At 38.2% G+C, this 565,159-nt stretch overlaps 17 protein-coding genes and 1 long non-coding RNA gene across 22 annotated transcripts; 9 read left to right on the forward strand and 9 right to left on the reverse strand.

Annotated features, from left to right (window-relative positions):
* Window positions 1–693: 693 nt before the first annotated feature.
* Window positions 694–11,169, forward strand: LOC125225073 (HEAT repeat-containing protein 3). Its single transcript, XM_048128595.1, has 8 exons — window positions 694–888; window positions 1,283–1,534; window positions 1,697–1,802; window positions 1,979–2,497; window positions 3,028–3,265; window positions 4,069–4,330; window positions 9,712–10,011; window positions 11,001–11,169. Exons 1-8 carry the CDS (start codon window positions 757–759, stop codon window positions 11,109–11,111), a joined length of 1,920 nt encoding a protein of 639 aa, XP_047984552.1. The 5' UTR covers window positions 694–756; the 3' UTR covers window positions 11,112–11,169.
* A 67-nt stretch (window positions 11,170–11,236) lies between these two features.
* LOC125225074 lies at window positions 11,237–35,809 on the reverse strand. The gene is made up of 5 exons (XM_048128596.1): window positions 35,456–35,809; window positions 15,425–15,537; window positions 13,987–14,134; window positions 13,498–13,651; window positions 11,237–12,848 (listed from the first exon to the last, which is right to left on the reverse strand). The coding sequence occupies exons 1-5, from the start codon at window positions 35,626–35,628 to the stop codon at window positions 11,925–11,927; spliced, it is 1,512 nt and encodes a 503-aa protein (XP_047984553.1). The 5' UTR covers window positions 35,629–35,809; the 3' UTR covers window positions 11,237–11,924.
* A 78-nt stretch (window positions 35,810–35,887) lies between these two features.
* On the forward strand, window positions 35,888–61,926 carry LOC125225072 (cilia- and flagella-associated protein 57). The gene is made up of 21 exons (XM_048128594.1): window positions 35,888–35,940; window positions 45,141–45,420; window positions 45,574–45,690; window positions 46,837–46,994; window positions 47,694–47,818; window positions 48,118–48,223; window positions 48,698–48,839; window positions 49,355–49,559; window positions 49,815–50,032; window positions 50,386–50,534; window positions 50,790–51,204; window positions 51,707–51,847; window positions 52,290–52,430; window positions 52,908–53,051; window positions 53,812–54,043; window positions 54,913–55,106; window positions 55,977–56,073; window positions 56,814–56,983; window positions 57,348–57,527; window positions 60,525–60,719; window positions 61,533–61,926. Coding segments are annotated over exons 1-21 (3,522 nt in total). The 5' UTR covers window positions 35,888–35,938; the 3' UTR covers window positions 61,644–61,926.
* A 1,747-nt stretch (window positions 61,927–63,673) lies between these two features.
* Window positions 63,674–72,674, reverse strand: LOC125225075 (probable very-long-chain enoyl-CoA reductase art-1). Its single transcript, XM_048128597.1, has 5 exons — window positions 72,459–72,674; window positions 72,017–72,375; window positions 69,679–69,895; window positions 67,746–67,938; window positions 63,674–63,906 (listed from the first exon to the last, which is right to left on the reverse strand). Exons 1-5 carry the CDS (start codon window positions 72,462–72,464, stop codon window positions 63,779–63,781), a joined length of 903 nt encoding a protein of 300 aa, XP_047984554.1. The 5' UTR covers window positions 72,465–72,674; the 3' UTR covers window positions 63,674–63,778.
* A 3,215-nt stretch (window positions 72,675–75,889) lies between these two features.
* On the forward strand, window positions 75,890–214,859 carry LOC125225721 (zinc finger protein 423 homolog). Of its 4 annotated transcripts, XM_048129558.1 has the most exons (20): window positions 75,890–76,124; window positions 76,496–76,954; window positions 77,020–77,223; window positions 77,621–77,816; window positions 78,202–78,793; window positions 79,109–79,177; window positions 79,609–79,714; window positions 80,540–80,611; window positions 81,454–81,529; window positions 123,262–123,432; window positions 127,671–127,730; window positions 135,118–135,162; window positions 193,529–193,737; window positions 208,050–208,192; window positions 209,774–209,965; window positions 210,088–210,103; window positions 210,388–211,023; window positions 212,771–213,049; window positions 213,299–213,598; window positions 213,765–214,859. In XM_048129558.1, the coding sequence occupies exons 1-20, from the start codon at window positions 76,020–76,022 to the stop codon at window positions 214,575–214,577; spliced, it is 4,743 nt and encodes a 1,580-aa protein (XP_047985515.1). In that variant the 5' UTR covers window positions 75,890–76,019; the 3' UTR covers window positions 214,578–214,859. The 4 variants fall into 4 exon arrangements, with proteins under 4 accessions (XP_047985515.1, XP_047985516.1, XP_047985517.1 ...); XM_048129559.1 differs by lacking the exon at window positions 127,671–127,730; XM_048129560.1 differs by lacking the exon at window positions 79,109–79,177.
* Window positions 87,120–89,876, forward strand: LOC125225724. Its single transcript, XR_007177006.1, has 2 exons — window positions 87,120–88,552; window positions 88,768–89,876. It is a non-coding gene; the product is annotated as an uncharacterized LOC125225724 (long non-coding RNA).
* Window positions 90,566–95,185, reverse strand: LOC125225722 (F-box/LRR-repeat protein 14-like). Its single transcript, XM_048129563.1, has 3 exons — window positions 95,063–95,185; window positions 92,716–94,449; window positions 90,566–92,418 (listed from the first exon to the last, which is right to left on the reverse strand). The coding sequence occupies exons 1-3, from the start codon at window positions 95,078–95,080 to the stop codon at window positions 92,170–92,172; spliced, it is 2,001 nt and encodes a 666-aa protein (XP_047985520.1). The 5' UTR covers window positions 95,081–95,185; the 3' UTR covers window positions 90,566–92,169.
* Window positions 214,860–214,897: 38 nt separating the features above from the next.
* Window positions 214,898–219,325, reverse strand: LOC125225723 (phenoloxidase-activating factor 2-like). The gene is made up of 6 exons (XM_048129564.1): window positions 218,957–219,325; window positions 218,724–218,876; window positions 218,393–218,490; window positions 217,328–217,588; window positions 216,018–216,219; window positions 214,898–215,111 (listed from the first exon to the last, which is right to left on the reverse strand). The coding sequence occupies exons 1-6, from the start codon at window positions 219,266–219,268 to the stop codon at window positions 214,950–214,952; spliced, it is 1,188 nt and encodes a 395-aa protein (XP_047985521.1). The 5' UTR covers window positions 219,269–219,325; the 3' UTR covers window positions 214,898–214,949.
* Window positions 219,326–222,676: 3,351 nt separating this feature from the next.
* On the forward strand, window positions 222,677–327,477 carry LOC125225088 (C-Maf-inducing protein-like). The gene is made up of 14 exons (XM_048128621.1): window positions 222,677–223,756; window positions 289,984–290,205; window positions 313,773–313,901; window positions 314,549–314,599; window positions 315,582–315,653; window positions 319,792–319,881; window positions 321,449–321,687; window positions 323,630–323,848; window positions 324,293–324,569; window positions 324,861–324,959; window positions 325,239–325,394; window positions 325,867–326,022; window positions 326,705–326,849; window positions 327,178–327,477. The coding sequence occupies exons 1-14, from the start codon at window positions 223,115–223,117 to the stop codon at window positions 327,300–327,302; spliced, it is 2,622 nt and encodes an 873-aa protein (XP_047984578.1). The 5' UTR covers window positions 222,677–223,114; the 3' UTR covers window positions 327,303–327,477.
* An 11,087-nt stretch (window positions 327,478–338,564) lies between these two features.
* Window positions 338,565–355,207, reverse strand: LOC125225451 (Golgi phosphoprotein 3 homolog sauron). Its single transcript, XM_048129185.1, has 5 exons — window positions 354,893–355,207; window positions 354,659–354,806; window positions 354,055–354,153; window positions 344,651–344,826; window positions 338,565–341,691 (listed from the first exon to the last, which is right to left on the reverse strand). Exons 1-5 carry the CDS (start codon window positions 355,079–355,081, stop codon window positions 341,434–341,436), a joined length of 870 nt encoding a protein of 289 aa, XP_047985142.1. The 5' UTR covers window positions 355,082–355,207; the 3' UTR covers window positions 338,565–341,433.
* Window positions 355,208–365,601: 10,394 nt separating this feature from the next.
* Window positions 365,602–400,044, forward strand: LOC125225578 (very long-chain-fatty-acid--CoA ligase bubblegum-like). The gene is given in 17 exon segments (XM_048129345.1): window positions 365,602–365,750; window positions 373,820–373,910; window positions 380,230–380,431; window positions 382,619–382,753; window positions 383,271–383,472; window positions 383,679–383,780; window positions 384,318–384,467; window positions 386,226–386,335; window positions 392,269–392,409; window positions 393,127–393,192; window positions 394,405–394,439; window positions 394,442–394,622; window positions 394,827–395,061; window positions 396,086–396,226; window positions 396,725–396,850; window positions 397,995–398,115; window positions 399,288–400,044. Coding segments are annotated over 17 exon segments (2,139 nt in total). The 5' UTR covers window positions 365,602–365,726; the 3' UTR covers window positions 399,365–400,044.
* Window positions 400,045–400,069: 25 nt separating this feature from the next.
* Window positions 400,070–433,795, reverse strand: LOC125225575 (patj homolog). 2 transcript variants are annotated; one of them, XM_048129341.1, is made up of 17 exons: window positions 433,464–433,776; window positions 433,282–433,389; window positions 432,573–432,729; window positions 431,675–431,844; window positions 420,398–420,527; window positions 419,984–420,096; window positions 419,055–419,331; window positions 418,424–418,501; window positions 417,944–418,145; window positions 416,965–417,114; window positions 416,095–416,231; window positions 415,161–415,346; window positions 412,213–412,373; window positions 409,922–410,054; window positions 408,438–408,604; window positions 407,936–408,082; window positions 400,070–401,386 (listed from the first exon to the last, which is right to left on the reverse strand). In XM_048129341.1, the coding sequence occupies exons 2-16, from the start codon at window positions 433,369–433,371 to the stop codon at window positions 407,936–407,938; spliced, it is 2,298 nt and encodes a 765-aa protein (XP_047985298.1). In that variant the 5' UTR covers window positions 433,372–433,389; window positions 433,464–433,776; the 3' UTR covers window positions 400,070–401,386. The 2 variants fall into 2 exon arrangements, with proteins under 2 accessions (XP_047985298.1, XP_047985297.1); XM_048129340.1 differs by lacking the exon at window positions 400,070–401,386 and having other exon boundaries at window positions 407,796–408,082; window positions 433,464–433,572; window positions 433,698–433,795.
* Window positions 433,796–433,905: 110 nt separating this feature from the next.
* Window positions 433,906–436,838, forward strand: LOC125225577 (E3 ubiquitin-protein ligase RNF4-like). Its single transcript, XM_048129344.1, has 2 exons — window positions 433,906–434,398; window positions 435,402–436,838. Exons 1-2 carry the CDS (start codon window positions 434,174–434,176, stop codon window positions 435,660–435,662), a joined length of 486 nt encoding a protein of 161 aa, XP_047985301.1. The 5' UTR covers window positions 433,906–434,173; the 3' UTR covers window positions 435,663–436,838.
* A 33-nt stretch (window positions 436,839–436,871) lies between these two features.
* LOC125225576 (zinc finger protein 532-like) lies at window positions 436,872–440,671 on the reverse strand. Its single transcript, XM_048129343.1, has 3 exons — window positions 440,565–440,671; window positions 439,988–440,129; window positions 436,872–438,969 (listed from the first exon to the last, which is right to left on the reverse strand). Exons 2-3 carry the CDS (start codon window positions 440,116–440,118, stop codon window positions 437,148–437,150), a joined length of 1,953 nt encoding a protein of 650 aa, XP_047985300.1. The 5' UTR covers window positions 440,119–440,129; window positions 440,565–440,671; the 3' UTR covers window positions 436,872–437,147.
* A 1,418-nt stretch (window positions 440,672–442,089) lies between these two features.
* LOC125225458 (cartilage-associated protein-like) lies at window positions 442,090–443,774 on the reverse strand. Its single transcript, XM_048129193.1, has one exon. The coding sequence runs from the start codon at window positions 443,662–443,664 to the stop codon at window positions 442,507–442,509; it is 1,158 nt and encodes a 385-aa protein (XP_047985150.1). The 5' UTR covers window positions 443,665–443,774; the 3' UTR covers window positions 442,090–442,506.
* Window positions 443,775–446,650: 2,876 nt separating this feature from the next.
* Window positions 446,651–447,103, reverse strand: LOC125225211 (PAXIP1-associated glutamate-rich protein 1A-like). The gene has a single exon (XM_048128812.1). The coding sequence runs from the start codon at window positions 447,101–447,103 to the stop codon at window positions 446,651–446,653; it is 453 nt and encodes a 150-aa protein (XP_047984769.1).
* A 1,169-nt stretch (window positions 447,104–448,272) lies between these two features.
* On the forward strand, window positions 448,273–456,212 carry LOC125225586 (cilia- and flagella-associated protein 161-like). The gene is made up of 8 exons (XM_048129354.1): window positions 448,273–448,429; window positions 449,057–449,146; window positions 451,142–451,214; window positions 452,415–452,568; window positions 452,881–452,965; window positions 454,080–454,238; window positions 454,719–454,808; window positions 456,054–456,212. The coding sequence occupies exons 1-8, from the start codon at window positions 448,373–448,375 to the stop codon at window positions 456,156–456,158; spliced, it is 813 nt and encodes a 270-aa protein (XP_047985311.1). The 5' UTR covers window positions 448,273–448,372; the 3' UTR covers window positions 456,159–456,212.
* A 1,100-nt stretch (window positions 456,213–457,312) lies between these two features.
* Window positions 457,313–462,348, forward strand: LOC125225585 (cilia- and flagella-associated protein 161-like). The gene is made up of 6 exons (XM_048129353.1): window positions 457,313–457,461; window positions 457,991–458,153; window positions 458,465–458,706; window positions 461,159–461,317; window positions 461,623–461,712; window positions 461,806–462,348. The coding sequence occupies exons 1-6, from the start codon at window positions 457,366–457,368 to the stop codon at window positions 461,899–461,901; spliced, it is 846 nt and encodes a 281-aa protein (XP_047985310.1). The 5' UTR covers window positions 457,313–457,365; the 3' UTR covers window positions 461,902–462,348.
* Window positions 462,349–565,159: the final 102,811 nt, after the last annotated feature.

The following is a 565,159-nucleotide window of genomic DNA, read 5'->3' on the forward strand; positions in this document are numbered from 1 at the left end:
AGTATTGTCTAAAAAAAATCATACCGATATGTTTAGGTACGTACGTTATTTTATAATTATTGTTTTGCGTTTGGCGTGAATAATTATAAAATAACGTATATTATGATAATATAGGTTACGTTGTATTTTAGATGAAATAATAACACATATAAAACAAACCCTTAACTTACTACTTGTTTTGCGTTTGGCGTTAATAATTATAAAATAACGTACGTACCTAAACATATCGGTATGATTTTTTTTAGACAAAACTTACTCGATATCGATAAAAAAATGTTTCTCACCCTAGTTTGATTGCGACAGTCTTTTGTTTTGCTATGGATTTTCCGGGCTCTGGTAATTTCATTGTCCAGATTCCCGTCCGCTAGCTTGCTTGGCCTATGCCTATACTTGCGCCATCTAGTAGCGAACGCATACAACGCAGCAAAAGTTGTATTTTTCTTACCTTGTCAGATTTCCGCTGTTTCCATTTTAATGTGCTACACAGGAATAAGCGGAATAAGAATATATTTATCAAAGTTCTGTTTCTCTCTGGTTGCGTATGTTTGTAAAATAAGTAAATTATATTTTTACCTCGATTCCATAAAATATTAAAATTTTGTAAAATAAAGGTCAAGAAAAATACAACTTTAGGATGTCACTGTCATTAGTGTCAATTGTCATATAATTGTCATTGTCAAAGTACGCATGGCTTCGGGTGCGTGTCAACACAGTTAACCTCCAGTCCTACTCAGATTTCTGATTTAAAATAATAAAATGGGTAAAATAAGGAAACCTAAGCGTACTAGAGCCAGACAAAATGTTGTCGTCGAGAATTCCGATGAAGAAGAGGAAGTGATGGTGGATTCGAAAGAAAATGTAGTTCAAACTATCCTCGATCAGTTGCAGGTTAGAATCCAAATTATTTAATTTTTCTTATCTCCAACATTCATTCATATGCTCTTTCGATCGCTATTCTTATGATACTTTCACAAGTATTCATATATTTAAATGCATTTGCAAAAAACCAGGTTATAATCATTATTTCAAATTAGTTCAAAACTTTCGAGTTTGTAAATGTTAAACTTTACAAATATTTTCAGTATTGGCCCGTCTGCTACAGTACTTGATTTTACAATAATAGTATTAATGTGAAAGTTGATAATAAAATAAATAAATAATATATTCAAACACTTCTTATTATCTTATATCTACCTTCTACTTCATCTTACTATCTTTGATCTAAATCTTTCCAAAATGTATGGATTACGAATCAAAATTTTGTCGTATTATTAAATTACAGGCTGCCAATGTGGAAGAGAAATATTGTGGCATTCAAACCTTTGCCATGTTAATAGAAAGTCCAGAAAACATTGAACTGGTCCTAAGCAAAGGTCTAATCAAAGTGGTTGCTCCTCTGTTGCTGGATCAAGCTAGTTCAGTCAGGAATGCCGCTGCTGGAGCTATGCGGAACTTCTCTGTTGCAGGACATGAGGCCTGCGAGGGACTGCTTGAACAGGATGCCATGACAACACTCATATGTTACTTCCATGAGGTACACAATTTTGTCTTTGTTGTAACCTATCCAAATCTCTGTCTCTGTCTGGTAGAAATATTTAATTTGCATATACCACATTTAAACCTTCTTTATTTTGAAAATGACACAGATAAAATCTGAATCTGACTAAATTTATGAAACATACCTTAATCCTTTCAGCACACAGAATCCTTTACACCAGAGGCCAGTTCTGCTTCTAAAGATGAGGACATGGACACTATTATTCAGTGTATTAATCTGCTTTGGAACCTATGTGAAAGTTCAGGTATTGTAATCTTGTTGTATTTCTCTCAGTGATTACTAGGGGCATTTCATGGAAGCCATGTTCCTTATAAAATCATTTTATTTCATAATACCTTTTTATCTTCAGAACATTCACATTAAGTTTTGTGCTATTATTTTACCTTGATGTATAATAAGAATAATTTGTCTTTCTTACAGATCTAGCTATCAAATACCTTGGACAGTCAAGAATATTAGACATATTACCCAGATACCTTGATTTGACAACTTTTGGTAATGACATTGTAACTGCAGTGTTGCAGTGTCTTATAGTAGTTGTAGAAGACAATCCCCAAGCTATGGAGAAAATAAAGTGTAACTCAGAAAAGCAGTTACAGGAGTTACTGTCATTGGAGAGCAATGAGCCTCCAATACTTTTAATGAAGACTCTGGCTGCCGGAGTCACAATAAACACGTGCGGGGGAAATATATCCAGTCTGCCTGGTAGTGTTATTCACCAGATAATGGCGATTCTAGCTAATACTCTGTCTGTAGATCATAGAGCCACATGTAACAAGCTTTCTAGTGAAGTGCCGCTGCCTGACGGAGCTGGAAAGATTACAGCACCCAAAGGAAAAGCAGCTCAAGTGTTGGAGAACCACATAAAATCTGTCTCACAAATGTTGGATGCTCAGCAAAGTGCTGTGGAAATTGTGGCCAATATTTGTTCTAGTGAAGGTAAGTTTGAGGCACTGACCAATATAAGAGATATGCTATTAACCGATTCTTTGTAAGTTCTTCTCCATCAAACACATACCTATCAGATACCATATTTCCAAAACATTTGTAGCATTTTGGAAATGAAATGAAATAAATTTTTATTTTGCTTGAACCATAGTACAGAAGTTGTTCAGACAATATTATAAATAACATATTTCTCGATCATCAGGCATGCAAAAAATATCTTAACCTACAGCTAAAACTAAGTCTATACAAATTATGGTCAGGGCCAACTTCAGTCAAAAGATGACGTGTATTCTTCTATGGAATAGATAGAATGCTTTTTGTTCAAGCCAAGCTTTGACCCCGAAACTGTGAGTTATAATAGTTTTCAAATGCAATAGTTTAAAATCCCATCTATTATAGATCTTGATACTCATAGAAAGAGTGTGTTTACTATATAAAGCTGTTATGAAGTAATTGTTGATTATAGATCTATTTCTCATTTGTCATATTCATGATTACTCATTTGTTTTTTCTTGTTTCAGATGCAGATGATTCTGTAGACGGTGGAGATTCATCAGACAATGAAGAAATGCCTGACGATGACCTGAACTGTAATGGCGACGAAACTATGTTGCCTGAAGACAAGTTACCGACTGAAATTTTGGAGGCTCTGGTGTCTATGGAAATATTTGATAAGGTGTGGGCGAAGACGCAGTTACCTGCGGAAAACGTGCTGATGATATTGAAGGAATATGAGGGCTCAGGAGTAGTGTGCAAAAAGTGAGTGACTATGAGTTTAATTTTATTGTTCCCCTAAACGTAAAAAATAGCTTTTATTTGATAAACGCGATCTCATATCTTTAGACTTACTACTGATAATGTTTATGTGGTATGGTCACAGACTTTAATTGTTGATCCACTTCTAGCTAATTTTATACTGAATATCCCATAGTTAGCTGGTAGTCTAGTGGTAAGTACGAGCGACTTTCGTTCCGGAGGTCGCGGGTTCGAACCCCGGCTCGCACCAATGAGTTTTTCGGAATTTATGTGCGAAATGTTATTTCATATTTGCCAGTCGCTTTTCGGTGAAGGAAAACATCCTGAGGAAACCGGACTAATTCCAATAAGGTCTAGTTTACCCTTCGGGTTCAAAGGTCAGATGGCAGTCGCTTTCGTAAAAACTAGTGCCTACGCCAAATCTTGGGGTTAGTTATCAAAGCGGACCCCAGGCTCCCATGAGCCGTGGCAAATGCCGGGATAACGCAAGGAGGATGATGATGATCCCATAGTTAAGCATAGTTAAGCTATGATATGACGTTCAGTATAAAATGAGCTAGAAGTGGATAAACAATCAAAGTCCGTTACTGTACCTATTTAATGTTTATCTGCTAAAATATTTTTTAACCCTTTGTTAACCTCTAACGCCGATTGTATGCAGCGCGTCATAGTAATCCATGTCGGAACTCACAAAGATATTGGCCTATCTGACATAATCTTATTTGTAAAACAAAAAAGTAGGTACTGGAACTGTATGTTTATTAGCTAATACAGTAGTACTTCAATAAAAATCTTTGCTTTTCCAGGCTTCAAAATCTACAAACACGATCTCTGCTGTGCGTGAACAACATGTTATCAAGTCTACCCATAGATAACCTAGGTGGCGTCAACGGCGTCTACAAGCTCTGGGTGGAAGCGGGCAAGATGGTGTTCAAACAGAATTCGGACGCTGTTCTCTTGGAGTCGGCCACTGCCGTCATGAGAGCGTCGCTCGACAAAATAAAGCTGAGGGAGAATGGGAACACTGATAATGTTCTGTTCAGTGATTTAGCTGTGTCTGATTTGGAGGTACTTATTTAAATTGTCTTAGCAAAATATAGTCATACTAGTTATGAAAAAACCGGCCAAGTGCGAGTCGGACTCGCGCACCGAGGGTTCCGTACAAACCTGCAAGGAAAAAAGTAATAAGTTTATATTTATTAAAAAATATATATTTTGTAATGTAACTAAAAATTTAAGGTTTTCGGAATTTTTCCTTTATGTGTGCTATAAAACGTTGCTTCATGCCAAATTTCAAGATTCTAGGTCGACTGGAAGTACCCTTTAGGTTTTGATTCCCTTGCGAGTACTTGCGAGTTTCAAAATATGCAGCTTAAATTGCTGTTTCTTTTGATTGCGTTGACATAGAAGTTTGATTTTGTTACAGCTTAAAGGTATTATAGACCTGAGTATTTGGTATGAATTTCAATTTAATACCTCTACGCGTTTATGAGGAAATGGGTAGTAAGGTTAAAATTATTAAAAAAAAAAATACTATGTGATGTAACTAAAAATTTATGGTTTTCGTAATTTTTCCTTTATCTATGCTATAAGACGTTGCTTCGTACCAAATTTCAAGATTCTGAGTTCACGGGAAGCACCCTGTAGGTTTTGATTCCCTTGCAAGTGTCGAAAATTTGCGGCATAAACGGCTGTATCTTTTGATTGCGTTGGCTTAGAAGTTTGATTTTTTCACAGCTTCAAGGGACAGTAGACCTGAGTAATTGATATAAATTTCAGCTTCATACCTCCACGCGTTCCTGAGAGAAAGGGTCTTGACAGACGGACGGACGGACGGACAGACAGACAACAAAGTGATCCTATAAGGGTTCCGTTTTTTCCTTTTGAGGTACGGAACCCTAAAAAAAGCTGCACTTTTAGATGGAAGCAAGTAGTCAGGGACCAAACGACCTCTTTTACAAAAAGTCGTCGACATCTCTTCTAAATACCTAAAACAGGTATGGATGTGTTCCTCGTTATCTCCAGATTACGAATTGACCTGTTTTAGTTTAAGGAGGGGGGGACGGGTTGAGAAAAAGGGGGGAGAAAGATGGCGGCCGACCATCATAGATATTTATTCACATCTCGAGTCCTATGGCACCAATCTGTTCGTGCAAGGTCTCGTTTGAAAGCTTATTAAACCTACTTTAATTGTTTTTGAATAACTATACTCATAAAAGTAACCGTTTACGAAATATTTGAAAATATGTGTTTTTTTATCGCGCATGAATTGCACAAGTACTAGAAAAAATGCGTCTAACTCAATAAACAATAACTTTACCGCAATTGATGTTATTATAAAATTTTCGCGTCTATTCATGCTCTTTCTAAAAATATAAGTTTCATTGGTATATAATGATATATAACCATGTAATTACGAATTTGGTTTAGCAGGAGTCACTCTGCCCGGTCGCAGAAATGGGCGCTGACCGTAGTAAAGTATTCAATATTTTTGAGGTCCTATTTTACGGATCCATATGCGAGAGGTATCGTTTCAAAGCTAATTAAACCTACTATATTTTTTTATAAATAACTATAATCATAAAGGTAGCTGTTTAGAAAATATTTGAAAATATGTGTTTTATAGACCATGAGTCGCACAAGTACCTACTGGTAAAAAATGCTTCTTAATCAATAAACAACAACTTTCCGGAATTGATGTTAGTATAAGATTTACGCGGAATTTCGTGTGCTTTCTAATAACATAAGTTTTATTGGTGTATGATATTATATAACCAAGTAATTACAAATATGGTTAAGTAGGGGCCACAGCGCCCGGCCACGTATGGATGCTGACCGTCACCAAATTTTCTATATTTTTCAGATCCTATTTTATTTAAAAGGAATCTTTTGAAAGCATATTATGCGTACTATCATTGGTTCTCAATAATTTTAGTTGTAACTGTAGTAGCTAACAAAATATTTGAAAATATGCATTGGAACCGATGTGAGTAAAGCATGCTTCTAGCTCAATGAATTATATTTTTTCCGCAAAATAAACGGCGAAATGTATGACCTTTTCAAATAATAAATTTTGTCAGTATTGCATAAAGAATTAATCCATCATACTCACTGCGCACCGTCATATACATGGATGACCATTTTCGTTGCCGTTTTCATAATTTTTAAGATTGTATCTTGGTGCATGACCAATAAACAATAACATTACCGCAAATAATGTTATGATAAGATTTATAGGACATTTCATATGCTTTCTAAAAATATAAGTTTTATTGATGTATGATATTATACAACCAAGTAATTACGAATTTGGTTTAGCAGGTGTCACTGCACCCCCGTGACGTAAATAGGTGCTAACCGTCGCCTAATTTTATGTATTTCTCAGATCCTATTTTAGCGATCAATTTGTGAGAGGTATCATTTGAAAGCATATTATGCGTACTATCGTTACTTTTTAATAATTTTAGTCGTGATTGTAGAAGTTTACAAAATATTTGACAATATGTGTATTTTTACTGTATATGAATAGCATTCGCACTGATACGAGTGAAACATGCTTCTAGCTCAATAAATTATATTTTTCCGCAATTGATATAATAACGAAATGAACCGCAAAATGTATGGCCTTTACAAAAAATGAGTTTTGTTAGATTTGCTTAAACAATTAATGTTAATTTGTCCACCATACCCACTGCGCACGGTCAATCGTCATATAAACGGATGTCCACCGCCGTTGCCTTAATTTCTTCATCATTTTACAGATTTTATTTTACTGATCAATTAAGTATATAAGTAAATTCGATACGTGATAGATTATATTTATTATGAATATACGATTAGTGAAATAAAATCTGAAAAATCATGAAAAAAGGCAACGACGGTGGACATCCATTTATATGATGGTGCGCAGTAGGTGAGCTGAACAAATTCAAATTAATTGTTTATGCAATACAAACCAAACTTATTTTTTGTGTAAGTCATACATTTTCCGTTTATTTTGTTATTATTTAAATTGCGGAAAACTATAATTTATTGAGCTAGAAGCGTGTCTTATCAATGCCAATGCTATTCATGCACAGTAAAATACACATATTACTAATCAAATATTTTGTAAACTTCTACAGTTTCGACTTGAAATATTAGAAATAAAGATAGTACGCATAATATGCTTTCAAATGATACCTCTCACAAATTTATCAGTAAAATAGGATCTGAGTAACGTAGAAAATTTGGCGACGTCAGTCAGCACCCAATATCGTGACAGGGCGCAGTGACACCTGCTAAACCAAATTCGTAATTACTTGGTCATATATTATCATACACCAATAAAACTTATATTTTTAGAAAGCGCATAAAATTTCGCGTAAATTTTGTAATAACATTAATTGCGGTAAAGTTATGGTTTATTAAGTTAGAAGCATTTTTTATCTGTATATGTGCAACTCGTGCTCGAAAACAAAACTCATGTTTTCAAATATTTTGTAAACAGCTACCTTTATAACTAAAGTTATTCAAAAATAATTATAGTAGGTTTAATTTGCTTTCAAATGATACCTCTTACATATGGATCCGTAAAATAAGAACTTAAAAATATTGAATACTTTACTACGGTCAGCGCTCATTTTTATGCGACCGGCGGAGTGACCACTACGAAACAAAATTCGTAATTTAATTGTTATATTATCACTTACCAATAAAACTTATATTTTTAGAAAGCTCATGAATAGTCGCGTAAATTTTATAATAACATCAATTGCGGTAACGTTATTGTTTATTGACTTAGAAGCATTTTTTACCAGTACTTGTGCGATTCATGCTCGATAAAAAACACATATTTTCAAATATTATGTAATCCGCTACCTTTAATACTATAGTTATGTGTAAACAATTATAGTAGGTTTAATTATCTTTCAAACGATACCTATCACATATGGATCCGTAAAATAAGACCTCAAAAATATTGAATACTTTACTACGGTCAGCGCCCGTTTATGCGACCTGGAGGATAACCCCTGCCAAACAAAATTATTAATTATATGGTTATATATTATCATATACCAATGAAACTTATATTTTTAGAAAGAGCATGAATAGACGCGAAAATTTTATAATAACATCAATTGCGGTAAAGTTATTGTTTATTGAGTTAGACGCATTTTTTACTAGTACTTGTGCAATTCATGCGCGATAAAAAAACACATATTTTCAAATATTTCCTAAACGGTTACTTTTATGAGCATAGTTATTTAAAAACAATTAAAGTAGGTTTAATAAGCTTTCAAATGACACCTCGCACGAACAGATTGGTGCCATAGGACTCGAGATGTAAATAAATATCTATGATGGTCGGTCGCCATCTTTCCCCCCATTTTTCTCGACCCGTCCCCCCCTCCTTAAACTAAAACAGGTCAATTCGTAATCTGGAGAGAACGAGGAACATATCCACACCTGTTTTAGGTATTTAGAAGAGATGTCGACGAAAATCGTGAAGGAGACGACTTGTGGCCAAATTGGCTCTAGACTAAAGCCGCTTTGCATGGTGATAGTAGACATCATAGTAAACGATTTTTTCCGAGGATATCGAAACTTCATCCCTTAGGAAGCCGAGCGCAGCGAGGTGTTTTATGAAAATGAAAAAAATTCTATCTTTTTATCATATGGTCCGATTTTGACAAATCGTATCTCAAATGAAAGATATTGATTAGTGCAACTTAAAAAAAAATTAAAAAAAATATTGTTCAGAAAAAGTAACAAAAAAATTGAAAAATGTAAATTTACGTATCGCATTAAACAACTTCAAAGAATGAATGACAAAATGTACAATATCGATATACGAGTTTTTTTTAAGTTGCACTAATCAATATCTTTCATTTGAGATACGATTTGTCAAAATCGGACCATATGATAAAAAGATAGAATTTTTTTCATTTTCATAAAACACCTCGCTGCGCTCGGCTTCCTAAGGGATGAAATTTCGATATCCTCGGAAAAAATCGTTTACTATGATGTCTACTATCACCATGCAAAGCGGCTTGCTTCCATCTAAAAGTGCATCTTTTGGTCAAAAATTCTCCATAACAAGTATGACTAATATGAAACTGCAATCGAACCTCCTAACGCCCACCATACAAAAAGTTTGCCAGAGAATTTTCATCCTAGTTGTATTTTAAATTGAGTTTCGTTTTGGAGAATTTTCGAGACAAAAGAAATGCTACTTTATTTGTTCACATGAAAGTTAAAATTCCATTGAAACAGAATGTACATCTCATCTTCATTCAAAGCTAGTTAAAAATCGACTTGTTAAGTTATTAGTCGGTAAAAAAACCTTAAAAGTTGCTGCTTTATATTTCTTTCAATTTACTTTTTTTTTAATTTTGGGATATTAGTTACAATAGAAGCATCGCATTTAATTTAATTTGTACTCACTTCACTATTACCTTTACTTTCAGATGATGCTAACAGGCATCCGCGAATGTACCGTCCCCGAAATACGATCCAACCTCATCCGCATGATCGGTCTACTAGCTCTTCTGTTAGTGAACACCTTGAACGACGCCTCAGCAAACGTGATATGCACCATCACAGACTTCATATTAGACCAGGCACATAAGGAGAACGAGGTGTGGGTGCTGGCGGAGGCTGTGGATACTATCATCGATCTGTATTCGGAAGATGAAACTGATGCGCTGGCTGCTAAACTGAATCTTGTTGAGAAATTGAACGCGTTATCGCCAGTACTGAAGAATAAGGTATGAGGAAATAACTAACATAATAATATCATTCTTATAATCAGGCAATATAGAAGATTAGTGTATATTTCAACCTGATTTGGCCCAGCGGATTTTGTATGATTAAGTAATAAACATCGCATAGGACTATTTGTGGGGACTTACTTAGATAAAGGCTGCATTCCGGCCAAAGATGTTTTTAAAGACGCAGCTAGCAGTGATTGTATTGGTTCGTAAAAACACGCGGTCGAAACAGCCTTATTTAGAGGATGCTGTTTAGGGTTGCAAAAAAACGGTTTTTTTTCGGGCTTGAAAAAAAACATGAAAAAAAACCGTGAAAAAAAACAGTTTTTTTTCTGGATCATGTTTTTTTCTAAAGTACGAAATCTCAAAATTTGCAAAGCAATTAATACTTTTATACGGTTTTTTAGACTTAATGTTAACTATTAAACACATTTAATCAAATAATTTTAATTTCTGGTCTTATAAAAGTAACATTTACGAAATCTGTAGTTGGTAGTTATCACTATTTACTGTTGGCAACACCACCACCTCTCCGCGTTGCACGCCGCATCGGGGATTTCCCAATAAACGTTTGTATACTGAATGTTAATCGAATTAAAATGTATGTTATTATTATTGAAGCACGTTACAACTCACGAAAAACCGTTATTGTCGAATTATTTGTTCATCGGAAAAAAAAAACCATATTTAGAAAAAAAACAAGGGTGCTCGGTTTTTTTTCATGTTTTTTTTCAAAATTCTGAAAAAAAACATTTGGTTTTTTTCTATTTGCAACCCTAATGCTGTTGATGAATAGTGATAGGAGACTAGCTGATGTATGACTTGAATTTGAATAAGTTATGAAAGTAATAATAAAAATAAATAATGATTGCACCTCTCGTTGACAAATATGTTACAGAATTTATAGACAGAATAGATGAGAAAAACACAATAAACTTTTTTAGTAAATATGTATATTGTATAGAGTACCTAATTTCTGATTTCAGGCAAGGCAACAAAAGAAGCTACCAAAGGAATATAAAGTTCTCGTCAGCACTGTCACGTCTAATTTACCGAGATTTATTAAGTATAAGAAAGGAAGAGTAAGTAAGTTATGAAATGTTTATATAAATAAGAATATGTGTACACATAGTCCAATATATTTTACAAAATTACTACTTGTAGTATAATTTTTATTAAAGTTATCTATATGATATTATATGTTTTAATGAAAATAACCATGTCACCACTGTTAAAATAATAATTTATTACACAACGAGCAACATTAAAAACAGTTTGCTTTTGATATACATATTATGGTTTAATCTAAAATAAGTGTTTCTACCAGCCTACCATATTAAATCAATATAAATAACATTATTATAGGAAATGAAATTATCACATTGAAAAACTTACACTACACTGATATATTACTATAGTTATTTATGGCAAAACTTCCACCATCAGCCAGTGTTCTCATTCTCACTATTTATGATATAGTTCACAAGTTCCTAACAAATACAAACTACTGAATTTCAAATTTTGACATGTGAGATCCAAACTAATCATTTAAAACGTGTAATTTGAATGTACATTAAGTAAATTTATGTAACAAATTATGACAACTCACAAGCGCAAGTCTATAAAGTACAAAATAACTACTTTCCCCAATGTAGTTGTATTTATAAACTTAAATTTTATTCCCAGTCGTGTCAGTATTTACTACCAGCATCAGTAAGTTTTCTCGTGACTCGTGATGGTACTTACTGTAAACTCTGATTAACGCAAAGTGTTATTTCAACTTCATTTAGCATTCTTTAATTTCCAATCTCCAGGTTTCTATTGACCATTCCTACTGGGAATTAAAATGCCACTGGCAGCAACTTACCTCTGGTAACTACTGCGTTTTTCATTAAATCCTACTCTTAACATTAGATGGCATTGTCAGGCGAGTTACCCCCATAGTGGCTCCTTCTTGGCTTTGGTATCGGGTTAGGGGGCGAGGAATTATTGTTGTCAAATCTGCGCTTTATATCTGTGACAGACAGCCGAGGCGCGCCCAGTATGTCCTCATCTTCTATTAAAGCAGAGTTTAACTTGCTGATTTCTCTTTCCAGCTCCCTTGTAGCTCTATCGATTTCAATAAATTCCTTCTCAGTACTGGAAATAGAGTTATCGACACTTTGTTTTCTCACCCCTCCATCGTAGAGCTTACAAATCACTTTTTGGGGCTCGTCGTTGCCATTCAGATCTCTATCAGACCTGCTTTCGTTAAGATTAATGTCATACGCCACGTAAACTGGGTCCGAGGTGTTGGTAAGGCTCTTACTTCTCTTATTTGCGAGTGTGTGGTAATCTTCTAAGTTACCTCGCCTGAGTCGAATTTCATCTTCGTTGACGCTGGAATTTCTTCTATATTTGGTAATGTCAACTTTGGGGAATGAAACCTTATCAAGAATATCTCCTTCTGAATCCGCGTTACTTAGTTTAGTCTCGTGTAGTCCATTTTCTGCGCTCCTAACCACGACGTCATCGGAATCCTGGTGAGTCAAAACGGCTGTCGTGACCGTGTTCATGTTTGGGACTTGTATTGTTTCTGTTGTAGTTTCTTTTGAAGTGTCTATCGTTTTATCTTCAAGGACAGCTTCGGTCGTGGAATCTTTTGCCGCTTCTACGATTGTATCTTGAACGACATCTGGAGGTTTCTCTGTTTCCTTGTCTTTGGTTTTCACCTCCTCGTCCTCCACTATTTTAAGTTCGACGTTTAAGTTTACATCTTCTTCCAAATCGGGATCTTTCGCGGGAGCTTTTTCTTCGACTTCACTGATGTTCAATGTGGTGTTTATGCTGCTTGCCTGCAATTTAGAATGGCATGGTTAATACTTATTTAAATGTGGAACGCTACACACAATTTACGTTCAAATATTCTGCAAATTAAACTGAGCATACATAACATATATCCGCAACTAAGGCTCATTTAGGCTCATTCATGCATCTAATTTATCGGTTTGTTGCTCTATTTACTTTAAGCAGGGATTGTAAGTAGCGTCTGTAGTGCTTCCGGGCATAGATAGCCGCCTATAGATTTACATTTTCTTACGCCGTGTCTTGCGTGGGCGACGGTCGCGCGACCGACGCCGTCCCGTCTCATACTTCCATATCGATAATGTTTGATTTCGTATGCATCGCATCGCCGTCGCGCGACCATCGCGCGACCGTCGCCCACGCAAGACACGGCGTTAGCGTTATTCATAACATTCTCATTTTTGACATTTGCGTCTGTTAGATGGAGAGTTGGAGACAAATATTCATACGGGGTGTCGTACTGGAAAATATTACATGAAGGATTTACCTAACTTACGGAGGAGTTTGCTCTTTTTGGCGGCATCGGCGCGCGTTTCTTCTTAGCGAGACGCGCATATAGTGGTATCGGGACCTCGTGCTCTCCATGTGGAGCCGAACGGGTATGGCTACTGAACGGGGACTTAGTGCAGGTTAACTTACGGAGGTATCCGCTTCTTGTGGTGGCATGGGCGCGCGTTTCTTCTTGCGTCGTGAGGCGCGCACGGGCGGTATCGGGGCCTCGTCGAACGGGTTGGTGCTCTCCACGCTCAACCGCGATCCTGACACCTCGCTGCGGGCCATGCGGGGGGTCGTGCTGAAATATTTATGGTGATTACTAGTAATACAAATAACTTTTAACTATCTATAACAGGAGTAGCATAACCAACCAACCAAGACATATAAGCGACGTAGGGCCGTAGGTATGTGGTGTCACGAAACTTCCAGTTAACTTAAGTATAATATAAATATGTCTTAAGTTATTTAGGTAACCTATGTATATTATGTAAGAAGGATGAAGACACAGTTAGGTTCCACTGAGTCGCTGAGTGAGTAAAATGAGTGCGCGGTAGGATAGGTGACGACGCGTATAATTTCGGATTGACCTGTAAATTTTGGAAAGTATTCTATGACCGCAGAAAGATGGCATACCTGAGTGAGTTGACCTCATAGTTGCTAGGGCTGCGCAGTCGCTCCTGGAAGCGCGAGCGCGGTAATGGCGTGATGGAGCCCCCGTAGATGTAGCGGTCCGCGTGCTCCGGGGACCCGACGGTGCTGCGCGCTCCTGACGTCGACGTGTCTGCAGAACGTAACGCATTATTTGATTATGTCTCCTATCGTGAAGATGGATGGACGAAAGGTGAATTGGATGTTTGGAGATATTGGGGATACTGTTTTACATCGCCGTGCGATTTGCAGAGAAAAATTGTTAGTAACCTACACCTAACATACCAACTTGAAACTTTAGTATGTTGTGTTTCGTTTAAAATAAGTATCTCTAGTACTCTCTAGGAGCCAGTTGCACCAGCTCTCACTATTCTTAAAGATTTTTTGCATACAATATTATTTTATAAATTAGTGTGGTAACCGTTCTGTCTACTTTACCTTGTCTATTTATCTGCTAATTCAGCGACAGCTTCGTTTTTGCAAATGACTCAATGTCTTCGACGAGAAACTCTGTATCCGTGTAAGTTAGCCACCTGCCCACCTATTGTAGATGTCTACTTATTCAATATTCAGTCAAACATTTTAAATTTATCAATTCCTTGCTTAATTTATTAGCTGGTAAAGATTCAAATGTACTGAAATAATCGAGGACACGGCTCTCTCACCTACATTATTGCACAAGCACACGCTATGTATGCTCAGAATGACGCCACCTCAGATAAGGGTAATACCTACTAGTATAGAAGCATGAGAACAGGTTAATTGGATACCTACTTAACTGGAAAGGTATGTTATTATACCTATTATCCTTGTTTGATTATTCATTACAATCACAGGTGATACCTATAAACAACAGCACTCAATAGACTATTGCAGTTTTTTTCCTGACTGCAAGTACTCTGCAACAAGATTTATGGATTGCCACTTGCCAGTGAACAATGGGATCCATGGTATCGTCATGTGGAAGTATTAGAGGATTTGTAGTCTTGACCACCCTATCTTATTTGCACGGGAGTGCTTATCTTTTCTTCGTTTTTATAGCCGATAGCTCATATCATAGCTTACTAGCTCGCGGTGGGACCAGTGCCTAAATGTAGGATTACAGTTATTTTAGATCAAGTTTGCAGTGTGCCGCTGCTTCGTCTGACATCCTTTCTTACGGTAGGCAAATACTTAACATCAATAAAGTGTTAGTACCTACAAGCTATACCGGCAGTTCATTATTTTCGATTGTTCTGTGGATCGCGTTCGTTTTTAGTTACGTCATGTCTAATAGTTAGGTCTGGCATTTCTTTATTTATGTTCCTTATGTTAACTAAGCATTAGGTATTAGAAGCATGAATGGGGTAAATTAGTAATGAAAATGATCAAATGTTAGTGCAAGCTTTATTGCCAGTTCATAGTTTCCGAACGTGCATCTTACATTGTAGCGCGCGGCGGTAGACCACGGGACTGATGTCCCCGTTGACCTGCTGGTTGAGCTTGCTGTCTTGCGACTGCTTCTTCTTGTCCTTTCTCATAAACGACCGGAGTGACCTGGAAAGAAGATAAGGTTGTCTTGAATACTGATTTACTAAAACGTGTGTCTCGATTTTAGAATAGGTACGTATAGCTATTAAAAGTGTGTGACTCAGACTTAGAATAATTTTCGCGGAGCCAAGTCATCTCAAGTTAGCAAGATGAGGTAAATGCTAGAGTTATAACAAAGGCATAAAAGTTGTTATCTCTGTTTAATTCTTTGTAAACACTGTTATGACTCACTAAATGATCCACTTTCACAGAGTCATTGTGACGTCTTGAATTAGTAGGTACTGTAGATAGGTAGGTAACTAGGTAATTAATTGTATCTACGCTTCTTATAACAAAGTAGTATACATAGGTTCGTCTGATGTGCAGCATCAGACTATACCTAACCTTCTTTATTTTTTCCTATTGGCCTACATATTTTATTCTTTTTGATCTATTCTTTTGTTGTGCTGTCGTATTTAATAACGTTATTTTTTACAAAAAGTTCCACATTTTAAATACATATCACATTCTCGGTTAACACATAAAGGGGGAGCTCAGGACGAATATATTCAAATTTGTTTTGCCTAGATAAGGTAGATAGAGGTACATCAGTCACTGGCAATAACATCGTACAACTAGAAGACTACCGACATAAATAATTAAATACACTCTTATGGCTCTAGAAAAAAAATGTATGAGATATTTTTGCGGCGATGTTATTGCCGATGACTGTACTTAAACTTTTTGTCTAGACCTGCCGTGTAGAAAGAACATGCTTCAGAACATACCATTGTGACGCCCTCGCTGTAGGTAAAATATTCCTACTAAATACCAAGTATCTCAAATAAGGCCTCATTGACACGATCAGCATGCGAAGGACCGAATGACTTTGAGTGACACAGTTACCCGCGTGGCGGATGTCTGTAGGCGCAACAGCAGAGTTTAGTGCACTTGATTCACTTGAGCGGTCGCAATTGTGCCGTGACGGATGCCCACCTCAGTGGCCATTGCCCTGTATCGGTATTGGTGGTCGCTGTCAGATACATCGGAGTTGTGGAGGTGCTCAAAATATCTGAACAAGCACACCTTAACAATAGAGGCGTTGTGTGAGCCGATATCTACAATTTACTTTGCGCCGATGTAAGTTTTCCAATTCAATTTTTTAATTATTTCGAAAAGATTTACAGGAAGGAGTGCTACCTCCACACACCCAGTATATTTACCTACAATTTAATAGTTTCTCTGTTGTTGGCGACGAAAATGGATTACATCAGCCCAGCCGTGCAGCCGATTCGCATTTACTTATTGGATTATTTTGTGTCCTTTATTGCTCGAATGAGGCGAAGATAAGTTTGCATGCCTGTTATGACCGTGACCGTACCAGGCGATAAAATAAATAATAAATAAAATAAATATTATTCTTTAAGAGGGGGTAGAGCAGGGAGAATTTTCAGAATCTGTCAAATTACCCCATTACACACACAAACACCCTTCACTCACACTACCTCAATTTACTGTGAAAGGTCAGTGACCCTTAATTTTTTTCAAGAGTGTTATTTTGAGTTTGTAGTCAACTACTGACCTCCTTTGAGAAATTAAAACTGTAAAAAAGGTAGCATACAAGAAGACAGAGAAAAAATACGCATCATCTAGCTTTCCTTCTCTGTTCATGTCTCATGTGACTTAAATTTACCTAAATATGTAGGTAACGTTCCTTATTCAATTGATTGCTTATCTAGGTGTATTTCAAATTACTTTGCACTTCATTTTGCGTTACTTTTCTATACTTAGATTAGAAATCGTCAGCCTGTCTATCCCCGCAAACATTATTCAAAGACGTGTGTGAAGGGCTAAAGGCCGATACCTCCAGGCAGACAATTATGGTGGCGCGATAAATGATAAAACATCAGCCCTATCACACTATTTGTAAGTGCGATAGGGACGGCCCGATGTTATACCATTTATCGCGCGACCATGATTGCCCTGCCGGTCTTCGGAGGCCTGTGCTGTGCATTACGTATATGCGGGGTGTTAAAGACTAACAGATAGGTACTTTATTCTTTTTGGTCGTTAGGTTTTTTATCAATTTATCATTTATTTTGATACAAAAATAAAGTATGTGTATAAAATAAAAACCTAATGAATAGAGTACAGCTAGCAGCAGTCATGTCAGAGACACAAAGAAAGACAGGGAATATCGACGCATATCTTATCTTATCCAATACTGCCATCGCCATCTGCATCAGACTCTTGATCTTACCCAATTTCCGAGTCCCTTCTCTTAATTTCAGTTCCTTGAGTTGAAAATGTTGAAACTCATACTTAGTATTAAATAAACCACAAATACATATAAAAATCACAATATAATTTTAAATTATGGCTTAGGCCCTGTACCAGTTGCAGTCGCCACGTCTGTAAAGCCCCTTGTAGTTTCTTTTAAATGGCTAAATACCTAGATGTCATGTCATACACATCTGTGATGTAATGAAAATTAAAAAACATCGCTCAGAGATAAGGTTCAAATTAGCACGGCAAAAAATACAGTGCAGTCAAAATACCATCAAAATACGAAAAAGCATATGTCAATGTCAATATCACTGCCGTATGCCGTATTTCAGGCCATAAGGGCTGTTTTCTCAAATATGAAAAAATCTCAAAAGCAGAACTTTAAATAGTATTATATGCAACAGGCGTTTAAAGGAGATCAAAAAAGACGAGTGGCGTGGGTAACAATTTGAGGCGAAGCCGAAAATTGTTATTAAGACGCCACGAGTATTTTTTGACTCAGTTAAACACCGTTGCATACAATACTTTTTCTACGACCATGCACTTAGTTTTTAATAGGTTTCTTGAATAACTTTCGTGAAATTCACACTGTTTCCTGTATTTTGACGCAAAGGTTTGCACTGTCAGCTCAGCTGCCCAAAGCCTTCCCGCGCACGCGCGCCGTATCGTTATAAGGCGTTGCCATGGTTACAGAGCCAAACAATGCGTTTTCAGTTTTTTCGATACTGCGCGCATGCGCGGAAAGCCGGCGGACACTGGCTTTGGGGAATAGACTTTTATGCAGGGTTTTAAATATCTATGCACGACCCTGTAAATGACGAATAATAGTTCGGGAGTAGAAAAAAGACTTTCTAGGAAAATTATTTTGAACTTGATAGATAGAACAATTTTTAAAAGTTGTACAAAAAAAATCTGAACTAAGTTTGTAACACTATATGAAAAGCATTTTTTAACTTAGATTGCATATTTTATATGCATATTATCGTAACGAATTTTCTTTCAAATAAAAAGAGAATTATTAGAATAGGTTGACGGTGTTTACCGTAAACTGGGGTTACATTGACCAATTTGGGAATTTAAAGCTTCTAGAAGTATAAATTCCAAAATTGGTCAACGTAACGTAACTAAGGAAGAAAAAAAATGGGACCATCAACTTTTTTAGTCTTTTCCTGCTAAAAATCTAAAAAGGTAACAAAATAAGTGATATCAGGATTATTGTTTTCTGTCACGATGCCTGCACGTATGAAATGTTTCTTTTTAACCCAGTGGTTGACTGGTAGAGAATGCCTTAAGGCATTATGTCCACCATTTTTTTTTTTATGTGCAATAAGGAATAAATAAATAAAATAATGTACGCAGAAAAAAAACGATATGATCAAACATAAACTGACATTGGGGTTACTTTGATACAATATATATTTTTTTTAATGATAATCGAATGTAAAAAGTATTTTATGTCAAGAAAAGATAAAAAAAAATGGTTCGCAGTCAAATATTACAACTCTTTAACGCTATTTTGGGGTTACTTTGACCAAGAATAAAAATTAACATCTTCGAAAAACCAACTTTATTTGCAATTATTTCAATATTTATCACATGAAGCGATCAAATTATCAGCCTCAACAAGTACCGTGACAAAATCAGACAATAATTAACTATGTGTCATTATGGTCAATGTTACCCCATGCAAGTGATCAAAGACACCCCACAGAGTAAATCATTAGTAGTAAATACCTAGTTTGACTTTATGATACAAAATTCAATACAATGGTATAGCTAAACACATTTCTGGCAACCTAATATTCACTGTGAATCTTTTACTTTAATACCCATTACGTTAGTTTAGAAGTTTATTTAAACATGAAAAATAGCAACAAACTATGCTTATATTTTGACACGTTATCCGCACTGCCGACGACCATACTTACTTATTCACCGCGTCAGAGCACCATCTAACTATAAAGGTTGGTTAAGGGTTATCATAATATGTGTAGATTTCATTACCGACCACTCATAACATATTAAATCCTTATTTTTTGGTAAAATAAATATAATACGCTCGTGACAGGTCATATTTTGTTCGCAATCCGAAAAAGTCAACCCTTTCACCCCTTCCCGACCCTATTCACTCCAACGTTAGGGTGAGCGAAAATTACTAAATAAAACGACATATTTTCAAAGACAAACCGAAGTTCACACTGCCGGAAGATTTTTTGTGTAAAAAATTAGTATGGCACATATAAAAAAACTGCTATCGACGTTCAAAAGTCGGTTTTGGCCCTATTCATTATAAATTACGTTAGTTATATATACCCGTTCCGACCCCATGAACCCAAAATCTTCAGAAAACGTGTACTATGTATGTAGCCCAATTTTATTTGGTATTTTGGAGGTAACTAGTAAAAATAATTTAGTTTTACAATTGTGCAAAAATAGATTCTCATTTGGCCGGTTTTTTTAACCTGGCCTGGTGGCCTAGTGGTAATAACGTTAGCTGCATAAGCTGAAGACCTGGGTTCGATTCCCGGCTCAGCCACCGTGGGCCTTGTCGTTTTTTCTTTCGTGTATGATATCTATTTCAATATATGTATGTATGTGAACACTTTATTGTACATAAAACAAGTTAGGACATAAAAATACAGTATAGTTATAATGTACAAAGGCGAACTTATCCCTATAAGGGATCTCTTCCAACCTTTGAGCGAATTGAAAATTTATTATTTATATAAACTTGAAAAAGAACAAATCAAAAATGATTCAATAAAATATTTTTATTTCTTCCCTAGTTGTATAGTTTCATACTTATGATTTTTATTTTAAAGTAATCCGTCTATATTATAGCAACCATGGGTGATTTTTGCGGACTTAAGTAGAAACGTGGAGGTAGACAGAAGTGTGATTAACATTTCTAAGTGTTAATTTCTTGTATCTAGTCTAACTACGAAGCAATACATTGACGTATAAATTGCGTCCATATACAGAGAGGTCACTCATAAAAATACCACTTTAGGTAAGTTATATATATTTTATACAATGTGACAAGCATTGACCACACATCCCAATTCACCCCTCTTCCGACCCTAATCAGCCCCTTCGTAAACCTATTCACCCCCTTTGCGACCCGATTCCCCCCATTCCTGATCCCATTCACCCCTCAGGCCGCGGATATTTATTCATCCCGTAAAAATTCCCCAACACAGTTGCATCGCTTTCTTCATGAAAACCATTATAAAAATGAAAATATGTCTTATGATTTTCTGTTATACATAAACTTTAGAAGTGTATACACATTCAAAAAAGGATAATGAACGATTAAAATGAGTAAAAATCCAATAAATTTGAACGTCAACTTTGACAGACATGAAACTGTAAATAAAAATGTGTGGCTTGCACATTTTCACTGTAATTTTTAAATATGTAACACATTTTTTTTTAGTAACATATTGTGTATAATACTTTTCACTCAACAGGTAACTGTTATTGGCCTAAGACTATGTAAAAATACCTATGTAAGTTGAATATTTACGGCTGTTGTCCTAAATACCAATAATAATAATTAAAAAAAAACATAATATATTATTTTCCTACTTTGATTGCGGAAAATAGAAGGAATATGTCAAGAAATATAATAACATTATATACCCCGGAACCCTTTTCACCCCAAATTACGGTATTTATTAAATTGTCATTATGTAAAATGTCGGAAACTACGGAACCCTACACTGACGCGCTCTTGGTCGATTTTTCTTCTTAATGCTATGTAAGAGATAATAAAAAATTACACCTCCCAATTTATAATAAGTTTTTTTTGCAAAAAAAATATTTATTGCTCTCCGAGACATTTCTAAAAACCCCTGACTCAATGGGGATACGACGTTTCATAAAAGAGTTCCTATGATCACCTTTCTGCTCCATCATCAGATTAGCTCCATGATACCATAATATTGCATTATCACTTGATTTACATATGTGTGCAAAATTTCAGCTCAATTGGAAACCGGAAAGTGGGTCAAATTTAGCTTCTACGTTTTGACTCAAACTAACATACCTACTAACAAGGCAAGTTGAATAAAAGCTTGTACCTATAAAGGCTTCTGATACTAGATTTGCAATAAGTTTACTTGTCATAATTTAAGAACAGATGAGACAGACATATCCAATGACACAAGTCTATACCGTTTTCGTGAACTGTCAAATCAACTCATACAATTTACGGCTGTAAGGCAACCAGGTAGGGTTTATTATTGCACTTTAATTACATATTAATGATTTCTAGCCCGTAAGATATATATTTGCTTTAACAATGGATAGATATTTATGCGGGTGAGAGTGTAATTTAGGTTTTTATAAAGAATCAAATATTTTTAAGCGACCCGATCAGATATGTAAGTATGCGGATAAGGACCCTCCCACATCTACCGTCTTGCGATCGTAGCGTCGGGCCAACTGTATGGCTAAGCCGCGCTGACGCGGCGTCTTTTTCCATACAGTTGGCCCGACGCTATACGCTTGCGAGACGCTAGAAAGAGAGACGATGTTTTTGCCGGTCACGGAGCATCACAAATTTTTGCCGGGAACATGTCGTCATATACTTATAGCCCCCTATAGAAAAATCAGATATTTTTGCACGGCTGTTCATAGTCATTTATGCTGGTCACCAGCTGGTGTTCCATGAATATTTGGTCTAGTTGAGTGGAGAAGTGCCATTCAAAACAAGCGCTTTGTAAACAACGATGTATTTAGGTGATTTATAATTATTATTGTTTTCAACTTACGGTTACGTGTTCGCGGTATGCACAGAGTAAATCTTTAATGAAATTGAGTCATTTTTTTATATACACAATTAAATTTGAACCAGAAGCACTATACCTATACCCGCTCGCATTCCTCTTTTTTCTATTCTAAGTAAGAATCGATAAATACGTATCTGAATATGTATGAATAAATTAAATTGTAATTGTTTACATACAAGCTGTGAAGTTTGGTTGACAAAATTTGACGTAGGTACTGTCATATATATTTTTAAAATGACGTACTCTTAATACCAGCGAAATGAAAATGTATTCCAATGAGTAAAACAAAACATGAAACTTTTTTCAATTTAACCGAACTAGAATGAAATCATTTATACTCATTCGGTTGTGTTTGTTATTTTCTTTAATAATGTGATATATTTTTATTTATTTTTTATGCACAAGCCATGCACCTTTAAATTTTAAATGAGATTGGATCTCCACCTGACATATTTGATTTACCCTATTTATTTTGAGCACAGTTTTACACTGGTATGGTTTTTCGTGTACGTACACTATTTTCTGTCAAAATATTTGTCAAATTTAATTGTCAACGCGGAGCGACCGGCGACACGTCTGCCTCCGATGAGCCGCTCACGGCATCTAATCGAAAGGAGAATTCTGACAGCAATGGCGAATGTATGGAAATTTTACGATAGTTTAAATTTAAGGTAAAATTTCTTTGTTGCCTTTGAGAGGAAAAATATAAAAAACCTCAAAACTTCTAGTCCATTTATCTGGCTTTTAGAATCACGTAATGTTATAACTAAAGTATTGAATTTTTTTAACAAAGTTTACTAAACGGCGACATACGTTTTTCTCATTTTAGGTCAACTTTGCGTGGGTTTCTTTATTATACCTTTAATAATTAGAGATTCTGAATAGTCAAAAGTTGTAGACACACTCTTTAAGATAATAACTCCATTTATTTTATTTCATTTAATTTAGAAATGTGAGCAGCATTTGTTAAACGCCGAATGCACTTTTCGAGGATTTCGTACGACCCCCTCTTAAATAACTTTTGATTGTCATATCAGAATATAAATCCCGTAACCTACTGATACATTCTGCAAGCATTTAAATCGGGTCTCATAGTGAGAATCACATATTTATGTAGTATTAGAGTTAGAGCGTATGATTGCTGTTAGTAAGTACAGCTACACCTAGATATCGTACGTTACGTGCGTACCTGGAAAACTAATATAAACGGATTAGTCCAATCTCAGCATGCATGGTCTTACGAATCGTTCTGAATCGGAACGACACAATCTGTTCATTATGCCCCATTTTGCATTTATGTTATCGTAATCAGTCATCATCGCCAGTAATAAAACGTTGATAGCATAAACGTCTGAGACATATTATCACGCCGTGCAGTTACTGTAAACAAAATGCTGATTCACATAACAATTTGACTGCATTATAAACTCTGTCTTGAATAACTTGACTTCGACATCGGCGGTATCAACTACTTAAATTGGAGACCAAACTATATTGGTTGGATTCTGTACGATTTGTGAAGAAGATTTGCAAGTGCATGACATTAATAAATCCGCTAGGTCGTGAAGATAGCCAGATTGACCCGATCTTGAACTATAACTATTCCACTTGTTGATGAGCTAATTAATGTGTATGGGGTATGGGCAATTATCATTGTGTTAAAAAGATTGTTTATAAATGAAGTAGTATCTTAGGCATAGTACGTTATCACCTACATACAATACCTTATACAAAGCCACATCTGTTTCCCAGAGGGGTAGAGGCAATTACCACGGATTTCCACGACCTTGATATACGATATACTTCTTTCGCATCTTTCACTTTCGTAATATTCCTCATACGCGCAAGCCGGGTTAAGGTTTTCCTGGCGCTTTTCTCCAGGAGAATATTATCAAAATATTGTAAAACGAATTTACCTGTGACATTTACTGTTATAATATTTCCAGTACGAATTATAACGTATTATATCATACCTATATGATAAATTTCTCATATGAATCGAACCGATTGTGTTTTATCAGTATTCTACTAAACAAATGGCGCGTATCACTATCGTGTTCAAGCAGGAGTCATTCTTAACAGAACAAACATTGTATGCAGGTTAAGTAGTTACGTGTTACTTGTTCAATAGGCTACTTGAATGTTATCGAAGTCGAGGTGTTGGCAAGCTGACTAGATAAACGCCATTTTTTTTATTTCGCAGGCAAACAAAAGCCCTATTATTATTGTTTTTTTTTAATGTCGCGTCAATCTTATGCTAGCCTTGCAGGTTCGATTCCAAAACAGGTTTATGTATGCATAAAGGCTAAGTATGTGTAGTCATTGCTTGTGTTGAAGGAACATAAGTCTTCCTATTGTTTTGCAATACCAGCAAGAATATAAGTTCGTTAATTTATGCAAATGCATAAAACATGTCTGTATATACTTACGTAGGTATAGGTGCAAAATGATGCATGCTCATATTGTTTGTAAATAGGTTTGGCGTGGTCATGACGCTTCTGTGACCTGTGGTCCTATCAGACCTGTCCTATATCCCTCATCTTTATAAACAGTATAAACACACACAAAATATATGCACGCTAGTAGCAAAGCAACCGGTGATAACAACCTGATAGAGACATTCCCAACGACGAATAACGGTATAATAATACGACTAATAACACTGGCGTCATACCTACTAGTAAATTGTGATAATGTGATTCCACCTACTGGCGACATACTAGCGACAGGAGACATATTAGAGACACGTAATAAAACGTAGTACAGATCATCCCGACTGACGATGACGATGTAATGCGCCTTTCTGATATCGGATTTCGGGGGCCGCCTGTGATAAACAGGAGAGTGCCATATGGCACCAAGTCCGTCTTTATTGTGATATCGACGTTTTCAAGTTATAATAAGCTACTTGCCTCCTAGTCAAATCCTTCCTTCCTAATCCTTCTTTTTAAAGTCAAAACGAATTTGAACGACTTGCTAATATGGAATTAATATGAAATCGAATTGAGTGACGTCACGGTCAATTCAGTTACTTTATATATTTCTACTTGAATTATTAGGGGAAGGTTGCTATCATTGGACCACTTAACTTCGCTGCTCTATAATACATAGAATAGAATAAAACTAGTTTGAGAAGTTTTAATTCTTGACATCTACTTTTGGATTACCTTATTCACAATAAAAAAAGTATAGTAAATTTAGAGAAAAATCGTGAAATGGTTTTCATAAGCTGTTGCCTTCCTTGAACCAGATTCGCCTTCATTGGACCTCAAAGTCGCCATCAATGGACTTAGGAAATTCAGACCAATGGTCCAATCAAGGAAACTTATTGAAATCGACAAAAATATTTTTTTAATGAAATATTGTTTATACAAATTTTATAACTAAAAAAATATATTATATTGTTTTCATATGTACTAGTTTTTTCTTACGTATTGTCTATTTGCGCACGGGTGAATAATTCTGAAAAAAAGTTGCCATGATTGGACTGGTCTGATGATAGAAGATAGAACCCAGGTGGTAAATTGCTAGCAACTAGATATCACATCACAAATAAAAATATTAAAAATAGAGAAAACAAATGCCTGGAAACTGTTGTTTTGAATTTGATCATTAATAAATGTTTAAGCATTATACGTCAACACACAAATTCAATTGCAAATGTATTTATACTTTCGTGATTTTATTCCTTCGCGTAATTTAACATCAACAGTGTTCGAAACACACTTACTCTTTTACGGGAAGCGAGGCGCGACTGTGGTTACATGGTGGCCCAAGGTGAGGCCTAAGGTCACCTTGTACCTTACTGGATTCCATCTAGCACGATTAGATTTTGAAATATTTAAGTGGTCCAATCAAAGCGCTGGTCCAATGATCGCAACCTTCCCCTAAATAGAGATTGGATTTAAAAATAACTTCTATCCATGTTTTTCTTATAATTATCTGATGCTTTATTTCGTGCATAGTATAAAATATTTTATTTTAAGAACAACCAAGTTCCCTATTTGCGAAATTAATAAATGAAACACTAACAAGTAAGTCGTTAGAATTGGTATGAAGCTCGTCAGACATGAGTGACACAACAACCAACATTTTCAATCCATTATTCTCCATAACAGTTAACTGCTCAATTGCTCATGTGCATACCTAATATATAAAACTAAAGAAAGTAGTTTAAGCCTCATGCTATCAACCGGAAGTTAATTCTCTTATCAGAATGTGACAACATTTTCGAAACACCTCAATGTTATGCAAGCAGTTAGCCAGCCAGTTATGATCTCATCCTATCTCTTGACTACCGTTTATGTTTTCCTGCGAGTAACTTCATTGATTTTATCCGTTGGTTGGGCAGCTTTAGGCTAATGGTTAAGGTACTTATCTTCTTGAATACAGACCATGTGGAAAACTTCAACTTTAGGCATGCTATCGCACAGAATAATGGTATACCTATCATACACCTCAGGCCGAGGTAAATGTAAGTATAACAAATAAGTATTATTTCTTCAAAATGTATTAATAGTTTAAGTCTTATAATTTATTTAATGTTGTCCTAAAATACTGTACGTATGTTAAGCATCCTAATATATAGTATAATAAAAAAATAAACTGATCACACAGATTTGTAAAAGAAACGGAAATCTCTTCTCTTTCATGTTTTTGCGATTTGGAAGCGCCAACAACAACATCCAACAATTCATTGGCAGCTTGTCCAGGCACATTAGTATTATTGAGTACCTACATATGTTTTATTATACGTAAGCTTGAAACACTCGTAGTTGATAGTGTTGATACCCGTAAAATGGGTCAACTGCTCATGAATGAGGTAGAAACATCCATCTGAAAGTATTTGTTTCAATACTCGGAGGTAAACTCTGGATATAAATGTTATGCGCTTGGCGTAGTGCCAGCGTGCGTTTCGTGTACTAAAACATTATATGTATTTACTTTGTTTGATGTTTTGTACTAAGTGAATTGTATAATCATGATTATTATAATCGATTAAACCACGTCATAGATAATTTCTTATGTGTTATTAGATTAGAGAAATTGAGTAGGTAGGTGATAAAGACAGACAATTCTTATACTTAAGGATTAATTACCTGTAGCTAATACCTAAGGTACTGATTTCAATTCAACATTCGAACCGGAAAACAAATTAAAGAGTATCAAATTTAGTACTTACGTACTAGGTACCTACGTGTTTTTACCAGATCTAAAGAACTAAATGTTGATGAGATTTTAATGCATCCATTAGGTATTGTTTTTCGATATTTTTATAATCAAAGTACTAAAGCAAATTCGTCCGGTGATTAAGTTGGAAGATAGGTATTTGACGTTAGGTACTTTATGGTTGATCCTTTAAAAGATTACAGTAGGTAGTTTACACCATTAAAATCACTTGTACTATCAGCTGCAAAAATGGATGGCGAATTTATCAATGAATTCATTCATGATTTCTCCATGCACTTTTACAGCTGATAGTACACGTGTTCTAAATATTCAGTTGCCATATTAGTACGAGTTCTTAACCAGATGTACCTACAGTCCGGTCTGGCAGAAAGCATGAAACTTGGCATGTATATAGCTTATAGGTTTATAAGAAAATATGGAAGTAGAAACACGCCGAGGTGTCAATGTTTCCCCTCTTTCCCCCCACTTTTGTATCCCTGATTTCAGTTTTTAATATTTCCATGAAAACCGTGAAAGCTACCATCACGATGTCCAGGAGAAGTATATTCTTCATAAAATTCTCTACAATATTGTCTTTGGAAGTATAAAGCTAGAACTTATAATTAAAATTTTCAAACTATGCTGATTTTCCCCTAACGATATTTCTCTTTGGTGACCTGAACGATAAGTAAGACTAGCGACTTTGCTCTTTTACCTGTGGCGATGTTGCTTCACAAAATTGTTCCTTGGGTCAAACTGATCCGATTTACCTCAATAGTCATGAAATCGCACGTCACTACCCCCCACAAAGACAAGGGGAAAGGGCCGGTTTCCTCGGTGAAATCTATGCATTACTTCTTTTTGCTCTTAGTGACTAGGACAAATCGTATATCATTTTCGTGTAATATAAGGACGAGTTAATCATTTCTGAAAAAATCGTTGCACCTTTTCATACAAAAATAACGATTTTATAGCAAAATAATGATTTTTTATGTATTTCATTAAGTATGGAAGTTATGGCATTTACAGTTACATCGCGGCAATTATCAACAAATAAAACATAGGACAGATTAGCCAATAACCCAGTTCTGATGATGGAATCCTGGAGAAGTCGAGGGAACTCCTCAAATATTAAAGGCATAGGATATAGTGATTTTTGTGTTTCTATAAGAACAGCATGCATTTACGTTCAGAACAGTGACAAATCGTTATTTTTGTATGAAAAGGTGCAACGATTTTATCAGAAATAATTAACTCGTCCTTATATTACACGAAAATGATATACGATTTGCCGCGGATAATCTCAGTAACCGTAAGCACTAGAAAGCTGAAATTTGGTACCAATATGTATATCAATCACGCCAACAAAGTGCAAAAATAAAAAATGGAAAAAAATGTTTTATTAGGTTACCCCCCCTACATATAAAGTGGGGGCTGATATTTTTTTTCTTTCCAACCCCAACGTGTGATATATTGTTGGATAGGTATTTAAAAATGAATAAGGGTTTACTAAGATCGTTTTTTGATAATACTAATATTTTCGGAAATAATCGCTCCTAAAGGAAAAAAAGTGCGTCCCCCCCCCCTCTAACTTTTGAACCATATGTTTAAAAAATATGAAAAAAATCACAAAAGTAGAAATTTATAAAGACTTTCTAGAAAAATTGTTTTGAACTTGATAGGTTCAGTAGTTTTTGAGAAAAATACGGAAAACTACGGAACCCTACACTGAGCGTGGCCCGACACGCTCTTGGCCGGTTTTTATTGTAAAAAACATACAATTTAATAATCATGGACCTACTTACTCTGGCCCGACAGTACCTATACATTTGATTTGATCGACATCAACATCAGATTTTACTAAGGATCAGGACAGTTGTTCGCAAAACTTTTTTGTTTATAATTAAAAAAAATTATATATAAAAAACACTGTAAGTAGCATTTAATTTATCACGTATGAGGAAAATAAAAAAATATATGCTTATATTATAACAGATAGTGCATTAATTTAAACCTACTTACAAATCTAGGTAGGAATACGAAAACACAATAAAATTCCCGCAGACATAAATCATGAAAAAATATAAAAAAAACTAACTACATAAATGAACATGCAACTCACCGAAAACAGCATGGGGCTTAAAACTAAGAATAAAATTAATGAATTGACTTAATTACCTGATTTTACAAATACATTTTATATTTATATTACAATTAAACAACTAAGTACTTTTCTAACTTAAATAAATATCCATAGGCTCCGTCGCACAGGAAACAAACAACAACCTAAAATAAAACCCGACCACAAAGGGACCTTGTGATATAAGACCATAGGTCTAGAAAGGGGAACCTAAGTTATTACTTTGTTTTGGAATGAAAAGGGGCTCCCTGCTCGCCTACCCCTGCCTCGCGTGACGTTGAGAATCGGACCTAGCACACCATAAGCGACTTACTTAAAAAGGGTGAAAAGGAGGCATCGACGTGATAGCATAGATTTAACACTTTTAACACTAGTGTGTCGTAAGTTGTCTTAAAAAGGGTGAAAAGGAGGCATCGACGTGATAGCATAGATTTAACACTTTTAACACTAGTGTGCTAGACCCGCTGTTTTGTCGTAAGTTGTCCCGATAAAACTTGACGTTACAGTGGACGACCACGTTAAAATAGGGATACAAGCATCTTAGATCGTATTTGGAAACGAACGTTAAAAAGTGGTCATTTGATTAAAATATCGCACGTAAAGTGAGTAACGATCTAACGACGAAAATAATAAGGTACATGTACGAAATATTTTAAAAAGTGTGATTCTCATTTGTTTTGGTTTATAAGTGGAGCAACGAAACAGAATTTCTCGAAACCGTTATACGTGTAATATGCGTATTTTGGATTGGAGATATATATTTCGAATATTCGATAATAAATAATTATAAATATGTATAATTATGGTTTGTCTTATACGAGCGTTATTCGACGTTGTCAGGTAAGCTCGCTGATGACATTTCGCCATCAGTTTTTGACGAGGCAGGCATGTGTATATGGCATGGCAGAAAAATAGTAGGTACATTACGATTGACATAGAATGGCTTTATTTAATATCAGAATATCACACAATGTTACAATGTTAAAATTAAAATGATTGGATCAAACAGGTTGATATTAAAAAGGGCCGCGACTCAGCATAATGTTGCAGTAAATTTGACTGCAACGCTGGTTTTCAGTCGGACCCTAGTAGTTCACTAAACCTTTACTCGTTTAAATAATATATTGTGTGTGTGTGTGTGTGTGTGTGTGTGTGTGTGTGTGTGTGTGTGTGCGCGCGCGCGCGTGATGAACCTATTGCGTATGAATATAAGCGCTATAATAAGCGATACAAGTGTGGAAGTAAAATAGTTCATTTCTTGTCAAGTCGAAACTTCAGAGGGCCATCTGCAGTCTGAAAAACGTCGTACGACACAAGTGCGAAAAGGAAATTCGTAACTCGTGTTGATTTAAAACACTCCCTTCCCATGTAGAATTTGGTGTTAATTGTTACAATTTTTTATGGAAGTGCTGAAAATTGACACTTGGCATTGATTTAATAGTAATGTGTGCCTATTTACATCGTTATTGAAACTGAACCAATCAATGAATGGCAAATTGATAATCATCAAACCAATCACGTTACACGTGTAACACACGTGTGTTGTAATAGAGATTTCATCAGAAATATGTATTTAAAACGTGAATGATGAAAATGTCATAATTACGGCTAGTTTTAAAGCGATGTGAAGTGACATAGCCCAATGCACAAACGCTTACGATAATATATTTATCGTAGCCAGCTATCTCTATGTGTCTTCCGTATTGGCGCGACAGAGCCAGACTGCATTTCCATCGGCGTTTATTAGCGTCAACGTCAACGATTGTCATTTCGGCTAGGCCAGCTGATCCGCTACCTAATAATCAAAGCAATTATCTGAAATATCTATCACGATTCGAATCCATATCCTCACTAGTCGTACAGTTAAACTGAAATTCGTTTTTTAAGACGCAACGGGAGCGAAAATGCTAAAATGGAAAGGAGTCCCCCTTTCAATTTGGGAATTTCAGTTAAATATACTAGTGTTATTAACTAGATTTATCGAAAAAAAAAAATGTCCATTAAGAACAACTCAGTTAAAAGATATTGCGAAAAAAATCTTTAAAATCGAGGTTCCGCTCTCGACTGTTTCCTTGTTCAAAACTTATTTAAAAGGAACGAAATTTGAGAATCTGAATAATAATGAAATAATCTTGAGTATCAAACCTTTTTTTAGCCATATTGAAAAAGGACGTTTTTAGAAATTTTTGATTAGCTCTAGCGTCTTTTAAAATAAAAATAGAAAAAAAATCAAAACGGTCCGACACAGATAAAAAAATAATAATAATCTGTGTTGAAAAAATCATTGCTATATCTTCAAAAATCAGGGAGGAAATAGTCGAGAGCGTTTCTATGGAGAATTGACCTGTATCGTATCGTCTTAAGATGTTCCAAAAACATACGAATTATTATGAATTCACGAATGGGAACACCGAATTACTGTACGCTCGTAATTTGACATGTCCTCATTTTAATTTTAAGAATACTGTTTTCGTCGGTTGCTTTCCCGAACGACCCGAACTTAGAAGTTGTTTGTCCTTAATTACGAAAAGTAAGAAGAAAAAAAAAGAAAAGAGACCGACAGCAATAGTACCATCGACACAAGTCACAATCACAACACAACAGATGGTTTAAGATGACTAACTTCAAAACTAATTATCACGATTGTATGTATAATAAAACGGATAAGAAAGTTGAATTTTATCCACAAGAGTGCAAAATAATTTCATACAAATGTTAATTTGATATCCTAATTCTAAGCTGGCTGGTAGAACGGCCTTTAAATGACGATTTATAATTACAAATGTTCAAAAGATTGATGGATTCCATGGTACCGGTGGTTTGATGTTTTACAGTTAATATTTTCCTCGTGTTGGTGTTGTGAAAAATGTTGTTTCACTCGGTGGCAAAACTCAAGATTCCACTTATTGAACCACTCGCTACACTCGCGGTTCAATATTGGAATATTTTGCTTGCTCAGGTATCAATATTGGCACATGCGGTTAAACAACGTTTCCCCTTTGTAAAACAAATAGATATTTATTGACGATCAGAGAAATGTAAATATAACGAATCCAATTACTTTTATGTAAGTGTATTAAAAATTGCTAAGCTGTCCGTGTTTGCAGGTGGAGGTACCTAAAGCCAACCAAAGGCCTGATTTAGACGGCGTGTTAACTCGCATGCGATATGCGATTTTAGTTATATTGCGGACTATTGAGGTTATATAATTTTGCACAGCCATCAAATACCGCAATATAATAAAACTCGTATGTGAGTTCTCGTACCGTCTAAATGGGCCCAAAGAGATTGGATTCGCCTCAAGTTACTACGTCGACATAAAAATAAATAAATGTAATTACTAATTAAGTAAGCAATTATCATGTTTGAGTGACTCCTTTGTTTGTATCATAAAACAAAAGTAATGTATTGTAAGTACACAAGTACTTAAAACATCACAATTACTGAGAATGACTTCAGTTCTATAAATATCGGCGATCACACTTGCATTATTCAGACCTCAGTGTTTGTTGATAAACTTATAAGTAGCCAATATATTTATGTAAGTATAAGTATATGATAAGACTTACAAATAAAGTGCAAGAAAAAAGTTTCTCGAAAACACCAAAAAAAGTATTTTCATTTATTTAATTAATGGCGCCACATCTTTGGTAGATAGTGTAGATGCATTTTTAACACATATTATTAAAATAATAGGGGGAAAATTGTCAGCTATGGATCTAAAAGAAAATAATGTGGCGAAAAATGACAGCCAATGCAATAAGGTACAGCGGGGCAAATCTCGACTGGGAGGCAATTGTAACTAATCCATTTTTTCCATTATTACACTACGATGTTGAGTTCTGATACATGTAGAACTCAATACGCCTACCATACATAACCGGTGGACACTCTATTTAATAATGCAAACATTGTAAAACATGGAAAAAATGGATCAGTTACATTTTACTGTACCTTACCTATCAGTGGCGGCGCGTCCATAAAAGCTGATTCCCACCGGCTTGCCTGTTTTTGGACATTTGAGCAGAGTTGTAAAGGAAATATGTAAGCCAAATTAGCCCCGGCTTGCCTATGAATATGTTTGACGCGCCGCCACTGTTACCTATATATACTTGTATAGTTACGAGTACCTAATTAAATACCGACCGAATTATATGACGCTCATTGTACTATGTAATGCTCCTTTGTAGTCGTAAATGTTTATGTAAACGGTATTTTACTCGAATTTTATTATACATACCTACTCTACATAATAAGCTTTGCACAGATTTCAGTTTAATACAAAGAGCAAATTGCGTTGAAGACGTAGGAAAATAAACAAAGGTCCTCTGCTACTAATTTCGTCAGATTTATAACTGATTTCTGTTAAAAAATCACGCCATCAATTGACAGTATTAAAGGTATGATGAATGGTACTATCGGAAGTCATTTTTTCGCTAAAATCCTAAAGCTGTTGTTAAAATTTAACATTTCAAGGTAGTAAATAGTATAAAATTAAATACTCGTAGATAATCTTATCGCCAGTTGTGCATAGGTACATATTTCTGGCACTATGGCCGTGTCGATATTTAATTCCTTAGTGCGTTTTCACATTATCCGATCCGATATAGGATGTCGGACCGATCTCCCATACATTACAGGCGCCATATTGGATTTTTTCTATTAAAATCCTTCCGACATTCGATATCGGATCGGATAATGTGAAAACGGACTTAATCGGCTCGGAAAAAAATGTAAGTACTTAATTATTTATACCATTATTAGCGCTTTTTGTACTGACACACTGACTGATCATTACAGTACAATTTAATGAATTAATCAACTGTATATCTAGCGTAGATAAAAAATGTACCCAAGTGAGTAGTATGTACCTACTAGTAAACCACGAAAGTTTAAGCAAGGCCATTGCAGTCGTGAGCAATTTTAATTTAGAATAGAACAATAAAGTACCTAGAAAGTATCAATAATATACGAGAGATATTAAAACCGCAATGCGTGTACATCGGTTCAAGTAAGTTTCTCCTTGAAATGAGGAAAAGTCGTGTTCTAACTCACCAAGAGTAAGAATTTAGATATCGAGTACCTACGAGTAAGTACCAGTACCTATATCATTATTACTTTGGATATGATTGTGATTTTTTGAAGGTAAACTTTACTATAATAAACGATTCATTTGCCTGTAGGAAGGTGCTAAATAACCATTTCATTTGTCATCCATCCACAAGGCATTTTCGTGAATCGATTCATCATAGCTTAGGTAGTTTGGAGTATAGCCGACGGGTCAAGGACGTCCAAAGAAATATAAATTTCTAATGTCAATAGTTCGATATTTTTCGTAAGTAGCGAACAATAATAAGGACCAAAGACTACATCCCGATCGCCGGCTTTGTAAACGTTAGACAAGTGTGAGGCATTTGCTATAGAGGATAGGTATTAAGTATACCTACATACATATAATGGTAACTATCTAAGTTGGTAACATAGAGCGTCACCTCTACATGACCGTAACACAGGTGTTTTGTATTCCTTATTGACAACACACAACACACCAACTTACCATGAATTTTTTAGGTCCTTAATCCCAGAAAAACTGATGCTATTGGTCCTGCTGAGTTTCCGTCCGATAGTCCAGAATCGGATCTTGTTGTGGTTGTCTTCCTCATGGAAGGGGTTTAGGTGTTCAGGATAGTCGTGGATGGAGTAGCTCTTGCGGCCCGTCGTCGCTGCCATGGTTCACAAAATCCTTGTTTTACATAATACACAGAAAAGGAAGGTAGAGCACACGGGTCGTTATCTGTTATCACAGTGAGTTATCACGGTCCGATAGTGGTATCGTTTAATCGCGGCGAGATAAGTGATTGTTTGTTTGTTTACGGCGCGAGACGAGAGCGCGGCGTCGCGGCGCTCGGCGTCGCGGACGGAGGCACACTAGCATGCCGATGGCGCGCCAGCAGCGGCGGCGGCGGCCTGCTGATATCACATGCGACTTCGTCATTCCAGCGCATGGTTCACAGCGCGCCGCGCCGCACCTTCATAATAAATGTACGTATACACACTAATTTGCCCAAACATTCTTCACGGCATTCTTACAAGACCCGATTCTGAACTATCGGAATGGGAACACCGCAGGAATCAGTTTTCTGGGATCTGGATAGCAACGTTTGTAATAATTGCAAGTATCTTCCATCTTTTAAATCACTCGATTCCCAGTGAAGCAATAGGACCCTCGACTCTGACATGAGTCTTTGATTCTCGATCTATTTCCGTCGCGTCACGGTAAGAATTCAAGTTAAAATAAATAATCTTCGGTAACAATTGGAAATTCACCTGCAACAGGTAAAAATAAGGACTGTTAATATGATACCTACTCGTACAAGTAGATTTATTCTAGTAGAGTCTTAAGTAAATAAAATAATAGTATTTTATGCAACTGGTGGTTAAAAGAGATCAAAAAAGGTGAGTGGCGTGGGTAACAATTTGAGGCGAAGCCGAAAATTGTTAATAAAGACGCCACGAGCATTTTTTGACTCAGTTAAACACCGTTGCATACAATACTTTTTCTACGACCAAGCACTTATTTTAAAAGAAAATTATAAATCAACAAATACCTACTTTCAGTCATCTTAGTTATCTAGTGGACCGCCTACCATTTTGAATATGCAGTTTGAGTGCAAACATGAAAATAAAACTGTCTATGGTATGGTTCTTTGAAGCCTGGCCACTAAGACGAATCGAGCCGAGTTGAATCGAGTTCTCATACATTTGAATGCCATTCGACGCGTCGCCAATGAACGCAGCAGAAAACGAAGGAGTCTCGACTCTGCGAATTGGTTTGTTAAGTTGGTAGCAATGTATTTACTGAACTGTAACAGCTATATCGTGCTACTGCTACTAAATGTTTTCAGGGTATAGACTAGATAGACTTGTCCTGACATCTTTTATGTAGGGTTTTAAAGTTCTATGCACGACCTTGTAACTCACGAATAACAGTACGGGAGTAGAAAAACAATTAAACACTATCACACCTATATATTTTTAGACATAAATATCTTTTCGATAGTCCATAACATGTACGTAGTAAAGTAAGTAGTTTCGGTATTAAATAAAAAACTTGAAACTACTAAACCATATCAAATTACGTTGTTAATAACCAAGTCATTGCGTTGCATGCGAACCAATTGCTTACTGAGGTCGTTATTTGAGAACATAGTTTAACTCAGAGGAAACTTGGTATCGTATAACTAATCTATTTTCAAGCGGCATTCTATTTACGATAAATAAATACTAGACAGTTCCTAGCTGATGAATATAATTGTGATACGTGAGCCAAATGGCCAACCCACTCGCAACAGCAAAACCATTTTAATTGTCACATTTTAAAGAGTGTTAATTTCTCCATTGAAATAGGTGTCTAGAGAGTTAAGTTACACTGGTCCTTCTTCTTTATCTTAGGGCCGGTTGCATCAAACCGTCTGTCACCGTTAAATATTATTGTATGGGAAGTTCCATAGACGTCTGCTGCGTGACGATGATGTGTCTGTCAAATGTGGTTGATGCAACTGGCCCTTAGTCGCTCTTCCGTGGCTAAGTATCGTGACCATCAGGAGTTATGTCCCTCCATTTGGTCTACGGGTATTGGTTCTTCATAGAAATTTGTTAAAATAGTGTATTGAAAGTATCCCTCATTATAGTATTTAATGATAATAGTTTTAATTTGTAAATAGTAGAATAGAAAGTGATATCTGATTATTGTTTTCTGTCACGATGCCTGGACGTATCAAATGTTTCTTTTTAACCCAGTGGTTACATAATGGTGGTGGACATAGTGCCTTAAGGCATTCTCTACCAGTCGGTAGAGAATGCCTTAAGACATTATGTCCACCATTTGTACTTATTTTTTATGTGCAATAAAGAATAAAATAAATAAATAAATAAAGTATAACTTTGACATAACGGCCGCCACGGACGACATACCGCTAATGTACCAATCTACCAGAATATATCTGTCTCTAGCTCATCACATACTTTACTTAGTGGATGCCTGTAAAGTTCGTAGATGGTATGACAGTGTACCGCGAATAACGAAGTTCTCAGATAAGCATCGGGTATCTTTCTCTGATACTCTAATTACTTTAATTAAAATAAGAAAGAAAAGAAAAATACCCGCAATTTTCGTGTTCGCACTAGGCCCTCTGTAGATCGCAGTGCACAGGCGATAGAAATAGCAGCGATATTTAACTAGCTGTCTATATCTGCATGATGATGGAAGGTGACGTCATCTAGCATGACTCGTTCGCGTCACCCACGAGGAACTGCGGTCGTGTAAATATTGGAAAATTTACCTTCAAGGTGACGTTATAGGTGACATGTTCAACCATTTTTGTGGGTGTCTATTCGCGGATATTTAGATATGAAATTACTTACCGAAATGCTAATAGTAGCACGCATGATACAATATCGGAGAGCAAGCAGAACAGCTTTTAGGAAAAACCTTGGGAAATTAAGTACCTACACATTTATGGTTCTTACTCGTAATAATAACAACAGTAAATGCAAATAATTAACGAATTAATTAATTTGCAAAAATAAATAATTTTATATTAAGTTGCAGTCGAATCACAGAAATGATCGGGTAAAATCCAAAGGGGAATCTTGATAAGATAGAAATAATGGTGATTTTTACGTGACTTTCGAAATTACCTCACTTCACCATATACATTTTATTGTAGAGATATAAATCGAGTTGTCCTAGACGGGTGCTCATCTGATCTGTTGGCTATAAACGCCGGGGTCCCTCAGGGCTCAGTTCTCTCCGCGACCCTCTTTTTGCTGCACATCAATGACCTGCTTAAGCCCGGTATCGTTGGGTATGCGGATGACAGCACGGTCACGGAAAGATATCTTTCCGATGCGAGGGCCAGTGTGAATGACACCAGATCCCTCAGGGAGGCGATGGTGGAACGCCTGAACTTGTCCCTGGACGCCGTATCCAGCTGGGGCGAGGCCAATTTGGTTGGATTTAACGCCACCAAAACCCAGGCGTGTTTATTCACCGCGAAGCGGAGCCAATTTACCTTGGCTCCCACTTTCCAGAATGTGTCCCTTCCGCTGACCGACCACTTAGAACTTCTCGGTGTAAGCTTGAAGTCCAACCTGAACTTTGGGTCGACCATAGAGTCCAGGGCTAAAAATGCTGCCAAAAAACTTGGTGTCCTATTTAAGGTGAAGCGGTATTTCACGCCGAATCAGCTTATCTCCCTGTACCAAGCACAGGTCCGATCGTGCGTGGAATACTGCTGTCACCTTTGGGACGGTTCCGCCAAGTATCAGCTGGCGGCCCTGGATGCGATAGAGCGTCGGGCACATAGGCTCTTCGGCGATGACCCTACTATTAAGGCAAAATTGCAGACCCTAGAACATCGCCGTCGAGTCGCTTGTCTGTCGATATTCTACCGGATACATTCTGGGGAGTGCGCTCAAGAACTGCACGACCTAATTCCTCCTTCTCCTTTCCATCTTCGGACGTCCAGGCGAGGGGAACGAATGCACCCGTATGTGGTTAGTGTTCCATTTATCCGCACAAAGCGATTTGCCTCATCCTTTGTAATGCGGACTGCAAAGGAGTGGAATGCGCTCCCAGCATCGGTGTTCCCAGAGAAATACGACCTCGGTCTCTTTAAACGTAGAGTGAATAGGCTATTACTGAATCGGTGAGCTCCATCTTAGACTCTGTCTTCACTTCCCATCAGGTGTGACTAGGGTCAATCGACGATCAGTCCATAATAAAAAAAAAAAAAAAAATGTTGTTAGTTTAAAATAAAAGATAAACGACGACACTACACTACACAAAAAAAGGAGATGTAGAGTCAAAATATCAAAGTTAAATAAATAATTGGAGGCGGAAGTGTTTGACCATACAAATAAAACGAAGCTTGCCTTTTGTGTCACCGTTTCTACGTTGTTTACGGTTTCGTCATTAATTTAAATCACGCCCACCTGAACCGAAACACGCAAACCGTGGCGCTCACCACCAAAAATACCACCTGAAGTGGGGTCCACGCCTTGGGATTATCGATTCCTTGTGAACAACCATTAGGGCAGAGCGAGGTGCATGCATTGTTAACGTTTGACCTTTGAGGGACCTACCTACTTTTAATTTAGCTATGTGTAGTGTAATCGTAAGTCACATTTGAGGGCCATAGAAATCTATTTAGAAGTGATGGACATCATTTTCTTGGCTCTCTTTTTTTACACCGAAGATATAAATATTTAAATATATCCATATATAATATTATACAACGTGTTTCCGGTATCACTCAAAACCTCAGACACCCCAACTAATTTTTATTTTTTTAAACTCATCTAGAGTATTCATCTTTTAATCTGATGGTTACTTTTTTTTTAAATTGAATTTTTAGTTTTCTGTACAACTCTACTTGACTTTTAGCTCTACACTCAATAAAATAATTGCTAACTACCATCATAAACCATAAAACTATTTATTTGTGTACGTTATTGCAACGACATAAGGTTTACCAATAGACAGCTAAGATGTCACTGTAAAACACTTTAAAGCTTTGTCACAGTAAACTTCAAATTGGACAGGTAATCGCAGTAAGCAAATTTAAACCCAATATTCAAAATGACAAGGTTGTAATTAGGTACGAGTTCAATTTGTTATGACTTATGAATCCAAATCAAAGATCTTTACAGGGGATAGCTCAATCACATTTTTTGCCATACGAAATTTAACCTTATTACTGAAACAGAAAGTCGATCGTATCAGACTAGCGAAAACGGTCCACATGAGAGGGCATTGTTTGGGCTGGTGTCCCTCTCGCACGTGTTGCCAGTGTTAATGAGGTTCCCATATTAGTAGTATTTTTATCTGTATATTACCTGACTTTATAACTTCTTATTTTATTTTAATGTTATATTCAATCTAGGGTTTCGATATATTTCAAAAAATTTGGAAATAATTATAATGTAATTATTTTGATGCCAGTAAATCAAAGATATGTATATTTAAAAAATATGTTCAAATGGGTATTAGTAGATTTGGTAATAACTTTGAAAATTGACTGGTATCCCCAATGTATGACAGTGATGACGTCACTGACTAATGTTGACATTGTCAGTAAGTGCGAGAGGGACACCAGCCCAAACAATTACCTCTCATGTGGACACACTTTTTGACCTAACTAAACAATCTAGTTTAATAATTCTAAATCTATGATCCAAATACTGAAAAAGGTAAACAACCTCTAGCAATGCCATATACACAATGTTGTATTACGAATACAATAGAATAGGCACATAAAAAATAACTGATACTACTAATTTAAATAAAAATATTACCCCCTCAAGATATAGCTCAATCGATTCTACTCTCGATTCTGAACAAACGGTTTTCAGGTTTTTAGTGTTAAGTAAAACACGGTGTACATATATGCTCACGTTAATACGTTGCGTACGGTGATATATTTCGAGTCATTTGGAGACCCGTCATCGGGCATGAGTGCTCGCAGCGGCTAGACATATTTAGAGCACGAGCTCTAAATATGTCCCACGAAGTTTTAACGTCTAAGGGCCGGTTGCATCAAACCGTCTGTCACCGTTAAATCGTTCGTTAAATATGATTGTATGGGAAGTTCCATAGACGTCTGCTGCGTGACGATCTGTCTGTCAAATGTGGTTGATGCAACTGGCCCTAAAACCGAAGTATTAGAATCATTAGTTTAGATACACCACTTAAATTTTACAGAGTAGGGTGCAATGGGGTAACTTCGAAAGTCACATAAAAATCACCGTTATTTCCATCATAAGTATCAAGATTCCCCTGTCGAAATTACCTGAGCATTTCTGTGATTCTAAATTACCTCAATGCACCCTACTTCCATACAAATGCATGTAGGTAACGAAGATGCTGATTCGCACTAACCAAAAATGTTAGTCATTACAAGTGGCTTTTTGGACTTTTTGTTGTGGGTATTAGCACTTTCGAAACCGGGCTCTACGCGGCGCTACGACATTTTCGCTACATACGGGGAAACCCATGTAAAAGTGTTAGACGAAAGGCTACAGACTTGGCGAGATGCCGGGGCTGCCGGAAATAAAGACAGATTTAGTCATCTCTCCTTTTGTTCCTTTAATAAAATTAGTCCACGCACTATTATAGGTGCTTCACGCCCACACTGCGCCAACAATACGAGTGTTATGTTTATCCGCGTTCAAAGGAAATTTAAAAGAAGATAAATATCCCATATTATCAAGTATTATCAAGTCTGTAACATGCTGCGAGTGCTATACATCGAAAAATATTGGAAATGACCAGGAACAATTTTAACAGGAACTTAGAAAATATTATCTAGGTTCATGGAAATGACATCTAACAACCTACTAACTAAGTACATTACTTAGTAAGTAGGTACGTATTGTTACATATTTGTTTATGGTACGTTTGTAGATGTAGAAAGGTTTTCCAAGACCTTTTTCACGTAGCTGCGTCTACAGGCTACGGTGACTGCTTACCATCAGACAGGCCGTATGCTTGTTTGCCACAGTGTGGCATAAAAAAACGCTCACGAAACGAAACGCTCTCGTAGATATCTTTATCGCTCTTGCATATTGGCGCGACAGAGCCAGACTACCTTTCGCGGCGTTTCGTTTTCGTTTCGCGTCGTAGTAATGCGGCATATAATGCATTCGGCTACGGCACCAGGTTTACCCTCACTGATTCAACAACAATTTACACCTTGTATATTTTCACCAGTAAAGCACCTAAAAAGAGCCCCCAATTTAAACGCAGTAACAATAACCTTTTACGAGTCATTACGAGATGATCGACCGATCACCAGACAGGAAACTGTGAAAGTTCCTGCGACGAGCGATCTGTTGCGCCACCGTCAATTGGCCCGATATCGCCAATTCATTCATGGGGTCAGCCCCTAATGGACTTTATCTGCCTTGATGGACGCTCAACATCTAATAAACATCTCTTAGAACACTTGTTTATGAATGCGTTTCATTATAAATAAAAACATTATTCACTGATAAGTAGCGGCATGCTTTTACAAGAGAAACTTCTGTGCAAATAAAAAGTAAGCGTGTCGAAAACTAGAACGAACAATTAAAAGAAAGAGTAAAAGTGTGTCAGATGGTAGGCTACCTAGCTGCCTCATTAATAGTGGTAAATACTATGTCCATTAGTGTTTATCGGCTTAATTACACAAGTTAAAACAACTTTACGGCACTTTCACCAGGTAACTACTTAATTAGTTGATTGATAGTATTGATACCGGTACATTGTTTTATTCGAATATTTTATTTCTGCCGTCATCTAAGATCAAGACAGAGCCTTCTTAAATAATTTTCAACTAGACTGCCACGGAACATTAAGATCAAATAAAATAGTTACTTAATTCAATCTTACCCGTAAATTGTTGTAAACCGTCAGAGCCTTAGCCGCTGTGAATGAAATGGGAAACATCTGTGAATCAAATTCTAGGGACTAAATCGCTCATTAAGACAATTGAGAATCAAATATACTTCTAAACTTAGGTAGACAAAATAAAAACATTGGCCAAGATTTTGCCTCTTGAAGATGCATGCTGCATTAATATAAGTAGAGTTGTCCGCGTGGGCAAGAGGAAGCTCAGAATGGAGTCGGAAATTGTGGAGAGGATGCGCTCGGCAGACGGCATTGAGCCCCAATCAGGTGGCTCGGCTAAATGGCAAACGCCATCTTGCGATGCGCAGTTTGGTTTCCATCTTTATCTTTGTACAAATTATGAAACTTGTTCGTAAAATGTTAAATCAAAATTTAGTACCTAAGTACCTAATTAATTATTCACCCACCTATTTCATGTTGTTCTCTTCATCTTCGTGTTAGAAGTGAGAATGATGATGGTGGTTAAACATATAACGCTTAAATAAAACGGAAGGCGCCCGCCCTTTATTAAATCTAAAAATGAAAATAAAAATTAGAGACTTCTAACAAACATATTTCGGGATATAAGAACTTGCACTTGCGTAGCACTTGATAGCACTTAAGGCACTAATTTTGAAAATTGTTAGGTAGGATAAGGGATTGGCGATGTCAAAGGGATTTAGAAATCTCAACAAGCTAGAAGTAGAGGTAGATGTTCAATCGGTAAATTACGTAACTCTCGCAGTTGCGTAATCCAAATGCATGCTCAAATGGATATCCAAAGATCATGCATGGGATGCTTGAAGCTCACGAGCCACGGTTTCCAGACCCTGACCTTTTATGTGATCCTGCAAATATAGATTACCTTACAGTCGATAATATTTCTAACTACCTAACTCCGTGCAGTATCCATGCAGTAACACTAACCTAATTTCCGTATCCATGACAACGTCGATTTGTGGGGTGTGACATTGTCAACTTATTTTATAGTTGTTTATGTATCGTATTTGCTTTTGGGTACACGTAATAACTAATAAAATAGGGCTATTTATATTTAGTTTACATAATCTGAAATGGCTACAGCACTGCCACCGCCAAATCTTTCGGCACGCTTTTTCTACGGCCTACGGACGGACATCCAGTGAGTAGCTTGTTATTGCAAGTAAATGCTGCAATTTTCTTTGTTGTTAGCTGACAGAGATTAGTTATGGTTTCGTTTTGGTGTAATGACGGCAATTTAACAATAAAACGCACCTTGGACCAACTGCGTTACTCAATCTGACTACCTACAGCCGGGCTAAACTGGTGCGATCATTTCAGATACAATGCACATTACGTGAACGAGTCGGACATAATATACCCTGCTGGAGGTGTCATAGTTATATACAACCATCTTCAGAAGAAGCAGAAGTTTATAAGACTTCAAGATAAGCACAAACCTATCAAGTCCTTAGTATTGGCTCCAAACAGGTATGACCTGCATTAGGTATAAATAGGTATTTATATTTATATAAAAGACTTGTACTAATTATTATAAAGTAAAGACCTTTAGAGTGTTAAGTATTATTAAACCGATTTAATCATCATATCATCGGTTTGAAGTTTAAGCCCCCACCCCCTTCCGTTTCATCAGGCCTTACTTATGCGCCACCTACAGAATAAATCGACCCGCGATTCCTCAAATTACGGTACTAATACTATCGAAAAAATTTAGCACTCGCTTGCTACGCTCGAGTTTTCATTTTAGATTCTGTATGACCCATCACCGTTTGGTTCTATCTATGTGCTTGAGTTTAACGATCTATTATTACAGGCGATGGCTTGCGCTTAATGAGATAGCTGAAGAAGGACAAAAACCAATCATAACTATTTATGACTTGACAACATGCAAACGCCGCAAAATACTGACGGTTCCATTCGAAAATTCGACTGCGCGTGAATTTGCCTGCGTACAATTTTCCTTCGACTCAAAGTACCTTGTAGCCATAACCGGGGAACCTGATTGGTATTTGTATTATTATAATTGGGACAAAGGAAAGGTGGAGAGCCACGCAAAAGCACAGAACCCAAGTGGTCAAGGAACTGTCGAAAGCGTAAGTAATTTTATAATATTTTGAAAGCTGTATAATATAAATGACTAAGAACTGACCTACAGTAGAGCCTTTAATAGGTTAGACGATTTTTTTAAACTTTTGACTATTGAAAGTGATTCTGCAGACATTCAAATTGTAATTACCATCCCTTAGGTACAATGCAACCCTGCAGACGCGACGCTGGTGGTAATCACTGGACCATACACGTTTCGTATCATGAATGTCGCGGAAACCGTATGGAGACAATGGGGATGGTGCAAAGCCGAAAACGTGAGTATTTCTATGAGAAATAATTCTGTGGTGCAAGTTGTACCGCAGAATATATAATGTAGTACAACATCATATCAGCCTTTGCGCGAAGTACCTTACATTTAGTATTTACAAATCGCACATATTAGGTATGCAATGTATCGGGACCGGGGTTTTAGTGTTCAATGTGAAAAGATCTGAATCTGAACCGGAACTGACCTCAAGTACTTATTATTATTTTTATCGACACGTTTAATTTTTGAACACTCTTGCAATATACTTTGTTCGTATTGACACGAGATCTTGCGTCAAAGATTGAACTTTGACCTTGCTCCAAAGTACTTACCTAGATGTAGAACGTGACGTGCGGTCTTCGTAACTGGGCAAACGTCACTGCTGAATCAGTCCGCGTGTCTAGGAGTACCGCACGATTGTATCTATGTGTGTATCGTCACAGTCATAATATGGTACAAGTTGAATTTAGCTCTCTTTTTTTATTATTTATCTTAAATGGGCTTACTCTTGGCCACAGACTAGCCAAAGGCTTTTCGGCTATTTTCAAATCTCATGCTGTTAGTAGCAATTAATGGACCATCTGTGTGGTGTGGGGTTATCACATTGAATAGATAGCGACATCGACATTTGAGTTAACGCCGTTCCGAGAGTCAAAAGGAAATTGGTTTGGGCTAGGAAGCTATGACATTGTATTTTTTTGTGTACCCACTGAAACTTCTGTGAAGTGAATGTCCATTCTGGGACAATGAGAAAGGAATTTAAGAGATATCTATTGTGGAGTTTAGAAACCAATTTAACTTTTAAATAAAAATTCATAATTATCTCGAGAACTATCTCCAGGCAGGCAAGAAAACATCCATGACTCAGGAACAAATATCTGTGCTCATTACACAAAATAAATGCCCTTACTGGGATGCGAACCCAGGACCGCGGCTTAGCAGGTACCAACTTCGCCAGACCGGTCGTCTAAAAATTAGAAAGATAAACGATACGAGTATAACGCCAGGCCGTCCTTTTCGCACCATTTGTAAGTGCGATACTGATGCGATAAAGTTTATTGAACACTAGTAAATAAAGTTCTGCGGGCGTAGCACACTAGTGCTACGCCCGCAGAACTTTATTTATTCTTCTAATCGTATCTCACTGGTGTAGATCAACATAACGACCTGCATGTGGCTGACGCCGGACCGCATCATGTTCGGCACCGACAACGGCGTCATCATGATGGTCGAAAACGGGGAGCTGCGCCAGAACTGCGTGTTCAACGCGCTAGACGTCATTGAGATGTCTTTAAAGAAGGTTGAGGTGGAGTAAGTACAGATAGGGATCAATAAGATCTTTCTGGTGGCAGGTAGCTCAACGCAAGATGATGATGTTGGCGGATGAAGGTCATGATCAACTGGTCTGAAATAGAAAGTTTTGTTTCTCAGTCCCCCTTTGAGAGGGTATAACTACAAACTATCCCAACTACCCCTGAAACTATCCCTTAACTTTAAAGACCGCTCGGTGCCACATGCTCATCCTTAAGAAAAAATAAGTACCTACTGCATTCAGGTGCAGAGATGCATCTACTAGCTGTTTTTCAGTTTCTAAATCGGCCCTTTACATGTATATGGATAATAAAATTAATTCAACTAGTTACTTGTGGCGCGTACAATTCCTTGTAGCGCACATCGGCGCGATACCAACCTTCAACGCTATTGATGCTAGGTCAATGTAACATTAGCATCAGTTAATAGGTAAGCATGTTGGGTACAACAACATAGCGCGGCCTACTTTATAAGACTAGCCAATTACTTAGAATATTTAGCAACTTTCGATGAATTTCAGTACGTCACCAGGTGTCTAACGAGGCGTGGGGTTATGTTTGAAACACTATTTCTACGACACTATTAAACCTCATAGAACACGAACACGATATTCTACGAGACTGACTATTTAAGTGGGTTTAAAATAATATTATTTTATTTTTATGTAGAATAAGTTACAAGATAGTTGTTTATTTATAGGGCAGCGGAAGAAGGCGACAAGACCAGTACAACCAGCAAAGACCAGAGTAAATCAGAAAGCGAACATTCCATAGATACTGACAGAGAGATTTATCCAGTCACCAATTTCGTAAATTTTCCTAAAGGTAATAATTTTCTGGAAACAATTTAAGGTAAAATGGTTGTACAACTTCTTACCTTATCAAGTTGTCACAGTGACAATAACAGAGTTCAATAATCGTTTTTTTTTCATAGATTTCAGAAATCAATAAATTCATTTGCTGCTTAATAATAACTATTTTTAATCGTGCACTAAATCTATCAAGCTTAAGCTACTAGACTGGCACGTTTTCTAGTCATTAGGAATATGCTAAATTAGCTACTTTGCGTGAACACTTCATTTTCGTTTGAGACATAAAACTAATAATTAAAGTATTATCGACAGGTTTTGCCTACTGCTGCGGACAAGGATACGTGCATATGTTCGAAAAGGAATCACCTCATCACTGGAGAAAGCGAAATTTGTTCAGGATTTCAAGGAAATGCTACAAGTACGTTACTTTGGTTAAATATAAAATAATACATAGAAGTTTTAATAAATTAATTAATAAAATTCGAGTCTCTAGATGTGACTATCATTCGATCATTGCGTGCGGCACAGTGGCTTCATGGAATCCTGAGAATAATTATTACGACATTATTACTATGCTACCTACTGTTTCATATAATATCTTACAGCGCATTGGCGCCTAGCTGTACTGCTGCATAATTTATTGTTTAATAAATATTAAATAATTAAATAGGTACCTACTCATAAGTCTCATGGGTCCCAGGTTTTTATTGTTTCTATACAATTACTACAATCAGCATCAAGTCGGTGGTTTTTATTACTATTACTAGACCAATGATATATAAAACGTGTATAAGTGGCCAATTTGGCTGTAACTTTATAATACTGATTATTATCGGTTTGTATGTAATGGCTCACAAAAAATTAAATAGCTTCATATCTTATTTTCATGAAGACATACTCGAGATTACCCAGTTTGGTCACACCTCGACGCCATACAGCATATCGCCATCGATCCTAATCAAGAGACTCTGCTTATAACGACACTAAGGAAACAACTGTATTATGTCAAGCTTTTTGGACAGCATATGTTGCAGGTTAGTATAAACAAAAACATTACAAAATATGTTTGACCCACTAACAGCACTAACTAAAAGTAAATACGTTTATAAAACTAAAAGAGTCCCGTTATATATTAATTGGCTAATATATGTTTGTTAGAAATATTTTAGATATCAAACTTCTATTAAATTCTGCCCCCTAGGCTTAGGTACACAGGAGGCGCCGTCATAATTGCTGTCAAATTAGCTTGATCTGGATTTAATTAAGTACACATTTATTCAAATTGATTTGAGAAAGCTGCCGATACGTATGTGGGATTATTACTACTACTCAAAAATTCTTTATTTTCCGAAATGTTGCAGTTATCACATGATAACGTTATCATTAAACTTTCGCGTTCTGAACACATATTAAAAAGTGCAACCGGTCTATCGGGAACTCATTTCGTTACTTTTATTTTACCGATGTTTCGACACAATGACTACATTCAATAAGTTCGCGATAGGCTTGTAAACTTTTTTTTAATTTAAGGTATTATACTATTGCCTAGAACCCAGAAATAGCATTCAACGAGCTCGGGCCCGCTATGCACTTCGGACCTATCAACTCGCTATCCATGTGCGCGTGGAAGCCCATCTTCATCACGGCTGGCGAACAGGACAAGAGCATCCGGATTTGGAACTACTTGACCGACGATATTGAAATGATTAAGTTGTATCAAGAGGAGATTTCGTGCGTGTCTTTACATCCTACGGGTAATGTATCCTAAAATCTTACACAATACCAAGTACCTATCTTGAGCATATCTGCTGTTACCTACACAGGTGGTTAGATTCCAGTCCCAACCTGTGGTCCATAACACGTACCTAGCTTACAAGTGGAGTGGAAGCAGCTTTCGAATACATATAGTAAAGCTATTCCGAAAGTCTTTGAAATGGGGCAACGTAGAAGTCGTAGAACCCACGTTTCTGAATGGGATAACATCCTTCAAAATTCTGTTTATATTGCAGGTCTTTTCGCTGTAATAGGATTCTCAGACAAACTACGATTCATGGTGGTACTGATTGACGATTTCGAAGTGATGAGAGAGTTTCCAATAAGAAACTGCAAACGCGCCAAGTTTAGTACGAACGGCCATCTTTTCGCCGCTGTTAACGGTCAAGTCATACAAGTGTTTTCATCCGTTTCGTTTAACAATGTGTATAATCTGAAGGGGCATAATGGAATTGTAAGATCTTTACTTTTGTTCTTATTATTACGTTAATTGTCGTTGGTTTCATATGACTCTATTCAGCAATAATCAGGACACAAAGTTGTTAGTTTGTTATACATACTTATTTTTGCTTTCTACGAAGCATTATAGCTAAATATATTAGTGTGAAAATTGTGGCATCGAGGGTCGGCGGTGAACTACGAGCGTAGTATGGTAGTCAACGGGCAACATTTTAGTCGTAGATAATCCACCCATACATTAACCATTTACATTCTGTGTCTTGACTTATTACTTTTGAAACTGATGAAAAATTGGTCTATTTGGGTTTCTTTAATATTTTCGTGACCAAAATAAATATTTTCCGATAGATAACGTCTCTTACATGGTCCGCTAACGACCTGTGGCTGGTTTCCTGTGGAAACGAGGGCGCCGTGTACGAATGGAGCATGTCTACAGGCCAGCGAGTCGGCGAAGTCATCCTGAAGACTAACCAGTTCGCCTCGTGCGCCGTTAACAGGTATGACAATCATTTGGAAATATATTTGCAAAGAAGAAAAGATAACCCTGCACAAGTGTTATCACCTTGCTGGGAGCGAATTTAAAAATCAGCCCCTAATTAACGCCTAAACATGCTTATCTGAGTTATTATCTCCACTAACAAAGGACAAAGCAAACTGTACTGATTACTCGAGGAATAAGAGCGTGGCTATCAAATTTTGATGTTGATTACATTCATACCAACAACGCGCAATCAATAAAATCTTGTTTGCAGCCTCGGAAAAATAACGTATGCGGTGGGCAGTGACGGGGAAATCAAAGAGATTGGCTCCAATACCATCCGAAGGAACCTGCCATTACTTGGTTGCCCACTTGACACTATATTACTGTCTCGCTCTGACTTGATGCTGTTCATAACCGGGGGAGAGGGAGGGGTGTCGTCAGTTAACCTGCCACTGTTGGACAAAGCTATTTATAATGAGTTCCATATGCACAACAAGAAAGTGACTTGTATAGCTCTGGCTTATGACGACCAAACGCTGATATCCGTGGCCGAAGACGCCTCGATTTGTATATGGCGGTTGACGAATGCTGAAGGACGAGCAATAGCTTTGGATAAGGATTTCGCTTACTCTAAGGAGATATTGATCAGTAAGAAAGATTTGAAGGAGAAAATCAATAGCATCAATGTAAGTATTCATCCAAAGTTAGTTAGCTTATATTTATTGTAGCTACATAAGTAGTTGAGAAAATAATCATACCTATATGATTCCACTACCTAAAAACTGAAAAATAAAACAAATAGCTAACTAAGGTTAATAAAGCCATGTGTCGTGGTACGGAAAAGCCGCTTGAAATAAACGTACTCTAGGGTCACTAGAAGGACGTCGTAAAGCAATTAGAATAGTAATTATAAGCAGCAGAATGATCTAATGTTATTTACGGTTATAACGTTTTTATCACTGATATACGGTTATTACCAGTAATAGATTACCACTGACTGATGCGTTTGGTTGGGAAAGAACTGCAAGAGCCTATTTTTTTCAGGTAATATTATTATAGGTAATTTAGATGTATATCCGAGTCGTTTTAGGACTACGAGAGCGATTAATGTTCAAAGATTAGGTAGACTTAATTTTGATTTATGATACTAGCGTTTGTGTGTATAACATACTTAATACTATATTACAGCTACTCAGTACAAGAATGAGCGAGTTGGAAACCGAACACTCGTACCAACTCCGCCAAGCTGAAGCCACGCAAGCAGAGAAACTGAAAGAGGTCCACGAGGGGTACTGCGCGGCCATAGAAGAACTCAAGGAAAAGAATGAGGTAATTAGCGGTTCATAATTAACTACTGACACGGATTTATATAAATCCATACTAATATTATAAATGGGAAAGTGTGTGTGTGTTTGTTCGTCTTTCACGGCAAAACGCGTCGCTCCGTTTCACGCAATTGACGTGATTTTTTAAGTGGAGATACTTGAAGGGATATATGGAGAGTCACATCAATATTGATTTTGATACCTACTCGGTTAGATGGCGAAGTTGATCATATTTAACAATTGGAACACAGTCATATCAGTTAAAGATTCATATAAAGACAAAATAGAGGTTCTAAAAGTTTTAATCCTGTGTTGAGTAAACGCACTATACAAATTTTACTTTAACTATAATCTCCTCTATCCATTCTAATTTACTACAATCGTTTACCTATCGATCTATTACAAATAGGATTGATGTTTACATAATTCGTTGTTTTAACTGACAGACAATGGAAAATGAACATAGCCACGAAATCGGCATGATTCAGCAAGACATTGCAAAACTGCGTTCGGGACACGAGAGAACACTGCAAGCGTTGGAGGCGGACTTCAACATCAGGCTTATCGGCGAATACGATAGATACCAGGTAAGTGGAGGAACTCTGGCCATTCGTCTACCTTGTAGGTACTGAATCATGTTATTTCTAGCGGTGATAAAAATTTAATTGAAAGTAACGATATTGCAACTTGCAAGCTTCGAACTTGGCCTTAAAATTCTGATTCCAAGAAAGTCACTAACAAACTGAGACTAGAGCTACGGATCTTTCCTCAAGTTCACGTGTTCACAACCTAAGGTGTCTATAAGGGCCCATTTAGATGGTACGAGAACTCGCATACGAGTTTTATTACATTGCGTATTTGATGGCTGTGCAAAATTGTATGTAACCTCAACAGCCCGCAATGTAACTAAAATCAAATCAAATCATTTATTCGCATGCGAGTTCGCACTGTGTCTAAATCAGGCCTAACGCTTTTCGACACATATGCTTATTTTATCTTAATGTTAGGTAACTATATTATACCTACTAAATATCCTGATTAGTAAAATTGTGCTTTATGTTTAGAGTCTGGAAGACAAAACAGCTCGGATGCGTAAAGACTACGAGCAGCGGCTAGAAGACCTCGCCGAGAGCAAACGGCAAGCTCTGCGGGAGATGAACAACAAGTTCGAAGCCAAACTGGAGGAAAAGGAGATGCTGTTGCTAGAGGTTACATTACATTGCACGTATTGATTTAGCTTATTAAGAATTTGCAGACATTTAAGGTGGAATTATGTCATAACGCTTATATGAAGTCTCATATCTGAAAACATTTGACTGACTAAGGAAAGTAAATACTAGACGAGGTGTTTTTAATCGGCCTTGATTGACACATTTTAGCATTAAACGACTTAGTCGCCAGTCTGTCGGTGTTTTACTGATTGCACTTCGGAGAGTGTGCTCAAGAGCTACACGAGCTTATTCCACCGTCCCAATTCTACCATCGGACTCTTAGACGCACGGTCGGTCTCCATCCTTACTTGGTAGATATTCCGCGAATTCGCACGAAGCAAAGGCTTCTTCTTTTCTTATGCGCACTGCCAAGGAGTGGAATTCCTTGCCGGCGGTTATATTTCCGAGCTCATATAACCCGGCAACCTTCAAATCAAGGGTGAACAGGCATCTTCTGGGCGAGCTCACTCCATCGTAGGCCACGTCTTTGCCTTTGGCTAGTCTGTGGTCAAGAGTAAGCCCATTAAAAAAAAAAAAAAAAACTTGGAAATTTTTTCTTAGTCGTGGGAATAAGACGAGAATATTTACGATAAAATATATAGGTATGTTGTGTAGGATTTATGATGAACGCGAGGTCAAAACACTTAGGTTTTATTATGATTTTGTATGCTAATCCACGTGTAAGGTACATTTAATGGCGTCTTTATTATAGTTAAGGGTACGTAATCAGTAATCACAGCTTTTAATGCCATTTTAGTTACAAGAACAAGCTGACTTGGAGAAACGAGAGCATGAAACTATCAAATCGTCTATCGAAGAAGACGCGGATCGCGAAATAATAGAAATCAGAACATCGTACGAAGTGCAGTTGAAGGAAGAAAAAGACGCAAACGTCAGACTGAAGGGAGAGACCGGTCTTATGAAGAAGAAAATGATTGCTGCCCATAAGGAAATCGAGGAGTTTAAGGTTCAAGTGGCGCAACTAAAATGTAACTATCAAATAATAATAAAAAAAACCGGCCAAGAGCGTGTCGGGCCACGCTCAGTGTAGGGTTCCGTAGTTTTCTGTATTTTTTTCAAAAACTACTGAACCTATCAAGTTCAAAATAATTTTCCTAGAAAGTCTTTATAAAGTTCTACTTTTGTGATTTTTTCATAATTTTTAAACATATGGTTCAAAAGTTAGAGGGGGGACGCACTTTTTTTTTCCTTTAGGAGCGATTATTTCCGAAAATATTAATATTATCAAAAAACGATCTTAGTAAACCCTTATTCATTTTTAAATACCTATCCAACAATATATCACACATTGGGGTTGGAATGAAAAAAAAATCACCCCCACTTTACATGTAGGGGGGGTACCCTAATAAAACATTTTTTTCCATTTTTTATTTTTGCACTTTGTTGGCGTGATTGATATACATATTGGTACCAAATTTCAGCTTTCTAGTGCTAATGGTTACTGAGATTATCGGCGGACGGACGGACGGACGGACGGACGGACGGACGGACGGACGGACGGACGGACAGACAGACATGGCGAAACTATAAGGGTTCCTAGTTGACTACGGAACCCTAAAAAGTTCCTTTCCATTCATAGGTCACTACTACCTAAAAGCTAGCCCTACCCTATACAAGAGAGTGGGAATTTATTTCTTACAATCATTTTAAAATGTATACGACACGGGTCCGCGCAACGTGGTGTGTTAGAAAATGAAATGAATGAAAATGAAATATTTATTTTTCAAGTAGGCATATTACAATGCGCATATGAACGAACGTCAAATAAAGCTACGATTTACGTTCTACGCTATATAAGCATTAGTTCAATGTGACATCATGTTATGTTTTTTTACAGTGGAACACATACAATTTCAAAAGGTAATCTCAAACTTGGAGCGCGATGTGACGGATTTGAAAAAAGAGATACAAGAAAGGGACGGCACCATTCAGGATAAAGAAAAGCGCATTTATGAACTGAAACGTAAGAAGCAGGAATTGGAAAAATACAAATTTGTGTTGAACTTCAAGATTACAGAGTTGAAAAATCAGGTGTGTATTGACAACCAATGTTACATTATATTTTACATACATAATAGAAATTAAACTAACGATCATTTTAAACATAGATTGAACCTAAAGAAAGAGAGGTAGCCGAGTTGAAAATTCAAATAGATGATATGGAAAATGAAGAGCTCAAGCTATTAAATATAAAACATGAACTTGGTATGACTGCGAATTAGTTTTTGATGTTATTTCGTAGTCGTATAGAGAGCTGACCTCATACAGTTATATGCATATAAAATGAACATATGAAAAAAGTTACAGCTGCTGGTGGGGTTATAAACTGACAATTGCACACTGTAGAGGGCGCCTCTTTCACTTAGGGTCGGTTGCACCAAATCGTCAGTTAACGAATTTAGCGTACGCATTTTCTTTGGTATGGGAATTTCCATAGATGCTGCGTGACGTTGATGTGTCTGTTAACTGTGGTCGATGCAACTGGCCCATAATCTCGAATTCGCATTTTTTTCCGCAAGAACTTGTTACATTATTTAGTGGCCATGTTTACGTTTTTCTTCACCCATGTTGCACCTGGCTGATAGGATATTTCTGAGTACCCAGAGGCTGTGTTCCTAAATACATAGAATACCTACAATTTCATCTATGCCAGCCAGGCAATTATGGTCGCGCGATAAATGATAAAACATCTGGCCGTTCCTATCGCACTTACTAATAGTGCGATAGGGACGGCCTGATTTTTTATCGTCTATCGCGCGACCATGCTACCCGTGCAGATATTAGAATTCCGTTCCTAACTTACGCAGTGCATTTGTTTAGAATTTTGTATATGGTGTTAGAGACGTCCTTAGCGATTTGTTTCTAGTTTTTAACCCTTTTAATTCACTTGCTTCCTAACAGATCGAGCCGTTAGATCGCACAATCAAAGAGAAAAAAGTGCGTATTCTAGAATTGGAAGTGTCACTTGAGACCCTGCTTAAGAAAAGATCGTTCCGTGGTAAAGCATTTATAAAAAAAATGTTCAGTTGTAATTTTTTTCACCAGTCACGTACGTCATAGAATGGCATCATGTTAGATCTCACTATTTTATTAATTCTTGCACCGACGTACTAATTAATAGTCACACGTACGATAATTTCTCATCTTCTGCAAATGTCGTTTGTTTCTTCAATTTTATTTAAGTCTCATTTAACATCTTTAGAGCCGTTGTTTATTGTTTCATGAGCACCTATGTTTATGTCATTCTTTGCCCTTGACGGAACACTGCCTTGTCCTCGTTAAACTTAGTCATCAATAGACGAAAGTTCAAGTACGCATGTATACATATAAAAATAAATTGAGTAGCGTTATACAATGGAGTCATTCACATATTTTGTACTAAGGATGTGTTCACATGGTGATAGGTAGGTACTGATAAATAAAGCCGGACTTTGTAGAATGAGACGTCGAAATTTAAAACCAAATGAAGGTATCAAGACGATAACCAACATGGAATAATTTATTCCCAGCTGTTTCAGCATTAAGCACATAATAAATAAAAAAGTAGTGCATTATCACTAAGTCACTAAGTATGGCTGGTCCTTAAAATTTAAAAAGCGGGTAAGTACGGCGAGGATGCTTATTGGGTTTCAAAATTAATATGTGTATGTCGCGTCTTCAAAAAGGCTTTGGCCCGCCCGTACCTAATTGACTGGCATCGTACAAAAAGACGGATATTTATTTAATATTTATTTTTAGAACTCAAGATCTCTCGGCTGAATGAACAGTTAACGTCGGCAAAGAAGGATTTCATGAATGAAGCCGAAATGAATCTGCAACTGAAAAACACCTTGAAGAAGATCAAAATTGATCTTCACAACATGACGGCCAACTTCCAAGATCCGAATAAACTGAAATTAAACGTAAAGGTAAGATTCGCGATCATTTTTTGTGATTATGACAATGATACGAACTATTAACGAATTTAGTATTTGGTACATAAGTACATAGGTAAGTAGTCTACAGAAATATTACTTTTCATAAGAACTTTAATATAGGTAGTTGTGTTTTTTTAATCCGTTCAGAACGATGATTTTCAGAGTAGGCCCATAACCAAATTTAAAGGAAATAATACATTCAGTGCCAAATAAAAAAGATAAAACTGGTATGAACAGAGCGCCCGCCTGGAGGGTTGCGGGCAGTGAAAGTGTTAACTATACGAAACCTTTGTGCTATATGTCCGTATTAGCAATGTCCAAAATTGAATAATACATAATTTAAATATCTATCCAGGCTCTATTCCACAAGTACGTGGAAGACATAGACTTCGTGCGAAGCCGTGTAGCGGAGAACGAGGCTATCCGTGAGTTCAACCGGCAAAGAGAACATCTCGAGAAGCAAGTGGCTGGGTACAGGCAGCAACTTGCCAAGGCGCAGGGCGGTTCCAAGAACGATATCAACAGGATTATGGATGTAAGGACACTGAAGTGTCTAATAGACACTATATAGCTGTCTAGAATGAAGTCATTTGCGAATTCAACAGGCAAAGAGAACATCTTGAGAAGCAAGTAGCTGGCTACCAAAGCAGCAACTTACCTTGAGCAGGGCGGCTCCAAGAAAGGTAAGTACAAGTTCAACCGGCAGCGAGAGCAACTGGAGAAGCAAGTAACTGGCTATAGCCTGCTTGCCAAGGCGCAAGGGCTCTAAGAACGACATCAATAGGATGTAAGGAAACTAAAGGCAGTATCTATACTGGGTACGTAGCCGAATGGCACAACGCTCACGAAACGAAACGCTAGTAGATATCTATCTCTTTCGCTCTTGTATATTGGCTACCTTTCGCGGCGTTTCGTTTTCGTTTGGCATCGCAGAAATGCCATTCGGCTACGGCACCAGTATACACAGACATGTTTACATAGTGCCGGATGATGTCTACGTGTATGACCGACAGCTGGATGTTACTATCGAAAAATTGGTACCGAGGGTAAGTAACTTAAAGCAGGCTGTCAGAAATTGTATTGAGATATATGTATTTTATGGGTCTCATTTAATCCAGGGATCGGAACCGGTTTCAAAATATCGGTTAATATTGTTCGTAAACAGTTCAAATTTCTGTTCTGTCATTAACCGGTAATCTACAATAACGTTTTGACAGAGAACAAATCAATTTCGGTTACCTGTATTCAAGATGAACAGAATTTATTTCGTTCCGTGAAGTTTATTGAACGGGTTAATAAAATGACATGCTGTGTCAAGTTTGACAATAAATTTATTTACATATCTATAACAGCCTCTTCAACCAGCAATACACTGATATTGCACCTTTTTATTGTGAAGTTATAAATCGGTATATCAGACATTGACTATCCCACATTGAGTAATTATTAACATAATTACTAAAAGTTATCCCACCAGGCGGCGCCTGTGCAAGTGTCTAGCCATGTCACTGTCATTCATATGTGAGAGAGAGAAAACAAATATCATCTTCTCTCTCTCACGTATGAAATTCTTCATCTGTGCAATGGAAGGACGGGACGGCGCCATCTGTCATAACTTTTGAGTGTGCCTCCTCATTAAATGCAATAATTGATACCTTTAGCCAGAGACTTCGGTAGAAAGAGGTTATATTCATTTATTACATTTTAACTCGAAATTATGAAAAAAAAATCATATTTTATTGTACAAGAAAAGAAAATAAACACCGTGAGCCTGAATAACCCGAAAGATTTTAACCACATGCATTTTTGATGTAAAAACGAAAAATATTCTATGACTTTTTTATTTTTTTGTGTTTTTTTACTCTTTTTGGATGTATTTTCACATAAAAAAGTAAATGTTAATTTTTTGAAATGTTTTACTTGTCACATAATCTGCTTAAAACTACTAGGAATCACATTACACAGTGTAACAACATTAATTTTTAAAATCTAAATTATAAAATGCAAACATGGAAAAAGCTTGCCCACTACGAGGATCGAACCCGGTACCTCCATATTCCTAGTCCATGTCCCAGTAGCACGCCTAACGAAGACATTTAACTGTCCGTCGGCGGTAATAATTCGTGTATAGGCGAATTTTGGCATAGTTGTAGGGAATGGTGTTCTAATCCACATACTCAAGTAGCCCTTTCCGCGCTGGGCGCTGTGAGGGCTGTATCTGGTCGCGCCCCATCCTTGTGGGGCGGTCTTACGTCGACGTTTTGAGGACGACTGGGATGAGCGAGCGCTGGCCGCGCGGTGGCTTATAAAGGGCTGCGCGCGCGCGCGGGGTAAGTGCGTTTTCACATTATCCGATCCGATATCGGAAGTAGGACCGATATCCCGTACATTTAAGGCGCCGTCTTGGATTTTTGCCTTTGAAATCCTTCCGACATCCGATATCGGATCGGATAATGTGAAAACGCACTAAAGCGGGCTGCTAGTACCGGGCTTATTGAGGAGCGCTTATAGCTCATACTTTTACTACGCGCGTTGGTTTCTTTTTACGTTGCATTATAACACGTTTATGTGATATAGTTTTTGAGTTAGAAGGGGGTCAAATGTGGCTCCAAACGGTTCGTGTAATATTACACACGGTGCTGCTTGCTACTTTTGTTACTTGAACCTGGCTTGACACGCTACCGCGTCTCTATAAGAATAAACGTATTTTTCATAAACAAATGAGTTTATTCCTTTATTGTCCATCTTTTCCCTTCCGTATCTCATGAACGATTGGTCCCAGATAAAAAGTGTATAAAACTTTTTTGTAGAGAATTTTATGAAGATTACTTGTGTTTCAGAACATTTCTTGCTATGTGCCACAGTTTAAGAGTTATTCGCGAAAAACTAAAAAAAGGGACCTTTACACTCCCCTCCACCCGTTAGCTCCTCCCCTACCCATCAGTACTTTGAGTATGTGGATTAGAACACCATTCCCTACAACTATGCCAAAATTTGCCTATACACGAATTATTTCCCGCGAGATAGGCTTCATTGAGTGTGCTACAGACCGCTAGACTACGGAGAGAGATTACTGACCGGACCAAATTATTGAACCGTACGGAGTGCATTTACCTACACCGAAAGATACGCCTTATATTCATAACTATAAGGTCCATTTCAAAGATACTTTTAACATAATAGTTTGTAGCTTGACGTCATAAAATTGTCATTCGCACCAAAGTTTCGCTGCCTGCAAATGAGAAAAGAGTCGTTGTATCTCTGACGTTGACATCTCTGACGTAGAAACCGGTTAATTTCGTTCAACAAAAACAGATCTGCTGAAGAACAGTTCTCTCATATTAACCGGTTAAAAACCGGTAACCGAAAACAAGAACACTATTTTTTCGGTTTGACGTCTAGAGCCAAAACCGGTTTGGTTGAAAATATCGGTATCCGATCCCTGATTTAATCACGGACTATCCACCGTAAAAAACGAACACAATTTTTGGAATACAGATAGAATAATCTTGTCTTGTTCATATACCCACAGGAGAATTGCACCCTTCTCTCCGAGATCAATAATCTACGTACAGAGCTGAAGTCAACGCGATCACGTTGCTTCCAAATGGAGTCTATCTTGGGATTGTCCGCGCGTTACATCCCGCCCGCCATCGCTCGCGCTAAGTTGAAACATGTCACAGAAGACAGGGAAAAATTGGATGAGAAGTTCAAGCAGAAAATTGAGGTGAGCACGATTTGTGTCTGATTGTTGACAACCCTAATGTCTGATGACATCCAAACAACAGTGCTGCCAAACGGAATTAATCTCGGTGCTGTCCGCGCGCTATTTCAGAAATACAAAGTTAAATGAGAAGTTACTAAGTCATTCCTTTAGATAGCAACAGTTCCAGAAAGACCACCCCCTAACACCATTTTTTGTAGGTATTTTTCTCGAACAAAATGCTTACAATTGTATGGAATAATGTAACTAAATATGGCAATCCAATGGCTTGAATACTAAAATTGTTTGAGGGTTGAAGAGTTGTAACTTAGCAACTTTTGTAGAGGAGTGGGTATTGAATAGATGTAGTTTGATTGATCAATTGAAGTCGATTTGTAACTTTGTAACTTAGCAAATTTTGTACAGGAGTAGGTATTGAAAAGATGTGGTTTGACTGATCAATTGAAGTCGATTCTTGGTTTTTTGCGGCGCGGTACATTCTCCATCAGTGATCGTTGTAGGTAGGTTGAAATAAGTTAAGGGGAAAAAGCAGAAACAAGACTAGAATAACCTAACCACAAAATTAAAATTTTGAAAAAAACCTCCGACTTAGTGGACTGATTTTCATGAAACATGGCTAAGAGGACACTCCCGACTAACTCGGCTTTCAAACAAAAAATAAACGAAATCTAAATCGGTTCATCCGTTCGGGAGCTACGATGCCACAGACATGCAGACAGACACGACAAACACATAACACCCCGTCGTTTTTGCGTCGGAGGTTAAAACCCATTTCTGGCTGCACGATAATAATGAAACGTCTGTTTTACTTGACAGGAAAGAGAAGAAACTATAGTCGCCTTGAAGGAGGAAAACGACCGTCTGCTCAGCAAGATGCGCTGCGTAGAAGAAGCGGGCGATGGCTCGCCGCGACCCGGCAAGTCCTAATTACTGCAAATCGAGCCAAAGAGGCTTACTCAAACTATTATAAGGAGGTCAATAAGGGACTGTTGATATTATAAAGATGAAATTTAACCCCTCGCATGTGCATGTCAAATTTGATAATTGTTATTGATAAATTCCCAGACACAGATCTGTGTCTCGGTATAGGTACTATAGACCGTCAACCAAATCTTGTCACTAGAAAAAGGCGGCAAATTTGAAAAATCGCGGGCTAGCAACACTAGTTTTGAAAATCGGTGGAAATTCGCGTGTCATTTGTATCTTATGTGTGGAAATCTCCACCCTACCAAAAAGAGAAATAACTAGCACATATCCGTCCCTTTTTAATACATTATCTAATTCGTAAGGAAGGAGCGAGCCCCTTGAAAAAAATATATCTGTGGCTGTTCGACGTACATTGCTGGTTTTTGTTCGTTTCATAGGGATACCATACTTTAGTTTGATGTACATTGCTACTGCCAGGTTGACAGGCTATAGAAGAGAAGTTAATGGGGAGACAAACTCTTTTTATTAGTTGTCACAGTCAAATTACATACGGAGGTATACATATGTACACGTATTATCTTCTTCTTCTTATCGTGTCGAGGTTCCTTTCTTATACAGTAGATGCCACGTATTATCAAAGTTATTTTTCTGGCTTGGCAACAAATTCTGTACTTCGTACCTACAGCGGTTGTTGTAGCGACATCTGTCCTAACCGTTCAGTGAGCATCCTCATTAGAACACAAGAGAGTGTGGCCTTTTGTATATGCTAGGTATTTTCACCTGACGATTTAACGAACGTCAAAAAGTGAGAATACAAAAACGTAAGTCACTCTCAAAGATTGCATATCATCAATTCATAATTTGGTAAGTCTTGGTATTTTACAAAGATGCTATAGCCCTCAAATGCATGATCTTGACAGAGATTTATTCAAATTTTAATTTTGATATGTTGTCAATAGAGTCATAACTCGATGATGCATATATACATCACTATGCATTCAAGGGTTAAGCTTTTTACGTACCTGAACACATGTCTGCGACCATCCGCGTCAAATTTGGTAAATCGACGTGTATATTTTCATAAATATGCAACATACCATGTTTTTGTTTGACATGACATCACGATTTTCATAAATATTCCAAGATCTTGTCCACGTGTTACTTATATTAATTATGTATTCTTTACGACACCCTTTCATTCGACGTTTGACTCTAGTAGAACTTAGTTTTAAAATAAAAACATTATTTTACCAAAAATGTGTTTATATTTCGACCAGAAATATTGAGTGCTATTACTAGAATAGTTGGGTTTTGGGCTTAAAAATAATTAAACGTTAAAACATAAGTATTGCAAATTATTTCTTATAAAAATTCAGTCATTAGCATAAAATAAATAAAAACCATCACCTCCGATATTCCAACACCGCCGTAATGCAATGCATACGCGAAGAATTTGAATATTTGTAAGAGGTATCGCACACGGTCGCATATGGGAGTTATGGGAATTATGACATTCCGCTTTGTGACAAATCGTAAAGTATTTGAGACTAAATTTAATGACAGTCGATTATAAATTATAACAACCCCACCTTTTCGTCCGCTGTGTAATTTTGTGTATTACCACTGACATTTGGAAGACACGCATTGGCTTGATTGCTTAGACCCTTGGACTATAGCTGTCTTAAAAACAAACTAGCAAAACTGAAATCAGACAGTTACTCAATCATGAATACGCTTAGATCTAACTTTATGCTTTTTGAGATGATTTGAAGGGGTAATGTAGGTATTTAATATAGCTTTTACCTCTGTACCAATAACGACATTTGGTGACATACCTCGCATAATAAGAATGTTTTTTTTCTTTTTATACTACGTCGGTGGCAAACAAGCATACGGTCCGCCTGATGGAAAGAGGTCACCGTAACCTATGGACGCCTGCAACTCAAGAGAAACTTGTACACTCCCTTTTGCTGTGCTAAGTACACAGCAAAAAGATATTATGTATAAAAGAATTTTGACATTGTCAACGGATTCATATTGCTATTTATACTTATAATACGCCATGTGCGATAACTCAAACTTTTACGAATACTACTTGGAAACAGACGTCAGACGTCGATAAATGCAGACTGTACTTATAGCACGAACGGAATGATTGCTTTACGGCCCTTGGGGTAGTCGGGGAACTCCTTCTTGTAGTTGCGGTGCTTGCCCAGCGCCCACACCGCCATCTGGTAGAAGCCGACCGCGGCGAACAGGCCGGCTGGAATGAAAGGAAGGTTTGTGTGAACATGGGCAAATTAGACTCAGATAATAGATAACCAAACAACAATGAGAGTGATCGTCAGAATGGCAGGTGTACATCAAGCAATCCTGGTGCGGTATACTTCACGAGTTAGTGCTAGCAATGTGCCAAATGTGCCCCAAAATTCAAGCAATGTGCTCTTTAAACTCCAGAGATATTTAAGAAATTAATGTTACCCGCCATTCTGACGTCAGGTCGGCGGGTGCACTTCCAGTTCTAGCTAATGGCTGCCTATACAAGGGTGAAAGTACTGCCTAAGGTTAGTGCTCGCAATGTGCTTCCACATGTATGAAGCACAAACTAATTCAGAGCCGTTGAAGAGTAATATGGAATTGAATAAATATATCTATAAACGCCTGCTGAAATAAAATAGCAATACGCGCTTTACACAAAAAAGTGATCTATTTTATTTCAGCAGGCGTTTATAGATATATTTATTCAATTCCATATTACTCTTGGAACGGCTCTCTGTCGACGATCGAAGTTTACAATAGTTATTTGTTTTACAAGGGAGTAAAGTTGTTGTTTAACCGCACGTGCCAACCCGAGCAAGCAAAAAATTCCAATATTGAACCGCAAACGTAGCGAGTGGTTCAAAAGTGAAATCTTGAGCGTTGCGAGGGTTTCAAGGCAAGAAGCTTAAACAAACTTTGCCACCGAGTGAAACACAACATTTCTCACCACACCAACACTAATAAGATAATGACTATAAAACATCAAACTGAATCGAATCTATTTATTCAACATTTATGATTCAAAATCATCATTTATAGATAAAATCTACCAGCCAGCTTAAGACATCAAGTTAAAATTTGTATGAAATTACTTTGCACTCTTGTGGATAAAATGCAGTTTTGCTATCTGTTTTCGAATAGCAAAGAGAGCTTTTACTAGTTGGTGTGGAGAAAAATAAATTGAAGAATAATAATACTTTAAATTTGTAGCAGTGAACAATGTTCATAAGTATTCCAAATTTCAAAGCGATAGCATAAGTAGTTCTCGAGATATGTAATAATGTGACAGACAGGCGGAGTCGCACCATAAGGGTTCCTTTTGTACCTTTTTGGCACGGAACCCTAAAAACTAAGAATATGTAAAGATACTCTCTAAAATATCAATATCCAAAGAGGTAATACAGTCACCAGTAATAATAGGCTAGTTTCCTATACTTAAAATTAGTTATTTGTTATACAAGGGTGCAAAGTTGTATTTTAACGCCGAGTGTGGAATTGAAAAACGAGCAAGTGAAAGGATTCTATAGTTGAACCACGAGCGAAGCGAGTGGTTCGAGAATAGAATCCTGAACTTGCGAGTTTTTTAACACACGAGAAGTAAAATACATTGCACCGAGTGTAACACAAAACTTTTCCCCTCACTATAGCGAGGAAAGTACAACGCAAAAAGCGCGTTTATCACTGCTTCCAGTAGTTTCACAGGTCACAGGTGGTAAATCATCGTCAACCCGAGATTCACTCACTTTTATCAATTTTAAAGCAGAAAAAATTACTATATTCAAGGTCAAATTACTTTATCCACTAGTGGATAAAATGCATTTTTACCCGCTGGTTTTGAAGGACAAAACACGTGTTTCCGAGCTAGTGAGGGGAAAAAATATTATGTAACTTTTCTAAGGTCACTTATGACTCTAGCAATAAGATAGTGTCGGTCGGATATTTTTGCGGCCATCATATTTTTTCTGGTGACTGTGCAATTGTGCATTAGGGAACATGTGAATGTAGTGGCTGTCCATTGCCTTTAGTTAAAGTTAAAAACTTAGCTAGTTTCCGGATCTTAAACCACCTACTAAATAAAATATCCTAGATTTACACAATTAAATTTAAATTAACGTGCTCGTTAACAAACCAGAGTTTGATGCTCCTATTATTAGAACTAGATCACTATTAAACAATAGTGGTAAAATTCATTACTCATTAGGTACATTTAACTTCAATTAAAAAAAAAATTGAGTTAGCCAATTGTAGGTAAGTACATTTTTTTTTATCTAGCCTATAATGGTGTCCCACTGCTGGGCAAAGGCCTCTCCCCTTAACCTCCATGACTCCCGGTTTAGTGCCTCTTCCGGCCAGTTGGTGAGGAAGGTGTCTAGGTCATCCCTCCATCTTCTTCTGGGCCTGCCGCGTCCGCGCTCTATTTGTGGCATCCACTTGGTGGCTACACTAGCCCATCTGTCAGGATGCATGCGGCAGACGTGACCAGCCCAGTCCCATTTGAGCCTGGCAGTCCTCTCGCCGACGTCGGCAATGCGGGTTTTTGAACGCAGCGTGGTGTTCAGTACAACATATTTTTCAAATTTCGCAGAACCTTAATATTATACTAATAACGTCATGATTATTCTAAACCATTTACCATTGAGCCGAATAACGGTATTACGTCAAACCAGATTGACTACTAACAACAAATTGTTTAAATATCTTAAGTCAAGTTCATGTCGACTATCCATGTGTGGCAGGATTTATTTTCAGTGTTAAAACATTGTTGTTTTGAATGATTTTTAGTATAAAGGTATTTTAAACACTTCACCTTCAAGTATTATGTGAATGATACTTGTAAATTAAATAAACGCTTATGTAAATGGTATGCCGAAGCGAGCAAAGGTCATGGTAAACACCGGCGTCCGGCAGTTAACGTTATCAAAGTCATCGTTTTCTTATCTATGGTTTATATACTCATATCTCTTATATTGCACTGGAGAAATTCCATATTTAAGGGTAGCTCACTTTATGCTTAATGAGAGTGAGACAAAATGCATATTTGATCAAACATTGGACAGATGGAATACCACCATAATTCATATACAATCTTGAATTATTCTTTAGGGTTGATAGGGATAAGTTCACAGGGCCAATACATCAGGGTGAAAATTGAATTACCAATGAGTAACAATGAGTTGGTTTTTCAGTGTGATTTTTGAATCTAAATCAAATTACAGAACTAGGTGATAATATCTAAAATTCTAGGACGATTTCTAACTTCATTAGTGATTGATCAGATTGACCTTGGTTGAATAGTAATGAGGCTATTAAACTTCTTTCACATTGCCACGCAACTGTCATTGTATCCGTGCCGCAACCGGCCTAATGTAATTACCGAACACGTATTCTTTGGCACAGCAATCTTGTACGTACTAAAAGGCCGCCAATTTAATAAATATAGTTTTGAAGTGTTGAATTCTTACAGAAAATGATCTTTGCGCCTTCTTTTCTGACAAGTTGTGTGTGTTGCAGTATATTTACTCAAAATGTGTGAAATGGAATTCCTGCCAAAGAGGACAATAGCACGCCTATCTATCTATATGATATACTTTCTAGTAGCTTTGTACTTTATATAATTTCTTGAAATTAATTTCCAGTGTTAATTTTTTTTATGAATATTTTTGCTTATTAAATTGTATCTTGTTTTTTAATGCATGTTAATTATAAGATGTAATGTTTTGAAAAGAAGTGGCCCGCCGAGTTTCTTGCCGGTCCCATAGTGGATACCCCCCTCCAACTGAGGGGGGACTGAAATCTTCTCGAGGCTGAGGCGTAAGGTTAGAGCCGGCGTAGTTTTATTTGACGTTCATAAGCGCATTGTAATATGCCTACTTGGAAAATAAATATTTCATTTCAGAAGCAGGTTCTTTAACCCTCAATTGGGCATAAGGAGTATACTTATTTCCCACGGTTCCCACCATATTTAGAACTCTAACTTTGACAAGTTTCAAAATAGACTAAATTTTGACATTCTCATGCCCAATTAAGGGCACAATTGCAGTAACAAACATTGCTCAAACTTACCAGGTGCACACTGTGTCATAATGGTAAAGAACACCCAGGAGCCGACTTCATAAGTGTAGTTAGGGCAGGACACGTAGTTAAAGAGAGCAGAGAAGGGGTTGCCGTCAGGTACAGGGATGCGCCTCACTTTGGTGCCCGGCGGGCGCAGGTTTTTCAGCAAGATGTGGATGCTCAGGTTCCCTAGTTCACAGAACTGTAAAGTGAAAAAAAAATGATCATGTCTAATAGTGACAGCTGCGTTATGATTTTATAAACCTAGCTTTTGCTTGCGGCTTCACTCGCGTTAAATTCGAAATTTGCGGAATGCTCCATACAAACTTCCTTCCCCCATTTTAGGGAAATGAGGGGTTTGAAAGAGACAAAAAGTAGCCCATGTCACTCTCCATTCAATCGACTATCTCCACTTAAAAAATCAAGTCAATTTGTCGCTCTGTTTTGTCGTGAAAGACGGACAGACAAACAGACAAACTTTCCCCTTTCCCATTTATAATATTAGTATGAAATTTCGTCATAGACCACTTGCAGTATTTAAAAAATCCATGGACGCCTGTAAAACTATTTTAGGAAAACAATTAGGTTTCTTCAAGGCTTTCAAGCTACCTCCTGCAGATCCCCAAATAGCAGTCTGTGGACCACACTTTGAGAAACCCTGGCATATATGAAAGATTCATTAAGATGTGAGTGTGCACAGGAAAATGTCCCACTTTGTTGATTGCTATAAAGATACAAGTAAATCTAACCTTACTGGCAACCAACAAAGTGGGACGTTTTACTAAACATACTCACACAAGGCAACATATCAATTCAAGGCAAAATTAAGGAACTCATGATGCTATTATAGTCGCTTGTCAAATTATACAAAGTACACAAACTGTTTGACCCCTGCATTAATGATCTATTCAACATTTTAAGCATGTGAAGTTTGCTTTATTTAAAACTTATACTTTAGAATCCAGCATTAAAAACAGTAAATGGGCAGGATGTGGTCATATTTGTATAAATGTAATACATTTGAAGAGAATAAATAGGTACCATAGTCATATTTTTACACAATTATGCCTAGACCAAAATATTCTGTTTGAAACTGCTGTCTTTAGTGTACATACATTTAAAATCACAATTTCATCGAAACCACTCACTTCCGGTTAAGAGGTAAAATTTAGTATCAAAAATCTGGATACCTACACAATAATGAATTCAAAATATCTGAAACATATTGGAGCTTAGAGTATTATTTTATGAATTGAGGCACTTATTTCCTTGTGAAACCTGTTATGTCAATGGAATGATAAAATTACATAAAATTGTAGCATACAAGGTTAAAATACTCATGTAATGATATTATGGGTGAATCAACTTTTTCTTGCCTGTTATTGCCAGGGTTTCGGTCCCCTGAGTCATGCTGGTTTTATTTAAAATTATGTTACTTAAACTATGCAAACATGCATTTCTCTGGTGTTAACAAGCCCTGTCCTTAATTTGCCACTTACAAACATTTATTTATTGTAAACATAACTTACAGCATTACAGTCGAAACCAAAGCACTGTCCAATTCAGTTTATAGATATTATTAGGTGATTAACAAAAGAAACAAACATATATAAAATACGATCACCTTTCGTCCATCACCTCACAATACTGCAGACACATTTGATACACAATCATCCATCTGCTTGCAAACACATCACATACTGGTGCCCATGACAGAAACTAGTTCAACTGTTTTAGAGCCCACAAAGCTGGTGCATTTCTATGTGCTACAGTTCGTGTAATTGGGGTTGCTAAAAGGTTGTGATTATAGTGTTATCATGGACTACATGCATGCTTGCATAATTTCAGTAGCCTAATTTTGCATAAAACCAGTGTGACTCAGGGGACTGTAACCATGGCAATAAACAGGCAAGAAAAAGTTGATTCACCCTTATATACTTACAGTAAACCCAGCAAGTCCTATGTAGAAGCAGTTAGTGCAGGGTGGCGTGTACAGGGGGTGGTTGATGTGGTACGCCACATACAGGGTGAACAGCCAGTAGTAGGAGCAGTTCTTGAACAAGTTCCTCAACGGCATAGTGCCGTGGGAGAAACGGTGGACAAATAGGGTTTCCAGCAATCTTTTGGCATAGTGGATGGACCAGCATATAGCAGCAACGCTAAAATACACAACAATAATAAAAGCTATCACAGTACAATCAAATATAGCAGCAAAGGGTTTGCCATCTACCAATAATAATTGATGATTTAACCATTTTATTTTGCATTCATGTACATTATGTACTTAGAGTACTTGGACTTAGTTGTGTTAGCCATGACATATCTATATTGGTTAAAAGTTAATAGATTATTCTTGTATGAATAAAAGATAGACTAATACTATAAATATTTATAAATAAAATATTATTTACTGGTCTATAGGGATTGCAATCCGGTTTGATTCCCAATCCGGCCGGATCCGGCCGGATTTCGACCCCAATCCGGCGGATCCGGCCGGATCCGACCGGATTGGCCTTGAGGACTAAAAGTACCCAAATAGTGCCTTTTTTACATATTTTCACCATAATATGACAAGTATGATGGTATTTTGCATCACGATTAATAAACCAACAGTTTAAAGGCTTAGAAATCAACTTGTTTACCAGTTAACAAGTAAATTTTACTATAATAATCAGTCGCAAATCAAATTATTTCGTTCTTTTGAAACTTTGATAGGATAACAAAATTATTATTAGTGTAACGATTTACAGTAATAGGTACCTATAGAGCTTTTAAGATACGATAAAGAGCGGACATTATAACATACCTACAAACATACATGCGTTATGAGATCAGTATTTAAAAAAAAACCTGTATTGTGTTATTTTACAGTTTAACTTTACTCACATGAAAAGAAGAACAAAAAAAAGTATCACAATCATATTAAGTAAGCATAACTATTAAAAGTCAGCGTTAACCTTTTCTCAGTCTGTATAAAAATATCCAGTATCGGTTAAGAAAAACTACAGTAACTAAATTAAAGCCAGCAAGAGTAATTGACCTTAGTAAGTATTATTTGCTATTGCTGAATCAACAATCTTACTGGTTACCTTTTAAAAATGTTCATTTTTAAGCTTTGAATTTTATTATTCTCGTAGCAATATGACCGTAGCACCTTTTTGATGTTGATTGTTTCCAAAATTCGTTGGCTATTCTAAAAACTATTGTTAAACGTAAGTTGTTTTAATAACATAATTACTTTAGGTTTATGTTTATGTTGTATGCAGTTTAATTTAAAAATTTTCTTGTATTACGTTACGTTATGTTGTTTTCTTATATTCATTTAGTGAACATTATTTGGTTTACAATTATGAACCTCCAGGTCTTTTGTTATTGTTTTTCTCTTTTTGCAGTACATTTTTGTATTGCCAATATGTAATGTGTTTATGTGACTGTTTGGTTTCTGAATAAACTAAAAAAAAAAAAAAAAAAAAAATATGCTCTCATACTTCTCATATTATGCTGAAAACATGTTGATCTTGAAGTCCTACGTCACCACAGAGGTGCAAAGAGCCTTCACGAGCTCGCGCCACGCTTTCCTATCTTCAGCTACCCTCGTGGTCTCGCTCCAGCTCGACCCGGTCGCTCGTAGTCCATCCTCAACGGACCGTTTCCATGAGTATCCAGGGCGCTCGGAGCCACGACTTGCATTTTGCGGTTTTCAGCCGAAAGCAATGGTTGCGTTATTTCGTTCCCCTCTTTGAATAGTGTGCCATCCATGTTCCTTTTTGTGTCGCGGTTAGCTGCTATATACTCCATAGGTCTCGATTTCGGATAGTGTCTGGTCAGAAAACGCAAAGGATCGACCTCAGACCATGGTTATTTGTCACTCTCCACCACTCCACATTATGCATCCCAACAAACAATCCCACAGATTTAACTACGGATTCCAAAACGGAAAGTGTAACGCGTTGCTTGAGCACATTATTTGACTTCCAAACGGCCTTCTAATGCATAAAACATACGTACTAAAATGTTTTTGGATTGGAAATCAGACCGGATTGCAATCACCTGTTGAGCGACGTTCAAATGTTGCCGTAAAATTATTTTTTTTGCACTTTTTAACATATCGTGTTACATTACCGGATCCGGCGAATTTCACCAGATCCGGTGTCATGAAAAAAGTACCGGATCCGGCCGGATTACCGCATCCGCCGGACCGGATTGCAATCCCTACTGGTCTACCATAACAGCAGAAATTAAGTCTGGGAATTGTTAAATATTACATTATTAAAACTCACCTGGCAACAGTAGAGGGACCTTCTGAAGGAGTTCCATAGAGAATCCAGGGTCTCTGGTAAACCCAGAGGTACACGAACAGTGGGCCTGCGTATTCTGCCAAGAATACCCCCTTCCATGAGATTTGAGGACCCAGGTCTCTAACATAAAGCTTGGAACCATTTTGGATATTTAATTCTTTAAGGGATTGTTCTTCTTTTAGCGATTTGCCTTTGGCTTCAAGAGTTATGGCTTGGCGACTGGGATATAATGACTTCTTCACCGACTGATGAATTTTATCTTTCACAACTTTGATGGTCGCATCTGCGGGCACTTGAACTTTTCCCAGCGGCTTGGAACCGACGTTGCTTAAAATCTCAATCTACAAGAAACGTGTTTCTTAAGTATTTAGTGACAAACGAAGCGGCATAGTAAAACAGGTTTTAGAATTGCAGGTACACTTACCTCCATGGTTTATTGAATGAAGATCTGCGCAAATATACTATTTACTTAATATAACGTAACTTGCTTATCGGTTGGCAAAGAATCCAACCGTATGCAAATTGCAAACGTTACGCCGCAACATACAACTTAGGCAATCGCGTAAAACCAACTAATTTACTTCAATTCAATGATCAATCAAACTTCGACCCGACTACGGCGACTACGAATGAAAATTATGACAATGACGTGACGTGACAGCTTGCTTGACACGAACGCGAATGACGATCGGAACGAATGAAAGGAATGACAAAAAGTGAGAGGTAAACCATTGTCTACATCGTTGTCACTGTGCAAGGTTAAGGGCCTTTACAAATTCACTGATGCGGCAAGCGCATACTTGTATGTACTAATATGCATAGCTGGGCATTAACTCGTTAATCCGTTAATCGTTAATTAACGAAGTTAACATTTCTGTTAACGGATTAACTTTTAAGTTAACTTTAAAAAATGTTAACGGATTCGTTAACTTCCGTTAAATTTCTTCGAGTCCGTTAATCGTTAATCCAGTTCTGCACGTGCCGAGTAAAACTTGCTCTGACCGCTGCTGTAAAAGCCCGGAGTAGGTACGGCGAAACCTAGGATTTTCACGTAAATTCACAATCTACAGACAAATTGGTGCCTTTGGACCACTTGTTCGAGGTCTGCTAAAGTTTATTAGTCATACTGCACCCATCACTAACTGCGAAATAGAATGTAAATCATCAGGCATGACACACAAATCGCGCAACCGACGTATCAAGCCAGAGTGCAGAGTTCAGCGGGCCGCGCTATCTACCAAGTTACCGTGGATCACAACTTCGATTAGAGGTGTCTCAATCCGAGGAACCTACGCACCATGACTACGATCACATGATTGACCCAATAAAACATATAAAACCTAGAATTGACCTAACAAATGTCGATATAAGTCCAAAGAGAACAATATTTATTAACATTTCGCTGTTAACAGATTTTGGCGAACTTCGCGCTTTTACAGTAACATATAAACTTACGCAAATATTAAATATTTTATAACTGATGCAACTAGCAACAGTAATTTTTTTTTATATCGATTAACGGATTATCGATTAACTTTAACTTCCGTTAAATTTGTTGAAATGTATCGCTTTAACGATTAACGAAGTTAACTTTTATAGTAACGGATTAGCGATTATCGAAGTTAACTATTTGATTAACGGTGCCCAGCTATGCTAATATGTATATATGTAAGAGTAGTATATGGTCCGTGGCTCATCTTGGGCTCATCCTTGGCCAACCCTTGGCTCACCTTGGGCTCACCCCATCAAAGAATATAATATCCACCCCCTCCTAGTGAGTATGAAGCCAGCCCGTCGTCACTCCATAGTATGATAATATCCATCGACCTACAATAGGGACTGAGCTCACACTTTTTTTGCCATACTAAATTGAACCTTATCACTGGCGCATAAAGGCGTAAAGGCAAAAAAAGTGTGAGCTCAGTCCCTATTGTAGGCATCGACCTACAATAGGGACTGAGCTCACACTTTTTTTGCCATACTAAATTGAACCTTATCACCGGCGCATAAAGGCGTTCTTGACAGACTAGCAAAAGTGTGTCCACATGAGAGGGTCAAAGTTGGGGCTGGTGTCCCTCTCGCACGTGTGACCAGTGTTAAAAAATTACTATAGTAGTAGTATTTTTACCTGTATGATAACTAAGTTTATAAACTTCTTAAATTATTTTCGTATTATATCGAGGCAAGGGTATTAATACCTTGTAACGAATTGGTAAGTCATTATTATGAAGCCATAAAACCAAAAAATTGCGCAATTATTAAAAACCTTTAATTGGGTATTAGTAGATTTAGTAGATTTGGTAGTAACTTTGAATATTGACTGGTATCCCCAAATGATGACAGTGATGACGTCATTCAAATGATTTTGATAGTGGTAATAAGTGCGAGAGGGACACCAGCCCCAACTTTAACCTCTCATGTGGACACACTTTTTGGCCTAACAACTCATTCTGGTTTAATTATAATTCTGTGGTCGTAACTCGTTTGAATTTTGTAAGTAAATAATAAAATTACTGAAATTTCGGGCAAACCAATAAGAAAGTGTGAAATTTGTGGTGTTAGATATTTGAAAATATCAACTTGTGGCTTGTTTTTACCTAGCTTTGCACTGGATATATGCAGGTCGGTAACTATTAGTATTTTATTCTATTTTCGTTTCGAGTTGCTAACAATTACTCATTTAATCAATTTAAAGTAGTACTAATCATGTACAGTCTACGATTTAAGCGAAAGCATTCTGTAATAAGTTTTTCGTAAACAAACAAATAACCTAAAATACGAGTACCAATAGAGTGTGACCAACTTATCGATAATCTCTTTATTTCAGATGACGATTATGGGTAATTTTAACAGGTAACGAAGAATCGGCATATTTATCCATCTCCTGAATGAAGATAATGTTGGGCAAAGGTTTTCAAGGCTTTTTGCAGTAAATATTAACTTTCCCTGGTAAACATGCTAGGAACACGAAGATTAAATGAAGCAACAAATACTGGCTTATAACAAAACTCTTAATTAGGAGGCAGTGCCAAATATGAACGTCAGGCACAGTAAATCATAGGAATTTTCTGCAAACGCCTCAAAATTAGTTCAACTGAGAAGTGCTGTAAAGTAGTTGAAAAATTACTTCATGTAAAAGAAAAGTGATGTTATATTTTGCTTTTGTTTTATTCATTTTATACAGGGGTGTATTAAAGGCGGCAGGCTCTTTTTAGGGTAGCAAAGCAGCATTTTTTCTTAAATTTCATACTTTATCGTCACTTAACGGAGCGGTAATCCTGACTGGCTCAGGATGCCAACGCCAAATCCTTGAAATACGCCTCTGACAGCCATCCCAGACATTTTTTAAATATATGTATAAATTTACTGTTAAGTCGCCATACTGCGAAATATCGCACATTTATCGATATCGATAAATACTAGGGACTGGGTTGGTCGAGCCCTAGAGACTTTTGCTTTGTGTTGGTAGCAGTGACATGACCTCACGACCGTCGAAAAAACGCCTGCAAGGAACATACTACACGGACGTCCGTCGTAAATCGACCGCGGACGGGAATCTGGACAATGGAAATACACAATATACACATAACCGTGCAAACTATCGGTCGACGGACGTGGACGTGGCCTTGAGCGCATGGACGTCCGATCGAAATCTGGTTCGCTGGATGTTTTGTTCCGTGCACACTGATCGGTCGCGGTCGCGGTCGATTTACGACGGACGTCCGCGTAGTATGTTCCTAGCTTTATATTCTTTGCACCCCATCTTTTGGTTTGAAATGATTGTAAAATCGGAACGCATCTTTATATGGTTAGTGTGGTACTATGTCGGTACTATGAACAATATACCTGTGTGTGAGTCAGTCATTATTTGTGTGTAATGTAATGGCGATTTGTGAACAGTAGTTTCTTCAGAATAATATCAAATCAAATATAATAACAAAAGTCATAAAAATATACGTGATATATAAAAACTGAGATTGCCAATATGCGGTCTGTTGTAGAAATAGGGGCAAGTGTCCCTGCCTTTTTAGGAAAATTATGGAAACTGGTTAACGATACAGAAAACAATCACTTAATTTCCTGGAGCCCCGTAAGTTTATTTTATGCTTTCAGTTTACGAGATTTACAAGTTTTGATAAAACAAGTTAAATTCGGCAAATAATGGAAGAGAACCGGTAAAAGTATTCGACAATAACAACCTAAAAGAGGCGCAGTTTGACACTCCAAACATAAATAAATATAAAGATAGACGTCACGTTTTATACCATGCTATCGGCTCCTGACACCAATTTGCACCGGACGGTAGCATTTTTGTTACCTGTTTCATATATTAAGTAGTTAGATCACATAATGCATTTAATGTCTTTTTCATATATTTAAATTATACACTGTTTTTTTTGTTATTCTTCAAATTATATAAATATGAAACCATTTTTGTTTAACATATATATGTAATTTCAGGGAGGGAAAACATTTGTAATAAAGAACCAAGCTGACTTTGCTAGGGAATTACTCCCTTTGTATTACAAACACAACAATATGGCTAGTTTCATCAGACAATTGAATATGTATGGATTTCACAAAATCACATCTGTTGAAAATGGTGGACTTCGATATGAAAAGGATGAAATTGAATTCTCACATCCCTGTTTCATGAGGGGTCATTCCTACTTATTAGAACACATAAAAAGAAAAATAGCCAATCCAAAGACAATAGTCACTAGTGGAGAAAGTGGTGAAAAAATACTTCTAAAACCCGAATTAATGAATAAAGTGTTGACTGATGTAAAACAAATGAAGGGGAAACAAGAGAATTTGGATGCTAAGTTTAGTGCCATGAAACAAGAGAATGAAGCTTTATGGAGAGAAGTGGCTATCCTCAGGCAAAAACACATCAAGCAGCAGCAGATAGTAAACAATGTAAGTCTTTGATTTAACCTTTTTAATCTAATGAACACACACTAATTAATGTTTTGTCTTTTCAGCTGATACAATTCCTGATGTCCCTAGTACAACCAGCGAGACCAAGCAATGCAAATAGTAATAATGTTGGTGTGAAGAGACCCTACCAGCTTATGATAAACAGCGCAGCACACAACTCTGCAGCAGATAGCTCCCACCCAGGACGGATAAAGAACATCAAGCTGGATAAAGACACATTACTAGATGATTTGAATGAAGAGAATTTGGTAAGACATTTTTTTAACAATAGTTGACTTGGTTGGTAATGATAGCGATAAAAGTTGAATGTTAAAAAAAAAATCTAAATAATTTATTCAGCAAATAGGCCACAGGGGCACTTTTACATGTCATATCATATACATATGCACATATTTAGAAAATATTTAAAATAGAATTGAAATTACAAATGATAATACTAATTTTAAGTTCTAACTAAAGTATCTACTACTACTACTACTACTAATGTTTATGGCTATATTTGTATACTGAGTACAATCACTATATAAGAATAAATGTCTGCAAACGGCATAGATCAGTTTAAGTCTATTCTGACTGAACATGTAGGTACTAAAATTTTATATTGAATTTTGTTTGCAATAAATTAAGAAATATTGTGTCTTTCAGGAGGATGGTCCAACAATTCATGAGCTGGCACATGATGACATTTTGCATTCGGAGATCCCTCAAGATTCTCTAGACCCTGCCAACTTTGTGACGATAGATGTGCCCACCGATGCTCAAGTCAACAATGACTACAGCCCGAACACCGCAGGTGTGCAATATGAAGTCACTATGGAAGACGGAGATGATTTGGACACAGGTACTTTTTTTTAAGACTATATGCAAATTGTATTTTGCAGCTTTAAGGGATTACTATTTTAGTGCTCCATAAAAATCTAATCATACACAATCTTGTAAACTTAATGGTAACTTTTACTTGTGACAACTGTCACATCCATTCTAAAATCAATACTCTTGTAGTTGCGCTCTCTCGGAAGGGTTTCCACAGAAGACCAGCGTCGAGATCCTTAAGTGGTATCTTGACATTAAGCTGAGTGGAGACCCTTTCAGTGACGCTTAACAATAAATTAGTACTGTCTATGTAATTCCTAAATTTAAGCGTTTTCTGAATAAATTTCTTCTATTCTATTCTACTCTTAAAACCTTGCAGCTTACCTAATGTTTTCCATCTGTATATGTTATAGATGGTGTCAGAGTCACATATCCAGTAGCCAAAGTCAACAACCTATTACGGCCCCAGGATGTGCAACCAGTAGTGACATCTCCATCTCCCACCATGGTCAACCCCACATCACCATTAGATCAACCAATACTAGATCAGGTTTTCATTGATCCATCAACATTGGCAACTGCAGAAAAAACAAAAAAGGTGCAAAGGAATATTGCTAGGCCTGCAAAGAAAATGACATCAGGCAGCAGTTTTAACAACTTGAATCCTTCTGCCGATTTGAAATTACCAGCTGAAATATTTGCTGATGAAGATTCCGTTGAAAATGGTATAGCAGCTGATGAACTTCTGCAAAGTGCTCTCCAAAATGCTGCATTAGAAGGTGGCATGTCCACTTCCAAAGACAAAATGTTTGGTGGAATCAACATCAAAATTGAAAAAGCAGATAATGCCAAAACAAAGAAGTCAAAGAAATCAAGCAAGGACAATAATACAAACCAGGTGGACTTGGCGGGCATTAAGACTGAACTGCAGGATGACTTGGACTGGAATAACATGACTCTTGCCACTGTGAACAACAACAGTGACGTTAATAGGTTTAACTCTGTGTAAGTATGCATACTGCTTTTATTATTAACTTAACCTCTCGTATGCTTAGGAGCAGATCTGCTCCATATTGTTTCAACTTTAACATGTAGTTATTATGACTAATATATTAATGACAATTTTTTGACAGACGCATACGAAAGGTTAAACATAAATGTAAATAATCTCTTTTTTTGGTTCAAATATAGAAACTCATACTTGTGCCACCCCTGTAGGACGACATGAATTATCAACCAAGTGTGTGGTCGAAAATATCCACAGCCTTCAATGTATTGAATGTGTACTTTTTATTTATAATTTGTGACTTCAACATCCAGGAATAGGAGAGATAACATCAGCAAAAATCTTGAGGAATATACTTCTGTCTTTGGAACAAATTCAAACAAGTATGTGTAATTATGATAATTATTCTGAATAACAATTGTCACTGGAGGTGGCCTACTATAAATATTTATTGAAAGTTCATTAGATATGCTGCAAAATTTGCTGCTTTATCAGTTGTTTTTTTCTGGTTTCTTTTTGCTGAAGTTAAACTTTAATAAGTATCTATAATAGACCATTGAAAAATGGATTATGCTTTTAATTATTTGTATGAAATGGTAAAAGCTCACTACTCATAATATTATTGGGCTTCAATAAGGTTAAGTTTTGATAAGCCATATGTATTTAAAGTAAAAACTACACAAAGTTACTATAGACTAATTTAAAAGGGGGAGATAGCTTACTGTGTAACTGTTCTATTACTTATTTTCTACACAGTGCTTATTTGTGGTTTGTGGTTAATGATAATATAATATATCTTGTTTGACTATTTCAGGAATGACATTGATGATCATTTGGACTCCATGCAAACAGACATTGAGTCACTGAGAGAGTTATTACGGAACGACAGTTACGCTTTGGACACAAACACGCTTATGGGGGTAAGATAATCTTGCTTATATAATTACTACAATTGTGTTAATAACTATTCACTAACTACCACTATCAGTGAGTTGCTAATGGATAATTATTATTCATTTTCATCATTTTCTGCTTGGGAGCCTGAGTTCCGCTTGGAACAAATTCATTTCCATTAACTAAGTATACACAATCAATACTTAGGAGTGCTATTTGATCTCTCTTTTTTCTCGCGATGTTTTTCTGCGCCGAAGAACGACTGGCAAATATCAAATTATATCATACATTTATTGCGAAAAACTCATTCATGCGGTTTGAAAGGCGTATCCTAACAGCTAGGCTACCAATGCTTAATTATTTGACTGTAAATAATTACATTTTAACTAGGTAAATTGCATTTATCATCATGTTACACAAAATGGCGATGGTTTTTTCCTAACGAAAATTCCTAAAAACAGCAGGTGTTAATATTCGCGCGGATAATTTAAAATGGTGGACTTTATAACATAATATTGTCAACAAGAGCTGTATGTATGAATATATAATTGTGTGGATGTGTGCGTGATGTAAACATTGACGTTTGGCGGCGCGAGGTTGGCAGTACGACGGCGAGTCACGTTGCAGGCAACGTGTAGAGACAGCATGGTATGCCGTGTGCCTCGGCCGCACTCACACAGCCGTCTTACCTACGTAACGTGTATAAATATAGTATCACTGCAATACCGTCTACGCAATAGGTCCGGTCTCTGTTACGTCACGCCTGTGATTGGACGGCGGGACTTTTGAATGAAACTCGGATAAAATTTGAAATTATTTATTTGTGTACTATATCTGTTTGTTGTCCATAGATTACTGATGCAAGGCTAGGATCTACGATGTCTTTCGCCATTCCCTCCGGTCAGCTGCCGGCACACGATTACGTAATAATAATAAACATAGCCATAACATTACATTCTTGTACATACTAGTTTCACATTATCGTTGTAGGAATTTAATATGGATAAATCATTTATCTTTCTTGTAGAAGTACATATTTACTTTCAGAGAGAGATATAAACTTCATCCATCATGTTGCCGCGATTTGTTGGTAGTGTAATATTAGTTTTGTTTACCACAGAATAATTTGGTAGTAAATGGCTAGTAGAGAATGGCTGTGACATTATGATGATGACAAGAATTTGTAGTTTTATGATGAACTCGTAGTTTTAACCCTTTGATCGAAAACGTATTATGTAATGCGTAAATGACTGTTCTCACTCATGCGCGGATCCAGGGGGGGGGGGGTCATGGGGGTCATGACCCCCCCTGGAGCCTAAGTTGGCCATACAAATAGACCACGTGACCCCCCCCTGGGGCCCCGGGCCTTTACCACGTGACCCCCCCCTGGGCACGAAGCTGGATCCGCGCTTGTTCTCACTAAAGAAGCGACGTAGTAAACATCGGAAACTCTTACATTTCATAAATTACAATTTATTGCAATTTTTACAAAAATTTGCCCAATGTTTTGAAAATTTCCCTACTTTTTCGAGATGATACGTAATAAATATTCTTACCTAATAATATATTGAGGGTAGAATAAATGGATTGTACTCTATATGTACATGTAAAGGACTTTTTATGGTAAGTACCTCATTCTACCAATTAAATATGTAAGGTTGTATTAGGGGTACTGCTTTTTCTCGACGTGTCTTTGGCATTCAAAGGGTTAATAGTAATCAACTTAATTTGAACTCAAAAACATAAATGTAACATATTGTTTCAGCTGTTTGGGGCCGATGATCCGTTCTACGGTTTGTCTTATAACCCCGTGGACGAGCGAGCGAGAGCGTCCAACAGTGGTAAGCCTATCCAACATAATTATTTGCATGACAGTTTGTCCTCAACTTTGTAGTGTTCGGGTGATGGTATGGATGTTCCAATGCAGAGATACGATGATTGACCCTAAGAACCAGTGGAAACCATGACTTTCTTGTCCCATTCAACGTCAATAAAACACTTAAATTTAGGCAAAATAATATTCTTCGTTATTTTTACATTTATGTTAATTGTAGATACAACAAAACAGTATCCGATGCTTGATTTTGATTGGCTGATCCGTAACAGCGATGCCCCGCCCGCAAAGTAACCTGTACCTACATCTTTCAAGAGTTAGTACAGCAGAACCCGTCAGGGTTGGACGTTTGGTAAAGGGTTATTTTATGCTGGTTGCGGTCTGTGATACTGTCTCAGGACTTTTTGTGGCATGAACCAACTCGTACTACAAGATTCTGTGAACTTAAAACTGCATATCATCACGGATGAGTAAAGAAAATAGTGTCATTTCCACACATGTTGCGTTTCTTATCCTTTTCTTAGGTAGCAAGATGTTTATAAAGTCTTAGTTATATTGTATGCCGATCTACCTTTCTCTCTCCGCTCTCTTGGAAAACATTTAATTTTATAGTTTATTGACAATATGTTGAGGTGTGTTGTGTATATCAACTTCATTATGTTTGTGTTAAGGTAAATACAAAGTCGAATAAGTTAAAAGTCCGTCACAAAATATTTGCAGGTCATATAATGTAAGGGAATATATACTCTTATGACTTTAAATAGAGACGCTACCTATAACAACAATAAGAAACGGAATTTGGCATGGAGATTACAAGTATTTATTTTACTTATCTTTGATCCCACTTGTTTGTTGATCACAATCGTTGCGGCCAAGACACAGTAAGGTGTTGATTGTAAAATGAATGCTGGACAAACTATGATAATAATTCCACATAATTTTAGTTGCATTTGCTGTAATGATGTGTTATTGTTAATTAAAGCAAAGAAGCTGAAAGGTGAGATATCGAATGTGAGCGGGGACCAGGGCCGTGTCCAGGAAGCGTTTCCCGAGGACGATGGTACACTAAACACTAATGTCAAGTAGTTTCCGATTTTGATTTGTTCGTTGAAATTTTAACGCACGTTGTCCCGCATTCTTTTGTTTTTATTTTAGTATCTGGGTGTTCAGAAACAGTCTGAGGAAACGTACAAACGTTTTAGTTAATATTTTTGACGTGTTTTTAAAATAGTTAATACGTTAATATAACAAAAAAAATGCGAAAATTAAGTACACTATTAAAAATAATTACATAATAAGTTTTCATGTTATAGAAAAACTCACAAGTTATTTACTGGTTAAAATAATATTTAAACACTTGATTGCAAGAAATAGTTACATTACAAATAATCACAAGACAAGTAAATAATTTAACACTTTATTAGAATTTAATTTTTATTAGAATTAAAGTATGCTTATAAAAAGTGAAATGGAATTGATGGCATAAATATATTAACGTATTCGACGAAATAAAACCAGTTTTAAAAAAATCTATAAATAACTGAAACTTTTGTATGAATTACCATTGAGCTTTCATCATAAGGTCTTGATCGATATCGAATGGTGACTATTCGTGACTACAAAATAAGAGGCACATATCAAATATTTTGAACGATGTTTTCTTGAATTGCATAGTTATTTCTCATCAAAAGAAACTACTCCTAGTCATGAATATCGATACCGGCATTAAATGTTAGCCTTGTTTTGGTAACACTTTGTATAAACTAGTATCATCAACTAGTAACTATAGAGTAAAACTTTTTGGTTACTAGTAATTAGTGGCATTCAATCTCGTGATCTAAGAAATCGGTAGCTTGTAGATATAGTTTATTTGCCTATTATGTGTATTTACTATTTACAATCAAATAATTAGTTTATTGAAATTACTAAATTATTATTTTTAGGTGCAAGTGTCTCTTGAGTACACGTTTAACAGGAATTGGACCTGCATGTTTAATATATACTACTTATTTTATTGTCTTTGTATAACACATTATTTGTCACCCTCATTTTCTTTATCTTATCTTTTATACCTTTATAATATTTGCTTCATATATTTTGTGGTTGAATTGAGATTTCGATTTGATGCTAGTGCTTTTTAGTCAAAAATGAAGTGAAGTAGTTGTTTTTACGGCATTTTGTCTGTGATGTGTAAAAAAAGACGGTACATAATATACTTGCTTTCTTGCTCTTTTATACCGTACCTACTACGCATTTCTTTAGCAAACCTGGAAGCTTGGATAAAATAATTTTGTAAATATGCAGTACTTTGAATAATAATGAAAATGCATGCATGATATTATTTTTAAGATAGGTAGGCAATTAGTTTAATGATAAGATAGTTCCTCTTTAATAAAATAAAGTAATTTGACACTACCTTAGAGGAATGTACAAATACTTTAAGTATGATGTAACGGATCTCGATGGGAACGCATGAAACGTTGTATTCCTTCATAGATAATCATTAAAAAAGAACTGTTAAGGAAACTCCATTCTCAGACATATGATAATGTGTAATTTTAATTCAGACAAATATTGATTTACTAGGTTTTATCACATTTGTTTCCTATGTATACTATCTATACAGGAAGCATTAAGTCTAGAAATCAATTCAAATAAAATTTGATGGGGTAAAATGTTTCACTCGCTCGCTAATCGAACTAAATATTTTATCGGCTAGATAATCTCAGTCTTGGCATTTTCTGGTGTCGGTTGTTATTTTATACAATGCTGTTGAATCATAAGTTATACATAGATGTCTTGATACATAAATTAGCATTTCACACTTTTTGTTCATTGGTCTCATCCTTACGTTCGCTTCTAATTCAATTTCTATGCTATGTTTTGTACGGAACCACGACGAAAAAAAACTAACGATTCTTTTTTTGGGTAATTTCAGCTGAGGGGAATCAGCTTATGTCGTATACAGGGAATATTCCTTACTTTGAGGATATGAACCTAGAGTTGCCGAGCGATAACTCTCAAGAGGCGCCGGCGCCGCCGAGCCCGTCCAGTTACACGCTGAACACGCCTCAGGTGCAGCTGGGCTCGCCCGCCTTCCCGCAGAAGCCATGAGCCCCCGCCACGAGGCGTCGCGTATACTTTATGAACGGTTGAAGAACGCAAGCGTCGTCCTAAATTCTTAACTTGTGGGCCCCGAGACACACGCTCCGACGAAATTCGCTCCACGTTGATAAGTGCAGGCGTAGGGTGAAGTCGCTCGGAGACTTCCTAGCCGAGGTGTTAGGGCGTGTTTACACGAGGTCTACTTTTACATTCGATAGCCGACAGCGCCATGCTATAAAAACCATGGCGCTTTCGACTACCGAACACGACAGCAAGCGGCCCAGTGTCAACGTGTCCTGCGCCTATGAGGAAAAGGCTCAAGACAATGTATAATAAAAATAGTGATATGTCACAAGTGCGAAATGTATCTAATGCAATCTCGCACTGCTGTGTATGAAGTCTTGCCATGCCCTTTCATTTGTAAATATATTTTATTTGATCGGTTATGTGCAACACCATAATAATGTATTTGGTCTTGTTTCCATGTAAATTTTGTACAGGTATAAAATATTAAAAATATTTTTTTGTTTTCTTTGAAAGTAGTGAAGCGCGATGTTTAAATTTTATATTTGGGAATATTTGTTTCCCAACAAGTCAATATAATTATTATTGTTATTTAACTAATTCAATAATTATTGAATCATTTTATTGCGTACCATCCTATTTTTGTTGAGGCCATGGTTAACCTGATTTAGGATGTCTTGCGTTTCGGTAAAGACTCATTACTCTCACTAGACAAATGATGTCATTCAACAAAATGTACTGCTACTTATAATTTTAGATATCTATGCAATTCATACCTAAGTATATAACTAATTAATCTCAATTATTAAGCTATGCTATCATAGACTAAGTTTGTCTAAACGTCATCTCTGTCATCTTTTATGAATTTTATGTGACTCAATGAAATGAAAAAAATTATATTCTACTAAAAAGGTAATATAATATGTTGTTTAGCGTCGAATGAGCATAACATAAGCAAATTAAAAGAAACTATAGGCTAACATTTGTATCCTCGAATCGTCGGTCATCCCGTTAGTAATGAAACACGAAAATGGTGGCATTTATACAGCAAACATACTTATTATTATTAACATCCACATACCTACTGTTATAAATCATTAACTCGATAAACATCATCAATCTGGCCTAATATATTGATTCTTAAATCTGTCGTCAATAAAAGATAATACACCGTGTCCAATAAGTCCGAATACTCACATTTTACCTCAGTTCTAAAGATATAGGGATCACAGGCCATCAAATTCTTATTTAAACTAAAGAGTATATTCCTCTTAATAAAATACAAGCACAAAGTACATGAAATTTCCGAAGTGTCTAAGAAAAACAAAGAGGTAAAGTGCCAACAAAATACTTGCTCGGCACGCAGGTGACGAGTTATTTTTTATAAGGAGAATCTGTATGTGATAAAACAGACGCCACGTGTCCAAAATAAACTATTACGGGTACCGAGGATAGATATTTAAATTATTAGGAATGTTTGTCTAACAATTAGGAATATAAAAAAATCAATAAAAAAATTTAAATTGTAATAACTACAGTAAAAACAAATAAAATAAATACTTTAGTTACATACAATAAATCTAAATTTCAAAGTATAAATAATACAGTACGAAAAAAATGTGTATGTCTATAGACTTGTACCTAATATTTATGTAATTAATTATTTATATATTGCTATATACAATTGTTGATTGTTAACAAAATCATTAATAAAAAATAACAGTGATATACCTACGTGTTTCATTACTTACACCACCACCACCAAGTATCAAAGTATTAGAAGCGCTGTGTACTTGCAACTATACCGGTGTGGTCTATCGCTTCACATTTCCAAAACAATCTATCTCAAATTTGCTCCTGCACAGATTTGAACCTTACAATTATCAGGATACAGTTGCTTTTTAAATTAACTTGTTGTCTTAGCACGTGCCTAAACAGAAGCTCTTGCTCAACACAAAATAACGTTCCGGGCAACTAGAAAAATGTGCCTAGGTTCCAGAGCTCACCATCGGCCCAGGTGTGGGATGCAGTATGTAAGCGAGGTAAACTACCTTCAGTACTTACAGATAAAAGCGTTAAAATCAACGTTTTTTTCTTTAAAACCAAGGTTTTGGAGAAAAAAATGCCTTAAAGTTAAAAAGGATGCTTGGGAATGAGTATCATGTGTCCCAACAAGACGCACCTCCAGCACATTCGGCAAATGGTATTCTAGCGTAGTTTCAGACTAATTTGGCAGTTTTTTATCCGAAACATGAGTGGCCACCCAGGCCTCCAGGTTTAGGCGTATTAGACTATTTTGTATGGTCATACATGCTTTGAAGACTAAATTTTTATAAAATCATTTCAAAAAGGTTATCGAGAGTATTTGGGATGAAATGTGAAGAAAACGGTGCGTGCCGCGTTTGATCCGTTTGAGAAGCGTTTGAGGCTGGTAAACAAGTTAATGCTGGAGTTATTCCAAAACATTTGTTGTGAATGTAGTAAATAAGAGTGCCATTCATAAAATATAATAATAATGTAGTAACTATTTGTTCATTTTGTTTTATTGGCTATTTGTGCTGTATTCAAACTTATTGGACACGGTGTATATTTCGAATATGAAAAATGTCCGCAATGTACCTACGAACTTCGGTTTTCGTGATACAGTGTAGTGCGAAAAGATTTGCCTTCGTATTGTTACGGAAACTTAAGAACGTGTCATGCAATTTCAGTCAGTCTCAGTACAAGAAGTAGATACTGACAGTGACTGAATTAGCATGACAAATACAAACGTTTCCGGAAAAATCTGAAGCATTAAACATTTTGCAAAATGTACGAAAGAAACCCTTTTCGCATTACGTCTGTGTGCCTTCTGATTTGTCAAATGGCGAGTTTTAACAGTCAGAATTTTTGGAGACGTTAAGTAGCCCTTACCTGGGCTTCTTGTTTCGGGATGTTTCTTAGACTCTTATACCTTACCTAATATTAATAAATATTTGATGATAGTAATATAGAATCTGCCTTCAACATAGTGCCTGTACACCAAACGGTAGAGAGACGTATTGGTATATCGACCACGAATAATCAGTTTTTACGATGTGTTGAGATATAAGAACATGCTGTGACAATTCTGTTTTTTTTTCAGTTAATGATTTGTAATGGTTGGACTGGTCTCATGGTAACCAGTTGCAACTCTCTGGGGGGTGATTTTTGAATCTCGCATACGGGATTTTGTCACTAAAATACCGGTTGAAAACGGCAACTTGCTTATTATTTTCAGTGTCAATTTTCTTAATTCGAACGCGTGAGACTCAAAAATCGGCCCGCTGCAGGTCACTAATTATGTCACGCATTTAAATTCACCTATTCCATGACTGACTACTTTGCTGTGACTACGAGTAAATTCATCATACAGTAGATTAGATGGCAACGATAATCTTAACTTTGGACACCTTAGGAAAGGAACTAATGGTCCAATACGCTAGTGGTGTTAGTTTATCTGTTGATGACACTCATGAAATTTATAACAGCACTGGAGGTTGTTCATATAACTTTTGAGGCAATTACTTTGAAGCTAGGCATATTATATTTTGTCGCCTAGTCAAATGCATCCCGGTTTTTATTTAAGCTTTGTCCCATTATGCAGTATACAAGTGCTTTGTCTCATCCGAGTATTTAGCATGAGAGTAGTCATACATATCTCTTACATAAAAGGTATTTTCAAAACAGAGAAAAGTGACATATATTAAATCACCCTCAAACTTATTTTTTTATACGTGCAATCTCCAGTACTATTATAAATTTCTTGATAACACTAGAACTGAGAATAAAAAACTTTGCTATGTCTAAGTAATAAAATAATATCAGTATCAATTATTTACTTGTAACGATTTGTATTATATTATAATTATTCATTGTACGGGTGATTCTCTGTAAGGATGTTCAACAAACAGTCCCCTGGCAATGATTTTTTAAAATATTTATTTATAAAATCAGAAATAGTTTGTATAATTTAATTAAGGCAAATGGGTTTTATTAAATTATACTAACTATTTAGGATTTCATTAATAAATATTTCAAAAAATCATTGCCAGGGGACTGTTTGTTGAACATCCTTACAGAGAATCACCCGTACAGGGTCTTGTTATGCGAAATGGCAAATGACAGTGACGTCCTATTACATAGTACATTTCGCTACAAGTGCGGAAAAGAGCGCATACTATAAAGACGGCCAATCCATACACCTACTCTAGATGAAGCTACTTGGTCGACTGTTAAGTTTAAAAAACTTTTCAAAAACGCAATTGTGGATAGAAAATAATATTGCCCAATAGATCAATCGGCATACGTTTTCGTGTTTACTGCTCTGAATTTTTAATATAATAATGTAATATGGCCTTATACTGATGTCCGTCCGAGGTTTACAAATTGAAAAAGACACAGAATCAAACAGTTTTAGCATACCTACACGATACGGTAACGTTTTAACTTGATAAAATGAACTTTATAATTTTTTATTAAATATTATGTCGTATGACGTCACTGTCTATGTATGAATTCTGGCAGTCTGAAAGCATGTTAGACGTAGATGCAGTTTGTGTAGTACACTAGCGATTATCGCCTTTAAGATCCTCTTCAATTCCTAATTTTTGGCATAATTATGTTCTTGGTTCAGTCAGTCTCCTGAACATTAGTTCTGAACAATACTTTCGTCAGATGAGATTGCATAGTTATTTTTTGCAGAGGTCTGCACGCGGAGACTTGGTGCTAAGGGTGCGATTACATTCCGTAAACTGCTACTGCATTGAACATTAATATCCATTCTAATAGAGCTAACACACCATGACACGACTCAGCCGAGCTAATTTCCTTCCATACCTACGTGAGAGCGAGAAAAATATATCTTATTCACGCTCTCACGTACAACGTACTACACGTTGGCTCAGCTCGCTCGTGTGTTACCACTATGAGAATGGCGTTACGTAACAGTTGAATGCGGCAGCGAAGCTAGTGTAAACGCACCCTAATCAAAAAAGTCTCAAACTACGGTGATAAACGCTGGTGAACCAGACCTACTGTCAGATTATTATTACTAATTACGTAGAGAGTAATTTACCATTGTATAAAACATTTAATTTCATTACGAACAAAGTTTGGTAGAATAAAGTATGTAAGGATATAATATATATTTCGTTAAATTGATGTAAGTTATTTTTAATGTTAGATTAATAAAAGGTTGAGATGAACGAACGAGTTTCATTTTACCAGTTTTTTTTGTAAACGTATTTCACTTCCGCTCTCTCCAAACACCTTATCCTCCTAAAGGCTCACTTGCACCAACCACTTAACTCAGGGTTAGCTAGTGGGCTGTCAACTGTCAAATTCCATATCAAATGGTGGGTTAACCCTCCATTTTCGTTGGTGCAAGTGGCCAAAGCCGGTTTCGTGGGTAAGCAGTGCCGGCCAGAGCATTCGGTGTTTTTTTTTACATTTTGCCTTTTGGCGCCCCCCTACCATTTGGCGTTTGGAGCGGCCGCTCTACTCTCCTACCCTAGATCCGCCGCTGCCCCTAAGGACCAGTTAGCATATTTAGTTACCATTCAAAGGACAAATTAGCAATTGCAACTGTGCACTTAAGGAGTAGAAAACAGAGTTCATTTTGAATTGATTGAAAATTAGACGAATTGTCAGAAATGGCAACCAAAACTCACAATGCCAGTTGTATTAAAACTGGGGCACTAGGCCTAAAACTAACAATTATTCAATACAATACAATTTTTTTGAATGTTTTACTATACCAATCTTAACTTTGTGTCAGTAATTTGTGAATTGTGGTTGTTTCCTGACGAAATGCAACTTGTGAACAAAGCATTTTGTGGGTTAGGCAACTCATGTAAATAACTGAGGAAATATTTTATTAACAATTTATTGCACTAAAGATTAATTATTATTATGCACAATTTGTACTAGGTACCTACCTATTAAATTAATGTTAAATTATCACAGCTATTCTACAATTTCGTCAATTTCCTTTGAGGAGTTAGTTCGATCCAATATATTTGAAAACATTCCATGGTTATGTAGTATTTTATAACTACTACGTTTACCCATAGGTAATATTATTGGCATTACTGCGTCTATGAAAAAAAAATGGGATTTCTTAAGAAGTTAAGAAAATAATACTAAGTGTAATGTGGGCTAAATAATTTAACATTTAATAACAAGCAGTCATAGTAATCCTTTGGAGAATGTGCATGTAGCCCATAGACGCAATGATCCCAGTTGACCTTTATTAGTATTGGCAAATCACAAGTACAAACATAATATGGTTACTCAAGTAAAACCTAGCGGTCTAACACTTTCGTTGCCAGTGAGTCAATTTTATAAATATAATACATTATTATTTGGGAAATTTTAAAACCGAAGATGTTAATTAGTCTATAACGGAATGCAGTATTGTATTCGTAGGTATAGATGCCATCAGATATATCGGAGCAATCAAGCTCAACAAATCTATATCTACATACTGGCCAATCCTTCAGGCGATGCTATTTTGATAGACCTTGGTTGGTCCGATAAGAATGGCGACGGTAGTTAGGTCTACATACCATATTTACACTTCTTGGATCACATATAGGTACATACATTAAAATAAAATATGTCACTCGTATAATATCATGTTCGAACTCTTTCCTAAGGCGATCAGGAGACGCAACAATACAATGTGGAGTACATGCAACAGGAGGCCTGACTAAGATGCCAAACGTTGCGACATAGCAAACGAAAAGGTAATGTCTTTTAAATACTTATCACTTCTATAGGTATTAGTATCACAAAGAGAGATTAGCGTATCGTTCTCTACGGCGCAAAGATTGTCATTTGGCTAGGCATAGACACCGGACATCAACAATTATTATGTACACTATTATACCAGTTTTGAATAGCTACGTCATTGCCTGAATGACCATTCTTGAATTGAAGAACTTCTTTAGGTACCTACTTATTATTTTAACGATGTTTTTTCTTTTTTACTCTGCGACTATAAGTGGACGGCTTCACACGAGCGAGGATTGTCGCTAGGCCATATTCTCGCGTGGAAAATGCCTTGCGATCGAGGCAATACACGAATGTCAGAAAAACGTACGCGCTGCCTCGGTCGAGGCAGGTCTACATTGCCCGTTTGTCTTACGACGCCGCTCGCTGTGTGTCAAATTAAATAATTTAAAAATAAAGAGGATAGGGATCTCCATACAAACATTGTCCTCATTTAAGTTTCTGGACATTAATATGTAGCATGGGGCAGCTACTAACCGCAACACTCTTAGTCTTTATGCCCTTGTAATAAGGATTACAAATGTACAGCTAACAGTGTTGCCGATGGTACTATAACGAATACAAGAACGAATTAATCCTAAGCTTTGTCCACCAGAATAAGTTGTCTCCAAATGTTTATTTAATAATATTAATATCCAGAGAAGCAATGAGCACTACATTCGTATGAAAAGGCGACCACGATCGCGCGGGTCGCCCACTTTCGTCTTAATGTAACCGGAATTTCCTCATGAGTGCCGGCAGAAACGCAGCCGCCGGAGTCCTTTGCTTGACCCCGTCGACTATATAAGGTCCCGGCTTGGTCATGAGCACCGTGTGCAGAGTTGGCATGCTGCTGCCGATCAGACACGCGAGCTCGGGAGACACGTTGCGACAGCCCTGGACGTCCAGATACTTCAGTTTTCTGCTATACATCTGTACGGATTTTAGGGTTTGGTCTGTCAATTGGTTGCAACCCTGGAATAAATGAAATAAGGTTTTAAGGAGTGTCATGATGATGAGTTACGCAAAATTTAACATTATCACTTTGACATAGTGTTGAAAATCAGGTGAGAAATATAAGGGATTATGAATGTTATATCAACTATTGTAGCATTTGTAGCACAACAATTATTTTAGTCTAAATAGACAGGTTTACACAGAGTGAGGCACTTCGCGGGGCTACATGGCTTGGTCAAAGCATATCATTCGACAGAAGAAAACATGACTAGGTGCTTTTTATCATTAACAAATGAAAAACATGAACACATTTACCTTCAGTTCTAAAGTCTGGAGCCTGTGTAATCCCTTCACAATTTCCGTTACTGCTTCATCTCTTAAATTATAGCAATCAATCAAATTGAAGTGTTCAATACTAGGGCAGTTTTCCACTAAAGGAACTATTCCTTCACGGGTGATCTGTTGACACCTACTAAGGTTCAAAATAAACAGTTCTTTAAAGTTAAAAGCATATGTGAGGCTGACATCTGTGATCCTGTTACATGCACTGATGTCTAATACTTGTAGATTTTTTAATCGAGCCAAAGAGTAGCCTGTGAAAGTATCAGTATTAATTTTTTCACACATTCTCATAACATCCAATTTTCTTTTAGCATCTCGGACTATCTCTTCTTCGGCCCTGGATCCAAGGGAAATCCTTTGATGTGTATTTGTGTTATCGTAACTAGACATTATTGGCCCATCATTCTCTCCCTCTACCTCCAATTTTCCCATGCCAGTCAATCCAACATCAGACACTTTGTCACAGTAACTCATTTTTAAACTCTGTAATAATACTTGATTTTTAAATATCACCTGAACTGATGTATCAGTAACTGCATTGAAACAGTAACTTATATCTAATGAATGCAGATTAGGTAATTTTTCTAAAATCATAATCAGCCCAGTCTGATCTAAATTTAATGAATGTATATCTAATTCTTCTAATAAAGTATTTTCTTCAGGACAGATGCCTTTACTCAACCCATCTTTGGTTATCAGTTCACACTCAGACACATTTAATGACTTGAGTTTTTTTAACCGGTGCAGTTCCATTACTCCTAGGTCTGTGACCGCTCGACATCTCTGCACATTAAGGTATTCCAAGTTGACTAGATTCTTACAGATATGAACCAGAGACTGATCTGTGACTCTGCTACATAAGCTTACATCCAGCTCTCGTAAGGAAGTTTGATGAGTTGTTAGGGATAGGATTCCAGTGTTTGTAAGCTGATCACAAGATCTCACTTCAAGGGATTGTAGCTTAAGATCTGGGGTCTCTGAGAGAGATTTAAGAGCTGCACCATCAATAAGAGTATTAGAAAATAAAAGTTTTCTGATATTTCTTGCTTTAGAGGTAATAAATTGGTGCACAAAGTAAAATGTTAGTACACTTTCAGAGGGATTCTGGGATATATCTGTGCCTGTTGGGTAAAATTTTTTGACCAAGCCCAAGTGGAACTGAAGAGAGCAAGCTGATAGGTTGAGCTCCTCTAGCCCTGGTGCTGCCATTATAAACCTGTTAAACAGAGCATCGGTGAGGTACTGATTACCACACAAGCTAAGAACTTTTAGATTTTCTAGATTCTCTGCCAACAGTCCTTCAGTCTTTCCTTCTAAGAGTCTCCCAGACATAAATAGCTCTCTACAGCTTTGGATGGTTAGTGATTCCAGATTAGTACATCTCTGTAAAATGTGTACAAACACTTTTTCACAAATATCACAGTTTCTTAGAGTAAGGCTTAAAATGTAATCTCCCATTCTGTCCCAGAATCCCAGTAACTTGTTAGTTATCTCCACTTCATTGAATAAATAATTTTGATATAGTATAGAAGAATCTTCATAAATTTGTAATAAAGATGTATCTTCATTGAAAGCACTTTTGTATAAAATGACTAATTTGTTCTTTAGAAAACAGTGGGCGTTTGCAGCTTGGTACCACGCACGACATGTTTCACTGGCAGCCTTTCTATCAGATTTCGGCAGGTATTTAAAAATGTAGACTAATATCTGCAATATTAATAAATATTTCAATTTTATTTAAATACAATTTTTATGTAAGGTATGTGTACCCCTTTACATTAAATTGTATACCTAGCATATTTTTCAGAAGGTTGATATAATATTTACAAAGTGGACTTTTTATAATAATAAATAATACATACATACATACATACATACAATCACGCCTGTATCCCATAAAGGGGTAAGCAGAACACATGAAACTAATAAAGCTTCAGTGCCACTCTTGGCCAATAAGGGGTTGAAAGAAAACGAAACTGTGGCATTGCAGTGACAGGTTGCCTGCCTCTCGCCTACGCCACAATTTAACCCCATTTAAAATTTAATAAATAATAAAATAATATAATTGAAAACAATGTGTAACGGTATAGAATATTAGTGTTCTTTCTTATAAAAACTACAGGAAATTTGTGTATATTGATCTATTGTTATACTGGCCATATCAAACAAAGAAAACAAAGATTATCTCCAAGATAGAGCGAGCAATGTTTAGGTAATCAGATCACGTGAAAAAACCTTAATATGTAAGGTAACAAAGGAGTCGGTGAAATGCTTGGTATTATGAGACTATACTACTTTTTTGATCATAATGATTACTCACTTCAAACGGCAAGTCCATTATTTACTTCTTGTGATCAACACTGGGATTTTTATAGCTAAAATAACGGTATAAAAGTTAACTGTTGTCCTGCACATATGATCATTGATTTACTTCCGTCATTCTCGTTAAACTTGTTTTGACATCTGTGACATTGACTTTCCTTAAGCGTGTTTTTCTTTTTGTGCGTTATGACACTTATGACGTAGCGTTGTGACGTTATTATCGCGAATTAGGGCAATATGGACAGCCGTCAAAAAATAATACATATATATTTTTATGATGAACAGTTATACAAAAATCATTTTCTTATCTTATTATTAAATGTGTAAAAATGTAATTATTATTTAATTTGAAACTTGCATATATACTTATTTCTTATATCTGGCAAACTCAAAGAAAACTATATGCATCCTTTTCTTTAGTGCTAGAGAAAAAAAACCCTTAGTTCTTATTTACTGACAGACTTGTTTGACAGAATTATATTTTTATGAAATTCAAAACTTCTTTTTTAGTAAAAAACCCGCGAAATTCAAAAATTCGCTATTGTATGTTACTCTGTTACCTGGTTTACTATACCTATACTACCGAAACACATCCAACTTGTCAGTCAAAAAGGGCGCGAAATTTAAAACTTTATTTGAGAAGAAATATAGATGTGTCAGTCCACCGTCTACTGACAAGGTCGAATTCCATTCATACAAGCAGAATTTAAATGCCTGTGGAGGTGGAGACATTCTTTATAGTTTCTAAGTGGTCATGTAAAAGTGCACCATCACGGGTTTAGTTAGGGCTTATAAATTTTATGTATTTTGGTCATTATGGTGGATGTCTATCAGTAGGTACCTACTAAAACGTAGTGACTCAATGCTCTTTGTACCTACACTTACGTACTCCTGTAAAGAAACAGTACCTTAACTCATATACAAAATACCTAAGCCTGTTCGTGGCCTGTTCTCACATTATCCGATCCGATATCGGATGTCGCAAAGATTTCAATGGAAAAAATCCAAGATGGCGCCTGTAATGTATGGGATATCGGTCCGACATACGATATCGGATCGGATAATGTGGAAATGCACTGAGAAATATCAAAATATATCCAAAGAGCATCCCAACAAACAAAACATCCTTATAAAATCAATCTATAAGGGCTAAACACTCATAGTAGTTTTAAAATAGCATTCATTATGCCAGAGTTCCGTATAGCGGCTCATTATAAGAGAATTTGGCCTAATAGTACATTTACTCTTATAATTTGGCCATGTACACGTTAATAAGTCAAATTTATATGACTGCAATAAGGGTTTAAAAATATTTACTCTTATAGTAGCTCATTATAAGAGGATTTGGCCAATAGTACATTTACTCTTATAACTTGGCCATGTACACGTTAATAAGTCCAATTTATATGACTGCAATAAGGGTTTAAAAATATTTACTCTTATAGTAGCTCATTATAAGAGGATTTGGCCAATAGTACATTTACTCTTATAACTTGGCCATGTACACGTTAATAAGTCCAATTTATATGACTGCAATAAGGGTTTAAAAATATGTATTCTTATAGAAGCCATTTAAAATGCCTTTTCGCTGTATAATATTCAAAGCACTATAAAAGCTTTTGTTATGGCCAATTATTCTTATAAAAGTAATGCATAAGATAACTATGATGCTTTATGCCTCATAGGAGCATATTATAAAACGTCTATCCAGCAAACAAATTATAGCATTTTATAAAGTGTTTAAAAGAATTAAAGCAATACATTTTCTCTTATACAATAATTATAAAGGCATTATTCTTGAAAGTGTCGTATTAAAAGTTTTTATAAAACTTGATTCGTCATTTTGAAAATCCAGCGAATGTGAACAATCTGATCCCAACTTATCGATTAGTGGTTCCGTAGAGGATGCCATTATGGAATAATTATAAGAATATGCAGGCAAGCAGCAGTGACAGTAATACAGGTATATCGTTAAATGATGAATTGAGTTTGGATTTAGCTTAATAATTATATTTTTTGTTCTTATTTAAGGTGTCTGTAGCTCTGCGGTGAAAAATGTTAAGGTATATACAGCGGGGCCGCGGGGCAGATCTCGACTGGAGGGCAAATGTAACTGGTCCATTGTTTCCATGTTTTACAATGTTTACATTATTAAATAGAGTGTCCACCGGTTATACCAGACTAGCATGCACTCGGAGGTGGCCAATTATACATAACTGAGCGTATAAGAGACTATTACCAAGGCACTCAGTTTTTTTATCCATCAGTACCTACTAATATTAATTTTTAAGATTAACTTTATTAGAATAAGTTGCAAAAGTGTATTCCTTACTTTATGGACTTTGGTCTGAAATAAAAAAAAAATCTTTTATTGCGGATTATCATTGTGAATGTTGGACGATCTGAATAAGTGAATACAATGTTCGGCTATTTTAAGAAGAAACCGATTTTATATGTAGTCCTTTTGGGACTAGACAGATTAAAATTGAGGACCAATAAAGACAAACTCACTGTTTTTAAGATATTTATTTATGTGCAACGAAACCAAACCGATACAAGTAACTTTATAAGATTAATATTTTCAGTTCTATTGCTCACGATGTTGCTGTTTCAATGAGTCTACATACTTCAAAATATTAATATATTCTTCAGAGCGCCTACACGGTGGAAGAAATTGTAATTAACCTATCAGTAAATTTCCAAAATAATAAGTAGTTTCTTTTATCGAGGTCTTCATGAAATTTACAAAAGATATATTGATTTTCGTTTTCTTGTTTTGAATTATCAGCGCCATCTTTGCTTGGTGTGATTTTCTTACAACCTAAACTATTTCCTGCGTCCTCTTCCATTTTGCATGTTTTTTGATCCACCACTCCGGGCTTATTTTTGGGTGTAAGTAATGATTGTGACTGATTTTCTCCATCAGAATATGTGCCGTTTTGTAGTTCATCTGTAATAATAAAAAAATATTTATTTGAAGTCTTAGGCTAGGCTGTTTATAGATATCGACACAAAGTCCATTGTGATGGCGGTACTGAAATCGTCTGTGGTTTTCAATAGCACTTTTACTAAGAGGAGGAGAAGAGTTGTCATCTTCACGTCACTAAAAACGGCTGACTATGTATCTCATCCACAGATTCTGTAACAATAACCATAATAATTATTACCAGTATTTGACTCAGCATTTACAATAAATCAATAGGAAGTAATAAAATAAGGCACCAGAAGATTAAATATTCCGAAGCACAAGTTTGTTTTAAATTGAAAATTCTAGGTATAACTTCCTAATGAAATATTGAAAATATCAGTATTACCTGACATGCTGCGGACTACACGGTTTTATTTTGTTCTATGCCGGTTAATCGAACCAAACCTTTATCAAAGCGTTCCCCAAAATACCAGTTTAAAAAGAACGGTTTTTCGAACAAAAATGCAATTTCAAAGGTTTGCGCCAAGTACATGATAACTAGACAGCGGATTTCAGGTAGCGATTTAAATATTAATATGGATATGACTAGTGATATTTTTTAAATACATGTCATATGGTTTATAATCTATTATTATTACCTACATTGCACACCACAAACTTCACTGAATAATTAGATTAAATTAATGTTATTTTTTCAACAAACTACATTTAAAAAAAAGTATTTTATTCTAAATAATGGACTTTCAATTTAAATATATATAAGAAGCGAATTATTTTCATTTTTATATTCTTTGAGCCGTAATAGAAGTTTTTACTGTGCAATGCGCAGAAGAAATATTAAAGAAATAAGTATAAATAAATATTTATTTTTATTTTTATTTATTATCATAATAATTTTTGCCCAATATTCACAAAAGCATCCAAAAAGGGTTTTACTTTTATGTTCCCATACATTTTTTCGTGTGTAGAAAAAATAATAAATATTGTATGCGAGTCATATTCATATTAATATTTAAATCGCTACCTGAAATCTGCTCTCTAACGATAACGTTATGAATTTTTAACTGGTATCCGTTACAAATATTTAACTAGATGGTAAGGTTCGGGATTTCACTAATTGTGAGAAGGAACCCTAAATATATATAAAATGGCGAATCATATTGAATCACTACGTCTTCCCCAGAGTGCTTGGCTTAGAGCTTATGTTCAGGGCTAAATGGTCAGAAGAGAAGATCAATATCAAAATCTTTGTTGTTTTAAAGCTTGATGATTGACTGATTGACCTGACCATGGCCTGACTCTAAATAACAATTTCAAATAACCTATAACCACAAAATTAAAATTTTGAAAAAACCCCTGACTGCGACATAGTAGACCGGTTTTCATGAAACATGGCTAAGAACACTCCCGACTAACTCAGCTTTCAGACAAAAAAAAGTAAATCTAAATCGGTTCATCCGTTCGGGAGCTACGATGCCACAGACAGACACACACACAGACAGACAGACAGACGGACGGACACGGACGGACGGACGGACGGACGGACGGACGGACGGACGGACGGACGGACGGACGGACGGACGGACGGACGGACGGACGGACGGACGGACGGACGGACGGACGGACGGACAGACAGACAGACAGACGTAATGCAAGAACGTTTGAGAAAGGTGTTTTTGTATTTAAACCTCCTTTATTAAGATTTCATGACACATGACCATAGACATGGCGTGGACAACCCCATGACAAGCCGTTAAAATTAGTGACAGAACTTACCATTCTTTAAAATATGATTAAAACAAATAAGAGCTCGCTCTTTCCCAGTTCTCCGCAAACTCAAGATCGGTCACTTATGAGTTTGCGCAGGTTACAATGTTATTGCCACTTGTTGGGCGCCCGAGCTCAGTGCGCGTGGAGCGGCCGCCCTCGCCCTCGTGCCGACGGTCCCGCGACCCGCCAACTTTGCACGATACGCGATGTGCAAGTGAAGTGAGTCATGTCGAGAAGGAAGCAGGCGAAACCGAGGTCCTTGAAACGTAAGTTTGTACCATTAAGATGTAGGTACATTTGTACCTACAGGCTTATGTTTTGAAACTTTGGCAGATGTTTACAATATTAGCCGGCACAGCTTTGTATACAACCCCTAAAGAATACTTATTTTGTATTGTGTTTTTTTTTGCAAATTTTACTACCTATAGACAAATCCAGTTGTGTGCTTGACACTGTGTACCTATTGAACCCACGGGTGATTGAAGTTAGCAAGTTGCTTTGGTTATATTTTTGTGGCTAAGGTACTATATATAACACATAACATAAGACATAACTTACCTACAATACAAATCTTACAAACCTGTGATTTCAGAACTATGCCAAAGTAGAGTGGAAAAAACGGTATATTAAATAAGCATATTAGCAGGATTTATTGCTTACTGAACTTTTAAGGTACAGTCAACCAATTGGAACCCTAGGCCACTGTAGAACTATGTCACAGTGACGTCATAAATCAGATTGTAAGAAATCTCTTACTGCTTGTCATTTTGACATGGTTGTAGAGTGGCCTAGGGTTCCAATTGGTTGACTGTACCTATTCTTTTAAAACGTTGTTACTTATGTATGAGTTAAAGTATTTCATAGTCTGGGATTATTAAATCGTTTAACATACTTGTCAATCAATCGTCAACCTTAATCTTGTCTCTTTAACCCAGGGACCGGACAACCCCTTCCGCGCTACAAGCCTTTCATTGGGAATCCCTAACGTAAGGACGACCCAATCGAGAGGCTCTCCCTTTCGAACTGCAAGCCCATTCATTTGACTAGCCCTTACAAAAAACTTAGCAAAACAATAAAGCTAGCCCTGTGCATTGGCTTACCGCTATCCGATACGGCTTGCAATCCTTTAATAAGGGTTACCCTTATTTTAAGCGCTATTTATAAGGCTTTCCCTTTTGTTAAAGCGTAGTCGAGCCTTGCGTGAAAGAGACAGGATTATGAATCTAAGCTATTGTAAGAACAGGAAGGAAAATGCGCTGTTGCCACTCCGCACTTTGCGCCCCATTTTTAATTTTGCAACGAAACATGTTTTCGTTGGATAAAAGTAGAACACGGCTAGAAATTATTTTTAATGAACTGGGAGACAAGGGACTGATGGCTGGTAAATGATCATCGTCGCCCATAGATCAGTATGTATGTTCGTACGTATGAATGTATGTAGGTATGTATGAATGTATGTAGGTATGTATGTATGAATATAATTATGTAAATATGTATGTATGCATGTAAATATACAGTGTTGGCCGAAAATCAATACAATTAACCATTAACATTACACATTGAAAACGTTAATTGCCAACATAAAAACCAGCAGTTTTCGTCATCCAACTCGCCTTGATGAGTTAATTGGGTGAGCAGTTCCTAAGATAGAGCTGATGCTGAACCCTGGCTTTTCCCAGGGGAACGCGGGTTTGGTTTAACATAGGCAAGCGCGGTTTTCGTCATCGGACTTGTTTTGATGAGTACTTGAGTAAGCAGTAACCAAGGTAGAGCTGATGCTGAACCCTGGCTATTCCTAAGGGGAACTCGGGTTTCGTGCAACATAGGCAAACGCTGTTTTCGTCATCGGACTTGTATTGATGAGTACTTGAGTGAGCAGTAACCAAGGTAGAGCCGATGCTGAACCCTGGCTTTTCCCAGGGGAACGCGGGTTTGGAGTAACATAGGCAAGCGCTGTTTTCGTCATCGGACTTGTTTTGATGAGTACTTGAGTGAGCAGTAACCAAGGTAGAGCTGATGCTGAACCCTGGCTATTCCTAAGGGAACTCGGGTTTCGTGCAACATAGGCAAACGCTGTTTTCGTCATCGGACTTGTATTGATGAGTACTTGAGTGAGCAGTAACCAAGGTAGAGCTGATGCTGAACCCTGGCTTTTCCCAGGGGAACGCGGGTTTGGTGTAACATAGGCAAGCGCTGTTTTCGTCATCGGACTTGTTTTGATGAGTACTTGAGTGAGCAGTAACCAGGGTAGAGCTGATGCTGAACCCTGGCTATTCCTAAGGGAACTCGGGTTTCGTGCAACATAGGCAAACGCTGTTTTCGTCATCGGACTTGTCTTGATGAGTACTTGAGTGAGCAGTAACCAAGGTAGAGCTGATGCTGAACCCTGGCTTTTCCCAGGGGAACGCGGGTTTGGTGTAACATAGGCAAGCGCTGTTTTCGTCATCGGACTTGTTTTGATGAGTACTTGAGTGAGCAGTAACCAGGGTAGAGCTGATGCTGAACCCTGACTATTCCTAGGGGAACTCGGGTTTCGTGCAACATAGGCAAACGCTGTTTTCGTCATCGGATTTGTCTTGATGAGTACTTGAGTGAGCAGTAACCAAGGTAGAGCTGATATTGAACTCTGGCTGTACCTAGGGGAACTTAGGTTTGGTGCAACATAGACAAACCCGGTTTTCGTTATAGGCCCTGCCATCATGACTTGGGTGCGCAGTACCCAAGCCAGCGCTGTAGCGAAAACAGCGTTTGCCTGTGTTACACTAAACCCGAGTTCCCCTAGGTGCAGCCAGAGTTCAGCAACAGCTGGACTTTGGGTACTGCTTGCTCGAGTACTCATCAAGACAAGTCCGATGACGAAAACAGCGTTTGCCTGGGTTACACTAAATCCAAGTTCCCCTAGGTGCAGCCAGGGTTCAGCATCAGCTAAATTTCGGGTACTGCTCACTCGAATACTCATCAAGACAAGTCCGATGACGAAAACAGCGTTTGCCTGTGTTACACTAAACCCGAGTTCCCCTAGGTGCAGCCAGGGTTCAGCATCAGCTGGACTTTGGGTATTGCTCACTCGAGTACTCATCAAGACAAGTCCGATAACGAAAACAGCGTTTGCCTGTGTTACACTAAACCCGAGTTCCCCTAGGTACAGCCAGGGTTCAGCATCAGCTGGACTTCGGGTACTGCTCACTCGAGTACTCATCAAGACAAGTCCGATGACGAAAACAGCGTTTGCCTGTATTACACTAAACCCGAGTTCCCCTAGGTGCAGCCAGGGTTCAGCATCAGCTAGACTTCGGGTACTCATCAAGACAAGTCCGATAAAAAATTGGCCAAGAGCGTGTCGGGCCACGCTCAGTGTAGGGTTCCGAAGTTTTCCATATTTTTCTCAAAAACTACTGAACCTATCAAGTTCAAAACAATTTTCCTAGAAAGTCTTTACAAAGTTCTACTTTTGTGATTTTTTTCATATTTTTTAAACTTATGGTTCAAAAGTTAGAGGGGGGGGGGACGCACTTTTTTTTCCTTTAGGAGCGATTATTTCCGAAAATATTAATATTATCAAAAAGCAATCTTAGTAAACCCTTTATTCATTCTTAAATACCTATCCAACAATAATTATATCACACGTTGGGGTTGGAATGAAAAAAAATTATCAGCCCCCACTTTACATGTAGGGAGGGGGGGGGGTACCCTAATAAAATATTTTTTTCCATTTTTTATTTTTGCACTCTGTTGGCGTGATTGATATACATATTGGGACCAAATTTCAGTTTTCTAGTGCTAACGGTTACTGAGATTATTCGCGGACGGACGGACGGATTTGGTATTGAAAATTGAACCTTAATTTATCTACAGCCGTTTCCATCAAACAGAAACGCGCAAATATCACACACAGTGCCGCCGTAGGTAACGATCGTATGTTATTTCGTTCGGAGTAATGTGTGCTTTATGAGCGAGGTACAGGATTTAAACTCGCACGATATGCTATAAGGGAGAGCAAATAAAACCCAATATAAGGCTTACCCTTATGGCGTTAGGCTGAGCCGATGATAAGGGTTTTGAAAGGGTATTGGGCTATTTTAGGTAAGCGCTTTCGTTAGGGCTTTAAAAGCAAAATGAAAGGGTATCGCGCCAAAAGGGTAGGGTAAGTTAAGCCTAACGAAATACCCATACAAAACCCCGTATAAGGGATAGCGGGCCGGTCCCTGCTTTAACCCAGTAAAATATCTCGTACCGAGCAACGCAGCCTACGATACTATCATTTTCTTTCTTAAAATTAAGAGTAGGTACATTTTTCGGGTAGGTACCTATCACTATACGTATCAAAAGGCAGTCAGATATCTATGTCATTATTATCTAACATTAACATTATATCTTATCTTATACTTTTAAACGAGCAATTCTTGTATATTTATTTATTTATATATACCGACGATCTCGAAAACCGCTCTAACGATTTCGCTGAAATTTGTTATGTGGGGGTTTTCGGGGGTGAAAAATCGATCTAGCGTAGCCTTAGATCCCGGAAAACGCGAATTTTCGAGTTTTCATGAGTTTTTCTTTCGCGTTAGTAAACGTAAAATATGGTCGTTAATTTTGCCGCGCGCGCATCGATTCCGGTTAGCTCAGTCAGTCGTACGAAGTCGGTCTAATGTACGCAGATAAATCGTAGCTGTCAGGGTTTCGAATCCCGGCCAGAAATTAAGTTTTTGTTTTTTGTATTTATAAGTTTTTTTTATCTAAAGACGTGATATATTAAAATAGAACCGAGCGAAGCTCGGTCGCCCAGATATTTATATTTATAATACGTATGATCACACTCAGTAAACGTTGTGACTAAAAGCTCTACGGCAGCTCTAAAACATTGTACAAATAGGTAGGCTGCAAACTGCACCGCTAGCGTTAAGTCGGGGGTGCGGCGAACGCAGCAAAAATTAATAGGCCGTTGTCAAAGTCAGGGCTGCAGTCGCGGTGATGGACGCAGCGACGCGCTGCCGCCGCGGCGTGGCCAGCGGCCCACGCTGCCATTCCCATGGCGCGGCTACTCCCCCTTGGCGAAACCAGTATAACCAAGATATCCGATCACGCGTGAACTTTATGCAACGGGATACAGTTACACTGGCTTGTCAGAGTAAAATGTTTGGTATGCGAATGGATTACAGGGCCTACTCGTAATATTAACGTTTTATCAGCGTAGGCTGCGGTTTGGCGCTAACTGCCCTACCTATGGCAAGCCTGACTAATGGCCGACCACCTTAAACCTTAATGAGCATTAGGCCGCAATTTTATAGCTTGGTTTAGAAACGTCTAGTTTGAAAACGCGGCTTTTTGAAAGGCTGGTCAAATTAATTTTGAAATCATCGTTTCTAAAATCAATACTTATTGTAAAATTAACCACAGCTAGATATCCCTGAAAACTGAGACATTATATTGTATAATATAGGTATATACCTATACCTACTAAAAATCTACATTAATACCAAGCCGAACGGCTCTAACAAAAATGTGTGATTTTTCGTCGTGTCTAGTTTATTTGTCTTATCCTTATTTCAATACGAAGAAACATGACATCGCATATAGCCCATGTAGGGCTTCGGGTACCTTTATCTTTATCTTCATAAACAATAACTTTGGGGCTACTAATATTCAATTTCAAAAGTACATAATATGTGTTACCTATAGGGCCCTCGAAAGTTTAATATTTATTTACCACCACCGTGTTTTATCTGTAAAACTCCAGAACCAGTACAATGCTCTTACAATCGCAGATGTGAAAACCTATTACACAGCTGGCTCTGTGACCCAGGCAGTGCTTTCTTTCTTCGCCGAGAACAAAGTAGTTTGTAACCGAACGGGGTATAATGTTTTAACTGAATGTATCGATCTGGCGTGTCTAGTACTTTCGTAATGCTTCCCGCGGGGACCGCGAGGATGCTGCGACTCCTCGGGTGTTCTCATCGCTTAGAGGGAGCGAGCACAAGTCTCGGAACCACTATAAAAGTCGGATCGCTGGCAGACAAAAGTTGTTGACGAAGATGTGACTTTACAACATATCCACCCCTCAAAACGCCTTATACTTTTCTGTAGAGTGACAACCCCAATGTTCGACATCAAAACATTTTACACAGCTTCATATTTCAACATTTGGTCGCGATTATTATACTTGCCTTGCCTAATACGAATTTGTTGTAACATTAGGAAGTTAACACGTTAAAAGTTTATAATCGCGCTCCATGCTTTATCCATCAAACATTTGACCATAGGCAGATATTCACACTCACAGTTTTGTCGTTGCATCAAGTCAAGTAATACGAAAGCCAAAGGTCGAAGTGACATCTGAATCGCCACTGCTGAGCTTTCGAGCTCGTTATGTGACTACCGAGGCGAGTGGAATAACTTGTCTTGGGATACCTAGCTAATGCAATAAGCTCCACTTCTAGCTCTAACACATATTTACACACAACTTTATTTATTTGCTACAGGGATTTGGTTCATGAGGCAATGCTTTAATTAAAGAAAATTGTATTGCTTTAGCAAGTCAGGTGATTTATATTTAAGGTCGATTCGGTTGTGTACTTTGGTTATCCCCTAAATACATGGTGGCGATGATGATAATTATGTACAATGACAAAGTTTTAGGTTGCTTACTCAACTTTAACTTTCTATACCACACTCGAAGAGTCTGTCCGCAGTTTTGCCTCAGGCTAGAAGAACCCATCTCACTTCATTAGATAAGTTTTCAAGGGATCAGTTCCTACACATACCGGAGTTTCAGATATGGGGAGTCAGAAGTCGTGTGCGTTTCAAAGGTCAGCTCCTTTAAAAAATAAGACTGAATTAGTCTTATTTTTTAAAGGAGCAAGAGCGTGTAAGTACAGATAAATACATTAGATCAATTCGCACAAAATATGCCTACAGTTGATTCATTAAGTATGTAGATGCGTATGTGTCGGCATGCGTCGTGTTTATGATTTGGTCCAAAGCCGAGTTGTCGCGATCGCTGGGGCCCAATAACACGTCAATTTCACCCCCCGCCCCTCAAGCGAGGGAATTAAAATTTTATATCCAGTGGAAATGTTAATCCTTCCTGTCCCGGGCAGAATATAAAAACAGATTGCCGTTATCTTCAATTGTTTCGCTAAATAATGCTGATGTTTACCAGTGATTTGAATAGTGCTGTGTGAGAAATTTGAGTATTATAAGACCCTTAGGTTAAAGGGTCTTACAACAGTTACAACACTAGATGTTTCTAATGGGTTGGCAACGCGCATGTGACACTCCTTGAGTTGCAGGTGTCCATAGCTTACGGTGACCGCTTTCCATCAGGCGGACCGTATGCTTGTTTGCCACCGACGTAGTATTAAAAAAATTTTTTTTTGTATAGGTAAAACAAATGTAAGATCGTTGTCATTGTACCTACTAAAGGGTCTAAACTACAGTACAAAGTGAAATCGAGGGACTTAATGCATTCGTATCTACGGATCAGAGCAGAGTCAATTTAAACTAAGCTATTTAAGTTCTCATTGAATTGGATGTTGTCGAATGAGCGTCACTTCCAACCCCAACTTTCTGAAAACTGGGCACACTAAAATCCCCGCTGCACTGCCCAGTGTGCAGTTGACGAGGGAGGTGTGAAGATCACAATAAAATGTATGAATGTTTAATGCGAGGTAAAAGCTTTGGGTGGACGTATTTGTAAGCCCTTTGAAGAGGGTTAAGTCAATTTGGCTTTGAGCGTCAACTTTTTTTATCTTGTTACTTGTGCCGTTCAGCTGAGCTTAATGTGCTTGTGTCTGCTAATTTAGGGAATTTTCGTTTATTCGCTGTCTTGTGTCCGTATAAATAAAAACGTTTACCGGGTTGAGCTAAATAGATTTATATGTTCTTCTAAAACGGTTTTAATCTTTACCAACTAAGGCGATGATCATGCATCAGTAAGGCACGTACGAGTTTTGCATGTGCAAGGTATGTAAAACGCATCTGACTCTAGTTTAAAATAATTTTTAAAATCGGTTCAGTTAAAAAAAAAAAACAAAATCGGTCCAGTAACGACGGAGATATCGAGGAACAAACATTAAAAAAAAATATACAGACGAATTGAGAACCCTTTCCCTTGAGATTTGGAAGGCGGTTAAAAAAATTTTAAAGGTAATAAATAGTTCATATCTAATACGGACAAACAGAAGCAAGCGTATGCAAATGTGCTATACCTACCTGTATAACTACATGGGTATGATGGGTCAGTAAGACTGAAATATTTGGATATCAAATCCTTAAACAAAGTCACTGGTACAGTCTATATCTAGTTTATCAAGCGGAGCTTATCTTATTACCAAACGAATACCAATGGCGTGATTAAATCCTGTTGTCTATTAACGTTAAAGACTAGCAATGTTAAACTTGGAACGATAAGAAGTTGATGGCCGAGGGGCCATAAAACTTGTAGAGGCCCGCTGAGAGCCGCCGGGAACGCTGTGAAATTTCCCCAGGGCAGCACCTCCGCCCTGCGCACATCTGGGAAATACGCTAAAGCCATATCATAACTGTTTTATGTTGATGTTGACCTCTCGACCTATGTTTATGCTGAATATGTTAACTGATAATTGTTTTGGTTGAACTCTGTTCAGTAATTTTTAATGTAGGTAGGTATATTTCTGAGATGTCAGATAAATGGTCCCCTGCATCCTTCATGGGAATTTCATATACATACCTAGTTGAGATACAATGTTACAGCATATGACTGAAAGAAAGTTGGTTTATATTATTGAAAATACATCCTTAATATACTTATTACAAATATAGTTTTTAGATTTTCCATTTTCCCTGTACCTACACCTAAAATACGATAGCCTAATAATTATTTGCCGTTTCATAGTTCTATGTCAACGGTAAATACCTACCAGACTAATTTTTATTCCCTCGAATGTGTAGAAAACTCGTGGAAAAATATGTTTAGTGCGGCAAATTGGTCTTATCATTTTCATCAAGTTGAAAACTTAGAAGTTTGAGGTCAATACAGCTTCAAAAGACTGTAGATCGGTTTAAATTTCAAGTCGATAATTATGTCCAAGAATTTTTCGGACAGAACGAACGGACGGACGGACGGACAGAACGAAGCTATAAGAGTTCCGTTTTTGTTATTTTGGCTACGGAACCCTAAAAATGTCGGTATCACAGGCGGAATTATTGGCCAGGAGGATTGAGGAAGGATCATGATTCCAAACAACCTTTAAAATCTCATTGAAACAGGAGTCGGGATAAAGACATTAAAAATATGAGTGTACCCGACCTTGCAGAGTAGACTGGTGAGGTGGTGGTGGGTAGTCCCGGCGGAGAGCGCTCGCCCGCCGCCCACGGGCCCGCGGGAGCGGGCGGCGGAGCTTGGGCCAGGTCCCGAGGGGCCTCCCGTCTCGCCCCGGGCTCCTGCCGCGCCCTGCTCGTGTGCTCGTGTTGCGCGCGCGAGCCCAGGGAGAACCAGTGTAAACAGACTGGGATTCTGTATTTACACAAGGTTCCACTATTTTTTAACCCCCGACGCAAAAACGACGGGTTGTTATAAGTTTGACGTAGACACGTCTGTGTCTGTCTGTTTGTCTGTCTGTCTGTCTGTCTGTCTGTGTGTATGTCTGTCTGTGGCATCGTAGCTCCCGAACGGATGAACCGATTTAGATTTAGTTTTTTTTGTCTGAAAGCTGAGTCAGTCGGGAGTGTTCTTAGCCATGTTTCATGAAAATCGGTCGACTATGTTCGCAGTCGGGGTTTTTTTCAAAATTTTAATTTTTCTCGGACTCTATTGTCATGCTACTATTCAGATACCTATTAACGAAGTCGCATGGCACGCAAACACGCTGCAAGCTTCAACGCGGAGAGAATTTTCAAAAGTAATTATTTATTTAGTGCAATTCGCAAACATACACTGGCACACACGGCTGAAGCTCAAACTCTGGAAGCGATGGGAATAGCACCAGGGCCACCCTCACAGGAAAATAACTCGATGTTCAACTTTTAAGTTTAATTGACGTTGTTTAATGGGAATTAATCACTGTGACTATTGTTTACTTACTATATACATCTTCATGAAGTTTGAAAGTAGAATAAGTGCGTTTTCACATTATCCGATCCGATATCAGATGTCGGACCGATACATTACAGGCGCCATCTTGGATTTTTTCCATTGAAATCCTTCCGACATCCGATATCGGATCGGATAGTGTGAAAACGGACTAAGACAGAATATTTGAACACAGGCAACGGGTTAAATAAATAAAGAAAAAACGTTCAAATTACTAACTCCAAGATTGGTTAGATATCATAGAGCTTAAAATTGAAAAAATCTTGCAAAATTTTCAGAGTTTTGGTACCTACCAATACCTACTCTGAACATTTTGCTATCAAATGGTAATTTTGAAGTCACACCATTTCAGTTGTAACGAATAATTTTTAGATCACCTTAAAAATAATGAATTTTCCCTGAAATTATAAAAATTATCTTACAACTCGTAGTCTGCCCGCGAACTCGGCGAGCCCTCACTCACGCGACCACAGAGAATAGGCCGTGAGGCCACGGCCAGTGGGACCGCGGGTATATTCCCATACGGTATCGTGTAGTCGCCATCTGATATATTGGTGCTGTCGAGGTGCTCATAAATAGCTGAACATGCACCCTAACTCCTTGACAATACAGGCGTGTTCAGATATTAGGAGAGCCTTGGTCGCTTTGATTATAACCGATGGCTGTATCTACTAACGTCTCTGAAGACATTAAAATCGCAGTTTCAAAGTTTGTTTGCGAGCTAGGTGCCTCATGAGAAGCACGGCAGTCATTGTGATATTATTGCTTGACACAAGTTTAGTGTGCTAGAACCCTAATCAAATTTATTACTTATATATTCTAGAATTCTGCCTATTCGTGTAATGATAACTTCTAATGTATTATGTTGGTGACTTTGATTATGTTTCTGCTAGTTTTCTGAGTAGCTGTAGCAAAATTGGTTGCCTACAATTAAATTAAGTAACTACCTAATAAAGTGACGTAATTACAAAATAAGTTACTTATCCTCTGTCTATATGATGCTTAAAGATTTGAACAACGATGAAATGGTGTTTTGACTATATCCAATTCACCAACTAGCGGTCACACATCGGGTAGGTACACTTAGGTGAATGGGCACATGTACGTTTACTCGTGGCTTGTTTCCCGTGACACCTAACGTGAAGTTGATTAAATATAGCGATGTCGGTGTCACACCACTGAGACATTACAGACACCACTGAGACAGACTAAAGATTCTTATTGCGTTATGGCATTCAAGCTGATCACCGTAATCAAATAAATGGGCTGGGAAATAATTCCTCGACAATCAAGGGCCGTACCGATACCGCTAATGTCTCCCGGCTGGCTCTTTCCGCGTGAAGGATGAATTACGATACCGGTAATACCGATATGGTCAGTAAGAAAATTGAATTGCCAACGTTGCAGTATAGTTGCTTTGGTGCCGAATGCGTCCCGCGCGTCACATTCTCTGAGAGAAGTTATGATGGGCTATTGCTATTGTGGATTGTGAACTGTGGGTACACTTAGTAGCGAACTATTGTGTGTGTGTGTTCATGATTTCGCTAGCTGATAGGTTTTTTTACAACAAAATATTGCATGCGGTAAGTAGGTATAGGAAATATTTGAAACTATTTGCAATATTTACGTGCGTCTGTGTTACGAGCTTACAACCCATTACATTTTCCTACATTTAGGGGCCTTTGCACCAAACTGCGAGTTTCATTGTGTTGCCCAAGCTAAAAACCGGCCAAGAGCGTGTCGGGCCACGCTCAGTATAGGGTTCCGTAGTTTTCCGTGTTTTTCTCAAAAACTATTGAACCTATCAAGTTCAAAACAATTTTCCTAAAAAGTCTTTATAAAGTTCTACTTCTGTGATTTTTTTCATATTTTTTAAACCTATGGTTCAAAAGTTAGAGGGGGGGGACGCACTTTTTTTTCCTTTAGGAGCGATTATTTCCGAAAATATAAATAATATCTAAAAACGATCTTAGTAAACCCTTATTTATTTTTAAATACCTATCCAACAATATATCACACGTTGGGGTTGGTATGAAAAAAAATATCAGCCCCCACTTTACATGTAGGGGGGGTACCCTAATAAAATATTTTTTTCCATTTTTTATTTTTGCACTTTGTTGGCGTGATTGATATACATATTGGTACCAAATTTCAGCTTTCTAGTGCTAACGGTTACTGAGATTATCCGCGGACGGACGGACGGACGGACGGACGGACGGACGGACGGACGGACGGACGGACGGACGGACGGACGGACGGACGGACGGACGGACGGACGGACGGACGGACGGACGGACGGACAGACAGACATGGCGAAACTATAAGGGTTCCTAGTTGACTACGGAACCCTAAAAACTCAGTTAGGAAAAAAATATTTACGTATGAAGGTGCATAGCTTTATATTATACCGTCTCATTTAAGAGACACAGGCTCATTCAACACATTTAAAACTAAATTATCGCAAAACGTTTTAAACCACTACCCACCTTAAAAAAAAGTTGCGTGAGCGTGTACCTCTTGACTTGAGCGACTTTGTATGCTACCGTAAATAAGATTATTTTTACTTTGAAATTCTGTTCTCGTGTAAGTGACTTGTATGTTTTTTATGAGAATAAATATCTTTAAACCTATCCTAAACCGTCTGTTACCGATTTAAGCGTTCGTATTTTTTTTTGCATGGGAATTTCCATACACTTTTTTCTTTCTGCGTGACGTTGATGTGTCTGTTAACTGTGATTGATACAATACATATACATATATACACGCTAAGCGTACTCGTAAATTTGAAACGTTCGTCTGAATACACAGTAAAAACTGAAATCTTTCCAAAGGTGCGCCAACATTTATGTGAACCTGATAGTGTATTTACTGCTTTTCTTGAGGCAGACGCTCAATGTTGTTGTATAACTATTATGTCAAGCGTTGGGAACCGCTTTAGAACATCCATTCCCGCAAAACAAAGGACACTACTTGGAAAGTAGGTACAATACAGGGTTTAAATCTTTTCTGCTGAAAGTACATTAGCGACTGTCCAAGTCCCATAGCCGAATGGCATTTCTCCGACGCGAAACGAAAACGAAACGCCGCGAAAGCTACTCTGGCTGTCGCGCCAATACGCAAGAGCGATAGAGATAGATATCTACTAGCGTTTCGTTTCGTGAGCGTTTCGTGAGCGTTTGTGCCATTCGGCTACGCACCCAGTAGACAGTATTCAAAGGAACCAATGTGGTTCTGTCAAGGCACCTATTGTTTTATTTAGGATTTTATGCAATTTGTGTTGTGTAAGTCAAAAACAAGCAAGAGATTATGTTACGAAGCATTCATAGGCAATGCGTAAAGCCTACAAATAATGTGTTGTCACACATTAAAATTATTTGGATACTTAGCTTTTTTGCCAGCGGCTTCGCTCATGTTATATTCGAAAATTGCGGAATGCTCCATAGAAACTTTTATCCCCATTTTAGGGAAGCGGGGGGGGTTTGAAAAAGACAAAAACCGGCCAAGTGCGAGTCGGACTCGCCCACCGAGGGTTCCGTACCTACAAAACTATTAGGTACTTTTACGTTACTCACATAAGTCTAAAGACTGGGCTAGGCTAGAAGTATAGGTTCTCTAATGAGCATAATTGTGTTTAGCGCCACCTCTCGACGAATTCGCGAACTAATTAGCACAGCTTGACACATTTTTTATTTTATTTTAAAGTAGGTGTTTTATGTAAAATTTCGTAGCTATAAATTTTAACACCTTTATTCATAAACGTACACTAAAGTTATCCAGCCGATAAAGTTCGTTTGTCCCTTTCTATCACACCAATACGTCGGAAAGGGGCAACCGAACTTTATCGGCTTGATAACTTAGTGTACGTTTATGAATAACGGGGTGAGTATTACCGTACTGTAAAAATGTAATGTATACGGAATTACGGATTAATGAATTTAATATAGATAGGTAATTATTGATATGTGGCAAAACGAAGGAAATTGTTTACACCTTCGCAATAAGTATCTAATGATATTTTTTTAATTTACCATGTTACTTCACGTACCTACTTAGGTACTTATTTTAAAAACTCTAAAAATGTCTATTGAGTTTCTGTCGCAGACCACCATGTGGCTTCTGCATATTCTGCGCTGTGATAGAGTTGCCATAGTAGGTATGTATATATTGTATAATAGGCAATAAGAGGCAAAAAACATATTGTGCTAAAATATTTAAAATACCTACAGTCATTTCCGAAACGTGTGAATTCATGTCAATACTTTCTTTTATCAGTATTACACGGAGTAGGTAAACGTTTCGTGGCAGCGGCAGCGCACACTGCAGAGAGCGCACGTGGACACCGGCGCGGCGCCAGCGCCACAGAATATATAATAGCACAAGTAAAGAAGGCCCACTGCTTTGATGTTTCCGAAATGTCGCCTTTTTAAATACCTACAACATTCTTACAAAGAAACGAGCCGCACGTGCGCGGCGTCCGGTGATAGGGTTACCAATGGATCCAAACGAATTAATACTCACATTAAATGTTATATTATTATATTCAAGTCTTGAGTACTTTCTAGGTATATACGCTGTATTTATATATTTTTGTTCAAGGTTCCAACATCACAAGCCTTATTGAACTTTTCCGTGGGACTTAATCAGTAGTAGATCTGTATAAGAATATCTTTTGGTATTTATTTTATTCAATATGTCTATTTAATTAAGTATTATTAGCCATTCCACCCGCGGACATCGCTTAAAAAACCTCGCGACGTAAAGTAACAATAGAAAGTGCGAACGTGCATTCCGTGAGAATGTGCGCCACCCTGAGTAGGCCGCGAACTCGCGGCCACAGCTCGCGGCCGCCAGGATATACTTGTAGCGCGGCGATAGGATAGCGGAGTGAGCCGCCCCTGGCGGCGCCAGCGGACGCGTCTGTGTGCGTGAGCTAGGTATGCATACAACTACAACTGCTGTAGGCACCGCCCCCCCCCCCCCCCCCCCCTCAGCGCGTCCTCTGCGGCGCGGCGATAATCACCTAGCCCTAAGGCCCTGGTTTCTCTGGCCCGTCACACGCGCCCGGCGGCGTTTGGATGTGAGCCGCATGTGCCGCTGTGCCACACGCTGTCGGTCGCGGGTGCGTGGGTTTTCTGACCCTTGGTCACCCGTCGTCGGCGACGGAACTCAGAAGCTCTGGTAGTCTGATTTTTGAACTGTTGTGTTGTGCTCTGATCAAAATGAATGCAAAAATACTTACATTGTAATTCTTAGAGGAAGAAGATTATACGCGACTTAATCCGTTTCCATATAAATATTGATATTACCCAAAAAAAGAGACAGTCAAACGATATTTTTGTATGAAACCGGCAAAAAGAAAGTGAAATTTTTAACTTGGTACTCAAACACTTGCATTGTAGTAAAGAAAAATTTACATCATATATTCGATTAAGTATATCGAAAACAGTTCACAGAAGTACAATTCATCCATTGAATTACTATGTACTAACATACTAGAAATTACACCCCAAACAAAGTCTGTGCTCCGGCCGGCAGCGCGCGGCGCATGCGTGGGGAGGTACCGTGTCATAGAGTAAGACTTGACCAATGACCACCTAGACGCGACACTCTTAGTGTAGACCTTTTTTTATACTTTTTTGTAAAATACTAACCCCCTTATTCATAAACGCACACTAAAGTTATCAAGCCGATAAAGTTCGTTTGTCCCTTTTCGGCGTATTGGTGTGATAGAAAGGGACAAAGGAACTTTATCGGCTTGATAACTTTAGTCAACGTTTATGAATAAGGGGGTAAGTAGTTTAATTTTAGCACTATCATACATTGTGCTATGTTTAAGTTCTACTAAGTGAAACAAAAATACATTATTGATTTTTTTCATATACCTACTTTAATTGCCCTTGAAGAAAATCATAGGTTATTATTGTATGAAATCTCGATTACAACTCGTGTTAGAACTGTGTAGTATTCATAAGTATAACGTGAAATAAATTTAACATTTCTCTTTTATATATTACAAACAGAATATAATCACAATTACTATACTTCATTACCTACATGTCCAGTCTGTGCGATTATGATGCGATTAATCTATGATTTCGTTCAACAAAATGGCAGCGATAGCTTCGCGTTTGAGGAGCGCGTGAAGCGCGTCCCTTCATTGAAATAATTACTTAAATAAAGATCGATTAACATAGCGTGTATATTAACCGATTAAATGTGACACGTCAGTTTTATTCGATTTTCTCGTATGGCTTAAACAGCATCTTGTTGCGCAGGAAGGCATTTTTACATTTTATTTGTGTGCAGGCAGAAACATAAGTCCAATGGACTTATGTTTGTAGCGCAAACGTTTTGCTCGCAGTGTCCTCTCTAGTATTACCTCAATGAGTTCATCATTATCTTTAGTGAAGTCAGTCATTTTCCATATCAAGACGCCACCCGCCGTCCGTTGCTATTGTACAAAACGAATACAGACCGTCGCGTGCGGCGTGTGACCTTCGCCCGTCGAACCACCCGCCGCCGGCGACGTTTCAAAGAAACCACCCTCAAACATTTCCAAACAAAACATTCGAACGTCGTCAGTCGCGGACCCGCGTAAAAAACCACAACACGTTCTATGAACATTGGTCAAGTGCGAGTCGGTTTTCGACTTTTCCATACAAAGAACTCATGAGCGCCTGAACGACTGTGATGGCAAAGTTAACTTTTCGCACTTTCAAGACTTTACGTATATATCTCGGAAACGATAAGAGATAGAGCAAAATGGACTTCAGATTTGGGCTGTCGTTGGCACAAGTTCTATGTTTTCGTCAACAGAGACCTTTTTTTGGACCGATTTGAACAAAATTTTGCTCAGTCCACTTACAAACGGTCTTAAGCGCCTCCTTTTTAGTAGGAACTTAAGTCATTTTGGCAAATGAAAAAAAAATTGAACAATTTCTAAAAAGAAAAAAAGACAGAAATTAATTTCTTTCTACCTGTCCATCGCGCTTACAAAATTTTAAGACGTTTAGTAACTGCTTGCAGCGTCAGTGAGTGAAAATCTTAATTTGAGTTTTTTTCTCGTAAGTCCGACTTACGCTTGACTGTAGATTTCTAATAGGTTTTCCTGTAATCTACAGGTAGAGGGCTATCTCGTGTATTTTTTTGAAAATTTTACGCTAAGTAGTTTCGGAGATAAGGGGGGGAATGGTCATTTTTTGTCTATTTTCTTAAATTACTTCTAAAGTACCAAAATTAAAAATAAAAAAAATATATATTTCAAATGCTCATAAAATGCTCTTTCATTTGATATATAACACAATATAGTTTTAATAACTTTGATTTTTAATTTTCAAGTTTACCCCCCAAAAGTGACCCCTATGATTAAATTTCATTTAATTAAATTACATGTCCGTCTTTGGGCCACAGGTTTACATATGTGTACCAAATTTCAAGTAAATCGTCTCCACTTATCCCGCCCCGTATTTCTGGTAAGCGAGATACCTACCTACTGTCGCGCCACTCCTATGCTAGAGAGGTAAATCCACCTGTTAGTACATAACACTTTCCTCTACGCAGCGCCGGCCCGTGCACTCGATCAGGGTAGAGCGAGTTTGAGTTTCGGCGCCCCTTGTTTCACTACGTAGGAAAATAAATCGCGAAATTTTTTTCATAGTAATGCCGTAATTTGAAGATTGACGTAATACAGAATTTATGGATTTCATCATACAGATACAGAGTACGAAAGGGACAAATGGTTGAACTTTCGTAGTCGCACCCTAGCATAGTTACGTGTGGCTGAACGTGGATATCATGTAAATACATAAAATAAATAACAAAATGGAGCACTATAGTGGCTAAGTCAGGAAAGCACATTCGGATTTCTTCCTAAGTAACTAAAAGAGAACATATAAATAGTAAGCGCGAGCGAAGCGAGCGCGATTTTTTTTACTCGATTTATGAAGACTCAACCCGCCAGCGGGGAATCTGCGAACTTTCAAGCTTTTATGTTCTGCAGAGCTGCGGTCTTTGACATATTTTGGGGTATTTTGACTTCACAGGGAGCCTATGTTCCCGACTTTTAGACCTTATATTTCCCCATCACTATTATTTTTATAATACTAAGAGTTAATTAAGAGATTAACTGCGGACTCGATCGTCACCGTCGGGATACCCATTTCGTTATTTTGCCACTAAGTAATCTTAGTGCTTTGAAATTCGCTCACCATCTGCTGGGACTCACAAAATTGCCTTTCTGAAACCTTTGCGCCTTTGGCTTTATGAGGAACTCCGCTTTGGACTGTCGGGTAGACTCATATTTTTGCATTTGGATAGCGACGTAACTTTGTCGTTCGCCGCACAACAATGTGGTTCGTCAAGGGCTAGAATCCTCCTTTTACAGCGCCCTAGCAACAGCGCCCTTATGAATGTTGGTATATGTTGGCAATGTGGTGCAACATTCACTTAATCTGAAATACAAATCTAGATTTTTCGATAGCGGATTCATTCCCGACTCCTCTCGCCATTTTGTCATATGTGCGCGCCCGCGCAACGTATAATTTTTTTGTATGGATTTTTCCACATTCTCGATTTTGGCGCCCCCTTGCCATGTGGCGCCTAGAGCGGCCGCTCCACTCGCTCTACCCTTAATCCGGCCCTGCCTCTACGTAAGAAATAGTTAAAGTGTATCCCAATTAATTACTTAAATGGAGTAGTTTCAAAGGAATCGGAATAAAATGACTCCGCACAGAGACCTCAGGGACTGCATGGACAGCCGGTAGGCCAGCAGGTCTGTAATGAATCGATGGGCGCTCCCAGGAGCCCGCAGTGTAGGTTAGGTCTCCACGGACAGAGCTAAGCCATTTAAAATTGATTTTAACTTATAGGAATAGAATGGTAGCAACCAACCATATCGAGTGAATGAATGTTATGGTTAAACCAAATGAACTAAATTGAGTATAATCGAGATAAAGGGTAAGTCAGTGCTGGCACCAAAATTGAGTAAGCATTGAGTAAAGCTTTGGCATCGAAATTGGCCGGTGGACCTCGTGGTAAATAAGGGTAGAGGTTTAGTAGTTGGTTTGTAGTTAGTAAATGTTATCATACAATCATAACTAGTTTTAATTAAATTCGCTATTTTAAATGAGTATAATTATAATCGAATGTTGGGCAGGGATCGAGCCGTGGGTGCGGCGAGGCGCAATCACGCCACCCGCACCCTGGCGGCTAATTATGCTCGTACCGTGGCGAACGTAATCAGTAGCTTCACTTTCGCTGGCCATAACTGGATATCAGACTTCAGTACAGTCAAGGTACCTATATTTAAAAAATTCCGCCCGCGGATTCGCTACTCGTCGCGCCATTCGTCCAGTTTGCGACATTGGGAGCGATCTTGCCTAATAGTTTCGAACCTCGGAAAGGACATTTCAGGCGTCACGACGTCTACCTAAAAAAGGGAAATTTAATGGAATAGGCAAAAAATTACCAATAGCCCCCCCCCCCCCCCCCCCCCCTTATCTCCGAAATTCTTAAGCGTAACATTTTCAAAATACACGAGTTAAATAAATATTAAATAAATAAATAAATAAATCAATATTATATAAATTCACTTCTGTTTCATTTTTTTAAGACATTTTTCAAAATATCGATTATTCGCAAAAATGACTTACGTGCCTTCCAAAAAAGAGGCGCTTACGCCCTTCTTGTGGTGTACGGAACCCTTGCAAGGCGAGTACAACTCACACTTGGCCGGTTTTTATTACATCACAAACGAAAAGTTCTGATCTTATAAAAATTAGATACATTACACCCTAGTCATAGTAATTCAATGTAACTTATATAATTATTTTACATGTAAGTATATTATAGATTCATTTATCGGTATCGGTTGCAACGAACTGTACCCACTACCTAGTTAGCTACACGTGTAATTGGTAGTGCCTTATGCTCCCCGCGAGTGCCACTGATTTGTCCTCGGACGCACATTTCGCAGCAGAGCTATGCCTGCATTATTCTAATTAGTTTTATGGCCACTTTTATTAATTAACATCATGTTACCTTTGAATACTTTACGGTTGCTAGACATTCACGGTACATCGACATGTGTACTTTTTTGAGTTTTTTTTGCTTAAGTATACAATTACTTAATTGAAATTTTGTGAAACTGGAATCTAGCTTAAGGTGTTCACTGACTTCGATAGAATTTATTATACAAATTCAAAGTGGGTAAACTACGACTCTGTATTTGAAATAAATGTACCAGTAATATAGTATTAGTTTACAAAAAATAAGATTTTCATTTGGATCCGTAGGTTTCTTTGTAGGTACATCTGTCCGCGATTATTTCCATTGGGGGGTCATTGTAACTGATCTATTTGCTGTACGGTCAGCCAAGAACCTTACACTGCTTATTGGCTGACTGTACCTTACACATATTACTATTGTTTTAAAAGAAATTCTTGCAATGATTGTAGAATTGTTACACAGCGACCACAGCGTAGGTAGTAGGTACGAATATGTATGTATTTTCCTATATAAATATTTATACTCGGGAAACTTCATACAACCCACATAGCCAGTATCTCGACGCTATGGTCGGTAGGGTAAAAAGTACTTCCTTGCATTATCGCTTACAATTTTTTCCATTTAGCTTATACTTATTGCAAACGTAAACTTATAAAAGGCAAGCAAACAACGATCTTCTTACAGCACATTGAATATAATAGTTATCACGGATGCAGGATACTTGCCGATGCCTACTTACTAATCCCTTCCCACTGAGCCACCTGCATTTTACACTGCCTAGATATCGATTGCCGACCGATTATTCCGACCCCAATCCCTATTCTTATCCCCGTCCCTATCTCTATCCTTGTCCTCGTCCCCGTCCCCGTCCCGTCCCTGTCCCCGTCCCTCCCCTATCCCTATCCCCGTCCCCGTCCCCTATTCCTATCCCTATCCCTATCCCTGTCCCTGTCCCTGTCCCTGTCCCTGTCCCTGTCCCTGTCCCTGTCCCTGTCCCTGTCCCTGTCCCTGTCCCTGTCCCTGTCCCTGTCCCTGTCCCTGTCCCTGTCCCTGTCCCTGTCCCTGTCCCTGTCCCTGTCCCTGTCCCTGTCCCTGTCCCTGTCCCTGTCCCTGTCCCTGTCCCTGTCCCTGTCCCTGTCCCTGTCCCTGTCCCTGTCCCTGTCCCTGTCCCTGTCCCTGTCCCTGTCCCTGTCCCTGTCCCTGTCCCTGTCCCTGTCCCTGTCCCTGTCCCTGTCCCTGTCCCTGTCCCTGTTCTTGCCCCTGTCAAATTATCATGCTAGGAGGTGAAAATCCTTTCTTAGTGCTCCTCTTATGGCTATTTTGGATATTTTAACCCTATTGCACTACGACAGGGGACAAAATTTCTTTTCCACCTCATTAGATTTTTAAATCGTTGTATTTATCGTAATCAGCGACCCGATAAACCATAAAAACGATACCCATATTGTGTTTTTGACTTTACCCCCTTTGCACCCCTTTAGGGGCAAATTTTCAAAAACCTGAAACATGTATTTAGTCATATGTCTTTAGGAATCCTCCTGTGAAGTTTCGTATAAAATAGTCAAACTAATCTTGTTTCCCCATACAAACTTTGAACCCCCATTTGAGTCCCTTAGGAGGCGAATTTTGAAAAATCCTTTCTTAGTGCTCCTCTACACTATATAAGGAACCTACGTGCCAAATTTTACATCTCTAGGACCAGCGGTTTCGGCTGTGCGTTGATATGTCAGTCAGTCAGTCAATATCTTCTTTTATATATATTTTTGATATTTAAACGCCATTGCACCACAACAGGGGAGAAGGTATTTCACTTTCGCCTCGTTAGATTTTTAAAACGTTGTATTTATCGTGATCAGCGACCCGATAAACCATAAAAACGATACCCATATTGATTTTTTGACTTTATCACCCCCTTTTCACCCTTTTAGGGGTTAAATTTTCAAAAAACCTGAGACACGTATTCAGTCATATGTCTTAAGGAATCTTCCTGTGAAGTTTCGAATAAAATAGTCAAACTAATCTTGTTTCCCCATACAAACTTTAAACCCCCATTTGAGTCCCTTAGGAGGCGAATTTTGAAAAATCCTTTCTTAGTGCTCCTCTACACTATATAAGGAACCTATGTGCCAAATTTGACATCTCTAGGACCAGCGGTTTCGGCTGTGCGTTGATATGTCAGTCAGTCAGTCAATATCTTCTTTTATATATATTTTTGATATTTAAACCCAATTGCACCACAACAGGGGAGAAGGTATTTCACTTCCGCCTCGTTAGATTTTAAAAACGTTGTATTTATCGTGATCAGCGACCCGATAAACCATAAAAACGATACCCATATTGATTTTTTGACTTTATCACCCCCTTTTCACCCTTTTAGGGGTTAAATTTTCAAAAAACCTGAAACACGTATTTAGTCATATGTGTTAAGGAATCTTCCTGTGAAGTTTCGAATAAAATAGTCAAACTAATCTTGTTTCTCCATACAAACTTTGAACCCCCATTTGACCCCCTTAGGAGGTGAATTTTGGAAAATCCTTTCTTAGTGCTCCTCTACACTACATACGAAACCTACGTGCCAAATTTGAAATCTCTAGGACCAGCGGTTTCGGCTGTGCGTTGATATGTCAGTCAGTCAGTCAGTCAGTCAGTCAGTCAGTCAGCTTCTTCTTTTATATATTTAGATTTATGTGAGGTTAAAAAGTAATTTTAATGAAACGTACAATTAGGAATCACTTGTACTACTTAACTATATAGTATCGTAGAGTACCTAGGTAACACTGTGACTATTACTTATTTTCTTTACGTGATAATAGTGCAACCCTCCTCTATTTATTTATTTTATTGCAACAATTTTCACAAAACAGTTTTCTGAAATTGGAGTCTCAACAATATTACCATTATGGAAGATAACAATGTAATGGGGTGTTTCTTGATCATAAAGTTTACTTACGGATGCTATTATGTTGGAGATACAAGCACAAAGTGTTATTCTCACATAACTAAACTTTGTGTGTTACATTTGGTCAAACGTAGTCGTAACTTGACACTCGTAGGTAACGATATGAAGGTGCTTAGTTAGGGTTATACTTACTACATACCTACTTAGTGCGATTTTAAATAATCAGCATACTAATCATGATTGTGATAGTATTACTGGTGCCACTCCCAAATAAAATGTTTCTTGTCATGTAAGATCTTTGAGTAGGTATGACTTACAGAAGTTTCAAAATCTGACGTTTAAGTAAAGCCGTTGGTAAGGAAGTCGTCGTAATTGTAAATAATAACAAGCACCTATGAATCGTTAAATAAATCAGTGTCTTTAAACTCGTTTGTGTGACCTAAATATATAGGTACATGAAATAAGAATATAATTCGTACAATAAGCACAAAGCATTATATTCAAATGTATGTTCTTTTGCAGCGGAAGAAGAGGGCTGGGATGAAGATGGCGGAGAGGGGAGTGCAGAAGAGACTGACGCAGAAGATGCCGTTGACGAGGAGCTGGTCAACGATGACGTCAGCGACGACAATGATGAGGAAGAGGATAAGATGAATGATGCAGACGAATCCAATGTTAGAGACGGCTTTGAAGGTAATGTGGATTTTCATTTATTTATTTAAGAGATAGGCTAAGATGAAGAAGGTGAGGCTAGGAGTGAGGAAGAGACACGCAAAATACACCGTCGTGTTCGTCGATGATGACGTCGGCGACAATGAAGAGGACAATATGGCTGACGCAGACAAACCTAATGTTAGAAACGGCTTCCAAGGTAATGTGGATTTTATTTATTTTATCAAAGAGACAGGTAAGGTGAGGTGGAACGTGAGAAAGAGACTGACGCAAAATACTCAGAAATAATGAAGACGTCAGCGATGCTAATGAAGAGGAAGAAGACAAGATGGATGACGCAGATTAATCTATAATGATAAAGATGACGTTGAAGGTAATGGACTATATGTAATCTTAGATTAGAATTAGAATGAGAGTGTGGAACGACGGACCTAAGCAAAAAAGACGCCGCCAACGACGAGGGCTGGCCAATAATGACGTCAGTGACGACAATCAAGAGTAAGAGGACAAAAGATGGATGGGGCAGACAAATCTACTGTTAGAAACGGCTTCGAAGTTTATGTGGATTTTATTTCTTTTATCAAAGAGACAGGTAAGGTGAGGTGGAACGTGAGAAAGAGACTGACGCAAAATACGCAGAAATAATGAAGATGTCAGCGATGACAAGGAAGAGGAAGAAGACAAGATGGATGACGCAGATGAATCTAATGATAAAAATGGCGTTGAAGGTAATATGGACTAATCTTAGATTAGGATTAGAATGCGAGGTGTGGAACGACGCCGCCAACGACGAGGGCTGGCCAAAAATGACGTCAGTGACGACAATCAAGGGTAAGAGGACAAAAGATGGATGGCGCAGACGAATCCAATGTTAGGGACGGCTTTGAAAGTGATGTGGATTTTATTTATTTCATTTAAGTGGGGTGGGCATAATAAGTATGTACACTGCAGTGAAACCTTACTAACGTTGTCGAGCCATGAGAAAATGGCCAAGGAATTCGTCTTTACCCGGAAATGTAATATTTTATAGGCATCCTCTCCATTAAAGCTAAAGTTAATAACAAGCTGCGTTCAATTTTCAACTTGCCACAGACATAGAACGCGTCTCTCAGCTAAACCGACTGAATTTGAACGCCACATTATCTTGTACCAATGATTTGCATATTCGGTCGTCCTAACCATGTCATGCATCGTCAGCGACCAGGCTGTGCTGTTATTCAAAAAGCTTGCCGCTCACCAACACACAAAAAGCCAGTTTAAGCCGAGGCATTGGTATTGAGGATGTAAAGGTTGAGTTAAACTGGTCACAGCAAGAGATTTGGAAGAAGTCTTTTGAATTGCAAGCGGTGCTGTGGACTGTAGCAGCGGACAGTGACACACGGCACAGATAACAGATGACGTATGGCCGGCCAGCGTCGCAGCTATGGGTGCAATGCGAGTCGTACACGTCGAAGTGTGAATGACAGACAGCGTGTCTATTGCGATTTAGAGATTCTGTAAGTGATGTGTTCAAATTCAGACTGAGTGAACGATAGATTCAAATTATAAGCTGAAAGATCTGGCCTTCTCTCTGGTTTGTTTATTATTTGCCCCCACGTAAATAACCGGTGACCCGATTGTCATGAAATTTTGCATGTACATTTATTAGTTGAATACTGAATGAAATATGCAGTTTAGTTATAGAATACGTCTCGTTTCAAAAATATATGTTGCGAATGCATTGCGAACGATGCTTTTTAAGAACCATTATAAGATCAATGCACACAGAGCGAGGAAAATGAAGTGACTCTATATGATTCTGTAAATACATATTGAGGTTGAGACTCTTTACTTGAATTCTTCATGGTTTTTAACGGCATAGTAATAGGGAAGTATGGCTGTCACACCGCTAGAAGTTATTCGAAGAGCGTTTGCAAGAAATGGATTTTAAATTCTAAAATTAATCTCATTACTTGACTAAACAATAGGTAGCAACTGTAAACGTAATCCATACTCGTGCGAATAGATCATATGGAGATGCGCAAACCGAGATGGCCGTTTTAAAATATGCGGTAGCCAGTATCGGGGCAATAACTCAATGAAAATTGATTTAATCGCAGTTGCGGTGGCGTCCGCACCCAGCACTTTGTCAAGTGTCAAGCGCATTCGCTGGCGCACACAATTCACTGCGCATCGGGCTCATCTCATCTATCGTCAGATTAGTTGCCGCACGCCGAATACCGTCTATTTGTTCTAGTTAAATATTAGCGAGTTTAGCGTGGAGGAATGCACGCGGCCAATGATACTGATCGGGAAAACTGTAACGACTGAAAATAAAACCCTCTTACCTACACCTGACAGGCAAGTATGATGGTCGCGCGATAAATGATAAAACAGCAGGCCGTCCCTATCGCACTATTTGTAAGTGCGATATGGACGGCCAGATGTTTTATCATTTATCGCGCGACCATACTTGCCTGCCTGGTAAAAGAGTAATAATTAAAATTTACTTTTTACAAGGTCAGCTGCTTTGCTTTACATAGTTATACATGGTTAGGTAGGAACATTATGTTCTAATCTTTCCAGCTTCACTATTTTCGACCGGTGTCTGAAGATACAGGCCCGATGGCTCGTTCCTTATTGAAATTATTGACAATCTAATCTAAGTAGGTATCTCTGATTTGAATAATCTAGCCTGGAAATGTTTAGTATGTAAAGTACGATGATTGTTACTAGCATCATAGCATGGTAGTATTGATGAAATAATAGTACATTACACGACAAAATAAAACACGACCGAAGGGAGTGCTTTAAATCGACACGAATTACCAATTACCTCTTCGCACATGTATCGTACCGATCGTACGACGTTTTTCAGTACCTACATATGGCCCCCTCGATCTGAAAAGAAATGTACTACTTAGCGAACTAGTGCGGAAAAAACTACCACGTGTAAGTAAATCTACTGAAATCATATTTTCTCATTGAAAGAAAATATGAAAATTATGTTATGATTATAAACTTTCCTTACAGTACCACAGTAGGTATAACTTTTTGTTTAGATTCAGCATTGATTACACTCTAATTACAATTTGATTTCCAGTTATCTAAAAGCCTTTTGACATAGCTTCCTGTGCGCTTCCAAAAGTGACGTCCTCTTGCGGATTGTCTTAAGAAAGGGGGCGAAGAACGTCTTTATTGTCAACAGTTTCCGTACATAACCCTTAAAAACCATCATAATCTTGACCCCTGATTACGTACAATTTGTATAGATCTCGAATCGGAATGAACAGTGGTTTTTGAAGCGTTTCTCTCGAAATCCGATGGGAATTAGGGCAGTCGGATGCATTTACATTATCATCGACTTGTTCGCCCTGCCTACACGTGTCCCCAGGGATGCGAGTGAAGGACTTACTGGAGTGCTAATAACAGTAATAACCGAACACATTATAAAGTTTACTTATTTTAATTTTATATTCCTAACCACTGGATATTGACTGTAATTTTAAAATTTTAGCATGTTTTGGACCTAACTAAATATTATTTGTTTTTATTTGATACCTTACAATGTTAATATTGTATGAGGTTCGATGTGTCGCCATTCTCCACTGTTCCTCGTTAGTTTTGAGATCTCTATAGGTACCTTGTGCTCCACTTCATATAGGTGGTAAACGGCTATCAGCTATGAACTATGGTCCCACAAGAGACAATACTAAATACTCGGACATATTGTAGAAAAATACCTAGGTTAGGTATTAGAATTTTGCGTCGGGGAATAAAAAAAGTGTTCATAAAGTAACAAACCCTGAATTTTGCAACATACCTACATGTCGGAAATCTGCCATTAAGAAGTAAACTAAGAAGTATACCTGAACGCAGATAAACTAGTACATCCTGGAATTTACCCATGAGGTTCTACGACTACGTGATCGATCTCACTGATACCCTGTTTCAGGATATTTTCCGTCCGCCAGATTCGGTGTTGACATTTTCAGATTGCCGATTATGCTCCCCGAAGTTATCTCAACGACCCGTAACAGTCTAAAACCGAGTCTCGCAGGACTTTAATGTACGTAAAGCTTAATTTCCAGTCGCTCGGTGCGGCGGTGCGAACGCGAGTGTGTGTGCCTAGCTCCAATCTCCGAGCCACCAGCGCGAGCGTGCCGTGACAGATCCGAATTGTTAATAAAGTGATGTATTAGCTCTGGGAACGTCTATATCACACGTTACTTACATCACTTAGTCACTTCCGAATTTTATAGATTATTGTTTTATTACAGACAGCGGAGATGCGGAGGAAAATCAAATGGAATCTGATCGATGGGAAGCGGAAATGGCTGGTATGTATCATCTTTCTTTTTTTAGCAACTATTTATTACCTATACCTAGTTAGTTTACATTTGTTTTACATTTAAGTAACCTAAGTTTTAATTAAAAATAATTCCAAAAGTTTGCTAATGTAATCGCTGCCAAGCCCAGTGAGGGTAGGTACCTTCTTAATATTCGCGCAAAATGATGAAGATTGAGTGGGCTTTATTACTATCTCTTCATTGAAATTCATAAGGTTCACTAAAACGAGGAGTCTGCGGTAGAGGTTCGGTCGCGGCCGCGCCGACAGCGTGGGAGATGCGTTTTTACTGCGGTTTAATGCTCTTTTTACAACTTCGTCAAAGGGTGTGCTGCGGCGGCTAACGCGGCGCCTCCCGGTGCTTTACGACCTGTCCTCGCTTATCGCGCTTCTCACGATAAATCTCCACAGCCTTCTACCGTGGACTTCAAATATTTACATGCTAATTCGTAGCCGATTCTGCACCCGAGATTATAAATAAATTGGCCGCGGTGGCCCATCGACGTTACGTCCACTTTATCTTTCATGGCTTGAGGAGTTTTTAAAACAGTACTTACCATCCCGCGCAGTTGACATTGTAATTTTATGCCACCTAGATAATTTAGCTTTTATGGCGGTCGTAAGAAGCAGAATAACTTACAGCAACAAAATGTACTTATGTTATAGCCGGTATTTATTTACTTTTGCCTGCCGGGACGGTCGATTTCTGGAAGAGTTTATTACTGTGGAGGTGTCTCTGAATGCCCCGTATAAAGACGAAGCGGTCGAGACAATCGCGTAGTTTCTCATACGACTGATACTTTCCGCTTCCCTGAAGGCACCCTTACTACTTATTATTTTAGCGAATTAGCTATTGTTCCTATTTTATTGTAGGTTCTTTCAGTGCTTTCTAATGGCCGTCGAGGTGGGCTCTTTGTTCTAACGAACAAATGGATAATGTTTAGCACATAACGTAGGAGAATGAGCAATTTTTCCCAGTGAGTGGTTTGTCGCAGAGTCGTTGTTAGGCCAGCACTCGTGTTGCGAAAATGTATTCTCTACGGGAGCGAGGGGGGGCGCGCGGAGGGGGCGCGAGCCGAAGTTGGGCGCGCGGGCGCGCTCCCGAGGGACCCGCCCGCAGGGACCGCACTCGCGCACAACAATACATTTCTCTTTATTCTTACATATTGCTCTTGTATTATAATTCATTAAATTCGTATGTACCTACTTGTTTATTTATTCCGAGCTTTCCTCTTAAATTCCGTCACAGTAGGATTAAAAACTCGACGAGAAAGAAAACCGGGTGACGTGATTGATACGAAGTTGTTAAATCAATTTCAGGAAAATACGTGTTAAAATCACAAAACGCTTTGGCTGAAAAAGATAACAAACTGCTTATCAATATGACTGAATACTTACCTAAATATATTTATGATTAATTAAAAACAAAATAAAAATAGTAAAAAAAAAATATCCGGACTGCATTGCAAATCAACACACAAGCCTGTACGTTTCAAGCAGACCCTTCACCACACGACACCAAAGTACACAACTCGACAACTCCCCGCATATCTCAATCGCAGAATGCCAAACGTTTGTAAGTTATTCTGGAGCAAGTTAGCAGGACAATGCCAGCAATGTCGGTCGGGTACTGGACCGGCACGTGGGTAATTAAATGCCGATGTTCGATCGGCGGGTGCATGCGGAATGCGGGCCCGGCGCCGGCGGTGCCGCGTCGCGCGCCGGCTCGACACTGCCGAACATTCCTCATCTCGTCACTAGATGACCTGAATACCCCGATTATGGGAGTACACGGGTTGACAGTCAAGCACTCTTGACGTGCGTGCAAATTGGACACTGCTGTATCAGCAAATTTTAATCGAATGCAGCCTACAGAATGTTAATAAAAAGCAGGGGACGGAACTTTTTGGATTGAATGAGTAAAAAGAAAATTGTGTGATGATGATTGTTTCTAAGGGTTAGATATGAAACTGATGAACCACATTAACAGTCTTCATACAACTACTAACTGTGCTTTTTCATCATACTTACAGACTGATATGACATTACTGCTGCTAGCATATTTTACTTATTGTATTAACAGTAGGTAATAAAAATAATATTGAAAAAGAACGGAAAATGTTCAACCCAGATCCGCCCCTGTTAGATCCCAGGTGGCGCGGCCGCAGCGTTTGGAATTATCACATAGTGGTGAGGGGGGAGCGACGCGCGGGGGGCGGCCGCCCGATACATTCGTCACAGGACCACCAGCCATTAGGCATTTAGATATTATCAGCCGCCAGCCGCCTGCCGCAGGCCGCAAGGGATGACCCGCGACCGGAGGCCGCGTTGTTTCACCGCTTAACACCTAATTGCTAATTACTGAAAGTGTTCAACGTTTACGCATGGGATTCCAGTTTAGGTTTTATTGCTAGGCGGTCCTGGCATCAACAGTGCCTTAATAAGAGCCCCCGCTATGTTATCCCTCCCCCCCAGCGGCGGTCCCAGGTGGCAGTCTTCGGCCGCAGTTCCTTCCGTCCCGAGGGAATTCCTCAGACCCGTGCACGCACACATGCAAGCCTCACCACTACCGATATTGTTGCTCGTTACAATGATATCGGAGTTGGCGGACGGGAAAAACGATTCTATTGCACGGTGTTTAATCTTAATTCCGTTGTTTAGCTCCGGCTTTTCGTATTATTTGATAACGTCTGCTGATGACTGCGGATAACTTTGCCTTATTTATATTCCAAATTTACCTAGGGTTCCAAAACGAAAGTTCCTAGAAAACTGTGTGTATGTTTTGTTTATATGGCAAATAGGTATATTCTTTAGTCTCCTGCACGTGTCTCGTAAAATAATTAGTCGGGTAATTAATACAAAACCATCTTTACTCTATCATAACATGCACAACAGGATAAAAATCACTATTTAAATGCGTTGATGTAAAATTATTATCTATTTACACCATGAATTATTTTGAATATTAGTTGTAGCGCGGGCTCCCGACTAGTTTTCATTTGTTTCACCTGATATTGATATTCCTAAAGCAATTTTTACATTTTTATTACAAAACTACATTGTAGGTAATCGAACAATGTCCGTGAACTAGAAATTGAAGTGTTTATGAACTGGTGACACAGCCCGACACACGTGACAGAAGCCCCACTAACTTGCACGGGAAACTTTTTAATGACGTTCGGCCGCTGGGCATCCAACTTTCCAGGCATTTCAATATTTTCTAAACTCATGCCTGCCATTCGATGACCTTTACATTATATGCAAATAAAATAAAAAAACCGGCCAAGTGCGAGTTGTACTCGCGTTGTAAGGGTTCCGTACACTACAAGAAGGGCTTAAGCACCTCCTTTTTAGTAGGCACTTAAACAGAAATGAGTTTATATGTAATAGTCAAACGCGCTCACACAATTTCAAGAGATTTGGTAACTCCTTGCAGCGGCAGTGAGTGAAATTCGTAATTTGAGTTTTTTTTCTTTTAAGTCCGACTTACGCTTTACTGTTCATTTCTAATAGGTTTTCCTGTAATCTATAGATTAAAAACTACTTATCTCGTGTATTTTTTGAAAATTTTACGCTTAGTAGTGTCGGAGAAAGGGGGGGGGGGGTCATTTTTTGCCTATTTTCTTAAATAACTTGAAAATTACCTTACTAAAAATTATTAAAAAAATATTTTTGAAATACTTATAAAACCCTCTTTCATTTGATATGTAACACAATACAGTTCTAGAAACTTTGATTTTTAATTTTCACTTTTACCCCCCAAAAGTGGCCTCTATAATTATTTTTTTTTTAATTTAAATTACATGTCCGTCTTTGGGTTATTTCAAGTTAATCGGTTCAGTAGTTTCGGAGAAAATTGGCTGTGACAGACGGACAGACAGACGCACGAGTGATCCTATAAGGGTTCCGTTTTTCCTTTTTGAGGTACGGAACTCTAACAAGGAAAAATTATAGCGCATTAACTTTCATTTTCAACGCGAGTTTGACCAAGGGTTTTTGACGTTTTTGAATGGTACGTTATTAAATAGCGTTAACATTTCGGAAAATGACATGCATAACTAAAGGACTTCAACGAGAGCCTCTATTTGTTTTAGACATTTTAGATACTTTACCCGACAGCGAAAACGTCACAGAAAATGACATAATTTGTCATAAGTATTTAATGAGAGTATAAAAAAAAATTAAATAAAAAAAATATTCGGGGACACCTTACACGGATCAGCCTTGCTTGCCCCAAACTAAGCAAAGCTTGTACTATGAGCCCAAAACGGATAGGTACTTATAACAAAAACTTACATAGACTTTCTGTGACCTACGCTATCGTATGACGAATTCTAAAATGAGTGAAACTCGCGGTAAAGGCTCTGGAAAGAGTACAAGTAGCCTGTATCGTGTAACTAACGAGGTTTACGTATAGTCTCCGAGCGTGTGCCGTTATTTTTATTCGTGAAAAGTTTCCTCAGGAGAGGTATAGCGGCACCAGTCCATATCAGGTACGTCAGAATAACACCTTCAGGCTGAATGGCTGCGCGAAAGGTAGCGTGCCCCCAGGGGGCACTATGCTCAAGGCGGCAGAAAATTAACGGGCTCCCGCGGGAAATCTACCGGCAGCCTTAGAGCTTTCCGACCGCCCGCCGCGCCGCGCCCACTCCGCAGGGATATATTTAATATCTCCGTCGTGACGAACTGTACACCTGGACTCTTCTTTTCACACATTAAACATACAGTCAGCCGGTTGGAACCCTAGGCCACTGTAGAACTATGTCACAGTGACGTTATAAATCAGATTGTAAGAAATCTCTTACTGCTTGTCATTTTGACATAGTTGTAGAGTGGCCTAGGGTTCCAATTGGTTGACTATACATATTACATACATGAGAAAGTATTTTAAGTATTTGAAACACCTGCAAACAACAGTAAGTACCTACCTTAAACACAATAAACATCAACTCTGGTAGTCTTTGTAATCTCGACTTTATAATTTCAGTCAAATGTTGGTAGTTGATTGATTGGTAGAACAGCTGGGAAAGGCGATACGTGCATATATTGACTCATAATATAATACTTAGATAATTAATTAGTTTTTTTTAATTTGCAGTCTCAACCTAAAAAATAGTTTGTCCAAACAAGATAAATTGGTGAGAACAATAATGTGTAGGTACTATTTGGGCGGCATTACTTGTCATGTTCCCGATAGACTGAGACCGATGTCACTTATTTAACTTATTTTTGCGCCATATGTATAAGTACCTAGTTACTTACAAACGTTTCAAGCTGGAATGCAGGATAGAACATACAGTTTCACAAGCAGATTATAAAATCCACAATCAATAAAACTTACAAACATACTATACAAGTATACATCCATCTATCTATAGGTACGTAGTCACTCTGTAGATTAATTCCGTACCGGCACGCGGGTCCCGCGCGGGTTACTAATTCACAAGGCCCAATCGCGGCAATGAGAGGCGCCTGCGAGCATTAATGTTGCACGGGCCCCTTGCCTGTCTTCTATTATCTTACTACACTATTCAGGCGCTGATACTGTTGTACGAGTATTTAATCGACCACAATGAAACAAGTAATTTAATTGGATTGATTTTGTAACGGATAATGTGTGTTTGTTAATTCCATACATCGTGTCGTGTCCTATTTCTTATTTTATTTATTCAGTAATAGTTAGATTCTGCTCATATGAAACAATTTTCATTTGTCTCTCGTAGTTAATGTTTTTACGACTTGTCTTCGCTTCCGAAAACGACCATCTTTTTTCCTCGTTTCATTTCTGTTAATACCCTATTTTTTTACTTATCCCTTTTCCGATGTATCTGATAAAAGTGTAGCTGTAGCTGTGTTTATATCACATTTGTGGCAAACAAGCGTACGGTACCGTCATTGAAGCCTATGGACGTCTGCAACTCCTGAACCGTAATTAAGTTTGTTCATAACTCTTTTTATTGCAAATTATTAGATTTTAACATGTCACATAGATAAATAATGAGTATAATGACAGACAACCAGACAAGGCGAATATACTAGTAGGTATGAGTGATTCTTTATTTAATGTTATTTTCAAACAACATTTTAAACATAAGGTGCATTAGGGTAATTCCGAATGACAGAAATGCTTGGGTAATTTCGAAAGGGGAATCTTGATATGATGCAAATAATGGTGATTTTTATGCGACTTTCGAAATTAGACTACTTTCGGAATTACCTAATGCACCTTACACGATATATTTCCTATCCTTATCCTATTGAAAGCATAGTGTTAGTGGAGCGGCTGCATCGTGTTGGGTAACGCTCCCCCGGGCTCCGCCAGCCTTCCAAGAGTTATTATCTAATATCCACCTGCAATCTTATACCCTTGAAGACTTGATGTTAAGTATTGTTTAAGTATATTATTTAACAGAAGATATGTGTGGTTATATGATTTTTATAATTAATGTAAAACAAATGGATGTGTCTTGCTCAATTGGTTAAAAACAATGGACGGTATCTAAAAGGCGCGCGTTCAAGTCAAGGAGCGTAATTTTTTCCTTTAATATTGTGTACAACAAGTAAAATTCCAACTTATAATCACTTTGAACATGTGCACATGTACACTTGCAAAAATAGCAATACAAATAGGTAATATTCTAGGTTTTTGTACCTACCTACTCAGTGTGGCGGCTTGAGGTTTCAATGTAAAACAATTTTTGTAATGTTTTTTGGCTTTCACATGACATAATATATTATTAAATATTTTTACGTTATTTACTAACGCTCGTAATGTACGAATGTGGCAGTTGTTTTGAAGTAAACATACCTCTATAGCTATGCATAAGCAGCCTACACACTCCAAATATTGGTAACAAATTCGAGGGGACGTTGAACTACTTAAATTGGACTAGGAAGTTTAAACTGGATCACCTATCCGAATTAGGAATTTAAAACAGTCGGAAAAGTGTCGGGAGTGGAGTCGCAAGTGGATTAGAGGCCGCAACCGCGACCGCGCCTCGGGGCTCCACGCCGCACTCGACGACGCAACTCCAATGACTGAATAAAATACCTCTTTTGCAGTTTGGTTTTAAATATGCTGGTATCTCGGGTGATGGTATTGAGCAATGTAAAGTTTTAAGAAATGCAAATGCGGTGGTAAAATGTTCTTTTTTTAAAGCTGAATAACGAAAACAGTTATCAGTGTCACTGACAAACAAATGGCGCTGTTGGTTGTAGTTTTCTTCCTAAATCGGAAACTTATTACCTATTAAGTTTAGCCTAAATAATATCTGAATGTATTTTGTGCTTATGGTAGTTGATGATATTTAGAAACAACTAATACATACCAATTTATTTGTTCATGTTCAAGTTACTTAAACACGTTGTCTTTGTTTCAGACGGAGTTGATATTAAATCAGAGGATGCGGATAGTATGGAATCAGGTACGTAAATTAAAATGTTAATCATGAATTTAATTTTAAAACATATAATAACTCCGGCCTTTCAGATTACCCAATTCACATAAAAGAAACAAACGTTACTCCATAAGTAAAAGAACTCGTTATTAATATTTGAATAGTGGAAAGTATAAAAAGTGTTAAAGCGTAATGCGGGTGTTGGGACCTTCCGCACAGTTAACGCAGCCCAGGAGGGCCTTATGCCAAGTCCCCGCTTCGCTATACAGTCGAAAAGATAAAATGAACATAAAGTTGAGGAGCAGATACCCTCGCTCAGAGGAATCGTAGTTTCTCTCCTGGCAACACTAAACCTTCTACGACATGAAACACGCAGTTTTAGCGGCCAAATTGCTACGCGTTTCGGTACTTTGTTTGGTACAGTTGAGTCTAGGGCCGGCTTTAGGTGTTGCTCTGTTTATTTACCTAGTTGTCACGGGGTATTGTTATCGCTTTGTTTATATTTGCAACGATTATTGTTTTTGCAAATATATATTTAATTACGGTTTGGCCAAGATAATACCAGTCAGATCAGAAAAACGATGTTAATGATATATTAAAATTAAAGTCCTTAATTATGTAATACCAAAATTCCTAATATGTTGTTTATGACACTTTTTGGAAGACAGATCGTGTTGTGATACCTAAATACATTTGTAAGATAAGGAGGTCCTGCCATCCTACCGACTGCGCCATTTACAGTGTTGGGATTGTACCATGAAAGCTGACTATAGACTGAATTATTTTTTCTTCCATGCCGATATAATCAGAATTTTAATAATATAGTAATTAGTAATCATTAAATATATCGTTTTAGTCGAAAATATTTTCTGAACAAACAAAAGTTGTCAATTGAACTTCATTTTTGTCACAATACTGATTAGGGGCAATTTCAGAATTTGGAACCCCCCAATTAGCGTAAGCTGTCAACCAAAATTAACTCACTGTCAGTTTTGTGACGATAATGAAGCATGAAATTTCAATAAAAATGTTGTTTTTGTGTTAATTACATAAACTTTAAACGATAATCTACAATCAGAATGTGAAAAAAGTACATTTTTAGACATATGTTGTGCTTAATTGTCGTCACAAATCTGACAGCGTGTTGATTTTTGTTAACGACTTACGCTAATTGGGGGGACCCAAATTCTAAAAATGCCCTTAGACATACGTATCGATAACATGGTACTAAACTCTCATAAATACACTGCAAATACTGCAATCTCTGCAAAATTACTAAAATCATGAGGCACCTAATGTGCTGATGTATTTTAAGAGCTTCCATCCTGATGGAAATCGTGGAGCTAAAATTGCATTGCGGGCGAACCTTTCTGAACTCACAATTAAAACGGACGAGCGGAATTGTGGACATCGTTCGTCACTTAGCGGGCTGGGGGCGACGGTTCCACCTTCGATGTTTGCCACTACTTCCTAATTCATATAACGATTTGTAAACGGAGTAGTTGTTAGGTGCTTTTATCATGCTTTTCGTCAACTTTTTCGTTTCGTTTCAACAACATTTTTTCCGTTAAGTATTACACTATGATGTTGAGTTCTACATGAATCCACTGAACACGCCTACCATATAAATATAACCGGTGGACACTCTATTTAATAATGTAAACATTGTAAAACATGGAAAAAATGGACCAGATACATTTGCCCCCTCCCCCTCGAGATTTGCCCCGCTGTACCTTACTTTGTTTGACTGTGCAGAAGATGGTTTTATTGAGGATTAGGCGCAGTTTGAAACTTAAACGTTTATCGATGCCCGTGAAATGCTACGCCGGCTTGTCCGTTGCAATCAAATAGTGTGTAGGTCAACAATAATATTTATTATTCTTTTATTTTTCCTAGGCATAAATATTATTTTACATATAATAAAATAGGTATGCATAACGAAATTTACGTAAGTAAGATTTATAAGTATAACAATCTCAACAATGTTTGTAAATACTTATTTCAGATTATAATTTTATCCACCTAGCGGGTCTGTTTGCCCTTAAACGGTCAGTAATGTTCCGCAGGCTAATGCTGAAAATAAAAATGTGCCCCAAGGGACCAATGGAGTACAAAAATTAAAGGCACGATTTACACAGATTGTATTTACTTTACCTTGTGTGCAATGTTCTTCTATTAAAAAACCAAACGTAACTTAACATCAAAACCAAAACATTGTTTTTTTTTCATTTAGAGGGGAAAATATCGGTGATAAATCATTCCTAACTTACAGCTTATATTTTGGCTTGCCCACGGTGTCCATTCTTAATGCCTTTGTCGCTTATTAGAAGATTCATAGTTGATATTGATATCGATCTAAAAATTATAACCGGATCTCTAATAAGGCCAATTGTCGGCTGAAATAAAGCGACAGCACGACTTTTGGCTTGAATAGTAACACGACTCTGCAATCAGGTGCAGTTTAAAATGTGCATTTGCGATGGGACGGCGCGGGGCGCGGACTGGAATGCATTTTCAATAATTGAGGGTCAGACAGGGTGGTGGGGGCGTATTCAAATGCCGCCAAACTTTGCGATCATCACCGCTGACCGCGGTGTCACATGACGGGACCGGCGCCCGCGGCACTCAACATCTACTGACGACTAAACGTCTAGTTTTCCTTTTTTAAGTTTACGATTTTTCCTTCGTCTCAGTCTTCCAGGGAACTGTGCTTTGATCCGGATAGCTCCGAGTGTTTAATAAAAGCTTGTAAAATAATACTGCAACTAAATTTTTTATCTTTTGCACTATTTATCATGAATTGATGATGAAATAATTTCTCTTCTTGTTTTAACTATTCATTTAATGATGAACCATAAAAGTATAGTAAGTATAATTTATGTCCGTATCGTTGCGCTAAGGTTTTCATAAGATGAGCGAGGTAAACTGGTACACAAAGTATGACAAAAAAAAATTACGTCACTTTCATTTTTATTAAGTTTTTTCTGCGACACGTCGTATGTTTAAGGTAGTACCTTGTCTTAGTTAGTCACGAGTTTAGCGACGAAGTTATTAGATTTTGGAACCACACCGTGGCTGACATTGGAACTGGGGACGAGACAATTAGTAATTAAACTGTCCGACATTCACACCTCGTTGCATTTGCTTAATTAGCATCTCAAATGCTTAAATGAGAAACAGAACTTCCTTAAGTCATTGGGATTACACAAGCAATGCGTGCGTGTGAGTGTTTCTGAGTCGTGCATTTTATTTTATTTTTATATTATAGTACAAAATGTATAAAACGGAATCTGTATGGGCATTATAATGTTGATTATTGGATATCCAACCTCAAAATTTACTACTTTTCTCTACCCTTTATTACATTTCATGTCCAGATTGTGTCATCTTGTTGGTATACTCTTGGGTCGACACGTTCGTTTTTCGTCACGTTCCTAAATTTGTCCGATTCTGCTTTCGTCAGCCATTCTTCATTCGTCAACTTAGTCTGCAGTCATTATCGTCTTTGACCATAATGAGTTGTTGGCCTTTTTAGGGTTCCGTACCTCAAAGAGGAAAACGGAACCCTTATAGGATCACTCGCGTGTCTGTCTGTCCCTCTGTCACAGCCGATTTCTCCGAAAGTACTGGACCGATTTACTTGAAATTTGGCACACATATGTAAACCTGTGGCCCAAAGACGGACATGTAATTTAATTAAACGAAATTTAATCACAGGGGCCACTTTTGGGGGTAACATTGAAAATTAAAAATCAAAGTTATTAAAACTATATTGTGTTACATATCAAATGAAAGAGCATTAAATAAGCATTTGAAGTATAATTTTTTTTATTTTGTTAATTTAGAAGTAATTTAAGAAAATACGCAAAAAATGACCGTCCCCCCCCCCCTTATCTCCGAAATTACTTAGCGTAAAATTTTCAAAAAAATACATGAGATAGCCCTCTACCTGTAGATTACAGGAAAACCTATTAGAAATCTACAGTCAAGCGTAAGTCGGACTTAAGAGAAAAAAACTCAGATTACGAATTTCACTCACTGTCGCTGCAAGTAGTTACTAAACGTCTTAAAATGTTGTAATCGCGTTGGACAGGTATAAAGAAATTAATTTCTGTTTCGTTTGTTATAGAAATTGTTAAAAAAAAAATCATTTTCCAAAATGACTTAAGTTCCTACTAAAAAGGAGGCGCTTAAGACCGTTTAGAACTTCACTGACCATAATATTGCCCACATAAGTCCAAAAAAAGGTGTATATATACGAAAACAAAAAAATTGTGCCACCGACAACCAAAATCAGAAGTCCATTTTGCTCTATCTCTTATCGTTTCCAAAATATACGCGAAATCTAAGTACGAAATTTAGTATACATTGCCATCACATTTCGTCCGGCGCTCATGACCTGTTTGTATGGAAATGTCGAAATCCGACTCGCACTTGACCAATTTTCATAGAAAGTTGTGTTTTATTATAGTTTTGAAGGAAGTTTCTTCAAAACGACGGAGTGTTTTATAATAATTTAAGGTTTGACGTTTGACATGTCTGTCTATGGCATCATAGCTCCCGAACGAATCAATCGATTTTGACTTAGTTTTTAATGTTTAAGGTGAATTTTTTTTGTACCACGTAGGTGGGAAACAGGCATACGGTCTGCCTGATGGAAAGCGGTCACTGTAACCTATGGACGCCTGCCACTCAAGGAGTGGCACATGTGCGTTGCCGACTCATTATAGAAACTTGTACAAACCTGTAGTTAGAAGGGGCCTGGGTGCCGACGACTCAAAGGACAATCTATTGTCCTAATTAGTTCCGTAGGTCCTACCGTCGTCAGCATACCGCACCCTCGTTGAGCTCTGGCTGCCTTACTCACCGGCAGGAACACAACAATGAGTAAGGTCTAGTCCTATTTGACCGCAGTCTTTTGTAAAGCGGAGGTACTTCCCCAGTTAGACTCTGCTCTACCTTAGATTATATTCAATTTAGTATTAGAGTTATCAGTCAAGATATTCAAATGCAGCGTCATCTATTATTAGTTTCGATAACTTTTCATGTGACTTTCCAATTCCATGCCTAAAGGTTCACACAAGTCTCAAGTCGCGTAAATTACTTAGTAAATTTTGCCGAGAGATGGCGCTAAATACAATAATGCTCATTAGAGTACCTATACTTCTAGCCAGACATATTATATAACTCGCCGTCGCGTCTCATCGCATCGTCTACTTCCATATCGATAAGGTTTGATTTCGTATGCGTCGCATCACCGTCGCGCGACCATCGCGCAACCGTCGCCCACGCAAGCCACGGCGTCAATGGTTCGCATGGAATGGCTTAGCTTTAAATCTCAAAAAGACTCACTTTGTGCATTTTAATCTTTCGGGCAGCATGATCACGCCGTTGATAGTTCATATTAATGGGAAAATACTTGAATAGAATAGGTATCCACGACTACAGATCACGGCTTAAAATGGGACCAGCAAGTAGGTAAACTGTGTGATAGTCTGGGCAGTGCGTGCTTTGCCTTAGGTCGAGTTGCAAAGTCTGTGGCTCCAGAAGTAGCCTGGACATCCTATTTCGCCACTATCCATTCATTAATACAGTACGGTGTGGAGCTCTGGGGACGTTGTGCTGAATGGAAGAGGGTCTTTCGCTTTAAGAAACGAGCTATCAGGATCGTTACTCAGGTACCTGTAGACACCCCGGCCAAAGAACTCTTTAAAAAATAAGAATCCTGAGACTGCCTGCAATAGTTATCATGCGGGTAGCCATTTATGTAAGAGAGAACTTGGATTTGTATGCTACAAAACCAGGGGTGGCTGACTCCGCGATTCTATCGCCGCGCTACAGGTACATGTCAGCGGCCGCGAGTTCGCGGCCCATTCATTGGCGACGACCTTCGCGCGGCGAAATAAAATTCAATGTTGGCTGCTCGCGTACGGTCCGTTTGTTAATGAAGGTAAGAATTTAGAATGGCGGTATTTTGTGAAGATCAAAGGAGTGAGCCTTCTGTACTTGTCCTATTATATATTCTGTGACAACACTAACAACATGTGTTCCAAGTACAACACTCTAAATGCCGGAAAGTTAGTAGATATCGACCGTATATTGGCGAAATCCAACAAATTAACACATGTGATGGACCCTGCCGTCTATAATAAATTGCCGCAATATGTGGTTGAAGTACCTAGAGTGTCGAACTTTAAGTGTTGCTTAAAAAATTGGCTGGTCGAGCACCCGTTCTACACTTATGACAATTTTTTTATTAGCTAATTAGAAAAATATTTTTGTTCATTTTTTATGTGAATATTGCCTAACTTTTTGTAATTTCAATCTTCTGTCTATTTATTTTCTAAGTATTATTGTTGTATGAATATTATTTTTTAAATCAAATCTTGACGTGTAAAATGGCGTTACAAATAAATGAGTATGAGTAGTATTAGATTATTTTGACCATTAAAAGTTTTTTTATGAAGAAATGAGTCTTTTAGAAAAGACGCTCCTCAACTATGAGGTTAGACCGAGTACTTCTCAATCAGTTAGATTATCAAAGAATTTTAGACACGTATTTTTTATTTTTTCTCGTAAACGAAAAATGACGACGGTACAGTGCGTTGCGTTGCGAAGTTTCGCGTGACGTCACGCCTAAGTACAATTTTTACTTAGAAGTGACGTCACAAGCCCCCCACTCCGGAACTTCGATGCTCTATATCTTTGTATTTTTTCATTAATTAGAAAAAGCGAAAAATATGTGTTCAGTATTTTTGGACGATCTAACTGACGGACTAAACAGAATGCCATTTTTAGGGTTCCGTAGTCAACTAGGAACCCTTATAGTTTCGCCATGTCTGTCTGTCTGTCCGTCCGTCCGTCCGTCCGTCCGTCCGTCCGTCCGTCCGTCCGTCCGTCCGCGGATAATCTCAGTAACCGTTAGCACTAGAAAGCTGAAATTTGGTACCAATATGTATATCAATCACGCCAACAAAGTGCAAAAATAAAAAATGGAAAAAAATGGTTTATTAGGGTACCCCCCCCCCCTACATGTAAAGTGGGGGCTGATTTTTTTTTCATTCCAACCCCAACGTGTGATATATTGTTGGATAGGTATTTAAAAGGATAAGGAAGGAAAGAATAAGGGTTTACTAAGATCGTTTTTTGATAATATTAATATTTTCGGAAATAATCGCTCCTAAAGGAAAAAAAAGTGCGTCCCCCCCTCTCTAACTTTTGAACCATATGTTTAAAAAGTATGAAAAAAATCACAAAAGTAGATCTTTATAAAGACTTTCTAGGAAAATTGTTTTGAACTTGATAGGTTCAGTAGTTTTTGAGAAAAATACGGAAAACTACGGAACCCTACACTGAGCGTGGCCCGACACGCTCTTGGCCGGTTTTTTCTTATTTCGAATTAATCGTTTTTCGTCATTTCGTAGTTGGTCATATTCTAAGTTGGTCGGTACCAATTACTACGAAAAAACACGAAAAACATAGATTTAACAGCAAACATGCCGAAAGAAGATTATGACGAGTAAAGAACGAGACGGATTAAGATAAAGATGAACAACGAAATTGACCGTAGTTGAGAAAGACCATCGATGATCGTGACAAATAAAGAATGGCTGATGAAAGCAGAATTGGACAAATTTAGGAACGTGACGAAAAACGAACGTGTCGACCCAAGAGTATACCATCTTGTTTATGCACCGCCATTAGAGTTTAAAAAAATGTAGAGGTTCCAAAGTTAATCCTGCGGATTCATAATACTTAGGCATGTCATAATCTATTTCACTTTACAACAAAAAGAAGACAAACAAAAGAAATTTTCCTCGGTTATTTTCTCGGGGAGCGCACGTAGGCGCGCACCTCATCTGCCGCGCTCCCGTTGCGGTGATAAAATTTAAAATTCAAGGCCGCGTTAACGAACGGGCTTCGCGAAGAAATAGATATTCAAATGTGAAGAGATCCCATATTAACATTTATGGCAAGTTTGCGGAGACGAGACAAAGGCGAGGTGCCCGCGCCCCCGCGGACTCGCGCGGGACCCGAGACCCGCCAACACCATTATGCAGTCTATCTTGTAATTGGATACCAGCACGCCGCTTTGCCAACTTTCTTTTACACTCTCGAGGTCCATATTGAATGGAATTAATTTTAAACTAACTCCGAAATTTTGTGCTACATTTTCTTTTATGGACTTTATAGTTTCTTGATTCCGCACAGTAAAAATTTAAACATTTTACGATCATTTTTACTGGGTTAATTTCTAAGAGGCGTGTTTGAAGCAAATTTATAGTTATCTAAGGACGAATGAAAATCAATGCGTTTCCCATAATTATTCGCCTCATTAATTTTATTCTCTCAAGTTATAACTAAAGTATAAAAGTTAAGTGAGAACAAAAGAATCGGACTATTGTCCTCACAGTAACCCCGTTCACAGCAAAGACAAATAGGCAAAAGTTTCGAAGAAAACAAATCAAAATCCCAATTTTGCTGGCTGCATTATTTATGTGATATTGCTTGGTGAACGTTGGCGTCCCCCTTTTCTTATCATGAATACGCGGTGAAGTAATCCACACTTTTCAAACGGTTTCTGCCAATACATAAAAGCAATTAAAGTAAATAATTGCATCTTATAATAGGGACATTCAGGCAATCAGGATACTTTCAGAAATAAATAGTACATTGTGTATCAAGGGTGGTACAAGTTACAGGAAGCTTCAATGAGTTTGTAATCCTTCCGTTGCCCGTGATTACAGTGCTTTTCATCACGCTCGCAAACTAAAGACTTCATTTTAAACTTAATAGTACCTACTTAAATACGATGACAATTTGTCCACCATGACAGATCAAGGTAACAATTATCATTTAAAGATAATTATTGCGTCTAAATTTTTTTAATAAATGCCGCCATGTTCTAATGCAGGAAATATTCCAAATAATTATAAAAAATATCAGAACGTAATGTTTCTTTCTTACATAGAAAATGTAACATGATAGAAAAAAAAACTGTATGTCCATTATTTTAGTGGACATAATGAAATAAAAAAAAACTATTACGCCCGAGGGAATAATATAGCTTATTACGTTTCAGTATGCCCGACAATATCACCGTTTAAGCGCAAGTGTGATGAAAATTATATTTGAAAGGATTTTTTCGTCTTCAATCCCAATGGTGGAATTACATAGTAAGTAAGTGGAGCGGCATTATCCTTCGGCGAAGGTTGAAGCAAAGTCGCACACACGTTTCTTATTAATATCGGGCGGTTGGAATGGCCGAAGACGTCCCCAGCGCCCGCTCGCTCCCAAATAAAATTGCCGCTATCTAAACAAAGAGCCCTAATTATTCGGCCGTGGCGGGCGGGGTCGCTCTCTTATGGGTGTTCTGGGGCCCATTTCGCTTCTCGTATAGGGCCCCGGGGACCAGCGGGCGCCGCCTAGCCAATCGCCGGATGGAGGAGCGAGCGATCCGCAACCTTTTTATATGCGATATCGGCGCCACCGCCGGACCCTCCCCCCCTCACGCACTCCAGCCCCGGGAATTAAAACTTGGTAAGCGCACATCTGATTACCCGAAACACACATTACTCGGGATCGCCAATCTCGATAAGCCTCCCACAAATTTATTGGCGCCCACTGGCCGCGCCGAGTTTGTCTGAACTAGACTAATCCATCTTTTCCATTAAACGTATCAAGTAATATACCTAAATCACGACTACCTTTTTACTTCCTTTTACCTTGGGACCAATCAAAATAATCTCGGCTATTCATATTTGATCACCATTTGAATATAAAGCGGCTGGTTGTAAGGGCCTCGGCGGTAGAATTCAATACTACTTTATTTTAATTTGCACCCGATTTTATTTTGAGACAATAAATTGGATATAAAGGGTTTCCGAGCGGTTTTTTACCTCCGGGCGCATTGTCTTTGCCCTACGCCTTTGCAGCATGTTTATTGTATAGGAATTATGAAATAAAAAGGCGATATCGTGTGTCGGAGCGGCGGGCGCGGGCGCGGGCGCGGTTCGAGGCGTGGGCGACCGCGGGCTCCGACACACGACACCCGCTGCGGCTGCGCCACTCCGCCAGCCATTGTTTCGCCACCATTCACCATTCACCCTCACACACCGCCACCACCGGCTCATATTCGATTCCAATGTTTTAAGCATTCGATTGCCTTGCCAAAGGGTTCCTAAGAACCTATGTTTTAATTTTTTGTTTTGAACTCTTTCACTCGGGCGCTCTGAAGGGTACGGTCATTGTTTCTATGGTGAATTGCGGGTTATGTTATGAATAGATTCGGGCATTCAGGAACGCCACTTGGAGATTGTAGAAGGATAATATAGAACGGACGGTTTAGGGCGGTGCAGGGATGTTCGAGGTGGTAAACAACCCAACCTTTAAATCACGCCTTATGAAAATAAATCTTAATTGTATGAAACTTATCTCGTAGGTACGAGGTGTGATATGTAGTGATCGAGGTTTGGATGCCACATCGCGATATACAGGGTGTAACAAAAATAGTGGTGATCCCTTTAAGGTATTCAGTATCGTATTCTCATCAGGAAAAAGTAGAAAAAATTTTTTTTTCGCGAAAAACATTTTTACCTTTGTATGGCGGTTCGGCCGATTCTCGCGGCCCGGCCCATACAAAAATGAAAATTTTTTTCGCGAAAAAAAATTTTTCTTCTACTTTTTCCTGATCAGAATACGATACTGAATACGCCCTTAAACGGATCACCACCATTTTTGTTACACTCTGTATGTACGAAGTTAAAATAGTAACATGGAAACACCTTTCAGCCGGCCAAGGGATGTCTTTGAAACTGCTAGAAAATAATGGTTTATACAATCCATACTAATATTATAAATGGGAAAGTGTACATGTGTGTCTGTTTGTTTGTCCGTCTTTCACGGCAAAACGGAGCAACGAATTGACGTGATTTTTTGAGTGGAGATAGTTGAAGGGATGAAGAGTGACATAGGCTACTTTTTGTCTCTTTCTAACCCCCCGCATACTTAAAATGGGGGGTGGAAGTTTGTATGGAGCATTCCGCAATTTTCGAATTATACGCGAGCGAAGCCGCGGGCAAAAGCTAGTAGGTAATAAATAAAATATATCTAAGTAATTCGTTTTCTCGAGAGGCAACAAAGTCCCCAATCGGTGGTGATAAAATTAAATGTCAGAATAAAAAATATGGAAATAGTTGTTTGCGATGTGATGAAGATATGCATATTTCAGATGTGGTACTCGGGGGCAGTGGGCCAATCTCGGCGCGGTCCCGGGTGGGCACACTGCTGCCACTGCTGTCGCCTGCTCAATTAAACTTTAAGATTATATGCAGACCGCTGCGGCGGGTATGTCGCATAAGTCGCATTATTGCGATCCGCGGTTCTTAAGCTCACTTTGGGGGACGGGATAGTTGATATTACTTAGTTCGATGTAAAACTTTCAAGGTTAACTTACGGTGGTTTGAATTTCAAGTTTTATGAAATTCATGAATCGTGGTCATGTCATCTCAGTCGGTCCTCACTCCTCAGTCCTCAGTGACAGTCCTCTCTTGTCATTGCCAGTTAAAGAAACTTTAAGCCACCGTCATCTACTCACAGCAGTATTAGTATCCGGATTTTATGCTGCTATTAATGAATGCTGGATTACTCGAATCCTAACAATAGACTATTTTTGAGCCGACATGTAATGAAAGGACACTATGTACTTACATACATAGAATATTTAGGTAATGTAACGTCTATATCGGTAGTAAATTTCTATTGAAAAACATAGCGAATCAAAAGTCTCTTAATTGGTCGTTTTCTAGCAAAAATTCACCGAAATCAGTGAAGTTGTTCATGTATTCCGACAGATAGGAGTTGTCATGAAGGCGAAAGCTGTAATATCTCAAGACGCGCGGCGTCCTCCAGGGAGAGCATCCGACGCGACGCGGGAGAGCCTCTTTATCTATGCATGAACACTGCCGCGAGAACCACATCACATCATAGACCCCGCAATTGTTTGTTCTCGAACTTGCGCACCGGCCACGGAGTTAAATCGACAAGCACCAACCCCCCGGGAAGCTGGGATATTGCGTCGACACTTGACACAGATGCACTTAACTATGCATGGACAGAGATACCGATCTCCCAAATCCGTGCTTGCCCAACTTTCTGATAAGTTTGAAATTTATTACGCGTTGTAAGTTTTTGATTTAAGTAACATAAGTAGTGGTAGTTCTTAAAGCTTGTATATTGTGGTAGTATTTACACTTAAATAACTTCGCAATTCTGCCCACCCCACTACTGTAATAAATATCTAAGGTCACCTTAGTAAATACGTCACTTGATGTAAATGCGTCTTTTGATAAATAATATATTCTAAACGCAGCAGAGTAGGTATAACTATTATATCCAGCATCGAAGTTGGAACTTAAGTAGTAGGATAAAATAGTTATTACGAGTAAGTTTATAAACATAACTATAGACACTTATCCTTAGGGCCCTTCACATCTAGCGTCCATACAGTTGGCCCGACGCTACTCTCGAGAGACGCTAGATGTGGAGGGCCCTTACAGATACATTTCCACCGAGTGACGCATTTACCTCAGTTGACCTTACACGATGCGCGCTTCTAATCTGCCTTCAAAATGAATTATATAAACAGTTATGTAGTAATTTAGTTTAAATAACTGATCGTACAATTAGACCTCCGCTCCGTAATTCTAAAATGGCGGAGAAAACGTCATCAGTGGCGTGAAATCGCGATGGGCATCGATTTTCACCTTGAACGATCACTCGTTTGACTGCGGTGCGCCTTAGCTAATGTTTGATCAAGACCGTAACTGTTGCGATTGTTATTCGGCGAATGGCGGTTGAATGGTCACAGCAGTGCGAGATGACAGAGTAGCTTTATACATAGTAGGCTATCTACTAACCACGAAAGACGGGACCGGGACTGACGAGTCACATGGACACTGTCATCTTATAAATAAAATTAGGGATAAATAACAACTGCATCTCAGTGTGGCTACCATGAGTTTTTGATATTTTACTCGATAGCAAGAACAACGCGGTGGCGTTGTTCTCTTTCTCCATAGTCCATACATTTAGGTAATATAATTTTCCTTAACGTTGTCGATATGGAGTAACTTCATAAAAACTCGTGGTAGCAACACAGATTTTATTTAATATTGAGCATATCTGTGAGTTCCTGTAATTGGCTCTTTGTTTTATTTATAGTTGTTGTATTATCTGTGTAAATAGCGGTTGGTAATCCTTAAAAAAAATAAAAAAAAACATATCGTTCCTATTTATGAGAGGGAAAGATTACTTGTTCTCCTTATACTGTGACGGAGTAGTCAACACAGTACGCGATGATGACGCGATGCGACTTCAATTGAACAAAAAATCGACATCATTAGTAGGTAATATAGCGATCACCTTCGCACCATGCTTTTCCTACTGAAGAGAGATAAAGATCGAAAGCCTCATGGGTTGTGGAATTTCGAGTAAAAGAATTAGATTGCGAGTAGCTAACGGGGCAGCAACAATACCGTCGCCGCGGGGTCACCCAGGGAAAGCGGCGGCGTGGGAATCTTGCGTGTCGTGCCGTGATACCCGCGCCCGCACCATCGACTATTGTCACTGAATTTCATTAAAAAACACTAACACTCACGATACGGCCCGTGTGGTGACGGGTTAAAAATTTCACCACCCTCTTTTCTCCCGTAGATATCGTAGTAGACGACTGTGAAATATGGCTTCAATTCTTTATTCTTTATTCTTAAATTCCTTAAGATTAACACTAACAGACAGGCTGTACATGTTAACAGGAGGGTAAGCGTAGGCGATGGTGCTAGCCCACCTGTCAATACAATGTCGCGTCGCGATTTCTTTTTCTTCAACACCTAAATTGCTAAGAGTGAAGCTTTGATCAGTTTCATGTGGCCTGTTTGTATGTATGTAATACTCAGGACGAGTAATTAAAAGATAAATGCAATATTTATCAGCAATTTGACGCAAGGATCGTGGCGCGGCGGCGAGGTGTAGCAAAGGTTGTGATTGTATCTGAAGCACCTTCATCTTTGCCGGCTGCTACCGGACATCGTAAAATGCTCATCTCTGTCGTATTTGCACTAACGCGAATTGATTACAATCAGTCTGTATTATCATCGAGGTTTACAAAAAAGGAACCGCGCGAGTTGTCTCCTTATTAAATATGTACAGTACACTTAAGTGAGATATAAAGTTTATGCGAATTATGCGAATATCACAATCTTACTTAAATACGTTATCCGGACTTTTTCCGCGGCTCATATGAGCTGGCGATCGGCAACTAATCCCAAAAAATTGGCGTAGGTAATAGTGTTTTTCCGAAAGCGACAGCCTCAAATAAATTAAGCCTTATTGGGGCTCCCAATAAGGCTTAGTTTAAAAGCAGCTGACGAATATCAATTGATATGTCTTACAAAGTTCAGAAAGACTAAAAGCGCTAGGTCATGAGCTCTTCATATGTTTTTAAATAATTGCACATCAGCGCACTCTGTTAACAGATGTACAAAAGCTGTTGCCGGCGGGTGGCTTACGTTAGGGTGAAGTTTTCCTCAGGCGCGCTCCGACATCTAGCGGGAAACTAAGGAATTAACTTACTAGCGAGGAGTCCGCTGAACACGGAAAAAAGTTTCTTTTATTGATCGTATTGTTGGAAATGTAAAGCTGAGTTTAGACGTGCAAGTTATTGCTGCAAGTTTTGAAACAGAAGTATATGCAAGAAAGAGATGCAGATATTTGCCACTCACTCTTACCTATAGTTGCGTCTCAAAACTTGCAGCAATAACTTGCTGGTCTAAACTCAGCTTAAGACCAAATATAAAAAACTATATAATTAGGTTAGGATACAGTATTTACGGTTGACATGACAGTTTCTCTAAGTTACTTTTGGAACAGGCTTACGTACTGGGACTGAACAGGGTTACTTAAAAGCTATTGTACCTAGAAGTACTTTTTTTATTACGCAAAAGTTACACTTTCGAATATACAGACGGCGGGTGTGTGCATACAAAAAATAACAAAAATTTACGGTAAATAACTTACGTTTTGTTTTATATTGCCTTATAGTTATCTACATAATTTATTATAAGTATTTTTTTAATTAGCCTCCTTTAGTGTCCCACTATCGGGCAAAGGCCTCCCCTCGTTTTTTCCGCTCGACCCTGTTGTCGGCGTTTTGCCACCATTTCGGGTAGAACGCGTCCAGGTCATCCCGCCGTAGGTATCCTTTTTGCTCTACTGCCTGAACCCCGGCCTGCCCCGTCTATGGTATTATAAGTATAAGTCGATTAATTCATTTTTCATTATTTTATTATGTTTCTGTAAGTGGGAAGTGTGGGAACCTATAATTGGCTTTGTATTTTTATTGTAATTTTTAGATATATGTAGCGCTGTTGGTTTTCCATCTAACAAATTAAAATAAAATAATTGGGGCTATCGTGGCCAACTTTTGTTTTCAATACTTAGTTGGAGCAGAAGCTCAGAAAGAAGTCAACAACGGGGTTGAATAAATAAAAGATTTTAGCAGAATTAATCTGTGTGTAGTTTGTGTTCCGATAATGTGTTTAAGAAGTGGAGCCACCCAAAATTTTAACGGGGAAAGGGGTGGGGCGATTGATTTATAGTTAACGTTGTTTAGTCTCTAAGTAGTTTAAGTCATGTTTAGTGGCATTTCGAAGTAAATCAGACATGTAGACCTGAAGTATTGCATCTAAAATATCTACATCAAATTTATTTTTTCATTTATTTATATCTTTTCTTAAGCTAGGTTTTTTACAATATGAGTATAAAAGTAAAATAAGTAAACACTTACAAAACAATATAAATACATATAAACATATTATAAAAAACCTAACCTAAGGGTGCCGCCAGCAGCGGGGCAGGGCCCAAGCTGCCGGTGGTTAGGGCTGCAGAGAGAGGAACCGTCGAACTATCCGCGCTGTGTCCAAGATCACCGCCTTCTGCATAGCCCTTGATCCAGCCACCTAGCGAGAGTCTCTTAAGATGTTGGTCGAGACTCTTCGCTATGAGACCGTTCGCTGAAATGACTATCGGAACAATGATCGTTGATTCAACATCCCACATGGCGGTTATCTCGTGAGCCAAGTCTACACCGTGTCCAATAAGTTTGAATACAGCACAAATAGCCAATAAAACAAAATGAACAAATAGTTACTACATTATTATTATATTTTATGAATGGCACTCTTATTTACTACATTCACAAAAAATGTTTTGGAATAACTCCAGCATTAACTTGTATACCAGCCTCAAACGCTTCTCAAACGGATCACACGCGGCACGCACCGTTTTCTTCACATTTCATCCCAAATACTCTCGATAACCTTTTTGAAATGATCTAGGTTTATTATTTTATAAAAATTTAGTCTTCAAAGCATGTATGACCATACAAAATAGTCTAATACGCCTAAACCTGGAGGCCTGGGTGGCCACTCATATTTCGGATAAAAAACTGCCAAATTAGTCTGAAACTACGCTAGAATACCATTTGCCGAATGTGCTGGAGGTGCGTCTTGTTGGGACACGTGATACTCATTCCCAAGCATCCTTTTTAACTTTAAGGCATTTTTTTTCTCCAAAACCTTGGTTTAAAAGAAACCCCTTCGACGTGTTGCCACCTTGCCGTGGTGAAGGGGCTTGCGTGCCCCCAGGACCCTCAGGGCTATGCCGGACAGGGTTTCCCATACCGGACAGGCCTGAGGCGAGAGGCCAGACAAAGAGCAACACACGGGCGGGGCTCTATGAGCTACAGAAGTGGGCTGAGGCTGCCTTGCGCGGCGTCGTGGCTTTGGCCACTGTCGGGCAACCCGCAATCCACACTGAGCGGACCGGGGGCCTACCTCATTGAGAGGAAGGTCAAGTGGAGTAAACCACTATAAAAATCCCCAATCTCAAGGTTTGCGGCGTGCCGATGGGATGAGTGGCTGGGGGGAGCCCAGTCACTAGCGCCGCAAAGGGGGGCATACCCCTTTTAAAATAGCAAAACCAATCATGAGTGGCAATATTACAGAAAAACTACCCCAGGAGGTCCCAATCCTCCGTGTCACCACAGAACGGATATCCATACTGGATGCCCGTACTGTGGTGACATGCCGCCCTTCGTATTCTGGGGAGGCACACCACTCGAGGGAAAATGAAAACGACCATGGCAAACGAACAACGGACATCAAAGATTCTGATCTGGATTTTGTTGAGCGGAATGTGGAAGACTGCGACCCGATGTCGCACTCCGACACTGGGACCTTGAGGCTAAGAGGTGGCGGCCCGCCGTCACGGGCTTCAAAAAGTGACGACGAAGTGGTCCTAGAGACCTCTTCGATTAGCGGAAGCGCGCCCCAAAGACGCAAGGCGTTGGCCGGGGCCAAGAGGGGAAACCCCTACCTAAGGGAGGACCCAGAACCCGAGCCAAAAATAAACTCGGCTCGCAGAGGAAGGAAAACTGGAGGGGTAGGGACGTCCGCACCCCGCCTCAAGTTAAAAGTTCTGTCAGCCAACGGGGGGAAAAAGGCAGCAGGGGCCTACGTGGGGTTGTCGGCCGCTCTAGACAAACTGAGGAACACAGTAGGATCGGACTCCGAAGGGGCAGACGAGGAGGCCATGCCAGGGGACCAGTGGAGTGAAGGGCGGGCCTCCCCCTCCCCCTCCTCATCCCCAAACGAGGATCCGATCGAGGTAGCACGCCGCGCCGCCCAGACGGTTCTGACAGAGACGGCTAAGTCCCGTAACCTCCAAGGGGGTATCAGGGGCTCGATTAACAAAGCCTGCAAAAAAATAGTAGCCGCATTAGAATTGCTACAGTCTCAGAATGAGAGCGAGGAGATCCGCACCTTAAAAGCGGATAATAAAAGGATGCGTGAGGAGCTGGCGCAAATGCGGTCTGAAACAAAGGCGCTCCGAAGAGCCTACTCTGAAAGAGGAAATCTACTGACCGCGGACAGTGTCCGAGAAGAAATAACGGCCGTCTGTAACTCTCTTAAAGAGGACCTCTCTAGGGAGTTATTCATATCCCTGGGGGGGATGATAAACACTAGGTTGGAAGAAGTCCGAAGCCGCCTCCCCCCAGAGCCAATTCTACGTCCGCCCTTGGCGGCGGACAGGCAGAATACAGCTGCGCTAACTGAGAGCCCGCAAGCAGGGACTAGAGGAGGACCAACAAAAATGAAAGCCAGCCAGACGGGGTCAACTTTAATGCCCCCGGCAAGGCCTGCGCAAGCACCAACGGCAAACAAATCAGCTGCAGCGGGATCGAAGAAAACAAAGACGAAGAAAAAGGCCCCCAACCAAACCCAAACATACACACACACGCAGGAGGAGTGGGTAGCAGTGGAGAAGCGAGGGGCGAAAAAGAAGCAGAAGAAAAAGACCTCCGCTACACCCAAGGCACAGACGGCCAAACCGACGGCAACAACTGTACCTCCAAAAAAGCTGATAGTGCCAAAAACGGCGGCGGTAGTGGTGGCCCTCAAGCCAGACACGACAGAGTCGTACGCCTCTGTTATGCTGAGGGCCACCAAAGCGTTCAGGCTGGAGGAGGTTGGACTGGAGAACGTTCGAATAAAAAGAACGGCGGACGGGGCCCGCATCCTGGAGGTGAACGGGGCTGATAATGGCCGCTCTGCCGACGAATTAAAGACGCGTCTTGAGGCGGCAATCGGGGATGCAGCCAAAGTGTATAGACCCGTCAAATTAGCGCGCTTACGGGTCTCCGACCTAGACGAGGCTGCAACCCCAGAGGCAGTGGCTGGGGCGATCGCCGCGAAAGGGGGCTGCTCCGTTGCGGACGTCAAGGTGGGAGACATCCGCATCGGTTTCAACGGCACCGGATCGACCCTGGCTCAGTGCCCCATCGAGGCAGCGAGCGCGGCGGCAACGGCGGGGAGAGTAACGATCGGGTGGTCGGTGGCCCGAATCGTTGCTCTCGAACCGGAAGCGCTCAGATGCTATAAATGTCTGAGCGTGGGGCACACCAGGGCCACGTGCCCCTCATCAATCGATCGAGGGAACCTCTGCTTCCGATGCAGTAAGTCGGGGCATAAGGGGGCAGACTGCCAGGCGGAGGCTTTTTGTGCGGTCTGCCACCTAGCAAAACTGCCAGCGAGACACCGAATGGGAGGCCTCTCTTGTCACCCACCAAAGGTAAAAGGCGTGGAGGCTCGCACTGGCAATCGTGGTGCCCCTGATAGGGCCCCCTCTGGAACCCCCCGAGGAACGCCCCATGGACCTTTAATGTCAGGACAACTGCACCAAGGTCCATGGGAGGTGCTGCAGTGTAATATTAACCACTCCGCCCGCGCTCAGGATCTGCTCATGCAGAACTTGGCTGAGTGGGGAGTTGCACTGGCAGCGGTGGCGTAGCCCTACACTGTTGCTCCTCGGCCCAACTGGGAAGGGTCTAGAGATGGCAGAGTGGCGTTGGTGGTCCCAGCTGGAGAGACTCTATCAGGGATTGAGAGAGGGGAGGGTTTCGTGGCGGCTAAATGGGGGAAAATTGTAGTAGTAGCAGTTTACTTTTCCCCCAATAGGCCGCTGGACTCCTTCCAAAGATTTCTAGGGGACCTGGAGGGAGTGGTGCGGAGGGCTGGCCGGGCGCCCGTCTTGGTGTTGGGGGACCTCAACGCCAAGAGCCGGGCGTGGGGGTGTCCCGATACCGACCTTAGGGGAGCCGAGGTCGAGGACTGGGCGGCGACGGTGGACCTGTGCATCCTCAATCGGGGCCACACGCAAACGTGCGTCCGTTGGAACGGGGGGTCTATCGTTGATGTGTCCCTCGCGACCCCCTCCCTGATGGCCCACGTTGCCGACTGGAGGGTGCTAGAGGACGAGGAGACCCTCTCGGACCACCTCTACATCCGCATGAGGGTCTCCCAGACTCACAGAGGATCACCGCCTAACCTCGGCCCCCAAAGGGGTGACAAATTCCCCAGGTGGTCGCTGGCCCGCCTCGACAGGGCAATTGCAGAAGAAGCCGCCATTATTGAGGCCTGGAGCGCCCCCCCTCAGGCATCCATGGGCGTCGAGGAGCGGGCAACCCACCTACGCAGGTCACTAATGGCCGTGTGCGACACCTCTATGCCTCGAGCCCGGCCTTACCAGGGCAGACGCAAGGTGTACTGGTGGGGCCCGGAGATCGCTGCCCTTCGCACAGCCTGCAACGCCGCCCGGAGGGCCTATACTCGCTGCCGAAGAAGGAGGCACACCCCGGAGGAAGAGGCGCTTCTCCACGCTACCCTCGGGGGAAAAAAAGAGAGCGCTTCGGCAGGCCATTGAGCGGGCCCGAACTGAGCGGTGGGAAGAGTTCCTCGCGACTCTAAATAGAGATCCGTGGGGGCGTCCATACAAGATGGTACGCAACAAGCTGCAGTGCGCATCCCCCATGGAATCTATGGAACCGCAGCTCCTTCAAACCGTAGTGGAGGGGCTCTTCCCGGACGCACCGGAGTTCGTCCCGCCGGTGATGGCCCCCCGGAAAGGCACCCAGAGAGGCGGCTCGTCCCCCCCCCCATCACAGACGACGAGCTCGAGTGGGCAGTGGAGCGAGTCAGGGCCACCCGCAAGGCGCCGGGGCCGGACGGAGTACCAGGGAGGGTCCTCTTCCTAGCCCTGAAGCATCTAGGAGACCACCTCAGGGCCCTGCTGGAGGACTGCTTGACCGAGGGAACATTCCCGAGACCCTGGAAGGAGGGACGGCTGTGCCTCCTCCGGAAGGAAGGACGCTCGGCGGACTCCCCGGCCGGCTACCGGCCCATCGTCCTGCTGGATGAGGCCGGGAAGCTGTTCGAGCGCATCCTGGCCTCCCGCATCCAGCAGCACCTGGAGGGGACAGGCCCGAACTTAAGCGAGAATCAGTTCGGGTTCCGTAGAGGGCGGTCGACGCTGGACGCAGTGGGAACCCTTAGGGCGTTTAGTGAGCTGGCGGAGGAAGAGAGAGAGGGAGTCGTGGCGGTGTCTCTCGATATCGCCAACGCGTTCGGCTCTCTCCCCTATGCGGTGATTGCAGAGGCGCTCCGCTACCACGAGGTACCTCTATACCTAAGGAGGATCGTGGATCACTACCTGACGGGGCGGGTGGTGCTCTACGAACAAGGGGGTGTACGGCGGGCGAGAGTTATGACTTGCGGGGTTCCACAGGGGTCCGTCTTGGGGCCCCTCCTGTGGAACGTCGGTTATGACTGGGTCCTCCGGGGGGCACAACTCCCGCGCATGGTCACGCTGTGTTATGCGGACGACACACTGGTGGCCGTGCGAGGGCGGGAGTTGGAGGAGGTTCTAAGGAAGGCAGCGGTGGCGACGGAGCTCACTGTACACCGCATCGAACTCCTCGGGCTGCGGGTCGCCATTGAAAAGACCGATGCCATGGTTCTGGGGGGTACGAGGGAGTGGAAACTGCGGGCAAGCACGGCGTTGAGGGTGGAGGGTCAGTCCGTCCAGGTCAAGGCCAACATAAAATACTTGGGTCTTGTCCTGGACATTAAATGGGCTTTTGAGGAGCACTTCGCGAGACTTGCTCCTCGTCTTGTGGGTGCTGCCTCGGCACTGGGTCGCCTGCTGCCTAACTTGGGGGGGCCGAATGCTCCCTGCAGGCGGCTGTTTGCGGGTGTCGTCCGGAGCATGGCGCTCTACGGAGCGCCAATCTGGGCAGGACGACTGACGGAACGTACCAAGGCCTTGATCCGTCGGCCCCAGAGGGTGGTAGCCCAAAGGACGGTAAGGGCTTACCGCACCACTTCCCACGCCGCGGCGTGCCTCCTCGCCGGCACACCTCCCTGGGAGCTGGACGCGGTGGTCCTAGCCGAGAGGTACCAGCGAAAGGTGGATGCGAGAACCCGGGGAGAGCCGCCGGACCCCGAGGAAGACGAAAGAGTGGCGCGGGCAGCTAAGGAGCACCTGCGCCAACAGTGGAGGGACACTCTGGAGAATGGCCACTATGGCATCCGAACCATAGGGGCCATCCTCCCGGTAATGGAGGAATGGTTGGACAGAAGGAGGGGGTCCTTACCTACAGGGTGACTCAGGTGGTGTCCGGGCATGGTTGCTTCGGCCACTACCTGCACCGCATCGGGAGGAGCCGAGCACCCAGTGCCTGGACTGTGGTGCGGACGATGATACGGCCCAGCACACTCTTCAAGAGTGTAATCGCTGGGCCGGAGAAAGGGCTGCCTTGGTCGCAGCCATAGAGGTGGTAGACCTCTCGCTGCACAGCGTCATAGCGGCGATGCTGAGCAGCGAGAGGAAATGGAATGCGATGGCCTCCTTCTGCGAACATGTCATGTCACAGAAGGAGGCGGCGGAGAGGAGCGCGAAGCGGCGGCTGACGCGCTGCCTCTCAGACGCAGACGGCAAGGGCGAAGGCGACGAGCGTTCGTACGCCAAGACCCTTAGAGGGGCCGGCGGGTACGGGACCCGCATTGCACAAAAGGCCTCACTAGCGACGTAGGGGAGGGATCAAGCGTTTCTCCCTCCCTTCCTTGCGCGGGTGCCCTGGCACTTAGCCGGGGCTGCCGGAGGGCACCACGGTGGAAAGAGGAAATCCGATGATCCCGTGGCACCTTCATGAACGGCACAGGGGGCGAAACGCCGGAGTGGGGTTTAGTGGGTAGTCCGCTTCCCTCCCTCTCAATAGGAGAGGGGGCCGAAAGTGGGAGTCCCACACACCCCCCCATTAAGGCCTTCCCGTGGTCGGGGGGACGGTGCGTAAACGCATTCCCCACTCGTTGATTTTAACGCTTTTATCTGTAAGTACTGAAGGTAGTTTACCTCGCTTACATACTGCATCCCACACCTGGGCCGATGGTGAGCTCTGGAACCTAGGCACATTTTTCTAGTTGCCCGGAACGTTATCTATCCTCGGTACCCATAATAGTTTATTTTGGACACGTGGCGTCTGTTTTATCACATACAGATTCTCCTTATAAAAAATAACTCGTCACCTGCGTGCCGAGCAAGTATTTTGTTGGCACTTTACCTCTTTGTTTTTCTTAGACACTTCGGAAATTTCATGTACTTTGTGCTTGTATTTTATTAAGAGGAATATACTCTTTAGTTTAAATAAGAATTTGATGGCCTGTGATCCCTATATCTTTAGAACTGAGGTAAAATGTGAGTATACGGACTTATTGGACACGGTGTAGGTACTTACTGGACTTGTCCTTCTCGGCTTTCACGAGATTCTCATCATGGGGGATGGTGTACATCAAATTATTATTATTTAGGTGCAAACCTATAAGTAGGTATATAAATAAAATATCATTGTGTATGAGGAATCAACACTTTCAATGTGTGGTAGCGACCCCAAAATTGTTACTGAAGATTCAGAAAAAAATTACAAACCATTTTTTAGTGGCACAGAGCATTTATAGGGGATGCCACATAGAATTCGATAAAATAAGACGCACCCTAATTAAGTATACTATTAGAGCAAGAGTCTAGAGCCGCTAGACCTTCCTAATCTTCTCAAGGATGAAACTTTGGGATAATGTACAGTACCTACCGGTCAAAAATTTAAGTTCACTCCTTGTTTTCAGTACAATTGACTGCTTTAGAGAGATAGTTTTTTGTAGTTCAGACGTCAATTTCGTAAACAATTTATATTTTTTTAACATCTGTTTCCCTCAAATCTTATAGGCTAAATAATTATTTGGCCTATATTATCTGGCTAAAACTGTGTGTCGTGTAAAGATGTGTCTCAATTAGTGGCAAAGGCAAGGCCATAAATATAACTAGCATTTTGCCGTCATGTTTATTAGATTTTAGTGAAAGAAAGGTACGTGAATTGTGTCTAACTAGTAAAAAAATCTCCACAAAACAATAAATATAAGTTGAAAACATATTTCGACTACCAAACCGAAGATAATTATCGTACAAAAGTACTCATTTGTACCGAAATCAAAGGGTGAACTCAAACTTTTGACCGGTACTGTAGAGTTAATATCGACGTTTAATGTCTGCATATTAGCTAGTTCGGCCCGCCGGCCATTTTTTTGCTAAAAATGCATTGATAATAAAAATAAATTGCTCGCCTTTTTGCTGTATTTGTCTGCGGCTGTCTCGAATTATAACACTCGTTATCAATATCCTCCTTACCTCGCTTGTTCACTATGGTATTTTGGTACTATATGTACTTTGTTATTTTGGTATTATATTGACGCCATTCCAAAGTGAAGATATGTGAAATTTATGAAAATTAATCTCTTTTTAATCCTCTTCACGTTTAGACCAAAAGTTAAAATTTGGCAAAAATATACTTTGAGTCCAGTGTTGCCAGACGGAATCTGAAGTATACAGTAGAAAAATGAATAAAAAACCAGTAGATCGGGAGAAAAAGCAGTAGACTACAAATATTGATACCAAGTGAAGAAGAATGAAAGAAAAATTATGTTGTTACACGAAAACGGTCCTGGAACTCTTTTAGACTTCTCGCGATTTCAAATTCATGAAGATTTGCGTTTATAGGCTTTGGAAAAAACTTACAAAGGTCATTTTTGGCAAACTTTTTTTCTTTCTTATCCATGATCAAATGTTTGTATGAAAAAAAAACCAAATCGAAAAGCCACATACAAGAAAAAACGTATCCCATACAATTTTTTACGAAGATAAACTTATTCGAAACGAGCGGCCCGCCCCAGCTGCGCATGGGGTTAAAGATGGTTATGCAGAGAAAGTTATCCGTAAAAGATAGGCATATGCTTTCGCGCACTTTTATGTAAACATATGAGACATACACTATTTCGTTATACAGCTCATTGATATAGCTGAAACGGTTTGGGCAGCGTTTTCGATTAAGGCTCTCAGCCAGTGGGATTTTGTCTGACTTGTTTAGCAAATATCGTCATATATCAAACAAAGTCTCAACAAATTATATAAATAAAAATAAATAAAAAGATATTTATTTACCAATATGCTTAAAACTACCCCAAGAATAACTTATTCATAGGTAAAAACCGCATGAAAATCCGTTCAGTAGTTTTTGAGTTTATCGCGAACACACATAGACAGATGCGAAGGGGGACTTTGTTTTATAAGGTGTAGGATGCATTCAATTGATTCCATTCCTATTCAGTATCGATGGGGCAGTTGCATAAATAAGAACTTTTTGTCAAACTTGCAATGAAATGTTGTCGGGACTACTGCGTATCCGGTGAGCTGAGTGAAGATGATATTTCATAGTACAGTTCACACCAAAGCCTGTAAAGCACCCTCGCATTTGTTTCTAAACGTCAAATGCTGACAGGCTGACACTACACCCATTGATGTACTAGTAATAGCTCAATGACTACACCATAACATTTAGTAATCAGAAAAAAAAAATTAATAGTACAAATGCACCTGAGTCACCGTTTAATAAGTTACCTCAGAGTAAAAATTTTTTTTTTTAATTTAGAAAAGTTTTCTCTTTGCCCAGTTTTATCAAAACTATCAAGAGATATTTTCTTTTTCATTTCATTGCAAGTTTGAGAAAAGCACTATACATGCCTCGCCGTGAAAAGGGCGTACAGGCTTCGTATCACTATCCTACTCAGATGGATATACCTACACAGATGTAAGCCCTTCTTTCCCGGCATCTTACGTAATGTACTATTATTTTATATGAACACATATAAAACCAGTTAGAACACAAACATCAAACTTCTTGCACCCGCCTAAATCGCTATTGCTAATACCAATAAGCTACCACTACATTACGAACAATCACAGATATAAAGTCTGTCAAGCGATTTCTGTCACTAGAAAAAAGCAGCAACTTTAAAAAATGAAGGGAAGAAAGTTGACCCATAGAAAATTTTTATTTCGCGCCTTGACTAAGTTGTTGACCCGTCTATAGTAAAAAATTGAAGCCAGTCCAATTGTTTATACTAAAAAATATCTATTTGGAAAAAAGCAGGTAGATTTCTTGAAAAATTACAAACAAAGCAGTAGATCAGTAGATTTTTTCAAAATCAGGTAGATCTACTGCTAAATCAGTAGATCTGGCAACACTGTTTGAGTCCAAAGAATATAGGATGGTTCTTATAATCAAGAATCATTTCTTAAGGTAGTCAAAAGTGAGGTGGAAATTGTATGGAACATCAATAATGACTGAACCGATTTAGATGAAACTTGGTATTGAGATAGTTTTAGTAGCGAGGAAGAACATACCTAATAGTTTTTTTTCCCTAAAAAATCGTTTAAAGGTAAAAAGAGGTCGGACCATTTATGTTTGTACTTATTGTTTAATATACAGTGCTGGACAAAATTCTTCATACACGAGATGACAGCCATACACACTACTACATTGCATTTCATTCGTATTTTAATTACTGTATGATCAAATTCGTCCAGAGCCAGAAGTACTGATATTTATATTTATACTCATGCAAAAAAATAATTGTACGATCATTGATATGTTATTGTCTGTATGTTGTACGCCATGAAATTAGCTAAAAGTTTTCCAATACAACTGTGATGTTAAGTTTAAGGGTAAAGAAATTATTATAGAAAGTTTATTTTATATGTCGGTGTATGATGCATTTTGTCCGGCACTGTATTCCTTTTTGATACTACCTTTAAATACCATACCTACTATAAGTACTAGATATGTATCCTAATATTAGAGACGTTATTGCTTCATTATTAAGCCAACTTAAAGACAAAAATAGCAGCATGACTACCGACTGGGCGTGGCCGACAGCCGCTGGGCGGGTCTGGCCCCGCCCGCGCACCCACGTGTGCACCCAAGCCACTTCACAAACTCCTCCCACTTGTTTCCACTATTGTAACAACTAACTTTTTTTTTCTTATAATGAATAAACGTTCATACTCGCAAGTACTTTTGAATGTTTATTTTCATTAGGACATGGAAGACTTGTTGTTTAAATGAATAAATACTCTGGACTCTGGAACTATATAGGTTCAGAATAAATTTAAAAGTGGAAAATGTCTGCCTTGGGTGAGACTTGAACTCACGGCCTCTGGATCGATACTCCAGCGCTCTGCCAACTGAGCCACCAAGACTTCAACCAAGCTTGCAGACGTTTCTGCTAATCAGAAGTTAAAAATATATAGGTTCACTTTAAATATTATATAAGTGGTGGATTTAAACGTTGAAAAATATATTTTTCCCCTCACTACTTCGGAAACACGTGTTTTATCCTTTAATGCCAGCGGGTAAAAACGCATTTTATCCACTAGTGGGTAAAGTAATTTGACCTTGAATATAGTCAAATTAACTGCTTTAAAATTTATAAAAGTAGGTGAATCTAGTAATGAAGATGATTTACCACCTGTGGAACTATACTGGAAGCAGTGATAAACGCATTTTTTGCGTTGTAGTTTCCTCACTATAGTGAGGGGAAAAGTTTTGTGTTACACACGGGTGCAAATGTATTTTACTTGTCGTGTATTGAAAAACTCGCTAAGTTCAGGATTCTATTCTAGAAACACTCGCTTCGCTCGTGGTTTAACTATAGAATCCTTTCACTTGCTCGTTTTTTAATTCCACACACGGCGTTAAAATACAACTTTGCCCCCTTGTATAACAAATAACTATTTCTAAACGTCGGCAATGAGGTGTTACCTCTCTTTGCATCTGACTGTACATAAATGGCGTCTGTAGGTATGTCATCAAAATCCAGGAAATCTATCTTGATAATCGTATTAGGTTTCAAAGATGGTAAAAAGTTAAAAGGTTGACCTCCAAAAAGACAACTTCATTGTCTAACCATTAATCAGGCTTCAGAGGCAAATCGCATCGATTACTTGGGTATTCTAATTTGTGTTTATCCATCTATGGAGCTGAGGTCGCGGTAGCTAATAGTCGTCTTAACGCGTGAAATGAACGACCGCCTACGTACTCGACCACCCAAAAATAGAATTTACGGTTTCTGTTTAACCCTATTTTTAAACCCCGACGCAAAAACGACGGATCTGTCTGTCTGTCTATGTGTCTGTCTGTGGCATCGTAGCTCCCGAATGAATGAACCGACTAGATTTAGTTTTTTTTTGTTTGAAAGCTGAGTTAGTCGGGAGTGTTCTTAGCCATGTTTTATGAAAATCGGTCCACTATGTCGCGGTCGGGAGTTTTTCAAAATTTTAATTTTGTGCTTAGGTTATATGTAAAACGTGTTAGGCATAAAAATTCTATTTTGTCTAGCCTTGAAGGCTTGAATCAAAAACAAACAAACAAAACAAACCGACAAAAAAAAATGTGTTTTAAGGAAATTAAATATTCCCAAGATGAAAATCGTTTTGTAGTCGTTGTGTGAAAATCGAGTTCGTGTTATCCCAGGCGATGTTAATTCTGGGATAGGTACTTGACAGAAATATTTTCGACAAATATGAAAGACGCATCGTCAATTAAAATGGTTGGTACCAACAGCAAGATCGTACCTAAAAGAAAGAAATTATAGCTGTTGTTTACAACTTAGGCTATGAATTCATACTACTTACTCGTATTTTACCGGTTCAATTTTGGAATGTCCATTCCTGTCATTATTAAGTAGATCAAATTTTCCATTTAGGTACTTAAATAGGTCAACTTACGTCTATGGTTTCCGAGCTTAAGTATAGAAAACTGAAAGGGAGCAAAATGTTTGGATTACCAAAAGGTGTGCCAAAATGTTTGTGTTGCAAGTTTCTTTAGCAAACGCGGAAGTTTATATTTATTTATATTTATATTAAAACGTGATCCAAAGAATCACGCTATACGCGTTGCGTTTAATTGTGTAATCAGAGTTGTACCGCGGTCCCCAGATTACACTTCACTTTTACGTATCTATCAGCACTCGATTTTGATTACAATGATTACATGGTGGTTCTCTTGCGGCCGACGCCAAACGCCCCGGTCACGTTTCTCGACGCTCCGGAAAATTAGCGTATTCATGTCTTTACAACTCATCACAGCTCTCTTTGTGGGCGAGATTACCTCTGCGATTACATTTGAGAAATCGTAGCTACTGTTCGGCGTGAGATTAAATCATTTATTGGGTTGGTAAGAAAGTAATGAGCGAATCATAACCAATATTGTAATTTTTATTTAATTTATTATTTTAATCATTTATCAAAAATATAACGGCCTTCGTTATCTACTACTTGTCTCCATCGTTCTGGTAAAGAATGAATAGCATCGGCGAAGAAGTTCTTAGGTTTAGATTCAAAAAACTCAGCTATGTACTGTCGTAGATGGGCTTGATCATCGAACTTTTTTTCATTCAAGGCATTGCTTAGCGATCTGAACAATGCCTAATCCGTAGGTGCCAAGTCTGGAGAGTACGGTGGATGAGGTATCACTTTCCAACCTAGCTCCAATAGCTTTAGCTGAGTCACTTTTGCAATGTGTGGGCGAGCATTGTCGTGTAAGAAAAAAACATGCTAAAGTTTTTTTCTTACACGACATGCTGTGGACGATTCTGACAGATTTTTTGGTTTAAATTTTCAAGCTGATTACAGTATACTGATGCGGTAACAGTCATTCCACTTGGTAGGAGTTCCCAGTGAATAATACCATGAATATCCCACCAAACGGACTGCATAACTTTTTTCGGGTGAGGCTCTATTTTTGGTGCCTCTATTCCTTTTTCGTTTGGAGCTTAGCCACTGACGTTTGCGTGTGTGATTTATATATAAGACCCATTTTTCATCTCCAGTGATAAGATGGTCCAACCAGTTGAATGTGCGGCGAAAAGACAGAAGTTGTATGCAGATATCGGCACGGCGGTTTAGTTGATCTCTATCAAGTTCGTGCGGTATCCAAACACTGTATTTGTAGTTTTTTGTAGCAAGAGTACGACTCGTTAGCCTCGGATCTCCTTCAATTAAGGTTTTTAATTTGGCTACATCAATCTTCACCGGTCGACCAGACTTAGGTTGATCTGATAATGAAAAGTCGCCACTACGAAACCGCTGGAACCATCGTTTCGCCGTAGCCTCAGACACAACTTCAGGAGCAACACGCTGACATATATTACGCACTGCTTCGGCGGCTGAATGGCCAGACTGAAATTCATATAGTAAGCAATGCCTTACATGCACTTTTAATTCGTCCATTTTCTTCCTTATATTAGCTCGGCGACAGCTAGTGAATGACTAACGAGAAACTGTGCGACTCGCCCTTTATATACTTTCGACCATAGAAGATTCTAGAACTCTCTCAAAAATTTTATGTGGAATTCAATCGATCGCTCATTACTTTCTTACCAACCCAATATTTTGTTCCGTAACTTTATCGCATATCACCGGTGGTGTGTTGATAAATTACGAAATGATAGATCTGAAAAATATTAATCAAAGCTAATGTCATAGCAATTCATGTTACAGGATGTTCATACTGTAATCCGTTTTTAAGTTAACTTTAGCTAAAATATAGAACGCACCAGCGGTCGCACTTTAATACCATTATTTCCAGTTTTTATTCTATATTTTAGAATGGCCCTTAAATAGAGTCATTGTGGGAAATTGGTTAGTTTCAAATTAGAGATCGCTGTCTACAAACGCGTTAAACGAAATAACTACGTCACAGGTGTAGGAACAATGGCAGGTGGTAAAACGGCAGCCTTCGGTAGCGCGTGCGGAACCAATCCTTTTGCCCCTAAACATCCCTTGATTGCTACTTTATTGGATTTGATCCCCGTGGAACGATCTTAGTTTTATGGAGCTATCAATGGCTAAAAGGTATATTACGTGATCTGTGACATACTTGACATAGTTAATGGCTTTAGTTTTTTCTTGCAATCTATATTTGAAAACCTACTAAGTGAGTAAGTTTGCGGAAATAAATGCTTCTAGGTACTAAGATTACTAAATAAGTCCAGTAAAATAGTACTTTGTGTAACATTGAAATTTAAACCGAATTTCATTGAACTGATTATAACCACAAAATTAAAATTTTGAAAAAACCCCCGACCGCGACCTAGTGAACCGATTTTCATGAAACATGGCTAAGAACACTCCCCACTAACACAGCTTTCAAATAAAAAAAACTAAATCGAAATCGGTTTATCCGTTCAAGAGCTACGATGCCACAGACAGACACACACACAGACAGACAAACAGACAGACAGACAGACAGACAGACAGACAGACGGACAGACAGACAGACAGACAGACAGACAGACACGTCAAACTTATAAAACCCCGTCGTTTTTGCGTCGGGGGTTAAAAAGGGGCCACAGAATAATGTACCTTCCTCAACCAAGTCACAAATAATAACAGGATTTCATGCAAATGATACATCTCAATCGTTAAACAACAACCTAACATTGACCGAACCTTTAATGTTTGGTTTCGCTCCGACGTTGCTAAGTAGATAAACACATAGCCAAACATACACATTTGCTTGTTTACAATGAATAGTTGACGTCCATTATTATTGTTGTTGTACGCAATAGTTATACGAGACGATTCATCTCAGCTTTGGCATTTCCTGTGAGTTCCTGCGTCTATTGTTGGCATTGTCTTGTTCGCAGTTCCTGTGCTAGATGGATCAGGTTACATTTGACGGCATCTTAGATACCGCAAGGTACCGATTACGTAAATTTATTATGTCGATAGGTAATATTGACTTATGATTGATGAATGATTATGTGTTGTTTATTTAGCAAAAGAGTTACGTAGATTAGTGACATTCCATTGTTCCTAAGCCAAATAATCTCCGAGGTTTATTCTACGCAGGAACACTGAAGAAAAAATACAAAAAGAAAATTATAAAAAAAACATTCAGTCGAATTGAGAACCTCCTCCTTTTTTTGAAGTCGGTTAAAAAACAAGTAAATTTACTAAGCGCATAGTGCCTTTACTAATAATCATGCCAACCGTAAAATATAAAAATTAAGAAGAATAATACGATGAGATCATATGTTTGGAAGCACGGCAAAACTGTTAACAATAATGATTTGAATTTTAAAATCCTATTGTAGGTACCTAAGTAAAAAGAGAAAAAAATTTCAAGTTCACAAAAATAAAAATACACGGTGTATTTATTGAATTCGTTAACTTTAAGGGAAGATTCTTTAGTTCAAATACAATCAATTTTTCTTAGAAACTAGCGGAAACTCTTACGGTTATCAAATTATTAAAAAAAATAAATTTAATTACTGAACACGTGTGTGGCATCCCTTACCACTTCCTCATGTTATTTGTTTTGATATGTGCCGTCAAACACTTGACAATGACTTTAATGTTATCCTTAAGGGTCACTCACACTGATTAATTCATTTATTATGTATGAAAACGATGAAAAATTTATTTTTGAGAATTTAACTAAAAGTGATATACCGGGTTGTTCCTGATAATGAACATAACAACGTGTCGAATTTAACGGAAAACAAAAAAAAACTCGGTATATTTAGGTATCTCTAAATTCTAAACCTCGAGCACGGTACACGATACACAATGAGATGACCATAACTTTGGTAGCCAGTTAAAAGGCGGAAGTCCATCTAAGGCGTACTCCTCGTCACCGGAAGCGCCGGAAGTGCAGCCCGCTTCAGCCGCTCGGAGGGCGAGCTTCCTGTCCGATTCTGTGGGATCCCGCGCTGTCTTATGCAAATGCCTTGATTTCCTTTTCCCAGTCTTAAGAATTGTTAGTTAATTGTAAATATATGCAGATAAGGGTCACTTGCACCACCGAAAATGAATTTTATATGGAATTTGACAGTTGACAGCCCACTAACCTCGAGTTAAGCGGGTGGTGCAACTGGCCCTAATCCTATTTAATGAGTGTCTTGTACCTTACTGCTTGTCTTAAATAAATACTTATTTTTCATTCAGGAAGGAGTCACCAAGAACCAGTGGTCTAATGTTTTCCTCCCCTAAGAAACGGCATAAATAAATAAATAAATAATTTTATTAATCTAGTGAATCTAGTCGTAGAACCCAGTGCTCTAAAACATTTTTGGTGAAGGAATGATTCAATATTAGGGTTCCGTACCTCAAAAAGGAAAAACGGAACCATTATAGGATCACTCGTGCGTCTGTCACAGCCAATTTTCTCCGAAACTACTGAACCGATTAACTTGAAATTTAGCACGCATATGTAAACCTGTGACCCAAAGACGGACAAGTAATTTAAATTAAGAAAATTTAATTATAGGTGCCACTTTTGGGGGGTAGAAGTGAAAATTAAAAATCAAGGTTTCTAGAACTATATTGTGGTAAATATCAAATGAAAGAGGTTTTTATAAGTATTTCAAAAATATTTTTTTAATAATTTTTAGTAAGGTAATTTTCAAGTTATTTAAGAAAATAGGCAAAAAATGACCATCCCCCCCCTTATCTCCGAAACTACTAAGCGTAAAATTTTCAAAAAAATACACGAGATAGTTTTCAATCTATAGATTACAGGAAAACCTATTAGAAATGTACAGTAAAGCGTAAGTCGGACTTAAAAGAAAAATACTCAAATTACGAATTTCACTCACTGCCGCTGCAAGGAGTTACCAAATCTCTTGAAATTGTGTGAGCGCGTTTGAATATTATATATAAACTCATTTCTGTTTCGTTTTGTTCAAAATATCGATTATTCGCAAAAATGACTTAAGTTCCTACTAAAAAGGAGGCGCTTAAGCCCTTCTTGTAGTATACGGAACCCTTATACGTGAGTACAACTCGCACTTGGCCGGTTTTTTTTATAACAGTAAGTACTTACTAAATCAGCCACAGATATCATCAAACCTCACTTTTTGGTAAAAAACCAAAATTGAGTCATGTCATAACTGACAAAGGTGTTCAATCCGAACCGATTGATGTAAAACGGGAACAATCGACACCTTGAATCAATTGAAATTGAAACGCTTAACAAATCACAGGCATTAGGCAGGTGGCTGTTACTTCAATGTAATTCAGGCTGTAGGATTGACACAGTAATTCCCAATTCACCTATTCGCCAGTTTAAGGGAGGTCTGTCATAGCTTACTATTGGTATGGGTCTTGAGGTTATGTTTATGTTGGTTAGAGCGAGGGTGAAGGAATGATGGGCAGGTGACGGCGGCGGAGCGAGACCGCAGCAGCATCCACCTGCGCCCGCGCCGGAACTACGTGCCGATTCGCTCGGCGCACGCGCGAGGGGACGAGTTTTCTGGAGAATGTCTTTTTCATGGTGTCCGTTTGTAGCCTGTTATTGTCTAGAGTTGAGACTTCGGTATCAAACATCATAAAAATTATTAACATTAGTCAAGTCAGATCGGTCGACCGGCGGCGTAGGCTTTTTGTACCTATCTATGAATTGGACCGAAATGATTAACTAAAGAATGTTACTAATTTTTCTACAAAAGAATGATTCCATAGTTAAGAGTTTATTAAGTGTCCTTGACAGATCATATTGCTTTGCCACCTTTTCTCATTACAGCAATTAACTAGTTTGTCGTCGCCTTGTACAGCGACAGCGTGTTGTAATCAAAGTCGTGCAGACTAACTCGCCATAGCTCACCAAGAGCTGGTAAAAAGCTGCGTGACGCTCCGTGAAAATGGCGGCTCACGACCGGCCAGGGCCAGGCCAAGCATTCGCACAGCAAAGACGAAATACAATCTCAATCTGCCATTGTAGATGTATCGAGATTTGTATCGACTATGAGTGGTCGAACAGCTCTATAACTTACTGGTGGCGGTGACTAAGCTTACCTCTGATCGATTAGCGGTTAGAATAACACCACTGCTGGGACAACCACTTTGTCGCAGAATCGGTATTTATTACATTGTGTCTATACAATTGATCTATAGGAGACTGTCTATAGATTATTCTATTGTAATGACTTCAATTCAATGCGCAACTTTCCACTTATGTATTCCAGGGATTCTGGATTTCTTTTCGCTGTCTTTTTTGCAATGTCCGCAAATAATAAATGGTGAAATAACAAAAATATTACAATTATTAGATGTGTCTTGACGTGTTTTAGTGTAAATTCTTGAGTTGAGAGATTTGCGTCAAGCTGAGCTTTTGTTTTGAGGGCGCAAAATAAAAATACACTAGGGTGCAGAGGATTTCCAGAAACCATAGTCATACTAGTCGGGCGTCAGGGTGACCTCGGCGTCGTAGGCGCTGAGAACACGCGGATTGTCACCAAAATGGGCATGCCTCTCCATTCGTTCCACCGGCACACTATGACTCTTAGTCATGCTCTCATGCTGTTCAAATTAAATCGCTCGCCTCTAAATTACTCTAACTGGATCAATTTCCCACGCGTACCCAGCGTAGGCATGTTATTCAAAACTTTTTGTATAAAAAGTTCTGTCGAAGTTTCGTTTCTGCGGCGACTGAAGTAATTACGCCACCGCAATTGGCAATTTTAAGCGTAATCTACGTCGTTACCTATTTGTTCATGCTCATCTACGATTTAAATGTTCATTTTGTATTTGTTTGAGGAAACGTGGAAAGTAATGGAGCGTGTCACGGCTCAGGAGCGTTGTTACGCGTGATGCTAAATGTGTAGGCTCTTGTATGTTGCTTTTCCGGGAGGGTGATTGCAATTTAGGGTTCACGCCCCTGTTTTATTCGTCGAAGACTGATTTATTGTCATACTAATACGAGTGTTCTTAAGTGTACACTTTTAATTGCCTTTTTGGATAGTGCACAATTTTATTGATGTACCTGCCAACTTTATGGATAAAAAAATTTTTTATGTGAAAATACGTCCAAAAAAGTAAAAAAAAAAACAAAAAAATACGAAAAATTTTAAAATTATATATAAATGCGGTAGTATACTTAAATGCGGGAGTTTTGAGGCGTTAGTGAGTAAAGATATAATATTATTACGAGTTCCAGATACACTTTGTGAATCCTTGAAGGAAGAAAATAAAGGTAGCAAATTATTTAATAGGTAGGTATTTAAGTAATTTCTAGACTCGACTCGACGTCAGCTTGAATGTAAGCTATGGCAGCAGTCGATGGAAGCAGTTCCCAATATGAACGGTCGTTTGTCGCTTCTTTGGTCCAATTACTCTACTTTGAATCTGTCTCTAAATTCAAACTGTCACCAACTCAGATACACAAAGGCGTGAAACATAGCACCGTCATATCACCTAGATCAGGCGCTACGGTCACGTATCGCTCCACTCCCACGTCGTAATTGACCCATTTCGTGTGAGATGTGCGCGTACGCCGCACGAGAGCTCGCGCCGCGACTGGGATACCATCGCCGCGCGACGTGACCGTCTCACGTCGCACTAAACCGTCACAAAATACTTAATAACTAACTTTTACAACACTGTTTCATACTTTGCACTATTCTCAAATATAAACTCTTTCTCCACACAACATAGTTCACTTTAAAATTAGTCAAATGAACATACGAGGGTGACAAAGTTAACAAGGGACTCCACCAGTTAGCCGATAACTCGATCATTATCGCGGGCAAGTTTCGTGAAGGGTGTTTATTACGTAGATTGTCGTGTTGGAATCTAGCATGCTTGCGGTTGAATGTGTTAACTTTCGTCACGATTTAATGTTTATGGACACAACGCTTTCGTATTACATTTACTGAATATTACTATAAAAAATAAATCAAACTAATTACTGGTACGTTGCTGGTCTGTTAGATGGCTAGTTATGGAAGTAATTTTTAAACGCACTTATTGGCTTTTTATTTTGGCTACTATCATTAACTCTGTAAAATGTGCATCTTAACAATTATCTTGCACTTACCTTTATTTATATGGCTTTAAAACGACTCTAACGATTGAAATGCAATTTGTTAAATGGCCAAAAAATCGAGGCGAGGTTAAGTCTCATCGTTACTTTTAATTATTGGATTAATTGACAGTAACAAAAGAAATAATGTAACACTTTGTTACAAATAACGTACCTGTAGAACTTCTGATTATAATAATATAGGTACTCGCACTTGTCACAATATAATACAAAAGTGATGGGTACCTATTTTGTCATTCACTTGTTGCCTGTTGACTTCTTCTCTTTTACAGATATGTAAGTGATACTTATTTTGATCTCCAATTGTTTAAAAACTACTGTCACAGTATCCATATACATATTCCTTATAGAAAAAACCGCAAGGACCTTGGGTGAGACCCGTCTCCCGACGGACCACCCTGCACTATCTCGCTGCGATCTCGCACAAAAACCTCTCATCCCCGCTCTATTTGTCTTGTGTGGCCTTCATTTTACGCTTATCAAGATCTGTGAAATTGTTCGGCGGACAATTAAGTACCCGTTTTTGATCGATCGACGTCTACGCACCCTTTTCCAGTTGAGGAGATTTACAAGTTTAAAGCCCCTCCTCACATGATTAGATTTCGTATACTTTTAAAGTTTACTTCGGTTCTTGTCTATAATTTTACTGATATTATAAATGACAGTGACTTTATCTGCCTGACTGTGGTGACCGTTAACATTTTAGGTTAAACTGCTGAAGCTTGCTATTACCCCTTAAGTCAAATCAAAACAAATCCAGTCTACATATATAGTGTGGATAACTAACTTTATTGCGCGCGTTAATATTGTTTAGTTTTGCAAAAGGTCTATACTCGTAATTAATCCGCTTACGTGTTGTCTAGATCCTGATTATTCACGTAAACCTTTTATTACGCACTTTTACAGTGACTACAAGTACTAGTTTGTCAATCTCGTTCTAACTAATAATTGGATTATTTTACATCACAATTTAACCCAACCGACAACAAAACTCCCCCAAACACGTTCCTAATAGAGTAGCGTAAAGGAGTTACGCAAAAAATTACAAAAAGGGAGTGAAGGACGTCCTAATACACCGGAATGACGGCTCAGCCAACCCATTGATTTATTGAGACGAAAACTGCCGGCCTAGCCGAAGGTGACAATTTTTTAAGCTACGTGGCGATCGAAACTCAACTCGCTCTGTCACGCCAATACGGGAGAGCGATAGAGAGAATTCGCTACGAATCGTAGCTTACGATATGCTACGGAGCATAAGTGATTGTGACATTGGCTAGGCACTCTGACGTGTGTCGGTCCCTCGGGGCGCAGGTAGGCAAAAAGTTCCGGGGTGTTTGTTGACAACGACGGTTCGTCATGGTGTATCAATGGGGTTCGCTTAAGGTTTATATCGAATCGTGATTTACTGTTACATTGAGTGGCTTTTTTTCTAGCGGTGTAAAATAAATAAATAGTGATGGTTCAGCAAATAATTAAGTATATCGAAAGCAACTTTTGTTACTACCGATATATTTGAACACTAATGGCGACTATCTTTTTCATATTGACAGTTCATTATGTTGATTTTGAGCTGATAGAGAGGAATGGAGGAAGATGATCTGCTGCGCCGACCCCAAATAATGGGAAAAAGGCAAGGGAATGATGATGATATGTTGATTTTGAGCACAAATAGAAAACCTGTTTATTTGTGTCATGAGAAAAGAAATCTGCGTACGAACACTTTAATGTATTATTCGTATTCTATTCCTAATGTCATCTTCTAAATTTATGTAGGTAACTAGAACTTAACTAAAAACATAAAATTGCGTAGTCCACTGTAGTCCAAAAATAATCTAATTTCGCGGTGCGGACAGTTAGAACGGTTGACCTCGTAGTTAGCATTTTGCCGAAAAACTAAATTGTTCGCCCATTCCGTCGCTTACCAGCCCCTCTCAATGTGAGACGTGCTCTCATTGTCTGTCGATTGCCATTATTCAGACACTTCTTTGTTCGCATTTTAGGCTAATGTTCAATATATAAATTTAGTGGGTAACGTGAGTTACTTATAGAATTTTAAAATATGTACTGATATCATGTAAGGAGCTTTTGTTTTTAAGTAGTTAGGGCCGATACACTGCAACGCAACTGCAATCGGTGTGAGAACTGCATGACGACTGCATGTCAAATGTAACAAGAAATATGGTACTTATGACTTTTACCTAGTTCAATTATAATATTTTTAACAACTGTGTAAAATCTACAATCTGAATAAAAAATATGGAGTGAAGCATTTATTTAGAAAATTGACGTTAGTGGCGCTTCCATACGGTCTCAAATATGTGCGTTGTTGACCCATCAGAAGCTTGTGAGCACCTTTTTCAAGACCCTCAAAGTTAGGTTTATTATACAACCAATGCGTACTTTTTAATTTACCCACCTCAACCCGATCCTGTCTAAAGTTAGTGACAAAACTACCCAAACATTAAAAAGTTTCCAGGTTGAGTTTTTGGAATTAAAGATTAACGTGCCGATGGATCTCACCTCAGCCTTCCATGACGCCTCGCGGGTGTCAGTCCGTCTCATCAAATATGCATGGCCGCAGCTCCGGCTTGCTCGTAATTGGGGAATATATTGGAACATTTGGAACGTTTGTACGGGTAACTGATATTTCGAAATGAATACTTAGATAATTGATTTTAAAATCAAAGACGGCAGTGATGGTAGGGTTTATACTAGCAATGAAAATCCTTGTGCGAAACACCTTAAGTAATTACCTAATCCTGACATGCGTACATGAATAGTTTTGTATAAACCATGATTTTAAAATATATACTTAAATATGTATGTTTATATGTAGTTACAGACACTTTCGATATCGGTACACATCGCTGAAATATATAAAATTTAAAAAGCATTGAATTGTAGAGAAATGTAGACAATAGAGAGGAGGTTTTAAAATAGCATCAATGCTGCAGCACAAGCTGCGGGACAAATTATAAACAGACAAATAAAGGTTAAATATTGTTATCCACGAATTACAACATCCAAATAACATCTTTTTGTTCTCATTTTGTCTCTATATCACAAAATAGTCCCATCAGACCAAGCTTAAAGTGGGAAACGAGTGAAAATATTTTTAGACCCTCATCACACCGTCTGCGGTCGGCGGGTCCGGGCGATAAGAAGCACTTTTTCATAATACTTTATTCAGTATTCCGAGACTTGGCTCAGTGACAGACTAATCGTCCATGTCAGGGTTGTCAGGGGTGCTTATTAATGTTTAACCCTTTTGTTCAACCCTGCGCCCGACAACCGACAACTCGGTGTCAATCCCGCCAGGCTCCGCGAACTCTTGCATGTTTAATGTTCATTAATTTGCTAGATCAGTACGCCCATTAGGATCTCTGCTGTGCAAACAAACTTATTAGTTGAATGCGTGATTAAAATTCAATAGGTAATATCGTACAGGTGAACTCTCCGTACGATTTTTTCAACAGTGGTAATAGTGGTATTATATGTACCTAGGTAAATGTATGTAGTTGCTTAGATAAGATGCCATGAAAGTTGAAAAAAAAATAACGACACGGAACTTTTCAAAATAGTCTGCATGTACAGGTATGCATCATTAATAATACCCAGTTAATTTTGAATTATATGAAGCAGAGCATACGTTCATGTCAATCAGCGATGGAAAGGTAGACTAAAAATCAGGAGAATAGACAAGGTGCGCAACGCAAACATAGGAGAAAAAACCAAATTCCTAGATTTTTTGGTACAGGCACTTAAGCTGAAATGGAGATGGGCAGGCCACCTGGCAAGGCTGCAGGATGGTCGTTGGATAGAAGCTACGGTGTGGACCGGGCCCACGGGTAAGCGCGGCAGGGGCAAGCCGCGCACGCGCTGGTCAGACGGCCTCGCCGCCGCCGCCGGCCCCAACTGGATAGCGACAGCTTCAGACAGAGAGCTCTGGAGAACCTTGGAGGAGGCCTATACCCTATAAAAAGGGGTTCTCACTTAGGAAACAAAAACTCATGAAAATACCTTATTTAGTTACTAGTTATAATGTTAATTATTCTGGTGAGAAATAAATGGCTTTTTTATTTTTATTTATTTTATTTTTATTTTGAATTGATGTTAAACCTCAATTTAAATCAATAGCATTTTCAAATAGTTATAATTATAACAAACACTGAAATGTCTGAAATAGTTTTGCACCTGTCTCTAGTACCGAAGCTCATGAAGTGATTTCAGCCTATTGGGGATGGAACTTCAGAACCTATTCAGATGTATTGGTATCTGCAATAACATGTTACTTACTCTTTGAAAGCTGCAAACATATCTGACACCAATTTTGTAGAGCTGGAAGAGCGGGTCATATACTTTTGCGCTCTTTAAAGAGTAATATAATAAATGCAGCCTTTTTTTCAGCAGTTGTAGCGTCTCTATTGCTGGGGGAGGTAGGCCTGGAGTCAACTCTATCCACCTCATGAAATCTTTATAACCTGAAATGGTCCACTGTTGTTCTTGACAGCAAGTCTGCCTGACTCAGTGTATACGACCCGCTAGTGCCCTGAGCACTAAGAGGATTCATCTGGTATTCTAACTCACAAGGAGGAAGGAGCTAATCCTAAATTTATTTAGTATCCGCTTTACGTATTATACGTTACTTTATACTCCTATTGTCAAGGGTGCGATTACTTGTGAATATTTGTCAAGTTAATCCAGAAAGTGACCATGGCCGCTGCCCGGGTAATGTATTCCGAACTAAAAGGTAAATAATCGTCGATGCAGAATCGCCCCCAGCGGACTGAAGTGTCGCGCGGACACCGGCTGGGACCAATACAACTTTGTTCAACAATATGAATATGGCCCGTAAATATTTTGTAAACCCGGTCAGTGATTAAAAATTGGTAAGATATTTTTAGGCAACATGATACCCATTATAATTTCCAAACAGCTAGTTTACTGCGACATATGTCATCTTTATACAAAGTAGTTTTATTACGCAAAGTCTGGTAACATTTTAGTAGCATGAAATTTGTCATCCTATCAAAAATGCAATTGCTCTCATGTTGGGCACCCCCGATGTTGCTTAAGCAACATACATGTCCACAGGCTAAGATGATGCAAAACCTTATCGGGCGGCTCGCTCGTCTGCTCGTAATCGTAAAAATCGCCCAAAGGTAGCTAATTAAATTTGAATTTGAATAAATGTACCTATATGTCGCAGGGAAATGGCCAAAACAGAGATTTGATCAAATCTCTAAGGGATATGATCAAATCACGCAAGATGCCAAAATGACGAATCCATTTCATCATTTCTCTAGAAAATTTCAGTCATTTGACTAAATCTCTGACCCTGTTTAGTGAAATCACAAAATCGGCCAATAGCCACGCCACGTTTCGTCATTTCACTAGGTTTAGGGATTTGATAAAATCCCTGAACCACGACAGTAAGTCCGTACCTAATAATTAAGTACCTACAAATATTAACTGAGAACCATAAAACTGATCCTATTTGAAGCTTCAAATAGCTTTGTAGGGTAATCTATATATAGAACGTTATAATCGCTACACATTAATAAAAAGAAAAGAATACCACAGTATCCACAATCGTCGTGTCGTACTAATGATATAGTTAATGGTATATTACAAAAGTAGTAGACAAAAGAGTTGTACTCGTACAGTGAGGTTAGTGCGGGGCGCGGGGCGCGGAGCGCGGGGCCGGCGCCCATTGGTCGCGCCCACACCGCGGCGTGGGAGGAAACTCAGAAAATCCCCGAGACAGTTTTTCTTGATCACGTTCCAAATTCGAATTCTAAAATTTCTAAAAGCTTTTAGCGTCGTCTGTCATTTTACTTAGCGTCTCGTTATTATCTCGTGTGCTTTATTTTTGAATACGAAATGTGAACATGTCGCGATTGATTGATTCTCCGGGGAACTGAATGTGTATTCAGTAGAAAATTTTGGTGGATTTTTAGCTTGCCACGTGTCTTAGAATTATGCTTTTATTTTCTTTATTAGATTCTTGATTTAGTGTTAGCCAACTCTACCATATTATATGATTGTTCGACAATAGAAGAAAGGAAACGATCAATTTTGATGGAATAGATTCGTGGATAGTATTAGTGGTTTCTAGACAATATTCCTTACTGAGCTTATCCTGGAGGACTTTCCTAACTGATAAGAGGCTTAAAACTGATATCATCTAGGTGCCTAATTTGATGACAAAGATGACCAGCTCTTCTGTATCTGCATATTGACTGAATTAAAGTAGTGTTGAAACAGTTGAGGCGTGGGTGCAGTGGAGGGGGGGATCGTGTGGGCGGGCCGCAGTGCTAGGCGGGGCGCAGGGTGCCGCGGGTGCCGGCGCCCGCTGGCCCTCGCCCACCGGCCGCAGTCGCGCCGCACTCGCCGCCGCCGCCGCCGGCGCTCACTCTAAATACACAAATCTAAATTACGAAACTCACCTGTAACCAAGGTGCATGCCCTAAATGATTGTGGGTAATTAAGCCACCCAAATAATTGCCGTGAAGGAAGCGCAGCGCCCCGTCAATTAGTGGCACCTGGCCCGCACGCGCACGTTAATTCGCACTCGCGATAAACTGCACCCGCAAAAAAGGCCGAAATAAACTGGAACCGATGCACCTGCGGCAATCTGCTCAGTCGCGTTGAGCCCGGGAGCCTCGCCTCGCGTCTCCGACATGATCATGCTATTCAAGGGGAACAGCAGCAGGCTGGAGCACCTCATCGAGAAGATACAGGCGAACAAGGAGAACCACGACGTTACGTCGGAGGACTTGAAAGGTGAGCCTAGTTATAGAAATAGAAATATTTATTAACTTAAAAACACAAAATACAGTGGGGAAACAAGCCTTTGGGTTCTGAGCTAGGATATCCTGTGTTGCAGAACCCATTGAACCCATTATAAAATTAAATTAAACTAAATATACCTTACTTAACTACCATACCACCACCATACCATATCATTGGGTTTGTTGTGGACGGACAAGTTGTCATATTTAAACATGACTACTAGCACTTTAATGTAGCAGTTTTTGTTGTTATTACTGGTCATAACACTTGTTTATGGTTTTATATGTGGTCGACGTCTTTTTATTGACTGTTTATTATATACGTAAAATAGTTTGATATTAAATTCTAGTCCAGGAGACTCTGGGATTTGGATTCAATTGCGATGTGGGTGATGCTGATGGGCCAGTAACCTGTCACAGCGATATCTCAATATCAGTTTCTTTCAACTCTCTAATTGCTAACAGGGGCACTGAAACTTGAGCAGCTTCATGTGCTGTGCTTACCCTTTTTCGGATTATAATTTTAGGTGTTAATCTTGACATTGTTTTACGATTAGTAAGAAATTATCCGTTTGAAGTAAAGTAAATATTTATTGCGAACCATGGTATGTACAATTGGTGTTACAATATATATATAAAAAGATTCACATGGACCCCGGTGGGGTGTAGCAAAGTCCTTATAACTAGGGTTTACAATATAGAACTTAACTAGGTAGGTACCTACTGTAAAATAGGAACACTCATTGTACGGGAAAGGTAAGATTATATTTTTCTGTCTTCCATAAATTCTTGTATCGAATAATAGCTCTTTTGGATTAGGTGAGTCTTTAGTTTAGTCTTCACTTTATCAACCTACGCACGCAGTATCCCCCCCCCCCCTTCATTTTATCAAATTTAATACTTATTCCTTCCTTGTTAGCCTCCCAGCGAAAAGACAAAATACTGCTACGGAGCTCGGAGGCTCTACCGGAAACGCAGAAGTTTTGTAAACTGTGGACGTTTTTCTCTGTCACTCTAATTACGCGTTAATTGGAATAAAGGAGAAATTTAATATGTTCCCCTCCACTCCTCAGTAGTAGAAGTTAATGAAAATGAATCGAAAGAAGAATGTGCCAATGGTATTGAAAGTCCGAGAACATTTTTGGCAGCGGAAAATTTGTAATACATAAATTTATAATTTTGCAATACCTATTCTTATGTCTTGTATATACCAATGTCTTTTTAAAGTGCAGGTCCTGTTTAATCCGAACCTCCTCTAATCCGAACCCCTCCGTAATCCGAACGCACTTCTTCCCTCGAATCTCAAATTTCCTACAAAATGCTCTCTCCCAAGTAGTCTACAACTGTCAGTCTCATTATAATTATTACGGTGCATCAGCAAAACAACAATAAATGAAGCGTTAATTAATTGGAGGAAGCGGTTCGGCACGCGCACGCGCCGGCGCCGGTCAATCCGCCTCAATCTCGAGCGAGACAACCGAGCAGGTGGATTTGTTTTATTACAACCTTTCGTTATTTATTTTATATAAACTATTTTGTTTTCGTGTTTTCACGCTGAGGCTTTTGCCAGCAGTGAGACGCTCGAATAGGCTAGACTCTAGCCGCTAGAGAAAAACCTATTAATGTTTACCAATTACCAATTATCATTGTTTACCAATTACCACTTGAATAGGCTAAATATATTTCGACATATCTGATAGTAAGGACTCCCTGGAGACACCGGCTGATGGAGCAGCTAAAAACCTACCTATAATTATTTAAAACTAAAATTCAGTAAAGAATATTAAGTAGGTAGAGACGGGTCATGTTCATTTGGCAACGTTTTTGATAGCTCGGGGGAACAAAACAAGTGTTAAGTCAACGTCATGATTATTTCAAACAAATTTGACGTTTATAATAACATTTTCACTGGCGATCTGTCACAATCGCTGCCAACTGACCTTTTTGTTTGACTCTGGGGAGACTGCTTTACGTTTTAGCCACTACATAGTGCATGACCGTTAAAAAAACAGAATATTAAGAGTAGATGGGCCGAATACGGACTTTGCCGAGTACGAATATTCGGCCGAACATTCGGTTCAGCTGTTACCGAACCGAACATTCGGCCTGCATACCTGCATTTAATACCTGGCTTAGAGTTAAAAACTTTTCAATGGTTGGTAATGGGTACTAACTAAGGTTCTTAATGTTCCTATAATTTAGTGCATAAGAGCATTTTGATTTTTGTTTCTTAAGCTACGTTATTTTTACTTTTTTACATAATTATTGTAGGTACTTATATTTAACGCATTTTTAACCCCCTTTGGTCCTTAGAATCCTGAAATAGGATGTTATTATCCCATGAATTACGAAACAACTTGTGCTATTTATTTACTTTGTTTATTCGGTAAATATTCGGCAATGTAGGGTCAACCCTCCAGTGAATGAACCCCCCCCCAGTGAATGAACAAAATTACGTTTTTTGGCTAAAATAAGAAATACAATTATTTCTACCATTTGACTTTTTTTTCCTTTATTGGCAACTCTGTTTTCTATGCAATGGCAACACTTGGTATATTTATTTTCATCTAGTTTCAATATAGCCGACGTTTGAAGTTCACGTGTTTCTGTTTTTGAAGTTTTGTATGGAGAAATTAAATCCCCGGTAAGAACAGTACATGTTTGGAGCAACATTTAAAGTGTTCATTTGATATTTATGAGTAAAAACTTTTGTTATTTGGTTGAAATAAGTGTCAAACCTTTTAAAAATGTACACTTCAGTCCTTTATTTGCGATTAATTCATTATTTTTTAGTGTTCCATTACTGACTTATCAAATGTTCTAAAACCAGTAAATGAACAGAGTGTTCATTTACTGGTATTGACTCAATTTAATTTTTTGTCTAAATTTAAATGTTAACGTGATAGTATTAAGCTTGTTTTTTGAAATACTGCTCATACAACTATTCTGATCCTTTCGGCCAGTATTGGAACACAAGTGTTCATACATAGGCATGAAAGATCTAGTGAATGAACTATGGAAATTATGCTTTGTTCATTTACTAGATTTCGACTAATTCTATGTATGAACAGCATAACGACAAATATATTTTCATACATTGTGTAAGTTTCAATTCGATAAAATCCTTTTTTTTCTTTATATTATTCATTAACAAGTTTTTGAGTTATTGGGACAATTCATGCTATTTGTATATTCTATTTTGGGTCAATATGGACGGAAAAAAAGATATGAACGCTTTTGCTATACTCCAAAAGACCTAGAAACTGCTTTAAATACTATTATGAACGGTTCAATGACACTAAAAAATAGCTAGTATACAGTTTAATATTCCGAAATCGACACTTCATAATATGCTGAAAAGCAACAAAAAGAAGAAGAACAAACAACAAGACAGAAAAAGAAGTGATAATGCAGAATTACGGAAGAGAAAATTAGAAAATAAAAAAGAAACCCAGTTTAAAAAAGACAAGGTGGCATCTGGTCAGCCCAAACCAAAGAAACTTTGCAAAAAAGAAACTCAAGCAACGGTCATGATTGATGAAGACATAATATAAGGTGCTAACAAATTTGTCACGGATATTTTAAGGGACGTTAATGAACATCAAAACAATGAACTTTCACTAGAAATTACTGAAAAAAATGTTTTTTTTTTGTTTTCTTACCTTTAACAAAAAAAAATATTTTAATTTATTTTCTAAATAACCATCCTCTGTAATGTAATTGCCTGTCAGGATGTTTAACAGTGTCTCTCATGTCACGTTAACAGTGTCTAGAGAGGTCTCATTTAATAATTTTATTAACGGGGTGTTTTAACATAGCATATTTGTTTCCTAGTTTTCTCTAAAAAAACATAACAAAAAATATGATGTTTCATACATAAATATACTCCAGGAGCGGAGTACTATCAGCCGTAAAAATATCCGTGACTAATTTGTTAGCACCTTATATAGATATAATATTACAATATTGTATATTTTACTTACATTTTTGATCTCTTCAGCTTGTACTTAATCATAATGGTTAACGAAAGCATAATAAAATAATATGTTTCTATTTGTAAACAATGTTCATTCACTGGGTTTTACTGTGTTCATTCATTCGATTTTTTGTTCATTTACTAGGTTTTTGGTTATATTTTGATAAATGCTCGTATATCTCAAAAACTATTAAAATAATAAAAAAATCACTGAAACTATATTCTTGTTTATTAAATGAAGATTGAATACACTACATTAAATTATCATAAATATTAATAAATTTTGAAAAATGAATTTTCAAAAGTGAAAAATTTCTTAAGTGTTCATTCACTGGTGGTCTTACCCTAACTGAACTATTCGGCCGAATACGAACATTGAAAAACTTGCCGAATATGCCGAATACCGAATATTTACCGAATATTCGGCCCATCTCTAATTAAGAGCTGTAATTGATTATTTTAGTGGGTCATAAGTAATAAGATACACACGTGCGTTGATTAGTATCTGTTTAGCACATTCATTTATATTATTTATATTCTAAGCCAACAACTTATTAACATATTATATATATTCCGGGGTTCGTAAATGTCGACAGACATTGCCGTGCTGTCCCATTTTAATTAGTATGTCTTTATTATAAGCAGATGCTTAAAATTATATCGATAATGATAATCATAATATTTAGCATAACCGTTTTGCATAACGACTCGAAATTACTGATATGAATGTCCACAACTCTACATAATAAGGCCCAAAATGTAGAAACAACCTTGTATTTACATACATACATACAATCACTCCTGTATCCCATAAAGGGGTAAGCACAGCACATGAAACTACTCAAGTTTCAGTGCCACTCTTGGCAAATAAGGGATTGAAAGAAAACGAAACTGTGACATTGCAGTGACAGGTTGCCAGCCTCTCGCCTACGCCACAATTGAACCCCCACAGTCGACTTCTACGACACCCACGAAAAAAAGATGGTGATGAAATTCTCTTAACCTGTCACCACACGGGAACTGTCTTCAAAATTTTGACGTTTTGGGCTCATTTTACTCAAAATCGTTTGACTAAATCCTAAATCGGTTCAGCGATTATTGATTCTTCAAATCTTCATACAACAGTTATTTGTTTTACAAGGGGGCAAAGTTGTTGTTTAACCGCACGTGCCAATAATTGATACCCGAGCAAGCGAAAGATTCCAATATTAATCAATAATCAATTATAATATTATTACTGGAATCTTGAGCGTTGGGAGGGTTTCATTCAAGGCACGAAGGTAAAACAAAATTTGCCGCCGAGTGAAACACAAATTACCACACCAATACGAACAAAAATACTGACTATAAAACAGCAAACTAAATTAAATCTATCAATTTATTCAATATTTATGATTCAAAATTATCATTTATAGGTAAATTCTACCAGCCAGCTCAAGATGTCAAGTTAAAAGGCCGTAGCAGGATAAGGGAACAAAAAGTGCCCTTTATGATTAGGAGCTGGTTTTTTTTTCTATAGTTACACTTAGTAGTACGATTGTGCAAAGTTTTGTTGAAAAATTCCCAGTGGTTCAGCCAGCAGAAGAAAAAAACCAAATTCATGAAATATGACTTTTCTCTAAAATTATTTAACTTTATCATACAATCTTTTTTTCATTTCGGTTTACTAAATAGTACTTACAACCTGGAAGAAATTTGAGTCTCCAACTATAATATTTCTGCAAAAATTTTTTTTTTAGTTTCTGAAGGAGCGACCACTCTAAGTGATACTTCTAAAAAAGCCTTATTTAATGATCTGTCCGTCATGTAAGTTTGACAGTTAAAATCGAAAAGCAACAGTGTCAAAATTAAAAAAATAATGTTGGTTGGATTTTGTTACATTTTATTGTTATACCGTTCTAACACCGCCAAATAACTTAAAAATATATTTTCTGTGTGAATGTGTAAAAATAAAACAAATTTTTGACAATATTGGCTTTAAAAAGATATACAGGGTATATTTTGATAGCAGGTCAGTGAGGGCAGCTACCAGATCCCGTGCTGCTACGCGAAAACAGTCTAACAGTCTAAGGAGACATTCCATCTATTTCAAATTGATGAAGATTGGCGTTTACAGATTTTGGAAATAACATAGCCTATACCTATGTTATTTCCAAAAGTCATTTTTCAAAAACTTTTTTGATGCCAAATGATCCCATACCCTTCAAGGATCAAAAGTTTGTATGAAACCAAAAAAAAATCCGGCTAGAAATCCACAAATCGAGAAAAACATTTCCCATACAATTTATATGAAAAAAATATTTTTTTATTTTTACATACGACTTACGGTAGGATTAGTACTAAGAAGATACAAATTGAAGAGAACTTTCCCCATACATTTACTATGGAGAAAACGTGAAAATGTATTATGTAATGTAATGACGCCAATTGGTCCTGTTACATTGAAGGACCGTAATAATGTATGAAAACATAACAGTAATACAAAATAATTGGCTTCAAAAAGATATACAGGGTATATTTTGATAGCGGGTCAGTGAGGGCAGCTACCAGATCCCGTGCTGCTACGCAAAAATGGTCTAAGGAGACATTCCATCTATTTCAAATTGATGAAGATTGGCGTTTACAGATTTTGGAAAAAACATGATGGATTGAAAACATGGGGTGTGAGAAAAAAAGTCATTTTTCACAAACTCTTTTTTGATGCTAAAAGATCCCATTCCTCTCAAGGATCAAAAGTTTGTATGGAAGCAAAACAAAATCCGGCTAGAAAATCCACAAATCGAGAAAAACTTTTCTAATACAATTTGTATGAAAAAAATATTTTTTTATTTTCACATAAATTTTAATGCCAAACGATTCCATTCTTATTCAGTATCAATAGTTTCCTAGAGTACAACTTACGGTAATGTACTAAAAAGCCACAAAAAAAAATCCCCATATGGAAAAAGGTGAAAATGTGTTATTTATGTTTTCAACTTTTGTATTATTTTGTATTACTGTGTGGAAATGCTTCGTTTCGTCTGTCCCACATATGACAGGCCGCACTCACAGTCTAGCCTGTACACTCCCGCATTTTGTAGAGGAGTTTGACATTTCACAGGCCTCAGGAATTGGGACATCTTCTTCATAGGCTTGAAATAAGTTTTAATAGAAGCCCGTTTTAAGATGTGGCTGATCCTATCCGTGACCCCTCTGACAAAAGGGAGAATAGCAGGCCGGCGCTCGACTGTAGGGATCTTCAAACGGGCCTTCTGCTTGATACGCGGTATCTTGAGCTCGTTCGCCAACAGCGCCTGCCTGGCATGTGCAAGCTCCGCGGCCTAATGCTGGTCGTCACATATCTTTTGGGCTCTCTGAAACAAAGATTTGCCTACACTAGCTAGTTGACTGGGATGGTGGTGGGATTTGCCATTTAAGTACCTATCAGTATGAGTAGGTTTTCTATACACAGTGCGACCTAAGCTATTATCAGGATTCCTCAAAATGAGAACATCCAAGAAGGGAAGAGAACAGTCTTTTTCCAACTCCATAGTAAATTGTATTTTACTATGGATAGAATTTAAATGGTCTAAGAAGGTTGAAACATTACTTTTAGGAAGTATAGTAAAAGTGTCATCTACGTATCTTTTAAATATCTTCGGCTGGACGGCAGCCAATGAGAGCGCTCTCTCCTCAAAGTCCTCCATGAAGATGTCGGCGACTACTGGAGACACGCGGAGACCCCATTGCCACGCCGTCCATTTGAAGGTAGAATTCACCGTTCCATAGCAAGTAGCCCGATGTGAGGCAATGTTCTAACAATTTGGCGTAGTTCTCAGACATGTTCTGCTCTCTCAACCTCTAGTAGTAATGGTAAATTTTTTGAATATTGTATAACTAGCTTTATTAATAGTGTGTGAACCTGCCTTAGAAATCTATATTATTTGTGGTCATGGTTCGTTAATATTTCTTGTATGTCGGTAGCTTTTGCACATTTTAATTTTTCCTCAGTCACCTGTTGACCACGAACGCTGTAAAGAGTTCGAAACGTCGGGATGTATTTTAAATTCATTATACGCGATTTAATCCGTTTCCATAGTTTTATTTCATTGTATGATAGAGTTAAATACTTTTAGAGAAAAATCATATTTCATGAATTTGGTTTTTTTTTCTGCCAGCTGAACCACTGGGAATTTTTCAACAAAACTTTGCACAATCATACTACTAAGTGTAAGTACTTAACTATAGAAAAAAAAACCAGCTTCTAAACATTAAAGGGCATTTTTTCTTCCCTTATCCTGCTACGGCCTTTGTAAGAAATTACTTTGCACTCTTGTGGATAAAATGCAATTTTGCTATCTGTTTTCGAATAGCAAAGTAAGCCTTTACCAGTTGGTGTGGTGAAAACATTTTTACCTCCCCTTTAATTTTTAGGGGATATCTTTTAGAAAAAAAGTCTTATGTGCTGCTAATAGGACAGTGAAGAAATGGTGATGTAATTTTTTATTAATGTAACAAACTAGCTCGAATGATGTAGATATCAACTATTAAGATAAAGTTGAGATCTCTCGCCACCCACCCCCAAAATTATATATTATTAAAAACTAGTGGCTCCACTTCTTTGACCCATCTCAGGGTTCTAAGACCGATACCTATTTTTAACCGCCTTCCAAATCTCAAAGGAAGGGGTTCTCAATTCGTCTGTATTTTTTTTTAATTTTTTTTTAATGTTTGTTCCTCGATATCTCCGTCGTTACTGGACCGATTTTGAAAATTTTTTGATTTTTCCCATTTTTCTCAGAACCCAGTTCTGGTGGTGTAATCCTGGAGAATTCGAGAGAACTCCTCAAATCTGAAAGGCATATATATGGTGATTTTTGTGTTTTTAAAGGAACAGCATGCATTTACGTACGGAACAGTGACATTTGGTGCAGTGGAACTCCTGATGATGGTCAGAATGGAACTCCTCAAATCTGAACGGCACACTTATAGTGACTTTGGTATTTTTATAAGAACAGCATGCACTTACGTCCAGAACAGTGACATTTGGTGCAGTGGAACTGCTAATGATGGTCAGAACGGAACTCCTCAAATCTGAACGGCACACTTATAGTGACTTTGGTATTTTTATAAGAACAGCATGCACTTACGTCTAGAACAGTGACATTTGGTGCAGTGGAACTGCTGATGAAGAGCGAGCCGCCCCTGGTTAGAGTTCCGTTCTGATAATCATTCTCATCTGTAAGTACTTCAGTATCATCCAAATTTCAAAATTGGTTCAGAAATGACGAAGATATCGAATAACAAACATTAAAAAATATACAGACGAATTGATAACATAATCCAACATTTAAAAGTATTTATCACCAGAACCCCAAAGGAAGGCGGTTTTTTTTTCTTAAAAATTATTTTATACCACGTCGGTGGCAAACAGGTATACTTCCCGCCTGAAGGAAAGCGGTCACCGCAACCTATGGACGCCTGCTACTCAACGCGTTGCCGACCCATTAGAAACTTGTTACACTCCTTTTTTGAAGAACCCCATACTGTAGTTCATCGGGAATACCTATAACATTTGAGTTCATTATTAGTTATCGATTGGGCTTCTATTAATTTAGATGGCTTGTACGTGGATATTTATTGTCTAAGAGCAAGATATCTCAGTAAAGTCAAGTGAGCAAGATGAGGTCAAATGTAATTCGAATTCGACTTAGGTCCTAGGCGTAGTGATATCACGTAAAGGACAATAAACGGCTCGCGATCGGCGTTGATTGCGCAGGCGCCGGTCGAGGTGTCCCAGACGGCGCAATTAGGATGTGCGCTTCCGCCGCCCACCGCCGCCGGCGCCACTCGCTCACTTGCACGGCTTGCGTGGTGTAAGTTACTGTTAATTATACCACCAATAGCGTATGTAGTCTGTGCGATCTAAGCTCCGTTAACCGTCACTACATATCAATTCCCACAGAATCCCAGGTCCCCGTAGCCGAATGACATTTCTGCGACGCGAAACGCCACCGAAACGCAGCAGAAAAGAAATATTGTCTGGCTCTGTCGCGCCAGTACGCAAGAGCGATAGGGATAGATAGCTACGAAAGAGATATTATCATGAGCGTTTGTGCATTCGGCTACGCACACAGTACGGTTAAAAGCACCAAAAAAGGCCCACTTCTTAAGATTGTCTTCTCTTAAAATATCGTACCTACTTTTTAAAGCACTATAAACCTAGTGAAATTTTCTAAACATAAAAAAGAGGGGTCTTTTTTATCTTCACTCGCTCACTTGCACGGCTTGCGTGGTGTAAGTTACTGTTAATTATACCACCAATAGCGTATGTATGTAACGCGTCTGTTTGTAAGCACCGTTGACCGGCATCGGCAGTAGAACAAGCCGCTACCCACAGATTCCTAATAGGAACGCTTTGTTACACTGGGCGGGTAAGATTATCCCATTTCCCAATAGGAGGCGAGATAACAAAAATGAAAACATATAAGAAACAATTTTCAGCTTACTTACCATGCGAGTAGGTACGTTTTCTCTAAAACTGAAAAAAAAAATTAAAGCTTCCTTCATGACAATCATGAGTATCATGACAGACGTCTATATCTTCTTCTTTTTCAACCTAGCGTTTTCCCGGCCTAGCGCCAGGGTCCGCGGTCCTGCTCAGTCTTCCCTTCTCCATTTTGCCTGGTCTTCGGCATCCTTAGGCGTGAGATTGTTCTCTTGCATGTCCGTTCTCACGACGTCTATATGTCTATGATAATTAATTACCTAGGTACTCTTCTTCTTCTTTCTCCTCGCCACTTCCCGTTACTCGGGGTCGGCCTTCTTAATCTTGAGGCGCCACTTGCTCCGCTGATAAGCATCGTCGTGGGCTAGGCCCAGCTCTGTCATATCATATCTCTCTGAACATTCGTCATCCAAGTTTTTTTCGGCCTAATAATTACCGATTGGTTCAAAAACTGTTTAATAAACTTATTTGTACAGGAACATTGAACTTGCGCGTCTCACGACAAAGAAAGAAACAAAAATGGTTCACTTGGACCAACACACTACAAATCCTTTAACTTCACTTACCGTTAAACACACTTCCGATCCTAGAAGTAATCATTTTCCCTTTACACCTAGATTATCCGCTTGCAGATTACTTTCTTCTCAACCACAAGGCAGAATAAATCCTTTGCGTAGTTCGATTATAGATACTGATAAGCAAGTGTTGTAGGATGCAAATTGTAATCTAAATTGAACATCCAAAAGATCTGCAATCGCCTAGCTTGCTATTAAATAATTTAAAACTACAGTGGAATCTCGATAACTCGAATCTCAAGGGAAAAGCAAAAAAATTCGAGTTAACGAGTTTTCGACTTAACAAGAACTTCGAGATACAGTGGTTTAACTGCTGGAATTTCGACTTACAAAGGCGCGATTTCTAGGTATGTTTTTCGATTTGTAAAGTAAGTTTTATATTACGTACCTATACTTATTAGGTACAGTATTATATAACAAATGACACATAAATGAAATAAAGTCTTCAGTTTCCTTTTTGTACTCATATTTATTTATTTAATCTTCATTGAACAAACAACTTATGGTACAAAAGGTTTACTTTATTCCAAAAAGCATTCTCTACTAGTCAACCTTTAGGCAAAAAAGTATGTTGTAGTTAGTTAAGGTTAAATAAGTAAGTACTGACTACTGATGGATAAGCTTCACGAGATATATCGTGTCCTGTGACTCATGTAGGCCTAGCACATGATGGCCGCGGGAGTATGTCGCCGCGAGATAGATGACACATCTTTATGACATAAGGACAGGTAGTCTATCTCGCGGCGACATACTCCCGCGGCCATCATGTGCTAGGCCTACTGTGTCGACAAAGAAAAAACGTCAACAGCTGTTCGAATGTATTAATTGCACGTGTACAAGACAAAAACAATAGATTTGAAAGCCCTGAACCCGAACATTCATCGTAGATTTTATTGATATTATTTCTGGGAATTCCGAGTAAGACATCTTTTTATTTTACTTAGTACGACTTACAAAGTCTCCTTTTCGAAATTCGAGTTATAGAGTATAAGAATGTATTATCAATACTTCCTAGGGAATCAACATTTTGTTCGAGTTACAAAGTCTGAATAATTCGAGATACCGCGTATTTAGGGGTTCAGCGGAAGGGAATGGCATTTTTATTCGACTTACTGAGGGTTTCGACTTAACAAGGTTCGAGTTATAGAGATTCCACTGTATTAGGTGCAGTCTAGGTACTCACATATATTTTCATTTTCAAAAAGTATGTAATGTCATCATTATGGTAGGTATATGGTCTAATATCTATAATAAATTGTTTTGCAATGACGGCATGATGACAGTTTTCTACATATTCCGTACTTGGCCGTACTGACCAAAGTTAGGTGCTTGTCAATATCGTTCAAACAAATGTTAAAAGCAAAGCGGCGGTATATTAATATTTATGTACCCACGAACATCTCACTATTTGTACAAAAGGTACCATCATTCTGGGTCACATGGTCAAAGCAGAGGATCTAGATAGTGCGTAATGAAAAACCGGTGTTGCACCACAAACTTCTGTCCACGCGTTATCGTAAACTGCATCGAAATACATGATGGTGGTTTATGTTTAGGAACAAGGCTCCACATATTCTGCTTCATGGGTGATCTCAGCCTAAAATTATGAATGTGACATTTTCGAGAAATTTAGTCAAGTTACATCAGTTGTTAATGTTAAATAAAAATACTAAATGAAGGGAATGTCTGGAAGCGAGATTTAATTGCTTTATCTAGTTCTCTATTAATAATATTATTATATTCAAGCAACATCAACATCACGTCCAATGGGAATCTGTCTAAAGAAATCCTTCATATTCGCATTGCGTTCTGATTAGGAAAGAGTAAAAGGATTTTTTTTGATGCCAAATATGGCACTTTCACCTCCGGTTGGCCGACTTGGACGACCTGCACCAATGTTGAAGGCTTTTCTTTAACGCGATGGATTCGTGAACTGACACAGTTCGGCTGTATAGTTTCATCGACTGTGTGGCAGAATCCGCAGAATATTATCTGTAATATTTTTCTAGCGCATCATATTTTTCTTTTATTCCTTTAATTATGATAGCGCGATAGGTACTTCCTGTAAGGAAACACATGATTAAGTAGTGTCCTTTTAAATCCCTCATACAGTGAAATAGCAACCGTAATGGCCCTGCGAACGTCTAAATTGAATTGTTATCATTTTGGCCATTAGGCGCCGCTGGCGTCCGGGGCGTCGTGGGAACAGATGGATATTAATAGGCCTTGTTAGGGAACGGCGAGATTTGCCATTGCAAAAATGGGCTCTTAGACTACTTTGTATCTGCTGTCTTCGCGTCGTTGCGCTTGTGAAGTTTGATTTATGTCGCAGCCCAATAAAACAAAGAAAGTTTATATGTTGTCTTGTAATTAAAAACTACCCTGTCGGTTGTCATGTAAGGTACAGTGGGTCAAATCTCGACTAGGGGGCAAATGTAAGTGGTCCATTTTTTCATGTTTTACAATGTTTGCATTATTAACTTGAGTGTCCACCGGTTATATATGGTAGGCGTGTTTAGTGGATACATGTAGAACTTAACACCATAGTGTAATTAATAATCAGAGATCGGATTTTTGTGCGTCATCTCATACTAAAAGTCATTAAAATGACGTAAGTCACTAAGAATGTCGCAAATCCGTCCGATCTCTGGTATTGATAGAAAAATGGATCAGTTACAATTGTCCCACAGTCGAGATTTGCCCCGCTGTACCTTAATTAAAAATATGTGTCATTAAATATTAGGATCTAACTTAAAATTGGGACACATGATTAACAAATGCAAGTCATTAGTTTTACTTAGGTACCTATGTTGTTATTTTTTGTATATCCTAAACTAGTAATTTTATTGAGAATATCCCATTGATTATTATTTCTTGTTATTCATTTAAGATTATATATATATATGTACCTCAGAGCAAAAAATACTTAAATTACTACGTACATTTTCTTAAATCTGTGATATGTACCTACTCTTACTGTCATTATTAAAAACTGGTTGGTAAATAAACGAACGAATTAGGTATGTATTATAGGTAAAGTAAATCCATGCGGATACTCAACGCTAATCTGTAAGTTTAGTACTTTAGCAAATGCCCAATGCTCTACAACTATTTGCGACAATAAATACGAACATAAACCGAATTTATTAGTATACTCTCTGTATTTAGCATAGCCAGGGTAATTTTGTCTGCTTGTGGTGGTTTCTTTTGGCAGCAGTGGCGAAGCCCGGGGCCCTCGGACATTACTCATCATTTGCGGTGATACCGCTCGTCATTGCGGCCCATTCAATTTGTTTATATTTCACGCCACTCGAGGTGCTCCCGGAGATATATCGCCTTTAACGCTGAAATGTGGGGCTTCCTCGATATTTATGATGGCTTTATCTGAGCCTAGAGCTACGCTGTCTGCCTTATTGTGCTTTACAGCGCCTGTAAAAGCGTCTCAGTTGTCATTATCTGTTTATAACTTTTCGTGGATGTTTTAAAATAATGTCAGAAGGATTTTTGTAACTAAATGATAATTCATTATTTGTTTTGCTGAGCCCAGATGCAAATTAGGCATTATTTTTAGATATTTCTGTTTTCATTAATAATGAAATAGGTATCTGTAGCAGAATTGATACTTTGGTAATTGTGTCCGTACTTAACCGTTATGTTATTTGATAAAAAGTTTTAGTACTTACATTCATAATTATGAAATAAAACTATGAATATGGATTTAATCGCATACAATAAATTTAAAATACACTTCGACGTTTCGAACCCTTTATACGGCGCTCGTGGTCAAATGGGACTGAGCTGCTGCTTAAGTTCAGGGTGATTCTGGGTGATGTTGACCACGATATTCGTACTTTAATATATTTCTTACTTATTATAATTATAACCATTGTTGTACAGAGGCGTTGGGCAGCGTGGGCAGCACGGCGGGCAGCTCGTGGCCGTCGTCGACGCCGGAGCCGTCGCCGTCGCCGACGGCCGACGCCGAGCCCGCCGACGCCGACGCCGACCCGCCTTTCACGCTCGGCGCCACCGAGCACACGCCCTACCAGTGCCAGTTCTGCGACAAGGCCTTCCCCAGGCTGTCGTATCTTAAGAAACATGAACAGGTAGGTAGTTGTTTGTCGCCACAGCCAACCGACCCGCCCCTCACGCTCGGCGCCACCGATCACACGCCCAACCAGTACTAATCCTGCGACAAGGCCCTCCCGATGCTGTCGGAACCTAAGAAACATGTGCTAGTGTATGATGTTCGAGACCTCATTACTATACTGGGTATCGGGTGTTAGAGGACGTAGGAACCTACGAGTATTAGCGTTTCCGCTGCGGCGTCTGTGTGGTGTCGCGCCGTCACTTGAACTCCCGTCCAAGCTCGGCGCTACCGTGCCCTAGCCCTACCAGTACCAGTTTTGCAACAATGCCTACCTGAGGCTGTCGTATCTTAAAAAACATGAACAGATATGTGGTTTGTTGGAGCTGGTAGTTTTTCACGCTCGGCGTCACAGAGCTCACCAGATACCTAATTAAACAGATATGTGATTAGTCGTCACCACTTTTACCACCACCACACATGTCCTATACTAATTGCTTGTACCACGACACGGTCTTCACAGGATGCCGTACGAATACAATAAAGAGATACCTATCTGAACAAGAATGTTTCGAAATTATTGAGATAAAGACATTTTTAACGGATTTAAATATTTTATAGAAAGGGACGAGCAGAGCAGCTGAAAGTGTTAATAGCTGTAGTTACACACAATGGTGCAATGATTATCATTTAAAATCGCCCAACGAGTTATCTCAGGCGTCTTTTGCGGTAACATAACCCGGTTGGCGGGTTGAACAATGTGGCCATTAAATCCGTCATATCTATGAATTCACAGTCTAGTTTCTCCATGCAGCCACCGCGCTTCATTAGCAAGTAGATACCCAAAACGGCCCATTTACAGAGCCGGTGTGTAGATATGTATCTCAGCCGCCTTGCACCGAGCTGAGGTCTGTGACGTGAGGGCCATTACGGCGGCCGTACATCTCGGTACCTTTGTGCGCGCCGCTCGCCCGCGATCTCGCTGCGTTACGATTACAACACACACCGCGACAGATCTAGCTAAGATAGGACAAATAGAAACGTCACTTTACATGCTGCCGCTCCCCAATCCGCCTAGATACAAATCACACGTAAAGCGACAAAAATAACACCTCGCTATGATTTAAGCTAGCCAGCGCAATTAAATCGGAAAAAAGCTAAAGGATTTCATTAGATTATCAGAAGAAATTGCACAGTCGCCGTTGCGTCTCGGTAGATATCGATCAGTGCATGCGCAGACGCGAACTTGTATCTTAGCCGTGGTCGCCGACAAATGTATCGGGCGATGATCGCGTCGGGCTCGCGCGCGACAGAGCGGTGACGGCCGGAAATAGGCTCGCGATAACAACTCCCTAGCCTGCGCGCCACACCTTTATCATCGCACCGCAGCTTGGGAAAGGCGTTCATTAAAAATAAATCAATTGGCAGTCCACACGCAGCCATTCGTCTCGGGCGAGCAGCGCTCCGGGGAAATCGTAAAACTGTAAAGGAGAGTGCGTTAGGAATTGCTGTCGGAGTTAATTAAGACGTCTGATACGTATTGTATTTGATAGAGGTTGATCAGCCGGAGCGCAATCTGAGGGTAATAAAGCAGTCTCGAGCCGGCGGTGCCCGCGGTGGTGCGGCGACGGCATCACACCCACTCCGCCACTGGCGTACCAGGCCCCGTAGCCGAATGGCATTTCTCCGACGCCAAACGAAAGCGATACGCCGCTGGCTCTGTCGCGCCAATACGCAAACGCGATAGAGATAGATATCTACTAGCGCTTCGTTTCGTGAGCGTTTCGTGAGCGATTGTGCCATTCGGCTAGCCACCCTGACTTGTCTTATTGCGATTCCACTTCCAATTAAGTGGATCCGTGCTAGATTTTGCATTTATAACGTTATCCTTTCTCCGAGCTTGGTGTTTTATTCAATAAAGTTTAATGTAGAGCTTGACTTATTGAACAGACAAATACAACAAAGTAATCTATACACACATATAGCAATCAATCTAACTAAATATATTAGGTATGCTTCCTTTTTATTACCTAAGGACATAATTACTTACCTCAAGGTATTTTAAAGTGGATAATCATAAATAGAATAAATAGGTACCTATCATTATTCTATTCTGTCCCAGGCTGTTTGTTACGGGGTCTGCTATTATTAAGGGTCTATTTTGTAAGTATAACATTTGCTAAATCCTTAAACCGAAATTCATAGCAGTACCTAGGTATGACTGGGTTAAAAAAGTATATTTTTTAGGGTTCCGTACCTCAAAGAGGAAAAACGGAACCCTTATAGGATCACTCGTGTGTCTGTCTGTCCCTCTGTTACAGCCGATTTCTCCGAAACTACTGGACCGATTTACTTGAAATTTGGTACACATATGTAAACCTGTGGCCCAAAGACGGACATGTAATTTAATTAAATGAAATTTAATCATAGGGGTCACTTTTGGGGGGTAAACTTGAAAATTAAAAATCAAAGTTATTAAAACTATATTGTGTTATATATCAAATGAAAGAGCATTTTATGAGCATTTTAAAATATTTTTTTTAAATTTTTGATTTTGGTACTTTAGAAGTAATTTAAGAAAATAGACAAAAAATGACCATTCCCCCCCCCTTATCTCCGAAACTACTTAGCGTAAAATTTTCAAAAAAATACACGAGATAGCCCTTTACCTCTAGATTACAGGAAAACCTATTAGAAATCTACAGTCAAGCGTAAGTCGGACTTACGAGAAAAAAACTCAAATTAAGATTTTCACTCACTGACGCTGCAAGCAGTTACTAAACTTCTTAAAATTTTGTAAGCGTGATGGACAGGTAGAAAGAAATTAATTTCTGTCTTTTTTCTTTTTAGAAATTGTTCAATTTTTTTTTTCATTTGCCAAAATGACTTAAGTTCCAACTAAAAAGGAGGCGCTTAAGACCGTTTGTAAGTGGACTGAGTAAAATTTTGTTCAAATCGGTCCAAAAAAAGGTCTCTGTTGACGAAAACATAGAATTTGTGCCACCGACAGCCTAAATCTGAAGTCCATTTTGCTCTATCTCTTATCGTTTCCGAGATATACACGTAAAGTCTTGAAAGTGCGAAAAGTTAACTTTGCCATCACAGTCGTTCAGGCGCTCATGAGTTCTTTGTATGGAAAAGTCGAAAACCGACTCGCACTTGACCAATGTTCATAGAACGTTGTGGTCGTGTTCATAGAACACGGGTCCGCGACTGACGACGTTCGAATGTTTTGTTCGGAAATGTTTGAGGGTGGTTTCTCTGAAACGTCGCCGGCGGCGGGTGGTTCGACGGGCGAAGGTCACACGCCGTACGCGTCGGTCTGTATTCGTTTTGTACAATAGCAACGGACGGCGGGTGGCGTCTTGATATGGAAAATGACTGACTTCACTAAAGATAATGATGAACTCATTGAGGTAATACTAGAGAGGACACTGCGAGCAAAAAGTTTGCGCTACAAACATAAGTCCATGGACTTATGTTGCCTCAGTCAGTCTCTGCGCGTAGCGTGAAGAGGTTGTTTCTGCCTGCACACAAATAAAATGTAAAAATGCCTTCCTGCGCAACAAGATGCTGTTTAAGCCATACGAGAAAATCGAATAAAACTGACGTGTCACATTTCATCGGTTAGTATACACGCTATGTTAATCGATCTTTATTTAAGTAATTATTTCAATGAAGGGACGCGCTCCTCAAACGCGAAGATATCGCTGCCATTTTGTTGAACGAAATCATAGATTAATCGCATCATAATCGCACAGACTTGACATGTAGGTAATGAAGTATAGTAATTGTGATTATATTCTGTTTGTAATATATAAAAGAGAAATGTTAAATTTATTTCACGTTATACTTATGAATACTACATAGTTCTAACACGAGTCACGATATTTTCATACAATAATAACCTATGATTTTCTTCAAGGGCAATTAAAGTATATGAAAAACATCAATAATGTATTTTTGTTTCACTTAGTAGAACTTAAACATAGCACAATGTATGATAGTGCTAAAATTAAACTACTTAGTATTTTACAAAAAGTATAAAAAAGGTCTACACTAAGAGTGTCGCGTCTAGGTGGTCATTGGTCAAGTCTTTTACTCTATGACACGGTACCTCCCCACGCATGCGCCGCGCGCTGCCGGCCGGAGCACAGACTTTGTTTGGGGTGTCATTTCTAGTATGTTAGTACATAGTAATTCAATGGATGAATTGTACTTCTGTGAACTGTTTTCGATATTATCGAATATATGATGTAAATTTTTCTTTACTACAATGCAAGTGTTTGAGTACAAAGTTAAAAATATTACTTTCTTTTTGCCGGTTTCATACAAAAATATCGTTTGACTGTCTCTTTTTTTGGGTAAAATCAATATTTACATGGAAACGGATTAAGTCGCGTATAATCTTCTTCCTCTAAGAATTACAATGTAAGTATTTTTGCATTCATTTTGATCAGAGCACAACACAACAGTTCAAAAATCAGTCTACCAGAGCTTCTGAGTTCCGTCGCCGACGACGGGTGACCAAGGGTCAGAAAACCCACGCACCCGCGACCGACGGCGTGTGGCACAGCGGCACATGCGGCTCACATCCAGACGCCGCCGGGCGCGTGTGACGGGCCAGAGAAACCAGTAGGCCTAGCACATGATGGCCGCGAGAGTATGTCGCCGCGAGATAGATGACACGTCTTCTTCTAACTGTATTAATGACATAAGGACGGGTAGTCTATCTCGCGGCGACATACTCTCGCGGCCATCATGTGCTAGGCCTACAGGGCCTTAGGCCTAGGTGATTATCGCCGAGCCGCAGAGGACGCGCTGAGGGGGGGCGGTGCCTACAGCAGTTGTAGTTGTATGCATACCTAGCTCACGCGCCAGGGGCGGCTCACTCCGCTATCCTATCGCCGCGCTACAAGTATATCCTGGCGGCCGCGAGGTCGCGGCCTACTCAGGGGTGGCGCAGGCGCACATTCTCACGGAATGCACGTTCGCACTTTCTATTGTTACTTTACATCGCGAGGCTTTTTAAGCGATGTCCGCGGGTGGAATGGCTAATAATACTTAGTTAAATAGACATATTGAATAAAATAAATACCAAAAGATATTCTTATACAGATCTACTACTGATTAGTCCCACGGAAAAGTTCAATAAGGCTTGTGATGTTGGAACCTTGAACAAAAGTATATAAATACAGCGTATATACCTACCTAGCAAGTACTCAAGACTTGAATATAATAATATAACATTTAATGTGAGTATTAATTCGTTTGGATCCATTGGTAACCCTATCACCGGACGCCGCGCACGTGCGGCTCGATTCTTTGTAAGAATGTTGTAGGTATTTAAAAAGGCGTCATTTCGGAAACATCAAAGCAGTGGGCCTTCTGTACTTGTGCTATTATATATTCTGTGGCGCCGCGCTGGTGTCCGCGTGCGCTCTCTGCAGTGTGCGCTGCCGCTGCCACGAAACGTTTACCTACTCCGTGTAATACTGATAAAAGAAAGTATTGACATGAATTCACACGTTTCGGAAATGACTGTAGGTATTTCAAATATTTAGCACAATATGTTTTTTGCCTCTTACTGCCTATTATACAATATATACATACCTACTATGGCAATTCTATCACAGCGCAAAATATGCAGAAGCCGTGCAGAAGCCACGTGGTGGTCTGTGGCAGAAACTCAATAGACATTTTTAGAGTTTTTAAAATAAGTACCTAAGTAGGTACGTGAAGTAACATGGTAAATTAAAAAAATATCATTAGATACTTATTGCGAAGGTGTAAACAATTTCCTTCGTTTTGCCACATATCAATAATTACCTATCTATATTAAATTCATTAATCCGTATACATTACATTTTTACAGTACGGTAATACTTACCCCGTTATTCATAAACGTACACTAAAGTTATCAAGCCGATAAAGTTCGTTTGTCCCTTTCCGACGTATTGGTGTGATAGAAAGGGACAAACGAACTTTATCGGCTGGATAACTTTAGTGTACGTTTATGAATAAAGGTGTTAAAATTTATAGCTACGAAATTTTACATAAAACACCTACTTTAAAATAAAATAAAAAATGTTGAATTTGGTTAACATTATAAAAGATCTCACGCAAGCTGTGCTAATTAGTTCGCGAATTCGTCGAGAGGTGGCGCTAAACACAATTATGCTCATTAGAGAACCTATACTTCTAGCCTAGCCCAGTCTTTAGACTTATGTGAGTAACGTAAAAGTACCTAATAGTTTTGTAGGTACGGAACCCTCGGTGGGCGAGTCCGACTCGCACTTGGCCGGTTTTTAATCATAAACTATTTGCGTGAGTTCTTAAGTAGATTAGCTACGAGTTTAATTTCAAGAAGCTCATTTAAATAAAACATAACACAGAACAGGCCATTATGATACACATCAAGAGTAAATTTGTTGTCTAACATACCTATCGGCGACTACACGGTAGGCGCAGTGGGCAATCCTGACCCCGGGGCACCCGCGCGGTGTGAACCACTCCACCTGTGAAAGTCTCGGTGCCACTCGGTAGCCGCCCAGTGCCCATTCCACAGTTTTTATTGACCATCAACATTTTAAAACTTGTTTTTGGTGATCTTTACTCGGAAACATTCGTCGCGCGCTCTCACGGTGTTGTGGCAATAATAAACCGTGGTTATTCGCGTGTCTTTTCACCATAAACAGAGGTGGTGTTGCGGCGAGAGGCCGCCAGCAGGGCTCCGTGCACCCAGGGCCGGGCTCCCGCGGCGCTCCGCTTATTGACCGCTCGCACGAAGATCTCGATGCTAAATGAATTTCGCGATATGTTGCATCTGGTTCGCCACAGCGTGAATCAATATTGTAAAAGGTTCTGTATGTATGATAATGATAATCGTATTCTATTCACCATGGGATGCTATGCCATAATCACGTTTCTTTAATTTTCCTTGAGCGATCATAGGATATAAGAAAACCTATAGGACTGAAAGTGGAAATCTAGCGCCATGTCAAATAAGAAGAATCTAATTGGACAAAATAATTCGGTTTTTAAATGTAGGTACAGCACATATACATTAATCGTTAGTAACGTTACTCAGTTACAATTTTGTTATTTGGTTAGACTTAATAAAGATTATTCATAGGTACCAGCAGCATGGCCAGCATGGGCGCTAGTCGCGATTTATCGCTTTCGGACGATTGGATTTATTAATTCTGTCGGCGCAGGATTACTCCAATTAAGCCGGGGGAGTAAACATGCCGCTGTCATGTTTATGCCTTGTGTCTGGACCCGCAGTACTTGTAGCACCGGGTACGGGTACGCAAAGTAGTAAGTTCGTAAAGAAACGAACATGAAAACATCTGATTGAGGTATACTTTCTAGAACTCAGTATACTCATACCAGGAAGAGAATAGTGACTATGTTTGATGTTGTAATTACAAAATACTGACGACTTCTAATAACAATAACAGCTCGAGGGATAAGAAATTCTAAATATACAGTTTGTTATCAGTTATCACTTATCAATGTTGAAAATAAAACGTTTATGGAAAAAAGCATATCCCATAGATATAGGTTAAAAACCAATTGTTTGGCCGTCGTATTTTATCTATACATTCAACTTTTGAAAAGCTGTTGAAGGTATTTTAAACATGTACTTAGGTAGCGACAAGGAGAACGTCACGCAAAAAGAAGTACTTATCTAAGAAATTTATACAGTGGACACTGTGGTGACTGGTGAGACGCCAGTCGCCCGCGCGATCTGACATGCGACTCGAGGGTATAGGGCTATACATACTAGGGGCAATTATGTAATTTGAAAAGGGACTCTTGCGTAAAATTGTATCATAATATTCATGATGTTGTTTATCATAAGATCCTAACCAAACTTACTCCTTGTGAAAGTAAGTGACATGACAACCTACACAGTTTAAAAATAGTTACCTCATTTGGTGCAGTGCAACACCCCTTGATTTATTTATTTATTTATTTAATCTGTATTGCACAAAAGAAAAATCTTGCAGTACAAAAAGGCAGACTTCAATACGATACGATTTTGATACGATTTCAATGGATTATAATGTGTATTATGCATTAATATCATTGGAGAATATTTAAATTATACATACATACATACATACATACAATCACGCCTGTATCCCATAAAGGGGTAGGCAGAGCACATGAAACTACTAAAGCTTCAGTGCCACTCTTGGCAAGTAAGGGGTTGAAAGAAAATGAAACTGTGACATTGCAGTGACAGGTTGCCAGCCTCTCGCCTACGCCACAATTTAACCCATATCCCACAGTCGCCTTCTACGACACCCACGGGAAGAAAGGGGGTGGTGAAATTATACTTTAAATGAAATCCAAGGTATTGTTTTATAATAATGCTTCTTATCATGATTGTAATTGTCATTGCATCTACTGTTTCTCCGATACTATAAACACTAATTACCCAAATAGTATATTAGCAGTTCCATTTAAAATCAGGTTTCACTCAGACTCCTCCAGAATAGTACTACCGGATTTTCAATGCATGTAGCAGTTCGCTGGAATTCAGCTAATGACACTATTGTCTTATTAGAGTGACAAAGTCAGTGTACCTCGACATGTCATGCGTCACGCCTAGCGTGTGCGTCACTCCTTGAGGCTCCTAACTAATATTACAACAGCTACTAATAAATAAAATGGCATGGTACGTTTACACCTAATTTCATCCACGGATTTTGAAATAAAAATGGATATATAATTTCAACGGAATTTTGCCTAATACGAGAACAGATAAGTTAATACCTACGTGCATGTGAGTAGGTATACTAGGTATCACACTGCCACCTAATTTCGCTGTCAAAACCAGAGTTACCTTTTACTTTGGACTGTAAAATCTTTTATAATCGTTATAAATATCGGTATAGTTTAGTAGCTTTAAATAAAATCAATATATTTTTTAATGTCGTTATTTTATTACCCACTAACCCCCTTATTCATAAACGTTCACTAAAGTTATCAAGCCGATAAAGTTCGTTTGTCCCTTTCCGACGTATTGGTGTGATAGAAAGGGACAAATGAACATTATCGGCTTGATAACTTTAGAGTACGTTTATGAATAAGGGGGTAAGTCTTTAAGGTCATTATGGTCACGTCAAAACTGCCAGACATTCAAGTAATTATAGAAAATATTTTTTAAAATACTAAGCGAGTATAGCCCGTTCAATTTATTGCATAGTGGGATTCACAGATCGGTTTAAGCGGTCCACCTATTTAAAATGCAGCGAGCTCTTTGCTTAGATTACCTGATGTATGGTGTCCGCTAATGATTTAATTTAGATCGATAGCTTCCCATAGATCCTGCGCAGACGTTGCCTGTGAGTTCATTGGCCCTAAGTTTATGTACCCATTGAAATATTTGCTATATGTATATAATTATAATTAAGTATGTACACCTAGCCGCATATCTGCCTTGCCTCTATGTATTAATTCAATTCATATATGATTTGTTGCAATGTTTTTTTTCCAACTCACTACATCATTCTGTATCTGTGCAAACTGAGAGACCTAGGCACATTCTGAATTTAAAAAAAAACATCCGAAATGAATTAGAACTTGGCACCTCTCAGTTCTTTTGCCGGCGATGTTGACAATGACGTATATTCTTGATGTTTTATTTTGCCATACCTAAAAGTTATGTTTTTGATGGGATTTCTGTTTTCAAAGTTTTAAAGTAGGTATCAGATACGAAATTCTTCAAAAAGGTTTTTAGTGATCAACAATTCAACACGCATGTAACACACCTGTGGTGTCAGACGTTCTTAAACTACGATTAAGGTACAGTGAGCTCCGAAATTGCATTAAGAAATTATGAATTAATTAATTGATAAATTCGCCTTGCACTTTGTAGCTCACTGTACTCTACTATCAGGCAAGCCTTATCTAGATATGTTTTTTTTGCCACCGATCACCAGTACCACCATCAGTAGGTACCATCACAGTATCTTTTTTTTTAATTTTTATTTGTTTCACAAAAAGGCAATGTACACAAGCATACCATTAAAGTTTCGCCAAACTGTAAAACAGTGTAAGTATTCAAAATAACAATTAACCTAAATAGGTACTAGATACATTTGAGAATCAGAATCAGATTGCCTATGATGCCCATAATATTAAGATAGAGGGAACAAGTTGCTTTCTTGCTGACGGCGGAAGCGCCACCACTTAGTTCAATTAGGTCCTTTACACCGCCGGACACCGGTATCCATAATTGCTGCACAAGATACACTTACATTTTTAAATAGCTATTCATCACTGGACAGTCAATATTTTTGAGAAAAGAAAGAAATCACGGTGTCATTTCTCTGCTGACCTAAAAATTGTACTGTCGTAATTGTTACCGTGGTGTACTGTACCACTACTGCAGTAAGGGTAAGTAAATCGCATTGTAATTTAAATAGGTATGCCTAATTGAAAAATAATTTACTTATTTTTACAAACAGGCAAGGAGTACAAAATACAATTATAAATTCAACTATCCAAACTATTATAATTTAGGTAGGTACAGCCGAGTTCATAAATATGTGTACCTACATTTTTTCACCGTATTGCAAGAGTTAAGGTGGAGAAATGTACACATATTTATGAACTCGACTGTACTTTAGATAATGAACTTGCAAGTTCAACGATAGCAACTTATTCAAAAAAAAACTTTATGCGATGGCGAATTAGATACTTTAGAGGAATGATTATTTTTATATCCTTTTACGACCAAGAATAGTAAATATTTTATAGATATATGTTATTTAAGTTTCTGTGTAACTTGGTCCTATAATAAATTATGGTTCTCATTTCTATAAAAAAAAAAGAATAGTAAGTAACTATATACTCGTTGTTACTAACAAGCGCCATGATTGCCAACATCATAACTCATAATCAGGGTGTCTTTCCCTATTAGTTGCGCGAGCGCCGAAAGGTCGGATTGTCCAAGCACTTAGCGTACCAAGATCTTGAAATCCCGACCAAATGTCAAATCGCGTCTACTGGTTTCGTGGAGCCTTCGGATCACCCTTACTGGAAAGCTATAAGAATGTAACCCTGCGTACGAGAAGTTTGTTTTGCGTCTACCTGTATACGTGTAATTCACGAAGACGCGTGCTTTGGTTCGTATTTTCATGCTATTAGGGTGACTCTGCGCGTCATCGTGAAAAACACAATATGTACCTGCCCGCCTTGGCGCTAACGAATTGAGATGTGGCGCTAATGGCCCGGCTACCCCGTGGTAATTGGGGGAGCACGAGACCGCAAACCCTTCTGGGCAAACAATCTTCTCAAAAGATCAATACATCTATCGATTCTGGCGACTTGTTACTTTACTATCCTTGCGTTTAAGGTTCCACGATGGATTTTTCACACCTGTTTGTACATATTTGAAAAATTAAGATAAGCAGAGGTATTATTTTTAAGTAGTATAAGTATTGTTATGTAGTATTAAAACAGGAAAAACAATACACAGAAACGAATCGACAGTGGGCAAAAAGCATGCAAAACCATGTGGGGCCTGACGTTATTGATTCGTTCCAAATTCGATTTTGAAATACAGTTTGTTTAAGAGAAAAATGTTCCATTGCTCAAGAGCGGCGTAGCAGAATAGAAGTCAATCATTATGAGCGCGTGTTTAGCATGATAGTGGACGAATGCCGTCGAGGTGGTCAATTAGTAAAAGCGTGAAGAGGCTGTCACAGTTTGGGACTGTATTGTGGACATTGTGGACCGGGCTCGGCTGGTGTGAGTTCACGTTGGTGCGAAGGCCGGTGTCTCCCATTATCTCGCTGCCAGCTAAGATTCATAAACGCTACATTTGCATCCTCATTATGGGCTTATGAATAATCCTTTGAACGTGGAAATGCTCATTTTTACACGTAGGTACACTAAATTAAACAACCACGTCTGGTATTTGGTTTCCTGGGTATAATGACTATATAATTTCAGCGTTTACTAAATTATGTAACAATGTTGGTAGTAATTGCTAAATAATATTATTATAAGACGAATGATGAGAGAAGACTGCATGTCAATGAAATGCGAATGTTGCGATACTTGCGATGGATGTGTGGTGTGACAAGACTGGATAGAATTCGGAATGAGTATATAAGAGGAAGCCTGAGAGTAGCGCCAGTGACAGAGAAGTTGAGAGGAAGTAGATTAGCATGGTATGGGCATGTAATGCGGAGGGATGAAAGCGATGTTATAAAACGAGTAGTAAATATGAAGGTGATACAATGGTAGTGGAAGACCTAAGAAAAGACGGATGGAATGTGTGAACAATGATATGAGAGTGAAAGGTATTAGTATGGAAATGACGGCTGATAGAGAGGAATGGAGGAAGATGATCTGCTGCGCCGACCCCAAATAATGGGAAAAGGGCAAGGGAATGATGACTCTAATTAAATATTCTGATCATGCCCACTCTGATGAAGTCATCAGAAACTGGGAGTTTACTGTTTCTAACACCAATTAACGAGAATGGCTTAAGTTTGTAAAGTTTGCAAATGTATTAGGTAGTGTCCAAAACATATTAGTTAAGTACCTTTTTTTTATTATTATAAATGGGCTTACTCTTGACCACAGACTAGCCAAAGGCACGCACGTGCCAACCTATGGCATGCAGCTAAATGTTGTCTATTTAGTACCAGTTTTTCTGATATTGGTCACTTTTGCCATTATCAATTGGATTAATATTGCAACATAAGTAATATAAACCGAAATACATTTCATAAACCTAAGAAAAAATTATTAAAATCACCGGGAACCCGGGACTTCAACGTAGATATCTACGCGGCTAATGTTTAACCTTATCACTAGACCACCGGTCACTAATTCATATTCAATTAACGTTATTGTACTAATTAGTACCTATAAGTTGTAACGGAACGTTAAAAATTTTTTTTAAGTCTATCAAGCTAAAATGAAACAGTAACCAGAGAGTTTAGATAACGTAATCGATATCAAAAATATCTATATTGTATAATATGATCCGTTAAAATGCTTGTCACGGATTGCCCAATGAAGATGTTCCGGTGTGGTTTACCGATGTGTATCGAAAGTATCGGGCTCCCGCGCCGGATCCCCGGGAATGCTATCGGTTCCGTATCGATTATTCACGCAATCGCGGCGATTCGGTATCGACCTATCGACTTATTTTAGCTAGCTGATACAATATCAGAATGATATCGACATTGTGACATTAGCCACAATTTTTTTCTTCTACTCTTTCTTAATCAGAACACGGTACCGATATGACCTTAACATAAAGGCAAATTAATCCTCACTATTTTTAAGTCAATTAAAAAAAATCTTAGTTGCACTTTTTAAATGTGCATGCATATGTACTTACCTACTTACTTGTACCTGGCCTTACGTATTCAGACTACCACCTAGAAATAAAATATCTAAGGAGTACGACGTTGGAAGCTTGCAACTGTACCCAATTCTTAGGTAATATACATATTTTTACAGCCCCGTACAGGAACGGGTCTGGTCCCGCACAGGTCTGTGATTTTACTGAGAACCCTGCGACCTTGATACAATGATTAATAATTTTATCTGACAGAGAGTAAGCAAGGTATGCAGCGTAGAGTGAAAGAAGGAATAGGTATCGATTTCGATCTTCAAATTTGATATCTAATTGAAAAGTAACCAATCTCCGTTTCGTTTTTTGGTCTGTATAACAATTGTTATAAAATGCCGGCATGGGTGAGCTTCGTCGAGGAAGCCAAGTCATCCTGGGTCGGTTCTCACGACTTTTTGTGACCGAAGCACCCGCACTTATTTCAACTTAATCATCGTATGACTTACACATTTTAATCGTTACATTACTATATTTCACATAGCACGGAAAGGATTTTGGAATAATTGATATTATTTCGTGAGGTAACATTCTGATCTTCGGACCTGCATCAGATCATTCATTGATCTCTAATTTATTTAAGGTATCTTATACAATCCATAACTACAATTCAGTACGTATTGTATTTACTAAACATTAGATATTTGCAGAATGTGAAAAGTTATTTGCATGTAGGTACCTATGCTCTTTCCGCAGACTTTATAATAGATTTACTAGTATCGATTTGGAAAGTAGCTACTTCTTGTTGGATTGTGTGTTATAAAAATGTTATAGGTACTTAATTACAATTAGTCAAGATAGCTTTCGCAGTATTGTTTATATAGACACTCATTCATCGATTAAACTTAGCCAGAAGTGTTAGTTGTTGAAAATGGAGCTTTCCGAGACATGTCGAGCGAGACTCTTAAAAAATTGCAATGAATTTTTATGTTTGATTTCAGACCCATTCGGATCAAATGCCGTTCCGTTGCGAGTTCTGCTCGCGGCACTTCAAGCACAAGAGGTCCCGCGACCGGCACGTGAAGCTGCACACCGGTGACCGCAAGTACCGCTGTCCGCACTGCGAGTCCGCCTTCTCCCGGAGGTATGGATTTTGGATTTTAGACACTTTCAGACCAAATGAAACTCGCCAAAATTCATGCTTCCCCTTAAAATTATGAGGACTAACGATTTCAAAAAAGTGACGAAAAAAAAATATGACACGATTTTTATCTTATCTTTGTTTCTATGCCTACATATTTTGTATGTACTATCGTCTCCAAATCCGCAAATCTGACACTCGGGATTCGAATGAAAAACTGAGGACATTTTTTTCTGCTTGATTGAAGTTCATCTATTTCTTCGTGATTCTGAGTCGTAATTAAAAATATTTCCTCTTATTATGTTTAGGGGTAGGTAGGTAACCATTTTAATTGTATTAATTTCAGATAATATTTATTTATATAGGTAGATTCGACGTATTTCATAATTTATGGGCCTTATGGGACAAAAATGTTTAATTAATTAGTGCGAAGCTAATACATTCCAACATTCCACAACTAAATAAAGAAGGTCAGATATGGACGGCACTTGTGTATGAACAAGAGAGTGTCTCTAATTCTAAAGAATAATAAGCTTAGGAGGATCTGTCCTAATGGCTGTTGCCATAATTAGATTCTTATAAGTATTTATGGAATAGAAAAGCCTCGAAGCTAGTAGGATACAAAATCCTTAAGTCCAAGCCTATTGATGTTCGAGTAAGGCACAGCGCAACGGTAAGAGGTGCGACAATGGGCCTCTAAGATTGATCACCGTCGTGGCACAAAGCTCGCTCCTCGACCACGATGCGTCACCTTTTTCGTCACCTCGCCGCGGTCACGTGACTAATTCCACGCAATTTGTCGGCCCAACGAACCGCCGTCGAGTGAAAAGAGATGATGCACTGACAAATGGCGTCGAGGGTCTCACAAAAATGAAATAATGGCCCGTACCTAAACTGGCACGAAGAGCCCGGCCATTAGCGGAGGTGTTTGGGCGAACGCCTCTATTCTGTAGTTTGCGTGAAAAGCCTCTTTGTTAGTTCTGTTTGGTTCGTGCTTTATGTGGGCACTTATGTCTCATATGACAAATTGTCATCAGTGGTCACATAAAAGACGACTTTATCTCTCGAGGATGTTTTCGAGCTGAGATTTACATTTTTTGTAGGTGTCATTTGGGAACGTTTGACGCTCATAAAAATAAATCTTTTGAATGTTAACTACATATGTAGCGAATAAAAATAATGAATCATATTATTTAGACTTAGGTACAAGTATTACCTACTTATGTATAAGTAAAATGCATTCGTTACTATAAGCAGACATCCTAAAATGTTCCTAGTGGACTATAATAATAGTAATAAAATACTTTATTGCACACTACAGAAGAAACAAAAAAACATAATTCAGAACAGATACAACGTGGTAGGTAACAACAGGCGGTCTTATCGCTAAACAGCGGTCTCTTACAGACAACCTTCAGATACTATTTAAAAACGTTGAACTGAAATTAATTTTCAGCATTTAATTAAGACGGCATCATGAAGTACCCTACTTAATAACAACAATCAGCTAGATTGGCTACTAATACTAAATACTGAAAACCGTTTTGTTTCACTCCATTTCTTACACGTCCTCCTCTTTTCCAGCGATCACCTAAAGATCCACATGAAGACGCACGACATCCAGAAGCCTTTCCAGTGCACCGTGTGCAACCGCGGGTACAACACCGCGGCGGCGTTGACATCGCATATGCAGGGCCACAAGCGTGATCGTGAAGGCCGGGAGACAGATCGGCGGCGGGCGCTGCGATGTCCACGGTGCGGGGACGCCTTCCGCAGGACGGCGGTACATATTGTTAGCGCTGACATCGCACATGCAGGGTCACAATGCGATCGTGAGGGCGGGGAGACAGATCGGCGGCGGGCGCTGCGATGTTCGCGGTGCAGGACGCCTTCTGCAGGACTGACCTCTTGCAGGTTAGTGTTCGTGTATTGATACTCGTACTTTATTCAACTGCGGCGACAATCACGTGTAATAGGGCCACAAGCGTGATCGTGAGGGCCGGAGACCGACCGGCGGCGCGCGCTGCGATATGTCCGCGATGCGGGGACGCCTTTTACAGGACTGACTTCTAGCAGTGATTCTTCAGATTCATAAATAATTCCGAAGAGGCGCAAACATACAAACTTTTAGCATTGTGTCGTTTTAGTTAAAATATTTTTACAAGATACCTACAATAAAAAAATCTGCTCGTTTCCAGGCTCACATGACCAGCGCCCACGGTGTTGACGCAGCGGCGCTCACTCCCCCACGGCGCGTCGCCTCCCAACCGCCACCCACGCTCCTCGCCTGCATTTACTGCACGCGCGACACCTTCACAAGCATGGAGCAGTTGCAATTACATGTCCGAGCTGCTCATTCAGCATTACTAAATGGCGAGACCCCTTCGGATCAGATCGTCGAGCAGCCTGCGCCTACTGATCTCAGCAGAAGGGCTGAAGAACCACCAGTCAAGCGTAGACGTTCAGATTCTGCAACGCCTCAACTGGCTTTGTCGCCTGGGACTCTGCTCTGCAATCAATGCGACGCAGCCCTCCCCGACTTTGAAGCGTTTCGCGCCCACTTGAAAGGTCACCTTGAAGAGGGTGGAGAGTTGAATCGATCCAGCCCAACGCCGTGCCCTCACTGCGGGGCCTCATTCGCTGATGCAGCAGCTTCGGAGCGTCATCTCGCCGCACATTACCTGGCGGTGTCGTGCGAATACTCGTGCCACAGCTGCGCGCGCAGTTTTCCAACACCGGACGACTTGCAAAAGCATCTACTGGATTTGCACGCTCATCATCTTTACCGCTGTTCTCTTTGCAAGGAAATTTTCGACTCGAAAGTAGCTATTCAGGTGAGCATTTAAGCTATCATTAAGTACACTATTTATTTCTGCGCTCTTAAAAACTTGACTAACAGTTAATAATGTGTTTCAAACGGTGTCCTGCCGTTTCACCAAAAAACGTTTCGTCAAATTTCATTTCCCAATAATCATTTCGCAATAGTTTCATTTCCCAAAGTATTGTTTGGCAAAGGTATGTTTCGCAATGATTTTGTTTGGTCAAATTATCATTTGGCACAATTAAATTTTATTTAGTCAAAACTTTATTTCGCAAACGTTTTTAATGGCAAAACTTATATCCCAAAAACATGTTTGGTCAAAATTTCACATCGCAAATTTCGAAAATATTTAGGCATTTGCATTTTCATTTCTACGGGATTAATTTAATTTACCGAAGATTTTTTTGCCAAATTTAACTTAAAATTGTCATGAAAAGACCGGATGGAATGTCGTTGATTCCGTGGAGTATGGGACGGGTGCTGGTTTGGGACGCAACGTGCGTTGACACACTGGCCCCGTCTCATCTCCACCGAACCTCCGTGAGGGCAGCATCAGCAGCAGAGGCGGCCGAGAAACTAAAGGTAGGAAAGTACAGCGGTCTCGGCGCCGAATATATTTTTATCCCATTCGGCGTCGAGACCCTTGGCCCGTGGGGCCCTGGCGCTCTAAGTCTCTTCAAGGACCTGTCGAAGAGACTGAGAGACGCCACCGGAGACCGAAGAGCTGGCAGCTTCCTCGCTCAGCGCATTAGCTTGACAATCCAGCGAGGAAATGCTGCCAGCGTCTTCGGTACCATGCCACAGGGGCCGTTTTTAGATTTATTTTAGTTTAATTTTAGATTTATTTAGTTTAATTTTTATTTTAAGTTTAATGTTAGTATAACTTTAGATTTATTTAATTGAATATTATGTAATACTAATAAGTCGAATCTTTACAAATAAAATTAAATTGTCACATGATAATTTCAGTTTTATTCCCAAGGCTTCAGTTGGACACGAAAAGTTTGTTAAACTTTATTTTTGTCAAATTAATATTACTGGAAAAAAATATTTTGTCAACAATTTTTTTGTCAAAAAATGTTTCTACAAATTACACCATGCAAAACCACGTTTGACAATAAATATTACAAGGCATAAATGTAATGTAGTAATTTTATTAGTATTGTAACAGAAAACTCGTGTGTGACAGGGTCAGTTTAGGTGCGACGACGAGCGAAGCGAGAAGGAGCGTGTTAAGTTGACAGTGAGCAAATGGCGTTTTAAAGTAATTAAAAATTAATAGAACATAACGGTCTTGAAAACATAAGGTTTCTTATTAATAGAATGTATCCGGACATGTAAGTGAAATTGTCATCCTTGACATTTGCAGGAGGAGGAAAAAAAGTAGGTACGACATACACATTATTTCACACAAATCTCGGACACATAGTATAAAATCAACAAACAAATTTCCAGTGCACCATTTAATTACAATATATTGGGAAATGGAAATTTTGCCTAACAATACCTTTGACTAAATAATATTTGGTAAAATGAAATTTGACCAAGTAAATATTTTGGGAAACAAATACTTGCCAAAAAAAGTTTTGCTAAATGTCAATTTGCGATAAGTTGTTTTGCCAAACGTTTATTTGGGAAATGATAATTTGGGAATAATAGTTTGGGATGTGAAACGTTGGGAAACGTTTTTTGGCGAATCGTCAGTAAACCGTTTCAAACACAACTTTGTCCCCCTCATACGACTGTTTCTGGCCTTTCAGGTGCACTTTGCCGTGGCGCACAGCGGCGAGAGCAAAGTGTGGGTGTGCCGGTCGTGCGGCGGGTCCCCGCTGCGCTCGGAGGCGGAGGGCGCGGCGCACGTGCGCGCGCGGCACGGCGCGGCGCGCTGCTCGTGCGGCGCCGTGCTGGCCGGCGCGCGTGCGCTGCGTGCCCACGCGCAGCTCCACGCCTACCGCTGCCCCGCGCCCGGCTGTGCTGACTCCTTCGCGGTCCAGTACTTGCTTGAGAGGCATATGCAGGCGCACCACGCTATCACTCAGGTTAGAAGATATTATTAAAATTCTCGTGCTAAAAACGTGGCATTTGATGAATGAATCTGCATGTCTTTCACGGCATGTTCTATCATAATCAGAAATTAAGTCTAATGTCTATTCATTTTCAGTCTCGAGCAACCATTGTTTGATTTCTTGATTCTTTGCGTAACTCCTATCAGTTTCATCTCTGCAACAGATATATTACAATATAATTACTGACAAGAAAATGTCTAATTTTACAATTATGGCCTGTAGGGTTTGAATGGCGAAAGCACTCGACCAAAGCGAGTGGAAAACAACAACTCTGGTGACGGTGCGGACGGCGCCTGTTCGCCATGCGGGGGCGAGGCTGTTAGCGATGAGCGGCGGCGCAAGAACGGCGCCGTCGCGCTGCAGTGCGCCTACTGCGGCGAGCGCACGCGCTCCCGCGCCGAGCTCGAGGCGCACACGCGCGCGCACTCGGGCGCCGCCGCCGCCAGGCACAAGTGCCTCATCTGCGACGAGATCCTGCCTTCCGCTGCGGTGCTCGCTGAGCACAAACTCACTCACTGCAAAGTAAGGATACCCAATTTGTTTCACTACAACAAAGTTTAACAAAATGAACATAATTGGATTTTATTGTATTGGAGAATAGTGCATGCTTGCATGCTTTGCTGTGTCACAACATAGTTTCAAAAACTTACGGGCAAAATCAAGATTCGTTCCAATTTAGCAATTTTAGGTGGTAGCGGGTGATACGTGTGCTCGATGCCGTGCGCGACTGCCGTCCGAGGAGTCCTTCCTGAGCCATATGGCGCGCCACCATCCCGCTCTGCCCGCGCCCTGCGTCGTGTGTCGCCAGACGCTCGCGTCCGAGGCCGAGGCGCGCCTGCACGCGCGTTTCCACCTGCGCTGTTCTGGCGATGAACAGCGCTGTGCTATTTGTCTACGCGCTCTGCCCGAGGGCGAGGCCGGCACCGGAGCGCGCGCCTGCGCCGCGTGCTACGCGCGCCACGCCGCGCCGCGCGCTCCTCCGCCCGCCGACCACGATTGTCGCCTCTGCCGTCGGGCGCTCGGTTCACCCACGCGGTTGCAAGCCCACCTCATCGAACACACGTTCGCGGGCATCGGCGCATTCACCTGCTACCTTTGCTCCGCCGTATTCACCAGCGCGGCCGGCCTGCAGCGCCACCTACCCGAGCACGCGTCCGCGCCTCGTCCCTACGACTGTGCGCGCTGCGGTCTCAAGTTCTTCTTCCGCGCAGAGCTCGATAACCACTCGTTCGTGCACCTCGAGGAGGCGGAAATAGCGCAACGAGCGTTCTACGAAGCGTACGCGCGCGGCGCGGCGTCGGCTTGGGCCGCTCTGGCCCCGCCGGAGCCGGTGCCGCAGCCCGTCGCCGAGCCGGACGCGGCTGTGAAGCGCGAGCCCGAGATCAAGGAGGAGAAGACGGACGAGTACATCGAGGTGGGCTCGCCGCCGCCGCCGCCGCCGCCGCCCTCGTCGCCGCCGGCCGAGCCCGTCGTGAAGCAGGAGAAGCCTGACGAAGACTGAAGGGTCCGTCGACCTATTTCGTCCGTGACGCGGGCCCATCCCCGCTGCAATACTAGATTACGTCCCGACTAGCTTATGTTAGATAGATAGTTATGTTATAGTTAATATAATAATCGTTGAAATTTTGCGTTTAGAACGCTGTATTTTCCAGTAAGTAAAAAATAGCATCATTATGTTGATTAAGTGATGTAACTGATGTATGTTTTATAATGTTTACATGACTATTTGTAAAAATTGTTAAGTTAATAAATTATCCTGTTAAGCTTCATTTATCTAAGCGAACCTTTGTTTTATTTCAACTTTTACAAATGCTCATATGCCAAATATGTACAAAACCAGCAAAGACTTGGAAATCGGTGCGATGGTAACCTCTCAAGCGGTAGCGACCTGCGTCTGTATCCAGGGCAGGAGCGCAGCGATATTCACGTAAGCAGCAGGCACGTTGGGGTTGGCGCAGCCGAGCCCCCAGGCCACCAGCCCCACTACCACCCACTGCCCGTTCACTTGACACACCAGTCCTGAACCGCCATCGCCCTGAAATTATTTAACAACCTAAATATCACTGACAGTACCTAAGTTTAGAATAGCACAGGAGTAGGTATTTAGAAGTATTTAGAAGTATTAGGAGTCTTAAACTAGTACACCGTAAACCGTAAATAATGAAATTTACGGTAGACACTATCTAAGCTCTTAAGCTCTTATCGGATTTTTTATTATTATATTATACCAATCAAATGTGCATCAGCAGATTCCTGATGGCAATCTTATGATTTAACCTTATGCAATCTGGTACCGAGTTCCAACTTATCCACATTGGGTGGATTTGAACAAAAGCAGAGGTGTTCTAGCAATCGCGTTTAATGAGCGATAGTTAACTTTGCCCTGTTTGAATGTCCCACATTTCGATTACTAACGAAGCATGAAGGCGCAGTTGCAAGGGCACTAATTTCACAATATTGTGCTCTAGGCCAATTTTTGTATAGGTGTAAATCTATTTGTGTAAATTACAAATAAAGTTTAGGTGATGTTCATTACAAAATTTACTGGACGTTGAAAACCATTTTCAGGGATTTCAGCTACCATCTTACATAGATAACATTTTCACTAATAAATAAGAGTCACTAGCCTTTACCACTTAGTGTGCATGACACATTAAGGGTCAGTTGCATCAATCACGTTGGACAGACACATCATCGTCACGCTGCAGATGTCTATGGAACTTCCCATACAATAAAATTTAACGAACGCTTTAACGGTGACAGACGGTTTGATGCACCCGGCCCTAAGTAAGTGCCTACTTAAGTCTAGTCATGGGGACATAAACCTATGCGTAGCGTTGTCTATACCAGTAGCACAGCTTACTAGCATAGACAACGCTTAGCTTAGTGTACCTACTGGTAAACGAGAATACCAATAATAGGAAATGAAACAGGTGCTTACTGTACATGCGTCCTTATTAGCTTCCCCGCCAGCACAAATGAAAGACGTGGTATCAAGAGCGAAGCTGGCGCCCAGACGAGCCGCTTGCATCTGGCTTTGGCACGTGGCCGGGTCAACAATCGGCACGTCGACTTTCTTCAGAATCTGCTGGTATTGACCTTGTTGGCCAAACATGTTTTTACCCCATCCGGATACCCAACACCTGAAATGAAATTTACCTAAAAATAAATTCCATAAGCAATAAGTACTATCTACTAACAAGATGCTTTTTAATGACTTGCAATCAGCTTACTTCGTTGCTTGCAATATTTTACGACAAATCCGAAATCGCAAAAATAGTTATTTGTTATACAAGGGAGCAAAGTTGTATTTTAACCGAGTGTGGAATTGCAACACGAACTAGCGAATGGATTCTAGGGTTGAACTACGAGCTAGCGAATGGATTCTATGAAAATAGAATCCTGAGCGAAGCGAGTAGTTCAAAAATAGAATCCTGAGCATAGATAGTGTTGCAATACACACGAGGTAAAATAACTTTGCATCCCGTGTGTAACACATAACTTTTCACCTCACTAAAGCGAGGAAACACGCAATAAAAACAACTGGAACATAATTGCACAGAAATAAGTCAACTTGCGTTTATTTCCACGATGCACCCACCGACACCACAAAAGTTTCAAATTAAGATTCAAGAAGAAAAATCTATTTGGGTGCGTTCCGTTTCACGCGTTTTGAGATTGCAATGTTACTTAAGGTGCGGTCTGAATAAGTACAGTGGAAAAGTCAAAAATACAATTTCTTGTACGATTTCAAGTGTTTTATGGTAAAAATCATATTATAAAATTGTTTGAATTTAATGTTTTTAGTCGGATACAATTCGATATGAAATTATTTTTACGTGCACATCACATGATTTCTTAAGACAATTTAAGCACAGGGAGAAAATTGTCCTGTCTGGGACAAGAAATTATATTTAAAAAAATAATTAATGACACGTTCGGATACGAACGACACGAAGAATATTTGAATTCTTTGCACTCTTGTGGACAAAATGCGATTTTGCTATCTGTTTTTAAAGAATAAAAAGTCCTTTCCGAGCTAGTGAGGTGAAAAATACTTTTTCATTGAAAACATATCAACATCAGACAAGGCGAGATGTGTCAACCATCGAGCTTTCTTGTGATTAAAGGGTTGGATCATAGAAAAAGTTGATCGGTATGACCTATATATGTATAACACCCTGTATAACATAAATGTTACAGAATCACCTTGTGCGTACAATAGTACACTTGAACTACTGTATAACTTACCTCTGGCCAGTATACGTAGCAGTATTGGATGCTGGCAAGCATGCTCTATTAATAGTAGTGACAGAACCCGTCATAGGCGTCAACGGGACCGGAGTAGACAATCTCAGTACTGTGATGTCATACTGCAGAGTGGTGGGGTTGAAAGAGGGGTGGCTAAACACCTTTGCCACTGTGTACTCTTGGTAAGGCACGGGTTCGTAGACCCCAGCTGCGTCCCACTCCCCTAAACGCACCTTGACGTTAGGAGCTGTGCCTGAAACACTATTTTAAGAATATGAAACACTATTTTAAAAATAATTCGTGAAAATTCACATGACCTATGCATGTCTATAATTTCTAATGTATATCTTGCAGTGTGTAATTTGAGTCTGCACCAGTCATCTATCGCGGACTCCTGAAGATGAAAATCGGAGTGAAACATGTGGAGCAATTTTCAACTAAAAATAAGTGAGTGACCCGTTATTATTAGTTATTTGTTATTACAAGGGGGCAAAGTTGTATTTTAACGCCGAGTGTGGAATTGAAAAACGAGCAAGTGAAAGGATTCTATAGTTGAACCACGAGCGAAGCGAGTGGTTCGAGAATAGAATCCTGAACTTGCGAGTTTTTTAACACACGAGAAGTAAAATACATTTGCACCCGAGTGTAACACAAAACTTTTCCCCTCACTATAGCGAGGAAACTACAATGCAAAAAATGCGTTTATCACTGCTTCCAGTAGTTCCACACATGATAAATCCTCTTTATTACTAGATTCACCTACTTTTATCAATTTTAAAGCAGTTAATTTGACTTTATTCAAGGTCAAATTACTTTACCCACTAGTGGATAAAATGCGTTTTTACCCGCTGGTATTAAAGGGCAAAACACGTCTTTCCGAGGTAGTGAGGGGAAAATTTATTTAATCATATTTTGAAAGTTAGCGTAGTTAATACTTAATATCCCAAGCTGCTAATTACATGCTAACTGTTACTTTGGCGTTTAGTTTGTTTATTTGCGTTTCTAGTTTTTTAGCGTAGAAGGAACTAGGTAGGTAGAAATAGTATGGCAGTTAATAACACTTACACATATGTAGACAGTCGATGAGTCACAGTTAGAACGTTGAATTGATCAATTAGAACACCTCCAGCGATATAATCGTTCTGATTTGTTAAAATGAGTGCCTGAAAAGTAAATTACTGTAAGTAATACGTACAAATAGTCTTCATTGCACAACTCAACAGACAAGTAACCTTACAGAAAAGTAATAAGTATACACAGCAACTTTAATAGGAACAAGAAAACAAGTCAAGTGAAACAAAAGGCGGTCTTTGTAATATAAATCACTTAAAAGCGAAAAGCGGTATTATGCAACAAGAATTATTTAGGTATCTCATTGAACGTTTGATATTCTAACCTGCCATGGATATTCTCCAAAATTGGCCTGGCCTGTGGCTGGAGTGATCGCTGTGGCGGGCACTGACTGCAAAGTGCCGCATGCTACCACTGTCGTCGAGGTTCCACAGCAGAGTACCTGTCCGGCGGGACACGTCGTTCCTGAACCACCTCCCTGAAATGATGAGAAAATTACACTGTAGCTACAATGACCACGTGATATATTAAGTGATAAACAATCACCTCACAACTTACCGGATTCACAATTCTAATATCAATCAAACCACCTCCATAATTAGTTCCATAATTGGTGCAAGTGCCTGCTGCTACGCACCTGCAACCCGAAGCTTGCCTTTTGTGAATTTGGTGACTGATCGTTTCCGTCATGCCTGATCTGTTCAATATTTTGGTAGGACTCCTGTTCAATTTAATACTTCTTCGCTCCCTAGGGAATTTCACAGCGTTGTTGTAAGACGGCATTTGAGCACCGTAGCCTATGATCGGCGGCAGCTGCAAGGCCGCCGACGGCGATGGGGTGGTGCCGAGTCGCGGATCGATCGACGGCATGCCTGCAGCGGTTTCGTCAGGATTAATGACACAAACAATATCAGGAGTGTTGCAAAGAACGACAGGTAAAAGTACTCCACCTGTTGGTGCCGTTGGACGTGTAGGAACGATGGTGGGCGGGCCGATGGTAGGCGATGGCGGAGAGGTCGCTGTGGTCGCCGCTGTCGTCGTTGTAGGCACGATTATGGGAGTCGGAACTCCTATAACAACGACATTTGTAGGGGGCGAGTTAGTGGGCAACATACCCAAACATGCAGTCAAAAGCCACAAACACATTTTGTCCAGTTAAATTATGATTGTTAACAGGAGTGCGAACCGCACAGTAGATGGTCTGCGACTGATGGTCAGGTATGAAATCGGAGATGGTGATGAGTGAGCATTAAATATGTCCTTAACCGGGTGCAATTGATGGTATTCCCCTAACAATTGTAGCCTTCATGGTGTAATGCGCTTGATCACATAGCGACAAATTGTTGCAATTTACAAAATGTGAATAACTAATTTGTTTTACATTTTGTAATCCTATTCACCTTTTGTAGAGCAAGTGTTATAACACTCATAACTATGACGTAAAATTAAGTGCTGGATGTTCATCACGATCCTTAGAGGTAGGTTCACAATTTGACATGCAACTTACGATCTCAGACATCTATAGGTGTGTCGCTTAACTTCAAATTTGAGTAAATCCATTCTGCTTTAAGGTTGATTACATAAAAAATACAATATTGATCTGAAAGATAATCAACCTTAAAGCAGAATGGATTTACCCAAATTTGAAGATAAGCGACACAGGTAGGTGTCGCAAAGATATTTATATTCCCTTTTGCTTATTTTTTTTTTTTTAGTAGTATACTACGTCGGTGGCAAACAAGTATATGGTCCGCCTGATATAAAGCGGTCACCGTAACCTATGGACGCCTGCAACTCAAATAGTGTCACATGCGCGTTGCCACCCCATTAGAAACTTGTACACTCCCTTTTGCTGTGTTAAGTACACAGCAAAAAGGAGTGTACAAGTTCCAAGGAGGGTTCGGGTTGCCGACGACTCAAAGGACAATAGACGGAACAAGTTAGTTCCGTAAGTCCTCCCGTCATCAGCACACCGCACCCTCGTTGAGCTCTGGCAGCCTTACTCACCGGCAGGAACACAACACTATGAGTAGGGTCTAGTGATATTTGGCTGCGGTCTTCTGTAAGGCGGAGGTACTTCCCTAGTTGGGCTCTGCTCTAGATTCGAGCGAGACGATATCCGCTGTGCATTTAGTGAAATCCATTCTGCTTTAAGGTTGATTACATAAAAAATACAATATTGGTCTGTGCCCTACCACACAAAGCGGAATATCATTCGCTATGCCCTACCTCCTACTTGAGGATGGATTGAGCTTATACGCTACAGAGGTAAAAGTAAGCTATACTAGCTACCTATATCTTCGACAACAATTCAATCAGCTTTAGGCAAATGATGTAAAAAATTGCATTATTAAGCAATTCTACCTACCGCAACCTATGCCGATGGGCACGAGCCAACAGCAAAGCCTTCTAGTAGCATAGCAGTTGAGTTGACATTGACACCCTTCGATTGCGGACTCCTAAAATGGTAAAATGGTAGGGCACTTCGCGCTGAATAACCATGAATTTAGCTACAGTCACCCAACCATGTCGTGGCCAAAATAAGTAATCACGAATGGTGTGAACTGTGAACTGTCCCCGTAGCCGAATGGCACCGAAACGCCGCAGGAAGGTAGTCTGGCTCTGTCGCGGCAATACGTAAGATAAGAGCGATAGAGATAGATAGCTACGAAAGAGATATTATAGTGAGCGTTTGTGCATTCGGCTACGCACAGCGCACACTGTATAAATTATTATAGAATTGTAATCGCAGCGATTACTGAGATCTAAACTGAGTCTCGTTCACGTGTACCTACTGTACAGAGGAGTTTCATGTAATTTACCTTAACACTTTGTTGGGAAACCCATTTTCGACATTAAAAAAATTAAAATGGTCAATTTAAATAGCATTTTAAACGTAATAACTATATTTATATTATTTATTATTCATGAACAGGGGCAGGTAAAAGCCTCAGAAAAGAAATATTCCATCTAAAACATCTAATAGTTATTTGTTATACAAGGGGGCAAAGTTATATTTTAACGCCGAGTGTGGAATTGAAAAACGAGCAAGTGAAAGGATTCTAAAGTTGAACCACGAGCGAAGCGAGTGGTTCGAGAATAGAATCCTGAACTTGCGAGTTTTTTTAACACACGAGAAGTAAAATACATTTGCAGTGAGTGTAACACAAAACTTTTCCCCTCACAATAGCGAGGAAACTACAACGCAAAAATGCGTTTATCACTGCTTCCAGTAGTTCCACAGGTGGTAAATCATCTTTATTACTAGATTCACCTACTTTTATCAATTTTAAAGCAGTTAATTTGACTTTATTCAAGGTCAAATTACTTTACCCACTAGTGGATAAAATGCGTTTTTACCCGCTGGTATTAAAGGACAAAACACGTGTTTCCGAGCTAGTGAGGGGAAAACAAAATTACAGATAAGTTCAGTATTCAATAAATACATATACTTATAGGACATTCTTACACAGATTAACTGAGTACGTAAGCTAAAGAAGGTTTGTGACTTGTGTTGTGGGTACTCAGACAAAGAGATATAAATATGTATAGGTAGGTACATAATTATAATATACATACATACTTATATATCTATTTATATATAGAAAACACCTACTTCGGTCTATTCGGTAACACAATTTGTTTAACCTTCGTGTCTTGAAATCCTCGTAACACTCAACATGCCACTTTTCGAACCACGAGCGTAGCGAGCGAGGCTCACTATACTACACTCGTGGTTCAATATTATGAATAACTTTGTCCCTTATAAGTAAATTGGTAACATTAGGCCGTTTTCACATTATCCGATCCGATATCGGATGTCGGAAGGATTTCAGTAGAAAACATCCAATATGGCGCCTGTAATGTATGGGATATCGGTCCGACATCCGATATCAGATCGGATAATGTGAAAACGCACTTAGGGTACCTAGACAGTGATTAGACGATATAGATACATGTTATATGTACATATATAAAGAAAAATAAATTAGCTTGAAAAAGAGACCATGGTTGAATGCCATCTATCGTCAGAATAAAGCACTACGAAGCTAACATCATAACTACGGGCAAAGTTGAATTAGAAAATTTCGTCGCACCAGCATTGAGGGCAGCTCAATCAGCCCGCTAGATTACGAGCGAGGGACCGAAGTACCGATATAGATGGCGCCATTCACAAACTCGTCGGGCGCCGCTTTCGCGCACGCCGAGCGCCGGCCATAGGGACGTCAATACAAACAACAAGACTACAAACGAGAACGTTACGTATATGTACAGCTTACGGCGACAGGCGCAGCCAGTAGACAGCAGAGCTCAGTTTGCGCACTCTGCTTGTATTTAGAGGTTGAGCGTGCACCCACTTGACTCGAAAGATATCGTTATCGCGTGTTCGGATCGGATCATGACTGATTTGTGCTATTTATTCTGGGGGACTCTTGCGATAGTATTTTATACAGTGAGTGAACGCGTTCGGAATATTAGGTTTATATAGTTAACCGATTGTTAAGTAGTCGAAATACAATATCGAAGTGTAAGTGTATACTCATCCTGTCCTGATAAAAATGTGCGCATCTGTCGTTTCGATTTGTTTTTGTTTACACAATCCAGAGCTTGAGCTTCAGCTCATTAAAGGACCTGTTCCAATCTGCAGGACGTAATCGAAGCATTGTATTCTATAGTAAGAGATTTGACGGGTAGTTCAACTTGTTGCCTTTAAAAATGCCTTCATTTAGTCAAGAAATTAACGTGGATCTCAATTCCAACGAGAAAAACACCTTGAAAAATGAGCTAAGCGAGGAAAAAACGAATGGGGAAAGTAGATTTGTGCCCACCGATCGAGGCTCCGACAGCGTTCCCGAGGGACTGAATACCGACCAGCGTCTCGCTTTCGCTTTAAGGGATTTTCTCTCGGGATCGTCAAATGCAGTCATTAGTGATAGTGAGGGCGAGCCTTCGCCTATGGCCCTGGAGCACGGGCTACCGTTTATAGATGAGCCGATTGAATCTGAAGATGTGACGCAATCGGATGAGGAGCGTCCCGCGTGCAGAGAAACAGAGGAGGTGCTTAACAATGCAGCCTGCCGGCTCAGGCGGTGGCGCGCCGCCTCGCGGAAGTTGAGGCGGCCTAGAATCATTGACAATCTGTGTGGTAGTGAGGATAGGAAGGGTAGCAAGTCGTGTAATGGGGGGCACACGGATCTGGCGGACCGGCTGCGGAGCCTGGCGGTGGCGGGCAGCATGTCGGCGTCGGCCGGCGAGCTGCTCTCGCTGGCGCCGCCGCCGCCGGCCGCCACCGCACCTCCTTCGCCTGGCTGCTTGTTCTCACCATCGCTGGCTGACCAGAGTTCTGCCGAGTACTTTGTAAGTCAAATTGATAGCCAATAATTTCACCCATTGACTGCAAACGAGACACTGACCACGAACTTTAATTGTTGAAGAGCCCTACTAGTTGTTGTTATATGTGTCATTTAGTTATTTATCTTTATATATGTATGTTTATGTATAATATTTTATTTTTTTTGCCTATATTGTGCGATAAGTTTATTTCTTCGAACGGATTTCCGCTACCTTAAGGTTGTCTGGAAGAAATCGCTCTTTAGCGATAAGACCGCCTGTTGTTTACCTTTGTTCGTGTTTCTTCCTTGTTTTGTATTGCTTATTTTTATACTGGACATTTCAGAGTTAAGCATAGTTAAGCTAAGCTATACGTTCCAGTATAAAATGAGCTAGAAGTGGATCAACAATTAAAGTTCGTGACTATACTATGTGGTTATTCACTGAATAAGTAATGATCGTTCATCAAGTAGCTCGAGCTCGCACCCTAGCATGACCCATGAGTCCCACGACAGTATGGCTGACTTTAGCCTAGTTAGTAGACAGTAGAGGTAGACGTGCTTAATTATGTAATTACCATCCTCCGCATAATTTTGTAGATAGTTATCAATTATCTTTACATTGTAAACTTAACCGTAGTGAACAATGACGTTCGAATCTCAAGTCACTTTGCAGTTTAACCTCCGTGAAGTTGACCGCCCCATATCGAGTGCCCGCAAATTACATATCTATATCGTTAGTTCATCGTTAGTTCACGTTAGTTCAGTATGTGAAATCGTTAGGATCCGATAACAACATCACTTTTTTTAAAAAACAAAATGGAGGGGGCCAACTTCACGCTACCGCCCCAAAACTGATTTTACGGTTTTTGTCAATTGGAATCGAAAGATAATCGTTAATAGACGTTAGTTCAGTATATAAAATCGTTAGGATCCGATTAGAAGTATTTTTTTTTTAAATGAAGTGGGGCGGCCAACTTCACGCTACCGCCCCAAATTCGATTTTACGATTTCTGTCAATTGAATTCGAAAGATAATCGTTAGTAGACGTTAGTTCAGTATATAAAATCGTTAGGATCCGATTAGAAGTATTTTTTTTTAAATGAAGTGGGGCGGCCAACTTCACGCTACCGCCCCAAACTCGATTTTACGATTTCTGTCAATTGAATTCGAAAGATAATCGTTAGTAGACGTTAGTTCAGTATATAAAATCGTTAGGATCCGATTAGAAGTATTTTTTTTTTTTATGAAGTGGGGCGGCCAACTTCAGGCTACACCGCCCCAAACTCGATTTTACTATTTCTGTCAATTAGAATCGAAAGATGATCGTTAGTTGACGTTAGTTCAGTATATAAAATCGTTAGGATCCGATTAGAAGTATTTTTTTTAAATGAAGTGGGGCGGCCAACTTCAGGCTACACCGCCCCAAACTCGATTTTACTATTTCTGTCAATTAGAATCGAAAGATGATCGTTAGTTGACGTTAGTTCAGTATATAAAATCGTTAGGATCCGATTAGAAGTATTTTTTTTTTTTTTTAAATGAAGTGGGGCGGCCAACTTCAGGCTACACCGCCCCAAACTCGATTTTACTATTTCTGTCAATTAGAATCGAAAGATGATCGTTAGTTGACGTTAGTTCAGTATATAAAATCGTTAGGATCCTAAGTGCAACACCACTACGCATTATTCATTTAAATGGGGGAACCCAAAACATAGGTTGCAGCAGTGAACTGTTTTTATGGCTTCTATCGTGCAAAATCGATATGGATTTGTTAGTTCATCGTTAGTTCACGACGTTTAGTATGTGAAATCATTACGATCCAATAAAAACATAAATTTTTCACTCATAGAAGATTCGTCAAAAAAAAATAAAACTTAAAAATTTTAAAAACTCAACTTATGGTCCTATATCGAAGGTCGAAAAAAATACTTGGGATCGGATTCTTACGATGCCACTGTGTGAATACGTTCAAAAGACGTTGCTCAATCAAGATACACAGGTCACTTGCGGGCACTCGTAGAAGATTCGCCATAAAAGCATAAAACTTGAAAATTTTGAAAACTCAAGTTATGGTCCTATGTCGAAGGCCGAAAAAAATACTTGGGATCGGATCCTTACGATGCCACTTTGTGAATACGTTCAAAAGACATTGCTTAATCATAATACATAGGTCATTGGCGGGCACTCGTAGAAGATTCACCATAAAAAAATAAAACTTAAAAAATTTAAGAACTCAACTTATGGTCCTATGTCGAAGGCCGAAAAAAATACTTGGGATCGGATCCTTACGATGCCACTTTGTGAATACCTTAAAAAGACGTTGCTCAATCATAATACATATGTCGTTTGCGGGCACTCGCTGAAGATTCGCCATAAAAAAATAAAACTTAAAAAATTGAAAAACTCAACTTATGGTCCTATGTCGAAGGCCGAAAAAAATACTTGGGATCGGATCCTTACGATGCCACTTTGTGAATACCTTCAGAAGACGTTGCTCAATCAAGATATTCAGGTCATTTGCGGGCACTCGCTGAAGATTCGCCATAAAAAAATAAAACTTAAAAAATTGAAAAACTCAACTTATGGTCCTATGTCGAAGGCCGAAAAAAATACTTGGGATCGGATCCTTACGATGCCACTTTGTGAATACCTTCAGAAGACGTTGCTCAATCAAGATACTCAGGTCATTTGCGGGCACTCGTAGTAGATTCGCCATAAAAAAATACAACTTGAAAATTTTAAAAACTCAACTTATGGTCCTATGTCGAAGGCCGAAAAAAATACTTGGGATCGGATCCTTACGATCCCACTTCGTGAATACCTTCAAAAGACGTTGCTGAATCAAGATACATAGGTCATTTGCGGGCACTCGCAGAAGATTCACCATAAAATAATAAAACTTGAAATTTTAAAAACTCAACTTATGGTCCTATGTCGAAGGCCGAAAAAAATACTTGGGATCGGATCCTTACGATGCCACTTTGTGAATACGTTCAAAAGACATTGCTTAATCATAATACATAGGTCATTGGCGGGCACTCGTAGAAGATTCACCATAAAAAAATAAAACTTAAAAAATTTAAGAACTCAACTTATGGTCCTATGTCGAAGGCCGAAAAAAATACTTGGGATCGGATCCTTACGATGCCACTTTGTGAATACCTTCAGAAGACGTTGCTCAATCATAATACACATGTCGTTTGCGGGCACTCGCTGAAGATTCGCCATAAAAAAATAAAACTTAAAAAATTGAAAAACTCAACTTATGGTCCTATGTCGAAGGCCGAAAAAAATACTTGGGATCGGATCCTTACGATGCCACTTTGTGAATACCTTCAGAAGACGTTGCTCAATCAAGATATTCAGGTCATTTGCGGGCACTCGCTGAAGATTCGCCATAAAAAAATAAAACTTAAAAAATTGAAAAACTCAACTTATGGTCCTATGTCGAAGGCCGAAAAAAATACTTGGGATCGGATCCTTACGATGCCACTTTGTGAATACCTTCAGAAGACGTTGCTCAATCAAGATACTCAGGTCATTTGCGGGCACTCGTAGTAGATTCGCCATAAAAAAATACAACTTGAAAATTTTAAAAACTCAACTTATGGTCCTATGTCGAAGGCCGAAAAAAATACTTGGGATCGGATCCTTACGATCCCACTTCGTGAATACCTTCAAAAGACGTTGCTGAATCAAGATACATAGGTCATTTGCGGGCACTCGCAGAAGATTCACCATAAAATAATAAAACTTGAAATTTTAGAAACTCAACTTATGGTCCTATGTCGAAGGCCGAAAAAAATACTTGGGATCGGATCCTTACGATGCCACTTTGTGAATACGTTCAAAAGACATTGCTTAATCATAATACATAGGTCATTGGCGGGCACTCGTAGAAGATTCACCATAAAAAAATAAAACTTAAAAAATTTAAGAACTCAACTTATGGTCCTATGTCGAAGGCCGAAAAAAATACTTGGGATCGGATCCTTACGATGCCACTTTGTGAATACCTTCAAAAGACGTTGCTCAATCAAGATACTCAGGTCATTTGCGGGCACTCGTAGTAGCTTCGCCATAAAAAAATACAACTTGAAAATTTTAAAAACTCAACTTATGGTCCTATGTCGAAGGCCGAAAAAAATACTTGGGATCGGATCCTTACGATCCCACTTTGTGAATACCTTCAAAAGACGTTGCTGAATCAAGATACATAGGTCATTTGCGGGCACTCGCAGAAGATTCACCATAAAATAATAAAACTTGAAATTTTTAAAAACTCAACTTATGGTCCTATGTCGAAGGCCGAAAAAAATACTTGGGATCGGATCCTTACGATCCCACTTTGTGAATACCTTCAGAAAACGTTGCTCAATCAAGATATTCAGGTCATTTGCGGGCACTCGCTGAAGATTCGCCATAAAAAAATAAAACTTAAAAAATTGAAAAACTCAACTTATGGTCCTATGTCGAAGGCCGAAAAAAATACTTGGGATCGGATCCTTACGATGCCACTTTGTGAATACCTTCAGAAGACGTTGCTCAATCAAGATATTCAGGTCATTTGCGGGCACTCGCTGAAGATTCGCCATAAAAAAATAAAACTTAAAAAATTGAAAAACTCAACTTATGGTCCTATGTCGAAGGCCGAAAAAAATACTTGGGATCGGATCCTTACGATGCCACTTTGTGAATACCTTCAGAAGACGTTGCTCAATCAAGATACTCAGGTCATTTGCGGGCACTCGTAGTAGATTCGCCATAAAAAAATACAACTTGAAAATTTTAAAAACTCAACTTATGGTCCTATGTCGAAGGCCGAAAAAAATACTTGGGATCGGATCCTTACGATCCCACTTCGTGAATACCTTCAAAAGACGTTGCTGAATCAAGATACATAGGTCATTTGCGGGCACTCGCAGAAGATTCACCATAAAATAATAAAACTTGAAATTTTAGAAACTCAACTTATGGTCCTATGTCGAAGGCCGAAAAAATACTTGGGATCGGATCCTTACGATGCCACTTTGTGAATACGTTCAAAAGACATTGCTTAATCATAATACATAGGTCATTGGCGGGCACTCGTAGAAGATTCACCATAAAAAAATAAAACTTAAAAAATTTAAGAACTCAACTTATGGTCCTATGTCGAAGGCCGAAAAAAATACTTGGGATCGGATCCTTACGATGCCACTTTGTGAATACCTTCAAAAGACGTTGCTCAATCAAGATACTCAGGTCATTTGCGGGCACTCGTAGTAGCTTCGCCATAAAAAAATACAACTTGAAAATTTTAAAAACTCAACTTATGGTCCTATGTCGAAGGCCGAAAAAAATACTTGGGATCGGATCCTTACGATCCCACTTTGTGAATACCTTCAAAAGACGTTGCTGAATCAAGATACATAGGTCATTTGCGGGCACTCGCAGAAGATTCACCATAAAATAATAAAACTTGAAATTTTTAAAAACTCAACTTATGGTCCTATGTCGAAGGCCGAAAAAAATACTTGGGATCGGATCCTTACGATCCCACTTTGTGAATACCTTCAGAAAACGTTGCTCAATCAAGATATTCAGGTCATTTGCGGGCACTCGCTGAAGATTCGCCATAAAAAAATAAAACTTAAAAAATTGAAAAACTCAACTTATGGTCCTATGTCGAAGGCCGAAAAAAATACTTGGGATCGGATCCTTACGATGCCACTTTGTGAATACCTTCAGAAGACGTTGCTCAATCAAGATACTCAGGTCATTTGCGGGCACTCGTAGTAGATTCGCCATAAAAAAATACGACTTGAAAATTTTAAAAACTCAACTTATGGTCCTATGTCGAAGGCCGAAAAAAATACTTGGGATCGGATCCTTACGATCCCACTTTGTGAATACCTTCAGAAAACGTTGCTCAATCAAGATATTCAGGTCATTTGCGGGCACTCGCTGAAGATTCGCCATAAAAAAATAAAACTTAAAAAATTGAAAAACTCAACTTATGGTCCTATGTCGAAGGCCGAAAAAAATACTTGGGATCGGATCCTTACGATGCCACTTTGTGAATACCTTCAGAAGACGTTGCTCAATCAAGATACTCAGGTCATTTGCGGGCACTCGTAGTAGATTCGCCATAAAAAAATACGACTTGAAAATTTTAAAAACTCAACTTATGGTCCTATGTCGAAGGCCGAAAAAAATACTTGGGTACGGATCCTTACGATCCCACTTCGTGAATACCTTCAAAAGACGTTGCTGAATCAAGATACATAGGTCATTTGCGGGCACTCGCAGAAAATTCACCATAAAATAATAAAACTTGAAATTTTAGAAACTCAACTTATGGTCCTATGTCGAAGGCCGAAAAAAATACTTGGGATCGGATCCTTACGATGCCACTTTGTGAATACGTTCAAAAGACATTGCTTAATCATAATACATAGGTCATTGGCGGGCACTCGTAGAAGATTCACCATAAAAAAATAAAACTTAAAAAATTTAAGAACTCAACTTATGGTCCTATGTCGAAGGCCGAAAAAAATACTTGGGATCGGATCCTTACGATGCCACTTTGTGAATACCTTCAAAAGACGTTGCTCAATCAAGATACTCAGGTCATTTGCGGGCACTCGTAGTAGCTTCGCCATAAAAAAATACAACTTGAAAATTTTAAAAACTCAACTTATGGTCCTATGTCGAAGGCCGAAAAAAATACTTGGGATCGGATCCTTACGATCCCACTTTGTGAATACCTTCAGAAGACGTTGCTGAATCAAGATACATAGGTCATTTGCGGGCACTCGCAGAAGATTCACCATAAAATAATAAAACATGAAATTTTTAAAAACTCAACTTATGGTCCTATGTCGAAGGCCGAAAAAAATACTTGGGATCGGATCCTTACGATTCCACTTTGTGAATACCTTCAGAAGACGTTGCTGAATCAAGATACATAGGTCATTTGCGGGCACTCGCAGAAGATTCACCATAAAATAATAAAACTTGAAATTTTTAAAAACTAAACTTATGGTCCTATGTCGAAGGCCGAAAAAAATACTTGGGATCGGATCCTTACGATGCCACTTTGTGAATACCTTTAGAAGACGTTGCTCAATCATAATACACATGTCGTTTGCGGGAACTCGCTGAAGATTCGCAATAAAAAAATAAAACTTAAAAAATCGTAAAACTCAACTTATGGTCCTATGTCGAAGGCCGAAAAAATACTTGGGATCGGATCCTTACGATGCCACTTTGTGAATACCTTCAGAAGACGTTGCTCAATCAAGATACTCAGGTCATTTGCGGGCACTCGTAGTAGCTTCGCCATAAAAAATACAACTTGAAAATTTTAAAAACTCAACTTATGGTCCTATGTCGAAGGCCGAAAAAAATACTTGGGATCGGATCCTTACGCTGCCACTTTGTGATTACCTTCAGAAGATATTACTTAATCATAATACCTAGGTTATTTGCGGGCACTCGTAGTAGATTCGCCATAAAAAAATACAACTTGAAAATTTTATAAACTCAACTTATGGTCCTATGTCGAAGGCCGAAAAAATACTTGGGATCGGATCCTTACGATGCCACTTTGTGATTACCTTCAGAAGATATTACTTAATCATAATACCTAGGTTATTTGCGGGCACTCGTAGTAGATTCGCCATAAAAAAATACAACTTGAAAATTTTATAAACTCAACTTATGGTCCTATGTCGAAGGCCGAAAAAAATACTTGGGATCGGATCCTTACGATCCCACTGTGTGAATACCTTCAAAAGACGTTGCTCAATCAAGATACTCAGGTCATTTGCGGGCACTCGTAGTAGATTCGCCATAAAAAAATACAACTTGAAAATTTTAAAAACTCAACTTATGGTCCTATGTCGAAGGCCGAAAAAAATACTTGGGATCGGATCCTTACGATGCCACTTTTTGAATACCTTCAGAAGACGTTGCTCAATCATAATACACATGTCGTTTGCGGGCACTCGCTGAAGATTCGCCATAAAAAAATAAAACTTAAAAAATTGAAAAACTCAACTTATGGTCTTATGTCGAAGGCCGAAAAAAATACTTGGGATCGGATCCTTACGATGCCACTTTGTGAATACCTTCAGAAGACGTCGCTCAATCAAGATATTCAGGTCATTTGCGGGCACTCGCTGAAGATTCGCCATAAAAAAATAAAACTTAAAAAATTGAAAAACTCAACTTATGGTCCTATGTCGAAGGTCGAAAAAAATACTTGGGATCGGATCCTTACGATGCCACTTTGTGAATACCTTCAGAAGACGTTGCTCAATCAAGATACTCAGGTCATTTGCGGGCACTCGTAGTAGATTCGCCATAAAAAAATACAACTTAAAAATTTTAAAAACTCAACTTATGGTCCTATGTCGAAGGCCGAAAAAAATACTTGGGATCGGATCCTTACAATCCCACTTCGTGAATACCTTCAAAAGACGTTGCTGAATCAAGATACATAGGTCATTTGCGGGCACTCGCAGAAGATTCACCATAAAATAATAAAACTTGAAATTTTAGAAACTCAACTTATGGTCCTATGTCGAAGGCCGAAAAAATACTTGGGATCGGATCCTTACGATGCCACTTTGTGAATACGTTCAAAAGACATTGCTTAATCATAATACATAGGTCATTGGCGGGCACTCGTAGAAGATTCACCATAAAAAAATAAAACTTAAAAAATTTAAGAACTCAACTTATGGTCCTATGTCGAAGGCCGAAAAAAATACTTGGGATCGGATCCTTACGATGCCACTTTGTGAATACCTTCAAAAGACGTTGCTCAATCAAGATACTCAGGTCATTTGCGGGCACTCGTAGTAGCTTCGTCATAAAAAAATACAACTTGAAAATTTTAAAAACTCAACTTATGGTCCTATGTCGAAGGCCGAAAAAAATACTTGGGATCGGATCCTTACGATCCCACTTTGTGAATACCTTCAAAAGACGTTGCTGAATCAAGATACATAGGTCATTTGCGGGCACTCGCAGAAGATTCACCATAAAATAATAAAACTTGAAATTTTTAAAAACTCAACTTATGGTCCTATATCGAAGGCCGAAAAAAATACTTGGGATCGGATCCTTACGATCCCACTTTGTGAATACCTTCAGAAGACGTTGCTAAATCAAGATACATAGGTCATTTGCGGGCACTCGCAGAAGATTCACCATAAAATAATAAAACATGAAATTTTTAAAAACTCAACTTATGGTCCTATGTCGAAGGCCGAAAAAAATACTTGGGATCGGATCCTTACGATTCCACTTTGTGAATACCTTCAGAAGACGTTGCTGAATCAAGATACATAGGTCATTTGCGGGCACTCGCAGAAGATTCACCATAAAATAATAAAACTTGAAATTTTTAAAAACTCAACTTATGGTCCTATGTCGAAGGCCGAAAAAAATACTTGGGATCGGATCCTTACGATGCCACTTTGTGAATACCTTTAGAAGACGTTGCTCAATCATAATATACATGTCGTTTGCGGGCAATCGCTGAAGATTCGCAATAAAAAAATAAAACTTAAAAAATCGTAAAACTCAACTTATGGTCCTATGTCGAAGGCCGAAAAAATACTTGGGATCGGATCCTTACGATGCCACTTTGTGAATACCTTCAGAAGACGTTGCTCAATCAAGATACTCAGGTCATTTGCGGGCACTCGTAGTAGCTTCGCCATAAAAAAATACAACTTGAAAATTTTAAAAACTCAACTTATGGTCCTATGTCGAAGGCCGAAAAAAATACTTGGGATCGGATCCTTACGCTGCCACTTTGTGATTACCTTCAGAAGATATTACTTAATCATAATACCTAGGTTATTTGCGGGCAATCGTAGTAGATTCGCCATAAAAAAATACAACTTGAAAATTTTTAAAACTCAACTTATGGTCCTATGTCGAAGGCCGAAAAAAATACTTGAGATCGGATCCTTACGATCCCACTTTGTGAATACCTTCAGAAGACGTTGCTGAATCAAGATACATAGGTCATTTGCGGGCACTCGTAGTAGATTCGCCATAAAAAAATACAACTTGAAAATTTTATAAACTCAACTTATGGTCCTATGTCGAAGGCCGAAAAAATACTTGGGATCGGATCCTTACGATGCCACTTTGTAATACCTTTAGAAGACGTTGCTCAATCATAATACACATGTCGTTTGCGGGCACTCGCTGAAGATTCGCCATAAAAAAATAAAAATTAAAAAATTGAAAAACTCAACTTATGGTCCTATGTCGAAGGCCGAAAAAAATACTTGGGATCGGATCCTTACGATGCCACTTTGTGAATACCTTCAGAAGACGTTGCTCAATCAAGATACTCAGGTCATTTGCGGGCACTCGTAGTAGCTTCGCCATAAAAAAATACAACTTGAAAATTTTAAAAACTCAACTTATGGTCCTATGTCGAAGGCCGAAAAAAATACTTGGGATCGGATCCTTACGCTGCCACTTTGTGATTACCTTCTGAAGATATTGCTTAATCATAATACCTAGGTTATTTGCGGGCACTCGTAGTAGATTCGCCATAAAAAAATACAACTTGAAAATTTTAAAAACTCAACTTATGGTCCTATGTCGAAGGCCGAAAAAAATACTTGGGATCGGATCCTTACGATGCCACTTTGTGAATACCTTCAGAAGACGTTGCTGAATCAAGATACATAGGTCATTTGCGGGCACTCGCAGAAGATTCACCATAAAATAGTAAAACTCGAAATTTTTAAAAACTCAACTTATGGTCCTATGTCGAAGGCCGAAAAAATACTTTGGATCGGATCCTTACGCTGCCACTTTGTGATTACCTTCAGAAGATATTGCTTAATCATAATACCTAGGTTATTTGCAGGCACTCGTAGTAGATTCGCCATAAAAATATACAACTTGAAAATTTTAAAAACTCAACTTATGGTCCTATGTCGAAGGCCGAAAAAAATACTTGGGATCGGATCCTTACGATACCACTTTGTGAATACCTTCAGAAGACGTTGCTGAATCAAGACACATAGGTCATTTGCGGGCACTCGCAGAAGATTCACCATAAAATAATAAAACATGAAATTTTTAAAAACTCAACTTATGGTCCTATGTCGAAGGCCGAAAAAAATACTTGGGATCGGATCCTTACGATGCCACTTTGTGAATACTAGGGATTGCAGTACCGGTACTGTTTTAAAGAACCGGGATTTTCGGTACCGAAGTAATATGGAACCGGGATTTCCCGGGATTTTCGGTACTTTCGGGACTGGTCTAATTTTTTCGATTTTTCAAATAAAACAACATATTTTTTTGCATTTTACATCCTTTATAAATATATTACCATAAACAAACCGCACCGGCTTCGCTCGGCGTATTATTTTATGTGCCTTTTTTTATTTCATAGTCATTTTCATAGTGAGATTATACCGTGCAACAACAACAAAAAATCGTGAAGAATTCCGCCTAAACCCGACTATGGCAACCATAGGCACCAATGGTTACCGTTGCAATACATTGCTCCGATTAAGTGATCTGCCATTACTGATGGGAGATGTTTAATCGCTTAGTAAAAGAAATAAGACAAATACTATTAAAGAAATATAATAATTGATTCGTCGGTCTGGCAGTAAAACCTCACAAAATTCCCCAAACATGTAATTTAAATCAAAGAATGTAAACTAAGGGAAACAAAACATTTGAGATGGTGCACTATTTTTTTGCTAGTCAGAGGGATCGTTCTCGAGAAAATTAGTAATTTTCTGGAATTTTTTGGTGGTTAACCGTAATATCACAATATATGTAAACATTTTTTAAAAGTTAAGCATGTTTATTTTTAGCAGTTATCATTAAAAGTTAGACATAAGCCATTGCCGACTTTTTTTCTAGACCTACATTTATGTGTCAGAGCGACAATTCCACCATACATTATTTTGTTATAAGTCGATCGGTACGTACAGGCAGGGTTTCAATTGAAGCGTGATTTTTACCGACTTTTAGCACATATATACAATTATACACACAGTCATATTTTAATAATCAATTTATAATAAGAAAACCTTAAACACTCCTCAAGAATCACTCTATTCATACATAGGTAATAAATAAATAAATAAATGGGTGAAAAACACATAAATATACGTTTAGTAGTTTTTGAGTTGAGGCGACTGTGGGATATGGGTTAAATTGTGGCGTAGGCGAGAGGCTGCAGGTTGCCAGCACTGCAATGTCACAGTTTCGATTTCTGTCAACCCCTTATTTGCCAAGAGTGGCATTGAAGCTTTAATACTTTCATGTGCTCTGCCTACCCCTTTATGGGATACAGGCGTGATTGTATGAATGTATGTATGTAGTTTTTGAGTCTATCGTACACAGGTTTATAACATGCAGAGAAATGAGTCAAATGAGATTTATGAGATTGAGAGAGGAAAAATAAATACACAAATTAATATAACAAACCTTCAACAAAAATACAAAACTCGACTACTGAACTGGCTAGTGGGGCTAGCTAGGGTATCGCGGTGGCTACAGCTGCCAGGTTGCAACTGCCATACGCTATTAAATAGAGATTAAGAGCGAGTTACTGTATCTACGTCTATTTTTTAACTGTTTAAATAATATAAACAGAAATAAATAAATTTTGTAGCACAAAATGTCACTAAAAAATATTTCCCGAAAGTACCGAAAGTACCGGGATTTTTCAAGTTGATTTCCCGGTTCTTTGCTTGGCCAAAAATCCCGGGAATTCCCGGTACTTTCGGTACCGGTATTTCCCGGGAGCAAACCCTAGTGAATACCTTCAGAAGACGTTGCTCAATCAAGATACTTAGGTCATTTGCGGGCACTCGTAGTAGATTCGCCATAAAAAAATACAACTTGAAAATTTTAAAAACTCAACTTATGGTCCTATGTCGAAGGCCGAAAAAAATACTTGGGATCGGATCCTTACGATGCCACTTTGTGAATACCTTCAGAAGACGTTGCTCAATCAAGATACTCAGGTCATTTGCGGGCACTCGTAGTAGATTCGCCATAAAAAAATACAACTTGAAAATTTTAAAAACTCAACTTATGGTCCTATGTCGAAGGCCGAAAAAAATACTTGGGATCGGATCCTTACGATGCCACTTTGTGAATACCTTCAGAAGACGTTGCTCAATCATAATACACATGTCGTTTGCGGGCACTCGCTGAAGATTCGCCATACAAAAATAAAACTTAAAAAATTTAAAAACTCAACTTATGGTCCTATGTCGAAGGCCGAAAAAAATACTTGGGATCGGATCCTTACGATCCTACTTTGTGAATACCTTCAGAAGACGTTGGTGAATCAAGATACATAGGTCATTTGCGGGCACTCGCAGAAGATTCACCATAAAAAAATAAAACTTAAAAAATTGAAAAACTCAACTTATGGACAAAACTCAACATAGGATGTCGAAGGCCGAAAAAATACTTGGTATCGGATCCTTACGATGCCACTTTGTGAATACCTTCATAAGACGTTGCTAAATCAAGATACATAGGTCATTTGCGGGCACTCGTAGTAGATTCGCCATAAAAAAATACAACTTGAAAATTTTAAAAACTCAACTTATGGTCCTATGTCGAAGGCCGAAAAAAATACTTGGGATCGGATCCTTACGATGCCACTTTGTGAATACCTTCAGAAGACGTTGCTCAATCAAGATACTCAGGTCATTTGCGGGCACTCGTTGAAGATTCGCCATAAAAAAATAAAACTTAAAAAATTGAAAAACTCAACTTATGGTCCTATGTCGAAGGTCGAAAAAAATACTTGGGATCGGATCCTTACGATGCCACTTTGTGAATACGTTCTAAAGACATTGCTCAATCATAATACATAGGTCATTGGCGGGCACTCGTAGAAGATTCACCATAAAAAAATAAAACTTAAAAAATTTAAGAACTCAACTTATGGTCCTACGTCGAAGGCCGAAAAAAATACTTGGGATCGGATCCTTACGATGCCACTTTGTGAATACCTTCAAAAGACGTTGCTCAATCAAGATACTCAGGTCATTTGCGGGCACTCGTAGAAGATTCGCCATAAAAAAATAAAATTTAAAAAATTGAAAAACTCAACTTATGGTCCTATGTCGAAGGCCGAAAAAAATACTTGGGATCGGATCCTTACGATGCCACTTTGTGACTACCTTCAGAAGACGTTGCTCAATTAAGATACTCAGGTCATTTGCGGGCACTCGTAGTAGATTCGCCATAAAAAAATACAACTTGAAAATTTTAAAAACTCAACTTATGGTCCTATGTCGAAGGCCGAAAAAATACTTGGGATCGGATCCTTACGATCCCACTTTGTGAATACCTTCAGAAGACGTTGCTCAATTAAGATACTCAGGTCATTTGCGGGCACTCGTAGTAGATTCGCCATAAAAAAATACAACTTGAAAATTTTAAAAACTCAACTTATGGTCCTATGTCGAAGGCCGAAAAAAATACTTGGGATCGGATCCTTACGATCCCACTTTGTGAATACCTTCAAAAGACGTTGCTGAATCGAGATACATAGGTCATTTGCGGGCACTCGCAGAAGATTCACCATAAAATAATAAAACTTGAAATTTTAAAAACTCAACTTATGGTCCTATGTCGAAGGCCGAAAAAAATACTTGGGATCGGATCCTTACGATCCTACTTTGTGAATACCTTCAGAAGACGTTGGTGAATCAAGATACATAGGTCATTTGCGGGCACTCGCAGAAGATTCACCATAAAATAATAAAACTTGAAATTTTTAAAAACTCAACTTATGGTCCTATGTCGAAGGCCGAAAAAAATACTTGGGATCGGATCCTTACGATGCCACTTTGCGAGTACCTTTAGAAGACGTTGCTCAATCAAGATACTCAGGTCATTTGCGGGCACTCGTAGTAGATTCGCCATAAAAAATACAACTTGAAAATTTTAAAAACTCAACTTATGGTCCTATGTCGAAGGCCGAAAAAATACTTGGGATCGGATCCTTACGATGCCACTTTGCGAATACCTTCAGAAGACGTTGCTTAATCAAGATACTCAGGTCATTTGCGGGCACTCGTGTAGTAGCTTCGCCATAAAAAAATACAACTTGAAAATTTTAAAAACTCAACTTATGGTCCTATGTCGAAGGCCGAAAAACTACTTGGGATCGGATCCTTACGATGCCACTTTGTGAATACCTTCAGAAGACGTTGCTCAGTCAAGATACTCAGGTCATTTGCGGGCACTCGTAGTAGCTTCGCCATAAAAAAATACAACTAGAAAATTTTAAAAACTCAACTTATGGTCCTACGTCGAAGGCCGAAAAAACTACTTGGGATCGGATCCTTACGATCCCACTTTGTGAATACCTTCAGAAGACGTTGCTCAATCATAATACACATGTCGTTTGCGGGCACTCGCTGAAGATTCGCCATAAAAAAATAAAACTTAAAAAATTGAAAAACTCAACTTATGGTCCTATGTCGAAGGCCGAAAAAAATACTTGGGATCGGATCCTTACGATGCCACTTTGTGAATACCTTCAAAAGACGTTGCTGAATCAAGATACATAGGTCATTTGCGGGCACTCGCAGAAGATTCACCATAAAATAATAAAACTTGAAATTTTTAAAAACTCAAATTATGGTCCTATGTCGAAGGCCGAAAAAAATACTTGAGATCGGATCCTTACGATGCCACTTTGTGAATACCTTCAGAAGACGTTGCTCAATCAAGATACTCAGGTCATTTGCGGGCACTCGTTGAAGATTCCCCATAAAAAAATAAAACTTAAAAAATTGAAAAACTCAACTTATGGTCCTATGTCGAAGGCCGAAAAAAATACTTGGGATCGGATCCTTACGATGCCACTTTGTGAATACCTTCAGAAAACGTTGCTCAATCAAGATACACAGGTCATTTGCGGGCACTCGTAGTAGATTCGCCATAAAAAAATACAACTTGAAAATTTTAAAAACTCAACTTATGGTCCTATGTCGAAGGCCGAAAAAAATACTTGGGATCGGATCCTTACGATCCCACTTTGTGAATACCTTCAGAAGACGTTGCTGAATCAAGATACATTGGTCATTTGCGGGCACTCGCAGATGATTCACCATAAAATAATAAAGCTTGAAAATTTTAAAAACTCAACTTATGGTCCTATGTCGAAGGCCGAAAAAAATACTTGGGATCGGATCCTTACGATGCCACTTTGTGAATACCTTCAGAAGACGTTGCTCAATCAATATACTCAGGTCATTTGCGGGCACTCGTAGTAGATTCGCCATAAAAAAATAAAATTTAAAAAATTGAAAAACTCAACTTATGGTCCTATGTCGAAGGTCGCAAAAAATACTTGGGATCGGATCCTTACGATGCCACCTTGTGAATACCTTCAGAAGACGTTGCTGAATCAAGATACATAGGTCATTTGCGGGCACTCGCAGAAGATTCACCATAAAATAATAAAACTTGAAATTTTTAAAAACTCAACTTATGGTCCTATATCGAAGGCCGAAAAAAATACTTGGGATCGGATCCTTACGATCCCACTTTGTGAATACCTTCAGAAGACGTTGCTAAATCAAGATACATAGGTCATTTGCGGGCACTCGCAGAAGATTCACCATAAAATAATAAAACATGAAATTTTTAAAAACTCAACTTATGGTCCTATGTCGAAGGCCGAAAAAAATACTTGGGATCGGATCCTTACGATTCCACTTTGTGAATACCTTCAGAAGACGTTGCTGAATCAAGATACATAGGTCATTTGCGGGCACTCGCAGAAGATTCACCATAAAATAATAAAACTTGAAATTTTTAAAAACTCAACTTATGGTCCTATGTCGAAGGCCGAAAAAAATACTTGGGATCGGATCCTTACGATGCCACTTTGTGAATACCTTTAGAAGACGTTGCTCAATCATAATATACATGTCGTTTGCGGGCAATCGCTGAAGATTCGCAATAAAAAAATAAAACTTAAAAAATCGTAAAACTCAACTTATGGTCCTATGTCGAAGGCCGAAAAAATACTTGGGATCGGATCCTTACGATGCCACTTTGTGAATACCTTCAGAAGACGTTGCTCAATCAAGATACTCAGGTCATTTGCGGGCACTCGTAGTAGCTTCGCCATAAAAAAATACAACTTGAAAATTTTAAAAACTCAACTTATGGTCCTATGTCGAAGGCCGAAAAAAATACTTGGGATCGGATCCTTACGATCCCACTTTGTGAATACCTTCAAAAGACGTTGCTGAATCAAGATACATAGGTCATTTGCGGGCACTCGCAGAAGATTCACCATAAAATAATAAAACTTGAAATTTTTAAAAACTCAACTTATGGTCCTATATCGAAGGCCGAAAAAAATACTTGGGATCGGATCCTTACGATCCCACTTTGTGAATACCTTCAGAAGACGTTGCTAAATCAAGATACATAGGTCATTTGCGGGCACTCGCAGAAGATTCACCATAAAATAATAAAACATGAAATTTTTAAAAACTCAACTTATGGTCCTATGTCGAAGGCCGAAAAAAATACTTGGGATCGGATCCTTACGATTCCACTTTGTGAATACCTTCAGAAGACGTTGCTGAATCAAGATACATAGGTCATTTGCGGGCACTCGCAGAAGATTCACCATAAAATAATAAAACTTGAAATTTTTAAAAACTCAACTTATGGTCCTATGTCGAAGGCCGAAAAAAATACTTGGGATCGGATCCTTACGATGCCACTTTGTGAATACCTTTAGAAGACGTTGCTCAATCATAATATACATGTCGTTTGCGGGCAATCGCTGAAGATTCGCAATAAAAAAATAAAACTTAAAAAATCGTAAAACTCAACTTATGGTCCTATGTCGAAGGCCGAAAAAATACTTGGGATCGGATCCTTACGATGCCACTTTGTGAATACCTTCAGAAGACGTTGCTCAATCAAGATACTCAGGTCATTTGCGGGCACTCGTAGTAGCTTCGCCATAAAAAAATACAACTTGAAAATTTTAAAAACTCAACTTATGGTCCTATGTCGAAGGCCGAAAAAATACTTGGGATCGGATCCTTACGCTGCCACTTTGTGATTACCTTCAGAAGATATTACTTAATCATAATACCTAGGTTATTTGCGGGCAATCGTAGTAGATTCGCCATAAAAAAATACAACTTGAAAATTTTTAAAACTCAACTTATGGTCCTATGTCGAAGGCCGAAAAAAATACTTGAGATCGGATCCTTACGATCCCACTTTGTGAATACCTTCAGAAGACGTTGCTGAATCAAGATACATAGGTCATTTGCGGGCACTCGTAGTAGATTCGCCATAAAAAAATACAACTTGAAAATTTTATAAACTCAACTTATGGTCCTATGTCGAAGGCCGAAAAAATACTTGGGATCGGATCCTTACGATGCCACTTTGTAATACCTTTAGAAGACGTTGCTCAATCATAATACACATGTCGTTTGCGGGCACTCGCTGAAGATTCGCCATAAAAAAATAAAAATTAAAAAATTGAAAAACTCAACTTATGGTCCTATGTCGAAGGCCGAAAAAAATACTTGGGATCGGATCCTTACGATGCCACTTTGTGAATACCTTCAGAAGACGTTGCTCAATCAAGATACTCAGGTCATTTGCGGGCACTCGTAGTAGCTTCGCCATAAAAAAATACAACTTGAAAATTTTAAAAACTCAACTTATGGTCCTATGTCGAAGGCCGAAAAAAATACTTGGGATCGGATCCTTACGCTGCCACTTTGTGATTACCTTCTGAAGATATTGCTTAATCATAATACCTAGGTTATTTGCGGGCACTCGTAGTAGATTCGCCATAAAAAAATACAACTTGAAAATTTTAAAAACTCAACTTATGGTCCTATGTCGAAGGCCGAAAAAAATACTTGGGATCGGATCCTTACGATGCCACTTTGTGAATACCTTCAGAAGACGTTGCTGAATCAAGATACATAGGTCATTTGCGGGCACTCGCAGAAGATTCACCATAAAATAGTAAAACTCGAAATTTTTAAAAACTCAACTTATGGTCCTATGTCGAAGGCCGAAAAAATACTTTGGATCGGATCCTTACGCTGCCACTTTGTGATTACCTTCAGAAGATATTGCTTAATCATAATACCTAGGTTATTTGCAGGCACTCGTAGTAGATTCGCCATAAAAATATACAACTTGAAAATTTTAAAAACTCAACTTATGGTCCTATGTCGAAGGCCGAAAAAAATACTTGGGATCGGATCCTTACGATACCACTTTGTGAATACCTTCAGAAGACGTTGCTGAATCAAGACACATAGGTCATTTGCGGGCACTCGCAGAAGATTCACCATAAAATAATAAAACATGAAATTTTTAAAAACTCAACTTATGGTCCTATGTCGAAGGCCGAAAAAAATACTTGGGATCGGATCCTTACGATGCCACTTTGTGAATACTAGGGATTGCAGTACCGGTACTGTTTTAAAGAACCGGGATTTTCGGTACCGAAGTAATATGGAACCGGGATTTCCCGGGATTTTCGGTACTTTCGGGACTGGTCTAATTTTTTCGATTTTTCAAATAAAACAACATATTTTTTTGCATTTTACATCCTTTATAAATATATTACCATAAACAAACCGCACCGGCTTCGCTCGGCGTATTATTTTATGTGCCTTTTTTTATTTCATAGTCATTTTCATAGTGAGATTATACCGTGCAACAACAACAAAAAATCGTGAAGAATTCCGCCTAAACCCGACTATGGCAACCATAGGCACCAATGGTTACCGTTGCAATACATTGCTCCGATTAAGTGATCTGCCATTACTGATGGGAGATGTTTAATCGCTTAGTAAAAGAAATAAGACAAATACTATTAAAGAAATATAATAATTGATTCGTCGGTCTGGCAGTAAAACCTCACAAAATTCCCCAAACATGTAATTTAAATCAAAGAATGTAAACTAAGGGAAACAAAACATTTGAGATGGTGCACTATTTTTTTGCTAGTCAGAGGGATCGTTCTCGAGAAAATTAGTAATTTTCTGGAATTTTTTGGTGGTTAACCGTAATATCACAATATATGTAAACATTTTTTAAAAGTTAAGCATGTTTATTTTTAGCAGTTATCATTAAAAGTTAGACATAAGCCATTGCCGACTTTTTTTCTAGACCTACATTTATGTGTCAGAGCGACAATTCCACCATACATTATTTTGTTATAAGTCGATCGGTACGTACAGGCAGGGTTTCAATTGAAGCGTGATTTTTACCGACTTTTAGCACATATATACAATTATACACACAGTCATATTTTAATAATCAATTTATAATAAGAAAACCTTAAACACTCCTCAAGAATCACTCTATTCATACATAGGTAATAAATAAATAAATAAATGGGTGAAAAACACATAAATATACGTTTAGTAGTTTTTGAGTTGAGGCGACTGTGGGATATGGGTTAAATTGTGGCGTAGGCGAGAGGCTGCAGGTTGCCAGCACTGCAATGTCACAGTTTCGATTTCTGTCAACCCCTTATTTGCCAAGAGTGGCATTGAAGCTTTAATACTTTCATGTGCTCTGCCTACCCCTTTATGGGATACAGGCGTGATTGTATGAATGTATGTATGTAGTTTTTGAGTCTATCGTACACAGGTTTATAACATGCAGAGAAATGAGTCAAATGAGATTTATGAGATTGAGAGAGGAAAAATAAATACACAAATTAATATAACAAACCTTCAACAAAAATACAAAACTCGACTACTGAACTGGCTAGTGGGGCTAGCTAGGGTATCGCGGTGGCTACAGCTGCCAGGTTGCAACTGCCATACGCTATTAAATAGAGATTAAGAGCGAGTTACTGTATCTACGTCTATTTTTTAACTGTTTAAATAATATAAACAGAAATAAATAAATTTTGTAGCACAAAATGTCACTAAAAAATATTTCCCGAAAGTACCGAAAGTACCGGGATTTTTCAAGTTGATTTCCCGGTTCTTTGCTTGGCCAAAAATCCCGGGAATTCCCGGTACTTTCGGTACCGGTATTTCCCGGGAGCAAACCCTAGTGAATACCTTCAGAAGACGTTGCTCAATCAAGATACTTAGGTCATTTGCGGGCACTCGTAGTAGATTCGCCATAAAAAAATACAACTTGAAAATTTTAAAAACTCAACTTATGGTCCTATGTCGAAGGCCGAAAAAAATACTTGGGATCGGATCCTTACGATGCCACTTTGTGAATACCTTCAGAAGACGTTGCTCAATCAAGATACTCAGGTCATTTGCGGGCACTCGTAGTAGATTCGCCATAAAAAAATACAACTTGAAAATTTTAAAAACTCAACTTATGGTCCTATGTCGAAGGCCGAAAAAAATACTTGGGATCGGATCCTTACGATGCCACTTTGTGAATACCTTCAGAAGACGTTGCTCAATCATAATACACATGTCGTTTGCGGGCACTCGCTGAAGATTCGCCATACAAAAATAAAACTTAAAAAATTGAAAAACTCAACTTATGGTCCTATGTCGAAGGCCGAAAAAATACTTGGGATCGGATCCTTACGATCCTACTTTGTGAATACCTTCAGAAGACGTTGGTGAATCAAGATACATAGGTCATTTGCGGGCACTCGCAGAAGATTCACCATAAAAAAATAAAACTTAAAAAATTGAAAAACTCAACTTATGGACAAAACTCAACATAGGATGTCGAAGGCCGAAAAAATACTTGGTATCGGATCCTTACGATGCCACTTTGTGAATACCTTCATAAGACGTTGCTAAATCAAGATACATAGGTCATTTGCGGGCACTCGTAGTAGATTCGCCATAAAAAAATACAACTTGAAAATTTTAAAAACTCAACTTATGGTCCTATGTCGAAGGCCGAAAAAAATACTTGGGATCGGATCCTTACGATGCCACTTTGTGAATACCTTCAGAAGACGTTGCTCAATCAAGATACTCAGGTCATTTGCGGGCACTCGTTGAAGATTCGCCATAAAAAAATAAAACTTAAAAAATTGAAAAACTCAACTTATGGTCCTATGTCGAAGGTCGAAAAAAATACTTGGGATCGGATCCTTACGATGCCACTTTGTGAATACGTTCTAAAGACATTGCTCAATCATAATACATAGGTCATTGGCGGGCACTCGTAGAAGATTCACCATAAAAAAATAAAACTTAAAAAATTTAAGAACTCAACTTATGGTCCTACGTCGAAGGCCGAAAAAATACTTGGGATCGGATCCTTACGATGCCACTTTGTGAATACCTTCAAAAGACGTTGCTCAATCAAGATACTCAGGTCATTTGCGGGCACTCGTAGAAGATTCGCCATAAAAAAATAAAATTTAAAAAATTGAAAAACTCAACTTATGGTCCTATGTCGAAGGCCGAAAAAAATACTTGGGATCGGATCCTTACGATGCCACTTTGTGACTACCTTCAGAAGACGTTGCTCAATTAAGATACTCAGGTCATTTGCGGGCACTCGTAGTAGATTCGCCATAAAAAAATACAACTTGAAAATTTTAAAAACTCAACTTATGGTCCTATGTCGAAGGCCGAAAAAAATACTTGGGATCGGATCCTTACGATCCCACTTTGTGAATACCTTCAGAAGACGTTGCTCAATTAAGATACTCAGGTCATTTGCGGGCACTCGTAGTAGATTCGCCATAAAAAAATACAACTTGAAAATTTTAAAAACTCAACTTATGGTCCTATGTCGAAGGCCGAAAAAATACTTGGGATCGGATCCTTACGATCCCACTTTGTGAATACCTTCAAAAGACGTTGCTGAATCGAGATACATAGGTCATTTGCGGGCACTCGCAGAAGATTCACCATAAAATAATAAAACTTGAAATTTTAAAAACTCAACTTATGGTCCTATGTCGAAGGCCGAAAAAAATACTTGGGATCGGATCCTTACGATCCTACTTTGTGAATACCTTCAGAAGACGTTGGTGAATCAAGATACATAGGTCATTTGCGGGCACTCGCAGAAGATTCACCATAAAATAATAAAACTTGAAATTTTTAAAAACTCAACTTATGGTCCTATGTCGAAGGCCGAAAAAAATACTTGGGATCGGATCCTTACGATGCCACTTTGCGAGTACCTTTAGAAGACGTTGCTCAATCAAGATACTCAGGTCATTTGCGGGCACTCGTAGTAGATTCGCCATAAAAAATACAACTTGAAAATTTTAAAAACTCAACTTATGGTCCTATGTCGAAGGCCGAAAAAAATACTTGGGATCGGATCCTTACGATGCCACTTTGCGAATACCTTCAGAAGACGTTGCTTAATCAAGATACTCAGGTCATTTGCGGGCACTCGTGTAGTAGCTTCGCCATAAAAAAATACAACTTGAAAATTTTAAAAACTCAACTTATGGTCCTATGTCGAAGGCCGAAAAACTACTTGGGATCGGATCCTTACGATGCCACTTTGTGAATACCTTCAGAAGACGTTGCTCAGTCAAGATACTCAGGTCATTTGCGGGCACTCGTAGTAGCTTCGCCATAAAAAAATACAACTAGAAAATTTTAAAAACTCAACTTATGGTCCTACGTCGAAGGCCGAAAAAACTACTTGGGATCGGATCCTTACGATCCCACTTTGTGAATACCTTCAGAAGACGTTGCTCAATCATAATACACATGTCGTTTGCGGGCACTCGCTGAAGATTCGCCATAAAAAAATAAAACTTAAAAAATTGAAAAACTCAACTTATGGTCCTATGTCGAAGGCCGAAAAAAATACTTGGGATCGGATCCTTACGATGCCACTTTGTGAATACCTTCAAAAGACGTTGCTGAATCAAGATACATAGGTCATTTGCGGGCACTCGCAGAAGATTCACCATAAAATAATAAAACTTGAAATTTTTAAAAACTCAAATTATGGTCCTATGTCGAAGGCCGAAAAAAATACTTGAGATCGGATCCTTACGATGCCACTTTGTGAATACCTTCAGAAGACGTTGCTCAATCAAGATACTCAGGTCATTTGCGGGCACTCGTTGAAGATTCCCCATAAAAAAATAAAACTTAAAAAATTGAAAAACTCAACTTATGGTCCTATGTCGAAGGCCGAAAAAAATACTTGGGATCGGATCCTTACGATGCCACTTTGTGAATACCTTCAGAAAACGTTGCTCAATCAAGATACACAGGTCATTTGCGGGCACTCGTAGTAGATTCGCCATAAAAAAATACAACTTGAAAATTTTAAAAACTCAACTTATGGTCCTATGTCGAAGGCCGAAAAAAATACTTGGGATCGGATCCTTACGATCCCACTTTGTGAATACCTTCAGAAGACGTTGCTGAATCAAGATACATTGGTCATTTGCGGGCACTCGCAGATGATTCACCATAAAATAATAAAGCTTGAAAATTTTAAAAACTCAACTTATGGTCCTATGTCGAAGGCCGAAAAAAATACTTGGGATCGGATCCTTACGATGCCACTTTGTGAATACCTTCAGAAGACGTTGCTCAATCAATATACTCAGGTCATTTGCGGGCACTCGTAGTAGATTCGCCATAAAAAAATAAAATTTAAAAAATTGAAAAACTCAACTTATGGTCCTATGTCGAAGGTCGCAAAAAATACTTGGGATCGGATCCTTACGATGCCACCTTGTGAATACCTTCAGAAGACGTTGCTCAATCAAGATACATAGGTCATTTGCGGGCAATCGTAGTAGCTTCGCCATTAAAAAATACAACTTGAAAAATTGAAAAACTCAACTTATGGTCCTATGTCGAAGGTCGAAAAAAAGACTTGGGATCGGATCCTTACGATGCCACTTTGTGAATACCTTCAGAAGACGTTGCTCAATCAAAATACTCAGGTCATTTGCGGGCACTCGCAGAAGATTCACCATAAAATAATAAAACTTGAAATTTTAAAAACTCAACTTATGGTCCTATATCGAAGGCCGAAAAAAATACTTGGGATCGGATCCTAACGATCCCACTTTGTGAATACCTTCAGAAGACGTTGCTGAAGCAAGATACATAGGTCATTTGCGGGCACTCGCAGAAGATTCACCATAAAATAATAAAACTTAAAAAATTGAAAAACTCAACTTATGGTCCTATGTCGAAGGCCGAAAAAAATACTTGGGATCGGATCCTTACGATGCCACTTCGTGAATACCTTCAGAAGACGTTGCTCAATCAAGATACTCAGGTCATTTGCGGGCACTCGTAGTAGATTCGCCATAAAAAAATACAACTTGAAAATTTTAAAAACTCAACTTATGGTCCTATGTCGAAGGCCGAAAAACATACTTGGGATCGGATCCTTACGATCTCACTTTGTGAATACCTTCAGAAGACGTTGCTGAATCAAGATACATAGGTCATTTGCGGGCACTCGCAGAAGATTCACCATAAAAAAATAAAACTTAAAAAATTGAAAAACTCAACTTATGGTCCTATGTCGAAGGCCGAAAAAAATACTTGGGATCGGATCCTTACGATCCCACTTAGTGAATACCTTCAAAAGACGTTGCTGAATCAAGATACATAGGTCATTTGCGGGCACTCGCAGAAGATTCACCATAAAATAATAAAACTTGAAATTTTTAAAAACTCAAATTATGGTCCTATGTCGAAGGCCGAAAAAAATACTTGAGATCGGATCCTTACGATGCCACTTTGTGAATACCTTCAGAAGACGTTGCTCAATCAAGATACTCAGGTCATTTGCGGGCACTCGTTGAAGATTCCCCATAAAAAAATAAAACTTAAAAAATTGAAAAACTCAACTTATGGTCCTATGTCGAAGGCCGAAAAAAATACTTGGGATCGGATCCTTACGATGCCACTTTGTGAATACCCTCAGAAAACGTTGCTCAATCAAGATACACAGGTCATTTGCGGGCACTCGTAGTAGATTCGCCATAAAAAAATACAACTTGAAAATTTTAAAAACTCAACTTATGGTCCTATGTCGAAGGCCGAAAAAAATACTTGGGATCGGATCCTTACGATCCCACTTTGTGAATACCTTCAGAAGACGTTGCTGAATCAAGATACATTGGTCATTTGCGGGCACTCGCAGAAGATTCACCATAAAATAATAAAACTTGAAATTTTTAAAAACTCAACTTATGGTCCTATGTCGAAGGCCGAAAAAAATACTTGGGATCGGATCCTTACGATGCCACTTTGCGAGTACCTTTAGAAGACGTTGCTCAATCAAGATACTCAGGTCATTTGCGGGCACTCGTAGTAGATTCGCCATAAAAAATACAACTTGAAAATTTTAAAAACTCAACTTATGGTCCTATGTCGAAGGCCGAAAAGAATACTTGGGATCGGATCCTTACGATGCCACTTTGCGAATACCTTCAGAAGACGTTGCTTAATCAAGATACTCAGGTCATTTGCGGGCACTCGTGTAGTAGCTTCGCCATGAAAAAATACAACTTGAAAAATTGAAAAACTCAACTTATGGTCCTATGTCGAAGGCCGAAAAAAATACTTGGGATCGGATCCTTACGATCCCACTTTGTGAATACCTTCAAAAGACGTTGCTGAATCGAGATACATAGGTCATTTGCGGGCACTCGCTGAAGATTCACCATAAAATAATAAAACTTGAAATTTTAAAAACTCAACTTATGGTCCTATGTCGAAGGCTGAAAAAAATACTTGGGATCGGATCCTTACGATGCCACTTTGTGAATACCTTCAGAAGACGTTGCTCAATCAAGATACTCAGGTCATTTGCGGGCACTCGTAGTAGATTCGCCATAAAAAAATACAACTTGAAAATTTTAAAAACTCAACTTATGGTCCTATGTCGAAGGCCGAAAAAAATACTTGGGATCGGATCCTTACGATCCCACTTTGTGAATACCTTCAAAAGACGTTGCTGAATCGAGATACATAGGTCATTTGCGGGCACTCGCAGAAGATTCACCATAAAATAATAAAACTTGAAATTTTAAAAACTCAACTTATGGTCCTATGTCGAAGGCCGAAAAAAATACTTGGGATCGGATCCTTACGATCCCACTTTGTGAATACCTTTAGAAGACGTTGCTGAATCAAGATACATAGGTCATTTGCGGGCACTCGCAGAAGATTCACCATAAAATAATAAAACTTGAAATTTTTAAAAACTCAACTTATGGTCCTATGTCGAAGGCTGAAAAAATACTTGGGATCGGATCCTTACGATGCCACTTTGTGAATACCTTCAGAAGACGTTGCTCAATCAAGATACTCAGGTCATTTGCGGGCACTCGTAGTAGATTCACCATAAAAAAATACAACTTGAAAATTTTAAAAACTCAACTTATGGTCCTATGTCGAAGGCCGAAAAAATACTTGGGATCGGATCCTTACGATCCCACTTTGTGAATACCTTCAAAAGACGTTGCTCAATCAAGATACTCAGGTCATTTGCGGGCACTCGTAGTAGATTCGCCATAAAAAAATAAAATTTAAAAAATTGAAAAACTCAACTTATGGTCCTATGTCGAAGGCCGAAAAAAATACTTGGGATCGGATCCTTACGATGCCACTTTGCGAATACCTTCAGAAGACGTTGCTTAATCAAGATACTCAGGTCATTTGCGGGCACTCGTAGTAGCTTCGCCATTAAAAAATACAACTTGAAAATTTTAAAAACTCAACTTATGGTCCTATGTCGAAGGCCGAAAAAAATACTTGGGATCGGATCCTTACGATGCCACTTTGTGAATACCTTCAGAAGACGTTGCTCAATCAAGATACTCAGGTCATTTGCGGACACTCGCAGAAGATTCACCATAAAATAATAAAACTTGAAATTTTTAAAAACTCAACTTATGGTCCTATGTCGAAGGCCGAAAAAAATACTTGGGATCGGATCCTTACGATGCCACTTTGTGAATACCTTCAGAAGACGTTGCTCAATCAATATACTCAGGTCATTTGCGGGCAATCGTAGTAGCTTCGCCATTAAAAAATACAACTTGAAAAATTGAAAAACTCAACTTATGGTCCTATGTCGAAGGTCGAAAAAAAGACTTGGGATCGGATCCTTACGATGCCACTTCCCCCAGCTCTTCCCCCCGGACCGCCATAGGGTGTAGAAGTCTACTAAACCCGTATAGTTTTTATTAAATAAAATTTAAAGAAATTATTACAAATTAAATCGGTCGCAAAAATTAGGAGTGCATAAATTAACAGCAAGTGCAATCAATGGGCAATGAAGTGCCCGTGTGACTACGCGCGCGCGCGATAACTGCTCTCCTGGTACACGCACACACAGGCGAGTTACTACGCAGCGCGTACGCAAGTAGCACACACCCGACAGGCCGCGCCCACTCGCACGCTATTGGTCGCTGCGACACGCCCACTCCAATTCATAGCGCAGGATCAATAAACGCTACGCTGAGGTTAGTGACACTCTCGCGCAAGCTTAATCTTCTATACTTTTATACGGCCCTAGTACGCAGAACAAAATGTCAGACAGTGAGAGTGACCGTCAAGAGTTAAAAACACCTACGAACTATGGCACTCAGCGCGGAAACAAGCGCCCAAGGGACAGCCCAGGAGCCGAAATGGAGAGTTTTAGGGAGGAAATGCGACAAATGTTTAGAGGCCTGCAAGACGAAGTGAAACTTACAAACACGACTCTAAAAGAAATAAAAGAATCAAACTCTAAAATAGAACACTCTATAGAATTTCTGACAGCACAAAATGAGGACTTGAAAAGGCAAGTAGAAAAGTTGGAAAAGGACCGGCAGCAGGACAGAGATTACATCAACCTTTTGGAAGACAAAATAGAGGACATGACACGCGACAGTCGCAAGAAAAACATAGAGATTAAAAATGTCCCCAAACAGGAGAAGGAGACCCGAGAGGACCTGGTAGCCATGGTTACCAAATTATCTGCCTCCGTTGGACATTGTACATCACCCTCGGACATCTCGGACATATACAGGATCCGTAGCCGGCAAAACGACAAACAAAATATGCCCATTGTAGTGGAAATGGTGTCCGCTATACACAAAACTGACATGCTTCGAAAATGTAAAGACTACAATCAAGCAAACAGACAAAACAAACTTAGTACCAAACATTTAGGCCATACTTCACTGGAAACACCGATCTACGTAACGGAACACCTAACTGCCAAAGCGGCACGCCTGCGATTCCTGGCTCGTGATTTATCTCGTTCAAAGGACTATGACTTCTGCTGGACTGCACTAGGAAAGGTCTTCGTCAGAAAAAATCAGGCCTCTCCAGTCATACATATAACAAGTGAGTCACAAATACAAAGACTTTTGCAGCAAACGTGACTAGCTATAATAGTTTTTTGTTGCTATAACTCTACCACAAGGCGTTTGGCTATGTATTACAGGACATTGATCTGCCGCTCTCTGTTTAACCTAGTCTTAAGAAAATTAGAATATAATAATATCTCGAAAACAAAGTCATTACACATAACACATAAAATTACATATTTGTCACACTCGAACATAACAAATACCCTAACTCTATACATACACTCTTGTTTCTACATTCAAACTCAAACTTTACCAAAAATACACATTTTACATACAGTCCCGGTCACTTAAATAGAACCACATACCTTTACAAATATATGAGTTAATTTTTCCAATAAATAAATATAATAGTCTCAGTTTTTAATACTCAGTGACGTGTACTATTTAAATATTATATTGTAGAACATTTCCCTGTTACATTATTTATGTATGGGTATTAATGTATAGAAGTATGTCGATTTTGGTCGGTCACATGAATAGAACCACTAGCTTATTTTTCTAAAATAAAACGACAAACAATTATGAAAAGTGTATTAATATTTAGTATTTTTTCCATTATTTCTAATTACTTCAAAAAGTCGACTGGGCATTGAATCATACAACGACTGAAGGTAGTGTCGAGGTATCGCCGACCACTCTTTCATTAAAGCCGATCTCAGAGCTTCTTTATTGTCAAATTGTGTTCCATCTGCGTACAATTTTCTTGTTAGCCATCCCCATACATTTTCCATAATATTAAGATCGGGTGATACGGAAGGCCACTCAAAAATTTCGATATTATTATCCACGAACCATTTTTTCACAGGCTTCGCCGTGTGAATAGGTGCATTATCATGCTGAAATATAAAGTGACGATCTTTTAATTTTGATTTTATAATTGTCTTCTGTCATTCTAGTAGTTTAATGTATTTTTCTGCATTTTGTTTACCTTCAAGCAAAACTAGGTCCAGCACACCCTCACTACAGATAGCACCCCACACCATTATACTTCCTAAAGCGCTGTGTCGTCTGGACAAATACCTTTCTTCTTTCCGAATATCATGAAAATAATATGCATAGCCATCTGGACCATCCAAATTAAACTTCTTTTCGTCAGTAAATATTACTTTGTACCATTCTAATTTCTATGTCATATGCTGTCGTGCAAATTCTAAACGCAAGGAATAATGTCGGTGATTTAAAGCAGGTCGTTTCTTAATTTTCAGACGTTTCACTAACGAACACTTGTTTATGATTCGTCGCACTGTACGGACAGATGCTTGCGTGCCCACCTTTTGTGCTATTTGACGAGCAGTTAGAGAAGAATTAGATGCTTCACGAAGTATGCGCCGTCTTTCTTTTTCTGTTGTGGCTCGTTTTGTTCTTCATTTATATCGCTTACCATAATTTTCTGGATCTTCTAAATACTTCATGATCCCATGATGCGATCTACCCAGTCGTCGAGCTATTTCACGCAATGGATAATGTTCTTCTTTTAATATTCCAATTCTTATAATTTCTTCTGGAGTTAACTTCTTCCCACGTCCCATTTTATTTTAAAATCATTACACTTTAACACAGAAAGTTATTTACAAAGAATTACAATAAGATAGCGTATTGATATTATAACTACTAACGTCTGTTCGCGTCGAAAGCGCAATTTAAACTGACTGGTTCTATTCATGTGACCGCGCTATCGGCCGACAGCATGGAAGTTTCTTGAAAGTTCTGTTTCTAGAAGCGTGTATTAGGTTATGTATAGTTTTTAGATAGGGATATATATTAAAAAGTTATCATAGATTACTTTTATCTTTTTAAATTATACATAATTACAATACTTTTCTACCGGTTCTATTCAAGTGACCGGGACTGTATAAGACGGAATATACACTCACATAGGAAAAAACTCAGAACCAACTATAAATGCGGCCGCACTAACCCAGGCTCACTATTATATGGCACGAATAATATAGGAAATAATGACAATTTACAGCATAACAAATATTTAAGCCCGTACGCTACTCTATCTGACAAATATATCTATTTTATTTATGGATGACACACTTACAACTTTGAATTTAATAGACGATCTAAACATTGCGCAATCTATCGCATGTGACGTTGAAAACATCTTACAATATACAACTTTTCAGTCATCGGATTTCATTATAATTTCTCAAAATATAAGAAGCGTTTATTGTAACATGGATTCATTCTTAACAGTTTTAAATAATTTTAAATTTGAAATCGACATTATTATTTTAACAGAGTGCCGATTACACCCGGACAAACCTGTTCCCGGTATAGATAACTATACACATTTCACGTCTTCGAACCACCTTAACCAAAATGATGGGGTTGTTGTGTATATTAGTAATAGTCGTAAGTTTAAGCTAAAAGAAGTTATATTAACACATGCCTCGTGTATTGAAATTTCTACACATGACACTAAAATACTAGGTATCTACAGATCACCATCAAATACTAATGCAGATTGCTTTATATCCTCCTTGAGCTCTTACCTAGATACCATGAAGACTACTAAAAATATTGTCATAACTGGGGATATTAATATCAATATAGCAGAAAAAAGCAATGAACATTCTTATGAACAGGCTAACAGATTAAATTACCTTAACATGCTGGCAATGCATGGCTTATTACCTGGGCATACACTGCCTACAAGAGAGGGTGCTTGCCTCGACCATTTTATGTTGAAGCTTACCAATAATCTTTTGAACGCTAAAACTCTGGTTCTAGGTACTACGATAACCGACCACTACATGATACTGCTCAAAATTGCTAAAACTGACATCCCCAAATGCGGTAACAAAAAGAAAATTGAAGTTAATTATGAAAAGGCACACATTACTCTCCAAAATGGCAACCTAGCAGAATTGTTCGCTCTACATGATCCTAATGCACTAACAGATATGTTTATAGAAAAAATTAGGCGGTGCCTCTCAGAAAACACTACTATCACTTTAATACCAAGATCCAACCGCATCATCAAACCATGGATTACCCAAGGAATACTGAGATGCATCAAAAATAGAAACAATATGCAGAAATGTGCCCAAAAAATCCTGACAACGTAGTATTAAAAATAACTTACAAAAGGTACCGAAATTTCTGTAACGCTATAATTAAAAAACAAAAAAGAAAATATGAAATGGAACAATTACACAAAGCTAATAATAACCCTAAGATGCTCTGGAATACGATAAATAAGATTACAAACCGCAAACCGTATAAAACAGAACATCTAGAGTTATTAGATATCAGAGGATCGTCTATAGAATCAATAAATGCCGTAAATCAGTATTTTGCTGACATCGGTAAATCACTTGCAGAACATGTCCCACCAGGTGCTAGCAACTCCACAACTTACGAAACACTTGATAACTCGATTTCAAATGGCAATATGGTGAACTCTTTTGCACTACTAGAAACAGATCCTAGCGAGGTAGGTTCAGTCTTGTCTAACTTAAAATCTAACAGTTCTCCTGGATGGGACAACATTACAACTAAATTTTTAAAGGTAGCCAGTAACACTGTGGTCCCTATAATAACGCGAATAGCAAACCTATGCTTTGATCAGGGGGTATTCCCTGATGCACTTAAACAAGCGATCATTACTCCTATTTACAAAGGGGGAAATAAAAGTGATGTATCTAATTATAGGCCGATATCGGTCTTACCCGCTATCTCGAAAGTTCTGGAAAAACTGATAAACAATAGGTTAACCAAGTACCTGAATAAATACAATATACTTTCAAACTCACAGTACGGTTTCAGAAAAGGTATTTCGACGGAGGATGCAGTTACTGCTCTATCTTCTCTTATAGTTAACAACGTAGATAAGCACAAAAAATGTTTATCAGTTTTTCTAGACATAAAAAAGGCATTCGATACTGTGTCTGTTCCCATCCTTGTAAACATTTTGGAAAAGACAGGAATCAGGGGCACCCCTCTATCTCTTTTTAGTAGTTACCTCCAGAACCGTACTCAGAAGGTCAAACTGGGTGATTACTTCAGTGATGCTCGTCCCATATCCTATGGAGTGCCACAGGGCAGTGTGCTCGGCCCTACACTGTTCCTGGTTTATATAAATGAGCTATGCAACATTTCTATAGAGGCAGGAACAATTTTCACTTATGCAGATGACACAGCAGTGGTATTCTCTGGAGACACGTGGGAGGAGGTTCGTCATGCTGCAGAACTCGGACTAGCAAAAATTGCTAACTGGCTACAAAGACATTTGCTCACCCTTAATACCAGTAAAACCAACTACATATGCTTCGCCAACTATAATCGGTCACAGCCAAAATGTGAGTTTTCTATAAAAATACATAACTGCTGTAATCCACTGTCCACCTGTTCCTGTCCAACGATTTGCAAAGCAGAATACACTAAATATTTAGGAATTACCATTGACCAGCGTCTTACGTGGCATCTTCATGCAGAGAACAATGGCTGAAAACAAAAACCTACAACGATATAGAAAAGTTAGTACAAAATCAGTATAAATGAAAAACATTACATACGTACAAATATACATAAAGACACACACACACACACACACACACACACACACACACACACACACACACACACACACACACACACACACACACACACACACACACACACATACACACACACACACACACACACACACACACACACACACACACACACACACACATATATGCATGCCTTAAAATATAAGTTATCTAATATCTATGCCACATTCTCATTATGAGAATGTGTAGTTATAGGTAACAAACTCAAAAATTTTTGTTTATTATTTGTATAAGGTTAAGTAGTATAATTTTGTGTTATTAATCTAAATTTACATACCTACTTATAAGATAAACAGTGTATACCGTGGAAGAGCGGTGCTCTCTTAGCACAAGTGTTTCCTCACTTAAAAAGAGGCACCAGCGCAGATACTTTGTAAAACATTTGGTGATACAGAATAAAACATTTTTATTTTTTTTTATTTATTTATTTTTATTTGCGGGCACTCGTAGTAGATTCGCCATAAAAAAATAAAATTTAAAAAATTGAAAAACTCAACTTATGGTCCTATGTCGAAGGTCGCAAAAAATACTTGGGATCGGATCCTTACGATGCCACCTTGTGAATACCTTCAGAAGACGTTGCTCAATCAAGATACATAGGTCATTTGCGGGCAATCGTAGTAGCTTCGCCATTAAAAAATACAACTTGAAAAATTGAAAAACTCAACTTATGGTCCTATGTCGAAGGTCGAAAAAAAGACTTGGGATCGGATCCTTACGATGCCACTTTGTGAATACCTTCAGAAGACGTTGCTCAATCAAAATACTCAGGTCATTTGCGGGCACTCGCAGAAGATTCACCATAAAATAATAAAACTTGAAATTTTAAAAACTCAACTTATGGTCCTATATCGAAGGCCGAAAAAAATACTTGGGATCGGATCCTAACGATCCCACTTTGTGAATACCTTCAGAAGACGTTGCTGAAGCAAGATACATAGGTCATTTGCGGGCACTCGCAGAAGATTCACCATAAAATAATAAAACTTGAAATTTTTAAAAACTCAACTTATGGTCCTATGTCGAAGGCCGAAAAAAATACTTGGGATCGGATCCTTACGATGCCACTTCGTGAATACCTTCAGAAGACGTTGCTCAATCAAGATACTCAGGTCATTTGCGGGCACTCGTAGTAGATTCGCCATAAAAAAATACAACTTGAAAATTTTAAAAACTCAACTTATGGTCCTATGTCGAAGGCCGAAAAACATACTTGGGATCGGATCCTTACGATCTCACTTTGCGAATACCTTCAGAAGACGTTGCTGAATCAAGATACATAGGTCATTTGCGGGCACTCGCAGAAGATTCACCATAAAAAAATAAAACTTAAAAAATTGAAAAACTCAACTTATGGTCCTATGTCGAAGGCCGAAAAAAATACTTGGGATCGGATCCTTACGATCCCACTTAGTGAATACCTTCAAAAGACGTTGCTGAATCAAGATACATAGGTCATTTGCGGGCACTCGCAGAAGATTCACCATAAAATAATAAAACTTGAAATTTTTAAAAACTCAAATTATGGTCCTATGTCGAAGGCCGAAAAAAATACTTGAGATCGGATCCTTACGATGTCACTTTGTGAATACCTTCAGAAGACGTTGCTCAATCAAGATACTCAGGTCATTTGCGGGCACTCGTTGAAGATTCCCCATAAAAAAATAAAACTTAAAAAATTGAAAAACTCAACTTATGGTCCTATGTCGAAGGCCGAAAAAAATACTTGGGATCGGATCCTTACGATGCCACTTTGTGAATACCTTCAGAAAACGTTGCTCAATCAAGATACACAGGTCATTTGCGGGCACTCGTAGTAGATTCGCCATAAAAAAATACAACTTGAAAATTTTAAAAACTCAACTTATGGTCCTATGTCGAAGGCCGAAAAAAATACTTGGGATCGGATCCTTACGATCCCACTTTGTGAATACCTTCAGAAGACGTTGCTGAATCAAGATACATTGGTCATTTGCGGGCACTCGCAGAAGATTCACCATAAAATAATAAAACTTGAAATTTTTAAAAACTCAACTTATGGTCCTATGTCGAAGGCCGAAAAAAATACTTGGGATCGGATCCTTACGATGCCACTTTGCGAGTACCTTTAGAAGACGTTGCTCAATCAAGATACTCAGGTCATTTGCGGGCACTCGTAGTAGATTCGCCATAAAAAATACAACTTGAAAATTTTAAAAACTCAACTTATGGTCCTATGTCGAAGGCCGAAAAAAATACTTGGGATCGGATCCTTACGATGCCACTTTGCGAATACCTTCAGAAGACGTTGCTTAATCAAGATACTCAGGTCATTTGCGGGCACTCGTGTAGTAGCTTCGCCATGAAAAAATACAACTTGAAAAATTGAAAAACTCAACTTATGGTCCTATGTCGAAGGCCGAAAAAAATACTTGGGATCGGATCCTTACGATCCCACTTAGTGAATACCTTCAAAAGACGTTGCTGAATCAAGATACATAGGTCATTTGCGGGCACTCGCAGAAGATTCACCATAAAATAATAAAACTTGAAATTTTTAAAAACTCAAATTATGGTCCTATGTCGAAGGCCGAAAAAAATACTTGGGATCGGATCCTTACGATGCCACTTTGTGAATACCTTCAGAAGACGTTGCTCAATCAAGATACTTAGGTCATTTGCGGGCACTCGTTGAAGATTCCCCATAAAAAAATAAAACTTAAAAAATTGAAAAACTCAACTTATGGTCCTATGTCGAAGGCCGAAAAAAATACTTGGGATCGGATCCTTACGATGCCACTTTGTGAATACCTTCAGAAGACGTTGCTCAATCAAGATACACAGGTCATTTGAAGGCACTCGTAGTAGATTCGCCATAAAAAAATACAACTTGAAAATTTTAAAAACTCAACTTATGGTCCTATGTCGAAGGCCGAAAAAAATACTTGGGATCGGATCCTTACGATCCCACTTTGTGAATACCTTCAGAAGACGTTGCTGAATCAAGATACATTGGTCATTTGCGGGCACTCGCAGATGATTCACCATAAAATAATAAAGCTTGAAAATTTTAAAAACTCAACTTATGGTCCTATGTCGAAGGCCGAAAAAAATACTTGGGATCGGATCCTTACGATCCCACTTTGTGAATACCTTCAAAAGACGTTGCTGAATCGAGATACATAGGTCATTTGCGGGCACTCGCTGAAGATTCACCATAAAATAATAAAACTTGAAATTTTAAAAACTCAACTTATGGTCCTATGTCGAAGGCTGAAAAAAATACTTGGGATCGGATCCTTACGATGCCACTTTGTGAATACCTTCAGAAGACGTTGCTCAATCAAGATACTCAGGTCATTTGCGGGCACTCGTAGTAGATTCGCCATAAAAAAATACAACTTGAAAATTTTAAAAACTCAACTTATGGTCCTATGTCGAAGGCCGAAAAAATACTTGGGATCGGATCCTTACGATCCCACTTTGTGAATACCTTCAAAAGACGTTGCTGAATCGAGATACATAGGTCATTTGCGGGCACTCGCAGAAGATTCACCATAAAATAATAAAACTTGAAATTTTAAAAACTCAACTTATGGTCCTATGTCGAAGGCCGAAAAAAATACTTGGGATCGGATCCTTACGATCCCACTTTGTGAATACCTTCAGAAGACGTTGCTGAATCAAGATACATAGGTCATTTGCGGGCACTCGCAGAAGATTCACCATAAAATAATAAAACTTGAAATTTTTAAAAACTCAACTTATGGTCCTATGTCGAAGGCTGAAAAAATACTTGGGATCGGATCCTTACGATGCCACTTTGTAAATGCCTTCAGAAGACGTTGCTCAATCAAGATACTCAGGTCATTTGCGGGCACTCGTAGTAGATTCACCATAAAAAAATACAACTTGAAAATTTTAAAAACTCAACTTATGGTCCTATGTCGAAGGCCGAAAAAAATACTTGGGATCGGATCCTTACGATCCCACTTTGTGAATACCTTCAAAAGACGTTGCTCAATCAAGATACTCAGGTCATTTGCGGGCACTCGTAGTAGATTCGCCATAAAAAAATAAAATTTAAAAAATTGAAAAACTCAACTTATGGTCCTATGTCGAAGGCCGAAAAAAATACTTGGGATCGGATCCTTACGATGCCACTTTGCGAATACCTTCAGAAGACGTTGCTTAATCAAGATACTCAGGTCATTTGCGGGCACTCGTAGTAGCTTCGCCATAAAAAAATACAACTTGAAAATTTTAAAAACTCAACTTATGGTCCTATGTCGAAGGCCGAAAAAAATACTTGGGATCGGATCCTTACGATGCCACTTTGTGAATACCTTCAGAAGACGTTGCTCAATCAAGATACTCAGGTCATTTGCGGGCACTCGTTGAAGATTCCCCATAAAAAAATAAAACTTAAAAAATTGAAAAACTCAACTTATGGTCCTATGTCGAAGGCCGAAAAAAATACTTGGGATCGGATCCTTACGATGCCACTTTGTGAATACCTTCAGAAGACGTTGCTCAATCAAGATACACAGGTCATTTGCGGGCACTCGTAGTAGATTCGCCATAAAAAATACAACTTGAAAATTTTAAAAACTCAACTTATGGTCCTATGTCGAAGGCCGAAAAAAATACTTGGGATCGGATCCTTACGATCCCACTTTGTGAATACCTTCAGAAGACGTTGCTGAATCAAGATACATTGGTCATTTGCGGGCACTCGCAGATGATTCACCATAAAATAATAAAGCTTGAAAATTTTAAAAACTCAACTTATGGTCCTATGTCGAAGGCCGAAAAAAATACTTGGGATCGGATCCTTACGATCCCACTTTGTGAATACCTTCAAAAGACGTTGCTGAATCGAGATACATAGGTCATTTGCGGGCACTCGCAGAAGATTCACCATAAAATAATAAAACTTGAAATTTTAAAAACTCAACTTATGGTCCTATGTTGAAGGCCGAAAAAAATACTTGGGATCGGATCCTTACGATCCCACTTTGTGAATACCTTCAGAAGACGTTGCTGAATCAAGATACATAGGTCATTTGCGGGCACTCGCAGAAGATTCACCATAAAATAATAAAACTTGAAATTTTTAAAAACTCAACTTATGGTCCTATGTCGAAGGCTGAAAAAAATACTTGGGATCGGATCCTTACGATGCCACTTTGTGAATACCTTCAGAAGACGTTGCTCAATCAAGATACTCAGGTCATTTGCGGGCACTCGTAGTAGATTCACCATAAAAAAATACAACTTGAAAATTTTAAAAACTCAACTTATGGTCCTATGTCGAAGGCCGAAAAAAATACTTGGGATCGGATCCTTACGATCCCACTTTGTGAATACCTTCAAAAGACGTTGCTCAATCAAGATACTCAGGTCATTTGCGGGCACTCGTAGTAGATTCGCCATAAAAAAATAAAATTTAAAAAATTGAAAAACTCAACTTATGGTCCTATGTCGAAGGCCGAAAAAAATACTTGGGATCGGATCCTTACGATGCCACTTTGCGAATACCTTCAGAAGACGTTGCTTAATCAAGATACTCAGGTCATTTGCGGGCACTCGTAGTAGCTTCGCCATAAAAAAATACAACTTGAAAATTTTAAAAACTCAACTTATGGTCCTATGTCGAAGGCCGAAAAAAATACTTGGGATCGGATCCTTACGATGCCACTTTGTGAGACGTTGCTCAATCAAGATACTCAGGTCATTTGCGGGCACTCGTAGTAGATTCGCCATAAAAAAATACAACTTGAAAATTTTAAAAACTCAACTTATGGTCCTATGTCGAAGGCCGAAAAAAATACTTGGGATCGGATCCTTACGATCTCACTTTGTGAATACTTTCAGAAGACGTTGCTGAATCAAGATACATAGGTCATTTGCGGGCACTCGCAGAAGATTCACCATAAAATAATTAAACTTGAAATTTTTAAAAACTCAACTTATGGTCCTATGTCGAAGGCCGAAAAAAATACTTGGGATCGGATCCTTACGATGCCACTTCGTAAATACCTTCAGAAGACGTTGCTCAATAAAGATACTCAGGTCATTTGCGGGCACTCGTAGTAGATTCGCCATAAAAAAATACAACTTGAAAATTTTAAAAACTCAACTTATGGTCCTATGTCGAAGGCCGAAAAAAATACTTGGGATCGGATCCTTACGATGCCACTTTGTGAATACCTTCAGAAGACGTTGCTCAATCAAGATACTCAGGTCATTTGCGGGCACTCGTAGTAGCTTCGCCATAAAAAAATACAACTTGAAAATTTTAAAAACTCAACTTATGGTCCTATGTCGAAGGCCGAAAAAAATACTTGGGATCGGATCCTTACGATGCCACTTTGTGAATACCTTCAGAAGACGTTGCTCAGTCAAGATACTCAGGTCATTTGCGGGCACTCGTAGTAGCTTCGCCATAAAAAAATACAACTTGAAAATTTTAAAAACTCAACTTATGGTCCTATGTCGAAGGCCGAAAAAAATACTTGGGATCGGATCCTTACGATCCCACTTTGTGAATACCTTCAGAAGACGTTGCTCAATCATAATACACATGTCGTTTGCAGGCACTCGCTGAAGATTCGCCATAAAAAAATAAAACTTAAAAAATTGAAAAACTCAACTTATGGTCTCAAGGCGGTGTAGCCTGAAGTTGGCCGCCCCACTTCATAAAAAAAAAAATACTTCTAATCGGATCCTAACGATTTTATATACTGAACTAACGTCTACTAACGATTATCTTTCGAATTCAATTGACAGAAATCGTAAAATCGAGTTTGAGGCGGTAGCGTGAAGTTGGCCGCCCCACTTCATTTAAAAAAAAAAATACTTCTAATCGGATCCTAACGATTTTATATACTGAACTAACGTCTACTAACGATTATCTTTCGAATTCAATTGACAGAAATCGTAAAATCGAGTTTGGGGCGGTAGCGTGAAGTTGGCCGCCCCACTTCATTTAAAAAAAAAAAATACTTCTAATCGGATCCTAACGATTTTATATACTGAACTAACGTCTATTAACGATTATCTTTCGATTCCAATTGACAAAAACCGTAAAATCAGTTTTGGGGCGGTAGCGTGAAGTTGGCCCCCTCCATTTTGTTTTTTAAAAAAAGTGATGTTGTTATCGGATCCTAACGATTTCACATACTGAACTAACGTGAACTAACGATGAACTAACGATATAGATATGTAATTTGCGGGCACTCGATATGGGGCGGTCAACTTCACGGAGGTTGCAGTTTAGTTAGAATATCGTACCTAACATGTTTTCAAACAATAATTTCGTATAACGATTCGTACGTGCGTTTCATAACAGAATTATTTACCACAAGATGTATGAAGAACATTATAAACAACTCAATCAATGGAACATTTCATCCGTTTAGATATTTACATCTGCTGGCCTAAGATACGAACAATTCCTGCTTGTTTATGTCGGAAGAAAACACCCTTTTAGTGCGTTTTCACATTATCCGCTCCGATATCGAATGTAGGACCGATATCCCATACATTTAAGACGCCATTTTTATTTTTGCCTTTGAAATCCTGCCGACATCCGATATCGGATCGGATAATGTGAAAACGCACTTACGGCTTAATTGTTCTGGCTAGTTGTATAGGTGTTGGGTATATACAGGGGTTGAATAATAGTTGAATACTCTCCCGATCGGTCCATTCCTGCAACATTGGACTCACATTGGTACAACATACAACATGGTACAACTTGACATCCCATCCCTTTGCGTGCTCTAGCACAGATTAGATAATTACGTGATTTTTGGCAATCCTAAGGGCCCCCTACATCCATCGTCTCGCGAGGGTAGCGTCGTCGGGCCAACGATATGAAAAAAGACGCCGCGTCGACGCTTTGCCATATAGTTGGCCCGACGCTACGCTCGCGAGACGCTAGATGTGGCCGCCCTAAATAGTCGAAAGGGATAGTGCCACGCATAAGAAAGGGACAGATCAAATCCACCCTAAACTGCTGGAGCAAACTTCGGTTTTGTAGGAAGCGTTCCTTCTGTACAAGTAATTACAAATATTAATTTTGTGGTATGGTTCAGACTCGCATGAAATCCGAAATATCCGAATATACACTATGTATCAAGCTCCAATAAACGTAAACTCAGCTGTACTTACACATCACATAGCTATGTTTAAGTGCCACAGCCGTACGAAAATATCCGTGACTTGATTTTCCATGCTGATAAGCATTTCAGCTTCCATTCGTTGTTTTTCTTCTTAACAGAGAAATAAATTTACCTCGGCTGCAAAACAACATGATAAAAGTTACGAAATCGAGTGGTTCGTTTTTATTATTTATATTTTACCGGTTTTCTAAATGTTATTATGTAGGCACCTTAACCAGTGATGAAAAATATTCGAAGCAACACACACTAAAAAGCAAAGCATCAGCTGCCTACTAAACCTTTTAGAGCTACATAAGTATTGGGTATACTAAAAATCGACTTGGCTTTTACTCTAACAACCATGTTCTGTCTGACTTCTAAAGAAAATTAGGGCCACTAGCACATTCCAGGGTGAGCCGCCAACCCGACGTTAACCATAAACCCGGAGTTAATTTGTAGGTACTATTAACACCCTAACCCTGGAAAGTCCAAATAGCCCTTAGTGCCGTATGTCCGATTTGACTCCTATTCTTAAAAGTTCATCAAACTTTACGAGTAAGATTAGATTCCTATTGTATAAGGTCATCCTTCGTCGCATCCTTAAAGTAGCGCAAATTCTGATGATACTGACCTTCTGGTGATACTGATAACTGATTTACATCCTTTAGATGTTAATCTAAGTTCAGTGTGTAGGTATACACCTACTTGGCTAACTATACTTAACTAATTCAGCATTTTCAGCGTAAAGAAAGAAGTAACAGACAGTCAGACATACAGAAGTTCATGTGCTATTATAAATAGTAAGTACTACAGACTTAATGACTTAGTTGTGCTCATAAAATTAAGAACGCATTTGTTCCCCTCGTATAACATTCGGTAACATTTAATTTGTAGGTACTGTAGGTAGGTACTTACCCAATAAGCTCTTTATCCTGACCTGTTTGACGTCAGTATGCATTCGTGGAACCCTGTCGACTCGAAAGGGTAGGTATTACATAAACTCCTACACGCACGTAGGTACATGTTATCAGTAGTAAAAGCTAGGTGACAATTTTCAAATTAACAAAGCGCTAAGGCTTAGAATAGATTTTTTTTTATCTAGCCTATAATGGTGTCCCACTGCTGGGCAAAGGCCTCTCCCCTTAACCTCCATGACTCCCGGTTTAGTGCCTCTTCCGGCCAGTTGGTGAGGAAGGTGTCTAGGTCGTCCCTCCATCTTCTGGGCCTGCCGCGTCCGCGCTCTATTTGTGGCATCCACTTGGTGGCTATACAGCCCATCTATCAGGGTGCATGAGGCAAACGTGACCAGCCCAGTCCCATTTGAGCCTGGCAGTCCTCTCGCCGACATCGGCAATGCGGGTTTTTGAACGCAGCGTGGTAGAATAGATTATCCCACAGAAATATTTAATTTCGTGCCCATTTTATTTGACGGAATAAAAGCGCAAGGCGCAGATGTGGATTCTGATTTGACTATTTGTTATGTGTCAGAAATGATTTTGATACGATGAGTCAGAATTGGGCTCTGGGCTGGGAATTTCAGTGCCACTCCTAGCAATTAAGGGCTTGTAAGAAAACGAAATTAATATGAAATTGAAGTGGCACAACACTATGAACCCGAAAGCCGCCTTCTACGGCACCCACGGATGGAAAGAGTCACCACGCTAAAATACACGAGTATACCTACCATTATTTTTTTTAACGAGGGGAAACGCTACGCATACCATCCCAGGCGCAGGGACCGGCCTGGGATGTTCGTGGGACTCCCATATAGGCTAATGAGACCAATGGTTTGCCCACTTAAACCCCTCGATTGCCGCCTCAGGGCTATAGGACGAGGTCACAGGCACGTTTCGGCACTCCTCCGCAACACGAGTATACCTAGTACCTACCTATCTCAACGAAAAAAATTTACCTACCTCATTACGTCATATTCATTTGCTTGAATCCTACACTACGCCTAACGCATTAATATCCTTGTGGGTTTATAATAATTACATTTATTATCTCCCTTAGACGGCCAGTTTCCTCATTAGTCTAACTTTAGACAGAACTCAACAACCACTCATGGAACCACTTCTTTTTATATGTGAAATGTGCATTCTGGTAATTTAATTGTAATAATTAGTGACATCTTAATTAAACAGTTTAGGAGAGCGGAATACTTTTCACACTAAATTAATGTCATCACCTCAGGTAAGATTAATTCATTACACTTCAATAACATTAAATACTGGTATTTTCTTGTTGACTTTACCGGACATGGTTTTTACTTTTTAAGACGCTACGATACCCCTCATTTCTCCATACAAACGCTCTCGCCTGTTTCCTCTCTGGTTTTTGAAGCTAGATCAATGGTTTTTTCAACACAGACTTTTATTATCAATATCTGTGTCGGACCGTTTTGCTTTTTTTGATATTTTTGTTTTAAAAGGAATTAGAGCCTCTCAAAGTTGGCCAAAACGGCTTAATTGAATTTGCCAGAAAGAAAGGCGTGGTATTCAAAACTGAGATCAATTATCCAAAAAAACGAAACGGTCCGACACAGATAATTTCCTTGTCATTCTGATTTCCAAATTTCGTAACGATTGGTTAAGTTTTGGAGGAGGAAACAGTCGAGAGCGGAACCTCGATTTTTGCAGTTTTTACGCGGGATTTCGCGCCTGAGCTGCAGTTGTCCCTATCGCACCAAATTTAGGGGCGGGGCTAAGTTTTTATATACGTACACTGAAATAAAGTGATGGGAAATACTCGACATCTAATGTCGATAATCTAGTGATGTGAAAAGTTATCGATATACTACGTCGAAATATCGACATACCGTGTTTGACGAACTTTTTAGTTAGAAATACGTACTATTATATGTTCATATTTAAAATTGGTGGTCCAAAAAAGACCAGTCTGCTCCGAGACCACGGGGACAATGCCGTCCTTGAAACGTCGGAGGTTAGTGTTTAAAATGAGATTTTAAATTTCTGTTGCAGTACAAATTCACGAAAAAAAATGTACTTTTTTGTACTTACCTTTTAAAAAAAATACCCTCATGGTTTCGGAGTTTTGACATGGGGTGTGGTCGTGCTAGATAGGTGGTACTTCCTGGCACGACCACACTATATTTTAATGATTTTTTTAATTTCTGTAGTGGTACAAATTCACGAAAAAAAATGTACTTTTCTGTACTTACCTTTTTATAAAAAGTACCCTCATGGTTTCGGAGTTTCGACATGGGTTGTGGTCGTGCTAGATAGGTACTCCCTGGCACGACCGCACTAAGTTTTTGAAGTAATTTACATAGTACAATTTCAAAACACTTGTTTAGTATTCATTTGACCATCAAATTAAACATAAATATAGTGTGAAGTACCACCTATCTAGCACGACCACACCCCATGTCAAAACTCCGAAACCATGAGGGTATTTTTTTTTAAAAGGTAAGTACAAAAAAGTACATTTTTTTTCGTGAATTTGTACTGCAACAGAAATTTAAAATCTCATTAAATATAGTGTGGTCGTGCCAGGGAGTACCTACCTAGCACGACCACGGGCCCTATGTCGAAACTCCAAAATCATAAGGGTACATTTTTTTTAAACGTCAGTACAAAAAAGTACATTTTTTTTCGTGAATTTGTACCGCATCAGAATTAATAAAATCATCCGTGGTCGTGCTGTATAGTATCACACGGGCGGTTCTCAGGGATGACGTTCGGTGCCTGATTTCGGTGCTGATTTTTATTTACTACTTTATTGATATGTCAGTCAATTTACTAAAATCTAGCCTAAATATAAAAAATATTGGTGGTGGAGGTCTCCATTAGAACCTTATAGTTTGTAAGAAATCTGACATTTTAAAATCACCGAAATTATGTATGGGCACTGTAATCAATTTGCCCCACCGAATTCAATTTTTTACACATTATTCCACATTTCAACAATTTAATGATATTTTTCATTTTAATTCGATGACAGGTCATGTAAAAAGGCTCATAATCGCGCAATTTTACTAAATTTAACATGGTAATATGCTAATCATTATCGAGTAGAGAATTTTGTACCCATAGAGTGGCTTAATTTGCTTAGAAACATAGTTCTATGTTTTTACAAGGTATATCCTACTATTTAAGTATGAAATATTAGAAAATAATGGACATTTAATCAGTTTACAACGTGGCAATCGAAGTCGGTGGTCACTTTTTTTGATATCGGTGGTCAAAAAATCCACCGAAACCACGGAAATCAACTCCACTGATATCAAATTTTATAGCTTTTTTGAAGATAACTGCAATAGCATGCATGATACAGAGGAGATGTTATAATGACGTAATAACATACTTTCAAGGATTTGTTAGTACCTTACATAAAGACAAATGGACCTAAACTGTGGGAGTAAATTGGTCCACCGAATCTTAAAAAACATGGGACCAAACCCTGCGAACGACTGAGAAACCTTCAAAAAGTACCCTTTATAAAACGGTACTGCATCTCCTCTACACTGAATGGTTAAAACATAGCTAAACCTAACTATATTTGTGCTACTACGTCCCTGATCTACTAATTTGTAAGAGTAATGTCATGTTTATAAAATTACACCGAAATCAGTCACTAGCCCGGGACACGTGGTAAATTTGTCTTTACTCGATGAGTTTAGCTAACATATTATTTTTGTACAGAAAATATGATAGGTTAACTAATACCTTATACGTGAATATCTATAACAACTGCGATCAACAACTCCATTTCGAGTTATGATTTTTTGTTTTGCAAATTCTGAATGCGGGACACGCCCACCGACGGTCATTTTTCGCATTTAATATTTTATTACTCATATCGTCATATCATACAAATAATAAATAAATAATGTGAAGGTGTACCAAATAGAACAGAGGCTAAATATTATGCCTGATTTAATTCAGATTTTTAGAACAGTCCGTTCTGACGTTTTTTGCCTCGGACACGTAAAAACGCGCCTCCTGAGAAATGCCCACACTTTAAATCGACACGAGTTACGAATTTCCTTTTCGCACGTGTATCGTACGACGTTTTTCAGTACAGATGAGCCTCCGAAGTTTCGACCTGCCATATAATGAACCACTTCTCGCACTAGTGCGTAAAAAACCACCATCTGTACTGAAAATATTATAATATATATAGGTATACATATATTTTTATTCTTTTCCTTCTGGCGACCGTCCTTTGTCACCCATGTTTCACAACTAAAGAGTAAGACGAAATTGACGAGTGAAGATGCTCTGACTGAAACAATTACTTTTCATATTATTAATGTTTACCATTACACACAGAGCACAATCTCATCGGTAAATATTGTCAATTTTACTTTATTTCGACGTGCGTTTATCGTGTGATACTATACAGCACGACCACGGATGATTTTATTAATTCTGATGCGGTACAAATTCACGAAAAAAAATGTACTTTTTTGTACTGACGTTTAAAAAAATGTACCCTTATGATTTTGGAGTTTCGACATAGGGCCCGGGGTCGTGCTAGGTAGGTACTCCCTGGCACGACCACACTATATTTAATGAAATTTTAAATTTCTGTTGCAGTACAAATTCACGAAAAAAATGTACTTTTTTGTACTTACCTTTTAAAAAAAATACCCTCATGGTTTCGGAGTTTTGACATGGGGTGTGGTCGTGCTAGATAGGTGGTACTTCCTGGCACGACCACACAATATTTAATGATTTTTTTAATTTCTGTAGTGGTACAAATTCACGAAAAAAAATGTACTTTTCTGTACTTACCTTTTTATAAAAAGTACCCTCATGGTTTCGGAGTTTCGACATGGGTTGTGGTCGTGCTAGATAGGTACTCCCTGGCACGACCGCACTAAGTTTTTGAAGTAATTTACATAGTACAATTTCAAAACACTTGTTTAGTATTCATTTGACCATCAAATTAAACATAAATAGAGTCTGGCTAGCCAAATATTGTTGACAGATATTTCCTTGTGGTATCACCAATTGTCTATGGTTTAAAAAAAGGCTAAAAGTCTGCTGTCAATTTATGTCACTTATTCAAATTGTTCGCGGGTTATTAAGGGTAAATCTTAAATATTATAACAATGACGATACCAAGCGAGGTCCGTAATTTGCTGTTGAAGCTAATAAATAATTACAACCAAGAGCGAAGTCGACGTGAAGCGGCATATAATGAAAAACTGCAATGTTTACAAGTCGTAAACAATATAGTAGGTTGGTGATCTATTATTATTTTGATACTTTAAGTACTAGTTCTAACATTTGCCTATAACTTTGATTAAGTATGTGAATATAATAAAACTTAAATTTCATAAACAGGAAAAGAGTGTAAAGACAAGAAGAAACTCGAAGCTCTGGAAATCATTAATAAAATAAAAATATTGGAACGTAACGACTTACTTACGAAAAACCAATATTTAGAAGAAATCAGTGAAGTGACTGGTCAGTAGTAATTTGATATAAAAATATAAAAAATAAAATAAATAATATAATTTAGCCTATATACGTTCCACTGCTGGGCACAGGCCTCCTCTCATGTCTGAGAGGGCTCGGGCTATATATTCGCAGCCGGAGTATTTGCTGAGTGACTTTGATGACAACTCAAACTACTCCAACAACATGGAAGCAGAATATTTAGAGTCCGATTTCGACTATAGCGAATGAGTCATGGTTAGTTAAATATGTAAATATTCATATGAGTATTTTTTTATTGTAACTTAGGAGTTTTACCTATTTCGGCCTCTGTCTTGCCTGTGAGCAAACAAGCAAATGCAAATGTTGTAAGTTGGAGTTGAAATTTGGCATAGTAGTCTAATTTAAACTGTGGTGAGACATACTAACAGGCATTTTTAATTTTTTCATCCATTCCCCATTACTACTTGTAATACACGGCAATTATTAATATTTAAATGCCAATAACCATCGTAAAACTTTTAGGTTAATACGTCAAATGCTAACAGATTTTGTCAAATTTCTGTACATATATTAGCAATTTCTATTGATTTTCAATATAAGTGTGCACAGAAAACAAAAATATTTTCTAGTATCAAAACTATATCTCCTACTATACCAAGTGTGACCAGCCCTAGATTTTTTGAATTTCCCGCCAAAAGTTGGGGCAATATTTCATTAGCCACACATAGTGTGGTCGTGCCAGGAAGTACCACCTATCTAGCACGACCACACCCCATGTCAAAACTCCGAAACCATGAGGGTATATTTTTTAAAAGGTAAGTACAAAAAAGTACATTTTTTTTCGTGAATTTGTACTGCAACAGAAATTTAAAATCTCATTAAATATAGTGTGGTCGTGCCAGGGAGTACCTACCTAGCACGACCCCGGGCCCTATGTCGAAACTCCAAAATCATAAGGGTACATTTTTTTTAAACGTCAGTACAAAAAAGTACATTTTTTTTCGTGAATTTGTACCGCATCAGAATTAATAAAATCATCCGTGGTCGTGCTGTATAGTATCACACCGTTTATCATAGCGCTCTTGAATAATACGATTTTGTAAAGAAAATATCTCCTAGATACATACTATCAATTGTGTCGCTTAGTTTCAAACTTGGGTACTTAAATCCATTCTGCTTTAAGATTGAATATATTAAAAATATATATTAACCTTGTAGCAGAATGGATTTATCCAGGTTTGAAGTTAATAAGCGACACAATTACGCTTAATTCGGTATGTAAGAAATACCTTATTTTTTGTTAAGTTACTGATGGGCCTTATTTCATACATGCAGCAATTTGGGAAAAGTGCACCTACTTAATGCACAATTGCACATGGACCCAATTTTTTGACCCATTTACACTTATCTAATTATAAAATGTACATAACATTTCGAGACTTTTAACCGGGCCTTATTTGTATGTAGATTACAGATGCCCTTAGTTGGTAGATGAAATGAGTGTTATATACGTTTTAATTCTATGGTAACAGAAATGCTGATATGTAAGTATAAATAAGTTTTAAATAATAAAAATATCAAAAGTATCTATACGTTTAAGTACCGATACCTAGGTTTAAATTTAGCTGGCAAATTAGTTAAGCATTTTTATGGTTGGTCTTGTTCTGTGCTAAGCCTTGTATTTCTAATGCTAGGTAGGTAATATGTATACACAACCCTAGAAAATTAGAAATATAAGATGCATATGTAGCTTTCCATCTGAAAAAGGTCCTTATGCTTCATATGCAATAAGATTTTGTTTGGCAGATTTTTTGTTAGAATTCTGCTAAAAAGTTCTAATTACCTTGGAACATAATCCGGTGTCTGGTAATATAATAGGTACCAAATTGTTACCTAGTTAAATTTTCCTACGCTGTCACTTCTGTCAAACATGGGCAAAAAAAAGAATAAGATTCACATACATTTTTGGTAGGTAGATACTGTCAACCAATAATGTAGAATCCTAGGCCACTCTAGAACCCTGTCGTATTGACACCGTCATTTATTTGCTACAGAAGTCAGTTTTACTTTTACTGTGAAAGGGTCTAGATTGGCCAATGACCTAGGATTCAGATTAATTGGTTGATTGTACGTACCTACTCCTATAATATGGCTTCTCTTTGAAATCGAAAAGGTTTTAGCTTTTTACATACCGAATAACTTTATTTCGCTAACAATGTGACTCTTAAAAGAAATCATCTTTTAAGATAATCACATTATGTATAAGATAAGGAATTGTTTCTACCATTCCTTAAAACATTACAAATTTGCATTTTAGTCAAATCAGTACACTTAATATCTTCACGGAGTCCAAAACATTATGCATCAGTAGGCCTAGCACATGATGGCCGCGGGAGTATGTCGCCGCGAGATAGACTACCCGTCCTTATGTCATTAATACAGTTAGAAGAAGACGTGGCATCTATCTCGCGGCGACATACTCCCGCGGCCATCATGTGCTAGGCCTACAGAAGTCCGAAACTAGACAAATATAGAGAGCGCTTGAGCGCGAGTAAGTACTTGTGCCGGCGGTGGACGCGGGTGTGTGCGTGCGCCACGCGCACGCACACAGGGCCTCTCTGTGGGTGCCGCCCCCGTCAGCGCGACGGCGATAAAGACCTAAAAATCTCAAATTTGAATTCGTGCTTCGGTATCGTATCCTCTTTTAACCCCCGACGCAAAAACGACGGGGTGTTATTAGTTTCACGTGTCTGTCTGTGTGTGTGTATCTGTCTGTCTGTCTGTCTGTTTGTCTATCTGTCTGTGTGTGTCTGTCTGTGGCATCGTAGCTCCCGAACGGATGAACCGATTTGGATTTAGTTTATTTTGTCTGAAAACTGAACTAGTCGGGAGTGTTCTTAGCCATGTTTCATGAAAATCGGTCTACTATGTCGCGGTCGGGGGTTTTTAAAAATGTAATATACACAGTGTATACCATGAGATAGGATTAATATAATCGCAGGTCAATGGAACAAAACAAATAGTAGAACTAAGAACTAGGTAGTTAGCATTAATTAACGGTGTTATCGGATTTTGCGAGGAGCTGAGGAGGGTTGAAAGATGCATATCATTCATGCACGAATAGTAACTTAGTTGATTGCTGAAAAATATAAAGCACTACCTAAGGTTAAAGAAAAGTCTATCGTTCTGTTCTACCCGGTATAAACGGTAGTCACGACAAAAGATCGACCATAATAATTATCTACTTACAGTGCTTATGTTTTTACCCCGTATGTCGACGTGCGGTACTTGTGGTTAACCAGTCGCGAAGGTCTACGTAAAAGCTAGCGCCGACCGCTGGAGGTTGTCATTGATATTGCCTACTGTGCGACAGATTGTAGAATTGAAATAAAATATAACTAAACATTTTCCAATTAATTTAGTTGCAACCAACTACGATTTAATACGGGACTGACAAAGCCCATACAATAAAGCGTACCTACTACCTACCCCTGAAATGTATGGGCCTCTTAGGCTTAAAACTAGATGGCGCTGTTTGGCAGCCTGGAAGTGGCCAATATCACATTTTCCCCAAATAGTTTTGCTTGTTTTTATTTTTTATTCAGAACATATGGTACATTGCTTTATTTTTTAATATCATGATATCCCATCAATACACATTTTGAAAAAAAAAATGTAGGCATCATCAGTGTAATTATGATAGTTATTTAATAGGTGGCGCTAAAAATTGAGGCACGATTATGAGTATGAAGATTGTAAATCCTATATAAATCATCCTTGGTTGCAACGCTTAAACGTTGTATGTCAAAATGTGACCGCTACGCTACGATTTTATTGTCGCACTGTAACGACCTTAAAAATAAGAGTGGCATCCATTGTTATAAATACATTTCAAGATTTGACAATGCTATTGAAACAATAACACCAACTTACTCTTGTTTTTATTTTTCAGAAGCACTTTAAATACACTAACTTCGTCATAATCGCCAATCGCGCAACTTCTGCACAATTAATTTTAGATTCAATCTAATACTCTCAAAAAGTTCTTACACCTTACAACCCTGGGTGCGTAGCCGAATGGCACAAACGTTCACGAAACGCTCACGAAACGAAACGCTAGTAGATATCTATCTCTATCGCTCTTGCATATTGGCGCGATAAAGCCGGACTAACTGGCGCGGCGTTTCGTTTTCGTTTGGCGTCGGAGAAATGCCATTCGGCTACGGGGCCTGGTGGGTGATGTCTCTGTGCGTCCCATGATGTAGGCAAAAGGGCAGAATCAGATATGTGTAGGTACCCCTTACCTTTCTTTTAGTACGTTTTAACATTATCCGATCCGATATCCGATGTAGGAAGGATTTCAAAGGCAAAATTCAAAGATGGCGGCTTAAATGTATGGGATATCGGTCCTACATCCGATAATTACCTATAGAATCGGATCATGTGAAAACGCACTTAGAAATGTCCAAAAGGATTATACGCCTTCGGCTCCGCGCAGTGCACACCTCCCAAGGGTCTGGAACACATTGTTCCGTGATGGGCAAGAATAACAACAAATACTAATAAATTACAATAGATTTCATAAAATGTAAAAGGATTAGGTACATAGGCATAGAAATAACCTATTAAGACACTGTCATATCATAATCCTCGATTAGAGAATACGTAAACGCCGCGCCAATGTCAGTGAGTTTTCATAATATTATCCGATCCAATATCGGATGTAGGAAGGATGTCAAAGATGGCGCATATCGGATCGGATAAAGAAAAATGCTCTAAAATTGTATTTTGGGGTTTTCATGTAAGTACCGTGCCGGCCGTTATTGCAAGGCGTCAGAAATTTTATGGAATAAATTCAAGTTTCTGACGTCATTTACTTACTCTCGGACGTCGATGGATAAATGTATTCAATGTACTTCATCAAACATAATCTCATGAATTATGACTTATATTAATGAGTTTACACAACTAGCATAATTTTCGTCTTACATATAATTTAAACATTTTTTAATGCTTTTTTTTCTTTACTTAAATGTATAATAGTTAAAAGTCTAAATGCTGTTGTTATTGAGTTTCTTTGTTTAAATTCCATTACCTAATATGTTTATTCTACTTTTAGTAGCAAGTGTAACTGGTATACTTTATTTCCTTACTTAATAGAAAGGGAATACTAAAGTAGCATTACTAAAAAGAGGGGCGTGTGAAGTGAAACTTGATCATCTACCTACGTCAAAAGTAGTAGGTAGTTACTCATTTTTAATTAAACAACGTAGTTTAATTATTTTTTAGCAAAACGGCACATAGTTGCGTATAATTACGTTTTAACTAACCTCCCACGTTTCGAGGACATTGTTGTCCCCGTGGTCTCGGAAAACACGTTGGATTAAAACTTAATTATAATTTTAGTAATTTTACATAATGAGTAATAATTGTGAAAGTTTAAATAAAAGTGTATAACTGTGGCTCTAGTGTAAAAGGGTAAAAGTCTCGCGGAGCGCAGGTGAAAAACGGCATAAGTCATATATACACCCTTTTTCACCTGCCCTCCGCGAGACTTGTACCCTTTTACACTAGAGCCACATTAGCATAAATTAAACTTGTAGGTATGTGGATAGGAAAAACATGCACAAAGCGATTTAAGTTGATAGGGAATTAGTATGGACAAAATAAAGACATACTTACTCTGTAAAATGCTATTAGTGCAACTCCATTCGTTGCGTGCCAATAAGCTTTGCTTTTAATAGTGCACGTCTATTTACTGCGTGCTAGTATTTTACAGCACACTCAATGAAGCCTATCTCGCGGGAAATAATTCGTGTATAGGCGAATTTTGGCATAGTTGTAGGGAATGGTGTTCTAATCCACATACTCAAAGTACTGATGGGTAGGGGGGGAGCTAACGGGTGGAGGGGGGTGTAAAGGTCCCTTTTTTTAGTTTTTCGCGAATAACTCTTAAACTGTGGCACATAGCAAAAAATGTTCTGAAACACAAGTAATCTTCATAAAATTCTCTACAAAAAAGTCTTATACACTTTTTATCTGGGACCAATCGTTCATGAGATATGGAAGGGAAAAGATGGACAATAAAGGAATAAACTCATTTGTTTATGAACAATACGTTTATTCTTATAGAGACGCGGTAGCGTGTCAAGCCAGGTTCAAGTAACAAAAGTAGCAAGCAGCACCGTGTGTAATATTACACGAACCGTTTGGAGCCACATTTGACCCCCTTCTAACTCAAAAACTATTTCACATAAACGTGTTATAATGCAACGTAAAAAGAAACCAACACGCGTAGTAAAAGTATGAGCTATAAGCGCTCCTCAATGAGCCCGGTATTAACACCGCCTTAGTGCGTTTTCACATTATCCGATCCGATATCGGATGTCGGAAGGATTTCAAAGGCAAAAATCCGTATTTAACGTACAATTTATTTACCACCTACTGAATGGGGATGAACTAGAAGAGGCGACGGCATATTAAAGCCAGTGACAACCAACGACCCAGTGGCACCTGACTCCATTCTCAAAACTATATTTTGCCGATGCAAGACTGGGTGTGGGGTGCGATGCGGCTGCCGAAAAGCAGGAATTGCCTGCTCCAGTGTCTGTGGTGTATGCTCGGGAGCATGCAGTAACGGAACTCCCATCGAAGTAGAGACGGAAGATAGTTAGGAATTTTAGTTATGAATTTATCCCATCAAAGCAATACCGGGCGGTCGTGATGCGTTGCTCGTCAAGTCAGCTACAATGTGATCGGATCGCTGCGCGAGACAAACTGAGCGCGCTGGGCGCTGTGAGGGCTGTATCTGGTCGCGCCCCATCCTTGTAGGGCGGTCTTACGTCGACGTTTTGAGGACGACTGGGATGAGCAAGCGCCGGCCGCGCGGTGGCTTATAAAGGGCTGCGCGCGCGCGCGGGGTAAGTGCGTTTTCACATTATCCGATCCGATATCGGAAGTAGGACCGATATCCCGTACATTTAAGGCGCCGTCTTAGATTTTTGCCTTTGAAATCCTTCCGACATCCGATATCGGATCGGATAATGTGAAAACGCACTAAGGCGGGCTGCTAGTACCGGGCTCATTGAGGAGCGCTTATAGCTCATACTTTTACTACGCGTGTTGGTTTCTTTTTACGTTGCATTATAATTACGTTATGTGAAATAGTTTTTGAGTTAGAAGGGGGTCAAATGTGGCTCCAAACGGTTCGTGTAATATTACACACGGTGCTGCTTGCTACTTTTGTTACTTGAACCTGGCTTGACACGCTACCGCGTCTCTATAAGAATAAACGTATTGTTCATAAACAAATGAGTTTATTCCTTTATTGTCCATCTTTTCCCTTCCATATCTCATGAACGATTGGTCCCAGATAAAAAGTGTATAAGACTTTTTTGTAGAGAATTTTATGAAGATTACTTGTGTTTCAGAACAGCTTTTGCTATGTGCCACAATTTAAAAGTTATTTGCGAAAAACTAAAAAAAGGGACCTTTACACCCCCCTCCACTCGTTAGCTCCTCCCCTACCCATCAGTACTTTGAGTATGTAGATAAGAACACCATTCCCTACAACTATGCCAAAATTCGCCTATACACGAATTATTTCCGCCGACGGACAGTTAAATGTCTTCGTTAGGCGTGCTATTAGCCCTTCGTTAACCATACCATGTCGACCATATGGCCCTATGACACATACATAAATGAGTCGTGTAGATGCATACATAATATTAGACATTCTATGCTCCATACTGCAAAAATTAAAACACATACTATGTGCAAACAGTGTCCCAGATATGTCAAAACGAATATTTTCATGCTTAAAATTATTTTCATTTATTATTTCATTTATTATGAACCAACTTACACTACAGATAAACCAAACATGTAAGTTATAGGTTACAGGTAAAGATTACAACAACACATTATTTTGGTAAAACGTATACTCGTATTTATATTTATAACGTATATGTTAATACAATACAATGAACGTTTGTCAAATCTAACAAAATTTTTGATAACAGTCTAGTCCCTAGTTTTAACGTGTTATTGCCAGAAGTTTAATTCATTTTTAATAATTATACCTATTATTTGATTTTCTATGTAAGCATAAGTAACAACAAGCACTTAATTATTCTCAGATCAATTTATTGCATTTTTTTAATTTAAACGGGACTAAAGAAGATAAGAACATATTATGGTTAAAGATTAACCTATCGTTACTGTTATATCTGTTCGGCTAAGGCTACATCCTTAGTTAAAGTATTTCCTGTCCTATTTGCCTTTGTGAAAACTGCAAACTTGAACATGAATCATTTGCTTTCTCCTGCAGTAGCGTCATCGGAGAACCCACCGTTCTGCTTTCGAGGCATAAGTGTCGTGTTTAACAACTCATCTGACTCATTTGCTTACAAACAATAACAATGAAACGTCTTATTATAGTATTTTATGCAACCATCAGCGATTAAAGGTGGTCAAAAATGGCGAGTGGCGTGGGTAACAATTTGAGGCTTCGCCTCAAATTATTAATAAAGACGCCACGAGTATTTTTTGAGTCAGTTAAACAACGTTGCATACAATACTTTTTCTACGACCATGCATTTAGTTTTTAATAGTTTTCTAGAATAACTTTCGTGGAATTCACAATGTTTCCTGTATTTTGCCGCAAAAGTTTGCACTGCCAGCGCTCGAGCCAGCTGGCCAAAGCCATCCCCCGCCGGCTTCCCGCGCACGCGCGCTGTAACGTTATAACAATGCGTTGCCACGGTTACAGAGCCAAACAATGCGTTTTCAATTTGTTCGTTACTGCGCACATGCGCGGGAAGCCAGCGGACCTGGCTTTGGGGAATAGACTTTGATGTAGGGTTTAATAAAACATCACAGCACATGTAAAATATGAAATAAATGCAAAAACGGTGTCGAAACACAAAGTAAAACACACACACATAAAAATAAAAAATTACAAAAACTTATTTTGCACAGGGAAATTCAATGTGTATGATTTTTTTGTACATTTTGCTAAGTGTTTCTCAAAGAGATGAGTTAGGCAGTCCATGATTAGAGTACAGTCACCTGAAATAATATTGTCAATCTTCGAAGGGCGCAAAAATATTTGACATGTTCTTATTGCTCTACGAATAAAATAGTGTTAAGGTACAGCGGGGCAAATCTCGACTGGGGGGCAAATGTAACTGGTCCATATTTTCCATGTTTTACAATGTTTGCATTATTAAATACCGGTTATATATGGTAGGTGTGTTCAGTAGATACATGTAGAACTCAACATCGTAGTGTAATAATGGAAAAAATTGATTAGTTACAATGCACCCCCAGGTCGAGATTTGCCCCGCTGTACCTCACTTTTTTTCGTAGAGCAATATGGCAGGTGACACATGAAAATACATGAATTCCATGACCCTCCTCCCCATGATCCGCCTTTGACTGTAGGATGCATTATCATGCGATCGCCTCATGAAGACCACGTCAGGTCCAACGCCCGCAGCGTGCACCGATTAGGTTTAGTCAAGCCATTTATTAATGATATGATATTCAACTCAATTGGCATCCCTTAAAGTTCCAATTCCGACAGATATTGTTTATTCCACGCAGTGAGGGGTAATGCACAACCAGTTTAGTCTTGACCATTCGTCTCGGCTACTTCACGCAGTTATGGATGACGTGAGAGCGCCGAGAACGTGAGAGACGTTTGCCAATAAAATACTTCACGCCCCGTTATTAATACTCACGTCGTACATGTGTAGATTCAAGCGTATGTATTCGATTAATTAAACGAAGTAGTAATTTAAACATTGGTCACGGAGATAGGTTGTCTATTGAGGAGAATGCAGAGTGCGGACCCTGTAAAAACATGTGCACCAAATTTTTGAAGAACTATCGTAGACAGTAATTTCCTCATTTCCTGACATGTCTCGCGTGATCTTTTAAGCTCTAAGCTGGAAGGAAAATCGCCTTCAGCTCATCACTATAGAAAACCCGCACTGCATTCTTTTAGAAAGCAGCTGTTGACAATAAACTGAATAACAGACAACTTACAATTTTTTTTTGGTGCACTTTATTTTATTTCGCCAACGTGTTGTTACTTAGGTACTTACGGATATGTAGTCCTGTGACTTCGGACATTACGACACGTAGGTACGAAGCTGCTAAGTTATGGCGCCTTCATCCATTGTATTTGCTTGTTTGGCACAAATTTGGCATTGGTCTCTAGTAAATCTGGTTGACTATACCCGCCTAATACAACCTCACATTGTATGGGAAATGGAAGACTGTATAATTTCGATAGAACATAGCGCTAACCTATACAGGGTGTATTTTTGATATTACCTCAAACTTTAACCAGATCAAGGTTTTAGTGCTAAGAACAAGTAATTATAAGTTTGGTCCTAATTGCCAGAGCGTAATTAATTTTGAAAAATATTGAGCAGCAATGTATTTCGTGCCCCTAAGTATTTGCTATTTCGCCAACAAACTGGTTCCAGTTTGGCGAAAAAATGTAATACATTGGTCATAAGTTTTTTGAAATATTAAAAAATAATAATAAAAAAAAAAAAATGTCGTGTTCGTAGGTACAATTCGCAATTCATTGCGTGCTGAATTATTTTGTAAAAAAAAACTACTTTTTAGTATTTAAAGTATTTTTTAATTAAAACATATGAAAATATGTTCCGTATGTCATTAACTAATAAACCTTTAAATATGAGATAGTAATATCAAAAATACGGAAATGAGCTTTAACTGAAGAACAAAAATAAATTTGCCTTAAATAATAACAGAATGGATTTACCCAAGTTTTAAGTTCAGCGACACAATTACTACCTAACTGACCTCTTGGCTTAAAAAACGTAAAACGGAAGGTTAGGTTCTTTCATGAATCAAATGATTCTAATTGAGCTGTCACTCAAAAAAATAACAAATGACGTATTGAAAATTCCGGAATATATTATTATGTACATTATGTATTTTTACGTTTACCAAAAATAAACGTAAGTATTCAAACTTCTTTTGTATTACGAGATGTTTGCAGTTGCCATGCACCTAATACTTATTAGTTCACCTTTTAATAATAATTTTTTTTAGGAAACCTAGGAGTCAAATAACTTTGTATGGTAATGTAGGTAGTACCAGTATACTTTGACGCAGCATTTAAGCCGGTTAACACAATTAGCACTAAATGCAATTTCCTGCCTTCACTCTATTTTTGTCTGGTTCGTTCCTAACTAGAGCCAAATTTCATTACTTCATTTTTTATCCCATTTTGTATGTCCACATTAGTCGCTACTGCAATTCAAACATAGGTATAGTTTTATCTTAAGTCAGTTTTTGGAAAAAGTAATTAAAAATAAATTAAAGAACGTTTTAACGTAGGTAACTCCTAACATTATTTACTCAACGATTTACTTATAAGAAAATTTTGTGACATAAACCCAACATCTGTCGTATAAATGATTATGCTATTTAATCCCAAAAACTGTGATGAAATTATGAAATTAAGGACCAACGTTATAGAGATTTGCATTAAGTACTAAATAGTTTACCTTCTGAGTACATTCATTTTCAATATGGGTTCGAATCCCGGTAAGGGCATTTATTTGTGTGATGAGCACAGATATTTGTTCCTGAGTCATGGATGTTTTCTATGTATTTAGTAGTATTTATATATTATATATACCGTTGTCTGAGTACCCACAACACAAGCCTTCTTGAGCTTACCGTGGGCCTCAGTCAATCTGTGTAAGAATGTCCTATAATATTTATTTATTTATTTATTTAATATATTATTATATCAATTATATGTAAGTGGTTTAGGGAAAATGGAACTAGTTTCGATTTCCCATGGGGCTGTTTACTTAGAGTAAATAGTATTATTAGTGAAATTGATTTAAGTTGTTATACATGTTCTGTAGGTACATATGTACCTAATAACTAATAAGATGAAAATACATCAAGCAGATAATTGGAACGACAGTGAAAAGCTTGTGTGATTGTCTCGTTTTCAAATATAATTTTATATTTGGTGAGTGCCAACAGTGATAATGTGGTTTTTTGGATACCTTTTCAGTTAATTAGTTTTCTTTTAACATACAGTTTACATACATACATACATATAATCACGCCTGTATCCCATAAAGGGGTAGGCAGAGCACATGAACGACTAAGTTTCAGTGCCACTCTTGGCAAAAAGGGGTTGAAAGAAATCCAAATTGTGACATTGCAGTGACAGGTTGCCAGCCTCTCGCCTACGCCACAATGTAACCCATATCCCACAGTCGACTTCTACGACACCCACGGGAAGAAAGGGGGTGGTGAAATTCTTAACCCGTCACCACACGGGGGTCACATACAGTTTAAAATGCCTTAATACAATTTTATATCTTTCATAAGTACTATTGACCTTTCCGAACAATGTAAGTATTCTGATCATGAATAAAAGAAGGATAAGTACCTACATCAATGTAATCAGCCGTAATCGGCACCGCGTATATACGGACATACCTACATTTTGTAGATAACACTAAAAGAAGTCCTTTGTTGAAGGTAACATATACCCCGACCCACATTATTATATTAGTAATTAGTTTAATTCGTTCCGTTCGCCGGCCTCGTTCCAATACCATTGATCCCTGGGGCCCGTTTCTCGAAAGGTACCTACAAGCCTTGTATTACAAGTGCGCGAACTGTCAAATCGTATGGGTTGTCATGGAAACACACTTGTAATACAAGGCTTGTACCTTTCGAGAAACGGGTCCCTGGTCGATAGATAGACTTTATGGGGCCAAGATTCATAGTAACTGTAGCTAATCCGAATCATGAATAATATTTATCCTATGAAATGCTTGTAAGTAAACATCTAAAGTAGATTACCTACCGTTTTAGACAGTAGGTAAGTAAGTTTTCTTCTCAAAATATTATTAGTAATCGGCTAATCGGAGTTGTGGATGCCGCATGCCGCGCTGTGGCCTACCTATATCAAGTTGAAATAGACTTCAACAATAATAATAGTAATATCAAGGATGATTATATGGGATTTACAATCTTTAAACTAAGAATCGTACCTCAATTTTTTAGCGCCACCTATTAAATACTATCATACATAACTACACGGATGATAGTGATGATACCTACAAATTTATTTTATTCAAAATGTGTATTGACGTGATATCATGATATTAAAGAAATTGTGATTTTGGTCACATCCAGGCTGCGAAACAGCGCCGTCTAGTTTAAACCTTAAAAGGCCCATACATTTCAGTGGTACGCTTTTTTGTATGGGCTTTGTCAGTCCCGGTATAATATTGTCCTTGGTAATATTGATACAATTTAAGTCCGCGCTACCTTTGAAACGACAATAATGAAAAAAAAATTAGGGAATTTCCACCGAGTGGCAACCAAACTCCCGATCACGAGCTATTATCCTAATTCGTGAGTAAGAAACAAGATAGGTACTAGATACTGTAAGACGGTAATCGGGTCGGGAAGGCGAGCGGTGCCGAAGCCGAGCGCCCCCGTGACCCGAATTTTCGCAATGACGTCACAGCAGCAGCCCCAGCATGTGGGTCATGCTCCAGCCGCCTTGCCGGCCTCCAGATACGCCGATAAGATAACACTGACACGAGACTAAACATGCATAACCTACACCTTTACTTGATACGATACGACTAATTGAAAATCAAAGAGCCGATTTTGGAATTTCTAGCGCTGGATTTCGTCACAAAATTTATAAAAAATAAATAAATTTGTGAAACGATTTTCTGAAGTATGAGTGATAGGAATTAGGAATATATAGTAGGTATTTACTAGTACGTTGAAAACTCCTTACGATTTAAGGGCCATTTTTTTAAAAGTTTCCCCACTTTCTTTGGATTTGGCAATTTTTATGTGATTTCCACTCTGAATTACGAGCTCTTTCAATCCTAATAGGAGAAAAAAAGTGTCCCAAGGTTTTTTCCCATTCCGTTACCATTTTGTATGGCGGTAACGGAATGGAAGGTTTGAAAAATGTATGGAAATTTTGGGACATTTTTTTCTCCTACCAGGATCGAAAGACCTCGCGATTCTGAGTATGAATCGCGTAAAAAATACCCATGTTAAAAAAAAGGGGGGTGCACAACTTTGAAACAAAATTTCCCTTCTACGTCTAGTACTTAGTGGATTTATCATAGAAAAAAAAATCATAAAGTCGAGCATTCGAAATTCAAAATCGCCCCAAGGCTTAGATAGAAATTAAATTCAGAACATATGACGTTCCAGCTTTTAATGATGACCATTCATTTCCCGCGTCTGCCTTAATATATGTATAAGTACCCGTTTTGAATCTATTTCCGTAGTACCTACAGAAAAACAAGAACGACGAACCGTGTTTGCGCAAATCAAATACACATGTTGAATGCTATCTGTTGCGGCGACGGTAAAGGGGCCTTCCACAAAGCTGGAAAAGGCAAATCATATTTTACCTGGATTTGATTAAATCCATTATTTAACACTTGAAACACAATCCTGTCCTGGTGGTAATAACTTTTTTAGTTAGGTATATCAAAATATATTCGGAAACAATGTTAGAAAAATCTATCATTAACATTCAACAACCTAACATTTAAAACTAACAAGGCACCTAAAATATGAATATAAAAAACAATAAAGTTATTTTTTGTACCTATTAAAACGTGTGCTTAACTTGGAGTACAAGGTCGGAACTGACGTCAATCAGATTTCGTTATTGCAGCTAGCGGTCGTCGTTTTTACTTCTTTTTAGGGTCCCGTGGCTCAAATAGAGAAAACCAGGATCCGCTACTTAAACGTTTATACTTGTCTATATAAAGATTATGTAAAAAGTTAAAAACCTTACAATTTATTATTAGTAATTTAGAAACCATTTTCTCTCTTTTTCAAAAACATGTGATTCTAACCTAACCTAACAGTCGTATTAACGGTGAAACGGTATCAACATCTGAATACCTAATCTAGAATCAATAGGTACAATAGTTTGATACCGTTGCGCTTATCTGATGTTGACAACAATCACCTACCTTTTGAACCCGGAAAACGGAACCTTTGTATAAACCTAGATAACTGGCTTACATTCTTTGAAAACAAGGACCAACCTTTTTTATTTTTGTACAGTCGAGATAACAAACATCTTTACAACCCAACATTACAAATATATGTATATACAACCTTATTAGTGTCATTGCCTTAGAGACTTGTATTGTACGATACAAGTGCGTAAAAAAGGAAGTTCGAAACGAGTGGCGATAAATTGTTTGTTGTTGTTTTAAATCGACGCGATTTACGATATTCCCTTTTCGCACGTGTAGGTATCGTACGACATTTTCAGTACATCTGTAGCTATCTAGCCATCCGAAGTTTCGACCTGACATAATATAATTAACCACTTCTCGCAGATGGTGCTATTTTTTGGCACTAGTGCGCAAAGTGGTACCTACTTCATGTGCCTTTATCAAAACTTCAAAGGGCCACGTGCGAAAAGGAAATTGGTTACTCATGTCGATTTAAAGCACTCTCTTCGGTCGTATCGCCAAAAAATCGCCACTCGTTTTGAAGTTCCTTTTTTCGCACTTGTATCGTTCGTCTTTTGGCATATTGGTTTGTAAAGATCCTTGTGAACTCGACCATACCTAGTGGTTTATAGTCTCTCGCATTCCATTGGTCACATGACACGTGTAGGTACATTGTAGATATATCTTAAGCAGGTGTTCATAATGGACATTTAAAATCCCTAGTAAAATTAAAATTGCTTGTTGTCTTCTTTTTGCTAAGGTACAGCGGGGCAAATCTCGACTGGGGGACACTTGTAACTGAACCATTTTTTCCATTATTACAATATGATGTTGAGTTCTAAATGTATCCACTGAACACGCCTACCATATTTAACCGGTGGACACTCTAAATAATAATGCAAACATTGTAAAACATGGAAAAAATGGACCAGTTACATTTGCCCCCCAGTCGAGATTTGCCCCGTTGTACCTTACACATATCTGGTATGTACCTATTTATATTGGGTTCTAAAAATAAGTACTTTTCTTATTAAATATTAAATACATGTGAGTATTATGGCATTTCTGACTGTCTTGCATAATGTAAGTCCCTCTTTTTCCATGAACTTGGTGGCCTTTGTGGCTATAGGATTGAACCTGACGATGGTAATTTGACCGACCCTGAACTAAAATAATTTAACTTTAAGTAATATAAAATTTACTCGTACCTAGTAATGATTCAAAAATAGTGTATCAAGTATTCTGGCGGAATCGTTCGCATCGCAATGCCATATTATTATATACCAGGCTACCAGCTCCTCGACCACCATAAATTATGTCAACCGGAAGAAACTTTGCGATTTCTGCAAAAACAAAAACTTGTGCACGCCGAGACCAATGAGCGATGGTCTTTTACCGCCTATCGCATAAAAAAGAAAAAAAAAGAAAAAAGCACTTACATATGTGCACTTTGTACCATAATAGCTCCGAACCAGATGAAACCCAGTATAGGTACTTACATTTTTTTCTCGATCACAGCTTGAAACAGTTCATTGTGTTTATCAAGGCTTTTTTCGAGATCAATGTACTAAAGGCTAATAATGGTATTAGATTTTAGTACATTAACCCTTTTTAAACCTTTGAACTTGTTTGAAATGCACAGAGGCCATAGGTATAATATTGGGCTGTAGTCGCGCAGGTCTGCAGTCAGTTTCGACGGTTATTTTTTTTAAATCTTAACTCTTAGGTACTAACCATCTTATCAATTATGGGCTAGAACAAAACGGCCTATCAAAATTATCAAATAGATAACTAGATAAGCTATCTAAGCTACAGTACCTATCTAAAGTTAACATCATAATACATTTCATATAAGAAGTCAGATAGGTACACATTACTTCACTAGGCTCAGCCTGTAACATGGGAATTCTACATTCCCACGTTAGGGGAAATACCAGACGAATCCGAAACTTGCGTCTTATTTTAACTAAGTCAATTATTATTAACACGGGTATTATGAATATAATTAAGGAAAATACAATGTTTATTATACCATAACTAAGTTCAAAGTTATTTATTTACTTAGTTTAAAAGTTAAGCTTGAGCCTGTACTTGACAAACATCAAACTCGATCGTATGTTTGGCTGTTTTGTTTGATATTTGCCAGTGATCAGCATCGTTGTCGGGTTTTTGTACAAATTTTATAGATGTTTGTGATATTGACACGTTCGCCAATCATGGGGATATCACATTTCTGTTCGGTGGTGTCTGGCGTGAATTTGGTGTTTTTAGCAAACACCAAGCGTGTGGAGCCGATATATTAGGAAACTTACTTTACGATAATTTTTTTTTAATTAAAGGAAAAATGACAAAATTCACACCTGTAGGGCTAGCTGCCACCTTTTGAAACACAGATCCAATTTCATTTAACGATGTTTTTCTGATTACTTAATATAAAAGTGTTAACATCTGTTATTGGCTAAATTAATGGTTTCTTATGTTATAAATTTCTTTTTCAGTACAGATGGTGTTTTTTTACGCACTAGTGCGAGAAGAGGTTCATTATATGCCAGGTCGAAACTTTGAAGGCTCATCTGTACTGAAAAACGTCGTACGATACACGTGCGAAAAAGAAATTCGAACTTCCTTTTTTACGCACTTGTATCGTAATGTACTATTTTGTATTGATTGCTGTGGATGCCCCAAATAAATAAAAATAAAATAAAGTGTTTAAGTAGGTATTTAATTATGTTATTTTGTCCCCAGGGCTCAAGTCCAGAATGCTGCGTAGACAGCGGAGGGCTCGAGAGCAGCACGCCGGGCCCGCCGCCCGGTCCGCGTTACAAGCTGGCCAGCGAAGGATCCCTGAGAGTCTGCTCTTTCCAACACACCCGCACTGTCGTCGACAAGATCCTCGCGGCAAAGTTCCTGCGACGCTGGGAGACGCACGTGCTCTGCTTGCAGGAGGACCATATCGTTTCTAAAACGGTGAGTCATTGTTACATGCGCGGATCCAGGGGGGAATTCCTGTAGTTCCAGCACAGATCGTAATGCCCTAGCTGACAAAGCAAGCGCGGATCCAGCTTCGTGCCCAGGGGGGGGGGGGTCACGTGGTGAAGGCCCAGGCCCCAGGGGGGATCACGTGGTTTATTTGTATGGCCAACCTAGGCTCCAGGGAGGGGGGGTCAACGAAGCTGGATCCGTGGTTGCTTTGTTAGCTAGGGCAGTACGATCTGTGCTGGAACTACAGGAATTCAAAATCCAGACAATGAACTGACCAATTAAAGAAGACCACTATCGAGATTACTGTGTTAGTTTTATGACCATGATGTTGATGTACATATTGCATTAAATATTTACCTAATAGTTTTCTCAAAAACGTAAAGCCTGTGTCAAATAAAATTGTCGCCTTTTAAAAACATAGTTGACGGAGACAGACAGTGCTATTATGATTATGACGCTGCAGCGCGCTGTATGCGCTGTCACAGTTACTTGGAAATTTAAGATCATTAGATTATCATTATACTGAAACAAATCGATGGTTACTCATAAAGACAGACTGAAAAAATCTAATAAAGACAGACTGATAAAATCTAAATGAGTCATCGCAATATGCTAGTTTATCAATTTTCATTACGTAAATGTACTTATATGCACTCATCGTAACCAAACTTATTTTTTATTCTCTAAGCACCTATAACAACAAACGATAACATTCCAAGCCGCATAGAACTACAATACATCTGGCGAGGGTGCTTATTCTAATGCGTTTAAAATAGTGTGATGTGGGACGTTGAATGATACAACAGACTTGGAGTATAGGTCTATAATGTGTAGAATAACATAAGTGACATCTTATATAGTAGACGAATACACGTGTGTGGGTAAGGTGTAGTACACACACTACACCTCCCTTCTTGATGAAAAAAAAATGATTAAAATAAGTTTTCAAAAGTTAATCATTTTTTTTTTTGGTAAAATAATTATACTTTGATACATTTGTTATAAGAGTATAATTAGATCCAAAGATAACTACGATATAAAAATAGTGTTTAACAAAGTATAGTAAAATAGTCTATAATATAAAGAATCTGTTTAATATTAACCAAAAATATACCAACACAAAAAGAAAAACCAGTTTTTTTTTTCAGAGAAAAAAAAATTGCATTTAAATTCAGATCCAGTTTAAAGATTTTTTTCGATTTTATAAAGCACTGTGTTTTTTTTTTTTTTTGACGAAATAAAACAAAACAATAATAATATAGCTACAGTTATAAAGTTGAAACAACGGATTTTTTTTTATAGCTATTCGTAAAAATAATATATGTAATTTACACAACCGTAATTAGAAAAACAAACAATTGCAACTTACAAGTTAACACGATAAGACAAGTTTATTTACTACATAACTAAATGTATAATACTCTCTAATTAGTAATAATCACATTTTTAAATGCCGTAGTGCATTCGTCAATACACTACGAGTCGCATGTCAAGTATGTATTACAATACATGTTTTTGTCCTTGGTACCATTTATTACATTTGATATTATTTAAGTTTATTTGTAACTTGTATTCATTGTTTTACATTTGTATTTTAGTATGACGCGTCTATAGTTAAGAGTACATGTATTATATTAATTTTATTCAACATTAAATATCGTCATAAAGTGGCATCTTCAATGCTTCACTTAAATCAAGGGTCAAAGGTACGCAACGCTTGCATTCGTGGTCGGCCGACTTATCAATAACAACATATTTATTTGCTCAGGGTACAAGGATATTTTTTTTTTTTAAGCGCGCACACATACAATATATTTCTCATACAGGCAGTTCTTTTAACACTTCCTTACATAATAACCTTCCATGTGTCCAAGGAGTCTTCACGATTGGTACTCGACCGAATCATGATTAGATCTCCAAGGATTCCCTAGCCTGCCTTGTACCCTGGCGTACCCTTGTTAACCTAGTCGCACAACACCGCCTCTCGGGTCATTGTTGTTGCGATAGGTATATTTTATTTTACGCAATTTCTTTCACATTTCATTCTTACAAAATCAAAACGTTAAAACCCCAATCACGCAATTACACACCGCGAAAACATCAACATTATAAGATTTTCCGCAACTCCTAGTTGATCAGGCTAGGTGTCCAGAAAAACTCAAATGTTTTTGCTTTCCATTCCATTTTAAGACAAAAAAAAAAAAAAAACATTATTTCACGTTACAAACCTTTCAAAGTCATTCATTTAAAACCAACGTTAACTCTTTAGCACTTACCTTACCTGTACTTCTCACAAAAAAACTCCGACCTTTACAATATCTCGCTGTTATATAAAAGTCTTGTCAAGTCATGTCAATAAGCTCAATATTTATTCATATTTTTTTTTTTTATATTTTGTCAGAACCGTGTAAAAAAAGTCTAGTCCGATACAAAAACAAATTGCTCATTCGTAAAAAACACGTAAAAATAACATTAACTTATTTATTTTAAGTAACTTTATTATTTTGACCTACTTCAATATGTTTAAATCTGAAATGTACCTATCGATTACTTTAACATTTAATTGTATTACTAATATACTTTAACCAATCTATGACCTGACAACTATGTAATGTGAGCTGAAATAACAGACGGCGCCTACCGATCCATAAAAGGAGTACACGCGCCGCCGTCATGCGCCATAAATGCATAAAGAATGAAAGTATGTCTCTATAATTGTTCTTGTATATCAAATCAACAAATTGAAAAAGTTTTTTTTTTTTTTAACACACACATTACATTAATTTCGTTATAAAACGGAATTTTATATGGGTCACTTAAAAAAAAAATCTGAATCCGTTGCCTAATTCGTACATTTTTTGTAACTATTCTTGATTATATCACTTACCTAACAAAACCTTAGTACTTAAAACAAACACAAAATATTAGACATAATTCGATGTCCTTTACATATAAGACACAAATTGTTCACTATTTTACTTTTATTACACACTTTTCCACATTAACGTTGTATTGTCCTCGCTACTCGCCTGCCCAGGACCTGAGATAAGGCCATGAGCAATCCATCCTGTGCTGGCAATGCCGGAATATACTGGCTGTGCCAGCATCTGCGTCCAGCGACATCACGACACCAACAACCCCCTGCTGCATACCATCCTTTTATCCCTTATTTCACTGTGTTTAAATTGAGCCAGTTTATATCACTTACGTTCACATTCGTATGATAAGTTCGTACTTATCATGAAAAAAGTATGTTAACATCACCTCTTAACAAAGTCTACGAACTTTATTTCTCGTCCGGAATTGAACACTGAATTTACACTGTAGGTAATGCGTCCGAAGTCACCGATTTTTATAACTTTTTTTTTTAATGAGAAAGTTTCACCAACCAAATTCACCGAAAATATAAATTTCAATAGTCCACACTGAAGTATTATAATAATCCATAAAGTGTCCTAAAATATTTTTTTTTAATTATAATATCCTTGGCCTTGGTTGCAATGGCGCGGCGCGGCGCGCCGCCAGTGCAGCACAAGGCCGCACTGGCAGGATCGCCATGTGATGTGGGACGTTGAATGATACAACAGACTTGGAGTATAGGTCTATAATGTGTAGAATAACATAAGTGACATCTTATATAGTAGACGAATACACGTGTGTGGGTAAGGTGTAGTACACACACTACAATAGTATTTTATGCAACAGGCATTTATAGGAGGTCAAAAAAGACGAGTGGCGTGGGTAACAATTTGAGGGGAAGCCGAAAATGGTTATTAAGACGCCACGAGTATTTTTAGGGTTCCGTAGTCAACTAGGAACCCTTATAGTTTCGCCATGTCTGTCTGTCCGTCCGTCCGTCCGTCCGTCCGTCCGTCCGTCCGTCCGTCCGTCCGTCCGTCCGTCCGTCCGCGGATAATCTCAGTAACCGTTAGCACTAGAAAGCTGAAATTTGGTACCAATATGTAAATCAATCACGCCAACAAAGTGCAAAAATAAAAAATGGAAAAAAATGTTTTATTAGGGTACCCCCCCTACATGTAAAGTGGGGGCTGATATTTTTTTTCCATCCAACCCCAACGTGTGATATATTGTTGGATAGGTATTTAAAAATTAATAAGGGTTTACTAAGATCGTTTTTTGATAATATTAATATTTTCGGAAATAATCGCTCCTAAAGGAAAAAAGGTGCGTCCCCCCCCTTTAACTTTTGAACCATATGTTTAAAAAATATGAAAAAAATCACAAAAGTAGAACTTTATAAATACTTTCTAGGAAAATTGTTTTGAACTTGATAGGTTTAGTAGTTTTTGAGAAAAATAAGGAAAACTACGGAACCCTGCACTGAGCGTGGCCCGACACGCTCTTGGCCGGTTTTTTCACTCAGTTAAACACCGTTGCATACAATACTTTTTCTACGACCATGCACTTAGTTTTTAATAGTTTTCTTGAATAACTTTTGTAAAATTCACACTGTTTCCTGTATTTTGACGCAAAGGTTTTCACTGTCAGCTCAGGTGCCCTAAGCCTTTCCGCGCACGCGCGCAGTATCGTTGTAATAATGCGTTGCCATGGTTTCAGAGCCAAATAATGCGTTTTCAGTTTTTTCGATACTGCGTGCATGCGCGGAAAGCCGGCGGACGCTGGCTTTGGGGAATAGACTTTTATGTAGGGGTTTAATAGTTATTTGTTATACAAGGGAGCAAAGTTGTATTTTAACCGAGTGTGGTATTGCAACACGAACTAGCGAATGGATTCTAGGGTTGAACTACGAGCTAGCGAATGGATTCTATGGTTGAACCACGAGCGAAGCGAGTGGTTCGAAAATAGAATCCTGAGCGAAGCGAGTAGTTCAAAATTAGAATCCTGAGCGTAGAGAGTGTTGCAATACACACGAGGTAAAATAAATTTGCGTCCCGTGTGTAACACATAACTTTTCATCTCACTAAAGAGGAAACACGCAATAAAAACAACTGGTACATAATTGCACAGAAATAAGTCAATTTGCGTTTGGTACAATTTCCACGATGCACCGACCGACACCACAAAAGTTTCAAATTAAGAATCAAGAAGAAAAATATATTTGGGTGCGTTCCGTTTCACGCGTTTTGAGATTGCAATGTTACTTAAGGTGCTTTCTGAATAAGTACAATGGAAGAGTCAAAAATACAATTTATTGTACGATTTGTGGTGTTTTATGGTAAAATCATGTTATAAAATTGTTTGAATTTTATGTTTTTAGTCGGATACAATTCGATATGAAATTATTTTTACGTTCGCATCACATGATTTGTTGAGACAATTTAAGCACAGGGAGAAAATTGTCCTGTCTGACATACCTTTACAAAAAATTTTATTTAAAAAAGTAACTAATGACACGTTCGGATTTCTAATATTCTTTGCACTCTTGTGGATAAAATGCGATTTTGCTATCTGTTTTTAAAGAATAAAAAAGTCCTTTCCGAGCTAGTGAGGTGAAAAGATCTATGCACGACCCTGTAAATGACGAATAACATGTTCGGGAGTAGAAAAAATATTAAAATGTTATCGATACTATATTGGTTAAACTTGGTTAAACACATGAGTATCGCACACCTACTCGTACGTTCTTATCACTAAAATCATATTGCTAGATTCGATTTTCGTTGAACATAATATATCCCTTGTGCAGTTATGAAACTTTATTAAACTGCACAAAGTGTACACTACTTGCTTATCATCCTTTCATAGTCGATAAATTAATTCCGTGAAAGTAGATTGACGCAAGTAAGACGCATTAGACGCATTAAAAACAGTACCTACAGTAAGAAAGGTTTGTAGATAAAACCGGCGATATTTAAAAATTTAAAGTGGTTGGAGCTCGTAGCACAAAAAATTGCACAATGGCAAAATATAGGTACACTAACAATTGATAGAAATTTTAATCGCATACCTTACTAAAAGGTACCTTTAAAATATACAATACAAAAATTCTTGCTGTAAGTTACGTAAGATAGATTATGTCCCACATATCCCTTCTAAAAATAGGGTACTTACCTACTATTATTTTTCTGAATTCAACAAGACTTAAGTCGTTTTATGAAACGAGCAGATAGAAAATGTATAAAATGGTATTATATAGACACACTCACTAAAGACTTGAACTACAATTATTTGTTTATTATTTTTAATGATTTATGTAAATACTAAGCAAGACAATGACACTGTTTTTAAACTATCTGATTGATATACACAACACTTGATGCATTTCAAACATACTTCTATGATGCTATTGAGTCAGGGGATCGATTTTTGAATTTCGAACGCACGAATTCACCGTTCGAAAGTCTGTGGAAAACGACGTAATGCTATTTTTGGGAAAGGTCGGCTAGTAATTTTAAAACTAGTGGTAATGACCACTCGTTTTCGATTCTGTTAGTGGAATTTAAATCGCTATTTAGTAGTGGAGATATTATTGAACGAATTTCACGAAATCGAATGGCCGAGATTCAAAAATCGGCCCCCAGGTTCCGTTTAGGTATCGTCATTTGTTATAACGCGTCATGAATTTAAAGGAGATAGTCGAGCCACCAGTTTATCATCGCATTTATTTTACAGACTTCGATAAAAATTATATTTATTACGAAAAACAATAAAATATTTGGCTTAAACGAAACGAATAGAAAGGCATAATAAAAATACCGTATAATATGTTGTTTATTCCTGTGATTCAATATAAAAGCTTTACCGCAGTCAACTTCTTCATCAGCATTGGCATAAGTCACACATACGCTAAAATGAAACGGATCAGAAAATCTTAAGATATTGCAAATTGGCCAGGGAATGAGACTTAAGTTAAGAAATGACAGAGACAGAAAATCATCAAAGACAACATAACACTAAACATATGTAGGAGGTTTATGGAACGGATATTAACACTTACACTGCTAGGTGTTAGGGTTTTGGCACTTTAGTCTGTAAAGTTTTATTTAAGTTCTATAAAACAATTATTTGACAACGCATCAATAAAAAATGTGCTAGTAGTCACATCATAAATAATACTTTCACGTAACAATAGAATTTTTAAATAGCCTGTAATCTTCTTACCATCTGAACAAACATAAATATGCGTCAATCCGAAAACAGCATTACTCACCACATAGAGTGTGTGCGTATGTTACAGAAAATAGTAATCAATTATACATTCTAGAATTGAGAGACATTTGTTTTGATAAATTTCGGGGAGTAGTATACTTTATTATCATACCTAATAATATTTTATGGAGTTGTGACAAAGGTCTCAACCCCCCCCCCCCCCCGTGCCTCAGTCAATCTGTGTAAGAATGTCCTATAATATATTTATTTATTATATTTATTTATTTATTTATAAATGTTTTAGCCATATTTTAGAACCTCTTATCATATCGCGACATCGTTGCTGTAGGTACTTACGAAGAGTAAGGGCCGGACAGACAGACTTCAATTTGTATGGGAACTTAAGTCAGCGTGGAGTTAGCACAATAATTTGCATTCGGGTTGCAATAACATGTGCCTAAACATGTTCTTGAATACGAAGCTATTGTTGATTTTACCCCCGAGTGATTGGAAATGGGATATGCATATAGGCAGGGTTGGGCAAAATACTGGCCAATAGTATTTCAAATACAAAATACTAATTACATTTGGAAATGTATTTCAAATATAAAATACTAAATACTTTGGTGACGGGTATTTCAAATACAAAATACAAAATATAGTGTTTAAAAAAATGTATTTCAAATACCAAATACAAAATATAGCGTTATAAAATACAAAATACTTTTGACTGGTAAAGGATTACGGATGAGAAAGTTGTACGATTTTGCAGTTCAAAAGTAAATTCATATAAATATTAACTTGATATCTTTTTTTTTAGAATACTTAACTGTTTATTAAACTTGATATCCAGGATATCATATCCTAAGTTAGATGGTATTCATATTAGAGTTAGGGCAGTTAAAAATTTAAAATAAAAAAGCTGTGGCTATCGGAACATGGATGACTTGTTTGTAACTAGTTATAGATACTATATATAATTATATATTTATTTACTATATATATTGTTATATATTCTTTATATTTGATGTACCTTTTATTCCAATTTTATTTTATTATTTTTGTTTTCGTCTCTTTTATATTTTTATGGGCTTTCCTATAAACTGTTGTACTAAGTGCTATATTTGTCTACCATTCTTCATCACGTTTCACCTACTCAAAGGTTAGCTGGAAGAAATCCCTTAAAGAGATAAGTTCGCCTTTGTACTGTCTATCCTGTATCATATTTGTGTTTTGTGTTTTGTACAATAAAGAGTTTATACATACATACATACATACATTATAATTTGATATCACGTTTAATAAAAAATATTTCATTTATTAGGTAAATTCTACCAGCAAGCTTAAGACATCAAGTTAAAATTTGTATGAAATTTCAATTTCGCTATCTGTTTTCGAAGAATAAAGAGAGTTTTTAGAATTGGTGTAGTGAAAAAAAAATCATTCAAACTCTATGGAAAAACAATATCAACGCGCCAAGATAACAAGGTCTACTTATGAAATTAAAGGACAATACTTATAGGTAGGCATACGCAGAATTTAACAATAAACTTAAACGTTTCTTTCAATGTCATCCCTTCTATTTAATCAGTGAATTTACTGATAACATGAAATAGTTATTTGTTATACAAGGGGGCTAAGTTGTATTTTAACGCCGAGTGTGGACTTTAAAAACGAGCAAGTGAAAGGATTCTATAGTTGAACCACGAGCGAAGCGAGTGGTTCGAGAATAGAATCCTGACTTGCGAGTTTTTTAACACACGAGAAGTAAAATACATTTGCACCCGAGTGTAACACAAAACTTTTCCCCTCACTGTAGCGAGGAAACTACAACGCAAAAAAATGCGTTTATCACTGCTTCCAGTAGTTCCACAGGTGGTAAATCATCTTAATTACTAGATTCACCTACTTTTATCAATTTTAAAGCAGTTGATTTGACTTTATTCAAGGTCAAATTACTTTACCCACTAGTTGATAAAATGCGTTTTTACCCGCTGGTATTTAAAGGACAAAACACGTGTTTCCGAGCTAGTGAGGGGAAAATAATGTTCATACTTCTTATCAGTATACTTTATTTTATAAGCTTAATTTTAACACGTTGCAAGACTAGGTTTAGCAATGACCTGTGATTGGACATTTTCAAAAATTGGGACCCAAAATTAGTGAAAGTTGTTAACAAAAATTAACTCGATGTCAGTTTTGTGACGACAATTATTAAGCTTGAAATTTCGAAAAAAAAATTGCTTTTATGTTAATTACATAAACTATAAGCAATAATCTACATTCAGAACATGAAAAAAGTTGGTTTTTAGACAAATTTTATTCTTAATTGTTGTCACAAAACTGACATGGAGTTAATTTTTATTAACAAGTGTCACTAATTTTGGGTCCCAATTTCTGAAAATGCCCAATAAACGAAACTTGAAAAGCTTGAAACTTGGTTTTTATGAATTGAATAAAAAATTCCCTTTCATAAAAACCAAATTCCTAAAAGTATTGTCCGATAAGTTCCGTCTAGTTGGCGAGTGAATGTATCCAGAGTAGTGGCAGTAGTAAGAAAAATGTCATGACCGCGAAATCAACTATCAAAGTGATGTGACACTTGTCGCTGACAGTAGTGACAGTGACATTTGACGTTGACACTTGACATTGTTGCCGTTTTTAATATATCACAATCTCCTAAAGGGACTATAGGACTATCACACAGTTAAAAGCTATTCAGAAATGTATTTTGTGCAAATGTATTTTACAGCCTTGAGTATTTCAAATACAAAATACTAAATACATGTGTCATGTATTTGAAATATAAAATACAAAATACTTAACCAAGCAGTATTTGAAATACAAATACAAAATACGTATTTGTATTTTATTTGAAATACTGCCCAACCCTGCATATAGGGCAAGGTGAGAGGGTGTTTATTTGTTCATGTGGAATTCTAGAAATGTTGCCAATTCTATAAATATTTCAATATATTAAAACTATAATACCTGAATATGTGATATACTTGTAAAACTAACGCGATGTATTAATGTGAGTACATCCGTATATTTAAATATTATGGATAAATCTCACGAAAGTTTAACGTCACCAAAGAGGATCGAGTAATATAGAGAGTTACTGTCAAAGTAAAATGTGTAATCACAGTGCGTAGACTGCCATCTCTCGACACAGGCTTAAAACTTTTGAACCTCAGTTATGACAATTTGGCCCATATTCTTAGCTTGACATGTGTCAAAATGTTCTTTTAGCTAAATAACACAATCTACAGATGTTCATTCATGAATAGATAATTAGTCTAAGACAAATTAGTGCTTGTGTGTGTAAATATATCATCCACTGTCTGACTGATAGGCACGTTATAATTTTAATGTTAGACGTTGACATGAGTTCCACGTAAACGCTTAGTGTACTGATAACAATTATTTCTAACTTCCTCTAGTGACTTGTCACCGTCACCTTTATCTCGATTAGAAATTTTAACGGGGAAATATTACGAGATACTCATCTTACGAAGAATTGTAAATATGCGTAAATATGGGTCGGTTTTCTGTAATAGCTAATAACAGTTAGTAGCAAAATCAGTTACGCGACGTGTTCAAAATTATCTGCACAAACGCTTACTTTGTTAGTGACCAAGTTGTGTGTAGTTCATTGTGATCATCTCGATCGCTTAGCAACTTCTGCCGCTAACGGATTGGCGTCTATTCGAATTAGTACCGCTACCATGATTTGGCTTTTGTCATTTACGTTAGTGACTGCGCCAAATCGATCGCAGCCCATATAACCATAATCGGTCGCCGTTCCTACGCAAATCCTCCTATTTTGTGTACACACAGGTCTTCGGGTCTCAATGCTTAGTCGCAGTACGGTCGACGTTTAGTCGCGGCGACCCAAATGGGGACGATTGGTAACAGGCACAAATGGTCACAGAAGTGACAGAAGTGTGCACTACGCGTGCACACATTGTTACCGTTTGGCGACTACTTTCCCAAAATCATTCGTTCATTTCATTCTTTTCAAATGGCGACTGTCAGAGACGTCAAAGTAAAAAAGAAATAAAATCATTTGACATTAAAATGTAATGGCGTAAGAATTTGTTAAAGATAAATATTGTTTGCATTTGTAATATAATGTGGGCTAATTACCATGGCCAATTAAATTGCTCGAGTGATTTCATAAAATAAGTCTAAATTTATCAACGCGCCATCAATTTACCTCAGTTTAACCAGTAATAATATTATTGACTACTCGGTGTTTGCGTGTTATGTATATTGATTGGTGAAGTTTTAGTGCTCCGGTGCATATACTATACTGAAATAATAAAAATAATGCCTAGAAAACCAATAAAGTTGTTAAAATATGAATTAAGACGGTAATATTCCATGTAAAAAACAGTCGCCAAACGGTCACCAAACGGTCGACAAACGGTCGCAAAATGGTCGCAGCGTACACGCGTGACCGAAAGCAGTGAATATTTATTATATTTTCAAAATGGCTTCTTGTATTAATTTTTTCCAGGTATCCTCAAACTTTATAAACAATTAAATATGCCGTCGTACTCAGTTGCCCTCACTAAAGAAGATTAAAAAAAATTGTAACGTGCGTACCGAGCTGCTGGGTTGTAAAGGATCGAGGATCATATTATTATGGTCTTCTAATATAGAGCAACTAGTATTTTGCGGCATTTCACAATTGACACTTGTTGAAGTAGTCGTCATTAATATTACTATCAACATTAATTTCAGCGATCTGTACTTCTTTTGTCAAGATTTTTGTATAGATAAGTGTCTACAAATTTGTAATGTTAAAGAGACATAAATAAAACGTAGTAGAGTAAATAATGTGTTTTTTTTGTAACCCAAACAAAATACTTGTAGATACGAGTGCGGAAAAGAGGAAAATCGATACGAGTAGCGATAAATTAATACACGAACGAAGGTCGAGTGTTTTAAATCGACACGAGTTGTGAATGTCCTTTTCGCACGTGTATCGTACGACGATTTTCAGTACCTAAATCTAAGCTAAGAGTTTCGACATGACAAGAAATGAATCATTGCTTGATTTGCTCGCACTACTGCGTTAAAAAAAGCAGCATCTGTACTGAAAAAAACTATCATTGCGCAACAGAAATTCTATTAATATCACAGTAAATACTCTATTTCATTTGATTCCTACTTTTATTGTGTAAAGCAACACTACACTTCATTTTTATCAATAAGAATTAAAAATTATATATTTTTTCTACTCCCGAACTGTTATTCGTCATTTACAGGGTCGTGCACAGATCTTTAAAACCCTACATAAAGGTCTATTTCCCAAAGCCAGCGTCCGCCGGCTTTCCGCGCATGTGAGCAGTATCGAAAAAACTGAAAACGCATTGTTTAGCTCTGTAACCATGGCAACGCCTTATAACGACACTGCGGGCGTGCGCGGGAAGGCCATGGGCAGCCGAGCTGACAGTGCAAACCTTTGAGTCAAAATACAGGAAACAGTGTGAATTTCACGAAAGTTATTCAAGAAAACTATTTAAAACTAAGTGCATGGTCGTAGAAAAAGTATTGTATGCAACGGTGTTTAACTGAGTCAAAAAATACTCGTGGCGTCTCAATAACAATTTTCGGCTTCGCCTCAAATTGTTACCCACGCCACTCGTCTTTTTTGACCTCCTTTAAACGCCTGTTGCATAAAATACTATAATACATTAAGTAACTATAAAGTGCTTATCTATTTGTATTATCATTCTGCACTTTTCTTAACTTTCCCACATTTCTATAAAATGTCGAAGAGTGCTTAAATGGTCGTCGTCGTTTATTATTATTTAATTGGCCCATATTTAAATGATTCAAAGCAACCAGTCCACAACTTCACAAGACAGTTTGAGAAACCTTCGTATTTCAGATTGTCATTTGCGGATACAGTGGTTTAGGAGCAGTTCGGTAATCAGACCTACACATGTGTGTACAAATTCTGTCAATGTCACTGTCAGAAACTGACAATGACAGCCACAAATTCGTCCACATGTTGTTACCGTTATGTGTGCAAACGTCGACTAATAAAGTGTCGTTAAAAGTCATTCTGACAGTGACATTGACAGCCACAAATTCGTACACATTTTGTTACCGTAACGAGTGCACACGACGACTACATTTTGTTATTGTATCAATACGGTCGCATTGTTTGCACGACGTTACCACGCGTTATGTCACATTTGACAGTTAGTTACTGATTTGAAGATTTTGCGACTGAAATGGTTGTATGGGAGTCGCTATCGTAAACGTCAAATGTCAAATCACAGTAGCCATATCGGGACGGAATCAAATAGATCCAATAGGACTAATACTTATTACATTTTTTCTGTTATAAAATATCATATCAAATCATTTTACAAAAATAGCGATATATTCTGAGGGGTTATTTGTGTGATATGTGGCGCAGTCACGGTAGGATTGCTGATTAAGTACAATGTAAGAATTAAGTAAAGGTATGAATTGCCTAACTTACGACATCTCACTAATCCACTGCATCCTTTGGTGAAATGAAAGTTAAAAACAGTATCATTATTCGCTAGTATTTCTGAATATCCGAACCCGTTAAATGGAGTAAGTGGAGTAACCTTTGCCTCTCCAAAAGTAAGTGAACTGTCGATGTCGCACATTAGCGGCATTATGACGTTATTATGACGTTTGTTAACTAAATTAGCCGACTGCGGGTTTATCGTGAACCGTACACGAGGTCAATCTGTAGATAAGGGGGATTGTGCTGTACGTGCGTCACTGATTTCACAAACCACATCATTTAAACTGCACCCGGATTTCGAAATGTCTACACTACTTATATATTAAATGCATTAAATATAGGCTAATAATTCGCAATACGTTGAATAATTTATTCCTAAATAATAGATGCCCACTTTTAGCAACGGGATATTTGTCATGCATACGATGACGTGTGGGCATGAGTTTCTGAAATTGAATAGGTATTCATGAACATGAGTTTTGTAAAATAAAACTGTGGCAACGGATTATATCGCGTATAATGAATTTACAATCTGCAGTTTCTGAACATGTCATGGATAAAGCCAATCACGCTATAAAGTTTGATAAGCCTCTGATTATTGCTAAGGAAAAGCGGTATATACCCCAGAATGTCGCGCGAGGCCATTGAGACCAAGAACAAACAAACGAACGAACAAACTTCAATAGAGAAGATGGCTTTACTACCGGCTTGGGATCCAGTAGTAGATACATATGATACAGGAACAAGCACGACGAAGACTGTGAGCCATTTGTGTTGTATGGTGTTGGACATTTGCAGTTTAGTTTGTATCATTTTGGTCATTCAGAGTTTCCGTATTTTCCTCAATTCGTCAGGTTAAACTCTCCTACATTTCCCGATTGATCGTCTCGCACAATAAACGAGCACTCACGGCCGAAAGTACCCATCTAATTGTTTACACCACCTGCCTAAATGGATTTTGTTGATCAAAACACTGCTTGACGTCATTCGCACTGAAACTCTGATATTTGCATCTCAACATAGACGATACGAATATAACCTTTCTAAAACAGGCGCGGATACTTCGGGGCGTTGTTACTTAAGTTTCAGGCGGTAGGTGTGTGCTGATGACACGTCATTTCGTGACGTCTTTGGGTACTAATGTATTTATGTCGTGGAAATAATAATGAGATGATTTAATCACTCATTTATCAAGCTCAGTTAGGTACTTTATTGGGTAACAGAATCCGTGTTTATTAGGTACAAAATATGGTATGTGTTATTCCAAAAAGTCAATTGGATACCATTTTTAACCGCCTTCCAAATCTCAATTTTTTTTTTAATGTTTGTTCCTCGATATCTCCGTCGTTACTGGACCGATTTTGAAATTTTTTTTTTGATTGAATGTATATGCATAAAGATTGCTCCCATTTTTCTCAGAACCCAGTTCTGATCATGGGATCCTGGAGAAATCGAGGCCATCGAGGGAACTCCTCAAATCTGAAAGGCATACATATGGTGATTTTTGTGTTTTGAAAGGAACAGCATGCATTTACGTACGGAACAGTGACATTTGGTGCAGTGGAACTCCTGATGATGGTCAGAATGGAACTCCTCAAATCTGAACGGCACACTTATAGTGACTTTGGTATTTTTATAAGAACAGCATGCATCTTACGTCCAGAACAGTGACATTTGGTGCAGTGGAACTGCTGATGAAGAGTGAGCCGCCCCTGGTTAGAGTTCCGTTCTGAAAATCATTCTCATCTGTAAGTACTTCAGAATCATCGAAATTTCAAAATTGGTTCAGAAATGACGGAGATATCGAATAACAAACATTAAAAATATACAGACGAATTGATAACATAATCCAACATTTGAAAGTATTTATCACCAGAACCCCTAAGGAAGGCGGTTTTTTTTTCTTAAAAATTATATCTAATGGATTTGCGTTGCAGATCATGAATTTCTTTGTCATGTGCAGCTGCATGTTATCTACATATAAATTTCAACTTCAAGCATTTAGTCATATCAGATCAGGCGCACCAATGCAAGTCATCTCAATCAATCGGCCTGTGTGTTACTCTCTAGTAACTATCTAATTCAACATTCATCAATAATCAGTCATCATATAAGTGCGAACTGCCTCTGCCTCTGCCTCTAGCACAACTTGCCTTGTCGCGCGCGAGTTCAGTCGCGCTTGATGTATGGACTCGCGCGACAAGGCAAGTTGTGCTAAAGGGTCTGGAGTAAGTTCGCCTAACAACAGACTAATTAACAAAAGACGGTGGCGCGGAACGTCTGCACTCGCGAGATTATCCGCAGAGCGTCTGATGCGGCGCGACGCGACTGCAGCCCAGAATGTCAGAGGTCGCCGGGTGACTAGACGGAGATACTCAGCGATAGGCGGATATCCTCAATTTGTATTATTTACCCTTCTTCAAATACGTGCATATTCAGATCGTATTACGTAAAGGAAATGATAGATTTCTCGTTTCCTGCGATCTTGAATATGCTGACAACGCCATTTCACTTAATTCATATGGATAATACATTTTGATACGCATCACACAAGGTTCTCTCGAGACATTGAAGGAATTATTAATGCATTCTTGAGTCCAAAAGAATCTCAAAATATTGCAAGACATGCCAATATCGCCCATAAATATTGTTTTTCATGGGTATAGTTTTGATAAGCCTTCCTACTCATTTATCGTATATCCATCGTATTTAATAACAGCACATGTGATCCGTACCTACATCTACATTATCATCTTCAGCCACCAAACTCGGGGGCACGATTTAGCGCTGTATACTCTTTACACAAACCATGAATCTTTGATTACATTAGCCGGGCGAATGATGACAGAAATGAAAACACATTGATGCATTCACTCAAGGAGTTCACTAACGCCGATACACTACAGATTGTAGGTATAACCTTGCTTTAAACAAATAATGGAGAAACTTTAAATATGATTCCAATTGGATTACTGTATCACTAAGTTCATACTCTCGCATTCATCACAACTAATGTGAGATGTGAGGTCATGATTGAGTATGTAAATAGTACATGCATACTTATAAACTCACGCATGTATTCCCAAATTGGATAAGCAGAGCATATATGAAAAGTGTCAGTGCCACTCTTAACAATGAAAAGAAAACAAAATTGTGATATTCCAGTGAGACGTTTTCTATAACACCCACAGGGGGAAAGGGGACATTCTTAACCCATCGTCACACGGTACATTGAGTACCTACAAATATTTAAAACTAGTATTGTATTGTATATTTCTAAATAAGCTTCACCATTGACCGTTCCATCATTTACCAGTACGTGTGATTAAGGTTAAACGCAGCTGTAGTATAAATTATATAATTGCTTTTTTTACGACTAGATAAGTAACGTATCGTAACAGATTAGAGGTCACGCACAATCGGTCTATTTATTATAATATATAATATTGACCCCCTTTCTTCCCGTGGGTGTCGTAGAAGGCGACTATGGGATATGGGTTAAATTGTGGCGTAGGCGAGAGGCTGGCAACCTGTCACTGCAATGTCGCAGTTTCGTTTTCTTTCAACCCCTTATTTGCCAAAGTGGCACTGAAGCTTTAGTAGTTTCATGTGCTCTGCCTACCCCTTTATGGGATACAGGCGTGATTGTATGTATGTATGTATGTATAATATTGGCATTTAAAAGCAATTTATTAGCCCACTAAAGACAAAACGGGGGTTCATTGATAAGGCATCTAAATATTTTGTACCTGTGACAATATGTATGTACGGAAGGTAACGAATATTCGGCGCTAAAAGTTTTACCGGGCACCGAAAAAGGTTATCCAATACGCACGAACTTTTTTGCGTCTTAATGTTTCTTCTGCTGTCTACTATTTTTAACCGTCGCCTCATATCTCAAGAAGGACGGTTATCAAGTCGTCTGTATGTTTTTTTATTTTTTATTTTTTATGTTTGTTCCTCGATATCTCCGTCGTTCCTGGACCGATTTTGAAATTTTTTTTTTTGATTGAATGTATATACATACAGATTGGTCCCATTTTTCTCAGAACCCAGTTCTGATGATGGGATCCTGGAGAAATCGAGGGAACTCCTCAAATCTGAAAGGCATACATATGGTGATTTTTGTGTTAATAAAGGAACAGCATGCATTTAGGTACGGAACAGTGACATTTGGTGCAGTGGAACTGCTGATGATGGCCAGAACGGAACTCTTCAAATCTGAACGGCACGCTTATAGTGACTTGGGTATTTTTATACGAACAGCATGCACTTTCGTACAGAACAGTGACATTTGGTGCAGTGGAATTTCTGATGATGGTCAGAACCGAACTCCTCAAATCTGAACGGCACGCTTATAGTGACTTTGGTATTTTTATAAGAACAGCATGCACTTTCGTCCAGAACAGTGACATTTGGTGCAGTGGAACTGCTGATGATGGCCAGAACCAAACTCCTCAAATCTGAACGGCACGCTTATAGTGACTTTGCCATTTTTATAAGAACAGCATGCACTTTCGTCCAGAACAGTGACATTTGGTGCAGTGGAATTTCTGATGATGGTCAGAACCGAACTCCTCAAATCTGAACGGCACGCTTATAGTGACTTTGGTATTTTTATAAGAACATCATGCACTTTCGTTCAGAACAGTGACATTTGGTGCAGTGGAACTGCTGATGATGGCCAGAACCAAACTCCTCAAATCTGAACGGCACGCTTATAGTGACTTTGCCATTTTTATAAGAACAGCATGCACTTTCATCCAGAACAGTGACATTTGGTGCAGTGGAATTTCTGATGATGGTCAGAACCGAACTCCTCAAATCTGAACGGCATACTTATAGTGACTTTGGTATTTTTATAAGAACAGCATGCACTTTCGTCCAGAACAGTGACATTTGGTGCAGTGGAACTGCTGATGATGGCCAGAACCAAACTCCTCAAACCTGAACGGCACACTCATAGTGACTTTGGTATTTTTGTAAGAAAAGCATGCATTTAAGTTCAGAACAGTGACATTTATTTAGTTATGTTTGTTAAGCATATGTTTTGAAGTCAAAGTTTGTCAAGCTTCGATTTCTTATAATATAATCGGATTCATGAGGAATTGAGGAAACTCCTCAAACCTTAACGTTATACGTATATTCATTTGTGTTTCCATCTAATAATTAAAGCATTAAAAGCAGTTTTAAAAAATACTTACACATTTCTACATAATCCAACATTCGCAAGTAGCTTTCACCAGAACCCGAAAGGCGACGGTTTTTTTTTTCTTAAAAATTATGAACACCTTTGTTGCACCTTGTATGTAGTAGGTATTTTGTTTTTTCATTGCATTCACCAATTCTTTTATTTAGTGTAAACACTATATGAGTACTGTGTACATGATCTATTTATATGTATAACTGGTTTTATCTTCTATTTATATGTTTAAAATCAAGAGACCGATCTCTATCTCTCCATACCTACTATTTTCCAACGCGACTTCAGTATTTCATATGTTCATAACACACCTCGATTTTGTAAATTTTCACTGAGTAAATATATAATAAAAACATAATTAATTCGTTTTAATTGATGTAATGACTATTCATTATAATAATTCTATTAGGTATAAAGTATAAACCGCAAAACCGGAAAAGTCATCTAATAATAATCGGGGGATTTTGTTATTTCTAAAACTGACGTTTCAGTAAAAATATCCTTATGGGTGTTTTCAATGAAAAGCTTTAAAGGGCCATTGATGTTTTTTACGAGTCTTAGATGAATATTCATCGGCTAATGACGGCGTGAGCCAATGACTGTTGTAAGAATGCAGTGGGAACATATTCAATGACGGGGGCAATCCCCGCGAGCTTTCTTCGATCACGTAAACACTCGGATTTTTCCCGTAGAGGAGTTCATTTCAATGACGTTTCATGTGCAAACTGTGAATATGTTCACGGTATAAACGTTGCTTTGAATATTCATCGTCTTACAACTCTTACATACTATTGGTACTTCTTGTGAATTATAGTTATATGAACTCGGTGTCTTTTTTCCAAAATAATGTATCAATTCAGTTATTAATCATCGTCGGTTTTATACTTTTTTGGTTGCATTATGATCTCGCTAATCTTTGTTGTTTATCTGCAATTTAGAATGAATTTTTGGCGTAAATCTAACTAATTACATTTTGAATTATTGTGTTCTTATAACATACTGTTCGTGAGGGTCGCATGAAAGATTTATCTATCTCTTTCCTTATGCCACTCAAGGGTCATCAACAGTTTAAAAACACGGATATGATATAGGTAAACGGTACACAAACCGATTGACGTCAACGGATTTTTCAAACAACGCGGGATATGATTTCCCTTGAAATTTCGTTACGTAAGCTGTAAGCTTTTATAGTATATTGCAAAGATAAAGAAAACATCAACATTTGTGCCAGCACTCACGTGCTTCGCGTTTACATGCAATCAAATAGTGTCTGTTTATTATTGAGCGGCGAGCACGTTACAATTCTATTTCTAAAATGTGTTTTGAGATCGTTGTTTCTGCTTGCAATCGAATGCTTAGCGAATGTAACTGTTCACGCATGCCTATAGATGGGATCTGATAAGTTTATGTGCATGACGCACGTTGCAAAGGTGCGATAGCAACAGTAGACAGCACCAGTACATACAGATCTGTTTTTCAGATCGCTCACCTAGTATTCGTCTCAAATGTCTCAATAATACCAGTACGAGACTGGTCTGGACAATTGTAATACCTATATTTGTGATATCTCTACTCACTAGTTTGTTAGTGACAAACAATTGCCAATTGCTCCGGTTCCTGTGCTTATTGATCGTTTTGCTTCAGGTAGACAATGCCCTAGTATATACGCAGAATTCATGAATCTTTGGTGTCTTACACTGGTTGGCTTAAAACGATCTCGTTAAACAAAGGAATTACGTCGGCAGGCTAGATGTAGTTGTTCAGGGAGGTCGAGGTTCAGTCGGAGGGGCGTTCGGGGGGCGCGGCCGGGAGTGCTGACGTCACGGGCCTCGGGCGTTGCTCCGCGACGTCACGCTCTGTCCTCTATAAATGATGCCCCTTAACCTACATGGGCCAATCTCACGCCGCCCTCGATTTATTTTAGTCGACGCTTGCTTTGTTGAAGATATCGCGATAATTACAATTTTTTTAGCGGGTTACTCACGTTACTCACGTTTTTAATCAAGTCGAAGTAACGCTCGACATGTTTCGATCCATTTCCGAGAATCTTTTTCAAAGAGTCTGGAAAAGACTGGTAAGTAAGAGTAAATGGATCGAAACATGTCGAGCGTTAGTGCGTTTTCACATTATCCGATCCCATATCGGATGTCGGAAGGATTTCAATGAAAAAATCCAAGTTGGCGCCTGTAATGTATGGGATATCGGTCCGACATCCGATATCGGATCGGATAATGTGAAAACACACTTATTTCGACTTGATTAAAAAAGTGAGTAAACCGCTTAAAATATTGTAAGTAAATATGTTTGAGTCTCACGAGAGTTTTATAGTTAATATCAGGATAATTATCATTTCATTTAAATTCCGTATTTAACTAGCTTAATTGTGTTAATTATACATAATTATGATAACAAAATAATATATTAATAAGCTAGTTTTAACAGCGTAATAAATAAAACAAATAAATAAAACAACATGTTTTGCTTAGTCGTTTGTAAGCCGGCCACACGTGTCGTATAGAATTATCTCGTGACGTGACGTAGGTAGATAAATTCGATATAGCCTCAAATCAATATTTACGTCGCAATATACACCCCCCAATTCCTCTCTCCAGCAACCTGTGTCCAGCAACACGAAACAACGGTCTAATGATTTTTTACGATTCAACTGAAACAATCTATTTTCCTTCTTTCTTACAAAGACAGTTATACCTACTTACACTGACCTATACTATTTATATGAACACAGTAGGGTTGCAGCCTGTCGAATCGAAGCTTTAACTTTGTACCGACGTGACGTTAATATAACAAAGTAAGAGGGTGTCATTATGACCTTTATATTTTCATAGTATTTTAGAGCCTATTGTACTTCTCTGTATACTTGCAGCCTATGGGCTTACTATTCGCAAAGCTCGATCAGTGCTCTACGGGTCCAGTATAACAACGCCTTCAGAGTGCTGTTGCGGCTGCCACGCTTCTGTAGCGCGTCGGGTATGTTTGCGGACGCTCAAGTAGACGGTTTTTATGCCACATTAAGAAAGCGTGCCGCAGCAACGCGTAGCAGAGTGTTTGGCAGCAGCAACGGTATCCTGGGTGCGATAGCGGGTCGGCTTGATAGTCGCTATATGCAACACTGGTCGAACCTGCACCTCTCCCTAGCCAATTTTGAAAAATAGTATATAGTAATTAGGTACTAAGGAAATTAACATAGTGGTAGGTAGGTGTAAGTATTAACCTTGTATGGATTTTGTGGTCCGAAATAAATGATTTTTATTTTTATTTTATTTATTTAAACTACTACTTTATTTATTTTACTATTATAGTAATCTAATATTTACGTTGATATTGTCAAACCTTAAATATGATTGCGAAAGCTACTCAAAGTGCAGAACTAGCTGAACTAGGGCTGACACAGACCTCTCTTAGGAACTACTTGAAAATATCTGAAACTGACATTATATGTTTCAAAAATTCTTGAAGGACTTTTATACTTTCTGTAGTTCGTTAATACCAATAACTAGTATTATCTGAGTGAGCGAAAAAGACTAAAATCAAGTCAGCTCGTCTTGACGGGGGTGAAAAACTTAAGAAAGTCACCTGTTGTGTGTGAGTGACGTCTTCGAATAGAGGACACATATTTAAAATTAGTAACACAAACAAAACAAACGCCTATTCGAACACGTCACTCACACATACAAGTCATACAACAGGTGACTTTCTTAAGTTTTTCACCTATACCATTATCGTGCCCCTATGATGCCGCATGGCGTGGAGTTTACCCTCTAACAGCACCCACGAACGTGTCCGTGCACCATCTAAGATGAAACCTCCACAGATGTGAGAATTTTAATAAATAACCTTGTATACTCTTAGGGCCCATTTAGACGGTACGAGAACTCGTATACGAATTGTATTACATTGCGGTATTCGATGGCTGTGCAAAATTGTATGTAACCTCAACAGCCCGCAATGTAAATAAAATCGCATGCGAGTTCGCACGCATAAATCAGGCCTTAGACTTGGGATCAAGGGAATAGTAGTTTTTTTTTTACAAATAAGTAGTTAAACAAAAGAATGGCCACTAAACAGAATATTTTAAATAACGAACTTTTGACCTGTCGTATGGTGACGAGCTGACGAGTTAAGAATTTTATCACCCCTTTCACCGTGGTTGCCGTAGAAGTTGACTGTGGGATATGGGTTTAATAGTGGTGTAAGCGAAGGCCTGTCACTGCAATATTACAATTTGGTCTTCTCTTCTTTCAACTCCTTAATTTCCAAGAGCGGCACTGAAACTTGAACAGTTTCATGTGTTATGCCCATGCCCATCACATTTTGGAATACCTACAGGTGTGAATGTATGTATACTTAATATGTATGTATTTTAAATGAAGGTTGTCATCCTCCTTGCGTTATCCCGGCATTTGCTACGGCTCATGGGAGCCTGGGTCCGCTTTGACAACTAATCCCAAGATTTGTGGTAGGCACTATTTTTACGAAAGCGACTGCCATCTGACCTTCCAACCCGAAGGGTAACTAGACCTTATTGGGATTAGTCCGGTTTTCACGATGTTTTCCTTCACCGAAAAGCGACTAGCAAATATCAAATGACATTTCGCACATAAGTTCCGAAAAACTCATTGGTACGAGCCAGGGTTCGAACCCGCGACCTCCGGATTGAAAGTCGCACGCTCTTGCCGCTGGGCCACCAGCGCTTTATTTTAAATGAAGGTATTGATTATAATTGTTTGATTGTTCCAGCCTTCCGGTATGCTGGAGAGGCCGCTACCCTACAGCAGTATGCAAGAGGTATACTGCATCTCGAGGTGGGACACTGCTAGGAAGTACTGCCTTAGGATCGTCATGCCTCACGGCTCACTACTCTTTCAGGTAACCTCTACCAGCTACTTGTACTACTGCTCTTCTTTAACCTAGCCTAGTTAGTAGGTACAGCAAAACACATTTGAGGTCGGTCGTCCGGTATGCTCCTTTCAGCAGAGTGCAGGAGGTGGCCTGCATTGCATCTCAGGATAGGAAACCGCTGAAAATGGATCGCTATACCATTTTATTAGGCATGAGTTTATTTTGCCTGGTTCATTTTAAACTCCTTAAACTCTCAAATTGACTTTTCACCCTGGCGGCTGCTGCCCCTGCGTGCATCCCATGGCACGGCCAAGGGCAGCATCCGCTCGGTGTACCACTTACATTTTATTAAAGTGCTAAAAGGGTTGTAGGTATTTACATATGTGTTGGTTTCGTATCCGCCCCCTCCACCCAAAAGTGTGGAACAACATTGATTGAAAACCGTGATGGGGCGTACATTGGTTCATTAAAATACTTTTTTTTTTTCATTATTCTTGTGGATGAAACGGATTGTTGCATCCATAAATCCTCAACATTCGTTAAAGCGACATCACGTTTGGAATTTAAATCGTACTTATTAACTAATCAGACCACTTTAGACTGTTAAAGAGAGACCTTGTGCTTGTGCTAAGAATAGTCGCGATTAATTGCACTAAAGGTTTAACTGCTTGCAGGCGAGCGACGCTTACACGAGGGACCAGTGGTACCACTCCATTGTATGGAGAGTGAGTATTTTATGAAAATTATGTATTTAAAAAAATATTTTATCTTCAGTGTGCATAGCCGAATGCACAAACGCTTCACGAAACGCTCACGAATCGTGAGCGAATCAACGAATCGTCAGCGAATCAACGAATCGTCAGCGAATCAACGAATCGTCAGCGAATCGTGAAGCGTCTGGGCATTCGGCTACGCCCACTGATTAGCCGAAACGTCTGCCATCGATACCATTACTTAGGCTTAAAATAAATTTAATAGCGGAAAATGTCTGCCTTGGGCATAAATAGGGTATAAATAATACGGGTCCCATTGACCTAAGTGGTGGAGAATTTCGCTGCATTGGTTGAAGTCTTGGTGGCTCAGTTGGCAGAGCGCTGGAGTATCGATCGATCCAGAGGCCGTGACTTCAAGTCTCACTCAAGGCAGACATTTTCCACTTTTAAATTTAAAAAAAATGCAACCATCTCGGTACAGTCGCCATCAGATATGTGGCACCTTGACAATAGAGGCGTGTTTAAACGTTTTTAACATCCTAGGTGAAAATGAAATACCTATTTATTTTTCAAGTAGGCATATTATATTACAATGAGCATATGAACATCAAATAAGGCTACGCCGGCTCTAACCCTACGCCTCAGCTTCGAGATTTCAGTCCCCCCTCAGTTGGAGGGGGGGTATCCACTATGGGACCGGCAAGAAACTTGACTGGGCACTTCTTTGAGTTTTGATTGATGCGTAGACGCTCTGATATATCTGTCGTTTAATACATAATACAGTATTTATATACTTAAATATTTAGGTACATTTTATCAATAGTTCCTACTCTATATGTATTACAAATCAGGTTTTCCCGAACAAACATTCAAAATTTTTAGGAGATATGTATTCTATAAACATGATTTAGATAAATCTGTTCCCCATAATTCACTGTAGTTATTAATGATATAAAAAAGCACTTACTGATGCGAAATCTTATTTACTTTGCAGAGAAACATGATAAGATATCGCAACATCCTCACGAAGAGTGATCGAAAGGAGGTTGTTATGAAGGAATTGAAGGTTAGTATTGTTAGTTTAAGTTTTGACTATCTTTAGCAAATATTGAATGTTTTTGCTACTTCAAGTAAATCTATGAAAATATTTGTTCAAAACTACGCAAAACTGCTTAATTTTTTTTTTAACAAACCGATAAAACTGTACATTATTTACCTTGAACATGGGTCTATTATGTTCGACAGTAGTAAGGTCAATAGGGGTAAGTGTGTCATAAGGAGAAAATGGGCTACCAGTGGCGTAGCGAGGGGGGGGCCGGGGGGGCCATGGCCCCGGGCGGCACATGACAGGGGGCGGCAAAATCGGCAATTAAAAATTATAACATAACATAGAGACAGAGTCGCAGCATAAGTGTTCCTTTGTACCTTTTTGTTACGGAACCCTACTAATAAAAGAAAAATTAAATTATGAGACCAACATTTTTCAAATCGCGCTGTGAAACGCGCCAATTCTCTGTTTTGTGCTGGCGCCAGGGGCGGCTCACTCCGCGATTCTATCGCCGCGCTACAAGTACATCCTCGCGGCCGCGAGTTCGCGGCCTACTCAGGGGTGGCGCGCGTTCTCACGGAATGCACGTTCGCACTTTCTATTGTTAGTTTACGTCGCGAGGTTTTTTAAGCGATGTCCGCGTGTTGAATGGCTAATAATACTTAGTTAAATAGACATATTGAATAAAATAAATACCATAAGACATTCTTACACAGATCTACTATTGATTAAGTCCCACGGAAAAGTTCAATAAGGCTTGTGATGTTGGAACTTCCAAAATATATAAATACAGTATATATACCTAGAAAGTTCCCAAGATTTGAATATAATAGTATAACATTTTATGTGAGTATTAGGTAACCCTATCACCGGACGCCGCGCACGTGCGGCTCGTTTCTTTGTAAGAATTTTGTAGGTATTTAAAAAGGCGGCATTTCGGGAACATCAAAGCAGTGGGCCTTCTGTACTTGTACTATTATATATTCTGTGCTGGCGCCGAATCAACGCCGAATACACCACGGCTGCGAGGGACGCGGGGCGGGGGCGCGAACGGCCGCACGCTGCCGAGCTTCCACGAACTATAGGCGAATGTTCGAAGAACTATGGCGAAAGAGCTTAAGCGGCAGCTATATTACACGATAAAACACCTTATCTTCATACAGTTAAGCCTTACTTTGTAATGAATGGAGTTTTATATTTTTGTACTTACGACACATGAGTACTTGAGTTGAGCAAACAAAATTCGTCATTTTGTTCCGAAGTTTCGATTTTAAAAACTGCAATTTTTACTTCTTAGAGTTCTTAGTGCTAAGTTTAATTTATAATAGGAAAATATTACATTTGATCTGTGGATTGATATTCAATTCACTTATTGTCAAATTGAGTAAGTGTCTATTTTAAGCATTTTTAGGGTTCCGTAGTTAACTAGGAACCCTTATAGTTTCGCCATTTCTGTCTGTCCGTCCGTCCGTCCGTCCGTCCGTCCGTCCGCGGATAATCTCAGTAACCGTTAGCACTAGAAAGCTGAAATTAGGTACCAATATGTACATCAATCACGCCAACAAAGTGCAAAAATAAAAAATGGAGAAAATGTTTTATTAGGGTACCCCCTACATGTAAAGTGGGGGCTGATAGTTGTCTTTTTTTTCATTCCAACCCCACATGTGATACATTGTTGGATAGGTATTTAAAAATGAATAAGGGTTTACTGAGATCGTTTTTTGATAATATTAATATTTTCGGAAATAATCGCTCCTAAAGGAAAAAAAAGTGCGTCCCCCCCCTCTAACTTTAGAACCAGATGTTTAAAAAATATGAAAAAAATCACAAAAATAGAACTTTATAAAGACTTTCTAGGAAAATTATTTTGAACTTGATAGGTTTAGTAGTTTTTGAGAAAAATACGGAAAACTACGGAACCCTACACTGAGCGTGGCCCGACACGCTCTTGGCCGGTTTTTGAATATGAATTGAATGTTGAATAGTTTTGTTCCATGTTTGAAATATTTCTCGTATGTTATGTGCGTAAGTAAACAATAATACTTTAGCTTAGTGGTAAGGCCACTGAGTAATATTAGACGGTCAACCAAATTTTAGCACTAAAAAAATCGGCTAAGTGCGAGTCGGACTCGCCTACCGAGGTATCCTACAAACTTTCAATAGTTGAATCATCAAATGGTATTCATATAACTGTACAAAAGTACAAACTTGACTAAATCCCTCAAGACTCAATTCCCACATAAGTAATATTTTAATATACAATTTTATTGTTAGACAAGACAAAGAAAATCACGATTCGACTTAAATAGTTTACGACATGTAAGGACGCTCCTGAAGCGACCTCATTATGTCAGGAAAAACGTGATGTAGGAAATGAGCGTTCAACGTACAGCGATATCTTTCGGCAAATTAAGTAAACTAATGTGTGCGAGATAGTATGGACGATGATTTTTATGAGATAATTGTTTATTATGTGAACCGATTTTAACCATTTTTCCTCTCTTTGAAAGCAAACACTTTCATTTTTATTCTGTAAAAAATACAGGTACAATAAACACCCGCAAGAGTGTTCAAATTGAAAATGTAAATCTGGAAGGATTTTTTTATAAAGTAAAAAAAAAGTTCACATTTTTTTCCAAAAACAGTTTTTCTCCACAATAAAAAAATTATGAAAAAAATAGTTCTGATATGTATAGTTTGAGTTCTTTCTAACGATAACCCACTTGCCCTAGTAAATTTGAAATTTGTAGTCTTCCTCCCTTTTATTTTGACCATTTTCTGTATTTACATTAAAAAAAATATACTTTCAATTCAATCTCTACAAGATTAACGATTTTCATAAGTATTGCAAATTTAAAAGCGATAGCATAAGTAGATCTCGAGATATTAAATAATGTGACAGACAGACAGACAGACGGACAGAGTCGCACCATAAGGGCCTTTTATTTGTACCTTTTGGTAAGGAACCCTAAAAAGGCGCGAAATTTAAATTTTCTATGGGAATTTAACCTTCGCCCCTATATTTTCAATATTTTTTTGAAGTGTCAGGATATGGTTCGTCGATGATTCCGCCAACGCCAAGGTTTAGGAAGGCACGCGTTTCAAGAAATTAATAACTAGCCGCTGAGCCCTCTACTTTTCAAATTTGCCGTTTTTTTTAGTACCAAGATTTGGTTGACCGTCTTCTTTAGTAGGAACTAGGAACAAAAGACAAAAGCTATTGGTTTGGATTACCTCAGAAAGGAAAAACGGATCCCTATAGGATCACTCGTGCGTCTTTCTGTCCATCTGTCACAGCCAATTTTCTCCAAAACTACTGAACCGATTAACTTGAAATTTAGCACACGTATGTCCTGTGACCCAAAGACGGACAAGCAATTTAAATTAAGAAAATTTAATTGTATTGTAGGGGTCACTTTTGGTTGATAAAAATGAAAATTAAAAATTAAAGTTTTTCAAACTATATTGTGTTACATTTTATCAAATGAAAGAACTTAAAATATTTTCTCAAATAATTTTTAGTCAAGTAATTTTCAAGTAATTTAATAAAATAGGTAAAAAATGCACAAAAAAAATACACGAGATAGCCTTCAATCTATGGATTACACAGGAAAGCCTATTATAAATCTACAGTCAAGCGTAAGTCAGACTTAAAAGAAAAAAAAACTCAAATTTCACTCTCTGCCGCTGAAAGGAGTTACCAAATCTCTTGAAGTCTACCTAAATTAATTTCCGTTTCGTTTTTTAGAAATTGTTCAGAATATCCATTATTCCCAAAAATTATTTAAGTGCCTTCAAAAAACGAGGCGCTTAAGCCCTTCTTGTGGTGTACGGAGCCCTTACAACCATAGCATAACTCGCACTTATAATGACCAAATCAGAGGACCAAATAATCTAGATATGTTGATCGAGGGGCGGCATATCGGCAAAATTGGTGATCGGCCCCGGGCGGCAACCACAGACGCTACGCGGCTGGCTCTGTTACTAATAAGTGTACTATAAGCGTATTAAATTAGCTGTATTGAATTCCACAGTGCTTTAGTTTACCTGTTATGCTGTGTAATTTTTGGATATTCAAATAAAAAAAATATAAATATATTAATTTTAATAGTGTGTATAATACAATGGTTGTGTATAAATAGTTGTTGTTTGGCAGAACATGGTGGATTTCGCGATGACGACGCCCCTGCAGGACGAGAGCGTGACGCGCGCGCCTCTGCAGACACTGACCGACCTGCTGTCAGAGGTGAGCGACCGTCTGCAGTCCCCACATATCTCCCAGTCCCGACATCACCTAATAAAACTTTCCATTATTCCATACCAAGAATTATTTATATAGGATTTACAATCTTCATACTAAGAATCGTACTTTAGATTTTTTAGCGCCACCTATTAAATACTATCATAACTACATTGATGATGCTTACAATTTTTTTTTTTTTTCAAAATGTGTATTGACGTGATATCATGATTAAAATAAAGACATATGTCATTTGTTCTTATAAATAACCTAACCACAAAATTATAATTTTGAAAAATATAGTGGACTGATTTTCATGAAACATGGCTAAGAACACTCCCGACTAACTCAGCTTTCAAACAAAAAAAAACTAAATCTAAATCGGGAGCTACGACAGACACACACACAGACAGACAGACAAACAAACAGACAGACAGACAGTCTGACAGACAGGCAGACACGTCAAACTTATAACACCCCTGGGTCGCGTTGGGGGTTAAAAATAGAAACATGCGAAAGTATTTGGGGTGAATAGTTGAAGAACACGTAAAAATATGATTTTGACCACTTCCAGGCTGCGAAACAGCGCCATCTAGGTTTAAGCCTAAAAACCCATACATTTCAGGGGTACGCTTTTTTGTATGGGTTTGGTCAGTCCCGTATTACATCGTTCTTGTTCCATACCGACCAAATACATTATACAGTCCATAAGTTGCGTTTGCGTAGGCGTCAGATATGAAGTTATCGTGTCTCGATCTTCCGAGTGACGTAAATGCAACTGCGAGCCTATTATGCGCACTTGTCGGCTTGGCATTCTATTGTTGTACTTTGCCTGACTTTACGTACCGGTGAATAGTTACTTAAAATAAACAAATCGATTACATTTGAATATTAGGAGTAATGTACGATTGCGACCTCGTGCTGCTTATTTGAGCATCTGCGTATTTTATTAAATTTAGGAGAGGTAGACGGCGCGGCGCCAGCTGTCATTTGATTGATTAGGTGTAGGTATGGATGTAGCTGTAGGTGCAATTTATTCCAAGCACTGAAGCATGACATTTGAAGAAATGAATTGTCACTTTCTTTGAAAGTTGAATAGGCGTAAAAGCAACTTTTAGTTCGTTTTACCCAAATGAATAATAATTATCATCATCCTGTGGTTGTCTCCTAAAATTGGCTTATAGTTTTCCCAAGTTTTCATCCAAGAAATCAAATGATCGTAGTTTATTCAACAATTTCAAATGTTCCGTTAAAGGTTCGAGTTGTCAGTTAACAGTGTCTGCATTATCTGTGATACACATGTCTTCATGTCTAGTCAGTAAGTACAACCACACTGCCCAAAAGTAGCGTAGAAATGTTGTACCTACTCGTAGTTTGGTATATTAGGCACGTACGAGTGTAAATATGGCTATTCCTGCGTTAGTGTAACGTTACAAAGTATGTATCATTCTGAACATAGCCTTAGCCGATTGCTCTTCACTCTTCGACAGCTACCAATTAAATATTTCTGAGCTTAGGTAACTACAATGATCTTCATCATACATTGTCCTCATGGATCAAAATACTGTTTCAGAAAAAGGACTGTCCCGAATGGGAGCAATGGGCAGAGAAGGCGAGCATGGTAGCTGCACCTCTGCTGGCCGAGCGCTGCGCGAGCAGCGAGCTGTGCGCGCTGCTGGCGCGGCTGTGCCGCCTGCGGCCGCGCGCCGCGCCGCTGCCTGCGCTCGCGCCGCCCGTCCGGCGCGTGCTCACGCGCAACGTCGACTTCGCCAGAGCGCCCAACGCCCGCCGACTCGTCAGAGATTATATTAGGTAGCGTACATTGATATTTATATTACTTCGTAAGGACGTTACATATGGGCACTAACAATTGGACGCCATTCGCGCACACAATGCGTAAGTATACATCAACCAATCGCATTGTAGCGTTCTACTAAAGCCAGCCGGCGTATCATGCTTCCAATTTTATCACTGATTTATGTGGATAAAGTATCCGTCACGTTTTGCCAAAGTATGTCAGTGTGAGAGTGACATATGTCTTATCGTGGATAAGTGATAAAATTGGAAGCACAATACGCCGGCAGAATTCAGTTGGAAATATATGATTTGCTTTATCCCTGCTTTTGCAATCATTGATGCCGTACCGGCCGGCCTAGCGTTTCAAAACATGTTTTATGGCCCATGACGTGCGTGTGCTATTGTTATTCACGAAAACGTACGTTATGGTATCAACAATGTTGCTGCAGCTGGTGAATAAAAAACTAGCTGAGCTAAACATTTAAACAAGTTGCTACATAAATATATTTATGGAATTGGGTTTTTGGTAGCTACCTATGTGATCTTTGAAAGATATACAAAATTATATTCTGGCTTCTGGGGCGCCATGCAACTATCTAAAAGCTGTGTAGACCTACCTACTTATTTACTGATACTATAGGCATCTGGCATCTGTTTTAATTATTCTGGTGCACTAGTTACTTTACTCACAACCGCTGCAAACTATCATTAAGATATAGGTACTTAGGGTGTTATACTTAGTCTGGTGAGGAGAAAAAAAATGTGTCTCAGGCAGTAAGAATGAATTCTTAGGCTTACTATTGGCACACCTCGGACACTGGCGATCAAATATATGAAAGAGGCGCGTTCCTAGCACACAGTCTAAGCTCGTGTAAGTGAACGCGTACTATGACTGTATGAGTGAAATATGACAGGTCGACTGTTCGCGTTTTTGACAGGCGGTAACTGTGAGGTAACCGAGAGGGGGTGGGCGGCACTTTCAGCGGGGAGCGGGAGTGGCCATACTGTACGATAGTACTCTTTATTATACTGTGCTATTGGTATACCCTATCCAATTTACTAAGATTAAGTCTACCTCTAGTTAGTCTAGTCTACTTCGTTATAACTTTCAATAACTTTCTCTGGTGTACTAGTTATCACATTCCAACGTACTACGTATAACATGTAATGTATCCATAGTAAGTTGAGTGACCATTCTTGACGTAGACGCTCATTCCTAATTTGAACAAACAAAAGAGCGACATGACACGACATAGCATCAAATCTCCGCGATGACGAATTAAAGGGCCTTGGCAGTATGGCCCTAATGACTTAACCCATTTGCTACACGTGAAATATTGCTGACCTGGGTGCAGCATTTAGCCTCATAGCCTCATTTGTGTACAATAAAGGTTAAATTATTATAGGCGTCCAATAAACATTGTGGCTTTGCAGCAGGTTAGTTAGGTTCAGTTGCCGTGACGTCAATTATTGTTTTGCATACATACAACATCATTTTACAGTGATTTATGACGTTATTTACTTTGAGAATGGGACATTGCGATTCCGGTATTATGAAACATGTACTTATGGCGGTGCTTCGGTATTTAAATTATGTACCTATTACGGTTTTCAATTATGTTATGACTTATGACTGATCCAATCGGCGATGATGACTATTCCTAGTCTTAGCTTAGGTCAGTTTTGTGGAGTGGAGTGGAACTTATCTGGTCGTACGGTACCTACTGACGTAGTCGGAATAGTCGCTGACAATAGTCAGCACAACTACTTTAAACCGAAAAACACCAAAAAAATACGGAAAAAACATTGTTATACTATGTTTACGACAGACTCATACAGTCGAAGAATTGTTACCAGTCTCGTGATTTTATGATGAAATGCTCGCTCGCGCGTAGATATTGAACATTTCACTTTCAAGTGTAGCATAATAGATTTTTGACATTTACCTTTCTTCCAGTGCCGTGAGCTCACACAACTCGGGCGCATCGCTGGTCCGCCGGTTCGTGGAGGTGACGCACGGCGGCCGCGCCGCGTGCCCGCACCCGCGTGCGGCGCCGAACCTGGCTGCCGTGGCGCTGGCCGCGCTCGACGACAGATTCCGAGACCAGTCTGAGCCGCACCAGTGCGATGACTCGGAGGAGGATGTCTTGTGCTTCGCTGATATCTTGGAACACATGTAAGATAATATGCTAAATAATTCTACTTGTGCAGCTTACCCTAGGATCTCATGATCGCTGAGAAATAACTGTTTGTGTTTAACGTACGCTCAGCTGTAAAAGCGTAAACCTAAAGTTTTTAATGACCAGCTGCACCAGTGTACGCTATAATCGATTCTTAACTAATGAAGCTGTCTTCTGCCACGAGACTTGATTGACAAATTTGCTGCTCACTTGTCATCATCATTATCAGCTTTTTATCGTCCTCTGCTGAGCGTAAGCTCTCTACTCCAGTAAGTCACATGTCCTAGCCCTGCGCTAGTCTTATACAGAAGTGACCCGCAGTTTTTCGAATGTCGTTCACTCACGAGTGAAAGGAAGCCAGGAGCTTTTTACATTTGTACCTAAGCGGACAGACCATCTTTGCTCACTACTGACGTTGTTTGATTTATATGTCTTTACAGGTCAGAATACGAAGACTGGCTAGTCGTGGTCGGCGGCGTGCTGCAACCCGTCCCGCTATGCGCGGGGGCTCTTCGCTGCCCCCGCGTAGCGGCCCGCCTGTCGCGGGTGCTGCGCGCGCTCGCGGCGGACCCGCGCTGCGCGGCGCACGGCTGCGTGGCGCCCGCGCCGGCGCGCGCCATGCGCCCGCATCCGCCCTCGTGGCTGCGAGCCGCCTCGCCGTCCGAACCGATGCTGGCGCTGCCACATGCTGAGCTGTGTCAGCTGTGGGGAGATATGGTTAGTTGTACAATATTAAAGCCTCCGCCAAACATAAAGCATTTTGATAGCGTAGCGAAATGCGCGCGCGTTTCGCTTCACAGTTCCAGGCGCGACGCCAGCGTCAGGCGCACCGCTATCATTGCGCTCCGCTAACGCTAGGCTCTCAAAACGGGCATGTGTGGCCGAGCGTTAAAAGTATAGATAGGTATTATGCGCATGTCGCGTTACCATAAAAATCACGACAATTCAGTTCTGCAAATTGCTATTGAATGTATTGTGTTCTGAACATTATATGTGATGTTTTTCCAGGTTGGTAGTTTATTGAAATGTTGCGGAAAGAGAAAAAGTTTCCTGCAAAGCATGAGCAAGCAACTGCCTGACTTCGTTCTAGTCGCTTTAACTGAACACGTAAGTACCTACTATTTATTACACACTAATACAAATTTCTAAGTTATTACCATGCCATTATATACACCTATACAACACCAAAGTTATCAGTCATGATCATTCAAGTGACTTCCTAATCAATGGTTTATGAGACGTTAGTATATCTATATTTTGATCAGAAAAATAATAATACACCCTGCAACTTACAATCAACTGCAAACGATCGTCTTTGTCTAGCTGACGCACCGACGTAACACACCATACTTTTACTCGTAGATTAACAAATAATATGTGTTACAGCCCGCAGCCCTAGAAGCTCTATGTCTTATGCTGGAATGGGAGGTGGCGAGCGGCGAGCAGACACAGCTGGAGATCATCGCGGCGCTGCAGGGCACCGACCTCGGCCAGAAGTATTACAAGGACCTGTGCGAGCGGCAGAATAATTTGCAGAGATTGGTTAGTTTACTCATAAACATAATACATTGGGTTACCTACAGCCTGCAGCCAACTCAGTGGGAGGTAGCGAGCGATTTGATTTCGTGATCAACTGATCGCCTAACTAAAACATAATTAATAATTGTTGAAATGTTTAAACTAATGATGTGGGAAAAATAATGATAGCCTAGCTTTATGAATTCTGACAGAATCAGAAACTATTAATCGCAAATTAAGACCAACAAAGTCATAAAGTAAATATCTCCTGGTTCTTACAAGTAAAACCGGGGAACTTGAGAAACAGTTGCCTGCAGTTATATTTTTTCTTTGACGACTTGAGTATTGCTGTTGAAATAGGCCATCTAGCCATCAGGTAGGTAACATATTATGTTCATATAGGTAGAAGATGAGAGTTCAATACAAAAATGTCCTAGAAGAATATTCGTTTTATTAGGTTATAGGCCCAATCGTAATCTGTGAATTGTTATTCCAGCAAGCAGAAGGCGGACCACGACGGTTAGCTCTACCAGTGCGCGCGACCGACGAAGACGTGGCAGCACTCCTTGAGGCTGGCGCGCTCGGCAACCTCGAATGTCTCTCACTCGCCTTCACCAGCGTCACGAGCGCCTGTGCACATCACCTCATCAAAGTAAGCACTAAATAGGTACCCCAGTTACTGAACCCGTGATCTAGGCTGGTACGCTCGGCAACTTCAAATGTCACTCCCCTTCACCAGCATCACAAGCGCCTCATTAAGGTATGCAGCGAGCACTCCTGGTGCAACTGACGAGAGCGTAGTAAAGTTGGTCAAGACTGATGCGCTCGGTAACCTCGAGTGTCTCTCACTCGCCATCATCAGCGTCACCAGCGCTGTGACCATCATTTCATAAAGGAGATCAGCGGATAGCGCGGATATGTGATGTTTCTTGTGCCTCTAAGAACTAAACATAACTGTAAAAATTCAAATTTATATTTACCTAGTTCTCCGCTTCATCTATTAGCCTCAAGGTAAATTATTTACATGCTGAGTAACCATAACCTACTTAGTCTGTAGGTACTACATACTTAAGGTACAGCGTTTTTTCCCGCATACCATTTCTATTAGTAGTCGAATCACTTCAAGTTGAAACATAGGTACCTAGTTAGAAATAAATACAAATGCGTACCTATGTATTTCAATGTACCCTATCCTATATATATGTATACATACTTAAAATACGTACAATTAAGACTGTTAACAATTAAGTACATGAGAACCAATGTTAAGTACCTATTCATTGATTTTTTACCTAATATCTATGATTTTTAAACCTTTGACCCTGATTTTTCAGCTCCCGTCGTTACGATACCTAAACTTATGGGCGACTCAGTTCGGAGATTCTGGTGTCCAGCTTATCGCGGAGCACCTACCACGACTGCAAGTCCTCAATTTGTGTGAGACACCTGTCTCTGACAAGGGCATTGAAGCACTCTCAGGTAATTTTAAATTTATTTTCTAGACATTACTCCCCACAACACAATAACCTAATCACCCTGGACACAGTGGACACTGCTCATATCAAATAATACTTTTCGTTCCAACCATTTACACTAGCCCATTGTCCTAGAATTGACTAATGTTGTACAAGTAGTACCTGAAGACCTACCGTGATCCACATACAACGTGTCGCCTCTATGTTGCACACTTATAGGTAGGTACCTACATTTGTAGGTAAGTGAATGTAACAGGAAGGCAACGCGTCGAACGTTTCGCTGTAGGCGGTAGTACTCCGGCAGCTGGATTAACAAACTCTTTCGTTTCCAGCGCTCACCAGCCTCCGCCGGCTAAACCTGAATAGCACGCGACTGTCGGCCGAGGCGTTCGCGAAGCTGCGCGAGCGCCTGCCCGGCCTGCAGGAGTACGACATCCGCTACACGGAGGCGTGGTGACAGCGGACCTCGCCTCGCCCCTCCACCAGTTCCAACAACACCATCATATAGGCTTCACTCGATCTCAGGTTCACTCTATTTGAGTATGTTCGGAAAGAGAAGACTCGTGGAATGTAAGGGGCCCATCCCTTTCCGCACAGGCTCTTCAAACTAATTAATCTGACCAACTACTGCCGTGATGTGATACAGACAGCATCAAATAGTTGTGGCTAATTACTTAGAGCCAGTGGTGGGCAAACTAAAAAGTTTGAAAAATCATTGAGGGCCAGACTTTGAAAAGCCAAAATACGTTATTATTTACTTACTAGGTACAATGCTGGCCATTTCACACATTTTGAAGGACCGGTCGAGGGCCGGATAAAATCGTTTCGTGGGCCGTATTTGGCCTTGTAGTACTCAGGCCACGTTGGCTTTTAATAATCTAGATATTTGATGCTGACTGTACCCTGTACCATACCTATCTACAATGTTCTTATTCGTGCAAGTACCAAAATAATTGCTGCAATTAAAGATATTTGCTTACAACCAAGAATGGGTAGTTAAACAGTTTCGGTTTGTTGGTGAAGAGAAGAATGCATTTTTTTACTTACCTAATAGATTAATGTTTTTATTTTATTGTAACCCACAATAAAATAAAAACTCTTTTTCCGGTCATACGGTAATTACTCATATAGGTATATTTAGGTCGAATGCTGCCTGATTGTTGTTTGAAAACTTATTGCCTATATCTAGTTTTATAGATTTATCAAGTCAATGCCTTTCTTTATTATCGCGAATCTACGAGTAAAAGCGATCTTACCACCAAGCAAAACATTTGCAAAAAAAGTTTAATAATGTCATTGATTAAGTTTGGTAAGCTAAATTGTGAGTGTGTTTAGTAAGACGTCCCACTTTGTCGGTTACTATTAAGGCGAGATTTGCATCTTTATATGAATAAACTGACAAAGCGGCTTTATAGCAATCGAGAAAGTGGGACGTTTTCCCGTGCACGCTCACAATTTGTTTTGGGATTCCCAGTGTTTGCCTATTGTTTCCCATTTATATATATAATATAGGCACAAAAATATCGAATTTAATAATTATTATGTCAGTAATTTATTACTCTGTTTTGTAGGAAATTCATTGGTCTTTAGGACTTCACTGTAAATAAATTTTGTTTAGGTATAAATGCGTTTGTCAGTGAGACTGTTTACACCAATTAGGTTTAGCGTCAGAAAATGTAAAGATGTTAATGTCTAAATCTTTATGTATGTAATTACTAATTATTCTATATCTGTCTATTTCCACTCAAATAAATGGATCTATTATTTAATAAAATCAGTTACGTCGTTATAAGTGAGTGAATCGACTTTTTCTTGCCAGTTATTGCCATGGTTACGGCCCCCTGAGTCACGCTGGTTTTATGCAAAATTAAGCTACTGAAGTTATGCAAGAATGCATGTAGTCCATGTTTGTAGGTGGCAAATTAAGGAAAGGGCTTGTTAACACCAGAAAAATGCATGTTTGCATAGTTTAAGAAGCATAATTTTTCATAAAACCATCGTGACTCAGGGGACCGTTACCATGGCAATAACAGGCAAGAAAAAGTTGATTCACCCAGTTCATTACTCTCAATGTTACCTACATAGGTACTTACAATTCTCAGAAAATTCAATATAAACTTTTTCTTACGCGAAATTGCATGAATTATAGTTAATTACAAAACAGGTTGTATTTATACTATACAGACGTAGTGCGAAAAGCTTTTTCTTCGTATTTTCCCGGAAACGTTCGTATTTGTCATGCTCACAGAACTTAATTTAGATAGAAGAAACAAATTCATATATTTGTATAGGGGCCGAGCGTGTCAAATTTTGTACTGAAGTTGATTCTTGCCTGTAATTTTAAATATGTCTCAGGCTCTTGATTGTTCATAATTTTTGTGTTGTTGCAATTGAATATCACGTAACGAGGCATTGTTTATGTTTTGGTTGACTTCAACTTACAAAAATTGACGCCCGAAAGCTGCAAGCTGCGAGTAAAGATGGACAACTCAGTGGATTTCACTGAGTTCATTTGACACGCTAAGTAGATATGTTTGCTTGATCTATGGTATATATGACATCTGTGGTCATGCTAGTTCAAACAGTGTCAGTACGTCTTGTACTGACACTGACTACAATAGCAAGTTTCCGTAAAAATACAAAGGAAAAGCTTTTCGCACTACATCGGTACCTACTCATAGCAAAATACGTATAATAGCCATTTGATAATTTCCATTAAACCCATCGAACACCTATCCCAAACAGTATTGTAGATATGTAGTAAAGTAAGTGATCTGCGTATATCTACTTCTTATTCCATAACATCTATTTTGCGCATTAAATGTAAATAAATATGTAAAAGCGGGTACTATTGCATATTTTACAATTGACCGAAAGGTTACATAAGATGCACATTTCTTACTGCCACCCTGCCACTGTTAACCGGCAGAGTCTACCTTTATTATAAAACCCTGTTCGCCTAACAGTCACTTATCACATAAATTAGATATAAGAACTGAAATACTATCCATGTAAATAGGTACCTAAATTAAATATCATTCATGTTTACGGCTAAAGCAAGAATAATCGAGAGAACACCTATTTAAATCGACTTGGGCATATTTAAAATTGGTGACTGATCGTACAGTTGGCAGTGAATATTATTAGTACCTAAACTACTCGTTATAATAAACGATGATAACTGTTATATGTATGGTTTAAAAGGGAAATACTCCGGGCAAATAGGGAAGTAGTAAAGTTAACACATCACGAGTTGATTTTTCCATTTGCATAAGTGACGCCCTCTGCGCAGAATATTGCAATATCGGCCAGCTGCTGGGGTCAGTCACGATTAAATGTATCGGCGGCCGATAGTGAAATTCCAACGCATTAAGTACCTACCTATGGAGAAAACTATTTTTCACCACACCAACTGGTAAAGGCTTACTTTGCTATTCGAAAACAGATAGCAAAATTGCATTTTATCCACAAGAGTGCAAAGTAATTTCATACAAATTTTAACTTGACATCTTGAGCTGGCTGGCAGAATTTACCTATAAATGATGATTTTGAATCATAAATATTGAATAAATTGATAGATTTAATTTAGTTTGATGTTTTATAGTCAGTATTTTGTTCGTGTTGGTGTGGTGAAAAAATTTGTGTTTCACTCGGCGGCAAAGTTTGTTTAACCTTCGTGCCTTGAAACCCTCGCGACGCTCAAGATTCCACTTTTTGAACCACTCGCTACGCTCGCGGTTCAATATTGGAATCTTTCGCTTGTTCGGGTATCAATATTGGCACGTGCGGTTAAACAACAACTTTGCCCCCTTGTAAAACAAATAACTATTTCATTCCCTGAGACGACGAAGCCCAGCTACGCGGGGCACCTAATAGTATTTCTATGCCCATCAGACATCTCAAGTAACCTATCATACCCAACTGTTGGATTAATGTGACCACCAACCGTCCGGAACCTGTCAATCTGCCTGATCGTGATCTTACTATCGGCCACCGATATATCACATGTTAGGTATCTACTTGTATATTGTAGGGTTGCTGTTAAGTCGGTTACTTAGATAGATACATAGTTATGTAGTTAGTTATTAAATTAAAAGTTACGCTTAAACTACCTATTACTATAGGATTAATTTAAGACATGTTGGCTGTGAGTATTAATCCGACACGCATTTTTGAATGTTTGGTGTGCTCTCGTGAGGTGTTTCTCGATCGAGCACAATCTCTTAATTGTAAGTCAGTGGTATATTTAACATACATTATTTACACATTCTTATTAGTTAAAGTCTAGCCGATTTAGTTATATCAAAATGTAAAAAAGTATGAATGTGGAAATTAAACTTACATAATACAAACGATGTGGGTACTACTAACCCTTGCCTAAAGCGCATTCACAATTTAGTCAATAGATTCAAAAACCCCGTGCTAAAAGTAAGTTTATGTAGGCCGTCAGGTGATCCAGTGAAAATACTATTTTTTTCCTTTTACCAAAATTTCATTACCTACCAGTTCCTCCAGCAGAGGGTCCGGAAAACGTTAAATACTAGAAACATATCTAAAATTATAATAAAAATACCTAATTAGATAATCAAACATTCGTCATGGTTAGGCAATAGGAAACTATGTATAATGTCGAGCCAGATAAGCATCCGAGCGAGCTATGTGCCAGTTGCGATGTAAATCAACAATAGGTAAATATGTACAAAACAGTCAACAGTCTGTACATTATTATTTCAATGACTGAATTTATACTTAATTTGTATAGGTAAATTGTAGCATAATTATTATTTAGAACGTATTTTGATCTTATTTATTTTGAATAGCTTCTACTATCTTGTTTAATAATTTAAAATATTTTTATTATTTTATTGACTCTGTTGAAAACACATGTTTTACATATGATTTTCTTTTGTAAATAGTATAAACGTCACTTGTTAATATGTAGGTTATTATTAAAACCATACAACTTTGATGTAAAAGATGTGTCTGTTGAAATCAGAGATGTTTTAATGTATGTCTCCCACACCTACCAATTATCGTAACCAAAACGGCAAAAAGTATTACGTACATTGAAATTAGTGTCACGAAGAGGTATAAGACTTATTTAGGTGTCCGTGCCTTCGCTTGAACCACTAATGAGATTAACACCTTCATAACTCGGCCCTAATCGAGTGAATTCCTCGACTAGTAGCGCCATCTGGCGCGCCAGTCAAGTACTAGTGTCGCCCGGTTACCAGCGCTCGGCTGCTTTTTCCTCAGTACGCTTTTGTAACTCGGCCGAGCAACACGTTTACAAAAGCAAGTCTTAAAAAGTTCGAGAAATTTAAAACATCGAGAAGATTATGATTACTTCTAACTTCGTGATATTCCGCTCGGTGCCTTTGGCCCAGCGACGAGACGCAGTGACCTCCTGTAGGCACCGTCATAAGTACGCGGATAGATATGCCTCAGTCACGTGAGACTGACATGGCGTCGTCCCGTGAGACGACAGACATCGTCCCGTGAGACGACAGACGTCGTCCTGTGAGACGACAGACGTCGTCCTGTGAGACGGCAGACGTCGTCCCGTGAAACGAAAGATATCGTCCCGTTAGACGATAGAGGTTGTCCTGTGAGACGACAGACGTCGTCCTGTGAAACGACAGATGTCGTCCCGTGAGACAACAGACGTCGTCCCGTGAGACGAAAGACGTCGTCCCGTGAGACGACAGGCGTCGTCCCGTGAGACGACAGGCGTCGTCCCGTGAGACGACAGGCGTCGTCCCGTGAGACGACATGACGTCGTCCAGTGAGATGACATGGCGTAGTCCCGTGAGACGACAAGCGTCGTCCCGTTAGACGACATGGCGTCGTGCCGTGACACGACAGGCGTCGTCCAATGAGACGACATTGCATTGTCCCGCGAGACGACAGGGTTGTTCCTGTGTGGTGGCATGGAGATGATGAAGAAAATTGACAGCGATGGGACGCAGTGTAATCCTATGCACCGTCATAAAGAATATAAAGGACAAATGCTACGCTCACGTAAGACGAGACAGAGCGACGTCCCGTGAGACGACATAGGTTCGTCCCTTGAAAAGTCATAGCTTCGCCTCGTGAGGTGACAGGACACAAGAGATGTCGAAACGACAGATGAGGTCCCTTTAGATAACCTGGCCTATGAAAAGATAGGGCCCACGATCCAATAGGGCATCGCCTCGTGATATGACGAAGGAAATCATTCATTGTGCAGACATGATTCGTCATTAGAGACAACATGAGTAAAGTTGTGCTGTGCGAAAAAGTACACTGTCATATAAATTGACAAGCGTCGCCCCGTAAAAGATTGAACTTTGCAGCGACTTGGAATTTGGATTTCGTTGCCCTATGCGATGATTTACGACATCCTGTGAGAACCCATTGGGTTATTACATGCTATGCACTAATTCACCTTTCGTGTCATGAGACGAGCGTTATGATCACGAGGCAAAATGTTGTATTTGTACTCGAATCTCAATGAGATTATGTCGCTTTAAGATCTACTTTGCGGTAATTAGATAGATAGATAGATAAAAACTTTATTGCATAAAAATATCATGAAAAAAAAAAAAAAAAAAAAAAAAAAAAAATTAAGAACTATAAGAATTAGCACAACTCTTAACTAAACATACTTTGTATAAGGTATTTCTAAACATATATACTTCGTAGAAGGTCTTTCGAATCAGAACCACAGCGTACGTGTTAACCTGAGACATACACAATTACACAGTTTAGTCATTGTCTTATTAGACAAAAATCATCACGTGATGGGTTCCCATAAGTGGGGTCGTTTTAGACAGGTAAAGTGAACGACATCGGCGTCGTCTCAATTGCCTAATTAGCTAATACATAATCAGCGTGGTCACCTGACCAACAGATGAATGATTGTGAGGAATGTCCAAATTTCTCTCACTCGTGAATATCTGAACGGCCATAATGATGACGAATGTGTGATCCAATTACTGTAAAGCAACGCCGTTATTGCCAACCTAATTTGTCATGTCAACTTTTAGAATGCTCGTCATGATAGAGGTTTATTACAATATAGCAGGTTTGACGTTGTGAAAATCCACTTCCACATCTAAAAACGTGTGGGTGGAGCTTCGGTAGCAATTAACTAGCACTTTGTTGCCAGATACTAAGCGAATTAAGAAATATACATAATAGTGATGCTAAACAGAATGAAAAACCACTTTATATTACAAAGCCCTTCTTGCCCAATCAGAAAGGGAGAGGGGGCGGTGAAAATACCAATGGGAAAAAGAATATCCATTAATTTATGCTACTGTTTTACGCTATTCCTAGAGTGCAGATTCTTCTAAATGAATGATTAGAGCTCTAGTCTCATCAACTCACGGGCGTCAATAATTGACGCATGGTCTTGGGTCTTGATACGGACTTTAGAAATGCAGAAGAACCACTCAGGTACTTAGCAAATGTTGACTATTAGCTACAAAATAACTTACCGCAAAGGAAAATTCTTGTACTAGGCTCATTACTCTGTGAAACCTGGATATTAGTCTGTATTTCAGCAAACTTATAGCTGTCCGGCTGAAACGTCTAGTCGGACTAATGGCGGATAATGTTCCAGTATATGTTGTTCAGTATACCGAACTGACAAAAGTATCACTTCTGTAGCAATCGACCCAGTAGAGACTTCTGAACCAATTCATTTAGAAATAAAAAGCTACAGCTCGGAAAGTTTTCTAAGTACGATATATACATATATGTACTACAAATTGACCTCAAACTGCCGTTAATCGACCAACGGTTAGAATACTCAATCATGCATTATTACTAACGTTAGCTAGACCAAGGTTACAGACAATCCTTGAAGAGGTTAATTACAAAGACAACAAACTCGTACCGGAAATCTGACTCCCAAATATATACGATATTTTGTGGATAGTTTGGCAGAATAACTTAAAGGATATGTTATTTAGCACAATAGAATTTTAGTATGCCTTGTTGCATTGTTACTCAGGACGGACTCTCGTCGTAAAAGGATTTGTCGGTTGTCCAGTTCGATGGCGTAATGTTACGAATCCTATGTTTCTATAAATAACTAACGAATTAGATTAAAGAGACGACCGAACAATATTCTCAAACTATTTACAGCGAAGAACTATGGCTTACATCTCTTGACCGAAGTAAATGAAGTTGGTCCTAAACTTAAACAACTACACAAAACAAAGCAAGAAACCGTGTAGGTAAATTGTATTCAAAGTGCTTATTTGTTGTATGAGTATGATATATCGAAAACACTTTAATCTCATTAAAACCAATAGGACAATACATTTTCCGAGAGAAGCCGATTTTCACAATTTGCTAAGGCACTCTTATGGATAAAATGTTGAAAGGTAGTCACTGAATGTGGAGGCCTGTTTCTGAAATGATAAATTAAACGGAAATTGAAGGATGAATCTCTTTCGATTTTAGACCACATTTTCCTCTTACAAATAAAGAGGCGCTCGCATCCTAAAATTATCGCCCGCTACTGCGGTATTACTAACAGAAAGTTCCCGTTTATTTCATTTGACAAATGTTTTCTGAATAGGTTTCTGGGGCCTAGAGAGATTAACAGAAGTTGCATATTTACAATTAACTTTTGGAACTCCATTAGCGCGTTGTAGGATCGGTACACATTTCCGCAGTTGCTTACTAAGCGCCATTTATTAGAATTTTGCGGCGCGACTATTTGTCAGTAACAGAGGAGACGCCACAACTTATTCAAAAAACGGTCCGTAAGGCCAGAGGACGAGTCCCAGTCCCAATTGAATTTAGTGTAAGGAACTAGAAATATGATGTTTATAACATTACTGTGCATAAGACTTAATTTAGAAGACTTCGGACTCCTAATATACCTGACATACAAGAATTTGTTAGGACACTCATAAAAGGGAGCGCAGATTCTAGGCAAAATGGGTTTCTAGTGGTAACAGAAAACTTAAAAATATTGCCGTTTAAATAGATATTGATGAACTATATTTATCAGAAGTAAGGTCTTGAGACCTAAATAAAAAATAAAAGCTCAGCGCTTAAGGTACGCAGTAGGTACTTATAGCTACGATATTTTGACCTATTGGTCTCGAATGACAGGCAAGTGTAAATACCATTGTCATCGTCCGTGGCGCTACATGCTACAGCCGTGCGTACGTACGACTTTTAAGAAAATCCTAATTATATGCCATACGATAAATAAATAATTGTCATCTCGATATAATTGTAGAATCAGGTATTACCTTACATAACAGTTGCATCTTGTTTATGGGAAGTCCCGCTGCATATGGATTTTGGGAAATAAGCAAGAATACAGTAAATATTAACCCGTATGTTTATGTGTATACATCAGTTTATAAAGAACGTGAGACATTTATATTATTCGCACAAAAGAGCAATATAGAATATATTGCTTTGCAATTTGGTGATAAATTACGAAAGTGCTGAAAAGAAAACTATTTACTATCTTAAGCTGATGACTGAATTTTAATTATAAATGGGTAATCGTACATCATTAACCCTTATTTGAATAGTTATCTGTCGTCTTACATTCTTATTAGAATATCGAAATGGACTAAAGAGCCATAAGTCGTAATGTTTTAGAATTACTAGCTCACGAATCGTACAATTTTCCCTTTATAAATTCGGCTAGTCAGCACATAAGTCATAAAAATGATAAGCCTAAAAATATATGCATCACATATTCATAATTATTCAAACACAAATTAAATATTTCAAATATCGAAAAAAGCATACTAGCTAGACATAGTAAAAGACTAAATAAAGTTGACGAGTACAGTGTAGAGAGGATTCCCGCATTAACATTCATGTATATTCATGGAAGTATCAAAGTCAATTTAATTAGAAATAATTGCCTTCATTTGATCTTCGCCTAAGTATGTGTGACTCATTAGATCATTGATTCGTTTCAATCGCTTGTATCCCAAAGATTTTTGCTCAGTTGACCCATTTTAATTTAATAGGAAAAATTTACATAGTTTCCGTTCTCGTAAAGACTTTGAGTAGGAGCTTACCTTTTATTATATGGATCCTTAGCTAATCATGGCCATGGTATTATCAATTCAGTCAGAAGCCGAAAATGTATTATCATCTTATTTGCAGTTTTGCTACCAGTCCAGCAGTAACGCATACATTATCGTAATGTGGGTATACATTACAAATTAACATATGATAGCGTGCAATTTCTCCCAACTCAAGCGTCCATTTCAATTGTTTTGGGCAAATGTATATTTCATATACAGAATTCATAACACATTATGCATTGGGAAATGTTGACATTTGGCAGTGGGCTATGTAAGACAATGTTTAAGCTATGTCAATATTGCTTATTACTCAGTATACTAACAATAATATGTGCATATTGAGAGATACATATAGGCGCATTACTTATGGTACAGTAATCAATTTACATGAAAAATAAAAATTTCAACATAATGTCATAATGCTCACGGCAGTGCTATGATATAATTGTGTATTATAGTTACATGATATAATTATAGTTATCTTAAGCAGAAGAAGACTAGTATCTTGGTGAATTTATAAGACAAAAAACATGTATATGATCTTGTTCTGACTAAGGACTGTTGTAAGGGAAACGTGAGACAAATTTTGCCGACGTTGATGTAACACCCATTGATGAAGGGAAGCTCTTCAGAGTTTGGGTTGCTACAGATATTTTCTCACAAAAATGTTAATGAAATAACAGGTTTTATTTCCGTAAATATTGTAATACCGATCTATTAACTACTGGCTTCCTGTCGGTTTTATGTTATATATAAATTAAGTGATTCACCACCATCATAGAGTCATAATGGATAACTGTGCTGTGCTGTCAGTTTCAACTCATAAAACCTTAGTAGCTAAATTTTGAAACATCCCTTTGTATACCTTCTTATTTCTTATTATGACATTTCTGTATAAATAAAGTATATCAGTCACAGTACGCCCTAACCAGCGCCGGCAGAGGTTTAAACACGTCTCATTAGTGGTTCAAGCGAAGGCACGGACACCTAAATAGAACCGTTTTTCCCCCGAAGGGTAAAAACGGATATTTAGGTTCCTGCCGAAGCTTGAACCACCCTTAAGGGCCTTGCCGGCTAAAGGTACTGAGGAAAAAGCAGCCGAGCGCTGGTAACCGGGCGACACTAGTACTTGACTGGCGCGCCAGATGGCGCTACTAGTCGAGGAATTCACTCGATTAGGGCCGAGTTATGAAGGTGTTAATCTCATTAGTGGTTCAAGCTTCGGCAGGAACCTAAATATCCGTTTTTTACCCTTCGGGGAAAAACGGTTCTATTTATTTCGAGATAGATTATCACTTGAACTTGTGTCGTGAATAAATGGAACATGCCATAAACTCGTGACTCGTGTTACCCTTGCCGCTGATTGACCCCTGATATGATGATGATGATGACTATTATATCGGCCCTTAGATAGGCACTAGGAAACGTAAAGCCTGACCAGGTATATAAGACTACGCGCCGTTGCAGAATTTTAAGAGAACTATTTTGTTTTCATATTATATCGACCTGTCACCACACACCAGACTCAACAGCGCCCTCTTGGCAATGGTCATATAGGAATATAAATGGTCAGGCTTTAGATAAAACTCAATTCTGTTAATAAAATCAGTCTGACTGTTAAATTAGTTCAAAAATAATTTGGATGAACAAAAACTACTCAATTAATAGGTACTAAGGAATATATTTCAATAATTTTAATACCATTACATGTATGAATTTTATGATACATTTTATAGCTATTTTTTACACACTTCTTCAATGTTGAATTTTGTTTTCGATTTATTTCAATAATTTTGTTATTTTCATAGACTATTTATGTACAAATATAATTTATTAAAACAATGCCCCAACATATAACGTGTTTCGAACAAATGATAAATAAAAGAAAACTTATCTTACACCACGATTTAAATTTAAGCTACTTAATAACTAGGTATCGACTCAATGATTCATGACACACGAGTCCTTCAAATAGACGGTCTACGTTTTCGTAAACTTTTTGTAAGTCTGGTATCTATTACAAAAGCAATGAGGTGAAGTAGTGCTGCTGCCTCGAACATCGAATGTTTTAGTCGACACAAACCACACAATACGTACCTAACCTAGAGCACCTGCAGTGATAGCATGGTCGAGTTTATGCCTCTCCTCAGTGCGTAAAATACGACTCCGACATAAAGACTTGCATGAAAGTTAATACTGCATTGGGTCAATCCGCGGCAAGAGTAACACGAGTCACGATTTTATGGCGTGCTCCAATTATTCACGATGCAAGTTCAAGTGATAATCTATCTCTAAATACGTGTTACTTTCCCGATACATGCAAAGACCCTTTCATTTGCAGCTGTAGTTCAAATAAACACTCGATGAAGTCGTGACTCACGTTACTTTTACGTGGATTCACCCCCTTATAAGCTTCACCATGCTACATAGCCTGTTCTTGTAATATAGTGACACTAAAATCATTTTCTCATATCATGTCGTAACTCTTATCAGGATCATATTTTTGCTGAGCCACTGTGCATTTACATAAATCACAATAATGTTGGATTGTGACACGAACATCACCCATTAAGTTACTTAAAATCAATATTCATACAAATAAATCTATCGAAACTCCATAGTATTGCAAAACAGAGAACAGATGGAAAGTACTATGCGCGACGTAAACTATGTAGTTGTAATAACTAATAAATTTAATGTGGATAAAGGGATATTCATACCTGATACTAAGTGTTTAGAGCTACAAAACTTAACTACTCTGATATTTATAGATACAATTAAATACAGCAAGGCAAGCGTTCCTATTTCTAAAATGAACCATAGTCTCTAGTAAATAATAAAGACAGGAAGAAATACTACAAATTCGGACACACTTGGAACAATATTCATATATAAAAATACACAAAATCTTTAACTTATTTTAAACATTTTAATGTACCAAAAGATCTCAATCAAATTTCACCGAAAACTTGAATTCGTTCTATTTAAGTAATACCATCAGCACATAATTAATCTACTTGGGTACATTAAAATAACATTATATTTAACTGGGTTACACTTTACAAAATACATACAAAAATCTAATACACAATAAGATTAATAAGTAGTAATCTGACATATCAAAAATTATGAAAAATTGTGCAAAAACTCCAATATGCATATGTCAGAGGAATATTTTAAATCAGGAAGTTGGGACATCCTTTGTCAAGAATCTGAACAGCTCAAACTTAAGCAATACTGGCTTTTATTTGACATACAAAACCCAGGACATATTAGCAACTCTCTCCTTTCCATATAAACAAGTTATAATTTCGATTAGAAAACCGACGGGGAACCTCTCATAAAATTAATAATTTCCTTGGATCGCATTGCATATTACATTACGGAATTTGTATTAAGTTGCTTTTCAGTTGATAATTTCGATGATAATTTCAACGGAAGTTCCTTACCAGGAGTGAGCGATAACGATATAATCGGTACGCGCTAACAGTTTATGACAGGAACTATATAACCAAAAATATGAGTATTCAATGGTACCGGTATCAGCTCTTACCGATTAATTTCGGTAGGGAAAATATTATTACGGTGGTGGATTATATGGTACCGTTATTTTTTTCGGTATCTCAACTTCATTTGTTTTTTCTTTCTGATGGCAAACGTCAATAGCGTTATTTAACCTACGACTATGTGTGGATTTCATTAGCCATGGCTCATTTCCGACTTACCGGTAACAATATCGCACAAAAAGAAAGATGCAAAAATATCTGGCACAGTGTTATTTCTAGAGCCATAAGAGCCAAGTCAAACATTTATGCAGCCTCCTTTTTGTACGATGTTATTGCCGGTCATAGTAAAGTTATCATCAGCTACATTTATCAAAATTTTGACTATGATAATGACTTTGGAATCCAAGACGGCGGCCGTGCATTTTGTCACAAAAGTCACAGATGTAGGTACTTTAAGGGTTTTAAGGGAGTGCAGTTTTTTTTAAACTATGACCTTTTTAGAACCCAAGACGGCGCTGGCGGCCAAATATTAACTATTATCTGATCCAAATTGACTCAAGTACAGGATGTATTTTGTCATTGTCATATTTATACATATGTGAGTAAATGCATGGCCGCCATCTTGGATTCCAAAAGCGTCATCATTTTTGAAATCTAAACTCCCTGAAACTCATATAAATACAGACATCCATGGCGACTTTCCAAACGGTATTTTACTTATATCCAAGGTTTTCTAGCGCGGTGTCTTTACTAAATTGATTACATTATTGCCATCGAATAACAACGCCAAACGAGGCTACAATTAAAGATTTTGGTATTGAAATACTACCGGTTGAATACCTGTATAATGGTTTAGGTGTTCTGTATAATGGTTTAGGTGTTCCTGTCAAAAACAGCGGTAGCGTCATTTTATACCGATACCTTTATATTTAAACCAGTATAGTTTTTTAAATGTAATCGGTACCGTTATAAAACACCGGCACCATACACTAATGGTCTTTCAAACCCAATTCCAGTGCCTCTATTAACAATCGCTATTTCGTGAAGCGGCGAAGACGGCCCACATGATCTCGCAGGCCTCAGGGCGCATGGCTTCGGCTTCAAAGTCGAGGTCTAGAAGTGTGCGCACGCGGCGTGTGGCGAGCTCATAGTCTTCATCGGAGAGCGGCGCGAACGCATTTTCTAGCACGTCGGCAGAGTGTGCAAGCATCAGCAGAGCCAGCGATCGCTTGTCAGCGTGCGCGACGTCTGTAACTGAGCGCCGGAGCGCGGCCTCTTGCACCTGTAATATAGGAGGGATACCTTTAACCCATTTGACACATGTAATCATTTTTGTTTTGAATGCAAACCGTAATTTTATTAAAGCTATGCGTTTTAGGTACGATGGCAAGGATGTTACCGCTCCAGAAGAAAGGGTCACCATTGAAATTCACGATACAATTAATGTGCGAAAAGTTACTTAACTACCCTTATTGTTTAAAAGACGCTTCGCTCGTGATTTAATTCGACATCACTCGGTGCAAAATGTCTACTTATTGCACGTCTACATCAGCAATTCCCGAGAAGTTTGTACATTTGGATGACGTCTTTGATTTTGATAAAAATTGGTAGGCTGAGAGTCCGTGATGCTGATATATTTAAAGTCACACACAAGTCGAACGCGATTAATTAACATTATTTTATCTTTCCGTGATGCTGAGCAAGATCCACTAAGTTTCCCAAAATGTCCTACCTAGTTTGTATGAGCATACTTTTGTAGGAAGCATACTTTTCATACATACATTCAATTTTGTCTTATGGGATTATACTGTGGGGAAACGCAACGGAATTTGAACGTGTATTAAAAATGCAAAAACGAGCAATTCGAATATTAGCAAACGCAAAGTACGATGCTAGCTGCAGAGAACTTTTTAAAAAGTTAGAAATATTGACATCTGTATCGACATATATCCTAGAAATTATAATGTATGTAAGGAATAATCCAAATGAATTTGATCGTATTGGTGATGTAAGTAAACGACCAACGAGATATCCCGACGACTTAAGACAAAGCAAATGCAGATTACAAATTGCTAAAAAGTGTCCTAAAATTATAGGGCAAAAACTTTACAACAAACTGCCAAAAGTAATAAAAACTGAGACCAACTTCAACACTTTCCGTCGCAAAGTAAAACAGCTACTACTTGACAAGACACTTTATAGCATAAAAGAATACTTAAATAATACCTATTAATGCCTAGCCATGTTCGTGACTTCCAATTAAGTATTAGTAAATTATATATGTATATTAAATGTCTATATTAGTAAGTTATAATTCTTAGTAAATGTGAACCTAACTAAAAAAAAAAATGGTTATATACCTACTTGTAAGATTGTTAGCTTTTAATGCGAACCTAGTGTACCTGCCTTGACGATCTCTTTATGTGTGCATGTTTTTGTTAGTTTCTAATTAAAAATATGTATGGATTTTGAGAAATAAATAAATCTGAATCTGAATCTATGAAACTTTCCTGTTTTGCTACCGAAAATGTATAGAAATCTGGTAACAAAAAAGGAAGGTTTCATACAAACTCCCTAGGATATTTTGGGAAACCTAGTGGATGTTGCTCAGCATCATGGACTCTATCAGCCTACTAATTTTTAACAAAATCAAAGACGTCATCCAAATGTACAAACTTTTCGGGAGTTGCTCACCTATCTATCGTAATGGGAATGGGACTAATTAGTTAATGGGCTATCGTTATAACAACATAGATCCGATATTTTTTTATTTATTATAATCATGTAAACACGATACTCGTACCTACGTTTGGATATTTCTACCACTAATCATAATTCATATCAGCAACTTTTCGTATTTCATAAATTGATTTGTTATCACAAAAAAGGTTATTAATTTATCATACCAAAACATAAAGCCACTCAGATATATTATTGGTGTCATTGAAAACATAATTTATTTTACGCATAGAAATGATCCGTTGAAGTTAAATTAAATTCAAAAAATTACAATGCTCTTGTTGTTATTTATTGTTGGCCCAATTAGTTTTGGCTATAGCAAGACAAGTTGCCATGGTAACTTCATAATATGTACAGATGTAGTGCGAAAATGGTTTCCGTATTTTTCCGCAAAGGTTCGTATTTGTCATGCTAGTTCAGTCAATATCAGTATATCTTGTACCAAGACTGACTGAAATAGCATAACACGTTCGTACGTTTCCGTAACAATACGAAGGCAAATTCCATTCCATTCCATTTTTTCCTTTAATATAAAAATGTTTAGAATCGTTAGCAGACGTTTCTGCTTAATAAAAATTAATACGAAGGCAAATCTTTTCGCACTACATCTGTATGGAGTTCTATGTTTAATCAATATTAAACATTAATTCATCTTATGTCTCATTCTCTTAAGACATGTTCACATAGCGACGTAACATTAAAGTTAAGTAAACCGCTAGTCAACGTGAAATATTTTGAACAATATAACAATAGAACTGTTATGAAACTTAGCCAAAATATGCCAAAACAACGCACATAGGTGTTACAAATATTCACCGTCCTGTTTTGCGGGCACATTGTTTCGTCGGTTATCAAAACAAGAATAAGTAAACAATAGTTGCTATTTGGAGTGGAGACTAGGTAATTTATGAGCGAAGCCGGCCCTAATGCTTTTGCATTACAATTTGCATTACTTAATTAGCAAAAACCATTTCTAATTAGAATTACTCAAACTCATAATGGTATTTAACAGGTTGTTGATAAGAACACAGCCAACTAAAATTACAAGCCTCATAGCTATAATTCATAAAAATAAATATTCTGCTGGGTAAATCTATCTAAGTATCTACCCAGCAGAATATTTGTTTCTAATTCTAATGTTTCTATGAAATCAAGAGACAGGAAGCAGTGGAAGACTTTTAGAAGAGGCCTTCGTAAGAGGACGAGTTGGAGTTGCCGATGTAAATATATAACAAAATATGTACTTGAAATCAAACTTCGATAATAAAGGCTATTTTTATTTTATAGTACTCTAATGAAGCTCCTATTGGTCACAGAAATGTGCAATGTCTAACTACATTATAAATGTACCTAAAAAGGCCAAAACAAAAGGAGGCAGGGAACTTTTTACCCTAGTTCTAACTGTGCAACAGCAACAACCGTGCAAATATACCATCTTCTGATCTCAATATTCTAATTATACACCATATGATAAATAAAAAAACAGAAACTCAATTACATACCTTTTTGACTAAACGGCATTTCACTACATTGTCCGTCAGTGGATGTGTGGTCATATCGAAGAGCAAAAAGTTTTGTTTCTCAGTTGTCAAAACACCCTTTTCTACTAAATTCTTAGCCAGCCTTTCACGGACATTTTTTAATTGGTATTTAAGTTTCATAGGATTCCATGTTTCACCTGGAAAATAAGAAATAAAACTTAACAGATTGTAATACTCGGAATATTTCCAGGCCCCATTAAACAAAAGTATCTTTACTGTTGAAATATACTGATTTTAAAAAGATACAGTCAGAGAAACCTGTCGACATACTGTCACTGAGAATACATATACGGGTATGTCTTTTCTGTGGCAGTGGCTCCGCTGTCGATGTACTGTCAGAATAGGTTAACAACAGGGACCGGACAACCCCTTCCGCGCTACAAGCCTTTCATTGGGAATCCCTAACGTAAGGACGACCCAATCGAGAGACTCTCCCTTTCGAACTGCAAGCCCATTCATTTGACTAGCCCTTACAAAAAACTCAGCAAAACAATAAAGCTAGCCCTGTGCATTGGCTTACCGCTATCCGATACGGCTTGCAATCCTTTAATAAGGGTTACCCTTATTTTAAGCGCTATTTATAAGGCTTTCCCTTTTGTTAAAGCGTTGTCGAGCCTTGCGTGAAAGAGACAGGATTATGAATCTAAGCTATTGTAAGAACAGGAAGGAAAATGCGCTGTTGCCACTCCGCACTATGCGCCCCATTTTTAATTTTGCAACGAAACATGTTTTCGTTGGATAAAAGTAGAACACGGCTATAAATTATTTTTAATGAACTGGGAGACAAGGGTCTGATGACTGGTAAATGATCGTCGTCGCCCATAGATCAGTATGTTTGTTCGTACGTATGAATGTATGTAGGTATGTATGTATGTAGGTATGTATGAATATAATTATGTAAATATGTATGTATGCATTTAAATATAGAGTGTTGGCCGAAAATCAATACAATTAACCATTAACATTACATATTGAAAACGTTAATTGCCAACATAAAAACAAGCCGTTTTCGTCATCCAACTCGCCTTGATGAGTTAATTGGGTGAGCAGTTCCTAAGATAGAGCTGATGCTGAACCCTGGCCTTTCCCAGGGGAACGCGGGTTTGGTTTAACATAGGCAAGCGCTGTTTTCGTCATCGGACTTGTGTTGATGAGTACTTGAAAGAGCAGTAACCAAGGTAGAGCTGATGCTGAACCCTGGCTATTCCTAGGGGAACTCGGGTTTCGTGCAACATAGGCAAACGCTGTTTTCGTCATCGGACTTGTCTTGATGAGTACTTGTGTGAGCAGTAACCAAGGTAGAGCTGATGCTGAACCCTGTCTATTCCTAGGGGAACGCGGGTTTGGAGTAACATAGGCAAGCGCTGTTTTCGTCATCGGACTTATATTGATGAGTACTTGAGTGAGCAGTAACCAAGGTAGAGCTGACGCTGAACCCTGGCTATTCCTAGGGGAACTCGGGTTTCGTGCAACATACGCAAACGCTGTTTTCGTCATCGGACTTGTCTTGGTGAGTACTTAAGTGAGCAGTAACCAAGGTAGAGCTGATGCTGAACCCTGGCTATTCCTAAGGGAACTCGAATTTCGTGCAACATAGGCAAACGCTGTTTTCGTCATCGGACTTGTCTTGATGAGTACTTGAGTGAGCAGTAACCAAGGTAGAGCTGATGCTGAACCCTGGCTTTTCCCAGGGGAACGCGGGTTTGGTGTAACATAGGCAAGCGCTGTTTTCGTCATCGAACTTGTTTTGATGAGTACTTGAGTGAGCAGTAACCATGGTAGAGCTGATGCTGAACCTTGGCTATTCCTAGGGGAACTCGGGTTTCGTGCAACATACGCAAACGCTGTTTTCGTCATCGGACTTGTCTTGATGAGTACTTGAGTGAGCAGTAACCAAGGTAGAGCTGATGCTGAACCCTGGCTATTCCTAGGGGAACTCGGGTTTCGTGCAACATACGCAAACGCTGTTTTCGTCATCGGACTTGTCTTGATGAGTACTTGAGTGAGCAGTAACCAAGGTAGAGCTGATGCTGAACCCCGGCTTTTCCCAGGGGAACGCGGGTTTGGTGTAACATAGGCAAGGGCTGTTTTCGTCATCGGACTTGTTTTGATGAGTACTTGAGTGAGCAGTAACCATGGTAGAGCTGATGCTGAACCCTGGCTATTCCTAGGGGAACTCGGGTTTCGTGCAACATACGCAAACGCTGTTTTCGTCATCGGACTTGTCTTGATGAGTACTTGAGTGAGCAGTAACCAAGGTAGAGCTGATGCTGAACCCTGGCTATTCCTAGGGGAACTCGGGTTTCGTGCAACATACGCAAACGCTGTTTTCGTCATCGGACTTGTCTTGATGAGTACTTGAGTGAGCAGTAACCAAGGTAGAGCTGATGCTGAACCCTGGCTTTTCCCAGGGGAACGCGGGTTTGGTGTAACATAGGCAAGCGCTGTTTTCGTCATCGGACTTGTTTTGATGAGTACTTGAGTGAGCAGTAACTATGGTAGAGCTGATGCTGAACCCTGGCTGCATCCAGGGGAACTCGGGTTTCGTGCAACATAGGTAAACGCTGTTTTTGTCATCGGACTTGTCTTGATGAGTAGGTAAAGCTGATATTGAACTCTGGCTGTACCTAGGGGAACTTAGGTTTGGTGCAACATAGACAAACCCGGTTTTCGTTATAGGCCCTGCCTTAATGAGGACTTGGGTGCGCAGTACCCAAGCCAGCGCTGTAGCTGAGACCTGGTGGTACCTAGGGGAACTCAGGTTCGGTGCAATATAAATAAACGCTGTTTTCTGTTCATAGTATGTTTCGTGTGAAATATCTTAGACTCGTCTTTATGACTGGTACTTGGTTGAGTTGAGTAGTACCATAGAATATGTCAAATTATTTCTGTTGATTGTTGTGAATTCTATGAAGATCGTTTGATACAGAAATACTTTTCTGGTGGCAATCAAGCATACATCCCGTCTGATAGTAAGTAGTTACCGCAGTCTATGGACGCATGGAACTCCAGTATTCTCTTTATTCCCTGTGTTACTATTAGTGAAATCGACTGTACTTAATTTTGATATTCAAATTGATATACATACGTATCTTTTTAGATATAAATAAAGTGTTTGGTGTATGGCAAATTAATAAATTTGTTCTAATTACTTGATGTAAATATTCACTTCTGGTAAGATTTTTGTTCAGTTAATATTATGTTTTATGCCTAACTTGACATTGCATGAAATATTTCTATATTATAATGCACCGAAACTAGAGTTGCCCTAGATACCGCCAGGGCTCAGCTATAGCGCTGTTTTGGCTATTGCGCACCCAAGTCCTCGTCAAGACAAGTCCGATGACGCAAACAGCGTTTGCCTATGTTACACCAAACCAGAGTTCCCCTAGGTACAGCCAGGTTTCAGCATCAGCTCTATCTTGGGTACAGCTCATCCAAATACTCATTAAGACAAGTCCAATGACGAAAACAGCGTTTGCCTGTGTTACACTAAACCCGAGTTCCCCTAGGTGCAGCCAGAGTTCAGCAACAGCTGGACTTTGGGTACTGCTTGCTCGAGTACTCATCAAGACAAGTCCGATGACGAAAACAGCGTTTGCCTGTGTTACACTAAACCCGAGTTCTCCTAGGTGCAGCCAGGGTTCAGCATCAGCTGGATTTCGGGTACTGCTCACTCGAGTACTCATCAAGACAAGTCCGATGACGAAAACAGCGTTTGCCTGTGTTACACTAAACCCGAGTTCCCCTAGGTGCAGCCAGGGTTCAGCAACAGCTGGACTTTGGGTATTGCTCACTCGAGTATTCATCAAGACATGTCCGATGACGAAAATAGCTTTTGTCTGTGTTACACTAAACCCGAGTTCCCCTAGGTGCAGCCAGGGTTCAGCATCTACTGGGCTTTGGGTACTGCTCACTCTAGTACTCATCAAGACAAGTCCGATGACGAAAACAGCGTTTGCCTGTGTTACACTAAACCCGAGTTCCCATAGGTGCAGCCAGGGTTCTGCATCAGCTGGACTTTGGGTACTGCTCACTCGAGTTCTCATCAAGACAAGTCCGATGACGAAAACAGCGTTTGCCTGTGTTACACTAAACCCGAGTTCCCCTAGATGCAGTCAGGCTTCAGCATCAGCTGGACTTCGGGTACTGCTCCCTCGAGTATTCATCAAGACAATTCCGATGACGAAAACAGCGTTTGCCTGTGTTACACTAAACCCGAGTTCCCCTAGATGCAGCCAGGGTTCAGCATCAGCTGGACTTCGGGTACTGCTCACTGGAGTACTCATCAAGACAAGTCCGATGACGAAAACAGCGTTTGCCTGTGTTACACTAAACCCGAGTTCCCCTAGGTGCAGCCAGGGTTCAGCATCAGCTGGACTTTGGGTATTGCTCACTCGAGTACTCATGAAGACAAGTCCGATGACGAAAACAGCGTTTGTCTGTGTTACACTAAACCCGAGTTCCCCTAGGTGCAGCCAGGGTTCAGCATCAGCTGGACTTCGGGTACTGCTCACTCGAGTTCTCATCAAGACAAGTCCGATGACGAAAACAGCGTTTGCCTGTGTTACACTAAACCCGAGTTCCCCTAGATGCAGTCAGGCTTCAGCATCAGCTGGACTTCGGGTACTGCTTGCTCGAGTACTCATCAAGACAAGTCCGATGACGAAAACAGCGTTTGCCTGTGTTACACTAAACCCGAGTTCCCCTAGATGCAGCCAGGGTTCAGCATCAGCTGGACTTCGGGTACTGCTCACTGGAGTACTCATCAAGACAAGTCCGATGACGAAAACAGCGTTTGCCTGTGTTACACTAAACCCGAGTACCCCTAGGTGCAGCCAGGGTTCAGCATCAGCTGGACTTTGGGTATTGCTCACTCGAGTACTCATCAAGACAAGTCCGATGACGAAAACAGCGTTTGTCTGTGTTACACTAAACCCGAGTTCCCCTAGGTGCAGCCAGGGTTCAGCATCAGCTGGACTTCGGGTACTGCTCCCTCGAGTACTCATCAAGACAAGTCCGATGACGAAAATAGCGTTTGCCTGTGTTACACTAAACCCGAGTTCCCATAGGTGCAGCCAGGGTTCTGCATCAGCTGGACTTTGGGTACTGCTCACTCGAGTACTCATTAAGACAAGTCCGATGACGAAAACAGCGTTTGCCTGTGTTACACTAAACCCGAGTTCCCCTAGGTGCAGCCAGGGTTCAGCATCAGCTGGACTTCGGGTACTGCTCCCTCGAGTACTCATCAAGACAAGTCCGATGACGAAAACAGCGTTTGCCTGTGTTACACTAAACCCGAGTTCCCCTAGGTGCAGCCAGGGTTCAGCATCAGCTGGACTTTGGGTATTGCTCACTCGAGTACTCATCAAGACAAGTCCGATGACGAAAACAGCGTTTGTCTGTGTTACACTAAACCTGAGTTCCCCTAGGTGCAGCCAGGGTTCAGCATCAGCTGGACTTTGGGTATTGCTCACTCGAGTACTCGTCAAGACAAGTCCGATGACGAAAACAGCGTTTGTCTGTGTTACACTAAACCCGAGTTCCCCTAGGTGCAGCCAGGGTTCAGCATCAGCTGGACTTCGGGTACTGCTCCCTCGAGTACTCATCAAGACAAGTCCGATGTCGAAAACAGCGTTTGCCTGTGTTACACTAAACCCGAGTTCCCATAGGTGCAGCCAGGGTTCTGCATCAGCTGGACTTTGGGTACTGCTCACTCGAGTACTCATCAAGACAAGTCCGATGACGAAAACAGCGTTTGCCTGTGTTACACTAAACCCGAGTTCCCCTAGGTGCAGCCAGGGGTCAGCATCAGCTGGACTTCGGGTACTGCTCCCTCGAGTACTCATCAAGACAAGTCCGATGACGAAAACAGCGTTTGCCTGTGTTACACTAAACCCGAGTTCCCCTAGATGCAGCCATCAAAGAATCAGGGATCAAATTTTGAATATTCGGATACTCATAGAAAAATGTCGCGAGTTCAACAGACCCCTGGTCCTGTGTTTCATCGATTACGCTAAAGCTTTTGACTGCGTTAAGTGGAGTACCATGTTTGATGTGCTAATTGAAATGGGAGTTCCTGACCACCTTGTATTCCTGATTCAGAATCTGTACCTTGAAAGCACAAGCTGCGTGAAATTGGACGATAAATTATCGAAACCATATCGCCCGGAGCGAGGCGTGCGACAAGGATGCATTTTGTCCCCGTTACTGTTCAACTTGTATGGCGAATACATTATGAGAAAAGCACTTGAGGACGCACAGTTCGGCATCAAGGTGGGCGGCCACTACATTACAAACCTTAGGTACGCAGACGACACTACTATTGTGGCTTCGAGTGAAGAGGAGATGGCGGCCCTGTTGAAGAAAGTTGAAGCAGAGAGTGCTAAAGCTGGATTGAGAATAAACCACAGCAAAACCAAGATCATGGTAGTAGACCGAGCAAGTGTTCTTCCTCAATCCAATCCCCTTGATAGCTACGAGAAAGTGGATAAGTTTGTTTACCTGGGGTCGCTTATTTCTAATGGCGGTGGCAATACACAAGAGATATGTCGACGTGCAGGAATGGCGAAAGGTGCTATGTCTCGATTAGAGAAGCTTTGGAAAAACCGTGGTATTCGTCGTGCAACCAAGGTACGGCTGGTGCGAGCATTGGTGTTCTCCATCTTTATGTATGGCGCTGAAACTTGGAGCTTAAAAACCCTAGACAGGAAAAAGATTGATGCTTTTGAGATGTGGTGCTGGAGACGGATGCTCAGGATCCCATGGACTGCTTTTAGAACTAACGAGTCAATACTGCGAGAACTGAATATCACCAAGCGGCTCTCAACTATTTGTCAGGAGAGAATACTCAGGTTCTTCGGGCATATCATGCGTTCTAAACAGCACACTCTCGAAAGGAACATTATCCTCGGCAAAGTCGAAGGCCGACGCTCCAGGGGTGGAATACCGCTAAGGTGGGCTGAGACCGTGAAGAAAGCTTGTGGTTCCATGCAGATGGCAGTCCATATGGCCCTAGACCGCGTCAAGTGGAGAGAAATCACTGTTGGTCACGATCCTCAGCCATGAGGGAACGACTGAGAAGAAGAGATGCAGCCAGGGTTCAGCATCAGCTGGACTTCGAATACTGCTCACTCGAGTACTCATCAAGACAAGTCCGATGACGAAAACAGCGTTTGCCTGTGTTACACTAAACCCGAGTTCCCCTAGGTACAGCCAGGGTTCAGCATCAGCTGGACTTCGGGTACTGCTCACTCGAGTACTCATCAAGACAAGTCCGATGACGAAAACAGCGTTTGCCTGTGTTACACTAAACCCGAGTTCCCCTAGGTGCAGCCAGGGTTCAGCATCAGCTGGACTTCGGGTACTGCTCACTCGAGTACTCATCAAGACAAGTCCGATGACGAAAACAGCGTTTGCCTGTGTTACACTAAACCCGAGTTTCCCTAGGTGCAGCCAGGGTTCAGCATCAGCTAGACTTCGGGTACTCATCAAGACAAGTCCGATAAAAAAAACCAGCTAAGAGCGTGTCGGGCCACGCTCAGTGTAGGGTTCCGAAGTTTTCCATATTTTTCTCAAAAACTACTGAACCTATCAAGGTCAAAATAATTTTCCTAGAAATTCTTTACAATGTTCTACTTTTGTAAATTTTTTCATATTTTTTAAAGTTATGGTTCAAAAGTTAGAGAGGGGGATGCACTTTTTTTTCCTTTAGGAGCGATTATTTCCGAAAATATTAATATTATCAAAAACAATCTTAGTAAACCCTTATTCATTTTTTAATATCTATCCAACGATATATCACACGTTGCGGTTGGAATGAAAAAAATTATCAGCCCCCACTTTACATGTAGGGTGCCCTAATAAAACATTTTTTTCCATTTTTTATTTTTGTACTTTGTTGGCGTGATTGATATACATATTGGGACCAAATTTCAGCTTTCTAGTGCTAACGGTTACTGAGATTATCCGCGGACGGACAGACGGACGGACGGACGGACGGACAGACAGACAGACATGGCGAAACTATAAGGGTTCCTTAGTCGACTACGGAACCCTAAAAAGCAGCGTTTGCCTGTGTGACACCTGAGCAAAGCAGGAGCCTATCATAACTATTTATTTATTGTATTTGGTATTGAAAATTGAACCTTATTTTATCTACAGCCATTTCCATCAAACAGAAACGCACAAATATCACACACAGTACCGCCGTAGGTAACGATCGTATGTTATTTCGTTCGGAGTAATGTGTGCCTTATGAGCGAGGTACAGGATTTAAACTCGCACGATATGCTCTATAAGGGAAAGCAAATAAAACCCAATATAAGGCTTACCCTTATGGCGTTAGGCTGAGCCGATGATAAGGGTTTTGAAAGGGTATTGGGCTATTTTAGGTAAGCGCTTTCGTTAGGGCTTTAAAAGCAAAATGAAAGGGTATCGCGTCAAAAGGGTAGGGTAAGTTAAGCCTAACGAAATACCCATACAAAACCCCGTATAAGGGATAGCGGGCCGGTCCCTGGTTAACAAGTTCACTTGTGCAGAATTCGCCCAATCACAATTGCTGTCAACTTGGCTTGGTCAAGATTAATTAACAAACATGACTTTGTATTGCTTTTTATTAATTTCCATTTAATGGCTTGGGACCTAATTAGAGTGGTTGCAGTAATACATAATACTTTATTTGTTAATTTCATTTCCACAGTTAGCAAACACCTGTACTAATAGACACTTATTATGAAGTTGTTTTTTGCCATGCAGAAATGTCTGCAAGTGATACTACTGTAGTAGTTTCTGACGAGTTTCAGATGTTTCATGATGATTAGTAGTAACAGTAGTAGTAGACATTTGGAGAACGAGGGAAGGCATGGAAAAATTCACATGCATCCAGCAGGCCACTGTAGCTAAGTTGGTCATAGTGACTGCTCTGGCAAAGCTGTAGGTCACAGGTTCGAGTCCTGCCGGAGGTGTGAATTTTTCCATTTTTCCTTTAATTTAAAAATACTTCATCATCATCATTCTCTTGCCCTTATCCCAATCACTTGGGGTCGGCGCAGCATGTCTTTCTCTCTCTCTCGCATACATCTCTATCACTCGTCATCTCATTTAAAAATACTTCATATGAAATGTAATTATTAACTCATTTCCAGGCATAGTTCATCTTTGTGACCACATATGCATCAATGGTATTTCAACCTTACAAGTCCAATTTTAGATTTGTGAAAAAAACTTATCAATAAATGAATGCTTGATTAATTAGATTTATTTTGGTATGGCCTGGAAAAGTGTTAATTAGATTTATACATTTCCCCGTATGGAAAATGGCCTAGAGCCCGGTTTCGAAAGTGTTAATGTAGAATGATACTAACCGCTAAGATATTCTATCCAGCTTTGTACAGATTCTGGTGGATCAGTTTCTTTCATGTGTTTTAAAGCTTCATCCAACAAGACATCTCCTGTAGGGGTATCTAAAAACAATACAATAATGAATACATCTCTTCATGTATAGTTTGAAGCTCAATGAACTTATTACATTAGGATGTTTATGAATCAGGTTTTAGGCATTTAATTTAGAAAAAAAACCATATACCAGCTATGTTTCAAATATCCCAAATAATAAATTCAACATGCTCATTGATAAATCTATCAAATTAAGTTATTAATTCAAAAACAAGGACAATCACAATCAATATTTTATGTTTACATACATCATAATGTAACACACACAATACTATATTTGTTATTTGTATATGTATGTAAACATAATTATAAAAACCCACAAATTACTTTCTCTAAATATAACTACTACAATAAGATGACACAACAAACACACACATTAATAAGTAAAGGTACACATCCAATTAAAGTTTATTACAAGTTATGTAAAAGGCATTGCAAGCCTTTGATAGATTTGATAGGTGTCAGCTCCCATGAGTAAATGTTAAAAAGAGAGAGGCAACTAAAATTAAGTACCTGATTTTACAATGACTTTCCTAGACAGCAGTCCCTTTCTCCTCATACCAGCCCTTTCCAACTCTACTCGACCTCTTAAGCCCAGTTCGATAAGAATGCATCCTCTCAGGCCACTCGATATGCAGTCATTCCAAAATGATGTGTAACCCTGAAACATTCGTCATTAATAAACACAATGAAAGGGGCGACCTAAACATCACACTACTTAATTATATTGTAGCCGAATACAATTACCTCTTTATCCTTTAATCCTAAAAGTAATACTTCTTCCATTAATGTCAATCTTGTTTCTTTTGAATCTCCGTCATCATAGCTTTTATCACTTTTCTTATCATCGATGTCGTGGTTTTCCTTCAAATTACCATCTGAATTATTGTCTTTTGCAACGTGTTTACGTTGTACCAAACCTTCTGTTCTATTCATTTTACATCAAAACAAAAACGGACACTAAAGATTAATAAAAACGCAGCACTTGTAAATATAAAATGAAATGAATTCTTATTTGCAACGAATTGTTGACGTTTGCTTTGCAACACGAACGTCGTGAACGTCGGGAAATATGGCCGACGTATGCGTTTCGTTTTCAACATTCGATAAACATTATGAGCAGCAACATTCCAAACTTTATCGTTCGAAATACTTAAAAAAAGTAATTTATGAAATAATTTTAATAATTATTCCACATTCAGTACGTATTTAACAACATAAACGTATATTTCGTCCCATTTCATGAATAGGATACTCAGGACTTGCTCAGGACAAAAAGTTAGTGCCTTCGCATTATAACGACAGATGGCAGTAGTAGCTTCGCGATTGATTCAACCGTCCATCTACTCAATGGTGGCGCCATTGGCGCCATCAATTAGATTAGATTAGATTAGATATATTTATTTCACAACATGATTACAGTACAAATTACATTTATGTCAATTTATAAGAATCTATATTGTGATCGTCAAAAAAGTAAAAGAAAATGGTATCAATATAATTAAAATAATGACAAAAAAAGGCGATATATATTGTAAAATGTACAATATTTATCGGCAAAATTGTATACTTTACTCATACTAAAAGACAGTAATAGTTATTTGTTACACAGAGGGGGCAAAGTTGTATTTAACGCCGAGTGTGGAATTGAAAAACGAGCAAGTGAAAGCGTGCGTAGTTGAACCACGAGCGAAGCGAGTGAGTTCGGGAATCCGTTTTCCTGAACTTGTATAGTTTTTTAAACATACAATGAAGTAAAAAAAATTTGCTCTAAAGGACAATATTTTCCCCTTACTATAAGTGAAAAAATACAAATACAAAAAATGCGTTTATTAGTGTGACAAGTATCCACAGGTCATCTTTATTACTAGATTCACCTAAAAAAAGTGACATGACAGTTACTGACAGCTTACTTCAAAAAAGTTACTTTGCAGGCCTAGCCTAAAAAATAATATGAAATTCCTTTACAGTCACTCTTGAGTTGTTGAGGGGAAAAAGCGATACTTCCCAGCCCATTTTAAGGAACGTAATTAACTATTTCATTGCATGTTGGAAGAAAAAGCTTTTTCAATTAGTAATGATTTTTTTTCTGATGCTCGTTTAGGAAAAACCGCGCGAAGCACAGATTTCGGAGCTCTTATTATGTACAATTTGATAAGCTCACTCTTATAAATGCGGTAAATTTAAATTCCTAATATCTTGTACTTTAGGCCCATTAAACAATATTTATCATTTAATCCTTTGAAATTGAGAAATTGAAAGTCAATTTTGAACTCAATTTTGTCTTGAAAATACATCGAAACAAGTGATTATTTCTCCGAAAATCGACATGTTATCGAAGTTATTTTAGTATATAAATAATCTGCACAATGTGCTTAAATTGCTGTTATGCATTTGTCGTTATAATATTTTATCATGCTTTTTTGCCAATTTTTTGAAAACTAGCCTTCCTGTCGCTATTTTACCGGCGACGGACGCCTGCGATTTCAGTGCCGCGCCGGAGCTCGAGGAGGTGAGACGTATGTCGCTTCGCTCTCCGAGTTTTCATCGCAAACGTCGAGAATATTTATCGTTGTGTGGGTCGGACGCCTTGTTTATACACGGGCTATCCTCGCATTGTATGTGTGTAAACAGCGACCAACGAATTTGATCCTAGATCCGTAAATATTTGCTTTTGTAATATTTTGTTATGTTTGAATGTTAAAGTATTACAACGTTATGATGATAAATATGCGAAAATTACAATACGGTCAAGATGATAAGACACATCAAGATGGTACTCGGGATCTGATGATGGAGCCAGAAGGTGGTCACCAGTACCAGTGAACCATGTAAGTAAACGACTTCGTGTTTAGGCTCGTTGGGTTCGTCTCAACAAGACCTTTGACAAGAGGTGGTACTCAGGGTCTGATGATGGAGCCAGATGGTGGTCACCAGTACCAATGAACCATATGACTAAACCACTTCGTATTTAGGCTCAATGGGATCGTCTCAATAAGACCTTTGACAAGAGGTGGTACTCGGGATCTGATGATGGAGCCAGAAGGTGGTCACCAGTACCAGTGAACCATGTAAGTAAACGACTTCGTGTTTAGGCTCGTTGGGTTCGTCTCAACAAGACCTTTGACAAGAGGTGGTACTCAGGGTCTGATGATGGAGCCAGATGGTGGTCACCAGTACCAATGAACCATATGACTAAACCACTTCGTATTTAGGCTCAATGGGATCGTCTCAATAAGACCTTTGACAAGAGGTGGTACTCGGGATCTGATGATGGAGCCAGAAGGTGGTCACCAGTACCAGTGAACCATGTCAATGAGGTCAACCAGCAACTGAATGACAGAAATCAGGTGCTGGTTGTCTTCATTGATTTTAGCAAAGCATTCGATTTATTAAATTATCCGACGCTTTTTTACAAACTAGAACAGGTGGGTATACAGGGCCCTTTGCTGGAGTGGTTCCGCGACTACCACAGGGACCGGAAGACAGTCGTACGCATAAACGGGCAAAATAGTGACGCTATACTTACGCAAAAAGGTACTGCGCAAGGCTCAATTTTAGGGCCGACCGAATATTTAGCGTATGTCAACGACATGTGTAGCCTCTTCACGAAGGGCTCTGTATATCAATTTGCCGATGATACATGTTTAGTCGCATACGGCAAAAACATAGGTGAGGCTCAGGAGATGATGCAATATAACTTTGATATCCTTTGTAAGTGGGCACACGATGTGGGCCTAGTTATAAATGCAAACAAAACAAAACTTCTGCACATACACTCTCCATATAATAAAAAAAGTGACAACCCTATAATAATAGCTCATGCGCACCCCTGCTGGCACGGCGAGCGCGCGCGCGCCTGCGCGTGCGAGCCGCTCCAGCTGGTGGAACAACATACCTACCTGGGCCTTATCATTGATAACAACCTAAACTGGAAGCCTCACATTGAACATGTGTGCGATAAGCTACGATCACTGCGTTGTAAATTGAACATACTTAAGTATAAACTTCCATTTAACATAATACTAAGATTACTATATCTGTCCCTGGCAGACTCGGTTATAAGGTATGGGCTAAGTAGTTATGGACGTACATATAAGACATACATAGATAACATTTACAAACTACAGCTTAGCATACTTAAAACTATTCTTCCAAAATACCTACATAAATTTGAAAACGAAAGTGATATCTATAAACACTGTAAAGTAATGTCTGTCTTGGATAAAATAAACATGTCTATAGTACTTGACGAATTTGACAAAATAAAATTACTGGAAAGAAAAATTAGACATAAACAATTACGTAACACTGTAGTTCAACCTAGATATATTCTACCAAGGTTCGTAAACGTGTATGGCAAAAGGATATGGCAATATATGCTACCTAATATTCTGAATAATCTTCCTGAAGATATATATTTAAATAGCCTAGGGAATAAACATAGTTGTAAAAACGCGTTTAAGAAATTTCATATTAAGTAACAGGCGTGTGAGGACAGGTGTTACCACCTGCCATATGCTTGTTAAGTAGGTACCTAGATATTTTACTTTATTGAAATTGTAATACGTACCTACATATTATTTATTATGTAACAAATGCACCACATATAGAAACTAAATCTAAGCATAAAACTTAAGAGCTGGCCTAATCCTAGAATAAGCCCTTGGGGCATTATACCAATTACTTACTCAGCGTAACATATAATATGTAGGTACCTACTAATTGTCTGTGCAGTTGAGCGGAGTGATGCATTTGCACCACGCATAAACTTCTTACAAGTTTCTGTGGCGCATCTTAGTTCTTAAGATTTTTGTAATTTTCTTTATGATATAAATAAATTAAAAAAAAAAAAAAAAGTAAACGACTTCGTGTTTAGGCTCGTTGGGTTCGTCTCAACAAGACCTTTGACAAGAGGTGGTACTCAGGGTCTGATGATGGAGCCAGATGGTGGTCACCAGTACCAATGAACCATATGACTAAACCACTTCGTATTTAGGCTCAATGGGATCGTCTCAATAAGACCTTTGACAAGAGGTGGTACTCGGGATCTGATGATGGAGCCAGAAGGTGGTCACCAGTACCAGTGAACCATGTAAGTAAACGACTTCGTGTTTAGGCTCGTTGGGTTCTTCTCAACAAGACCTTTGACAAGAGGTGGTACTCAGGGTCTGATGATGGAGACAGATGGTTGTCACCAGTACCAATGAACCATATGACTAAACCACTTTGTGTTTAGCCTTATTGGGTTCATCTCAATAAGACCTTTAACAAGAGGTGGTACTCAGGGTCTGATGATGGGACCAGATGGTGGTCACCAGTACCAATGAACCATGGAACTAAACCACTTCGTATGTAGGCTCATTGAAATCGTCTCAACAAGACCGTCGATAAGAGGTGGTACTCAGGGTCTGATGATGGAGACAGATGGTGGTTACCAGTACCAATGAACCATATGACTAAACCACATCGTCTTTAGGCTCATTGGGATCGTCTCAATAAGACCTTTGACAAGAGGTGGTACTCAGGGTCTGATGATGGAGCCAGATGGTGGTCACCAGTACCAGTGATCCATGTAACTAAACCATTTAGTAATCAGGCTCATTGGGTTCTTACTTCTTCTTAATAAGACCTTTGACAAGAGGTGGTACTGAGGGTCTGATGTTGGAGCCAGATGGTGGTCACCGGTACCAATAAACCCATGTAATTGAACCACTTCGTTTTTTTATGTTATTCAAATATGCGAGTTGATTTTTGGTGACCACAATCTCTCTCCATCATCAGACCTTGAGTAACACCTTGAAGTAATTAGAATTATATTTGACTTATTTTATCATCATATTAATATATACTTTACTCTAATACTTATCATATAACAAAAGCAAACATTTGGGATGGGGGATCTACTTAAATATGATCACAGTTTATAATTATTACTTTAAATTTTTTAAATAAATTTTTTTAACGTAATTAATATTATTTTGCGCTATATTCTAGTCTGAAATTTTCGTACAAAATAATGTTTATTAGAGGCTGATTTTTTTTCATTCCAACCCCAACGTGTGATATATTGTTAGATAGGTTTTTAAAAATGAATAAGGGTTTACTAAGATCATTTTTTGATAATATTAATATTTTCGGAAATAATCGCTCCTAAAGGAAAAAAAAGTGCGTCCCCCCCCCTCTAACTTTTGAACCATATGTTTAAAAAATATGAAAAAAATCACAAAAGTAGAACTTTATAAAGACTTTCTAGGAAAATTGTTTTGAACTTGATAGGTTCAGTAGTTTTTGAGAAAAATACGGAAAACTACGGAACCCTACACTGAGCGTGGCCCGACACGCTCTTGGCCGGTTTTTTGGTTCTTCATTCGCGGTTTTCATGATTTTACAGGTTTTAAGGTTCATGCCAATATTTATATACATTTTCCATTTTTAACAACCGGCTTGGCTTAGTGGATAGTGATCCTGCCTATGAAACCTATAATCCTAGGTAGGTACAGATATTTGTTGTCTTGACAAAGAAAGGAATTACCTACGAATAGGTACATAATACAACCATAATTTTCAGCTGATATTTAGTTTTGTACTGTTTTCTATTACTAATGAAGTGCCGACTAATCGGCCTTTTTTGCCGACTAGTCGCCGACTAATCGCCGACTAGGAATGTGGCCGGATAGTCGGCTTTCCCGACTAGTCGGCGACTAGTCGGTACATCCCTATTAGAAATCAAAAGTTTATATCGAGATAGTAGATTGTGGTTGTTATCAAAATTCCATGAGAAGGATCAAGACTGTTTTGTCCATTATTGTAGTGCGAGCGAGTGATAAGACGTGCTAGAAAGGGTCGGCATATTGGGCTCGCGCGGCGGGTAAAATACCTAATTTCGCCCGACGCCGAAATGTTATAACGCTCTTAAATTTGCAGAATATGAAATGATCACCAAAAAAAGGATCGTCAAGTAATATGAATAAAAATAAACACAACAATGTCAGAATAACAATAGGATAGTGAGAATAATAAATTATACAGTTATGTCAAAAAAAATCACTTATTGAATACAGTGGGTTATCCAGTAAAAAGTTTCTTAATCGACGTTTGAATGTTTCATCCGATGTCTCTAACCTTATTTCTGCCGGTAATCGCTCATAATAAGTCGGGCCGATGACACGCGGATTCTTTGTTGCAAGTGCCATGCGACGTGGAACTGTTCTTAGTCGACCTGTAGTTCTTATGTTTATACCGGATACCTCAACGCGTTTAAACGAGGATAAGTTATTCCTAACATACATTATAACTTCATATAAATATATTGAATAATGAGTCATTATTTTGTGCGTCACAAACAGGCCCCTGCACGAGTGTCTAGGCTTCACACCCGCTAGTGTTCGTATGGCCTGTTTTTGCATAATGAATACTCGATTGGCATCCGTTGAGTTTCCCCAAATGAGTATTCCATACGTCATTAGCGAGTGGAAGTGAGCACAGTAAACCGATTTTAATGAAACATGCGAAATAAGGGGTTTCAACTTCCTCAACGCAAAGACTGCACTACTCAATCTTTTGCATAGCTGGTCAACATGGCACTTCCAGTTTAGATTCGAATCCAACACAAAGCCTAGGAACTTCGCTTCACTGCACATTGGCATGGGGCAGTTTACTACAGATGGGGATACAGTAGTTGTTCGCCCTGAGAATAGCATTACGTTGGATTTGTTGACGTTAAGGAGTAACCCATTTGCAGCAAACCACTGTCCCAACTGACTACATGCCTTGTTGATGTACTCACCAAGCTGTTCGTATGTTTCCGTGCTGATTACGACCGTAGTATCATCTGCAAATAGTACTGACAGCCCGGCGGTAATGGCAGATGGGAGATCATTGACGTACGCCAAAAACAGAGTATTTCCAAGGGCAGATCCTTGGGAATTCCTAATTTGACTTGGCCAATGTCAGACTGGAACCGCTGGCCATTTAAGGACAGTTTAACCTGTTGTCTTCGATCTAGCAAAAAAGAAGCAATCAAGCGATGTGCCTCATCTTTTATTCCGTAACATTTTAACTTATTTTTTCTACTCCAGCACTTAAATCTGTCAATTAGATTATTGTCAGCGGTATCCAAATTAAGTTCATTTGAGTAACGATAAGAAAGTCTATTTGTCTATAGGTTCATATGATTACTGCTAGCAGTAATCATATGAATATAGGAGTTCTGTTAATTTTTTTTTAAAAGCACAACTTCCATTTATCAGGTATGTTTTCATTTACAGTAATAAGTAACTTTTAATAAATAATATAATATTTAGGTTCATAATTTAAATCAAGATGAAAAAATAAACTTAAATGCGTTTTACATATTAGATATTGCAAAACAAAGGTAAAAATCATAAGTTTATCCAATAATTTTACATTCGACATTTAAATATTCTTGAACGCAACCACATTTTTCGTAATTGAAAACCGGCTTATTTTCTATTTCTCTAGTCTATGGTATGTTTGACATTTGTAAACTTTTCACGAAACTATATTTGAACTATTTCGGTGGTGTGTAGTTTGTTTTAATTCGACGTTATTGTGCAGAAACTTAAGTAATTATGAGTGATTCTGGTGAAAAATGCACTTCCGAAGAAGTCAAGGCTATGGGCGCTCAAAGTGACTGACAATTTGTTACATGAAAAGTCAGATAAAGCGTACCAAAAATGTTATGATTGTTTTGACATGGAAATTGCAAAAAAATGTTTCAACTTTCTCTGACCGGCGTTGTTGGCATATTTTGAAGAATTGTGCAATAAGTTCTCGCCATCAACATTATGGACAGAATACTCAATGCTAAGATCCACACAAATGTTCTCATTCATTATATGAAGTAGGTAAGTAACCCATTTTATTATTCTCGAATAGGCATGTATTTGGCTGTCGTAGAAAAAGTATAGTATACAATCGTAACATTATGAAGGCTATAAAAGTCTCGTACCTTACTTAGGCCACTCGGCAAGCCTCGTGACCTAACCGCGGTACTCAACTTTTATAGCCTTCATAACGTTACCGTTATATAATATACTATAACAGCATTGTGTGGCTTATTACGTCAAAAGCTTTTGATAGGTCACACATGATACCGGCCATTTTTTGTCGCCTGTCTAAACCCGTTATAATAAAATCTACAATTTTGTGAGCTGCAGCGGTTGTTGACATATTTCGTCTATAAGCGTACTGGTGTGGAGTAAGTAGACTATTACGTTCCAGGTATGACATCAATGTTGATGATAAAATAGACTCCACAATTTTCGAAATGGTAGGTACTATGGTGATCGGCCTGTAGTTATTGACATCCGTTTTTTCTCCTTTCCCTTTGTATACCGGGCATACCCTTGTACGCTTTAATACGTCAGGGTAGACGCCAGTTTGAAACATCGTGTTTATCAACACAACCAACACATCAGAAATAACCGGCCAGATACATATGATTATATTTAACGATATGTCGTAAGTATCTACTGTGTCGCGCGTCTTTAGCATTGATTGTATTGTCGTGTACAAAAGTTCAGATGAGACAATGGGGAGATGAAATGTAGGTATGTCTGGTCCACTAAGATGTTTGTTTAGGTACTGTGCTGATAAGGACTCATCGCTTTGAACCACAGACTTGGACGCTATTTGAAGAAAATGTGAATTAAACGTATTGGCGACTTCGCTGTCCTGTATTTCATCATTTGAATTTGGAGAATTTAAGGTAAACGCTTGAGTTTTATTTATTTTTGTACCTATTTCGTCATTTATGACCTTCCAAATTTCTTTAAAAGGGTTTTTGCTTTTTTCTAACCTATCTTCTATGTGTGACTTGCGAGCACGAAGTGTAGCAGATTTAATGAGCTGCGCGTAATGAGTAATACATTCTGAAATTAATAAATTATCAGGGTATTGTCGGCGTATTTCCAGAAAGTTTTTATATTTACAAATGTATTTGGATAGCTCGTCATTCATCCAAGGAACGTTACACCTATTTATGTTCGTTTTCAGGTTTTTATATGGAAATCGTAAATTAAAGTAATATGTCAATATATTGAATAATTTATCAAATTTATAATTAATATCAAGATAATCTGAGTAAATAAAACTAAAATTCAATCATCATTGTAATAGAAAGAAGATGTTTTCTTCAACCGCTAAATTAATATTTGTTTAAAGCACTTTAAAAAGAATAATTACTTGATTCATTATGATATAATTGATATAACAGGCAAATGAACACACTGCATGATCATCTGATGGTAAGTGATTACCGCTGTCTATAGATACCTGCATCAGCATCACCAGAGTTGGAAATCCGATGCCGGCTTTTGGCTTCGTGGGAATACGCAGGAAATTATGAACTGTATATAAGTTGTAACTAGGGTTGCAAATATAAAAAAAATGTTTTTTTTTTTTCAGAATTATGAAAAAAAAAACCGAGCACCTTTGTTTTTTTCTAAATATGGTTTTTTTTTTCAGATGAACAAATAATACGACAACAATGGTTTTTCGTGATTTGTAACGTTTCAATAACAATAACGTACATTTTAATTCGATTATACAAACGTTTATTGGGGAATCCCCGATGCGGCGTGGAGCGTGGAGAGGCGGTGGTGTTGCCAACAGTAAATAGCGATAACTAGTAACTACAGATTTCGTAAATGTTATTTTTATAAAACCAGAAATTAAAGTTATTAAATTAAATTCGTTTATAAGTTAACATAAAGTCCAAAAAACCGTATAAAAGTATTAACTGCTTTGCAAATTTTGAGATTTCGTACTTTAGAAAAAAAACATACTCCATAAAAATGTTTTTTTCACGGTTTTTTTTCATGTTTTTTTTTCAAGCCAGAAAAAAAACCGTTTTTTTGCAACCCTAGTTGTAACAATAGAATCTACTCCTAATTTTATAAATGCTTATTACTTTAATAGGTATATGTATCTGTTATTCAAAATCGTCACTTATAGTCGATTCCACCAGCCAAAATGCTCAAACAACTCAAAATTTACTTTTTGTACTTACTGTCATCCGTTTTTGAAGTCCATAACAAATTATACAGAAAACCTTTTTGAGCTGGTGTGTTATTAAAATAAATAACAATTCATCGGACGTACCTATACTATAGGTACCTACTTGCGCTACACTGCTTGGTGAGCATAAGTAATTATAGGTACCTATCAGAATATAGGTAATAAGCATCCTGATTAAAATTTATTGGCTTACCCAAAACCCATGGGCAGTTACAGCTAATTAAATCATGGACTAAGACAATTAAAAGTAATTATTAACGTAATGACTGCAATGATGTAAATCGCGCGCAGAACCTGCCCTGAACAGAGAAAATTAATAAGTTATTAAAACTACACGATTTTCAGTGAAAACAAGGCGCCGCGGGCGCGGGTCTATAAACTTTCAAAAGGATAACATTGTCATAAACGGAGATAAAGTTGAGCTGATTAGGGGCTTTGGTTATCAGTAGAAGCGGGAGTAGTGTACAAGGCGGGCGTGCATCGTGCCGTGGTCGTAGTCAGTCGCGCGTGAGTTTCCAGCACGAGTGCAACCTCGGAGATGGAGCAGAACGGACAGGTTACGGTAAGCGACTAACTTTCACTACTTCGATAGTCCAGAACAGCGCTCTGTCTAGCCAGGTACCTCGCCTAGTTTGGCGTTATAAAGACCAAATGTCACCACTGAGTACTCGTAAGTTCCACTACTTGAAACTTAGATGACTCAAAGAGGTCGTGGCTAAGTACCCTTGGCTGCCCGGCCGGCCAAAGTCAAAGTGATGCAAAATATGACGGGGTGGCGCTCCACGTCCAGCGGGTTCTCGCAGATGAACTTTACACCTTGAGTCGTGGACGCGCGTGTTAGGGCACGGCGCCAGTTGGCTGCCGTACCCGCGTGGCTCCGGTCGTAGAGCGAACGAGTTCCGTCTCAAAACGACCTTAGCAGGGCCGCGATCGCTAAACATAGTTACTCTAAATCAAATTTGACCGTAACATTCCTATTTCAAATATGTGTTCGTTCTATGGTGTTAACATATATTAGTGGCTTTAAGTGCTTTATTATTCTTCCGTGTAAATAGAGATCTATTTATAATCCTGAAATTCGTGAAGAATTGTTTATGAGGTGAGATTTTTTCGCACGTCGCCTATTTACCTATTACTGCGTACGTTGGGTTAGCCTACTAGCCTTTTAAATTATCGATCCTGCAGCTAAAGTAGCACATGCAAGCAGCACTGAAATTAGAGCATGTTTCTAAGGTAGAGTTGCACCGGGTTATTTCAAACGAGATACATCTATATTTTTATTTTACTTTGTTGATAAATTGTATTACTTCGTGCACTGTAATTACTTAATTACCACTTTGTGCAAGGCGGAAGTAGGTACGTAGTTTTCCCTATTAGCGCTTCAATATTTCTCTAGGTTTTCCTTGACTTTGGTAGAGAGCGCGCCGTCTGCGGGAAAAACGCAGAGGTCTAACTTTGCCGCAGCGAACCAAACGCAGCGCCAGTAAGGACCGTTATTTGACCGCCTTGGCTGGCCTCTACTCGAAAATCGAGAGTAAGTAGATGGAGACCGCGCTAAAACTACTAATAAAATTTTAATGACAAGCTCAAATTATAGTCGTGACCCTTTTCTTTTTCCCTATCCCTAGAAATATTTCCTTATAAGTCGTCTAAGAGCGTAGGATTACATAAATTAACACATTATAGGGACATAATTAGTTACTTATTTAATTAGATAAATCTAGGAATCCCATTTTTGTTTAGTGTAGGTCAAGCCTAAGCATCATTCATAAAAATAATTGCAGCTACCTATATGTCCTTTATTTATCTATAGATGTGTGCTAAATATAAAACATAATAATATATAACTGTTTGTCTTAGATAAACCACTATCTGACTAGGTACATATATAAACATTTTCCTCGAATATAGCAATGCTCATAGTTGTCATAACACCTACAAAAATATTTATTTACCACTCAATTTTAATTTTGCCGCCATTTGGAGCTTTTACTGAAGCAGAAAAAGAATCAAATCGATACTATCTCGAAATATTTTGGTAATGTGACAGACAAACACAGAAGACGGATAGAGTCGCGCTATAAAGGATAAAGGGTTCCTTTTGTACCTTTTTGTTACGGAACCCTAAAAACGGACAACTGTATTCGTACAAATTTAACTCATTTTTACTAATACGTAAGACGACCCATATAACCATAATCGGTCGCCGTTCCTACGCAAATCCTCCTATTTTGTGTACACACAGGTCTTCGGGTCTCAATGTTTAGTCGCAGTACGGTCGAAGTTTAGTCGCGGCGACCCAAATGGGGACGATTGGTAACAGGCACAAATGGTCACAGAAGTGACAGAAGTGTGCACTACGCGTGCACACATTGTTACCGTTTGGCGACTACTTTCCGAAAATCATTCGTTCATTTCATTCTTTTCAAATGGCGACTGTCAGAGACGTCAAAGTAAAAAAGAAATAAAACCATTTGACATTAAAATGTAATGGCGTAAGAATTTGTTAAAGATAAATATTGTTTGCATTTGTAATATAATGTGGGCTAATTACCATGGCCAATTAAATTGCTCGAGTGATTTCATAAAATAAGTCTAAATTTATCAACGCGCCATCAATTTACCTCAGTTTAACCAGTAATAATATTATTGACTACTCGGTGTTTGCGTGTTATGTATATTGATTGGTGAAGTTTTAGTGCTCCGGTGCATACACTATACTGAAATATTAAAAATAATGCCTAGAAAACCAATAAAGTTGTTAAAATATGGATTAAGACGGTAATATTCCATGTAAAAAACAGTCGCCAAACGGTCACTAAACGGTCGACAAACGGTCGCAAAATGGTCGCAGCGTACACGCGTGACCGAAAGCTGTTTTCAAAATGGCGTAATTCTTGTATTATTTTTTTCCAGGTATCCTCAAACTTTATAAACAATTAAATATGCCGTCGTACTCAGTTGCCCTCACTAAAGAAGATTTAAAAAAAAATGTAACGTGCGTACCGAGCTGCTGGGTTGTAAAGGATCGGGGATCATATTATTATGGTCTTCTATAGAGCAACTAGTATTTTGCGGCATTTCACAATTGACACTTGTTGAAGTAGTCGTCAATAATATTACTATCAACATTAATTTCAGCGATCTGTACTTACTTCTTTTGTCAAGATTTTTGTATAGATAAGTGTCTACAAATTTGTAATGTTAAAGAGACATAAATAAAACGTAGTAGAGTAAATAAAATGTTTTTTTTTGTAACCCAAACAAAATACTTGTAGATACGAGTGCGGAAAAGAGGAAAATCGATACGAGTAGCGATAAATTAATACACGAACGAAGGGAGTGTTTTAAATCGACACGAGTTGTGAATGTCCTTTTCGCACGTGTATCGTATGACGATTTTCAGTACCTAAATCCAAGCTAAGAGTTTCGACCAGACAAGAAATGAATCATTGCTTGATTTGCTCGCACTACTGCGTGTAAAAAGCAGCATCTGTACTGAAAAAACTATCATTGCGCAACAGAAATTCTATTAATATCACAGTAAATACTCTATTTCATTTGATTCCTACTTTTATTGTGTAAAGCAACACTGCACTTCATTTTTATCAATAAGAATTAAAAATTATATATTTAATACATTAAGTAACTATAAAGTGCTTATCTATTTGTATTATCATTCTGCACTTTTCTTAACTTTCCCACATTTCTATAAAATGTCGAAGAGTGCTTAAATGGTCGTCGTCGTTTATTATTATTTAATTCGCTCATATTTAAATGATTCAAAGCAACCAGTCCACAACTTCACAAGAAAGTTTGAGAAACCTTCGTATTTCAGATTGTCATTTGCGGTTACAGTGGTTTAGGAGCAGTTCGGTAATCAGACCTACACATGTGTGTACAAATTCTGTCAATGTCACTGTCAGAAACCGTTCTGACAGTGACAATGACAGCCACAAATTCGTCCACATGTTGTTACCGTTATGTGTGCAAACGTCGACTAATAAAGTGTCGTTAAAAGTCATTCTGACAGTGACATTGACAGCCACAAATTCGTACACATTTTGTTACCGTAACGAGTGCACACGACGACTACACTTTGTTATTGTAACAATACGGTCGCATTGTTTGCACGACGTTACCACGCGTTATGTCACATTTGACAGTTAGTTACTGATTTGAAGATTTTGCGACTGAAATGGTTGTATGGGGATATTTTTTGCCAAATTTTAAAGTTCTAGGTCAACCGGAGTATACTTATGTACCGATAATTTTGATAACCGTAGAAATACCTATACCTACGTTATCATAAAGGACCGTCTTTAGGTAAACATCTATAGCTGAAGTTTAATTTTTCACAGCTATAGAGATTTAATTTCAACTTCTACGGGTTTGAGTTCCCGAAACAAATCGTTCCTTCACAGACATCTATCAAGATGTCAGAACCAAAGAGATTCTTTAAATGTTCCTTTTTTTCCTTTTAGGTAGGGAAAAAGGGATCATAACGATTGATCTAATTTTAATTACTTAATATCCTTAATTAACTCCCTATCCTATATCCTTGATCCTTGGTCAATTTATGAAGCTACCCTACCTACCCCTGCATGAAACTAATACATCTCAAACGGGGTTGGGTAGCCGAGTAAACGTCCATTTTCATAGAAGTTTGACGTTTGAAATAATGCTTTCACTGGCTGGGCTGTAAAAGCACTGTCAAATTTCTTATTGGTATGACACTATCAACCGGTGGCCCTAAGGAGAGTCTTGTCGGTCGGTCGTTTACCAAAATTCTACGTGTGCACAGGAACTGCTCTATATGTATATTTTTCGATGTTAGCTAACTTTATAAGGTGATGAGTTGCACGACCACATAGCTTCCGATATATTCGTGACACGCATGCGATAACGGACGCGGACAGGTTACTGTACTTGCACACATATGTATCTATTTCGGTTGTAGTGATATTGGTGATAATTGATATGGTCTATCTTGTGAAATATGAATCATACCAATTTTATTCCTTATCTTATCAATCAGTTCTTTTTAAATAAGTTTTGAGGAAAATTCTTAATAACTCCGTCAATTTAATCTTATTGGAATTTTTAATTTTGAATCATTATTTAATTCGGAAAATGGAAAAGATGTCTATCAAATTGTAGATTAGAGCGGGTAAGTTTTAATATTAATCCACTTAATTTCTATACTTTATTTTGTATACCCACTAATTTTATGCCATGACAACCAATTTGAAGTAATACATACCCTAATAAGTAGGTACACTAATAATATAATAGTCAAAGTAAGGAAAATAGCTCCACTACGCTGCAAGAGCAAACTGTGTAAACACTGAAACTCCACTTTTTCAACCCATTCTTCCGTAACGCCTTGAGTTGACCCCCAGAAAAATACCGAACCCTAAAAATAAATAATTACCTATATCAAAAAAAACGAGACGAAAGTGATTTGTATCTGCTCAAAATGCAAGACCTACAAAGATCCTTTGCGACTGCTTTCTAATAGGTAAGTTTTCCTGTAATCTATAGATTGAAAACTATCTCGTGTATTTTTTTTTGAAAATTTTACGCTTAATAGTTTCGGAGATAAGGGGAGGGGAAACGGTCATTTTTTGCCTATTTTCTTAAATTACTTGAAAATTACTTTACTAAAATTATTAAAAAATATATTTTTGAGATACTTATAAAAAGCTCTTTCATTTGATATGTAACACAATATAGTTCTAGAAACATTGATTTTTAATTTTCACTTTTACCCCCCAAAAGTGGCCCCTATAATTGAATTTTCTTAATTTAAATTACATGTCCGTCTTTGGGTCACAGGTTTACATATGTGTGCCAAATTTCAAGTTAATCGGTTCGGTAGTTTCGGAGAAAATTGGCTGTGACAACGGACAGACAGACACACGAGTGATCCTATAAGGGTTCCGTTTTTCCTTTTAGAGGTACGGAACCCTAAAAAACCATACTTAATGGCAGATTTCCAGCTAGTAGGTAATCTCAATTCAAAATTTTCAAAAAATCCTTTTTTGCGAGCTTTCATAGTTATTACTGTTATTAGATTCCAAACCTCGAAAAAAATCACATTGCGCATCGCATTGGCATGCAAAACATAGAAAATATTAGAGATGTAAAATGCTGTGAAGCTGTGATTAATGCCTATTATGAGAACCAGTAGGAGATTGTTTAGGTTTAGAAATTAATTTAAGAAAATATTCTATAAATTTGTTGTACATTTTTTGTATATTTTAGAAATACGTTTAAATAAATATAATTAGTTGGTAAGTATATTGCATTTATTATCTTTCAACAATTTTGAAGTTATGTTTGGAAAGTCAAATACCTTAATGAAGCGAACATACATTTTTAAATTTAATATGAAAAAAAATAGATATTTATGTTTCTTATATTCAGAGTTAATACTATATTATTAGTAAAGGTGCAATGTTCGTTAATGTCATCTTATTTATTTTTCATTGCCAGCTCGCTGGTCTGACTGGTTTGAGGTTGAACTTTGGACAATAACTGGCGCGTTTACGTCTGTATGCTTAATAAGGTGTGAGTTTGTTTTGCTGATCCTATTAAGCAGTTTGTCAATGCAAGCAAGGTTCTTATCATTATATTAAATATACACAGTGTTAGATCAGGGACCTAAAAGATTTTAACCACGAAATTCTGACGCCAGAAAGTGTGTGTTTCATAGTATTCATTGTCACTTTTGGAATCCAATCAATAAGGATATATTAATAGATGCCTCATAATGACGTCAATGCAATAAAAGAGACATTTGGACTCTTAAGCAACAATAACAAGATTTTGAATAGCATCCAAAGTGGGACGTTTAGGAAACACAGTTTACAGAAGAAGAACCTAAAGACATTTTTAACGATTTCGGTCGGACTCAGGAATATAGGTAGGTACCCACTCTTAAAATCTTTAGGTTTCCTTGTGTTACACCGTGTATAATGTAGTAGGTACCTAAAAGTGTGCCTACATAATTATGTTCGAAACTTTTTCATGACAAATATTTAAGATATTTACATTTTAACAAGCCAAATATCTTGAATCGCGTTATATTTTTTTACAATTTTTATTTTAACACCAACTTAGTTGCTGGCGTTCAAAGGGTTACTTTGACCCTTAGCATAAAACAATCCGAATTACTTAAAGATAATTCCAGTCTCACACTTGGGAAAAACGTAATTTATTAATAAATTCACAATTGTTTTTATACATGTACTACAATGCAAATATAAATAAGTGATCCAACCTTGAGTTGAACCCATGTTTAATTTGCATGACAGCAGAAAATCCATTACAGTGGCGTGACTTTAATAGCAGCATCTTTAAAGGGCTGCAACAGGTAATACTACGTTGTCTGCCTGTAGGTGGTTAGCGACATGGTAATTACGTCTCATTGAAGATAGTTTGCTAACAAGGGTTACGTCTATCCGGCAGTTGTTTGTTTGACATAAGCATCTGCTCGCGTCACATATGAGTACCTTATCTCTTACTCATCATAGTAAAGCCAAGTCCCCATTTCACCCTCACAAGTCCCACAACTCCCATTAAGAATGTTTTCATAGATGTTAACTTATCTAGATTCCTTTCGGGATTCAAATCAAACGTAGATACCTACTAATATTGCCGAGAAGGACAATGTATCGAAAATATTTCTACACTATGTAGTATATATGGTAGGTACCTTATTGTCGATCTTGGACCCTTTTAGAATGACTCAGTCCAAAATCGCGACGAACCGTCTAGGAGCGAAACTTACTATGTTCATGTCTAAAGAAAGGCACAGGCAGTCCTCCTTTTATTTGTTCTACCGCTTGGACTGGAGCCTGGACTGTGTTCTGAAGAATTTCGCTCGTGTTAGCAGGGTGCTCATTCTCAGACTCTAAAAGTCGACCACTGTGCGGTGTTTCTCGTATAAGAGAAAATATCTCCCGCGGACGCTCCGGCTAAGGAACGATCTCTATACGTGGAAAACAATCTAAAGTTTAGGTCCTTTTTTTCGGTACACGGGAGTTCTCAGTGTTCCTAGGTTCCTACCCTTATCAAGCTACCTAAGGAAAGATTAATCATCGTCTAATACAATTGCGTCTGCGACATTTACAAAGTGTCAAGCATCATGTAAAACATAAATGACAACTGATAATGACTGAGCTTTATTAGAAGCTATCTCGTAGCTCCCCTCTTATTATCATATCATATCTTCTTTTATCATAAGGCCCTCCAAACCCTCCCGTAAGGTACTAAGATCTTAATATTAGTTACTGGCGCGTGGCGCTCCAATGCGTCTGACTCAAATGACACCAATGTGACATGTGACCCTGGCTTCAATACGGTTTCTAGCTGAGAAGCAAAAGAAATGCAACTTTAAATAATTACTGGAATAATAATATTATTATTTTACCTACTGCTACTAAATGGTCTACTAGCCACTATTAATTTTAATACAATTTCTAATGTAAAGGACAAAGTTTAATAATTTTGTGATTTTGTTATTCGAAATGCAATTTATTTACAAATAAGATAAACAAGCGCAATCATAAATAGTTAATTTAAAATGAAAACATTATAAATAACGAGAATAATATTTTGTTGCAGGAAACCTCAATGGTTATCGTAGAGAACGGCGAAGAGATAGTCAAAGTTAACAAAATGCAAATGGTCAATGGAGGCAGCCAACCACTCAACGGTAAGTTTATAAAATCACCTGTAGGTACCTATTTACGTAATACGTACACTTAAGCAACACAAATACCATCCAAAATATGCTTGATGAAAGTGTGTGCTTATGTTAATCCAATTCCGATTCCAAAAATTCCGATCTTTGTGCGAGATTCCGGAATTTCGAAATTACGGAGTTACGGAATTCAAGCCTTAGGCGGCCTAGGCCGACTTCGAACTCTTCAGGATCAAAAGGCATAATGGTAGGCCTAAACAAAGCGACGCAATACACAAACAAATAGTAGGTATACAAAAATTATCGATAACACGCAGAAAATTGATAAAAAACTCGTAAACTATAGACCGAACCATATGTGAGTGTGCACGAGAAAACGTCCCACTTTGTCGATTGCTATAAAGCCGCTATGTCAGTTTATTCGTATAAAGATACAAGTAAATCTCGCGCCTTAATGGTAACCGACAAAGTGGGACGTTTTATTAAACACACTCACATATACGTATACGTACACTAATAATACGTACAGCGAGTTAATGAAATAAATAAAAAAATCTGCGTCAGTATAGTTTGAGAATACTTGCTATTTGATGAAGAAGATTTATATAATTTACTGGCCTTAAAAGGTAATAATTTTGCATTAGTAATAATTATTATTGTATTATGGTTTTAGAACCATTTAATCTTTTGTTGATACGAGTAGGTCCAAAATATAAATACAGTCTTAAAGATATAGGTAATCAATAATCTTCACATATCAGTTTTGCATAAAAACCTAAAGCCTACATTATCAAATAAATAAGCTGGTTTCAGTAATTTACAATTTTATGAGCATCTCTGATAAAATTGATAAATAAGAATATTTTATTAAATAACCGAATGTGAGGCTTAGTTTAGGTAAGAGAGAAATTTGGCTCCAGTTCTACCGAGCGAGATTCTATTTAATTAGATATTTAGATATAATTGTACACTTGTATGTAATATATCTAACAATAATTGACTATAGTAGCTACATCGCTAATAAATAAATAGGCACAGACTTACTAAAAAAGTTCCGTTCAAACTGAAAAACAACTACTTAACAAAGATTGAACGAAAGACCTCCTGAAAATGTTTGGCTTGAGGTTTAAATTATCCACCGTCTCCAACTCTCCAAGACTTTAAAAAAATCTAACTTAACGACGAAGTACGACTTTTTTATTATTCGAGCTGAACCGTAATTTGATGATTATTGTACCTATCTACTACACTTGACAATTCTTTCGAAATATACATCCGAGTACACGCCTATTTTATCTACCGCTAGAGGTCGAACGGAACGACGAACGGTCACAAGTCATGCGTCGATATGATAAACACGATTATTGTTTCTCTGTCCAAAGTGTCTTCCTACCCAGCACGAATGCCTGATCAAGTGATAGCTTTTTAATCAGTTATTAATTTATTAATAACATCAAATGATTATAAAATTCTTCAAATTCTATAAAAGAATTTGGTCTATAACGCAAAAGTTTTATTAGGATGGTGGGCATAGTACTGAAAGTCCTGTAAACTACCGGTAGAAAGTCAGCCGAGTAATATTTTATATGTGTTGCCGAACGCACCCTGCCTGTGCATTGAGCAGATTTCTGAATTTCGAGAGCCCTCGATTTTGTGACTCAAAAACATGAAATCGAGCAGACGAAGTGGAAAATCGACCCCAGGGCATACAGGCATTTGACGTCATTAGCCACGAATTACTCCTTGAAAAATTGAAAATGTATGGAATCACAGGCACTGCCCATAAACTGTATACCTCATTCTTGTCAGACCGCAAGCAAGTCGTGAAATTACTCACTGACGGCAAGTCAATCCAATCTGATGTGGGATACATAAATATCGGTATTCCTCAGGGTTCGTCCCTCGGAAATACCTTGTTTTTATTATTTGTGAACGACCTACCATCGAATATTGGAGCTGGCTTGCCTGTATTGTTTGCGGATGATACGAATGTATTAGTTGGTGCAAGTACATATGACCAGTTGGCTTTAAAAAATAATGATGCTTGCCACCAATTGCAGTCATGGTTTTCAGCAAATGGTCTCATACTCAATTATTCTAAGTCAAATATAATGTTATTTTCCGGTCGAAAGGTACAACCACCATCATGCATGACTAATTTTCCGATGCCCATGTGTGAACAGAGTAAGTTTTTAGGGTTCCTGATAGACAACACTCTGAATTGGAAGTGCCATGTTGACAATCTTTGTGATCGATTGGGTGGTGCGTCGTTCGCGTTGAGAAAGCTGAAACCTCTTATCTCCGCAGAAGCCTTAAAGCAGGTGTACTTTGCGCATTTCCACTCTATCATGGCATACGGATCACTGCTCTGGGGAAACTCATCAGATACAATAAGAGTACTTATAATGCAGAAACGTGCAATACGTATACTTGCTGGTGTAAGAGACAGGCACCCATGCAGAGAGCTCTTTATTTCTCAACGTATAATGACGCACTACTCACAATATATGTTTGATATACTGTTATTTGTTAGGCAAAATATATCTCAATTTGCTCGCGTTGCCTGTCCGGGCAAACAGCTTCGAGCTACAGGCCGTCTGAGAACAGTCCCCCGTCGCATGGCACTTTCAAAAAAGAACCCGCGTGTCATCGGCCCTACTTACTTCGAACACTTACCTGCCGATCTTAGGAATGAGCCATGTGACGAAGCATTTAAGCGCAAATTGAGAAACCTTTTGTTAGATAACCCTCTGTACTCTGTAAATGAGTACATGGAATTGAATTTGTGATAGCATGCATTTGATTACACTGACTTCGGATTTTATTTCATTTGTTAATTTTATTGTGCTTTGTGTATTTCATTTCGGATTTTATTTCATTTGTTAATTTTATTGTGCTTTGTGTATTTCTCTTTGTAAATGACGATCCTTATTGGGAGAAACTATTCATTTTATTATTTTCAATTCATAATGTAATTTTTGACGATCATGATGAGAAGATAAACATAACTTTGGCATGTAACAAATTTATAGTGTAATTTTTATCATGAAATAAAGAAATCTAATCTAATCTAATCTAATCTACAGAAGTGGTATATTATCGCTAAAATTAGCGCTAAACGCCCTCTACCAAAATCCTATATTAAAAAAATTTTGGCCCCATCATTAAAAAATACTTCATCATAAGGTTGAAGTGACCATTATTTTTATAAATGTTACTTCGAGAGAAAATACGTACAGTCGTCGTTATGTTGATAAGCTGTACTGCCAGTAAAACAAACCAGGGAAATATAGGATTCAATTATTCAGTTAGGTCAACAGCTATGATTCTTTAACTTTGAAAATATTTTTTCAGGTTCACTATTATCTGGCAGAAACTTTTTACGCATATATTTGATTCGTATAATAGTTCTTGGCAGAAGTCAAGTTTGGCAGAAACACCTTACGCAGAATATGCTTTGGCACAAATAATTTCGCAGATTTTTGTAATATCGAATCGTCTGTTGTCATAATGTTGATGAGTATAATAGTCTTCTAGTCGAACAATACATTTGCAGATAATATTTGTGCATAATATTTAGGCGGCATAAAGTTGTAATTTGCTATTTGATAGCGAGTTGGATGTGTTGGGGATGCAAGATACCTAACACTCCTCCTCGCTTCGCTCGTCGTCGTACCTAACGGTGACTCTGGGGCAGTTTTTCTTTTCTGATAGCGAGTAAAAATTCTGCTAATGTAATATTATGCTATAAGATTATTATGGTACATACAATTATGCTAAACCACAGACCAACCCCTATAGACATCCATTACAAGACGACTCGCGGTCGCCAGCCTTCCTAGTATTTGCACTGATATAAGCGCGGGCGCTCGCCGTGCCCGATCAGTAGCGACCAAGTAACAGACCCGAAAGCAGCGCGGGTTTTTCGCAGTAAAAAAATTGAAAAAGGGTATTTTGATGTCTTAAAGATGTCCACCTGTAGTGTGAAATGGTGTGGAAAGGTAACAAGAAGCTCAAATTTAAAAACAGACGTCATTAAATTCCACATAAAAGTCATATTTATAATTTATTCAGAGCCGGCATAGGTCAACTTACATTGGCCACTTACGCGTCAGTAGAGGGCAGGGATGTAACGGAAGTGTTTTTAACGGAACCGAAAGCGGAAGCAGAAGTTTTGAATTTAGTTTAACGGAAGCAGAAGCGGAACCGGAACCAGAAGCGGAACTTATGGATGATAAAAACGAAAAGAAAAAATACCACATAGGTATAACATAAATCAAAAACTAATTAAATTACCTAGAACTAGGTGTTTACTGTTTACTAACTAAGAATTTAAGAACTGGCTTGGCCTTCCGCCTTAGCGTTTAGTATCGCAGCACGTGGCAAGCAGAGAAATGAGCAAATGACAGGTATAGACCTGTTGGTCTTTGATGTACGCCGCTCATGACCCACCGTCGCGCTAGATTCCGACATCCGTTATAACTTCCGTTTGAAAAATAACAGAACCGGAACAGAAGCGGATGTGCAAAACAAAACGGAAGTTCTGCAGAAACGGAAGCAGAAGCAGAGCTCCGTTACATCCCTGGTAGAGGGACAGTCCCTTTCATCTGGCGCGACTGCCCGCCGTCCTTGAAACGGCCAATCACAGCGCGCTTAACACATTCCCCGCCCGCTCCTCGCACCCCTGGCACTGGTGACTCGTATCGCGAACAAAATATACAAGAATGCTACTCTATAGGAGGTTCTCTGTGTGCTAAACCAAAGTCGACCAAAGTAATGTTCTGTAAAACAATATTCTGCCCAATGTATCTTATGCGTGGTAGTAATAATGCCAACTAAGGTTTCTGCAAAATTACCATTCGACTGAAAGTGTTTCTGCGAAACATGTTATGCGAAGTGTGTTTCGGACTAAAATTAATCTGCCAGATGAGGGTAACCCATTTTTTCAGTACAGATGGTCGCTTTAAAAGTGTCGTGTCGATTTAAAACACTCCCTTCGGTCGTGTTTTAATTTATCGCCACTCGTTTCGAACTTCCTTTTTTACGCACTTGTATCGTAATGTACTATTGCCATGAAATTGTTATGAGAACGCATTTTTAACCGACTTCAAAAAAGGAGGAGGTTCTCAATTCGACTGAATGTTTTTTTTTTTTTATTTTTTTTTTTATTTTTTTTTTGTATGTATGTTACTCGATATCTCCGAGAATCGTGGACCGATTTTCAAAATTTTTTTTTTGATCGAACCGGTATAACCCCGAGATGGTCCCATTGGCACCAAGTCAGGGTCTGATGATGGGATCCTGGAGAAATCGAGGGAACTCTTCAAATGTTATAGGCTTATGTAATGTTTTTAGTCTATTTTTCAAAGGTACACCAGTATTTACGTCTGATGGTAATAATTTTATGTGGCTGAGCTGATGATGGAAGGTCAACTCCTCAATGGTTAGGAGTTTAAGGATAATTCTTTCACTACTGTACATGTATTCGAACTGATACATATAATATCACTAGGAACCACTAAAAATCAACTGAGCTGATGATGGAAGGTCAACTCCTCAATGGTTAGGAGTTAAAGGATAATTCTTTCACTACTGTACATGTATTCGGACTGATACATATAATATCACTAGGAACCACTAAAAATCAACAAATAAATAAACTTTTTAACAAAAAATAAAACCGCCTTCAAAAATAAGCGCGTTACAAAACACGGAGAAACTAAAAAGCCAAAAATAATAAACCTTTCAATTCAGATTTCTTATCGTATTGCAACAAGCTAAACATCCAAATTATAAACAAATCAATTATTTTTGGAGTCGGTACCAGCCTGTGTATGGTTGGGTGGGGCAAACAGGCAATAGCAAGGCGACGAACAGGTCTGGTACCGACTACAAAAATAATTGATTTGTTTATAATTTGGATGTTTAGCTTATTGCAATACGATAAGAAATCTGAATTGAAAGGTTTATTATTTTTGGCTTTTTAGTTTCTCCGTGTTTTGTAACGCGCTTATTTTTTATAACATCACAATGGATCCACCTGCATTTAATGACTTTTATTGATTAAAATATAGAAAAGCGCAGCATAACAATTTAATCAAATATGTATGAATGTATAGGAAGCAAAACCCTTTGAATAACTAGAAAAGGCCAAAACAAACGATTTCATCAATGCCGCGCGGGTTAGTCGCATGAGCTGAAAACGTTGGTTCGTCTCCAGCCTCGGTGTCCAGAGGGCTTGGTTACGTTTCGTTTATAGCCACATCTATTTCATTGAATACTAGCCAAATATATTATTAATTTACCTTCTATTCTGTTCTTCTTCGTCCAGGTCCGGACCAAGTATTGCCCGCTGACGACTACCAAACCTGGATCCCGGAAGGGCGCGTGAAGCTTCGCCTGGCGCCGCGAGGGGTCGCCGGCGAGCCCCCGATATCCGTGCCGGGCCTCCTGCGACAGACCGCCGCCAGATACCCCGACAGTCCTGCGCTATGTACAAAGAAAGATGGGAAGTGGCACAAAATCACGTATAAGTAAGTGGTTTGAAAACTAAACAATACTTACAGAAAGGGACGCCAAGTACTGCACCGCCTGTCGGTGCCATCGGCGGGGTTATTTTCATCCTCACAGAGTCTAGAGCTCACGCTTTAGGTACTTAATTAATTTCCTCCTGTGGACGTTCCGGCTATAGAATGAGCTCGCTGTCGACGTTTTTCCGAGGATCAACGCTCTTTAAACAGTCGCCAACGCGTAAGTCACACCTCTAATGTTGCAGTCCACGCAGCGTCCTAAACTACAATAACTGTTTGTAGTGTATGTAGGTAGCTGAGTAAGAAAAGCAACACGCACGCCTATTTACTTAATCTGCATATGTCAGCTACTTTGTCGTTTGTTTGAGAAGCTAGGTGAGATATTACTGTTGTAAAAAGATAACAAAACTACGAGTGTATTGATGATTTCAAAATTTTGATTATTTATACGTGATATTATTAAAGTAAATATCTCTTACCTATACTACGTATTAGAGCAGGCTCCAAGAGGATGTTCGTTTGCAAAAATAGCGCACCTCATTCTGACTTCTGATATATATTGTATAGGTCCCAGACATCATATAAACAGATGTTGCCAAGCAGTTTTGTGGTCCTCTTCCCCCCACCCCGCCAATTAAAAATTGCATACAAACAAAAAAAAAATTTTCATCAAATCATGCCGTGAGGGTATCAAAAGAAAAGGCTTATTGAGTTTACGAATATATAGCATACTATAACATTTCTTACACTTTCTCTAAGAATTTTTTAGAAAATATACGAAAATGCTTCATTTTGGAGTTCACTTTAAACCACTGTAGATTAAGAACTAATGAGTATATTTTTAAAATTATTATTTTAAGTAACTAACAAGAGTCCAATGTCTACGAACCAATAGTTCGTACAGTGAAAAAATTGCATTTGGGAGCAGGGGGAGCAGTCAAAGATGGCGAGTTTCGATATTTGAAATATCTTAACATTTCGGTCTCTGAGTGGAGTTCCGTTTGCGGACCTCAATCTGGCATATATTTATTACATAGACAGATATTGTCAATCAGTTTTACACCCCCCCCCCTCACCCTCCCCTCCTTCACAAATATTATTGAAAATTACATAGATTTTTTTGCTTTTCATTATGGAATTTAATTAGAAAATTACTAGTAATGGGTGTCTGTATGTGTCATAAATAAAATACAAGGCAGTAAATCAATAGAACATTTTTTACGAAATTTACGAAAAAATGCTTACACATGCAAGTAATAGTTTGACTTCTACTACTACTTTGTTACATGTTTTTACAATTATTATTTACACATTTACATAATGATATACATTTCAGTGCAGCTTTTTTGCAGGTACACAACATTGTGCGACAATTGGATTTACATTTACATGGTTTTATTAAAGAGTCGGGTAGAGATTTTTTGGTCATTTGCTTTGGGTATAGGTTTCCTTCACGTAACTCGTAACCAAATTGAAGGAAATCAATATGCTCAAATAACGGTTGAATAGAGCTTTTAAAGGTCTATGTAATTTTCAATAATATTTGTGCAGGAGGGGAGGGTGAGGGGGGGGGGGGGTGTAAAACTGATTGACAATATCTGTCTATGTAATAAATATATGCCAGATTGAGGTCCGCAAACGGAACTCCACTCAGAGACCGAAATGATAAGATATTTCAATTATCGAAACTCGCCATCTTTGACTGCTCCCCCTGCTCCCAAATGCAATTTTTTCACTGTACGAACTATTGTTTCGTAGACATTGGACTCTTGTTAGTAACTTAAAATAATAATTATAAAAATATACTCATTAGTTCTTAATCTACAGTGGTTTAAAGTGAACTCCAAAATGAAGCATTTTCGTAAATTTTCTAAAAAATTCTTAGAGAAAGTGTAAGAAATGTTATAGTATGCTATATATTCGTAAACTCAATAAGCCTTTTCTTTTGATACCCTCACGGCGTGATTTGATGAAAATTTTTTTTTGTTTGTATGCAATTTTTAATTGGCGGGGTGGGGGGAAGAGGACCACAAAACTGCTTGGCAACATCTGTTTATATGATGTCTGGGACCTATACAATATATAGCAAAATGAGGTGCGCTATTTTTGCAAACGAACATCCTCTTGGAGCCTCATCTATATAGCTAAATATTGTTTTCAACTGTTTAATGATATAATTTTTTTATTCAGGCAGTACCTGGAACGAGTAAGGACAGTCGCAAAAGCATTCCTCAAGCTCGGTTTAGAGCGATTCCACTCCGTGTGCATACTTGGCTTCAACTCCGAACAATGGTTCGTGGCAGACTTGGCAGCTATTCACGCAGGGTGAGCACGAAACCTGATGAAATTTCACATTCACCATTGCAACCTTAATTGCTTAGCGAAGCAGTCATTATAAATATAAACCATCAAGTTTCCAGTAACAAAAATAGCTGCATTTCCAGGTTTAGGTTGTCATTTGTTTGCCAACAGCGAGTTTTTTGCGATAAAAGTCACGTTTCTTCAACATGCGTAACAACGTAAAACAATCGGGGCAAATGCGCGATTAATGTTTTTATTGCGCCTTAGTTTAAGTTTGTGACTCAATATTAAGGGTGGTCCCCACAGATGTCATAGTTCTGTGGTGGTCCCAGTTTTTTTTCCATGGGACACCTCCTCATTTTGTTAACTACATCGTACATCTAATACGTAAGTTTTATTAAAGCAATAAAATAATGAATCGCGATTGCGTGAACACCATACCTACATCGAACCGGACATGCAAACCTACTTAGTACAAAGATTGCAGTTCATGATGGCTTGCAGGAAAATAATAAATAATTGAAACCATTTACCTTTATAGAGGTTACGCAGCGGGTGTCTACACGACGAATTCGGCGGAAGCATGCCTGTATTGTCTTGAGAAGTCGCGAGCGAATATTTGCGCGGTACAGGACAAAAAGCAGTTGGACAAAATCCTATCGGTCCGCCAGAAATGTCCGACGCTCAAAGCTATTATACAGTGGGAGGGCCCCGTCGACAGTTCAATACCTGGACTGTACAGTGTAAGTGTTGGAGTTACTTAAATTCACATATTTAGTCGTCAGTCATTTATTCAAAGTTTTCATTTATTACTCAGACTGCTTAGTCACCTAGTCGAAATGATTTAATGTAAAACATACCACTGTCACACTGACTATCATACAGCATTGCATTTCCACGATAATAAATAAAATATATTGATAATATGCTTTTAACTAATTGTCCGCAGTGGGAACAAATATTAGAAATAGGACAAAAGGAGCCAGATGGACCGCTAGACAATATTCTGAGGAGTATCGGTGTCAACGAGTGCTGCACTATAGTCTATACGGTAAGGAGCTAAAAAAGTAGGTAAACTTAAATAATTAATTGTCATCTCCAAACACTCCCGACATATCTACAATTTTTTTTCTAATGTCAAGCGCTCAAGCGTAATAAAAAATCTGTTTTCGGCATTTCCAACAAGATTATCATCACTCTTAAGTAACTCTTCTTCCCCCTGCGTTGTCCCGGCATATTACCACGGCTCATGGGAGCCTGGAGTCCGCCTTGGCAACCTAATATCGAGAATTTGTTACGATCGATACTCATCTGGGCCATTTTTTTTTTCAAAGTTGTCCACCACACTTTTTTTGTAACATGGGTATTTTTTACGGGATTTATACTCAGAATCGGAAAATGGTAACGGAATGGGGAAACACCCTTGGGACACTTTTTGTCTCCTATTAGGGTTGAAAGAGCTCGCGATTCTGAGTGGAAACCACATAAAAATTTCTAAATCTAAAAATAAAGTGGTCAACTTTGAAAAAAATGGCCAATCTGTGTCTTCTCTTCTTATACAGAGCACTAAACCACTTTTTATTTCCAGTCCGGAACCGTAGGTCCCCCGAAGGCCGTGATGCTGTCACACGACAACCTGACGTGGGACGCGTACTCCATCTCGCAGCGAGCCGGTGACATCCAGCCGACGGTCGACAGTCTCATCTCCTTCTTGCCACTCAGTCATGTTGCTGCTCAGGTGATTGACAATTTATTTACGGTTATTTAAGCGTGCGGATGTTTTATGCGATAAACGCAGTTTTAAACGCGATTCGTTTGTTGTATACCACTTTATATCCGATCATCTAATGAGTGTAATGACTAGGTATACATTGTTTACGCGGCTTTTTTTAACGCAGTAGTGCGAGCAAATCAAGCAATGATTCATTTCTTGTCTGGTCGAAACTCTTAGCTTAAACACGCCGAGCACCGTAATATTTTCTACATTACGTTGATAGCATGCGTTTATCGTATACGAGTAAAGCTATCGCGCGCTTTACGGCTCACTGTAGAACACAGTTTTCTAGTACCTAATTGCCATAAACTTTCTCAAAATTGTTTCCTTATTTGTTGTGTTATATCGTCTTCAAGTACCTATCTCAATCAGTATCTTTACAAATTATCGGTAAAATCGAAGTCCACATAATATGAACTGTAACCAAATTCCTTCTGATTGACAGAAAGGTCACAAAATTCTCTGTACTTGATTAGAAATTTTCCATATATCAACGATCCGTATAACTTTATCCGTGTGGCGTAATAGTTTATTTAACAAACACTTATTACTAGATTTGCGATACATGTCTATCAGACTCCAAACTAGGCTGCGCCTGTGTCTTGGTAGTCTGCGAGTGCGATTTACAGGTTTTGCAATTTGTTTTACAGAAATAGTTAGGAACTACTTATCGACTAATTTCGTGTGTGTGTGTGTGCTTGCGCAACCAACAAACTTCGTAAAATTTTAACCATTTTCATATTTCAATTCTAAAGTTGACATGTCTCACACATATGTCTTGTTGTCCTTTGCATAAGCAGGTTGAAAACCAGTTGTTTGTATGCCTTGATGAAAAATTATTATATACACGATTGTTAAAGGGCAAAGTCCTGAACAAGTGAACATGCTTTTAACATGTTTTAATGTCGTACGGATCAACCTAAATAATGAAATCTTTTAACACAATCGAATGTGTAGGTACTTGTACCTTGGTTTACCTATTACATTTTCAAAAAGAGGCTTCTGGTTGTTTCTTTAGTTAGGTGGTTATAACTCTAGGCGTCAAACCATAGGAAGGGCGCTAAAATGGCAAAATTAAAAAAGAACAGTCTCAATTGCTAAACGAAGGTAACCAAAGGCGCCGTAACTGCATTTCGATGTACCCTGATTGAGTGCTCGGGCCGGCGCTAACTGTAGCAACGCCCAAAATATGAAATGAATATGAAATATAAATTATACGGAACGCTTATGGTATTTATTATCAAACTCGATGGGTAGGCTCGACAGGTGTAATCTCCATTCTTATCGTATATCCTAAAAACTCCAAATCCCACCCATCAAGTTAAAAAAATAGGTTCTATACAGCACATAGGTATCACATTTTTAGGACGATTTTAACAGATAACTAATTTACTACCCTGATGTCCGTGATGTGTTTATCAGCAGCGGCTAGTCCATACAAGCCGATTCCCACCGTCTTGCCTAACATTTTACTAGTAAAGTACCTAATGTTAAAGTAGGTTTCTTTTTACTTTGGTGTTGCCTAGCAGAATTTTTTACCAGCCGCCACTGGTACTTATAATGAGCTATAATTGTCAATAATATCCATTATTTAACACTTTTAACAGTTAATTCAATAACAGTGACACATTTTTATTAGCCGTGGCTGTGTAATATACAAATTAATATCGCTGTTGAATTTCCCAAAATTGTAAATAATAATATGAATTTTACCGTCGACAGGTGGTGGACATATACCTAACCTTGATGAACGCCGTGACGGTGTACTTTGCCCAACCAGATGCACTCAAGGGCAGCCTGATTGACACACTGAAGGATGTTCGCCCTACCAGGTACGTTATTAAATGTTGCGAGGAAAGTACGCGTGTGGCACATGCGCAATAAGACATAATTGCTTTATACTCGTAGATACTTAGTGTTATTTAATTTAGTGGAATCTGTTTTAGTAGCAAACGGCTCGGTTCTTGAATTATACTATAACCCCTTAGGCCCTTATTCATAAACGCACACTAAAGTTATCAAGCCGATAAAGTACGTTTGTCCCTTTGTATATATCACACCAATACGTCGGAAAGGGATAAATTAACTTTATCGGTTTGATAACTTTAGTGTACGTTTATGAATAAGGGGGTAACTCTTTAACTTGTTGTAATTACTTGTTTTGAGTGAGTGAATGGGAGGCGAAGGCACCGCGCTCGCTTCGCTTTCAACTCGCGAGTGTTATAGCATCCAAAGTGAAATATAATATTTATTTACTTACTTTAAATATTTATTGAAATATCATGAAATCAAAGCGTTTTAGATTGTATTTATGTACACTACACCGTGCTATATTTATTATTGTGCATGTAATCGTCTTATCTATTGCTGAATGTCATTCATTGATGCATTAGATTAGATTCCTACTTGTAAGTATGTACCTGCTATATCTTTTCGTGTTTTGAATAGCTGATATAGAAGGCGTTATTATCGTTATAGGGCTCTTTTTAGGGTTCCGTAGTCAACTAGGAACCCTTATAGTTTCGCCATGTCTGTCTGTCCGTCCGTCCGTCCGCGGATAATCTCAGTAACCGTTAGCACTAGAAAGCTGAAATTTGGTACCAATATGTATATCAATCACGCCAACAAAGTGCAAAAATAAAAAATGGAAAAAAATGTTTTATTAGGGTATTGAAAAGAGGGGGCTGATTTTTTTTTTCATTCCGACCGCAACATGTGATATATTGTTGGATAGGTATTTAAAAATGAATAAGGGTTTACTAAGATCGTTTTTTGATAATATTAATATTTTCTGAAATAATCGCTCCTAAAGGAAAAAAAAGTGCGTCCCCGTCCCCGTCCCCCCTCTAACTTTTGAACTATATATTTAAAAAATATGAAAAAAATCACAAAAGTAGAACTTTATAAAGACTTTCTAGGAAAATTGTTTTGAACTTGATAGGTTCAGTAGTTTTTGAGAAAAATACGGAAAACTACGGAACCCTACACTGAGCGTGGCCCGACACGCTCTTGGCCGGTTTTTTTATTAATATGCGGTAACGATGGCAATCAAAAGTTGACGTTTGATTAACTGTCAAAATAGGATGTAGGTCACAGATGTCATATATACCATAGATCAAGCAAACGTATCTACTTAGCGTGTCAAATGAACTCAGTGAATTCCACTGAGTTGTCCGTCTTTACTCGCAGCTTGCAGCTTTCGGGCGTCAATTTTTGTAAGTTGAAGTCAACCAAAACATAAAAAAATGCCTCGTCACGTGATTGCAACAACACAAAAATTATGAACAATCAAGAGCCTGAGACATATTTAAAATTACAGGCAAGAATCAACTTCAGTACAAAATTTGACACGCTCGGCCCCTATACAAATATATGAATTTGTTTCTTCTATCTAAATTAAGTTCTGTGATGTAGGTACAAATCACGATACATATATTAGACTTCTTTTACCTTTGAATAGCGAAAAATACCCTTTTGCGCCGTGCGCACTGTAATTATACAACACAAGTTTTTATTGTAAAATGGGTATTTAATTAATCAACTAATCAATATAACAAGGAAATAGATGATCTAAGCTCTAATCGGTTGATTGAAACAATAGAATAGATAGCACAAATAAGCCGATATTCTGATTGATATAGTAGATAACTTCTATTAATAACTCGTCGTCGTTAATGAAAATGCGACAGCCATTTAATTAACGCATTATCTTGATCTGGAAATATCGTATGATACACCTACATATTTACACGTCATTTTCTTATCATTTGGAAAATGTTATCAGTCGCACCAAATTAACAGTATATTGACTTTGTAGTAAGAAATTGCGGGAACCCGTCTGATTACTATGAAACATTTTCCACGTATACTACTTACTACAACTTACATTCTACTTCAAAATCTGTGCATATTCAGCTTAGAATTACTAGGTACCTAAGAATCTACTAGATTACTGTAATTGTCAAGTAAATTTTCTCAAACATGCAATGAAATATTGTCTTTACGTTCCTTAAAATGGGCTGGGAAGTATCGCTTTTTGGGCGCAACAACTCGAGAGGACTGTAAAGGGATTTCATATTATTTTTTAGGCCTAGGCCTGCAAAGAAACTTTTTTTTATAAAATATTGTCCTTTAGAGCATTTTTTTTATTTCATTGTATGTTTGAGAAAAGCACTATACATGCCTCGGCGTGAAAACGGATTCCCACTATATACCCACTTGGCCGGAAATCCTCATTTTCCCGGCCTCTGATGTAATGTACTATTTAAAGTGTAGCCCCTATTCACCCCAGCCATCCCTTTTTATACCAGTTGATGTTATTACATACGCAATTCGCATTTTTTATTCAAAGTCATTTTAATTGATAAATTCATTAAAAACCTACAACGCCACTGCACACCTTGGAAATAATTATAATTGATTACGTGTTAATTGAGGAAAAAAGCAAACCTCGGATCACAGTTACTAGGATCTATAATCTGTTTTAAGTAGTACCTACTTATAGGCATCTAATAAATTTTTATCCTCTATTACTGGGGACGCTATTGCACAACACCCTGCATTTTATGATTAAGCACTGAGACTTGGCACAGGTTGTTCCTTGGGTGGCCCTGAGTAGATAAAGATCGGGAGGCATCGAGAGCCCCCCTTAATTTAGGAGGGAAGAGGGGGGGAAGGCTGGCGCCGCCGCGCTTCCTTTGAAACCATATTTCTCTAAAACTATACAAAATAGGGCATGCGATATATCATTTTCGGATAAATGAAGGACGAGGAATTCATTTTTGGAACAAAAAAAATGTATTTTAGAACAAAAATACAAAATAAAATGGGAAAATCTGAAAACGAGAATTTTTTTTATACATATGATTGCACATTTTATGAAAACTGTAATGGTTTTTTCTAAATAAAAAATATTATTTAATAGCTACATTTATCTAGTTTTAGAAAATGTATAATTTGTTATAGAAATATATTATAGGACGAGTGATAAAAAATAATTTACATCGCCCGATAGGGTGATTTGAATGCTCATTTCAATAAGTTTTGTCAACGATTTCAGGTATAATCACTATTTTTAACACACGAAAGCCGTAATCATTGTAGTTTATGGCTATTTTAGTGATTAATGTACTTAAAATAATAAAAAATACAAAAATTTTAAAAAATATTAAAAGTGTGATAATTTTTTTTAACATTATCCTATTTTGTTCTTTCTACACAATATATATCTAAAAGCAATAAATATCAATAAAAAGCCACATTTATACAGTTTATAAAAATATATAGTTTGTTATATAAATATATTACGAAACGCGAGATAAAAAATAATGAAAATGAAAATTTTAATGTACGGGTCAGCTTGCATTATTCGATGAGGTGAGGTAAAGGTACTACCCGCTATGCACTGGAGTTCGTCTAGTAATACAGAAATATACTTATTCTAATAACGTTTACACATGTAGGTATATCACGACCCAGTACAGAAAATTGTAAAAGTCCTATAATATAGTTTATTTTGATTGTAAAATAAAATTGCATGTGACTTATATTGCAAAAAAAATATCTTAATCACGTTCTCCTCTCCTAAAGCAGTTCTGCATGCATAGGCTTGAAGGTTTTTTAGTTTACTAGCAGAATTTAGTTACTTCCTTTGGGCACCCTTAAATCGGTTTTACCCATCCATAAAAGATAAAATAAAAATCGTCATATTCTTCCTTTCAGTATCAATGATAGTTAGTTATTGCGCAATAGTGCCATAAAAAATAAACCACATTCGTATTAGCATTAAACATTAATGATTTTTGAACTAAGACATTGCTTTTGTACAAAGGAGAACCTCAAAAAATGGTCTGACTAGACGAAAACGGGACTATGTATCGGGGCTAGTACTCAACGCTCTCAAAAAGTGTAGCTATTTTGAGTTATTCAAATAAAACAACATGAATAGTCTGAATTTAATTATGTATATATCACAACATCCACTGCATAAGCACATCAGCTCCAAACATTTAATTTAAAAAGTCTTTTTTTAACGGTTGCACCTTACGCGGCACTGTTTTTTATTACACCTGCATCCGACAATTTCGATGCATGTTTCTGCAGCAACAGGCAACGTTGCGGGCAAGTAGGCTTCCAAATCCCAATTTTTACAGACTTTCGTCCAGCCACAAGTAGCAAATAATGGCAAATTTTGAATTGGGTTTAGTTGACCCCATAAATGGACACCTTGATATACCTATAACCCTTACAAAAATGGTGCAAGGCAGCTTTTGTCGGTGAAATGCTGTTAATTGGGCGGTCTTTTTTGGTTAGTAACTATTTTCGGCACTCGTTAACCAAAGTACAGGACGCAGATCTGGAATAATAAATATGTCAAGTAAGAATTAAGTATCCATAAATTATGCAAATCATATAGATAACTACTATTTCACAAGATGTATTAGGATCAGATGTATATATCTGACCTATCATATCAATCGATCATTTCATGTAATATAAATAGTTAAATTTAGACTATATAGGAGTACTTATGTTGTTTAATTTGAATTACTCTAAATAACTACACTTTTTGAGAGCTTTGAGTACCATTACTTCACCTCATCGAATCATACAAGCTGACCCGTACCGTACATCAAGATCGCCCTGCCACGTCACTTTCATTATTTTTTATCTCGCGTTTCGTAATATATTTAAATAACAAACTGTATATTTTTTTAACTGCATAAATGTGGCTTTTCATTCATATTTATTGCTTTTAAATATATATTGTATAGAAAGAACGAAATAGGATAATGTTATAAAAAAGTTATTACATTTTATTTTTAATTTTTAATTTTTGTATTTTTTTTATTTTAAGTACATTTATCACTAAACTAGCCATAAACTACAATTATTACGGCTTCGTGTGTTAAAAATAGTGATTATACCTGAAATCATTGACAAAACTTATTGAAATGAGCATTCAAATCACCCTATCGGGCGATGTAAATTATTTTTTATCACTCGTCCTATAATATATTTCTATAACAAATTATACATTTTCTAAAACTAGATAAATGTAGCTATTAAATAATATTTTTTATTAAAAAAAAACCATTACAGTTTTCATAAAATGTGCAATAATATGTATAGAAAAAAATCTCGTTTTTAGATTTTCCCATTTTATTTTGTATTTTTGTTCTAAAATACATTTTTTTGTTCCAAAAATGAATTCCTCGTCCTTCATTTATCCGAAAATGATATATCGCATGCCCTATTTTGTATAGTTTTAGAGAAATATGGTTTCAAAGGAAGCGCGGAGGCGCCAGCCTTCCCCCCCTCCTCCCTCCTAAATTAAGGGGGGCTCTCGATGCCTCCCGATCTTTATCTACTCAGGGCCACCCAATGAACAACTGTGCCAAGTCTCAGTGCTTAATCATAAAATGCAGGGTTCCCATACAAGACATAGCAATAGCGTCCCCAGTACTATGCAGTAGGTACCAAGTTAAGGCTTCAGACTTGATACGAAAAAAATGTTCAAGGATTTTCAAGTCATGCCACGTCTTACAAATCTTTTACCACCGTAGTCCGATACAATAGCCAGCTCATTTTGACAAATCTTAGTTGAACTTTCTACTAGCGGCAATCAAAAATTCTATGCGGTTAAAAGGTTACATACACACTATTTACAAGACATCTGGCATTAGACGAAAAAAAATACGAACGACACTTTCATTAATTCTACTGGTTTCTTTTACTAATCTGATGTATTTTACTATTTTTACAGACTATTAGCAGTACCTCGGCTATGGGAAAAAATGTACGAGAAAATGATGGCCGTCGGCGCCCAGAGCGGATCCCTGAAGCGATGCATCGCTGTTTGGGCCAAAGAGAAAGGGCTGAAGTACCACCTTGGCAGGATTGAAGGGTGAGATTTATTTTATGTTATATTCCACTGCTGAGGAAAAGCTGTCACTTTTTGTTTCCTCACGACTTCTACGTTTCTGTTTTCTCAGCATTCCTGGTAGAATGCTACCAAGTAAGAAATAATGGTACTAAATAATTGATTAAACAAAGATTATGAACCGGATCTACGTTGCAGGATTACTTATCTTTCCACTTTATTTAAGTATACTTTTATCTTCACCGTAACTGTTTGAATCCGCCAAAATTCATAAAATATTTCATAAAGATTAGCGTCATTAGCGGGGTTTTCATAATCAATACCTATCAGAAAATATTGACGCAATTGAAGTTGTAAATTTATACATAAAAATATCCGTAGATATGGATAAACTCCATAAGTAAACACGAACATAAAAATAACTGATATAAACAAGTACTTAGGTAGATATTTTTCTATAGGGTTCCGTTGCTACTCAATGAGTTGCAATGATAGTAGGTAGGTTTATAATGGTGGCAGTACCGGAAATTTCTTCAGTGTCCCGGTGACAACCATTAGGGCCATCGAGTATCCAAGAACTAATTAAAAATTACTTCTACCTAGAAATGATGCGCCAATTACCTACATCGATTTTCATTTCTTTTTATATTTTAATATCGCCGTATATCATTCCCACTTATAGAAGATATTTTGTGGTGCGGCAGTCGTTCCCCAATTCAGCTGACTTTTCTAAATACTCAGGGCCTTATCAGCCGGCATGAGAGGCCTCCCCATAGAGTTCACCACCCTCGAAATGTTACAGTATTGGTAAGGTCAACGCTTGATAAGTTGATGTTGTATGGTGTGATCTGTTGACTTAGCTCATGTGCACGTTCATATTTAAATATAATTTTTAATAAGTAACAATTTTTCTCTCATTCATTTTAGAGTTTTACGCTAACATCGTTCTTATAAGTATATTAAATAAAATCAATAAAGTCAGATTTATAGGTGACATTCAGTTGATATCAAGTTTAGTACCACAAGGCTACGGAATAATAGAAATAACTTCGCTATCGTGAAAATAAATAGGATATACAATCGAGAAATAAAACATCGATATAAAAAACAATTTGATTCTACAGATACTATTCATGTAAAGAAATAAATCATTTAAAATGTTATTTACAGTAATAGAATAAGCCATAGCATGACCATAGATTTAGATGTATTTAATTTTTTATATGATCGAATCATATCACATTTAATCAAATTCAAGAATATGTAACACTATACATATTTAATCAAAATACATAAAATACATAAACGCCTGTATTCCCAAAAAGGGTAGGCATGAAACACGTGTAACTGCTCAAGTTTCAGTGTCACTTTGATCATTTAAAGGGGTAAAAGTAATAGTTATTTGTTATACAAGGGGGCAAAGTTGTATTTTAACGCCGAGTGTGGAATTGAAAAACGAGCAAGTGAAAGGATTCTATAGTTGAACCACGAGCGAAGTGAGTGGTTCGAGAATAGAATCCTGAACTTGCGAGTTTTTTAAAACACGACAAGTAAAATACATTTGCACCCGAGTGTAACACAAAACTTTTCCCCTCACAATAGCGAGGAAACTACAACGCAAAAAATGCGTTTATCACTGCTTCCAGTAGTTCCACAGGTGGTAAATCATCTTTATTACTAGATTCACCTACTTTTATCAGTTTTAAAGCAGTTAATTTGACTTTATTCAAGGTCAAATTACTTTATTCACTAGTGGATAAAATGCGTTTTTACCCGCTGGTATTAAAGGACAAAACACGTGTTTCCGAGCTAGTGAGGGGAAAACGAAATTGTGATATTGCAGTGAGAGGTTGCTAGCTCATTGCCCACAGCACAAGCACAATAGAACCTCTATCCCACTGTCGACTTGTAGGACACCCACGGAAGGTGTTGACATTCTTAACCTGTCATCACACGAATCTAAGTACCGAAATATAATAGCAAATTAAAGGGAATAATGAATTGCTCGTACGATTTCAGGCGTGACGGCATGACTCTAAGTTACAAAATGGCGCGTTGATGGTGTTCAGCAAAGTGCGAGAAAACCTAGGACTAGACCGATGTGTCACGTTTGTGACGGCCGCCGCTCCGCTGTCGGCAGACATCAAGAAATTCTTCTTGTCACTGGACATCCCTATCATGGAGGCGTTTGGCATGAGCGAGGGCTCTGGCGCGCATTCGCTGAGCATCGATCCCAAGTAAGTATGCGTATAGAAAAGAAAGAGAAAGTAGGACATAGCTGACACGTTCATGACGACCACAGCGCCTGTATGACGCGTTTTTGGCAAACATGTAATATTAGAGACATCGCTACACACTTGAACGCGGAAGTCGCGGAACTAAAGCAAAGACCAAAGAGGTCCAAAAAGCAGAATATATGTAACTGATTTTACTTATTCCAGGTTCAACCTCACCTCAGTGGGCGAGCTGCTAGAAGGCACAGAAACCAAGTTCGAAGGGTCGATGTCTCAGAATGGCCCTGGTGAGATCCTGATGCGGGGTCGCCACGTGTTCATGGGATACCTTGGCGACGAGGAGAAGACACGCTCGACCATCGACAGCGACGGCTGGCTGCATTCTGGTGACGTCGGCAGAGTCGACAGCCATAACTTCCTCTACATTACTGGCAGGATAAAGGTACGGGCTACTGTTTGGAGTTTGCTCACATTGAACTAACATCTACAGACCGTTTCAAGAAGGCTGGCACGAATGAAATTAACAAAACTTTGGATTGTATTTTATTAATCTGCGACACACGTGCATATTTTCATTCACTTCTATTTGTGCTGGCTCTTGTGAATTGACCTACTTATGGGAAATTCTGGCGTTCCCTTAAGAGTGACATAGTCAACTATTTAGGTACTATTTAGGTTTGCCTCGTTGTAATGTGGTTCACATCACTAATTATGTGTTCATTCATTCGAAAATCTTTATGACTTGAACAATTCGTACTTTACATAAACCATGTTCCAATGACATAATGTTATGACCAAAGACCTATATAACTTCGTATAGACAGATAAAGTCTAAGAAAAAAACGTACCCCAAAACCATACAGAAAAAGGTACGGTGAGCTAGATGGCGATACACATTTGGGGTACGCTCGGCTAGATGGCGCTAATATTAATATTTGACATTTTAAAACATATCAAGCTAAGAATATGGGCCAAATTGTCAAAACTGAGGTTCAAAAGTTTTAAGCCTGTGTCGAGAGATGGCAGTCTATGCACTGTGATTACACATTTTACTTTGACAGTAACTCTCTTTAATACTCGATCCTCTTTGGTTATGACATAGCGTAGTTACGAAATGCATCCGATGCATCGCCGCCATGATTTGTGCCTTTCTTACCTTTTACGTTATAATCCATACTAATATTATAAATGCGAAAGTGTGTGTGTCTGTTTATTTGTCCGTCTTTCACGGCAAAACGGAGCAACAAACTATCCTGATTTTTGAAGTGAAGATAGTTGAAGGGATGGGGAGTGACAAAGGCTACCTTTAGTCTTTTTCTAAACCGAGCGAAGCCGCGGGCAAAAACTAGTTAATAATATGTGATAGTTCTAAGGTAGTTGTCTTTGCAACTATGGGATCAAATTATCCAGATAATAAATATTTTTCATGTAATTTCATTAGTAACCAGTTTGTGTAAATATTACAGGAACTGTTGATCACCGCCGGCGGTGAGAATGTGGCCCCAGTACTCATCGAGCAGACGGTACAAGCGGAGTTACCTCACGTCGGGTACGCGGTTCTTATCGGCGACCGACGCAAGTTCCTATCGATACTTCTTACGCTCAAAGTAAGTAAATGAAGCATATTTTAATTCAAATTACGTTCTCCTTTTTCAAAAGATAGAAATAGAAAATTATGAGATATTAGGAATTAAATTTCAAGTATATTTTTACGAGTAGGTACGCGTTACAATATGGTAACGTAATACCTCTAGAGTCTCAGTTATACATAGCGTTATCTTGTTTAAATCTCACGTGATTCTTACCAGTTTGTTTCCTTATGTTTATTCTACTAACTTCAGATTGCGTAAGTACTAGTTATTATGGTGCCCTTACGAGCAAAACAATTTCAAGCAACTTACATACCATTGCCGCGTTTGCTCCATAGTTAGTTGATGCGTTTTAAACAAACGCGTCAATGGTATGTAGATTGCTGTATTGCCCGTGTAACAACCTAGCCTAGCCAACGTGTTGCGTTTGACTGAGATGTAATCAAATGTTAAAATTCAGTAGAAAATTTGAAAATTATTAGTGTCTATGTTTTAAATGCTACTGTTTGATTTCAGTGCAAAGTTGACAATGAGTCTGGGGACCCTCTGGACGAGTTAGACCCGGTGACACAGAAATGGGTGGAAAGCTTGGGAAGCAAAGCCAAAAGCCTCCGAGAGATTTCAAAAACCAAAGATCCTCTTGTAAGTAAAACTTTTTATTACATAGTAGATTTAGTACCAAGAAGCGCTGGTGGCCTAGCGGTAAGTGCGTGCGACTTTTGATCCGGAGGTCGCAGGTTCGAACCCCGGCTCGTACCAATGAGTTTTTCGAAACTTATGTGCGAAATGTCATTTGATATTTGCCAGTCGCTTTTCGGTGAAGGAAAACATCGTGAGGAAACCGGACTAATTCCAATAAGGCCTAGTTACCCTACGGGTTGGAAGGTCAGATGGCAGTCGCTTTTGTAAAACTAGTGCCTACGCCAAATCTTGGGATTATTTGTCAAAGCGGACCCCATGCTCCCATGAGCCGTGGCAAATGCCGGGATAATGCAAGGTGGAGGATGATGATGAATAGATTTAGTGCCACGGATCAGTAAAAACAAAGCGTGTTTTGTAAGATCATAGATAGATAGATAGAAAGAATACTCTTTATTGGCACACCTCAGCAAAAGATACAGAACAAATATACATTGAAGACAAAACAAATGATCATATTACGAGCATAAGACGTAAATGATATTTTTAATCCGATAGACAATTTTTTTATTAGGCTTAGAATAAATTTAAAAGTGGAAAATGTCGGCCTTGGGTGAGACTTGAACTCACGGCCTCTGGATAATATTCCAGCGCTCTGCCAACTGAGCCACCAAGACTTCAACCAAGCCAGCGAAATTTTCCACTACTAAGGTCAATGGGACCCGTAGCGACATCTACCGTAAGAGTGTTAAACTTCTTAAACGGCAACCGGAGTTCCAAGTCATATTGGAAATTCACCAGTTCCGATGCGCTAACCATGCTAAATTTTAACTTCTGATTAGCAGAAACGTCTGCAATCGATGCCACTAGGCTTAGAATAAATTTAAAAGTGGAAAATGTCTGCCTTGGGTGAGACTTGAACTCACGACGCCTGCGTCTAGTGGCATCGATTGCAGACGTTTCTGCTAATCAGAAGTTAAAATTTTTTTATTGTTTGGTACCGCTTAAACAGCATTAGACGGCAGTTTGGTATTTTCATATCTTTCATAAGCTTAATTTTACTTTGGCAATATCACGATCTGTTGAAAATACAAGGTTTAACAGTCTCTGATTGCAAGTAAGTAACTTATGGTTATATTTGTTACAGGTGTCCAAAGCAATTGAAGCCGGCATAGTGCGAGCAAACAAACAGGCGATTTCAAACGCACAAAAAATCCAGAAGTTCTCCATTTTGCCGGCGGACTTTTCCGTTAACACAGGAGAGTTGGGTAAGGACTTTTACTATCCTCTCGTTGAAAATGTGCTGCGGTACCGGGTCGAAAGGCCATGTACAGAGTATGGCTCATTGCCGCAGCGAAGGTGTTAAGACACACCTCGGACGCTGGCGATCAAATATATGAATCTAGCGCGTTCCTAGCACACAGTTTAAGCTCGTGTAGGTGAACGCGTACCATGCTTGTATGAGTGAAATATGGCAGGTCGACTGTTCGCGTTTTTGACAGGCGGTAACTGCGAGGTAGCCGAGAGGGGTGGGCGGCGCTTTCAGCGGGGTGCGAGAGTGGCCATACTGTACGATAGTACTCTTTATTATACTATTACTGTGGTTAAGGTTTAAATAGACAAGCAAGAACTTACGTTACATGTCATGTCTAAATGCGACACTAATTTTGATTCGAGAGGTTGTAAGTAGGTGTTGTATACCTACGAATCCAATAATTATCCATATTCACTATGTCCGACAATGCAAGTGTAAACTGTATTGTCCGTGATATCATGCTTTAAAGAAGTATTTTAGCCAATTTAGCCCTTACAACAATAATTAAAAACCGGCCAAGAGCGTGTCGGGCCACGCTCAGTGTAGGGTTCCGTAGTATTCCGTATTTTTCTCAAAAACTGCTGAACTTATCAAGTTCAAAATAATTTTCCTAGAAAGTCTTCATAAAGTTCTACTTTTGTGATTTTTTTCATATATTTTAAACATATGGTTCAAAAGTTAGAGGGGGGGCACACTTTTTTTTTCTTTAGGAGAGATTATTTCCGAAAATATTAATATTATCAAAAAACGATCTTAGTAAACCCTAATTAATTTTTAAATACCTATCCAACAATATATCACATGTTGAGGTTGGAATAAAAAAAATATCAGCCCCCACTTTACATGTAGGGGGGGTACCCTAATAAAACATTTTTTTCCATTTTTTATTTTTGCACTTTATTGGCGTGATTGATATACATATTGGTACCAAATTTCAGCTTTCTAGTGCTAACGGTTACTGAGATTATCCGCGGACGGACGGACGGACAGACAGACATGGCGAAACTATAAGGGTTCCTAGTTGACTACGGAACCCTAAAAAGGAAATATTTATATGGGACAAGAGGATAGACCTAGTAAAGCATCCATCAAAACCATTATTTACAAAAATACCTTCTTTCACAGGACCAACACTAAAAATCAAGCGTAACGTGGTATACGAGAAATATTACGACATCATCGAAGACTTCTACAAGGACTGATAATTGATAGCAAGGCTACTTGAACACGAGTATCTTACAGGGGATTACTAGTTAACAATTATATTTATTATTAGACAATAACAGGACTTAAGAGTGGTGCTATTCTTATCTGAGATATAGGGAACTAGCGAGATAACAGTTGCGGGACAGCTACTTAACAGATAAAATAGATTCAAGACATAATATAAGAGTACAGTCAAGGAATAGGTGTATGATTATTTACTATAATTTGCGTTGAAGCTTTGGAGATTTTAGAAGTACGCGGAAGGGCTTGCTTCGAAGTGCTTTTCAAGTCCTCAAATCTTGTCGCAGATTAATCTTACATGACCTCCTAAGGCTGATTGGCCTATCTTTAAAACTTGTGCAATAATGTTAAAAAAAATTCAATTGAAACAGAGTTGCATTTGTTTGGTTCGTTAGATTTTCAAACGAAGTAAATTCAACTTTGTTTCCTACACTATAGTTTTAAGTTTCTAATAAATGTTAGGTTTTTTATTGTTTATCTGGGCTTTAGGAGGCTAGGATAAGGACGTCAAATGATTGTCGACGATAAATTATATTAAATGTTTGCTCAAATAGGGACACGTGGTATGACTGGAATCATTGTGATGTTAAAAATTTATTGTTAAATCGAAATCAAATTATATTTTTATAAGTATAAATATATACTATTTTGAAAACTGTTGTTTTATTAAAAACACATGATAACTTTGCTTAAAATTTAATATAATAATGATAACTATTTGAATACAGTCTAGAAATATAAGTCAAAAACAGATATACAATTTAATATGATTTAAAATATTATTAGATAATTATAATACTGCTTACAAAAACATAAATGGAATACTTGGATAAGTATAATTATCAACTATGTAACACAAAGGAGGGCTAGGTATTTAACTAAGGTAAGGGCATTTTCGGTAAGGTAAATTTTATGTTTTTCCTACTCAGAATCACGAGCCTACTATTTTGAATACTTTCCACTTTGTAACCGCTGTACAAAGTGTTTGAAAAATGGTAACGAAGGAAAAAATAAATTTAGGACGCTTTTTCCGCCTAGTAGGATGAAAATCGAAATTCTGAGTACGAAAAACGTTAATTTACCTATTAAAAAAAAAATCTTTTGAATCTTCTTTCGCGAAAATGCCCGTAATTGACTAAAAATTACTTTATAATACATCATCTAATTAATTAAGTACTCGCAAGTCTATTTATTAACAGGTCACAAGAAAAAGTTAATAATGATATTGGAATGTGTAAATATTCCATTACTTAATAATTATTTATCTACTTAATGCGTCAATTCCACTAACAACAATATTATAAATTCCTTTTATAAGTCAATGCATTGATTATTTAATTAAGTTGAAATTTAAAAACGAAATATGACGTCATGAGAGGCCTTCCTCAATTCCATAGCATTTTAAATTCGTTTAAATTTGATTACATATTTACACCGGTTACTAACGGAAGGAGTATAATTTTAATAGTCTTTTTTTTCATTTTACAACAAACAAGATATTTGATTTGATAAAAGTCATGGTTTACACAAAATAATATTAAATATACCAACATTATTAATTAAAGTCTGTTGCTACTTTGACCTCAAGCAGACTAAATACTTAAAGATTAATCCAGCACTGGATTCCAGTGGAATGATAAAGCTGGAAACAAAAGATTGGAATGTTTACTGGAATTATTATAATCCAGTGCTGGTTCACGTTTGGTATAGAAATTGAGCGATATAGGGTACTAGCTGTTTGGTCATCTGTCGTGTCTTCAGCGGCAGTGACGCTTGGTGTTTGCGGCAAATACTAAACATAAATTCTAAATACCATCAAACACAAACGCGGCATCCCAACGCTTGGTAAATAAGTCTGTTTGCCGAACATTTGTAAAAAAACCGATACCGTTGTCGGTTGTTAGCAAACACCTAAAGGCCTCTCCAGCCGGCCTATCCGAAGTGACAATCGTTGACGGTACGTGGCGATCGGAATGCAGTCTGGCTCTGTCGCGCCACTACAGAAGACAGATAGGGAGAACCAGTTACGAAACTTAAGCGACAGGCGTTAGTGTTTGGCCTCGTTTGCTAAGCTTACGGATGTAGCTTAGGTGTAACGGCTCAGCCACGACATTGGTCTAAGCGCGACAGCGGTGAGCGGCGGCCATATATTGAAGCGAGACACAACGATGGGACTTTTGATTCGCACGTATGGCTTCCGCTCGCCGCTGTCGCGCTTAGACCAATGTCGTGGCTGGGCCGTAAGGTTTGAGTGGACGCTCGGTCGACGGGACGGGCTCGCCCGCGTCTATGCAGCGTACTCAGGGCACTTGTATGAGCTTCAATAGTTTGACATGCACGCCGCACGCTCCTTCCCGCTGCACGCCCAATAGGAGCGTGCACTCAGACCTTACAGTAAAGTTGTACAATCAGACAAAAAAGTGGTTTACCACTTTTTGACCTTATGTGTTTCAAATAGAGTTGAATAGTGGTAAACCACTTTCTTGGCTGACCGTACAGTCAAATTGGTATAGAGTGAGCCGTTCAGTCGTATCGAGGCGGCGCGTTTTTTAATGTTTACTCTCGCTCTAGGCTCACATCTACTAGGTTTAGGCTTGTGTTCTTCACGAACTATGAACTGTTAGGAATAAAATCCCATCAATGACCGAAATGAACTGAATCTTCCCATGCTCTGTGCTCATTTAGTTCAGTATAGGATTGGCGAGCGCGAGCGGTTCGGAACGAGAACGGGTGTGTGTCTGTGCCGACCGGGAGAGCTACTTAGCAGAGCAACACAAAAACGTCAAGTTTTCATATTAGGCTTCGGTTACTTACAACCTTTCGGCCCGGTTGTTATTATCTGTGGGCTATTCGTATCATTTTGACACTATCCCAGCGTAGCCAGATCTACGGAAAAGTCTGTAGATCTACGGATTTCGGGGCTTCAACACAGACCTACGGATTTTTTTGAAATTTCTACGGAATTCCAATAAACACAATTTTTTACTAAATTATACATGTAAGCAATAAAGATATTGTGAGTTATTGCTAATAACGAAACGTGATTCCCGTCTGTCACGCTTCGGATGTGCTTCGGACTCAATTCAGACTATAGCGACTATTTATACTTTTGCATTTCGTTACACGCCGCTCACGCTGTACAAGATCTAACTTTCTAAGGCTACACTAATGTAGTAAAAGGGAACGGAATTGAAGCGTACCAGGTACGCACTGTAATAATATGGCGAAAAAGTAGAAGTGCTACATACACTTCTACTTTTCATTACTCATTATTTTATGCTTCAATATAGTCTGTCAGAGGTGTGTCACAGTAAAAAGGCGCGAAATTTTAATTCTTCGTGTCTTTTAATTATTATTCAGAGCCTACTGTGTCCCACTGCTGGGCAAAGGCCTCCCCCCTCTTTTTCCAATCTTCTCTGTCTAGTGCTATTTCTCTCCAGCCAATCAAAAATGAGTCCAGGTTATCCCGCCATCGCCGGTGTGGTCTGCCGGATCCTGTTGTTTTTTAATATCCAGCAGCGCCATCTACAGTGTATGTTTGAATAAGGAATGCAATGTTCTAAATATAATTTTAAATATGACATGATGTTCATGACATTGTATTCTAGTTGTCACTCAATAAATCATCTTCGGAGCATTTACACGTATTTGATTAACAATAGGTTATGGGTATATTTTATTGATCAATACGGGGGGTTTAGTCAAGTATTAGATTGCAGTTTACAGTGTATTGTGTTATTTATTTATATTGTGAAGTGATCTGTGACTAATCTCCGGAGATGTCGTCACCAAACTATGTGGCGAATGTGCCCAAGTTACGTGGCCGAGAAAATTATTGTGAGTGGGTTTTCGCAGCAGAGAATTTTCTTATCCTAGAAGGCACGCAGAAGTTTGTTACGCGTAAGCCAGAAGCTACGGGTACAGAAGTTGCAGATGACGAAAAAGCCCGTGCGAAATTGATTTTGACTATCGACCCTTCCTTGTATGTCCATGTAAAAGGTGTCAAAACTACGTTTGAATTGTGGACAAAACTCAAAAGCTTATTTGACGACTCTGGTTTCGCCAGAAGAATTACGTTGTTACGAAATTTAATTTCCATAAGGCTCGAAAATTCAAATTCGATGACAGAATACGTAACAAAAATGGTAGAAAATGGTCAGAAATTAAGTGGCACAGGTTTTGCCATTAGTGATGAGTGGATCGGCTCGCTATTATTAGCAGGTTTGCCTGAGAAATATTCCCCGATGATTATGGCAATAGAGCATTCCGGCATTTCCATCACGACAGACGCCATCAAAACAAAGCTTTTAGACATGGAAGAGAAAAATTCAAATTTGACAGGGAATGGGAACGAGACTGAGAATGCATTCGCGAGTACGTCAAGTTACCAACATAACAAGAAAAACAAAACGAAATTTGTCTGTGGTAAACAGGATGGCGGCGAAATGACAACAAAAGTCAGAAATGTCAAAGTCAATTGTTTCAGATGCAAAGAATCGGGTCATTATAGAAATCAATGCCCGAATTACGAAAAGAATTCAGTTAAAAATAAAACTGGTATACGGAAACAGTCTCATGCATTCAGTGCTGTGTTTTTAAGTGCCGATTTTAAGAAAGACGAGTACTATATTGATAGTGGCGCTAGTACCCATTTAACACCAAACGAATGTTGGGTTATGAATGCATCGTACGAGCCGGCAACTAGTGAAATTATAGTTGCAAATAAGGCATGTTTGCCTGTGTTGTGTACCGGAAACGTACAGATTGCGACTGTGACTCCAGATAGTGAATTCGACATAACAGTTGAAGATGTTCTATGTGTACCGAGTTTAACTACAAACCTTTTATCGGTCAGCCAACTGATAAAGAAAGGGAACAGAGTGGACTTCACTAAAAAGGATTGTAAGATTTACAATAGAAGTGGACAGCATGTTGCTACGGCCGCTCTGACAAATGGCGTTTACAAATTGAATATGCCAGAAGATACGACCAACGTTGCTATGGCAGTGTCTGCCGAGACTTGGCACCGACGTCTCGCACATGTTAATGGCTCCTACATGGCGAAAATGAAGGATGCAGTGCAAGGCTACAGTATTGGCGGCAAGATAGACATCAGTAATTGCAAGTAAGAAGTTCAACGAGTTCCTGAAGCTAAATGGGATACTGCATCAAAGGACAAATCCTTATACACCCGAACAAGATGGATTATGTGAACGGCAGAATCGCGTGGTCTGTGAGAAAGCTAGATGCTTATTATTTGATGCTGAGCTACCCACAGAGTTCTGGGCAGAAGCGTGTAATTGTGCAGTTTACTTAAGGAACCAGACAATAGCTTCAGGTTTGAACAACAAAACTCCTTTTGAAATGTGGACAGGGACACAGCCAGACCTGAGCCATCTAAGGATTTTCGGCAGTACTGTCATGGTCCACATTCCCAAAGAGAAAAGGTTGAAGTGGCAGAAGAAGTCTAAAGAAGCTATCCTAATGGGTTACCCAGAAGGGGTCAAAGGATATAGACTATTTGATCCAGAAAAGAGAACCTTTTTTACAGCAAGGGATGTTAAAATTATTGAAAATAAAGTGACATATTGTCAAATTGAAGTTCAACCACAGATACAGAAAGCTGAGGTAGGATGTCAAAGTTCAGTGGGGGATGAGAGTCCAGATAATTCCAGAACTTTAACTGATACATCATATGATTCGATCAATCCTAGTGAGTATGAGGATCCAGATACCACAGCGGAAAGTGTTTCAGTTCCGGATAATGTTCCTGCTCCTGAGAGAACCGGGCCAGTCCTGAGAACAGCAGAACAAAGAAAAGCTCCTGAAAGGTATGGAATTTCAAATCTTTGTTCAGATGCTAGCCCGAGGGACGATGCCAGTGGTCTGTCACTATCTGAGGCTTTACGCGGACCAGAGAAAGAGCAATGGAGACAAGCTATGGCAGAAGAGTTGAATAGCTTTGAAGAAAACCAGGCCTGGGAGCTTGTCAGTATTCCAAAAGACTCTAGTGTGGTAAAGTGCAAGTGGGTGCTTAAAAAGAAGTATGATAGTGAGGGCAATGTGCGGTTCAGAGCCAGGTTAGTAGCCAAGGGCTATACTCAGAAGTATGGAGTGGACTATGAGGAAACATTCGCGCCAGTGGTAAGGCATACAACTTTAAGACTTTTATTTGCTCTCTCTGTGCAGTTGAACTTAGATATTTGTCATTTAGATGTGACCACTGCTTTCCTGAACGGCTACCTTGAGGAGGATATTTATATGGAGAAACCAGAAGGTTTTCCTTCGCCTGTAGGTAAAGGGCAGGTACTTAAGTTGAAGCGAGCCATATATGGGCTCAAACAATCCTCAAGAGCGTGGTACAGGAGGGTAGATGATTGTTTAACCGAGCATGGTTATACTAGGTCTAAATTAGAACCTTGTTTATATGTGAAAAACGATAACGGTTTGACTGTAGTAGCTCTATATGTCGATGATTTCTTTGTTTTTTCAAACAACGCTGAAGAAACAAAATGCTTGAAACAGGTACTGTCTTCACAATTTAAATTAAAAGATCTTGGTCAAGTGAAACAGTGTTTAGGCATGAATGTTAGTGTTGATAAAGAAAACAATGTTATAACTTTAGATCAAGAAGATTATGTCGACAAGTTGTTGCATAAGTTCAATATGACAGACTGTAAGACTGTTCAGACTCCTATGGAGGAAAGGTTGAACTTAGATAAGGGTGAGTGCTGTGATACTGAATTACCTTACCAACAACTCATTGGTAGTCTCATGTACTTAGCAGTTTTGACGCGACCCGACATTTCTTTTAGTGTAGGTTATCTGAGCCAGTTTAATAAATGCCATGGTAAAGAACATTGGGCTCATGCTAAACGTGTTTTGCGTTATCTTAAGAAAACAAAACACTATTGCCTCAGGTATAGTAGTGATTCTGATTCAAAGCTTACCGGGTTTGTTGATGCAGACTGGGGCAGTAATGTTCTTGATAGGAGGTCCTATTCAGGATATTGTTTCACTTTATCGGGAAGTGTAATCTCATGGTGTAGTAAGAAACAGACTAGCGTGTCCTTGAGCAGTTGTGAATCGGAATTCATTAGTATTTCTGAATGTATTAAAGAAGCTATGTACTTACGGTCATTATACCATGAAATTACAAATAAAATTTCATTGATTAGAATATACAATGATAATCAAGGTGCTCTGAAGTTATTGGCCAACCCAGTGTTTCACAATAGGTCGAAACACATTGACATTCGTTATCACTTTAGTAGAGATATAGTTGCTAAAGGTTTAGTAGAAACAAAATACTTATCGACAGCTGAGATGCCAGCCGATTTGCTGACTAAGGGTCTAGGGTTTGTCAAGCACTTTAGATTCCTTGAGAAGTTAGGACTTGTGCCTAAGTAGTAGTAGTAGGTATGTTTAGTTGGTTTTAAACCTGTTTCGCTTAATGCTGATGATGCTGATGGCTATGCTTAGATATAGTGGGGGTGTTGTTTTTTAATATCCAGCAGCGCCATCTACAGTGTATGTTTGAATAAGGAATGCAATGTTCTAAATATAATTTTAAATATGACATGATGTTCATGACATTGTATTCTAGTTGGATCCCCGGTTTGACTCTTGGGGCTCCCACTCCGTGGTTATCTTGGCCCACAAGTCGTCCGGCATTCGGCAGACATGGCCAGCCCAGTCCCACTTCAACTTAGCCGCTTTCCGAGCTACGTCTATTATTTGAGTCTTAGAGCGCAGCGTGGTGTTCCGGATCCGATCCCTTAATTTTACACCTAATATGCTGCGCTCCATAGCTCTCTGGCAAACCCCGAGTTTGGACTTCTGAGCTTTCGTCAAAGACCAGGTTTGAGCACCGTAGGTGAGAACTGGAAGTACGCACATGTCCATGAGCCTACGTTTGAGTGACAGAGGTAGGTCTCCTTTCATTAGGTGTTTCATTGACCAATAGCTCTTCCAGGCGTTTTCAGTGCGTCTTTGAACTTCTTTGTCTTGTCGCGCCTGGAAAGAGACTATTTGGCCTAAGTAAAGGTATTCATGGACATATGCGATGTGTTCTCCGTTTATCTCAATCCACGATTCTTATCTTGTATTCTTGTCTTGATTCTGTTCTTGTCTTGTCTTTTAATTATCCTATTTTTTTTTAAATTTTCCGCTTTTTCTAGAGACGGAATCGGCCATAAAAACTTAAAAGAAAAGTCTGTAGAACTACGGATTTTTTAAATTGCAATCTGCAACGGGAGAATTCTACGGATATTTTCGGCGGCGCAGACTCGAGTTAGTAATATTCATACAGATTTACAGAATTATAATCTGGCAACACTGCGATTTTTCTATAACTCACGTTCCGCCTGCGTGCAATAGCACATTTAAAGTGCGGGTGTGATGAAAAATACCTAAAAGAGCGAACTAGTTCGTGAGGGCGATTGAACGAGATAGGAGCGCTCCGATCAACAGACGAAACGGCACAAGCCTAACTAGGTTGTACAGGGCAATGGATATAGGTTGTATAGTGAGCGGTAGGTACTGGCCTAGTCGTGCTTGGGCGGCGCGGAGGCGGGTAACGGCGGCGGCGCGTCGACAAGCGGCAGCGGCTTGGCCACGCCGATGCGCACCACGCCGCGCGGCGCGCCCTTCAGCGCCGCCACCGCCACCTCCAGGCTCGCGTCCTCCAGGTTCTAACACCAAAATGAGATAGGTTACAATAATATGGTAGTCAACCAATTGGAACCCTAGGCCACTGTAGAACTATGTCATAGTGACGGTATAAATCAGATTGTAAGAAATTTCTTACCGCTTGTCATTTTGACATAGTTGTAGAGTGGCCTAGGGTTCCAATTGGTTGACTGTACATAACATGTTGCACTCTAATCGTGATTCATTGATAGCTACATGACATGACACGTTAGTAAACTTACAGCTTGGCAAAAAAAATTGGTTGTCTGTAAACTCGGTTTACGGACGGTAGTTTGACGTGACAACGTCAAACATTACAGTTGCGCTCTCGCTTCCGGAACAGGACATGTACCGTACCTGATCGTTCACGAACAACAGCCGGTCACCGGGAATAAGCCGACCATCTTGTTGGGCCACACCGCCGGGTACAAGAGAGCGGATCACCACAAGTGTGTGCGCGGGACGCAGTGGGTCCTGGTAGTCCAGGATTGAGAAGCCGAGACCGCGCTCGCCTTTCAGAAGTTCTGTAAAAGAAGCATTTTAAATAATGAGTAAATGATTACCAACCATAGTTGATAGACTGGTCAACGTTACTTTGACAATATTCCCATGCAGCAAAATTTCTATGTGCTTAAAGATCCTTCTGTGTAATGCTACAAATATCGTCCACAATTTGACAGCTGAAATAGGGTCAGCTAAGCTCCGGTCTGATTTAGCAATAGAAAACAGACAGTTACCAATGTTCTGTGGCTCCGACTGTCTCATAGCGAGCTGTGAGCGCTTCAAAACTACGCGAGATTTTCGCCGCCCGACAGCGGACCTTTACCGACCGACAGCGGAGCTAGTCTCCCGTCTCTCGTCAGATTCAGCAGTGGATAACCGACAATTACCAAAACTCTACGACTAGAAGATTTTCTGCCAACAAACTGTTCTATAGTTTGGCGGAAAGTGTAATGTAAAAAAACTGTTTCACTTTTATTGAATAAATAATGTAAAATATTTTTCCCCTCACTAGCTCGGAAACACGTGTTTTGTCCTTTAATACCAGCGGTTAAAAACGCATTTTATCCACTAGTGGGTAAAGTAATTTGACCTTGAATAAAGTAAGTAAGTAAGTAAATATTCTTTATTGCACCATTTTACATGTTATATGTATACAGAATGTTTAGTGAGAGTATAACTAGGTAACAACAGGCGGTCTTATCGCTAAAAAGCGATCTCTTCCAGACAACCTTAGGGTAGCTGGAAAAACGGAACAGAAACAAAAGTTAACAGGCAGTGCAAGAACAAAAAATATAGAGAAAACCAACACAAACACACATACATATATACCGAATACATAAATAAATATACCTTACATACACATAATACATACATACATACATACATACATACATAAATACAATAAATAAAAATGGCAACTTAAGATAGAGATAGATAGAGACCTTGAATAAAGTCAAATTAACTGCTCTAAAATTGATAAAAGTAGGTGAATCTAGTAATAAAGATGATTTACCACCTGTGGAACTACTGGAAGCAATAATAAGCACATTTTTTGCGTTGTAGTTTCCTCGCTATAGTGAGGGGAAAAGTTTTGTGTTACTCTCGGGTGCAAATGTATTTTACTTCTCGTGTGTTAAAAAACTCGCAAGTTCAGGATTCCATTCTCGAACCACTCGCTTCGCTCGTGGTTCAACTATAGAATCCTTTCACTTGCTCGTTTTTCAATTCCACACTCGGCGTTAAAATACAACTTTGCCCCCTAGTATAACAAATAACTATTTTTTTTTTCTAGATTTTACTGGACCATTATCTGTAGCAGTAGAAATAGTTTTAGTTACCTATAATTTGCGGCTCGGAAGACCACATAGCGAGCCCGGTGAGCGGCTCGAGACTACGCGAGCGCACTTTGCCGCCCGACAGCGAACCGCCTTCCTCGGCACCCGCGCCTGCTAGGCTCCCGTCCGATTTAGCCTGGAAATTAATAAGCAATTACAATAAAGTTACTGCAATTTCACTTTTTCGTGATACACGACTCAAGTGAAACAGCAATATCAGAAACATCTTTAACTCACTGCGCTGAGTAAAACTTTGAAAAAAACTTTTGCGCAAATAAGCTACCGATTTTTAGCACCTGTTTTGTCCTTGATCTACATTGATACACCATTTAGGCCAATACCTTCCCGTATACAGAAAACAAATAGCATAAAGGGAATACTTTTTCGATCGCACACCATAAATAAATAAATAAATTTTTCATCACATTTGCTGTTTAAAGGTATCATTGCGTCTACGTGTACTGAAGCATAATGTACTATTTTATTCCCAAGGGAATAATGGATTTAGTTTTAAAAATTAATACAATCCGTACAATACTTCAGGCAAAGGATGTTTCAATCTGCCAAGGATTTTTATTGCACAACCAAAATTTTACTATTAAGCTGTAAAATATATTACACGGTATGAAAAATGCATTTTATTTATGTTTTACATTTTTTTCAGTGTGTTTTGCATTTATTTCGTAAAATATAACTCAGATAAATTGTTATAATTTACAATCTGACAATATGCTCTCTACTCGCGCTTGACCGCGGGCGTACGCGAGGCACCCACCGTTGCCTAGCAACGGAGAGTACAACAGACCAAAATAAAGTACAATTTTAGTTCAATTATATGATTTATATGCTTTTTGAACGTCGCATTTAATTTATATGCCGTATTTTCGTGTTTTTTTTCGTTCAAAAAGTGTTTGTTATCAAAAACAAAGGATTTAATATGAATAATCTGATGTAGATCAAGATACACTACTGGTCGCGCCGCCGGTTGAAGGTTTTGCCTTATGACTGTTTCCTCTGTATTTTTCTCTCAAATGTGATGAAAAACATTGTGTGTAACTCGGGGAGTATGAATATTACTAACTCGAGTCTTTAAATCGCTCCGGCAAGCCGTCGCGATTCGTCGCGATTTAACTTACTCTCGTTAATAATATTCAACTTCCTCCCCTTGTTGCACAATGTACTACTCGTATTATAGGACATTCTTACACAGATTGACTGAGGCCCACGGAAAGCTCAAAAAGGCTTGTGTTGTGGGTACTCAGACAACGGTATATACAATATATAAATACCTATTATACATAGAAAACATCGATGAGTCAGGAACAAATATCTGTGCTCATCACAAAAATAAATGCCCTTACCATGCACACTTCGCTCGGCAGTTATTTTAGGAAAGACACCATTCCTAGGCGGTTCATGCCAAAGCAGCCGGTGATATCGCTCCACCAAATCTTTGCATGTCTTTCACCCTTGTTCTTTACATTACAATAGATGTCTCGCGATTATGAGTCAGCGTCTGCCAGCGATTTAGCACATGAACCATTATCGATACAGAAAAGACGAAATAAGAGCTATACCTTGACGAGTGTAGGAGCGGGAGGCGCTATATCCAGTGGCGGGGCGGTTGCGGGCCGAGGCCGAACGCACACCATGCCCACTTCGCTCGACATTTCAGGCTAGACATCTCTTGTAGGTGGTTCATATCAAAGCAGGAGGTGACATCTATCCACCAAGACTTAGCATCTGTTTCGCTCTTGGTCTACAATGTCTAAATACTCGTAGATATCTCGCGATTATGAGTCAGCATCTGCCAGCAATTATTGAGAAAAGACGGAATAAAAAGTATACCTTGACGAGCGTAGGAGCGGGCGGTGCCAGATCCAGTGGCGGGGCAGCCGCGGGCGAGCGCACACCGTGCACACTTCGCTCGACAGTTCCTTCTGGCTACACAGCACTTCTAGGTGGTTCATGCCAAAGCAGCCGATGACATCTATCCACCAAGACTTAGCATCTGTTTCGCTCTTAGTCTACCTAGACATTTCATGCAGAAAAGACGGAATAAAAGGTGTACCTTGACGAGTGTAGGAGCGGGCGGCGCCAGATCCAGTGGCGGGGCAGCCGCGGGCGAGCGCACACCGTGCACACTACGCTCGACAGTTCCTTCTGGCTACACAGCACTTCTAGGTGGTTCATGCCAAAGCAGCCGATGACATCTATCCACCAAGACTTAGCATCTGTTTCGCTCTTAGTCTACATAGACATTTCGTGCAGAAAAGACGGAATAAAAGGTGTACCTTGACGAGTGTAGGAGCGGGCGGCGCCAGGTCCAGTGGCGGCGCGGGCGCGGGCGCGGGGCGCGGGCGCGCGCACACCATGCACACCTCGCTCGACAGCTCCTTCAGGATGGACACCACCTCCAGGTGGTTCATGCCCAGAAGCCGGTGACCGTTCACCTCTGAAATTCAACTTAAACACGTTATAAAAAATAAAATAAAAAATAAAATAAAATAAAATAAAAATAAAATAAAATGCGTTTATTTTCAGACAACATTGGTCCATAGCTTTGTTAGTATGTAAACTTGAACTTAAACACTAAAAAATAACTAAAACTAAATGTGTTAGTATTATAAACTAGACTAAATTTAATTACAAAACTTTAACTAAGTAACTCAGCCTCGCCGACCGGTTTATCGAGCCACACGCACCACCGGAGCATGCAGCTCGTTAAACCTGCCGAGCACGGCGCTGTCTGGCCTGCCGGCCACGACCTGCAGGAGACTGTTGGGGCTTCCCCTGACCCGTCTGATGAGCGACGTGACTTTATTGCGCATAAGTGCATAAAAGTCATCAGTGTGCGCGTCGGCAAACATACCGGACGCGCTGCAGTATCGAGGAAGCCCCACCATTGCCCGGAACAGATTATTGTACAATATTCGAAGGGTATTATACGCTTTTTGAGTATGATTGGTCCACAGACTGCTGGTGTAGAAAGTTTGGCAATATGCCTTAAAGAGCGTGACCTTGACCTCAAGGGTACAACCTGCGAATCTGCGAACCAGCATGTTTCCTCTTACAGTCAATGCCCTTCTTTCCCTTTCTATGTCACTATCATCTTTTAACTCCTCATTGAGAATGTGCCCAAGGTACCTAAATTGCGAGACCTTTTGCAATGGAGTACCATTGAGATTTAGTGGTGGAACAGTTGCTGGAGGTTTATTTTTTCCTTTAAATACCAAGAGCTCACTCTTTTTGGAATTATACTTTAATCCATGCTTCTCAGCATACGTCTCGCAAATAGTTATTAATTTACGCAAACTGCCAATCGTGGGTCCCAGCAGCACCATGTCGTCTGCGTAGCTTATATTGTTGAAGCAAACTCCATCCACATGACATCCAACATAGGTGCTGCTGAGTTCCTCGATCAGCTGATTCACGTAAATGTTAAAAAGCCTTGGAGATGTCAAACCTCCCTGCCTCACCCCACATTCAAGTCCATACTGGTCAGACAGCGAGTTGGCCCATTTAACATTATTTGTCTGATGTTGATACCAGTAGGAAAGTACGCCTATGAGCTCGGCAGGGACACCCGCATCCTCTAGCTTCTCCCACAGGACATCATACGACACTAAGTCGAAAGCCTTCGACAGATCCAGGAAACAAGCGTACACTGGGGTTTTACGGTCTAGGTAGTACTTAACTGTGTTCTTTACAGCCAGTATAGCACTCTCAGTAGACAGACCCTCACGGAAGCCAAACTGTGCGTCGTGAAGCTTAGTGTGTTTACTGAGATGCCGGTCCAGCACACTATCAAACACCTTCGATATAACGGTAGCCAGTGAAATAGGCCTGTAATTACACTTGTCCGCTATGTCCCCTGTGCTGTCCTTCACTATCGGCACAACCAGCGTCCGCATCAAGTCCTGTGGGAGGTAAGAATGGCCTAAACACAGATTAAACAATAAAGTGAGCACTCGCGGCAGGTGCGGGCCCGCATGCTGCAGGTGCTCAATACTGAGCCCGTCGTGGCCAGGCGATTTCCCTCTCTTCATGTTTTTAATTGCGTCTTTGATTTCTTTGCAACTGAAGACAAGGCGTTCGCCCCGCCACGCGTGCTCCCACCCGCACCACCGCTGCTGCGACCCTAGAGGCGAGGTCACCCTAAAGTGATCCTTAAAGACATTCGCAATTTCAGATGGTTCTGTAACTCCATTAACACTAATAGGTACGCTATTATTTTTATTCAATTTCTTAGTACCTTTCCAAAATCTAGAAAACTGTTTTCGAGAATGATGGGATGCTAATTTATCCAACTCAAGCTGTTCCTTATGTTTGACACACCATTTTAATTTTGATTTGAATATTTTACGTTTAGTTCTCATATCCTCGAAAACAGGCCCACTATTAGGCTGACCGTACGCAATCCAGGACTGAAAAGTATGTCTAGCCTGCGCATGCGCTTCTTTGACATATTGGTTCCACCCTTGTACACCCCGCACCTTATTATTTCGCGGCACAATATTTTTACCACGTACGGCTGCCTCGCATAGCGTAGAAACAATTTTTGTGTACATGTCGGAGATAAGCTTTTTATGACAGGAATTATTACAACAGCTGTCTGAGCATAATATATAACCCTGTTCACAATGACATTTTAATATGACTTACAGTGGTACATTTTTTATTATTATTTAATAGGCAAACGAGCAGACGGATGTGCTAATGGTAAGCGATAACCGTGATTACAATAGGCTAGTTTCCTACTAGTCAAATCAGCTTCTTTTTAAGAACTGTCAAAACGATTCGCTAATAGGGAATTACTATGAAATACTGAGGAGTGACGTCACGGTCAATTCATTTACTTTATATCTTTTTCTTTGACTTGATAAATAGAAATTATGTTTAAACATAACTACTGCCCATGTTTTTCTTTTAATTATGTGGTGCTTTATTTCGTGCACTGCATAAAATATTTTATTTTAAGTATAGGAAACTAGCCTATTGTTAAAATCGCATCGCATGTGAACAAATATGGTACGAGACGTGAACCACCTTCCACAACTACTTTGCCATCTCGTGATTCCTACATTACCGTTGGGCAAAGCTACTCTACTAATGTGTAATGTTTTGACGGCAGTTGCTCGTTTAATGCTCGTTGCCAATAAATTGCCTTTATCAAATTAACTCGAAGAGTGAGAAAACGATTTTCACGTTTCCTTGGTATTATTATTTGCCTCATACAAACCTAGCAGTTCGTCGCCAGGCCTGTGTACCCCGGCGCGGCCCACGGGCCCCTCGGGCAGCACGGAGCGCACGTAGTGGTGCGGGCGCACCTCGCGGCCGCCCTCCACGTCCACGGTGCCTTCTAGCGAGATGCCGAGGCCGCCGCCGCCGCGCATCACTACGCCTACAACGATTTCCACGTCTTCGCCTAGGACAAAACAAATGATACACGTTTAAAGGAATGATTCCTTTAATACTTGTTAGCGCGTAGCAACATTTGTCTCTAATGCGGCAATCAGAACAGCCAAAAGCGCGATGCGAGCGCCAAAGTTTCACTCACACGGCACCACTTCCAGAAGGCAGTACTAGGAGTTGACTCTTGACACTTGACTATAACCAGAACCACACAACCGAACGCTCGTGGGTTAGACATATTAAGTCCATTTGTCTCCAAAGCAACTAAGCATGAAATACCAATAATGACTATAATGAGAGGCGAAGATACGGCCAAATTAGAACCGCGATGCAAGCACCAAAGTTTCGCGCACCCGTCCCCACTTCCAGAAGGCAGTGCGAGTAGCTCACTCTCTTTGACACCAACGTCTACCTATTCATATTAAAAAAAAAAAACAACCGAACGCGCGTGTATTAGAGATATTACGGACCGGCCACGACATTGGTCTAAGCGCGACAGCGATGAGCGGCGGTCACACATTGGAGCGAGACACAGCGATGGGACTTTTCATTCGCACGTACGGCTGCCGCTCACCGCTGTCGAGCTTAGACCAATGTCGTGGCCGGGCCGTTGCGGTTAAAGATTTTTTTATTATCTCGTAAGAAATTTTACATTTCACTTTACTAGTATAGGTACAAATCTTAGTTGATTCACTAGTAGGCATATAGGTACGCATTTCCCTGCACGGGTGAGTTCTTGGCCAGAATTGTGTTAAACTTACCTAATATGGACTGCCACTTCCTCCTAATAGCCTCCTTCTGTTCAGCGGTGCGCGGCATCTCAAACGCGGGCTGCACGCGAGCTCCTGGCGGACTGCGAGGCGGAGACGGCACGGGATCTTCAACGTTGGATTCTAGGCTAAAAATACATAAAATAGAAACAAGAATCAGTAATAGAAACAGCTTGGCTACATAAATAGGCTCAAGTTGTGCAAAGTCGAATTGAAATTGGTAAACTAGCATCGCATAGGTATAGGTACAAATGTGTATAATAAAATAGCACGGAATGCGCAGGGCTCCTACGCGATTCCCACAAAACCGCTCGTCGATATGCTAAGGCAGTTTTGTTGGCAGTAACATTAAAGCAGGATAGGTTGCTACACCCGGGCTTCGTCAACTCAGGAAGCGACAGAAATTACTGTGAATGACGAGTTGATATGTGATTGATCTGAGCTATTCTCCGGTCTACAGTTTATACCACAGTGCACATACAGGTTCAAAGGAGGCACACTCAAAAGTTATGACAGATGGCGCGACCTTATTAGTCCATTGCACTGATAAAGAAATTCATCCGTGAGAGAAGATGATTTTTTTTTCTCTCACACTTATGAATGACAGTGACATACCTAGGCACTTGCACAGGCACCGCCTGGCGGGATAAAATGTCAGTGTGCGTCCTCATTGTGCGAGACAAGAAGTTTCTGGAGAAACTCACAGTTAACTGCCAACCATGACAGAGTGGCGGAGATTAATCGGAAAAAATCCTCGGAGCACTCCTCGTTATACGACTACATGCGATAGAAAACGCAGAGCGAGGCATATCAACGCATCGTCAAGGTGTCTTGTCGATCAAAACTACACTATTCTCTCACTTGTGCAAAGTGGTCATCTGTATGTCGTGGTGGGCCGGCTCCGGGCGGTGCATGTGCAGGAACGGGTTGTGCGCGACGGCGGCGGCGCCGGCGCTCTCGCCCGCCGCTATCGCTTGCTGCAGCTGCTCGTATTTCGGACCGCGGAGGTATCTGCAACAAAATGGTAATGATATAACTGCAAGAGTTAGGTACTATATAAGGCCTCGCACCATTGAAGAAGCCCCCCCTTCTCCCCCCGAGCCTAGGTTGACCATACAAATAGACCACGTGACCCCCCCCCTGGGGCCTGGACCTTTACCACGTGACCCCCCCCCCCCACCCTGGGCACCAAGCTGGATCCGCGCTTGGTGTCAATCGTGTCAATTGCTATTTATTAACTTTTACATCTAGCTAAAGTTCTGCTTGAAAGCGTCAACAGTGCACTAGTCCAATAGGCTAATTTCCTACTAGTCAAATCAGCTTCTTTTTAAGAACTGTCAAAACGATTTGCTAATATGGAATTACTATGAAATACTGAGGAGTGACGTCACGCCGGTCAATTCATTTACTTTATATCTTTCTCTTTGACTTATTAAATAAAAATTATGTTTAAACATAACTACTGTCCATATTTTTCTTCTAATTATGTGGTGCTTTATTTCGTGCACTGCATAAAATATTTTATTTTAAGTATAGGAAACTAGCCTATTTTCCAGCAAGCGACGACGATCGACTGCCATATTCAATATATTATCTAGCCATATCGCTTGTAAACGTGCACCACCTTAGTCCAGCTCGAATTTGACGAGGTTCCTGCTAAGCATGAGATCGGCGCCCTATAAGACCCTTTAGCACAACTTGCCTAGTCGCGCGCGAGTCCATACATCAAGCGCGTGCGTGCGACAAGGCAAGTTGTGCTAGAGGGTCTGAACTTGCCGCCGAATGAAGCGCTGTATACTGTCGGTCATTGGCGTGCTACTGGCTGAAATGAAACACTCACCTCTCCAACTCAAGGGTAACCAGGTTCCCGCTCTGTTTGAGCGCATCCACAGCTCGTTGATTAGATTTCCCGGCCAGCGACGCGCCATCTACAGCCACGATGCGATCGTTGACTCGCACCCGACCGCTCAACGCCGCCGCGCTTCCGGCCGAAACCGATTTCACGAAGATACCCGATAACTCCTCTTTTTCACACACGTAACCTGGATGTAACAAAGAAATAATTACTTTGGTCATAATCATACAATCTCTACGCCAACTCAGATCGCCTTTACAAACTTACAGAATGGATAAAGTACGAACTAGCGACATGCGTGTTTTTGCCTTGATTTGACACTAAAGTTGAAGCCCACAGTTAACTTCAGTACCTACTTATAATGTTTGAAACAGAATTAAACACAGGTTAATATTGAGCTAATTTCAGTCAAGAAATATTCAATAAGTATAAGGCAAAGGATATGAGTATTGCGTATTTGCGTACCTGCTATGGTTATTCCTAGACCGTTCTCATCTTTCTTCAACTGCACCGTAAATCTGTCAACCTCTGGTGATTCAGCATCTACAATCAAATCACAATTTAATAATTAACAACAGCCAAGATGTACCAAAAATTAAAAGCTATTTAGAAAACCGGCAGAACTAATTTGAAGTCAGCTGACAAAACTGTACGAAAGCATTTTGGAAATGTTTTCATTAGTGGGTTCAATATGAGCCTACTTATGAAATTCTCTATGGACGATAAACCTTGGCCCCTTTTCATGTTTCAAGTGTTTAGGAAGTCACGCGCTTTATGAAGACAATTGACTTAGGTGAGACCAATTTTTTTTTAATTTGTCGCCTTTTTTTGACAAAATTTGCTTGGCTTGCGGGGGAACAAGTACATTTTAACTAATAACCTTAAGCCTACTGTTTCAGGGGGGCGGTGTGACCGCGCTGTCAAACACGAACCGTGACGCCGGCGGGTGGTGCACTGGTTGCGTATGGAACACCTGCTCGAAACCGGTTTCCAGCAGATATCTGTCCAAAGCCTCCAGATCGGACAGAAGTCTCGTCGGAACGAGCGGTGCGCGAACCTAATATAGAGACATAACTAATACACCAATTTTACTCACCTGTTTCTGGGGGCGGTGTGACCGCGCTATCGAACACGAACCGAGACGCCGGCGGGTGATGCACCGGTTGCGTATGGAACACCTGCTCGAAACCGGTTTCCAACAGATATCTGTCCAAAGCCTCCGGATCGGACAGGAGTCTGGCGGGGACGAGCGGTGCGGCGGCGGGCGGGGCTAGGGCTGGGTCCACGGCGCGGGCGACTACCAGACGGACGCGAGAGCCAGACGCGCGGAGCACGCCTGCTACTTGCTCGGAACCCATTTCCACTAAATGCGCCTGCGTAAAATAAAGAAGTCTATACTAGGGGCGGCTCACTCCGCGATACTATCGCCGCGGTACAAGTACATGCCGGCGGCCGCGAGTTCTCGGCCCATTCGGTGGTGACGACCATCGCGCGGCGTATTAGAATTCAATGTCGGGTGCTCGCGTGCGGTTCGTTTGTTAATGTAGGTAGGAATTTTGAATGGCGGCATTTTGTAAACATCAAAGGAGTGAGCCTTCTGTACTTGTACTATTATATATTATGTGTTAATACAGACGATAGAAAACATAACCATATAATTGAGCCCCAGCAGGTACAAAAGGGATGAACACAATTTAAATGAGTTTGCTGTAGAACCATAGACATTTGACATAAATCCTAGAATGTCATTATGCACAATAAAAACTTGGGAAAATTGTTACATTACCGAACAGATTCTTATAATTAGACATATAGCTCTGTACATAACCATATAATGAGCCCCAGGTACAAAAGAGATGAACACAATTTGAGTTTGCTGTCAAGACCCATAGATGGATTTGACATGCGTCAAACTCCGTTACTGAATCCTAGAATGTCATACCTATGCACAATACAATCTTGGGAAAATTGTTAGATTACCTAAAAGATTCTTATAATTAGACATAGGTATAGCTCTGTACTCACATCTCCTATTTGTAGGATATGATCTCCAGACTTGAGTCGCCCGTCGCGGTCAGCGACTCCACCTGCCAGGATGGTCTTGACAATTACACCACTGGTCCTTGCCCCAATTATACCTGAAATGAAAAACATTCTCTCAATAACTCTTTATTAGGCACACGTAACTTTAAGATTTTTCCCAGCATATTCACTGCTCGGCCTGAAGACTCCTTCTACGTTTTAGATGCAGTGGTTCTATGCTATGATCATCCTACGATATCAGTGTACAGTATACAATCTTACAGAATCAAAGGCCATCATCAATAAGCTCATGTAAAAAGTCATAAGACAACCTTGCACCCAGTCGGCCGCAACCATATTATAGGAGAGATCAATGCCTAAAATAATTTCTAAAGATTCCGAGTGTAAAAATTTTACCAAATCCAAGGCCAGTGCCATCATTGACGAGGTTTATCACCTCCACCTGGGCCCAGTCGCCCGCAACTATGTTAGGAGAGGCAGACGCCAGGGAATCGTCATTTCTGGACATTTCGAGGATGCCGTGACTCTGAAAAAAGAAGGTGGCATCATTACATTATTTAACCTTATATTAAAAAACCGGCCAAGAGCGTGTCGGGCCACGCTCAGTGTAGGGTTCCGAAGTTTTTCGTATTTTTCTCAAAAACTACTGAACCTATCAAGTTCAAAACAATTTTCCTAGAAAGTCTTTATAAAGTTCTACTTTAGTGATTTTTTTCATATTTTTTAAACATATGGTTCAAAAGTTAGAGGGGGGGGGACGCACTTTTTTTTCCTTTAGGAGCGATTATTTCCGAAAATATTAATATTATCAAAAAACGATCTTAGTAAACCCTTATTCATTTTTAAATACCTATCCAACAATGTATCACACGTTGGGGTTGGAATGAAAAAAAATATCAGCCCCCACTTTACATGTAGGGGGGGTACCCTAATAAAACATTTTTTTCCATTTTTTATTTTTGCACTTTGTTTTTATTTATTTATTTATTTATTTAAACTTTATTGCACAATATAACAAATAAAGTACAAATGGCGGACTTAATGCCTAAAGACATTCTCTACCAGTCAACCAACAGGCTAAACAGAAAGAGTAGTGGGTGCAGGCTTTAAAAAAAAAAAAAAATAACTGAAAATGAAACATAAATGTAGCAAATAATACATATTGTCAATAATAAACTATACACACATATATATCTAAAAAAATTACATAAACTTACATATATATATATAAATATATATATATATATTTTATGTACCCAGTGCAAAGAATACTATGCCTATGATAAACAAATTAACCAGAGAGCTTGTCAAAAAAATGCTTGCGCAACATGCGCTTAAATGAGAGCTTAGTTTGCGCCTTTCTGATCTCAAGCGGAAGATCATTCCAAAGCCGGATCGCCTGAACGGTAAAGGAGTTAGAGACAAATCCAGTACGGTGAGAAGGAACTGCAAGCTTGAGACTACGGGATTCGCGAAGAGTGCAACCTGTTCGGGCGGTTATGAAATTAAATCTAGATCTGAGATAGTCTGGCGCACACGGGTCAAATAACACAGAGTATAATGTGGAGAGAATTCGCAAGGACCTCCGTTCCCGGACAGGAAGCCAGTTCAGTCGACGGCGATATGCAGATATGTGGTCATATTTACGAAGTCCGAAAATAAAACGTATCCCGTTATTAAGAAGCCGATCTAGTCTGTTTAGAGACACTTCTGTGATATTCGTGTAACACACATCAGCATAATCTACAATAGGTAATACGAGAGCTTGAACAAGTAAAACCTTAGTGCAGATAGGAAGGAAATTTTTAAACCGGTATAAAGCTCTAAGTGTATTGGTGACCCGATGACATATGTCAGAAACCTGCGGCTCCCACGTCAGGCCGCTGTCAAAAATCAACCCAAGGTTCCTCACTTGCGATGCCAGTGGTACAGGTATGTTTTCATACACAATAGGAGACAAGTGAGTAAGGTCAGCCGTAGAGAGTAAACGGGGGCTTCCTAATATAATGGCCTGGCATTTGGACGGATTAACCGAAATGCCAAAACTCCGAGACCAAACACAGATGCGATGCAAGTCCTCGTTAATTTTCGTTATGGCACAATCCAAATCGTCAATGCTACTGTGAGTGTACAATTGTAAATCATCAGCGTAAAGATGGTGAGAGCATGCGATATGCGGCGCAATCATATTAATAAAAGCGGAAAATAGAAGCGGAGACAGTATGCCGCCCTGTGGGACACCGGAAGTGAGGTCACACCAGTCAGAAAACGAGGAGCCGTCTACGCGAACCATCTGACGCCGATCTTGAAGATATGAAGCGAACCATTTAGCTGTTGGTGATGATACATTTAAGTGCTTTAAAACAGCTAATAAGAGGTCGTGATCAACTGCATTAAATGCGTTTGAGAAATCGATCAACACCAAAACCGTCAGCTGTGTGGACTCCATGGCTTGCCTTACATCCTCAACGATTTTAAGCAATGCGGTGGTAGTACTGTGACCTGGGCGAAAACCTGACTGAAATGGAGTGAGAACATGGTTGGAGTAGATATGAGCAGATAATTGTTTGTGTACAACGGCTTCCAGGACTTTCGACAAAAAAGGGAGAATTGAAATGGGCCGGAAATCTTTGAATGTGCTGGGATTAGAAACTTTTGGCAACGGAATAATATGTGCTTTACGCCACAACGACGGAAAAACCCCAGTTGAAAGTGAGAAGTTTATAACATGGGTTATAATTGGGAGAATACATTCCAGAATGCATATTAACATAAATCTACTAACATCGTCGCAGCCAACAGCATTGGACTTAATAGAGCTAATTACTTTAGCAATCTCATCATCGGTGGCCAACGTAAAAGAGAAACTTGCATTACAGGGGCAGGGCAAAGCGGAAATGAGAGAGAGACTATGAGACTTAGTTACAGGATCTAATGTAGAAGATTTAGAGAAATGAGAGTTCAGGTCATTTAGAGAAAAAGAGGAAAAGGACACGGCCTGACTCTTTTGTTTACCAACCCCGATCGAATTTAAAAATTTCCACGTTTCCTTAGGCGACGAAGGAACGATGTTATTGAAAATATGTTGGCGCTTCGCTACTCTCACCATCTGATTACACCGATTCCTTGCTATCTTATACAGGCACCAATTCTCCTCCGAACGAACCCGTTTGTATTTTTGAAATGCCTTATCCCGCCTAGTCATGGCCATGCGAACCCCATTTGTAATCCAAGGCGCGGGTGGGCGCTTCAGTCTTACCGAACGAATGGGCGCATGAGCATCATAGAGCTTTACTATACTACTACTTAAAGCCAATACCGCCTCATCCACTGACTCTGCCGACAGCACCGCTGACCAGTCCTCTCTACGTGCATCTTCACGTAAAGCTTCCATGTCAAGCCTCGCAAAGCTGCGAAGTCGTAAATAAATGCAAGGAGGTTTTGGAGGTTTAATCTGGTAACTTAAAAAGATTAAATCGTGTCGTGAGAAACCTGGGGCTAGTAATTGACCGCATTTTTTTACATGTTCAACAGATGAAGTACAGATAAGATCAAGCCAGGAGTCTGATGCGTCAACATTGTGATGAGTGGGTTGGAGCGGAAGGACATTTAGAGCAGCTGCTTTCAAAATTAAGTTTAGCCTACGTGTCCTATTGTTTTCCTTCAAAAGGTCTGTGTTAAAGTCTCCCATGATCACTTGATGACTATACTCAGTGCTGAGAGAGGAGAGAACAGTATCAAGAGCATCAAAGTAATCAACGGCCGGGGGACAATATACCACTCCGAGAGCTGCCTTAGTGCCTCTAACATTAATTTCTAAAAACAGATGTTCCAAGGAACCAGAATATTGAGACGGGGAGGAAGATAGAATTTTGAAGGAAATGTCACTGCGGAGGTATATGGCAACACCACCGCCACCTTTGCCTGTACGGTCATTCCGCAGTAACACGTAGCCGGGAAGGCCATACGAAGTAGAAGGAAGATTGGGTTTGAACCAGGATTCCGAGACAAGGATGGCATGTACATTACAAGAAGTGAAAGTGTCTAGAAAGTCGTTATAGTGACTGGGTAAACTTTGTGCATTTATGTGACATATGTTAAGTAATTTGTGTTCGTTTTGAAAAGTTCGTTTGATGCAGTCGCCTAACGTGTCCGGTTCAGATGAATTAGTGTCAACGGAGTGGAATGATAAGGACATGTCGCAAGCAGAATGGTAAAACTCATCGTCTTCGTCATCGTCGGTCATAGTAATTTACACTAGTGGGTACATAAAATACTAAATAAATACAAATAAAAAAAATATAAGTATGAAGTGCAAAATAGCACAGATAGCCGAGATTCTATTCTAAATTTAATTGGTTCTGTTTACCCTGCCAGTCGGCCCTTTACACACACAAAATAAAAATAAAAATCAATATAAAGTGCACAAAATAAAATAAACAGGGGTAGGAAAAGCAAATTAATTATAAAACTAAAGAATCACTAAAGTGCATATACAAATGTAAAGAAAAAAAATCAATAAGCAGTTACGAAACGCAACTATAGACTATGACACATTGTCAGTTTGACATTTGACAAGCGTGTGAAAGATCCATCAAAACAATCGAAAATAAATTAAAGCTGAAGACGGTAGATCTTTAGAGTTATACAAAAATGTTAACTAAAAACAAGTGACGATAATCTAAAATACCCCATGTAGAATTGAAAGGTTATATTTTCATCTTCCTACTTGCTAATCATATAAGGAAAAGGAAACAAGCATACATAACCGCCAGAAACAATGTGAAATTGAATTAAACTTGTTTTACAATACTCATTTCCTCTTCTTGCCTGGGATGTTTGTCGACGCTGTTGCCGTAGCCAGCGCCGCAGATGCCGGCGCAGGTCCCTCCGGAGCTGTTCCCTCCGGAGCCTCCGGCGGGGCTGGGGCTTCGGAAACCTTGGGTTGCATGGGCCTAGATGGGACTACAGGGTCGTGCTGGGACTTCAAGACTTCAAGTTGATCTTCACTGGACAACCGCACCTTCTTTCCATCCGTCAATTTTATAAAGATGTTACCATCTGTAGTCCACACCTTGCGAGTGCCAAAATGTCTTCGTGCTTCTATGAATAATGACTGACGCTGCTTAGTGAGGAACTCAGTGAGAACAAATGATGAGCCCTTTAAAGCTTTCTTATTTGCCCAGGCAGAGTTACGCAGCTTCAGGTCATTAAATCGGACTAAAACTGGCCTTGAATGGCTACTGTTTACCGAGGCTGATTGCATACCAAGCCTATAACAAACCAAGATGGATTCTCGCGACACTGAGTGCAGGGAGAGTTTATTTTGGCATACATCAGTTACCTTGCTAACAAGATTCTCGCCGGCCTCCTCCGGTATACCATTAAAAAGTAAAAATTTCTTCCGATGCCGCATTTCAATGGAGTCAACGGTACTGCTGACAGCATCAATTTGTCTTCTCAGAAGATCCAGCATAGATAACATATGCAGCTTGAAGCTGTTCACTTCTTTGGTCAGACTGGCGATAGTTGGATGTGTATGCGGAGATGCTGTCTTAAGCGCCGCCTCTAGCTCCATAAACCGCTGTGTAAATTTGGTCTCCAGGTCCTTTTGAGCCTCCTTGATGCTACTTAAGCCATCCATGATCAGCTGATTTGTGTTGATAAAAAGTGACAAGTGACAGTGCAGTTCTTAGGTGCAAAGGTCGACAGGCAGGTCAGTAGCAATATTTCACCTTATTGTCATGGAAAATATTTCCCCACACAATATGTAACGTCAATACTTAGTTTATAAATAATTTCCACCAAAAAAACTATTTTAAATAATTAAATTAAAATAAAATAAATTTTGTAAACAGAAGTGACATGTCTTACTTTCTATGCCTACCCGCCGAAAAAATCTCAAATTAAATCCTGTACCGTTATTCAAAACCTTACATTATAATGAGAGCAGCGCTCGTTTTTCGTGCCGGAGGCGGTCATCCCTATGACTGTTACCCTTAAAACGTCTACTTTTTATAGTCTGGCAACACCAGGCAGCTGATTTCAAGTCTTTATAAAAGCAGTTTGAAATCTGGATACCTCATTGGCGTCTTATTTTTCGCTAGGAGCGGTCGTCCCTGGTAAGTGAATTTAGACGACACTACCTGTATACCCTTTATATATTTTTTAAAACCTCTCAATAGCCCTTTTTATAAAACATTCCGAATATCTTGATAAAATGGAGGAGCGCGATCCTGATAATCTACCCTCAAGTAAACGGAAAGTTTTACATGAAACTTCGGGAAATACAAAGCGTGTTCGTTACGATGAGGTTCTAAATAACTTGTCATTACAAGTCGCAAATATACAAAATTTTTTGTCAAACAAATTTCCAGTCCCCGAACAGAACCCGCCGTCCCCAAGTGAAAATATAGAAATATCCGCGGACGATGCCATTGATTTGAATGAGAGTGGGGATTTATTCTCCGATGAGGCATCCAATGTATTGCCTGACGGGGACGGTCAGGTATTAAATAATAAAAAAGAACCGGCGGTCCCCGAGCAACCTTTTTCAATGACCTTAGAAACCGTTACTAAAGATCCGCCCGTGCCAAAATCAGCCTCAAACCATTTGGCATCCTTAAAACAGTTTCAAAGATTTGAATCGTCAGATTGGGCTGAGATTCGCTATTCCGAAGTTCAAAAGAATTATGTGTCTACCCCCGGTTTTATAGAATTAGAGACAAACGAAGAAATAAAACCCTATGATCATTTTAACAACCTTAGCCACACAGAAAGAGGTTTCGCAGCTATCTCCTCAGGATTGTTAAAGCAATGCGACGCGATGGAACAAGGAATTCGCACTTTTATGTCGTGGATAGCTGTAACTGAGGTGGTAGATGTCGGAACGATTCAAAATAAGATTAACGAAATTTTCTTGGAAGGAGATTACAAGAAAATCTCGTCAGACTTATTACAAATGGCTTGCGGCCATCGTGCCGATTTAGTACAGCAAAGGAGAGACAGTATTTTACGATCGGTCAAAGATAAATTTACAAAAGAAACCCTTCGCAAAATACCGCCTACCTGCGATAGTCTCTTTTATGTTGACACATTCTCATCTACGTTAGAAAAGAAAGGAGGCATAAGTAAAGTATTTTGGCCTCTTAAAAATGAAACTCGCCTCAATAGGAAAGCCGCGCAGGCTGATTCTACTCCAAATTCAAAGCAAAAATACCTGTTACCCGCGCAGGGTAATCAACCAAGTTTCCAAACTGCCACACCACCGGCTATGAATAATTACTATTATCCACAAACAGCAACCGCGCAGGTTCCTTATTATCCATACCCTCAATTCTCGCAAGTACCAGCTGCGCAAGTTGGTTATGGTATGTACGATCAATCCTTGCAAAGAATGCCCGCGCAGGGTAACCGAAATTTTCGCACCCGGTCCTCTAGAGGTAGGTCAGGACCTTCTAGTAACCAAGCGTCTAGAGCATCTTACAATGACTCACGAAAAGAGTCTCGAGGAAAGAAGAAATTCTGACTCGATGTTTCAGGCAGGTCAGATATCCCAATTTGCAAACGTATGGGAATCCTACGGAGCAAGTCCAATGCTATTAAAAATAATACAGGGATATCGCATTCCTTTTTGTTCAAAGCCGATACTTCATTTGCCATGCCTACCCAACCACCCTCAACTTACATTGCCGTCAGACGAAATGGATCTGGCAATCAATCAGTTAATAGATATGAAAGTCATAGAACCAGTGCAAATAAGCCCCAGTTTTGTTTCTCGAATTTTTTGGTCAAAAAACCAGACGGCACTCACCGTCCAGTATTCAACCTGAAAAGCTTAAACCAATTTGTATACGTAGGCAAATTCAAGCTGATAAACATACAAAGAATCCCGAGCTTTGTTCAGGCGTCAGATTGGATGGCCAAAATCGATTTGTCAAATGCTTACTTCCACCTTCCAATAGCACATGCCCACAGGTGCTTTCTAAGGCTAATATACAAGGGCACTTTGTGGCAAATGACCTGCCTTCCGTTTGGCCTCTCATCGGCCCCCAAAGTATTTGCCATGCTCAGCAATTGGATAGCCCAGATATTACGCGAACAAAACGTCAGAGTCATCGTCTACTTAGACGATTATCTTTTAGTGTCCCAAAACAGGGAGCAACTAGAATCTCAAGTGACCATGGCCTTAAACCTATTAAAATCTCTCGGTTGGCACATAAACATGGCAAAATCGGTCCTGGTACCCCAAAGAAGCTTACAATTCTTGGGAGTGATGTGGAACCCCCTCACAAATCTAAAATGGTTACCATCAGACAAATGCCTTGCTCTCCGAAAGAAAATAGAGTATTTATTAACAATAAAGACGGCAAACCTAAAACAAATGCAAAGTCTAGTAGGGACATTGAACTTCGCAAGCTTCTGCGTCAAGAACGGACGATTGAATCACCGAGCCCTGCAACGGTTTTGTCAACATCTCCTAAAAACCGATCATCGCAGCGAAGTCCCGATACCGTCCGAAGCCCAAAAAGAGCTCCTTTGGTGGCTACAAAATCATATGAATGCGTCCGTCATTCACCAATACCCGGTAACACATCATCTGACAACAGACGCATCCGGTCAAGGTTGGGGCGCCCAGCTAAACAATCAGTCGATACAAGGATTTTGGTCTCCCCAGGAAATGTCTCTGCATTCCAATGTAAAAGAGATGCTTGCCATCTACAAAGTTCTCGCAATGCAGACGAATGTTTCCCATACGACAGTGGCAATACAGTCAGACAATCGAACGGTATTGGCATATCTCAAGAACCAAGGAGGAACAAAATCTCGACAACTTTCGGATCTAACAGCCAAGCTTTACAAAATATTAATAGCGCGAGACATATTTCTAACATTACATCATCTGCCAGGCCTCTACAATGTAGAAGCAGATCACCTATCGCGTCAAAAGAAAATACCAGAGTGGCATTTACTCCCGCACTTCACTCAGATGTTTTTCAGCAGGTTTGGAACCCCTGTGATCGACCTCTTTGCCTCTCACCAAGCTCATGTTGTCCCACGTTACGTCAGCCTCAATGTGAAAGACCAGAATGCAGAATTTCACGATGCTCTAAGTCAAACATGGACCTACTCACTGGCATGGGTGTTCCCACCCCCATTCTTGATTCCACGGGTGTTGAATCATCTCAATCAAGCAATAGGTCATTACCTCATAGTTGTTCCAAAATGGGAAAAAGCTTTTGGCGTCCGGACCTCAAACAACGGGCGATAGCGCCTCCGTTCACCATTCGGCGTCTAGACCAAGTTCTGATCGACACATCGACAGGTTTTCCCCCATCCAAGGTACAAAACATGACGATGGAGATCTGGAAATGTGGGGGTGGGATCAGGCATTAAAAAATTGGACCCCAGAACAAAAGAAGTTCCTGAAATCTAGCTGGCGCGATTCTACCATTAAAACCTATAAACCAGCTTGGCGACGCTGGTGCGAGTGGGCACAACAGAACAGTGTTAACTTCAAAAACCCAACAAGTGCAGATCTGGCTAGATTTTTGACAGATATTTTTATGAACAATAATTTCTCCTTCAGTACTATAGCTCTTCACAAATCCGTCGTTTCAACCTTATGCGATCCAGACAAAACCAAGAATCTAAGTTCTCATCCACTAGTTCGTCATGTCATGAAGTCGGTCGCAATAAGAAAACCAAAACGACGCAATGAGAAGCCACCAATTTGGGACATAGATGTGTTATCAAATTGGTTCAATAATGTCACACCAGAAAACAGCCTTTACGAGTGCTCAAGAAGAACAGCTTGCCTTCTCCTTCTATGTTCTGGACGAAGAGTTCATGATTTGACTCTACTTTCTACAGAAAAAGATAAATGTATTATAGAAGATGATTCAATTATTTTTTGGCCCGATTACGGCTCTAAAACTGATGGGCCCGACTACAGGCAGCAAGGATGGTGTCTACTTAAAAATAAAGATTCTCAAGCTTTAGATCCGGTGTATTGGATAAAGCTATTGTTAGAATTATCGCTTGAGAGAAGAAAAGAAAGTATAAAAAACTTATTCATTAGCATATGTGGGACACCTAAACCAGCTTCTAAAACGATGATTGCAAATTGGATTAAGTCTATACTTACAGCAGCAGGAATTAATGCTACACCAGGAAGCATAAGATCAGCAGTTGCATCGAAAAACTGGATTGAAAATTGTCCTCTCGATGAGATCCTGCAGAGAGGAAATTGGCGATCCCACAACACTTTCATGAACCACTATAAAAGAGTAGTTAAGGAAAGTGATTTCAGTACATCAAGTGCAGTAACTAGATTGTTTAAAGTGATAAATTAAAATAAGGTTCAGTGACTAGATTAACTATAAATAAGTGACTAGATTGTTTAATCGGATAAGATTATCATGTAATTATTTTCTGATTTGGAAATATAAATAAATAAACAATGTGTGATTAATCATTTATTTTATTTATTAACACCTAGTACCTCCTGATCCTAACTATAATAAAGTACTCCTTTTAGTGTCTAATTACAGCATAAAGTCCACTAGGCATCATTGTCATTACCATAAAAGTGTCTAGTTTAGTGACAAATAAATATGTTTTAATATTTCACAACAGGTACATTCAATTTCATTCCTGAAGTCACATTGGCTTCTTATCACACCAGGCGATAACAAACAGGTCTCATTATAATGTAAGGTTTTGAATAACGGTACAGGATTTAATGACAGCGTTTTACCTACCAATAAAACGCTTATTAAATACTTACCTTATTCAAAACCTTACATACAAGCTCTGCCTGGTTTTACTTAAAAATTAATAGCTTATGAGACACAATGAGGTATCCAGATTTCAAACTGCTTTTATAAAGACTTGAAATCAGCTGCCTGGTGTTGCCAGACTATAAAAAGTAGACGTTTTAAGGGTAACAGTCATAGGGATGACCGCCTCCGGCACGAAAAACGAGCGCTGCTCTCATTATAATGTAAGGTTTTGAATAAGGTAAGTATTTAATAAGCGTTTTATTGGTAGGTAAAACGCTGTCATTTGTTGGCGTGATTAATATACATATTGGTACCAAATTTCAGCTTTCTAGTGCTTACGGTTACTGAGATTATCCGCGGACGGACGGACGGACGGACGGACGGACGGACGGACGGACGGACGGACGGACGGACGGACAGACAGACATGGCGAAACTATAAGGGTTCCTAGTTGACTACGGAACCCTAAAAAGTAGTCTGAGAAGATTGTAGTACAGGATATACGAATTATAAATTTACCTGTTTTAGTATTCAAAATTGTCCAAATTTTACAAATAAGATCGACTAGTTCAGCTCTATACGTGAGTTTTTCTAAACGTGCATTAGAGAAAAATTCATAATTAATTTAGTGAGTTAGTTTTCAAAAATCCAGTCTTATAAAAATCAAGATAATAAGATGCTCTAACTGAAACTTGAATTAAATAAATCTATTGGATAACGAAAAGTGTAGTATTTCACCGACTAAAACTATCAATTTTACATTCTTTTCATGTTTTTTAAAGCATCCTTAAGTAGTTCACTGATCAGGATAACAGAGTCAGTTAACGACTTTTGTATGATAAATTTTCTATGTTTTAATCCAAATTATCAAATTCAGAAAATATAGTACCTGTTTAGGAGACATGTTAGAGTCAATAGAAGCAGAGTCCAGCCCCAGCACTCGTTCATTGTCCGAGCTCGAGCCGAAGTCGAGGCAGTGCGGCGGAGACACCTGCGGGACCCGCTGCTCTTCCTCGCCCTCCGCGCCGTACAAGTTCCGAGCTTGGAGAGCTAGTTCACCTGCACATAAGATATCATCTATATAAAACCACCTTAGTATTTACTTGTACCTTTTGAAAGCAGCTCATGTTAAAATTAATGCTTCATGGAAGTCAAACATCACAAAACAAATGTTGGCCCAATCCACTTGAATGGTCTCGTGTAGTCAGTAGTGACTCTGCTTGCTAAATCGATGGACCTGTGTTTGAATCCCTGTAAGGGCATTTATTACTCATACTCATACTCATTTATTTATAATATTGTTACATATTACACGTCACAATTGATTTAGGTACATAGTTATTATATGGTATATTAAAATTAAAATTATTATAATAGTATTCGTAGTTTGGTATATTAGTATGATGAACTCAGATATTTGTTCCTGAGACATGGAAGTTTTCTATGTTTATAAGTATGTATATCATCATCTATCACCCATAGTTCAATCTTTACTTAGTTTGGGGCTAGATTGATCTGTGTAAGTGGTCCCCACAATATTTTTATTTATTATATTATATTAATTGCCTGTCAAAATTTTGCTAAGGCAAAAAGTTTTTAGTAAATAATTGTCAAAATGTGCTAGCAAATATTTGTGAACTCTAATATTAATTTCTCTCTTCATAATGAAAACTATATGTAGCAACATTATTTATTGTGTATAGCTAAGAATGTTCTCAACGACCAGACAATCACCTACTTTACATCCGGTTACCAAACAGCATGTATACCTAAAACTATTTGATTACCTGCAGGAGTAATGTCAAAGTCACCGGGCAGAATTGAGGGATGGTGAGCCACTTGCGTAGCCAGCATGCCAACAGAATCTTGAAGAGTAGCTATGCTCTTCAGGATTGGGCTCTCTAGCAAGCTAATCAACATGTTCAGGTCATCATTGGTAGCAGCCTAAAAGTAAACAAGAAATTAGACTTAAAATATTGGCTATAACTATAAAATTAGTTAACAATCTTGACATTGCAATTGACCATACTGTAGAGGGAGAAATAAATTGAATATATAAATATTACAAATAAAATGTTCACAACAGTTTCAGAATATTGCTGCTGATTTTTTTATATATCTGACACAAAAATGGGTTAAATAACATCTGAAATATGACAATTTCACTAGACTTAGTATAGACTAGAAGTGAGATGTAAAAATAGCATTAAGTGAACTGGGGACAAGATGATTAACAACAACAATGAATCTACAATCTACTTATGACCATTTTAGAATAAGGATTTACTACTATCAGGGTCAAATAACAAATGAAAAAATGGTCCTAGTCTGCCCACTGCTAACCTACTTTGTGGTCCTTAGAGTTGTTTGTATTACACACTATATTAAATATGAATTTTACATTAAGGAACTTCAGGCAAAGTGGCTTTATGATGTTTCAGTGGTTTTAAATAAGTACCAATATCACATAGTTGAACTACAATAGTGAATTTGTACCTTCAGTTTCGGGTCATCACTTTGATCGACAGCAGCTTTCACACTTTCCAGTTGCTGAAGAGCATTGGACAAATTTACACCAAGATGCATCCTGGATACTTATTGTACCTGCAATACAAATGTTTTAAGTTTACGGCAATACAATAGGTAACACAAACACTGCAATGTTTATCGTAACTTACTTATGAATCACAAACAGTACGCTCACTACACCATTAAATGTCTGGAATGTACACTTCTGAAATCTTGTAACTATACAACACTGATAGTCCGCTTGAACTAGCTACACACCTGAAAGAGCAATATTAATAGTACGAACAAATAATCTAGATTGATATGTGTTTATAACATAAAATAATTTCGTTTGGAACCAGAAAAACTGGATAATATTATAAATACAAAGTAAATGTATGCACCCTTTCTATACAATGTAAATTTGACAGTGACACTGACTGTGACTGTCACTGACTAAACTGTTTTTTTTTCTTGGCCTGGCTACAAGGCCCAAGGCCAAACACAAAAATAAAACTAAACTGACACGACACGACTTGTGTCTCAAGCAGTCTCATGTTGGTCCACCGACCATGTTCGATGAAATGACGTTGTTGGTTCTGACAGCTGTCACCATAGATATACTCTTCACTCTACGCCATTTATTTCATTGTTTTGGTTTCCTGTCTGAACAAAACTAAATTTATTTAAAAAATAAACTCTTCATAAAAGTGCTAAACAGAAACGAGTTTTACTACTGAAAGAATATATAAAAATTCTAGCGAGCAATTGAAGTTACCGCTTGTGACAATATTTACCAAATAGGCACCTTAACTTTCCTCCACGAGAGGACACAGTTTTAGAAATCTCATTGGGAGTTAGGAATCCTCAAATAACAACTATGGCTAATAACGACGAAAGTGTCATAGACTTAACAGAATGCTCCTTCACTTTAGCTGACCATTGTCGTTTGAACAACGTGGTTATCAATTTAGACACGGACGATTCCTTCCGCCAAGAGAATACGAACAGAACAACCAAAAGACGCAAGAGACGGTATTCCAGAACGAGGGCAAGCAATCATCTAGAACCACCTGTTCTAGATCTATGTACGCCTGATTCCAAGGTAACCATGACATTTAGATTACATACCAACTCCAACTCCTCAGGGTACGTAGCCGAATGGCACAAACGCTCGTAGATATATATCCCTATCGCTCTTGCGTATTAGCGCGACAGACCCAGACTACCTTTTGCGTTCGTTTCGCAAAGCAGAAATGCCATTCGGCTACGGCACCTGATATTGCAGCTATCCATGGACCCGTTTGCTTTTTAAAAAGTAACTTATTTCTCACCATAGTGCGAATGGAAAGAAAAAAATTCCAGTCCATCCATCCAATAAGCTTGATTAGTTATATGCCAGCCTTGGGAAAATTACATACATACATACATGGGTGAATCAACTTTTTCTTGCTTTTTGCAAGAATTACCCTTACTTATTATTAGGTCTACTTTTGTGATTTTTAACGTTACCATCGTGAATAAAGATCCTTATTTCACGTATACCAATTAGTGAAAAATTTAAAAACGATTCATTTTTAATTAAAACAATATGTGACCCAGTGGAAGAGACACTTTTTTCATACAAAAGTGAGGGACAGCTACGTCCACTGGGCCACTGCTCGAAACAAAGTTATAAAATAGGAAATCCTATAATTACATGTTGTATTGCGTAGCTAGTATATTTGTCTTTAATATAATAAGTATACATTAATTAGACTAAATCCCAATTAAATTTTCTGAAAACATGTAGTCGAAGTATGCGAAATTTTGCTGGCAAAGAAAAGTTGATTCACCCACATACAACATACAATCACGCCTGTATCCCATAAAGGGGTAGGCAGAACACATGAAACTACTAAAGCTTCAGTGCCACTCTTGGCAAATAAGGGGTTGAAAGAAAACCTAAAAAAAAAAAAATAGAAAATTACCTAGTTAGAAAATATTCCACATGAAGAGAAATTTCCATGCTTATAGAATTTTGTGGGGCATGGCATATCACTATGCTTGTTATATTAAAATTGAGTTGTACTGTATAGTTTACCTATCTTACTTTACTTGCCTTTCAGAATAAAAAGTCTACAAAATCCAAGAATGAATCCCCAAAAGCAGTTGTTACGGATGAAACTCCAGAGAAAAAAGCTAAACAGTCCCTAGGTACCTGTCCTATATGCTTTGAAGACTTCTGCGGTCAAGCTCTTGCTTCAACTAAGTGTGGTCACGTATTTTGTTTATCATGTATTAAAACTGCCCTAAAGTCTAAACCACAGTGCCCAACATGTCGTACCACATTGAGAGGAAAATCTAACTACCATCCTATTTTCCTATAAATAGTTTTAAACACTCTTCTAAGTAAATACTAGAAAATTCAAAGAAGTAATAATATTTTATTTTTACCTGCATATCAGTATTTTTTCCTACAACCTATGCATTTCGCCAGACCATATACTAAGCAGAATAGTTAGTTGGATTTCATTTAAAACTGAACAACTTAATATAATATGTTTATATAAAAAAAACTATGAAAGCTAAGTCCATAGATTATTTCTGAAATAAAGTTGAAGAAAACAAAACAAATGCAATACTTTACTAATTTAACATAATCTTAATGCCAAGTATTTACTAGAACTGTGAGTGTTGTGAAGTTATTTTTTTTTATTAATTTACAGTGCAGCTTGTTCGGTAAATTTAGTGTAGTTTGCTAAGAGACTGTTCGATTAAAAAAGACCCTCCTAATCTGTTAATTAAGGCTGGTCCTTAGAAGACTTGTGTACGAAAGTCTGCCGATCTTGGAGTTGACAGACTGACTGAAAACTAAATTTTTTACAGCTTTTAAAAATATTATTTCGATGTACTATTGTTCAATTTTATTGTGATTTAGCCAATGTGTAATTTTTAATGTAAAAGTCATTAGTTTTTGTCCTAAGTTATGTTACCCCATCAATGCAAGTGTTATTTAAATGTAGAATTACTCAAAAGTCTGACAGGGCTATCAAAATCGCTGCCAACTTAGTTTGGTCTAATTCCATCCACTAATATTTATAAATATAAATACTTTTTATGTGGTGAATATTTTGTAACATTTGATTTTTTATTTTTTTTATTGCATGTTTGGTAGCTGTTTGTAAGTACTATTGATTTGCCTATTAGTTGTAAAATATCTTAATGTGTAAAATGTACTGTGTCCACTGTTTTATTTAAATTCATAATATGTAAGTTATCTTAATATGTGACAACATCTCAATTAAAATGTGTGCACATAATCTTAGAATAAATTTGCGGATCACTATTCTAGTGCTCTGCCAACTGAGCCTCCAAGACACCTTTTAGGCGTCGAATCTTTTGTCATATAGGTCATAACTCATAACCATAATATCCAATGGTATGTGTAGTCATGTAAATTATTTATTTCACACAATGTTCCATAAGGCTTGACTGCATGACATTAAATAATTGTGTCCAGTGTCTAGTTAAAAACTTCTTAATTAAAACTATATGAAAATGTCTGATCATACTTTTATTCTATTTTTTGTCCGTACATCGATACATAAATGACTTAAAATGAAACGACTAATCAATTGCTGTATACACATTTAATTAACAAACTAAAATTTCAGTCTCAAAGTGCATAAAATACCTAACCAATAGGTCCACACAGGGCGAGGCCGCTCGCGAGGCAATGTGCTTGCGCGACATATGTTGTAGATGTTCCTCAGCCAAAGTAGTGCCACGCACTGTGTGGACCCGGCTAACTAACAATACTTATATCTAGGTACCTATATCTAAAACACATAGTCGGCTAGCGATGTATATTTTTAAGGACTATTATTCTTTGCAGATGAATTCTTCTTCAAAAAGGCCATACCGTGAACTCTGAAATGCTTTTGTAACTCATCTGAATCGTCGAATTGATCTCGACATATTTGGCATTGGTTTTCACGCAGTGGTTCTTCGACTTTAGCTACATCCGTAGTAAAATTATTCTTCAACAGGGCGTCAGGGTTGTAGCATTGTTTTGAAAGTATATACTCGTTAACATCGGATATACCATGCTCTAATAACAAATGGGTGGTAAAGGAGGGTTTAACTACGAAGCATTGTCCGCATTCCATGCACTGGTACGCCATGTTCGAATCTCTGTGACTTGTCAAGTGCTCTTCCAGTTGTTGTTTGTCCTGGGCTTCGTGTCCACATTTTTTACAAGCCAATGGATTATTACTGGAGAACGAAGCATGATCACTAGACTGCCCAGCGGTCTTTTGATTTTTGCTGTCGTTTGGTCTTCTCATTTTTTTCAAAATTTCTCGGAAACGTTTTCTAGCTTCCCTCCTTTGCTTTCTTTTGAATTTCTTAACGTTAATTTTTGGTATAACTAGAGATGCATCCAAACAGACATGTTCTTTATGATCAGCTGCAAAATGAGCCTTAATATCATCCCAATTTTCCAATATATCTTTCTTACACAAATAACATTTGATGGTGGTTTCTGCTGGTATGGTAAATTCTGGTTCCGTGATGACTTGCTTACTAGAGGTCGATGCTGAACATTTAAAAGGGCACTCGTTCGGCAGAGTGGATATTTGTTCATATTTACATTTGTAAGTGAAGCTTCTTGTACACTTGTCACACCTTTTTACTACACGATAAACCAAGCCCGGTTTATCAAGTTTTGGAGTAGTGACAGGCGTCGTTGCTAAGTTGGCTGTAAACTTTCCAGTTTGACCGTGGTTGTTATAATAATGCTGCAATAAACTGCGCACTTCCCTGAACACTTGACCACAAGCCCAGCAGGGATAAACAAAAGCAGAATTAGTGATATGACCCCTCAAATGATTATCCATTTGATTGTTTAGTACTAATCTTCCGGGGCACATTTCACATTGAAAGAAGATTAAAGCTTTAGCTTCAATAGGATGGCTTTGCAAATGTTTAGCTATAGTGGCTTCATTGAAACACGCTACAACACACACAGGGCATTTGAACACCCTCTTTATGTGGTTACTCCTCATGTGCGATTTGTATTCATTTGGATGAAATAGGTAACATTGCGGAAGAGGGCACTTGTACCTAGCAGTGGCTCGCATCATCCGGAATCCTTCGCAGTCATGAGTGTATGGATATTGTATCATCTTCTTTGATAAGGGAACCCCACATTCTGGACAAATAAACGGCCCATTACCGGAGTGGAGACGTAAGTGTGCTTTCAGCCCACAAGTAGTTGGTAGAGCAAAGAGACATACTGGACATGCATGTACTTTATTAGTATATTGCATAAAATGCTTTGCTCTATCTTTGTTTACATGTGTTTTAACTGTCACGTTCAAATTACATTCCAAACATGTAAATGTACTCGGGGTTTTGGGTGTAATTTGCTGCTGATGGATTTCTTTCTGGTTGGTATTTTCTATAGGTATGCCATGTTTTGCTGCTAGATTATCAAAGTAGCTTGCTGGCAATGGATCTACTTTCAAATCGCTGACGTTGATTGTAGCAGTTTTAAAGGCATGTGACCGAATGTGAGAGAGGAGTTTGCATCTGTTGTTGAAGGTTTTCGGCTGATTGCAGTATCTGCACATGTAGGTGATCACAACAGATTGTCGGTTAATATGGTATTCAAAGCTTGATTTGAAGAGAAATCTGAAACAATATATATAACTTAAAACGGAAAATAAACAATATTCACCATAAAATTTTATCTAACGTCAGGTACAGTCTCCATCAGATGTATAGGGGTGGTCAAGGTGCTCACAAATATCCGAACACGCCACTATTTGTTAAAGCGATAAGGCGTGTTCAGGTATTTTCGCGCGTCATAGCCGTTTAGATATATTTGATGGCGTTGGCGACTGTACAAGAAGCTATATGCCATCTATTGGCCTATATCGGAAACTTGACAGTACGAATCAAAAACCATGCCAGTGCTGCCCTCTACAGTTCATGCACTGTCACTGGCCACATGCCGTTCCCAGGAAAATTTTCCCTAAGTAGAGAATATTTCCTATGAAGGAAATTTCCTTCTATAATATTGCTTGAGGAATCTTCACGAGAACGACTCATAACGGAGTAACTAACTGTCCATATAAAAAGACACTTATTAATAAATAGATACCTAAATAGATGAATATATTTTTAAAATAATTTATCAAAACGTTAAGCTTTATTTCACCATACATTACGTTGTTATATTATATTATATGTAGGTATATCAAGGGGGGCTCTGTTTTTTAAGGTGTTAGTGATTATAATCCATAATAATATCATAAATGAGAAAGTGTGTGTGTCTGTTTGTTTGTCCGTCTTTCACGGCAAAACGGACCGACGAATTAACGTGATTTTTAAGTGGAGATAGTTGAAGAAATGGAGAGTGACATAGGCTACTTTTGTCTCTTTCGAACGCGAGCGAAGCCGCGGGCAAAAGCTAGTAAGTGATAAATTCAATTACAAATTCCTTATTAAAGTAGGTGCTAGTAAAATATAAGATGGCTTGACTGAGCAATTTAAGGTTGATGGAATTATTTTTTCATCACATCTGTGAAACAAAAACAAACATGGACAATTGGACACTAAACCAAGACTTGGTTAGCATAATAAGGTTTATTCATAATCTAGATGATTTCTTGTAACATATAGCAAAAACGTTGAGGAAACATTTTACCTGTCCCCGCAGTCAATGCATGGGTATGTTTTGTACCCTGCTGTAGGTACAGGAATGACATAGTTGGGCAGCGCCTTAGTAAATAGAAGATTCTTTATGCTGAGTCTGTCATTAACTACATCAGAAGCCATGATGACCAACGCTGCAAAAGATAGAAAATATTTATTGATTCTAAGTCCTATAATATTTATTTATTTATTTATTTATTATTTAAGTAGGTAGATAGATTTTTTTTATTACAGATAAATGTAAAATTCTAAAACCATGACTATTTAATTTATACCATTTCATCTTAGAACTTAATGTCAATTTAGTATAATTAATATTATGAATAATATATTTTTCATTAATTCATGAAAATCATGAAGCAATAAAATCACAATAAAAAAATAATTTATTTATATTTTTGTTAACATATTGTGTTCTTTAAAGATATTTACACATAATATTTTTTGCTGGGATGGCAACACTGTTAGCTAAAAATGTTGTAATCATTTGGGCTGCTACGGAGTTGCTCTATAATTCGATATGAATATCAGGCCATGAACAGCAGTAGGTACAGTTAAACAACACTTACTCAATAATATCCCATGATACAAGTTGTAAACGTGGATAATTTTAGTTGTATTACATCGATATTCACAGACCTCCCGTGATCAGGTTTGACAGACATGTGAATGAATGAGCCACGAATGAACTAAATGAGCGGCTCTGTGATTGGATGGAAAATTACGCCATCTAGCACAGAACTTCAAATTTCACGATAGTCTTGCCACACTCAAATATTATGGCCCCTGTACACACATGGCCAACAGCTCCACCAACCCTTTGTGAAAGCCCTTGGCCAAGATTAGAGCCGCTGTTTACACATTGGCGAACCAATCACTTGGCATTGGCTCTTCATGAAAGATGGACGTGGAATGGAAAAATCTAGGAAATTCTAGATCATAGACATTGACAGAAAAATTTGATTAAAAAATAATAACCCCGTAGTAAAATTAAATTATTTGAAATATTAACAATTTTTTTAATATTATGATAAGAACATTTATCTTTTTTAGGAAATACATTAAACATTTGCAAGGTTATTTTATTTCCTAAAATCTACACTATTATTGACATAGATAAACTTATTATTTTCGTAAATATTTCACTACCGTCCTCTCTGACGGCTGACGACCAACTGAATGAAGCGCCAATGTGTAAACGCAGTTGGCCATTGGCGCCAAGATCCTTTGATGTGTGGACAAAAAACCGACACGAATCGGTTGGCCGGCAAGCGCTAGCGCCAACTGCCAACTTACGGCCAAGTAGCCCTCTACACACATGGCCAAGGGGGTTGGTGGAGCTGTTGGCCATGTGTGTACAGCGGCCTTTACAATAGTGTTACCAATTTAGTAACAAAAATTAATGGGTATCTTATGAACACTTATGAATTACTGTAATTGGTGTTATTTTAATGTCAAAAGTAACTAAACTAAAGTCATAGGTATTTTTTTATAATTATTTAGACGACTTCAACACTTTAAACTACGACGCTCTGCGCACTTTAATATTAGCGGAATTCTTCAACGTTTTCATTGTTTCGTCTTCACAGCTCGTTGAACGTGGTCACGAAACGCAGTTTCTAATGATAATTTTAATCATTATTTTACATTGCTAGATTTGCTAATGCTAAAAATATAGTAGGTAATCTTCAAACATACGGTAACCGAACCATCTGTCAATTTGCCTGTATCGCTCTTGCGCACCTATTCAAATGACAAAGATGCAGATAGTTTTCAATCTTGGACGCTGGCAGTGAAGGCCGTATTATGAAAGCTTGTATATGTTTAGGTTACTTGTCGCATTCAGCTCATTTGAATTCGATTTCTGGCAAGACATTTGGATTCCATACATTTCACGTCTCTTCTCTCTCTGCACAGTTTGGCGAGCAAGGTTTGGTGTGGTAAAGGCCGCTAAACCTCTAAACTCTCCGATCTCTATTTCCTCCCTTTCTAAGCTGTTTGACTCTCTGGTGTCTTTAAGTTGCCCTAAGTATGTAGGGTAACTTTTAAATTTCAAACAAAAATAATGAAAACAACACACTTATAAAATATCTTTGGCATTTATTGCAAATATGGCACTGTTATAATAAGTATTAATTCTATTATTTTTAAGAAGTTATATAGAAGTTATACATGTTGGTATAAAAATAAAAAAATATACTTAATTATACCTAAAGTTAAAATAGATTTTACAAAATAGATGGACATTTTAGTCTTACTTAATATTAATTTACATTAAGTTTGTAAATTATGTTAAAGGCATAAATATCATGGTATACTAAGATATAAATTGAATCAGAACTGTACATTATTACAGTAGGTACATACATTATTATCAGTAGGTATAAGATAAGTAGGAACTAGGAACAACAGTTATTTATAAAAAGTTTGATAACCTAATATGTATATGGCACAGACTCAGATAAATCTAAATAGCAAAACTGGTAAAAAAATATCATAAACAAATTCACATTAGAGAGTAAAAACAACATTATTATGATAGAATATAGAATGGCAATAAATATATCTAGAACTCCTCAGAATGTGCATTGGTATTAAAGTATTTGTTTGATGAAAGTGGGACAAAACTTCTTTTTCATAAAAATCATTTTTTAAGTAATAAACAATATCAGGCCTTGCATTGAATGCATTTTTATCAATGAAAGAAGAATAAAGTTCCCTGTTATGGAGCATATCTTCATCAGTTGGCATTATGGATAGGTAACTAGCTACAGCCACAGCAGCTTCTTCAAACTTGTCCGCATGATAATAGGATATCTGCAGAAAATTCAAAGTATCAGCTAGGAATTCAATACCCGATTTAAAACCAAGTATTGAGAGTTTGTTTTGACATTGTTGTCTGCATTGTAACAGAGATAGCATGTTGTTTGACACAGAAATGGCAAATTCTGGAGACCATTCTTGCTCCGGTAGGTGCTCACATGCTACACGGCAACCCATTTCCCAGGACAAGTAATCTGCTATAACTTCTTCCATGGCCATAATTGTTTCGCCCCATTTTTTCTGTTCATAAGACTCCAACCCGACTTTGTGCAAGACTTCAAAATCTTCACTTTCCATGTCAACCACTTCATTCAGGCTTACTTCAGGCAATCCAACATAGAACTTCATATTATTCTTCATCACATCATCAGTCTGATGAGCTTGATAATATGTGTAGGCGGCTGATGCCGCTTTCTGCAGCGCATTCATTTGGAAGTAACAAACATGTAAGTATCCATAAGGCTTACGTGATCGAAAATCTTCTAATATATTATCTTTGACTATACTGTTTATCCGAACTGCTTCCAATTCTTTATCTCTGCAGTTTATTAAACAATATCTCTCATTTAAAAATGATTCGAAAATTCTTAATTCATTAAAGTTTGGTTCTATTTGTGAGTGTTTTGCTTGAGTCTTGCATTTCACGCCACAATTTATAAATATAGAATTGTAAAGTTTATACAAATGTAAAGATTCTTCAAACTTTGATATGCACTCGCTCCATCTTTCGCCAGTATACGCTTGCACGCCTTTTAAATAGATTTTCTCAATTGATAATAGCGATTTACAATTGCACGAAGTAAACAATACCAAAATAATCAAATATTTTAAAGTGTGAGGATCCATTTTACATTTAATATCCACAAGGCACGGTTATTAATTTTCGGTAATTTATCTTTAAACACTAATTTTATTTAAAGTTTTCTATTGAGTTTAAGAATTTAAGCCATTGGCGAACTGTACTGTTCATGAGTTCATTGACCTGATCTGACATTAAATTGAATGTTGCAACACCTAAAAACACAATAATATTTTTTAAGAAAAGAAAAAACTTACTATCGAAACTAAGCTTTACTGATAAAGAAATAAAGTGAATTTTATTTAGGAGGGCTTTCGTTTTAAAAATAGTGAAATCGCAACCGAGCGCTCGATCATACCGTGTGTGGTATCAAATTAAAGGGCTTTGCGAGTAGTTTATAAATATATATAACATTATAGGACTTTTTCTACTTGGTCTAACAAAATATGAGAAAATGTCCAAAAGTGGTAATAATTGTACCGGTGAAGGCTCGTTTTCAAAAAATTGGCAAAAATCAATAATAGCAATTTATAATCACTAAGGCATAACAGCAATTTAAGTAAACGTTGCAGATTAATTTAGTACAAAACTTACTTCGATGTGATGTAGATTTTCAAAGAAATTGTCACTTAATTTTAGGTAATTTCTGAAAAAAATTGAATTCGCCTTAGGCTAGTTTACTCTCTTTCAAAAACTTAAATTAAAAATCTAGTTTGAAATGATTGTGGTACAGGATATACGAATTATAAATTTACCGGTTTTAATATTCAAAATTGTCCAAATTTTACAAATAAGATCGACTGATTCAGCTCTATACGTGCGTTTTTCTAAACGTGCATTAGATAAAAAATCATAATTAATTTAGTGAGTTAGTTTTTAAAAATCCAGTCTTATAAAAATCAAGATAATAAGATGCTCTAACTGGAACTTGAATTAAATAAATCTACTGGATAACGGAAAGTGTAGTATTTCACCGACTAAAACTATCAATTTTGCATTCTTTTGACGTTTTTTTTGAAAGCAGCCTTAGCAAAACTCTATTGACTAGCTTGGGGGCTAATACTATTATTATACTCTTTGGGCTAATTAAATCCACGCGTTGCCACGAGCTGGACGTTGCGCCTGAGCTGTAGTCTTTTTCTGTTTCAAGAGATTTTCATTTCCGTTCATATTTGTATGAGCTAGATATGGGTTATTTGTCTGAGTATTTATAGATGCCTGCCTATATTATGTATTTATAGATGGTGCCTGTGTGGTGACGGGTTAAGAATTTCACCACCCCCTTTCTTCCCGTGGGTGTCGTAGAAGGCGACTATGGGATAATAGGGTTAAATTGTGGTGTAGGCGAGAGGCTGGCAACCTGTCACTGCAATGCCACAGTTTCGTTTTCTTTTAACCCCTTATTTGCCAAGAGTGGCCCTGAAGCTTTAGTAGTTTCATGTGCTCTGCCTACCCCTTTATGGGATACAGGCGTGATTGTATGTTGTATGTATTTATAGATATAAAATAAAATTAATTATATTCGTACAAGCCTAATAGGTAAGGAAAAAAAATTGGCCACTGCATAGGAAAGGAAAGACAAGTCCCATATTGGTTTTAGATTTAATTTTTTAGGGACTAATTTATTTATCAGACTGAAATTGATAGGTACGCTATAATTTCGTTCCCCTGGCTTTTAAACCAAAGAGAGCAGACAGTGTCCAGTGACCTTCAAACTTAGATACTACCTTTTACTTTTAACCTTTTGGATTATTACTTATTTCTACTATTAAAGTGAGGTTTGAGGTGATTTTTAGCTTTCTGGTGGAGTTTTCCATACTTACCTATGTAGCTTTCTGCACTATAACAAATATTTTTTATTAAGGTCCTTTGACGGCAAATAAATTGCTTGATTACCTACATTCTCTAAAATATTGTTTATGTTATCATCATTGGCCTCAAAGTCTATAACAGACTATACAAGCAGTGTCAAGTGGGGCGACAACGTTTTTCATGGCTATAGTAATGTAAGCCAATACGGGAGCGACAAACACGACCACAACTTGGGCAGGTGAAGTTTATGTTATTCAGGTGAAATAAAAAGGACCATTCCCACTTTGCATAGTGACTCTTGAGGTCATAATAAACAAGATTTGTCAAGGACCAGTGCTCAAATCGCAAAAAAAAATTTGGCTGTTTCATTATTTCGACTGTCATGATGCCGCTCCTTTCTATGGAACAGGCAATTTTTTTTTCGCGATTTCAGCATTGGCCCCATAATAAAACTTGTCCATTATGTCCTCAAAATTCATTATGCAAAGTTTGAATGGTCCTTTTTATTTCACCCTGCATATGAAAAATAATTAATACATCATTTTTTAAATTAAATTTTTCTAAGCTAAGACAAAATAATAACTATTTTAAGATTAGTAATTTCGTATTTATTTTAAGTCTTGTTATTACACAACTCTACAGTCTTACATCAATTATAATTACCTAACCACACATTCCTAGTATTTACTTGTATTTTTATGATTAAAGTAGGTTCTTCTATGACTACACTACTGTGCTTTATAACTAAATGCTGGATTAAAAGGTTAAAAGTGACTGCTTCAGTGAATATGTCTGATCTGAATTCTTAAATACCTTAGGTATCTACCCTTAAGAATGCATCTTTATGAATGATCTGACACTTATTTAAATTATCCCAATGCTTCAAACATAAATGTTTTATTTTTCCTTTTCTGTTGTGTTCTGTATGCAGACTCTTGCTGAAATTAAAATTAACAAGTCCTGACTGTCCATTACTTGTTCTTCTTTTAATGCTTGAAAATATTTTCATGCATAAGAGCTTGTTAGCAAAATGTGCACAACAGTTTTTAAACTATTGAAACCAGCCTACATAGGGAAACTACAAACAGTTTGAAAATCATGCCCTAGTAAACAATTTGCTTTATAGCAATTATAGCCCTGCACATAGAAATCAAGTGCTTTTAATCACCATGTTCTACCAGATTTTTATATTTTAGTTTCAGGTTTCACACTTGCACTGGGTCAAGAGGTGCTTGGAGATGAAGTGGGTGTGTTTGCTTGCAATTCCATTTGCTCAATGCGCTTGTGACGAATGAGATTTGACAGGATACCGTCAAATGACGTTGTTTTCTTCTTGGCTGAGCCACGAAGCGTATCTTCTCCCTCCCGTCGCACCCGCAAACGCAGCGAACTCACTTCATCCATAAAATCGAAATCTGACTTCTCTTCCCTTACAGGCGACACAAGAACTTCAGGTTTACTTTCTTTCGTTACAGGCATTGGTGACGGCGCTCGGCGACCTGAACATTTCCATTCTAGCGACAAAGTTCCGCCTTTGTCAATAGTATTGTAAAGTTCTTCTAACTCGTTTGCTTCCACCACCCAGTTTTTTCCAATGTTAGTGCCATGCTTTGAAAGTTCATCGTCTGAACACGGTATGTCCCAATCATCGCCCTGTAGATCGACTTCAGTCATTATTAAAAACAGGTATTACTATATTAAAATTGAAAACATTAATTTGAACAGACAAAATTACAAATAAACAAAACCAGCAAAACCTACAAAACGCCGATCGCTTGGACGTTTGATTTGACATTGACAGTTATTTTTTTTAAGATAATGAATGAACACTAGGACATAGATTCTAGTATTTTAAGCATAATTCATTATGTCTTGTACACACGATGTCGTATCCAACAGCAACACAGCAAGACTAATGACGAACAAATCACACAGGCTGTCGGATGACAAAAAAGCAATAAAAAGGCATTAATATTAATTAATAACTTGGCAGGCTTTCTCACGGCTTTATGGTCGCTGTACACATGGGGCCTACGGTTGGGCCAACCCTTGGAGCACCCCCTTGGCCAAGATAAGAGTCGCTGTTTACACATTGGTGAACCAATCACTTGGCATTGGCCCTTCATAAAAGATGTTAAAGATGGACGTAGAATGGAAAATTTAATTAATGAACAATAACCTCGTGATAGAATTAAATTATCTGAAATATTAACATTTTTTTTTTTGAATATTCTGATAAGCACATTTATCTTTTTTAGGCAATACATTAAACATTTGCAAGGGTATTGTATTTCCTAAAATCAACACTATTATTGGTATAGATAAACTTATTATTTTTTTAAATCTTTCACTACTGTCCTCTCTGACGGCTGACCACAAACTGAATGAGGCGCCAACGTGTGAACGCAGTTGGCCATTGGCGCCAAGATCCTTTGATGTGTGGACAAAAAACCGACACCAGTCGGTTGGCCGGCCAGCGCTGGCGCCAACTGCCAACGTACGGCCAACGAGCCCTCTACACGCTTGGCCAAGGGGTTGGTCGAAGGGTTGGTCCAACCGTTAGCCCCATGTGTACAGCGGCCATTGCAAGCTAAATTTTACGTTAGAGATCATCTAATAGAGTACATTTTATCAAACGGCATTTAATTTTTTCCAAAATTTCTAAAATGAAGCCGTGTATTGTTTGATATGGATCACCTATAGAAAATTTCTTCTCTTTAGATTAAATATTTGTAAGCAAAAGTAGTTAAATTAGAAGTTGTGACAATTAAACTTTTTGCTTTAACGATGACAATAATAATGTCAATCATTCCTTTTCTCATCGTTTTCTCCAAAGTTGAAAGCTTATTGATTTTTTCCTTTATTTTATAGCATTAATTTAGTATATTTTTCTATGTTTAGGTTCTACCTACATACTGTATAATATAGGTTCATGCAGTAGGGATGTACAACAATGGTGTGCTTGTTGGTAATTGGGTTGAAGAACGTCTAAAAAATGAAGTAAGTAATGTTTAACCCGGTCCAAAAAGCCGATACTTTCATGTAGGTACAGTGCGTGGCCAATTTTTATCAAGTAGATATAGGCCGTCAACCAAAGCTTGGCACTGAAAACAGGCGGTAAATTTGAAAAATGTAGGGCTCAGCAGTCAATTGTCTTCCTAAACCTTGACGTTGGTGGAATCACCGAAGAGCCATAACACTTAAAAATTAATTTAAAATGTAGAGGCGATGAAGGTTTAATTCCCATAGAAAAAATGAATTTCGCGCCTTTTTTGCCACGATTTTGTTGACCGTCTATTATTAAAGCATTCAGCAAGTAGGTACATAAGCATCCTGCACGGGAAGCATGGTCGCGCGATAGACGATAAAATATCAGGGTGGCTAGCCGAATGGCACAATCGCTCACGAAACGCTCACGAAACGAAGCGCTAGTAGATATCTATCTCTATCGCGCTTGCGTATTGGCGCGACAGAGCCAGCGGCGTATCGCTTTCGTTTGGCGTCGGAGAAATGCCATTCGGCTACGGGGCCAGGCCGTCCCTATCGCGCTTATCAATAGTGCGATAGGGACATGCTTGACGTGCTGTTTATTGTTTAGGTCTAGTTTTAATATTTCTTAATTACTAGGATGACTTCAAGTTCTTTTTGCGGAAACGGGACAGACGTGAACTGCTGTTGCAAAAAGCACGGACTTTATACAGCAATTTGCTGAAAGAGGTAAATAAAACTCTAATTAATATGCTTTTCACCACACCAACTGATAAAAGCTTACTAACTATTCGAAAACAGATAGAAAAATTGCATTTTATCCACAAGAGTGCAAAGTAATTTCATACAAATTTTAGTCATTTAGTCATTTAGTCATTTATTTATTGCAACCATAGTGTAGTACAGATCTTAACAACTAGGTACATTCAGAGTCATATGGGCCCTGGCAGGGCATTGCAATGTCATACATTATGTTATTGAATTTTACTAATTAGGTATACATGCATAGGTATATTTATTAACAGTTCTAGTATTATACATTCAGTCACATTAGATATTTATAATTTAAGTTATACATCAATTTAATTATAGAAACATATATTGAATTCTCGTTGTCACTTACATCTAACCTATATTTTATGTCAAATTATTATCATTTAAAAAGTCGTTTATTTTGTAATAGGCCTTTTCTGTAAGCAGGTTTTTAAATTTACGTTTGAATAGATGGACTTTTGTCTCAGCTTTTATTCTTTCAGGAATTTTATTATAAATTTTTATAAATCTAACATATGGACTGTTACTGTGCATAGTTAAATTTGATTTTGGTAGGCCTAGTCTATTCTCATGTCGAGTTACCATTCTTCTATAGGGCGCATCTTTAATTTGGCGGAAAAAGTGCATGTTGTCTCTAACGAATATGCCAACCTCCAAAATATAAATGGATGGAAGAGTGAGTAATTTATGCTCTTTGAAATAGGGCTTGCATGTTTCTCCGTGCCACATATTCAAGAGAATGCGCAGGCACCTTTTCTGCAATATAAACAGGTCATCAGCATCTGTGCTTGCTCCCCACAAAATGACTCCGTAGCGGAGCCAGGCATAAGCGTGAGCGTAATATGCTGATAGGGCCGTTTCATAATTTGTATTACTCTTTAAAATTCCGAGCGCATAGGTAAATCTTGTTAATTTTGCCTTTGTGTTTATGATGTGCATTTTCCAATTCAGGTTCGTGTCTATTGTGATACCTAGTAGATTAAAGTGTTCTACTTCTTCTATTTGTCCGTTACTTGATGTTAGGTTAAGGTCTAAAGGATTTTTTTGGTGTGGTCGAAATTGAATAATTTTAGTTTTTTTGAAATTTATTTCTAAATTATGATCCACAAGCCAATTCTCTACTGTCGTGAGTGTGCTTTTTAATTTATCATTACAGTGGCCGCTATCATAACTGTTGAACATCAAAGACACGTCATCCGCAAACATTACGCAGGTTGTGTCTAATGATTTTGGCAGCTCATTTATGTATATCAGAAATAGTTTTTTTAACTTGATGTCTTAAGCTGGCTGGTAGAATTTACCTATAAATGATGATTTTGAATAATAAATATTAAATAAATTGAAGTATTTTATTTATTTTGATGTTTCACAGTTCAAATTTTCATAGTGTTGGTGTGGTGAAAAATTTTGTGTTTCACTCGGTGGCAAAGTTTGTTTAACCACAGAATATATAATAGTACAAGTACAGAAGGCTCACTCCTTTGATGTTCACAAAACGCCGCCATTCTAAATTCTTACCCACATTAACAAACGGACCGCACGCGTGCAGACGACATTGAATTCTATTGCGCCGCGCGAAGGTCGTCGCCACTGAATGGGCCGCGAACTCGCGGCCGCCGGCATGTACTTGTAGCGCGGCGAAAGGATCGCGGAGTGAGCCGCCCCTGGTTTAACCTTCGTGCCTCGATACCCTCGCAACGCTCAAGATTCTCTCGCTCTCTCTCGCTCGCGGTTCAATATTGGAATCTTTCGCTTGCTCGGATATCAATATTGGCACGCGCGGTTAAATAACAACTTTGCCCCCTTGTAAAACAGATAACTATTAATATTCAAGTAATATAATAATTAATGTGATAAACAAAGTTTTTTTTGATAATTGATTTCACATTTTTGGTTGTTCTTGCTTATGTAAAATAAATTAACACATGAACTATTTACTCCGTTTTCCAGAGGCCACTAGCCATCAGTGGAAATTATGCGTTGTATGGATATAATGTCCAGATAATTGCTCCGGATATGCCAGGTAATAAATAGGCTTAGCACTTTTTATGGCATACCGTGGTTCTAAAATCCGTGGAATCGACATATGAAAAAATTTCGAAATCAAAGTCAAAGTCCAACAGTATGATGTCATATTAAATATAAATATTTATACATACTGTCACAACGTTACCTAGTTCATTTTAATCGAACGTAGTTAATTTTAACTAATAATGTTATTTATTTGTAAATTTTATCATAATCCTATATAATAATACCAAAAAATTACTATTAGGATAAAATCAACTACGTTCGATTAAAATGAACTCAGTGACGATGTGACAGTATGTATAAATATTTATATTTAATGTGACATCATACTGTTGGACTTTGACTTTGACTTTGAAAATTTTTCATATGGCGACTCCACGGATTTTAGAACCACGGTATGCCATAAAAAGTCCTAAGCCTAGTAATAAATCTCGGCGGTGCTAATTCTTCAGTTTCTGTGTTAATGTATAAATCCCCTACAAGTAATTTATACTCAAATGAAGTTCACAGAAGACAAAGTACTCTGGAAATCGTACAGACGATTCAGATGCCTACACAATCCCAAGTACTATAATTTATTTATTCATTAAAGCCCTTTAAAGTACCTAAACCATTTAATACTCTTGTATTCTGAGGCAAGGTTTATTGCGGTTCCTTGGACCTCGTGTTTGAGCTGTAACGTCAACAACAATAAGTAGTATTTGTATGCATAGGATATTGGTCCTGCATCATCCGATATCAGATCGGATAATGTGAAAACGCACTTATACTCCTTTTGACTATATAATAAACTACTTTCACTCTTCGTCTCCTTAATTAGCTATTTCTACTGCTGAAGCTGCCACGGTAAAGTTTATTTAGATGGCGTGCGAACTCGCATGCTATTTAAGATGCGAACTATTGAGGTTACAAAAAATTCAGCGCAATCTAATGAAATTTGCATACGAGTTCACGCACCGTGTAAATGGGTATTTATGGTTAGCAGAGCCGGATCTACGGGGAGGCTAGCCGGGGCCCATGCCCTGCCCCTCCGAACTTCGTCAAGTGCAAGAGGCGTCCATTTCGTCATTTTGTTTTGTCTTCCCTCGAAAATAGCTAAATAATCAGTACTGAAGGTTAGACTAGATAGATATACCTACATATATTGGTTGACATATACACAATTTAATTTACAATTACACTTCACACGTAGTGAAGCGTGGCGGCGCGGAGCACTACGGGCTGGCCCTGTCCAGCCAAGTGGGTGCGAGGGAAGTGGACTGTGAGCAGAACATATACGACGGCTGCCTTATGACGCTCAGCCCGCTCACTACGCCATGTTGCCGGAATACTTTCGTCATACTCAGGTATTTTATATTAATTATACATGCATGTGTGATTCCTAATTCTATGTACAGTCAGCTGCAGAGAAAAGTAGACGCCCCCTTTCGTCATACAACATGCATGTGTGATTCCTAATTCTATGTACAGTCAGCTGCAGAGAAAAGTAGACCCCCTTGCATACAAATTTTCTCTGCAGCTGACTGTACAACAAGTTCAAAACTTCAAAGTCATACCCGGGACCAATAATCGGTACAATTTATAAAAAGAAATCGTATAATATTAATGCCTTAGAAATATTTTTAAGTATGAGGGCCTCGTAATCTTTATCTTTACAGCATTGAAGACGAATCCATACGTGGTGAGAAAGTTAATTATGGAGACCAATTTTATTTGAAGGCAGAAAATTACGGAGACCCAGATGTAAGCACCTATTGATCATTTTACTTGTGACTCTGGATAGATAGGTCTTATATTTTCTTAATTAGGTACTAAATGTGTCTGGGAACATTAATAAGATTGGACTGTCTATTTAATAAATGTGTCGCTTAACTTCAAACTCGGGTAAATACATTATATAATCAACATAAGGTTGATTATACATAATCGACCTTAAAGCAGAATGGATTTACCCGAGTTTGAAGCACAAATATAGCTGTACTAGGCGTGATGAGAACCTATTATATAAATTAATATCTGACGGGGTGTATACAGGGTGTTTGGCACATGACCCGACAAAATTGTTTGGGGGGCTAGTTTTATCAGTTCGAAAAGGAATTTCGTCTTTGGAACCATGGTCCTAAGAGCCACGGTTCTGAAGATAGTTCTATAGAGTGATATTCGGAGACCCATATTTTTTTTTTGGTTTGTGTTAAATGCATAATTTGTTTGATAGTCTTACAAATTACAGCATAAAACGAATACTCGTGTCGATTTAAAAATTATCGCCACTCGTTCCGAACTTCCTCTTTTCCGCACTTGTATCGTAATGTACTATAGTTTGTCAAAGGGGCAAAGTTATTGTTTAACCGCACATGCCGATACCTGAGCAAGCGAAAGATTCCATGATTGAACCGCGAGCATAGCGACGAGTGGCTCAGAATGTGGAATCTTGAGCGTTGCGAGGATTTCAAGGCACGAATTTGTATAGTGGGCGAGCAAGTGGCATAGCCAATAAGTTGACGCTGGTAGAGAAGCTTGAGACGGGTAGACACAGACGGAGATGTCTAGGAGAATTTGGCAATAGTTCAAAATTGGAGTTTTAGAAATTTAAAGGAACCTTTGCTTAGATGTACATTCAAGTCGTGCACTCTTGACAGACTGGTTGAGGTCATGTCATGGTCTATTTTTGCGCCACATCAGCAGCTCTGCGATCCGTCGCCAGCATAGCTTTGTTTTTGGTGGAGTTTTTTTTTTTACATTGATGGTAGTTTCTGTGATAGACTTAACAAGGTCTGTCCATCGTGTTGGGGCAAATGGGATATAAAATTTATATCACTAATTGTTACTCATTCAATCGTTCTGTAATAATGTACAGGCGCCGCCGCTCTACGTCAGATACCAGAACTCCATTGTTCCGGAGCCGTCAAACCGGATCCCCATCCGACTGAGCGCCAACCGAGATACCAACTGCCGCTGGACCTCCATACCATTGCTGCCTCGCGACCGTCTTGAAGGCATAGGCAAACCTATTGAGGTTATCTTTATTCAATTAAATAGGAAACGGGACATTTCCGACTAATGTCAGGATCAATTTTAAAACGTTTTGTAATTGATCCCGACGTTTCTGGGACGGCGTCGTCCCGGTGGTATCGGAGAAGACTGGCTAAAGTGCAGGTTGCGGATGCGGCGGTTACGCCGTGGCTTGCGTGAGCGACAGTCGCGCGATGGTCGCGCGACGGCGATGCGACGCATACGAAATCAAACCTTATCGATATGGAAGTATGAGACGCGACGGCGACGCAAGACACGGCGTTACACTCCGTTTACCGTGGAGTATAACAGTCATGAGCACTCGTGTCATACTTGATAAAGAATCACTCATTTTGATTCGAAAAATGTCGCCAATGCGTTATAAGAGACGTGAGTAGGACCGTACTTTGTAATACTTTGAAAATTTAGTTTGACAGATTGGAGCAACTTATATTCACAATCATGTTTGAGGTCACTTTTTCAGACTGGCAAGAAGCTTATCATAAAGAATTGCGTTGCTGATAAGAATTTGAGTGTTATGTACCAAAATTGGATGCAAACTTTCTTTGGGATGGTATGTGGTCATTTATTTATTTTACATTTATAGGTACGAGTACTTAACTGTGATCTGCAGGGAGCGTACTTTTCGTGCCGATGACATCAATTTGACGTCACGCTCCTTATAGGATGATCACAAATTGTTTTATTGTAAATTATTAATCATTAGTCATCAATCATTTTAAGTTATGAATTTCTTTGCATGGTAATGAATGCAAGAAGGATGGTGTGCTTTACGTTAGAGAGGAATTCTCTTTTTCTACGTATTTATTGTAATGTGTTGTTAACAATATTATTTAATTAAATTTATGTATAAAAACAAATCATATAATTTTATTAGCCTGTGTGGTGACGGGTTAAGAATTTCACCACCCCCTTTCTTCCCGTGGGTGTCGTAGAAGGCGACTATGGGATATGGGTTAAATTGTGGCGTAGGCGAGAGGCTGGCAACCTGTCACTGCAACGTCACAGTTTCGTTTTCTTTCAACCCCTTATTTGCCAAGAGTGGCACTGAAGCTTTAGTAGTTTCATGTGTTCTGCTTACCCCTTTATGGGATACAGGCGTGATTGTATGTTGTTATGTTGTTGTTATATAATTTTATTCAAGTTTCACATTTCAAGTAGGTATTATTTATGCCACATGTAAATGGACTACTGTATTTGAAGTAATTTCTCCACGATTAAAATGATTGACGACTATAATGATTAATAATTTACAATAAAACTATTTGGGATCACCCTATATGGAGCGTGACGTCAGATTGATGTCATCGGCATGAAAAGTACGCTCCCTGGTGATCTGATAGCAGAGCTACTTTGGATATCGGCCAGCGTTGGATAGACACTTGGAGAAATCTGCTGAGATGATCGCTCAATGCAAGGGCGGATCCAGCTTCAAAAAAACTAAATCTAAATCGGTTCATCCGTTCGGGAGCTACGATGCCACAGACAGACACACACACAGACAGACAGACGAACAAACAGACAGACAGACAGACAGACAGACAGACAAACAGACAGACACGTCACAACTTATAACGCCCCGTCGTTTTTGCGTCGGGGCTTAAAAAAGAGTTTTTCCACCTATCCTAGACCTCTAGCCTAGATTTTTGTCCCCGAAATCCCACATATAGCAGAGTTCATCGAATTAGTTGTAGCCGTTTCTGAGATACCCGATTTATTATGTGAATTGTTGGTAAACGTATAAGATAAGATGGTATCTAACAGTGTGATTATTAAGATAGCATGTTTATTTTGTTAGGAATGCGGCGTGACGTGTCGGGACTTCATCGACGTCCACAAGCGGTTCACGGCCGAAAACATATTCACGCTAGTGAGCGACGTTGCGACGAAGAAGAAGGAATAGGCGTCCATTTTCTGTTGAATCCGCTACTTTTTAATATTAATAAACGCTTTTGAAAATTTAATATTTGTTATTAGTGAATACTATCAATAACATCCTGTAATTTTGCTTTGGTTAAGTCCTCAAACTTTGGTTATTACCCCTTTGGTTATTTGATATACACGTGACCATGGAAGACCATTCGCTGCTTGGCCGACAACGATCGAAAAAGACTTTAAACGAAATTCAAATTGACGGTTTTTTATGGGATAGGAGGCAAACCAGCAGACAGGTCGCCTGATGGTAAGCGATCACTGCCGCCCATGGATACCCGAAAGACCAGAAGTGTTGGAGGTGCGTTGCCGGAATTTAAGATTGTACGCTCTTTTCTTGAAGGTTTGAAGGTCGTATCGGTCCGGAAATACCGCAGGCGACATTCATTCCACACTTTCCACAGTTTAGCTGTGCGGGGCAGGAAGATTCTGGAGAAACGCACACGTCAACGAAAGCGTATTCAGTGGTAGACACTGACGTAGAGGGGCGACTCAGTTAGGTAAAATGAAATTATAAAAGATCTAAATTTCGATATAGGTACAATCTTATTTGTAGGTACGGTCACGGTGTGTGTAAAATATATTCGCGTGGGATTTACCCAGACTGCCAATACCTACCTACACAAATTCCTTGATACAGGAGAACACGTAGTATGTTTGTTAACGTAATAACATATTTAACCCTTTGAATCCTTTTACCTTTTACTTACGTCATAAACAGAGACATGACTCAAACGCTAGTCTCCGGCGCAAGGGAGCGATTGTGAACATTAGGTACTTGATAGTGTACCTAAAGGTTACTTTAACACCATCCGCCATAACATACAATGCAGGTCGCTGTGGGCGCAACAGTCTACAATAACCGACAACTTTAGGCGTTTTGGCCATTCTTGCAAATTCTTGGCATTCAAAGCAAAGATTCAAAGTTTGTAGATATTCAAACTCTTTGCTTATGAATTGTAATGCGGCCTCTGGCAAGAACCTAATCAACATGAATGACAAATCGATCAAATCATGAAGTTTGACGTATTGTGTCACCGTCAGAGGCGTTATCTCAAAGAGTATTACAATTATATCGTTACATTTCAGCCAACGATTTATATGTGCTCTAATTCTTTGCTTGCAACTACTGATATCAAATCCGTTGAGTCAAGAATTGTATATAACTTGAATATAAAATGTCGAAGCTGTCGAAATTGGACGAAGACAAAGGCATTGTTTACTGTAACCGCGTGCTTCTCGGTAATTGGTATGAAGCTTCCAAATTGGAAGAGGTGAGGTTATTCCGTTCCGTTCGTTAGTAAAACGATAGCCGCTTCGCTATTATTTCGTTTTGTTTCACGAAAGGGCCTTTCCTGCTAAGAAAGGTTTGATTTCTCACTAATCAGTCGATATCGATGAGTAAAATTGGATGTTTGGAATAATCAAAAATAATGAAGGAGATTGTTAAATAATGGCTATATGACCTTAAAGCTGACTCTCTTGATAATTAAATAACTGATAAGAATGTTCGATATTTATTTGCTGATAATTTTACAGAAAAAAACATGATCCACCACAGTGTGTGAAATTAATCATAATTATAACACATAAGTGCTTTGGTCGCAAATCTTGTTTAGCAATAATCGCAACCTTCCAGATTTAATTTTTCTCGAATATTAATATTTTAGCAGGAGGGATTAAACAACAACTTCATCCTCTTGTAGATCAAAATAACTAGGTATTGTTTCACATAGGTGCAAGCAAACGCGCCAGTAATAGATTTGAACTTTTTTAGTCAGTTAATTTAACTTCTATTTTTAGTACAAATTAGACAAATTCCGGATTCAAATGGAAAATGGGGACTTGATGCTGGCGAGATACCGAAAGATGTCCGAAAACCTCAATACGCCTACCGTCTTGACTCAGTCTACGGGAACCACTGTTTTCGGGGCCAAGATTTCTTTGCTAGCCCCCCACGTATACGGTTAGAAACTTTGGTATTCAAAACCGGTGTGAATTGCGTCTAGAGTATAGTAAGCCCGAATCCGGTTTGAAAGCGCTGTCCGCTGTTGTTGTTTTTTTATTTGGAGCTTTGAGCTTATAAATATGAGAAGTTTTAGCTCTATACGTATTTGCCATGTTTCGGATAAATTAATTGGTCCTGGATTGAAAGGTCCTGTATTGAAAGGGAAACCTTTAATACATATAAGTCTATTATTAAGTTTTCTATATGACATACCTACTTACTTACTTTATGGTATGACTGAGGTTCAGGGTCTAAACCTATTCTTGCAGTTTCAGATAAACCCAGTCCGGATTATAAGGGTCTCTTCCTAGGTGGTCGTATTTCGGCCGATGACATAATGTACTCGCAAGACCTTCGCGACGGATGCTCGGTGGTAGCTCACCAGGATACAGTGCCTCAAGAAAAACACACATTTGTCTTAACCAGTGCCGATTACTGCAATCGAGACCAAGAAGTTCTGAAGTATAATCAGGAATTTCTTCTTACTCTTTCCAAATCCGTAAAGACAAAGGTTAATATATAGCACACTCAATGAAGCCTATCTCGCGGGAAATAATTCGTGTATAGGCGAATTTTGGCATAGTTGTAGGGAATGGTGTTCTAATCCACATACTCAAAGTACTGATGGGTAGGGGAGGAGCTAACGGGTGGAGGGGGGTGTAAAGGTCCCTTTTTTTAGTTTTTCGCGAATAACTCTTAAACTGTGGCACATAGCAAAAAATGTTCTGAATCACAAGTAATCTTCATAAAATTCTCTACAAAAAAGTCTTATACACTTTTTATCTGGGACCAATCGTTCATGAGATATGAAAGGTAAAGATGGACAATAAAGGAATAAACTCATTTGTTTGAGAACAATACGTTTATTCTTATAGAGACGCGGTAGCGTGTCAAGCCAGGTTCAAGTAACAAAAGTAGCAAGCAGCACCGTGTGTAATATTACACGAACCGTTTGGAGCCACATTTGACCCCCTTCTAACTCAAAAACTATTTCACATAAACGTGTTATAATGCCACGTAAAAAGAAACCAACGCGCGTAGTAAAAGTATGAGCTATAAGCGCTCCTCAATAAGCCCGGTACTAGCAGCCCGCCTTAGTGCGTTTTCACATTATCCGATCCGATATCGGATGTCGGAAGGATTTCAAAGGCAAAAATCCAAGACGGCGCCTTAAATGTACAGGGTATCGGTCCTACTTCCGATATCGGATCGGATAATGTGAAAACGCACTTATCCCGCGCGCGCGCAGCCCTTTAAAAGCCACCGCGCGGCCGGCGCTCGCTCATCCCAGTCGCGCGCCTGCTTGAATATTGAATGCACGTGCTAAACTTACCTCTAATTTAGGAAAATTTTACTTATTGAATCCGAAAAAAGGCGTACAAATATTTTTGTATTTAACGTACAATTTATTTACCACCTACTGAATGGGGATGAACTAGAAGAGGCGATGGCATATTAAAGCCAGTGACAACCAACGACCCAGTGGCACCTGACTCCATTCTCAAAACTATATTTTGCCGATGCAAGACTGGGTGTGGGGTGCGATGCGGTTGCCGAAAAGCAGGAATTGCCTGCTCCAGTGTCTGTGGTGTATCCTCGAGAGCATGCACTAACGGAGCTCCCATCGAAGTAGAGACGGAAGATAGTTAGGAATTTTATTTATGAATTTATCCCATCAAAGCAATACTGGGCGGTCATGATGCTTTGCTCGTCAAGTCAGCTACAATGTGATCGGATCGCTGCGCGAGACAAACTGAGCGAGCGCTGCTGTAATGTCGTTCAACACCCCTGCTGGGGTGTGAGTAGCCCCTTCCGCGCTGGGCGCTATGGGGGCTGTATCTGGTCGCGCCCCATCCTTGTGGGGCGGTCTTACGTCGACGTTTTGAGGACGACTGGGATGAGCGAGCGCCGGCCACGCGGTGGCTTATAAAGGGCTGTGCGCGCGCGCGGGATAAGTGCGTTTTCACATTATCCGATCCGATATCGGAAGTAGGACCCATATCCCGTACATTTAAGGCGCCGTCTTGGATTTTTGCCTTTGAAATCCTTCCGACATCCGATATCGGATCGGATAATGTGAAAACGCACTAAGGCGGGCTACTAGTACCGGGCTTATTGAGGAGCGCTTATAGCTCATACTTTTACTAGGCGCGTTGGTTTCTTTTTACGTTGCATTATAACACGTTTATGTGAAATAGTTTTTGAGTTAGAAGGGGGTCAAATGTGGCTCCAAACGGTTCGTGTAATATTACACACGGTGCTGCTTGCTACTTTTGTTACTTGAACCTGGCTTGACACGCTACCGCGTCTCTATAAGAATAAACGTATTGTTCATAAACAAATGAGTTTATTCCTTTATTGTCCATCTTTTCCCTTCCATATCTCATGAACGATTGGTCCTAGATAAAACTTGTATAAGACTTTTTTGTAGAGAATTTTATGAAGATTACTTGTGTTTCAGAACATTTTTTGCTATGTGCCACAGTTTAAGAGTTATTCGCGAAAAACTAAAAAAAGGGACCTTTACACCCCCCTCCACCCGTTAGCTCCTCCCCTACCCATCAGTACTTTGAGTATGTGGATTAGAACACCATTCCCTACAACTATGCCAAAATTCGCCTATACACGAATTATTTCCGCCGACGGACAGTTAAATGTCTTCGTTAGGCGTGCTAATAACTACAGGTCAATTCACAAGCGCTGGCATGAATGGAACGAATGAGTGAATGAAAATATGAATGTGTGTGACAGATTAACCAATGAAATGGTATCTCTTAACTGCTACGACTGTATATCGATACAGGTGTCACTCATACAATCAAAGTTTTGTTCATCTCATTCGTGCCAGCTTTCGTGAAACAATCTATAATTCCTGTAAGTAAAGATACTATTGGATATTATTTTTTAATAACCTGACAATACCATCTGAATGATGATATTGATGATCTATTAACTATTTTCAGCCCCTTTACGTAAGGTTCGACCCAAACCCGATCCCCGGTCTTTGCGGCAAATTCCCACTGTTCCTGAGTGAGCATGCTGTGTCCAACACTCGCTGGCGAATCCTGCCGGTCCAGAAACCGACCATCTCTCGATTTGAGCAGGAAGGCAAACCCGTCCCTGTAAGTATTCTAATGACTAATTCTAAATTAGTTTAATTGGTGTTTAGAACATCACAGAAGAAAATACCAACACCCATGAGAAAGTACCATTTGCTCACAAAGAGTTGGAGGTTTTCAAAACAGTAAACTTTTATACACACATGATGAATTGAATAATTTTAAAAAGGAGATATGTCGTCTAACTTCTTGGGTTTTTGTACTTACTCATACGATCTACACAAATGTCATGAATTTATGTGAAAGACTACGACTTTTTTATTAGCTTATTTACTTAAATTAAAACCTTATAAAGCATCTATTTTTAGGTAAACGAAGATATAATAATAAATCATTGCGCCACCAATATTAATTTAGGCGTGGACACCTTGAAGTGGGAAACGGGATTCTTCGGGAAAGTAAGTCATCAAAGTCGACGAATTTAATTAAGATTTGATTGGTCCTATTAAATTAATGCCGGATATTAATGAAGTACGTCATGTTTGTTACAGATTTACGCTCCCCTGATGAAAACTTGCTTAGATGTTTTTGGGCGCGAAACGCCGAATAATGTTTGGCATATTCATATTCCGATCGCCAAGGACTGAGTTTTTCTTACCAAGCTCTATTCAAGTCTTATTTATTTATTTACATTTATCTTCTTCCTTCGTTCTTTATTGTTGAAACTCACGACCATGATTTTGTGCACTAAATATTGTAATAATTTTTCATACCCATGTGTAGCATATTAAATTTTGTGACAGGCTACGATGTAGCTTGTAGCAAGCTATAAACGTTTGGCGTAGCACCTTGCCATCAAGTCATGCTCGCTACTGCGCAAGAGTGTTTATGGTATTTCAATCAGGTAAGAACGAAAAGTTGCCAATAAAACCGCAGATTAAACTGACTTGTCAATTTTATGTGTAAGACACAAAAATCATGAGCATGTTACTTTTTACTTAAGTCTTTACAGTATTTTTATGTAGTTTGTTTATATTTGTTATACATTTTTATCTTTAGTTTATTTATTAGGTAATAAAGTTGTGAATGATTTCATTCCATGTTAAGTTTGTTTCATTTACTGAAAGTAAAATTGTTCTTAAGGAAATATGAACACAAGTTCAGTCATATAATTATCGCACTATATACTCATGCACTTACAAAGTGAAAATGAAATCTTTTGAAAATAATTCTTTTGATAAACTCAAACATTAGAGACAATGTGAAAGTGTACAAAAATGGAACCATATCCGAGCTAGCGTATTTGGCAGCATGTGTAGGTACGTTTTACTCCACGTTTTAGGTACGTGAAGAACATCAATGGCAACAGATGGCGCAATAGACGCTCTTCCTAACAATATAAAGTACGTAAGTATGATTACGAAATAAAACTACATTTTAACTGAGTTTATCTAGTTCGTGGATATTTCGTAGTTTTAATTTAAAATAATATTTACACACATAAAATAAGTAGGTAGGTACGTGCCTGTTGTTTAGCGTTCACAAGTTCGATTTTGCAAATTAGTGTATTAAACTTTTCGCACTTCTTTATTCTACATAATAATCATGGCAAGTGTGAAAAGTGACCCAATGAAATCCAAGACCTGTGGTTTTTAATTTTTATCAGAGATGACTTAAGTGTGTGCGTACTTTACCATGTTGTTAACTATTAGAAACAAGGCAAACCATACCAGTGAATTTCTTCCACGTAATTAGTCAATTTTGTTACATCAATATCACGTCTTTAGATAAAAAAACTCTTATAAATACAAAAAAAAAAAACAAAAACTTTATTTCTGGCCGGAATTCGAAAGCTTGATACCTGCGATGTGCTTGAGAACATTAGAACGACCTCTTACGACTGAGCTAGATCGATTTTTCACCCCCGAAAACCCCCACATAACTAATTTCAGCGAAATCTTTAGAGCGGTTTCCGAGATCGTCGGTATATATATATATATAGGTACAAGAATTGCTCGTTTAAAGGTATAAGATTAACAGCTCCATAATTAACAGATATGTTACTTATGTAATTTCCTTTTCAGTGTCATAATATATTACTTTTCTAATTGTTTGTTCCCCTTGCGCCATTAGTTTTTACATAATACCCCACCTGGCCTCCTTTTAAATTATTTTGATTAGTAAGTGATATTATTCTCTCTGGTCGATGACTCTATTATCTTTGACTTGGCCTGACTTACATAACGTGGACAACAGAAGTTCATCTGAGTTCATCATGTCATTTTAGTTTTATATAGCTTTTTTATATCATATTTTTAGAAATTTTATTTATTTTTATTTAATTTACAAAATGTTTAGTTTTAAAAAACAACGAAATGAAGACAGGGGCAGAAGTTACTGTAACCGCGTACTCGTTAATAACTGGTACGAAGATAAAATATTGGAGGAGGTATGGTTACCTATTACTCCTATTAGGACTTAGGTGTTATAGAGAATGTATTTTTAGTCAATTTAGTCGCATCAACAGAAACTGGTACGAGTATAACTCTGCCGTCCTAAGGTAAAAGGCAGCTATTCGACAATTTTACAGAGGTGGTGCGTAATGAAACAATAGGTGTTGACGTTTTCATAGTTTTGTACAAGATTTGAACAACATTGGAATTCAATTTGGTGTGCCGAAAAAGTTACAAATATCCCTTTCGACCTTTCGATTATGCGCTTCCCATCGCGTCACATTGCTTTGCGCGTGCTTGATAGAAATTAAGTTTTGCATAATATGCAATATTATTGTAGAAATTCGAGTTTACCTGGAGTAAAAGCTGATCGATGAAAACAAAGAATAGATGGTGGTAACTGCTAATTAATTACTACAGATTTATTGTTCATGTGAGCTAATATAGAAATGAGATGGTGGATGGGTCTTTACATCGAGCGTGAAGAAATTGACAAAAAAATACTTTATTTCCCACACTGAGGAGCAAATCACCACATACGAAGATAGCTAATAAACCGAAACATACCTATCTTTCTACTAAGTGAAATTAGATTTAGGAAATGTTGTTTAATTTTTCTTGGTGTTACCTAACTGAGGTACATACAGATTAATTTTATTTTAATGAGTGCTAGTTATTATATTATTTTAATTTCAGCTCAAAATGAATCCGTTTGACTTGGAGACTTTGAAAGATGGTGACATAATGCTAATGAGGTATCGAAAGATGAATGAAAACCTCAATGCTCCTACTACTTTAACAAAGTCTACGGGTACTATTGCTTTTGGCGACAAGATTACATTGTTTGCACCTAAAGTATCAGGTTAGAACAAGCATTTTAAATTTTAACAGCAGACTGGCTAAACTTGACATTTCGTCACTACTTTTAAAAAAACTTGTATCTTCGTCTGTCAATGAAAAGAAAATTGTAGTAAGTATGTATGGAATGCATATAGACTTACTGCGTTTTAACTTTGAGGAGCAGCGTGAGATACGAGATTTTTTCAAAGTAGTGACGATTTATAAGTTGAAGCCACGCTATTGGGCGAGTACTTAGCTTTTTCATCTATTTGAACGTAGGTACTAGTGTTGTAGCTGTCCCGTTTAGTTTTATAATTTAATATTGTGTAGAAATCCTGAGAGTGAGCGAGAGACAGTGCTATAAATAATTATTACAGCATCAAACAAAGGCGAAGCCACGACTAACGGCCTTCTTCTGGGAGGTCGCCTTACGCCTGATGAATTGATGTTGCACCGAAACCTACGAGACGGGTGTTCATTGGCTGGTTTAACCGATCTTCAACCGAAAGCTAAAAACACCTTCACTATTACCTGCGTCAATTGCTCTAACAAAATAGGCGAAGATTTGAAATACAACCAAGATTTTATTTTAACGCTCTCCAAGTCAGTGGATAAAAAGGTACCCCTTCTTCACATTACCTATTTAACAATCATTATTTTATAGGTACCATAATCATAACATTCATAACTCACGCGTATTATAACAATTCTAAGTTGCGAGCGTGGGCAGAAATTAAGTTGTAACAAAACAAAAATAAAGGCTTGTCCATATTTCAGTATCTACTTAAACCGCGATTTCCCACTTTTTCTAAGAGTAGGTATCTATAGATTTGTATGCCATAATGTGTTTATAATAGGCTCAACCTCTAACATAATCCTCATATAAACTACAATATTTTCAGCCTTTATACGTGCGTTTTGACCTGGAGCCGATCCCAGGTCTACGTGGCAAGTTCCCGCTGTACCTCAGCGAGCATGCCTTGTCTAACACGCGGTGGCGAGTCTTACCTGTCCAAAATCCAAATATAACGCGCTTCGAACAGGAAGGGCAACCAGTACCTGTAAGTTTTACTATTAAACGATTGATATCAGCCACAGATCGCAGATCGCGATACAAGTTACTGTACTCAGTGAACAGGCCTTGTCCAACACGCAGTGGCGAATCCTACCTGTCCAGTGTGTGTAGCCGAATGCACAAATGCTCACGATAATATCTCTTTCGTAGCTATTTATCTCTATAGCTCTTGCGTATTGGCGCGACAGAGCCAGACTACCTTTCTGCGGCGTTTCGATTTCGTTTTGCGTCGCAGAAATGCCATTCGGCTACGGGACCAGGCTCCTAATATAACGCAAATCGGACAGGATGGAAACTCAGTTCCTGTAAGTTTTAATACCTATTAAAGAATCGAGTCCCGCAACAGATGTACCAGAAGATTATACTGTATGTGAAGACAAATCAAACCGGTTCCGGGTTCTATGGCATCAGGACAGTCCTGATACCTCCTCCAGACGTCGTGAATATAAATTGTATTGCACACAGGAATGAAGCTTCACTCATTCTTCTCTTCTTTCTGTTACTCATGTGTGTGTGTTCAAACATAAGAACTTATTTCTTTACAAACGATCTTCATCAAATTGACCTAATGCCGTTACAAAGCAAAGTAGCGTGTGTGTGAACACGGTCAATGACCACAGTACGGCTATAATTAATAATAGGGCCAGGAACAACCCTTTACTAAATTCTACAAAATGGTACAATTTTTTGTTATTACTTTCAGACAAATGCGGATATTGTTATAAATCACTGCGCGACCAATATCAATTTAGGCTTAAACATCAACCTTTTGGTACATGGATTCTATGAAAAAGTAAGTGAATTACGTCAGCGAAAGTATGTTTTTAATGTTGGTATATTATGAGAGTTGCTATGAAGTGACTGTATATATTTTTTTTACAGATGCGCCCACCCCTAATGAAAACCTGCTTAGACGTGTATGGGCGCGAGCTAACCCATAATATTTGGCGAATTCATGTCCCTGTCGCGTAATGAATGGTCACTTTTCGTATGAATTTATTTTGTTTCGTTTTGTACAAACTTATTTTGCTAATTTAATTTATTTTTATAAAATGATTTATTAGGATTTTTTTAACCGTCTTCATATAAACGAGGAGGTTACTAATCCGGCTATATTATTATTTTTATGTCTAATACACAGTGTTTTTATTGAATTTCGTTAACTTCGGTATATAATTAGGTCCATAATAGGAAACAGTATAGCGTAGTTTTTTTTAAAAACGTACACCTGCGATAGATGTTACATTAATTGTGGTTGAGAAACGGCCTTACGGGCTAAGTTAATCTTTTGATGAAGGCCAGGACTACACTATCAAGTGTGCGTTTGTTAAGCAACCGACAATTTTAAAGAGAACGTTTGTCTATGAGGAATTCAAGCAAGGATTGGCTTTTAAGTTATTGGTTGGCTTATTAAGAAAAGGATATCTTTCCAAAAAGTTGCTGCGAAGCCAGATAGTTAATATCGTTAAAATATTAACACAAATAAATTCATAGTTATACCTAATTCCTGAAATAGTGTTCTTCATTAATGTATTCGATTCACATAAAATTACTTAGATTTTTTTACAAATTATTCTAAAAGGTTAAATGACTATAACTCACGTCGCAAATCCAATATCAACATTTGGTAAATTGAAAAAAACTTTTTCTACTCCCGAACTGTTATTCGTCATTTACAGGGTCGTGCACAGATCTTTAAAACCCTACATAAAGGTCTATTCCCCAAAGCCAGCGTCCGCCGGCTTTCCGCGCATGCGCGCAGTATCGAAAAAACTGAAAACGCATTGTTTGGCTCTGTAACCATGGCAACGCCTTATAACGACACTGCGGACGTGCGCGGGAAGGCTTTGCGCAGCCGAGCTGACAGTGCAAACCTTTGAGTCAAAATACAGGAAACAGTGTGAATTTCACGAAATTTATTCAAGAAAACTATTAAAAACTAAGTGCATGGTCGTAGAAAAAGTATTGTATGCAACGGTGTTTAACTGAGTCAAAAAATACTCGTGGCGTCTCAATAACAATTTTCGGCTTCGCCTCAAATTGTTACCCACACCACTCGTCTTTTTTGACCTCCTTTAAACGCCTGTTGCATAAAATACTATTTTCTACTCCCGAACTGTTATTCGTCATTTACAGGGTCGTGCACAGATCTTTAAAACCCTACATAAAGGTCTATTCCCCAAAGCCAGCGTCCGCCGGCTTTCCGCGCATGCGCGCAGTATCGAAAAAACTGAAAACGCATTGTTTGGCTCTGTAACCATGGCAACGCCTTATAACGACACTGCGGACGTGCGCGGGAAGGCTTTGCGCAGCCGAGCTGACAGTGCAAACCTTTGAGTCAAAATACAGGAAACAGTGTGAATTTCACGAAATTTATTCAAGAAAACTATTAAAAACTAAGTGCATGGTCGTAGAAAAAGTATTGTATGCAACGGTGTTTAACTGAGTCAAAAAATACTCGTGGCGTCTCAATAACAATTTTCGGCTTCGCCTCAAATTGTTACCCACACCACTCGTCTTTTTTGACCTCCTTTAAACGCCTGTTGCATAAAATACTATAAAGGTTATGACGTATTTATTGTCGTTCGTTATCGTCTCGTTTAAAATGCGGTATTCGATCTGAAGGCATCAGACTTATTGCGTCTACCTTCGAAACCATGAATAAGTCATATGCTTCGTTATAAGAATTGCTCTAAAAGTGTCATGAATATCCTCCAATGGATTCGTCGCAAATCCAATCGTAATTTTTTTCATTGTGAATATAATTTACGGAGTTGGGAGTCGATTTTTGAATGTCGACCATTCGATTTCGTGAATTTCGTTTAATAATATCTCCATTACTAGCGATTTAAATTCTACTAACAGAATCGAAAACGAGTGGTCATTACCACTAGATTTAAAATTACTAGCCGTCCTTTTTCAGAAATAGCATTCCGTCGTTTTCCACAGACTTTCGAAATTAAAAATTCAGTCCCCTGAGGCATTTCAATTCGAGTGACGAATAAGAATTGATTCATACGATTACTTCTAATTGTTACTAATGACAAAGGGCAAGCTTTGGCAGCATTCGGTCTTTTAATTTGTAAAAACCGTAAGTCGGTCAAGCGGAATGGAAAAAGCTGAACTAGGGATTTTGCGTATCAAGAGGTGGCTGAAAAACTGGAGCGTTTAACAAGCGATAAGAGTTTTTAAAAATCAAATTCCTACTTTTACATTACATGAACCTAGTTTTAATTAAGATATTCCTAGCATTTTTTATTATTCCCACCATGTTACATTTTTGTCACATCTTAGGTGAAGTTTGCAAACCATGAGCAATGATCTAGTCTAGTATGTAAGATATGGATGGATAGCTAATTGATAAACCTTCAAATTTCACATACTCGTACAGCCATTACCATTACAGTATTACCCAAATCAGCAAAAGTAGCAAAAATAATATACTTATTACGACCGTACTGCCTATACAATTGTCAGTATAAAATTGAGTGGTTGTAACTTTGTATTGTTCCCATAAAAGTGTATTTTTGTGTGACACCGATTGAAGTCATTACAATTTAAAGCATATTAATTTTTTTACGTTCGCCTTTCGTACTTGTACGTAGGTAATCTTACACGTTTTATTCCAAAGTTTATGCATGCAAAAGCATGTATTTGCGAGGGATACGGGGCACCCATGAAATAAGCTTATCCCGAAGGGAAACGATATTTTTATACAATAACTTCACTGATTCCCTCATGTCATTTGACTCCCCAATTTCATGAAATCGTTTAACAAGTAGAGGAAGGGATGGAAGGTACTTACATGTTTATTTTCTGTGTCCTAGATAATGTACATTTATTTTTGGTTCCAATACCGTTTTTTTTTCGTTATTACTATGTAATAAAACTTCATAGTAGCTACAGCTAAACTGTAGTAATTCAAAATTGGTCAATTTTGATTCTTATTTACAATAATGAATCTCATAACTCTTATAAGATCGACGGGGATGATTGCGCCTGGTGGGTTATGTTCACATTTTGAAGATGTCTTCAAAACGAACTTGAAAAGTTTCAAAGTATGGTTACCGAACTTTAATTTTACCTACTTATATAATGACTTTAATGGTTCTAATAACAGGCGCAACTATCCCGTTTGACCTTACCTAACCAATAATCAATGAAAATAAGTCAAAGTTGTAGCCACTTTTATTTCGTTTTATTATCGAACAAGTACCACTATTATCCCGATTAATCTGAAAATAATGAAGTGTTCCTGAGCTTAATCTCCCAAACTCTCAAGTCAAGAAGTGGTCGGCGCTCGATCGATGGCTAGTTAAGAAGTACACTGCTCCGGCTTCGGAGAAACTCGTTCACAGGTTACCTGAGTAATTGGTTACAGGGTAATGAAATTCAGTTAGTAATATTAATTAGTATTTTAGTTACTACATATGTTACTGTTATGTTACTATTTGTAGCAATAGAAATTGAAGTTTGTTTACTGCATTTGATATCTATGAAACGAAATACTAAAATATATAATGTAATATAACTAACACAATATATCGAAAAAATAGGTATTTTGACGCAGTATATTCCGTTCTTTGTGTGGAGAGCTGATCGACTTTGAGAGGTGCCCCCTTAAATTAGATATTTTGATCGTCGATAAAGTTTTCCTTAATTTTTTTATGAAATCGGACCATGTATACCGAAAAAGCTCTTAAACGGATTTCCACTACACTGTGTATTTATATAAATATTAGTTTGTACGTATCCCTGTTCCAGTATGTATATTTACCTGTTTTGTAATTGTTTTCACTAATGAATACTGGTGTTTTACAAAACATTTAGCTTCCCGTGAATTCAGTTCCTGCAAAACACGTAATTTAAAATTAAACCTTGCGGTCTGTATGGTTAATTATAAAATTATAATTTAGAGCTAGTCAGCTTGTCAAGTTGTCAACCTGCGAGGTTATTTGGCTTTCTCGAGTTGAATGCTTGAGGTATTATGAAAATTTAATTAGTTTACCTCCCGCGTGGGGTTGTAACTTTACGCTTGTCGAATTCATAATGCAGCTCCATAATTACGGACTGTGAGCGCTGTAACATTTTTATAGTGCTGTAATGAATGGCATTAAGGAACTAGCTGGTTTTTGAGGAGTCTTCAGCTCAAGTCTAATTAAATTTACGGAGAGACGGGTATTCGTCGGTCGTCTTAATGGGATTGCTCGTTCTTGGGCGACCGCGTAGTACGTTCAGTGGCGGCCGATACTTGTGCGGCTGAAAGGGCTGGGGGCTGGGATGCCGTTTGGCTTTTCATCGCGTTCAGACACTAATCTCCTCTAAGAGACGCAGTAGCCGTGGCTAGCGTTCGGTGATGCCCATCCTTTATATTTGACGGAGCAAAGCGTTCTTTAGTCAACTAATACCTAAACGGAAATCAAAGGGAAGTTTCTTGTAAGATTGTGTATACAGGTGAGGTAAATATTTTCGTTTTTTAATATTTATATGGACGGGCTTATGGACTTTTAATAAAAGTTCAAAAGGTTTTTATACTAGAATCTGTTACTAATGCGACTTTCAGATGAAAATAAGGGGTTTTCTGACATTGCTATTGTTTCTAACTTTAGTATGTTAATCAAATAATTATAAACATAATGATAAGTTGTCCTTATTAACCAAAAACATATTAGGGTGCATTGGAGTCATTTCGAGAGTCACTTAAAATCACCATTTATTTCCATCACATGAAGATTCCCCTTTCGAAATTATCCGAGCATTTCTGTGCTTCGAAATTACCCCATTGCACCCTACTTTTTCTGATCCAATGACTTATTGTTTGATGTAATACGTTATTCCATCAGGCAGTGCTAATGTAATAAACAATTTTACTTAGCTTCATTACGTAAACTATAAAAGCTTTTTTCAACAAAATGAAGACCGTGCTCTTATAACAAAGTAAGGGAGACTGTCTAATTACCTTGGTTTATTTTCTCGGTGCAGAGAGGAAAGGAAGCTCTTCCAACGCTTCTGCGTATTTACCGTTGGAACTTATCCACTCCCCTCCAGTGAGATATGGTTCGGTAGATTGCACAATCTCGGTGCGTGGTGGAAGCGAACTGTTTCAATTTGCCACTTGCTTTGGCGAGGTTATTAATGTTACTTTGATAAGTCATATTTGTGTTTCATGTGACGCTAATTTCTGTAAAAACACCGTGAGACTGAACTTTTACTCTGTAGCGTAAACCTCGTGGATGCTTATCCAGAAAGTGGACAGTGCTCCACGATTAATATAGAACCAAAAATTATATACAGTAAAGTTCCCGTAACGTTCAGGCTATGGAGTAACGTATTATAAAACAACAGTAATCAAAAATGTTACTCTACTAATTAACACGTTGCAAATTCGGACAAAAGTAAAACGGAGCCGTTACGTAAAAAACTGGAAAAAGTTTTCACTAAAAGTAGCAGAGTGTTTATTTATTTATGGAGGCGTGATCCGTGTGAGGATAGATGGATTAAATTTTACAAGAGTAAGTGGAAGAATATTATTTGAACTTTACAATCAAAAAGGAGATATCAGGGTGAAATAGAAGAAGAATAATAAGACTGCAATCGATCTCGCGGAAATTATCAATTTTAATTACATTTACATGCAAGACCTTTCTGTTTACCTACACATGATAGGTATGTATAATTGTATATGTTTGTTGTCTAGATACTAGTTAGAGTCTTTGGTAATAGTAATCCTCATTGCATAGCAATTAGTGCTTACGACGTCTCGTTCCCATTCAGCAGATAGTGAGCCAATTTAATATAGTGAATGGAGTTAGTTAGTGTAATAAAAGCTATTTCCGTATATACAAACTATTTGTTAGTAATTTTACCTAATTTGGTAAATATTTGAGGTAGTGTTTTGGTCTTGATTATTTTTTTAACCCTTCGAGTCCCAGCGACATCATATGATGTCAGTAAAATATAAGTAAATACATATAGATCTTGGGACTCGAAGTGTTAAATCACTATAAATTTTCAATAACATCCTGTCTCGTGGTATATATATAATTGGGGTTTTTTATTATTAGGTTATTTTTTGCTAAATTGGTAACAAATAAGCTTACGATGCAACTGATGGTAAGAACTGAAACTGCAGACCTGTTACAAATATAACAGTTCTGCAGTTGCAGGCACGGTGTTGATTTGTTGAAAGTTTATAAACCTAGTACAGAAAATTTTTGAAGACAGCAATTCAATATTGAATTTCTTATTTAACAAACAAACCGTCCGCAACCGATTGTATTATTGCAAATTAAAAATCCATATTTTAGTAGTGATTTATATCCCACCGACTGCGCCATCTGTTGGCCTGTTATGGCCGATGCAACGTCAGCGAACAATTCTCACACAAGCTGCAGTAGGATTACAGTCCGGTTATGTGGGCCCTAAAGGCTCAGAAATCATGGGTCAAAAACGAGCACCATACGGTAATAATAAGTAACATCTATGTCCTATAACTATACCATAAGTAAGTAGTTATTTGAAATTTAAATTTGCGACCAGCATGTGCATTCGAGGCATACGCCACCGCTTCAAGGCCATCACCCGATGGCTCTGTTTTGATGATGGTGCCGCCCTTCCATACATAGATTAAAATCAATATTTTATAGATATATTATAAACCTACTTTTTCCTTGGTATTTGAAATTATTCTTCGAACAAAGCTGTCTATCATTGTTAAGAAAGTTCTCAGAGGTACAGGTATCGATGACGTATAAACTGGAGTCACTCCAGGGGTCGTAAGCCCCACACCCGAGCGCCCTCTATTTATCTTCCTTCAAGCTGTGTTTTCCAATGTGCAGAACGAATCCAACACTCAGGCTTTCCAGAGTAATTTTATCATTGAGATCCTTAAGGTAGCTTGCTTTCTTCTCAAAATTTGAGCTCATCAATCTCATCATACTTCGTGCGTAGCGAATTTATTTTTGTGCTAGGTCGCGTGTTAAGGTTTAAATGAAAAGAATATCGAAAACATACAACTACAGTAATGTAGTGCAGTATTTTATTAGACTAATCTATATGGAAATGTTAAAAGCTTGAGTAGTCGGTACCATTCGCCTGTATAGTGATTTTTTTAAAGAGGAATCATGGAGAGGCTGGCAACCTGTCACTGCAATGTCACAGTTTCGTTTTCTTTCAACCCCTTATTTGCCAAAAGTGGCACTGAAGCTTTAGTAGTTTCATGTGTTTTGCCTACCCCTTTATGGGAGACAGGAATCATGGATACAATATTCTATGCTAAAAAATTTAACTAATCGTGCATCGGTTATAACTAACAATTATTATATTATTAATAATACTACAGAAATCAATTCGATGCTATGACTATCAAATAAAAAAAACAACACTTCATTCATGAAATCATAAGAAAACTGACGAAGGTGGGTGGATGTTAAAATTGCATAGACAGCGCGCGATCTACCCTCCTTCGCGCGCGTCGGCTGCGTTCACTTTCAGCGTTACCACTGGTCGCATTCACACTTGTCCAAACACACTACACTCACAGTGTCACTACGTTTGTTCAATTCTGACTTCACCGGTTTTTTACACAAACAAATTGCTACGAGTAGTTCGACTCTCTCGCGCGCATTTACGTTGGAAGTAACACCCCAGGCACCACTTTCCGTGAAACGCCGTTCATTAACGCCCACAATAGACTTGATAACAATTCTAAAAACTCGTCGCGCGGAGAACAAAGGCTTATCATAGCGACAGATCGCTTGATACTCGCATCATTGTGTTGGGCGCTTTACAAACGAATACGTTTGCTCGTCGCTGTAGCAGGGAGTCTCTGGAATAATCCTACTTAATGTCATTATTTACGTGGATTGTGATTGTGACTTTTACGATTTGAATTTCATAAGGTGTATGTAAATAGGTTCAAACATAAAGTACAGATGAATAACATCGTGCCTCGTAATTAAGAGTAAATATTTAAAATGAGTAAAAACTAGATGTTAAACAACAAATGGCAGAGGACTACTACGATTGAGATATTAGAATGTATTGTCATTCAGACGCTGAGACTAACATTTTACCTAATAAAAGTATTCTATATTTGCGTATATCTCCTACTTTATGAGAGGATTGTTAGCCTAGCAGTGAGATTTGAATTAGCCGTTGACGAGATCGTTAAATATGTTTCAATGAGAAGGATTTTAATATTGGGTTGGGTCTTTTAGGTGACCAAATTATGTAACTTTATAATCCATTAAATGAAATGTATTATTCTGAAATTTTGCTTGCCGATAGGTCAGCAGCGAAATCAAGAACGGAAGTCAAGTTAACTTCCAGGAGTTGAACTTCGCAGTGCGAGTGCAGGTCTCCCGCTTCGTGCAAGAAGCCCCTCCTGTGCGGGGTGAGTTTGTGCTTTGATTAACATATAGATTACAGATTTCATCATAATGATGTATTAAGTCAGCGGGTGATTGTTAATATCTGCCGGAATGTATGTATCGTATATCGTGAAAATCATGGTCAATACCTGAGCGGACGGACCCCGCTAGCGGGGCTCCTGTATCTAAGATACTTTACTCTTTGGGTATCTGAAAAACAAAACAGACTATCCTTTCCTACCTTTCCATTAATTTAATGTAATTTCTGTCAAATAAGTATACAGAAACGCTATACGTTCGGGCATATTTTAAGATTGGTCGGCAATTGTATAGGACCACCATAAAGAAAAAACATTAGCAATCTATAGATCGACTCATTCTCAATCACGAATGATTGGTTCCGTTTTGTCATATTATGACCGTATATACAATTTGAAGTGTCTATTATATTTTTAGGGTCACGTAGTGTGTGCGCCTCAGTGGGCGAGTGGCTTTGTTAATTATACCTAAAAAGCCAATACAATATATTTACCTACTCATAGTAAAAACATAAAAATATCCAATTTAACCTACGGAAAAAATGTGAACGAAAACATTTTCAGTCAACACAATAATGAAAAATGAAAATGAAAATGAAATATTTATTTTTCAAGTAGGCATATTACAATGCGCATATGAACGTCAAATAAAGCTACGCCGGCTCTAACCCTACGCCTCAGCCTCGAGAAGATTTCAGTCCCCCCTCAGTTGGGAGGGGGGTATCCACTATGGGACCGGCAAGAAACTCGGCGGGCAACTTCTTTTCAAAACATTACATCTTATAATTAACATGCATTAAATAACAACATACAATTTAACATGCAAAAGTATTCATCAAAGAATATGAACAGACTAGGTACTCTATGGAAATCAATTTCAATAAATTATATTATTGCTTAATAATACGTCGTTCTTCTTCAGAGAAAACATATCAAATTGTCATAGAAGAAAAAGATAATATCGAAGCGAACATAAACCGTTAACGGAAATGAATATTGGGTAAAGATTTGCAGTACGTTATTTTTTTACGTATTGTATAAAAAACTAAATGGTATTATGGTGATGCAAACACATGATTGGTTCTGTCTCTACTATGAGTTTTTGACGTTCAGTCAGATGGGGTGCATAGGGATGCCGGGGTGAATAGGGACGAGACTTAAAATGTGATTTACCGGACATTTATTAAATATCTACTTACACAAAGTGTATCATAACAATTGAATGATACAATTTCTGTAGTATTTTTTAAAGAAACAGGAGGGCAAATCACATTTGAAGCCTCGTCCCTATTCACCTCTGCATCCCTATTTACCCCATTTGTCGGTCATTCTTCAATACATTACTTCATAATGAATAATTGTAAATTTTCGGGTAGTTACAATATTTGTTGTTAACCAACCAAATGCAAAAGCCACCGGATCTGTCACTAAGCAGACTTGCTTTTAACTACTTATTTGGTCGTATAATCTTTTCATTTACCCTCATCTGGGGCCCATTTCTCGAACCTACAAGTTACAATTTACAAGTGGTAGTCGCTGTCTAATATGACAAATTGAAAAGAGACTTCCGCTTGTAACGTAAATAACTTTCAGCTTTGGGAAATGGGACACTGGTGTAAGGAGCCTTTTGAGGTTAGATTTTGTTTATATTTATATAAATAACTTTAGATATATAAGATTCAGACTATGTCATCGTTTAGCGACGCTGTTCACTTTCTCCATACAGCTAATGTCATTTTTCATGACGTTTTCGCTTTCGAGTTACGTACTAAAACCTCATGGTAGCCACACTGTTGAATGTTGAATTGTTTCATAGCGAAAAGAAACAAGTTTTGTTTGTTAGTTGCGAGTTGTTGGGTTGTTACAGTTGTTCGTTGTCGGCAACCGTTCCCACGTGAATAATTCATGGCGATCGGAACATTACAATAACATTCGTTTGTATAAAGGTTAAACTAAAAACTGGGATAGAATACTGTGACAGCTGTGTAATTTTGCTATTTGATTACGAAGTTCTACTTTACTAATAATAAGAAATTATTTATTTATTTATTTATTTAAACCTTTGGGAAACAAACAGGCAAATACAACACATATAGTCAAATCACAATACACATACATTATGTGGTTCTAAAGACGTTAATTAACACATTTTAAAGATTATTGTAGAAACGCAAAATTAGTTTATGAAAATTGTGTCATAATATCAACAAATGTATAACTACATACACATTCCTATTGAAAACCGTATGGCTAAGCCACTTAAGCTTCGGATGATGACAGGGAACAATGACTTAATATGAAGTTAGAATATTTTTTACAATTACTTAAATAAGGCGTCAAAAACAAATTTCATCTCTGCAAAAATACCAGGCTAATGTAGGTATCATTCCTAGAAACAACCCCGAAAATATAATAATTAACCCCAAAAATTACTCAAGAAAGTTAATATCGTTGACCGAAAAGGAAAACCCCAAACTTGAGCCACTGAGGCCCCTTCAGAGACTTATCAAGACTTATTCGAGTATTTGGAGTACATTGCTGAGGCCCGAACATAAAAAAAATTTAGGAGTGTTTACCCCGTTCGGAGTAAGTGCCCATTGACGACTAGCGAGAATTGGAAATACCATATCTATAAAAACGACTGGCCACTTCAATTCCAATCAGAAGTAACGAGAAAAATGGAAAAGTTTTTCCGGACACGGAATTACTCTGTGGACGTGCTCATAAATGTTTATTACACGATAAACGTCTCAAAGTTCACATTTTTTTCATTAAGATGCAACAGAAGTGGTTATTTCCTCCAGTTTTTTTCATGGTTAAAAACAATAGTCAGATTAACTTTATCAATAGGTATACATAGGTACCAGCGATTGTTTTCATGTCTGGTTCAAAAATGAAGAATATTTGCCACGGTGGGCGGGGCCTAAAAAGCAATGAGTGCGCTAATACAGAACATCGTAGTACGGCATATTTAGAATATATGTTTACAAAAAGAATATCATCATGTGCTAGGTTCCAACAAATACGGAGAAAAATAGTTTCATGTGTAATTTGGCGATAATCATAATTATTTCGATTTATTTTGTACGAGCTACTTTTGTATGGGGATGATGTTATGCAATATTTTTAAGAGCCATTGATATTTTAATACTTTCATTTTTGTATAATTTTATTAATATCGCGCGACCACGTTTGCCTGCCTGCTGTGCGGCCGACATAGGCCAGTAAACTTGTTTAAATACACGTAATTCTATTCTATTCATAGGAGTTCGATTATTTTGATCACAGACCTTGTGTCACCGGCATAGTGGCTTAAATGGCCAATCTGAACACATTCGTGGACACGTATGGTATAGCATACGCGTAGTCAATTGTTTCCTTTGGTCTATGACAGATGACGTCACTAAGCGTCCCTAAACGTGTTAATTTAGAAAGTTGTAGAATAGAAATAGACGTGACGTCCAGTGTCAGTACGGCGTATTATGATCTTGGAACCACTTTTCGGCTGGCATTTTGTTTGAAAGTAGTGTTCTATGTTATTATCTTTCAGTGGCGACATCTAAGTAATTACATATTCAGGGACCGGTTTTTTAGTCGCCAGATAAATATATCTACCAGATAAAGTTATCACTATCCTTTTCATCACACGTATAAATTACAGTGACAGCTGACATTTATCTGACAGATATTATTTATCTGGCGATTGAAAAACCTGACCAGCCCTGAAAAGGTAAAATTTATAAAATGAAAGCCTACGTTTAACACCTGTTAACAATAGATGGCAACTGACAACAACCTGAATGTGACTGTACATTGATATACAGATATAAATTGAATTTATCTAGCCATAAAAATACTTATTATAGCGGCATACGTGTAAGACATAATTATTATTTTCATATGTAGGTTGTTACTTCATAACAACAAATTAATAATGTAGTTATTTTTTAATATGCATAAAATTAAAATTATTTCTGCTTGGTTCTTTAATGTATGACATAAACCCATCCCTTTTCGTGTCAAATTTTAGTCAAATATGAACCGCGAATTCTTAGCTGCCAGTACGTACAGCAAGAAGGTTATTAGCCGAATAAAATCGCTGATTGGTAGTTAGTTACATTATATGCATTTCAGCTACACTTATCTGTGTGCATTAGTATAAAAGAGATGACTATTGTTTTGTTTACCAGTTTTGATTACAGGGCCTGTAAACGTATTGTCTTGTGTAAATGTAGGCGTAATTGTGTATGTGTGCTAAACGGTGCCAAGAATTTGAACGGTAATGTTCTTAAAAGCGGCTTCCATGTTTATCTTACTTCGTTGATAGGTACCCATACCTATAAGTATTTTGTTTTTTAATGTTTATTTTTCAAGGCACTGGTGTCCCTTGTAATTGATCAAAAACGGCCGAATTAACTATGCCGTAGACATAAATTAGCCAAACGAGGTAACAGTAAAACACAAACAAAATTATGTAATTTAAAAAGTTTTGGATGAGTCATGACTGTCATGAGTCAAATAGAAAACATAGATTTTGAGATTTTTACGCAATTTATTTTAATCAGAGTCGTCTTTTTGCACTATTATTTTTGACATCTTGTCAGTTCATCAGTTATACACCGTGTTTCACTTAACACTAAAAACCTGAAAACCGTTTGTTCAGAATCGAAAGTAGAATCGATTGAGCTATATCTTGATGGGGGTAATATTTTTATTTAAATTAGTATTATTCGTTATTTTTTATGTGCCCATTCGATTGTATTCCTAATACAACATTGTGTATATTGCATTGCTAGAGGTTGTTTACCTTTTTCAGTATTTGGGGGTATTAATACTGGCTGGTTACTTGGACGATTATTTTTTCCGCTACGAGTTTGACGTTGTTTGTCAGTTTAATCTTAATGTTTATCATAAGTCATAACAAATTGAACTCGTACCTAATTACAACCCTGTCATTTTGAATATTGGTTTTAAATTTGCTTACTGCGATTACCTGTCCAATTTTAAGTTTACTGTGACAAAGCTTTAAAGTGTTTTACACTGACATCTTATAAATAGCTGTCTATTGGTAAACCTTATGTCGTTGCAGTAACGTTTTATGGTTTATGATGGTAGTTAGCAATTAGTTTATTGAGTGTAGAGCTAAAAGTCAAGGAGAGCTGTACACAAAATTAAAAATTCAATTTAAAAAAAAAGTAACCATCAGATTAAAAGATGAATACTCTAGATGAGTTTAAAAAAATAAAAATCAGTTGGGGTGTCTGAGGTTTTGAGTGATACCGGAAACACGTTGTATTTAACTAATATTTTCAAATCAAAAGAAAAATTAAAATTTCGCTCCATTTGCCTCTTAATAGTGGGGACGTTTATCGACAAAAAGAGGCCAAACCTTTTTTTTCTTGACCAAAGCATGAAACTTGGCACAGTTGTTCCTTATATCAAAATAAGCCGATTAAGATCGGGAGCCTTCGGGAGCCTCCTCCCTGGGGCCCGGGAGGGGGGTTCAAAGTACCGCTTCATCCGGCTTGCTTTGAAAAATTCTAACATACCCCGTTTAGTTCATAGGTCATGTTTGGTATAGTTTTCGAGTAAATCAATAACGTAGAATTCATTTTTGGTACTAAAATTATAATTTAATGGTAAATAAAATAAAAAAAAATGAAAAGTTTGAAATTTTCATCTATGATTTACAAATTCAAGTCATCATAAATGTCAAACTGTTTGCTTTTTCTACAAATAAAAAATATGATATGAAAGCCTATTTAATATAGATTATGAATAATATAACTTTTACCCACCTTTACTAACGTTAAGTTTTAGAAAAAAAAACCTTTAAGCCGCGCGGCGAGCGTAATTTTAAAATGCCTTTATTTTAAAAAACTCTATTAGAACCCGTTTAGCTATTAGGTCATGTTTAGTATCGTTTTCGAGTAAATAAATAACGTAAAATTTAGTTTTGGTACTAAAATGACCATTTAATGTTAAATGAAATTAAAAAAAAATATTCTGTGAGTTGCAAATTCAAGTTACCATAAATGTCAAACGGCTTGCTTTTTCTATAAATATAAAAATATGATATTAAAGCCTATTCACAAAGGATAGTACGCGTTCACCTACGCGAGCTTAGACTGTGTGCGGGGAACGCGCCTCTTTCATATATTTGATCGCCAGTGTCAGAGGTGTGTTAATGCATTAATAGAAAAAGATTCATTATTATTGACTCCGGTGTCGACAACGGCAACACTCGGGTCGGACCACACGATCTAAAGACCGACTGTACCTGTTATTTATTCATTGTAGTGAATCCTGTAAGAAATTTATATAATAGTATTTTATACAATCGTGATATAATACAAAACTTTTCAGTCGAGTACCATACGGTACGAGAGTGAAAAGCTTAATTATATCACTATTGTATACAATACTTTTTCTACGAGTCATCATCTTCATCATCAATGGACGGAAATATCACCATTCATGCAAGTTAAAATTAAAGTCAATAGAGTCGTTCACCGTTGTATCAACATCGAATTACCTAGCAACCAATTGTTTGTAATAACCGTCTCTGATTGGCCGATAACGCGACAGATAAAAAAAATGTGTTTCAGATGCAGGAAAATTTGCCAGATATCGCAAATTAGTAAAGAAATTGTATGAAGTTCTATTTTTGAAATTATTATAGTTAACTGAAGTCCATTATAATTAGCTTATTATAATTGAGTCGGAACTGCCATAGAGTATCCAACACTGAAAAGTTAGCACTTATAGTTTAGTCTGTGGTGTCCTAATTGACAGATTACTCATACTCATACTCATACTATACATTCCCTTCACAGAGACATAGCTGGGTACATATGGAACTGCATAAAGAAGGCTCTACCCTCTTTATGCAGTTGCATCGGTGTTTGCAACCTGATTTACATTTACATCTTTTAACTTCTAAGCATATACTGGCCACTTCAGTGTTGCCTGACTGGGATGGAAGGAAGAAGGAGACGAATGGGTACCACACTACCCATTCGTCTCCTTCTTCCTTCCATCCCCAAGAAGACGGACTTGGCAAATTTTGGTGTGGCACCAACGCCTGACTCCAAACAAGAACGCCCTGTATCCTATTTCTCAAAACTGAAAGTTACAAGTTACAAGCGGAAGTCTCTTTGCAACTTGTCATATTAGACATTGACAACCAGTTGAAAATTGTAACTTGTAGCTTCGAGAAATGGGCCCCTGGTACACTGTGCGCAGTATATGCTGATGCAAGGCAGCCTCTGAAGGAGGTATGTTCTCCACTTGTCGATCTTTTCTGGTACCTAAAGAGGTAGGTACTTCGACCACTCATTCACCGTTACGCAACGACTTGGTCTGAAACAATATGTGCATTATCATTTTAGAGTCTACAACTATCAAATTACAACTTTTTGGTGGATCACGTAACCTTCAGTATTACCCACTTACGTTACGTATCATAAAAAATTATTACAAACTTTAGTAGAATCTGATTTGCCTCTGATATTGCTCCATCTTGTAATAGTTTGACACCTTGGGTGGCCTGGCTAAGCTTCAAAGCCAAAAGAAAACGTTTCTAGATTAGACATAGTATGGGATAGGTACGATAAACGCAGCTTGAAACGATCAACAAGGGAGAAACATGGCCACCCAAGGCTTCAAACTATTACGAGATGGAGCAATATCATAGATAGGCTAATCAGATTCTACTAAAGTTTGTAATTATTTTGTATGATAGGTAAGTGTGTAATAGTGAAGGTGATCCACCAAAATGTTGTAATTTGATAGTTGCAGAATCTGTTGTGAATGAGTGCCGGAAGAACCTCTTTACTAGAAAAGATCGACACTTGGAGAACATACCTCCTTCCGAGGCTGCCTTACTTCATCATATACTGCCATTTGTCTAAGACTGGGGCTAAAGACATGCTAACCACACCCTTGCTGCCGACGCATTAGGACACCACGGACTCCACTGCCAGTCTAGTGCTGGCCGAATTTTGTGACACGCTGCACTTAACGATTTAATCCGCAAGGCTTTCGGCACAGCGAACATACCGACAACCCTCGAACCTGTGAGCAGCAGACGGAAAGCGGCCTGATGGTTGCTCGCTTTTGCCTTGGTTTCTGGGACGACCCTTGGCGCGTGACCTGTGTGGATACCTTGGCTCCGTCCAACGTCTAACGTTCGGCCCAGAAACCAGGGACTGCTGCTGCAAAACGCCCAGTTTAAACGCGCAAATATGCATTTTTAAAAAACAACTACATATTTGCGGCAATTGCATTTGAAACATTTGGACCATGGTCATCAGACACCAAGCAGTTCGTGAAGGAAGTTTCCACCAAACTTGTCTGGGTGTTTGGTGACATACGCATAGGCTTTTACATCATATTTTTTATTTAAAGAAAAAAGCAAACAGTTGACATTTTTGTTGACTTGAATTTTCAAATCATAGATGAATATTTTTTTTTATTTATTTACCATTAAATTATAATTGTAGTCCCAAAAATAAATTCTTTGTTATTAATTTACTCGAAAACTATATCAAACATGACCTAATAGCTAAACCGGGTCTGATAGAGTTTTTAAAATAGAGGTATTTTAAAATTACGCTCGCGGCGTCCCGACGCCGCGCGTCTTAAAGTAATTTTTTTGTGGAACTTAACGTTTGTGAAGGTGGATAAAAGTTATATTTTTTATAATCTATATTAAATATGCTTTCATGTCATATTTTTTATTTATAGAAAAAGCAAACAGTTTGTCATTTATGATGACTTGAATTTGTAAATCATGGATGAAAATTTCAAATTTTTTAATTTTTTTTAATTTTACTTACCATTAAATTATAATTTTAGTACCAAAAATGAATTCTACGTTATTGATTTACTCGAAAACGATATCAAACATGACCTAATAGCTAAACAGGGTCTAATAGAGTTTCTAAAATAAAGGCATTTTAAAATTACGCTCGCGGCGTCCCGACGCCGCGCGTCTTAAAGTATTTTTTTTGTGGAACTTAACGTTAGTAAAGGTGGATAAAAGTTATATTTTTTATAATCTATATTAAATAGGCTATCATGTCTTATTTTTTATTTATAGAAAAAGCAAACAGTTTGTTATTTATGATGACCTGAATTTGTAAATTATGGATGAATATTTCAATTTTTTTATTTTTTTTTATTTTATTTACCATTAAATTATAATTTTAGTACTAAAAACGTATTCTACGTTATTGATTTACTCGAAAACGATACCAAACATGACCTATTAACTAAACGGGGTAAGTTAGAATTTTTCAATCCAAGCCGGGTGAAGCGGTACTTTGACCCCCCCTCCCGGGCCCCAGGGGGAGGCTCCCGAAGGCTCCCAATCTTAATCGGCTTATTTTGATATAAGGAACAACTGTGCCAAGTTTCATGCTTTGGTCAAAAAATTTAAGGTTTTGCAATAAACTCCCCAGCTATAAGTAACGCTGCGTGCGAGGAGCTTAAAATTTACCACCCACTGGGTGCGTAGCCGAATGGCACAAACGTTCACGAAACGCTCACGAAACGAAACGCTAGTAGATATATATCTCTATCGCTCTTACATATTGGCGCGATAAAGCCGGACTAACTGGCGCAGCGTTTCGTTTTCGTTTGGCGTCGGAGAAATGCCATTCGGCTACGGGGCCAGACCTCCTTAGTTGGCGACTCGTTTACTACTTGATTTATCAAACACGGTTGAGGAAAACACTAAATATTTCGCACAACAAGGGGTAGAGTTTTGCTAAATTGTATTGAAATTGCCTAATATATCTCGAGCAAATATATATATAATAAATATAGACCGAGGGTTTTAAGCGGAATCTAAATAGCTCCCTTGTTCCTCGTTTAACGTTTAAGATATCCAAGTTATCTTAAACGTTAATAACTGGTTTTGTATGAGGAAAAATAATTCTTCTTAGCTTTAACTGGGTTATGAAAGAGGATTTTTTATTTCTTCGTAGATACCATTATTTTTTGCAGTTTTCTACGAATATTTTTTTTTCATCTTTGTTTACCCCGTTATGAAATCGGATTTTTTTCCTCGTAGAAAACCATTATTTTTTGCAATTTTCTATGAAGTTTTTTTTTTCTTCTCAATTTACCCGGTTTTAAAATGGGATTTTTTTCCTCATAGAATACAATTATTTTATGCAGTTTTCTACGAAGATTTCTTTTTCTTCTTAGTTTACCCGGTTATGAAATGGGTTTATTTTTGTTGTTCGTGGAAACCCGTTATTTTATTCGGGTTTTTAACGGGAATAGTTAATTCTTCCTAGCCAACTTGGTTAGCAAATGGGACTTTTTATAATTTATAGAAAATAAAACTACTACACCCATGACGGCACGTTTGAAAAAATAGCTCCATTCTTTTCTAGAATATTTTATCTACATCCATAACATAAGTTCTCTATTATACACCGTGTTTCACTTAACACTAAAAACCTGAAAACAGTTTGTTCAGAATCGAGAGTAGAATCGATTGAGCTATATCTTGATGGGGGTAATATTTTTATTTAAATTAGTATTATTAGTTACTTTTTACGTGCCCATTCTATTGTACTCGTAATACAACATTGTGTATATCGCATTGCTAGAGGTTGTTTACCTTTTTTCAGTATTTAGGGGTATTAATACTGGCCGGTTACTTGGACGATTATTTTTTCCGCTACTAGTTTGACGTTGTTTGTCAGTTTATGTTTATCATAAGTCATAACAAATTGAACTCGTACCTAATTACAACCTTGTCATTTTGAATATTGAGTTTATTTGCTTACTGCGATTACCTGTCCAATTTGAAGTTTACTGTGACAAAGCTTTACAGTGACATCTTAGCTGTCTATTGGTAAACCTTATGTCGTTGCAGTAACGTACACAAATAAATAGTCTTATGGTCTATGATGGTAGTTAGCAATTATTTTATTGAGTGTAGAGCTAAAAGTCAAGTAGAGCTGTACAGAAAATTAAAAATTCAATCAAAAAAAAAGTAACGATCAGATTAAAAGATGAATACTCTAGATGAGTTTAAAAAAATAAAAATCAGTTGGGGTGTCTGAGGTTTTGAGTGATACCGGAAACACCGTGTATGCTTCTATGAAGAAAACAAACCCATCTCATAACCGGGTAAGCTGAGAAGAAAAAAAATCTTCGTAGAAAACTGCATTCAATAATGGGTTTCTTTGAGGAAAAAAAATCCCATTTCATAACCGGGTAAGCTTAGAAGAAAAAAAAATCTTCGTAGAAAACTGCAAAAAAAAATGGTTTTCTACTAAGAAAAAAAAATCCTATTTCTTAACCCAGTTAGCTAGGAAGAATTATTTTTCCTCATACAAAACCAGTTATCAAACTTGGTTATCTACGAGGAACAAGGGAAATAGCCTGATGCCATCTTGTACAGTATCATGAAGCATTCCATAATACTAAAAAGACAAATAGGTACCTAAAAAGATAAAAAGCTATTCTAATCGATCTTCAATCAGTACTAGAGATGGGCCAAATATTCGGTATTCGGCATATTCGGCAAGTTTTTCAATGTTCGTATTTGGCCGAATAATTCGGTTGCATTGCCGAATATTTACCGAATAAACAAAGTAAATAGCTAATGAAGATCTTACGTATTCCATTGGATAATAAGCTCCTATTTTAGCAGCTTTCTAAGGAACTACTAAAAAGAGATAATTATGCGTCAAAATATAAATAAAATTGTTTTGTAAAAAAGTTAAAAAACCGTAGTTTAAGAGTTGAGAAGAGTTCAGAGTTGTTTTAACTAAGTTTAGTTATCCACAAAATCATAAGAACATAATGTAACCATTATCAATCATTTAATAGTTTTAATCTCTACCTCCGCTTTAAAAATATAGAAAACCGAATATTCGGCCGAATGTTCGGTTCGGTAAGAACTGAACCGAATGTTCGGCCGAATATTCGTATTCGGCAAAGTCCATATTCGGCCCATCTCTAATCAGTACCGTGGTACCGCTTTTCCTTTCCAACTTTATGAAAAGTACGTAGGTACTTATGTACTTATATGATTTTTGGTGAGCAAACGGGCTATCTGTAATATCAGTCATATATTGTCGTAATGAAAAAGTGGTGCCATGATGACATTACTTACCCATCATCTAGAGGTTTCTACAATCTATGATCTCGATACTTTACTTTCCTTTCAGTGAATCTTTGTTTATGGTTTATGCGTGATCCGAACAATGCCGAGTTATTTGTCAACAAGTTTAGTCCGCCATAGACGGCGGCTATTATTCTACAAGATTTCCATTTTAAATGAGAAATAGGTTTTCGAATTTTAAAGACGGATTGAGATACTTTTAAGGCTAATAATGTCAGCATTGTTGCTACGAAGGACCCGCTTGAATTCACTGATCAAAACTTGAATTGGATTAAGTAGGTATTAAATATCTGCGGTTCGGTATATTGTTCATGGAAGAATGTGTTATAAAATGCTTACTTTAATTATGTTATTTAGCTAGGTATGATAAAAATATGTAACTTTATTAAAATAAATTTAATTTAATTATAAAAGTGAGTACCTATTAATGGACTGTATTAATCATGATATACAACTTCATAATAGTTACGGAATATGCCTCAACTATTTTACCCATCTTTACTTAGGTAACTACTATTCAGTAATAGTACCTACATTGTGCAACAAGGGGAGGAAGTTGAATATCACTAACAAGAGTAAGTTATGTACGTTAAGTACGCGACGGCTTGCCGGAGCGATTTAAAGACTCGAGTTTGTAATATTCATACTCCCCGAGTTACACACAATGTTTTTCATCACACTCGCAATGTAAAAAAATTGTAAATAGATGTAAAAAAGTTAAGTACGGTACAAGAAATTTCATTATTCCCTTGGGAGAACGATTTTTCTATAACTCACGCTCCGCCTGCGTGCAAAAGCACATTTAAAGTGCGCGTGTGATGAAAACGTAATTAATAGCGTCGAGTATTTTTTTATAATACTTACCTAATGAATGCCTATCTACTTATCTATTTAGGGTATCTTAATAAATTATTTTTAATTCACTTTGATTTTTAACCCCCGACGCAAAAACGACGGGGTCTGTGTGTGTGTCTGTCTGTGTGTGTGTCTGTCTGTGGCATCGTATCTCCCGGACGGATGAACCGATTTCGATTTAGTTTTTTTTGTTTGAAAGCTGAGTTAGTCGGCAGTGTTCTTAGCCATGTTTTATAAAAATCGGTCCACTATGTCGCGGTCGGGGTCGGGGTTTTCCAAAATTTTAATCTTAAAGGAAATAGCCCGTTAAAAGGAAATTTTTCGACACAAAAATTCTGTTACTTAGTAACGACGCTCCATAATTTGTATGGCGACGATCATCCTCCGAAAAACTTCGGACGTCATTAAAACTTATAATGTGCAAAGATTCTAGCGCCATGACGGAAACAGGGTGTAAAGCCAAGTTATTAAATATATATGCGGACAACGTGCGAAAAATATGTATCCACAACCTTATCGTGTAACCAATAAAGTCGTGTATATATATTATGGTACTTTTTCCGCATCTATATTTTATAGGTACATTGGCTGTACCTCTTTCCAAGTTAAACATTTCTTCAACGAAGTAAGGGCAAACGGAGACATTTTAATTTAAATCACGTCGCGAGGGTCCAGCTAGACGTGCTTTTCATAATACTTGTTTATTAAAAATATATGTTTTAAATTATTAGCTTAATGAGGTATATTATAAGTAGGAGTGTATTTTTTAAGTACAACCACAGTATAATAAAGAGTACTATCGTACAGTATGGCCACTACCGCTCCCCGCTGAAAGTGCCACCCACCTCCTCTCGGTTACCTCACAGTTACCGCCTGTCAAAAACGCGAACAGTCGACCTGTCATATTTCACTCATACAAGCATAGTACGCGTTCACATACACGAACTTAGACTGAGACTAGGAACGCGCCTCTTTCATATATTTGATCGCCAGTGTCCGAGGTGTGGTACAACTGCTTATTTACTTATCTTATATTTGTGGGGGCGCTTCGGATACATTTCGACCCATAGGGATCTTTTGTGCAATTACCCCCTCAGCAAGTCCCGATAAGTTTGTACATTTGGATCACGTCTCCGATTTGGACAAAAATTGGTAGGCTGATAGAGTCGATGATGCTGAGCAAGATCCACTAGGTTTCCCAAAATGTCCTAGGTTGATTGTATGAAACTTTCTTTTTTGTGAAAATGTACAGAAATCTGGTAACAAAAAAGGATGGTTTCATACAAACTACCTAGGACATTTTGGGAAACCTAGTGGATCTTGCTCAGCATCACGGACTCTATCAGCCTACCAATTTTTATCAACATCGGAGACGTGATCCAAATGTACAAACTTTTCGGGGATTGCACCCCTACGATCCTAAGATCCTTCAGCTATTCAGGGGCTTCTCGACCTCAGTGTTTGATGATGAGGCTCATGGGTAGCTCTCTGAAGTTCTTTGATTCCAGGTAACCTGCTCTAAAGTTCTTAATTCTTTGTCAGGCGAGGGCGTAACATTCGCACATTAGGCTTATTTAAGAAATTTCGGTTAATCACGGGATTGACTCTCTAATGTTGTAGCGATGATAGTTGACACTATCAAGATAGTGCTTAGTTTTTGAAATACAAATACAATTCTTGTTTCAATACTTTAATGTGGTACTAAAGTTGCATTCTATTTGAAATGCAGCTAATAAGTACAATTGTTCCTTGTACAATATTCTTTCATTTCTTTGTGATCAGGGTCCAGTGAACCATGGGTCTTTTAACGGCACCATGTTTTATATTATCAATACAGTCACTGCTAAGGAAGGAGAACCGTCTCAAGTGGATTATTTGCATCGAATAGGCTACTTGACCCTTTTTTAAAGTCTGTATTATATGATTAAGTACTGTCCAATTAACCGAAATAAAATACCATATTTTATTATGACTTAAAAACAGCAAAAAAATGTTTAAAGTATAGTTTTACGTAATCAGGCGAAAACAACACGGTCATGTTAATCTACACGGTGTTTCCGGTATCACTCAAAACCTCAGACACCCCAACTGATTTTTATTTTTTTAAACTCATCTAGAGTATTCATCTTTTAATCTGATCGTTACTTTTTTTTTAATTGAATTTTTAATTTTCTGTACAGCTCTACTTGACTTTTAGCTCTACACTCAATAAAATAATTGCTAACTACCATCATAAACCATAAGACTATTTATTTGTGTACGTTACTGCAACGACATAAGGTTTACCAATAGACAGCTAAGATGTCACTGTAAAACACTTTAAAGCTTTGTCACAGTAAACTTCAAATTGGACAGGTTATCGCAGTAAGCAAATAAACTCAATATTCAAAATGACAAGGTTGTAATTAGGTACGAGTTCAATTTGTTATGACTTATGATAAACATTAAGATTAAACTGACAAACAACGTCAAACTAGTAGCGGAAAAAATAATCGTCCAAGTAACCGGCCAGTATTAATACCCCTAAATACTGAAAAAAGGTAAACAACCTCTAGCAATGCGATATACACAATGTTGTATTACGAGTACAATAGAATGGGCACGTAAAAAATAACTAATAATACTAATTTAAATAAAAATATTACCCCCATCAAGATATAGCTCAATCGATTCTACTCTCGATTCTGAACAAACTGTTTTCAGGTTTTTAGTGTTAAGTGAAACACGGTGTATAGATTACCTGCGCATCAGGTCATTCTACTCGAAAACAACTTTTTCTGACTTTTTAAGTATGAAGGCGTAAAGTTCACTATGTCAGTGATTGTTTTGATGTGCAGTAAGGTTCGAATGCGATGACGTCACTACATCGCTGACAGTGTTTTCGGTGGCCAAAATAAATAAAAAATTACACACATTTTTAATCGAAAATACGTAGTCATAATACACTTCTAATACCTAAAATCTATAATTATTGTTTTTTTATGTCAAATACAATCATTTATTGTGCCAAATTCGAAATGTCTATTGTCTAGTAGCCTATTGTTTTTAGGGTTCCGTAGTCAACTAGGAACCCTTATAGTTTCGCCATGTCTGTCTGTCCGTCCGTCCGTCCGTCCGTCCGTCCGTCCGTCCGTCCGTCCGTCCGTCCGTCCGTCCGTCCGCGGATAATCTCAGTAACCGTTAGCACTAGAAAGCTGAAATTTGGTACCAATATGTATATCAATCATGCCAACAAAGTGCAAAAATAAAAAATGAAGAAAAAAAATGTTTTATTAGGGTACTCCCCCTACATGTATAGTGGGGGCTGATTTTTTTTTTCATTCCAACCCCAACGTGTGATATATTGTTGGATAGGTATTTAAAAATGAATAAGGGTTTACTAAGATCGTTTTTTGGTAATATTAATATTTTCGGAAATAATCGCTCCTAAAGGAAAAAAAAGTGCGTCCCCCCCCCTCTAACTTTTGAACCATATGTTTAAAAAATATGAAAAAAATCACAAAAGTAGAACTTTACAAATACTTTCTAGGAAAATTATTTTGAACTTGATAGGTTCAGTAGTTTTTGAGAAAAATACGAAAAACTACGGAACCCTACACTGAGCGTGGCCCGACACGCTCTTGGCCGGTTTTTTTAACATTGTTCTGTCCAATTGTCCATTACTATCAGTTTATTAGGATAATTTTCTGATTGTTTTAATAATATCGCATGATATTCCGATATATACCTACATATGTCTAGTATTATATTAAGGTACAGTCAGCCAAGAAAGTGGTTCACCACTTTTCGACTCTATTTCAAACACATAAGGTCTAAAAGTGGTAAACCACTTTTTTGTCTGACTGTACAGCTGGGCAAATCTCGACTGGGGGTCCACTTTTTCAATGTTTTACAATTTTTGCATCATTAAATAGAGTGTCCACCGGTTATATATGGTAGGCGTGTTCAGTGAATACATGTGAAACTAAACTTAATAGTGTAATAATGGAAAAAATAGATCAGTTATAATTGCCCCCCAGTCGATATTTTCCGCGCTGTACCTTATAGTATAGACAAGCATTTTTTCCGATACTTAAAAAAAAACTGGTTTGACGATTCAGTTAATTTCAGTCCCCTTGGTTTGATAGGCAAAGCACCGCAAAAGTACTTTGATTTGACAAAAGCCATCTTCTTCACAACCAAGATAAATGGATTTTATCTCCCTTGAAAAACGTCCCAGGTAATCTCGTTGGCCGCGTCACGGGTGTTTTCTTACGTGGCAATATTTTCAGATGTTAATAAAAGGAGAACATTACTCAGGACGAGTAATTTTTGCCCTCGCCGGCGAACGCATTAGGTAGATATAATAAGAAATAGGCTTTGATACGTTTCTTGTGTTAAACTACCATCGTACATCAGCACTAGAGGAATTATAAGTGCGATGCTACGTGTGAATCGCATCTATTATAATAAGTGCCTATTTTTATGAATGTACCGTTAATGCGGTCATGCAAAAGTGCATATTTCAGGTGAAGGGTGATACGACACTAGCGCCACTTATATTGTAATTGTCACATTACTCTTGTCAACCCGCGAAACAAGAGTCTTGTTTCGCGGGTTGTCGATATAATTACACACAACGTATATTGTCTCACGAAATATTGAATCGACGTACGAATTTACGATGTTATAAGACTTATAAGGGCCATAGCGTACTATTTAATTTGTTTAGTAAATGGTTTATATTTTCCTTCATATCTGAGATTTTTCTACTTTTAGATTAAAATATATTTACTTATTTAATACACATAAAATGTTTAAATTTATTTGTAAATACTTACTTCATTATTCAAGCGTATTCGAGATTAAACTCACACTAATCATTATCTAATGCTTAAAATTAGAATAAATACACAACAATGGCGGCAAATGAATGTAAATTGTGTTGTTAGGTAAAATGTTATTCATAGAACTAGTAAAGCTTCATTTATATTCAGTGGAATTATTGGGGTGTTGCGAACAAAGTGGACTGAAATTAGACAACGCTACGGAAGTGTGTGCTGCCTCTTTATATATAAACAAAGTAGTTTTTAAAAGACCATCATCATCATAGCAGCGCTTTATCGCCCACTGCTGAACAATGAACATATAAGTATGTCTCTCTTCTATTTAGTATGCTACTTGGCTCGGTCCGGAGCTATAAAGCTTTTAAAATACCATACAAATGATTATTTATGTATACAATATCCAAAATATTCTTTTATATTTTTATAATAATGTGGTCACTAGTCGAAGTTTGTAAGTGACCTCTGAATTAAAATAAAATCAAGTCAATAGAATTTTCGAACAATGTAGTAGTACAAATAATAATAAATGACCTATCCAGATGAGATATTGTCACTACTTTTAAAAAAACTTGTATCTTCGTCTGTCAATGAAAAGAAAATTGTAGTAAGTATGTATGGAATGCATATAGACTTACTGCGTTTAAACTTTGAGGAACAGCATGAGATACGAGAGAGATTTTAAAGTAGTGCTAGTGACGATATTCATTGCTGGATTTTAACCAGCGCCCTCCGGTTATCGGAAAGATGCCTAAATAATTAGACAGAAGTAAGCAACTAATCACAGTAGCAATGGTCGAAAATCCCTTGGCCACTTATGTGTGGTGTTTTCCCTTTTATATGTCATTTTTCCGGTTTTCAGCAAGTTTATACATAAAGGAATTTCTTTAAAATGGAGACAATGTTTCATGAATTACGTGCGCGGTCGGGAATGCGTCTCCCAACGTCAAGCATCATGGCTCAGTCTCAGATTCTACACTGCAACGGTATTCACTTTGTGTCAGGCGACTCAAAGGCTTTATTGGTAGCGTAGCGTTACTTTTCTAAAATATATTTTTACAAACTTCTCCCCCCCCCCTTTTAGAGAAGCAGTGGGTTGGAAAGAGACAAAAGTGTCTCTCTCCATTCTCCATCCCTTCAACCATTTGTTAGTCGTATACCTCGAAATCAAAAAATCCTAGTAGCTTTTCACCTATTCGCGTTTTGCCGCGATAGCGTATTTTGTTGTAGCGTTTAATATCGATGGTATATTTTGTTACTCGCATATATTTTTAGTAGATTTTTACAACAGTAGCAAATTTTGATGTAGCATATTATCAATAGCCTATTTAGTTAACCGCGTATAATTTCAATAGATTTTTACAACAATAGCAGATTTTTATGTAGCATTTTTCACTAATAGCCTCTTCAGTTAGCCGCAAATATTTTTAGTCGCATTTTACCTGGGTCGCATATTGTATTAACAGTTTTGAAAACAGGCTATATCACTGGGATATAATACGTGGTCAAATGGACATATATCAACATCATCATTTGCATTCTGTGACAGACAGCAAATAGTATCTTTTATTTTTTTAGTAATATCAGTGATATTCACAAGGAGGTTATATAACCAGGAGAAAAACTACAAATGCGAAATGCATTTACAAAACAAAACTATAGAGGTAAAGTGCTTGAAGGAAATATCACGATATAATAACGCATTACAAAGAAATATCTATCGAGGTGAAAAGCGACTACAGTGAAGAAAGGCAGGGAAGTAAATTTTCTATGAATTTTATACACCATTGTAATTAGCGACCAAAAATACTTACTTACTTACTTACTTTGTTGGCGCGACGACCCAAAGTGAGTCTTGGCCTCCAACACAAGAGCACGCCACTTTACGCGGTCCAGAGCGACCTCTCGCCAGCCCTCGTTAACGCCGAGTTCACGGAGATCTGCTTCCACTCTATCTGCCCAACGATATTTAGGATGGCCAGCGGGACGGCGTCCAGTTGGACAACCCAGATAGGCTCTCTTGACTGCCCGATCCTCACCCATCCTTATAAGATGGCCAAGCCAGCGGAGACGATGTGCCTTGGTCTCACCTATTATATTTGGTTCGGCTATAAGCTGTTCAATTTCGGCATTTTTTCGGATTCTCCAACTGCCATCGTCTCTTTTCACGGGTCCCAGAATCTTCCTGAACACCTTACGTTCTGTTACTAGGAGGCTGTTTTCCTCCTTGAGTGTTAGTGTCCAAGCCTCACACCCATACATTAAAAAACACTACAAACCAACTACGACCAAAAATACACTACAACAAAAAAAAAATCGGTTCAAAAATTTTGAGATCGCGGCGAAAAGCGAATAGGTGAAAAGCTACAAGGATTTTTTGATTTCGAGGTATATGACTAACAAATGCCTTCAACTATCTCCATTTAAAAACTCAAGTCGATTCGTCGCGCCGTTTAACCGTGAAAGACGGACGAACAAACAATTACAGACACTTTCGCATTTAGGTATAATATTAATATGGATAAAAACTATGCGAATTAGCGATCTCAGGAGCAGGTGCTTAATAAATGATCTTAAATTAGTGTCTCAGTTAGAAGTGGAGAGTTTAAGTTCACTCAGGTATAATAAGAATGGCTTAAAGCGGCTTATAAGTCGCGCCGCGGTTGAGAAGTTTGTTTTTGGTAGAGGATATATGCGCGCAAGCATTGGAGTCTCCGTACAAATAGCGAGAGCTGGTTGCTTTAGAAGACGCATTTTCGTTTTAGGGCTGCCACTGCATTGTTTTAACGTTTATCCCACGTACACTGTCTGTACAGTCAAAACTGGATGACCGAAGAAATACTATTTGTATTATAACTCAAAGTTTTCTGAAAAAATATGTAGCAAGTGAATAACTTTCTTACTACTGTGTCGCATCAACCCGAGTTGAATCTTGGTCCCCGAGATCAAAGAGCGCCATGCTTCTCTGTCCAAAGCTGTCTCTGTCACTTATACTGTGTCTCTGTACAGCATTTTCACATTACCCGATCCGATATCAAATGTAAGATCCATGCATTACTTGTAAAGGCCTCATCCTTGATATCTGCTTTTACATCCGTCCTACATCCGATATCAGCTCACGGATACATAACGGTTGTAACTAGTACTTTTTTCGGACTGCAAAGGAGTGGAATGCGCTCCCAGCATCGGTGTTCCCAGAGAAATACGACCTCGGTCTCTTTAAACGTAGAGTGAATAGGCTGTTACTGAATCGGTGAGCTCCATCTTAGACTCTGTCTTCACTTCCCATCAGGTGTGACTAGGGTCAATCGCCGATCAGTCCATAAAAAAAAAAAAAAAAAACTTAGATAATCGTTAATTATTTTGCCAGCCCTACCAAAACCGTGCAAATATGGAACGCCTCGGAGAAAGTTATTGGCTATGTACGTAGCTCAAACCAAGTCTGGAAGTTTCCCAATATCAGCGATATTATTCGTTTCTTCGGCCTTTTATGTAAATGAACTGAGTTGACATGGCAAGTCTTCATTATAAACAAAGAAGTTCTGAAACTCCTACGCTTTACCTGTTTAATATCTTGGAAAATAACAACAACATAAATTTGGTTATAAATAGAGTTATCGTGAATTTTGTTGCATAATTATTGTAATAATGTTGGTTATAATATTATGTTATGTTACGTTAAGGCAATATATTTAAAGATTCAACTTTAGTCAAATTAATTTCATTAAAGTGTCAAAAAGGCTTCTTCATGCTGGCGCAAGAATGCCGGTTGCTTTGAAAAGTTAGAGCGTTTTCACATTATCCGATCCAATATCGGATGTCGGAAGGATTTCAAAGGCAAAAATCAAAGATGGCAGCTTAAAAGTATGGGATATCGGTCCTACATCCGATATCGGATCGGATAATGTGAAAACGCACTTATTCGTATAAAGATACAATGAAACTCGGCCTTATGATAAGCGACTTTTGGGGGATCTTTAGTTTTGTCATTTTTAAGAGATACCACGTGCAGAGCAGCCGCTTTTGCTAACCGAACTCAAGGTAAGGTGCCTTAGGGTAATTCCGAATGAAAGAGGAATCTTGATATGATGGAAATAATGGTGATTTTTATGCGACTTTCGTAATTAGACGACTTTCGGAATTACTCTAGTGCACCTTATATCTTTTAAAAACAAGATTTACTTAAAACCATCTAATACACACGTCCAATCCACCAAATAAGAGTATGGAAACGAAAATATTATAATAGAGGGAAAGTGTAATAAATATTTTCCAGTCGACAAACAAGCCCGGGGGTGCGCTACATTAAATAATATCGACATATCCAAGCCAATTTCGTACTTTACGCTAAGCTTATTTCATACTTCCCGCACGCAAACATATCCTATACGAAAACAGATTCGATTTGCATTTTAGGGTTATAAGACGAGCAATAACACATTTCACATTTTTGCTCACTCGAGTATTACTTGACGGAGAAAATTGAAGTCGAGCTTACGCGATAATGCACTAGGAATTTGTGCTGTGTTCGAAGAATCTATTCTGTTAGATTACCTACTTTATTTTTCATTTATTTTGAAGCATGTTCTTTATGATAATATTTCTTAATACATTTTTATGCATAACAGAAAGTCTTAATGCTTAAAAAAATGCTGTTTCTAAAATTATGTAGGTAAATGTTCTATCCTTAAAGGCCTAAAATGTCGCACGGTGTCTAATACTCTCATCTATGTACATTGAAATCTTTTTCAAAACTTAAATTGTCCTATTTATTTATTTACTAGTAAATATCAAATGTGAAATTTCTCAAAAATTAAATTTTGTGAAATTTTGGATTTAATATTGATGTGAATCTTTCGTCGATTCACTATTTCGAAGTTTTAAAAATAGCAGAGCCATTTAGGTTCACGAGCTCTACGCTAACAGAGCCAGTACTATTCCTGTTCAAATATATTCGCAAAATCAATATATTTGTCAACAAAAACAAATGCCCGCACTACGCAATTGATCTTTATTGATAGTCCAACAAGCCAATTCGATTCTAATAGCCCAATTCGTTTAGCTCGTTTCTTTTGTTTCGCCGAAATGACTTGGTTTAACGATTTACTGGCCCGCTCGGGTGACGAATGCGCGTAGGGATGGATGTCAAACCGTAAATTAGGACTATATTCTCGGATACATATTGGGTGTTTCATATAACAGGAGCGATAAATAAGTTGAAATGTAGGCTGCAGGCTGTACTCATGTAACTCATGTAATTGACTAAAGTATGTTCTGGGACTTTTATAAATAACCTGAGAATTTTATAGTAAGTTCCCAGATTTCTCGGTGTTAGCCCGAAAAGATTGGAAAATTCTTATTTAAAATTAAGCTGATCTCATTTGAATTACATAATATTCATTCAAAATAAATTAAGAGGAAAAATATCAGTATTAATGCGATTTCGGAGAAATCGAGAAAACTCTTACTGTACAAATTAAATTAAAATTAAATCGTAAAGATAGCTTACCTTGGGTTACTTTTAAGTCAACCTACAAACTATGTATGTATTTACTTATTTATTTAAGTATGTATATAGTCGCTTAGCATCCATAGTACAAGCTTTGCTTATTTTGGGGCTAAGTTGATCTGCGTGAGTTGCCCCTAATATCTATTTTATTTATTTATTTATATTAGCATAATGTTCATATGAATTGATGTCATATTATTATTGACTTTTAGATTCCGAATACAGTCATAGACCTACACGGTATTAGGCATCGCGCCAGATACTTTCCTTCATTACTTTGCAGGAAATTAAAACCTATGCCGAGTTAATGTATTTTATACCGTTTACCATTTATTCCGTGGCATTACGCACGGAGTACCGGATTACGTGGGTGTATTTATGGGTACGTAAGGCAGAAAGACATTCTACAAACATAATAGGACTTTATGTTGAAATTTAATGTTGTATTTTGTGCAAAGAAGCAAAATAAATTTTCAAATTTTTTGTTATCCATGCCGATATGAACGAAATTTTGTATTAACATAATAGGCTACTAGACTCGTATCGAATTTAGCACATCAAGTTATTGTTTTCTGTAGTATTTGACTTAAGAAATCAATATTTATAGCTTGCGGGCATTAAAAGTGCGTGATGACTGCGTATTTTTAATTAAAGATGTGTGTATGTTTTTTTTAATTATGGACTCCGAAAACGGTGTTGGGCAATGGAATGACGTCACATAAATCAGATCAACTATGGAAATTAGAGGTAGTAATCTGATCTCCATAGAAGCAACCTCTATTGTATTAAAATTCATAGTCGTTGACGGGTGTGACAATGTGAAATATGTTTTCTAAATATACTGACGTCATGTCATAGATATTCTATAGATTAATATGGCTGATGTTGTTTTTGCCTGATCACGTAAAAGTAAACTTTAAATAATTTTTTTGCGGGTTTTTAAGTCGTAATAAAATATGGTACTATTTTTTTTCGTTTAATTAGACAGTAATTAATAATATAAGACATACTTTGAAAAAGGGTCAAGTAGCCTATAGTATATTCCTTTCAATGTTTATTGTATAAAGCCTGTCATGTGACGTTATTAATGTTACCACAATTACGTAGCTGCTAAATGGGAACCAACTATGATTTTTTGAACGGAATAAAAATACACAAATGAGTATTAAACTACTGAACTTGTTCACAAAATTTCTAAAGGACATGTCGACAAATGCGACAGTTTCGTAGGAACCCCAAATTTATTGTTGAACAATAGACCTTCGCTTCACTCACTCGGTGCCCTAAACCACAGTATAATAAAGAGTATTCCGGTCTGGCTCAGTCGGTAGGTGGTCGGTAGTGACCCTGTCTGCTAAGCCGCGGTCCTGGGTTCGAATCCCGGTAAGGGCATTTATTTGTGTGATGAGCACAGATATTTGTTTCTGAGTCATGGATGTTTTCTATGTATGTAAGTATGTATTTATCTATTTAAGTATGTATATCGTCGCTTAGCATCCATAGTACAAGCTTTGCTTAGTTTGGGGCTAAGTTGATCTGTGTAAGGTGTCCCCAATATTTATTTATTTATTTATTTGTTATCGTACAGTATGGCCACTCCCGCTCCCCGCTGAAAGTGCCGCCCACCCCCTCTCGATTACCTCACAGTTACCGCCTGCCAAAAACGCGAATAGTCGACCTGACATATTTCACTCATACAAGCATAGTACGCGTTCACCTACACGAGATTAGACTGTGTGCTAGGTACGCGCCTCTTTCATATATTTGTTCGCCAGTGTCCGAGGTGTGCCTAAACATTCAACTTAAAGTCGTACTAAAGCAGGAATACCACTATACAGTGTGTTACCAACAAGTGGACTTTTTTAAACGAACGTAATCTACATAGTTATTTAACTTAACCATGCCCTTAATTAATAATTAAAAATGTTGACTTTATAAACAATCTAACAAAAATTTTATTGCCAGTAATGTACAGCAATGTACATTGTACAGCACACACACTGGTCAAGTGAGGGCAATGACATCTCATAAGTATGAGCGATGTGAGTAATGACAATTATTCTAAGTGCACGCATTACATTGAATGTTGGGATTTCGGAAAATTACTTTTTCAGTTAATTTAAATAATTATGATTTGCTGATATGCGTAAACGGTTGCTAATTGATTGTATTATTATTAGTTTTAATACGAGTAAATGCCCGGGTGGTGGTAACACTGTATAAATTCGGTAAAACAGAATAGGCCTCCGTACGAGAACGCGTGCCTATACTAATAATTTAATCCGATTACGCGTAGAACTACGTAACTCTCGTCACAAATCCGTAGTTATGCTACGAGCAGTATCATAAACCACCGATAACCATTACACTTTATCGGAAAGTTCTTTAGCGTGGAACTTTATTTCTCCTTCTTTCTGTCTTGAAATACTTTCTATATACTGGATGTGTGTAACACGAACGAGAAAATAAACTGTTCTTCTCAATGTGACCAGCATTAATTTAGAAACCTTTAAAATTAATCTAAATTAATTAACCTGTCACTGCAATGTCACAGTTTCGTTTTCTTTCAACCCCTTATTTGCCAAGAGTGGCACTGAAGCTTTAGTAGTTTCATGTATTCTGCCTACCCCTTTATGGGATACAGGCGTGATTGTATGTTGTTGTATGTTGTTAAAATTAATTTGCAGGAACAGACGTCCATTAGAACCGTGTGCGTCTTACAAAGTTTTACAGCACTTTTTGTCATATTATCTGAGTGAATCAACTTTTTCTTGCCTGTTATTGCCATGCTTACGGTCTCCTGAGTCACGCTGAGTTTATGCAAAATTATGCATTTTATGCATTTTGCATAAAACCAGCTTGACTCAGGGGACCGTAACCATGGCAATAACAGGCAAGAAATCTAGTGTTAAAGTTTATTCAAAGATGCAAAGTACATATTGAAAACTTCGGTATATTTTAAGAATGGCAAGCAAAGTTGGTTACACTTTCATTGAAGATTATATTTAATACGCATAAAAATAGACAGTCTAGTCGATAGTTAGTTAGGTTTTTGATAGACAGTCTAAGGTACTTAACAAATTTATGTTTGTCACTTTCAGCAGCAAAGCATACAGTTGAATTTTTTGCTGTTACAAGTTACAGACCCATCCTGTATAACTCTAACGAGGTACATTAAGTACGAGCGTCAAAAGTAAACACGTCTTGTCGATATGTTATAGTAATCGAAGAGCGCGTGGCACGTGCCGAGGTACTCGAGTCGGCATGGATCTTTTATTGACGAGAGATGTGTTGCTGCCCCTTCTAACCCCCTTTTCATCGCAACACCTTTCACGTTTCTTTACAATGTAAAGCATAGTGAAAGATAACTGGTTCCACCTGACAATCTCAATTTAACTATCCTCTATTTAAAAGTTGTTCAAGAAAAGAGCTAGCTCTTTTTAGGGCATACTATTAAAGTACCTAACTATTAGAGCTAAATAGATAATTAGTTACTCTACAAAAAAAGCTAGAATACGCATTATCTATATTATAAATGGGAAAGTGTGTGTGTCTGTTTGTTTGTCCGGCAAAACGGAGCAACGAATTGACGTGATATTTTAGGTGGAGATAGTTGAAGGGATGGAGAGTGACATAGGCTATTTTTTGTCTCTATTTAACGCGAGCGAAGCCGCGGGCAAAAGCTAGTTATCTATATATGTATGTCCTTTGATATTTGCCAGTCGGTTTTCAGGAAAACTCCGTGAGGAAACTGGACTAATTACAATAAGGCCTAGTTACACTTCGGTGTGGAAGGTCAGATGGCAGTCGCTTTCGTAAAACTAGTGCCTACACCAAATCTTGACATTAGTTGTCAAAGCGGACCCCAGGCTCCCATGAGCCGTGGCAAATGCCGGAATAACGCAAGGAGGATGATGATACTATGAACAGCTTATTATCATAATAGCTAGGTTTTAATTCAGCAGAAGCTTTATTTATTTACTGTATAATAAAATAAACCTATTCCTCAAGGCGTCGTTAAATATGTTAGTTAGTTCGTTTTATTGGGCATTTTCCGCAAGTCGACATCCATTCTGCCTATTTTGTGTGAAAAAGACGAAGTAGCACTACTTTATATGATACCTATATTATAAGATATTATCTTTTCACCACACCAACTGGTAAAGTCTAACTTTGCTATTCGAAAACAGATAGCAAAATTGCATTTTATCCACAAGAGTGCAAAGTAATTCCATACAAATTTTAACTAGGTATCTTGAACTGGCTGGTAGATTTTACCTATAAATGATGAATGAATGAATTTTGAATCATAAATATTGTATAAATTGATAGATTTGATTTAGTTTGATGTTTTATAGTCAATATTTTGTTCGTGTTGGTGTGGTGAAAAATTTTGTGTTTCACTCGGCGGCAAAGTTTGTTTAACCTTCGTGCCTTGAAACCCTCGCAAAATATTATCACTACGTGGAACCCTGAGTTGCCAAACAAAGTTCTCGTGTACATTCGTCTCTAAAGGGATTCAGATGGGTTTGTCTTGTATTCCATTTTCATTTCTGGCTGAAATCGCCACGTGGGTGATAAACTTGTCAGCGGAGAGTGGATGGTGGAGATCTGAAAGTTATTATTTACGAAGCTTTATCCGACTCTAGTGGATTCTATTGAAAAATGTGAAAGGTTTTCATTATGATGTTTCAGTGTTCATGTACGGAATAATGGAACCTTTGAGTGGCGTGTGCGGAGTCGAAACCAAAACGTAGATATCCTATGTAAGTAAGTTTTTGATCGAGCAATTGCTGCCCGTGCCCATGTCATGGGACGCACGCAGAGGCCGCACCCACTAGGGTGCAAGGACTATTTTGAGAGTTGATTGAATCTAAATTGAACTGAGTTACCTATTGGGTTGGAGCGGTGGACTAAATACTCGGCCATGGCCAAAGCCATACCACATTATTAATATTCTTATATATAATACATACATACAATCACGCCTGTATCCCATAAAGAGGTAGGCAGAGCACACGAAACTACTAAAGCTTCAGGGCCACTCTTGGCAAATAAGGGGTTAAAAGAAAACGAAATATATATAATATATGTCTGTATACCACTTTCTATAGATTAAATAATCTGTTTTTAAGTAAGTAATAAATTAATATTCTAGTTTCCAAAAATAAAACAAACAAAACTGTTTACGTAGCAACCGTGGGGTTTTTATAAAATTGAGTCTAAAACAGTACCGCCTCTTCTCTATGTCGTCAGTGTAAAACTGCAATACAGTGCACAATTTTATTTAATACTACTTCTGGCAGCCTTTCAATTTTCCGTTCGAAACTGACTCGCGCGAGTTCCTTGTACTTAAACTGTTTTAAAATAAACTTGAGCCCATTCGTTTCACAATCGTACATTTTCAATCCGTTTCAGTTAAGTTTTATTCGCATACAGTGATAAAGCGTTCGCTTTGCACCGGGAGCTCGACACTGATTTGAATGTAAAGGACGTGTCGGGAATGTGGCGTTGGGGGGCTGCCATCGTCGATTACATTAGGAACATAACGTAATTTTAACCAGATACGCTACACTTTATAAAAACAGAATGAATTGTCGTTAATACATATTAAGATACACCGGATACCATCAGATGGATGGTAAAAACGTGGTGGTGGAAGGACGGTGAAAATAATAACGTACTGGCGCCTGATGGCCCGGTTTTTAAGACGGCACGGTAGGGGTCAATTCTCCATACAAACGCTCTCGACTATTCCCTCCTTGGTTTTTGAAGATAGAGCAGTGATTTTTTCAACACAGATTGTTATTATTTTTATCTGTGTTGGACCGTTTTGATTTATTTGATATTCTGCTTTTTAAAGATTCTAGAGCCAATCAAAAATTTCCAAAAGCGGCCTTTTTCATTGTGGCGCAAAAAAAGGTGTGATACTCAAAATTGGTAACAATTAACCAAAAAAACTAAACGATCCGACATAGATTATTTCATTGTTATTCAGATTCTCAAATTTCGTTCCGATTGATTAAGTTTTGAAGGAGGAAAGAGTCGAGAGCGGAACCTCGATTTTAAAGATTTTTTTGAAATATCTGTTGACTGAGTTGTTCTTAATGGACAATTTTTTTTCGATAAATCTAGTTAATAACACTTTATAACACATATTTAACTAAAATTCCCAAGTTGAAAGGGGGTCTCCTTTCCATTTTAGCATTTTCGCTACCGTATCCTCTTAAGCATTCTCACTTACTTACAAAATTTCATACTTTTGTACTTAAGTGTGAATGAGCCACGAATGATCTTAAATTTTGTGTCAAAGTTCCTTAGTACCATAAACAAAACTGTAGCCTTACCATGACTTTTTTAAGTGAAAAAATACGTTACGTTTTCAGTGAGAGTTACGGAAAATGTATGGAAAAACTGAACAGCGCTCCAAGCGGAAACGCTCACGTACTAAAATTTTCATCGGTACCATAAGTTATTAACGTGTTTACTCCGAGTTTTTAATACGTTCCTAACTTTACAGCTAAGGCGCTCTCTTTCTGATTGTATGAAGTCAATAGAATCAGAACTATTTGACAGTCTCTAGTGAAAACTCAATACTTTACGTGAGTAATCATGACAGTCACTAACGTAAAAGTAAACCACCAATTCACTCTGATGTGTCATTACTGTCAAATTATATAACAATCCCACAATATTTTCACGATTATATTTGCAATTTTAAATGCAATTATGACTAATATGTATTAATGTATAATATTACGTGAAATTAAAGAACAGCTTAAATGTAGCAGTTAGTCAGTAGTTCGATAAAAAGATAAACCACTGATGAAACCAGTGCTTGATACTTTTACAAAGGTAATGAGTTAGGTTTATTATTCATAATTTTGTACTGTTTAGCTACAGTTGAGATGATTATATTGGTTGCTTTCAGAAAAAGAAGATATTATTGAAAACAATATTCCCATGCCAGCCGTATGGTATTCAGCAAACCCAACGTAGAAGATTGTTCAAATTGATAATGAATGAGGCAGTTAAGAATCGACTGATTACCTATAGCAGCAGGCAGTACCAATTCATGGGCATGTTAGTTCCTCAATGCACAATACTTGTACTTATAGTCACCATATCTCGTGGGTATATATTAGAAGTGAACCAAAGGAAAAAACTTCAAAAAAATTATCCTATTACTGAAATAAAGTATCTCATTCTGTGACTTTGTTTATTTTGTAATATTCTTGAGTATCAGGCTAAGTATTTAATAAATTGACGTGAAACGAAAACTAAAAACCTAAAATTCAGCGTTTACGTACATATCAAACATCAAACATCAATTACAACGACATCGACATAGGTAACGACAAAGTCTAAGGTAAGGTATAGAACTTTTGAAGGCGATTAGGCCATTATGGGGTGTATATGAAGACTATAATTTGATACAAAAGTGAGTAGAAAAAGCATTTTGAAACAAGTAAAAATTGTATCTAATTTTTTGGCAGGGCACGTAGCCAAATGCACAAACGATTATGATAACATCGTTATCGTAGCTTAGCTATCTCTATCACTTTTCCGTATTGACATGAGAGAGCTAGACTGAATTTCGATCGGCGTTTAGCGCATAGATTTAAAGTCCATGGTTTAGCGTCAACGATTGACATTTCAGCTAAGTCATTGTGTCAAAATTGACAAAGCTAATTTTTTTTAATTTATTGGGAGCATTGGCAACTTGGCCATCAGCGCAAACATACAATATTTAATACAACATATAGCAGAAGAAACAATTACAGGAATAACAATTACTTTGTAAATCATAAAAGTAATATTGCACATATTGAAATGCTAAACTTATGACTATTTAGTAACTACACAATACAATGTTTTATGAATGAAAAGAAGTATTTTTGAACAATTACAAATTATTTACAAAGCGCTTATAGTGTGCATAATAAATTCATAAATTATAGGGTTTATAACAGCCTTCAAGTTCATTTCCCGGTTCTTTGCTTGGCTGAAAATCCCGGTACTTTCGGTACCGGTATTTCCCGGGAGCAAACGCTAATAGGGATAGGGATAGGGGTAGGGTTAGGGATAGGGATAGGGGTAATCGGTCGGCAATCGGTAATTGTAAGCGATAATGCGAGAAAGTACTTTTTACCCACCGACAATAGTGCCGAGATACGGAGCTATGTGAGTTCTGTTGTATACAATATGTAGTTTCCTCAGTGTATATAGAATACATACCTACTCGTACCTACTACCTACGCTGTGGTCGCTGTGTAACATTTGTACAACCACTGCAAGCATTTCTTTTTAAAAACAATAGTAATATGAGTAATCGAAAAAAACGCAGACAAACGTCTGCATAGAAACCTACGGATCCAAATGAAAATTTTATTATTTGTATATGTTTGAATAAGAATTCTTTTAGTACGCGAGCGAAACCGCGGGCAAAAGCTAATTCTATATAAGATGCTATGTACCCTTTTTCTGTAAAAAATATTTCTATTTCTTTACTACTCGAGAACATCACAAATAAACAAAGTCAATCAATGAAATACTTTATTTTAGTAACAGGATTATTTTTTGGAGTTGAGGTTTTTTCCTTTATTGGAGCACTTCTATACATATACCTGTGATGATCATGGCCAATAATACCATTAAGTGCATCGCGGAACAAAAACACCTATAAATTGGTACTGCTCCCCTCTACTGCCCTAAGGTTTTGAGTAGCGTAACTGCCAGAGTGCCACAGTATTAATATCAATTGAACCATCTTCCATGTTGACTGAATACCATAATACGGGTTTGTTCGGAAATATTGATTTCAATCATAGCTTCCGTCATCTTTCTGAAACCAAAAACTGCTTTGAGCATTATAATCATCTCAATTGTAAATAGTACAATATGATGGCCAAAAATAACTCATTACCTTATTTGATTTGTTCACTGGTTTATCTTTTTATTCAATTTTAGCTAATCTTGAATTTTACGTAATATTATAAATTAATGCAATATGTTAGTCATAATTTTATTTAAAATTGCAAATATAATCGTGAAAATTCCGTGTGATTTTTGTATAACTTGACAGAAATGTCACGTCAGAATGACTTGGCCTATGGTTTGAGGCCTACTACCGAATACCGAAGTTATCGAAATGTGGACATGCGTCTCTTTTACTCTTATCAGTATAAAGTGAAAGAGGAAGAATCCCTCAGTGCGTATGTTTCGGAATTTGCAGTAGACCCTATATTGACAGATTTCGATAGGTAAATTACATTTACTTATGATTTTAGTTCCATCGCGTAAACACCAGAGGCGTAGCATGCGCCTATAGTTCTTTCTCCGTTTATTGATAAACTTAGAAAGGGATAGAAGCAGCTTCTTTGGCGTGAAGTTAGGCACAATATATTGTAAACAAAGGTAAACTCACTTACTTTCTGAGTAAAGTAATACGGCTCTCACTTGGGCAGCCCATGGTAACGGTACAGCAGGTTTATTTTACAAATTAGATAAATAAAATTAATATTTTTTTTTTACTTTTTCCAAATCGTCGAAAAATACTACGGTCTTATAAAGCTTAGTTGGCCAAGACCAATGCGATATCTTTAATTAACAATGACAATTCATTAGTTCGGCAAGAATTATGAGTAGGTAAGTTACTCGTATTTTCGGCAGTAAGTCATGATTGTCATGAATCATACAATTAAAAATATATACCGGTAGGTACCTACCATTAAAGGCTCATATGTACACAGCATAAAATTTGGATGCCGTGACTTGCTCTGATCTTGGCAATTTAATTCATTGCGCCAGGGTATGCTGTCACGAACAAAAAAAGGAAACCAATGGATTTATAATTTCCTCTTATTTTTTAAAGCCAATAATAACAGAATTTGAGTACTTACTACATTTAGAATAAATTTAATTAATCTTCATGCGTAATTTTGAGTGCCTTTTGGTACATAAATAGGACGGTATCACCTAGAGACAAATATACAGGGTGATTCATGAGTCGTGAGCAGGAGTGAACAGGGTACTGGGGAGGGTCACGCTGAGCAACTTTCATAATGGGGCAACACTGAATTGTGATTATTTTTCTTAACTATGACTTAATTGATAAGTACTTAATTGATAGCTAATTATCAATTACGTTCTAATTATGACTTAATTGATGATTAACTATCAATTAAGTCATAGTTAAGAAAAAAAATATATCACAATTTAGTGTTGCCCCATTATGAAAGTTGCTCAGTGTGACCCTCCCCAGTACCCTGTTTACTCCTGCTCACGACTCATGAATCATCCTGTATAGACATGGTGGAGCTATTATTGATAAGTACAAGGATTCAGATGTGTTTCAGATCGTAACTACGTTTAAATGTCTGAAGTCTATGCAAAGTGGGAAGCCAGCAAGCAGACGCGATAGAACCGTCAATTTTAAACTCTGATAGGAGCTCGTCTTCCCTTTGAGACTCTTTCACGCCACACTCTCCTACTGAATTATTCATATTGTCGGCAAATATCTATGAAATATCGTAGGTGAAAGGGACTCGGCCAAATTAAATTCAGACCGTTATTGATATAGAGAATCGACGTTAAACACCTTCCCTGGTTTATGAAATTTAAATTCTTCAAAATTTAAATTAATTTGTCTAGCTGAGCGTTTATTAAGAGATTGGTTATAATTAAAATGAATAAATAAAGTCTGATGGATGATATTTTCCCATTAAAAAAATCTTCTTTTGTTGGATGGAGAAATAATCTATGTAGATTCTAGTTTACTTTATAAAATATATTTATTATCAAAATTTTATGTCCCTGCAGCAATAATAAATAATGATCAGGCTATCTTAAAATCAAACTAGCCAAGTTTATGATCGCTCTTCCATATTAGTGCGACAATCGTAGCAGAGTTTTATTCAATAGGGAGCATACACCAGGCACTTGCCTACGCGGTCTGAGTACTTACAGAAATCGAGATGTGGGTCCTTAATGAGGTTTGTAAAACCGTATATGTTAATGAAAATAAAGGGTATATTTGTGAAGAGTGGACACCCAAACGAGGCAGGGGAAGCCATCAATCTTTAGGCCCGACACCGGGGTCCGTCCACTTCCGAAACTCTTTCTACGGCCGCCTAAACTTTCCAACCTTACTGTGACAAATGGTTTGGATGGTTTGAGTGCGTAGGTACACTTATTAAAGCTTTGTTAATTAATAAAGCTGGAACAAAAATTATTTTGAAGCTAAATAAAAATACGTTTTTTTAGTAAATATACTAAATACCGTCTGAAACGATACGAGTACCTACGGTCTGAAACGATACCTATTCATTATAAGATTTAAAACAAGTCAAGTTTCATGTCTTGTTTTTGCCGGGTCTTTCAAGTCTTCAGAAATTTTTATAGGCCTAAATTACACATATAGGTTATTTTAATTTGGGCCTAAAACCTACTAGCTTACATACCTTTTTATACTTAGTTCTGTAATAATTGTACTACATAATAATAATAGCATATTTGTTTAAGTTGTATGTGTCAGGTAGATTGAAAGGTATATATTTGAAGAGGGTTCAACGTTGCTCTTTAGTCCTATGGCTAGTTGTTTTCTTTGTTCGTAGACATTTAATATTCTATTTCTATTAAATATTCTCTTCATAGTCAGACGAACTGATCCTTTATATAAATATGTAAGGGAATAATTTAGTAGGTATTCGAGGCAGTTAGAAAGGATTATTATATCTACGAATCCGTTAATAATTCAACAGTTTAATTTCCTTTGCGGCTGATTGAATCCGTGGGTGGCAACCTCTGCGTCCAAGAAAATTGAATCCTCACGTTGAATGCGGACTTCGACAATTGCCCGTCTTTATCCACCCGCTTCCCGAATATTATTAAGATATTTTCGTGGAAAACTTATTTATCCTACTATTCACTCGCAGAATTGGATGTTAGTGTACTTTCTCAATGGAAATCAACGTGCTATGAAATATCGTTTAGGCTTTGACAAGAAATTATGGTTGCGGATTAATATCGCGTAATCTCATATCTACTCGTATGATAGCATTTTCTTTTTGTATTATTGAGGTGTAGGTGAATAATTTCGACGACAGGTCTGGCCTAGAGGGTAGTGTGCGCCTGTGAAGCCGTTGGTCTCGGGTTCGAATCCCGGTAGGCGCACTTATTTGTATGATGATAGATTTGAACATAATTTATGACTATTCATAATATCTAATAATTTCATTAAATTCAATAATATCATTTCATTTCATAATATCATTAAATTGAAATATCTGCTGGGAATCAGTACCTATACCAATATATGTTGTATATTTGAGTAAAGTAATTTACATATATGAGACGATAAAATAATATAATGGTGAAAGTGGTAGTACGTGTATAGGTATTTTGTAATTATTCTAACCTCGAAATTGTTAAATGTATTTCTCTACTTCACACCTTTAGCTGACAAGTTGGTGCCAAGCAAGGCAAGACATCATTTCCCTACAAGTACAATGGTTCTGGTATTATTATTTGCTAGTGTATTTAGAGCAGTGTTACTATGCGCTTCCAAACAAAAAACCATTAATAATCTTGTCTCGCTGTTTAATAGGTACCTAGTTGTATAAAATATATGTTTTTGTTATCTACTTAGTAAATTTTTTAAGACACCTGTGACGAAAGAAAAAACATGCTGTAACATTATTTAAGAGACGTGTGACGAAACAAAAAAAACATGCTTACTTATGAATTAAAAATGTATTAATTAACTGACTATTTTTATCAAATTGTAGTACGCGTAATGATGCTTATTGGTTTTAAAATACAAAATTTTATTGTTCTTGCTACTACAAATCGATGCTATTTCTAAAAAGAGAAATTTAAGTAGGTACCTACTTTTTGTGGTCGTCAAATGGGTAGCTTATTGGATTGTAAATTATCTACAATTATGTCTTCACGTATGTTATATCTTTGATCCAAAAAATTAGCCGCAAAGTGACAGCTTAGAATTTGTATAAATACAGATAAATGTATACACATGGCAACACAAAACAAAACTACAGCAGACTAGCAAGTTAGTAATCAGCGCAACTCTCGCCGCCTTGCCGCCGCTTCACTAGAATGTTTGCTTTAGTTTAATTGTCCTGTCAGTGTCGTGAAATGGCGCGAGGTGTCCTTATGTTGCTACTTTGGAGTCCCGATGCTGACTTGTCTAGTGATTCTGACGTTTGTCTAGTGATTTTGACGTTTTAAGTATGGACTATCAATACTTAGAGCTCAACACAATAGCGAGTCAGCATGGTGATGGTGCATACAATGGGCTAGTTTCCTATACTTAAAATAAAATATTTTATATAGTGCACGAAATAAAGCACCACATAATTAGAAGAAAAATTTGGACAGTAGTTATGTTTAAACATAATTTCTAAGATAGTAAATGAATTGACCGTGACGTCACTCCTCAGTATTTCATAGTAATTCCATATTAGCAAATCGTTTTGACAGTTCATAAAAAGAAGCTTATTTGACTGATAGGAAACTAGCCTATTGTGTCCACGATGGGTGCAGTTATCGACGTGAGAAATTATAGGTACGAACTCAATACCTACAACACCTGTTGGTTGATATCGCTAATAATGGCTCAATAAAACTTTTTTTTAGATCTTTATGAACTGTTGGTTGATACAAATATTGATATCGCGTTATATTGTGCAATAAAAAATAATTACGATTGATAAATAAAGTTAATGATTGACCGTGATGTCACTCCTCAGTATTTCATAGTACCTAATTCTAATATTAGCAAATCGTTTATGACACGTGGATAAGAGCGTCTGTAGGAAACTAGCCTTATAGCGAAGTATGTCAGTGTGGAGTGAGATGTCTAATAATGGCTCACGTGATGAACATGGCAAACAAATATTGATATCGCGTTAAAAATCATTACGATTGATTCTACATAGCTTATGATATGACCTAAACTACTGAGATGAGAACATTATGATGAAAATATTATAGTAAGTACCTGTATTAAAATGCTCGAGCAATGCCTATAGCCCAAAATACAGCAAAATATTGAGAAACACATCGTTGGCTGTGTGACCTAAACTTGTATAGTTATGTTCGGCCTCACCACTCTAATTCGTATAATAATCGCTTTAGTATGCAGACCTAAGTCATACGATGTCACCCTCGACATGTATCTGCGTATAGTACGTATACACTGCCGCTAATAGCACGTTGTATATCAATGAAGAGCTTTCAATTAAGTGTTCTTATTGATGAAACTGTAGACCTACCCGAAAGCCTAGTCATGTAAAGTGGTCTGTGTCCGCGCCTTCAGGTCAACATCTGGCAGTCAGTCAAGATTAAACTTAATAATCTACAATATCACTTACAGATATACCAAGTCGCTGAAAAAAATGATAGTCAATTTGAGGAGTGCTTTCAGCTTTTTAGAGGTATTTCCGGTCCGCTTCAAACCTTCAAGCATCTTTTAGTGTCAGGTGTCCATGGGCGGCAGTGATCGCTTACCATCAGGCGAACATAGCTATCTCATAAAAAAAAGTTTAAACTGTGCAGGCAAATGATATACAACGTCTGACCGTCCTTTAGTGCGATAGAGACGCACCGAGACGATATAGTTTATCGAACTAGTGTGCTACGGACGCTGGTATATCTACAAATTCTACAATATTATATGAGGACGTGGCAATGAACGACGCTCACGCACTTATTGAGAATGGCCACACTACACTCCTCATTAACCACTAATATTATAGATTTAGTGAAAGCCTCGGGTCGGTACTGTAGGGTATCAGTTTCCCAATTATAGCCAGGAACAATTAGCCGCGGCCCTTTGTGCTGTACGCCATATTAACTCCAATTACATTTTCGTTTCATCAGAAACACCAAATTTGCAACATTATTGGACACATGAGAATCTCTCACTCGTTTTGGGGTTTATTTTTTGACATGACTTCGAAGAAAAAGTAGGTAACGTTTTAGTTAAACCGATATGTTTGTCATTTTAAGTATATAAAACTCCTATGACATTATAAGACATTCTTACACAGATTGACTGAATCCCACAGTAAGCTCAAGTTGCACATATTTCAGAACATAAAACAATAAACAATAAATTGAACCTGTTCAATATTCCCAACTTGAGACGTACCTTACCGTACTTTATCTTTATCTTTAAAAAAAGTTAAAAACTTCTAGTTAGTTAAAGAACTTTTAACTTTACCTCCTTAACCTTTAACCTTTTACTTTTTAACCTTTCAACTTTTTTAACCTATTAATTTTAACCTTTTGACTTTTTAACCCTTTTACCATTCAAGTCTTTTAACCATTTCACCTAGAACTTTTTAACCATTTAATGTTTTAACCGTTTAACCTTTTTACGGTTTAACCTTTTAACTATTTAAGTGTTTCACCTTTTAACCATTTCACTTTTTAACCTTTTCACCTTTAACCATTTAACTTTTTAACCATTTCACGTTTTAACCCTTTAACCTTTTCGCTTTTTAACCTTCTAACTTTCTAATCATTTAACTTTTTAGCCTTTTCACTATTTAACCTTTTTTTAGCCTTTTAACTATATAAGTTATTCACCTTCTACTTTTTCACTTTTTAACCTTTTCACCTTTAACCTTTTAACTTTTAATCCATTTCACGTTTTAACCCTTTGATCTTTCAACTTTTTAACCATATAATATAGGGATATATGAATAACTTTTTAACCTTTTAACCACTTAACGTTTTAACCCTTTAACCTATTATTTTTAAACCTTTTAACCGTTTTACTTTTTAACTTTTCCATCTATTAACTTTTTAACTTTTTAACTTTTTAAAAGTACTTAAAAGACTGGTAGTAACCCGTAGGGCTCTTAACTTTTTAGCCTTATAACCATTTAACTGTTTCACTCTTTAACCTTTTTACATTTTAACCTTTCAACCTTTTACTTTTTAACCTAACTTTTTAATCTATTAACTTAAAGACTGGTAAATCGTAGTGTGTATACTCTACGACCGATATGTTTGTGCTTTAGTAAGTACCTAGACATTTTTTTTTCGGTTGTTTTTTTTTCATGGAAAAAAAAACTGCAAGTCTAGTCAAATACAGTCTTAAAAGATATCCAGTATACCTATTTTTACTTAATAGGTATGTTTTATAAGAACTTTGCACAGCTTATGCGAGAAAACTGGGATTTATCTGGTTTGTTAGTGATTACAGTTTCCTAATACTAATGGCCACCTGCAGCCAAATTTTATCGCTAGCATTAATGCTACAATTTTCCAACTTGCAGCTGCAATCCGAAATATTCCGTGGCATTGTTAGCGGGGGATTTGAGCTTGAAGCACACAGGGCATGTTTAAACAGAAGTCTCCGATATTACTGCTAAGCATACGCAAACAGCTCTACCACGGAACAAATACACCCTGTGTGTATTAGGCTTAATGTGTGTCGCACGTTATTTGGTTCGTGTAGCGCACCGTCAACAAATGAATGAAATGCAAATGCGATTTATGTGGATACAATGAGCGGCGCATCTTCTATTTACAGTGTATACATATGTATGTGTGTGTGAAGTTATTACGCATGTGTGTGCGGGAACACAATTTGCGTGATGCACCCGTCATTGTGCCTGAGGACAGTACAATTCACCCGCGGCTGTTATTATATTAACGTCGGTACGTATACACGAAAAACGCAGAATATGTTATCCAGAAATGAATACCTATGTAATCATAACCATATCAATTTGCACATATAAAACTACAGATAGTAAAAATTATGTTCGTGGAATTGTTATCCAATTTAACGAATGCAACTGCATCTGCAACTACATCTTTTGACATGTCGCGGCAATATGTGCTAGCTGCTAGCCCTGTTGCTATACACAGCAGCAGCGGCTGGTCCATACAAACCAATTCCCACCGGCTTGCCTAAAATTGATTACTAGTAAAGTACCTAAGGTTAAGGTAGGTTTATTTTTACTCAGTGTTGCCTAGCAGAAATTTTCACCAGCCGCCATTGATACACAGTATAAAATACTATGAGCTCCCCAAATTTAAAATAAGTGCGTTTTCACATTCTCAATTGTATTTTACTGTTCTGTCTCTTTTTAGGGTTCCGTAGTTCACATTCTCTGTTCGTCCGTCCGTCCGTCCGTCCGTCCGTCCGTCCGTCCGTCCGTCCGTCCGCGGATAATCTCAGTAACCGTTAGCACTAGAAAGCTGAAATTGTATTTTACTGTTCTGTCTCGTGGCCCGACACGCTCTTGGCCGGTTTTTTTTTGTTGCGCCTAATTTGTGTGTTTTAAATTGTGTATTGTATTGTGTGTGTTTGCAGTCTGCCAAATAAATGACTTTTCCCCTCACTAGCTCGGAAACACGAGTTTTGTCCTTTAATAGCAGCGGGTAAAAACGCATTTTATCCACTAGTGAGTAAAGTAATTTGTCCTTGAATAAAGTCAAATTAACTGCTTTAAAATTGATAAAAGTAGGTGAATCTAGTAATAAAGATGATTTACCACCTGTGGAACTACTGGAAGCAGTGATAAACGCATTTTTTGCGTTGTAGTTTCCTCGCTATAGTGAGGGGAAAAGTTTTGTGTTACACTCGGGTGCAAATGTATTTTACTTCTCGTGTGTTAAAAAACTCGCAAGTTCAGGATTCTATTCTCAAACCACTCGCTTCGCTCGTGGTTCAAGTATAGAATCCTTTCACTTGCTCGTTTTTCAATTCCACACTCGGTGTTAAAATACAACTTTGCCCCCTTTTATAACAAATAACTATATTCATATTCATATTCATATTCATATTTATTGATATTGCATTATACATTACACGTCAGAAACATAAACATTCATTATTACTAAGTAATTCTTATTACTCTAAGAATTAAATTATAAAATTTATAAATGTGTTCTGTATAATTTAAATAATTTAAATACATTATCGCGCTAAATATTACATTTCAAGGAATTCATTGATGTCATAGAAGGCATTATCAATAAGCCATTTTTTTATATTTATCTATCTATCTTATCTATTATTCAATCCGATATCGGATGTAGGAAGGATCTCAAAGGATCAAAGATGGCGGCGTAAATATGTGGGATATCGATCTGACATCCGGTATCTGATCGGATAATGTGAAAACGTACTGATGCTTACTTACCTTAATACCACATTGTCATTTGTCATTTACCGGGATACCCCCATTTGCCAGAATTTCATTTGCCATAATTTTATTTGCCATCCTATTCAACAATCATAATATTGTTTCTCATAACATCTTATGCCATAATCATTGTTTACTATATTAATCTAGTGCCAGAAACTTTGTTTCCCATAAAGTCAGTTTCCATAATGTCATTTGTCAGAATCATCGAAATCCGTAATTACCACATTCCATACCATCATTTGTCATACAAATTAGCGTCCAGAAAAGTCAATTTCCATAATGTGCTTTGGCAGAATCGAAAACTACTATAATAGGTACTAGAAGGACTAGAGAATGAAACTGCTATCAGAAAGTAGGTTAGGTTAGGTTAGAACTGTGACCCCCTGGAAAATGAAACTGCTATCAGAAAGTAGGTTAGATTAGGTTAGAACTGTGAACCTCTGGAAAAGGAAACTGCTTTGAAAAGTAGGTTAGGTTAGGTTAGAACTGTGACCCCCCGGAAAATGAAAATACTATCAGACAGTAGGTTAGGTTAGGTTAGAACTGCGACCCCCTGGAAAATGAAACTGCTATCAGAAAGCAGGTTAGGTTAGGTTAGAACTGTGACCCCCTGGAGAATGAAACTGCTGGAAAAGTAGGTTAGGTTAGAACTGTGACCCCTGGAAAATGAAACTGCTATCAGAAAGTAGGTTAGGTTAGGTAATAATATGGGCAACAATTAATATGGCAATAATTGCTTATGGCGTTTGAATATTCTATGAAACCATATTATTGCACTTAATAATATGGCTAACAAATAGTATGGCATTGTATGATTATGGAAGGTAATATTCGGATAAACAACGAGTATGTCATATGATTTTTATGGTAAACAAATCATTCGGGCAAATGAAATTCACGTAAGTTAGATTCGGGCAAATGAATATTATGTTAAATGACTGTCGGGCAAACAATAGACAACCGTCATTTACCATATGACGAAATTTGCTTGTGAGGTTACATTTTGAAAACAGCGCATATGTTCTTTCTGTATGTTCTGAGAATCACGAGCTGCGGCTTCCCAGTCCCGCTCTTGTCGATACTTGAATGGACTTCAATCTAATCAACCAATGTGGGTACAATTTACATAATGGACGTTGACAAGTATTGAAAGTGCAGCGATACGTTCAAGCTTTGTTGAAAGGATTATTTGTTACACTATCCCACTGACATATAGACATAAGGTATTAACAAATTAGTAACGGATATTTTAAGGGACGTTAATTAACATCAAGACTAAACTTTCAGTAGAAAAAAAACTCTTATGATTTTTTTGTTTATATTTACTGAACGAAAAATTAGTTGTAATTTTCATTTAAAAATAATCAGCATGTATTTTTCACTTTTATTTTATTTTGGACTTCCACATGTCCATGAAGGCAGAAATCGTATAAATATTAACTAGTTTTTTAAAGGTGCGCGGGGCCCGAGGGCCCCGCGGTGTTCTTTTTTTGTTTTGCTTTTGTGCTTTGCTTATGCTTTTGCTTTTTGTTTTTGGTTTTGAGCTATGCTTTTTTGTTTTTGTCCTTTGCTTGTTTGATTTATTGCTTTGCTTGTTTGCTTTTTTGCTTTAGCCTTTGCGTGCTTGGGAGCACTCTCTGCCCGCAGCTCGGCCTGCGGCCTCGCGTGCTTGGGAGCCTGTCAGACACGCTCCGGGCCTTCGGCCCTCCGCGTAGTTACTGTGGGTGTTGTAGGGAAGTTGGAGCTTAAACACGACCCAATAGTAAAAGTGTCTTGAGAAGCTCACGACGGGCCTGCGGCCTGCGGCCTCCGGCCCGTCGTTTCGCTTCTCTAAGACACTTTTACTATTGGGTCGTGTTTAAGCTCCAACTTCCCGGTCCGCCGGCGAGCCGATCAGGGACGCTCCGGGCCTTCAGCCCTACGCGGAGCTCGGCCTTCGGCCTTCGCTTGATTTCGAAGCTCCGCGTCGGGCCTTCGGCCCGCCGCTTCGCTTATTTAGATACCTTTTGTTATTGTTTTGCTTGGGAGCACAGTCTGTACGCAGCTCGGCCTGCGGCCTTCGCGTGCTTGGGAGCACTCTGCCCGCAGCTCGGCCTGCGGCCTTCGCGTGCTTGGGAGCCTCTGAGACACGCTCCGGGCCTTCGGCCCTCCGCGTAGTTACTGTGGGGGTTGTAGGGAAGTTGGAGCTTAAACACGACCCAATAGTAAAAGTGTCTTGAGAAGCTCACGACGGGCCTGCGGCCTGCGGCCTCCGGCCCGTCGTTTCGCTTCTCTAAGACACTTTTACTATTGGGTCGTGTTTAAGCTCCAACTTCCCGGTCCGCCGGCGAGCCGATCAGGGACGCTCCGGGCCTTCAGCCCTACGCGGAGCTCGGCCTTCGGCCTTCGCTTGATTTCGAAGCTCCGCGTCGGGCCTTCGGCCCGCCGCTTCGCTTATTTAGATATCTTTTGTTATTGTTTTGCTTGGGAGCACAGTCTGTACGCAGCTCGGCCTGCGGCCTTCGCGTGCTTGGGAGCACTCTGCCCGCAGCTCGGCCTGCGGCCTTCGCGTGCTTGGGAGCCTCTGAGACACGCCGGGCCTTCGGCCCTCCGCGTAGTTACTGTGGGGGTTGTAGGGAAGTTGGAGCTTAAACACGACCCAATAGTAAAAGTGTCTTGACGTCAGTTGACGAGTGTCACTTTTACTATTGGGTCGTGTTTAAACTCCAACTTCCCGGTCCGCCGGCGAGCCGATCAGGGACGCTCCGGGCCTTCGGCCCTACGCGGAGCTCGGCCTTCGGCCTTCGCTGGGTTTCGAAGCTCCGCGTCGGGCCTTTGGCACGCCGCTTCGCTTATTTAGATACTTTTTGTTATTGTTTCCTTGGGAGCACAGTCTGCACGCAGCTCGGCCTGCGGCCTTCGCGTGCTTGGGAGCACTCTGCCCGCAGCTCGGCCTGCGGCCTTCGCGTACTTGGGAGCCTGTCAGACACGCTCCGGCCTTCGGCCCTCCGCGTAGTTACTGTGGGGATTGTAGGATTTGTAGGGAAGTTGGACCTCCGGCCCGCCGCGTCGCTTTTTAGACACTTTTACTTATATTTTCTTGCTTGGGAGCACTGTCTGTACGCAGCTCGGACTTCGGACCGGAGCAATGACGTTCGGGCTGTGGAACACTCCTTCAGGCTGGTAGGGAAATTTGACTTTGTCCCCTCTCGCCGCCGTTTTTGACTTTTCCAAATTTTTTTTTCTCATTTCTGTTTTTGGCCCCCGTTCTTACCACTTGCCAAATTTGAACGCGCTCGGACCGAAAAAAAAAAAAAAAATTTTTTTTCAAAGTCGGCCATTTTGAAATTTTGTAAATGCCATTCGATGGACCACAAATAACTGTACAACATTAGTTCAAGCACTTTTAAACTTTTTTCTACCGTTACGGAGCTATGGGGATTAAAAAAAAAACCTCCATACAAACTGGTAGGGAAATTTGACTTTGTCCCCTCTCGCCGCCGTTTTTGACTTTTCCAAAAATTTTTTTTTCTCATTTCTATTTTTGGCCCCCGTTCTTACCACGTGCCAAATTTGAACGCGGTCGGACCGAAAATAAAAAAAAAAAAATTTCAAAGTCGGCCATTTTGAAATTTTGTAAATGCCATTCGATGGACCTCAGATAAATGTACAACATTAGTTCAAGCACTATTAACCTTTTCCCTACCGTTACGGAGCTATGGGGATTTAAAAAAAGGACCTCCATACAAATTTCAATTGGCCTTCAAAGGGCGCCATTTTGAATTTTTCAAAATTTTCTTTTTGCATACTAATCTTGGGGTGGCTGTCTACCCGTGTGCAAAATTTCAGCGCGCTCGGACCATTTTGAAATTTTTCAAAAAAAAAAAGTCGGCCATTTTGATTTTTTTTTAATGCCATTCGATGGACCTCGGGTGACTGTATAACATTTGTATGAGCACTTTTCACTTCTTTGTACCGTTACGGAGCTATGGTAATTAAAAGAAAAACCTCCATTCAAATTTCAATTGGCCCTCAAAGGCCGCCATTTTGAATTTTTCAAAATTTTCTTTTTGAATACTAATCTTAGCTCGACCGTCCACCCGTGTGCCAAATCTCAGCGCGCTAGGACCATTTTGAAAATTTTCAAAAAAAAAAGTCGGCCATTTTGATTTTTTTTTAATGCAAATTTTTTCTACTCGGATACCTGTATGACATTTGGTCGAGCACCCCCCGGCTATCTCTTACGGTTTAAAAGTTGCCATACAAAATAAAAGTGGCCAGTTTTCCCACATTTGTAGCACTTTTCAATTTTTTTTTATTTCTTTCAAATCAAGGCCACTTGGAGATTCTATGACCAAAATTTGAGCTCTCTACGACAAACTTGAAAAATCGTCAAAAAAAAAAGTCGGCCATTTTGAAAAAAAATGGCGGCGTCAAAAACTGCCCAGGGTCCTCTATGACATTTGGTCGAACACTCCCCGGCTAACTCGAGCCGTTTGGCCAGGCCGTCCAACATTTTTTTACCCGGAACCGGTAGACCGACGGTCTGATCTATCCGGGGTCGCAGGACCAAACTCTATACGACCACACCAAACACTGCCACCTTCAAATCCCCCTTCTGCCTATTTTTTGAAAAATGTCAGTCGGGTTGTAGCTTTATATTATATAGATATCAGTTGGGTAATCCGCTTGCTCGTTTTCTTCCTGTCTAAAAAAATCCACGTTAAAAGTCAAGTAACAAATACTTACTGAAAGCTTTGTATATTTATATACTTAAACAAAGATTTTCCTTATTTGTTCCTATCCCCTGTAATGCTTGTTTTCTTTGTTTTGGTCAGTTGTTCGCGTCATTTTACAATCAGATAGAATTGTACATCGTATCTCTTTCCAATCTAGTCCGACTAAGAAATAATATGTCTAACGCCGTGGCTTGTGTGGGCGACGGCGATGCGACGCATACGAAATCAAACCTTATCGATATGGAAGTAGACGATGCGATGAGACGCGACGGCGACGGTCGCGCGACGTTCGCGCAACCATCGCCCAGGCAAGACACGGCGTAATTCAGATTACTAACTTTGCTCTAAATAATTGCTCTAAATAAATAAATTTTAAACCTAGTTTGCTTTTGATAAACGATCACCGTTTATCAAAAGCAAACTAGGATTAAAATTTATTTTCGTTTTTATCAAGTACTTGCAATGTGAACATACTGTAGGCCAGGTAGTATTGTGTGTAAATATTCAATATATTGGGTATTTGAATAAAATGTATATTTTAATTTGAATTCTTCATACCTATCTATGTATATTTACTGTATAGGTAATTCAGTAAGAGTCAGTGTTTTTTCACACTTGTATTCTGTATCACTAATTATTTCTGCCAGTAACATGTAACATTTTTCGTTATTTTCTCATATTGTAATCTCTAAAGCTAACCAGCAGGATAAGCAGAGTTGTTTTCGTTAAATCTTGTAATTTTAAAGTTATATTTATATTGATATAATTTTATTTATATTTATTTACGTATTTTATTATATATTATGTCCGACGATGAAACTTTCTATTCTGCTAATATTGACAGTATTTCTTTTCATTCCGTAGATTCTTTTGATACTTCTCAAACTTTAGGCAACCTCATTTCTCGCGAATTTTTAAACTCCGATAACTTTAATGTATGCCATATTAATGCCCAAAGTATACCATCTCACTATAGCGAACTTATTGATACCTTTCAGTCCGATTTTGTCCATGCCATTTTGGTGTCAGAAAGCTGGTTGAAGCCTACTCTTGATTCAACAGCCGGGTTATGTGTTGATTAGGAATGACCGAGTTGGCAAGGGTGGTGGCGGCGTAGCTATTTACCTTCGGAGTACCATTCCTTACAAATTGTTAAATTCCACTCCATCTCTCTACTCTGGTTCAGCGGAGTGGCTATTTATCGAGGTGAACGTCAAAGGGGTCAAGGCATTGCTGGGTGTAGTTTATAGTCCTCCTACCGTTGACTACTTTTCTCATCTTGAACGTATTCTGGAATCCCTAAGTTCTGACTACACACATCACTTAATCATGGGGGATTTAAATACAGATCTCATGAAAGACTCGACACACTCTCGTAAACTTAAGACACTACTACAATCGGTCAGTTTTTCTCTTATCCCGTTAGGTCCGACTCATCACACGGCTTCAACAGACACATGGTTCGATGTCATCATCACTTCATCGCCAAATCTTGTCACCAAGCATGGTCAGTTCATGGCGCCGGGTTTCTCTCACCATGACCTTATATATGCTTCCTACAAAATCAAGGCTCCCAAACGTAAGCCAGCTCTAATTCATATGCGTAGCTTCGCCAAGATCAATACTGAGACTCTTTTAAAAGACGCCGCTGCTATCGATTGGTCTCCTGTGCTCTCCACTTCTTTGACTGATGTTAAGGTTTCTCTTTTTAATGATGCTATTTTGGGGCTTTTTGACAAGCATGCGCCTGTTCACACAGTTAGAGTTAGGCGTCCTCCCGCCCCTTGGATCACTGAGGATGTCCGAATGGCAATGCGGAACAGAGAAACAGAGCTTTCGGGCTCTTTAAGCGTGACCGCACAGATGTAAACTGGAGTTCTTTTAAAGCAGCTCGAAATCGTTGCAACCAGATGGTACGTACAGCCAAGCGACGATTTATTCATCGCAATGTTTCTTCTTCGTCTATGGCCGACGTCTGGAAATTCCTGAGGCCAATCGGCCTGGGAAAGCCCTCCAACAGTTTTAATAGTAGCACATTCTCTCTCAACGACCTTAACGGGCATTTTTCCTCTGCTCCTTCTATTGATACCACTATCAAGGCCACTACTATTTCTAACATCTCTTCTTTGCCTTCCCCTATCATTGACTCATTCTCTTTCAGCCCTGTTTCCGAATTTGACATAAAGGTCGTAATTAAAGCCATCAAGTCGAAAGCCGTAGGTTGTGATGATGTCAGTCGTCACATGATCGTATCTGTCCTTGACTGCGTGCTTCCTGTGATAACTGACATCATCAACTCCTCACTGGCCAACGGTGAATTCTCGTCTCTCTGGCGTAAAGCATATGTGATACCGCTGCCCAAAATTAGTAATCCCACTACTCTCAGTAACTTTAGGCCCATTTCAATTCTCCCTTTTCTTTCGAAAATCGCGGAAGCGGTTGTTCACAAACAACTTTCGGTTTTCGTTTACTCGCATAAACTTTTAAGCCCTTTGCAGTCCGGTTTTCGCCCAAGCCATAGCACCAGCACTGCGCTTCTTAAGGTCACTGAGGATGTCAGGCGGGGGATGGAGAGTCAAATGGTCTCGGTTCTTATCCTAATTGATTTCTCTAACGCGTTTAACACCGTTGACCATGACATTCTCCTTGCCTTACTGAAACATATTAGTGTTTCTGAGATAGAGCTAAACTGGTTTGCTGCCTACTTGCGGGCCGTCAACAGGCAGTCCGAGTTGAGCGGTCTTTATCTGATTGGTGTGATCTAGCGACTGGCGTGCCTCAAGGAGGCATATTATCGCCACTTCTTTTCTCGACTTTTATAAATTTTATTACTCCTGACCTTCGCTGTTCGTACCATCTGTATGCTGATGACCTGCAACTCTACGACCAGTGTCTCGTGTCTGACCTTCTAGCTTGCATTACTAAACTTAATCTGGACCTTTTACATATCCAGCAGTGGTCTGAGAGGTTCGGCCTCTTTGTGAATCCGTTGAAGTGCCAGGCAATAGTTATAGGTAGTTCCAAACAGCTTGCTAAAGTAGACTTGAACACACTTGCTCCTGTAAACTTTAACGGATCCCCAATACCATTTAATGAAAATGTTAAGGACCTGGGTGTTCTTATAGATAATACCTTGAGTTGGAGGACACAGGTTACTGAAATCAGCCGTAAGGTCATGGGATCACTCCATACTCTTAATAAACTGAAGCGCTTCCTACCAATCAAAACGAAAATTGCATTAATTAACTCTCTCATACTGCCCATTATTATGGTGATGTGTGTTATCCGGATTTAAATGAGGAACTTCTCGATAAATTGGATCGCCTGCTTAACAACTGCATCCGCTTCATATTTTGCCTCCGCAAATATGATCACGTTTCCTCTTTTCGTTCTCAGCTTGGCTGGCTTCCCATTCGCCAACGACGCAATAGTCGCTTGCTTTCCACTCTTTATTCTGTGCTCAACGACCCACATTCTCCGGTCTACCTCAAATCCTTTTTCCAATATTATGGAGTTTCTCGCGACCGTCAACTTCGCTCCACTGGCAACATGTCTCTGTCCATGCGCCCTCCTCACCGTATTATATTCTGCCTAACGGGAATTTTACATTATAGTTAAATACGGATATTCTAGTCAAACTTATTTATTTATTTACAACTTAAACAATACAAATTAATACAAAATAAATGTGCTGTATTTATCTTCTTCTTTAAAATACACAATGAACATATATATGTGTGGTCAGTTGGTAACCAAGTTTCCTCAGCACGATTTTTTTGGACAAAGTGTATAAATTGTTCCATTTTTTCATGACCAGGCCGAAGAAAACTGCAAAAAGTGAGCGTGCTAAAAATACAATTTTACTCAAAAACTATTAACTATATATATTAAAAAAATATTTTTTTTTAAATATTTTAGTAACATAATTAATGAAATAGTAAGTAGTTACTTATTAATTTTCCAAATAGAAATATTTACATTTCGCAACTCTATTAGAGATGAAACACATATGTAGTAGGAACAGTGTAAATGGCACATCTGCGCGGTTAACTTTTTATAGTCTATGATTGCGTCACCAAAATGGCGGCAGTGTCGCGCCCGCTCGCGAGTTTGTAGAATATTCAATCTTAAAATATTATAGACGAGTTTTTTGTTTAATTTACCGATGAAATGTCACACCTTGGCTTTTATTTGATTTCCTCGAGTGATTAGTACAATTTTTAAACACACAAGAAGGCATTATTCACGTGGAAAGTAAATGCATCACGGCACGTCACTGCACCGCAAGGACCCGGTAAGGACTGACAACGTTGCGGTCCAGTGGACCGCAGTGCGTTGTGTAAAAATTCTCTTAGCAACGTCGCCTCTAGTACGTAGTACATATACCTCAATGGCGCCCCAACTAAGTTCGCTTTCAAAAAATCCTTACGAGCTCTCTTTGCTAGCAGAATGAAAAACTCTTAGTTTCACATGTTTCGTATGATATATATGTATATATATATATGTGTGTGTGTTTACGTGTATATATATATATATATATATATATATATATGTGTGTGTGTGTGTGTGTGTGTTATGTGTATGTATATGTATTTGTAGATTATATGTGTACTTTGTTTATAGTTTATTTAGTATGCTTTCTTTTATTTCCTTTTTTTAAATTTAGTCTCTCTTTAGCCTCGAGGTTGACTGGTAGAGAAGCCTTAAAGCATTAAGTCCGCCTTTTTGTACTGTAAGATTTTTCTTTTGTGCAATAAAGATTAAATAAATAAATAAGACACTTTTCAGATTTTGTTACGTTAGCTTAGCAACTTGTTTGTATAATAATGAATCCACCGCAGTGTACCCGGTTCGATAGATATAAAAAACATAAATTAATTTAAGGAAATTATAATTGAATGCAGCTCATAATAACAAAAGGAGTCTCGAAAGTCCAAAAATTATTTGCAGAATTTTTAAATTTATTTTCTATAAGCTTTTGTGCGCCCAGACCAGCTGTTATTCAATATTCGTAGCCCGATTTTCCAATAACTAAAAGTGCTTTCTCGCAAAAACGCTTTGGGAACAACCAGTACTACATACTACATCCTCACCATTTCTAGGTATTTTATTCCATTTTAAATATTTATTTGTGGGGCAAATTAAAGGGTCGCATGACTCGCATGGTTAATTTTTATACCTGCCCCCAGATCATATTCGAAAAGAAAGCTGCTTAGGGCCACTTGCACCAACGAAAATGGAGAGTTAACCCGAAGGTTAACCCACCATTTTATATGGAATTTGACAGATGACAGCCCACTAACCCTCAGTTAAGTGGTTGGTGCAAGTGGGCCTTACATGTATTAAAATTATCTTAAAAAGACATATGAAAGAGTTCCATAACCAAGACTTTACTGAAGCAAGAGAATACCGGACCAGTCACTAATTTTAGCCTTTGTTGGAGAGTATAAACGTGAAAAATGTGCAATATACGGAACATCTAAAGAATCGAACGTCTTAAACTAATAAAGCGACGAGTTTACTTCTCTGGCCATGTTGTCGTGTTACTGTATCGTAAAATTCGGAAACGTGAATTGAACTCCTGCTTTTCCTTCCAAATTTTCAGTACAATTTGGTTGGTAAAAACTGAGTTCTGAAGACAATGGAAAGAAAATTAATTATATATGCATTTGATTTGCATCCGAATAGATACTTAGGTACTCTATTGTTGCAATCACAAAGGATGAATCAAAAACTAAAGCCTCTCATTTAAATTTCCATCAATGCAACATAACTGGAAGTATTGCGAGGTAACAAAGGCATGAGCTTAAATTGTCGACGGGCGCGGGCCGGGTGACAAACTCGCTGATCGTCACACGCCGCCCTACACGCCAACCATTGGCTTACACAGCGTACGGATTAAGTTATCTGTGGAAGAGAACCACTGTGATACAGAGGGCCCACCGAAGATCGCAAATTACGGATACTGCCCTCGCCGTTATGATAATCGTTGACTGCGTTTCAATCGGCTAGACGCAGTCTGACTTTGTTGCGTCAGAGATAGCAAGCTACGATTACGATGTAGGCCAAGAGTAAGCTCATTTATAATAATACAAAAATTAGGTATTACTACTCCATTATTTCTACTCTAAATCAGGTGTGGTTAGAGTCACAGAAGAAATTCGCAGTTTGCAAACTGAGGTGTTTGCCCTAAATAGGTAGCTTAAATGTTAATAGAAATCGTTAATTATTCTTTTAGTTGTTACCGATCCCATTTTGCAAAATGCGTTACAGTAGATATGTAGATATTTCCTAAAACTTTCATAAATTACAAACGTAAGGTTTTATACACGTGCGATCTTTATTTTTTTCCCCTCTTTGTTAGAATGTTTCTTTTGTAATCATTGTTTTTATTCTGTAACTATGTTGCCTCATATTCTTCGAACTGATCATATATACTTATGTAGGACCCTATTTGCAATGTACAGTCAGCAGTATTGAGAAATTATTGAATGATTTTATTTGTCGCCGTGCTCCTTTACAGCTCTAGCTATCAGTGAAGTTTTCAATAGATCCAGGTAAGATTCTATTAAATTTCATTTCCAAATGACTAAGACTGCCACCATACATAGAGTTTTTCATTTATCAATCAAAAATACCGCGTAGATTTTTGTACAACCAATGTTTCAACCCCGCAGCACCGTGAGAACACACTAAGCCCTTCCACACCGCGTACATCTCTGCGGATTGCGAAATTGCAAACAGAACTCGTACCTTCCCGTCACACCTGTCGTCCTTAAAACTTTATTGCGTGGCATCTTCATTAGCTGCCGAGTTTCTTTGAAACCGGTGAGCTTTGCGTAAAGTAAATCTACATTTGTATTGCTGTGCGTGGATGTATTTTGAGACGTTGTTGTTGATACGAGTAGCTACTTAGAAGATGACTTTCTGAAATGATGAAATGTTTTCAAGTAATACCTTTTGGTAGCTGCGATACAAAGACGTAGGTGTATTATGTTTGTTGCTTTATTTATAATTTTTAAGTACATAAATGATAAAAGTGACAGCGTAGTTCTACACTGTAATTCGGAAAATTTGCTTTTGTATTTACCTACTTTTTACAGTCTTCATCTAATTTATCAACCTATTCTGGTCAAAATTTAACAAAAACTTTTTTATACCTATAGAAATTATAAAAAAATAAACAAGTTACTTTACACGGTACTACACGCAAGAATCTAATTCTAACTATGTGCCAAATTAGGGCAGATGGGATCAGATTCGTTACTGTAAATATAAATTACATTCTCAAAATATTCCCAATAGTGTATTTCATTAATACTGATGGTTATTATAAGTATTCGTTAATTTATACATACACACATAACACTATATTCCATGAGTGGATAATAATCACAGATAAAATAATGTCAGCACATGAGACCTAAACATTTTCTGTAAGGGCTCATGGGAAATCATAAAAGGAAATCTCGTTTATGGATAAACAAAACCATTGCGTATTTCTTAAGTTTTATCAACGTTTCTTTATTTAAGTAGCCGAGTTATTTATTCTTTCTTGAGGTAATAATACTTATATAAGTAATATGAAGGACTGTATGTAAAACATACGACCCTAATCGAACGTTACGATACGGCAAATATTAGCCTTTTAGATACGAGATATGATGTTTTTGTGTTTAGTAGGTACTGATCGTCGATTTCTATTCAAGCAAACTTGTAAGTTTGCTAAGTAATAAATAATAAATATTATAGGACGATCTTACACATATTGACTGAGTTCCACGATAAGCTCAAGAAGGCGTGTGTTGTGGTTACTCAGGCAATGATATATATATAGAGGTATATATATATATATATATATATATATATATATATATATATATATATATATATATATATATATATATATATATATATAAATACAAATACTTATATACATAGAAAACATGACTCAGGAATAAATATCTGTGCTCATCACACAAATAAATTCCCTTACCAGGATTCGAACCCGGGACCGCGGCTTAGCAGGCAGGGTCACTAACCACTAGGCCACACCGGTCGTCAAAAATATTAATATTATGGATATTATTGCTTCAGGCTACGAGATATAAATGTGAAACTAGTCAGAGATAAATTTGAAGTAATTCTCCAACCGCTAGTTGAAACCTCAAATATCGACTGAGCGTCAACGGCAGGAGTAAATCTCAAATAACAAACTAAGTAGTTACCCCATTTCTAGCTTCAGTTAATATTCGGTAATAAATTTAATGTCTATCGGATTTCTTCATTTAATACATTTTGGAATATTACAGAAGAAAAATAAATAAATAAATCGTATCTTCAGAACCGTGGCACATAGGATGATAGGACGAAATACAATAATAAAATGAAATTAATAAAGACGAAAAGGAAGGAATGACACCACAGACCCTCCATAAAAAAGTGTCAGCTCATGTGCCAAACCAAACACCCTGAATTGGCATTCTTTATCTTATAAATTCACATTATTAAAAATTTACACAATTGGTTTTACAAATGTACCTAATATGCCCAGTTCTACTAAAATTAATTGTGATGTATAATATACGGCGTGTTCCAATTATAAGGGACATTAGTCACTACATGCACTTCAGTTCGTTTGTGTTGCGAGCGCCGCGGCCGCTGCACACCATCGCGAGCGCAGACTTCTGGCCGAAGCGGGCGACGTGTTTCGGCGGTTCCGGGGCAATCTGCCGAACCTTACGCCGTGGCCCGTGTCAGACGACGCAACGGAGCCACCCTGTTACGTCGTCGCCTAAATAGAATATTGTTTTTTTCGTCTGTTTTTAATCTGGTTTTTACTATTTATTGTTTTTATTTTTCAGTTTCACAGTGCCTTGGTTTTACTGCTAATTGGCGTCATCCATATATTACGTCACAGTGTAAGGGGGGGGGGGGTCATACTAAATGTGACAATCCCTGTTAAAGGGATACAAAAAAGCTCCAAAAACCTGAAATTTGGTGTGACGTAATATGTGGATGATCCCTATGCTGTGTAGCTTATTTGAATAATAAATAAATAAATAATAATAAATTATTAGCATTATATTTCAAGAACCTGTATTTCAAATATGCAAACACAGATAAGTCTGACACTGCGTTTAACGTTTATCCAAGACGTAAACCTATTCTCTGATCCGCTTACCGTCCCGCCACGAGCTTAGTTAATGGAATACCTACTGGAAAATCTTGCGTCTGAGTTAGAGTTGACTGGGCCGCTACCTCAAGTGTCTATTGAACCCATCCGAAAACGACTGTATGCGCTTGCTCGCACATTAAGAATGCCTTATATGTATGAGTGCGACGGAATCATGTGGAAATAGAATTAGTAAATATTCGGTTTTTAATAAGACCTGAAGTAAGACGGTTGACCAGCGTTGAGTGTATTATTAACAGCTAATATCCACTAAACTAAATACTTCCGAGAGGCGTATGTTTAAGTGCTTGGATCATGTTTAAGTGGTTGTATCATGTTGCGTACTCGTAATTAAAAGGCTTTGTAATTTTGTTGAATTAACTCTGAAAACCGTTTATTATTTGTATTAAAAAAATATACTACTTTAGTCAAAGGCAAGTAGGTATGAACAGAATACAAACTGATGACGAACAATTACTTTTGCGGTACGGTATCCTGTAGTCACCAGTCGTATAAACATGGCCGCGCACTTAAAAATAGTGCGATAGGGACGGCGATGTTTTATCATTTATCTCGCGACCATGCTTTACTTTTTCTATTACTTTGTCTAGGAATACACTTATTCTCTGAAAATTTCCATACTCGTGCCCAATTAAAATAAATTGACAGTAAGGTTACCTGATTTTTGTGTTCTGTTGGATACTTAGTTAAAAATAAAATCAAATAATAGTTATTTGTTATACAAGGGGGCAAAGTTGTATTTTAACGCCGAGTGTGGAATTGAAAAACGAGCGAAGCGCGTGGTTCGAGAATAGAATCCTGAACTTGCGAGTTTTTTAACACACGAGAAGTAAAATACATTTGCACCCGAGTGTAACACAAAACTTTTCCCCTCACTATAGCGAGGAAACTACAACGCAAAAAATGCGTTTATCACTGCTCCAAGTAGTTCCACAGGTGTTAAATAATCTTTATTACTAGATTCGCCTACTTTTATCAATTTTAAAGCAGTTAATTTGACTTTATTCAAGGTCAAATTACTTTACCCACTAGTGGATAAAATGCGTTTTTACCCGCTGGTATTAAAGGACAAAACACGTGTTTCCGAGTTAGTGAGGGGAAAAATAATATAATCCGTTTCCATAGGTTTAGACAATATAAAATAAGTAAAGTTAAAATTATCCGAGTGACCTTAACAGAGGTTCTATTTTAAATTGCGTTGCTCCTTTTTAATGAAAGTTAGTTTAAATAAACATCTAAGTTCATTGTTCTCCATCAAAGTCACAGTTGGCGTATTTCCGCTTCCGGGGAAGATGCAGCTACATAGCTTCCGGCCGCCATAGTGCCTCGAATTAATGTTGGTATAGAATGTCCCACCAACCGCACTAAATAGCCAAAGTTGCCTTGTTTGTGCGTTCAAATCGGTTCTGAACCCAGTGTGCGGAAAATATAACGTAATTTTGGGAACATGAGAACATAAACAAACACTGAGCTCCAACGTGCTCGGAAACATTCGCATCTTCTTTGAAAATATGCGAAACTGATTTTCGATTGATTGATTGATACGAAAGTATTCAAAAAGTTAAGATGTTTTCCTGCTTAAAGTGTATGAAAATATACGGAACCCTAAAAATAGACTTAGAGGTTAAGGCGTAGTAAGTCATAAAATAGGTCGTATCTAGTACTCGTATCGACAAAAAGCGATTTCTTCCACGCAAAATTAGTATGTAAGTAATTAGGTACCTACTTTTATAATCTTTATGTATTTGTGTACCCGTCCCGACTTCGCAATACATACCTTATCCTTGAGTAACTCTATTTTTAAAAAGCCGCATCAAAATCCGTTTAGTTTTAAAGATCTAACCATAGAGTACATAGGGATAGACAGCGTGAATCGTCGTGTTCTACATATACTATGTATCTAGTGATAGTGATGCTGATGAGCAATATACCTACTCGTGTTAATACAATTCATATTATATGTATGCTGTATACCGGGTGGGGCCTTTAACTAAAGTAAAACATTAAACTGTAGGCTATACTCCTTAGTGCGGACCGATATCTCATACATTACAGGCGCCATCTTGGATTTTCTCCATTGCAATCTTTCCGACATCCGATATCGGATCGGATAATGTGAAAATGGACATACTGAATGAACATTTGTTCAGCAGCGACATAAAAATATCTTGTATTTTGATTTTTATCACCCTTGAATGTATTTCCTAAGAGGTATTGCGAATTCTGGTCTAAAGCGTGACAGACAACGTCAATGACAACAGTAATGGCGTACATTGAGACTAATATTTAATTTGTATGAAAAATTTAAATATTAAAGATTTCATAATTTTTAAAAGTCGCTGAACAAATGTTGGTCAGTTTAAGGAGTTATAGCCTACAGTTTATTTTTTTGCTTTAGTTACAGGCCTCACCCTGTATACGTATATCTGTATACCATAGATTAAATATAAGCAAATCATACCATCCCATACATTAAATGCGACCGCTTAAGAACGCCCATACACTACACCACATATAGATGGCGCCACAAAAAAATGCCATTATTTTATTGGCGCTAAGTGTCACTTTCGAGCCATAAATCTATGTCAAAAGTGACACGCCATCTACAAGTATAATCGAAAGCTACAAGACTTTTTTTGTGGCTCCATCTATGTGTGGTGTAGTGTATGTGCGTTCTAAGGCGGTCGCATTTTAATGTATGGGATGGTATGGTCTTCTTAAATTTAATCTATGTGTATAACATTTACCTGAATACCTCATGTTCGAATGTAAACGTAAACATTCCTTAAGCTAGGAACTAACTACGCGGACGTCCGTCGTGAATCGACCGCGGACGGGAATCTGGACAATGGAAATACACATAGCCGTGCAAACTATCGGTCGACGGACGTGGACGTGGCCTTGAGCGCATGGACGTCCGATCGAAATCTGGCTCTCTGGATGTTTTGTTCCGTGCACACTGATAGGTCGCGGTCGCGGTCGTTTTACGACGGACGTCCGCGTAGTATGTTCCTAGCTTTATTCACGTATTTGATGTTGCTGCGTAAACCTTGCATACATACTCGGTCAGATCACTCGTATCGTGTCGCTGGGCTGAGTTATGGAAATACACGCGTAATGGCCTAGACATGGGGTGCGATATGGCTTAGCGTGTTTGTTTATGTGTTTCCTATGCAAATACATCGGTAAGTTACAAAGCACCTGCAGCCTCTAGCAATGGAGAAGAGATGTGCTTACTATCTCAGCTTGTACGTACCTATATCTGTATGACATAGAGTCAGTCGAAATCACAGATTTCGGTCGAAATACTTCGTATTGTACAGATGTAGTGCTAAAAGAGTTTCCTTCGAATTATTCCGGAAACGTTCGTATTTGTCATGCTACTTTTTTTAGGGTTCCGTAGTCAACTAGGAACCCTTATAGTTTCGCCATGTCTGTCTGTCCGTCCGTCCGTCCGTCCGTCCGTCCGCGGATAATCTCAGTAACCGTTAGCACTAGAAAGCTGAAATTTGGTACCAATATGTATATCAATTACGCCAACAAAGTGCAAAAATAAAAAGTGGAAAAAAATGTTTCATTAGGGCACCCCCCCTACATGTAAAGTGGGGGCTGATATTTTTTTTCATTCCAACCCCAACGTGTGATATATCGTTGGATAGGTATTAAAAAATGAATAAGGGTTTACTAAGATCGTTTTTTGATAATATTAATATTTTTGGAAATAATCGCTCCTAAAGGAAAAAAAAGTGCGTCCCCCCCCCTCTAACTTTTGAACCATATGTTTAAAAAATATGAAAAAAATCACAAAAGTAGAACTTTATAAATACTTTCTAGGAAAATTGTTTTGAACTTGATAGGTTCAGTAGTTTTTGAGAAAAATACGGAAAACTACGGAACCCTACACTGAGCGTGGCCCGACACGCTCTTGGCCGGTTTTTTTTTATATACTACGTCGGTGGCAAACAAGCATACGGTCCGCCTGATGGAAAGCGGTCACCGTAACCTATGAACGCATGCAACGCAAACAGTGTCACATGCGCGTTGCCACCCCATTAGAAACTTGTACATTCCCTTTTGCTGTGTTAAGTACACAGCAAAAAGGAGTGTACAAGTTCCAAGGAGGGTTCGGGTTGCCGACGACTCTAAAGGACAATATACGGAACAAGTTAGTTCCGTAAGTCCTCCCGCCATCAGGACCGCACCCTCGTTGAGCTCTGGCAGCCTTACTCACCGGCAGGAACACAACACTATGAGTAGGGTCTAGTGCTACTTAGTTCAATAAGGGCCACGCACCGACGAAAATGGAGGGTTAACCTTTCGTATGTCTAAGCACTGATCAGTGCGTGGGAATTTTAATCTATTATTTTAAATGTCAAGGTCACTTTTTCAATAATAAAAATTGACAGGCGACATCAGAAGGGTTAACCCACCATTTTATATGGATTTTGACAGTTGACAGCCCACTAACCCTGAGTTTAGTGGCTGGCGCAAGTGGGCCTAAATGACAGTACATCTTGTACCAATTGAGACTGACTGAAATTGCATGACACGTTCGTACGTTTCCGTAACAATACGAAGGAAAATCTTTTCGCACTACATGTGTAATAGTACATTACATCAGAGGCCGGGAAAATGCCTCGTATCCCTATCCGGCCTCGCTCGCACGCTCGCTCGGCCGTATATACCCACTTGGCCGGAAATCCGTTTTCACGCCGAGGCATGTATAGTGCTTTTCTCAAACATACAATGAAATAAAAAAAAATTCTCTAAAAGGACAATATTTTATAAAAAAAAGTTACTTTGCAGGCCTAGGCCTAAAAAATAATATGAAATCCCTTTACAGTCCTCTCGAGTTGTTGCGCCCAAAAAACGATACTTCCCAGCCCATTTTAAGGAACGTAAAGACAATATTTCATTGCATGTTTGAGAAAATATATTTTAGCATCAGTTTTACGAGAAATCTATGTCATCTAACAATAAGTTTATAAAAAAAGCCTTGTGAGTAGGTTATTATATCTTTAGAATAATACCAGGAATAGTTAAGTATCATAGAAGCAATAATAAATCTACTACGTATTTAGGTGATTATTTTCGGGTAAATTCGATGAGAAATTTACCAGAGCCTCTGGAAGAATATGTTCGACTATAAGATGACATAAAGCAATCAAGCAGAAATCTGTCAATATTATTATTTCACATAGGTATAAACACAATAATACAAAGGGTCACCAGTGTGAACTGGTCCGTAGTGTCTGTACCAAAATAATAGAATTTAAATGTAGGCAGTATGTATAAATAAGCAGTTACTGCATAGATTCAATCGTTTCTGCACCAATTTATCTCTAATCTACACATCCGAAGATATTGTCTAGAAAGCAAGAAATTTGTATCCATTTCCTTTGCTAACAAACACTTAATGAAATGCGGGATCACGCTCATGGAGAGCAATTTGCTACTCAATGGCAGGATATCGGTGCTATTCCGGCAAATAGGTCGACGAGCACGCGTGGCCAAGGCGCGACTGCCTGGCGGCCAACTTCCTATTGCCTATTCCCCAAATAGGATGGCTTCAGTTATGATTGTGATGCTATAAGTTGAGAGATTTGTAAGAAAAATTTATTTGTTATCCGCACTTAGTTGTTTTATATATCTATCGTATTTTTAGGGTATTGCCATAAATAAGAACACGTAGAGTATAGTTAGTCCTGTGTCCGTCTGTCTGTTCGTTAATGTTCCTAATGGTTCGCTCCATTTGTTCGTGCCTCGTGCTAGAAAGCTGAAAATATTTGGTATGGATACATAAATCACTTACGGCAAAAAGTATATCTGCCAAGTCAATGATTATTTTCTTATTCGCTTTAACCCTATAGTGTAGGATGTTGTGGGATGCATAGGGTTATGTTAATTTGTAGTCGAATTTTTGTAATATAATTACTCGTACATATTCTACACCCATTTCTGCAGACGATAATGCATTTCAAAGTATACTACTTACTTAGGAACTACAACAAACTCGCGAAGTCATTTTAGTAGTGTAATGTAATTTCACTTTAAATTTTATGCCTCACTTATATCCGTGAAAATCTTAGTAATATGCAGTCGCAGAGGGCGATAAGTGTTTCACATTTGGCGCTCACACGGTGCCGTGTTCCTGTTCTAGACTTTAAATCCGAATTTCCAACTCCGCTGATGGAAACGTCACCTTCAAGCTCGAAACTGGGAGCATGTTGCGAGTCAAAAGTTCCGTGCATCTTGTAAAACTCTTGGCTATCTGTATCTCGACGAAGTTTTAATTAGAATTTATTAGGGCTCCAGCTAGGAATCTCATTTTAAGTCTGTTCTATGCGAAAGACGTAACTCATTGTGAAAGTATAAAACAACAGAATATAAACACGATAATAAAATATGCTTGAGTAGGAGTACTTACACACTTGACCACTTGCCAAAAAAATACATACCTAAGGTCACATCAATAGTCGTAGCTGATAAAATCACGAGGCAAAATTATAAGCAATCCTTGATAACTAAATATTCCAAATATGTACCTATAGATAAAACTTTCGCATTAAAAATTATTTACGAGAACACGGTACTTTTTACAGTTTTCTACATATAGTCATCACATTTTATTGAAATTATATTATGAACTATGTAATGTGAACCTATACATGGAAGAATTTATTAAATATTTGGTTTAAAATCAAATCAAATACTTCAAAAGGCAATTTTGCCTGTCTCTTGTCAGGGATGTAAAAGCCAGGCTACGCCATTTATCTTCAGATTTTAAGTGAACACTGAAACTCACAGCATAGAATTTCCTTGCAAATAATGGGTCGCTTAAGAATATCTAGCGTATAAATCGCGGCGGCGTGTATGCGGTGTAGTGGTCGTTTTCCCCACGAGTCGCAACACAAGGATCTTAGGCTTAGGGCGATGTTTTTGTGGCTCGTCGAGATAGCGCCGGCGAATTGAAAGCTGCCCCTTTGCTGGCTTATCCCCGTGTAACAGATACTTTGTTATTTTTTATTCCCGCTCTCGAGGCACTGGGCCACTGATAAGGCTATTTTCCTTAATACAACCCTCTGATACAGTTCACAATGACACTTGATAAATCACATTATTTTTGTGTATACGTTTTTGATGACGACAGTACGACGTATAAAGTAAATGTAAAAGGGAGATTAAAAAGGGCAGCGATGTTCACAGCGTGTCTCTTTTTGGCATCAGCGATCGTACTTATAGTAGCTTATAGATATATACAATTGGGTTGGAGTGCATTACAAAAAAAATGTTTTTTTTATAGAAAATAGCGATTACAAATAAAAAACGAACAGGGGCGGAAGGGCGGTTCAAAACATACTTACCTAAGTAAATGTTAAAAATCGTAACTGAGTACGAGTAGGTACTTAACCAGATAGAAGTTGTAACAAACATTCAGAAGAATATACAAATCAACCAATAAAACCAACACGAACTGATGAGATGTGAAGAGACTTTTAATGAACGAATCCTATTACGAGCACACTTGTTTCTTTCACACTTTGCATTGACGGTCTGCAAACAGGACACGAGAGACATTTTTAAATGCATTTCCCTGTTCGTAAATACGACTTTCTATCGCAAAAGCCGTCTAAAAATAAATATTGAGAACCAGATATACCTACGACACTTAATTACGTCGGTGCCAGTGCACTGACTCGCTTCTATATGAGACATTTTTCGAAAAGTGGAGTATGAAATAATAAAAACAAGTTAACTCGTTTACAGGCTAAAGTGTGACACATGTTTTTTTCAGACCTTGTAGAAAGTATTACTATTCGTCAACCGCGTCAGCATATTCATATAATCAACTTTCAGTAGGTACGTAAAGATCATATTTCAGTCTTAGTAGGTAGGTACATGATATCCGGCTAGGGCATACCTACTAAACCTACAATCAGTCTAAAACAATCCCAATAGGCATTAAACAAGCCCGGTTCCCGGAGATATCCGGAGCGGCAAACGTCCTAAGTCGCTTGTATAAATTGACAGTCCCGTGATATGAGTTCACCGTCGACACGAGTCACCTGGGAGAGAGCAATTATGGAGACATCACAGACGGGCCGGCGCGGCGCGGCGCGCCTCTGTGCTTATTTGTACTGCAAGCCAACAATACCTACTGCCGAGATCAAAGAACGGTACTGGAATTAATTTGCGAACGCTTTATCTCACCCCCACCAACCCGCTAGCTCCAGGACAAATCTCGCGAAAATATTTTCCATTTTTAACACGGTACTATACCCATTAAAATGCCTTTGATGTTAAATAGGGCAGATAATAAAGTATATGCGCGATTGAAATCTATGTAATTTATGCAGCCGAATTTTGACTTATTAAATATTTAAACACAAATAGTATAAAGCAAACATCATACACATACTATACTATATGTGTTTAAGTATTAAATATTTAAACACATATAGTATAGTATGTGTATGATGTTTGCTTCAATTAAGCGAGTTTTAACTTGATAGGCTATTTCACATTTTTGATAGCTTGTTTGTTTCACTTGTCGGGTGATAACTAAATAATGTCATTGCCAGTGCAGGATTTTGTTTGTGAATAATAAATTAATGTATATAAAAGCCATCAAAGGTATCCAGCCTGGCAGATCAATGCTTTTGATTCAATCCCATCGTCGATTAGGTATCAACTATTTTTACAATATAGCTTTTGCCCGCGGCTTCTCTCGCGTTAAATTCGAAAATTGCGGTATGATCCATACAAACTTCTACCCGCCATTTTAGGGAAGTGGGGGGTTAGAAGGAGACAAAACGTAGCCTTTTCCCTCCATCCTTTCAACTATCTCCACTTATAAAATCACGTCAATTCGTCGCTCCGTTTTGCCGTAAAGACAGACAAACAAACAGACACACACCTTTCCCATTTATAATATTAAGTATAGATGATAACAGTCAAGTCAAAAAGCAACTAAAGATAGACCGTAGATATGTATAACAGCTACGAGTATTGCTTATCATTTATCATTTTTATCAATGACCCTTCCTACTTATGTGAAATAAACGAATTATTATACCCATTACTTCAAATAAATGAATACATAAATAACAAATCAAGGAATTCTCTTCGCAAATCCACGATTTAATTATAATTATCTTTAAAATACTTTCATGAAATCATAACTTCAATATTATTTGAATAAGTTTGGATCAAAATGTGTTTCATTATGTCGTTAGTGTACTGAACCGTTTATAATTAGCGTAAAACACGCTACACTGAATATTAACATGAAAATAGGCTCTCGTCAATTTAATTATGACAAGAAAGAGCTACGAAAAACATATTTTACATGTATACCGTTGGTATTACATAACAACGTGAAACTCACCTACATAACGCAATTTATCATGGTACGATGATGGTTTAATATGTTAAACGTAACAAAAATATTCTGAGAAAAATCTTATACTTATGAAAAATTGTTTGATATTAATATGCCTTGAAATGTAAGTGAAACCCAACAGATAAGTCTAAAAAATATATACCTACCAAAGCGCAGTATTAATATTTCATAAATTCAACGTTAGTCTTCCATTCTTTATCAATAACGCTTGGTCTACGCTCCGGCTTCAGCACTTACAAAACAACCATAAAGAGTTTCCCGAGAATCAAGCGCTTTCCAATCAGTTTTCGTAACGTATCACGTACGCTTGAGTGTATGGACCATATAAAGGTTATTAGAGAAGATTGACGAGGGAGGCGGACGTCGAATCGGCGATATGTTAAGGTAACGGAGCGCCCTTTGCTGTGCACTTGATTAAGGGGCTCACGAGCGGGGATCTTCCCTCACTGGCCACTTACGATTTTCGCTTACCTAATCAAAATAAACAAGATGTATTTATTTCATTTATTTATTTATTGCATGTCACAAACCAGATATAAAGGTGTTACATAATACATATAATGTGTGGTTAGTTTTGTTGTGTGATGTCCCGAGGACACAGAAAATCTAAATACTTACATCTAACTTAGATATAAATGTTTAACAATATATTTATATCTTAACAATAGTCGGAACTGTGATACATTACTTAATCATATGTCTCGTTGAAGTAATCTTTAATACTATAGTAACATGTATTAATAAGGAAAATATTTAACTTATTTTTAAAGGACTTGAGGTTTTTTAAGTTTTTTGGAGAATTCGGAAGGTGAATATAAATTTTTATGCACATAAAATGAGGACTAGATGTAACAAGCTATAATGACGAGAAAGGCAATTCTAGTTCGTTTATTAATAAGTGGTGAATAAAGATCGAAATGCTTTCTGACAAATTTGCTGGTTCCAAAGATGTACATCGAGGCAAGAGTGAGTATCTGGTGTTTAATGAAATATGGTCTGCAGGAGTCGAGTTGGTCTATATTTACTAGTATTCTGATGCATTTCTTTTGTAAAGGGACCTTTCTCCTGGAAGAACAAATTTAAATGTTTGTTATAAAGTCATACTTAATACAGCTGTAACTTTTCTGATGTGCTGTACACATCTATAATAAACCTCTTTTCTTCCTCTTCACCTGCTTTTATAGCTTATGACGTATGCTCATCCATTTACGGACATAACCGTTAAAGATGGTCATAAAACTAACCCTCGTCCCTTCCGTACAGCTTCATATATGTATATTATGTAGCGGTGAATATTATAATAACAATCTTTGTGTTCAAAATTGATATACTTATGTGCACGAATCCTTACTATTGATATTATAAATATGACAGTGTCTGTCTTTAACTTCTTCGCGATTGAAACTTTTATTATATTAACATCATTTCATGCAGACGAAGTCGAATGCAGATGGAAGTATAAAAAAGTGGACCCCACCTCTTGAATTTCCCGGGTGATAAAAATGGCGCTCATATTTTTTGCGGCCGGTTGACATTCTAATGAAATGCTCGGATTACGCCGTTAAAAAAATTAGAATAATAGCGCGAGCCTCTTCGCCGCAGATCTCTGCCGACTTTTAATCAAAATGTGGCTCATTACAGTGTGAGATCCTCTTGGTCCCGTGGGGAGAGTAGGCAACGGTCCTGTTAAATAGTGGAGCCTGATGGCGGGGAGTGTTCTTCATTAAGTCGATATCCGGCGAGCACTCAGCCGCGAAATGTGCTCTTACTAAGATTTACTTTTTCGGGATTCTTTTCTGTCTTTGACGCATTTTTCAGCTGCAGTTCAAATCTTACATTTATCTTGGTAAAGAGATATTACTCTGTTGACTTAAAGCGCACATCGATGCCGGCTTGCCGGAAATATGCACGATTTGATTTAAATTGGCGTCGTTTACCAAGAACGAAAGAAGAAAAGTTTTTAAAAGTACGTCGTACGCCGGTCGTCAACATGAATTTATTGTTAATAATTTGCAGTTATGTATCTGTGTCTTTTTTGGGGTTCCTTAGTCAACTAGGAACCCTTATAGTTTCGCCATATCCGTCCGCGGATAATCTCAGTGACTGTTAGCATTAGAAAGCTGAAATTTTTGTTTAATTTCAGCGTATACATCATTTAAGTTAGGTAAATAAATTACTAAATTCTTAATAACTAATAACGTCTTTTCATTCATTCATCATCATCATCAAATTTCACTAAATCGAAAGCACAAAATGTGATCCTCATAAGTTTCCCCCCTATTCTCTTCAATGGTACTTACGTAACCGCACGGCGGTGCACAAGCTTTGCGCCTCGACCACTCTCCATTGTAAATAGGAATTAGGCCAGTCAAGGGACCGGTACTACTAAGAGATCTGACCGATAGGGTCCGATTGAGATCCCTCTTCCTCAATGCGATTGATTTAGCTTTATTGCTGCTAATAAATTTACCCTTGGTTTGCCAGCCGTTTTATTAGTTTCTTTGCGTAGATCCCTTTATATTTAAATCTACATGCATTAAAAGATTTTTATAAAAAAAGAAAAACGAAAATGGCACGATATAGTGTAAACGCATTAGGCCCTCACCGTAAGCGGTTTGTTGCCACCCCTGACTGTTATTTTCAGACAATTGTCTCGAAAAGTGACTTTTACGACCACTTCGTTCTCTGCTGAGCCGTGCCTTTATTGCCAATAGAATTACCTACAAGTAAATAACTTTTAAGAGTGGACAATTTCGTGCTACATCCCGTTATACTCAGCTGTAATGTGAGCGTGTGTGTAGCTGTAGATACTGTGCAGTTTACTTTTTACTCTTTATATTTGGTTTTTTCTTGATGTTTTTAAGAAAAAAATCAATTTGAAAAAATTTAATTATAAGAAATAAATATTTGGAATGTCTTTTTGTACTTTACCTACAATATACTACTTAATAACAGTAAAGTATATTTATCTACAGATAAATATACTTTCAGCAACTTGAGCTTGTTGATTGTTTTGAGCAAAACTCAAGAAACTGAATTATTCGCCGTCAACTATTATTGTGCTTATTTAGTGAGTTTTGAGGGCGCGTAATAAATGTAAATTATATTTATAGGGAGCGAAGTAAGTGTCCACGGGCGCCCGGGAAGTTGTGCCATGCTTCGTGTCACAATCGCTCACAAAGTTCAAGTGAGTCGCACGCAGAAAAACCGGCCAAGAGCGTGTCGGGCCACGCTCAGTGTAGGGTTCCGTAGTTTTCCGTATTTTTCTCAAAAACTACTGAACCTATCAAGTTCAAAACAATTTTCCTAGAAAGTCTTTATAAAGTTCTACTTTTGTGATTTTTTCCATATTTTTTAAACATATGGTTCAAAAGTTAGAGGGGGGGGACGCACTTTTTTTTCCTTTAGGAGCGATTATTTCCGAAAATATAAATATTATCAAAAAACGATCTTAGCAAACTCTTATTCATTTTTAAATACCTATCCAACAATATATCACACGTTAGGGTTGGAATGAAAAAAAAAATCAGGCCCCACTTTACATGTAGGGGGGGGGGGGTACCCTAATAAAACATTTTTTTCCACTTTTTATTTTTGCACTTTGTCGGCGTGATTGATATACATATTGGTACCAAAGTTCAGCTTTCTAGTGCTAACGGTTACTGAGATTATCCGCGGACGGACGGACGGACGGACGGACGGACAGACAGACAGACATACATGGCGAAACTATAAGGGTTCCTAGTTGACTACGGAACCCTAAAAAACCGTATAAGTAAGCATCTCTTGCCACTCACTGATTCGTACCTTTTGAGCTACTGTTATACTGTTCTGTCTAAGCGTTCGACTCAATTCATTTTGGGAAGCGATTGGGATAACACCCTTGGAACAAAGGGCGGCGAAGACAGCGAGGTAAACAACTTGCAATAAGTTTTCCGACGCGGGCGATTCTAACATATACGCTCTCCTGCTCTTCGCTCTAAATGCTGTTATTACACTCTAGTCTCTACCCTTTACGTTCAACACAGATGAGGTTTTAGTTCCATAAAAATCGTTAGAAAGTTTTCATGAAAATACGAATTAATTTATAATTCTTATATTTTATAAACGGCGCCTTTATCTTACAAAACTAAGTTCAACTTGTTGAAAAGCCTTCAGAAATAATTTATAGTTCTAATAGTCTTGTGTTTTCCTTTAAAAAATCTTTGAGAAAAGTTTTACAAACTCCTGGCCTGGTATAAATTTTCCCCCTCGTTGACCGCGGCTTTTCACTTAGCCTGGTCAGACTTTATTTAATGTTTCTTTTGACAAAAGTTATTAACTCGCAAAAGATTCTTAACAAAATTAGTTTTTACCACCATGACTTCTAAAACAATGTTAGGGTTTTTAGGAGGCATAAAGTAAAGTACCTGGGCGACCGAGCTTCGCTCGGTGTTCTATTTTATTATACTTCTTGTGTTTTTTACATGACAGACTTACCACTTCCAAACAAATTTGTATGAAAAAATCAACAGTAAATCACTTAAATAAACAAATAATTGATACACTATAGTTGTATAGGTACTTTATTTTACTTTAAACATAATTATCTGACAGTTTACACAATCAACATAACGCATAATAGCACTTCTGTTTGAAGTATTGAGTTTTAATATAAATAATACTGAGATAACGGAAGAAGCTTAAAATTCGTAATAATAATTAAAACACTTAATGAATACGTAAGTTTTATCACCCGAGAATCATAAGACATAGAGTATATTGAATAGTATCAGGGGCGGCTCACTCCGCGATCCTTTCACCGCGCTACAAGTACATGCCGGCGGCCGCGAGTTCGCGGCCCATTCAGTGGCGACGACTTTCGCGCGGCGCAATAGAATTCAATGTCGTCTGCACGCGTGCGGTCCGTTTGTTAATGTAGGTAATAATTTAGAATGGCGGCGTTTTGTGAACTTCAAAGGAGTGAGCCTTCTGTACTTGTACTATTATATATTCTGTGATAGTATGGTATAGAGTTATCAGTCAAGATTTTCGAATGAAGCGCCATCTATTATTAAGTTACGACAACTTTTCATGTGACTTTCCATGCCTAAAGGATTTAAGAACATAAAGTATAAAGCATGTGGACCTCCTAGTGAGTATTATATTCTTTGATGTGGACCCTCTTAAACGTGGAACGCCACATATTTATGGCAAGATTTCTAAATGGGTCCTTCATCTACCAGTCACATTAATTAATAAATATTTGAACGCTAACTTATTTGCCAATAAAACAGGACATTTAACAAAATTTACAATTTAATACATGTAATTGGCCATAGAATGCCGTTCGCTAGTTTGCGGGTGGTACAGCGACATCTAGCGAAAATTTTGGACATCAAAAAATACTTATACATTTTACGATAACAATCATTACCCAGTTTGCGGGGGTAACAGTGACATCTAGCGAACAATTTGCACTACGGCATAAAATTGTTTTTCACGCCCTCTATCGTTAATTTTCCTAAACATATACAAAGTACATCGGATTTACTATTTCCTTTGACTGAAAACACCGTGTCATAAGATTCATAAGTTAGTCAATGTTTGTTTCGTATCCTTGACCTGTGTCGCCATCTAGTTTTATCATAAATAGTACTTACATCGAGCGAAAGAATTCTGTCTTAACAACTCAACTACTCCACACGAGATGGCGCGCGTTTTGCCACGAAAGCTCAAATAGAGATGGCGGTATGTGCCTATTATTTCCGGATAATTCTAGAATGTAATAGCACATCTGTTTGAAGTATTGAGTTTTAAAATAGTACTGAGATAATACAAGAAGCTTAAAATTCGTAATAATAATTAAAACACTTAATGAATACGTAACTGTTTTCACCCGCGAATCATAAAATTCATAAGTTAGTCAATGTTTGTTATTTTGTATCCTTGACCTGTGTCGCCATCTAGTTTTCTCATAAATAGTACTTACATCGACCGAAAGAATTCTGTCTTAACAATACAACTACTCCACACGAGATGGAGCGCGTTACACCACAAAAGCTCAAATAGTGAATTTTTCTATTCGTGTTAAGTATTCTTTTCATTAATATAAAAAGACTTGAAAATATTATAACACCTCGCCCGCGAATTATAAGTTACCTAATGTTTGTTGTTTCGTATGCGACGCCTTGATCTGTGTCGCCATCTAGTCTTTATAATAAATAGTACTTACATCGACCGAAATAATTCTGTCTTAACAATACATCTACTGCACACGAGATGGCGCGCGAAGAAAAACGCATGAAAACTCGAAAATTCGCGTTTTCCGAGACCTAAGGATAAGTTAGATCGATTTTTCACCTCCGAAAACCCCCACATAACAAATTTCAGCGAAATCGTTAGAGCGGTTTCGAGATCGTCGGTATGTATAAATAAATAAATAAATAAATAAATAAATAAATAAATAAATATACAAGAATTGCTCGTTTAAAAGTATAAGATTAATATTTAAGCAGCTCATAATTTTCGAATTCCATGTTGAGAGTCTTGATACTTTTGATATTCGATTAGCTGCCGAAAAGGTTAAAATTAGTACCATTACCTACTTACTTCCTAAAGTTGGGTATGGACTGGTGCATATACTACTTCATGAAGTGGGGTAGTGACTGGAAAAACGGTTTAATTTGCTTTACAGTGTTTGGTAAAATCCATATTATATTGTTGTATTGTATTATTTACTAATATAATTTCGTATAACTGTAATATAATTATTATTGTAATACTTATCTGTAATAAGATAACCATGTCAAAAAAAAAGCCTTAACTAAAAATAATTACAAACAGTAATTAGTCAATCAATACCGCCAATCAATACCAATGTCAATCAATTTGGTAAAATAAAAATCAAAGAATAATTTTTGAAACCCAGTTAATAACTTTCGAAATAAGAAAAACAATTCGTTGTTTAATTAAAAAATTCAGCTGATGGATAAAATTGCATTAATTACAATTTTGATTCTGCTGATATTTTTAATTTAAAATTCAAGTATGTAAATAATGTTTAAGAAAAGATATTGTGCTTCGGGCGTAGGCGGTGTCGAGAACAAAGCGTTTTATCATCCTGGCGGCCTAGCCGAAGTGACAGATATAACGCTTCGCAGTCTAGCTCTGTAGCGCCACTACAGAAGAGTGATAGAGAGAGCTTGCTACGATACGCTTACGAAGCGTAATTGATCGTGCGTTGGCTAGGTACCCTTCCTTTGATGATTGTTTTAAAATAATACGAGCCAAGACAAAGTTTGGATTGCGCCCGCAACCTTAAGCTAAAATTCTTTGAACGTCCAAATTCCGTTCTCAAAGGAATTCCCGAATATTCCCTCTTCCTTTGCTTGAGCTTTAGTGCATTTGTCAAATAATTTACGTTATTGATTCTGGTATAAATATGAGAGGATTTCGGGATCGAATATATTAGGATATCGAGGAGACATTTATTTAAGAAACTTTGTAAATCGGTACTATATGTATTCTCATTATTGGGCCGTTCACCAGATTTGTGCCTAAATTTAAGCTCCATTAAATCATACTAAATGAATGCAAACTTTGAAGAATCTTAAACGACGACGTTGAGGCTCTCCGTAATCACCCGTTATTGTGTAATTTGTGAATGACCTTATTAGGTACTTAGTGTACTTACTTACCTACATTATATACATAGTAGTTAATTATGATAACAAAACATGCACCAAAATATCAATATCATTTGTTGGGGCAAAAATGAAAAAGTTTCGTCATCTCTTAAAATATCAACTAGAAAAGCAACTATAATTGAAAATAAATCTTTAACACAGCTGATACGAGAGCATTTGTAGCAAAGTTTCTGGCTGCAGCGTAGCACAAGTCGACACGGTGCTGCAGATAAGTCCGGCGAAGGTTACAATTCAATTTTCCGCTAGACCCGCACCGCCCGCGAAAGGGTTTCATTCTCGGAATGACCCGTTGCCTGCCAGTTGCGGAATATGGGGTATTTTAGTAAACTGCTAAGCTATTTCTCTTTAGACCTTCAGCTTTCTGTAAATATTGCGATGGGTTAATCATTTCACCAACCCCATTCGTCCAGTGGGTGTCGTTGAAGAAGTGGAAGGACTGGCAACTTGTCACTACAAATTTCACACTTCTTCTTTCGGCCCCTTACTTGCCAAGTTTAAACAGTTTCATCGTTTCTGTCTATTTCGTTTGGTAGTTTATGTATGTATTGATGTATTTACGAAGTGACTTTGAAAGTTGCTTGCGTAAAGCATAATTTTTATACAACCAGGGCTTTTGGAAAATTTAGCACTCGCTTTGGGCCTTGTTTAGTTAGTTTCCTTGATGTCTTAACGGTGAAAAAATGTTACTCTTTAAAACGGGTAAATATTATATGTATATAGGCTTGTGCCGTTTCGTTCGTTGATCGGAGCGCTCCGATCTCGTTCAATCGCTCCCACGAACTAGTTCGCTCTTTAAGGTCTTTTGCTCATTTAGTTCAGCCAGACCAGTGACCATTACGGTCGGAAAGATCAGAACGAATGGGACCGAATAGTGTCAAAATGATACGAATACTCCACAGATAATGACAATTCTGGGCCGAAATATACCACTCCATAACGAAAAATTTTACAAGTCTATCTCGAAATCCTTCCGTAAATGGCCAGTGTAATGGGATTAAGGAAGTATGTAGTCGGATACAAACAGAGCCCATTACACGCGCGATAAGTGGGTAGTGTAATGTAGTGGGTTAATTCGTGAAATGGCTTCGCGGGCAGGTGATTTAACTCTTCTGCCTTAGCACCGGTCCCACCGCTAGCTAGTAAGATATGTGCTATCGGCTATAAAAACGAACAAAAGTTATCGGCTTGCGTGGGCGAAAAACGAACAAACCTTAAAGATACGATGCGATGGCGAAGCGACGGTCGCGCCCGTCGCCCACGCAAGACACGGCGTAAAAGCAAATAAAAGAGACACGGCGATATTGATAGTTTACCGCTGGGCGAGTAACTATAAACATCGCCGTGTCTCTTTTATTTACAGGGGAGTGATTATTTATCTTTTGTTCGTTTTTATAGCCGATAGCTCATAGTTTACTAGCTCGCGGTGGGACCGGTGTCTTATACTAGGAATCGCCGCGAACTTTATCTCCGAATTCCGAACTTGTTTGTACAGTCGAGTTTACATATATCTTCACGAACCAACATTTCAATTATATGTATACAGGACATTATTGTTTTGTCTAGTGATGTATAAATATATTTTCGGCATGTTGGCTTGTAATAGTATTTTATACAATCGTGATATAATACAAAGCTTTTCAGTCGAGTACCATGTTTAGGCCACGAAGTTTAGTGGCCTAATAGTACGGTACGAGAGTGAAAAGCTTAATTATATGACTATTGTATACAATACTTTTTCTACGAGTCATCATCTTCATCATCAATGGACGGAAATATCATCATTCATGCAAGTTAAAATTAATGTTAATAGCGTCGTTCACCGCTGTATCAACATCGAATTACTTGGCAACCAGTTGTTTGTAATAACCGTCTGTGATTGGTCGATAATGCGATACTTAGATAAAAAAAAATGTGTTTCAGATGCAGAAAAATTTGCCAGGTATCGCAAATGAGTATAGAACTTGTATGAAGTTCTGTTTTTGAATTTTTTTCAGTTAACTAAAGTGAAGTGTAATGAAATATTATAGTTGACTAAGTGTCAAAGACTATCCAACACTGAAAAGTCAGCACTTATAGTTTAGTCTGTGGTGTCCTAATTGACAGATTAAAGTCGACGGGTAGAAAAATATATTTTCAGCATGTTGGCTTGTAAAGATGTTTGTGAACTTGACCGTATTGTCTCGATAAGTTCTCGTCTAATTTCTTGTTATAAATAGTGTGTCTAGGTATGCACATTAGGTAACTATACCCATGCAATGATATTTTTACATTTACAACCCTTTAAACGGTATCAGATTTTTTGCCCATTTCGTAATTAATTGACTTAAGCCAAACAATTTTCATAACGATTCCATTAGAGCACTTCGTTGGGGACTTTCTTCAACGTCCGGTGATCAAATTCCCCAGACTGACCGGAAGAAAATCAATTAAGTCCACTCCGCAACGGCTGTTGACTCTGTCTAATTGAAACCAAACTGCAGCCCGATGAATTGCTTGTTAAACTTATAGCTAAGTACGCAAAAGCCAGTGGATAACTAAATGATTGGTTGTTTATTTACATTTATACAAAGCGCAGCAGTATTGGAAATTGTTATTGTAAATATGTATTTTGTTTGTGCTTGTTTCGACATAAATAAATAAATAAATAAATATTATAGGACAGTCTTACACAGATTGACTGAGTCCTACGATAAGCTCAAGATGGCTTGTGTTGCAGGTACTCAGACAACGATATATATAAATAATATACAAATACTTGTATACATAGAAAACACAAATAAATGCCCTTACCGGGATTGAACCCGGGACCACGGCGTAGCAAGCGTAACATTTAAATTAAATGACAATAAAATAAATGTGTCATTTTATACCTTTGGCCGCGTAACCGAAATGCCAATCGTCTACTATCTGTAGTAAACAAAATGAAGGTACCTAACTATCACTGCAAAATCGGAAGAGAGGCACAAAGCGTTTCGTTATTGTAGCGCAAGCGATAGTTACTCTGGCTATGCGGGCAGGTCTTTGGAGAGATTTCACATTATGGTTCACTATCTCCAAAGTAATGTTCTGTAAAACAATATTCTGCCAAATATATCTTATGCGTGGTAGTAATAATGCCAATTAAGTTTTCTGCAAAATTACCATTCGACCGAAAGTGTTTCTGCGAAACATGTTATGCGAAGTGTATTTCGGACTAAAATTATTCTGCCAGATGAGGGTAACCCCACATTATAATTTAAAAAAACCGGCCAAGTGCGAGTCGGACTCGCCCACCGAGGGTTCCGTACAAACTTTTTTTCAAACTACCTAGTAAAAATAATCTCATATTTTCATATAACTCTAATGACTTGACTAGAAGACAAAAGTATAGGCACTAATGAGTATTATAGTGTATAGCGCCATCTCCCGGTCAATTTGCTAACTAATTTGCGCGACCTGGTTTTTCAGGGATAATTCTTTATAATGTTAACCGATTTAAACAGTTTTTACTTTATTGGACAGAAGATGGTTTACGTAACATCTCGTATTAATTTTAAGTACGATATACATCCGCAAGGGTGGGTAAATTGAAGGTAAACATCTGAAAAGTTTTTTGTGAATTAAAAAAAAAGTATTCAAAATACAAACACGATTATATTTTTCCTGTAATATATAGCATAAAACCAATGTTTACTAAAATTTTCATAATTTTTCGTTGGTAAACTTCGGAGATAAGGGGGGGGGGGGAACGGTATTTTTTTTTACATTTTCCTTCAAAATTCTTTTTTTTACACAACAAAAAAATTATAAAAAATAGTTTATTTACGTTCAATTTGAGCTCTTTCCAACGATACCCCACTTGACCTAGTACCTTGAAATTTACAGTTTGCCCCCCTTTCATTTTGGCCATTTTCTACAATTAAAATTAATATATTTAAAAAAATTATACTTTCTATTTGTAGAGGTTTACAATGTTCACAACTATTCCAAATTTCAAGTTGATAGCATTAGTAGTTCTCGAGATATTTAGGAATGTGACAGACGGACAGACAGACGGACAGAGTCGCACCATAAGGGTTCCTGTTGTACCTTTTTGGTACGGAACCCTAAAAATGTACATACGAGTAAATATAGATACCTATCTATTTATTGATGCGTAGGCAGTGGTTGGACACTGTCCCGATCGGGCGATTCCTGCTCCGTTCGGTTCGTATCGATTACGTACGTAGCGATTATCAGGGTTGGTACAGTCACCGGCATAAATAAGTGATGTTTCTGTACCTGGTCGCTGTTGATCATTTGACAAACTCGTATGACATTTCAAACAAGATGTTAATATGACAAGGTACAACAGAAACCATCACTTATTTTATACCGGTGACTGTACAACTTGTCATCCATTTGTATGCGCTACCACAGTTAGATAATTATTTATATTTTATTTTATAGGTTGACCTACGTAAAGTGTCCCCCAATATATAATTATTTAATTTTTGACAACCCTTATGAATGCCCTGCTTTAGAGAAGGACATCACGGTTTGCCCCTGAAACGCTGCCAAACATCAGTTTTGTAAGAAGTGTCCTGTCTGTACGTTTATACTTTTATTTATTTATTCTGTGGCGTAGGTGCTTTCATATGTATCTATCTAGATTGTAAGAGCACTAATATAGTTTTATCGCTCGGATGGCTCTGGGACTCATAAACGGGACAGTTTCGTACAAATTACTTTGTTTTGGACGTTCTAAACCATACTTTGTCACCGTTAAGGCTCCTTAATAGTTTTATCGATGTGCAAATTGCCCTTAAGTGCTGAAGTTACGAGTTAATAAAGAACTAGCATTACTTTAATCTTTACCGCTATTACAGTTCTAATGATAAAAGTTAGAATATCTGTAATCGGCGATGATTCCTAAAAGCCCCGTTGTTAAAAACATTTGTTGAAACTATACCTCATTTCTATAACAATTATTGATAAATAAAAATTTAAATTTTGAAGAAACTCCTGACGTACTGGACTAATTTCCATCAAGCAAGGCTACACACTCCCGACTAATTAAATTCAGCCTTCAAACAAAAATAACTAAATCTAAATCGGTTCATCCGTTCGAGAGCTACGATACCGCAGACAGACACGTCAAACTTATAACAGCCCGTCGTTTTTGCGTCGGGGGTTAAAAAGAACGTATCGTGTCCTTTCGAACACAAAATCGATTTACTCATTGTATGTACAGGGTGTAACAAAAATGGTGGTGATCCGTTTAAGGGCGTATTCAGTATCGTATTCTCATCAGGCCCCGTAGCCGAATGGCATTTCTCCGACGCCAAACGAAAGCGATACGCCGCTGGCTCTGTCGCGCCAATACGCAAGCGCGATAGAGATAGATATCTACTAGCGCTTCGTTTCGTGAGCGTTTCGTGAGCGATTGTGCCATTCGGCTAGCCACCCAGGAAAAAGTAGGATAAAAATTATTTTTCGCAAAAAATTTTTTTATCTTTGTATGGAGATTCGACCGATTCGCGCGGCCCGGCTCATACAAAAGTGAAAATTTTTTTAGCGAAAAAAAAATTTTCTTCTACTTTTTCCTGATAAGAATACGATACTGAGTACGCCCTTAAACGGATCACCACCATTTTTGTTACACTCTGTATATTTCGGTTTAACTCCTTGCTATTTCGGGGAATATTTTTCACCCTATTTTACAGTGCCCACCTCTGTTGTAATTTGGCCTGCCAGCGGCCTTTACTCGTACACGAAGTTATTTAGTAACCCACCCATGTCATTACTTTGCGTAGGGCAGCAGACCGAAGGAAATAACAATGTTTTGCTTCGTCGCAGATAACACGCACCTGCCCCAAATATTTGTGGACACGGGTAACTATGGAAAATAACATTATAATGCTGAAATTTAGATTGCAATCCAACTCTCAAACAAGTTTTTTAAAGTATATTACTAAATACACCGTGTTTTTGTTTTGGTTCATTATCAGGAACCACCCTGTATATCACTTTAGTTACATTCGCAAAGAAAATCATCATTTTCATACTTAATCAATGAATTTATTAGTGTGAGAGACCGAATAATATTCAAGTTAGTGTCAAGTGATTGACGGCACATGTCAAAACAAATAACAGTAGGAATTGGTAAAGGTTGTCACACACGTGTTCGGTAATTATCTTTATTATTTTAATAACTCGATAACCGTAAGAGTTAATAAGACACTATAGTTTCTAAGAGGAATTAATTAAAGAACCTTCCCTTAAAGTCAACAGAATTCAATAAAAACAGGGTGTATAAATGGAAATACATATACACCGTGTTTTTATTGAATTCCGATAACTTTAAGGGAAAGTTCTTTAGATCAAATACAATACATTTCTCTAAGAAACTAGCGTCTTAACGTTAACTCTTACGGTTATCGAGTTATTAAAAAAACATAAACGATTACTCATGAAGTTGAACACGTGTGTGACAGCCTTTACCACTTACCAATGTTATTTGTTTTGACATCTGCCGTCAATCACTTGACACTAACTTGAATATTATTCTTAAAGGTCTCTCACACTAATTAATTTTTATTATGTATGAAAACGATGAACATTTTTTTTAATTTAACTAAAAATGATATACAGGCTGGTTCGTGATAACGTACCTAACGACGTGTCGAATTTAACGGAAAACAAAAAAAACACGGTGTAGAATATTATACACTAAAGAAGAAAACAAGCAAGTCCACCGGTGTGGTCGAGTTGGGAATCGAACCAGGGTCTTTTCTGCTCACGCGTCTAACTTCTTTACCACTACTAGACCACCCAGTCTGCAAGCGGTTTTCTTTAGTGTATACGCTCCTTAATATTTTATCGATGTGCAATTTCCCCTTAAGTGCAGTTACGAGTTAATAAATCAGATCATATGTAATTGTCGACCAAGGCGGAGCCGAGGTTAACAAACATGTGGTCTGAGGCTGTATTTTTTATTGGGAAAGGTCTGTGCAGGTTTTCTATTTTTCTGTTCGACGGAGCCTGGAAGCGGTAACTTGATTCTACGCATCGGCCTGACATTTCTGGCTGGAGGACAGAAAAAATAAATTGTTAGGTTAGCATTAGCACGAGTACGCTCAGCTACTGTCAGGTGCTTGTTGATTTTTTTCATTATAAAACTTCTACATAAAATTATAGTTCGCGAGTGCTTTCGTACAATTTTTTCGTGTGTGGTCTTAAACTATAAATTAGTTTTGGGTGGACGTAAACTAGCACAATTACCTACCCTACTTATTAGCAAAGCTAAGGATAGCCGAAATGATATTTTGATTTATATTTACAGAATTATATCAGCTCAGATTTATAGGACTGTTAACAAGTAATTAAGGGCGTATTATTTATAGGCGGATGGCCGGTGAAAGCCAGGCATCCACAATAGCGCGGGGTGTTGCACCATTGTAGCATTCTAGTGACGCAGACGGGAGGCTCACACACGCACACACACAAACACACCGAGGGGCAATTACCACAATTTGCAATTAATTACTCCACAGCGGCGACCGCGACAGACCTCGACTACAAACCCACGTGCGTTATTTAACCGCGCATTATGAAAAGCGTGGTCAGATTTAACTTTCAAAATATTTCCATTTATATCAATAAATTACAAATCTACAATTACTATTTACCTTATAGGGATAAGTTCGCCTTTGTACACCATAACTATACTGTATTTCTATGTCCTAACTTGTCTTATGTACAATAAAGTGTTTACATACATACATACTATTTACCATTATTTAGCTTTTATCAGCGATTCCGTATACGTGGAATGAATAATCAAAATTAAAAAATCAAAATCAAAAATGTTTATTCTGTAAATAGGCTTATGCTAGCACTTTTACATTTAGAAAGCACCTGAAAAAAAGGTGAAGGCAATTATATTTGAGCAAATTGCTTGTATCAATTAACAGGCGCAACCACAATTGTCTTACTTTCGGAGTGAAAGTGAGATAACTCTTATCCTCTTAAGGGATGATTTGAAGGTATGTTCTTCCCCGGGACTCGAACTTCTCTGTACTACGTTTTAATTTAATCAGTTCAGCGATTAAACCGTGAACATACAGACAGGCAGACAGACTTTCGCATTTATAATTTAGTTCGAGTGGATATATTAGAATCATATGAATTGGAATGTTTACTTCATTATTTTCAAGTTACAGAGTGCAGATAAATGTAAATACGAGTACACTAGGCGTAGGGGTGACACAAAAATCCCCATGGCGCATAAAAGAGCTTTTCCAACGACATCCAATTTGATAGGGTGCGTGAAATTGTTTATTCTGTTTTGCGTCGGGATTTTTTGTGTCTCTAATCTTTGCAACGTAATTAACTAATAGAGTTACGGTTCTGGCAGATAAACGTGGTCTATTTTATTAAGTTAGGTTTTTTGCAAAACTTTTTTCTAGATTTTATTATCTGCAATCTGCACGTAGTGTAGTTTTATTAGGACTATTTGCCAGCAAGGGATTTGTAATGAATGTATTTGTATTATTAAATAACTTGCTGTAAGACAATTTCTACTAAGTATAGTACTTATTTCATAATTTATATCCGTCTCTGAATTATGTTGCGTTCTTACATATTCTACTTTTCAACTCAAATAGTTTAATAGTTCCGCAGAAAACGTAGAACAGATGGACGGACTGACAGACGGCATCTGGAACCCTAAAAACATAGGTACTACCAAATAGTTATTTGGTACAAAGTTCTCGAAATCGTAGCAATACACGTAGAACAACTATCGCGATGTATCCCATGTCTCCGAAACCAGTTAACGCTGTGCCCAAGTTATTCGCTTCGGGAAGTCATTAGCAATTCAAATACCTAACCACCGCATGGTTACTCCCACTGAAGAGGGGATTCTCTTTCACATGACCGCTTTTGTAAATTATTTATTACTGTTTGGCCAGTTTCAAAGTCCCGCTTTGTTTCCCAGGAAATACGACGACGCAAATGGAAATAACTCTTAGGACCCATTTCGCCTTAATTCACCTTTCTCATATCTTGTATATGCGGTGAAACGGTATTTTTTTCGGAAAAACAAAGATAAAATTTCATATTCATAATTATATTAATGTTTAGACATAGACATAGACATAGACATTTTATTAATAATATTATAAATATTACACGTTCATCAATAAAATTATTTAACAGCAATTAAATTAAGATTATTACAATTTCAGTCTAGTTACTCATTTATAGGTATTAATTAATAAAAACGAATAATAAATCATTCTTCAAAATTTATTAAAAGGAAATTCTTCAAAATATAAAGAATATTTCGGTCTGAAATTCTGAATATTGCAGATGTCGATGTTTAAAAATTTACATTTTGTGCTTGTAGAAGCATCATGTAAAATAGAGTTCCAATTTTTAATTAAGCGGAATTACAGTTGTTTTATTTTATAGTAGCACATACTCGTACAAAGTTTATTGCTACTTTGTCAGCTTCATTAGTTAATTTCCTATATGATACCTAGTAGGTACCTACCCACTTGAGACTTAGTCTACGGGGTTTACTTACATTGGGTGTTGGGCAAACTGCACACGAAAACTTCCCAGTCAAACGACGTCGTCAAAATTAATCAAGTAGTGTACCGAGTTTTAGTAGCGTAACTAATATATTCGGAAGGAAACCTTAGCAACTTGGAAAGTCCAGTACAAAGTAGTAGTTACTATCTGAAATAGATTTCATCACTAGTGACCAAGGCTATCGGTTACACGTCTGTGACTAGTACTCAAAAACACAAGTCATGAAGAAAGTCTTCGTAAAAAAAAAAAGTTCCTTAGTTGGAAAGTGTTAGTGTCGCTTGTTTTAGTAATTGTGGGCCATTTTCTATCGTTGCCAATATACTGTGACTTTTAAAAATCCGACACAAAAGCACGACCTGAGAACTCCGCACTTGAAGCAGGTTGCCGTGAAGTGGGCTGCGCAAAAGACTTAAGTGTAGAAATCCTCTAACATGTCGTAGGACTTTTGGCGTTTGTGAAGTCGTGTTGCAGGAAGAGCGGGAAGAATTTCAATCACAGGCGCCGCAGGCTGTGCTCGCTAGACAAATTGCAGACGACGTAACGTGGCCGTATCGCACTACAGAGTACAGTCTACACGCTAGATGTTCTTGCCAATAATATTAAATTGGTCTAGTTCGCAAACACACTTCTGGAATTGGTGGCTGTAACATGGCTGCATGTAATGAAAGTTTCCATTGCTATAAAATCTATATTCGATCTCGAATCGACTAGGGGTCGACATAAAAAAATGGCCCAATCAACTTCATTCTACTAGTATATTTTATATAGGTACCACTTTGTTGTTCTGGTTTGGTTGTTGATAATTACACTATTATGACTTAGATACATACTTATATCATTTTATAATTTATTATGACCCATCAAAGGACTCGTACATTCAGATGACGTCTAATGCCATAATTTTTCATTAAACATTTCGCACAAATTCATCAAGAAATCTCAGTTGAAGAGAAATAATTTTACATACTCTTAACATGATTCAACCCAGGACCATAATCTAGGTCCTAACAAGGGTGTATCCACCTGGGTGGCTAGCCGAATGGCACAATCGCTCACGAAACGCTCACGAAACGAAGCGCTAGTAGATATCTATCTCTATCGCGCTTGTGTATTGGCGCGACAGAGCCAGCGGCGTATCGCTTTCGTTTGGCGTCGGAGAAATGCCATTCGGCTACGGGGCCAGACCCTTTTATCTTAATCTCCCGACATTAAGCGTCCTTGCATTATAGCAAACACACATACAGGTTGCGTCGCTTATTGAAGCGCGAGGCTCGCTGTTACGAGATAATTGGAGATCCGGATAAGGACAGATATTAGAGGCGGGGGTCCCGACCCCTGCCGCTTGTTATTTCCAAACAAGGAAATTGTAATAAAGTTACAGGATACGTCCGTTGCCCCATAATATTGTTAACAAAATAGAGCCCACAGGTTGTGATTGTGGCGCTCATGAATTTGAAGGTCTTCGAATAGAAATTAATTTGGCAAGCGGCTACATCCCGTCTACCCGAAGTGACAATCGTCGACGCTACGTGGCGATATAAACGCAGTCTGGCTCTATCGCGCCACTACAGAAAAACGATAGTAAGAGCTACAAGAACGATATTCGGGGTAAAAGATTGTGACGTTGGCTAGGTACAGGCGAAGTCGGCCTGAATACGGCCAGGCATGCCGACATCCCCGGTTTACGTGTTGCCCTCAAAGCTAAATCAAACGTCAATTGCACTGAAGCCTTTAATCACCCCGCAGCCTTTGATAAACTGAGCTTGTTACTGAGGTGAGCACATTTAATATATAGTGGATGTCAAAATGTACGGTACGCCCATGTATTAACTAGGTGATTAATTAGATCAAACTTGTTCAATGAACAGACATATTGTTATAGGCATTCGTGAATACGTATTGAAAGGTTCCAGCATTTCTCTTCTCTCAATAACAAATACATGTAAAGTACTTAAATTTTAAACTTTAAGCCAATAAAGTATAATCGTTTTTAACTAATTAGCACATCGTTCGATATTGATCACTTTTGTAAAGATATAATGGTCCCTCCATATTCCTTTATTAGGGGCCGATCTTTTAATGTTTGTTTATTTTCAATTCTTCACCCTTTTTCCCTATATTTTATATATTTTTAAATGTAAACAACAACTGTTGTGATGCTTTCAAACCGTAAGGGAAAATTTAGCATGTTTGAAGTTCATAACAGAAAGAGTGTCATGTTTTACCCATCGGTAAAATGTGTTATTTATGCCAACATCTAAGGCATAATAATACGTGAGGAGACAGGTACAGGTGTGTCTTTGAGCTTATTACGTTCGGGGAGTGATTTCCGTCGCGGAGCCGAGTCTGTTTCGACATCCTATCCTATCTAATAATCATGCGAGGGAATTATATAGCCAGACGTCGCGTCGACTAAAACGAGTACCTGTCTGACAAGTTAGTCTAAGCCATGCTTCAATTTGACATAGCAGTCCTTTGTGTAATTTAATTCTAGCCCCGTTCTCTGTCTACCTATCTAGCCAGATGACGAAGGTTTGCTACTAATCATTGCTTTGAAATTGTCACAATTTATGTTAATTTTGTTATGCTCGCGCAAACATAAGAACGTAACGTTCAGAAAAGGAGATACATTTTCAGTTACAAGTAAAAATATACCTAACATCAGAACAATATACACTGACAAAGCTGAATTAGGAGATTAATTTATTGTTAAATTAATTTTGACGTTAAAATATAAGGGGAGCTCTCGCTAATTGGATTAAAATTTTAGCACTCCTTGAGGCAGCCGCGGTATTGATTTTTGATTTAGCTACTCTTTCACAAATAATTTGGAATTTTCATTTAATTATGTTGTCGTTGTACATGCGAGAGATTTAGTTTTGATTTATCTTTATTATACTTAATTACGCACAAATGACATGGAATAAAACATTTTAATTAAAATGTTAAAGTTTTTTCCTAGTTTTATTTTTGAGCGAGTTCCATAGCCCGGCGAATGCGCGTTCTCACAGGGCCGGACTCTGGTCTATTGTTACGAGTCACTGGACATTTTCAATGGCCATTGTTAACGATCGCAAATTGGATAAGTTTATAACTGTACATACTTTTACGTTACGTCGTCCTTTTTGCTGTAAAACTTTCATATTGAATTTGAGTTATTTGATTAGGTCATTTGTGTTCGTCCTCTATAGATACATGAAAGTCGCAAGAATCGGTTGTTATTAAGTAGCTCTCACGGGGTAGAGTCAGCAATTTAAGGCGCCAAAAATATGCATACAAGACCGTACATACAAGCCGTAACTTTAAAGGTCATATATATATATACATAATTTTTGCACATTGACTGCCTGACCGCATTCATATCTTTTTTGCTGAGTGTATTATAACAATTTTTAGGAACGCAAACGAGTACAAGACATAAATACTTACATGCTAACTTGAATGTAATTTAGATTTTATGACAGCAACTAATTTTTATCGAGCCATAAAATCCAACCAAGGATAACAGGGTCTAAAGAAAAACTAGATTTTATAATTACATGAGTATTAACCATAGTAAGAAATTGGTATTGTTAAAGTTGGATATTTGTCTAAAAGCTAAATTTAAAATACAAACTACCAGGCACGACTTGTTGTTAGAAATTGTTTTCCACTAGTACCTCGATTTTGTAAGCGTCGACAGCCCCGTAAGGCGTGAGTCCGCCGCTGCTCTATTTGCACACGTTGTGAATGTCATTGTCACGCTGCTAATTGCCGGCTGGCGTCCTCTCCCTCCGCACCTATGTGATGCGCCAAATATGCAATTTTGAGCTTCCCTTGCCGTCGCTTTTGAAGCGAAGGCTATATTTAAATTCCAGTGACTTATTTGAAAATGCCGTTTTCAGGTACTACTGCGGGCCGATTTTTGAGTCTCACGCGTTCGAATTCAGAAAATTGTCACTGAAAATAATAAGCAAGTCACCGTTTTCAACCGGTATTTTAGTGACAAAATCCTTTATGCGAGATTCAAAAATCGCCCTCCTGGCTAGATTCTGTCAGTGTAACCTGTTCAGTTCAATCTGAAAATAGTTTGGTGGACTACCATACGAGTATACATATAGGTACCTATAACAAGAGCAAATTATTAAAACATTGATAAATTTCCTCAAAGTACGATCGATATCTATGTATGTTTACTTAGTGAATAACTTATAAGAATTAAGAATTCTTAAAATTTATATTTCTCATCTCACATATAATTATATTAAAATTATAACAAATAAAATAAGCCCTAATACAGTCAGAATACAGTCAGATTTATTGCTGAAAAATAGGTAGGTACCTAAAGCAAAAACATCTCAAAAGTAATTATAGTATTTTTATTTCGTCGAGTAAGAGTAAAGCTGTTAGAAGTGGCAGTAGGCTGGGGGAGTGGAAGAGGCCTCGGCACCGCGACTTCGAATTTTTTTTCCACGCAGTTGAGTCCGAATAGGTACGCTCCTGCTTGAGTCGCCTCAACTCAAAAGCAAACTTTACATGTTTACATCACTCTTATAATATTTAGCAAAGAGGTTTGTTTACGACTGTGGCAAGCGAGCTCTTGAAATAGAAGTGCGCGATAAGTTCGAAATGTGGAGTCGTGATATTACGCTGCAGGTTCCACAGTGCGATAAAAATATGTAGTTAGTCGAGAAATTTCCCGCACTCCAATGAGAAAACTTGTAAGGGTAAATTTTCAAAACCTGGAAACATAACCGAAAATTATTTACTGTAAAGATAAACTTTTGTTACGAAATCGAATTTAATCATGGCTGACATTGTATGTTAAGTATTTCTGTTTACATGGCTAGTCAAAGTAAGTAAAAACCGGCCAAGAGCGTGTCGGGCCACGCTCAGTGTAGGGTTCCGTAGTTTTCCGTATTTTTCTCAAAAACTACTGAACCTATCAAGTTCAAAACAATTTTCCTAGAAAGTCTTTATAAAGTTCTACTTTTGTGATTTTTTTCATATTTTTTAAACATATGGCTCAAAAGTTAGAGGGGGGGGACGCACTTTTTTTTCCTTTAGGAGCGATTATTTCCGAAAATATTAATATTATCTAAAAACGATCTTAGTAAACCCTTATTCATTTTTAAATACCTATCCAACAATATATCACACGTTGGGGTTGGGATGAAAAAAATATCAGCCCCCACTTTACATGTAGGGTGGGTACCCTAATAAAACATTTTTTTCCATTTTTTATTTTTGCACTTTGTTGGCGTGATTGATATACATATTGGTACCAAATTTCAGCTTTCTAGTGCTAACGGTTACTGAGATTATCCGCGGACGGACGGACGGACGGACGGACGGACGGACGGACGGACGGACAGACAGACATGGCGAAACTATAAGGGTTCCTAGTTGACTACGGAACCTTAAAAATTAGACAGTGACTAGTGATAAGTGACTTTCCTTATCTTTAAGGAAAAAAATTAGATATGTACCTGAGATTTCTTATCTTTAAGGAAAAGTGAGAGAATTTTTTCTTCGAGTATAAAACAGGATAAAATAAAAACCGGTCAAGAGCACATCGGACCCTACTTATTGTAGGGTTGAGTAGTCCAGTCAACTATTGTTATCATACGTGTTTAAGCTTTCCTTATTTTCCTGTAGATTTCTTGGTATGTTTTATCAAAGTTTATTTTCTTTCCTCTACTTGACGCGGGGAATAATGAATCATATCATAGTTACCACAATGCGCTTTTGGATATACTTAATTTATTAACGACTTGATGTAATAATTTTTTTACAGTATTTTCAGTTATTGTTACATTTTTTAAATAAAAAATGTTCCATATTCATCATTCTATGCGTTAGTTATCCCTAATTTTACACATCTTTTGTACTCGTGATTGAAAAGTTACGTTAGACTCATAGTAGGTACCTTCTACCTTTCATTTTAAAATAACTTTTTGTTTTGAAAATAATATTTATCGTCTAGCGCTTGGGATTAGGTTTAAAAGATAGAAGGCTTACTAAACCGTTTACTAAATAGAGCATTATCACTCAATGAATCCTATTACCTAGTATAACATTAAGAATAAAATAAACATATTCGTACATTTGTTATTATTTCCCCATAAATATAACAGCGATTTCGATTGGATATTGGCAAAGCAAATACCCTTGACAGGGGAAATGCTATAAGCAAACACGTTTTGGCGACGAGCTCGATCAAACGTTAATTGTCGATATCACATGTGAATTGTATTAACTCGTGTGCGTGTGCTTCTACGAGTAATAGAAAATCCTTTGGTCATTGAAATATATATGAAAAATAACGAAAAGTCTTAAAACAGGTGTGACCAAATGAGCTGTCACGAATAAAGCATTGTAGGTACTTAGGTAGATATTTGACTGATAAGTAATTGTAACATCAACATTTTGCACGAGTTCCTTTGCACTAGATAGGATGGTAAAAATGAGTATCGACAAGTTACGTTAAAACGCATATCTTGCCGTCTGACCTAGGGGGCCTTACGTGTAGAAACTGCTTATCTTTTAGCATACCTACGTAGGTAATAAAAAGTAGTAGGTACATTCTGTTATTCTATGGATTTATTTAGGGAATCATTATCAGAAATAACAATTAACTACAGCAGTATATATGGCGACGTGTAAAAGTGTCCCTGTGGCCTATTTGCTGAAGATTGGTAATTTTTAGCAATACATTATCTTAAGATTTTTTTTTGTTGTTTTTAACAATCAAAACTTACATAATTGCTAAAAGTTCAAACATTTAAATAAGTTTTTCTAGCTCTAATAGAATTAAAGGCTTAAAGGGAATAAGTACTACCTAAGTAAAATTTATATTTTACACAAGTCTAGAATTATTAAATTAATAATATACTCTTGCAACGTTTGCAAATATTTTTGATATTATTTATATTTGCTAGGTACAGACATAATATATTATGTTTTTGTGATACATTATGTAGGTACATTGGGCCCGTAATTCTCTAAACACACTAGTAAATCCCGTCTGAACTTAATAAATGGCGACAAGCACTCAGCATGATTACAATGAAAATATTAGAGACTAGCGGATTGTTCGGTCATTGCGCGGGCCGGATAAAAGAATTGTTCGTGAAATATGGTTCACGGTTCTTCGGTTCAAATAATACTAATTACCTTTGACCGCTGGGTTTCTTTTAGTGTTTAAATTTTAAATAAAAAAGTCCATTTGATCCTTTTCAATGATTTTTAACGTTTAGAAATAGCGTCGATAGCGTAAAACTTCACGAAAAGGTATGAAACTAGGTATATACAATTATACAGTTGTAGTAATGAGTAGTGCAGTTCTGGGACTTTCTCGATGCAATGAATGCCATTTTCCGTCTCATCACACAAATAAATAAGGTACAGCGGGACAAATCTCGACTGGGGGGTAATTGTAACTAATCCATTTTTTCCATTATTACACTACTAGCTTTTGCCCGCAGCTTCGTTTGCGTTAGAAAAAGACAAAAAGTAGCCTATGTCACTCTCCATCCCTTCAACTATCTCCACTTAAAAAATCACGTCAATTCGTCGCTCCGTTTTGCCGTGAAAGACGAATAAACAAACAGACACACTCACTTTCCCATTTATAATATTAAGTATGGAATATGGATATTAGTATGGATGATGTAGAGTTCTACATGTATACACTGAACACGCCTGCCATATAGTTATAACCGGTAGACACTCTATTTAATAATGCAAACATTGTAAAACATGAAAAAATCGACCAGTTACATTTGTACCAGTCGAGATTGACTGCCTGTGCTTTCCTGTGCCTTACCGGTGTTCGAGCCCAAGAAAGTCAGTTTGGCAGACAAAGTACACTATCCACGAACTAGGCTAGACTAAACCAGACCGATAGTCTGTTTATGTATCTGCAATCTATTATTTATAAGTTCACGGGTTCAGGGCCCGTAACATTCATGCCGATGACATCGAAAATTTGACGTCACGCTGCATTTATAGGATGATACAAAATAGTTTTATTGTAATAATTAATCATTATTCAT

This window comes from Leguminivora glycinivorella, chromosome 4 (assembly GCF_023078275.1).
Source record: "Leguminivora glycinivorella isolate SPB_JAAS2020 chromosome 4, LegGlyc_1.1, whole genome shotgun sequence".
Lineage (NCBI taxonomy): Eukaryota > Metazoa > Arthropoda > Insecta > Lepidoptera > Tortricidae > Leguminivora > Leguminivora glycinivorella.

Coding starts and splice junctions, on each gene's coding strand:
- LOC125225073 (XM_048128595.1), top strand. CDS start 757: ATGGGTAAAATAAGGAAACCTAAGCGTACTAGAGCCAGACAAAATGTT. Junction 3,266..4,068: donor TCAGGAGTAGTGTGCAAAAA/GTGAGTGACTAT, acceptor TTGCTTTTCCAG/GCTTCAAAATCTACAAACAC. Junction 4,331..9,711: donor TAGCTGTGTCTGATTTGGAG/GTACTTATTTAA, acceptor CTTTACTTTCAG/ATGATGCTAACAGGCATCCG.
- LOC125225074 (XM_048128596.1), bottom strand. CDS start 35,628: ATGGCAGCGACGACGGGCCGCAAGAGCTACTCCATCCACGACTATCCT. Junction 14,135..15,424: donor CTACCGCCGCGCGCTACAAT/GTAAGATGCACG, acceptor TACGTTCTGCAG/ACACGTCGACGTCAGGAGCG. Junction 12,849..13,497: donor CACAAGAAGCGGATACCTCC/GTAAGTTAACCT, acceptor TCTAAATTGCAG/GCAAGCAGCATAAACACCAC.
- LOC125225072 (XM_048128594.1), top strand. Junction 49,560..49,814: donor CGTGTCTTTACATCCTACGG/GTAATGTATCCT, acceptor TTTATATTGCAG/GTCTTTTCGCTGTAATAGGA. Junction 50,535..50,789: donor GCCTCGTGCGCCGTTAACAG/GTATGACAATCA, acceptor TCTTGTTTGCAG/CCTCGGAAAAATAACGTATG.
- LOC125225075 (XM_048128597.1), bottom strand. Junction 67,939..69,678: donor TAGGACTTGCTGGGTTTACT/GTAAGTATATAA, acceptor TTCACTTTACAG/TTCTGTGAACTAGGGAACCT. Junction 63,907..67,745: donor TATGACACAGTGTGCACCTG/GTAAGTTTGAGC, acceptor CTTTCATTCCAG/CCGGCCTGTTCGCCGCGGTC.
- LOC125225721 (XM_048129558.1), top strand. CDS start 76,020: ATGCGGTCTGTTGTAGAAATAGGGGCAAGTGTCCCTGCCTTTTTAGGA. Junction 78,794..79,108: donor GTTAATAGGTTTAACTCTGT/GTAAGTATGCAT, acceptor TTCAACATCCAG/GAATAGGAGAGATAACATCA. Junction 79,715..80,539: donor ACACAAACACGCTTATGGGG/GTAAGATAATCT, acceptor TGTTGTCCATAG/ATTACTGATGCAAGGCTAGG.
- LOC125225722 (XM_048129563.1), bottom strand. Junction 92,419..92,715: donor TCCAGACTTTAGAACTGAAG/GTAAATGTGTTC, acceptor CATTTATTCCAG/GGTTGCAACCAATTGACAGA.
- LOC125225723 (XM_048129564.1), bottom strand. CDS start 219,268: ATGCCGTCGATCGATCCGCGACTCGGCACCACCCCATCGCCGTCGGCG. Junction 216,220..217,327: donor GCTACGTATACTGGCCAGAG/GTAAGTTATACA, acceptor ATTTCATTTCAG/GTGTTGGGTATCCGGATGGG. Junction 215,112..216,017: donor CTAATAAGGACGCATGTACA/GTAAGCACCTGT, acceptor AAATAATTTCAG/GGCGATGGCGGTTCAGGACT.
- LOC125225088 (XM_048128621.1), top strand. CDS start 223,115: ATGCCTTCATTTAGTCAAGAAATTAACGTGGATCTCAATTCCAACGAG. Junction 323,849..324,292: donor GCTGATATCTTGGAACACAT/GTAAGATAATAT, acceptor ATGTCTTTACAG/GTCAGAATACGAAGACTGGC. Junction 324,960..325,238: donor TAGTCGCTTTAACTGAACAC/GTAAGTACCTAC, acceptor TATGTGTTACAG/CCCGCAGCCCTAGAAGCTCT.
- LOC125225451 (XM_048129185.1), bottom strand. CDS start 355,081: ATGAATAGAACAGAAGGTTTGGTACAACGTAAACACGTTGCAAAAGAC. Junction 354,807..354,892: donor TAGGATTAAAGGATAAAGAG/GTAATTGTATTC, acceptor CGAATGTTTCAG/GGTTACACATCATTTTGGAA. Junction 344,827..354,054: donor CTGGATAGAATATCTTAGCG/GTTAGTATCATT, acceptor CTTATTTTCCAG/GTGAAACATGGAATCCTATG.
- LOC125225575 (XM_048129341.1), bottom strand. CDS start 433,371: ATGCATCTTGGTGTAAATTTGTCCAATGCTCTTCAGCAACTGGAAAGT. Junction 418,502..419,054: donor CACACCGCCCCCAGAAACAG/GTGAGTAAAATT, acceptor ATTTGATTGTAG/ATGCTGAATCACCAGAGGTT. Junction 417,115..417,943: donor GTTACCCTTGAGTTGGAGAG/GTGAGTGTTTCA, acceptor ATTTTGTTGCAG/ATACCTCCGCGGTCCGAAAT.
- LOC125225577 (XM_048129344.1), top strand. CDS start 434,174: ATGGCTAATAACGACGAAAGTGTCATAGACTTAACAGAATGCTCCTTC. Junction 434,399..435,401: donor TATGTACGCCTGATTCCAAG/GTAACCATGACA, acceptor CTTGCCTTTCAG/AATAAAAAGTCTACAAAATC.
- LOC125225576 (XM_048129343.1), bottom strand. CDS start 440,118: ATGGCTTCTGATGTAGTTAATGACAGACTCAGCATAAAGAATCTTCTA. Junction 438,970..439,987: donor TGCATTGACTGCGGGGACAG/GTAAAATGTTTC, acceptor ATATTGTTTCAG/ATTTCTCTTCAAATCAAGCT.
- LOC125225458 (XM_048129193.1), bottom strand. CDS start 443,664: ATGGATCCTCACACTTTAAAATATTTGATTATTTTGGTATTGTTTACT.
- LOC125225211 (XM_048128812.1), bottom strand. CDS start 447,103: ATGACTGAAGTCGATCTACAGGGCGATGATTGGGACATACCGTGTTCA.
- LOC125225586 (XM_048129354.1), top strand. CDS start 448,373: ATGTACAACAATGGTGTGCTTGTTGGTAATTGGGTTGAAGAACGTCTA. Junction 452,569..452,880: donor AATACTTTCGTCATACTCAG/GTATTTTATATT, acceptor TTATCTTTACAG/CATTGAAGACGAATCCATAC. Junction 454,239..454,718: donor GCATAGGCAAACCTATTGAG/GTTATCTTTATT, acceptor TCACTTTTTCAG/ACTGGCAAGAAGCTTATCAT.
- LOC125225585 (XM_048129353.1), top strand. CDS start 457,366: ATGTCGAAGCTGTCGAAATTGGACGAAGACAAAGGCATTGTTTACTGT. Junction 458,154..458,464: donor GCTAGCCCCCCACGTATACG/GTTAGAAACTTT, acceptor CTATTCTTGCAG/TTTCAGATAAACCCAGTCCG. Junction 461,318..461,622: donor AGGAAGGCAAACCCGTCCCT/GTAAGTATTCTA, acceptor ATCTATTTTTAG/GTAAACGAAGATATAATAAT.